We start from the raw sequence: 477,196 nt of genomic DNA, 5'->3' as shown, positions 1-477,196 counted from the left end.
TTAATATCTTTATATGTGAAAGCGAGTTTGAAGTGTACATGTGATCTCTCTCCCTCTCAACTTTAAGGATGAGGCATATGCCCTCCACCCTGCCAGGAAACTACAGAGTTCTCCTCTTGAGAAGTTAACCTGCTCTGGAGAAAAGCCATCAGGATAATGACATTTGGGAGTGCCTTACATAAAAGCCCTGCTGCCCCTCTGTTGACAAGCCCGCCCAAGCCACCTAGAGGTGCCTCACGCTTAACTATGAACAGCTCACAACACCAAACGTGTGGAAAAGCCTCTGCCGTGACAGATAACACACACAGGATAATGCAAACACAAAAGAAAACGAAGGGGAAAAAATCTATTCTTAATATGTTCAAAGAGACAAAAAAGAATAATGAGAAAGAAGTCTTGGAGACTGAAACCACCAACACAGCCTTTAAAAAAAAAAAAAAAAGAAGCACCAAAAGAGCTGAAAGATAAAATCCAGAAAGTGAGAGTGGGGGCAGGACTTCAGTGAAGTACACAAATGCTAAATGATGAAAGTTGCAGACAGAAACTACAGAGAAAATAGATAGGATCTAACTCCTCAAGAAATGAGACAAGAATTGAAAAACAATAATTCCGATGGAAAGTGCATCACCGAATTTAGAAAGACCCGTGACAGGGCCATAATCATGAAATTTCAGGACACTGGGGTTAAAAAGAGGATCCTAAAAGTTTCAGAGAAAGAAACACAGGTCGTATAGAAAGGAACAGTGTAGTGGGGAATAATCTAAGTGGCTTTAACACAGAGATACAGAAAATGGAGCAGTGTAATCAAAATAGAAATTTATTCCCAGCTCCAGCCATAGCTCAGAGGTAGAGCCCAGGGCTGGAAGGGTAGCTCAGGAATCCACAGTCCAGCTTCTAGTTCTGAGTTTAGGGGGCGAACCTAGGTCCCTCCATCATGTCTGCATCCCTCTTCCGGGAAGAGGGAAAAGTGAAAGGACTTTGGACACTGATTTCTTCCAGGTTACAATCTGGAAGTGGAAAGCAGGATTTCAACTCAGTCTACTGGTCAGAACTCAAGTCATCTGTCCAGAGAGCACGGCAAGGAAGGCTAGGAAATGTGATCTCCAGCGAAGCTAGAAGTCAGGCATTTTCTTACTAAAGGAAAAAGGAAGAATGGATCCTGGAGGACACACAGAACTGAACTGTATTATTTCACACATCACTGGATACTAGTGGCCAATGAATAACATCTCCATAATTTGAGAGAAAATGATCTTTACCCAACGATGTCATACTAGTCCAATATCAAGGTGAGGTCAGAACAAAGCCATTAAAGACCTAGAAACAGAATTTTTAAGAAGTTCTTGATTGATATGCTCTACTTAACTAAGGAGTAATCCAAGAAGAAGGACATGGGATCCAAGAAGCAGGCTTAGAGAGCAAATAGGTCAGGATGGTGTAAGAGACAGAAGACAGGGCTTCCCTGGTGGCGCAGTGGTTAAGAGTCCACCTGCCAGTGCAGGGGACACAGGTTCGAGCCCTGGTCCGGGAAGATCCTATATACCACGGAGCAGCTAGGCCTGTGCGCCACAGCTACTGAGCCTGCGCTCTAGAGCCCACAAGCCACAACTACTGAGCCCGCGTGTCACAGCTACTGAAGCCTGCACGCCTAGAGCCCGTGCTCCACGGCAAGAGAGGCCACCGCAATGCGAAGCCCGCGCACCACAACGAAGAGTAGCCCCCTCTCGCCGCAACTAGAGAAAGCCCGCGTGCAGCCATGAAGACCAAAAACAAACAAAAAAAAGAGACAGAAGACAGTGGGAAGGAAATCACCAGGTAAAGATAGGATCAATAAAATAGTCAATACATTTGATCATTTGGGGAAAACTACTGACAGGAATATACTTGATCCAATGGAGCAAATGATAAAACTTTAAGGATTGGTAGAAAAAAAAATGTGAGCAAAAAACCAAGGCAATTATTAAGTCCAAGGGGGAGAAAGAATACACAAGAGGAAATCTTATTGTAATACACTTCTCAGTGCTATAGCTAAATATGTTTACATGTCATAAAAAGGCAAACTAATTACTGAATCGACCCCAAACTGTGATGCAATTACAGAGCAGAGAGGATGTTGGGGAGGAAATAGGTGCATGTGGAGTGGTGGAGGTGGGGTGGGCACCAGTGTTAATGAAGTAACTCCCCGTCTACTATTACAGGATATTTGAATTATACAAATCAAGAAGTAGCAGAAAACTTTATTCATAATAAGAGTGTAAAAATAATAGTGTAAAAATAAAGTGAGAATATTTTCACCCATCAAACTGGTGAAATCCCACAAGTTTGGTAATACACTCTCTCCTTTCGCAAGGCTCTGGGAAGAAGGTAAACTGGCCTATTCTCTGTGGAGAGCAATTTGACCATACCTATAAAAATTACAAATGTGTGTACTCTTTGAACCAGCAATGCCACTTATGGGAATTGATCCTAGACATATATTCACGTGTGTGCAAAATAACATCTGAATATTCACTGCAGCCTTTTTTGTAAAGGAAACATTGGGGAAAATGCAAATGTCCATCTCCTTTTAAAAAAATAAATAAATAAAGATGCTCTATTTGCTCAAATGGAGCAAATAGGGCATGATTAAATATGTTCTTTGCTGAAAAAAAGCAAGGTGCAGAGTGGTGTGTCTATGAGGTGACCATCCATGTGGTCCACCAGCACATCCAGCTCTCTGAGTCCTGGGCACAGGATATGTTTGCACTTCCCTGCCCCCTTTAAACAGTCAGATCCACGTGACATGCTTTGCTCAATGAATGGGAGCAGAAGTGACACATGTCACCTCTGGGAGGAAGCCTTTAGGGGCCTAAGAACAATTTGTTATATTCCCTGCCTCTTGCCATCACAAGCATGACACTCCCGATGGCAGAGATACAGCTGGTTTGCAACCTTGTATGAGGAAAACGTGAAACCACCAAGGGAGGACACAGAGCATGAATGAGAAAGAAGCTGCTAAGGTGTCTGGATGGTTTGTTACCGCAACACATTCTACTTCACCCTGATTGATGAGGGGTACTGTGCCACCTTTTGTGTGAAAAAAAGAAAAGGAAATATATAATGTTATTTTCTTGTATATAGGTACATATAGAAAACTAACAGTGGTGACCTGAGGAAAGTGGATTGGGTGGGAAGTAGACTGATGGGAAATAGAAGGAGAGAGACTCTTTACTGTATTTCTTTCTACATGTCTTATTTTAGGACCACATGAACATATTACTTACCACAAAACTTTACTTTAAAAAGAAATAGTAGCATAAGAACACTATTTAGAAATATGGAAGTAAATATCAGATGAAAGACCAAAAGTAGTTGAAAGTGGTTATTTCCAGGGAGTGGAATCTAGGTGGATTGTCACTTTCCATTTAGTAGTATTTAGTACAATACACAGTTTAAAACTATGTGTATGTATTACTTTGGTTTTTAAAAATTAAGAGAAAAAAACCCATGGAGAGTGACAGTGATATTATGAGGGCTAAGCTGTACCCAACTCTGTCTTGCATGGAGAACTGACCTAAGAATAGAAAAATTTTAATTCCTCCGAAGTGCCAATCTTTTACAAATTTAATCACATCTCTTATGCTGGCAGGTCATTTACATAAAACTACAACCAATCTTGAATACAGCTGGGCATGAATGTAACACAGGCATGGTATCTGATTTCATGGTCTGGAAAAGAGGAAAACTAGAAAAGCAACAGATGTTTTGCTTTTGCCAAGAAAGGCAACTTCTGCCTCAAAACACTCCCACCCACCCAGCGACCCAAGTCAGAAATCTGCAAGTCATCCTTAACTTCCTCCCCCCCTCACCCCTTCAAAGGCAACCAGAGTGATCGTCTCTAAGACAAATATGACCACATCACTTATCCGCCTAAATGCTTCAATATTCCCCCTCTGCCTTCAAAATAAAATCCCAACCCCTACAAGAGAACTCTCCATGACCTGGTCCCTGTCCTCCTGTCTGCATCATCTGTCTTTACCTCTTGCTCTATCCTCTAAGTGACTGAACTTTCAGTTCTCAAAGGAACCAAGAGCTAGGTTTCTTTTGCCTCCAAGCCTTCACATGTGCTATTCTCTCTGCCTCAGTCTTCTCCCATTTAATTACTACTCATCCTTCAGTTCAGACATCCTTCTTCCAGAAAGTCTTACCTGGGCTCTGGGCACAGTGGGTACCACTCCCATCTGTTCCCAGAGTCCCCTGTTTCCTATCAGAGCAACATCAGGCTGGACTCTATGGAAGATATTGTTTCTTTACCTGATCTCCTTTCCAGACTAACCTTTGCTTCTTTTCTTCAACATTGTATCCTCAGCTCCCAGCATATGGTAGGAGTTCAGTGTTGAATAAGCACACAAATAAGACTCAAATCTAGAACCAAGACCAGGTTAACATTTGATTTTTAATCAGGTGGAAACTGAATAAGTATCTCTGACTCTCTCTGGTAGGGTACAGTGCTGAGTCTGATAATTTCATCTTTAAAACTCCCAAGTTCTCCAAGTCATCCAAGGTGGCTGGTACACCAGATGTAATGAATAATAATACCCAGTGCTTCGCTAAGAGCTGGCTCCTAAATAAAGGTAGGTTATAGGACTTCCCTGGTGGCACAGTGGTTAAGAATCCACCTGCCAATTCAGGGGACATGGGTTCAATCCCTGGTCTGGGAAGATCCCATATGCCGTGGAGCAACTAAGCCCATGCACCACAACTACTGAACCTGCGCTCTAGAGCCCTCAAGCCACAACTACTGAGCCTGCGTGCCACAACTACTGAGCCCATGTGCCGCAACTACTGAGCCCATGAGCCACACCTGCTAAAGCTCGCACGCCTAGAGCCCAAGCTCCGCAACAAGAGAAGCCACCACAATGAGAAGCCTGCACACCGCAACAAAGAGCAGCCCCCACTCGCCGCAACTAGAGAAAGCCCACGCGCAGCAACAAAGACCCAACGCAGCCAAAAATAAAATAAAATAAATAAATTTATATATTAAAAAAAAGGTTGGTTATAGTAGTATGATCTTTAAAACAAGCAACAAATCCTTACACCACCCCAGTCTAAGGGGCTGGTGAAAAGGTACATTTGGTGGATACAACCTGGTGCACAACCCTTTTGATAATTTAATACTTTGGTATGAACAGATTATAATTGACACTGGCTATTGTTGTGTCTGGAACTCTATTTGTTTTCCTCAAGCAGCGAAATCTGCCTTTCATCTATTCTGTCTCTTTTCCCCAAGGAAGTGAGATAAAAGCCCATATACATTTCCAGAATGAGACACTGTTTTCTTTGGCCAAAAATCTGTACTTTCTAATTAGACTGTCAATACCAATACTGAAGATGGGCAATTTCAGTTGAAGCCTGTCGTATGAAGAACAAATGTTACCACTGGGGGCTGTACGGTGTGTAATTAGGAAGCAGAGCAGTGATGCATGTACTGCGGGACAGAGTAGATAAAATGTTTCTCGAGGGCAACCCAAGTTTACATCTTCCCTGGAATTAGAGGAATGAATTTAACCAATACCAGCCTGTGAAAACATCTTCAGTGCCACAGAAAAATAAGGAAAAGAAAGACTCTGTGGGGAGAGTTTTCTAAAGAGCTTAATTTATTCTTTACATCCTTCATTTTGCGTTTTAATTATGTGCATAGTTTTTGGCATTGACTGGCATTTGCAATATGAAATAATGTTAAGTGGGGACGCAGGCAACAGAATAATGTGTCCGTAAGAGAAACTGGTAACAATGTCTCCTCAAGGGAGGGAACTGGGGGCTGGAAAAGGGAGGGAGAGAGAATTTCACTGTATACCCTTTCCATTCTTTTGGATTTTGAATCCTGTGAATGCAGCAGTTATTCAATAAATTAATTAATTAATCAAATTAAAATAAATAAGATGAATCAAAATAAATGAAATGCGAATAGTATATGGCAAATGGTTTATATCCTTACTTGGAAAAAAAAAAATGATGATTCTCTGTCAGACTTCCAGACGAGTAAAAATGTGTTTAATTTATAAAATCCTGGGAGCTATTTCAAAATATTTTTTCGACAAACCAATGTTAACTAAATGCCTTCTCGAGCCAGCTAAAGAAGGCATGTGTGTCCCATCACGGGTAATGTCAATGTTGCCCAATTGGTTAAGGTGGTGTCGGTCAGTCTTCTCTACTGTGAAGTTTTTTATCCCCTGTAAGCAATTTGCGTGGAAACTTTGACGCTCCGTAAATATCCTGTCCCTCATCAAACTTCTACCACTATTTTGGCACCCACTGACGACTGTGGAGCACTGTTCTTCCCTCTGTGTTTACTAGTTGGCATGCTACTGTAAGCAGGAGCCCTCCCTTCTGCTAGATTGTTTACGTATTTCTTTTTTTTTTTTTTTTTTTTTTTTGCGGTACGCAGGCCTCTCACTGTTGTGGCCTCTCCCGTTGCGGAGCACAGGCTCCGACGCGCAGGCTCAGCGGCCATGGCTCATGGGTCCAGCCTCTCCGCGGCGTGTGGGATCTTCCCAGACCGGGGCACGAACCCGTGTCCCCTGCATCGGCAGGCGGACTCTCAACCACTGCGCCACCAGGGAAGCCCTGTTTACGTATTTCTTTAAATCACCATAGACCCATGAATTTTTAGTTCATTCAAAGGGTTTAAGCCCATTACTATCATTATTTATTTATTTTTAGTTATATATTATTTACTTATTAGTTTTTTAAGTTGAAGTACATTGATTTACAACATTGTGTTAGTTTCAGTTGTACAGAAAACTGATTCAGTTATACATGTATATGTATATTCTTCTTCAGATTCTTTTCCATTAAAGGTTATTACAAGATACTGAATACAGTTCCCTGTGCTATACTGTAAATTCTTGTTATTTATCATTATTTACTTTAATGCTTGTGTTGACACAGATTTTGCAATTCTCCCCTCTCTCATATTTGTTCACTATTCACTATTCTACAGCTCTTTCTGTTCCTTAAACACGGAGGCTATTTCCTGCCTCAGGGCCTTTGCACTGGCTACTCCCCCTCCCTGGAGTGCAGGCTCCTTTGATTCACTCAGGTTTCCCTGCTCAGAGTCCTTCTCCGATCATCTCATCTAATTTAAGGCTAATCCCTCTCTCCCTCTCCTACTTTCCCTCTCATTCTCCTCTTCTGTGTTTTCAACCTCCTCCTCTCTACTGGTTCCTTCCTAGGAATATTTCAACATGTTCTAGCCTTTCCCACATAATTTAAAGGGAAAAAAAAGCCCTATGAATTCTTCCCTTTCCCCTTCGGTTTCGCCGTCCCTCCCCACACATCCCTAGCCCTCATCTTCTGCTGACAGCCAAACTTCTAGAAAGCAGAGTCTACACTCTCTCAAGCGCTATTTCTTTGCTTTCCATTTATGCCTCCACCCACCAAAATCTCTGCCCAGAACTGAAACTGAAGTCTTCTCACCAGGCCCACCAACAACAAGGGCAGTGATTAGCCCATACCAGACCTTTCCAGTGTGGACTGGAAAAAGGTATCCCTTCCTCAAGATACTTGCTTCCCTCTGTCAGAAAATGGTCCTCTCAAGCACACCAATCTGCAATGTCCACAATGTGCATGGCGCCCACTGGCCTTGTGCAGTGTGCTACCTGCACGACCATACTTTGCTGGCAGCCTTCTTTCTGCTAGCTTGAAAGATGCACTCTGGTCTCATCTTGTCTGACCACTCTCAAACTCCCCTGTGACCACCCCTCCTTCTGGAAATGTGGTCTTCCTTTGCAACCATAACACCACACTCTGCATTCCTGCTGCTCCTTTCTCATCCTCTCAGGCTCTTAAATGTTAAGTCCATTTCAGAGTCCTGTCCTGGTTTTTCTTCCTTTGATGCTTGACCCATCTCTGTGAGTGATGTCAATCACGTTCACTCAACATTTATTGAGTGTCTACTCTGTGCCTGGCAGTGTCCTAGGCACTGACCCCTTGGGATTTCCAAGTACGTGCTGATGATCTGCAAATGTGTCTCTAACTGCCTCCCTGAAATCTGCACATGGAATCCAAATGGACTCCTGAGACTTAACTTCTCCAGAACTGAGCTCATCACCCTTCTCTCCAGATCAATTCCTCTTCCTGTTTTAGCAAATGATACTCATTCAGTTGCCCAAGCCTGAAAGCTGGAGTCATCCTAGACTCCTTCCTCTCTCTGCCCCCAAGAAAGTAGTAGATCTTATTTTTCTACTTCCTAGATATGTCTCAGTTTCCACGTCTCCCCATCGCCATCACCACCACACCAGCCTCCGTCCTATCTAAGCCAGTATCACCTCTCATGTAGAATAAACACTGCATCACAGATGTAGAAAACAAACTTATGGTTACCAAGGCGGGGAAGAGGGGAGAGGGATAAATTGGGAGATTGGGATTGACATATATACACTACTATATATAGAACAGATAACTAGGGAATATCCTGGTGGTCCAGCGATTAGGACTTGATGCTTTCACTGCTGAGGGCCCGGATTCAATCCCTGGTCGGGGAACTAAGATCCTGCATGCCGCATGGTGTGGCCAATAGATAAATAAATAAATAAAATAGATAACTGATAAGGACCTATTGTACAGCACCGGGAACTCTACTCAGTACTCTGTAATGACCTACATGGGAAAAGAATCTAAAAAGGAGTGTGTATATATGTATAACTGAATCACTTTCCTGCACACCTGAAACTAACACAACACTGTAAATCAACTATACTCCAATAAAAATTAATTAAAAAAAAAAAGAATAAACACTGCAGCAGGCTCCCACCTGGCCTCTGCCTCCTGGCCCTGACGATGTCAAGCTCCTCCTTTAAACCCTACAATGGCTTCTTCTGCCCTCAGGATTTAAGTTCTAATTCTTTGATATCATTTGTAAGGCCAATCATGATCAGGCAGTTCCTCTACCTCCCTACCTTCATTTCTCTCCATTTACCCTGCGCCTCATACTCTTTCCCTTATTCCTTCTCCCTTCCAACCATACTGAGCTCCTTTTAGTTCCTGAGCATGTCATCTGTCTCTGAATCTTAGCTGATACTCTTCCCTCTGCCTGGAAGAGCTCCTTTGTGTGCCGACCTGCCGCCAGCCCTTCACCTTGCCAACAGCACCTTTTTCTTCAGGCTTCAACAAAGATCTTACTTTATTTAAGAAGCCTTCCGTGAGCCCCCAAATCTGGGACAGAGGCTTTTTTTCTGGGCTGCCATAGTAAATTACACTGTAGGGTAATTACCTGTCAACTGGCTCTGTATCTCCCGCTAAATGTATGTAAGAGGGGAGGGACCTTGCCTCTCGTTTCATACTTCATCCCTGGGACCTAGCACCGCAACTGGCACACAGCAGGTGCTCAGTAAATACACACTGAATGAATGAGTAGTCAGATGAGTGTAAGATACAGAATCCCCAATTCCTGGCTCTGACTCCCCATGGGAACTTCGGGAAGTCTTTTTTAGTCTTGCTGTATCTCTTGTCCTCACTTATAATATGAAAATACACTACAGATTGTGGCAGTTTTAAAACCTGGCCCCCAACTTCTCTGACATTGTCTTACTGAGAGGTGAGGCCTATGTCCCCTCCCCTAGAATTTGGCCTCTGTGATTTCTTGACCAAAAGATCACATGACAGAAGTGATGCTGTGATTAATTTAGGGGTTCAAGTCTTAAGAAACTGGCAACTTTTGTTTCCTTTCCCTTGAGATGTTTGCTGGTAGGATGCAGGCACAAGGGGAAGCAGCTTTTGGGGAGGCCCACCCACGTGGAGAACACTCAGGCCTGCAGCCCACCAGCCAGCAGTGGGCACCGACTTGCCAGCGTGCGAATGAGCCAGCTTGGAAGTGGATCCTCCAGCCCCCTTTGACCGTGCACCCCATGTGGAGAGCGCCTCCCCCTCTGATTCTGCAGCTAAAGAAATGAATGTGGTTGCTTGGAGATCTAACCTTGGGATGCTTTGTTAAACAACAAGAAATAACCAGGCGGATGCTGAGACCTACAAGTGGAGTGTTGCTGCCACCTGACATGCAGCATTGGCTTTGGGACCGGGTAGCAGGCAGGAGTCGAAAGGCCCTGGGAGGGTGTTAGGGACATGGTAGGAGCCTGGTGGTGAGGGCTTAAGAGAACGAAGGAAAATGTTAGCTGGAGCCAAGAGAGTAAAGGAGACTCCAGTTATATAGGAAAGTTTGGAATAGTGTTGCTGTGCCTCCTGTAATGCAGAAAATCAGAAGTGTGCTGCGTGAACTCAATGACCTGGCTAAGGAGATTGCTAGGCTGAGTTTCTAAAGGGCTGCCTGGCTTCTCCTCGCTGCCTGGTGAGTTTTTACCAAGATACATGCATACCCCAGTTATGTTGTCAGGTGCTGTCTCCACGCACCGAATCGTATACACCCTGGGACTTCTCCAGGTCCCTCAAGAGTTCACACGTCCAATGAGATGGGCTAACTTGTCGTCCTCCAAGTTGTTTAACCCTCTTCTGGGTGACCCACAGGAGGCCAACCTCGGCAGCCCTGCTATCTTAGCTGACCAGGAGGGGGACTGGCAGAGGACCAGCCATCTCAGCACTGGATTGTCTCACTCCTCTGTCCTGGAGCTTCTCCCCTCCCCCACGACCTTCATTAAATCAATACACAAAAATGTTTATAATATATGTGAAAATGTAAAGCATAACCAACCTTCCTCTCCACTAGAACCACAATCCTGTATTTTGTGTTTCCTTCCCTTCTTTTCCCTTACAGGTATACTATGTATGTATATATCCCTGTTGATACATGTAATTTTGCATGATCTTTGTAGCCAGTCTAGAAAATAAATGACTACTCACTATGTCCATCCTGGCACAATATGTCATGCATCTCCGCTGATTGATAAATCCTGTATGATGTTGTGCAGAATGGGTCCACAGAACATCCAAGCAGTTCATTTTCATGCAGGTGCAGCTGCAGCATTGCGGAATGGGAGCGTCCATATAAAGAACAAATCTTTTAGGCAAAGGCTAAAAGTGAGCCGATCAGTTGGTGTGAATCTTGGCAAAGTATGTTGACTCCTCAAGTACATGAGTTCATTACTTAATTAGACAAACCTGTTTGGTAACACAAATGGCAAGGGGAAAAAAATGAATAAAGCTTGGATAGCCCATCCTTCACATCATTCCCGCTTTGGTATCTTTCCTGGCAAATAACTGAGAGCTAACCACCAGTGAGGAGTGGAGGGCATGCTCTGTCTCACTCATTCTAAGTAGTTCCTTGCCTAAGTATCATAAGTAACAGAGATAAATTTTTCATACAATGTAGAAGTGAAAACAAAAATAACAGTTAATCCTCTGGGCATCAAACTAATAAGCCTAGTATTTTTCTAGGTACTACAGTATTTGTTTCCTCAGCCAGTCTCCACTGATATTTTAGTTCTCTGGTTCTCAATCTTGAGTCCTTTTGCAATCACACCTTGAACTTTAAAAAATTTGAATGTTTTGTATCCCATTCCGGGAGATTCTGATGCAATTGGTCTGGGGTGCTGACTGGGCGTGGGGATTTTGAAAAGCTCCGGAGACTCAGAGCTGCAGCGGAGTTTCAGAAACCCTGGTTCACACCGCTTTGTCCTCCTCCTCAGGGTCCAGCGTGGCGCCTGGTGGAAAGTGATGCTCACAATGGATACACAGCGTCCCGTTTCTCAGGAAGGAGGGAAGCGTGGTCTCAGAACCGCAAACCTCCTGGTGTCCTGGGGCGAAGACCATGAGGAGGCCAGTCCTGCCAAGCCAGTGGGTGACGGCGACGCCGCCCGTGTCTAGGTCTCCCCCTCCCTAGAGCGCAGGTACTGTCCGGCCAAGTCCCAAAGGCCTCAGAAGATACACGGCCACCGCGAAGTTCGGCGGTGCCAGGTGGTTTCTTGTTTCCACAAGAGAGGCGGAAGCTGAAGAGGATGGGGTGGCCACTTCGAGCTCTGGACCAAGCCTGGTTGACTTCAGAGTCAATCCAGGCTCCTCTCTCGGCTCCAAATTGCAGCCCCGGCAGCTCCCGAGAGAAGTGGGGGGCACCTAGGCCAGCCGGGTCAGGACTGCTCCGCGGGGAGGCTAGTGCAGCCCCCGGCGCCCGGAGCGCGCGTCAGGTCGCAACCGCCCGGGGAAGCAAGGGGCGCGGCGGGAGCGTCGATCCAGGGGTCGCGGACTACAAGTCCCGACAGGCCTCGGGCAGGGCTGGGCGGTGCCGGAGCGGGGCCAGGGGCCAGCCGGGCCCGGGCGTGCGCGGTGGTTCTCGGGAGTGGCGGGGCGGGTCCTCCCGGCTGTCAGCTGTAGCCCTGTGCGCTCGGGCGAGGGTGGTAGCGGCCATTGGCCGACAGGCGGGAGGGGCGGGCTGCTGCGAGCCTCAGCTGGTTCAGGCCGAGCGGGAGGAGGCGGAGGCGGAGCGGGCGGCCGGCCAGGGAGGCGCGCGCCGGTCTGCTGCGTTCCGGCCTGGCCATGGCAGCGGCGCCCCTGAAAGTGTGCATCGTGGGCTCGGGGAACTGGTGAGCGACGGCGGGCCGGCGGCGCGGGCTCCGCCTGCGGGAAGCCCCTCTGCCGGACGTCCGAGGGCGCACGTCCCCGCCACGGCGTGGGCACCGGGCACCGCGCGTGGGGAGGCGGGGCGGGCGCCCTCGCGGCCGGGCTGGGCACCGCGCGTCCGGGGAGGCCGCGCTGAGGCACTGGGCTGGGAGGCCCTGGGCCCGTGTGCTCGCGGGGGCGACGCGGAGAGAGGGGCGGCGCACCGGCGGGCACCTGTCTGCGCTCGCGGCACTTCGCGGCGGGCGCACGGAGGCCACCTGCTCGCCATGCCCGGGGGGTTTGCGCAACATCCTCAGGGCGTTCTTCATTTCTCCTGGGCACATCGCCTGGGTCGAGGAGTTGGAGGAGGCTCGAGCGTTCTTGCTGGGGTTTCCGAATCGAGGAAACCGAGGCAGAGGGGACTGAAGGGCGCCTGCTATCCAGGTCGAGGGCGGGGCCGGCTCTGCCCTTCCAAGTGCGGGTCCCGCTCCGGCTTCTGTGAAGTCTAGTATCTTAATAAAGTATCGGGAAGAAAATCCAAGTTCCTACAGGCCGGGCTCCCCCAGTTGCTCAGGGACTTTGGGAATTCTCCTTTGGGGGGATGTTTGCGCAGCTTTGCTTCTCCGATAGGCTTTATTTGACTTTAGCGTTTATAAAGCACTTTGTGCCAGGCGTTCTTGTAAGCGCTTTAAATGTCAGCTCTTTTAGTTACTTTTCTGAAACTTACACAGTGGGATTATTTGGTGTGTTTGGGTTACTGTAGAGGAAAGTGGACCGGGGGAGAGGAGGCAGAATATGGTATAGCATCTGATATTTTGTCTTTTTTCCACAGCTGCGCCCTATTTTTCCCACATCCGAGGGACTAGTATAGAATAGTTCAGGGTGATGTCCTTAAAGTCCTTGTGTTTTTTGGTGGCCGGACACTTACCACTGTTCAGGCTTCTAGGAGTCCTGCAGCAATTGGTACTAGTTACTTGGTCTCCGTCTTTAAGACTTGGCCCAGAAAGTACTTCTTGCAGGAAACCTTATCTGATTCTCCACTTTTCCATCCCAGCAAGGTGAGGGCCCTCTCCCTGTGCCTCTGTTGCTGACATCTGTCATTGCAAGGTGATGATTTATTTGATTATCTGTTTCCACTCCTCCCCTCCCAGCTCTTGAGAACAGCATCTACCTTAGTGCCGGGCATATGCTAAGTAAATACTAAATGAATGTCTAAAAACTAACTTTTTAATGTAAAAATGTAATTGTATATGATTTGGCAATAATTCACATTGTTTAAAAGGTACCAAAAACCCCACAAAAAACACAGTGAAACATCTCTCATCCACTCTTGTCTCCCAAGGTATCTCCTGGAAGAAAACCACTGTTATCAGTTTCTTCTGTTCTTTCTGGAAGAATTCTATCAGATGCAAGCGAATGTTTACATATGTTCTTTTATCTCTCTGCCCTGCAAATACTAGGATATTATGCACTTTTCTGTAAACTTTTTTTTTCAACCAACAACAGAATGTTCTGTCCCACATGTAATGGAGTTGGTACCTGCCCACTGCAGAGCTTCGTATGGACTTTCAGCTGGACTTTGCCAGTTCTGATCCCAAGGTCACTTGAGTGAAATGTCAGCTACCTTGTGGGCCGTGAGACTGAAAAAGCGCCCATTCAGCGCATGTTCTTTAACATTAGTTTCCTCTTCTGTAAGAGGCCACAGAACCACAGATGACAGCACCTCTTCCTCCTTTGCAAGGTGCAGAAGTGGCATGGCTGGGCTACGCCAGATATGGGCCTGAAACAAGAGTTGTGAAGTGACCCTCCTGGGGCCCTGCCCCTCCGTCCCCCCTCCCCCCGCTGGCCCCATGCCCCCGGCTTCCCGCAGCTTCTCTCTGATGTACTTGACTTTTTCTTGGCTCACTCCAGCCCAAGGAAATGGAGTAGAACTTGGCTAGTGACACTGGAGCAGAGCAATTGAGAAATGTGCCGATGGTCTGGGCTGGCTGCCGGTTCTGTTAATGATGGGATCAGACTGGAACAGTCATTGGCTTCCTTGTCGCTGCCCTGGGTGCAGAGCCATGCTAGTCCTAGAGAGAGGCTCACGACCTCCCCAGAGAGATTCAGGAACTTAGGGACAGAAAAGGACACAGAGAGGCTGCCCAGGGGCCCACTGAGTGTTCAGCTCTGGTCAAAGACATTTGACTGTCTGCTCCATGCAGATATGGTGGTTTTTCCAGGGATAGGAACACAAGTGGACACCATCTCTTCCTTCACGTCACAGATAGATAAGGATATGGAAGATAAATTCTAAAGAAGTACAAAGTCGAATGAAATATCTGTCACAAGATTAGACATTTTAGATTGTTTCTTTGGTTTCTGTTCTGAATTTTTTTTTTTTTTCCTCACGTGGCATGCAAGATCTTAGTTCCCCAATCAGGGATTGAACCCGTGTCCCTTGCAGTGGAAGCACGGAATCTTAACCACTGGACCGCCAAGGAAGTCCAAGAGTAGACGTTTTAAATAGTGTTTTTAGTAATGTTTCTTAAAATGTGTCCAAAGACAACTTGCATCAGAATTAGCACTGAAGCTAGACTTGCTGAATCATATTCCCTGAGAGTGAAACAGATTTTTCCCTAAGAGATTTTAGCCTTCTGCTGATTTTAAAACAGGTTACCAAAAGACGGACCCTTCCAGATGCTCAGGAATAGGAACTTACTTAAGCAGTGTTTACATTTGGGACTTTTTTTTAAAAGAAATTTATTTATTTATTTGCTGTGTTGGGTCTTTGTTGCTGCGCCCGGGCTTTGGTTGCAGAGAGCGGGGGCTACTCTTTATTGCGGTGCATGGACTTCTCGTGGTGGCTTCTCTTGTTGTGGAGCACGGGTTCTAGGCACGCGGGCTTCAGTAGTTGTGGCGCACAGGCTTAGTTGCTCCGTGGCATGTGGGATCATCCCGAACCAGGGATCTTATCCGTGTCCCCTGCATTGGCAGGCGGATTCTTAACCACTGCGCCACCGGGGAAGTCCCTACATTTGGGACTTTGAAGCAGCTCAGAATGCTTATGGAAATAATGATGTTACATCTGTAGCTAAAAGGTGGGTCTAAAGCTCACATTGGTGCGTCCCCCAATGTAAATAATCATCAGTTGCTATGCAGATACTTGAAGACTGACGGGCCTGTCCCGCCCTCCCTCACCTCTTTTCCTCTAGACGGTGGGAGAGAGGAGGCCAAGGGGGCCTCTTGCATCCAGCTGAGCCCTGTTGTGCTGCCCCCTGTGAGGATGCAGGGAGGTGCTTCCTAAGCGGCATGGCTTTTCTTGGTCCTGGTGACTCACAATAGCAACAGAAAGGAAAAAACAAGCTTCTTAGGTTCCTCCGAAGATGAAACAAAGTTCCTTCACCAGAACCTTGGGAAGGGCACCCAGACACAGTGCAAGATGCAGCTCTAGAACTAAAACCTCAGGGTTGTATTTGCAGTCTAAGTCCAGAAACACCCCACACCTCCTTGGGAGGCCAGGTCAGGCAGCGGTGGAAGGAGGCACTCGGGATTCCTACCCCCTGGGTGTCTGGCCCCATCAAGTTATAGGTCCTTGAGCAAACTGCTTCTCTCCAAGAATCATTGCTCCTGACATGGGTACTTGCTGTCTAGGATCATGGTGAGGATGAAATGAGATGATCTGAGAGAATGCAAAGTGACTAGCACCCAGCAGTTGTCAGCTAATGAAAAAATGCTGTCTGTGTTAGTTCCATCATCCTTGATCAGAGCCATCACAAAACAGACCTTTTCAAGGTCAGTGGTTAATAAAGTGGAATTAAAACCCAGATCCTTCTAACTCCAATGTCCATGTTTCTATAAATTCTTAGCATTTTCAGTGAGAAGTGTACTTTTACCAATGCCAATCACAAAATGCTAAGGAATAGAGGCAGAAGAAGGGAGAAGATAAAAGAGCAGGAGGTGTTTCCAGGAGTTATCTTTTGCCCTTGTTTTCAGCACAGCTTGACTCCTGGGACTGAAAGTCAGGGAGAGCTTTGGCCTACTTTGCACCGATGAGTGAAGCTGGACATGTGGCTGACCCTTTTTGTCCTGTTGGAAACATCTGAATGCAGCCTGGCAGCTCTTCATCCCCCAGTGTCATCGTTTTTGACTGTGCTGCTCAGTGCCTGTGATGATTCTTGCACTACCCCCACGTGGAGAGCTCGAAACAGTTTAGGCATCTGCGTGTTAGCTCCTCTGAGGTCAGAACGACCCCTTCCTGGTCCACAGGCGACGCTGACACACCTCTACTGTGGAAGCTGGAGGGAGAGGTAGTGGCGGTTCGGGCTGACCTGGGAGGAGACCCATTTCCCTCAGGAGCCAGGCTGAGGACACCTGCCAGGCTGATCCGCACACCTGTTTCTGTTGTTGTGCAGTGTATACATCACAGCTATATTGGGGATGAGTCTGATTTTCATATCTTAGCCCTCTTTCACCTCTTTCATCATTCTTCACTTCCTCCCCTCCCTTAAGGGGGATAATCATAACAGTTACCACTTAGGGTCATTTTCTGTGTCTGGGATGTGCATTATTTCATTTAAATCTCATAACAAGTCTATGCGGTACTACTATTATTCCTATTTTAGGTGACAAAACTGAGATTAGAAAACTTTTCAAGGTCAGTGGTTAATAAGGTGGAGTTGAAACCCTGATCTCTCTAACTCCAATGTCCGTGTTTCTATAAATTCTTATCATTTTTAATGAGAAGCATACTTTTACCTGAGAACAAATCCCATCATCACAAAAATATTGAGTAGCTTACCCTCCCAAAAATGTCTAGTATAACAATATTCCACTTAAGAAAAATCAAATTGAAATGAGGTCTTAAAAATCATCCTGGAGAGACTTCCCTGGCAGTCCAGTGTGTAGGACTCTGTGCTTTCACTGCTTGCGGCACGGGTTCGATCCCTGGTTGGGAAACTAAGATCCTGCGTGCCTTGCAGTGTGGCCAAAAAAAAAAAAATCATCCTGTTCAGTTTCCCTCCAAAGGAGGCATCCCATTTCTTGTAGACATGACATTATCATAGTTTACTGTTTTTAAGGCACCTGATCTTAAAATTAATCTAGTAAATTAATTATTAGAAAAGTCTTATATTTGAGAGGAGAATCTGTCACCTCCAGCTTCTACCCATTAGTCTGCGAGCAGCGCTGAGGCGAGCCTACTCTTTTTTTTTTTTTTTTTTCTGGCTGCGTTGGGTCTTTGTTGCTGTGTGGGGGCTTTCTCCACTTGCGGCAAGTGGGGACCACTCTTCGCTGCAGTGGCAGGCCTCTCATTGTGGTGGCTTCTCTTGTTGCGGAGCACAGGCTCCAGGCACGTGGGCTTCAGTAGCTGTGGCTTGCGAGCTCTAGAGTGCAGGCTCAGTAGTTGTGGCGCATGGGCTCAGTCCCTCCATGGCATGTGGGATCTTCCCAGACCAGGGCTCAAACCTGTGTCCCCTGCGTTGGCAGGTGGATTCTTAACCACTGCACCACCAGAGGAAGCCGAGCCCACTCTTTTCTAAAACATGTCCCATTGGATAGAAGAGTCACATGTCCCCTAAATCTTCCCTGTGGCAGGCCAAGTAGTATCTCCAAGCCTCTCAATCCTTGCTGGTGGGAAGTTGTGTCTGGGGTCGTCAACCATCCAGGTCTTTCTCCTTCCCCACATCCCTAACTCCCAGGCTTGATGATGTCAGGAACTAAGCCAGAAGTCCCCCGACTCCTTTAAGGTTATCCTAGTGGCACTTTGCCATCATTCTACTTTGCGGCTCAGTTCCTTCCACAGTTGGGTGCTAGGAACTTCATTGATTATCTGTTGCTGCCCCAGTATCTCCCCTGAAACTTAATGGCTTCAAACAGCAATCATTGATTAGCTCCTGATTCTGGGGGTCAGCAATTTGGGCTAAGCGGGGAGAGTCTTCTGCTGGTCTCACTTGGGCTCACTCATAAGGCAGCGGTCAGGTGTTTAGTGGACTGGGGCTCTTGGTCCTCGATGCCCCCTTTCACAGTGGGCAGGTTTTGGCCAGGCTAATGGGGGCGACCGGCCACGTGTCTATCTTTCTGCAGCAGGAGAGCTTGGGCTTCTCCATGTCGTGGCTGGATTCCAACTTCAAGAGAGAGTTCATGTAAATTCCTCACATAAGTGGAATCATACAGTAATTGTCCTTTTTGTAACTGGCTTATTTCACTTAGTATAATGTCCTCAAGGTTCACTTCTTTTTGTAGCATGTGCCAAAATTTCTTTCCTTTTTAAGGCTGAATTGATAGTCCACAGTATGAATATACCAGCTTTTGTTTATTTGTTCAATCCATCAGTGGACACTTGGGTTGCTTCCACCTTTTGGCTGTTGTGAGTAATTCTGCTGTGAACATTGGTGTACAAATATCTCTTTAAGATTCTGCTTTCAAATCTTTTGGGTATATGCCCAGAAGGGGAATTGCTGGATCATATGGTAATTCTATCTTTAGGTTTTTGAGGAACCACTGTATTGTTTTCCATAGCAGTTACACCATTTTATATTCCCACCAGCAGAGCACAAGGGTTCCAGTTTCTGCACATTCTAACACTTGTTTTTCTTTTGTTTTAATATAGTAGCCACACTAACAGGTGTGAGGTGGTATGTATTTTGTTAATCGCATGTGATGCACATGATCATATGGCATATACAATTTTGCATCCTGTTTTTTGTTAAATGTAACATTCTATTTGAGGCTTTTCCTCTGCAGTTTGGATTTTGATAGACAGAAAGACTGTTTTCATCTGCTTCTCCCCCTCCTTTTTTCCTCTATGTGAAGTTGTTCACATTGATCTTTTTTCCTCTGTGGTTGCTATCTTTGATTTTTAACTTATAAAGCTTTCCTATCCAGAGATCAAATAAACATTCACCAAGTTGAATCTATTTTTAAAATACTTTATTTTTCACATTTGCATCTAATACTCTGGCATTTGATTGTACTTTAAAAGCCCTTTAACTGCAAAGAATTACACAAAATGTTAACAGTGGTTCTCCCTGAGTGGTAAGATGATAATTTTTTTTTGTCTTTCATGTATTGCTTTTATGAATAAGAAAGTCGATGTTATTTAAGCCAAAACTGATCACCCTCTTCCCTTGGATCCACACGTAGGATCAGCTCTGGGCACGGGATGGGGAGAATCTAGCTGCACCCTTGTTTGTTCTCCCTAGAGAGTTTCCTCCTTGGTAAAAGAGGGATGGTCTGTGGCGTCCTTTCTGTGCCAGTAAGCTCCTGCACCCCATGCAGTTCTGGGAATTGTCAACCTGACTTGATAGGCATCCTGTTCCTTGGCTGATTAAAATGTCACATCTTTTTAGAGAGGAAGAGGTGAGTGAATGCCAAGGGGCTGGGGGAAGGGGGGTGTTGCCAGTGGAGGTTAGGACCTCCAGCAGGTGAGTGTCCAGCTGGGACCCAAGGAGGGAGAGCAGAGTGGTGAAGACATGGCCTGGGCTGCGGATCTCTCCTCTTCCACTGACCACCAGTGTGATCCCGGGAGTTCAGTGTCTTCACTTGAAAAATGGGGATCGTGATAGTCCCTGTCTCAGAGGGTTGCTAAGGCTTAAAACAGATAATGTGGGTAAAGCATTGAAAACAGTACTCTGGTGGTAATCAGATTGCGATACCTAAATGTATCAGATGAAAGGGTTATACCCCTTCAGTTTATACAATGTTATTTGTCAATTACATGTCAATCAAAAAACAAAAAGCAAACAAACAGTGCCTGACACCTGGTAGTCAGCAAACCCCTACCCTCTGCCTCTTGCCCCATCCTTCCCTCTCCTCTTCCCCTTCCTCTGCTCCTTTCTCAGCCTCCTCTCCCTGTCTCCCCCTGCTGCTCATAACCTCTCCCCTCCCCCTTCCTCCACCTCCCACCAGGTGTGGACTCTGGGTAAAAGCAGAAGACAGTCTCCATGCCCCCACCCCGTTCCTGCACCTTTGCTCCACGGGCCCTTCCCTCTGGCTCGAATTCTCCCCCACCCCAACCTTAGACTTACCAGCTTTATCCCCTGTGTCCTCTGTGCCCGGCACAGTGTCTGCATGGCATAGGTGCTTAATGTGTATTCTCAACAAAATGATTCTACTCTACCCCTCAGCAAACAGGAATTAGTAGGAAGTGTGGGCTTTGGAAACAGATCTGGGCCAGAACTGCTGGCTCTACATGGACAGCGTGACCGGGTGACTTACTCATTCTCTCTGAGCCTCTGCTTCTTCATCTGTAAAGTGGGGATAACGTGGCTGCTGGAAAGATGAAATGAGCTCTTGTGTCAAATACCCAGTGTGTACCCAGCTGGCACTGGGTCGTGATTTCCCACCCTAAGTCCCTTTTAAATTTTGTTGGCATAATATTGCTGAGGTTGCAAACTAGTCTGTTCTTTGAGGCCCAAGACTTGTTGATAAGTAATTCATGATTCCATAGGAAATGTGATATTATACTCCGGAGTAAAGACCCAAGACTGGCCGTCAGCCGTGCTGAGTCCCCCTCCGAGTTCTGCCACTACCTGGTTGAGTAACCCAAGGTCAGAGTGACCGAGCCTCCTGTGTCGTGTCTTAATCTGCCAGGTGGAGGTTTAGATGGAATTAAACCTTCTTTAAACTGCCCTTTTCGCTTTTGTTTGGCTTATTCACTTAGACTTTCTTTAAAAGTTGACTTTAAAAGAAAACTTTATATCACCACTCCAAAGACTGGAAGTAGAAGGTAACAGCAGCCACCAATAGAATGGAAACAAAACAGTATTATAAAACCCTTGCCAGATACTGGTCCCTGCCGAGGCTCTGAGTGGAGGCCGCCTCATACTTTGGGAAGAAGGGAAATTCACACAGGCTGGGGAGCTGGGAAACACCGCAACACTCACATGAGACATTCGGCGCTGTCTCAGGGAGGCCAGGAGAGTTGAAAAGGGCACACATGCGTCATTGTCACTTGGTGCTGTGTGTGCGTGTGTGTGTGTGTGTGGGGGGGCAAGCGCTCAGCCATTGGGGCTACCTCTGGCCCCCACTCCTCACTTGGGGGAGAACCGGACTCATCGCAGACCTGGCCTTTAGTAGATGGACGAGCTGGCAGGTGGAGCAATGGCTGCTTGTGCCCTTGACCCAGCCGTGTTAACGATCTGTGCCTGACCAGGCTGGAACAGTTACAGGACAGCCCCTGAAACAAGGAGACGCCACCACCGTGGCCATGGGACCCCAGCCCCGACCATGGCTGAGCCACACACAAACTGCCTCCATGGACTGGACTGGACGCAGTATTTTTCTTTTATTTTAGACTCAGTTCTAATATATCTGTGCATGTTTTTAGACTGGTCCTCTGTAGGCCAGGCATCTTTTTAGGACAGGGTTTTCACTTATATGTGGATTTTATGTAGTTGCCTTCAAACACACGGATTCTTCCAAAACACTCCCTTTGCTATTTGATCCTGTTCCTTACACATATGTGACAAACACATTTAGTACCATTTCAGAGCCACAAAGGAGTTTTGGGTATGGATTATACTTAAAAACAAAAACAACTTTATTCAGGTGTAATTGAAACACAGAAAACTCAGACATACTTAATATTTGATGGGTTTGGAGATAGGGATACACCCATGAAACTATCACCACAATCAAGGTAATAAACATCCATCACCTCCAAGAGTTTCCTCCTGCCCCCATCTCCCCATTTTTGGTGGTAAGAATATTCAGTACTATGTTAGCTATGGGCTTGTCGTATAGAATATATAGCCTTTATTATGTTGAGGTGAATTATATACTTTTGAGGTTTTATAAACAACACAGAAAAGGTGGACAGCAAAGAAAATCCTTGGTTCAAATGGAGATAGTACTGAAAGAGATTAAAGCAGAACAAATTAAAGTGTTTTCATTTCTGATCTCCCAAAAAATATATTATTGTATAAGTTATATAGAAAGAACAAGACTAGGCCTTATAGGCATTAGAATCTTTTTGTTCATCTCCCTGGATTTTTTTTTTTTTGTTTTGTTTTGTTTGTGGCTGAGTTGGGTCTTCTTTGCTGCGTGGGGGCTTTCTCTAGTTGCGGTGAGCAGGGGCTACTCTTCGTTGTGGTGCACGGGCTTCTCATTGCAGTGGCTTCTCTTGTTGCAGAACATGGGCTCTAGGCGCGCGGGCTTCACTAGTTGTGGCACACGGGCTCTAGAGTACAGGCTCAGTAGTTGTGGTGCACGGGATTAGCTGCTCCGCGGCATGTGGGATCTTCCTGGACCAGGGCTCAAACCCGTATCCCCTAGCATTAGCAGGAGGATTCTTAACCACTGCGCCACCAGAGAAGTCCCTCCCTGGATTCATTCTTGAATTGAATTTCATGCTTCTTCCCGGTGTCCATCTCCTCCCTTCCCTCCCCTCCCCCATCCATGAGTGGCAGATCCAATAGCTTGGCCCAGAATTACCTGGAGTTACCTCAGCGTTGCTGAGTCTGATGCATCCCTTAGCTACCACTGCAAAACAGCCCACCCTCTGCCAACTCGGTGCTGAAAATAACAAGCACATGTTGTTGCTTGTGCATCTCTGGATCAGCTGGTTAGTTCTTGGCTTGGCCCGGCTCCCTCACGTGTCTGTGATTAGCTCAGTGTTGGCTGGAAGCTCTGCTTTGCCTGCTTTTCCCATCCCTGATGCATGAAGCCCTTTTTGCTTCTCTGCAGAGGTATGGTCTTCCTCAGCACCGTTCCCATGTCTTCTCCCTGGACCCCAGCCAGGTCTGTCCACCGTGGTTCCCTCAGCTGAACGCTGGGCAGGCGAGCCTTCCCATGGATTACCTGGGTTGCATCTGAGTCCTTTATGTTAAAAGTCCCTCGCAGTTTACCCTTCTAATCTCGTGTCCCTCATTCCCTTTCACCTCTTATCACACACAGGATTGTGAACTCCTTTTACCTTGTTCATCTCTCAATTGGGTGGGAAGCTTTTGAGAGCTGTGCCTTTTATATCACCAGCATCTAGCCCAAGGTGTTATGTGCAAAAATAATTGGTGATAATGCCAAGTCTCCCAGGTAATTCTGTTGTGCAGCCAAAGATAAACATAAGGATAACTGTCTCCAATCTGTTCTTCTGCATCAGCTTGGTCCCACCCCCTTTCCGTCATCACCCCTTACTCCATTTCACTAATTGTCTGTATCGTTAGGAAAAATCATTAGAAAAAATAATGAATGCCCTGACACGTGAATTCTCAAGGTGCTCTTTACCATTCTTTCCTTTGCTCCTCACACCAGGAAAGTTATCTAAGAAACTATTTCTCTGTTCAGATTCCTGTAAAAGAACTTGATTGGTTCAGCCGGGATTAGGTACCACCCGTGGCCCAATCAGTGTGCACTCAACACAGCTGTGAGATGGGCAAGGTACCCGCTGACCATGATCACCTCTGCCACGGGGACCAGCCGCACACCCGCGGCTCTTGTGCAGAGGACTGGCGTTAACTAGCATCTTCTCTTCCCCTGTGGGAAAGCCTATTGGAGACTGATTCATTACCAGAAAAGGTTTGGTGAATAGAGATGCAGAAAAAAGGGAGCTTTTAGAGGCCTCTGGGTGTCTTCTGGAGGGACCCATGCCCTTGCTCTGCTCCTTTTCTGGAATCCACTTGGGGCTTGTCTTTCCTTTATGACTGCACATGGAGCCTGTTGCAGTTCACCAGAACACAGCTTATTCTATGGTAGCTGCATGTTAATCTTGGTGGATTTGAAATATAGCCTAGTTGCTTCGGAGACTTCATGAACGCTTGAAGTGTTATTTTTATGCCATCTTTCAGGTGGATTTCTCTTCCTTCTGTGATACTCTCTTCCAAGATAGGTTGGTGCTTACTAGTTTCAAGGGGTGGTGCTTTCTGACCTTGTAGCAAATTCTGGGGCTTTCCTGATCATGGGGTGGTATTTCCAAGTGAAAACAACTAAGTTTCAAACAGTTTGGACTTCCCTGGTGGCGCAGTGGTTAAGAATCAGCCTGCCAATGCAGGGGACATGGGTTTGAGCCCTGGTCTGGGAAGATTCCACATGCCACGGAGCAACTAAGCCCATGTGCCACAACTACTGAGTCTGTGCTCTAGAGCCAACGAGCCACAACTGCTGAAGCCCACATGCCTAGAGCCCGTGCTCTGCAACAAGAGAAGCCACCGCAATGAGAAGCCCACGCACTGCAACGAAGAGTAGCCCCTGCTCGCCACAACTGGAGAAAGCCTGCACGCAGCAACGAAGACCCAATGCAGCCAAAAACAAACAAATAAATAAATAAATTTATTAAAAAACCAAACGAACAAACAGCTTGCGGCTGAGACGACATCACATCTGAGTTGTAAGCTCAGTGCTTGAATCAGAACGCAAGTCTCCTGAAATACAATCTAGTGCTTTTTCTCTTCTGCTCGAGTGAGTTTGTTTTCTTTTCCACTGTTTCTTTTGCAGGGGTTCAGCTGTTGCAAAAATAATTGGTGATAATGTCAAGAAACTTCAGAAGTTTGCCTCCACGGTCAAGATGTGGGTCTTTGAAGAAACGGTTAATGGGAGAAAACTGACAGACATCATAAATAATGACCATGAAAATGTAAAATATCTCCCTGGACACAAGCTGCCAGAAAACGTGGTAAGACTTTGGTTAATTCTAAAAGTTACATTCAGCTGAGTTAGCACTTGGGACGTGGGGAGATGGGAAACCTGCTTCCCCGGTCTCCTGTTCCTCTCTACCACCAGGTTCATTGCTTGGTCCGTTTTGGTTTTCCTGACTCTGAACGTGGGCCTTGTGTTAGTTTGCTGGAGCTGCCATAACAAAGTATGATAGACTGGGTGGCTTAAACAACAGAAATTAATTTTCTCACAGATCTGGAGGCTTCACGTTGTCTGGAGGAAGAAATTTTCCTCTACCCTTCTAGGTTCTTCTGTCTGGTCTGAGAATTAAGTTGACATGAGACAGATTAACAGGAGAAAACCAAACAAAAGTTTAATAACATGTATCATAGGAGAGACCCAGGAAAACTACGTCATTCACCAAAATGGCGGAAGCCCTCACCTTAAATATTATCCTCAGCTAAAGACAAAAGAGGATGTTGAAGGTGGGGATAGTCAGTTCTGGGAGGTAATGGGGAAAGCACAGTAAACAAGGGTAAGGTGGTTATGCAGATTTAAGTCAGTGCCTTCCCCGTTCCTGAGAGTTTCTAGAGATTTGGTCCTCCCAGCTCTTCCAGGTACTTGGAGGGAGATCCCCTTACAAATGGAGATTTCCCTCATGAATGTAAATGTTTCTTACAAAAGGACAACTCCTACTTGGTTTTCAGTTTCCTCCTTGTCTGCTGTTTCTTAAAAAACAACCACCTTAAAATAATTAACGTGCCAGGGCTTCCCTGGTGGCGCAGTGGTTGAGAGTCCGCCTGCCGATGCAGGGGACACGGGTTCGTGCCCTGGTCCGGGAAGATCCCACATGCCGCGGAGTGACTAGGCCCGTGAGCCATGGCCGCTGAGCCTGCACGTCCAGAGCCTGTGCTCTGCAACGGGAGAGGCCACAACAGTGAGAGGCCCGCGTACCACAAAAAATAATAATAATTAATGTGCCAAAGAGGCATATTTTGAGGTGGCAAAATCTGCTCCCCTACAAAGATCAAGGTGTTGGTAGGGTTGGTTCTTCTGAGGCCTCTCCTGGACTTCTCTTCTTCCCGTGTCTCCACGTGGTCCTCCCTCTGTGTATCTGTGTCCTAAGACAGACACCAGTCATGTTGCAGTGGGGCTTACCCCAGTGACCTCATTTTAACATAATAACCTTTACAAAGACCCTGTCTCCAAATACAATTGCATTCTGAGGTACGAGAGTTAGGACTTCAACATATGAATTTTGGGGAAACACATTGCAGCTCATCACAGGCTACTTTCTTGGCATTCAGAGTGGTGGTCACATCAAAGCTAGAACTAATAATTTTGCCTTTGTATTGTGTCTCTTGGTAACTCCCGAGATACCTGTTGACGAAAATTTAATCAGTCGGTCTAAGAAAGAAGTAGAAATTTTATTCGAGCCAAATTGAGGATTATAACTTGGGAATAGCATCTCAGTGTTGAGAACTGTTCTGCCCATTAGAAGTCAAGGCATAGTTACATATGTTTTTTGAGACAGAGGGCTTTATGTTAAATGAATTACTGACAGTTCATACAATCCAAATCTGTACAAGATAAAGAAGGAATGTTATGTTTAAGGAGTTGTCTCCTTGATGCTAAGAGAATGTTGCTCTTCATGGTTGAGCAGGTATTTCCACTGATGGGGAAGGTTTGGTCCATGTGTAATGCAGATACAGTAGAAGGGAGAGAGGAGGCCAAAGGGCAAAGAAAATTTTTTTGGTTTAATTTTTTCTTGTCTTGCCACAAAATACGAATTTTATTTCACATACCCTTTCTAAGCGCATGGACTTTGGTCCATCCCTAGGCCAGCTAATGCACTGGTGAAACCGTGCACCTCAGATTGGGACTTGAACCCACGTGCTGGGACTCAAACCCAGCCAAAACCCACAGTCTTCCAACTGAGGTCACACACCTGGTTTCAAGACTTAACGAAGCTCAGGTTCTTGATGTCTTATCGCAGAAAGAATTCAGTGAGAGACAAAGTGAAAGGTAAGAAATGGATTTATTTAGAGAGAAACACACTCCACAGAGTGTGGGCCATCTCAGAAGGTGAGAAAGGCACCAGGGTATGAGTTTTTATAGTTTTTATAGTCAGTTTTTATAGTGGTGGGTAATTTCATAGGCTAATGAGTGGGAGGAGTATTCCAGCTATTTTGGGAAGGGGCGGGGATTTCCAGGAATTGGGCCACCGCCCACTTTTTGATCCTTATGTTACAGTGAGCATATACTGAGGCTCAAGGTCTGGTGGAAGTTGACTTGTCCACCATCTTGGACCCATTTGGTTCTAATCTGTTTATGTCATGTCCTTGGGCTATGTCGTTCTTTCAAAGGTTGTGCCCTGCCCCCTTCCCTCCTGTTTTATTGGTCTGTAATTAAAACCAAGGTCAAGACCTAAATTACCGAATAAGATTGGAGGAAATAGAAAATGGGAAGACTGACAGTTTAAAATTCCAGCTTATTAGGCCTGAGCAGGAAAAATCTAGGTTATTGCCTCATTCCAGTGACTTGCAGAGGAAGGAGAAGGTGAGCCTGAGAATGAAAATGGTGACCCGGCAGCTTGTGTGAGTGGAATTCACGAACTCCTGTTCCAGATTCACCCCTGGATGGCTTTCTGTAAGAGTCTGTTTGAAAACCAGCCCAGGTGGCTGCCTGACTCCTAGCAGGGGAGACAGATTTGTTGGCTCGTGAATGCCAGCAAGTTTGGAGATGCAAAGACTTTGCTCATTGAGGATTTCCAGTTGCCTTTGGCTACAGTGTTCATTGGTGTCAAGCCCTGTGCAAAGTAGTTTACATATATCATCATGTTACCCGGAAACTGGGTTTACCTCTTGGATTTATTACTTGGAGCAAGTAAGGAGAACACCAAGGATCTTTCCTAAAGCAGTGTCTCCCCAGCAACAAAATTGGGGAAGTTTTTTTTTGGCAAGAAGTAGATTTATTAATATAGGACGCTTGTATGAGATGCAAGCGGTCAGGCGAGGGAGCTCTGCCCTGAGGTTTAAGTGGGCTACAATTTTATAGTCAAAGGAAAGGGGGAGAGGAAAAATTGGGGAAGTTTTAAGCTAAAGGAACATGCATACTCACGAAGGGGCTTGGGTGGTGGACTGAGTGAGTCCAAGCTAAAGTGGATTGAAAGTTACAAGGGTCAGAAATGGTCAACATCATCATTCCTTAGGTTCCAGTTGATCTGGTGGTGTTTAAACCCGAGGCTGGTTTAAATCCTGCAAACCGCTTAAGATAGTGCTTTAGGCCAGTCTAACTGGGAGTCTTTACAACTGATGTGTTACTTCTCTTGCCTGATAAGTTTGTCCTTTTGATCCTTAATTACTGAGACCTGTTCAAAGGCAAGCACTGTGGCTCAGATCACAAAATGGCTTAAGCCAAAGATGGCTTCTCTTCTGTCAAGAAAGCCATGCCTTGTTCTGTTTCTCCAGGGAACCCCATCCCTGTCTGGTTACAGTCTCATTTAATGTTCTCAGTGACCCTCTTAGGTTGGTGTTATTAGCTTTCTTACTGTGATGGTGATTCTGATTTTATAGGGGAAGAAACCAGGGCTCAGAGAGGTTAATAAACTTGCCCCAGGTCACAGAGCTGGTGGCTGGCACACCTGTTCCTGAGCCTGCTAAGTCATGGCCTTTTAGACAGTGATGACTTGATGACTTCCCTGTGTCACGGCACTAGGGCCGGGCAGCGTTTCCCTGCAGTTACTCCTGGTGCAGTAAGTGGGGAGAGGAAGGTTCCCTAGGGTTCTGAGCTGGGCAGTTAAGTTACCCAAGTATCTGATGGAAAGAGTAAAGGTGCCGCTGTTCCCGCGGCTCTGGAAGGCCTCTGAGGTCATCTCTAACGATGCTTGGTGCAGACCATTCCTCCGAGCTTCCGTTCTCATACCTGTCGGGATCAGTTACTCCTTCCCTTCTGTAGAGAGTTCCTTCCACTCTGTGTGGACCACTCTGTACCCCCACCTGCCCCAGGCATGTGGGCTTGACTTTCTGGGGTTTCGTTCTCCCAAGGTTTCTAGCGTAGTGCTCAGGGAACGTGGCGGGAGGTGAATCTGCCAGATGGTTCTCTGCCTGCACAGAGAACAGGGGAGCAGGGGGGAAGGAGGGAGTCAAGAGCCATGTCCCTCAGAGCCTGGCCCTTGACTGACTCCACCCCCCACCTTCCCGGGTGCCCAGGTGTGGACGAGGGAGGACCTCTCTGCTCCCAGATGGTTGCTATCTGAAGCCTTGTAGGCTCATGACGATGAGTGTATCCGTTCCCTGGACTGGACATTTGCATGGTTTCCGGTCATTTGCTGTTATAGACAGCGCCCCCGGGAAAGGCCTTGTCTCTGTCCCAGGGATGGCATCGCTGGGTCACAGGGATGCAGCCTGTAATCTGCCAGATGGCATCGCTGGTTTCCAGCGTGATAGTGAAACTGCACAACCCAGATTGGGACTTGAACCCACTGTCTTTTAATTAAAATCATACACCTGGTGTCAGGACCTACTGAAATTCAGGTTCTTTATGTCTCAGCTCAGAAGGAATTCAGTGAGAGACAAAGTGATAGGTAAGAAGTGGATTTATTTAGAGAGATATACATTCCATAGACAGAATGCAGTCCGTCTCAAAAGGCAAGAGCACCCAGGGAGAAACACACTCCACGGACAGAGTGTGGGTCATCTCAGAAGGCCAGAGGCCTCGGGGTTACGGGGTTGTTAGTGTTCACAGGCTGGCTAATTTCATAGGCTAATGAGTGGGAGGAGTATTCTAATAGTCGTGGAGAGGGGGGTGAGAATTTCCAGCAATTGGACCCCACCCACTTTTGGGCCGTTTATGGGGGGCCTTCAGTCATGGTGCCTGTGGGTGTGTTGTTTAGCATATGCTAATATATTATAATGAGAGCTTAATGAGGCTCAAAGTCTACCGGAAGTCGAATCTTCTGCCATCTTGGGCCTAATTGGTTCTAACCAGTTTATGTTGTATCCTCAATGGCTGTCCTTCTTTTAAAGGTTGTGCCCTGCCCCCTCCCTCCTGTTTCAGTTGTGCCCATCTCCACACACCTAGTGGGGTTTGAGAACTCACATCCTTCCACATCCTTGCTGGCACTTGGTAGAGGACACCCAGGGTATTGGAAAGTTTTATTTCTTAAGCTGGCAGAAGGTACACAGGTGCTTGATTGTTTGTTTTTTCTTTGTGCTTTCTAGGTTCTAGAATTTGTATGTATGAAATGTCTCATGATAAGTAATTTTAAAAGTTGAACAGTGGTGAAGCATGGTGGTGATGGGCACCCCTTGGAGTCGAGGGCCTGCTCTGAGTGAGCCTGGGCAGCCCCCCTCCTCTTGGTAAGATGGGCCCCTGTGAGTAGTTTCCTTAGCGGTGCTGTGAGGAGTAAATGAGGTGATTCACATACATTGTTTAGTGTTAAGAATCTGTTACAAAGCTAGGGCTTTGTTTTTGTTGGTTTTTTTAAAAAATTTTATGTTTATTTCAGAGTTTTTCAAATACCTCATTCGATCATTTAAAAAGTCAACTAGTGTTAGACCAAGACCGATCATTGTTACCATTTTTTAAGATGAAAAGCCAGACATAAGATTAATTGACTCAGAGCGAGTGTGGATCTAGAGCTAAAAAGTTGGCTTTACTAATTTCTGTCTTGCGGATTCAAGCAGAAGAGATGTGCTGCATTTCATCTGCGTCCGATTGTTTTTTATGACGTCTGCCACTTGTGCTGATTGAGACTCTGAGTCATCCTTGCTTGGTGCCCCCAGACTGCTGCCCGCCTGACCTTCTCCAGGTCATCACGTGCTCATATGTGACCCCTCCACAGGGGAACCTTCTGTAACAATGACATGACCATGTCATCAACTTCTCACTAAAAACTGGGGCAGTCTGGGATTCTGATTTCCCCTTAGACCCGAATGGAAGAACATTTCTTATTTCCTGTCACTGCAGGCTAAAAATTGTTGGTCCTGTGTTATGGCTGTCTGTCCAGGGCCTTTGTTTAGAGGAGGTCACCCAGGTAGAGAGCTCTTTTGCCTCAGTCCAGCTTTAACCAACCTCAGTGTGACACCAGTATTGACAATTGCAGCATCTTCTGTGAATTACAGTTGTCATGGCATCTCATCTTTGTCGTCTTTTTATTTTTCTCCAAGTTTATTTATTTATTTTTGGCTGTGTTGGGTCTTCATTGCTGGGCACGGGCTTTCTTTAGTTGCGGGGAATGGGGACTGCTCGTTGCGGTGCGTGGGCTTCAGTAGTTGGGGCTTGCGGGCTTTAGAGCGCAGGCTCAGGTAGCTACGGCGCACGGGTTTAGTTGCTCCACAGCATGTGGGATCTTCCTGGACCAGGGCTCTAACCCATGTCCCCTGCATTGGCAGGCAGATTCTCAACCACTGCACCACCAGGGAAGCCCACATCTTTGCCTCCTAAGCCTTGCCAGCTCTGTTTTTAAAAACAGCTTTATTGAGATAGAATTCACAGACATACAATTTACCATTAAAGTGTACAATTCAGTGGTTTTTAGTATATTCACAAAGTTGGGCAACCATCACTGCAATCAATTATAGAATATTTCGTCACCTTAAAAAGAAACCTCATGCCCTTTAGCAGTCACCTCTTATTTCCTCCTGTCCCCAGCGCTAAACAACCACTCATCTACTTTCTGTCTCTAGATTTGTCTGTTGTGGACATTTCATGTAAATGGCACCATACAATACGTCATCTTCTGTGACTGGCTTCTTTCACTTAGCATAATGTTTTCGAGGTTATCCACGTTGTACCCTGCATCAGTACTTCATTCCTTTTTATGGCTGACTAATACCCTATTTTACGGGTGTACCATATTTTGTTTATCCATTCTTCGGTTGGTGGACATTTTGGTTGTTCCCACTTTTTGGCTATTATGAATGATATTGCTGGGAACATTTGTGTAAAGTGTTCTGTGTGAATACGTTTTCAGTTCTTTTTGAGTATATACCTAGGAGTACAGTTGCTGGGTCTTATGGCAACTGTTCAACTTTTTGAGCAACCGGCCAGACTGTTTTCCAAAGTGGCCACACCATTATACATATTCCCACCAGCTGTGTGTGAGGGTTTCAGTTTCTCCACATCCTCACGAACGCTTATTATTATCTAACTTTTTGATCCCAGCCATCCTAGTGGGTATGAAATGGTATCTCATTGTGGTTTTGATTTTCATTTGCCTGATGGTTAATGATGTTGATCATCTTTTCATGTGCTTATTGGACATTTGTATTATCTTTTATATCTGAAAAATATAAAACAATATACCATTTGTATATCTTATATATCTGAAATGTGTATTCAGATCTTTTGTCCATTTTGAAAAATTGGGTTGTCTTTTTTGTGTGTGTGTGGTACGCAGGACTCTCACTGTTGTGGCCACTCCCGTTGCAGAGCACAGGCTCCCGACGCGCAGGCTCAGCGGCCATGGCTCATGGGCCCAGCCGCTCCACGGCATGTGGGATCTTCCCGGTCCAGGGCACGAACCCGTGTCCCCTGCATCGGCAGGAGGACTCTCAACCACTGCGCCACCAGGGAAGCCCTGGGTTGTCTTTTTATTACTGAGTTGTAAGGATTCTTTATTAGATACAAATCCATTTTCAGCTACATAGTTTGGAAGTATATTCTCCCATTCTGTGAGTTTTCACTTTCTTGATGGTATCCTTTAAAGCGTAAAAATTTTAAGTTTTGATATCATTTTTAAACTTAATTAATTAATTTGTGGCTGCATTGGGTCTTCATTGCTGCGTGTGGGCTTTCTCTAGTTGCAGCGAGCAGGGGCTACTCTTCGTTGCGGTGCACGGGCCTCTCATTGCAGTGGCTTCTCTTGTTGCGGAGCACGGGCTCTAGGTGCGTGGGCTTCAGTAATTGTGGCTTGTGGACTCTAGAGCGCAGGCTCAGTAGTTGTGGCACATGGGCTTAGTTGCTCCGTGGTATGTGGGATCTTCCCGGACCAGGGCTCAAACCCATGTCCCCTTCATTGGCAAGCAGATTCTTAACCACTGCACCACCAGGGAAGTACAAAAAATTTTAAGTTTTGAAATCCAATTTAGATATTTTTCTTTGCTACTAACTCTCTGGATTTGGTTCCTTGCATAGGCCTGTATTCACTGATGTGTCCTCAGTGCCTGGAATAGTGCCAGGCATTATTTGTGGTTTGGCTTAGTGCCAGGGACAGCAGATGTGGTTGAGGGAGAACTAACCAGGCTGGAGAGTTCTGTTTCAGTGCTTTCGGTGGTGTCCTGTGGGATGGAGGGTTAGGCCAAGATAATTAAAAAAAAAAAAAAATGACCACTGACTTGGGTAGTAGGGTTGCAAGTATATCTATTAATTTTGGTTTAAAGGCTTCTGGAAATTAGAATATCAGTTCAGTAGGAGCTTCAGTGTTAACTCTTTCCTGCCTGAGTTTAGCTTTTTCATTTTCATTGGAGGATTCATCTTCACTGGTGCTTCTCAAACCTAAGTGTTCCTCAGAACCACTTGGAGAGCTTAACAGGGATCACTGGATCCACCCCTGGAGTTTCTGATTCACTGGGTCTCAGGGGAGGCCCAGGCATTTGCATTTCTAAGGATTTCCCGGGTGATGGTGATGCTGTTGGTTGAGGAACCGCAGTTTGGGCACCACTGGTCTACATAATAAGTTTATATTACTCGTATATTATTGTGGAATTCAGGGGGTTAGCAGCTTTCTTTTTCCCCCCCAGAAGCAACCTCACTTACCACGCTGGTATATTTATATAAGAATCATCAGGTAAGGTTGTCTGTACCTGAGAATCATTTTTCTGAGTGTAGAGCCAAGGATGTGAATTTCACCTACAATCTTGGCCTATGTTGAGGTTAGGAGAACAGGAGGAAACCACAATTATTTTTGAACCCCTACTGTGTGCCAGCTGTACTTCGCTCTGTGTATTACTCATGCTGTTGTGTTTAACCTAAATGCTTATTCCCTGAAGAATGTAGGCGAGTTGCCTGTGGTGTCCAGTTAGCTAACTCGTGGTAGAGGTGGGGCAAGATGCCCACACACTGCACAGTGATAGCTAATCCAGGGGGAAACAAAAGAACCTTCAGGCTTGGCCCACAGACTTTACTGGCTCTGTTTTAAATGATTTTAATTATTATTAGTTTCTTTATCAACTTGGACCAAGAGCCCTGGATTCCTGGCATCAAGCGGACCAGCCATGATGCCTTTGTTCTGATTTGATTACCTGTCCTTGCCAGTGAAAGGCAAGCCCTTTTCTTCTGAGCTGTCTTTCCCAACACATTTCAGGATCTTTAATGGTGGATACTCTCCGGAAGATTTTGGCAGGTGACCCATGAAATAGGTCAGCGTTTCCAAAGCAGTGTCCCGATTTGGTTCAGGGTAAAAGATAAGATAGAGGCTTAGCTAAAGCTTTAATTCTGAAAGAGGGTATTTGATTTACTGTGTTCGTTGAGGAGAGCTCATTCTGATCCTGTGTAACAGGAATCACGGGCCGTGTGCACCACACAAATGCAGCTCGGGTTACAGGTTGCTTCTGTGGGTTAAACCCTACGCACTTGGGCAAGGTCAAGGACAATGGAAGGACGCTGAGTGAGCCCCCAGGCATATTGTCCCAGAGACCTGTCACTCCCAACCAACCACAAGTTCTTTGATTTGTTGAGAAAGGAAATGTAAGAGACAGGAAGAAATCCTGGGCCCTCTGGCAGCTTCCATGGGAATATTTTGTAGCAGGGGACATAGGGATGGGCTGATGCCTTAAAGGTTAAGAATTTATAGGAGGCAGGTAGATTTTTCTGATGAGTAATCTCTTTCACTTGTTTCGTATCACTGCAGAGTGCTGTTACTTATATGAATTTGAAACTGCTCTGTGAAATAGCTGTTAGGAAAGGTGATTTTTATCCCCATTCTGTAGGCGGGGTGACTGGTCAGTGAACAGGAGTCATCTGTCCAGGTCCCACAGCTGATCAGTTGCAAACATGGAACACAAACGTACATCTTTTCCATCTTTTCTCTGGTTCTGGTGTCCTTTTTATCTCACCATGTCAGGGAAGTACAAGGGTGTGTGTGTGTGTGTGTGTGTGTGTGTGTGTGGAGGTGGATGGGGAAGAGGAGAAACAACAGGTCCAGAGAAGAAGGGTTTTCATTAAAATTTAGGTGGCCAGGCTCTGTATGAGAAGGGGGTCGAGAGCAGAAGTCCCTACCTAAGTAAGGCTAGTAACCCAAGGGTGAGTGGGGGGTCAGAGGTCTTACAAAGGCTGGTGCTTCTGGCTGGGACCACAGGGAGAAGAACATAATGTGTGTATGTGTATGAACATAATGAGCCTTGCCAATCAGGGACAAACAGAGCCATTGTATGTTGGCATCGGGGCTAATGGAATAGAATAAGTAACTGCTTTTTTGGAGGAGGTAGAATCTCCAGATGCCAGGGAACTAATAGGCAGGTAGAGTTTTGGTGATGAGTCCTTGCTATCCAGCCTGGATTACCAACCTGAAGAAGCCCCTTTGAAGAGGAAGGCAGGTTTCCCCGGCCTTTGGGGGTATGAATAAGGAGGGAGAAGTGCTAAGCTCCGGGTTGTGTTCTGCTCTATGGGGAACGACTTTGTTGCCATTCAGATCAGCTTAAGCTGATGTTTTGGGTTATATGGCCGGTTTCAGATGCGGCCTGAAACAGTGGCTTAAGTGATGTCAGTGAGGCCCTCCCTGTTTTCCTCTGTTTCTCTGCTCTGCCTTCATTCACATGGGAGCCCCTTGGCAGGTCTAGGCTATCCCTCACATTTGTAAAATGGTTGTAGCTGTTCCAGACCTTGCACTGTCATCCCATACTTTTCAAGGAAAGACCCAATAGCTGTTGCAGAAGTATAAGGAAGCAACTGTTCCTCAGAAGCTCCAGCAAACATTGGCTCCTATTGTTTTATGTGCCCATTGGCTTGAACAACTTAAGGACCATCATGGAGCAGGCGAGGGGCCCATTCCACCCAAATTGCATGGTAGAATGGGAAAGCAGTAGCTTTTGAAATGAAATTTAGAGGCACTTTTGCTAGAAAGAAGGGGAATGAAGGCTGGGTGGTAAATGACAGGTCTTGCATACCAGCCAAAGGGAGGAGGGAGTGAAATAGTGCCAGGTAGATTCCCTTGGGGAATTTTTTCAGTGAGGGAGTAACTCTTGCACACGTTAGTTAATAGGCTAGACTAAGCTGTGAGGAGAGACAATGATGTGACTTTTAAAGGACAAAGGGATTTTATTTCCCTCTCACGTAATAGTGGTCTAGCAGCTTTGCTTCACACCATTGTTCTTGGTCCCATCTTTCTTCATCATTTCTGTGCCATCTCCTAGATCTAGGTTGTCAACTAGCACAAAAGTAGGAAGGGAAAGTGTGGAGGAAGCAGCCAATGTTTTAAGGGCTCTGGGCCTTAAGTGGTGTGCAGTGCTCCGTCTCACATTCTGTTGATGAGAACGTGGTCCTTGGCCTTGTGTAACTGCAATGACTGCTGAGAAATGCAGTCCTGAGCTAGGTGACCAGTGACCAGCTTGCAGCTCTGTGTTTCTGGAGAAAGGGGAGAAGAAATTTTGTCAAGCAGTTGGCATCTCCATCACAACTCCCAAACTAGATTTCCTAGGAGGCTTATCCATTCTGAATGATGTTCCTGTGGCAGATAGCACTTCCTCAGGGAAGATTCTGCATCCAATTCCCTTCATTTTGGGAACCAGGAGTGCTTAATGGGAACTATGTCAGTTTCAGTTAGGTTCGGGTATATACGACAGAAAACCTAAAATAGGGACTTCCCTGGCGGTCCAGTGGTTAAGATCCCACACTTCCACTGCACGGGGCGTGGGTTCGATCCGTGGTTGGGGAACTAAGATCCCACATGCCATGCGGCACAGCCAAAAAATAAAAAAATTAAAAATAAATAAAGGAAAAAAAAAGAAAACCTAAAATAACAGTGACCTAAGCAAAGTAAACGTTTGTGCCTTTTTTCTCTTAGATAAAAGACGTTCATCACATCTTTTATTTATTTAATTTTGTTGCCCAACAGAACTTGATTGTAAATAAAAAAGAAATCTGTTATATACTTTTCAAAAAAAAAAAAACCACGTTTGTCATAATGATGCATCATGATGTCAGGGACTCTGTTTTGCCATCTCAGCATTTGCTTTCTTCCTCATGGTCCAAGATGGCTGCCTGAATTCCAGCCATCTCTTCACATTCCCTCTGGCAAAAGGAGGAAGAAAGGCCTTCAAAGGCATTTCCTGGAAGTCACACGCAACACTTCCATTTACACCTTATTGGTCAGAACTTAGTCACACAGGGCACCTAGCTGCAAGGGAGGTTAGAGATGTAGCCTTCTTTCCTGGCAGTTATAAGTCTCACCCTAAACTGGGGGTTCTCTTGCTGAGGAAGAAGGGGGAGAACAGACATTGGGCAACAACAGGCAGTCTCTGATAGAGACCACATGCCCCTGTGTCCTCACTTGGTGGCCTCACCTCTGCCTCTGGGTGTGTGTGTGTGTGTGTGTGTGTGTGTGTGCGTTTATGTGCCCATGTTAAATTTTAAAACCCGTCTTTGTACTTATCTGAAGGGAAGAAATCATCATAATAGCTGACATTTATTGAGTGCCTACCAGGTGCCAGACTCTGTTCTATGTCATTTATTCTTCACAACAGCGCTCTTAAAGTGCTTACATAGGAGAGCTTAGCGTAGGACTGTTGACAGAGGCGTGGGTGGAGTCAAGGGAACCAGAAGGGCTCAGTGAAGTGTGCAGAGATTAGCAGCAGCAGGAAGCCATGGCCACCCCTGAAAGGGCAAGGGGACAGACCAGTGTCACTCCACTGGCCCCACCAGAGCTTAGAGACGTGGAAGAGGGGCTGCCTCAGACCAGGTCAGGAGGTGGAGCTGTAGAAGGAAGCCAGGCCAGCAACCCTGCGAGCCGGGTAGGAGTGGCCCCAGGAGCAAGTCAACACCCTCCCTGTCTCTCCTCCCACCTTGGAGCCCCCGACAGTACCCGCCTTGGGCTGAAGCCACCTGGAAGCCAGAGAGCAAGGGCACCTGGGGAAACAGCCCACAGAGTGCAGCCTCCTGGGGAGACAGTGGGGCAAAGAATGGTAGAAATGGATGCGGGGGAGTGGGGTGGGGGTGGGTGGGAGAGCAACAGAGAACCGCCCGCACAGGATGGTTATGACCGCCTTTTACGGGGAAGGGGACTGAGGTGGGGAGAGGGTAGGGCACTCCCCCAGCTGGTAAGCAGCAGAGGCAGGATCCTGCTGGCCTCAGATGCACGTCTGCACGTCCCGAGTGGGGAAGGCAGCGCAAACACAGCTCTGATTTGACTGTCAGTCTGCACAGCGGAGGCATCTGATGCCTGGTCAGCGCGTGGAGAGATGTGTTTCTGACTGGGAGTAACCGTGTCCCCCTCACCCTCGCAGGTTGCTGTTGCGAACCTCAGCGAGGCCGTGCAGGACGCAGACCTGCTGGTGTTTGTCATCCCCCACCAGTTCATCCACCGGATCTGTGAAGAGATCACGGGGAGGGTGCCCAAGGACGCACTGGGCATCACCCTCATCAAGGTGACGGGCCCTCGCTGTGCGCCGGTTACTGGGAACTTCCTTTCCTCTTTCACCTCTTGGAGATAAGGAGCTGAAGGGAAGTTATGGCTGGTTTGGATTTGTTTTTTTAAAGATGCCTGGAAGAGAATCAAAACCACGCCATCCATGAGCCTTGCTCCTCTCACATTTAGGAGGGGCTGCTTTCTATGTAGAGAGGGTTCACAGGGGCAGGGGTGGGGGGCGCGAGAGTGGGGTCCCCCAAAGAAAGAACCACCAGCTCTGGAAATCTTGCCTGGTTTGCATTCGCTGGGAAATTAATCATCTTTACTTCCCACTCCTGGGTTTATTCCCAAAAGAGAGAGTTTTTAACCAGAAGTCCACAAACCACCCACAGTGGTACACAGATAGAATTCAAGAGTTCATGGTCCTAAATGTGGGGGCGGAATTGCATTTTTATTCATTTTAACCTCTAACTGAAACAAGCGTTTCCTTCGCTTATGAGTGAAGGCCACAGGCCAGAGTTTCAATGACAGTAGTACTAGCAGGACCTTGACCCTGTGATCAATAGAAATTACAGGTATTTTCGTATCACTTTACAGTGGCTTCAGATATCTCAAAGTATCATTTATGCTCATCACTACTTGGAAATTATGGTAATTATTATACCTGCCATGACATCTTTTTATAATTACATTGATAACATACATATACTACTTTGTCACAAATTTTTTTTTTTAACATTTGATAACTATATTTCAGTATAATTGTCTTCCTGGGTAATCTTATGTATTTTGCTTTATGCATATGAAGTCTGAGAATGAGTCCATAAACTTCCCCAGGCTGCCAGGGGAAGAACCCTCTGTGAGAGAGTGTGTTCCATAGTGTTCATAGGTGAATGTTTATGAAAGCAAACAGTTCAATGTCAGTCATCAATAGACTGGACAGATGAATGGTGGAATACTACACAGTAGTAAATGGGAATGAACCAGAGCATTCATGCAGCCGTGTGGGTGAATCTCCAAAGTAATAATATAACACAAAACAGCACACAGGTGAGCAGTACAGTTTCATTATAGGTTTTCAAAAATATACTGATATAACTTACTGTTTAGGTGTAGTTTTATGTGGCAAAATGATCAAGAAAAGCAAGGGAACAGGGCATAAAGCATTCAGGATAGGGCTTCACCCTGGTGGGGACCAGGAAACACTAATAAGGAGGATGCACTTGGGGAGAGACACAGGGGACTTCAGTGGTGTCCTTCATGTTCTCTTTCTTAACCTGGGTGGTTACATTTTCATTTAATTTTACTCTTTAAATGGTACATACACAGTATGTCTGTTTACTGTTGTAAATAAGAGAGGTTTTTCAAGTTGCGTATGCCATTGGAAGTCTGAGTCTAGGTGACCTATAAAGCAATGATCTCCTGCCTCTTGTCCTTGGTGGTTCGTTTTCCCCTAACTTGCTGACATCCTTGCAGGGCATAGACGAGGGTCCTGAGGGGCTGAAGCTCATTTCCGACATCATCCGAGAGAAGATGGGCATTGACATCAGCGTGTTGATGGGAGCCAACATTGCCAATGAGGTGGCCGCTGGGAAGTTCTGCGAGACCACCATCGGTGAGGGCCACCTGGGGAAGGGACATTGGGTGTCTTAACAGGCACACTTTCTGTTTCTGGAATTTTCTATAGTGGACTCTTCCCTCCTGCCCTTAACATTCTTGGGGTGGACATTCAGTGGGGTGGGAATTTTATGTAGGAGGCCATTCTGTGGGACTGAAGCATTTCAGTAACCTCTGGAGTGAAAGTAAAGCCAAGGAGACCATGTTGACCTGCTGTGATCCAGTAATGCATTGTCGAGGTTAAACACAAAAACACAAGGGTACTTGTACCAAGAAGCAAGTGGTTACATCCATGGTGGGGCCTTAGAAACCCAGCTTTTCTTTTTCTTTTTTTAAACAACAGGAATTTACTTCTTACAGTTCTGAAGGCTAGAAAGTCTAAGATTAAGGTTTAACCAACACTTTTCTATGATGAGGGCTCTCTTTCTGGCTTGCAGACAGCTGCCTTCTTACATGGGGGTGGGGGGGGGGTGGGATCAGGGAAAGCAAGTTCTCTGGTACGTCTTCTTATAAGGGAAACCCAGCTTTCCTTTACTCACAAATGCCAGGATCTGGATCCTCATTAGATTCCAAGGAGATCTAGAAATTAATGGGAATGATCCCCACTTTCAGGTGAATAAGACCAAGGCCCGGAGAGTAAGTTACCAGCCCCAAAGGTCACACAGCTAATATAGAACCCAGGCGTGAACTTGGGTCTCCTGTTTCTTGAAACAGAAAGCTCTTTCTACTCTTACACATTGGTGTTGTGAAAATTTTTGTTTCTTTTAAAAAGGGCTTTGGAATTCCCAAGTGCCCATATTATAGGACTCTTCAGAAGAGTAATACTGTTGGGTTTGCAGGTGCTTTGCAAAAGTGTATTTAAGTTTATCTACCACTCCAGAACTTACTTCCACCCTTGTCAAACACACCAGCAATGTGAATCATTTCTCCTTGGCAGCTTTGTTAAAGGAAGCTCTGTTGTACAGACATTATCTGATTACAGTGGAAAATAGATATAATCGAAAGAAAACCATTTTTAAAAAATTTCTTTAAAATTTTTATTGGAGTATAGTTGATTTACAGTGTTGTGTTAGTTTCTGCTGTACAGCAAAGTGAATCAGTTATACGTACCCATATATCTACTCTTTTTTAGATTCTTTTCCCATATACGTAATTACAGAGTATTGAGTAGAGTTCCCAGTGCTCTATATGTAGGCCCTTATTAGTTATCTATTTTATATGTAGTAGTGTGCATATGTCAATCCCAAACTCCTAATTTATCCCTCCCCCTGCTTTTCCCCATGGTAACCATAAGTTTGTTTTCTATGTCAGTGACTATTTCTGTTTTGTAAATAAGTTCATTCATACCACTTTTTTTAGGTTCTACATATAAGCAGTATCATATGATATTTGTCTTTCTCTGACTTACAAAAACCATTTTTAATTTCATTTAAATTTCATTATTTTTGTCTATTTGTGGCAAACTACTTACGGCTGTAGTTGTTATATACTCTTTTATAATTGTTTCATTTACTTCTGTCAGCATACATCTTCATAGTTGCGTAGCATTCTGTTGACAATCCATTTATCTGGGCACTTAAAACATTTTTTTTGAGGGGGGAGAAACAGTAATTTTGGAGAGGAGAGATATCACAAATAGTAAAAGGAGGAAAACAAAATGACCTATAATAACATTACCCAGGTTGATATTTACAAGAGCAATGTAGTCACAGGTAAGAAAATTCAAATAGTACAAGGAGGTATAAATTAGAATTAAGATTGTAATTTCCCACCTATTCCCTCTTCCCAAAGAGAATCACTGTTAGCAGTTCCTATGTATCCTTCCAGAAAAAAAATTTTCATATGTATGCTAGTCTGTATATAGGTTTTATTCTTTCATAGTTAGTTCTTTTATTCATCTATGCTTTTAATGTAGCCTGTCAAATTGTTGTGTAATTACTTTTATTTTTCAAAAATAATTGTTAACTAGTTGTTCCAGCTCAATCCTATTTGCCAGTAATCAATTTGCTAATCAGTTGGTTAGGATTGACTGGTTACACCAATCATTCTATAGGGTTGAGACTTCTCCAGTCCTTGATTCAAAACTGTAGATTTGAGGGACTTCCCTGGTGGTCCAGTGGTGAAGAATCTGCCTTCCAATGCAGGGGATACGGGTTCGATCCCTGGTTGGGGAACTAAGATCCCACATGCTGGGGGCAACTAAGCCCATGTGCCACAACTACTGAGCTCATGCCTCAATGAGAGAGCCTGTGTGCCACAAACTACAGAGCCCACGTTCCCTGGAGCCCACTCACCACAACTAGAGAGAGAAAACCTGCACACCATAACTAGAAAGAAGGCTGTGAGCCACAACGAAGAGCCCATGCTGCAATGAAAGATCCCACATGCCACAACTAAGACCTGAAGCAGCCAAAAAAAAAAACCTGTAGATTTTAGCTAGGATTTTTACATGCCTCTTGGCCTTGTTTTTCCCAGTTGGGTGCATTAGACTTTTTTGGTGTGTAACACAGACAAATGCACAGAAGTTACATCTCTTCCTCTGGCTTCTGTTTACCCAGTGCTTCTACTGCCTTCTCTGTGGGTTGGTCCATGGCTGGTAAGAGTGACCTGAATTAAATTAAATTAACTGTTGAAAGTAAGATAGAACAGGAAAGTGATATTTTAAAATTTTTCTTATTTTATCTGAATTTAATTGTGAGGAAATATCAGACAAGCCCAAAGGAAGGGACATTGGTACAAAACAACTGGTCCACACTCCTGAAAAATGTCAGTGTCATAGAAGATATTGAAAGGCTAAAGGAGAAGTCTAGAGAGACCTGACCACTAAGTGCAGTGCAGGATCCTGGGCTGGATCCTGGTTGCCATAAAGGCAACACTGGGGTAATGGGGGAGATTTGAATATGGGTTGTAGTCAGATAATTGTGTCAAGGTTAAATTTTCCGGATTTGATTGTTGTGCTGTGGTTATCCAGGTCTCCTTTCTTGATGGCATTAGCAGCCAACTCATTTTTAATTATGACAGATTCAGGAATCTTAGTCCACTTGAGTCTCCTGTGGAGGAGGAGGAAGATGGCATTGTTTTCAGTGTCTGGTAAAAATACTAACGAGCATGGGGAACTGCGGCACCCCCTCGTGGTGAGAAATCCCTTCCTCTTTGGGACTGACTTCACAGAGTCCGAGACTTCCACTCAACCCACAAATATTGTTCAAGTCTGTTATGTATCAGTCATGATGCGAAATGTCAAGGATTCATAAGCCCCTTCTATGCAGAAGGAGCTTCTAGGTACACAAACAATAGGGAATTACAGACTGAGATGAGTGTTTTGAAGGAGTCTTATTAAATAGGTTGATTATCTCCAAAACTTGGTGTGGAAGAGAAGTGGAATTTTCCTGTCTTTTGGTTCATATTGAGTTTGGGGAGCCCTTCCATGTGGCTGATGGGCCTTTCCAGTTCTGGACCACATGCCATGGGTCCCTGCTTGCTGCATCACTGCTCATGACTGGTAATAATGATACGGTCAGTGCTTTCTTATCCATGATTTAAAACAATAAAAGATCTAAAAATTTAAAAGGTACATTTGATAATGCCATTTGCAGCAACATGAATGGACCTAGAGATTATCATACTAAGTGAAGTGAGTCGGACAAAGACAAATATCGTTTGATATCACTTATATGTGGAGTCTAAAATATGATACAAATGAACTTATTTACAAAACAGAAACAGACTCACAGACATAGAAAACAGTGGTTACCAAAGAGGAAAGGGGGTGGGGTTGGGATTAGCAGATACAAACTACTATATATAAAATAGATAAGCAACAAGGTCCTACTGTATAGCACAGGGAACTATATTCAATATATAATATATTCCATATCCTATAATAAACCATAATGGAAAAAAATAAATAAAAGGTGAATTTGAGAAAATGTAAGATTGCTGTAAATCAAGCTCACCTATCTAATGGACACCATGTGTAATTTGCAGCCACAGAGGTACCAGCAGATGCCACCTTGTATCAGTGGCAAATGGAGAACAGTCTTCTCCCTGCCATGTGTCAGGTTACTCATAGCTGCTGATGGCTGGATTAAAGTGGCTCGAGTGGGAGGAGTGAGGGCCTGTCTGTAATGCTTGTGAGCCTCCCTCGTGTCAGAGGCACCAGGCAGTGGCCGTGGCGGTGAGGACAGAGGAAAAAGACAGGAATAACATCACAATGTGAGACCGGGGCTGGTTTGCCCAACCCAGGTGAAGAAACGGTGCTGCTGGTCTGGAGGACTGTTTAAAAAAGGAAGAGGACAGTTTGCTCAAGCGGACATACTTCTAATATTTGGACAGAGGAGAACTCAGCTAAATGACATCATAGCAATTCCTGTAGAATAGAAAATGTGTTTCTTTTTTTGTTGTTGTTTATTTTGGGGCCGCACGGCACGCGGGATCTTAGTTCCCCGACTAGGGATCGAACCCGTAACCCCTGCATTGGAAGCATGGATTCTTAACCACTGGATCACCAGGGAGGTCCTGAAAATGTGTTTCTAAGTATCGGGTGTAAGTATTTTAAATATTTTATTATATGATGGCAAATTTCCTTAAACCAAACAGAAGTAGGGAGAACGGTATCATGACACCACTGCCCATCTTTAGTAATGATTAACTGCTGGCTGGCCATATTTCACCTGTTTCCCACTCTCTTTCCACTCTCCCCTGGATCATTTTGACATTATATTACTTCTGGGTGTAATTTTGATTGTTGACAATCCTCTTTTTTTCCTGCGTTGGAAGACTATAGTTCTGATTGTGATGTTTGTTGCTTGTTTATCTTCTCTTTTCCCACCCCTGAGAGGAACATAGCGTAGAGAGGGAGTGCGGGCCCTGGAGCCAGAGCACCTAGGTTAGAATTGGGGCTCTGCCTCCTACTAGCTGTGTGACCTAGGGCAACTTGGTAAACCTCTCTGGGCCTACTGTCTGTCAATGGGGCAAATCAGTCATAGGCATGTAAGTATCAGCTATCTTATTATTATTATTATATAGACCTTTGTGTGATCGTTGTGAGCCTAGGCTGTTTTCACACCTGATTCATATTTAACCTCAGACAGTCCTGAGTGCCATAGTGTTTTACTCATGAGGCTAGAGGAGGTTAAATCAGAGGTTTGCCAACTTGTCTGCCCATTGGAGTCACCTGGGGAGCTTCAGAAATTAGTGATGCCTGCTCCACCCCAGAGCTTGTAATTTAATGGGTCTGGGGTTTGGCCAGACTTTGGTGTTTTTAAAGATCCTGGGTGATTGTAATGTGAAAACAAGCTTGGGAATAGGCTTGAGAACCTCGAGGCAGGAAGGGCCAAAGTGCCATAGTCCCCACGCTCTGTGTGGAGATCATCACGTGGGAGCTAGGTCTTGGCTGGTGAATTTTATCATCCTGATTTCTGGAGCCCTCCCAGAGCAGAGCGCCACGCTGCATCCCACCAACCAGAGCAGATCTCACATCAGGCTCTATGTGTAAAGTTTTATTTTTGTTTTGAACTGAAAGTCGCTAACCAAAAAAATAAGGTGAAAAGTACTGATCCTCTGTGTCATTCTAAGCACGGTCCCAAGGGAGGGGATACAACGGGAACAAAAATGAGGACCCTTTGAATGCATTTCCGTCTTCCACAATTGTCAGGAACATGTTTGTTGATGTTGTATCAGTTCTCTTGTTGCCATAGTGATGCTAAGTAACAAACAATCCCAGATTCTCAGTGGCATCCAAAATAAGCACAGCTAACACGTGGGTTAGCTGTGGGTCCACTGGAGGCTGGCGGATCAAAGCTGGGGTCGTTCTGCTCCTTTGTCTCATCTTCCTGTAGAGTCCAGCGGGCCAGCCAGGATGTATTCTCACAGTGAAGGCAGAGGGACAAGGGAACCAGCCCTACTGCTGCACAAATAGGCTTCAGGCCTCCACTGTGTCAGGTCTATTAATGTCCCACTGACCAAAGCCAGTCACATGACTAAGCCCAAGGTCAAGGGGTGGGGAAATCTGTCCCACCCTCTGTGAGTCCAGGCACATCCTCTGGTCAAGCCAAATGCTGGTAGAAAGGGATGTACTTTCCTCCCCTGGAAGGAGCTTATAAGTTTGTATGGTAGCAAAAAGTTGCAACAGTTTTAGATATCAAATAATAGAAAGATGCTTAGATAAAATATAATGCATGGATGCAGTAAACTACAAAGCAGCCATTTAAAGTAAAGTAGAAAGTGTATGATGTCACTGAAAATTATTCCTGCCATAAACGGGGGAAAGCAGATTATGAAATCACATATGTTCTCAATTTTGAGAAAAACGATGTATATTCCTATTTCAGTAAGTTAAAGATGTATGCCAAATTGTTAATGATCCTGTGGTGGGATTGTGGAATATTTTAATTTTCTATTTCTAGTCCTATGACTCTTCAAAATTTCCTATCAGGAAAATATGTTATTTTTGTAATAAGAAAAACGTCATTTTAAACTGTGTTAGATGCAAAAATTAAGATGAGAGGCTGTTATTAATTTCCTTTTTTCTAACCTTTCAATAGGCAGCAAGGTAATAGAGAACGGCCTTCTCTTCAAAGAACTTCTGCAGACTCCAAATTTTCGAATTACGGTGGTGGATGATGCAGACACGGTTGAACTGTGTGGTGCTCTGAAGGTAAAGCAGCCTTGATATTTCTGCTCACAGGAGGAGTGATCACACAGGGCCACTGCTAGCATCATTGCAGCCAGTCCTGAAGAATGGCCTCTGTGTTCTGTGCACGTACTTCTGGGGAGAATAGTGAATTGGCAGCCTTGTTTATCACTTCCTGCTTTGCCCCAGCCTTTCCTTGGCGGTTAGATTTCCTCTCCCACTCATGGTTGGCTTTTATTTGTAAATCTGGGAGAAGGGTGGGTGTTTGTTCTTTGGGAAATTGACAGCACTAACATTTGGAAAGCCAGGGACTACTTTGATTGTGGAGTCTTACCTGGGAGTGAAGTATTCTATTAATTTATACATTTCTCCTACTTACTGTCTTGAGCAGGAAGAGGAACTTGGCCCCTCTGAATGATGCTACTCTACTGGTTTGATGGTGTGGTTGGTTGTTGTTTTTAAAGGAAAAAAAAACAATCTGCTGCTGACAGGTCTTTCTAAGAACAGCTTTATCTTTGCCTGTAAAGGGAAAAGATCAGATTAAAGAACCAGCTTCTATTGGCTAGTGGCTTGGGAGGGTCAAGGGAAGTTTCCACACTTGGTCTTGGGCTCCTGGCTTGTTCCCCTCTGCCTTTAAAAGTCGTGGTCGGGGTCCCTGGGGAACAGCCCACGGGAAGCTGGGCTGCATCTTCTCATCCTTCTCCCCTTGGAATCAGAGCTGCCTTCGCTGCCATCTCAAAAAAAAAAAAAAAAAGGGAAAGTAAAGAGCTTCCATGTGAATGGATAACCCCTTTGAGTCACTTCTGAGCAATTTCTTTGGTAGCAGAAGCGGCCTTTCAGGAATTTGAGCACCTAGGGTAGGAAATTAAGTAATCTGGCATTCGCCTCACTTTGTCAGGTGAAAATTGCAAAGATCAAAAGAATGCAGGGGAGACCAGTCCAAAGAGTGCCTTCCCATGCTTTCTCCAAAGTGTACACCTTTTTTCCTGGTCAGAATTGAAAACCACTTTGGAGAATTAATATCGTGTGTGTATGTGTGGTCACGTCTCCATACAATGAGAATTTTAAAAATTGAAGCCAATGAAAGACTTGGGCTCCCAGGCAGTCCATCTTTTGGGCCTCTCACTGTTGTGGCCTCTCCCGTTGTGGAGCACAGGCTCCAGACGCGCAGGCTCAGCGGCCGCTCCGCGGCATGTGGGATCTCCCCGGACTGGGGCACGAACCCGTGTCCCCTGCATTGGCAGGCGGACTCTCAACCACTGCGCCACCAGGGAAGCCCCAGTCCGTCTTCTTGAATGCTGGTGGGGGATTCTCACATTGCACACGGCCTGCTATACATTTAAGATGCTGGCTTTGGCTGTGTTGTTTATTTTTGTTGGTTGAGATTTTTATGTGTTTTTAATAGTCCTTCATTAAACTAATGACAGCTCGCCAGCAGTGGCACCATGAAGGCCTAATTGCTCAGCATGGTCTGTGTGCTCCAAAGCTCTCTTGAAGTGACTGGGTTATTTTCGGTGGTGGATGGGGAAGCTGTGAGAACCCGCCCAGAACAAAGGAACAGGGGGAGAAGAAAGATTCTAGATTGAGGGCTCTGGAGAAGTTTCTGCTGACGGGACCACATGCTGGTCCTGTGTCTGAACTGAGCATGGCTTTTCATATCTGTTGGCAGGAAGCCTCCCGCTACCCATGATAGAGTGGTTCGTGGGGGGCAGAGGCAGATGGGGGTTGAGGACCATTTAGCATCCTTCCCCTGGCTTTCCTTTAAAACAGGATCAGTTACCATCACTGCTGCTGGCTTGCATCAGAGCTGGGAGTTTTGAAAACTGAGAAACAGGTGCTTTGGCAGTAATTGAGTCTAACCATCCCATTGGACAGATAAGGAGATAAGAGAGCCAAAGAGTAAATGACTCAACCGGCTGTATAAAAAAATTAAATTAAATTTAAAAAAAATAAAGAGTAAATGACTCAAACTTAGCAGATATTAGCACGGTCAGAATGTGATCATGGATTTTAAGATTCAGTCCGGTGTCTTTTGTTACTCTGGACGACCTGACTTTTCTGGTTGGTGTCCAGGCAAGTTGAATGAAATGAAGCCCTCCCTTGCTAGAGCCTGCCCAACCACGGCAAATGGGCGTGTGTTTCTTTGATTATGTAATTAATCATTTTGTTGTTTTCTTCCTGATTATAAAAGGTAGTTTCACACAACAGAGAGGTGTAGAGAAGAAAGTGAAAATGACTGATAGACAGTCCCTACATCCTGAGATAATCACTATTAATGTTTGTTGTCTCCCCTGCCAGTCATTTTAGCAAGCACACATTTGTTAGGTCCCCTTTTTGAAACAAAAACTGGATCTTACTGTTCAAGCAGTTTATGTTTTACTTTTAAAAAAAAATTTATTTTATTGAAGTATAGTTGATTTACAATGTTGTGTTAATTTCTGCTGTACGACAAAGTGATTCAGTTACACACGTATATGCATTCTTTTTTGTTTTTTTCCACATTAACAACCTTTAGTAATCTTCTCCACACTAAAAATATTTTTGAAGTACACTTTTTTTTGTGCTCAAAAACATGAGGGCATTTGACTTACCAAAAAAAGGGGAAAAAAAGGAGGAAGAAAGATAACAGCTCCTTACAAGGATAAAAGAAAATGCAAAATGCAAAATCATGTTGTACCAGTGCGTCTTACTGCTTCAGAATGTCCTTCACCTCTTAGCTAAATTAATCTCTTAATCACTACGGGAGTATTCCTTTTTAAATATCAACTTTATTTAGGCATAATTCGTGTATATTAAACTGCACCCAGTTAAATATATAATGCAGTTGGGTGTATATACCCTGAAAATCATCACCACAATACAGAGCATTTCCATCACCCCAAACAATTCTGTATGTCTTTTTTTAGTAAATTTATTTATTTATTTTTGGCTACGTCGGGTCTTTGTTACTACACGTGGGCTTTCTCTAGTTGCCGTGAACGGGGGCTTCTCATTGCAGTGGCTTCTCTTGTTGCAGAGCATGGGCTCTAGGCACATGGGCTTCAGTAGTTGTGGCACGCAGGCTCAGTAGTTGTGGCTCGCGGGCTCTAGAGCACAGGCTCAGTAGTTGTGGCACAACGGGCTTAGTTGCTCCGCGGCATGTGCGATCTTCCCAGATAAGGGCTTACCTGTGTCCCGTGCATTGGCAGGCAGATTCTTAACCACAGCGCCACCAGGGAAGCCCACGTATATGTCTTTTTGTAGTTCACCCCTCTCTCCCAAGCCAGCAGCCACTGATCTGCTTTTGTACACTATAGAATTTTTATAATGGAGTTGTGCAATATGTACTCTTCTGTGTCTGGCTTCTTTCACTAGCAGTGAATTTTTGTTTTAATGTAAAGTTCAAGAGGTACTTCATATAGAAAAGTACAGAAACCATAAGTGTACAGCTCAACCTATGATTTTTTTTTATTTATTTATTTAATTTATTTTTGGCTGCATTGGGTCTTCGTTGCTGCATGAGGGCTTTCTCTAGTTGTGGAGTGTGGAGGGTACTCTTCATTGTGGTGTGCAGGCTTATTGCGGTGGCTTCTCTTGTTGTGGAGCACGGGCTCTAGGCACGCGAGCTTCAGTAGTTGTGGCACGCAGGCTCAGTAATTGTGGTGCGCGGGCTAAGTAGTGGCACACGGGCTTAGTTGCTCCGCGGCATGTGGGATCTTCCCGGACCAGGGCTCGAACCCCTGTCCCCTGCATTGGCAGGCAGATTCTTAACCACTGCGTCACCAGGGAAGTCCTCAACCTATGTTATTTTTAATAAATACTTTATCAGGATTAAGTTTCATTAACAGAGACCCAAAATAATAGTGGCTGGGACTTCTCTGGTGGTATAGTGGTTAGGAATCCACCTGCCAATGCAAGGGACACAGGTTCGAGCCCTGGTCTGGAAGATCCCACGTGCCGCAGAGCAACTAAGCCCTTGCGCCACTACTGAGCCTGCGCGTCACAATTACTGAAGCCCACGCCTAGAGCCCACGCTCCACAAGAGAAGCCACCGCAATTAGTCCGCACACCGCAACAAGGAGTAGCCCCCACTCACCGTAACTAGAGAAAGCCTATGTGCAGCAACAAAGACCCAACACAGCCAAAAATAAAAAATAAATAAATTTATATAAATAAATAAATAATAAAACCTGTGCACTAAAACCAGATTTAGTTTCACAAACAATTTTAAAAAAAATTAGTGGCTAAGCAAGGTAGAAGTTTATCTCTTTCTTGTGTAAAAATCCTGAATCCATATGACAACTCCATTCCACCAAATTCTCAGGGACCCAGGCTCCTTCCAGCTCACGAGGTATGGCTCTTGTACTTGTATTCCAAGATGGTGACCAGAGCTCCAACCATCACATCTGCCTTCCAGGCAGCAGGGTGAAAAAAAGGATAAAGGGCATGTGGCAGCTGTCTTTTAAGGCAGGTTCTGGGAGTAACAGTGTAACAGTTTGGCTTCATCTTAATGGGCAGTACTTAATTGTGTGACTATACCTGCTGCAGGGGAGGTTGGGACATTTCCCCCTCTCTCTGGGTAGCCATATACTTGCATGAAAATCAGGAACTCTAGGACTCAGGAAGAAAAGGAGAGTAGATTGGGAGATACACCCATTACCTGTGCCACAGAGGCTCGGCATTCTTTGTAGGGTTGTCTGTGGTGAGGCTCACCACCCTAATTGCTGGGCGTGTAGGTTTCCTCCAGGGCTTTGGCTGTGATGAATGTACTGTGGGCCACAGCCTGGTGCCCCGTCTCAGCCAGGGCCACATGTGGCTGTGTGCATTTACATGCAAATTAATTAAAACTTTTTTTAAAAATTCAAAATTCAGTTTCTGAGTCACAGTAGCCCCATTTCAGAGACTCAGTAGCCCCATTAGTCTTAAGTGAGTCTCAGCAGCTAGTGGCTACTCTGTTGGACGAGCAGATAGCAAACATTTACGTCATCGCAGAAACTTCTGCTGGACAACACTGCTCTCGCTAAGGCAGCTTCTCATCAGGGTGTGCAGCCTGGTGGGCTGAGCGTGGGCTTGACTTTGGGCCTCCTAGACATCTCAGCCAAGGTGGCCTTACACAGTACCCAACCTGCAAACCATACGTGGTACCTCGACGTAGTTAGCCTACACTTTTCAGGTTTCTGCGAGGCGAGGTCAGATGCACTCCGAGGTGGCCTCAAGAAGAGTCAGGCGGGTTGTTGGACTTACAGAAAATACTGACTTGGTTTTCAGCAGGGCCATTCTCCCTAGGTGGTGAGAGTGTTGGCATAAACTGCGGGTCACATGGGCTGCTCCTCCAGTTTTGTAGTCTTTTTGTGGGTGGGTGGGAGCGAAAGAAACTGAGCCCTATCCAACCCGCCCCGATTCAGGATTGCAGAGACCGCACTTCGCGGAGGATGATTGCCTCTGAGTATTGCTATCACCCGGGAAATGGGCAGGGGCTTAAGGACGCCTGTCTTCTGAAAATCATGGTATTTTTAGCTCTGTTTAAAATAGTGAATAAATTTTCACTATTCACATGAATAGTTTAAAGCAGATTTAAATGCCCAGCGGATAGTGATAAATTTCACAGCTGAGCGACCTCAGAGGACATCTGTTCGGGTGCTATTCAGACATGATCTGACCAGCTCAGTGTGTTTATTTTTCTTTTGACAGTGATAAGTGGTAGGTGAGAGAGTGAGGATTTCAGGATGCATCATATGGTGATTAAACAGGGCCCAGGGTCCCCTTAGAAGGGAGGGGTTGACTCTGCAGTGGCCCCTCCTCCCCGTGGTGGGGAGGCCAGACATCCAGGGGAAACTGGGAGGTGGTCCCAACCTGTGTGCCCCTGGGCCACGGGCACCCTCCTCTGCCTTTTCTCTGAGCGCAGTGACATAGAAGATTAGAAGCACGCGTTGGAGCTCAGGGCTCGTGCATTACAGCTCCTGCTTGGATGTTTCCAGTGACTGAGAGCGCACTCCCTTTGCTTCGGTCTTTTCCGTTGGGTGGGGTCAACTCTTCTTGTTAGAAAGTTCTTGTCTTGCTGAGCTGGCCCCTCTGTGCCTTCCACTCACCGGCCTGGAGCAGCCTTGCGTGATCTGCTCCCTGGAGAGAACTAGGAAGCTGGGCTGCCAGGGCTCGAAACCCAGCTCTCCTGATCCTGACTGTACAACCTTGGGTGTGCTACTTACCCAGGTGCCTGAGTTTCCTTGCCCCTCACTGTGTGTAGTAACAGGACCTGCCTTGTAGGAACGTTGTGAAGATTAAATCAGTTAATAATATATGAAGCACTTAGAAACAGTTCAATAAAGAAACATCTTTATTGGAGTATAATAGCTTTACAACGGTGTGTTGGTTTCTGCTGTATAACAAAGTGAATCAGCTGTACATATACATATGTTCCCATATCCCCTCCCTCTTGCGTCTCCCTCCCACCCTTCCTATCCCACCCCTCTAGGTGGTCACAAAGCACCGAGCTGATCTCCCTGTGCTATGCAGCTGCTTCCCACTTGCTATCTGTTTTATATTTGGTAGTGTATATATGTCCATGCCACTCTCTTACTTCGTCCAGCTTACCCTTCCCCCTCCCCGTATCAATAAGGTTAACTTCTGTTGTTATTTTTATTATTCTTTCCCATAAATCTTTTCTCCTCCTAGGCCTCCTGCTTTTGCCTCCTGAGCCTCCATGCAGGCCCAAGAGGCAGTCCTCTTTGATATCTGGTTGCAGAGGTCTCAGGAAGGTCTCTTGGACCCGGAGAGGGGTGGGAGTGGCCAGGCCACATTTGCCATACCATGGAAGCAGCAGGGGACAGGGAACAGTGGGCCCGTGGAGCCAGGCACCGGGGTCGTGTCCCATGTGCATCACTTACCAGCCGGGCGTTCTTGGCAAGCCGTTGACCCTCGTTGAGCCAGCCAGGGGGACAGGCACATGCTTGCCGGGGTTGCCATGAGAATTTGGATGAGACCGTGTGTGCAGTGGCCTGGTGGGCTCACTGTAGGCGCTTCGTAAATAATCCGCAGGAGCCCCTTGTTGAAAGGACGTCCGTGTTATGTTCCATCCAGTCTGTAGACGTTGGCTGGGGTTGGTTTGTCAAGTGACCTCCAGAGTGGGTCACGTTGTGAGGGGGGGGGCACAGGGACACAGCCCAGGAGGCATCAGAGAGCCATTTCCACAATCTAACCATTTGGAAGCTAGGCCTTGGCATGTTGCCATGGTAACTTCGATAAAACCATTTGGTGGGCTCACCAACAGTTGGCTTCGTGGTCTCTGTGGTCAGTCTCTCTGCACATCCTTAGGTGTCTCTCTGTTGCCCCAGGGCTGTCCCACTGTCTGCAGTCCCCTGGGACTGCAGTTCAGGCCACAGCTGATCCAGATTCCCTGGAGGGATGTCACCAGCAGAAGAGCCTTGAGAGATCTCGTCCAAGCCCTGAATTTAACAACCAAGGCCAAGAAGGCTCAGACAGATGGAGTGATTATCCCAAGGTCACACAGCGACAAGGCAGACTGAGAACCAGAAGCCCACTGGATGTCATGCGTGTGCCCCTCGTATCTCCCTATGCGCTTCCTCGGTTTGGCTGCTATGCCAGGAGGGGTGACTGGGCCTGTTTGGGCCCAGCCTTGGGTGTTCTCTTGCTCCTGGTCTCTGCACAGTGTCCCATCTAAAAGGTCCGGCTGTTCCATCCCAACTCAGCAGCTCTGGGGCAGAGCCGCAGAATGGATCCCAGTCCGCCTGTCAGCATCTCTCCAGCTCCTTCACTCTGCCTGTCCCCTCTCCTCTGCACGTGATGCTGCCAGATGCCAAGCGCGCCCAGCCAGGAATCGCCCTCCCCCCATCCCTGTGCACACGCAGCAGGTGCTTGGGGCTGGTGGTTGCCGTCAGGTAGCTGCTGAGACCTACAGTCTGCATTGCCTGTGTGGTGGGAAGGACTGGAGAAGCTCACAGGTACAGGCAGAGGTGGTACCTTATGAAAACATGCTCCCGGGTCAGGAGGCTGGATTCCTCAGCTCCGCCTGCAGCTGTAGGAGCCGGGGTCTGCGTGGATCCTGGCCTTTGCAGAGGAATAGCCAGAACCAGAGTAAGGCCTGATGTGATTGCTGAGGAAGGGAAGATTCCTTTAGGGCCCCTGCCTTCAGCTCCCTCGTTCAGCTGTCTTCATCTGCTGCCACCCGGGGAGCCAGGAGAGGGTCCTGCTCTGTCGGAAGCCCACCGAAGCCTCTAGAGGGCTCACGGGAACTTTTTCATCTGAAGTGGCCGCGTCCTGTCAGGGAGAGCCTGGCCACATCAGTGCTGTGTTTGATCTGTCTTATAAAAAACTGCATATCAACCAGAGAAGACATTTTTCCTCCCCAGGTCATTCCATTTTCTATCTTATCCCTCAGATTTATAGTCCTGAATGTTTATAAAATGTTCTGTCTTTAATTAATTTTTAAAAATTAAGCGGAGTGAGGAAGAAATGCACTTATTTTAGCTTATTTCTCACTGTTACTCACTGGCTTCATAGTTTAAGGTCTTAAGGCACAAATCCATATATAGGCATCAGGTATTACGGCAAAATGCTTGTGTGGTTAGACAGAGGCAGAATACTTGCATTTTTTCCTGCATTGAATGCTCTTGGAGAGGGAGCTGGTAACATGGAAAGAGCTGGCAACCTGAGGGTTGACTGGCGTCCCAAACAAGTCCACCCCTCCCCCCACCACCACCCCCTGTCACCTCCACTCAGGCACTACTTGGCATATGTGATTGTCTGGTTTTACATAGGATTTGAGACCCAGTTCAGATGCCACTTCCTCCATGCAGGCTTCCCTGCTTTGAAATGAAGCTTCTCTGCACAATCTCGTCCTTCTGTCTCCTGATGTGCTTTTCTGTGTCTTTTCCCAGTGATATTGTCAACTCCTTGAGGACACCCTGTGTCTAATTCTATCTTTGCAGCCCCCTGTCCCCTGAGAACACCCTCAGCCCCTCCAGGGTCCAGGGGGCTTCCCACAGAGCATGCTCAGTACACATGGGTTGAAATGAGACCCAACCTTCAGTACCTCTTACGGAATATCGCTTTCTGCTGAGCATCATTGTGATTTGTGCACAGGTTTTATTTTCCTGCTAAGTTGGGGGTGACGAACTTTTTCCAGAAGAGCTCGTTAGAAAATGTGGGCTTTGCAGACCTTAAAGGTCTCTGCACAACTACTCAGATCTGTTGACAGCACACAGGCAACCACAGACAGTATGTAACTGAACGGGAGTTCCTGGTTTCCAGTACAACGTTACTTATAACACTTGGCCCTGATTTGCTGGCCCCAGAACTAGGTTATCAGCCTCTGAAGAGGCAAGTCTGTGTCTGATCTGCCTGGTGTGCAGCAAAGAGCCACGCAACAACCCAGCGCTTCAGAAATGCTCATTTAGGGATTATTAAATTTATTTATTTATTTACTTACTTATTTTTGGCTGAGTTGGGTCTTTGTTGCAGTGCGCGGGGTTCTCATTGCGGTGGCTTCTCTTGTTGCGGGTCATGGGCTCTAGAGCACAGGCTCGACAGTTGTGGCGCACGGGTTTAGTTGCTCCGCAGCATGTGGGATCTTCCCAGACCAGAGATCAAACCCGTGTCCCCTGCATTGGCAGGTGGATTCTTAACCACTGTGCCACCAGGGAAATCCCAGGGATTATTAAATGAAACAAAAGGCAAAAACTTGATTTGCACGTATGCATTCATCATCACGCAGCAATTCTGACCCAGGTACGCTCCCAACAGAAGTGCCTGCTCACGGCCACCAGAGGTCATGTACCAGGTGTCATAGCAGAGCCATTTGTAATGGCTCCAAACTGGAAACTACCCCTATGCCAATCAACAGAACAGATAAATTGCAGTATATTTGCACAATGGAATATAACGTAGCAATGAAAATAAATGCGTTATGTGTAAAAATACGGCTGAAGCTCACAAACGTGATGTCAAATTGAAACAGAGAAGATAGACACGAAGGATTACACCCTGTATGATTCTATTCATATAAAGTTTAAGGACAAGGAAAGTAAACCTGTGCCATTAGAAGTCAGGAGAGAGGTTACCTTTGGTGCAGGGGTGACCAGGAGAAAGTCAGAGAGGGCTTTCTGTGGCACTGGTTACGTTCTACTCCTTGATCAGGGAGCTGGTTACACAGGTGTGTCTGGTTTGTGAAAATTCATCAAGCTGTGCACTTATGATTTGACTACTTTTCTGTGAATGTTATAGTTGAATAAAGCCTTTGATTTATTCAACTATAAAAGAAAAAAAGAGGGAGGGAAAAAAATAAAATAAAAGCACCTATTGCAAATAAAAAAGAAAAAGAAAAAAAAACCGTTTGTTCAAACAGTATTTGACCAGAGACTACCATCCACCGTTCCCATTCTGGCTGATGCCGCCCTCTGAGCACAGGTGTAGGCTCTTTGCCCTGTGAATGGGAATATGGGAGCCTTGTCCCTTCTTTCTACTCTCTCTCACGGGTACAAAAGCAGACCCCTGGGTCGTGGGACTTCCCTAGTGGTCCAGTGGTTAAGACTCTGAGCTCCCAATGCAGGGGGCCTGGGTTCAATCCCTGGTCGGGGAACTAGATCCCCCATGCTGCAACTAAAAGATCCCGCACGCAGCAACGAAGATCCCGCATGCTGCAGCTAAGACCCGGCACAGCCAAATAAATAAATAAAGGTTAAAAAAAAAAAAAAAAGAACCCTGGGTCGTGTGGGACCCAGGGGAGCCAGTGTCCCTCCTTCCCTGCATTCTCTCCCCCAGCGGGCGTGTGACGGCATCCCCGGGCTTCTTGTCTCCTTTGTAGAACATCGTGGCCGTGGGAGCCGGGTTCTGCGACGGCCTCCGCTGTGGCGACAACACCAAAGCTGCTGTCATCCGCCTGGGACTCATGGAAATGATCGCCTTTGCCAGGATCTTCTGCAAGGGCCAGGTGTCCACAGCCACCTTCCTGGAGAGCTGCGGCGTGGCTGATCTGATCACCACCTGCTATGGGGGCCGGAACCGCAGGGTGGCTGAGGCCTTTGCCAGGACCGGAAAGGTAGCCCCCGGTGTGGGATCCCAGTCTGGGGAGAGCCGCTGACCTGTGGGTGGAGTCTGTGTGTGCTGGGCTTGTCCTGCTAACCCCCATCTGCCTTTGCTTAAAAGTGCTTCAGTCCTACACCCTCTGCCTTGTATGTCGTTATCTTTTCTTGGCTTGCAGCTCTCCTCCCCTACTCTGCTCTTAAAATAAGTGATGCTCTAGATTTTACAGGAGATTGTTTTCATCCTTTGTTTTTAAGACCATCGAAGAATTGGAGAAGGAGATGCTGAATGGGCAGAAGCTGCAAGGACCTCAGACTTCGGCCGAGGTGTACCGCATACTCAAACAGAAGGGGCTGCTCGACAAGTAAGTGTCCCATTGTCCATGAGGCCAGGGGAGCGGCCATCATCCCCCCGCCTTGCTCATGACCCCCAGCCTGGTCAGCACATGAGCACAGGCACTTGATGAGTGTGTGCAGAAAGTTACTGGGTTAGTTCCGTCCTTTGTGTGATGTGAGGGTCTATGGCAGGAAACATCTGCCTACCCTGAAAATGAGCATTTACACAAAACACGAAACGAGGGAGGAAGGCTCAGCGCTGTAGGGCATAGTACAAAATAGGAAGTTTGAGATTCTGGCTTGTCCTGCGGGGTGTTTGGTAAGAGCTACATGACATACATTTTAAATTTTAAAAAAAGATTACTTTGTCCTTTTAATAAAAAGATACAGCCTTGTTAATGAAATGTCAAACAATTCAGAAAAGAAGGAAGGACAAGTTCCCCCCAGGACTCCAGCACTAGAGATACCCTGTTTAAGCTGTGATGAGCAGCCTTGTAGTCTCCCCACGCATCCTCTGCTGCCTGTCCAGGTGGGTCATGTGTTAGAGGCGGCTTGGATCAGCTTGCCGTGCTGCGGGATGGAGGGAGGAAGCCCGGTGGTCCCGCAGAAGCTGCCCAGCATCTGAAGCTGCCCCAGCCCTTCCTCTTGTCGATTTGCTAAGCCTGTCTTCGTAATCACGATGCTACCACACCACCCAGTAAATGCTTGTGTGGCACATCCTGGGCGTCCTTAACGCTCCCGTAATAGTCTGGAGAGGTGGGTGCCTGGGAGAGTGGGGAGCTGGTCCCCAGCGTGCACTTCTCTGCACCAGGAGGTGGGTCACGGGTCTGCCATCAGCTCCCTTACCCTCTACAGGTCAGTCTAGATGCTGCTGGTCCCAAGCACCTGCATCTTAACCCTGCCGCCTGCATCCAGCTCTCCCCCTTGTTCAGCCGTCCAGTTCCCTATTGGAAGTTAGAAATGAGGGGCAACAGAGCATTTGTCTTCCTTCCTTAATTTGCATTTGATTTTTTTGAAACGGCTTTCAGTGCCAGCCGGGAAGAGGGGGGAGTCATAAACAAGCGTCGGAGGAGGAGAACTACCTTTTAATCATGATTAAAAGGAAAATACCCATGACATGCATGGTTTTCCTTACCTATTTAACAGCAGACACTGATGGGTTTGTGTGTGATTGGGGCTACTTTAATGACCGTTAAGTCTTTATCAGGAATTTTTGTTTTAAGTCTTAAAAAAAATACCTGGGTGTTTGATGGTGGTGAGTCTCTCCCAATCACAGTTTTAAAGTGGCATCTGTGTGCAACCAAGGTAGAGTCCTAGGATCCCACAGTAGTATACAGATAGGATAGGGTCCTGTCCTTTGATAGGATTCTATGAGTTGACACACTGGCCGGTGTGAGTCTGTGTGTGTTGTCTAACTACTGGAGGATACAGTCTGGAACAGGTGTTCTGGGATCAGTACCTGCCTGTTTTAAAGCAAGTGTGACCAAGCAGGAGAAACCTGCCTCTCCACAGTCATGTCCCATTTTCTTCTGATTAGAAATAGACCCAGCCATCCCTGTGCTTAGTGAGGTCGCTGCTGGATTGAGGGGCACCTGCCCTTCTCCCAGGCCTAGTGTCGAGTCCCATCCCCCACTGCGCCTGCCCCCAGTGGCACAAGTAGAGCGAAGTCCTGCTATTCTCCCTTTGCACCACCGCTTACCTGGATTTCTTTCTTTTCCATTCCAGCCATCACCATGCTGGTCTTCCTCCATTTCCTTCTCCCTTGCCTGCTATAGAAAGAGCGCCGAGCAGGACAGTGGCCTTGTGTCTCATTAGCTGTGTGGTCTTGGGCAGGTCATGTTTTTAGCTGCTCTGTGCCGTTTATCCACAAAGTCAAAGGGGTAGACCAGATGACTGCTGTGGTCACCTCTAACTCAGAGGCCTCCTGCTCTTAGAGAAGGAGGTCCACAGGCCTTAGGTTGGCATCTCAGTTGAGTACCAACTTTGTTTCTAACAGCGTGTCCTGTGACCCCTGCTTTAGTGGAAGCGGACCTCCCTTGGCCCCAACCGCCTCCTTCTCAGACTCCTGTGTGCATCTGTCCTGCGGTTTGGCCTGCCTGGACACCCCCTTATGAGCATCTCAGCCATCATCGCCCACAAGGCAAGCCAGGTCTGTCCTCAGAGAACCTCTTTCATATCCTCCAGATACAAATCACTTTCCCTGCTTTGAACTTACTGTTTAGAGCAGCAGTCGGCAAACTTTCTCTGCAAAGAATCACATAACAAAGATTTCATCTTTGTAGACCACATACAGGACTCTGCCCTACAGTCTTTGTTTCTGTTCATAGTTCTTTAAAAAGGTAAAAATGATTCTTAGCCTACAGGCGGCACAAAAACAAGTCACAGGCCAGACTTGCTTCTCAGGCCATGGTTTGCCAACCCCTGGTTTAGACACTATTGCTGCTAATGTGCTATGGACTTAAAAAAAAACAATTAAAGTTATACAAAAGAAAAACAAATTAAAGTCATACAAAAAGGCACACAGGGGCTTCCCTGGTGGCGCAGCAGTTGGGAGTCCGCCTGCCAATGCAGGGGACACGGGTGCGTGCACCGGTCCGGGAAGATCCCACATGCTGCGGAGCGGCTGGGCCCGTGAGCCATGGCCGCTGAGCCTACGCGTCCGGAGCCTGTGCTCCGCAGTGGGAGAGGCCACAACAGTGAGAGGCCCGCATACAGAAAAAAAAAAAAGAAAAGAAAAGAAAAGAAAAAGGCACACAGGTTAAAGTGGGTCCTGATCCCTACGCCAGATGGAGGTGGATTTCTCAGGGTTCATTGAACTTTCCACATGGCCCTTTTGTTTGTGTGATGGGTAACGAACTCCACAGTCTGCTTTGTCCCTTTTCATCACTTCAGATTTTTTTTTTCTTTTTTTTTTTTTTTTTTTTGGCCGTGCCATGCAGCATGTGGGATTTTAGTTCCCCAACCTGGGATCGAACCTGTGCCCCCTACATTGTGTGGAGTCTTAACCACTGGACCACCAGGGAAGTCCCCTAGGATATATATATATATATATATATATATATATATATATATAAAATTTATATATATAAATATATATATTAAAAAAGGGGGAGGAGAGAAGGGGGGAAAGAGGGGAGAAGGGGAGGGAGGAGGGGGAGGAGAGAAGGGGGGGAAGAGGGGAGAAGGGGAGGGGGGAGGGAGGAGGGGGAGGAGGCAGCGTGGGGAGAGCTGGCGCCCTGTGGAGCTGTCACTCATAAAGCAGAACGGGCAGGCTCAGCCTCATTTCCTTACTCCTCATGACCAAAGCATGAAGCTGACAGTAAACAATGTGGGCTAAATCAGGCCTCCTCTCCTCTTGAGTCTTTTTTTGTTTGTTTGTTTGTTTGTTTGTTTGTTTTTGCGGTACGCGGGCCTGTCACTGTTGTGGCCTCTCCCGTTGTGGAGCACAGGCTCCAGACGCACAGGCTCAGCAGCCATGGCTTACGGGCCCAGCCGCTCCACGGCATGTGGGATCTTCCCGCACCAGGGCACAAACCCGGGTCCCCTGCATCGGCAGGCGGACTCTCAACCACTGCGCCACCAGGGAAGCCCCCCTAGGATATATTTTGAAAATCATTCCGCATCTGCACCTAGAGGTCTCATTTAATGGCTGCAGAACATTCCATGGTGTGGGAGAACCTCAGTTTATTTATTAACCAACCTTCTCTTGATAGACATTAAGACATTAATAGACATTGTTGGGGTTTTTCTGCTGTTGTGAAATTTGCTTTACTTAACGTCCTTGTGCCTGTGTCTTTATGACCATGTGTGAGTATCAGGTGTTTGTATTAGTCTGCTTGAGCTGCCACAGCAAAATGCCACAGACAGAGTGGCTCACACAACAGAAATTTGTTTCTCACAGTTATAGAGGACAGAAATCGAAGGTGTCAGCAGGGTTGACCTCTCTGAAGCCTCTTCTTCCCGCATCTTCTCGTGGTCCCCCCTCTGTGTACGTCTGAGTCCTAGTCTCCTTTTCTTATGAGGACTGCAGCCGTATTGGTTTAGGGCCCATCCTTTTTTTTTTGGCCACACCACCCGGCGTGTGGTATCTTAGTTCCCTGACCAGGGATCGAACCCGAGACTCCTGCATTGGAAGGCAGAGTCTTAATCTCTGGACTGCTGGGAAAGTCCCACGGTCCACCTTAATGAACCCTTTTCACTTAATTACCTCCTTCAGTGCCCTGTCTCCAAATATAGTCATTCTGAGGGGCTGGGGCATTGGGTGAGTTTGGGGGAGGGGTACAATCAGCCCATAACAGTGTTGTAAGCTCCTTGAGGCCTGGGGCCTGATTTATAATACTGCACATCCCTGCTCATGATTGAGGCCTGACACATCTAAGCCCTCAGTATCCATTAGTAGGATAGCTGATTTATTTGGTTTACACCCATTTTTTAATAAAATATTATCTTTTGTCTTCCTTTCACTTTTTGAAAAAAAATATTTATTTTTTGGGAAGTATCGTTGCTGTGCAATATTATATGCTACAGGTGTACAATATAGTGAATCACAATTTTTAAAGGTTATACTCCATTTAGTTATTATAAAATATTGGCTATATTCCTCATGTTACAAAATATAGGCATGTAGCTTATTTTACACATAATAGTTTGTACCTCCTGTTCTCCCACTCCTGTATTGCCCCTCCCCCCTTCCCTCTCCTCGTGCTCGCTGGTAACCACTAGTTTGTTCTCTATATCTGTGGGTCTGCTTCTTTCTTTGTTATGTTCACTTGTTTGTTGTATTTTTTAGATTCCACATATAAGTGATATGGTACAGTATTTGTCTTTCTCTGACTTATTTCACTTAGCGTAATACCCTCCAAGTCCATTTGCTGCAAATGGCCAAATTTCGTTCTTTTTTATGGTTGAGTAATATTCCATCGTATATATCTACATCTTCTTTATCCATTCATCTGTTGATGACCATTTAGGTTGCTTCCATATCTTGGCAATTGTAAATAATGCTGCTATGAATATTGGGGTGCATGTATCTTTTCAAATTAGTGCTTTCGTTTTTTTCAGATATGTGCCCAGTAGTGGGATTGCTGGGTCGTATGGTAGTTCTATTTTTAGTGTTTTGAGAAACCTCCATACTGTTTTCCACAGTGGCTCTACCAATTTACATTCCCACCAATAGGACTGTAAATTTTTTCCACATCCTGGCCAACATTTGTTATTCGTGTTCCTTTTGATGATAGCCATTCTGACAGGTGTGAAGTGATATCTCATGGTGGTTTTGATTTGCATTTCCCTGATAATTGAGCATCTTTTCATGTGCCTGTTGGCCATCTGCAACTCCTGTTTGGAAAAATGTATATTCACTTCTTCTGCTCATTTTTTAATCGGGTTGTTTGTTTTCTTGTTGTTGAGTTATATGAGCTGTTTATACATGTTGGATATTAACCCCTTATTGGTCATACCATTTGCAAATATCTTCTCCCATCCACTAGGTTGTCTTTTCATTCTGTTTATGGTTTCCTTGTCCTCCTTTCACTTCTAACCTTCTTTAGAGAGTTCCCCAAACTGATCTAATTGGCTTCGTAGCATTTTAAAATTTAGAAAATAGCATTGAGACGGGCATTATAACCTAGTGGTTGAGTGTTGGCTACAAAGTCAGAAACTGTGCCTCAGTTTCCGCATCTATAGAGTGGAGATAATATTATCTACCTCATAGTGCAGTTGTGAGGGTTAAATAAATTACTTAGTGATAGAAATCCCCCCTCTCCCTACCTCTGTACCTCTGTTAACATCTCATCTACAGAACACATTTTGGAAATGGCTGGTCATGAAAATTGCTCTTGGCTTCAAGAGCAACGCCCAGTTAAAATGCCTTGAACAGTAGGGTTATTTTTCCCACGTAACAAAGAATCTGGAGGTGGACATTATTAGTGTTGGCTCAGTGCCTCTGGATTAGAAGCTTAATGATCTTGTTAACCTTCCCTCAAAGCTTCAAGATGGCTCCAGCAGCTCCAAGCATCACATACACAACTGCACTCAGGGGCAGGGAGCAAGGGCAGTCTGGGTAGCAGATTTTTCCTCCAGTGCCTCTCAAGGAGAGAAAGATCTTCCCCAGAAACTCTCCCAGATGTATTGTGTCTTGCTGGCTAGAAATTACTGGGCCAATTCTAGGTGAAAGAAAGGCTGCGAAAGTGAGCCTTAGGCTATTTCCAATCTCGATAAGGAGAGAAAGGGGTTGGGAATGGTTTCGGGTGGCCACTTAACCACCTGCCACCCTGCTTGAGGGACATACAAGTTGTTCTCATCTTAGGAAGAGGAAAACTCAGCCATGGAAGGGGTTGAAATCTCCAGGTTCTAACTCCCATTCACAAGAATTTATTCAACAAATACTCACTGAGCACCTGCCCCTTGCCTGCACTGGGCCAGGCTGTGCTGATGCGGAGGTGAACAAACTAGGCTTGGGCCCTGTCCTCTCGAACAGTCTGGGACCCAGTGGCCACCCTGTGGCTGCATTTATAAGCTGTTTATTTATTGCACATCCACCATATGTCAAGTGTCGTACTGTCCACCTTACACATAAGTCAGTTATTACAATAATCTTGAGTGTCCAGCCCCATTTTGCAGATGAGCAACAGGGTCAGAGGGTTTGTGAAACTTGCCCAAAGTTAATAGGCTGTGGAGTCAGATTTGATTCTCTACCTGACTCCAAAAAACCCCCAGAACATTCTGAACCTTAAAAAACCCACAGTGGGGCTTCCCTGGTTGTGCAGTGGTTGAGAGTCCGCCTGCCGATGCAGGGGACACGGGTTCGTGCCCCGGTCCAGGAATATCCCACATGCCGCAGAGCGGCTGGGCCCGTGAGCCATGGCCGCTGAGCCTGCGCGTCCAGAGCCTGTGCTCCACAACAGGAGAGGCCATAACAGTGAGAGGCCTGCGTACCGCAAAAAAAAAAAACAAAAAACCCCACAGTGACAGACTGTCACAAAGACATATGACTAATCAGCACTGTTTGCTGTTCTTAAATTACATTGTCATTATAGGATGCTTAACTAGATAATTTTCAGAATGGCTTTTAAGATTCCTGTGATTCTTTCAAGCTCACTTTAGGCTGTGTGTGTATGTGTGTGTGTTTAAAAGCCTGATTGAAATTATAAAGTTATTTCCGTAGTGATTTTTGCCGTTAAAAAATAATAATAACTTGCTGAGCCAGCAGTACCCTGGCATAATGTTATCTTTTCTTACAGTGGATTATTAGCTCACTCCTTCGTGCCCTCATCCATTTCAAACTTTCATTTATACCTGTGTTCACATCTTGGAAGAAAAGGCAGAATAAACCCCACTTCCGACATGAGATCAGCACTTCGCTAATTGTGGGTCCCCACGTTGATTCTTTTGAGAATGTTCCAGGCCTGCATTATTTATGGTACTGTGTGGGCTGCCTCATCTTCATTCTTGGATGATTCTTCTTGGAGAAGCAAGAGCAGTACCTCCCTGCGATTTAAAATTTATTCTCCAACCTTTTAAAAGAGTGACAAAAACTTGGATTCATTCTAGATTTGGCCAAGAGCCTGAGCCACAACTCTTGATGTCATTGACCACAGATCACCCTATAAAGACTACCCTGGGATGTGAGTGTAGATGGCGCACTCCAAACAGCGAGGCAGGGGATGGTTTAGGTTGTACCAAGTTCTTACAGCCACCGTGCAGAGGCTCTCTGCAGACCAAATAATGGAGGGATGTGAAGGAGGTCGCTTTGTTTTCCAATACTAGCATATGCTAGTCTGTAGTCCGTTAGGCAGGAGAGAAAGACTAGTTGGTTCTGTGAGGTAGGCCAGATGGCTTAACTTGTCTTTTCCTGTCCCCTCGACCAGGTTTCCGTTGTTCACTGCGGTGTACCAGATCTGCTACGAAGGCAGGCCCGTTCAAGAGATGTTGTCTTGTCTCCAGAGCCATCCAGAGCATATATAAAGTGAATCTTGAAACCTGTCAGGGAAAGGCCTGCCCTTCCAATCAGTCATTTGGATTCAGATGGAAGCCGGGACTTGGCAACAAGATGTTTGCTTGACCGTAATCCCATCATGGATGTGTATGAATTTTTACAGGTTCATTTTTGAATTGCGAGATGAAGTTCATTGGCTAAGATGTTACTGGGCAACATCTAGACGCACATATATGAACGTGTGAGTGTGTGTTCCTTTTTCATTCTGTGGATATTTCTATGAACCAAAATTAAAGGCCCTTTTTAAAAATCACTGTTGAAATTTTCCCACTGTGGTAGCTTATCAGATTGGAACTATCGCAGCAAAAAGTTTTGGATCTAATTCCTATGTATTCCAGTGAAGGAATTTTTTTTTTCTCATTCTCTTGAGGTTAAAATTTAACCAACATTAACATGGTAAAGTGGATGAGTGAGTGAGTTCAAAGATCAACATACTGTAACTTTTAAACACTATCTCAAAGCCAACATAATTAACTACTTCGATTGTGGGTTGATCTTTTTTTTTTTAACAATTACTTATTTTTAATTAGGTAATCCACTCATCTATTTTCCTCTCACTGCAGTTTTCTGCATTTTTAGCCTCTTTTCTCTTCATTAGCTACCAGAATGTGCTTTCATAAAGGCTCAGCAGTGGCAGAAGACAGAAAACTCATCTGGGATTTTTCTGCTGTGACTGACACATTCTTCTGATTAATGACACTTGTATGATGCTTTTTGTCAGGTCGTACTTTTGTGCAAATATTTCCTTTAAGCCTCACAGATCCCCTGAAAGGGGGCTGCTGTTATTCCTCTTTTAAGGTGCAGTCACTGTGCCTTGTCGCCCAGTGAGTAGGGGCACAGCCAGAGGCTCTCAGGCTTGAGAGCTGGTTTGAACTCACGCTAATTGGTTGTAGCAAATGCCATTTGCAGCCTTTCTTGAGGCCGTCGGCGGGCTTCCTGCAGCTGAGGCTTGCGTGCGTCCTTGTCTAGAAGGATATCACTCAGTGTGGACCTCACTCCAGCAGCTTCACTTGGAGTCTCTTAGAAATGCAGGTTCCCGGGTCCCACCCCAGACCTCTGAAGTGGGGGTATTTTGTCTCTGCTTTGACATGCCTTCCATGTGTTTCAATGCTCACTACTGTTTGAGAACCACTACTGTAGAAAATTTATTTTAGATTGGCATTTCTCAAATCATGTTCCATAGGAAACGAGTGTCCCGGGATCCAGTGGTGGTTCCGGTGTTCCCTGGCAAGGTCCAGTGAATTTGGGAAAAGCTGCATCTGTACACCCCTCCTGAAGGGGTAGAATGTGTGTTAGTGGAACCTGTTTATTTAGCCCAGCAAGTCCCAGACAGATTGTGGAGATTTTTTGGGTTTTTTTTGGCAAGGAAACTTGCCAAAGTTTCCAGGCTGAGGTGACCTTAGGACAGCTCAAGTATACCCTTCACTCTCTGCAAAAAATGAGGATGAATGACTACCTGTGGTGTTGTTCATTCTGAACCTTTACAGTTCAGGTCTGCCATGGATCTTTGACGCAGCTTTAAGGTAACACTATGAGGTACAGCCAAGTGGATGTCAACCTCGCTGAAACGCACATTGTGTGGACTAAGTGCTTTTAATTCTAGAATTAGAATGGGAATTACTGTATCTTCGTAAATGTGATTGGTTTCAGGATAACATTGCAGTTACCTTACATAGTACTTGATAAGTGTTTAAGGGAATGTTATGAATGTCTTACATATTCATGGATTTTCAGTCACTTTGAGATTTTGACCTTTTTGTTTTGTTTTGTTTGCGGTACACGGGCCTCTCACCGCTGCGGCCTCTCCTGCCGCGGAGCACAGGCTCCGGATGCGCAGGCCCAGCGGCCATGGCCCACGGGCCCAGCCGCTCCGCGGCATGTGGGATCCTCCCAGATTGGGACACAAACCCATGTCCCCTGCATCGACAGGCGGACCCTCAAACACTGCGCCACCAGGGAAGCCCGAGATTTTGACCTTTTTTATTTTCCAGCTTGGAACTTTTTCCCTTCTATACCCAAAATGATTATAGAACGGGTTTTGTGGGAATTTTAAAAACTCCTCTACACAGAAGTATTTGAAAGCACACAAAATGCTACAAGTTTCATTGATTTTAGGGCCACTGTTAAGTCAATCCATTTTTGCTTGTCTCATAATTAATCTTTTGAAAAGTTTGTACATAGGTAACGAAGTGTTGCTTTTTAAGATACATAAAGGGCTGTAAGCTAATTGTGGTGTCTGTCAAGTAGGATCATCAGATGTGAGGAATTCGGATTTTGTCTTTTGTATATTGTCATCTGCATTCAGCTTCCTACTCTGGGTTTTGTACTTGAGTGTTTTTTCTTTATAAATGCCCTCTTACCACTCTGAGGTCTTCTGACTGTACCTCTTGAACATAATTATAATATTCTGCACATATGGAAAAAGGTAAATTTTATATAAGTTTGTGCTTTGCTAACTGTAGATATTTATTACTCTACGAGTTATCTATTTTTATAACCACCTGTGGTCCATCATTTATTTTAATTCACCTTTCTTACTAATTATGGTAATAGGGGAGGGAGACATCTAGAAGAGAAGCTTAATTTATACTGTTTCAGCCAAATCTGTGAATGTAAAAACTACACTGTTGCCTTGTATAATCCAACCTACTATAATGTGGAACAAATATCTGTCTTGAAACCCATCCTAGCAGGTGGAATTGAGCTAAACTCCTTCTGGTTTTTCATTTAACTCTTAGCTATAACATTGGCCCCATGGTATCGGCCCAGGAGTAGTGAGGTGCCACTGTACAAAGGGATCTTCAGTTTTTCCACTAGCTCTAATCTGAGCCTTTTACCTACACATGTACTATGTTTGTTTACAGACTGTAGGTGGATATAATTTAAAAGCTTGATTTAATAAACATTTAATCCCCCAAACCTGTGCTACTGATCCTGTTTTTTAAAATCAGCTTATTTAATAGCTTTAAGAAGCTCTTTTTTTTTTCCTTCCTGAATTGTGTTGCACTGACAACAATAAAAAGGCAAATTTTAAAAGAAAGGCTTTAATCTCTAATGCATTCCTCAAACACATCTGCTTCCATTTGTCTGTGTTCCTTTCTATTGCTTGCTGATCTTTTTATAAAATTGTAAATGTAGGATGGAGGCCTTCCAGTTGCAGCCATCCAGTGGACTGTGAGGGGAATCCCCAGGAGCCTGAAACAAATGGGGGCTGATGGCCAGAGCAGTACGGCTTTGAGGTGGCTCTGTGGCTTCAGGGGAGGGTGTGGGAGTGCTTTCCATTATCACCTAGGGGTTTGGGCTGTAAAACTTATGCTAGAACCTCCAAGGGCTACACTGTTGGGAAGAAAATGGGCTAAGAAAACAACATGTATGGGAAGAAGCAAGAAAGTTGGACTCCGGGTAGAGAAGAAGGTCTCTGCTGAAAACCTGTGATCATGCCAGCACCACAAACAGGCTTTGGGTTTGAATTTTTATATCCAGGAACCACAAGCCAAAGTTAGCATAAACGTCGGAACTTGGGCCAGTAATGCCAGTAGGTAACTGACAGAAGCAAAAACAAAAACACCTGCAGAAATCACTCTGGATCCAGGCTGCACAGGCTTCCCATAAGTATGCACTTCCTACAAATATTCCCACTGAATATGCACTTTTAAAATTATAAAATAATTGCAAAATAGTTCATTGTGAGTGAAAGTCAACAGCTTTTTGAAAACAGAAGAATTAGATGCCCAGATATTTAATTGAGCAAAATGAGAGATGCTTTGAGGGGTAATTTTAAAAATAGAGACATAAAAGGAGGGTTAAAGTATTAAGGTCAAATTACTGTTGGGGGTGGAGGAACAACCAAAGAGACTTGAAAACAAACCTATTAGAACATCTTGAGATGAATATAATTTACATTATGTCTTTGGACAGATTAAAGAGTAGATTTGACAGAGCTGTAGAGGGAATTACCAAACTGGAAAATAGGTATGGAGGTATTAACAGAAAGTAGCAGAGAAAATGAGAATTTAAGAAGTAAGTAGAGGATAGGATAAGATTCAACATACATCTGAGAGAAGTTCCTGAAGAAAGAAGAGGGAGAGGCAATTTTTGAAAAAATAAAGTCTGAAATTTGTCCAGAATTTATTGTATGTGACCAGTTTTGTTATTCTCCCAAATATATTTCCATTAAAATTTTACCACATAATCTTTATAACTTTTTATGACTACTTGTAAACTTAAGTTGATGATGAACCTTTTCTTTCTTTTTTATTTTGAGGAAATAAGTTGTATGAGAAAGCTATAATCATAATCTACTACTTTACTGAAGGTGTGATTGATTTGAGTACTGAAGCGAGCTGCGTCCCCTTTGGTTTGGGTGGGAGGTGTAGCACTGTGGCAAGGCTTGGGTTCGAGATCATGCTTCATTGTCTTAGTATACATTTGGTCAAGGCCGCCAAGTCCTCTTTGAAGTGCATTTTCCTCATTGTTTAAGCAGAAATAATATCCATGCAGTCTAGCTCAAAGGATTACTGTGAAGGTCACTGAAAAGCAGGAAATCTTTTTTTTTTTTTTTTTACATCTTTATTGGAGTATAATTGCTTTACAATGGTGTGTTAGTTTCTGCTTTATAACAAAGTGAATCAGCTATACATATACATATGTTCCCATATTTCTTCCCTCTTGTGTCTCCCTCCCTCCCACCCTCCCTATCCCACCCCAGGAAATCCTAACAAAGGAGAAAGATTTATAGCTGCTTATGGCAGAGACAAGGATATATATTAACTAAATTATAAAATTTTTTCTGAGATGCACAAACTACATTTCCCAGCCTCCCCTGCAGTTAGGTGATTGAATTCTGTCCAATGATACAGGGAAGAAAAAAATGCCACTTCCTAGGATTACGATTCTGTTTGTCTTTACTCTTTTCCTGCGTGCTGACGAGATATCAATTTCCAGGATGACCTGGAAGCTGTATGTTGGCTTCTAAAGCCTGGATTCCTACATGACTGTGTGGAGAAAGTCCCCCCACCCTCAGCCCACGTTGGACTGTGATAGTTACAAAAATCATTATTATGCCACTGAGATTTAAGTGTTATTTATTACAGCAGCTGGCATAACTTACCCTAAGATGTTGCTAAAAAGACATTTGAGGAGTTAAGACGAGATGGAACTTACAGAAATATCAAGAGATTTCAGAGAATTTATACATTGGTCCCTATAGCATCCTAGTATCTATCTTGGCATCGCTTGTTTGGACACAGGAGGCTGTATTGGAATGTGGGTGGGTACACTGTGGTTATGTCTGTTCCTCTCCTCCCAGGACTAACTAGCTAAGTCCAGACTTTGTATATGTAATTGTCCCTTCTCCAGGATTAATGCCGTCAAGGTCCAGGATTTATAACGTGTGCATATATATATTTTGGTGGGGGGGGTCATGCCACGTGGCTTGGTGGGATCTTAGTTCCCGACTAGGGATTGAACCCAGGCCCTGGCAGTGAAAGTTCCGAGTCCTAACCACTGGACTGCCAGGGACCTCCCTAACATGTGCTTCTTTAACACTGGAGTGTCCTTAAGTTGTCTTCCTCATTTCAAAAGCTTCTAATTAGCAATGTCATTAGATTTTCGATAAGCCTACATTCCTGCTGTCAACTCTAAAAACCTCGTCTAGGGCTTCCCAGGTGGCGAAGTGGTTAAGAATCTGCCTGCCAACGCAGGAGTCACGGGTCCGAGCCCTGGTCCGGGAAGATCCCACATGCCGTGGAGCAACTAAGCCCATGCGCCACAACTACTGAGCCTGCGCTCTAGAGCCCGCAAGCCACAACTACTGAAGCCCACGTGCCTAGCGCCCGGGCTCCGCAACAAGAGAAGCCACGGCAATGAGAAGCCTACGTACTGAAACCAATAGTAGCCCCTGCTCACTGCAACTAGGGAAAGCTCACACGCAGCAACGAAGACCCAGTGCAGCCAAAAATAAATACATTTTTAAAAAATAAAAACCTTGTCTAGCTGAAGCCAAAAGGAGTGACTCTTCAGCTCCGCTTCAAAAACTAAGGAATGAAACATCTCTGAATTTTACACATTGAGTAAAATTGAGCCATTGGAAAAGTACCTTCATCATTGAACTCGTAATTTGTCAAGTTGGTGTTATTCAGCTTGTTGCAAATGGAAATGCAGTGCTTTTATGCTTTGATATAAGTGTTATTTGTGATTCTTTTTTGTTATACCTCTTATTTAAAATAACCTTTGGGAAACAGTCACTTGATTCCAAAATTAAGCCCATTTGCCCACTGCCCAAGTAGCCACTGTTACTAGTTTCTAATGTTCTCTTCTAGAATTTCATTTTACATAAGCAAATATATACTTAATCCCTTTCCCATTTTCCTACACAAAATAGAGCTTACTATACAGCTTGCTTTTTTTTTCAATTAACATTATATCTTGACCATCTTTTATATCAGTGGTTTGTTTTAAACAACTTTTTAAGAACTGTTTATTTTGAAGTAATTATAGATTCACAGGAAGTTGCAAAGATAGTACAGAAAACTCTCAGGGCCACCCAGTTTCCCTGAATATATCAACACCTAGTTTTTAAAATTGTAAGTTAAAATAATAGTGGTAAAGCACTTTTAGCTTACTACTCTGGTTCTTCATATATGTGAATTTATTTAATCCTCAAAATTTATCATCCCATATACAGATGGGAAAGCTAAGGCACAAAGAGGCTAAAGAACTCACCTAACAGAGATAGTAATTGATAAAGCCAGGATTTGAACTCAAGCAGGTTGCCTTCAGAGTTTGGGTTCTTAAATTTTAGGTTATGTCACCTCCTTTGAGTAATGGCCGTTCATGGTGAAACAAAGTGACTGGAAAGGTCAAAGGTGCAATCACTCAATTCTTCCTGAAAACTTGTATACATACACAGTGTTCATGCATGTATTAGGTATTAAAACATAATACTGTTCTTCAAAAAATCTACAGACGGGACTGTGGCACAGTGGCTAAGAATCCGCCTGCCAATGCAAGGGACACGGGTTTGAGGCCTGGTCTGGGAAGATCCCACGTGACACAGAGCAGCTAAGCCCTTGCACCACAACTACTGAGCCTGCGCTATAGAGCCTGCAAGCCACAACTACTGAAGCCCGCGTGCCCAGAGCCCGTGTTCTACAACAAGAGAAGCCACCACAATGAGAAGCCTGAGCACAGCAACAAAGAGTAGCCCCCACTCGTCACAACTCGAGAAAACCCACGCACAGCAACAGAGACCCAACGTAGCCAAAAATAAATTTATTAAAAAAAAAAACAGGAATGGATAAAGAAGCTGTGGTACATATATACAATGGAATATTACTCAGCCATAGAAAGGAACAGAACTGTGCCACTTGTAGAGATGTGGGTGGACCTAGAGACTGTCATACAGAGGGAAGTAAGTCAGAAAGAGAAAAACCAATTTCATATAATATCGCTTATATGTGGAATCTAGAAAAATGGTACAGATGAACTTATTTGCAAAGCAGAAATAGAGACACAGATGTAGAGAACAAACGTATGGATACCAAGGCAGGGAAGGGAGGATGGGATGAATTGGGAGATTGGGATTGACATATATACACTACTATGTATAAAACAGATAACTAATGAGGACCTGCTGTATAGCACAGGGAACTCTACTCAGTGCTCTGTCATGACCTAAATGGGAAGGAAATCCAAAAAAGGGGATATGTGTATATGTATAGCTGATTCCCTTTGCTGTACAGCAGAAACTAACACAACATTGTAAAGCAACTATACTCCAATTAAAATTAATAAAAAATAAAACAATACTGTTCTAACACTTTCTTTTATAGTCTTAATATTGGAAAATATGGACCTCCCACATCCTTTAAATATCCGCATGTTTAATTATATGACTCTTCCATAATTTATTACAGATGAATACTTAGATTGTTTTCTCTAATTATGGTAATTGCTTCAGTAAACATCCTTGCACATGTATCTCTGTTCACTTAGGTAAGTAAATCTAGAGGATAAAGTACTAGAAGTGGAATGGCTGGCACAAAGTTATGTGTTTTATATTTTAACAAACACTGCCAAATTAACCTTCAGAAGGATGGCTGCAATTTACGCTTCTGACCTCATTTTCTTTTCCTGATTACTTCTATAACCTCTACTAGGGATACCTTTATAACAGAGATCTAAATCAAACCAATAAATCCGAGAAATACACAATTTTATATTTATCAAGAATTCAGGGGAATTACCTGGCAGTTCGGTGTTTAGGACTCGGTGCTTCTATTGCCGGGGGCTCAGGTTCAATCCCTAGTCAGGAATTAAGATCCCGCAAGCTGCAAGGTGTGGCCAAAAAAGAAAAAAAAAAAAAACGAATTTAGAAGTCTCTCCTACCAGTTTTACCATAAAAAGCAAAATTTTGTTATTCAGAACTACAATTTTGGGCTTCCCTGGTGGCACAGTGGTTGAGAATCTGCCTGCCAATGCAGGGGACATGGGTTCGAGCCCTGGTCCGGGAGGGTCCCACATGCCGCGGAGCAACTGGGCCGGTGAGCCACAACTACTTAGCCTGCGCGTCTGGAGCTTGTGCTCCACAACAAGAGAGGCCGTGACAGTGAGAGGCCCACGCACCGCGATGAAGAGTGGCCACCGCTCGCCGCAACTAGAGAAAGCCCTCGCACAGAAACAAAGACCCAACACAGCCAAAAATAAATAAATAAATAAATACAATTTGAAAAAAAAAAAACCCTACAATTTTGTTAAAAAAGCCGTCTTACTAACAGCTGTAAGAGTTGGCGGTGCTGAAGGTTTATATAGGCACAGAATATGTCATGTAAGTGAGCTGTTCACGAGGAATGTTGAAATAAGAAACGTTAATTTAAAATTTAAAACATCGTAAATTCACTGTTTAAGCAAAACCCCAGAAGGCTCTTTCTTGTATCAATACAAAGCAAGCTGAAATGGGTTAAGATGATTGTCAGGAAATTCCCGGTTCCAGTGAACGATGACCCTCCTATCCACTAGAGGTCGCTCTTTGGAAATGACTTTGCCTCAGGCAGTCGGCAGCCTGCAAAAAGTAGTATCATCGTTCCTGTGGTTTTTTGGTCAAGTGGCGAGAAGGCCGCGCATTTCTTATGAGCTGAGTGGAGTTTGTGCTGGGCAATTGTCCAGTATCTAGGTTTCGTTTTGACTTTGTAACCCAGAACCGTAAGTTTTGATGTTTTGCTTTGACTCTGTTCTGTATCCACTTAAACATCGGACTGGATTTTGTTGCTTCTGGATTTCTTTCCCTTCCTTGATTTTGGACTCCCACTCATGTCTGTCTTTGTTAAATGTCTGTCTTCTTCTCCCTCTTATTCTGACACTGACATTCTGGCAAAAGCAAAAATATCTGCTTCCTTTTTATTCTCAGGAAAGACTCCAGGAACATATTTGGGGAAATGCTTCTAAAGGATGGACCTTCCTTCCATGCTTTAAAGAAGTTTCAGCCAGGAGGGTGGTATGCAGTGAAGAAAAAAACCTCTTCGCATCTGAATCTTCTCCCTGGTTTGCCTATTCATTATCTTTGGAGATAGTGTGATTTCCATTTAGAGGCTATTTTATCAGGAAGTGAATGAAATTTAAGCTTCAAGACTCTTACTTGTACTTATCCCTTCTACACAGCCTTGTACCTAACTTTGTTTTCTTAATTTTTTTTTTTTTTTTTTTTTTTTTTGCTGCACTGCGTGGCTTGTGGGATCTTAGTTCCCCAACCAGGAATCGAACCCAGGTCCTCGGCATCAAAAGCACAGAGTCCTGGGGCTTCCCTGGTGGCGCAGTGGTTGAGAGTCCGCCTGCCGATGCAGGGGACACGGGTTCGTGCCCCGGTCTGGGAGAATCCCGCGTACCGTGGAGCGGCTGGGCCCGTGGGCCATGGCCGCTGGGCCTGCGCGTCCGGAGCCTGTGCTCCGCAGCGGGAGGGGCCACGATGGTGAGAGGCCCACATACCAAAAAAAAAGCAGAGTCCTAATCACTGGATTGCCTGGGAATTACCTGTATTCTTTTTCTTAAAAAGAAATCACCAAGTTCCAAAAGCTTCTGGCCCCTTACATGGAGTCCACATCTAGTTTCAAGACTTTGGAGTCAAGTCGGGATTCAAGTTCTGGCCTGGTGGGACTTTGGGCAAATTACTTAACCTCTCTGGGCTTCAGTTTCCTTGTCTGTAGATAGTGTCAGGTTTCTTGAAGAGTCAGAACATGTATAAGTTGCTTCTTACAGTTCCCTGAACACATTAGGGAAGTTCAAGATGGAAAGAACCTGGGGAGAAAAAGATAAATCCATACTTGGTTTGAATTGCTTGGGGCCTTCTGCAGGGAGACGTCCAGGAGACAAGAGAACATTGTGGACCACAGGTCAAAAGCGGATGAGCGTCAGAGGTGTTGGGTGAGGCCGTTATGAGGTCGGATTGCCCTGAGGGAGGTCTATGAGGTGTGGAGGGGAGGGGGTCTAGAGCCCAGGAACCACTAAATAAGACTGAGGTGCCCAGGGCAAGGCCTGGACAGAGTCCACGTTTCATTTTGTTTCATTTCAATCATGGCCCCAATTCCTGGGCCCTCCCTGAATCCACCTTGGCCATGAGACTTTACAAGACAGAGTCTATCTCCCAGCCCTTGCAGATAGGGCTTGGCGTGTGACTGGCTTGGCCAAGGCAACGGGGTGGAGGTGATGGAGTGTCAGGTTCAAGTCACATACGTATTTGCCAACTTGACTTTCTCCTGTACCTTTGCTCTCTTTAGACTACTTCTAGGAGGTAATATGAATCATATTTTAAATATTTTACTACATACAGCAGCTCAAATTCATTTATTCTTAAATGCTAATTTTTCATTATGTGAATAAATCCCAATATAGTTATCCATTTCCCTATGGATGACATATAAGTTGTTGAAGGTTTTTACTAATACAGAAAATAATGGAAGAATATTCCTGTGCATGCCTCCTGTATACATGGGTGAGACTTTCTCACGTGTGTATACTAGCAAGTCATGGAATAGGCACACTTTAGATGTACTCAAATATTGCTAAATTGCTTTCCAAAGATTTTGGACCAGTCTACTCTTCCCACCAGCAATACATGAGAATACATTTAGCATAGCTTAGTGTCATCATCCTAATTTTTGCACTTCTTTTTCCAATCTGATGGGTCTGAACTGATATCTGGTTGATATACTAATGTTTATCTCCCTGACTTCCAAAGAAGTGGAGCCTCTTTCCATGTGTATATTGACCCTTCTGGTTTTCTCTTTTGTGAATTGTCTGTGCACATCCTCTGTCTCTTTTCCTGTTGGGTTGTTTGCCTTTTTTTTTTTAATAGACTTACTCCTACAAGGCTTTACATAATCTTTGTATTTTATATTATATATTCTATATAATATTAAAGATAGTATATAAAGAACATAATGTATATCATATATAATACATAAAAAAATATTATACATTCTTTATATATTTTGTTGCTTATATGCACTGCAAAGATCTTTCACTATTTTTTTTGAATAAATTTATTTATTTTTGGCCACATTGGGTTTTCGTTGCTGCGTGCAGGCTTTCTCTAGTTGCGGCGAGTGGGGGCTACTCTTCCTTGTGGTGTGTGGGCTCCTTCTCATTGCGGTGGCTTCTCTTGTTGCAGAGCACCGGCTCTAGGTGCGCCCGCGGGCTCAGTAGTTGTGGCTCACGGGCTCTAGAGCGCAGGCTCAGTAGTTGTGGCGCATGGGCTTAGTTGCTCTGCGGCAAGTGGGATCTTCCCAGACCAGGGCTCGAACCCGTGTCCCCTGCATTGCAGGTGGATTCTTAACCCCTGTGCCACCAGGGAAGCCCTTTCAGTAATTTTTTAACAGCTTTATTGAAAGATAATTCACATGTCATACAACTCACCCATTTAAAGTGTAAAATTCAATGGTTTTTTAGTACAGTCAATTATAGAATATTTCATGAATATTTAGAATATTTTCATGACCTTGTAAAGAAGCCCCCTGCCCTTTAGCTAGCTCTCCTTTCCCCCCATCCCTCCAGCCCTAAGCAACAACTAATTTGCTTTCTATCTCTATAAATATGCTAATTCTGGACATTTCATGTAAATGCAATATTCAATATGTGGTCTTTTGTGACTGACTTCTTTCAGTTAGCATAGTTGTTTGTTTTGGGATTTTGGGGTTTTTTTTTTGCCACACCGCAGGCTTGTGGGATGCTAGTTCCCCAAACTGGAATCAAACCCAGGCCCCTTGGAGTGGAAGCATGGAGTCCTAACTACTGGACCGCCAGGGAATTCCCAGCGTAATATTTTCAAGGTTTATCCATGTAGTGTGTATCAAGATTTCATTCCTTTTCATGGCCAAATAATATTCCAGTGTAGGGATGTACCACATTTAGTTTACTGATTCATCAGTTGAAGTAATGTTTACTGAAAAATGCGACCAAAATTAAAAATTGTTCTGATTTCTGCCCATCTGATCTGATTGCTTACCCCTGTCTTCCTCCCACACATGATAAGAAAAGGTGTTTTGACCAAAATGATACAAAGGTTTATCCCTGGCTTTGAATTGTACTTTATTGATATGAAACCTTAATCCAATGCCCATAATTAAAGAGGTAGCTCTAGAGGCCCTTGGCATCCTCAGTGTAGCCCTGGATCAAGCATCCCTATCCCCTGAGCTCGTTAGAAGTGCAGGCTCTCAGCCTTCCCCAGACCTGTTGGGATTAAACTCCAGTTTAAGGAGATCCCCAGGTGAGATGTATGCCCATTAAAGTTAGAAAAGCTCTGCTCTACACTGCTATTTCTTACCCTGCGTCCATATTGAAACCACCTGGAAGGCTCTGCAAACAACGATTTTCAGAGATTCGGATTCACTGGTCTTGAGCGGGTCCCAGATTCCCTGGGTGACTCCGCTGACCTGCTGGCCTGAGAAGATCTGATAGAGATGTCTTTTAGGAGCAATCTCAACTTTTTCCTGTAAACCACTTTAATGTAGGAATATTTATTCTACATGTCTTAAGGGTTTGCAGTTCTGTTTAGCAAAACTGACTGGATGGCTCTCAGGAAGGGACCCGTATGTCCCTTTTCTAAGGAATTGGAGTGTGATGGCCAGTTTCACCTCCGCTCTCTGACCTCCTATCTTAGTGGGCGTTCAAAGCTGTGCTGACGAAGATGGTCTGTGTTTCGCAAAAAACACAGCTGAAGCCCCTGCGCAGGGCATGCTGCCAGGATGTGCTGTTTTTTCTTGGTCCATTTTCAGCATCCAGTGTCCGAACTTGCTCTGCGAGGAACGGTTGCTGCTTGAAGCAGTGTTTACCCCAAACTGACTTCTTTCCTGCTTCTGCCAACAGATTAAATACAATAGGAACAAACATCTTGGGTAGACACCAGGATTTGTCTCTTTTTAAATAAACCCAATCCTGATCTTATCTTTGCTAAGGAAGCTCTGGCAGCAACAAGCTGTCAAATCTATTTCCCTGCCGTCTTCTCATCTCTCCGAGGATTTCCTTCCATGTGCTGGTTTCCTCTGTGCCCTGATTATGTGCCCTGTCGTGTTGTTATGATCTCGTGGCTACGATGACCAGCTCACGGTTCCAGGTGGGCAGTACAACTCCACTTTGCATGTTGGTAGAAAGTTTCATCCCTTTACCGGGTGTTGTCAACATCTCCCTGCCACAGTCCTGCCCTACATCTGTCTCAGTGTCACAGCCGTGCCCCAGCGCTGAGGCTGAGGCCACTTTTCCGAGTTAAAGGAAACAGGAGGGAGGGGGGCAGGAAGATATGTCTGTTCTGTGCATCCTGCCGTTATCTAACTCACAGATACGTGTGCGAGGTCCTCTTTTTTTTTAATTGAAGTATAGTTGATTTACAATGTTGTGTTAATTTCTGCTGTACAGCAAAGTGGTTCAGTTATACATGTACATACATTCTTTTTTTTAATGTTCTTTTCCATGATGGTTTATCCCAGGATATTAAATATAGTTCCCTGTCCTATACGGTAGGACCTTGTTGTTTATCCATTCTATATGTATTAGCTTACATCTGCTAATTCCAACCTCCCATTCCATCGCTCCCGCAACCCCCTCCCCCTTGGCAACCATCAGTCTGTCCTCTATGTCGGTGAGTCTGTATCTGTTTCATAGATAAGTTCATTTGTGTCCTATTTTGGATTCCACATATAAGTGATATCGTATGATATTTGTCTTTCTCTTCGTGACTTACTTAGTGTTTATGATCATGCCTATGTCCATCCACGTTGCTGCAAATGGCATTATTTCACTCTTTCTTATGGCTGAGTAGTATTCCATTGTATATATGAACCACATCTTGAGTGAGGTCCTCTTGAACTTTCTGTTACATTATATGCAGCCACCTCAGGGCTTGGGCCAATTTGACTTATTGGAAGGAGTGACTACACAAGAATCAAAGACCCTGAGGTTCCTGAAATGCACACCCAGCAGGGCACTCACGGGTGTTGGATGGCTTCTTGGGTTCTCTCCAGGGGTGGCTGAATTGCTAAGCTGCTAACTCGACCTGCTTCTCTCATACTGTGCCAAGGAACCCTGCTTTATTTTCCAGGCACCGAGTGTTAAATCTCCTGTGTTGGTGACACTTTCCTAATTCCGGCTCTGGGACATTCCCTGTTACTTAAAGCAGGCTCCTTGCAGGGTTTTCATCCAGTCAAGCCTTCTCAAACCTGGGCAATTCAAGGTGTGAGTCTCAGTTTGAGATAGGACAGACCTCATCTGACCCAGCATTTCAAAGCTCTTTACACAGAACCAGTTCTGTATCCGACAGAAGCCAGGATCGCTTGCTCAGCAGCTGGTACCTGGGCCGGCTGTGGGCAATTACTCCTGTTTTTGATCTTTGCAAAAGACGTTTGCTAATTTGTTGGTATGCTGCCTCTCTGATCACATGGCATGTCTGCGCCTGTGCCTGTGTTTCCTTTGTAAATAACAGCTTGTTCTTTTCTTTCAGCCAGTGCTTGCTTACCCTTACCTGCCCTTTTAATTTGTTTAAACTGGTTTCATTGTTGTAAATTAGGGCTCTAATAAATAATTCAGTAGCCTGAGCCCAAGTCCCCGCCTCCCGGAGGTGGGAGCCCCTGCACGACATTTATTGGTGATTCCAGGGAAGGGTGTAGAGCCGTTTGCCATAAGATTTATTTTGTCTCCCGAACAGCCCACCACAACTTCTGAGCCGTCTCTGATGTCCTGCTGTTCTGACAAGGATTCGATGTGAACATCGTTTCCTTTCACTTGTAACTGCAGGAGAGTCTGTGTTCGTGTGTGTGTGTGTGTGTGTGTGTGTGTGTGAGAGAGAGAGAGAGAGAGAGAGACACGGGGGGGGCGGGGGGGCAGGAGAGAGAGAGGACAGGAAACAATGCTCTAGGAATTGGTTTCATTTGATCGTTCTGCCTAAGTTTCTAGGTTTGTCTGTCTGTCTCTCTCAGTCCCCCACCCTATCCCAGCTCTTTCTTCCCTGCTCTTGTTTCTTTTGCTCATTCCCAACCACCACATCCAGCCCCACCCACCTTAACTGACCTTAATACACAACATTATATATAATTCCACCTTAATTGAACTTCATAAGTTCTAGTGTGTTCTGTTATTAAATGACAGCAGTCATATAAATTATTTTTTCCTTAAAGAAAAGGAAAGGGTGGTGATTTAAATGCTTTCTTTTTCTTATCAGTTTTGAAAATGCCATATATATGGTTTTATTAGCAAATTTTCCATCATCCTGTATGATCCCACTTTTTTCATTTTACATTAAATCAAGAGCATTTCCCCAGAGTATTACATATTCTTAAAAAATGTATTTGACTGTTTGTAAGTTGATGACATTTTAGTGTTTGTTTCTTTTTAATTTTAGGATATACCTAAATAACCATTGTTGAATTGCAGGTACTAGAATTACAGGATTTAAAGTGTATATTTTAAAAGTTAGTAGCCACGTAGGTGGGCCCAACTTACTGCCCACCCAGCTGGCATTGAGCAGTATCTTGGCAAAATACATCTTTGCCCACTGAATAGGTGAAAATGGTACCTTGATATTTTAATATTTTATTTTAATGTGCATTTCATTGATTCCCAGTGAATTGAAGACTCAGATAACAGCAGTAAGAAAAGGAAAGAAGTTTACTTGCAAGAAATATGAGACAGCCAGAAGGATCTGCTATTCAAATAAAAAAACACAGCAGGTCATTAAAGCCAAACACTGCAGAATTACCAAGGTGACTGACTTTACAGCTGGTATGTTCAGGACTGAAAACCAGCAATTTCCTTACAGGGTTATCATTTCTATGAGGTTGTGGCCAGACTTCAGACAGCAGCATTGCCAAAGTCAGGGATAAAGTTGTTTGCCTTAAGTTGTCAGCACCTTACAGGCCATGCTCAGGAGTCCGTTTATTCGAGGGGCTAGAATTTGACAGGCCTGAAAGTGTATTTTCCCCCAAACCTGGGACTTCATGGAAGCAAGATGTCAGTTTTGCTTCCACAAGACGTTTTATGTGTAGCAAGGATCTTGTATTTCTTCTTTTGTAACTATATATTTGTGTCTTTTGCCCTGTTTAATTTTATTGGGGTTTAGCTTTTGTTTACTAGACTACTTGTATTTTACTTGCTACATATTAAAAATCCATTGCTGTGTATTGCAAAAAATATTTTTCCTGCGTCATTTGACTTTTGATATGGTTTGTGGTTTTGTTTTTTATTTAATTATTTTTTAATTAATTAATTAATTATATTTTTGGCTGCATTGGGTCTTTGTTGCTGCACGTGGGCTTTCTCTAGCTGCGGCCAGCGCGGGCTACTCTTTGTTGTGGTGCATAGGCCTCTCATTGCAGTGGCTTCTCTTGTTGCGGAGCACAGGCTCTAGCTGCGCGGGCTTCAGTAGTTGTGGCACGCAGGCTCAGTAGTTGTGGCTTGTGGCTGTAGAGCACAGGCTCAGTAGTTGTGGCGCTCGGGCTTAGTTGCTCCGCAGCATGTGGGATCTTCCCGGACCAGGGCTTAAACCCGTGTCCCCTACATTGGCAGGCGGACTCTTAACCACTATGCAACTAGGGAAGTCCCGGTTTGTGGTATTTTTTAATCATATCTAAAACATATTTTTATGTAGTCAAATCCACTGACTGTTTTTATTATTTCTGTTTTGGTACCATGCTCAGGAAGTACCCAGCTGTTTCTCAGCTCTCTCTCTCTCTCTTTTTTTTTCTTTTTGTTTTTTTTTTCGGCTGGTTCATGCAGCTTGTGGGATCTCAGTTCCCCAACCAGGGATCGAACCCCTGTCCCCTGCAGTCGAAGCGTGGAGTCCTAACAACTGCACTGCCAGGGAAGTCCCTCTTTTTTTTTTAATCGAAGTACAGTTGACTTACAATGTTGCATTAGTCCCAGCTCTTTCAATATCGCTTACAGGCAGTCCACAAAATGGGAGAAAATATTTGCAAATCATTAATCTAATAAGGGGTCAAGGGATTTTCCTGGTGGTCCAGTGGTGAGGACTCCATGCTTTCACTGCAGTGGCCCGTGTTCCCTGGTTGGGGAACCAAGATCCCGCAAGCTGCGCAGTGTGGCCAAATAATAATAATAATAAGTTAATATACAGAATTTACAAAAAACTCCTACAACTCAACAATGAAAAACCAAACAACGGGTGAAAAAGCGGGCAAAGGACTTGAATAGACACTTCTCCAAAGAAGATAAGTACATGAAAAGCACATGAATAAATGCTCAACATCACTAGTTATTAAAGAAATGCAAATCAAAATCACAATGAGATACCACTTTCCATCCATTAGGATGGATGTCTATAATAATAATAATAATAACAAGAATTAGTGAGAGGGCTTCCCTCATGGCGCAGTGGTTGAGAATCTGCCTGCCAATTCAGGGGACACGGGTTCGATCCCTGGTCTGGGAAAATCCCACATGCCGCGGAGCAACTAAGCCCTGTGTGCTACAACTACTGAGCCTGCGTGCTGCAACTACTGAAGCCCGTGTGCATAGAGCCTGTGCGCCTAGAGCCCCTGCTCGGCAACAAGAGAAGCTACCACAGTGAGAAGGCTGTGCACCGCAACAGAGAGTAGCCCCCGCTTGCCGCGACTGGAGAAAGCCCGCGTGCAGCAGCAAATACCCAACGCCGCCAGGGGAAAAAAAAAAAAAAAAGTTAGTGAGAACGTGTAGAAGTTGGAACCCTTGTGCTCCACTGGTGGGAATGAAAAATGGTGCAATTTCTATGTAAAATAATACAGGGGTTCCTCAAAAAACTAAATTTAGAATTACCATATGATCCTGCAATTCCACTTCAAGGAACTGAAAGCAGGTATGTGTACACCCATGTTCATAGCAACATTATGCACAATAGCCAAAAGGTGGAAGCAACTCAAGTGTCCATCAATGGATGCATGGATAAACAAAATTCAGTATATACATGCAATGGAATACTATTCCTTAAAAAGGAAGGAAATTCTGCCATTTGCAACAACATGGATGAACCCTGAAGACATTACGTTAAGTGAAAGAAGCCAGACCCCAAAGGACAAATACTGTATAATTCCACTTACATGAGTGGTCCAATACAGAGACAGAAAGTAGAATGGTGGTCACCAGGGGCTGAGGGGAGAAGGAAATGGGAAGCTATTGTTTAATGGATGTAGGGGTTCAGGTTTGCAAGATGAAAAATTCTAGAGATGCATGGTGGTCATGGTTACACAATGATGTGAATGTACTTAATGCCACTTAAAAATGGTTAAAACGGTTTTATGTATATTTTACAACTTTAAACAATATACTGCTTATATTTTCTTTTAATTCTTTACAATTGTGCTGTGGGATTTTTAGGAACAATTCTGATTTTGAAAAGTGTCAGCAGTTCCTATCCACAGTGCAAGTTTCACCCATCGGTGGTGGGAGGTTGGTTGTTGGGGGCCTGATGAAAACTAAACCAAAGGTGGGGCTTCCCTGGTGGTCCAGTGGTTAAGATTCGGTGCTTCCACTGCAGGGGGTGTGTGTTTTGTCCCTGGTCAGGGAACGAAGATCCCACATGCTGCACGGCCAAAAACAAAACACAAAAAACAAACTAAACCAAAGGTGAGTTAGGAATGGGAACAAACCTTGGGAGAGAGTTGGTGTACCCATCAGGCTCTTTGATGACAAGGAATACAGATTTTCTCAGACTACCTGTTTCTATTTTGTTGTGTAACAAACTACTCCAAACTTTGTAGATTGAGAACAACCTTTTTATTACATCCCATAAATTGTGTGGGTCAGGAATGTGGGCAGGGCTCAGACTGAGCAATTCTTATCATGATGTTGATTGAGGTCGCTCAGTGGTACTAGCTAGTGGATGGGTTTGTCCGGAGAATCCAATATGGCGCCTTGGTGGGGATGCCTGGAGGGCTGGGCTCAGCTGGGACTGTCAGTTGGAGAGCCTACGTGACCATTCAGATGGCGGTCTCAGGGAAGTCAGATTTCCTACCTGGTGGCTCAGGGCTCCCTGAGAGAAGGTCCCCAGAGGACCAGATGGCAGCTGCGTGGCTTTTCTGACTCAGCCTTGGAAGTCACATAGAGTTACTTCTGCTGCATTCTGTTGGCTACAACATAAAGTCACCCCCTAGGTTCAAGGAGAGAGAAATTACCTGCCACCTTCCAATGGGGAAGTGGTGAGGTCACACTGAGGGGAGCATGCGGGCTGGAAATATTGTTGTAGCCATCTTTAGAAAATGCAATATCTCCTCCTGCTAAGGGAAAGAGGATTTATTATAAAACTCAACAGAATTAGGCAAACCCTGGAATGGAAGCAGAGCGGGACCAGCAGTCACTAGTCTGTGGCCTCCTGCGAAATCTGTGCTTGGGTCCCTGTCTGCATAGTTTTTCTTTCTTTTGTTTTTTTTTTTTGCTTAGTTTTTCTTGATCTTCCTCAATTTCCTTTGACCTCTGCTGTCAACCCAAGCGCCTCCACAACCTCTCACCTGTGACCTACTATGGCCTCTCCTGCCTTTCTCAAGCTTCCCCCAAAATGTCTTAGTTCAGATTCCTGAGACAGCCTCTGATCGGCTCCTCTGATATTTCGCAGCAGCCCTTAGCCCAGTCATGGGAGGGGCTGGGAAAGAGGAGCAGGGCGGGTGTCAGATCCCACTGCCTCTGGTTTTCACACCTGGCTGCATATTGGAATTACCTGGCAGATTTTTAAAAAATCCTCTTGGCCTGTGTCCCACATCCAGATGTTCTGATTTCTTTGGTTTGGGGTTAGAGACTGAAAAGGGGTATTTTGTAGATACATGGTACCCAGGCTTCTCCCACACCCAGGGAAGGCTATGGATACCCTGGGAATGACCAAGAGGTCTGGACAGCAAGCTTGCCCAGGGCGTATCATTTACCAGACAGGGAAAGAAAAACAGGCTTTTCTTGTTCTGGGCTTTGATCGTGTGTTGTTGCTTGTTTGTTTTTTTCACAAATAAAATCTCAAAGAATTTGTAAGCTAGAAGGGACCTTAGAGACAACCTAATATAACACTTTCATTTACAGATACGGAATAGGGCAACCACTTCTTCCGGGTTTGCCTGGAGCTGTCCCAGCTTTAGCACTGAGAGACCCAGCATGCAAATCCCTCAGTCCCAGACAAACCAAGAAGGCTGGCCACACTCTATGGAGACTCATTAGCAATCCCTCCCCACTCTCCCCTTCTCCCAGCTTCTGGCAACCACTCTCCATCTCTATGATTCGCCTGTTCTGGACATTTCATATAAATGGAATGCTACCCTATGTGGTCTTTTGTATCTGGTTTTATTTCATTTAGCATGATTGTTTTTAAGGTTCATTCATGTTGTAGCAGGTATCAGTACTTCATTTCTTTTTATGGTTGGATAATATTCCATTGTATGGATATACCGCATTCATCAGTTGATGGACATTTGGGTTGTTTCCACTTTTTTAAAAAATTATTTATTGATTGATTTACTTATTTAGGCTGCTCCAGGCCTTAGCTGCGGCATGCAGACTTCTTAGTTGCAGCCTGCGGACTCCTGGTTGTGGCATGCGGGCTCTTAGTTTCAGCATGCATGAGAGATCTAGCTCCCCGACCAGGGATTGAACCCAGGCCCTCTGCATTAGGAACGTGGAGTCTTACCCACTGGACCACCAGGGAAGTCCCTGTTTCTACTTTTTGGCTATTATGAATTATGCTGCTATGAACATTCATGTATGGTTTTTATGTGGACATATGTTTTTAATTTTCTTGCATATACACCTCAGAGTGGAGTTGCTGGGTCATATGGTAACTTTACGTTTAACATTTTGAGAATCTGCCATACTATTTTTTACAGTAGCTGTACCATTTTAAGTGCCCACCAATAGTGCGCAAAGGTTCCAAATCTTCCACATCCTTGCTAACACCTGTTATTTTCTGCTTTTTTGATTATAGCCATCCTAGTGGGTGTGAAGTGGTATCTCATTGTGGGTTTTTTTTTTTTTTAATGGTACGCGGGCCTCTCACTGTTGTGGCCTCTCCCGTTGCAGAGCACAGGCTCCGGACGCGCAGGCTCAGCGGCCATGGCTCACGGGCCCAGCCGCTCCGCAGCATGTGGGATCTTCCCGGACCGGGGCATGAACCCATGTCCCCTGCATCGGCAGGCAGACTCTCAACCACTGCGCCACCAGGGAAGCCCTCTCATTGTGGTTTTGATTTGCATTTCCCTGATGACTAATGATGTTGAGCATCTTTTCATGTGCTTATTGCCCATTTGTATATCTTCCTAGAGAAACTGATATTCACATCCTTTGCTCATCTTTAAATTGGATTGTCTCTTTATTATTGAGTTGTAAGAGTTCCTTATATATTCTAGATACAAGTTTCTTGTCAAATACATGATTTGCAAATATTTTCTCCCATTCAGTGGGGTTTCTTTTCATTTTCTTGACTCTGTCCTTAAAGCACAAAGGTTTTTAATTTTGATGAAGTCCTATTTACTTTTTCTTTGGTCGCTTTTTCATGTCCTAAGAAACTATGGCCTAATCCAAGGTCTTTGAAGATTTTTTTTTACAGTATTGAGCAGAGTACTTTTATTTTATTCTATTTTTAAATTTAATTTCTATTTTATATTGGAGTATAGTTGATTAACAATGTTGTGTTAGTTTCAGGTGTATAGCTAAGTGATTCAGTTATACATATGCATTCATCCATTCTTTTTCAGATTCTTTTCCCATATAGGTTATTACAGAATATTGAATAGAGTTCCCTGTGCTATACAGTAGGTCCTTGTTGATTATCTCTTTTATATATAGTAGTGTGTATATGTGTGAAGATTTAAACCTATGTGTTCATTTAAGAGTTTTATAGTTTTAGCTCTTATATTTGGTTTCTGATCCATTTTGAGTTAACTTTTATATATGGCGTGAGGTAGGGGCCAACTTCATTCTTTTGCATGTGGCTATCCAGTTATCCCAGCACCATTTATGAAAGAGACTTCTTGCCCCATTAAATGGTGTTGGCACCCTTGTCAAAAATGAATTGATCATAGATGTATGGGTTTCTTTCTGGACTCTCAATTCTATTCCATTGGTCTATATGTCTATTCTTACACCAGTACCACACTGACTTGAAGACTGTAGCTTTATATTAAGTTTTGAAATAGGGAAGTGTGAGTCCTCCAGCTTAGTTCATCCTTTTCAAGATTGTTTTGGTTATTCTGGGTCCCTTGAATTTCCATATTATTTTAAAGATAAGCTTGTCAATTTCTGCAAAAAAGCCAGCTGGGATTTTGATAGAGACTGCATTGAATCTGTAGATCAGTTTGGGGAGTATGCCATTTTAACAATATATCCTCCAAGCCATAGTCATGGGATATCTTTCCATCTACTTAGGTCTTCATTAATTTCTTTTAGTGTTTTATAGTTTGAGTGTACTAGTCTTATGCTTCTCATGTTAAATTATTCCTAAGTATTTTATGCTTTTTGATACTATTATAAATTGAATTTTTCTTAATCTCATTTTCATATTGTTCATTGCTAGTATATATAAATATAATTGATTATTGTACAGGTATACGTTAGAGATATTGTGGGTTCAGTTCCAGACACCACAGTAAAGTGAATATCTCAGTATTGAGTCACATGCATTTTTTGGTTTCCCAGGGCATATAAGAGTTATGTTTACACTATACTGTACTAAATGTGCAATAGCATTATGTCTTTAAAAATGTACATACCTTAATTAAAAAATACTTTATTGCTAAAAAATGCTAACCATCTTCCGAGCCTTTGGTGAGTCGTAACCTTTTTGTAGGTGGAGGGTTTGAAATATTGCGAGAATTACCAAAATGTGACACAGAGACATGAAGTAAGCAAATGCTGTTGGAGAAGGTAAACTAGACTTGCTTGATGCAGGGTTGCCACGAACCTTCAATTTATAAAAAACTCAGTATCTGCAAAGTGTAGTAAAGTGCAATAAAACAAGGTCTGTATACTGACTTCTTATCCTGCAACCTTGGTGAACTTGTTTATTAGTTCTAATAATTTTTAGTGGGTCCTTTATGATTATCTATATATAAGATCATGTCATCTGCAAATAGATGACACACAGTTTATGTCTTCCTTTCCAATCTGGATGCCTTTTATTTCTAATATAACAAGCCTAGTAGACTTGTCAAATTGTTGAATGTTGAATAGAAATGGTGAGGGCAGACATTCTTATTTTGTTCCTGGTCTTAGGAAGAAAACATTCTGTCTTCTGCCATTGAGTACGATGTTAGTTTAGTTGATGTGAGCTTAGTTTAGTTTAGTTTAGGTTTGTTTTGTTTTGTTTTTTTCAAGTTTAGGAGGTTCTAGTCCTAGTTTGTTGAGTGTTTTTATCATGAAAAAGTGTTGAAGTTTGTCAAATGCATTTTCTGTGTCTGTTGAGATGATCATGTGGCTTTTTTCACTTTTTTAAAATTTACTTTTTATTGAAGTAGACTTGAATCACAATGTTGTGTTAATTTCTGCTGTACATCAAAGTGACTCAGTTATACATATATATACATTCTTTTTCATATTCTTTCCATTATGGTTTATCACAGGATATTGAATATAGTTCCCTGTGCTATACAGTAGGAGTGGCTTTTTCCCCTTGATTCTATTTTTGTGGTATATTACATTGATGGATTTTCAATTGTTCCCAACCTTGCATTCCTAGGATAAACCCAGCCTTCTCCATACCCAGCCTGGGGACCTGTTACCATAAACCATCCCAGCTGGCCACTCAGCCCCTCCACCACTGAGGGGGCATCCAGATAAACAGGGCTCCTGGTCTGCACGGTGCCAACCTGTTCACCACTACATCTGTCAGGTCCTCTGACACCTAAATAACCTAATGCTTAAGGGCTCAGCCGAGGAAACCACTGCTCTGCATTTCCCAACAGTCAGAAGTAAGATTCTCAAACAAAAGAGGAAAAGAAATAACAGGAGAGAAGTTTGTTTCTTTGTGGTCATTCAGCTTCCCTGTTGGGTGGGCCAAGGGCTCCTTGGACCTGATTTTCTGGCCACGTCCTATGGGATCTGCGGGCTAACTTGTTCCTGGAGAAGGTGTGTTTTTTCTTCCAACTATAGCCTCTCACCTGTTTGACAGGCCTCTTAAAATAAGGTAATCCTCTCAGGGCTGGAATAAAATATGTGGACGTTTTGTGCAGGCTAATACTTTGGCATTCCTTCAAACTGATATATTTAAATATTTGCTTAGGGACTTCCCCGGTGGCGCAGTGGTTGAGAATTCGCCTGCCAATGCAGGGGACACAGGTTCGTTCTCTGGCCCAGGAAGATACCACATGCTGCAGAGCAACTAAACTTGTGTGCCACAACTACTGAGCCTGCGCTCTTGAGCCCCCGAGCCACAACTACTGAACCTATGCGCCACAACTACTGAAGTCCAAACGCTCTAGGGCCTGCATGTTGCAACTACTGAAGCCCGCACACTAGAGCCCATGCTCCACAAGAGAAGCCACCACAATGAGAAGCCCACGCACCACAAGGAAGAGTAGCCCCCGCTCGCCACAACTAGAGAAAGCCCATGCACAGCAATGAAGATGCAACGCAGCCAAAAAAAAAAAAAAATTGCTTAATGGGAGTAGGAGGAACTGAGCTTCTATTCGTGCACAGGTGTGAACACTTCACAGCGGATACCTCTGCTGGCTGAGCAATCAGTGCACTTAACACACAGGGCAAAGGAAAAAAAAAAGATTTCTCTGTGTCTGCAGTGCCTCTCTCTCCAGTTTACTTTTAGGATTTTGCAGAATTAAGTTACTCATTCAGTTTATCACTTACTATCATCAAGAGCAGGCCGGGCCTCACTTTTATATTTATTTCATTGGATTTCCCCCTTCACCTCAGTTCCATGCTTCTCCCCATGAGCACTTACTGTAATGTGTAGATTTCCTTGGATATGAACCTACTTTGGGAAAATACAGAGAATTGTTTAATGTATGTATGTATTTGAAATGCGTGTAAATGGTAATTCAACTTCAGCTGCATAAGAATCACCTGGAGAAAACACAGATTCCTGGGCCCCACCCCAGACACTGATTCTGTGGGTCTGTGTGGGGCTGAGATTCCACATCTTTTTTTTTTAATATTTTGGCCACGCTGCATGGCATGTGAGATCTTAGTTCCCTGACCAGGGGTTCAACCCTGCCCCATGCATTGGAAGCGTGCAGTCTTAACCACTGGACCACCAAGGAAGTCCCTGCACCACATCTTCTTTATCCATTCATCTGTCGATGGACATTTAGGTTGCTTCCACGTTTTGGCTGTTATAAATAGTGCTGTTATGAACACTAGGGTGCATTAACTTTTCAAATTATAGTTTTGTCTGGATATATGCCCAGGAGTGGGATTGCCGGCTCATATGGCAACTCTATTTCTAATTTTTTGAGGAACTTCCATACTGTTTTCCATAGTGGCTGCACCAATTTACATTCCACCAACATGTAGGAGGGTTCCCTTTTCTCCACACCCTCTCCAGCATTTGTTATTTGTAGGCTTTTTAATGATGGGCATTCTGACCAGTGTGAGGCGGTACCTCATTGTAGTTTTGATTTGTGTTTCTCCAATAATTAGCGGTGATGAGCATCTTTTCATGTGCTTGTTGGTCATCTGTACGTTGAGAAGTACAGTTTTAGATCTCTCTCTATTGTATATATATATATATATATATATATATTTTAAATTTATTTATTTGGCTGTGTCGCGTCTGAGTTGCCGCACACGGGATCTTCATTGTGCATTGTGGCACACGGGCTTCTCTAGTTGTGGAGTGCAGGCTTCTCTCTAGTTGTGCACGCGAGCTCCAGAGAGTGCAGGCTCAGTAGTTGCGGTGCACGGGCTCTCTAGTTGTGGCGCACGGGCTTAGTTGCCCCGTGGCATGTGGGATCTTAGTTCCCCAACCAGAGATTGAACCCATATCCCCTGCGCTGGAAGGCGGATTCTTAACCACTGGACCACCAGGGAAGTCCCTATTTTCTAAAATATCTCTATTTATTTATTTATTTATTTGGCTGCATCAGGTTGCAGCACGTGGGATCTTCGTTGCAGCATGCGGGATCTTTTAGTTGCAGCATCTTTAGTTGCAGCATGTGGAATCTTTAGCTGCAGCGTGCAAAGTCTTAGTTGCGGCATGTGGGATCTAGTTCCCTGACCAGGGATCAAACCCAGGCCCCTTGCATTGGGAGTGCAGAGTCTTAGCCACTGGACCACGAGGGAAGTCCCCTCTCCCTCTATTTTTAAAGTTTTATCATTCAACATCATATTTGAAAGATCTGTCCATATTATTGTGTGTATCTTTAGTTCATTGATGCTGGCTGATCCAGGAATTCCATGGCCTGCCTCTCTTCAACAGTTTACTTTTCTACTCCCCAGTGATGGGCAGACATAGCCCTCTGTCACACGTAGGATGCTGCAATGAATGTTCTTCTATATGTGTCCTCACGAACTCAGGAATGAGTTTCTCTTGGCATATCCCCAGGAGTGAGGAAGGCTGGGCTATGGATACATATTGGCAAATCTAATTTCTCTAAGTATTTCCAGACTGCTTGCTTTCCCAGGTGTCTAAACCAGACCGGCTCCCTCACACAGCAGTGGGTTAGGGGTCCATAAACTTCTTAGGAGGCATAAAGGGTTTTAAACTTACATAATAAAAGAAATCTATCAGTCTCTATAAACAGCAAGATGAGAAGCAATATTTGGTTTCAGAAGTTTTAACAATCCAACGCTGAGCAGAGATAGGTCTGTGCTGGTCAGGAAAACATACGCTTACACACACACATGCTCACACACACACACACAAACAGACATACACAGAAACACACACACACACACAGAGGCACACACACTCCAGCCCAAGGGCCTGGCCTGCATCAGCACAAGCAGAAACCATTTCTATTTCCTTGTCTTACCTCATTGACCGTTACCCCACACAAATCAGAGGCTGGCAGGTTCCCAGCCCCTCTGATCAGCCTCTGACCTCTGCTCTGTGAAGCTCCTAGAAGCACCTGGGCTGCTCCAGTGGCGGGTGGGGGAGACCCTAACTCTTAGACTCACCCAGCAGCTTTGGGACAGTGGCTCCACAACCCATTGTCCGAGATGATCTGATGTCATTCATGGGGTTTGCTTTCCTGTTGATTCCTGCCGCTCTCAACAATAAGCACAAAAATAGACTCTTCCTGAGTCGTCCAGGCTTCAAAATGACCAGCAAAATGGTTTAGAAGATGCCTTAGTTGACCTTACACATTTTTTTTTTTTAAACCGGTACGCGGGCCTCTCACTGTTGTGGCCTCTCCCGTTAAGGAGCACAGGCTCCAGACGCGCAGGCTCCGGACGCGCAGGCTCAGCAGCCGTGGCTCACGGGCCCAGCCGCTCCGCGGCATGTGGGATCTTCCCGGCTGGGGCACGAATCTGTGTCCCCTGCATCGGCAGGCGGACTCTCAACCACTGCGCCACCAGGGAAGCCCGACCTTACACATTTTTGAAAGTTATTCTTTTTGACACTTGTAAATGAAGGTAAATTGGACGTTATACCATCGGGGGTGCTGCAATGGTTGATGGCTTGATGGTGGGCAACATTCGTTGTTGACTAGAATGGCAGGTGGCGTTTCCTGTCTACCATCCTGAATCTGGTTAACTTGGCGACAGAGCTTAGGCTGAGGTGTGAGATGACCTGGATAAGGATCTTAACATACCCAGGGGGCAGTGGTGGGAAGGTGGTTGAGGATTGTGCATCTTGGTCCAGAGCCCAGAACTGCATTCCTGAGCATGAGAGAGGCAGGTTGGGGGCTGCTGTGATCATCTCACAGGGATAAGAGTCGGGTGATGGAAGATGCACAGCCTTTCACGCAGTGTGCTCTCCCCCACGGAAGAGCTCCAGCAGCGCCTGACAGGTTTGAGAGGACCCCTCTACTGAGGGAAGAATTTTGTTTCCCCCAAAATAATATTTATTAGGTTTCCTCAAATTCAGAAAAAGATGAAGAAGAAAACAAAAAGGGTCCATAATCCACCACCTAGGAAACTAGCAAAGGTGACAAATAAAAATACTGAAAAGTGTTTAAAACATGTTTTGTTTTTTCTGGCCACACCACATGGCTTATGGGATCTTAGTTCCCCAATTAGGGATCGAATCCAGGCCCTCGGCAGTGAAAGCATGGAGTCCTAACCGCTAGACTGCCAGGGAATTCCCTGAAACGTTATCTTATTTTTAAAGTTTTTTTTGATGTGGACCATTTTTTAAGTCTTTACTGAATTTGTTACAATATTGCTTCTGTTTTATGTTTTTGGTGTTTTGGCCACGAGGCATGTGGGATCTTAGCTCCCTGACCAGGGATATTACCGGCACCCCCTGCATTGGAAGGCGAAGTTTTAAGCACTGGACCTCCAGGGAAGTCCCCCTAAAACGTTATTTTAAATTCTATTTGTTACAGTTTACACTGGTAGTGGAAATGGAGGCTTGTTTTTTGTTTTGTTTTGTTTTGGGTTTTTTTTTACTGTACGCGGGCCTCTCACCGCTGTGGCCTCTCCCGTTGCGGAGCACAGGCTCAGCGGCCATGGCTCACGGGCCCAGCCGCTCCGCGGGATGTGGGATCTTCCCGCACAGGGGTACGAACCCGTGTCCCCTGCATCAGCAAGTGGACTCTCAACCACTGCGCCACCGGGGAAGCCCCGAGGCTTGTTTTTTTTTTTAGCTGGAGCCAGATGGTAGAAGGTCTTGACTATCCCCAAATCTCGATTTTATTCAGATGATCTCAAGTGGCTTCTTGCATTTTGGGGGCCAAAGCTGGCGTTCAAAAGCTGAAGTGTTCAACCAAAGAAATTGTTTTGAGAAACGTATGTGAGTTGCTTGCAGCCATCAGGAGCATATAGGTTGAAACGTCACACCTCCTCGGGGGCAGAAACTTCCAGAAAGAAATGAATTCCATTTATTGCTAAGCCTGCTGGGTTTGCTTCTTTAAACGTAAATCTCCACAGCTTCCACCCAAACCTGTAGTTATATTGTCAGAATTGGGTCTATAAAGTAATACAATTCCTCTCTTGGGGTTGTAAGCAGAGATCCCATTTATCAGGGCCCTGGCCGCATTCCTTGTCACCCCGTGGGGGAGGGGAAGAGCAGCCTTTACGAGCAAGCCCTGTGGTAGACAGCTATTGACCTGTCTGCTCATAATAGTACTCCCCTCTCTGCTGGCTCTGTGTTTTGCCCCTATCCTGCCCCTGGTCCCATGCTTAGGGCCATGTTCTTTCAGATCTCACCCCGTAGGCCACAGTGATTGGTAAACCCCTAACCCCAAATAAGCCAATCACATTATTCAGTCTCTTCCTGCTGTAATTGGTACGAAGATCTACCCCAAGCTGGGCCAAAGGCAAGAGGACATCCCTCTCAGATGAAGGAGCTGAAGATAGGAGCCTGAGAATCACAGATGGCCATGCCCTCCATGCCTGGGAGAAATCCACTGGAGAGAAGGAAGACAATGCTAGATGTGGCCAATGGTGTTTCCAGAAGGTGGTCACAGTCGTATTTCTCATGCCACACGCTTTTCCAGAACCTGGCCACTCCCTGTCAAGAGGAGAAGTTTATCCCCAACCCTTGAAGCAGGGTGGGGCTTTGTGACTGCCCTCCCCTGGTAGGGAGGGCAGAGCGGTACCGTCTGACTAAGAGGCCAGCTCATAGGAGGCAATACAGCTTCCCCCCTGGCTGGCCCTCTGGCGCTGGCCCTTAGAATCCAGCTCTCATGCTAGCAGTAGTCACATGGAGAGACCTGCACCTGGAGCCCTCAGCGCAGATGATCACCCAGTTAACAGCACCAATTTGCCAACATGATCGCGCTACCTTGGAAGCAGCCCTTAAGTGAGGCCTCCAGCTGACACCGCATGGAGCAGAGACGAGCCTTTCCTTCTCTGCCAAACCCTGTCCAATGCAGATTCGTGAGCGTAATAAGTGACTATTGTTGTTTTAATCTACTGATTTTTGAAGTGTTTTGTTATGTAACAATACACAATTGTTGGGCTTCCCTGGTGGCTCAGTGGTTAAGAATCCGCCTGCCAATGCAGGGGACACAGGTTTGAACCCTGGTCTGGGAAGATCCCACATGCCGCAGAGCAACTAAGCCCGCGCGCCAAAACTACTGAGCCTGTGCTCTAGAGACCACGAGCCACAACTACTGAGCCCACGTGCCACAACTACTGAAGCCTGTGCACCTAGAGCCTGTGCTCCGCAACAAGAGAAGCCACCACAATGAGAAGCCCACACACTGCAACAAAGAGCAGCCCCCGCTCGCCACAACTAGAGAAAGCCCACGTGCAGCAACGAGTCCCAACACAGCCAAAAATAAACAAATAAACTAATTAATTAAAAATATACACAATTGTTATACTTGGGAACATGGAGAGTCAATGAGGTTTTTTAAAATTTTTATTGAAGTATAGTTAATTTGCAATGTTGTGTTAGTTTCAGGTGTACAGCAAAGTGATTCGGTTATACATATGTATATGTATTTTTTCAGATGCTTTTCCATCATAGGTTATTACGAGACATTGAGTAGAGTTCCCTGTTCCCAGGTCTTTGTTGTTTACCTATTTTGTATATAGTAGTGTGTATATTTTAATCCCAAACTCCTAGTCACAGTGGTTTTTGAGTGCTTAGCTCCATTGTCTGTGAGGCCTACCAGCACCTTCCTGAAGTAATGAGAGCCTTGCAAAATCCTCTTTAATCTAAGATCATTGGATTTCTCTCACTTGCTATCAAGAGAATCCTGGTTAACACTGGTAGTCATGATTAAGGAAGGGTTCTACTGAAATAAGAAAATTTCCTGACACCCGCAGGACCTGGTACAACCCCAAGATTGTAACTTCTGGACTACTGGATTTCAAGAGGAATAAAATTGCCCCCCAACCCACCCACCGTTACCTTAAAAAAATCTATTATAACAGAGTTGCCAACTTTAATATTATTACATTAGACCACTTTAAAAAAGTCAACTGCTGTCTACTTTTACTATTATCTTATATAAGAAAGGATATTTCAACATTAAAAATATTGGAAGGGGGCTTCCCTGGTGGCGCAGTGGTTGAGAGTCCGCCTGCTGATGCAGGAGATGCGGGTTCGTGCCCCGGTCCGGGAAGATCCCACATGCTGCGGAGCGGCTGGGCCCATGAGCCATGGCCGCTGAGCCTGCGCGTCCAGAGCCTGTGCTCCGCAACGGGAGAGGCCACAACAGTGAGAGGCCCGCGTACCACAAAAAAAAAAAAAAAAATGTTGGAAGGACACCATCTCAGAGTAAAGAAGAGTCCTTTAAATTGAATATATTTGCTGTCATACAAAATTTACCACAATTGACATTTTTCCCTCCTTTTCATTATGGTACAATGAAAAGTTTATCATTGCCAGGCATTGGTCCTTGATATCTGGATATTGGAAAATTTGCTGGGTTCTACAGGAGGAGGGGAGCAAAGTTGAGGACAGCAGAGTCTACTCTCTAAGAACTAACTTTAATGAACCCTGGGATGGTGGATAAAGAGGTGGCCAGATTGGCATGGCTGGCCTTTCCTAGCAGCATTTTGTGCAGAGCTGTCCTGCAGAGAGACCTGGACGTTAATGAGGACCTTGATTCACAAAGCCGTATTGAATAGAATAGTTGGTATGTGGATTTGAGAACAAGAAGAGAGCCATCTCAGTATTAATCACTTTTTTTTTTTTTTTTTTTTTTGCTCGGACAACTTACATCTCAGTTTCCCTGAGTGATAAAAAGAAATGTCTTAGGTTGAATTTCCCAGAAACAGACTCTGAGACTAGAGTCTCGTGTGAGACTGCCATAATGAAAAGGAGGGAAAAATGTCAATGTGGTAAATTTTGTAGGACAGCAAATATATTCATGTGAAAGTTATGTATCGGGAAGGGTTCCCAGAAGAAACCCACGGCGGAACTAGATGGTGGGATGGTCCCTTTGACTCAGGGCCACAGGGATTAAGGGCTCCTGGGGAAGGTCTGTAAACTGCCAGGCATTTGTAAGCTGGCGCCCGGCAGCCTGAGGGCTGTGTTAGGACAAAGACACCAAAGAGACTCAGCTAGGGAGTTTGTGTGAAGGGAAGTGGTAAAGAAATCCAAGGGGATGTGGAATGCTTGCACACCAACTGGGGGATAATATGCACACTGAGCACCTCGTTCAGTTGTTGTGCTTGGCTCTTGGTCACTCCGTAATTTAAAAAGAAGAAGGAGAAGGAAGAGAAGAGGAAGAAGAGGAGGAGGGGGAGGAGAGAAGGGGGGGGAAGAGGGGAGAAGGGGAGGGGGGAGGGAGGAGGGGGAGGAGGCAGCGTGGGGAGAGCTGGCGCCCTGTGGAGCTGTCACTCATAAAGCAGAACTGGCAGGCTCAGCCTCATTTCCTTACTCCTCATGACCAAAGCATGAAGCTGAGGGTAAACAATGTGGGCTAAATCAGGCCTCCTCTCCTCTTGAGTCTCTTTTTTTTTTTTTTTTTTCTTGCGGTACGAGGGCCTCTCACTGCTGTGGCCTCTCCTGTTGTGGAGCACGGACTCCGGACGCGCAGGCTCAGCGGCCATGGCTCACTGGCCCAGCCGCTCCGCGGCATGTGGGATCTTCCCGGACCGGGGCACGAACCCGTGTCCCTTGCATCGGCAGGTGGACTCTCAACCACTGCGCCACCAGGGAAGCCCTTGAGTCTTTTTTTTTTAATACAATTTTTAAAGGTTACATTCCATTTACAGTTATTACAAAATATTGGCTATATTCCCCGTGTTGTACAATACATCCTTGAGGCTATCTTACACCCAACAGTTTCTACCTTCCACTCCCCCAGCTCTATATTGCCCCTCCCCCCCACACACACTGGTAACCACTAGTTTGTTCTCTGTATCTGTGAGTCTGCTTCTCTTTTGTTATATTCACTAGTTTGTTGTAGTTCTTTTTATTTATTTATTTATTTACTTATGGCTGTGCTGGGTCTTTGTTGCTGCACACAGGCTTTCTCTAGTTGCGGCGAGCGGGGACTACTCTTTGTTGTGGCACAGGCTTCTCATTGTGGTGGCTTCTTTTGTTGCAGAGCACTGGCTCTAGGCATGCGGGCTTCAGTAGTTGTGGCATGCGGGCTCATGGGCTCTAGAGTAGTTGTGGCTCATGGGCTGTGGCTCATGGGCTCTAGAGCTCAGGCTCAGTAGTTGTGGCTCATGGGCTCTAGAGCTCAGGCTCAGTAGTTGTGGCACATGGGCTTAGTTGCTCCATGGCATGTGGGATCTTCCTGGACCAGGGCTTGAGCCCGTGTCCCCGGCAAGGCAGATTCTTAACCAGTGCACCACCAGGGAAGTCCCTAGTTTGTTGTATTTCTTAGTTTCCACATATAAGTGATATCATACAGTATTTGTCTTTCTCCATCTGACTTATTTCACTTAGCATAATACCCTCCAAGTCCATTTATGTTGCTGCAAATAGCAAAATCTCGTTCTTTTTTATGGCTGAGTAGTATTCCATTGTATATTCTCTTGAGTCTTAAAGAGAACATTCTTCCCACTGGTAGAGGGGAGGCTGTGTTTCTCTGCCCAGACCGCCTATCCCTGGCTGGTGCCCCCATTCTAGAGCTGCAATTGAGTTTTGGCTCAGAGCCACTTTGCTCTAAGATGCCTACCCCCTACATGAGAAGGTGGGGCCTCCCAAGTGGTGAACAGACTGATGTAGGAGTAAACAAGCCCAGCCCCCCACCCCAAGGTGGGACACTCCCTCTCCAGGGTTCCTGTGAGCAGGCTGAGGCTGGACTTTGGCTGAACTCCCGTCTCCACAGAGCTTCAATCCCTGGCCCTATCCTGTCTCCCTTCATCCCTTACAGGTTTTTCCTGAGATAACAACCTCAATAAATCATGCACAGGACATCCTCAGCTCAGGCTCTGCTTTTAGGGAACCCAATCAAAGATAAATGGTTTAGCAGGAAGAGGTCTCAGAAGAACCAAATCTTAGAACCCTTACTTGGATGATCTTAGGTTAAGTTACTTAATTTTTCTGCACCTTCTGGTTTCTTCCTTTTCTTTCTTTATAAATTTTTTTTTCTTTTTTTAACTTTTATTGAAGTATAGTTGATTTGCAATGTTGTGTTTGGTTTCTTCTGTACAGCAAAGTGACTCAGTTATACAAACATATCTATTCTTTTTCATATTCTTTTCCATTATGGTTTGTCACAGGTTACTGAATATAGTTCCCTGTGCTATACAGTAGGACCTTGTTGTTTATCCATCCTATGTATAACAGTTTGCATCTGCTACCTCCAAACTCCCACTCCATCCCTCTCCCTCCCTCCTCCCCCGTGGCAACCATAAGTCTGATCTCTATGTCTGTGATTCTGTTTCTGTTTTGTAGATATATTGATTTGTATTGAATTTTAGATTCCACATATAAGTGATATCATATGATATTTGTCTTTATCTGACTTACTTCATTGAATATGATAATCTCTAGGTCCATCCATGCTGCTGCAAATGGCATTATTTCATTCTGTTTTATGGCTGAATAATATTCCATTGTGTATATGTACCACATCTTTATCCATTCATCTGTTGAGGGACATTTAGGTTGCTTCCATGTCTTGGCTATTGTAAATAGTGCTGCTATGAACATAGGAGTGCATGTATCTTTTTGAATTAGAGTTTTGTCTGGGTATATGTTCAGGAGTGGGATAGCTGGATAATATGGTAATTCTATTTTCAGTTTTTTTAGGAAACTCCATACTGTTCTCCATAGTGGCTGCACCAATTTACATTCCCACCAACAGTATAGGAGGGTTCCCTTTTCTCCACACCCTCTCCAGCATTTGTTTTTTGTAGACTTTTTAATGATGTGGGCCCTAGTTTCTTTATGTGTTCATTCATTCATTCGTTGACCAATGAACATTGGGCTAATCGTGTGACCTACCTGCAAGATGGTTAAGAAATTACAGTGAATTATAATTCATTGCAATTATAATGTGGATGCCCAATACAAACTGCAAAGCTCTAAAATGTAAGGGTTACTTTAGGGCTGCATTCACACCACCCTGTTATAGCACTTAACACCTCCCAATCTCAGATTCATGTCCCAAAGGGTGAAAGAGGACTGTATTTTCCTCCATCCTAGGAACCACTGTATTTCTTCAAATCTGAAATTCTGTCAACTTTAAGGTACATCATTATCTTGTGTACAATTAAGAAAGAAAAAAAAAACACCCTGTCAATTAAACTAGGAGACAATGACTCCTTACCACTTAGAATTTTTATTTTATATTGATTGATAGAGCTCTTTTAGACTTATTTTATTTTGAAAATTTTCAACCATACAAAAAAGTTGAAACAATTTTATACCATATATCCACAGCCTTAAGCTGTCAAAATAACTTTTGTATATGGTGTAAGTTGGGGTCAGTATTCTTTATTTTATTTTATTATTATTATTTTTTTTTGCGGTATGCGGGCCTCTCACCGTTGTGGCCTCTCCCGTTGCGGAGCACAGGCTCCGGACGTGCAGGCTCAGCGGCCATGGCTCATGGGCCCAGCCGCTCCGTGGCATGTGGGATCCTCCCGGACCAGGGCACGAACCCGTGTCCCCTGCATCGTCAGGCAGACTCTCAACCACTGGGCCACCAAGGAAGCCCTTATTTTTTATTTTTTTTAATAGATAGCCATTGTTCCAGCACCATTTGTTGAAAAAATGTCCCTTTCCTATTGGATTTCTTTGGCTTTTTTAATAAGCTTATTTAAACATATATTTGATCATATATCCCTCTTGCATTTATGTAGAAGGAAATATATTTGTTGATTCATATATATGTATCTTATATATCATGTGTATGGTATGCTGCATATTACACACATATATACCCTGTATGTAGATATAATATATACATGAGTAATAAAATTCACATTTGTAATCTTATTCTTCTGAACCACTTTTCAATCCAGAGTCTTTGTGTAAATGTTTTCCAACATGATATTATCCTCTAAGACATCAAGAATGTCATATATTCAGGATCTCTTTAGAAAGTACTCCACTATTGTCTCTAGATTTTTTTTCCAATGACCTGATGCCCATTTTGCAAGTTTTGATTTTGTGCTTTCAAGATGCTACTGGAAGGGTCAATGGAAGATTTTCATACAACTAGGACTCATATTCCTTCTTCAAATGCTTCTTAAATGATTTGTTGACCAAACCATTGAAGGGTAGCAGTTAACCAGTATCACAAACAGGAATTATAGCTAAATTCACAAATTTGTAGGCAGAGATGACTACACCACAATTGCCTTACGGCCAACAGTGATTTTAGGACACCATTAATGACCTCTCTATTTCTGAGGTGTCAAAATGTGAAAAAGAAAAAAAAAGGCTATTCCAGCATTGTGTACCCAGTGCCTGGGCCTGTGCCTGCCTACCAGGTGATCTTCAACAAGTATTTCTTGAATAAATAGATTTTTTTTTTATCTTGAAAAGTCCTTTGACCTTCTATGTTCCTCTGTTCAGTAGTTCTGGCCTATAAAAATATACTGTCATTACGTTTTCCAAGCCCCAAACCACCTGCTTAATAAATATAAAACTATAGTGGTAGTACCCACATTACTTTATTATTTGTTTTCTTGGATTTTGCTAAATGCAATCTCAAGAGTGAAGGATCCACCAAATGTAGGTGTTTCCAAAATAAATTAAAACCGTGCTTTTGAGGAACTAATGTTAAGTGTGGCCTGGGAGACAGGCTTTTCTGTTACAACTAAAATATCAGTGCCATAAGTTCTGTGGTTGTGTATAGCTGCTGATTTCCATTTGAAACAATGTTGTATTTAAATAGTACTTTAGGGATTTTGCTGGTGGTCCAGCGGCTAAGAGTCCACGCTCCCAATGCAGGGGCCCTGGGTTCAATCCCTGGTCAGGGAACTAGATCCGACATGCATGCCGCAACTAAGAGTTCTCTCTCATGCCACCAACTAAAAACCCCGCACACGGCAATGAAGATTCTGCATGCTGCAACTAAGACCTGGTGCAGCCAAACAAACAAACAAATAAATAAATAATTTTAAAAATTAAATAAATAGTACTTTAAAGAAAAACGTATTTCCCACCATCAAAATATCTACAAACAATAAATGCTGGAGAGGGTGTGGAGAAAAGGGAACCCTCTTGCACTGTTGGTGGGAATGTAAATTGGTACAACCATTATGGAGAACGGTATGGAGGTTCCTTAAAAAACGAAGAACAGAGCCATATGATCCAACAATCCCACTCCCAGGCATATACCCAGAGAAAACCATAATTCAAAAAGATACATGCACCCCAGTGTTCATTGAAGCACTATTTACAATAGCCAGAACATGGAAGCAACCTAAATGTCCATCAACAGAGGAATGGATAGAGAAGATGTGGTACTGGTACATATATACAATGGAATATTACTCAGCCATAAAAAAGAACTAAATTATGCCATTTGCAGAGATGTGGATGGACCTAGAGACAATCATACAAAGTGAAGTAAGTCAGCAAGAGAAAAACTAATATCGTATATTAATACATATATGTGGAATCAAGAAAAATGGTACAGATGAACTTATTTGTGGAGCAGAAATAGAGACACAGATGTAGAGAACAAACATATGGATACCAAGGTGGGGAAGGGGGGAGCTGAATTGGGAGATTGAGATTGACATATATACACTGTTATGCGTAAAATAGATAACTAATGAGAACCTACTGTATAGCATAGGGAACTCTACTCAGTGCTCTGTGGTGAGGTCAATGGGAAGGAAATCCAAGGAAGAGGGGACATATATATGCCTGTGGCTGATTCACTTTGCTGTACAGCAGAAACTAACACAACATTGTAAAGCAACTATACTCCAATAAAGAAAAAGTAAAAAAGAGAAATGTATTTCCAATCTCATTACCATTAAGTATAAATGTATTCATTCCATCAATATCCTTTGTTACTTTAAATTCAGCTTATTTAAACCAGGATGGCATAGCATTTAAACCAATATGTAGTCCATCAAAACCCATTAAATATTCTGTGTTGACATCTATTCAGGCCTGTGACTTGATGTCAGGTTACATATAATAATAATAGTTGTTACTAGGTCCTTCTACTATATAGATACCTTGGAGAATAATCTTATTTGACTATAAAGAATCCAACTGGTCTCTTATCATATTTATGGCAGGATTTTCCCCCAAACACTTGGTGTTTCAGAAAGAAATGATCTTGTCAGTTTCCTGGTTTGGATAGTATACCATAGTCATGTCAGAAGTAACCATTAGGGGAAGCTGGGTGAAGGATACCTCGGACCTCTGTACTATTTTTGCAACTTCTTTTGAGACTTAGTCAGTTCGGGCTACAATAACAAAGTACCAGAGACTTGGGTGGCTTATAAACAGCAGAAATTTATTTCTTACAGTTGTGGAGGCTGGAAGTCTGAGATCAGGGTGCTGGCGTGGGTCGGGGTCTGGTCAGAGGCCTCTGGGTTGTATCCTCACGTAGCAGAAAGACAGGAAGCCAGCTGTCTGGCCTATTCTTTTAAGGCCAGTAATCCCATTTATGAAGTTTCCACTCTCATGACCTAACTTACCTCCTAATACCATCACACTGGGGTTAGGGCTTCGACATTTGAATTTTAGGGAGAAAAATATTCAGTCCATAACAAGACTATAATCATTTCAAAATAAAAATTTCAAAAAAAAAGTGATCTTTTGGATCATTATGTCTTGGCTTTATGATTGGAAATTGATTTTTACACCATTAACAAGTAAAAAGAAATTGCCCCCTGGAAAAAGTATCTTTGCATTGATATTATTAATTTTCTTCACTTTTTTTGTTCACAAAGCATATTTATTCTAAGCTTTAAAGATTTCTTTTTAGGGACTTCCCTGGTGGCACAGTGGTTAAGAATCAGCCTGCCAATGCAGGGGACACGGGTTCGATCCCTGGTCTGGGAAGATCCCACATGCAGCTAAGACCGTGCGCCACAACTACTGAGCCTGTGCTCTAGAGCCTGTGAGGCACAATTACTGAGCCCATGTGCCACAACTACTGAAGCCTGCGTGCCTAGAGCCTGTGCTCAGCAACAAGAGAAGCCACCACCACGAGAAGCCCACACACAGAAACGAAGAGTAGCCCCCACTCGCTACAACTAGAGAAAGCCCGTACTCAGCAACGAAGACCCAATGCAGCCAAAAAAAAAAAAAAAGATTTCTTTTAAAAAAAATCCCACTTCAGTTGAAAGCAAAAATGATAGTTACTTCTGGAGAGTGGAATAGGGAGGAAGTAATTTTCATTTCTGGCATTTCTTTACTGATGGAATATTATACAATGAATTTTTATTGCTTTAATAATTTGGGGAAGGAAACGTGCTCAGAGTAGACTTTTCCTTAAACAACTACAAGACTCAAATCACCCAGTGAAAATGTTCCTGAATATTCCTCATTGTCAGAGGGAAACCTTTTTCCATTTTTCATGGTTCTGAAATTTATGTTTTAGGAATAATTTCAGCATGGGAATAAATTTATACATCAAAACTGTTTCTACTACTCTGATAAATAAATATGAACTACTGAATTAAAACTGACTTTTTGCATGCATTTCCCCAAATGTTCTAGATTTTTTCACAAAGGATTAGTTATTAAAATTTCATAAAACATCATTTTTATTTTTTCAGGAGCAAAATATATCATTCTCCAGTCACAGCTAAGTCATACACTATAAATAATTTTATCTTTCCAGCTGTGATATTACTGTAAATATTGAAAGATATTAATAATTTTTTTTTTTTTTTGGCCTCGCTGCATGTGGGATCTTAGTTCCCAGACCAGGGATCGAACCCGCACCCTCTGCATTGGAAGCACAGAGTCCCAACCCCTGGACCACCAGGGAAGTCCCCTTAATAATTTTTGACTGCATGGTAGATTCCATTTTTTCCAAACATTCGTTTTTGTTGTTGTTGTTTTTATACATCCAGATATACTTTTAATTTTAATTTTTTTTCTTTTTCCTTTTTATTTAACTTTTATTTTATATTGCAGTATAGTTGATTTACAATGTTGTGTTAGTTTTAGGTGTACAGCAAAGTGATTCAGTTATACATATATTCATTCTTTTTCAGATTCTCTTCCCAGATAGGTTATTTTAAACTTTGTTTTTTTTTTTTGTTTTTTTTTTGTGGTATGCGGGCCTCTCACTGTTGTGGCCTCTCTCGTTGCGGAGCACAGGATCCGGACGCACAGGCTCAGCGGCCATGGCTCACGGGCCTAGCCGCTCCGTGGCATGTGAGATCTTCCCGGACCGGGGCACGAACCCGTGTTCCCTGCATCGGCAGGCGGACTCTCAACCACTGTGCCACCAGGGAAGCCCCTAAACTTTGTTTTTTCAGTAGCAGATCTTGTTAAATAAAAAGATTCTGAGATAACAAGGTCCTACTGTATAGCACAGGGAACGACATTCAGTATTCTGTAATAGACCATAATGGAAAAGAATATATCTGTATATCTATATATCTATATATACATATATATACACATACATACATACATATATATATACACACACATACGAATCACTTTGCTGTACACCAGAAACTAACACAACATTGTAAATCAACTATACTTCAATTAAAAGGAAAAACGGATTCTGGGGTCATTTCTATATTTGGAACACTCCCTGGCTTTTGCTCATGTTCATCTCCTTTGTTTTCCTCTGCCTGGTATATTGTTGTAACTCTATCATTTATTTTTTTCTTTTCCCAGCATGCTAATGGCCAGTTGCTGGTTAGCTAATGGGCTCCAGCACAATTCAGTAAATAGAATGAAATCATTAACACTGGGCTTAGTCCATCTACCTCAGTAGGAAATATCAGTCCTTTGGTGACTGGAAGTTAATCATTCAGTAAACAACTGATAGTCTTTGTAGGGAGACACCTTTACCAAACATGACCTGCAGTAGAATTAGGGTGACCAGGTAAGTTATCCTCAAGGTGGGACAGTTCTGAGAGTCAGAGAAGACACTTTTTTTTCTTTTTTTTGGCTGCGCAGCTTGTGAGATCTCAGTTCCCCGACCAGGGATTGAACTTGGGCCGAAGCAGTGAAAGCCCAGAATCCTAACCACTAGGCCACCGGGGAACTCCCAGAGAAGATACTATTGGGTTGGCCAGAAAGTTCCTTCGGTTTTTAAAAAAATTTTTATTTATTTATTTTGGCTGCGCTGGGTCTTTGTTGTAGCACGCGGGATCTTTAGTTGTGGCATGCAGACTTCTTAGTTGCGGCATGCGAACTCTTAGTTGCAGCATGTATTTGGGATCTAGTTCCCCGACCAGGGATCGAACCCAGGCCCCCTGCATTGGGGGCGCAGAGTCTTAGACACTACACCACCAGGGAAGTCCCCCTTCGGTTTTTGAGTAAAAATAAAAGACACATTTTTCATTTTCTCCAAGAACTTTATTGAACAACGTATTCATTGTTTTGTTCCACTACCTTCTGCCATTTTTCAGGCAACTTCATAGCTCCATCTTCCCAAAACCTTTTATCTTTTTGAGCAAAGAACTCTTCCAGTTGCCTTTTACAGTCTTCCAGGGAATTGAATTTTTTTCCAGTAAGAGAATTTTGTAAAGACTGAAATAAATGGAAATCCGAAGGTGCAATGTCTGGTGCCTAAGGTGTATGAATCAGAACTTCCCAGCCAAGCTGTAACAGTTTTTGCCTGTTACAAAGGCAAAGAAACATGTGGTCTTGCATTATCCTGATCGAAGATTATGCGTTTTCTGTTGTCGCTTTTTGTCGAGTGCTGCTTTCAGTGGGTCTAATTTGGAGCAGTACTTGTTGGAATTAATCATTTGGTTTTCCGGAAGAAGCTCATACTAGACGACTACCTTCCAATCCCACCATATACACAACATCACCTTCTTTGGATGAAGACTGGCCTTTGGTGTGGTCGGTGGTGGTTCCTTTCGCTTGCCCCATGATCTCTTCGGTTCGACATTGTTGTATAATATCCACTTTCATCACCCGTCACAATTTGTTTTAAAAACAGAACGTTTGGGTTTCCCTGGTGGTGCAGTGGTTGATAGTCTGCCTGCCGATGCAGGGGACACGGGTTCGTGCCCCGGTCCGGGAAGATCCCACATGCCGCGGAGTGGCTAGGCCCGTGAGCCATGGCCGCTGAGCCTGCGCGTCCGGAGCCTGTGCTCCGCAACGGGAGAGGCCACAACAGTGAGAGGCCCGCGTGCCGCAAAAAAATACAAAAAAATACAAAAAAAACCCAGAACGTGTTTGTTATGCTTCAGTAGAGAATCGCATGTGGAAATACGGTCAAGGAGGCTGTATTCACTTAACTTATGTGGAACCCAAACATCAAAGCGATTCACATAACCGAGCTGGTGCAAATGATTTTCAGCGATTGATTTGGATATTTTGAGTATGTCGGTCGTGTGGTATAACGTTGATTGGTCTCAGTGAATGTCTCGATTTGATCGCTATCGAACTGGATTGATCAAATCCAACTGATCTGATCAATTTCAACTGGTCTACCTGACCCTGGAGCATCGTCCAGCGAGAAATCTCCAGCATGAAACTTCGCAAACCACTTTTGACATGTTCGATCAGTCATAGCACCTTCTCCATACACTGCACAAATCTTTTTTTGCGTTTTTACCTTTCTTGAAATAATAAAGCATAATATGCCAAAAATGTTGCTTTTTTTCTTCTGTCCTCAATATTAAAATGGCTACACAAAAATTCACCAATTGATGTTTTTTTCTAAATGCACGCTAATATGACAGCTGTCACAATACAATCTAACAAAATTGTTTCGAATGAAGTTAAAGAAAACTAACTGCTACTAGAGCCATCGTAGGGAAAAAGACGAACGAACTTTTTGGCCAACCAATATTACCATGAGACCTAGACAAGATACGTAAACTCACACAGGCTGAAAAAACAAAACAACTGAAATAAAAATTACCATCCATTTCAGATCCCTTAGTACTTTAAAGTTATGCTTTGAAAAATCATGTGCAATTAAGTTATTTAACTTGTGAAGAACTTTTTTTTTTTTTTTTAATTTACTTATTTATCCTTGGCTGTATTCGATCTTCGTTGCTGCCCGTGGGCTTTCTCTAGTTGTGGCGAGCAGAGGCTATTCTTCGTTGTGGTGTGCGGGTTTCTCATTGTGGTGGCTCCTCTTGTTGAGAAGCATGGGCTCTAGGCACGTGAGCTTCAGTAGTTGCAGCATGCAGGGTCAGTTGTTGTGGCTCTCGGGCTCTAGAGCACAGGCTCAGTAGTTGTGGTGCACGGGCTTAGTTGCTCCACGCCATGTGGAATCTTCCCAGACCAGGGCTCGAACCTATGTCCCCTGAATTGGCAGGCGGATTCTTAACCTCTGTGCCACCAGGGAAGCCCCGAACTTTTATTCAAAAGACTATTGTATAAAAGGCAGTGGGTTTTTTTGCCTCACCACAGGGCATGTGGGATCTTAGCTCCCCAACCAGGGATGGAACCCATGCCCCCTGCAGTGGAAGCGAGGATTCCTAACCACTGGACTACCAGCACATGGGCTCGTTAGTTGTGGCTCTTGGGCTCTGGAGCACAGGCCCAGTAGTTGTGGCGCACGGGCTTTGTTGTTCCATGGCATGTGGGATCTTCCTGGACCAGGGCTCGAACCCGTGTCTCCTGCATCAGCCACCAGGAAGTCTCTCAAGGCATTTTGTTTTTGTTTTTTTGCGGTACGCGGGCCTCTCACTGTTGTGGCCTCTCCCGTTGCAGAGCACAGGCTCCGGATGCACAGGCTCGGCGGCCATGGCTCACGGGCCTAGCCGCTCCGCGGCACGTAGGATCTTCCCAGACCGGGGCACGAACCCGTGTCCCCTGCATCGGCAGGCAGACTCTCAACCATTGTGACAGCAGGGAAGCCCCCTTCAAGGCATTTTTAAAAGCAAAATTGCCCAGCATAATTTTTGAAAGTTCTGTGGGCATTTGGATACATGGAGAAGGTTAAAGAAAATTTGTTCCTGGAACGAGTATGCCATTGATATATTAAAAAGTTAATATATCAGCTTATAATATATCAGTTAATAAACGAGCTCTAATAGAATAATTATTTGAAAGCTCCTATCCAAATCTTTCCTTTTTCACCCATTGCTATTCCCAGCACTCTTTAAAACTGCAATCCTAGCCACAGCAGATAATTATATATGCTGTCTGGCTTAAGGAGTAAATTAATTTTGCATGTAATTCCCCCCAGAATCTACATGACAGGCAATTCTATTTTATACCTTTTTTTTCAGAATGGCAATAAATAGCACAAGATAACTGATATGAAACCAACTATTTAAAATCTACTTCCTTAGATATTCCCAGTCCAAAAAGCACAAGTTTTTCTAGAGGGACTTAGGACCTGTAAAATAAAATTCCTGCATGGGTCTTTAATGGCTGTGCCTATTGATAAATATGTTTGTTTTCCCGAGTCAGCTGCGTGGGGTGAGGTGGGCTGCACACACTCTGTGTACAGAGGCATTTAAAGGGAGCAAAGTCTTGTTTGCCATCCAAAGAGGCCACTCCATGGGGGCAGGTTAGAAATTATATTTGCATGTGTATTGCAGATACCTGAGCAGTAGGTACATTGTGAAAAAAACACCTGAATACTTGTTACATGATATTTTGACAAATATGGATGGTCCCCTCTCTGGATGCTGGATCCAGGCCGCTATAGGGAAGAGTATTGAATTCAGGTCCTAGTTTTGAGCACCCTGGGTTGCTCTTGTGTGTGTGAAATGAGAGTTTGGAGCCCTATGGTCTCCAGGCCCCCTTCTCACCAAAAGAGTCCAAGCCCAGTCCACAGCCTTAAGGGAATGAATCAGGTGGAGCAGCTGATGCAAACAATTTTCTTTTTTGACAGCTTTTAGGCTTAACTAGATGGCACAGTGTGCCAAAGGGGATGGGGGATGTGACAAGGGAAGAGATGCTCTAATTCCTATTTGGATCCACAAGGCTCTGCACCCGGCCTGTGAGTCCACCAGGGATGGCCTTCTTTGGGATACTTAAAGGAATAGATATTCAGAGTAATAACATAAGACCTCAGAAGACACCTACAACATTGCCTCATTTCCCAACAAATGATAATGATTATTATCACCCAAATAATAATTATTACTAGTAATAAACAGTAAGAAGGCAGACTTGGGACTTCCCTGGTGGTCCAGTGGCTAAGACTCCGTGCTCCCAATGCAGGGGCCCGGGTTCGATCCCTGGTCAGGGAAGTAGATCCCACGTGCCACAACTAAAGATCCTGCATGCCTCAACTAAAAGATCCCGCATGCTGCACCTAAAGATCCCACGTGCCACAACGAAGATCACACAGGCAGCAATGAATATCGCGTGTGCTGCAACTCAGAGCCAGTGCAGCCAAATAAATAAATAAATATTTTTTAAAGAAGGAAAAAAAGAAGGCAGACTCAGGTTTTGTGGGGTTTTCAGACTCAGGCTTCTGCAATTTTGAGGGCCCTCTTGAAGAAAGAGAATACACAATTATGAGCACAAAATTAGGCAAGAAATGAAAAGGCATTGGTAGGGGCCCCCATAGAGCCTTTGAAAGGGCCTGTGCAATTGAGGGGCCTGTAGCCTTGATCTTCATGGTAAGTCTACCTTTGATGTCTACGACCAACAGTGTTAGAATGTCAGCTCCAGAGGGTCAGGGATTTTTTTTCTTTATTGACATATAGTTGATTTACAGTATTTCAAGCGAACAGCAAAGTGATTCAGTCATATATATATATATAACTGAATATATTCCTTATATATATATAAGTAATCCAAGGCACAGAGAGGTTAAGTTAGTTGCCAACGGTCACACAGCTAGAAATGGCAGACCTGCGTGTTCTGGCTTTAGGATCTGTGCTTCTGGCTACACTCCTGCCTCCCAGATAAGGCTCAGGGAGATCCAGGGACCAGCAATAGTTAAAAACAAGCCGGCTTTTATTCATGCCTGAAGTAGTTCCAAGCCTCTGGCATTTGCCTACGGTATGCAGTCCTTAGATACCGCAAATAATGACTGCTCACTAGCAAGGGAGACCAACGTGTCTCAGTTTAGTCTTTATTAGAACCCAGACTTAGCTGAAACATATGAGAAAAGGAAGAACGGAGTTAAGTCACACTGTAAACCTAGTTGGAAAAACGGGAAAAATGTTGGGTGCCTTTCCATTCAAAACCAGTGATTTCCAGGGTTCGAGGGAGTTACCTTAATCACTGTCACCCTGCTCTCAGCCCAGCCCTAGACCCAGCCCAGTGAGAGAAACATTTTCCCAAGTAGACTACCTGATATTGGGGAATTCCCTGGCAGTCCAGTGATTAGCGCTGCATGCTTTCACTGCAAGGCCACAGGTTCAATCCCTGGTTGGGGAACTAGGATCCCACAAGCCTTGCTGTGCGGCAAAAAAAAACAAAGCAAAAAAACCAACCTAATTGACATAAATATGATTTAAAAGAAGATTCAAATATATTTAGGTTGCATCCCATTCCCTCCACCACCAAAACAATTTTAAAAATCTTGCTCTGATATTATCAAGGAACTTGCATTCAAAGACATATTTATAAGGAGAATAACTAGGCCATCCCTCCAGGGAGCGCCATCCATTTCCTTGTATCCTTGGGAAAGTGATTTAATCTTTTTTGAGCCTTTATGGTTTTTCCCCTGAAAATTCAATCAAGACACCGATGCTGAGCTGGAGGACTTCCGTTTGCCCCTGTAGTCTCCTCTCTACCCTTTCCCATCCTGCTCTGGTACCAAACTGCCCTGGAGGCTGCTCTCTTTAGCCACTCGGGAGCCTCAGCAGGAGATTGGAGGGAGGGGAGGGGAGGCCCTTGCAAGGCTGGCACAGGCTGATTGCTTCATCTTCTGTACGATGGCAGCAGAATGTTGTGAGAATCAGGGATTAAGGGAATTGGGAAGCCTGTTTCCCCTACTGGCAGTTAAAGTGAGCCCTCTGGCCTTGGATGAGGCCAGGGAAAGGGTTGGGGAATGGGTACCCATCTGCCACAAGCCCCTGCCTCCCAAAGCCCAAAAAAACACCACCTGTGGCAGGTGAAGAACTAAACCTCTGGGAGAGGAATTAGTCTCAGAACTGAAACTGCTTAAAAGGACCCTGTTGGAAAGCCAGCTGTGTTGGTTATTAAACATCTCTTTAAGATCACAAGTTCAGTGCTTGGCCCTGCCAGTAAGAACTCTAGTGAAAGTATTCCTTGGGCAATTACTACGTGCCAGGCACAAATCCCTTAACTTACACTCACAAAAACCCAGCTAGACAGCATGTGCGACTATTATCATCCCCATTTTTCAGGTAAGCGATCTGAAAGTTCAAGTAGCATGCACAAGGTAAAAAAGTTAATCATGGCTGTTCTGGTTAGCTACTACTATGTAGCAAACCATCCCAAAACTTAGTGATGTAAAACAGCCACCATGTTATCATGTCAGGGATTCACACATGGACTCAACAAATATTTATTGAATGACAGCTGTGTGCCACCTTCTGTGCAAGTCCATGGGGAAGAAGAGCTTGACCCGGTTTGGAAGAAAGACTGCCAGGTAAATACCCGTCTCCAATAAGGTCATTCCAACAGTGGAGGGTTGTTCACAGTCCAGTGATGGCACGAGGGAGGCCATAACTAAGTCTTCTAGGAAGAACCCACAGAGAAGGACAAATCTGAATTGGGTCTTTTAAAAGAATTTTTTTTTTTTTAGATGTTGGGGGTAGGAGTTTTATTAATTAATTTGTTTATTTTTGCTGTGTTGGGTCTTCGTTTCTGTGTGAGGACTTTCTCTAGTTGTGGCAAGTGGGGGCCACTCTTCATCGCGGTGCGCGGGCCTCTCACTATCGCGGGCTCTCTTGTTGCGGAGCACAGGCTCCAGATGCGCAGGCTCAGTAGATGTGGCTCATGGGCCTAGCTGCTCCGCGGCATGTGAGATCCTCCCAGACCAGGGCTCGAACCCATGTCCCCTGCATTAAGCAGGCAGATTCTCAACCACTGCGCCACCAGGGAAGCCCTGAATTGGGTCTTGAAGCGCGAGTAGGAGTTTGTCTAGCAGAGACCAGGGAGAAGGGGCAATCAATCCAGGCAGAGGATCAAAAAGCACCACAGCATCCACAAAGAGAAAGCTACCTATTTGTTCTAAAAGTTCGACTTGAACAAAACTGTCTTAGCTTAGATTTCCCCCAGAAGCAGACATGAGATGAGGATTTGAGTACAAGTAGTTTATTCTGGGATCTGAAGGGAACACGAGAAAAGCGCTGGGAAGTGATAAGGGGAAGGGAAGGCGGCCAATAAAGGGAGCATTGTTAAGTCAGTTACAGACTCTGGGCCCCTTAGCTTAATCCCTCGGGAAGCTCTCAGAAGTGGGGTGGAACACACGCCGCAGATTTCTCCCGACCCAGGGATGAGGACGCTGGGCTGCATATGCGCTGACTCCTCAGGGCCACGTTGAGGGGCCCATCTCTGCTTTTTAGCTCAGTGTTCCTCCCTCGTGTAGGCTTGGTCCTCAGTCTAGCTTCCCCTCACAGTATTGAGAAAGGCTTCTCTTTCAACCAATCAGGATGCAGGGGTAGGAGTATCCCGACTGCCTTGAACCAATCAGGGACCAGCCAAGGGGCTGGGGGTGGGGTCAGGCTCATTCTCCCACCTTGGCAACCCCACAATGATGGAGGGGTATGATTGATGTTAGAGAGGCAAACTCAAAGTCCGACAAACCCATCCTGTCACACTGGAAGTTACCCTTCGACTTCAAGACCTGGTTCAGGAAGATCTAAGGAACCGTGGCATATTTTCATAGATCCAGGTGGCTGCTTCTTGGAGCCAGGTATTGGGGAGATGACCCAGTTCCCTGTTCGTTCAGTTTTGTCTCTACTCTGCCGTATTTCATCGGTCACTGGTGCTCCTGAAATCCTACAGATTTAAGTTCTTTGGTTTTGAGTTTCAACATCTGCCTCAACCCTTTTTAGGAAACGTGATTCTTTCCCAAGAAAAGAAAAACTACGGAGTTGGGGAGATTGAAAGGTGACAAAGAAAAGCCCAGGATTGGGGAGATGGGCATTTGGGGGAGAGCACAGACCCTTTACTGTGAGGCTAATTTGGAGTAAAATAAAACAAAAGAGTCCCCTCCCCCAGCGAAGGTCACCTTGTATAAAAGGACAATTGTTCTGCTATGGTTTTCCATTATTTCCCTCCCAAGCTGTCTGCCCCGCTTGATGGACTCTGGAGTGCTTTTCAGTTTAGCTGCTCAGAGCAGGGCAAAGCATAAACTGAGCAGCCCACTTAAAAAAAGAAAGAAAGAAAAAAACTCTCTCCTGTGTTGTGGACACCGAGGTGTTTGGAAGCCTAGTATTTATTCCCCCTTCCCCTGCCCTCAAGTAGTGGCTTGGAGAGAACGCCAGGCTGACACCTAGGGGTACGGCTCTGGAGAGGGAAAGGGTAGAGAGTTGGACAGGCATACGGTCTCCAAATCAATTCCTGTAAAAGTTTAAGTCGAATCTTTAGGGCTGTATTTTTGCCTGGAGCTGTTTACCATCCTTAAGCCTACAGCAAATTGTACAAAGCAGGAAAACTGCTTTCTTGGAATTCACCATCCTAACAGAGTAGGATCTTCAGTACTGACTCCCCTACTTGTTTTTTGGCGGGGCGGGTGCAGGGGGGTGGGAAACAGGGCGAGAAGTGGGGTGGGGAATGTGGGAAGGGAAGACTCTTAAGGCCATAGTTCTCAAATTTTGCTGCCTATTACCGTCATCTGGGGAGCTCTTCAAAATCCCAATACCCAGGCTGTTCTTCAGCCCAGTTAAATCAGAATCCCTGGGGGTAGGGCCTGGCCTCAGTAGTTTTTAATATTCCCCAGGTGACTCCAATGTGCAGCCAGGTTTGAGAACCAGGGGCTTAAAGCAGTGCTTCTAATATGCACGGAAGCACCCAGGATTTTGTTAAAATGCAGAGTCTAGTCCAGCAGGTCTGAGCAGGGCCCGAGGTTCTGCAGTGCCACTGCTGCAGCAGCTGGCCTAGGGACCACTCTTCACGTAGCAAGATCTTCAGACGTTTCTTTAATGTAAGAGAGGAATGGAGCCACTGACAAATCACAGCAAAGCAAACAGCTTTTCAGAACACACAGCTTCCTGCTTAAAAATCTTCCTGAAAATGTTCCTCTTTGCTGTTAAGATACATTGCAAATGTCCTACTATGGCTACAAAGAGTCACCTGGGGAACTTTCCCCAAAACACTGATGCCAGGATTCCATACTCCATCTCATTCAGACCAATTAAATCAAAGTTTCTGGAGGTGGGGATTGGACTTGGACAGTTTTTTAAGTTCCTCAGATGACTGATGCACAGCTAGATTTGAGGACCCCTTGTACTAAGTCATCTGGCCACTGCTGTTTCCATGGGAATGCCCCCCCACTCCCAATCCACAGGGTTGTGGTGCATTGGCCATCGTTGATTGTATGAGGGAGCAGGCAGTGGACTTAAACTACACTCTTGGACCCCTTCCCTGGGAATTTGGGTGGGAGATGCAGATTCCAGCGTGGTCTGGCTGCCCTTGTTAACCCAGGAGAAATGGAGTAGAGAAGTTTTGGCTACCATATCCCCACAGACAGACCAGGAAGAGAGAAAGCTGGTTTCCTGCACGAAACAGGAGAAGAGGCAAAGTGGTACTGAGGACCCAGGGGTCCCCAGGTCTCCCATCTTGAGGCTCTCTATGACCAGAATGAGTGAGACCCTCGGTGACCACCTCCTTTGTCTCTAGAAGAGGGCCAGCTTCTGGGTTGGGGGGTCTTTATGTAATTGTCCCCTGCAACTCAGAAGGTCTGATGTGACCAACAAACCTTGAATAGTCAAATAGGAAAAATCTGTAAAACTCATACTAAACACAGCACTTCTGTATCATCAGCAACTGACCTCTTCCTCTTCTATCCTCCACCATTAAAATTCCTGAAAAATGAGAAGACACTTCACAAGTTTAAAAATAAGGACTGCTAGCTTCTCAAATTTGTTCTCTTTATAGAGGAATCATCAGCCTTGAATTTCTGCAGCTGTGGCTTCTAAATCTAGCCCTCTGTGGATGTTGGGGGTATAATTGCTTGTCTTGCCTGTTTTCTCATCTACAGCATGGAACTAAGAGCACCAATCTGATCAGATTGCTTTGAGGAGTAACTCATAAAAGGGTATTGATCACATTACAGATGTTGTAGAAATGCATCTTATAAATGAGTCAACTTTTCCCAGAGCATCACTGCGGAACAGTGGAAAAGAGGCCTTTGGAGAAGGTTTCTTGAAATCTCAGCCCATCCATCTACGAGCTGTGTGGTCTTAGGCAAGTTTCTTACCTACTCTGAGCCTCAGATTCTTTGTTCCAAATACGGGCTAACAATGCCTATTTGCAGAACTTCTGTGGGGAATGAATGAGACAATGTGTGAAGACAGTAGGCGCTCCAAGACATGTTTCCCTTCCCTCCATGACTTCACTCTTGACCTAAGGTGGATTCGTTAGGTTATGTTCTTACAGTGTTACTGTAACGAAGACTACCTAACCCTAACCCTTCTCTCCCCAAATAGCAATGGTTAAAATCAGATAAAGATTTCTTTCTCTCTCCTCTAACACGCTGAGCATAAGGCATCAGGCTGATGGGTTCTGTGGTGTTGGGTACCCATCCTTTCATCTTGTCCCGCCATCTTCAACAGGTGGCTTCCATCTTGTGGCTTAAGATGGCAATTTCCCACTGGTAGGAAGGAGAGACAGGGCGATGGGGAGTGAGCCTCTCCCCTTTGAAGGCAGGCCTGGAAGTTCTACTCACATTCCACTGGGCTGAATGTGAGCTAGATTTTGGGGTTGAAATCCCAGTTCTACCACTTACCATCTGTGGTCTTGGCCAAGCCAGTTAATTTCTTTGCACCTCTGTTTCCTAATCCTTCTTGGGATTGTGAAAATTGTGAGAAATTTGAAAATTAAATGGGTTGGTATATCTAAAGCACTTAGAATAGTTACCTGAAACATATGAGACTGTAAGTTGTTATTGTTATTATTTGTTTAGCTACATGGCCACACCTAACTTTGAGGGAGGCTGGGAAATGTCCTTAACTAGGTGACAGTGTGCCCTGCTAAAACTCTAGAGTTCTATTATTAAAGGAAGGAGGGGACATCTGAAGACAGCTAGAGTCTCTGTCATGTCAGAGTTGCTAAAATCAGTCCTGTAAGAAGACTTCTGATGAGAAGCGACTGTAATCTCCAATTTGGGCCTAGAAACCCTATGTCAACTCTTCCTTGTGTGATGGGGTGGACATGATCCATTCCTAGAGATGGAGACAATCATCATAACAATAATAACGTGAGAATTCCCTGGTGGTCCAGTGGTTAGGATTTGGCACTTTCACTGCCCTGGTCTGGGTTCAGTCCCTGGTCAGGGAACTGAGATCCTGCAAGCTGTGCGGCGAGGCCAAAATAATAAGAAGAATTAAAAATAAGAATAATGTATGAAGCTCTGTGCCGAGCGCTGTCTCAACTGTCTGTGACAACCTGTTTAGAGGTCCCACAGTACTGTGGTTTTATGAAAAGTACTTCTTTTTACTCTATTCCCGCCTCAGACCTTGTTGCGTGCTTATCAGCTTCCACGCACGAGGCTAGGAGTCCGTGGTGAATTCCATTCTCGAGGTCAGTGAGTTTATAATACATTCCGAAGCTCTCACAGGATGCTCCCCTCTGAAAAGCACAGATCCCACAGTCAGCCCCCACCCCTGACTGTGCCAGGAGACCTAACTGGCTTCTCTGGTTACAGATTCACCAGGTCGAGGGAGGGGAGAAACCCAAGTGCAGTTTGTCATCCATCCGTTAATAAGCCTGATGCTAATATGACTTGGGCTTGTGCAAATGTGGACGTGCTACCCAGGCTTGGAGCCTCTCCCCCACCATCCAAGGCAAGTACATGCTGCAGGCAAAGAAATAGCAACTTACCTGTGAACAAAGTGGATTTGACGTGGGAATTCCAAGACAAATACACAAGGGGGTGATTCTTGGCATTATAAACAGGCAACCCCATAATACATTTTACCTTTTATTTGCCAGCAACTCTTCAAGAATGCATTTAAATGTATCTCTTTGTACAAATGGGGTGTTTCATTGGTGCTTCTCGGACTCTTTGGCTAAAGATCCTAGCTGCCTTTAAATTTCTCAGCATCCTGTCTCTTCAGTCAAACAGTTAATCATCTATAAACAAACCCTCCAATTAATTCTTTCTAAAGCAAAGGTAGTTGGTAAGCAAACACCCACTCCGTACCTCTCCAGAGTCTTCTGGAGAGACACTTGTGGGTATAATTGCTCTGATCTTTATCTCTGCCATCCAGTTTTTGGATGTGCTTCTGATTTCATTTGGGAAGGTTCCTGGCGCTTCTTTGGGTGTGGTCAGCTATGTGGGGACAGGTCTTTGCTCATCCAGTACCTGGGTCAGAGGAATTTGCTCGTGGGCACCTAATTAACGCTATTCATTAGCATTAATTAACTTTTATTCATTAAAAGGTGTTGGCAACAGGACCCTCAAATTCACCTCTGTTTCCGATTGTTATAAGAGCCTAGAATTTTTTTCAGTCCTACAAAGCAAAGTCTGTAGGTGAGGCCCATGGAGCCTCCGCAAAGCGATATTCACAAGCACAGGGCATTTTTAGCAGCGGCTGCTTCCGATTTCCCACCGCTTTTGGAACTTCTAGGGCGGCTCCTCCAAACGCACTGGGTCTCCTTTCTGAATCCAGTGCCCAGCCGCGTGGGCCTCATTCTGACACGTTCCAGGGTTTCCATTTGCTTGTGATTGATGCTGTTTTATTGTTTGAATGTGATAAATGGGCCCCTGCAAGGTGCTGCAGGAAAACTTGCCCTTCCTTCCACAAACCTCAGTCATTTTCCACTCTAGGATCTGGTGTGAGGGGTCAACTAAGCTGCCCCTCGGGAGGGAGTGAACGGTACCCACCCCCCCACCTCCCAGTCTTCTTCTTCTTCTTCTTCTTCTTTTTTTTTGCGGTACGCGGGCCTCTCACTGTTGTGGCCTCTCCCGTTGCGGAGCACAGGCTCCGGACGCGCAGGCTCAGCGGCCATGGCTCACGGGCCCAGCCGCTCCGCGGCATGTGGGATCTTCCCGGACCGGGGCACGAACCCGTATCCCCTGCATCAGCAGGCGGACTCTCAACCACTGCGCCACCAGGGAAGCCCCCAGTCCTCTTCTTGAGCTTTGGTTTGGTGGAAATGATATATGTATCGTCAATTGAATTTTCTACTTGCTTGTAAAGTACTTGCAGAAAAAGTAAAAAGCTTGACGATCACGAGAGCCTCAAGTACCTGACCTTGACTTTATTCACTCCTCTAGGAAGATGATAACATACACACACATATGCACCCCTGCAGCTCTCAGTGGCTTGAACAGGAGCGGGTATGGTATGATAATGAGTTTCATAAATGCTCATTGATGGAATTTCTCCCCATCTCCCCCTTTGCCAAGCACAGTGTAATTAATGTTTATGGACCAAATGGAGAGGGAGCAGGCCCATTGCTTTTTACCCTGGACAGCCTGGTGGGCTGAAAACCCAACTCACCATATATCTCAGCAAACACACCGATCCAGTGCTTCCTGATGGGGGAATTGTGTCCTTCCTCTGGAATTTCCTCCTCTATCCCAATTCTTTGCTTAGTTAACTTTGAATGGCCCTTGAAAACAGTTAAATGTCTGCTGCTGGAAGAAACAGTCCCTGGTCCCCAGGCTGACCATGCTGCCTTCCCACTGTGCAGGCTGACCTTGGGCCCACCCCTGGCCTGGCAGGGATCCCACCCATCACTCATTTACTGCTCTCTCCCCGTTTCTGATGACATATTCAGTAAAGGAAGGGACAGTCGTACAGAGCTGTGTAGTCCAATAGAGCACAGCACATTGTAGATATTAGATCAATGTTTTCTGAGCCAATGGCTGCAGCTAAGAACTCTGGGGAGCCCATCTTTTTCATCGAGATCAAGACCCTTAAGATTTTTATTTTTCATTTTATTTTATTTTGGCTCTGCCCAGCTTGTGGGATCTTAGTTCCCTGACCAGGGATCGAACCTGGGCCCTCAGCAGTGAAAGCACCGAGTCCTAACCACTGGACTGTCAGGGAAGTCCCAAGAAGATTTTTTAAAAATCGAATAGAATTCAACTTAAGGCAGCGCTTGACCCAAAATAAGCCAATGATAAATTAATTACTACTTAGTTATTATTATTACACCTTCTAAACACCTAGTTCTAAATCAGCTGACTCTTAACCCCTCTAAATTTTGCCACTCTTAACCTTCCTCGGCTCCAGAGAACCCTGGTCAACCCTAAGTATCCCTCCACTGATTTCACATTTCACTCACCTCTCTCTCCTCAGTAGTGCCTCCAGCCCCTCCACCCTCAGAGTCACCCTCTCAGACTTCTAGAGGGCCTCCCAAGGGGAGGGAGAGCGAGAGGGGGCTGGGAAGGGAGAAGAGAGCCTTCCCCCTTTGCCTGAATCAGGTGATGCCAACTGATGGTTTCTCAGATTCGTTGTTCAGCCCACAAAGGTGACACATACAGTCTTTTAAAATAATGGACGTTAACTGGCAATATTTAAAAACTGGTATTTTAGTGGTTAGGACTCCAAGCTTTCACTGCCGAGGGCCTAGGTTCGATCTCTGGTTGGGGAACTAAGATCCCACAAGCTGTGCTGTGTGGCTGAAAATAAATAAATAAATAAATAAACTGGGATTTCTAGCAATACTAGGCCCAAAGTTTTGCAAGGTAGCAATCAGGTGGGGTAGAAACCCAGGTGGCCATTTTAGAGCATTCGTGCTCTTGTTCACCACAGACCCCACCATTCTCTAGTACATGTCCCTCAACTGAGTTTGAATGTTGGGCTGATTTCACTGCATTTCCAGGTTCCCAAATGTGGATTTATGGTAAGAGGAAAGTGAAATATTTCTGGTCCCTGTTTCTAAAACTAAAACACAAAAATAAAGTGTGACCCAGGTGATCATATGTTTCAAGAAAATGGGAGTGAATGGACTCCTTTGTGTGAGGTAAGAACCTTCTACAAAGTTAATATTTTAAGCCCAAGTGTATCTGGTTAGAAGACCACAATTCAAGAAGCCATTCTGAAACAAAACTGGCTGATACATTTACTTGTTTGACCTTATCTGCTAACCCCAGAGGACTTAAGGCCTCTGGTCAAACTGAGAGAGCATCTTGGAACACAAACAAACAGACCTACAGCTTCATTGGTGAATGGATTTGGGCCCCATGTCTGCCTGTTTTCAAGTTGAGGACAGACCAGACTGACTGGTAGCTTTCAGGACTGAGTGAAAGAACATTCTCACTTCTAAGCCAAACTCCTGCTTTCCCTACAAGACACATTAATAACAAGAGGAGGGGAGACAGGAAGTTCTGGGGTGGATAAACTACAAAATCACATGTGCTTGGAGAATCTGAATTACAGTTGGAACTAGAGAACCCTATTTGTGATCAACCATAAATAATTATTTTTATTTTCTTAACTTTTGGAAACAATTTCAGACTAACCAAAAAAATTGCAAAAAAAAAAAAAAGATTTTCTGTAAACTTTCACCCAGATGCCACAAATATTAACATTTTACATAACAAGAGTATCAAGATTGAAATCATGGGATTAACACTGATACAATGCTGTTATCCAATCTACAAAATTTATTCAGATTTCCCCCACTGTCTCACTGAGGTGTTTTTTTTTTTGATTGTATATTTTTGAATTCACATGTATTTTATTCTATTTTTTAATTTTTTGGCCGAGTGGCATGTGGGATCTTAGTTCCCCAACCAGGAATCGAACCCGAACCCTCTGCATTGGAAGCATGGAGTCTTAACCACCGGACGCCAGGGAAGTCCCCTGAGGTTCTTTTTCCAACTCATCTAGCATTTTACCTTGCACTTGGCTCTCAAGTGTGGAACCATTCCTCAGTGTTTCTTTGTCTTTTATGACCTTGATACTTAACAAAATGTCCTTTGATTTTGGTCTGTCTGTTCTTTCCTCATGACTGAAGTCAGGTTATTCATTTTGATAAGAAGACCACAGAAGTGATGTTGCCTTCTCCTCGATGCATCAGATCAGGAGGTACATGCTATCTGATAATACTGACTTTGACATCTGGTGGTGTCTCACAGGTCTCCCTACTGCAGAGTTACTTATGAATTCGTAAGTATTCAAAGGGAAAACTGTATCTTCTGGGGAGATACTTAGAGATGATGTAAATATCCTTTTTTCTCATCATACTTCCACTCACTAATTCTAACATCCATTGATGATTCTTGCCTGAAATTAATTAATTTTAAACTAGAATAATAATGAAGAGAAACGAGTGTTAGATGAATCTATAAAAAATTCTTATAAATGAGAATGTCCCTTGGTCCTCTTTCAGATAGTAGGTAAAAGTCACAAGGTGTCCACTTTTTCACTGAATTATTGATGAGCCTTGGGTCCCTATGGAATGGCCTGGGCTCCACGGATTCTTGGCAATGCTACATCTCATAGCTTGCTTCTTGGGTAATATGGCCTAGTGGAAACCATATTTCAGACTGTATAAACCCTCAACAACCCACACGAGAACCTTCTTCCATGCAAACAGATTTCTCTGTATCTGTTTGTACCTGGCCTACTCATGCTGGCACTTGTGGTGTCGCTTCGCCTGTTCCTATAGGCTGGGTGATGTCTTTCTTACCTGTCCACCTTCTCCTCCCTTTTAGTGAATTAGATACCTCCTACAAGTCTAAGCTCAAAGCTCTGTTCTGCATGAAGTCTTTTATAGGAGGGCAGGGCCTACCTTTTCTTCCTCTGATATTTTTCTGCATTTAAGAATAAAGTTTGGGGGACTTCCCTGGTAGGGCAGTGGTTAAGAATCCACCTGCCAATGCAGGGGACATGGGTTCGAGCCCTGGTCCGGGAAGATCCCACATGCCACGGAGCAACTGAGCCTGTGCGCCACAACTACTGAAGCCAGTGCGCCTAAAGCCTGTGCTCAGCAACAGGAGAAGCCACCACAATGAGAAGCCTGCGCACTGCAACGAAGAGTGGCCCTGCTCACAACTAGAGAGGGCCCGCACGCAGCAACGAAGACCCAATGCAGCCAAAAATAAATTAATTAATCAACTAAAAAAAAACCACAGGTGTGAATTTTCATGACTTTGGATTTGGCAATGGAGTCTTAGATATAAAATCCAAAGCATGAGCAACAAAAGAAAATAAGCTAGACTTCATCAACATTAAAAAAAAAGAATAAAGTTTGGGTTTCAGCATTCATTCAATACCTCCTCTGGTGGGGAGGGAGATAAAGAAGGGTAGTTCATAGTCCCTCAAGAAGTGGTAAAGAGAGGTGCATAAAATGAATGAATTCTAAAGCAAAGAAGAAAAGAATAAGCTTTATGGAACTCTAATGGAAATCACAGAAAAGGTGGCTTTTGAAATGGGCCCAAAGGATGTAGATTTGAGCTGTGGGTGAAGGTAGGAGGCTTTCTAGGCTGAGAAGAGCTGGTTATGGACATAAAGTGGTCACACCTACAGAGACATGTGAAAATGTATTTGGAGTTGGAATGGGAAGCATTCTAGAGCAGTTTGGGAAAAGGGCTGGAAGCATGAGGTGTGCCACCTCCTAGTGGCTTTTATAGTGTGCACAGTGGGACATTAACCCAGATCTGAGCCTGGGGTTTCAGGACAATAATTCTTGCAAGTAGATGAAGGGTGGACTGTATAAACATGTCATTGGAGGAATGGACATCCCATCAGGAGGCTTCCAGACAGAAGATGAGCACCTGAATTTAGGCAGCAGTTGGAAAGGAGCAGCCCATTTGTCAACAACCAGTGTATAATTGCTTCTTTGTAATTCTGAAATCTAAGAAGCTGAAAACCAAAAGTTTCAAGTTTGCAGAAAATGTATTTGGTAGAAACATATGACTTAACCTGGTGTGAAGTTATGCTGTGAAGTTATTCATTGTCTTTTTTTATCCCACTTAATGGATTAGAAAATGAAAGGCCGTGGATTAAAAGCAAAGGCCACAGTCCTTTGCTGCTTCTCTCATCCAGACATGGTGTCTATTTCCCCTCTGTTTGAATCAGGCTGCCCTTATCACTGGCTTTGACCAATAGAATGTGGCAGAAATGATGCTCTGTAGATTTCAAGGCTGGATCTTAAGAGATCTGCAGCTTCTGCTTATTTATTCCCCTCTTGGAAGCCAACTACTGTGTAGAAGTCCAACTACTCTGAACCCACGGTGCTATGAGGAAGCCTAATAAGCTTCATGGAGAGAGAGAGAGAGAGAGGCCAGGTAGAGGGGCACTGAAGTGCCAGAAAGGGAGTGAACAGAATGTGAGTGAAGGCTTTTCAGCCTTTCCACACCTGCCCTGCCACCGGCCGAAAACAGCTGAGTTAATGACTCCAACCAACACCCTGCGGAGCAGAAGACTCTGCCAGCCAAGCCCCACCCAAATTCCTGACCCACAGATTCATGAGTAAGATGGTTGTTATTTTATTATTATTTTTTTTTTTTTGCGGTACGCGGGCCTCTCACTGCTGTGGCCTCTCCCGTTGCGGAGCACAGGCTCCGGACGCGCAGGCTCAGCGGCCATGGCTCACGGGCCCAGCTGCTCCGCGGCATGTGGGATCCTCCCAGACTGGGGCACGAACCCGTGTCCCCTGCATCGGCAGGTGGACTGTCAACCACTGCGCCACCAGGGAAGCCCTAGATGGTTGTTAGTTTAAACCACTGATGTTTGGGAGCATTTATCACACTGCAGGAGATAAGCCAAACACACACTTAATTCATTCACGAATTTCATTGCCGAAAACTAGTGTATTTGATGAAAGTACCACTCCAGACCTCACTGAAGGTGTTATATGGTGTATGGTATATGTACATTTTTACCTTTCTAAATTAAAGATCTGAGTTTTGAAATCCATTTGGCCTCTGAGAAGGGCTTGCCCTTTGTAATACAGAAATAGAGCTGTTTCGACTTCCTTCCTGCCTTCGTTAAATGTCCTGCATGATGCCACAGACAGCTTCTCCAGCCATTCCATGTGTGTATCTCTTATTTCCACAGCTGCAAAATTGGTTTCTCTAAACCAGTAGCTCTCAAACTTCTCTAAACCAGTAGCTCTCAAACTTCAGTATGTATCAGAGTCTCCTGGAAGGCTGGTTCAAAAACAGCTTCCTGGCGTCTGCCCTCAGAGTTTCTGATTCAGTGGGTCTAGGGGCTTGAGAACTTGCATTTCTGAGAGTTCCTGGTTGATACTGATGCTGCTGGTCCGGGTACCACACGTTGGGAACCGCTGCTCTCGGGGAAAGGGCTGTATTTCTTATTCTCTTTACCCACCAGCCCAAGATGCTTAGCAAATGCTCATAGATGGAATTTCTCTAAATCGTCGTCTTTGTAATGCTTTTGAAGCCTTAACTTTTTACTCCCTGAGGTCCTCCTGAGTAGGCCCTAGACTAAAAGAAACGAATTCCTTGTTTTGTTTTATTAGATCGTATGCAATAGTTTTTGCTTTCTCTGCTCAGCTGATAGGACATTGTAGCAAAAAATGTCCCTTCTGATCTTTTTTAAACGTGTCTTGGGACGGATAAGAGAGATGCGGTGACTCCAGAGAGACGCTTTATTTGTGAACAAGGATTATTTCCTTTCCTTTTGGGGGTTTCTGAATAAAATAGAACGTGTCTTGCCATCCTTTCACAATACAAAAGGAGAGAGCGCCATGAAGATGCTTTTGTTGGCAAGGCGCCCATCTACGCATTTTACAGATGGTACCACTGAGGCACAGAGAGGTGGAGGCCCTTGCTGCTGGTCACACAGCTGAGAAATGCAAGTGCCGGTGTTGGAGCTCGGGTCAGCCCGACCCTCTAACAAGCTGCCTCACTGTGTGGGGCTCCCTCATCCTCTCCCGCACCCCAGGAAAATACAGCCCGTTAGTCAGAAACTTCAGTTTGCACAACACACACACACTGTTCAAGCTTTCCTCCAACATTTCCTCCCGAGGGTTATGGGACACTGATTCATCATGACCAGGGATCCCAAATATCTCCCCGCTCTTATCTCCGGGCCAGGTGCCGGCCCCGAGGCTCCACGGATCCCGGCGATCGAGCCACTGCGAGCGCCAAGAAGCATCTCGCTTTCCAAACCCGGCGAAAAAGTTGGTTCCTCAAATTTGTTCCTGGCAGGAGGGGCAAGAAATCACGCCGGGCTTCGGCAGCGGAAGCGGCGGCAGGGGGAGAAGCTCTGGTTGGACCGTCCCGGCGGCCTCGCATCGATCTCGGGTCTAAGGTCCGGCCGGATCGTAATTCCAGCCGCTCTTACGCCCCTAGAGTCACCGCCCCTCCCCACACCCTCCATTCCCGGAGCCGCAGGGCCCGGAGGCCTGGCTCTCCCCGGGGTCCAAGGACCCAGGGCTGGCCGACGCCAGGTGGAAGGAGACAGGTTAACGGCGGCCCGCCCCCGGGAGGCGGGGCCTGGCGGAGCGGCCGCGACCCCCGCCCTCCCTCCCCCCACTCCCCGCGCCCTCCCTCCCTCCCGCAACTCCCCGCGCCCTCCTGCCCCAACTCTCCGTGCAGCCTGCCGCCCCGCGCGTGCTAGCGCGCCCTCCGTCCGTGAGCCCCGCAACAGGTGAAGCGGCCGCCGCTCCTCGGCGCCTCCGCGGGGCGGTCTCTCCCCGCCAGCCGCGCGCCCGCCCCTCTCCACGCCCCCTCCCCTCCGCCCGGCCTTCGCCGCCTCCCTTGGCTGCTGGCGGCCTCCCCTCGCCCGGTCTCCTGCTCCGGGTCCCCGGCGCAGGCCGAGAGCCCGCGCGCCTAGGAGCAGGGGAGGCCGCGCACTCTACGGACACGCACTGCGGCCGGACGGATCCAGGCGGTGCCCCCCGCGCGCCCTGGGCCCCGCGCCGCCGCGCTCCCCTCCCCCCCCCCCGCCGGTGTCCCCGGGCGCAGGGCCGCGCGGCCAGCCCCGACGCGCCGGGGGTCCCCGAGGCGGGGCCGGCCCGGCCGGGGCGCGACGATGGAGGAGCCGCAGCGCGCCCGCTCGCACACCGTCACCACCACCGCCAGCTCCTTCGCGGAGAACTTCTCCACCACCAGCAGCAGCTTCGCCTACGACCGCGAGTTCCTCCGCACCCTGCCCGGACTCCTCATCGTGGCGGAGATCGTGAGTGCCTCCGGGCGGGCTGGGCTGGGGGCAGGGGCGCAGGTGGGCCCCGCGCCGTGCTCCTCGCCTGGGAGCTTGTTCACATGCTCGGGAGGGCTTCGAAGGAATCCTTTTTGCTCAGCCTCTTCTTCATCCCCAGGTGCCGAACTCAGAGACCCCCTCTCTGAACGAGGTCTCATCACCTTGGGCTCTTTTGGGGGAGACGGTCGTGACCCTTGGGAGGTCCGTTGGAGAGAAACTCGACTTGCTGGGTCCTCTCTGTGGTCGTGGTGTGTTCTGAGAGCAGGATGCTTGGTGGGCATTGAGTTTGTGTTAATGAGTGTCAGGGACACCTGGCGCCTCCCTTATCTGCTCTCTACCTGGGTGGCCTTTTCCCTAAAAGAAAAACTTTACGAAGATCAGAGAAGAGGAGAAGACTTTTTCTTTTTTTAAATTTATCTCCCTGGTAGTAAAATCGAGGTGAATCAGGAGACATTTACTGAATAAAATCTGAGGGTCTCCTGTCTGGTGCTCTTTGAAGACCAAAGGGTCTCCTGTTTGGTGCTGTGGACATCCTGGTTTAAGACTCAGAACGTTCCTGGGGAGGAGGCCGGGCATGTGCCTTCTCCTCTCCATAGGAAGACGTGGAGGCTGAGAGGTCGAGTGATCGCCCCTTAGGTCCCATCGTGGCTGAGAAAGGACGCCGGCCGTGTTAACAGCTAGTGGTTGCCACTATTTATTGTCTTCATCCTGTGTCAGGGTCTCGTCAAGCGCTTTAGATGCCTTCGTGCTCTCATGTACCACACAACAACCCTATCCTGTGAATGTAGCTTTAATTATTATCTCATTTTACATGTGAAGAGACTGAGGCTCAGAGAGAGGAAGTAGGTCGCACCTGGAGGTGGTGGAGGTGGGATTCAAACCCAGGCCTGCCTTACTCCAGAGTCCTGCTCTTAACTGCCAAGGGGCATCCCTTGCAGCTGTCTAAGCAGCGCCCCTTTTGCTGTATCTCGTATACTTTCACTTAAACATTTGTGGGATTGAAATCTAGCCTATACGGGGCCATGATGGTGCCGAAGTGACTGAGGACCCCAGTGGTTCCTCTGAGAAACCTTCAGCAAAACCTGTGCACATCAAGTAGCTTGCTTGCTCCTCCGGAGCCTCAGAGCCCAACCCAGACCAACTGAATCAATCCCAGGTGTATCCAGTGCACGAGGAGTTTGAAGTGTTGGCTTACCCCATGCCCCAGCTGGTTGTCTCAGCTGGTTGCCCCAGCTGGTTCCCCCAGCTGGCATTGAGGCCTTCAGGAGATCCAAAAAAAAGCTGGGGTATTGGAATCACTGTGCAGGGCCTAGCTTATAGGAATTCAACAAATATTTGCTGTGTGAATGAAGGAGTTGGCAGGCTCCCCTGCTCCAGCAGAAAGAGCAGAAGCTAAAATGACAGAGATGGGGCTTCTACCCTGTGGTGGATGTGGACCAGGCTTAAAGTAAAACACCTCTTGTTTTCTGATTTATGGTCAATAAACTCCACGTTACATACTTTTTCCGAAAGTTGGAAAGTGAAAGAAAAAATGTAAATGGTCCACAATCGCGTTACTAGAAATAACCACTGTTGATATGTTGGCATGTATACTTTACGATTTCAGTACTTTTTTTTTAATTTGTTTGTTTGTTTGTTTGTTTTTTGCGGTACGCGGGCCTCTCACTGTTGTGGCCTCTCCCGTTGCGGAGCACAGGCTCCGGACACGCAGGCCCAGTGGCCATGGCTCATGGGCCCAGCCGCTCCGCGGCATGTGGGATCTTCCCGGACCGGGGCACGAACCCGTATCCCCTGCATCGGCAGGCGGACTCTCAACCACTGCGGCCACCAGGGAAGCCCCTCAATACGTTTTTTGAAAAAAATGGAAAAATATGTAAGAAAAATTGTCCTTATTACTGCTAGAGTTGGGTTTTTATTTTTAACACGTCTATATATGCACAAGTTTTAAAGAGTCATGGTTCTATGGGTAAAAATGTAAGTTTCCCCCACCATCGCTGGTTCTTGATTCCCCCCGCCCCCCCAAATTGTAGATGTTATTCAGTGGCTTCCCATTCTGAAAGATGAGGCTTTAGCTCTCTTGGACCACCTCTTCCCCACCCCCATTATACATACACCTTTCCTGTCTTTGGGTTACATCACTAACCAGTGCTACCTTAGGATACAGGAAACACTGTTCACGGAGCCACTGAGTGGTCTGTGAGTGCTTTTCCTTTTCTGCCCAATTTCTTGTTTTCCCTGCAGTTTGTAATTCTATTTCCGTGTTTTAGTTCTCTAGATATTTAGACACTAACTTTACCTTAGTTGTTTGAATCCCCTCTCTGGAAACTGAGACATAGCAGGTACTCAGTCAGGGTCATCCTTCTGACCAATCCTCTCTGGGAGCTACTCACCTCCTCCCACCCAGCCTGCTCACCTGGGCACAGCTAATGGCCTGGGATCTCCTGCGTGTCACCCTGGAGATTCTCTTCCCCTCTCTCCTGGGTTGGACCCCCTCCTTCCCATGACCTGTGCCCTTCTCTGTCTTGACTCACTGCCGCTGGGGGAATACACAGCCTCTGGTAGTCTCCTGAGAAAGGATGCGTGTGTAAATCGAGATTTGCATCTTTCAAAATATCTTGATTCCACTGTTACACATAATTAATAGGTTGACTATGTAAAGAATGGTAGATTGGAAATTGTTTTCCCTCAGAATTTTGAAAGTATTCCTCTGTTATCTTCTAGCTCTTATACGTCTTTAAAAAAAATTCCAATTCTTGATCCCCACCCCCCCACCCTTTCTGGAAGCTTGTAGAATCTTCTTTCTCCCCAGAGATCTGTAACATAATGATGTGCCTTCATAGGAGGCACTAAGGACCTGGTGTGTTCTCTCAATCAGGAAAACTCATGGACGTTTAAGGAGATTTTTTTAAATTTGGTTTTTTATCTTTCCATTTTCTTAGTTTTTTTTCTGAAATTCCTTTTATACTTTTTTTCCCCTACGCATGTATTTTCTTATAATTTTTCTCATGGATTTGTTAACTGCTGTGTTTACTTACCATGAACATTTTTCAGGGTCTTGGATCTCTTGCATTATTACAGTTTTCTGTCATATAGAAGTACTATATTTGATTTCCTCAGCTTTCTGTTTTAAAACTAACATGTTCTAGGTTTTACTAGTATAGCCAGTGGTGTAGCAATCTTCCCGTTTTTCCCTCTCTTTCCACACCTTTCCAGTGACTTTCTTTTCTTTTTTTTAATTAATTAATTTTATTTATGTATTTATTTTTGGCTGTGTTGGATCTTCGTTGCTGCGCACGGGCTTTCTCTAGCTGCAGCGAGCGGTTGCTACTCTTCATTGCGGTGCGTGGGCTTCTCATTGCGGTGGCTTCTCGTTGCAGAGCATGGGCTCTAGGCACGCAGGCTTCAGTAGTTGTGGCACATGGGCTCAGTAGTTGTGGCTCGCGGGCTCTAGAGTTCAGGCTCAGTAGTTGTGATGCACGGGTTAGCTGCTCCGCGGCATGTGGGATCTTCCCAGACCAGGGCTCAAACCCTTGTCCCCTGCATTGGCAGGCAGATTCTTAACCACTGTGCCACCAGGGAAACCCTCCAGTTGACTTTATTGAGGGAAAGTTCCTTAAAGTATATTGATGTGTCAAAGGGTATACAAATTTACATATTCTGTTTTGATATATATCCTGAAGTTATCTTTCCCCAAAGCTGTATTAATTTAAACTGTCATCAGTAATGTGAGCCCATTAAACTAAAAATATTTTTTTACGTTAGAAGAACTTTTAAAATTAAAAATGCTAAGGATCACCCTAAATGGTATACTATGTTTTATTGACCCAAGATCGTTTTTTGTTCATCTTTTAATATCTGGGTCAGGATGCAGCTTACAATGGATGGTTTCTTGAACTTAGTGAAAAATTGTACCACTGCTTCTTTATCCCAGGATGGCGGCAGGGCGGTTTCAAACTATTACTCTTCCAGCCCTGAGATTAAGTTAGACCTGCCCCCAGAAGAATGCTACTTTCTGCCTTGAAAATACAAAATACTGAGACAAAGAATTGCTAAGAACCTGACTCCCTGCTTGAGCCTGGGGGAGGTAATAGAGAACAAAACACAATGTTTCCCCAAATCTGTTGTCAAAATCCCTTGCCCTGGCTTTCTCACAGGGGTGAGTGGTAATAGGTAAACCTGCTAAAATACTCTAGGCTGTGCCAATGTAGCATCATGTAGAAACCAAATTGTAATGGTTTCCTTCCTTTTAAAGTTTTATAACAAGCTGGAAGCAATCTAGTACTTGACCTGTGACTCATAGGACGCTGTGATCTCATAACAGTTATGAGTATATGAAGAATAAAAGTGATATGTCAGAAGGTGAGTTAATCTCACCCTTTCTATTATTGGTGACTTCAAAATGAGTTATGTCATCCGTGTAATAATGTCAGATCGCCTTTCATTTACTTACTGTCATGAGCAAAGTTAGGGGAAGGACAAAATAGGGTTTCCCGAGAGCTGGAATCTAAATTATTCTATCCTGTTGAGTTCTTTTTAAAGAATAGTGAACATATTTTTTTCTGCTTCACAAAAACAATACCTAGTCTTGGTAGAAAAATTATAAAAATGCAGGTAAGAAAAAAAAAACACCCTTTAATTCTCGCCCTCACGGTGGTTACTATCAGGCATGGTACCAACCCATGTCTGGGAGGGGGGAGGCTTTTCAAAAATTTTTGGTTATTGTAATGCCTGAGGTTTCTATTGGTGTTTAGTGCCCTGGGGGCCAGGGAGGCTAATGTCCTAAAGTGCCTGGGGCAGTACCCAACCATGAAGAATTGCTTTGCCAGCTGCCAACAGCACCACCGTTGAGGAACTCTGGGTGAACCACTGTTTACCCCTTGGAGTAAACCATTCTAGAGTTTCTTAAGTGGTTGTATGTTACTTATCTTTATTTTTTTTTTAATGTAGTCACTTGTAAACTACTCCTTGTTTACTGCTGTGACCATCTGTGCTGGACATCTTCCATTTGTCACTTGGATGCACTCTCCACCCGGCTCTCCACCCTGCAGGCTGACTTGCACGGATCGTGTCCAGGGTCCCCTCTGATGTCCCACTGGATTCCGATGTCCTCCGGGCACCCGCAGGAGGCTGTAAGGTGGGAGGGGAGCAGGTTCCTGGGATTCCTCCCTGCTGGGGCTCAGCAGCCTGGCTGTGTCCCTCCGTGCTGGGCGGGCCGTCTGGCAGCCCTCTGCACTCGGCTGTTTTCCCTGGCTCTGATGACTGGTCACTCCCAGCCGCTTCCTCTTGCCAGGCACTGCGCTATGGCTTGTGGTCTTCTGCACCCTGCTTTCTAAATAAGACCTTTATTAAACTCTGCTCAGATTACCCAATCTAAATGTGCCAGTTTCTGGGGAGACCTGGTAAGTTACCTTTCCCCATCAGTGATTAATTTCTTCTGGCATTCTTTTTTTTTTTTTTTAATGTATTTATTTTTGGCTGCTGGGTCTTTGTTGCTGCACCGCAGACTTTCTTCTAGTTGCGGCGAGTGGGGGCTGCTCTTCATTGCGGTGCACGGGCTTCTCTTGTTGTGGAACATGGGTTGTAGGCGCGCAGGCTTCAGTAGTTGTGGCGCACGGACTTAGTTTCTCTGCGGCATGTGGGATCTTCCTGGACCAGGGCTCAAACCTGTGTCCCCTGCATTGGCAGGTGAATTCTTAACCACTGCGCCACCAGGGAAGCTCTCTTCTAGCATTCTTAAAGACCACCTAGTATTCCATAAATATCCAGGTTCCTGCTGCTCAGTTTAGGTTTCTTTCTTTTCTGTGACAGTGTTGTAACAAACATTCTTTAAGCTACAGCTTTCTGGGTGGTCTTTAATATTTTCTACAGATGAGTACTTAGAATTGAGTAACAGGGTATATGAATCTTCTTTAAAGTCAAATTTATAGAGGTATACAGTAACATTTACCTTTTTTAGTGTAGAGTTCTATGAGTTTGGGCATAGCCGTGTTTAAAAAGCAGCTTTTTATTTTTCTTTTTTTTGACGATGTTGGGGGTAGGAGTTAATTAATTAATTAATTAATTATTGCTGTGTTGGGTCTTCGTTTCTGTGCGAGGGCTTTCTGTAGTTGTGGCAAGCAGGGGCCACTCTTCATCGCCATGCGCGGGCCTCTCACTATCGCGGCCTCTCTTGTTTCGGAGCACAGGCTCCAGACGCGCAGGCTCAGTAGTTGTGGCTCACGGGCCTTGTGGCTCACGGGCCTAGTTGCTCCGCGGCATGTGGGATCCTCCCAGACCAGGGCTCGAACCCGTGTCCCCTGCATTAGCAGGCAGATTCTCAACCACTGCGCCACCAGGGAAGCCCTAAAAAGCAGCTTTATTGAGATATCATTCACGAAAAGTTGATCTTTTAAAAGTGTACAGTTTAGGGATTTTTAGGATATTCACATTTGTACAGCTTTCACTTCTGATTTTAGAACATTTCTGTCACTGCAAAAAGAAACCTCTACCTGTTAGCAGTCACTCCTTGGTCTCCCCTGGCCTCAGCCCTTGGTGACCACTAATCTACTTTCTACCTCTATGGATTTGTCTATCCTGGTCATTTCTTTATAAATGGAATCCTACAATATGTGGCCCTTTCTGTCTGGCTTCTTTTACTTAGCATAATGTTTTCAAGGGTCATCCAGGCTGTAGTATGTCTCGGTACTTCATTCCTTTAGTTGCCAAATAATATTTCATTGTATTATATATATATAACATTTTGTTTATTCATTTGTCAGTTGATGGACATTTGGGTTGTTTCCACATTTTGACTATTACGAATATGCTACTGTGAACCTTCACGTATAAGTTTTCTGTGGACATAGTTTTCAGTTCTCTTGGGCATTTACCTAGGAAGGGATGGCTGGATCATATGGTAACTCTTTGTTTAATATTTCGAGGCACTGCTAGACTGCTTCCAAAGTGGCTGCACTGATTTACAATCCCAACAGCAATATGAGTGTTCCAGTTTCTCCACATCCTCACCAAGATTTAGTTTCTTTTTGATTCTAATCATCCTACAAGGTATGAAGTGGTATCTCATAATGGTTTTGGTTTGTATTTCCAAATACAAGCCCTTGAATTTTAGTATCACGTTGCCAATTTCTGCAAAAAGGGCGGCTGGGATTTTTTTTTAACAAATTTTTCTTTTTTTATATATATAAATTTATTTTATTTATTTATTTTTGGCTGCATTGGGTCTTTGTTGCTGTGCGCGGGCTTTCTCTAGTTGTGGTGAGTGAGGGCTACTCTTTGTTGAGGTGCGTAGGCTTCTTATTGCGGTGGCTTCTCTTTTTGCGGAGCGTGGACTCTAGGCGTGCAGGCTTCAGTAGTTGTGGCACACAGGCTCAGTAGTTGTGGCTCGCAGGCTTTAGAGCACAGGCTCAGTAGTTGTGGCACACGGGCTTAGTTGCTCCGCGGCATGTGGGATCATCCCGGACCAGGGCTCAAACCCGTGTCCCCTGCATTGGCAGGCAGATTCTTAACCACTGCGCCACCAGGGAAGCCCTGGCAGCTGGGATTTTAATACAGATTGTGTTCAACCTGTAGATCAATTTGAGGAGTATTGCCGCCTTAAAAAAATTGTTTTCCGATTCATGAACATGGGATGTCTTTCCATTTATTTAGATCTTCTCTAATTTCTTTACCAATGTTTTATAGTCTTCTGCATACATGTCTTGCATTTCTTTTGTTAAATTTATTCCTAAGTATTTTATTCTTTTTGATGCTATTGAAGATGGAATTATTTTCTTAATTTCATTTTCAAATTGTTCATTGCTAGATCATAGAAATCCAACTGAGTTCTGTATCCTTGACCTTGTATCCTACAACTTTGCTGACCTCATTTATTAGTTCTAATAGTTTTGTGTGTGTTTGTGTGTGTGTAGGGGGTGGGGTGGGGTTGGCCTATGTGTGTTTAAGGCTTTTGTTATTACTGCCAAGTTGTACAGAAAGGTTTAAACTGATTTGCATTCCCTCTAGTGGTGTTTCAGTGTTTGACAGGGTTTGTTTCTGCAAATGCTCAAACTTTTAATATTTGCCCGTTTTCTTGGGGTGGGAGATGTTCAGATTCATAAAAACTGACTTGGCATAAACACCCACCAGGCAGACCATCAGCTAATATTCAGGGGAGCCCTGCACATGTGTAAAAAAGCAAACTTTAAAAAAAAATTTTATTGGAGTAGAGTTGATTTACAATGTTGTGTTAATTTCAGGTGTACAACCAAGTGAATCAGTTATACATATCTCCACTCTTTTTTAGATTCTTTTCCCATATAGGTCATTAGAGAGTATTGAGTAGAGTTGGCTGTGCTACACAGTAGGTCCTTATTAGTTACCTATTTTATATATAGTAGTGCGTATATGTCAATCCCAAACTCCCAATTTATACCCCACCCCAACCATAAGTTTGTTTTCTACATCTGTGACTCTATTTCTGTTTTGTAAATAAGTTCATTTGTACTATTTTTTTAGATTCTACATATAAGTGATATCATATATTTGTCTTTGTCTGATTTCACACAGAAAGCAAATGGTTTTTGTTTGTGTTCCTGTGATTATTAAAATTGAACATTTTAAATATGCTTATTAGCCATTTATTTTTTCTTTTAGTAACTACCTGTTGTTGTTTTTTTTCCTTCACCCATTTAAAAAAATAAGGCTTTTTTTTTTTTTTTTTGGCCGGCTGCATGGCTTCTGGGATCTTAGTTTCCTGACCAGGGATTGAACCCAGCCCCTTGGCAGTGAAAGCCTGGAGTCCTAACTACTGGACCACCAGGGAAATCCCGGGGCTCTTTCTTTCTTTAAAAAATGTTTTTAGAGGGCTTCTCTGGTGGCACAGTGGTTGGGAGTCCGCCTGCCGATGCAGGGGACACGGGTTCGTGCCCTGGTCCGGGAAGATCCCACATGCCGCGGAGCGGCTAGACCCGTGAGCCATGGCCGCTGAGCCTGCGCGTCCGGAGCCTGTGCTCCGCAACGGGAGAGGCCACAACAGTGAGAGGTCCGCGTACCGCAAAAAAAAAAAAAATGTTTTAGAGATATAAAAGGGAGCAAAGACGTTAATGAAAATTACTTCCAGGAGGGAAATAAGATTGGTTTGGGGGATGTGTTTGAATAGGGAGTTTTGCTTTTTAACTCCTTATCTTTTGTATGGTTTAAATTTTTTATAGTGAATATATTTATACATTAATGTAATTAGAGAAGCTTAAAGCAGTGTGTTCGTTGTACAAATAAATTTAAAATCATGTATCTATAGAGTGAAAACTGAATGTCTCTGGTCTCCGCTAACCTACCTCCTTCACTCCACATTTCTTTCTTTTTCTTTTTTTTGGCTGCGCCCTGCGGCGTGCAGGATCTTAGTTCCCTGACCAGGGATAGAATCCGGGCCCCCTGCAGTGGAAGCACGGAGTCCTAACCACTGGACTGCCAGGGAAGTCCCTACCATTCACATTTTTCTGTACACTTGTTCTGTACACTTGCAAATACACATGTAGTATAAAACAAATACACACCAATGAGTGTATTACATATTCTGCAATTTATTTTTCATTTAATAATATCTTGATATGTTTCCATATCGCTTTTTGTTGATTTATGTTTCCTGTGTATTATGAGTATTAATTTTCTTTAGTCATTTGTTATTAGTATCATTCATGACATTTTTCATCAAAATAAGTTTCTAATTTGCATGAAATCTAGAGTGTTACCTTTATTTAGCCTTGCGGGGTTTAGTTTGCTTAAACACGGCTTCCTTATCCCCAGGATTATACAGATATTTGAAGAAAATATAGTTTCTTTAAATGCTAAAAATATTTACCAGTGGGAGTTCTCTGGTGCTCCAGTGGTTAGGATTCAGTGCTTTCACTACCATGGCCTGGGTTCAATCCCTGGTTGGGGAACTGAGATCCAGCACGCCGCACAGGGTGTATTTATTTATTTATTGATAAATACAAATTATACAATAAATACATAAATTAAAAAAATATTTAAAAAAAAAATTGCCATCTAAAGCTGTAAGTTCTTTCTGTGTGGATAAGAATGTAATCTCACTGTTTTCCCTCAAATGCATAGCTAGTTGTCTCACCATTAATCATATTATATTCCCACATACGTGAAACTATTTCTTGACCCTGTTCTATTTCTGAGTCATTCCAAATTGACTGTAGCTTTATCATGCATTTTAATATTCAGTAGGGTAAATCATACAAATTTTTCTCTTTCTTGCTGTGCTTGTATACTTACATTAACACTTAGAGGTGATTTTTTTTTTTTAACATCTTTATTGGGGTATAATTGCTTTACAAGGGTGTGTTAGTTTCTGCTTTATAACAAAGTGAATCAGTTATACATATACATATGTTCCCATATCTCTTCCCTCTTGCGTCTCCCTCCCTCCCACCCAGAGGTGATTTTTAAAATCAGTGTTCCTTATATTCCACTACAACTTTGATTGAGATTGCATTAAATTTATAAATTAATTTGAAGAGATGTCCTTATAATATTGAATCTTATCACCTAGGGATATTGTATCTCTCTATTTATTTAAGGTCATTTTATGCTCTTGAAGTCGTAAGTTTTTTCCAGATGAGTTGTATGTACTTCTCACTATATTTGATAAATAGGATTTATAAAAAATGAATTGGATTTGGCAATTTCTGACTATTTGTGGTTTGTAAGAAAGCTGTTGATTATCTGGTTTTACTCTTGTGTGTAGCCATTTTATTTGAGTAATTAGTTCTAATAGTTTTATTATTTTATAAGTAAATTATAGTAATATCTGTGAAACAATGATGATTTTCTTTTTATATTTATACTTTTTTTTTCATTATTACATAGGTTAGGACTGCCGGTGTAATGTTGAATGATTGGGATGAGATGGGTATCCTTGGCGGACTCATAACTTTAATTGCGGTGTTTCTAATGCTTTAATGATAATACAGGTTTTACTGTAGGTTCTGGTAGATATTCTTTATTGAATTAAGGAAGGTAGGTTTAACTGTGTAACTATTTTAATCAGGAATGGTTGTTGAATTGGGGAGATAGGATTTGGCTGGGGGGGTGCCTTTTTATTAGGTGATCATATAGGTTTTTGTTTTTTTCTATTTGCTAATGGAGTGAGTTGTATTAGGAGATCTAATGTTGAATCATTCTTGTACTCCTAGGATAATCTCTATTTAGTTATAAGGTATTCTTTTAATAAACTAGTGGATTTTAAGACTTTTTTTTAACTCTTGGGTTTGATTTGTTAGTATCATATCTGAGGGTTTTGTGTCTATGTTCATATATAAGACCAGCCTTGTAGATCACTTTGCTGTGTTCTATTTTGTCTGATTTTAATACTGCCACTCACCCCAGCTTTTTTTGGCTAGCATTTATCTGATGTGTTCTTGTCCTTTTTTAATTGAACTGAGATTCACATGACATACCTCAGAGATATTGTGGTTCCAGACCACCACAATAAAGCAAATATCAAAGCTGCTCACATGAATTCTTGGGTTTCCAAGTGCATATAAAAGTTATGTTTACACTATACTGTACGCTATTATGTGTATAATAACATTACATCTCAGAAAACAAATGTACATACCTTAACTAAAAATACCTTGTTGCTAAAAAATGCTACCCATCACCTGAGCCTTCAGTGAGTCCTAATCTTTTCGCTGGTGGAGGGTCTCGCCTGGATGTTGATGCTGCTGACTGATCAGGGCGGTGGCTGCTGAAGGTTGGGGAGGCTGCGGCAGTTTCCTAAAACAAGACAGCAGTGAAGTCTGCCACCTCAATTGACTCTTCCTTTCATGAATGATTTCTCTATAGCATGCAGTGCTGTTTGATAGCATTTGACCCACAGTAGAACTTCTTTCAAAATTGGAGTCAATCCTCACAAACACCGCCACTGCTTTATCAACTAAGTTTATGTAATATTCTAAATCCTCTGTTGTCATTTCAGCAGTCGATTAAGTTCACCATCTTACATGGACCAGGTTCATGGCGCCCCCAAACAATTAAAATAGTATCATCAGAGATCACTGATCACAGATGACCATAACAAATGTAGTAATAATGAAAAAGATTGGGACTTCCCTGGTGGTGCAGTGGTTAAGAATATGCCTGCCAATGCAGGGGACACAGGTTTGAACCCTGGTCCGGGAAGATCCCACATGCCATGGAGCAACTAAGCCCGTGTGCCACAACTACTGAGCCTGCGCTCTAGAGCCCGCGAGCCACAACTACTGAGCCCACATGCTGCAACTACTGAAGCCTGCGTACCTACAGCCCATGCTCCACAACAAGAGAAGCCACCACAATGAGAAGTCCGCGCACTGCAATGAAGAGTATCCCCCGCTCGCCACAACTAGAAAAAAGCCCTCGCGCAGCAACAAAGATCCAATGCAGCCAAAAAATAATTAATTAATTAAATTTAAATTAATTTATTATTTTTTATTATTTATTTTAATTATTTTATATTATTATTATTTTATTATTAAATTAATTTATTATTAAATTTAAATTAATTTAAAAAAACAGAACATACCCTACTTAACATAATGAAAAAGTTTGAAACATTGTGAGAATTAACAAATGTGACAGACACAAAGTGAGCAAATGCTATTAGAAAAGTGGTGCCAATAAGACTTTTTTGATGCAGGGTTGCCCCAAGCCTTCAATTTGTAAAAAACACAATATCTTTGAAGTGCATTAAATCAAAGTGCAATGAAATGAGGTATGTCTATAAAATTAACTGTTTTAAAATGAACAATTGAATGGCATTTAGTACATTCACAATGTTGTGTGATCACTTCTTTCTAGTTCTGGAACATTTTTATCTCCTCAAAGGAAACCCTACCTTTAATTTTCTTCCTTTTTGTCATCTGGTTATATCTTCTGTATTGATCATATAACTAGATTTTAGTTCTATACTGAGTCTGAGAATTTGTCTTTCAATGTGGAAATTTTTAACACATATTTATTGTGATAACTTGTTTAGAATTTTTGGTTTTCCTTATTTTTTCCTCTAGTGATTAAAAGTTATAAATTCCATTTCTATTTTGTTTGGAGTTACTTTTAAAAATCTACCCAAAATATTTATACATATTTTTCTAACTACCCAGAGAATTAAGATGTGTAACCACATTCCATTCAAGAGATAACACTTAACCTATTCCTCACCATGCACTTTGTGTTAGACAATTTTTTGTTTTTTTAATAACCTTTATTGACATATAATTCGTATACCATACAGTTTACCCACTTAAAGTGTACCACTCAGTGGCTTTTGGAATATTCACAGAGTTGTGCAACCATCACCATAATCAATTTTAGAATATTTTCATTGTCCCAGAAAGAAACCCCATACCCATTAGCAGTCATTCTCCATTTCCCCACAGCTCTCCCTATGCTGTCACTAATTCTGCATTCTGTCTCTATAAAATTTGCCTATTTTGGACATCTCATATAAATGGAATCCCACAATATGTGATCTTTTGTGGCCCTCTTCTTTCACTTAGCCTAATATTTTCAAGGTTCATCCATGTTGAAGCATGAATCAGTACTTCATTTCTTTTCATTGCCAAATATTATTTCATTGTATGGCTACATTTTATCTATCCGTTCATGAGTTCATGGACATTTGGGTTGTTTTCACCTTTTAGCTATTGGTAATGCTGTTAAGAACATTTATGTACAAGTTTTTATGTAGACATATATTTTCGTTTCTCTTGGATGTATTCCTAGGAGTGGAATTGCTGGATTGTGTGATAACTTTATATTTAACTGTACGAGGAACTACCAGACTGGTTTCCAAAGTGAATGCACCATTTTACAATCCCTGGGCTACTTTTTTAAAAAATGATTTCTTAGGAATAATTACTTGCCAGTTGTCTGAAGCTTTCCACCCATATTACCAAACAACTATTTTGACGACTACAGGTTTAATTTTTTTCATGCCGTTTTTTGTGTTATTTGCTTTCTTGGTTTATTTTTCACTTTTGAAGTACGTCCTTGAGTAATTCTTTTAGCAAGGGTTTGAAGGTGTTGAATTTTTTGAATCCTTGCACATCTAATAACATCTTTCTTTTACCTTTATACTTGAATAATTTGGTTGGTATAAAATTGTAGGTCTTAAAATTTCTTTTCATTAATTCTTTGAAGATGTTGCTTCATTGTCTTCTAGCATCCGGTGGTGTTAATAAGAGACCTGATGGTCTGGTAGTCCCTGGACAGGCCTGTAAGGTTCAGTCCCCCCCACCCCCCTTGGTCTCATGATTGCCATTCCCACAGATTTAGTTGCAGTACAACCTTACATGAATGATGCCTTGCACATTAAATTACCTATGAGAATGTAGAAAGCTGGTGTTGATGGTGTAGCAAGAAATTGTAGGTGGAATGTTGTTACTGTATCAGGGTGAAATGGCTCATGAAAGGCAGTTTTGCAACCATATGAGGTAATTATACTGGAGCATCAGGTTGATGTGGTTGGGAGTAAAAGATTGTTAAGCTTCCACCTGGAGTTTCCTGAGTCCTGGTGGGATCTGTGCCTGGGCAGGCTGAACGCCCTCATTCCAGCCTGGGAGAAATCAGGAAGACCTTGAAACCCCTCTCTCAGGACAGCTCTAGCCAGATGTTCCCGGCTGAGAACATGTCCTTTGCATCAGTTGCAGTAAACTGTGAGCTTTATAGTATTTAAGTCAAAGGCTTGTTTTACTAGGCTTCAAACCCACTCTTCTGGGGGAATTAGGTTCTCACTTCCTTTTTTTTTTTTTTTAATTTCCTTTTAAGTAACCAAATTAAAAAAAAAAATCTCCCTGAATGCTTTTGGAATTTTCTCCCCTTCCTTAGAAATCATATGCTTTACCACTATGAATCCAGAAGGGCATTTTAAAATTCATCTTTCCCAGTACTCGTTGGGCCCTTTATAACTAATATTCAAATCTGTCTTCAGTGCAGGGAAATTCCTTGTATTTCCTGCATCTTTTTTTTTTTCTGTTTTTTCTTTCAAAAAATAATCTTCATTCAAAAGAAGTTCCAGAAGAGATTAAACTGTCTTCAGTATCTCCTAACTTTTCTTTTATACTTTCCGTTTCTTTGTTCTTTTGCAGAGTTCCAGGACAATAACACTTCCAGCCCAAATTCAGGTGGTTTTCAGTTGAGTATGTTCTGCTCTTCAGCCCAACTGCTGAATTTTTATTTTGGCTTTGATAGTTTTTTTTTTTTTTTTTTCCGGTACGCGGGCTTCTTACTGTTGTGGCATCCCCCGTTGCGGAGCACAGGCTCCGGACGCGCAGGCTCAGCGGCCATGGCTCACGGGCCCAGCCACTCCGCGGCATGTGGGATCTTCCCGGGGCATGTGGGATCTTCCCGGGGCATGTGGGATCTTCCCGGACCGGGGCACGAACCCGTGTCCCCTGCATCGGCAGGCGGACTCTCAACCACTGTGCCACCAGGGAAGCCCGGCTTTGATAGTTTTAATTCCCAACATTTTGTCATTCTTTTACTTTGTAGTCTGATTGCTTTTTTACTGAACCACTTTAAGACTCTTGGGTATACAGTTGACCCTTGAACAACACAGGTTTGAATTGCCTGGTTCCATTTACAGGTGGGTTATTTTCAATAGCAAATACTGCAGTATCGCATGATCCGAGGTTGGCTGACTATAAGTTATACTTGGATTTTCAACCGCAGAGGGTCAGAGGTGGTCCTAACCCCTGTGTTGTTCAGAGGTCAATCGTATTTAAGCTTCTCTTAGTTTACAAAGGGACCACTTCTGCTTGTTGAGTCTGTTGCTTCTATACGGCTGTTTTCCTCAGTCATTTGGTGATTCATGGTTGTCGATTTGTAATTGTAGATGAGATGGTTGGAGACTGTTTGCTCAGCTTAAGTGAGAATCCCTGTGCCCCCAGCAGCGAATGCAGGTTTTCACCACATGACCTGCATGTAGTGTCTTTTTCTCGGAGGAAAGGAATTATTAATGGGGTAGAAGCGGCACTGGGGGCAGTGTGGCTGCTCGGGCTTTGTTATGAGGTGTCCACATAGCTTGTTGAAGCATCTGGAAGTCTTGAAGCTTTATCTTGGAGACTGTTTCCAGAAGTAACTGCTAGAGGGGATGTGGAGAGAATGATTGACAGCTCTCTAAGTATTTAAATTTAGTCCTTATCAGATTACCCTTGGCTCATTCCTTTTCCCACTTCTGCTGTTACCTTTAATCTTTGAATTTTTCTGAGCGTCTGCTTGGAAATTCCCCTTTTTGATGGTCCTCTGTTTTCCTCTCCAGGGCTGAAGACTGGAAACCCCATTGCTTACCCTTAGTTTGTTCCCACATGCCTCCCAGGAATCCCTCATGGCTATAGATTGTTGCTGTTGCTCTTTGCAGCTTCTCAGCACTACTGTGTATTTTAAAATTATTTGCATGTGTGTGGTGTTTTTTGTTTTTGGTCATTTCAGTGGAATTTGGGAAGGATGGAGAGATAAACATACAGGTCTAGTCAGCTGCCTTGAGAGAGAAGTTCTGCTATTTTGTTATTCATATAAAGGCATTTTTTATGTATATAGAGTATTGACCTCCTTTCTGTGTTGCAGACATTTTTTCTAGCTTTTCATGCCTTGACTTTATTTACACAATGTAAAGCTTATCTTTAAATTTATCAGTCATGTTTTTTCCTCATGTCTGGTTCATTAGAAAATTCTACTTCTCTAACAAAACTAAATATAATTAATTATACATTAATTTTTAACCTGTGTTTTTCTTATAGTACTTTTTAATGTTTAACCTTAATTATTTTAGCTGAAGGTAGAAAGTTGGGCTCTAACTTTGCTTTTAGGTATTTTCTCGGTCGTCCCAATATGATATAATGATAATCTATAAATCTATTTTTCATTCAGTCATCTGGGTTGCTCTCTTTTTTCATTTATTTGGTTCTTGTATCGACTTGGGCTCAATTCTGTACTTTCTAGTCTATTCCAGTCTTTGTTCCCAAGTTTTAAAATCTGTCATTCTAGGATACATTTTACCATCTGATAACGTAAACCACCCCAGCCATAAGTTTTAGAATTTTTTAAAGAGTCATTCACTGCTGTGTCCCCTCTCCTCTGTCAAATTATCTTGGCTTTTGATTGGGCTATTATGTAATACATAGATTAATTTTTGGAAAAGGGATTTATACTACTCTATAGTTCCTAAGAAGACGACTCCTCAGCTGTTCCCTTGTCTTCTGTTACATCTTCTTATTGATTCTTAAGCTCTTCAAGGTCTTTTCCAGTCTATAATGCTGTGAGTTTTACAGTGTAAGTTAATAATGCTTATCTTATTTATTCAGTCATCAAATACGTGTTGAATAGTTATTGTGTTCCAGAAGCTTTGTCTAGCATTTAAAATATAGTGGTATAGCACCTTTCTTTTTTTTTTTTTTTTTTTTTTTTTTTTGCGGTACGTGGACCTCTCACTGTTGTGGCCTCTCCCGTCGCGGAGCACAGGCTCCGGACGCGCAGGCTCAGCGGCCATGGCTCACGGGTCTAGCCGCTCCGCGGCATGTGGGATCTTCCCGGACCAGGGCACGAACCCGTGTCCCCTGCATCGGCAGGCGGACTCTCAACCACTGCGCCACCAGGGAAGCCCGCACCTTTCTATTTTTATTTAAAGGAATGATCAATGATAGGATGTAAGACATGAAAAGAAATATATGCTTAGGATGATATCGAAGGGTAGTTTTTTAAAAATCCTCAAATTTTCAAATTTGAGCAGAAACTCAAGAGGCATTTATTCCTTGCTGGCCTTTGGTCTTTTATTCATCTCAAGGACTTAAATCTGAAATTTAACACATGCAGAATACAATTTGTTTCCTTTTTTTGCTAAGATTTATGGCTAGAGTTATTCCCAGGAAGGTAGTAGTACTTTTCCTTAGATGAGCATTTTACCATTCATTTTCATTTAAAAGTAAATGAATTTCCATGTTTATTATCTCACTTGATATGAAGTCAGCCCCAGGTTTTGGGGAATCCCTTCTTTCATTCCCATTTCTAGTTGAGCCATGATTTGAGGAAACAGTTCTCAAATGATATGTGAATGAGTCAACCACACCTTTGTGGGATGCAAGGTGAAACAGTTCCATTGGTTGCTTCTCCCTCTTCCATACCTACCCATGAGATTCATGGTAACCAGCCCAGTGGAATCTCCCTTCTGCGGGAACGTACTATATACACTGTCTCGGTCAAGGTTCAGTTGCAGACGACAGCATCCACTTTAGCTCGTGGGAGCATCAGGAGACTTATTATAAATCACTAGATGGCTTCCAAGGTTTCTGGTAGAGCTGGGGGAGCAGGCTCTAGGCTGAGCTTCCAGCAACACCTCCCAGTGTAACACCACAGAACCGGCCTAACCTAGGAAGGCAAGGAAGCAGGATCTCCTCATTGCTGCTGGACCTTGGACCTCCATTGTGACACACGGCCCCACGTGCCCCCTGACTTATCTGTCAACACTCTGAAGCTAGGGATGGGACACTGGGGTTTCAGTTATGGCTGCCACCAAAAAACAAACGCTGCCTCTGCTGAGTCTGCCAGTGGGAATGCAGAAGCTGCTGAATCCTGTCTTCTGGCCCCACGATGTGGTCTTTGGCTTCTAAATCCTGCATGGCTGTGTCTGCCAGAGCTTGATCATGTGTGGGACCTGAGCTGCAGCGGTCTGGCTTTCCAGCATCTCGTGAGAGTAAGCAACGCTGCGAGGGGAGGGGAGGGGAGTGGAGCTGAGTGGCTCCACGTGCAGTGCTTGCTACAGCCACCTTCATTGGATTCTACCAGGGTCACTGTGTTGGAGGTGGAAGACCTCTTGTGATTTATCACACTTCTAGAACATTCTAAGGACTTGCCCTTTTTTCATTTAGATGTGCATTTTCTTTTCTTTTTTTTTCTTTTTTTGGACATGCGGCTTGCGGGATCTTTGTTCCCCGACCAGGGAATTCCCAGAGAATTCCCTCTAGATGTGCGTTTGATTTCTAGCTCTGTGACCTTGCATGACCAACGTAAGATTTCTTAAACTTCCATTTATAATAATGAAAAGGGTGATGATGACTTCACAGGTTAGCAGATGAAGTGAGCTAAAATATACGTAAGCCCTGTCTCAGATGGAAATATTAGTTTATTTCTTGGGTAAATGTAGGTTCATTTCTTCCCTCAGTAGGTCCAGACTCTGTAGATTAATCCTCCTTGAACAGGGCTGCGTTTGGAATGAGTGGCCAAATCTTAGTTTCTTGTGAGTTCTCATGCACCCAGCAATGAGCATGAATATAGAATTTAGCCTCTGTGGTGTGTAGTGGGGTTAGGGTTAGGATTAGAATTTTAACTAAAGAAAGCTTAAAAGTTACATTGAGAACCACAAAAACCTGCTTATTTTAACTTTCAACACAATTAGTTCATTTAGACTGTGAAAGATTAGTAGAGTGATCTAGCCACAATTATGAGTGATGCCAGGTTTGTAGGTGCAGTGGAAAGATTTCATCTATTTGTGTTCCTGTGTAGACTTTACTCAGAGAAGGTCTAAAAAGCCACGGGGCGGGTCCTTTTTCCAAAGGTCTGAGTTTAATGCGGTGTTTTGGAAAACATGCAAGGCATTGACCTTGCTTCTTCTCTTGCCTCCCCCTTTCCTTCATCTATCCCACATCTAATTATCAGAAGTGCCACTTTCTGGAGGAAAAATAATTCAGAGGAGAAAGACATGTTTATCGTTGATTTATAACCTGCCTTGTTTCCAGAAAGGACTTGAGGCAGGACAAAAATCTTTGAATTGAAGTTTTTAAAGGATGCAACAAGAAATCTATATCAGTCATGGATTGGTAGGCATCAGAGATCACTTTAGAAAAAGAAACACTTTATCTGGAGCACTAAACTTTGAACAGACTCGAAGGGACATTCTTGAATAAGATTCTTGGAGGCACAAAGCCACGGGGTTGCCCGACACCATGTGCGGCCGTCGAGGGGAGAAAGTATGGAAGATTTGTCAGCCAATCTTCCTTCAGCTTTAGGTTTACATTAGGGGGAGCAAAGTCTGTGTGCTTTGAGGCCCTGCCTTTCTTCGGATTTCACAGGCCCAGAAGTTTCTTTAGAGATGGATGTTTGAAGAGATCTAAAATAGCTGTATTTAATATTCTCCTAGCTTATAGTTTGGAAGTCATGGCTAAGGTTCCTTTAACTGTGACATGAATCTTGAGCGGTTTTCCTTTTCATTCACATTTCAAATCATGAGCTGATGTTCACACTGCCCTGGGAGGCAAATGTTGGATTTTTTAACTTCCCTTTATGTGATTAGGTTGATTTAGCGACAGGTGCAAGACCAGAGCTCAGGTTAACTAGGCCACTCGTTAGGATCAGGCTGGCTTAAATGCCAGCTGTGGAACGAAGCTCGGGTGGGAGTTGGCGCTCGCATTTCCCAGCTCCCGAGGCACTTAAAAAAGGTGGAGCCACAGTCTTTTCATGGCTGACATATAATTGAGAAGTGGGGAGGTGTGTCCTCTGCAGACTTTATCATGCCCCCAGAACTAAGATTCCTTCAAACTTTTTTGTGTGAAATAACATACATCACTAAACCCATATATAATTTAAAGAATAATAAAACAAGTAATCATATGCTATCCACTCAGTGTCAGAAATAGAACATGACCTTATCTTAGAGGCTCCTGGTGTGCCCTGCCCACTTCCCCAGAGGTAACCCACCGTCCTGGCTTTGTATTCTGTAAAGTTCATGGTCCGGCCATTCTTTAGCCTTGACTTATTTTGACCGTTAACAGAATATAGTATCACGTGATATTTTCTTCTGCGACTTGCTACTTTCATTCATCACTCAGCGTCTTCCACGTTGCTACATGTGTATTCACTCGCTTTCCAAGTTGTAGTCCATTATATCAGTGTACTGTCATCTGCCTCTTCTGTGTTGGTGGCCGCCTGGACTGCCATGTTTTAGATGGATTAAATTCTCTTTTTTGTGTTTCTCTTTTTTTTTTCCTTTCTCCTGTTTGTTTGGAAGTTATGCTCTGTCTGTTAGTTAGGTAGATTCTCTACCTGTTGCAACAAGCGGGCTTAGTCTGTCGTCCAGGTTAAAATGAATCCGTATTTTTCCCTTTTTCTTACACAGAAACAGAGACCTTGGAACTCTAACTCAGATGACGTCCCTCACAATTTAAAATATGGTTTAGCCATTTAGTTCTGTCCTCTTTTCTACCTACAAGATAGGCATGACACTTGCTGTATGTAATCTATGTAATCAACAATTTAGTTTTATCCACAACCCACGTGGTTGCCTGACATCTTTGCTCACTGTTCCTTCTTCCATCTCAGACCTCCCATCTGTTTTTGTTTTTCTGAAAATCTTTTTCTTCCTCATTCTTGAAAGATTATTAGGCCAAATTCCAAACTGACGGTCATTTTTGTCTCAGTCCATTGAAGGTATTGTTATTTTGTCTTATTGGTTTCCATGGTTGCTGTCAGAGTTGGCAGTCAAAGCGTAATTCATCATTCCTTTTTTTTTTTTTTAAATGAATTTATTTATTTATTTTTGGCTGCGTTGGATCTTCGTTGCTGCATGTGGGCTTTTCTCTAGTTGCGGCGAGCAGGGGCTACTCTTTGTTGTGGTGCCCAAGCTTCTCATTGCGGTGGCTTCTTTTGTTGCGGAGCACGGGCTGTAGGCGCGTGGGCTTCAGTACTTGTGGCACGTGGCCTCAGTAGTTGTGGCTCGTGGGCTCTAGAGCACAGGCTCAGTAGCTGTGGCGCAGGCACTTAGTTGCTCCGTGGCATGTGGGATCTTCCCGGACCAGGGCTCGAACCCGTGTTCCCTGCATTGGCAGGCGGATTCTTAACCACTGCGCCACCAGGGAAGTTCCCATCATTCCTTTTTAACTGAACTGCTTTTGCTTTTAAGATTGTCTTTGTATGTACAGCAATCTCATTATAGTAGGTCAAGCTGAGGATTTCTTTTTATATATCTTTGGGTTTAATTGGGATTCGTGAATCCAGTGATTGATCTTTCAACAATATTGGAAAACCCTCAGCCATTATCTCTTGAAATGTTGAAAGTATTACCTTTCTCATTTTATTTCATCTCCTTCTGAAACTCTAACTAAATATGTGTTAGATCCTCAGACTCTATCTGCCATGTCTTTTATTTATTTATTTTTTTTTCTGGCCACGCTGCGAGGCTTGTGGGATTTCAGTTCCCTGACCAGGGATTGAACTCAGGCCCTCGGCGGTGAGAGTGCTGAGTCCTAACCCAGGACCACCAGGGAATTCCTTGCCATGTCTTTTAAATTAATAATTTCCAACTCTGTGTTCTGATATACATAGGTATCAATGTTATTGCTATATCTTCCATTTTAATAATTCTTTCTTTAGTTTAATTCATATACTCAAATTTTAATTTCAATTCTCTTACGTTTCTAGAAATTCTTTACCTTTTTCCTATCTACTATGCCTATCACAGTCTTCACAGACTCAGACCCAACCCAAAGGAGAGACTGCATATGGCTCTAAATTGAAAGGCAGATTTTCCCCCTCTACCATTGCCAAGGGTATTGGTGAAATGGCTCAGAACCTCAGTATCCCTGTAGGTGGAGCCTAAAGGCCCCCTGCCAGTGTTCTCTTGGTCTCCTGCCTCCTCCCCCATCTCCCCTGCCCTTCGTTGTTGCCCGTCGCCCGTGTCCATAAGAAGCCCACCCGCCCAAGTGCTGGGTTAGTTTTGGGCACTGACCAGTGATGGGGGCTGGAGCTTGGCCAGTGCAAACTGACCTCTGCCTCCATTCTAGTGTTCTTGTGTGACCCTTCCCTCCTGGCTTAGTCGCCCTCCTGGACTCCAAATCCGTCTGCCTCTGTTATGCATCTTAATCCGGTGAGGGCGCCACAGAACAAGGGTTCTGCAGCAAGCTAGGAACCAGCTCCCCAGAGGGCAGATGGCACTATAAATAGGAACTACTTCTTCTATAACGTGATTGGTTTTGTTTTGTTCATTGTGCTCCTTGAGCAACAGTAATGCCCTGGTATTTCTCCTGTCGTTACATCGGCTCGCGAGGATGTCACGTGGTCTGCACCTGTCTGAGCACCTTGATGGGCGTCATCGCCTCTGGGCAGTGAGAGGAGTTGCCTCTGGTTAACCGTGGACCTTTGCGTGGGTGATTCCCCTGCATTCCTGGGCAGAAGGAGGGCTCAACTGAAGTTGCGTCACCAGGAGATTACTTTTTAGAAGGATCACTTGGGGCCCTGCCCGGCGCCGATACCACTCAGTTGGTGGATGAGCAGTGGATGTCATACCTTCTAGGTCTTCTGCCACCTCCCACTCCTTCTCCAGGGAGCTGTCTGTCTGGGTGAACCTGTTCGGTGAGGCTCCCAGCCCTTCCATAAGAAACTGAGGGATGCCTTTCTCACCACCTATTTTTTTTGCACAAATGGGTGACATCTCCAGACACTGCTGTCAATCCCTATCTCATGAGAAATTGTTTAATCTTGAAAAGAAGGGGGAAGGGAGAGAAAGAAAGGGAAGCGTTCACCCTGGCAGAGGCCACTGGTATCCAGGGAGGCCCTGCATGGTGGGCTGCAGGCGGGTCAGACCCCATGGCTGCTGCTGCTGCTCTGGGGCTTGGACAGCTGGTGCTCTGGAGGCGGGTTGCCCTGAGGCCTGTACTGAGTGATAAGAGCTTGTACGAACTCTCTTGTGTGGCCCAAACATTCAGGACTCTGAATGTCTTGTCACTGTTGTCACCCTAAATTGTTATTTATTCTAATGACAAGTCTTTGTTTCAGAGAAGCCTGTGGAACAGAGATGAGCCTGTATAGTGTTGAAAATCAGAATTCATTGCCAATATGTAAAACTCAGCTATTTTAAGAAAATTTAGATTTCCCAGGACTTCCCTGGTGATCCAGTGGTTAGGACTCTGCGCTTCCACTGCAGGGGCACGGGTTTGATCCCTGGTCGGGGCACTAAGATCCTGCATGCCACACAGCAGCATGGCCAAAAAAAAAAAGAAAGAAAAAAGGAAAAGAAAATCTAGATTTCCCTGTTCTCTTGGAAAATTGGATCAAGGCACAACCTGGGGCCTACAGTCCCTCATGGCAGTCATCCTCTGGAACCAAAAGGTGGCTGGCCTCTAAGAGTACTGGTTAAATGCATATTTGACTGCTGTGACAAAGACCAAGATACGGAGCTTAAACCAGGCAGGAATGTGTTATTCTTGCATTCAGCAGCCAAAAGGCTAGTTTCCCAGAGCAGATAGGACGGCTCCGAGGTGCCAGGGATCCAGCTGCTTCTGTCTTGTTTTCTCTCTGCCCTGAACAGTGGGTTCATCTGTGGTCCCAGATCCTACTTTGTTTCCCACCGTCACGTCTGCACCAGGCTCCAGTAGGAGGGCAAAGTGGAGGCTGCACCCCTTCAAGACCCAACCTGGAAGTTGCATGTGTCATTTCTTCTCTGTTGGCATGTCCTGTTGGTTTAGCCACATCTGGCTGCAGCTAAGGCTGGGGAAATGTGGTTTCTGTTTCTATGGCCGTGTGAATAACTAAAACCCATTTCTTCATAAAGAGAGAAGGTGAGAGTGGGTCCTGTTTTATGCCACTGCAGGCCCTGTGTTCACCTCGATGCAGCCCTCCACCCCATCCAGATTGCTCACAGCTGAGCCCAAGAGTCATAGCTGTTCATTGCCTTATACGTCATGGGTTTCACTCATTTTGTTACCTGCTTGGTCCCAGTAGACATTTGAGGTTGCTTGCTTAGCTGTACCCTGATCATATCTTTCAACACACCTTCAGGCTTTTATACTTCCGTTACCTCTGTTTAGAGTTCCCTTCCCTCCCTTTCAGGCCTGGCAAACTCCTTCTCAGGATAACTCAGCCCCTTCTTCCTTTCCCAAGTTGAGTTCTCTCTGCTTTGTCCCATCCTAATACACAAACTGCTAATTCTACACGATACCTGCTACTTACCTTTATATCCTCGATGCCTGGCAAAGCACCTAGTGCATAACAGGGTAATGATCAGTACCATTTATTGAGTGTTTACTCAGAGAAAGACACTTCGTAGAACTTGTATAAACATTTTTAATGTACCACAATGAAATAGCATGTTAATCGTGGCCTTTCTAGTTGGAGATGATGGAAACTTGACCCAAACCGACTTGAACAACAGCAGAAAGGAGAAGCGCTTATTGGTTCATGTATCTGAGAAATGGAGGTATGGGTTTAGCTTCAGGTATGGCCGGACCTAGGAGCACAAATGATAGCAGAACTCAGTCTTTCTCCATCTCTTGGTCATGCTTTTCTCTGTAGAATTTGTTCTCAGGAAGACGTTCTCTACATGATGACAAAGATGCCACCCACAGTTCAGTATTATTTTTATAGTTACGGATTCCAGGGAAAAAAAAAGAACATGAATCTTTTTCTTCATAGTGGTAACCAAGTGCTGGAGGAGGTCTCGCATTGGCCTACCTTAAGTCGTATGGCCATTCCTGGTCCAGTCAGTGTGGACAAGGAGATAGAACACACTGGCCACACCTGGGTCATCTGTCTACTTCTGGTACCAGGAGATGGAGTCATCCCCTCTCAAATTACATTGCAGAAAAGGTAGCTCTCCAAGGAGAGAGAAAACAGGCAAAAGCATGAGCCCACTATATCTGGAACTACCCTTATCCCATTTCACAGTTGAGGCTAAAAGAAGTTATGGGGATCTGAGATCACAACCAGGAAGTGGCAGAAGTGGGATTCAAACCAGGTCTTTCTGACTCCAAATGGTGGGTGCTTAGTTCACTGCACCCAACTGTTTGGAGAGTGAATGACCCTGGAACTCCTGTCTTTGTTTGGGGAAAACTGAGGTTTGATGCCTTTATGTATGACTGTCAGAATATGGAATTATCTAGTATCCCCACCATGGGAGGATTTTGTGTAGAAGTACACATGTAGCTAGCAATAAGCTCTGCTTTCCCTGGAATACATCTGGTGGCTATACCTGAAAACACTTTCCTTGGCTAGCAAAGAACTCATTTTACATTAATGGAAGTAGGAGGAGTCAGGTAGCTGGATTCTTCTCTTGGAACATTTTGGTTACTTTAGCACATGCATTCCCAACGGAGGCAATATTATCTGCAAGGGAGCGAAAACTGGTTCCCAGTGGGGGGGAACAAAAAAAAAATCTTACTCTTTTCATGTATAAGTGCATATATACATATAGTACACAAATAGATATATGGTTTATCTGTGGTATTTTAAAAAATAGTTTTATTTAGGTATAATTTACATACCATAAGATTCACCTGTTTTGGGCTTCCCTGGTGGCACAGTGGTTGAGAGTCTGCCTGCCGATGCAGGGGACACGGGTTCGTGCCCCGGTCCGGGAAGATCCCACATGCCGCAGAGCGGCTGGGCCCGTGAGCCATGGCTGCTGAGCCTGCACGTCTGGAGCCTGTGCTCCGCAACGGGAGAGGCCACAACAGTGAGAGGCCTGCGTACCAAAAAAAAAAAAAAAAAAAATTCACCTGTTTTTAAGTGTACAGTTCATTGTTTTTTAGTAAATTTACAGTTTTTTAAAAATTAAATATAGTTAATTTGCAGTATTGTGTTAGTTTCAGGTATACAGTAATGTGATTCGTATATGTGTGTGTATATATACACACATACATATATATTAGATTCTTTTCCATTATAGATTATTATAAGTTATTAAATATGGCCCCCTATGCTGTACAGTAGGTCCTTGTTGGTTATCTGTTTTGTGTATAGTATATACATATGTGTATATGTTAGTCCCAAACTCCTAATTTCTCCCTGCCCCCCATTTCCCCATTGCTTACCATAAGTTTGTTTTCTATGTCTGGGAGTGATTTGTCTGTGCTATTAAAATTGCATGAGGAGACTGTGCTCTCATGGGACCCCTCTCGGAAACAACAGCAAATTTCTTCAAGATCATATGCACCTCGAGTTATCACTCTTTTCTCTGTTCCTCTTTGCAGTAAAACTTTCTTGCGGATCTCAGTTCCCCGACCAGGGATCAAACCCAGGCCACGGCAGTGACAGCACTGAATACTAACCACTAGACCACCAGGGAACTCTGCAGCAAAACTTCTTGAAAGACTTGTCTTTATTTCCTAATTCCTCTCATCCCATTTGCTCTTTTTAAAAACTGAATTATAATTGATACGCAGTATTATATTAGCTTCAGGTGTACGCATAGTGATCACCACCGTAAGTCTAGTAACCATCTGTCACCGTACAAAGTTATTACATTATTATTGACTGTATTCCCTGTGCTGTACATTACATCCCTGTGACTTATTTATTTTATAACTGGAAGTTTATACTTCTTAATCCCCTTTGCCTATTTTGCCCATCGCCTCTGGCAACCACCAGTTTGTTCTCTGTATCTGTGAGTCTTTTTCTGTTTTGTTTTGTACGTTCATTTGTTTTGTTATTCCACATATGAGTGAAGTCATATGGCATTTGTATTTCTCTGTCTGACTTATTTCACTTAGCATAACGCTATCTAGATCCATCCATATTGTCACAAAGGGCAAGATTTCATTATTTTATTTTATTTTATTCTTTATAAATTTATTTATTTTTATTATTTATTTTTGGCCGCATTGGGTCTTCGTTGCTGCGCATGGGCTTTCTTTACTTGCGGCGAGTAGGGGCTACTCTTCGTTGCAGTGCACGGGCTTCTCATTGCGGTGGCTTCTGTTGTTGTGGATCCCGGGCTCTACGTGCGCAGGCTTCAGTAGTTGTGGCATGCGGGCTCAGTAGTTGTGGCTCACAGGCTCTAGAGCACAGGCTCAGTAGTTGTGGCTCACGGGCTTAGTTGCTACACGGCATGTGGGATCTTCCCGGACCAGGGCTCAAACCCGTGTCCCCTGCATTGGCAGGCAGATTCTTAACCACTGTGTCACCAGGGAAGCCCTATTTTATTTTATTTTAAATTCAATTTAATTTATCGCCATGCTGTGCGGCTTGTGGGATCTCAGTTCCCAGACCAGAGGTTGAACCTGGGCCATGGCAGTGAAAGCGCCGAATCCTAACCACTAAGCCACTAGGGAACTCCCAAGATTTCATTCTTTGTATGGCTAATACTCCACTGTATATGTGTGTATATATGTATATAGACACCACATTTTCTTTATCCATTCATCTGTTGATGGACACTTAGGTTGCTTCCATATGTTGGCTATTTTTTAAAAAATCTATCTATTTATTTATGGCTGTGTTGGGTCTTTGTTGCTGCTCACGGACTTTCTCTAGTTGCAGAAAGTGGGGGATACTCTTCATTGCAGCGCACGGGCTTCTTATTGCAGTGGCTTCTCTTGTTGCAGAGCACAGGCTCTAGGCGCGCAGGCTTCAGTAGTTGTGGCGTGCAGGCTAAGTAGTTGTGGTGCGCAGGCTCTAGAGTGCAGGCTCAGTAGTTGTGGCGCATGGGCTTAGTTGCTCCGCGGCATGTGGGATCTTCCCGGGCCAGGGATCGAACCCATGTCCTCTGCATTGGCAGGCAGATTCTTAACCACTGCACCAGTGAAGTCCCTATATGTTGGCTATTGTAAATAATGCTGCAATGAACGTAGGGGTACATATATCTTTTCTAATTAGTGTTTTTATTTTTCTTTGCTTAAATACCCATAATTTGAATGCTGGACCATGTGGTAACTCTATTTTTAAGTTTTTGGGAAACCTCCATACTGTTTTCCACAGTAGCTGCACCAATTTACATTCCCACCAACAGTGCACAGGGGTTCCTTTTTCTCCATATCCTGGCCAACACTTGTTATTGCTTGTCCTTTTGATGATGGCCATTCTGACAGGTGTGAGGTGATATCTCATTGTGGTTTTGATTTGCATTTCCCTGATGGTTAGTGATGTTGAGCATCTTTTCATGTGCCTATTGGTATTCCATAGGTCCTCTTTGCAAAAATGTCTATTCAGGTCTTAGCTCATTTTTTAAATTGTTTGTTTGTTTTTTTGATGTTCAGTTGTATGAGTTCTTTGTATATTTTGGGTATCAACCCCTTACTGGATACATCATTTGTAAATACCTTCTCCCATTCAGTAGATTCCCTTTCCATTTTGTTGGTGGTTTCCTGTGCTGTGCAAAAGCTTTTTAGTTCAGTTTAGACCCCCCCCTTTTTTTTTTGTATTTTTGCTTTTGTTGTCCTTGCCTGAGGAGACATATCCAAAAAGATATTGCTAAGACTTATGTCAAAGAGCTTTATTGAGAGTTATCATAAATGGATGTTGAATTTTGTCAAATGCTTCTTCTGCATCTACTGACATGATTTTTATCCTTCATTATAATGTGGTATATCATGTTGATTGATTTGCAGATGTTAAACCATCCTTGCATCCCTGAAATGAATCCTACTAGATCATGGTGTATGATCCCTTTTGTGTATTCTTGAATTTGGTTTGCTAATATTTTATTGAGGATTTTTTGCATCTGTGTTCATCAGGGATCTTGGCCCGTACTTTTCTCATCCCATTCACTCTTGAACCCACTCCAGTCAGCCTGTCACTACCCCACCCAGCCAGCTGTGGTCACCACTGGCATCCACTTTGCCAAACCCAACAGTAAACTTTCAGTCCTCATCTTACTGAAGCTGTGTAATACATTGACACAGTTGACTACTCCTTTTTTCTTTAAATACCTTCTTTTCTTGGATTTGGGGTCATTGTCCTAAATTCATTCTCTTTTATCTCCTTGGATGTGCTCCTCATCTCCCCAACTCTAAACATGGGAGTGCGGGGATTCAGGCCTTACAACACTTTTCTTGTCTGTCTGCGCTTATTGATCTCCAGAATCATGCTTTAAACGCTCTCTCTCAATGTCTGTGATTCCCACTTCCTTTTTTTCTTTTTTGGCTGCACCACGCAGCATGCAGGATCTTAGTTCCCTGACCAGGGATCAAACCCCGTGCCCCCTGCAGTGAAGAGCAGATTCTTAACCACTGTACCGCCAGGGAAGTCCCTATGATTCCCAATTTCTACTTTTTTTTTTTTTTTCTTTTTTTTGGCACGCGGACCTCTCACTGCCGTGGCCTCTCCCGTTGCGGAGCACAGGCTCCGGACGCGCAGGCTCAGCAGCCATGACTCACGGGCCCAGCCGCTCCAGGGCACGTGGGATCCTCCCGGACCGGGGCACGAACCCGCGTCCCCTGCATCGGCAGGCGGACTCCCAACCACTGCGCCACCAGGGAAGCCCAATTCCCAATTTCTGTCTCCAGCTTGGACCTCTCCCCTGAATCTTCCCAGATTTGTATAGGTCTCTTCTTGTATGTTTCATTGGCAACTCAGTGCTAAGTACCAATTTTCGGGAAATATGGGGGCCAGAGAAACATGTTAAAAGAACTCACAAGAATGCAGTTAGTGGGGGCTTCCCTGGTGGCGCAGTGGTTAAGAATCTGCCTGCCAGTACAGGGGACACGGGTTCGATCCTTGGTCTGGGAAGATCCCACATGCCGTGGAGCAACTAAGCCCGTCTGCCACAACTACTGAGCCTGTGCTCTAGAGCCTGCGAGCCACAACTACTGAAGCCCGCGTGCCTAGAGTCCGTGCTCCGCAACAAGAGAAGCCACCGCGATGAGAAGCTTGCGCACTGTAACGAAGAGTAGCCCCCACTCGCCACAACTAGAGAAAGCTCGTGCGCAGCAACGAAGACCCAACGCAGCCAAAAATATACAAATAAATAAATTAATTTTTTAAAAAAAGGGGGCTTCCCTGGTGGCACAGTGGTTGAGAATCTGCCTGCTAATGCAGGGGACATGAGTTCGAGCCCTGGTCTGGGAGGATCCCATATGCCGTGGAGCAACTAGGCCCGTGAGCCACAACTACTGAGCCTGCGCGTCTGGATCCTATGCTCCGCAACAAGAGAGCCCATGATAGTGAGAGGCCCGCGCACCGCGATGAAGAGTGGCCCCCATTTGCCACAACTAGAGAAAGCCCTCGCACAGAAACGAAGACGCAACACAGCAAAAATAAAAATTAATTAATTAATAAACTCCTACCCCCAACATCTGAAAAAAAAAAGAATGCAGTTAGCAAAATCCAGACTGTGTTTATAGGACAAATTACCCAATTTCTTCAAAAAACAAATTTTAAAGAAAAAATAAAGTGAGTAATGGGAGAGAAACCTTATTAGATTAAGAGAGACTTAAGAGGTAAATGTCCGTGAGTTACATTATAGGGACCTTATTTGGATATTGATTAAACAAGCCAATGGTAAAAACAATTATGAGATAATCAGGGATATTTGAATATTGACTGAGTATTGGTATTAAATAATCACTGTTAATTTTTTTAGCTGTGATGATGGTGATTTGGTTATACTAGAAAAGAAAGTTAAAATCTACCCAGAATGTTACCAGTTCTCCCCACCTCCAGTATTACCACCCTCAGCCAAACCAGCATCCTTTCTTGTCTTATTTTTACAGTTGCCTCTTAACTGATCCCCTTGCTTCTGCCACCCCAGCCCCAGTCTGTTTTCAGCAAAGCAGCCACGGAGATCCTGCTAAGATGTGTCATGTTATGCCCCGTCCATTTCATTTGGAGTAAGAGCCAAAATCTGTTCAGTCTACAAGACCCCACGTCCCACTGCGCTCCCGGGTCAGCCTCTCCAGCTACTCGGCTTCCTTGTACCTGCCTTATTTTTCTCCATAACATGTATCACCATCTGACGATCTGACGTACGTACTTTTGTGGGGCTGATACTCCCACTAGAATGAGCGCGATGTGAGAGTAGGGACTGTTTATATTGCTCACTGCTATACCCCCAGGGCTTGAAATATCTCGTTACACATCATAGGCACTAAATAAATGTTTGTTAAAAGAAAAATGTGTTAAGGAAAAAACGTTTACAAAGGTTCCTTGGGAATGAGGGACAATCATGAAAAAAGGTTGAGAAATGGGCCTTAGCCCAGGTCGTGGGAAAGCTCGTGATGACCTAGGAACTGCCATTACCCTCCTTACTGTATTGTTCTTTGCTCTTTTCCCATGTGGGACAATCTGTGTCATCTTATCCGTGACAGCTACATGTCATGGAGCAGAACTTGGCTCTAATTGACTCTAACAGGGGAAAGCCCACTTGAATTTCTTCTTTCTGGACTGAACCACAATCTCTTGAGCTCATCCTATGTGGCTAATGTTGACCATTGCTTGGGACTCTTCCCCCGTGATAAGATGTTTACTGCCTCTGGCTCCCAGGATTGATCTTGACACCAAAACCATCTTCAGTACCTTTCACACACGTGCACATACCCCCATTTGAGAACTGGGGCACAGAGAGCCTTTGAGGAGGAATAACAAAGAAATGAGGCAATCCATGCAGAGACTCCAGTGCACTGTTAGTTTCTGGCCAGAAAATGATGCTCTGGATATTCAGAATGCCTTTGGTGTCTTCTCTGAAACTCCGTTTATAATTATCCACTGGGTATTTTATTTGTAGCCCACTTGTTTCTAAAAAGGATTTGAAGTAGCTTTAGGAGTATATATAAACCCCCACGCAAATATACACTTAAATTTAACAAAAGAAAATGGGAAAAACTCTAGCCTGGGAGAGCAGGAGGAAGCAGGTGAGTGAGCACTGTGGTGGTGGCGGGTAGGAGGGACCCACTATAGGTGGGGGTGTCACCTGCGCCCCGTGCTCTCTGCTGCCCACCCACCAGGAGCTGGGGAGGTGCGCTGCCCCCCACGACTGCCGCACTCTGCTTTGTCACTCATAATTTTTTATTCCTTTTAGTCATCATGTTGTGTTTTTTATTGAAAAATCTAAGTGATTCTATAGCATCATCGAAAAAAGTGTATTTAGGACTTAGAGTAGACATTCTAGATGATTCGTGTGTGCCTCCACCTCTGGCCAAGATCACAGCTCAGAGAGGTCGTGAACTGTGCCTGTTCATCTTGGAACTCTGGTACCTGGAAAGCAGGAGGAACTCGATAAATATTTTATTGAGTAAATGAATGGTACTACAGTTCTCCTTACTGGAACAGAAGCAGCCAGTCAATTGTTTGAGGGATAGTTTGTTTGGTTGCTTGGTTTTCTTCCTGGCTCATTTTGTTTTGTTTCTCTCTTTTTATAAAATTAATTAATTAATTAATTTATTTATTTTTGGCTGCATTGGGTCTTTGTTGCTATATTTTCTCCTCTCCCGTTGCGGAGCACAGACTCCGGACGCGCAGGCTCAGCGGCCGTGGCTCACGGGCCCAGCCACTCCGCGGCATGTGGGATCTTCCCGAACCGGGGCACGAACCCGCGTCCCCTGCATCAGCAGGCGGACTCTCAACCACTGTGCCACCAGGGAAGCCCTTCTTTTCTTTTTTTAATTGAAGTATACTTGATTTACAGTGTCGTGTTAGTTTCAGGTATACAGCACAGTGATTCAGTTATACATATATATATTCTTTTTTTCAGATTCTTTCCCCTTATGAATTATTACAAAGCATTGAATATAGCTCCCTGTGCTGTACAATAAGTTCTTGTTGGTTATCTACTTTATATATACTAGTGTGTATATGTTAATCCCAAACTCCTAATTTATCCCTGCCCCCCTTCCTGGCTCTTTTTGAGAGTTCTCTCATGTGGGCAGTTATATCAGGAATGTTGAGTGGTGTCCTGGATCTTGTCCTCAGAGAAGCTTGGGAGAAACTTCTGACGCAGGGTCCATGCGGCCTTTCCTCGTAGAGGGAAGTTGCAGGTCTGGCATCACAGGGCATTTGAATGAGGGAGCGTTTCAGAGTCTCCAGCAATGCAGTCTAGGCACATCTGACCTGACCCAAGAAGGAAGCTTAGGACCCTCAGGGCACATGGAGAGCAGCCCCTAAATGTTACTGCTTCCGGGGCAGCAGCGGGTACATGCTGGAGGCGGTTCGGTTGGAAGTTAGGTAATATAGTAGTAAAAAGCAGGGACTTTGCACAGAATTATACATAAGCGTATACCCCAAAAAAGTATTTGCAGAAATGGATGAAATCCACATAATTTCTGTAGACTAGTTAAGTGTATTGTGCCTGTCTCAATGTATCAGTGTCCTGGTTTTAATAAAGTACTACAGTTAATGTAAGATGCCACTATTGGGAGAAGCTGGGTGATGGGTACCCAAGACCTTTCTGTACTGTTTATGAGTCTATAATTTAAAATAAAAGGTTTGTGTTTTGGGGGTTTTTTTTTTTTGGTTTTTATAGCAGGGACTGGCAACAGAACTGGCTTCCGCCTCACACTACCCTGTGCTGATCGGTGACTTTTCTGTATCCCTTATCCTGACTGATAACTACATACTGCTCTTTGCCTTTCTCCCCTTGCGAATATAAAGTCCTTGAAAGCAGAAGCTGCATCCGTTTTGTTCACTGCTAAATTCCCCCCTACTTAGCACAGTGCCTGGCACCTGTTTTTTGTACTCAAATGTTTGAATGAAGGTAGCACAGATGACTTTGAAGTTGAGGCTGTTCTGGTTTTCTGACAAGGAGAACAATGCCACCTCCTTCGGGCATTGGGAGAATTAAATGTCTGTGATGTGGGTGGAACTCAGGGCCTGCCTGAGAGCAAACACTCAACTCAGGGCTTGGCGCACTTTCCATAAAGAGCCAGAGAAAATGTTTGGGGCTTTGCAGGCCATGCAGCTCTGCACTGCAGTGAGGCAGCCATGGGCAGCCTGTAGCTGAGTGAGCCTGCGTGTGCTCCAGTACAATTTTATTTGCAGACATTGAAACTTGAATTTCTTTTTTTTTTAAATTTTATTTATTTTTATTTTTTGGCTGTGTTAGTCTTTGTTACTGTGCACAGGCTTTCTCTAGTTTTGGCGAGCAGGGGCTACTCTTCATTGTGGTGCATGGGCTTCTCATTGCGGTGGCTTCTCTTGCTGTGGAGCACAGGCTCTAGGCGCACGGGCTTCAGTAGTTGTGGCACGTGGACTCAGTAGTTGTGGCACGTGGACTCAGTAGTTGTGGCTTGTGGGCTCTAGAGCTCAGGCTCAGTAGTTGTGGTGCATGGGCTTAGTTGCTCCGCGGCATGTGGGATCTTCCCGGACCAGGGCTCGAACCTATATCCCCTGCATTGGCAGGCGGATTCTTAACCAGTGTGCCGCCAGGGAAGCCCTGAAACTTGAATTTCATGTAGTTTTCACTTTATGAAGTATTTGTCTTCTTATTTTCCCCCAACCATTTAAAAATATAGAAATCACCCTTAGCTCATGGGCCTGTGGGCCCTGCCTTTTTCCCAAGCTCATTCTCCATGTCACTGGCTACAGGCACACACAGAAACTCTGGAAACTCGAGCCTTTGGGGCAGAGTCAGTGTTCCCCCACACAAGGGGTTAAGTGTAACCGTCCCTCTCTGGGATGGGAGGAAGGCCGCTCCTGGGGCCTCAGCCTGCATTGTCCAGGAAGCCCCATTTCCCGTGTGCAGATTTCACAGAAATCCCGTCAGCTCCAGGCACCTCGCTGTGGACTGTTCTCCAGGTGAACTTGTCTCCTGGAAGGTCAGATTTGAGCTCAGCCTGCCTGAAGAGCCTCTCAGCTCCGGGAGGGCGGCAGGTCCCTCAGTCCCTCTGAAACCCAGTTGCCTCCACGTTAGAATTGGAGTTGTGATGTGCAGTGGAGTCAGATTTGTGGTGCTTCCCATCTTTTATTTTGAGCTGGCTAACATCCACTGAATCCCCTTTTCTGCTTAAGTAGTTACCCTCACCCAATAAATAACGTCAACATGTTGCTTTGAGAACTGACACACAACAATATGTAAGATCCCCAGCACGTAACCACTGTATTTTTTTTCAGTTTTAATATTTTTTTATTGAAGTAGAATTGATTTAGAATGCTGTGTTAATTTCTATTGTCCAGCAAAGTGATTTCAGTTATACGTATATACCTACATTCTTTTTTTTTCAAACAATTTCGAGTTGGGTTTTTTTTCTATTAGTGCATTTTTAAAATATTTATCTTTGCCTGTTATTTGATTTTATTATTTATTTATTTATTTATGGCTGCATTGGGTCTTTTTTGCTGTGCACGGGCTTTCTTTAGTTGCGGCAAGCAGGGGCTACTCTTCGATGCGGTGTGCGGGCTTCTCATTGCGGTGACTTCTCTTGTTGTGGAGCATGGGCTCTAGGCATGCGGGCTTCAGTAGTTGTGGCATGTGGGCTCAGTAGTTGTGGCTTGCGGGCTCTAGAGCGCAGGCTCAGTAGTTGTGGCACATGGGCTTAGTTGCTCCACGCCATGTGGGGCCTTCCCGGACCAGGGCTCGAACCCGTGTCCCCTGCATTGGCAGGCGGGTTCTTAACCACTGCACCACCAGGGAAGTCCCAACCTTCTTGTTTACTATTTTATATATATTAGTGTGTATGTGTTAATCTCAACCTCCTAATTTATCCTTCTCCCCCCGCCTTTCCCCTTTAGTAACCATAAGTTTTCTAAGTCTGTTTCTGTTTTGTAAATTAGTTCATTTGAATATATTTTTAGAAAGTGATATCATGATATTTGTCTTTGCCTGACTTTCTTCATTTAGTGTCATAATCTCTAGTTCTATCCGCGTTGCTACAAATGGCATTATTTCATTATTTTTTATGACTGAGTACTATTCCATTGTATATATGTACCACATCTTCTTTATCCACTCCTCTGTTGATGGACATTTGGGTTGCTTCCATGACCTGGCTATTGTAAATAGTGCTGCAGTGAACACTGGGGTGCATGTGTCCTTTTGAGTTATGTTTTTCTCAGGGTATTCGCCCAGGAGTGGGATTGCTGGATTATATGGTAATCCTATTTTTAGTTTTCTGAGGAACCTCCATACTGTTTTCCATGGTGGCTCCACCAATTTACATTCCCACCAACAACATAAGAGGGTTCCCTTTTCTCCATACCCTCTCCAGCACTTGTTATTTGTAGACTTTTTAATGATGGCCATTCTGACCAGGGTGAGGCGGTACCTCATTGTAGTTTTGATTTGCATTTCTCCAGTAATTAGCAGTGTTGAGCATCTTTTCATGTGCCTGTTGGCCATCTGTTTTTCTTCTTTGAGGAAATGTCTGTTTAGGTCTTCTGCCCATTTTTTGATTGGGTTGTTTGTTTTTTTTGTCCTTGAGTTGTATGAGCTGTTTGCATATTTTAGAAATTAATCCCTTGCGCATAACTACCATTTTTATTGGGTACCTTCTGTGATATTTGAACCCAGATGAGATAAGGAAGTTCCCAGCTAGAAAGGAATACAGTAAGATTGCCACGATTTTCTTAGACAGACACACACACACACACACACACACACACACACACACACACACACACACACACACACCTGCTCAGTTCTCTCGATTTGAAGTTTTTCTTCAATATTTTATCTTTATCAGAATTAGCATGACACATAGTCATGAATTTTTTTTTTCAAAGTTTTACTTAAACTTCCCAGATACTTTGTTCCTAACCAGGTTGAGGACCAATGTGATCATTACTTTTACTCTTAAAATCATGAAATACTTCAGCTGCTAATACTATTAAACTATTACTAGGTGAATTATTTTCTTAGTGTTCAAATAAATTTCAGTGTTAGATTTATTGGGTGCTAGTAAAGTTTTATATTTTGTCATTGTGTATGATAGGAACTACAGTTATTCTACCAAATCAGAATACACTTAAATTAGAACATTGGATTTAGTGTGATATAAGTTTAGTAGAATATATAATGCATCTTGGGAGGCTTTTAAAGGTTGATTAGATTGATAGAATCTGAATAAATACTTAAGAAAATTAGTCTTTGTATAGAAATCCTCATTGGGCTTCCCTGGTGGTGCAGTGGTTGGGAGTCCGCCTGCCGATGCGGGGGACACGGGTTCGTGCCCTGGTCCGGGAGGATCCCACATGCCGTGGAGCAGCTGGGCCCATGAGCCATGGCCGCTGAGCCTGCACGTCCGGAGCCTGTGCTCCGCAACGGGAGAGGCCACAACAGTGAGAGGCCCCTGTACCGCAAAAAAAAAAATCCTCATTATTTCATGTATCCTCCAACTGTATAGAGATGGCCAAGTCAATTCCATTTCTGTACACAAGCAATAAACAGTTTGCAAATATAATTTTTAAAACTTACTATGTATGACCTTTATAGAACAGAGCTATGAAAGATGAAGATCTAAAAAAATGGAAAGCTATACTGTGTTCGTGAATGGGGAAGCATCAGTATTGTACAGATGTCAACTCTTTCCCAAATAAATTCATTCAAAATAATTACAGTCCAAATCACAAAACCTTTGTGTGGGTAAGTGTAAGGTATGTGTAACTTAAGCTGCTTTTAAAATGTGTTCCTATGTGAAGCAGGATGGTCTGGGGCCAAATTTCGAATACTTTGGTGCTAGATTATGGAGTTTAGATGTGATCTAATATGGCAGTGTTTCTTAGGCTGGAGTCAGTGTTTGTGTTTTCAGAAATTAAAAAAATGTTTGAGTAACTGTAGTGTTACAAGCAAATTCTGGACATTCTGAGTTTGCCCAAGGGTTGCCAGGCATCTTCAGGGCAGACACTTGTGTTTGTGTTTGCATCACCTTGATGCTGAGCTGTAGTCATCCATCATGGGCTAATGACAAAAGAACAAACAGACTGATTATATAGTGAGGCCAAGTAATGCCACAGTTCATGAAGGGGCTTGCAGCAGCTGGAGTAAAGTGACTGGAGAATTGTATTTCCACACAGGATATGACATGGCTAGTAAACACAAAACAACTGACACACTTTCAGTACCGTATCTCAGTTACAAAGAGTGTCTGGTTTCATAAAATGTTGCTACTGAGAAATAACTAGTGTTGTTGATTAGAAGTTTATTGGATTTATGGTTTTGTATTCTATTTAATTGCAAGTTTGGTTTGGTTTATCAGTGTGGAGGAACCTACAAGTAAAAGATGTGTGTTTGGGAATTCCCTGGCAGTCCAGTGGTTAGGACTCCATGCTGTCACTGCTGGGGCCCAGGTTCAATCCCTGGTCAGGGAACTAAAATCCTACAAGCCGCGAGGTGTGGCCAAAAAGAAGAAAGAAAGGATGTACGATTAGTTCTCATTTATAGTGATATTACATGGCTTAGCCGTCACTGAGGGTTGTTGTAAGAATTATGTTCACTTTAAAGAGGCCCATGTACTATTGAAGATTGAGAAATACTAAAACAGGCTGAGTAGGGCTGGAATATGATGTAGATTTTTTTTCTTTCTCTGCTGGCAATCTCATGGGAGATGAGAGGCAAAGATGAGTTTGGGTGGAGAAGCGTATTTGTTGTAGGTCAACTGTTGACAAGTCTTTAGGCGTTTCACTTAATCACATGAAGAAATGGAGAAAAGTTAAGTGACTTATCGAAAGCCACGTAGCTGGAAGTGAAACAGGGAGGACACCAGTTCAGCCCGCATCCCCTTCTACCAAGCTGTCATGCAGGGATGAGTGGTGGCCTCACTGGGATGGTCACAGTTGGATCCAGGAAAGGAAGAAATCTGGAAACCTTATTTCTTGAATTTTCCTTTTCCCACCTAAAGGTCTGAGGTACCTGGCACCCACCTGATTTGTGGTGAGTTAAGCCAGTGACCTGGGCACAAGTCCTGGGCCCTACATCCTGCCCCCTTACACCTAGTTCCTTCCGTGTGAATTTATTTTTTAGAGGAGGAGGTGGCCTTTGCCGCCACTCTGTGGATGGCTAGTGGGATTTATTTTCCCAGCCTGTATGACTTGGTAATTGAACATATAGGCTATGAATTAGGTGAGATTATATCTCCTTAAATCCCTCCCATGATCTGGAGCTCTCATTTTCTTCTGTCCAGGCTTACCTCGTGGCTTGATTTTTAACAACATGCTCTGGAAACAGAGAATGTTTCGTGTTTTTCAAGGCGATTATTGGAGAAAATATTCAGAAAAAAAGATCTGAGCATTCCTGAGTTTGAGTTTGTGTGTGGGAGAAATGTCTGCCCCCTCATTCAACCCACATCACCTTGGGTCGTGACCTCCTTGTGGTGCAGGGCAGCTTGGAATTGGAGGAGATTCCCAAGGGACGTGGAGCTCCTCTTACAGAGGTGCCTCGTTTCACAGATGAGGAGACTGGGGTGTGGCAGAGCTGGGCCCCGAGTCCCAGTGTGGAGCCTCTCTTGTTTCACACACATCACGACTTTGTGTTTCTGTTTTCTTAATTGCACTTAGTTCCCAAACAGGCATATACTAGGTAATATGTCTACATGGTTCAAAAGGCAAAATTACGAAAAGCTGTGCACAGAAATATTGCCCCCCACCCCTGTCATTAACCCCGCCTCTTACACAGGACAGCCTTAGGCTTCTTATTTATCCTTCTGTCATTTCTTTAGGCTGGGATTCCTCAGCCTCAGCACTGTTGACGTCTGGGGCTGGGTAGTTCTTTGTTGGGGGGCAGGGGGCTGTCCTGTGCATATGCACTAGATGCCAGAAGCACCCACCTGCCTCATGACAATCAAGAATGTCTCCAGACGTCATCAAATGCCTCCGGGGGCAAAACTGTTTCAAAGTTGAGAACTGCTTCTTCAGGCAGATACAAGCAAGTATCTTTATTTCCCACCCCTTTTTACCTTAACAAGCTCTATGCACAGCTCCTCTTCCTGTGATATCTGTCTGCCTGTCTTTCTGTCTGTCTGCCTATTTTTACTTTTCCGTGTACAGACATCCCAGCCACCCCCCGGGTCCGCACACCTGGGCGGCCGCTCGCATCCTTGGTGGAGGCACCGTGGTGGAGTCAGTGAGTCCCCTGTCGTTGGGCCCTGGCTTGTAGGCTGCTGCTGGTCAGCCGCTTGTTCATGGCCATGGTCCCTTTGTGCAGGTGTATCCGTGGGATAGGTCCCCAGAAGTGGGGCTCCTGGATCAGGGGTAAACTCCTCTCATTTTGGTGGCTCTTGCCAGCTTTCCCCTCCACGAGGGCCGTGCCCTTTGGCAGTCCCGTCAGCTCTTTCCCCACTGCCACACCATCGGTGTTGTAGAAACTTCGGATTCTTGCTGGCTCTGTAGGTGAGCAACGCCACGTGTTTCCTCATCAGCCAGCATTACATCTGTTTAAAAAATTTTTTTTTAAATTTTCTATTTTTTTGGCTGTGCCGCACAGCACGTGAGATCTTAGTTCCCCGACCAGGGATGGTACCCGTGCCCCCTGCAGTGGAAGCTTGGAGTGTTAACCGCTGGACCGCCAGGGAAGTCCCAACATCTATTTTAATAACCTTACTCATGTTGAACAAGGCGCTCAGTGAAATGCAGCCTCATCTGCTCTCCCGAGTGGCACGTGTCCTGCACTTGTCCGTTTCTGGGTCTTTGCTCTTGCCGTTCCTCCCCCAAGAATGCTATTCCTCCTTGCTTTCAGAATTTTCACTGTCTTTTGAGGCTTCCAAACGCCGTCTCCTCTGAGGTAGTTGAAGCATAGGACAGACTGTGGACGCTTGTTCTTGTGTGGCTTTATTCAACCTGGCCCAGTTGGAACCTGTTTTCCTTTGTAGGAATCTGGTTTCCCTTTGCCACTCCCTTGAGATAAGCCTCGTGTTCTGCTTCTGGCCCCATTACTGGCCCGATGACCCTGGGGAGATCACTTGTTCTTCTAGAGCATTTATTAAATGACCTGCTGGGGCTGCAGTGTTGCTTCACTCTGAGGGCTCTGTCGACGTTATTCCATGGGAATGGCGCCCGTAGGGTTGCGTAATGTGCTGTGTTGCTTCAGATGTTGCTACTGGATTTGAGATTCCGTGGGTTGCAGCCTCCGCCATGCTTACCCAGGTTTTTCTTGGGAAGAGCAGTGCCTCGTTCGACCCCAGAGGCACAGGAGGGGTGTGTGTGTGCCCACGTTTGCGTGGGTGCCTTTGTGTGTTGTTGATCCTTGGCCTCGCCGGTACAGGGCAGCAGAGCAGCCCACCTAATGTCCACGTTTTTATCATTTTAAAGCCTCAGGAGGTTACCTTTTCAGCTCATTCCCTATGTGGTTGCTCTCAAAAGATGGTTGTTTTTCTGGGAGATGGGTGTCCTAGCCACTGGACAAAGAATCAATCCCCGTATTATGTGTTAGTGTAAAGAGATGATTTTAGGGAAATTGCCCTCTACTTTGGAAGAGGGATCACACCATTTCCTTGCCTTGAATGGACACAGTCTGAGCTTGAACTTTTAACCAGGCTCTTCTCTTCTATGAAGCAACATTTGTGACTCAAACTCCCCTTGTGGAATAAATGGTTGCCTCACCCAGACAACCCCACAGCTGGTCTCAGCCCTGTCACTGCTGGAGTGGATGCTCCAGGTTGCTTTGTCTGCCTGAAGTCCCAGTAGTGTCGTTACAGCATCTTGCACAAAATGGTGGTTAAAGATCATTTCTTCTATTGTTCACCGGCCTTATCTGGAGGAATATTTCATTACCAGCTTGTGGTAGTTAAAGAAAATAAAGTTCTTAAACTCAGGGGGCCTTGGCAGTTTAAGATAGGAAAAGAAGATCTGTATGTGGGAAGAATTTGGGGGATAGTTTCGGTACTAATTTAAGGACTTGGAGTGTTTGCTTATGAGGGAGCCCTGGATGAGAATAGCCAGGGAGAAGTCAGAGATGCCAAGGAACCCCAGGGCGAAGGCAAGGAGGCCTGGTCTGTGTTCCCCAGCACATTTCATGGTCATTGGCAGTGTTCCTTGTTCATAGAATCCCCACACACTCTCGATAATCTCCTAACTAAAAACTTTGAGTATTGGAAGATCTAAAATATGAGACATGCAATTGGCATGTGACTCATTGCTTTTTGAAATCTTTCCTTCAAAATTTTTTCCAGAATCCTTAGCCTCTTTCCAGAGAAACCTGAGCGGGAATTTTTCTTTACATCCAGCTTTGCTTATAAAATGAAAACAGTCCTGATTTTATATTTCATTTGCTGTCCCCTATCAGCCAGCCCCTCATCACATGGCTAGTTTAAACCCATCGTGGTTGGGTTCATTTTTCAAAGAGTCTGGTGTATTTCCACGGAGAACAGTCCGAAGTCCTAGACAAACAGCCCGAGGTCAGAGGATGTTGCGGCACCATTTTCAAATGTGAGTGTCTTTTCCTTCTACTCCTCCTTTTGGAGATGTGTTCAAAAGGGAGCATTGGTTTAAATCAATGAAAACGTTGGCTTAGGTTACCCTGTATTTTGTAAACACGTTGGAGTACTTCGGTTTAACCATAAGAATGCCAGGATTCTATCTAGCTTGGCTGTTCCTACACTAGACATAGGTTTTTCTTCTACAGGAGTCATTAACTCAAGGGGAGAAACATCAAAAACTGGTGGAAAGATTTAAGAAAAATTTATCCAGAACTTAAAAATACGGCGAAAAGAGATGACCGAGTGCCCTTTCTGTATCCTACTAGAATGTTGTCTAACAAGCCTCCTGAAGATCATCTGATGTGCTAGGGCAGAAGTCAGCAATTTTTTTCTGTAAAGTGCCACATAGTAAATAGTTTAGGCTTTACAGGCTGTTTGATCTCTGTGGTAACTACTGAACTCGTTGTATTGTGAACATAGCCATAAACAATGCATTCAACTGTGTTCCAATAAACCTTTATTTATGAGTGTTGTTATTTGAATTTCATGTAATTTTCATGTGTCATAAAATATTTTTCTTTTGATTTTTTACAATCATTTGAAAATATAAAAATCATTTTTCACTCACAAGCCCTATAAAAACAGGCTGATGTTAATAAGTTGCAAATGATTTTTGTCCAATTAAGATGTGAATGATTTCTCCCAGGTAGGAAAGGCCCATCAAGGCTAAAGCTTTATGCCCTGTAGGACATTAATCAGTTTTTGGGTGTTTTGTTTTGTTTTGTTTTGTTTTGTTTTGTTTGGCCACGCCACGCAACTTGTGGGATGTTAGTTCCCTGACCAGGGATCGAAACTGGGACGTCAATAGTGAAAGTACGGAGTCCTAACCACTGGACAGCCAGGGAATTTCCTAACTAGTTTTGTATCAGAATTTCTAGTCTATTTCAGAGTTCGTTTTTTCCATAGATCTTTTTCCTCCACTTCGGTTTTTGTGCCCTCCTTTGAGCCAGCTTTGTCATCCTACTGATTCCTTCATCAATGAGTTAAATCTTTGGCATGTCTCCTCTATATCTACATGAGAGGCAAGTGTTTAACTTTTCAAAAAGTATACTTTGACAGCCACATGGATAAAAAGCAGCATGGTACCTTTTAAATAACAATGTAGAAATTTCTGTTCATTTCTGTTTAAAACTAAGAACAAGGCAATTCAATAAATCATTCAATATAAGAGTAAAAGATTTATGCCTTATCTTCCAACCTGCCAGCTGAGTGCAGGAAATGGTCAAGGTAGGGCGGAGGTGGGTGAAGAGGGGCAGAGGGGAGACACAGCTGGGGGGGAATCTCTTGTGCCCACTTGGGCTCAGGGGAGCTGTAGCATTGCTTCTCTAGGCGCAGTGGTGACATTGTACTGGAGATTCCTGACAGCTCACACAGTTTTCCAAGAATGCTTTTTGGCTCCAGCCAGAGGTTCTTATTATTGATAGTCTAAAACAAAGAAGGAGGAAAAATATTTTTTTCAGAAGGCATTAATGTGGAGAAGCCGGGTGGTATTCCAGAGAACATTGGACTGGCTTTAGAGGTTCTGAGTTTTGAGTTTGTAGCCAGCTAGCTGTGTGATATTGGATAAATCAGGGTACTTTTGTTTTTGCATATCATATATAAAATGGAAACCTGGGACTCTCTAGTCATTAATATTCCTTCTGGTGCTGAAAATTTTGTCACAAAAATAGACTCATTCCTTTGGTGGAATTAAGAGTAGTCACTAATTTCTAATTTTTTTCCGAAATAAGAATAACATACTCTGTAAACGACAAGGACCTACTGTATAGCACAGGAAACTATATTCAATATCTTATAATAACGTATAATGGAAAAGAATCTGAAAAAGAATGTATATGTGTGTGTGTGTGTATATATATATATACACACACACACACACACATATAAAATGAATCACTTTGCTCTGAACACTTGAAACTAACACAACATTGTAAATTAACTATACTTCAATTTAAAAATCAATTAAAAAAAGAATAGCATAGTCTATTTAGAATCTAGACTTCTAGTTTAGACTTCTTATATACAGCATAAAATAATCACTTATAATAAAATAACCTATAAAAGATAAAGATAACCACTTTCAAGTTAATTCTCTCCTTGGAACAAATAATGGTGGAAAAGTACAAAGTGGAATTGTATTGCCTTTGTTTGCTGTTCAGTTTATGGTGCCAAGTGCCTTTAACAGGATCTTTCTGTTCCCTATACCTTAGGGCCACTTCTGTGTTCAAAGTCAGTTTTTAAGTCTGAGAGCAAAGATTTCCTGGGCCAAGGGAGGAAAAGATGAAACAAAGCTTCAAAAAGGCAGTTTGGCATCCTGACAAGCCAGAACCTTGGGGAGAGAGATGGAAACAGAAAATAAGGAATCAGAGGCTCTTTTGAATTAAAAAGTACTCTTGTGGGGTGCTTGAAGCTCCTTGGGTATTTCAAGCCCAGAGAAGGGATTATAGCAGATCTCAGAAGACGTTGGCCCTTAACCTTTTGCGGAGGTCAGGGGTCTGTGGAGAACCAGGGAAATCTAAGCTTCCTTTCCTCATAAATGTGTGCACACACACACCAAGTTTTGCCTGTAGCTTCAGGGTCTTTGGAGATCCCAGACAGGAAGAGATTGACTCGCTAAGTTTGAACAAAGGAACCAGGGCATTTGGTGCAGAAATTTGTCATCTTTAAAGAAGGACTTGGTCTTAATATCCAAGCGGCCCTATTAAACGATTTAAAGTAGGGACTTCCCTCGTGGTCCAGGGGTTAAGACTCTGCGCTTCCACTGCAGGGGGCACGGGTTCGATCCCTGGTTGGGGAACTAAGATCCCATATCCCGTGTGCAGGGGTGCGACCAAAAAAAAAACGATTAATTTTCTCTCTCTAACCCCCAACCCTTACAAACAACCATGTGCCCAACTGGGCAGCCTCCTCCTTTTCTCAGCAAATTGTTCTTGGTCACCATTATATGAACTCTCTACTGACTGTCCAAATTGTACAGGTCTCAGAGTCCAAAGTAAATAAATTTGGGTTGTAAATAAGTAAGGTTTTTTAAAGAAAATCTTCGTTGTCTTATTCTAAGTTGCTGAGAGTGCACTGCTTGATGGGAAGTGGAGGCCTTTCCTGGCAAGATTTCTATATATTCACTTTGTTAACATGTTACAAAGATTACTTTAATCTTTGCTTGGGATTCACAGTCTTGAAGCCCATTATTGTATCCGTGAGAAATTTCTAGGATTTTTGAGAACTCTGATGCATCAAAACTACTGATTTCAGATCATTCTTTTTTTTTTTTTTTGTCTTTTTTGCGGTACGCGGGCCTCTCACTGTTGTGGCCTCTCCCGTTGCGGAGCACAAGCTCCGGACGCACAGGCTCAGCGGCCATGGCTCATGGGCCCAGCCGCTCCGCGGCATGTGGGATCTTCCCAGACCGGGGCACGAACCCGTGTCCCCTGCATCGGCAGGCGGACTCTCAACCACTGCAGCACCAGGGAAGCCCCAGATCATTCTTTTTATTGATTGATTGATTGATTTCTGCATTGGGTTTTCGTTGCTGCGCGCGGGCTTTCTCTAGTTGCGGTGAGCAGGGGCTACTCTTTATTGTGGTGCATGTGCTTCTCGTTGTGGTGGCTTCTCTTGTTGTGGAGCACAGGCTCCAGGCACGCTGTAGTTGTGGCACGCATGCTCAGTAGTTGTGGCTCATGGGGCTCTAGAGTGCAGTCTCAGTAGCTGTGGCACATGGGCTTAGTTGCTCCGTGGCATGTGGGATCTTTCTAGACCAGGGATCAAACCCGTGTCCCCTGCATTGGCAGGCGGATTCTTAACCACTGCACCACCAGGGAAGTCCCTAGACTCCTTCATTTAAATTTCCCGTTTAACATTTTGCCACACTTGCTCTATCTCCTTGTGTGTGTGTTTTTAAAAAAAATACATCTTTATTGGAGTATAATTGCTTTACAATGATGTGTTAGTTTCTGCTTGTGTATTTTATTTTTTGTTCAGTCACCCTGAAGTTGCAGATACGACAGTCCCTAAATACTCCAGTGTATCTCCCAAGAACAAAGATGCTCTTTTCTATAATTGCAATCCCTTTATCACACTGAAGGAATTTAGCATCAGTTCAATACTATATAGTTAATGCAGCCCATATTCATATTCCCAAGATGTTCTTTAATGTCCCAGTATGTCCCTCTAATGTCCTTTCCCTCCACGTTTTCTGTTCAAGGATTCAATCAGGATCACAAATTGCATTTGGTGGCCATGTCTCTTTAGTCACTTTTAATCTAGGAACGTCCTCAGCCTTTTGTTGTCTTAGGACACTGACATTTTAGGAGTCCAGGCCATTTTCTTCTGGAGTGTTCCACGGCCTGGTTTGTCTGTTTCCTTATGATAAGGTTCAGGTTAAACAGTGTGGGCAAGAATACAAGGTAGGTGGTGCTGTATGTTTCTGACCAGGTCACATCAGGAGGCACATGATCATGGCTTGTTTCCACAGCAGCGTTGCTGAGTGTGGTCTCTGGGTTACAGGGGTATCTGCCAGATCTTGTAAAATGGGGTGCTCTTGTCATAAGTCTGTAGGGGCCTCTTCTGAGACCATGTGAGTGTACTCCTCTCCAAAAGACTTTCACCCACTGATGTTCTTCTTAGCCCTGTTTGATTTGTTGTTGGAGGCTGCAAGGGAAAAAGAAGTAAAAGGAAGGGCGTCCAGTCAGATCTTTGTAGAACCATCCCTGTTGCTCCTTTATTTGTATAATTGCAAGAAATGAATGATGTAGTTTCCAGATTGTTTCACTCAGTTTCACTCAGTCTATATGAACAAAAGAAGCTTAGTTGAGCTCCGTCTCCCCATAGAGAGGCCTCCAAGGCAAATATTTGTCTGGAGTCAGTAGCCTGCAGTGATTTCTGAAGGTCTGGGTGAGGTTATTGAAATGCCTGGTGTTTGCCCTGGTGGCGCACACAAGACAAATGAGGCAGAATTATGTGAGCGTGGTTACGCATTGGTTTTCATGTTTAGTTAATAGGACAGAACAGGGATGTCTGCTTCAGCAGCGCTGGCTTAGATAAACAGCCTCTGCAGTGTCATGAGAAAAATCTGCAGCATCTGCCGCTGGCTTAAAGGGACATTTAAACTTTGTAAATAAAAAGTTTGACTGTAAAATGGATAACCAACAAGCACCTACTGTATAGCACAGGGAACTACACTCAATATTTTGTAATAACCTATAAGGGAAAAGAATCTGAAAAAAATACGTATAACTGAATCAGTGTGCTGTACGCCTAAAACTAACATGATACTATAAATCAACTATACTTTAATTAAAAAGAAAAGAAAAGGTTTGACTAAAAACTTAGAAATATTTCTGCATGGATGTGAAAACTCAAGTGCATTTTGTATTGAATATTTCATCTCTCCCCTTAGGGTAGTAAGCGAAGACACTAGTTTTGGGCTACTGGATGAGAACCATCTAGGAAGGAAAAATGTTGACAATCTGAATCCTCCTGGAGAAGTATTCTGTAGAGTGTGGTATAATTTAGTCATCTTAGACGTTATTTATTTCAAACATGTTCACTGTTTGTAAAGTGACGTCTCAGAATCGTAGAATCGTGTAGCCCAGTCCTTTATGGCAGTGGTCCTCAACCAGGGAGTGGTTTTGACCCGTAAGGAATGTATGGCAACATCTGGAGACTTTCTTTTTTTTTTTCTTTGGCTGCACCTCATGGTTTGAGGGATCTTAGTTCCCCAACCAGGGATGGAACCTGTGCCCCCTGCATTGGGAGCGTGGAGTCTTAACCACTGGATCACCAGGGAAGTCCCTGGAGACATTTTTGATTGTCACAACCGGGAGGGTGCTATTTGGCATCTACTAAGTAGAGGCAGGGGTGCTGCTAAAGTATCCTGCAGTAAACAGGACACCGTCCACCACCACACATACATACTACCAACAACAAAGAAATATCAGGTCCAAAATGTCAGTAGTACCAAGGTGGAAAAGCTCCTTTTTACAGGATAAAAGAGTTCTGTTTTCAACAAATGTTTGCAGTATATGAGGCACTGGGTGTTCCAAGAAAATTAAGACACTGCGCTCAAAGCTGATCATCTCATTAGGAAAACAGACAAGTAGACAATCACCAAACTCTGGTAAATGCACGTTCTTAGTTTACAGGCCACCTTAACTGTTGGAGAGGAACTGGTGCATTAGGCTGAGAACAGGCGCTTCCTCCGAGCTGGAGTTTACAGGATGAGTCAGCGTGGAGGGTTGCAAAATCACTCTTCTGTTCCTACATTAGCATTGACCTCTGCGAGGCCTCTTATTGTTTCCCCTTTATCCTCCTTTTCCTCTACACCATGGCAACCATACTTAGGGTTTAAATATAAGTCTTTGATTTTGCATGTTTTCTTTTTTTGCATAAAATGCGTTTTATTGACTTGTGTGGATATCTTAACACAATTGCATTTGCACAAATCATCTCACTCACCTTTTTTTCCAGTTAGCTCTATGCTGTTAGAATCAGTTCATTTTGCTACACACCCATCTGTTCTGTTGCTTCTAGTTGCTGCGTAGTACTGCTTGGAGTGTGTGTTATCAGTTAGTTATGCTTAGCGACAATCCGCCACAAACTTAGTGACTTGAAACAACAGTCGTTGAGTTTTCCTGAGTCTGAGTGATTGGTTGAGTGGTTTGGCTGATCTGTGCCTGGCCCTGCCCCTCTCAGCTGGGATCACTCATTCATCTGGGGTCTGCTGGGGACTGGGTAGTTTCAGAGGTCTTGGGTATATTGTGGTCGTCCTCCGTGAGGCTAGCCCAAGCTTGGTCACGTGGTGGCAGGACAGGAGTCCAAGAGAGGGAAATGCACAAGGCCTAGACTTGGAACTTGCACACACTCATTGCCATCATATTCTGTTGGCTAAACCAAGTCGCAAGTTCAACCCGTATTCAAAGTGTGGGGAAATGCTCTACCTCTTGAAGGAAGGAGCGGAAAAGTCATATTGCAAAGGGCATGGTAATAGGTTAATTGGGGCCATCAATGCGATTAGTCAACCAGAGTGTGCGTCCATTACCTTTTACCTATCCTGTCTCCCAGGGATGCTTGGCCAAGTTGCTTCCAACCCTGGATGCTGTGATAACCATCCTTGTATATGTCACCCGTGGACCTATGTGAGAATATGGGGGACACAGTCCCAGGAATAAGATTGCTGAGACATAGCATATGCCTACACTTAGTTTGACTACATGCAGACATTCTTCAAGACGCTTGCTTTAGGCCTCACTCAGACCAGCCGTGCTCAGTGTTCTTGTAGTCCCACGCTGCCGCCAACTCTTTGGAAGCACCCCAGGTTAGGCCAGCTGAGACATGATAGGACCAGATGTAAGGCCCTAGAAATGGAGAGAAGAGGTAGAATTGACCTGGCCTGGTAGCCGATTGGATGGGGAAGGTGAGGGAACAGCAGGAGTCTGCGGTGTCACCTGCCCGGCTCGTCCAGGCAGGTGGGGATGTGGCATTGGGGCATGGGAAGAAGGGACCCTGGGGGAGAGAAGAAGTCCTTGGGGTCAGTGTTAGCACACCTGCATGTGTGGATGTGCAGCTGGAAAGAAGTTGAGGTTAAAGGTGAGGATCTGGGCACACACGATGAGGGGAGGTGACTGTGGGCTGGAATTGTTGGGGGCAGCGGCTCTCAAACCTTAGGACCACCAGGAAGATCGCTAAATCTCAACTCACTGATCCCCCTGCAGGGTTTCTGACTCAGTATGTCTGGAGTGGAGCTTCCAGGTGATGCTGCTCCTGGTCTGGGGACCGCCAGTGTAGGACAAGAGGACAGGTGGAGAAGGCCCTGGAGGACCACGTTCAGGGAATGTGCAAAGGAAAACAAAGCAGCACAAGAATCTGGCAGAGTGCAAGCTCTTAGAAGATAAGATGATACTGCTTTAAGAAGAAACCGAGGTGCAAGTTAAGGCCATTCCCGTTACGAGCACAATTCAGAAAGAAAAGAGAAAAAAGGCAGATGGAGAGAAGCATATTTTTTTTCTTTTATTATTATTAGTAGTACTATTATTAACATTAGTATTATTACTATTATTATTATTCCTAATGTTACTACTTCAGGATGGAAGAGACATAAGCTTCCTTTTCAGAAAAATAGAAGAGGAGCCATGGCTCCCTCAGACTCCACCCACAGCTTGTCTCTAATTTGGCCTGGGTAGGAGGATGCCTTCAGGCTAAAGGGTCCTGCTCTCGGCAGCATCAGACAACACAGAAGCAGGTTCATGTCTACAGACTGTTAGGGACCTCAGAGATGTGAAGAAAAAAACAAGCAAGCTGCAGAGTAATCTGTTGAGTTTTCTATATGGGGAGAAACAAATGTATAAAGTTGTCTGCCCATCTCTGTGTGTATATGTGCTCGGAAGAAAACGATTGGCAGGAATGCCCCTTAGCACACACCTGGGCCCCTCCACTGCCCAGGTCCTTCTCCAGAGCCTTGGAGTGTTGGGTGGGACAGTGGGAAGGACACTGATAGAGGACACAAGGAGATTGGGCTCTGTCTTTGTTCACGACCTTGGCGTTACTTAACCTCTCTGTGCCTTGGTTCTCCCGTCTGCAGAGCCCGGGCCCCCTGCATTGGGAGTGTGGAGGCTTATCCGCTGTGCCACCAGGGAAGTCCCCTAAGTTCAATTCTTATTTATTTATTTATTTGGCTGCGTCGGGTCTTCGTTGCTGCACGCGGGCTTTCTCTAGTTGCGGCGAGCGGGAGCTACTCTTTGTTGTGGTGCTCAGGCTTCTCACTGTGGTGGCTTCTCTTGTTGCGGAGCACGGGCTCTAGGCGCACGGGCTTCAGTAGTTGTGGCGCATGGGCTTAGTTGGCTCCGCGGCATGTGGGATCTTCCTGGATCAGGGCTCAAACCCATGTCCCCTGCATTGACAGGCGGATTCTTAACCACTGCGCCACCAGGGAAGTCCCAATTCTCTCTCTCTCTCTTTTTTTTTCCCCCCTAAGTCATAGAATATATGGACTGCTGTGGTTTTTTTTTTTTTAATGTCAAACATTTTCCATTTATAAATATTTCAGGGCTCCACGCTCAGCTCACATCCGACTGGTTGTGAGCACAGATTTGGAAGTCTGTTTGCCAATATGGTGGACATTCTCCTCTGATAAGAAAATGCTTTTGTGTATAATTTATTCCTAAAAATGCAGGACAAGCCACTGTTTGAAAACGGAACACCAGACTTACATGTTACTGTTAGAGACCTGGATATTGGGAAGTGGCCTGGAATCTGAATTTATAAGTTTTTCTAACCATCAGAGTGGTGGAGGGAGAGGTGGGGGACCCCTGACATCACCTGTCACTCCCAAGCTGTGTGACCTGGGACGGTCACTCAGTCTGGGCTTCTCTCCTCATCTGAACTGAGACTGGTGATAGAATTGACCTCAAAACTATACAGTGTCTAAGTGTGTGGGTCCACGGAAAGGGCTCGAAGCACCTCCTGGCTCTTAGGGGCTGCTCAGTAAATGTTAGCTTATTTTTTATGTAAGGACTTAAAACATAGATTAAACAGTAAGCATGGACAATTGTGATTACTTCTTTAAAGTAAACTCTTCACGTCTGGCCTGGTCCATCTCAACTGAAATGACATTTAGTAGGAAAACAAGCATTCATGTCGGAGGAAAGACAATGCTAAAGGGAAGGAGGAAAGAGATGCTCGGAACTTTGTCTGGGTTTTATTTTGAAATTCACATATTGTTGGTGGGAAAGTAAATAAAAGTAAATGGAAGTCTAACCTTCATGAAGGGCAGTTTAACAGCAGGTATTGTAAGGACAGGCACAGGTACTCTTTGACTCAGGAGTTACACTGCTGTATAAATCTACCCCACAGCGAACCCTAACACATACAAAATGGTATTTGTACAAGGTGAGCCTTTGCAGCACTGTTTGCAGAGCAGGAGACCGGAAACAAACCGAAATGTCCACCAATATGGAACTATCAGAGACTCTACACTCGGGAACATTATGTAGCAGTTTAATGAGACATAAGGATGCTTTCTAAGTTCTTGGAAAAGAGCTCCAAAACATATTAAGTCAGGACAGCAAGGGGAGGCGGAGGGGGAGGGTTAAGTGTAATTTCGGAAAGATGCGCAAGAAACTAATAACAACGTTTGCCTCTGGGCGGAGGGAGGGAGTGGGTGAAGCTGTGGTAGGAGAGACCCAAGAGGGATCCGGTGACCTGGAGACGCCTCGCTCTCTGACTCTTTATACTTTTCCATTTCCGAGCCATGTCAGTATATTACCTGTTTGATGAATTAAAATAATCAGAAGGAATTTCCACCACAACCTTCCACTTTTGATAAAGGTGACAGCAAACTGTTGCCGAACAGTGCTGAGACCCTGGGAATTTCTCTCCGTATTTAGGTCTCGGGAATGTGTAGTTTTATTTTAATTTTATTATGGGAAATTTCAAACTAAGGGTAATAAACTCCCATCTACCCACTGCACAGCTTCAGTCCTTTTTTTTCCTTGCTTTTTATTTATTTATTTTATTTTTTTATACAGCAGGTTCTTATTAGTCATCCATTTTATACACATCAGTGTATACATGTCAATCCCAATCTCCCAATTCATCCCACCGCCACCCCCAGCACCCGCCGCTTTCCCCACTTGATGTCCATACGTTTGTTCTCTACACCTGTGTCTCAGTTTCTGCCCTGCAAACCGGTTCATCTGTACCATTTTTCTAGGTTCCACATATATGCGTTAATATACGATATTTGTTTCTCTTTTTCTGACTTACTTCACTCTGTATGACAGTCTCTGGATCCATCCACGTCTCTACAAGTGACCCAATTTCGTTCCTTTTTATGGCTGAGTAATATTACATTGTATATATGTACCACATCTTCTTTATCCATTCGTCTGTCGATGGGCATTTAGGTTGCTTCCATGACGTGGCTATTGTAAATAGTGCTGCAGTGAACACTGGGGTGCATGTGTCTTTTTGAATTATGGTTTTCTCTGGGTATATGCCCAGTAATGGGATTGCTGGGTCACATGGTAATTCTATTTTTAGTTTTTTAAGGAACCTCTATACTATTCTCCATAGTGGCTGTATCAATCTACATTCCCACCAACAGTGCAAGAGGGTTCCCTTTTCTCCACACCCTCTCCAGCATTTGTTGTCTGTAGATTTTCTGATGATGTCCATTCTAACTGGTGTGAGGTGATACCTCATTGTACTTTTGATTTGCATTTTATCTAATGATTAGTGATGTTGAGCAGCTTTTCATGTGCCTCTTGGCCATCTGTATATCTTCTTTGGAGAAATGTCTATTTAAGTCTTCTGCCCATTTTTGGATTGGGTTGTTTGTTTTTTTAATATTGAGCTGCATGAACTGTTTATAGATTTTCGAGATTAATCCTTTGTCCGTTGATTCATTTGCAAATATTTTCTCCCATTCTGAGGGTTGTCTTTTCGTCTTGTTTATGGTTTCCTTTGCTGTGCAAAAGAATTTAAGTTTCATTAGGTCCCAGTTGTTTATTTTTGTTTTTATTTCCATTTCTCTAGGAGGTGGATCAAAAAACATCTTGCTGTGATTTATGTCATAGAGTGTTCTTCCTATGTTTTCCTCTAAGAGTTTTATAGTGTCCCGCCTTACATTTAGTTCTCTAATCCATTTTGAGGGCTTTTTTTGTGTATGGTGTTAAGGAGTGTTCTAATTTCATTCTTTTACATGTAGCTGTCCAGTTTTCCCAACACCACTTATTGAAGAGACTGTCTTTTCTCCATTGTATATCCTTGCCTCCTTTGTCATAGATTAGTTGACCATAGATGCGTGGGTTTATCTCTGGGCTTTCTATCTTGTTCCATTGGTCTATATTTCTGTTTTTGTGCCAGTACCGTATTGTCTTGATTACTGTAGCTTTGTGGTATAGTCTGAAGTCAGGGAGTCAGATTCCTCAAGCTCCGTTTTTTTCGCTCAAGACTGCTTTGGCTATTTGGGGTCTTTTGTGTCTGCATACAAATTTTAAGATTTTTTGTTCTAGTTCTGTAAAAAATGTCATTGGTAATTTGATAGGGATTGCATTGAATCTGTAGATTGCTTTGGGTAGTGTAGTCATTTTCACAATGTTGATTCTTCCAATCCAAGAACATGGTATATGTCTCCATCTGTTGGTTATCTTTAATTTCTTTCATCACTGTCTTACAGTTTTCTGCATACAGGTCTTTTGTCTCCCTAAGTAGGTTTATTCCTAGGTATTTTATTCTTTTTGTTGCAGTGGTAAATGGGAGTGTTTCCTTAATTTCTCTTTCAGATTTTTCATCATTAGTGTATAGGAATGCCAGAGATTTCTGTGCATTAATTTTGTATCCTGCAACTTTACCAGATTCATTGATTAGGCTCTAGTAGTTTTCTGGTGGCATCTTTAGGATTCTCTATGTATAGTATCATGTCATCTGCAAACAGTGACAGCTTTACTTCTTTTCCGATTTGGATTCCTTTTATTTCTTTTTCTTCTCTGATTGCCATGGCTAGGACTTCCAACACTATGTTGAATAACAGTGGTGAGAGTGGACATCCTTGTCTTGTTCCTGATCGTAGAGGAAATGCTTTCAGTTTTTCACCACTGAGAATGATGTTTGCTGTGGGTTTGTCATATATGGCCTTTATTATGTTGAGGTAGGTTCCCTCTATGCCCACTTTCTGGAGAGTTTTTATCATAAATGGGTGTTGAATTTTGTTAAAAGCTTTTTCTGCATCTATTGAGATGATCATATGGTTTTGCTTCTTCAGTTTGTTAATATGGTGTATCACATTGATTGATTTGCATATACTGAAGAATCCTTGCATCCCTGGGATAAATCCCACTTGATCATGGTGTATAATCCTTTTAATGTGTTGTTGGATTCTGTTTGCTAGTATTTTGTTGAGGATTTTTGCATCTATATTCATGAGTGATATTGGTCTGTAATTTTCTTTCTTTGTAGTATCTTTGTCTGGTTTTGGTATCAGGGTGATGGTGGCCTTATAGAATGAGTTTGGGAGTGTTCCTTCCTCTGCAATTTTTTGGAAGAGTTTGAGAAGGATGGGTGTTAGCTCTTCTCTAAATGTTTGATAGAATTCACCTGTGAAGCCATCTGGTCCTGGACTTTTGTTCGTTGGAAGATTTTCAGTCACAGTTTCAATTTCATTACTTGTGATTGGTCTGTTCATATTTTCTATTTCTTCCTGGTTCAGTCTTGGAAGGTTATACCTCTCTACGAATTTGTCCATTTCTTCCAGGTTGTCAATTTTTTGGCATAGAGTTGCTTGTAGTAGTCTCTTAGGATGCTTTTGTATTTCTGCGGTGTCTGTTGTAACTTCTTTTTCATTTCTAATTTTATTGATTTGAGTCCTCTCCCTCTTTTCTTGATGAGTCTGGCTAATGGTGTATCAATTTTGTTTATTTCCTCAAAGAACCAGCTTTTAGATTTATTGATCTTTGCTATTGTTTTATTGTTTCTATTTCATTTATTTCTGCTCTGATCTTTATGATTTCTTTCCTTCTGCTAACTTTGGGTTTTGTTTGTTCTTCTTTCTCTAGTTCCTTTAGGTGTAAGGTTAGATTGTTTATTTGAGATTTTTCTTGTTTTTGAGGTAGGCTTGTATAGCTATAAACTTCCCTCTTAGAACTGCTTTTGCTGCATCCCATAGGTTTGGATCATCGTGTTTTCACTGTCAATTGTCTCTAGGTATTTTTTGATTTCCTCTTTGATTTCTTCAGTGATCTCTTGGTTATTTAGTAATGTAGTGTTTAGCCTCCATGTGTTTGTGTTTTTTATGTTTTTTTCCTTGTAATTGATTTCTAATCTCATAGCATTGTCATCAGAAAAGATGCTTGATATGATTTCAGTTTTCTTAAATTTACTGAGGCTTGATTTGTGACCCAAGATGTGATCTATCCTGGAGAATGTTCTGTGCGCACTTAAGAAGAAAGTGTAATCTGCTGTTTTGGATGGAATGTCCTATAAATATCAATTAAATCTATCTGCTCTATTATGTCATTTAAAGCTTGTGTTTCCTTGTTAATTTTCTCTCTGGATGATCTGTCCATTGGTGTAAGTGAGGTGTTAAAATCCCCCAGTATTATCGTGTTACTATCGATTTCCCCGTTTATAGCTGTTAGCAGTTGCCTTATGTATTGAGGTGCTCCTATATTGTGTGCATATATATTTAGAATTGTTATATGTTCTTCTTGGATTGATCCCTTGATCATTATGTAGTGTCCTTCCTTGTCTCTTTTAACATTCTTTATTTTAAAGTCTATTTTATCTGCTATGAGTATTGCTACTCCAGCTTTCTCTTGATATCCATTTGCATGGGATATCTTTTTCCATCCCTTTACTTTCAGTCTGCATGTGTCCCTAGGTCTGAAGTGGGTCTCTTGTAGACAGCATATATATGGGTCTTGTTTTTGTATCCATTCAGCAAGCCTGTGTCTTTTGGTTGGAGCATTTAACCCATTCACGTTTAAGGTAATTATCAATATGTATGTTCCTATTACAATTTTCTTAATTGTTTTGGGTTTGTTTTTGTAGATCCTTTTCTTCTCTTGTGTTTCCCACTTAGAGAAGTTAGCATTTGTTGTAGAGCTGGTTTGGTGATGCTGATTCTCTTAGCTTGTGCTTGTCTGTAAAACTTTTGATTTCTCCATCGAATCTGAATTGAGATCCTTGCTGGGTAGAGTAATCTTGGTTGTAGGTTCTTCCCTTTCATTACTTTAAGTATATCATGCCATTCCCTTCTGGGTTGTAGAGTTTCTGCTGAGAAATCAGCTGTTAACCTTATGGGAGTTCCCTTGTATGTTATTTGTCATTTTTCCCTTGCTGCTTTCAGTAATTTTTCTTTGTCTTTAATTTTTGCCAATTTGATTACTATGTGTCTCGGCGTGTTTCTCCTTGGGTTTATCCTGTATGGGACTCGCTGCGCTTCCTGGACTTGGGTGGCTATTTCCTTTCCCGTGTTAGGGAAGTTTTCGAGTATAATCTCTTCATATATTTTCTCTAGTCCTTTCTCTCTCTCTCCTCCTTCTGGGACTGCTGTAATGCAAATGTTGTTGTGTTTAATGTTGTCCCAGAGGTCTCTTAGGTTGTCTTCATTTCTTTTCATTCTTTTTTCTTTATTCTGTTCTGCAGCAGTGAATTCCACTATTCTGTCTTCCAGGTGTCTTATCCATTCTTCTGCCTCAGTTATTCTGCTATTGATTCCTTCTGTTTGTTTGTTCTTTAATTCTTCTAGGTCTTTGTTAAACATTTGTTGCATCTTGTCAATCTTTGACTCCATTCTTTTTCCGAGGTCCTGGATCATCTTCACTATCCTTATTCTGAATTATTTTTCTGGAAGGTTGCCTATCTCCATTTCATTTAGTTGTTTTTCTGGGGTTTTATCTTGTTCCTTCATCTGGTACGTAGCCCTCTGCCTTTTCATCTTGTCTGTCTTTCTGTGAATGTGGTTTTTGTTCCACAGGCTGAAGGATTGTAGTTCTTCTTGCTTCTGCTGTCTGCCCTCTGGTGGATTAGGCTATCTAAGAAGCTTGTGCAAGTTTCCTGATGGGAGGAGCTGGTGGTGGGTAGAGCTGGCTGTTGCTCTGGTGGGCAGAGCTCAGTAAAACTTTAATCCTCTTGTCTGCTGATGGGTGGGGCTGGGTTCCCTCCCTGTTGGTTGTTTTGCCTGAGGCGACCCAATGCTGGAGCCTACTCGGGCTCTTTGTTGGGGCTATGGTGGACCCTGGGAGGCCATGCCAAGGAATACTTCCCAGAACTTCTGCTGCCAGTGTCTTTGTCCTTACGGTGAGACAAAGCCACCCCTTGCCTCTACAGCTGACCCTCCAACACTATCAGGTAGGTCTGGCTTATTCTCCCATGGGGTCACCACTCCTTCCCCTGGGTCCCGATGCACACACTACTCTGCGTGTGCCCTCCAAGAGTGGAGTCTCTGTTTCCCCCAGTCCTGTCGACGTCCTGCAATCAAATGCTGCCAGCCTTCAAAGTCTGATTCTCTAGGAATTCCTCCTCCTGTTGCCGGACCCCCAGGTTTGGAAGCCTGACGTGGGGCTCAGAACCTTCACTCCAGTGGGTGGACTTCTGTGGTATAAGTGTTCTCCAGTTTGTGAGTCACCCACCCAGATGTTATGGGATTTGATTTTATTGTGATTGCACCCCTCCTACTGTCTCATTGTGGCTTCTCCTTTGTCTTTGGATGTGGGGTATCGTTTTTGGTGAGTTCCAGTGTCTTCCTGTCGATGATTTTCAGCAGTTAGTTGTGATTCTGGTGTTCTCGCAAGAGGGAGTGAGAACACATCCTTCTACTCCACCAACTTGAACCAATCCCAGTCATTACTAATTTATGGTCAGTATTGTTTCCTCCGTATTCCTACCCATTCTTCCTCCAGGAAGATGTTGAAGGAAATGTCATTTCATCCATAAACATTGTGGTGAGTAGCTCTAAAAGATAGGAATTAACTCAATATTTTTTGAAAATATTATATTTTAAAATAGAAAAAAAATTTAAGTCAACTTCTCTCTACTCCCCCACCCACCATCACAATACTGTCTCATTTGAAAATTGACCATGGTGGGGTTTTTTTGAAATGTTAATTCTCAGTCCGTACTTTAAAAGGTTTTACCACTTCACCCATCACTTCACCTTGCGTTTTAGGTGCTCTCCAGAGAGCTACTTCCAGCATTTTCTATGTGTGAAGTTTGTTCTTCTCAGTTGGATGGTCTACTGACTTCCATCCTGTGAACACATAGTTAACGATGCTGTCGCCTGCATCGGTGCTTCCACTGTTCCATTTAACACTCGCTCTAATGAGCTAAGAAGGGGAAAACGCCACAAAATATTCAGATATTGGTGCAAACTAGCTCTGCTGAGAAGGGAGGCATGGCAGAGCTGTCAAAACCATCCTCGAAAAAAACAACCCTTGGTGGAAATAGTGGTTTGTCAGTTCACGTTGGGATACTTGATATAAAAGGCTTTGGGAGCTGCAATCAGCAATGTGCAGAGTGGACTTGAAAGTCAAGGCCCCTGTGGACGTCCTCCTGCACGCGTGCTCCGCTGGAGCAGCTGTGTCGGAGAGGGAGTGCCCCGAGAAACTTCTTCTTCTCACCCGAGATCTGTGAGTCTGTTGTTGAAAACCTAAACTGACCCCAAACGGTGCCACTCCCTCAGGTACTTAGTCGGTTTCCCTCGTACATCTGAAATCAAATCAGACTTCAAAGAAATGAAAATGTATGTCCACACAAACATTATGATAGTGAATCATAAAAGCCAAAAAGTGGAAAGAACCCAAATTTCCATCAGCTGATAAACAGACAAACACCATGTGGTGTGGTATACAATGGAATGTTATTCAGCCATTGAAAAAAATACATGCTGCAACAAGGAAGCCAGACACAAGGGCTGGGTATCGCATGATTCCATTTATATGAAATGTCCAGAGTAGGCAGCTGTGTAGAGACAGTAGATCAGTGCTTGCTCAGGGCTGAGGGTGGTGATGGTGGGAGGAAAGGGGGAGGGATTGCTGATGGGGAGGGGGTTTCTTTAGGGTGATGAAAATGTTCGAAAATGATGGTGACAGGTATACAGTTCTGTGAATACACTAAAATGCATTCATTGCATTGTGCACTTTAAATGGGTGGGGTTTATAGTGTGTAAATTACATCTCAATAAAACTGTTATTAAATAGCATTGGATTAACTTACAATGCCTCAAGAGGTACCTGAACCTCTTCCTTGGCATCTGTTTTTGCTTTTTGTCCTGGACTTGGGGTGTGGTGGGTGAGATGAGGGAGGAAGGCGATGTGGTTTCCTTTCATCTCTGAAACTCCACGTAAACTTAGTTTCTCTCCCCGCAAAATCATTGGAAAACAGAAGTGACTTTATTTGACCCTGTGATCTTATTTTACTTCCCGTCCTTCATTCGGGGTTAGGACAGTGGTTCCTTTAGCAGCTAATGGCTTCCTTCCTTCTCTACCCAAGACCCCCCCCAAACTTATTTTAAAGCATTGTTGTACTTCTTGGGCAATAGTCGGTGACTTTCCTTTTCTGGAGTTTTCCTATGTCGGCAGTTACTTTGGTCTTGAGAAGTCAGTGCTGGTATCGGCTAACGACCAGCTGTTTTATTTATATGACCCACAAGGAGACAGGGTTTAAATACAACACCCAAGGGGATTCCCTGGCGGTCCAGTGGTTAGGACTCTGCATTTCTCCTGCTGGGGGCCTGGGTTCAATCCCTGGTCGGGAAACTAAGATCCCGAAAGCCAAGTGGTGGGGCCAAAACATTAAAAAAATAAATATAAATAAAAGCAACACCCAAGTCAGAGGTGTATTTTCCTGCTGGTGTAAAAGCCATGCCAGCATGCCTCCCAGGGAAACGTGGCGCTATTTAAACGGCATTGGGGACCTAAGTGAGGCTTGGGTCTTGCACCAGCTTGTTCACTTGACAATCTGCTGAAAATAGAAAATTGTATGGGGAGAGGGGGAGGACCACACAGTTGGTGAAAGTGTGCCTGTGGGCCTGCGTGTGCGTGTGTGTGGACTGACTCCTCGGGCCTCCCTCCTGGGACACAAGAGGGAGAGGCACATCCTGTCCTGACATCTTCAGGGGGATGTTCTGGTGAGCAGCAGCGTGCCTCACAGGTAGGGGAGCCCCACCATAGTATCCCAAACCGCTTTTTAGGTGCAGGGAAATTGTGTCTGTAATCTGCTAGATCAGGAGTTGGCAGACTACAGCCTGGGGGCCAAATCTGTGCTGCTGCCAGTTTTCAGGAATCTTGGTTCAAACACAGCCGTGCCTATTTGTTTGCGTATCAGCTGCTCCCAGGCCTCAGCCATAGAGATGAGCTACTGCAACTGTCTGTCCTGCAAAGCCTAAAATATTTACTCTCTGGCCCTTTACAGAAAACGTTTGCTGACTTCAGTGCTCAGTGATGAATTCCCTTCCCATGGGAGTCCGGAAACAGGCCTATATCCTTGGTACTTGGAACTTGAGCACTATGTGTGTTTGAGAGGAAAAACCACAGGTCCCAGAGCTAAACTACAGAACCCAAGTTAGCAGGCAGTTCAATCCAGATTATTCTGCACGGCATGTTAGCTCTGTCTTAATCAGATGGCTCGCTCTTTTTTTTTTTCCCTTGGAGTTATCAGGTAGGTCATTATTTTTGGTCATCTTGCAAGTGTTCTTTAGTGGTGGGTTTATAACTTATTAGGAGCATTTAAAGTCATTGAGGAGCTGGCATGAAGCTAATTTACATTTTGCATGACATCAAGTTTAATATTTTATCCATGAGGGTTTTAATGTCCTCGTGGATTGGTAACCCAGGTAGCTTGCTTGCTGGGCCACTTTTAATGCTGTCCTGGTCCCAGACACCTGTTGAGTTCTTTGCTGACAGGGTTTCTAGGAATTTCCTTCTCTCTACAAATGGTGGCAGTGGAAGAGGCAATGGTGGCAGCCACCTCCCCCCAAACCCAGCCATGGCTACAGTTGGGTGGTCTGGGGATGGGCAGCTGACCCAAGTTGGCCCATCAGTGGTGTCGCCGGGTTAGTTTTTTTAAAAAAAATATTTATTTATTTTGGTTGCGCCGGGTATTAGTTGCGGCACGCAGGATCTTCACTGCGGCATGCAAACTCTTAGTTGTGGCATGCATGAGGGATCTAGTTCCCCAACCAGGGATCGAACCCTGGCCCTCTGCATTGGGAGCGGGGAGTCTTACCCACTGGACCACCAAGGAAGTCCCTCCCCAGGAAGTTAGACTTGAGACCTGAGTTGCTGTCATCTCTCCCTAAGTGGCCAGAGCACTGACACTGGCAACATGGGTGCCCTTTTTCTTCTTCGTGGCTGGGTTACAGAGAAATCCAGAGGTGGAGACAGCAGAGGGAGCTTCTTGCCTTCCCCACGGCATCTTGGTTGATCTCGGTTCCAGTTTCTGCCAAGTGGGTGTTTTAGGGGCGGGTGGGGTTGGACCTCCTGGAGAACCACTTGAGCTCTCACCATAAACGCTGGCCCAGGTGCCAGCCCTGGGGCCTGACCTTTCCCATAAGCAGGGAGGCAGTGAGGTCCAGCATAGTGGTTGTCAAACAGCCTGAGATTGCTGGAGCAGATTCAGGCGGTTTGGTTGGAAGAGGTTTGGTCCTCCCGACTGCACTCTGACAGCTGCTAAGCTCCCGAGGCCGGCAGGGCTGGGGGCAGAGACGGGACTGCGGGCTGGATGTTGTGGACCTGCCCAAGTTCTCTTCCTTGGGATGCATTCATGGGTTTCTGGGAGCGAGCATCAGCAGTAAAACAGCCATTTCTGCTTCTTCCCCTGACTCTCCATCTTCGTCTTAAGTCGTTTACACACACAAGCTCTATGTATAAAAAGTGTGTTTTAAAATTTACACCAGCAGGGCCAGACTTTGACTCTCAAACTTGGTAACTTTCACCCATAATGTAGCTCTGTGGTTTCTACCCCTAATAATCCTCCCACATAAATAGTTCCCCGTAGCTCCTGAACCAGAGGCCGAGTCATCACAAGCTTTTCCTAGTATCCGAGAGACTCCCAAGAGCTCTGAGGCTCTGTCACAGAGCGGTGTCTGTCATCCAAGGAGTCTGACCTGCTACATCCCTTTCCGGCTTTTTGAGCATAACTCCAAAGAGGCGGCCCAAGATCTTCTAAGTGACCACAGCCTCTAGAATCAGAAAAGCAGGTGCAGATCCTACACCTGCTGCTGGCTTTGGGCAGATTGCCATCCTCACTTGTGTTTCTGCATTTTAAAATGTGGACAAAATTACCAACATTGTCAAGTTGTTGCCTTGATAGGTGGTGATACTTAGGAATCCCCTAGCCCATAATATGGACTCAAGGAATGCTAGTTGTTTCTTTTTTTTCCCCCCGTGTAAAATGATGCAGACCCAGCCCAAGGCCGATCAGTTCTGCTAGTTGCCAACACATTTGGGTAGACGCAGCAATGAATGGCTTTGAAACTGGCCAAGTGAATTTGGGGTATTTCTGGTGAACTTTGACTCGGATGCCAGCCCCACGTTTCTACAACTCAGTTGGCTGGGCTTTATTTTGCCATCAGGGCCCTTCCCTTCATTTCTGTGTGTTCACTGTGATGAGACTTTTCACTGGTGGCTTGCAACACGATCTATTGGACCATTTACTTAAGAACAGTAAAGTGTGGTGTCGGGGGCCTGGTCGTGAAGCTGTTTGCTTGTAACGTGAAAACATTTCTCCCGTCTAGGAGCCCTACCTTGTGAGTGGTGGAAACCTTCTTCCATCCACAAATACCTTCTAGTTATCCCCTGTGAAAGATGTTCTCTAGGCTCTCCTTTCCAAAGACAACATGGACTTGTTATAAATATTATAAATGCCTATTTGTTAAAATGTTCTGCCCCCAGTGGGCTGCTGCCAATTTAGTGTAATCATCTCAGGTTTATTGGCCTGTGTGTCCTCCTCTTAATGCGAAGCTCTGCCAGGCCTCTCTGCGAGAGCACAGGAAATAGCGGGTGGACCTTTTTTTCTCATTTAAGGAATTACTACTGTTAAGCTCGTCTAAGGGAAAAGGAGGCTGGGGTCTGTCACATCATCTTGCCCAGGAAGGAGCTTGGTGAACTGTTTAAAATTTCAGCTCCTTTGGCAGCAGCATCTTATTCCAGTTTTAATGGGAGCACTGGTTTGTGACCATGCCAGGTGGAGCATCGCCTGCCTAGTTAAATTGTGAAATAAACTAAGGGGTTTCTAGGTGTAACTCAGCTGCAGGGAAGAAGTTCCAGTAATAGAGATGCATTGTTATTGGCAGCCTTAAAAAAACCTCCATGGTCGCCTGTTCTTCAGAGAAAAGTCCAAGCTGAGCCACGGATAATTAGCTTCTCCCAGGGGAGGGGAGGGGAGGGGACTTGTCATTTTTAGACGCTCAGTGGAAGGAAAATGTGACAGTAAGTATGCAAATTAACAAGTCTTATTTCTATAAGCCTGGGCTTATCAAATTTTTCAACCAAAAATCTCCCCAACCTCTGAGAGTGAACTCAGGGATCTGAGGGTGAGGCTTGATGCTGCCCAGGTGGATTTTTCTCTTTTTTTGGAGTTTTATATTTTATTTTTAAAATTCCTGTGAGCCTTCTCCTCTGGGATAGTTCTGGTTTTGATTTTCAGTGGAAAGGTACTGTCTTAGTCCGTTCGGCTGCTTTAACAGCGTACCGTAGACTGGGTGGCTTGTAAACCTCTGAGATTTCTCTGTCACAGTTCTGGAGGCGGGAGGTCCAAGGTCAAGGTGCTGGCAGATTTGGTGTCTGGTGAGAGCCTATTTCCTAGTTCATAATTGGCTGATTTCTCACTGTGTCCTCGATGGCAGAAGGGAAGAGGGAGCTTCCTGATGATTTTTTAATTTATTTATTTTTATTTATTTATTTATTTATTTATTTTCAGTACGTGGGCCTCTCACTGCTGTGGCCTCTCCCGTTGCAGAGCACAGGCTCCGGACGCGCAGGCTCAGCGGCCATGGCTCATGGGCCCAGCCGCTCCGCGGCATGCGGGATCCTCCCGGACCGGGGCACGAACCCGTGTACCCTGCATCGGCAGGCGGACTCTCAACCACTGCACCACCAGGGAAGCCCCCTGATGACTTTTTTAGAAGGGGCCTAACCCCATTCATGCACTGGCCTCGTGCAAGCTCCACCCTCATGACCAAATCATCTGCCAAAGGCCCCACCTCCAAATACCATCACATTGGGGGTTAGGTTTCAGCATATGAATTTGGAGGGGACACAAACTTTCAGTCTATAGCAGGTATTAAGTTATTTATCTGTGATAGCACTTTTGCCCTAACTTACCCCCAAATCTTTGGATAAAATTGATGCTAACATAATGTGGCTTCCCATACAACTGTGCTGCAGTGTTGTTTTCTGTTTGTTTCATCTCCCTGGCCACACTGAGCATTCTTCAAGGGAAAGAGCTGTGTCTTTTTTCTTGCATGCGCTGGCCTCGTGTAAGCCCATCTCTTTGGTTGTCCTGGTGTACGGTAACCTTAGTGCCCCTCATTCAGCTGGTGGAAGAAGGAATGTGGCAGAGTGCCACGTCCTCCCCAAGATTAGTCGTGTGTACAGTATTCCTGGACAGTCACAAAGGAAGTCCCCAGGGGCCAGTGGCTGACTGTAAAATGCCGGGTTGAGCATCTGACCCCACTGAGTGGAGGGACATTACCCTTCCAAGAGCAGTGGTAGGTGATGTCATCACCTAGGATGCAGACACTTAATGGAAGCCGTGAATAAGCCGGCTCAGGACAGCTGGCTTAGAACCTTCCCTCAGGAACTCAGGTCTGCTCCTAAGATGAAGCAGATGCAGCCAGGTGGTGCAGAGGCCAGCCCGACAGGGGCCCCGGCACTCCCCTGACCTGCTGGCCGTCCAGGCAACATTACGTTGAAACAGATCCTCCCAATGACGAGCCGTGCTCGATTACATGACCGGTTCACCCCATGCAGCCATTGCCAAAGGAGATTTTGAAGGTGTGCCAACTCAGAAATGCTGATGCCAGAAATATCTGTTTCCAAAAGTGCCTCTGGTCCTGTCATGCCCTCCTGGTGAATAAAATCCGAACTCCTTAACCTGCCATCCTGAACTCTCCACAGTGTGGCCCCAACCACTCTGTCCCTCCCCGTCTCTCGCTGCCAACCCTCTGTTTTTGCCCACATCCTTAAAGCAGGTGGGTGCCAAGCCCCCACCTCACCACTGCCTGCCATCCTGGCCTTCCTGAGGCTGTTAGTCCTCTCCGAGCACCCAGAGTCATTTTTTGCTCCTTCTGAATGAACCTCTCAGCATTTCTTGACCTGATTGCACTTCCTAGGCCTTTGCCCTGGGCTGTGCTGCAGTGTTGTTTTCTGTTTGTTTCATCTCCCTGGCCACACTGAGCATTCTTCAAGGGAAAGAGCTGTGTCTTTTCTCTTGCATGCACTGGCCTCGTGCAAGCCCATCTCTTTGGTTGTCCTGGTGTACGGTAATATTAGTGCCCCTCATTCAGCTGGTGGAAGGAGGAAAAAATGGAGTTTCACACAGATGTGCTATAAATAGATGCAGTCTAGGAAAACTCAAGTTTACATGGAGTTAGAAGGTAATTATGCTCCCAAACAGAATTTTATGCATCCTCTTGTGAATGGCCCTTCTCTAAGGCTTTTAAAATAAATTTTGATTCACAGCAACTTGATAACATCTTTTAGGAAAAAAGCTAGAGTGAAGTTTGAATTTGAGACTCCGAAACAAGATTGCCAAAATAATCCCATTGCATTTTTCTTAATTACAAAATATCAGATTCAGCACATGAGGGGTTTTTGGAAGGCAATTGGAAGGGTCCATTCCAAACGACCAAGTTGTATAAGCTGTGCTGCAGCCTCTCCTTGTCCTTAATGTAGAGAGAACTTTCATTTTTTATATGACAGGTCAAAAAGACTGACGTGTAGAATATACTGATAACGGAAACTGCCTGGACAGTCTTCAGTAATATGGCAAATCAGCCTCCTTCTCCATGGATTCTTTTCTGTTGCAGTAATAGGTGAACCTTCAATCAGTGAATATTAAAACCCATGAATATATACCTATATGTGTGCTATAGAGGTATGGGATGCTCACCATCAAGAAAGAAACACTTAATTGGTTTTTTGAAAAGATTCAACAAAATTGACAAATCCTTAGGTAGGCTAACTAAGAAAAGAGAAAAAAGACTGAAACAAAATAAGAAATGAAAGAGGAAACATTACAGCTGACGCCACAGAAATTAAAATGCTCACAAGAGACTGTTGTAAACAATTATACGTCAACAGATTGGGCAATCCAGAAGAAACAGATAAATTTCTAGGAACATATAATCTTCTAAGACTGAATTGTGAAGAAATTAAAAACTTGAACAGACGTATAACTTAGAAAGAGATTAAATCAGTAATCAAAAACCTCCCAAAAAAAGAAGAACCAAGGACAAGATGGCTTCACTGGAGAATTCTACCAAACATTTAAAAGAGAATTAACACCAGTCCTCTCAGACTTCCCAGAAATTGGAGAGGAGGGAGCACTACCAGACTTACTCTATGAGGTGAGCTGATACCAAAATGAGACAAAGATACTATAAGAAACCTGCAGACCAATATCCCTAATGAACGTAGATGAAAAAATCCTCAACAAGATACTAAGAAACCCAATTCAACAACACATTAAAAAGATTATACATCATAATCAGGTGGAATTTATTACTGGAATGCAAGAATGGTTCACCATTTGAAGGTTAATGTATAACACACCACATTAACACATGAAGGACAAAAGCTGCATGATCATTTCAATTGATGCAGAAAAAGCATGTGACAAGATTCTACACCCTTTCAAGATAAAAATGCTCAACAAACTAGGAACAAACTCAACATAAGTAAGGCTATATATGAAAGCCCATAGTTAACAATGTACTCAATGGTGAAAAACTGAAAGCTTTCCCTCTGAGATGAGGAAAAAGGCAAGGATGTCCATTCTTACCACTTCTTTCAAAATAGTACTGGAAGTCCTAACCAAACTAAGTAAGCAAGAAAAAGAAATAAATGCAGATAGGAAATGAAGAAGTAAAATTCGCTCTCTTCCCAGATGATATGATCTTGTATGTGGAAAACCCTAAATATTTCACCAAACAAAGCTCCTGTTAGAACAAGTAAATGAATTTAACAAAGTTGCAGGATACAAAATCCACACACAAAAATTAGTTGCATTTCTATACACTGGCAGTGAATAATCTGAAAAGGAAATTAAGAAACAATCCCATTTACAATAGCATCAAAAAGAATAAAATACTTTGGAATAAACTTAAGGAGGCAAAAGACTTGTACAATGAAAACTACAAAGCACTTCTGAAAGAAATTAAAGAAGACAAATAAATGGAAAGACATCTGTGTTTGTGGATTGGAAGACTTAGTGTTGTTAAAATGTCCATACTACACAGCACAGTCTACAGATTCAACGCAATACTATCAAAATTCCAATGGCATTTTTTGCAAAAGCACAGAAAAAAAATTTTTTAATAATATCTTTATTGGAGTATAACTGCTTTAAAATGCTGTGTTAGTTTCTACTTTATAACAAAGTGAATCAGCTATACATATACATATATCCCCATATCTCCTCCCTCTTGCGTCTCCCTCCCTCCCCCCACCCTATCCCACCCCTCTAGGTGGTCACAAAGCACCGAGCTGATCTCCCTGTGCTATGTGGCTGCTTCCCACTAGCTATCTATTTTACATTTGGTAGTGTATATATGTCCATGCCAGTCTGACTTCGTCCCAGCTTACCCTTCCCTCAAGTCCATTCTCTACGTCTGCATCTTTATTCCTGTCCTGCCCCTAGGTTCTTCAGAACCATTTTTTTTTTTTAGATTCCATATATATGTGTTACCATATGGTATTTGTTTTTCTCTTTCTGACTTACTTCACTCTGTATGACAGACTCTGGGTCCATCCACGTCACTACAAATAACTCAATTTCATTTCTTTTTATGGCTGAGTAATATTCCATTGTATATATGTGCCACATCTTCTTTATCCATTCATCTGTCGATGGACACTTAGGTTGCTTCCATGACCTGGCTATTGTAAATAGAGCTGCAGTGAACATTGTGGTACATGACTCTTTTTGAATTATGGTTTTCTCAGGGTATATGCCCAGTAGTGGGATTGCTGGGTCATATGGTAGTTCTATTTTTTTTTAGTAAGGAACCTCCATACTGTTCTCCACAGTGGCTGTATCAATTTACATTCCCACCAACAGTGCAAAAGGGTTCCCTTTTCTCCACACCCTCTCCAGCATTTATTGTTTGTAGATTTTTTGATGATGGCCATTCTGACTGGTGTGAGGTGATAACCTCATTGTAGTTTTGATTTGCATTTCTCTAATGATTAATGATGTTGAGTATTCTTTCGTGTGTTTGTTGGCAATCTGTATATCTTTGGAGAAATGTCTATTTAGGTCTTCTGCCCATTTTTGGATTGGGTTGTTTGTTTTTTTGGTTTTGAGCTGCATGAGCTGCTTGTAAATTTTGGAGATCAATCCTTTGTCCGTTGCTTCATTTGCAAATATTTTCTCTCATTCTGAGGGTTGTCTTTTCGTCTTGTTTATGGTTGCCTTTGCTGTGCAAAAGCTTTTAAGTTTCATTAGGTCCCGTTTGTTTATTTTTGTTTTTATTTCCATTTCTCTAGGAGGTGGGTCAAAAAGGATCTTGCTGTGATTCATGTCATAGAGTGTTCTGCCTATGTTTTCCTCTAAGAGTTTTATAGTGTCTGGCCTTACATTTAGGTCTTTAATCCATTTTGAGTTTATTTTTGTGTATGGTGTTAGGGAGTGTTCTAATTTCATTCTTTTACATGTAGCTGTCCAGTTTTCCCAGCACCAAAGCACAGAAAAATTTTAAAATTCATATAGAATTTCAGAGGATCATGAACATCCAAAAAATCTTGAGAAAGAAAAGTAAAGCTAGAGGCCTCACACTTCCTGATTTCAAAACTTGTTATAAAGTTGCAGTAATCAAAGCAGTATGGAAATGACATAAAGACAGATGTCAAGCTGAGTACCATCACTAGTTTTCAATCCCAAGGGAGGCGAACATCTTGAACTGATCACCAATCTCAGTTCAAACACTTCTGCCACTGCACCTTGGAATTGGAGTTACCAAGAAAAACACAACTGGATGGGACATCGCTTTACCTAAGTAGAGAAGAGACATCAGTTTCAATAGTAGACATCAGTTTCAATAGTAGTCATCAGTCCCTCCTCACTAGGCAGCCCCCCTGGTGGCCAACATAGGGCAGTTGGCCTGTGAACACCCTTCTTAAGCCGCAGCAGAAAGCCCCCAACGCTTCCCCTTTGGAGTCTGAAAGCTGGGGACATGCCTGAGGGCCATTGTGTACATACTAAAGCAGAACAAAGGAACACTCGTTGCAATTGAAACAGGGAAAGATATTCCCACACAAGGTGATAAGCCCTGCGCAGGCTCTCTTGGTAATGCTGTGTTCCAGCTCCGAGGCCCATTCTTTTCTTTAAGGGAACTTTATTTTTATTTATTTATTTATGGCTGTGTTGGGTCTTCATTGCTGTGCGGGCTTTCTTTAGTTGTGGTGAGTGGGGGCTACTCTTCATTGCGGTGCGTGGACTTCTCATTAAAGTGGCTTCTCTTGTTGCGGAGCATGGGCTCTAGGCACATGGGCTTCACCAGTTGTGGCACGAGGGCTCAGTAGTTGTGGCTCGCGGGCTCTAGAGCGCAGGCTCCATAGTTGTGGCGCACAGGCTTAGTTGCTCTGCGGCATGTGAGATCTTCCTGGACCAGGGCTTGAACCCGTGTACCCTGTATTAGCAGGCGGATTCTCAACCACTGCGCTACCAGAGAAGTCCCTGCAAGACGGATTCTTAACCGCTGGACCAGCAGGGGAGCACGTCGCTGGTGCCTTGCTTGGTGGAAGCAAGACCTGACTGCTGAGGGATCCGAGCCCTCGGCTAAAGATGAAGCACAACCTTATTTCCTGCACTCAGAGTCCCTTAGACACCCAAAGGGCGCGTGGACCGAGGGAAGGACAGACTGCATAGATCAGCAGCCTGGACAGAGAGCTGCAGAGCCCCCAACGTCCAGCACATTGATCCGGCTTCCTCAATGTGAGGGTTCGGCTTTTCACACCGCAGCTGTGGGTCGAGCGCTCGGCATCTTTGGTGGAGGAAAGCGGTTCGTGATCCTCCTTGCTTGGTTTTTATTACAGTGCTTTTAAGGTTGACATTAAAGAGCGGCCGTGTGACTTCTGATACTGTACTGTTTACAGTGTCTGAACTGCTTTGTCTGACCTCCTCCTTCTCCTGGTGCCTCAAGGGTGGAGGACAGAGGTGGAGCCCCACCCCTGGGGGGATGTGCCCACAGGGGGCCTGTGATGCAGTAGAGTCAGGACACAGGAAGGCTCGTCCGTGTGAGATGCTTCCTTGACCTCAAGCAGAGCTGTGCTCCTGTGGGCGGTGCTGGGAGGTTCTATAGCAGAAAGGAGTCCTCAGACCCGGCTTTGTAGACTGTGGATTTGGACCTGACCTTACACTGGGGAGCATGACTCTCTACACCATGCGGCTGTGTGTGGCTGAATGAGATGAGTGATGTAACTGGCAATACCATAGGCAGACACTGATGCTGATGAGAGAGCAAGACAGTTACGTTGTGATGGGATGGAGGGTCTCCCCAGGTCGAAGAGGAAGGTGCTGCTTTGTAGTGATCCCCACTCCCCATAATTCCTTTTTTCTCCTCCTTTGTATTGCTTCTTCCCTATAAGCCTTTCATCTCTCTTCTGTTCCTTAAAAAGTATCCCTTTTCCTTCCGCCCTTTGCCTTTTATACCCCAGCGCTTCACCAAAACGGAAGGAAGCCAGCATTCAAAGAACTTTGCTGAAAGAAGCAAGCAGGGCTGGGAGCCGGGCCGGCGTCTGAACACAAAGGGCTCCCTCAGCCTCAGGGACTGAGCAGGCCTTTGGGTGTCACTGAACCCAATCCTTTCACCCTGAGAGTCCTGCTACCACACAGTTTGTTCTGTTTTCTTGAAGACTCTAAGCTATTTGACCAGGACTGACTGCTCCTTTGCTTACTGGTGACCCAGGACCATGAATCCAGTGTTGTTCACTGATTCATGGAGAATATTGAGATGATGTGTGTCCTTTGTGAGGCCTGAAATCTTTGATCAGGTCATTGTCACCCAAGATCCCTCGTAAGCCCCTGGTGTATGGGGTTTGGGGGAAAGGAGGGAAGGAAGGTGGGCCTTCTCAGAGCTGAGCTGCTGGAGGCTTTCAGAACACGTGGCTGGACCCCTCCCCCAGGGATGTCGATTCAGTGCTGGGTGGCCTGAGAATCTGCATTTCTTCTTCTTTTTAAAAATATTTATTTATTTGGCTGTGCTGGGTCATAGTTGCGGCATGCGGGGTCTTTAGTTGCAGCATGCGAACTCTTAGTTGCGGCATGTGGGATCTAGTTCCCTGACCAGGGATCGAGCCCGGGCCCCCTGCATTGGGAGCGTGGAGTCTAAGCCACTGGGCCACCAGGGAAGTCCCAGAGTCTGCATTTCTAACAAGCTCCTTGGAGGTGTGACTGTTGCTCTGGGGACCACACACTTGGAGAAGCAAGGCTCGAGGGCAGAGGTTGGCAGATGATAGCCTGCCAGCCAATCCAGCCTGCCACTTGTGTTTGTAAGTAGTTTTCGTGGAACACGGTTACTCCCATCCTTTTGCATATTGTCTGTGGCTGTTTTCATGCCACAGGGGCAGAATTGAATAGTTGTGATGGAGACCATATGGCCCAGAAAGCCCGAAATACTGACTATGTGGCCCTTCACAGGAAACGTGTGCCAACGTGTCCTCTAGCACATCCTTAATGCCCTGAGCCCCGTGGTTCTAACTACAGGAATAGACCCCACTTTATTTCTAGGACCCTTACTGCCAAGATGCCAGCTCTGCTAAGCATTGCCTCATGTTTCCTAGAGGAGAAAAGCATGAGACCAGTCATCACTGCTGTTTATGTAGCTCTTTGCAGGTCACAAAACACCTTCAGACCCTGCAGCAACCTAGATGGTGCCACGCCCATCTCATGGAGGCACAGACTGAGGCTTAGAGGGGCCAGAAAGTTAGTGACGAACTTAGGTCTTCGGTCCTCCCTCCCTACCACTCTGCCTCTTGGACACAAGCCCACATTGGATGAACTTCATGTATTAGTCATCTATAACTGCGTAACAGATTACCCCCAGGCGTAACACTTTTAAGCAGCAGTAAATATGTATTATCACTCGCAGTGTCTGTGGATCAGGAATTCAAGATCAACTTAACTGGGCATTTCTGGGTCAGGCATTTTCCTGGGGCTCGGTCAGGTGTCTTCTGGGGCTGCAGTCAGTTAAGGCTTGACTGAGCCTGGAGATCCATTTCACCAAGGCAGTCACTCGCCTGCTGGCAAGTTGGTGGGAGGGCTCTGTTCCTCTCTGTGTGGGCCTCCCCGCAAGACTGCTTGAGTATCCTCACAAAGTGGCTGCCAGCTTCCCCAGAGCCCAGGAGAAGCTGGATCCTTTTTATGACCTAGCCTCCCAAATCACGTAGCATCATTTCTGCCGCACTCTCTGTTCAATGGAAATATTTGAGAGGAGCCTGTACTCAAGAGGTGTGTCAAAGAATTTGTAAATATATTTGAAAACCAGCCCAGTATGCAGATTTCCATTCAGTCGCCTGCTGGGACTATTGAGGTTCTGTGTTTTCCCTGAGAGCAGGCCTTTAATTGATCATAGATGTCACACTAAAGTTCCAAGCGAGAGCAAGGTTAAGTCACAAACTACTAGCATCACGTAGGCCTCAAGCTTTGCTCTGCTCTGCAGCACCCAAAGGTCTCCTTTAATGGTACTTGAGGAGCGGTCAAGCAGGGCCAGAGGGAGACACCCACCCTCATGGTGTGTGAAAGTGGGAAGACGACCAAGAAGAAAGTGGTTTGAAATACCCCCGGGTGACTCACATATGCATCTCCCAGGTGCTGGTCCCCCCACTCCCATTTGAAAACTACTTTCCTAACTGTCTTCCCCATTTCCCAGATTGGGAAGCAGAGGCCTGAAGAGGCACAGTTTCTTGTTGAAGAAAGCAGCAGGTATTAAGCATACTTCAGTAAAGCTTAGTCGGGGCGCATGGATTAAATTTGCCCTTCCAAGTCTTTGTATTAATTAATCCTTATCGCAAGCCAGCCGAGTACATTTCTTGTCAGATCTGTTTCCAGGCAACATCTGGGTCTAATGGGTGGGTCCCAGACCGGATTTATTCTTCCACATCCTGCCACCTCTGTGGAATGTGCTTCAAGTGTAGGAACTTATCCAGACAGATGGTAAACTCTGATCTCATCCCACCTTAGAGGGACCGTAGCTCCTAAATCTTTCGTAAGCAGTGTTTGGTCACCCTCTAGTGGGTAAATGGAAAAGTTCGCCATGCTTGCTGAACAGAAGCACTACTGATCTGGAAGGGGCGTGGAGGTGACTCGACAGCACTCAGCAGGTGTAGGGAGCTGTCATCTTGAGTATGATACAGTTCCTCGGTGGTGCAGGGAAAGGGTGCAGGCTTTTTCCCTATCATCTCCTCTGGCTCAATGTGTTAATAATCTGGTTTATTTGAAACAATGCAGGAAACAAAAATATAACAACTATATGTGCACGTGTGTATATTTCCTGATGCAGAGAGTAAGTGTGACGGTTAACAGGATTGGCTAAATTTTTTCTGTAAAGGTCCAGATAGTAGATATTTTAGGCTTTGCAGCCAAAGGCCGTGCATTCTGCTGTTGTAGCATGAAAACAGCCTTAGATAACGCTTTAAATGGATGAGCATTGGCCATGTTTGTGGATTGTACATAACAGGTAGCGGAGCTGTGGGTGACCATGGCCCACAGTTGTCAACCCCCATGAAAAAGAAGGAAGTGGATTGTGTCCATCTCTCACACGAGGTGGTAGAGTCCTCAGGGGTGGGGACTCGTGCCCTGCTCACCTTTGGACACTGAGCACCCAGCACTGTGTCTGGCTTGTAGCAGGTGCTCACGGCGTGGTTGCTGACCTGAGGTGGCTCTGATGTCAACCTCTGTAATATATCAGCTTTCTTCCAGGATTTCTTGGTCTTCACTGAGTTAAAAACAGCAACTCTCTGAATCGGATGTTTAAAGCATCAGAGCAGATAGGATTTGCAGCCATCCCTGTTTTCTTTCTATTTGTCTCTATTTTAAATGAACCAAGGTGCCACGTGAGAGGCCAGCAGATAATAGGCTTTGTAACGATGAGCTCGAGCACTGCCTGGTGGCCCAGCATCAGTGGGCAGCTCTGAGGAATTTTGTTTTGCAGAACCAGGCATGGGTTTGCATCAAGGCACCTGCTCATTTTACCAGAGCTTATTTCTGCCCAGAGACTTGTGCTTGGGAGGGGTTGGCTGGTGGCATTCTAGGTGACGCTCCGAACCAGCACAGAAAGAAAACAGAGCAGGTGCTGGCCTCTTCAGCCTTGCATGTGGCTGGCCCTCAGGGCAGGTTTGTGGTCTGCCAAACGCTCTGTTTTTGCCATTATTAATCACAATAGTAGTTATCATTTATAGAGCATCTTGTCTCATGTGAATTCTAGAAGATACATTTTATCCCTGGGTACAGATGAAGAAACTGAGGCACAGAGAAATTAACTGATTTGGGGCATGTTATTGATATTTTGTGGCAGCATAGTTAAAAGTCTGGGCTAAGTTATGTAACACTTAGTACCTGTTTCTCCATTTGTAAAACGGTCCTGATGAAAGTTATTCAGAGGGCAGCTGTGTGGGTTAAAGCGAGGTGAGGCATGTGAAGCTCTTCCTTACTCTTTAGGACATAATATGCTCTTACTATTACCTGGGGCCTGGGCACATAGTAAGTGCTCAAAAAATATTGGTTAAAGAGAGAAATGTTATTTGCCCAGTCACACAGCTGGTAAGAATTCAAAGCCTGAATCTTTCTACCAGGCCAGATGGCCTTTGGCATTGTACCATTTAACCAAATAGGAACAGAGGACATGGTAACCATGATATTGAGGGCGTCCGCACAGGCAGAGAGGACAGAGCTGAAGGGTCAAACGCTCCTGGTTCACTTAGCCTGGCATCTTGTTGAGCATCTTGCCCATAGGAGAGGCCTCAAGTTCAGTCCATATGTCCGGGAGCTGGACATAGGTAAGACTCCTTGGCTCCATACAGGTGTAAAAATCTTGAAATATAGAGAAGAGGATACTGGGAAAGGAGGAGGGGACGGATTCCCGGGAGTCACTGTCAACCCTGTTAATGATACTAGCAGAATAGTAATAACTGACCCAGCACCCAGCTGATCCCAGGCACTGCTGTGCATATATTAACTCCCTTTGTCTTCCAACAACCCTATGAGAAAAGTTTCTGTATCCCCATTTTACAGATAAGGAAACAGGCTCAGGTTGGTAACTTGGCCAAGGACAGGCGGAATCTGGAGTACCTGATTTCCCCCCTGAGCCAGCTCTGCTTCTCAGTCTGACGTTACCGCGAGTGCTAGCATCGCCCCAGCCAAAGAATGGGGAAGTGGAGAAGGGGAGGAAGACACCAAGATCCAATGCTACCAATTAAAATAACATCAGACTAGATGTTTGGTTCTGCTCTGACCACTAACTAGCTCTAAGCTTGTTGATCCCAAACATCTCCTGAACTTCTCTTCCAACATTCACATTCTTTGGCCCTTGAACCGCTATGGAATGAATCTTGACTTTGAGAAAAGGTGCTCTCTGGAGACTGACATCCGATGCCAAGCCATGGGTCAGTCTCCTCTGGAACTGAACTTCCATCTGACCTTCGTGTGTTAGGTCAGAGCCTGTGGGAGACTCACGTCATCAGATGGGATGTCTTTGAGATCTCAGAGTCTTGGCTTTCCCTCCATCACCCAAATGTTGCCTGGCTAACTCCCATTCACCTACTTAATCTTAAACTGCCTCTGACCATCCAGACCTGGTTGGGTCCTTGTGCTTTACATTCTTGTATCAGCCTAGTTTCCTTTCATAGGACTTAACCACAGTTCATAGTCGAATATCCATTGACGGACCTTTTCCAGAGGCAGAGACCATGTCCGTTTTCCCACATCATTGCACCACCAGTGCACACTCAGTGAGTTTCTTTTTAAATAAATTATTTATTTATTTTTGGCTGCATTGGGTCTTCGTTGCTGCTTGTGGGCTTTCTTTTTAATTGCAGCGAGCGGGGGCTACTCTTCGTTGTGGTGCGCGGGCTTCTCATTGCGGTGGCTTCTCTTGTTGCGGAGCACAGGCTCTAGGTGCATGGGCTTCAGTAGTTGTGGCACACGGGCTTAGTAGTTGTGGCTTGCGGGCTTTAGAACGCAGGCTCAGTAGTTGTGGCGCACGGGCTTAGTTGCTCCGCGGCATGTGAGATCTTCCTGGACTAGGGCTTGAACCCCTTGTCCCCTGAGTTGGCATGAGGATTCTTAACCACTGTGCCACCAGGGAAGCCCTCAGTGAGGTTTTTGAATGTTTGAATGTTGTCACGTGTGTGTGGTATTAAACATGGCAGGAGGAGACAGCCTGGCATGGTCATATTGTTTGGTTCTCTCCTTGCAGGACACATAAGAGTAAGTCTACAGTAGCCAGTTTTCAACGCCACTTTATTGCAAGGAGTTAATATGGTCAATGATCTAAAGCCCAATGAGGTATCTTGGAGGTGCGCTGAGCTCACACCTGGATCAACACAACTCCTCCGGGGCAAAGCCAGCTGGAAACAGCTGGTGCGTTGCTCCCAGGGTAGCCTAGTTCATTGTCAGTAGTCACCTGTTTTCAAGGCTGAAGGACAGATGGTGCCCATCCCGGTTCCAGGCTATAAAGTCAGAAAGAAATCAGCTAACCCGTAGTGCCTTGAAAAAGCCCTGGCTCATAAGAGATGCTCAGTGTACGTTTGAATAAATGAGACCCTTTAAACTCCTCTGAGCAGCAGAACAGCTGTCACAAAGTTCAGAGGCAGGAGAGAACTCACAGACAAACTCAGTGTGTCTTTCAGTGTGATTTTTAAAAATCTAAGGCATCTGTTTCCTTGGTCCACAGGACCCTAGAATAAGGAAGCTGCGTGGGGGCATGTGCATGCGGAGGGTCCAGCAGGGCTGTTGGAATCAGCTCGCTGATGGTCTCAAGACCTTCACGGCGTTGAAGGTTTTCAGTTTTAAAAAACTTTCTTCATAGAAAAAACACAGATATCTGGTACCATTCAGGAAGTGGGGTGGGTGGGGCAATCAATCTCATTCCACAAGGCAGTTAATTGAAATATTCAGTCCATTGCATCATCCCTATTGCTTTCCTCTCCTTGTTATCATTTGTTCAGGTCAATATTCAGTATTTATTATCTCTGTGTAAATATTAGAGTCGTGTTACAGTGAACACTTAACTACAAACAGCTGCTAATAGTTTCTTCTGGTATTTAGTGACATTAATAACGTACATATTTTTTAAGAATTTGCTCACTTTTCTTTGTAGCTAATTCACCTCGTGTTTTTCTAATAGCCTTTCAGTAAAGTTTCCCACAAGCCATTCCCATCAGATAATCAGAGTTCTCGTTTTTATCTTGGATGCATTTCTCCTGGGGATCTCCCTTCACCTTGGAATTCCCTTTACCTTTCTGTTGGGCTGACTTTCTGGTTTCCTGGATCCCTTGTCTTCCCCTTTCTTGGCTTCCTCCCTCACTTGGGGTGAAGCAGATTCCCTAATCGACTCACCAGGTTAAGAAGGTAAAGTGACAAAAGGCACGGTGGTGACGGCCTTCACCATGCCTGTCTTTTGTTTTGGGTTTTTTTTTATTATTATTTATTTGGCCGTGCTGGGTCTTAGTTGTGGCACGCAGGATCTTTTAGTTGCGACATGGGGGGGATCTTCCCAGACCAGGGATGGAACCGGGGCCCCCTGCATTGGGAGTGTGAAGTCTTAACCACTGGACCACCAGGGAAGTCCCTGTCTTTTGAGTCACTCGGCCCCGATCTGACCGGGTTATACCTTCTGTGCCTGGATCGTTTGTCATGCCTGGATTTCCCCTCCTTCTGGGGATTACCCTCACCCTTTCTCCCACAGCGTTCTGTTGGTTTACTCAATAGTTCCTCTTTTAGAGTTTATACCCTCATTTTGTTGGGTCATATCCTTCAGTAGATTACTGAGAGAGAATGTGTGGAAGGTGGATTCTTTTTAGATGTTGCATATCTGAAAAAAAAAAAAAAGTCTGCCTCTTGCTCTTCACTGATTATTTTCCTGGGTAATTTCTGGGTTAGAAACCACTTTCCAGTTTGAAGGCATTTGCCATTATTTTCTAACATTCTGTCTGCTTCTGGAAAAGGTTAAAAGCCTTTCTGTTTTCTGATCCTTGGTGGTTCTTTGATTGTTCAAAACATCTTCTCTTTGCACCTGAGGTTCTGAGATTTCTGAACCTCGGTTGGGTCTGTTTTCATCCATTATGCTGGGTACTCAGGGGAGCCCCTTCCAAAAATGTGTCACTTTTGTCTCCTTTCCTATTCATCTCATTCTGATGATAATTTTAGAAGGGTTTGGGAAAGGAACAAAGTTAGATTCATGTGTCCATTTTGACATTTTTACCTAAAAGCCTAAAATACATGCTGAAGCTACAGGAATTGGTGCTAGCACAGCAGTCAACACAGATGAGTGGAATAAAGGTTCCAGAAACTGACCCAAAATGTGAGAAGTCATCAGTAAGTGATAACAGATCACCTGACCATCTGCTGGAAAAAAATAAAGTTGGACTTTCTTCACCCCATATATAGAATTCAGTTCTAGTTTGTTTAAAGATTTAAGCATACACACAAAACTATCAGAAAATATAGGAGAATATTTTTATAATCTTGTGCTGAGAAAGCCCTTCCTAAGCACATAGGAATAGAGGAAGGCTCAAAGAGCTACCAGTTAACTGTGTAAAAATGTTAAACTCCCATGTGACTAAAGACTGAATTTAAAAAAGCTGGATGGGAAAATATTGCCTCATATGTAGTTTGTTACCATCCCTGTTATGTAAAGATTTCTACAGATCAGTAAGAAAGTGATTTTTTTAAAACATCAATAAATCAGAACTAGAAGTGGCTAATAAATATTTGAAAAGATGCTCTTCCATCCTCAGGACTGATCAGGAAAATGCAAACTAAAATAAACAAGAAGGATACAGTACATCTGTTCTTAGTGTGTGGTCCCTGAACCAGCGGCATCCCCTGGGAACTTAGAAATGCAGATTCTCAGATCCCTTCCTAGACCTACTGCTAATCACAAACTCTGGGGGGAAGCCCATCCACCTGTAGGTTAACAAGCCCTTCAGTTGATTCTGATGTTTGAGAACCATTGCTGGGCAGCTGAGAGAGTGAACAAATGACGTTCAGTGTCGTGGATGAAACTCACAATGTTGAGTGAGAGAAATCAAACATGGGAGCATGGACGATAGGATTCCATGTCTTTGAAGTTCCAAAACAGGATGACAGAAACCAGGGGGGTTGGGACCCTCGGAGGAGGGAAGGAGTAACTAGGCGTGATGGAACCCCCCGCTCCGCCAGCAGTGCTAGTCATGTTCTCTTTCTTGAGCGGATGCTGGTGACACAAGTTGGTCCAGTTGGTGAAAATTCATTGAGCTGTTCACTTAGGATTTGTACACTTTTCTCTGTGCTGTACTTCAGTCAAGCAGTGAAGGGCAAAACATGAGATCTCTTTTGTTTTTTAGTCAGGTTTTTAATTATTTAAAACCTGGGCATTTAATGAGGTTGGAAGGGAAGAGCAGACATACTCAGATGAGAGGATGAGTTAGCACAAGTTTTTTGATGAGTAATTTGACATACCTCTAAAGCTTAAAATATTCTAGAAATTCCACTTCTAGAAATCTATCCTGGAATTCATGTTTGCAGAGGTATGCATTATATAAGAATGTTCCCTGGGTATTTTTTGTACAAACACAAAGGAGACAACTTAAATTTTTCTCCATAGGGAACTGGTTACATGAATTATGGAAAACTGGGCAGCTGTTAAAATCGACATAGATCTGGAAAGAGGTCCTCGGTGGCATGGCTGACTGAAAGAAACAAGTTATAGGCACCATATACTGAGTGATCCGTATTTTTAAAGGAGAAAGAAAAGGATTTGCAGGTGGTAGTTATAAATGCAAGCGAAAGAAGTTAGGAAGGCTCAATGTAAACTTTTTATATTGGTTTCTCGAGAATTTACAACTGGTGTTTGTAACTTCTTTGTGTGTTTTATGTATAGTTTTTATACTGCTGTGCTTATTTTTACCTGCACTTATCACTTTCTTAAACTTTAAGTCTTAGATTTACCATTCAAAAAAAAGGGTTGGCTTAAAATAATGTTTATCAGTGAAAAAACAAACTATTTTTGTAGTCTAAACAAAGATCTACTTACACACACACACACACACACACACACACACACAGCTGAGTAACATTTTTGTAGAGTGCTTTTCATCAGTATTGGTTATAGTGAGAGACAAAAAGTGTGCTTCTGGATATATTTCACTTACCTAGGAGATTCACTTAGGTAGAGTAATTCTTTTCTTGACAGTTCTTTTCCTGTGTTTGCTGGTAAGATCTTGGGTCAAGGATTCCTGTTTTTTGAGAGACAGCTCAGTTAGCAATATTATGTCTGTGTGTAAAAGATGACTGCCGCTAGCACATTAGACAGCGTCTCTGGATAGTGGACTCCGCTTGCTTTAATAATGAAAACCATTTTCACGTTCAGAGCCAAGAGCTGTTAGCTGAGCCTGTTTCGCTGGCACAAGCTTATGCCGGCAGCTCTTAAACTCTTGCACACTCCTGGAGAGACAGCTGCCACGTTGCCGTGGCTCTTCCTGTGGTTATTTCCTGTGTGAATCAACAGAGGGCCCTTCTGACCTCTTCAGTTTGAATCAGGAAGCCCTTCTTGTTGTTTCAGACGCTGCCATGCTGGATGAGGTGTGTTACCTGTCTTACTGATCCAGTGGAATAGCACACCTGTGTGTGTAGATGACCTGTCAGTCGTGATGAATTCCGGACCCAAACCCCATGGGTGTTGAGGCTTGGCACTTTCTGGGATTTTATCCTGTTTTGTGCTGCTTCACTTGCAGTCAATTCCGTTGCCACAGATGTAAACACAAAAGTACATCTCCATTAAATGTTTCTTCGGAATTCGTATACGACATCAAGCAGATAAAAGAACATCAACTTTCAGCTCTAAAGAGGGGAAGCAACAGCACTTAGAGTCTGTTCCCTGTTCCCCAGCACAGACATCCGGACTTCGCCAGGGAGGTGGGCTTGTCTCAGTGAACAGTTTAAAAGGTCCCCTGGAAGCCTGTCTGAGGGCTAAGTGATCCTAACACGAAGTCTTTCCTAAAGAGGGGCCTGAACTCTTCCTCCTGGACTGTCCACTTCTAACCCCATCCTGAGGTCTCTGGCTCCCCTAGACTGGATAGGTTGTAAACTGAGCCCAGGTCAGCCCTTTAACCTGTTCCTCTTTCATCTTTCCAGCTGAGGAAGTGACACCCTAATCCACTGGGGAGTCTTTCTAGAAACCTGGGGGTAATTCCACTTTATCCTAATCTAATCTGTCAAATCTGTGAAGGTTCTGTCTCCTTCTGAAATTTCCCCTGAATCACTCACTTCCTAGTATTCACCAGCATCTTGGTGTTGGATGCATCATCTTCTTCCACTTGGATTATTGCAGCAGTCTCCGAACTGTTTCCCCACCCCTACCCCCGACTCTGCTTGCCTGTTCTCGCCATGCAGTCAGAGTGATCTTGCAAAAACTTAACCTGATCTTATCATTGTCTGGCTCAGAATCCTCCTGTAGCTCTTAGGATAAAGTACAAAATCCTTAGGTGTCCTGGGCCCACGTAATCTGACCCTCCCCAAGCCCTCTAACATCTTGTACCCATGTCCTGATGTCCTCCACTCTCCTACAGGTTCTGGAAGGCCCCTCCCCTGCAGCCCTCTGCCCATGCCATGCTCTCTGCCTGGGACGGTGTCTTCTGCCCGTCTTACTAGCTCCCAGAGGGTCTTCAGGCTCTTCCTCAGCACAGCCCCCTCGGACATTTGTTGTTCCTGCCTAAAAGGTCACAGCCCCTGTCACAGCCCCTTGTCACACCCTTTATTTCCTTCAGAGCATTTTCACAACTGTAACTATTCAGATATTTCCCCCCATGAGACTCTAAGTCATGCATGAGCAGGTCTGTTTGGTTTCTGCCCTGCTCTATCCTCGGGGCCCGCGGAGCAGGAAGCCCAGCCTGTGGCATGTGCTCAGGGCAGGTGCTCAGGTGTCAATGCCAAATGACCAGCTTTGTGATTGGAGTCACTTTCATGTCTTGTCCCACATCCCATGGAGAGAGCTGAGACAGGAAGGAAATCACTTGCCCCGAGTTACACAGCAGCCAGATCTGCTGCCAGAGTCCGTCCCACATGCCTGATGCTGTCTCCTGGGAATAGAGTTTCGATGCCAACTTTCCTGAGTTAGGAATAAAGTCCTCCTGGGCCCTGGAAGGCACACCTCGCCATGGCCTCCCTCCTTGAGGACCAGAGACTCACACAGCGTAGACCAGCATCCTTCCTTCACTCAGTGGTGATGTGATGGGGCTTCGGGCTTGTCTTGCTCTGTAGCAGCAGTGAAGTTGGGTGACCGTTGTTGGAATAAATGCATGACTTATATCTTGTTCCCTTCACAAGTATCGGGAGCAGATTCCAGCCACAGATGTGTGTTGTTTTGCCCCTCTTTATTAGTGCTGACATTTAAAAATCGAGATCATCATGTACAAACTTGAGTTTCTGTGTTCTCCTGGGGGTGGGGGTGGGAGAAATATCGAGAAAACCAGCCCACAACTGGCCAGAGCTGGGCAGAGACTTACCCCGGAAACAAGGCGTGGGTTTCTTGTTTGTCCTGGTCTCTGCCCTGCCTGTTCTGTTCATTCATTTTACCTTCCTAGCATTTGCAAGAATGTGAGCTTGCAGACAGATTACATTTGGTACATGTACCCATATATACGAGTAAAAATTGTAATTGACACTTTGTATAATTACTTTTTTCTCTGTCCCCACTTCCTCCTCCTTCTTCATTTTCTCTTCCGCCTCCCTTTTCTTTTCTCTTTTACAGGTTCTGGGACTGCTGGTATGGACACTGATCGCTGGAACTGAGTACTTCCGGGTCCCTGCATTTGGCTGGGTCATGTTTGTAGCTGTGTTTTACTGGGTCCTCACTGTCTTCTTCCTCATCATCTACATAACGATGACCTACACCAGGATTCCCCAGGTGCCTTGGACCACGGTGGTAAGGAAACCATGGGTGTTCTTCCTGTCCACTGCCCATTAGGTAGGACGGAACTTAGTCCTTCTCCAGACAATTCGGGATTGTCTCTGCCAACAAAGCAGAGGGCAAAGCCAGGGAGAACCCAGCACAGGTGTTTTAAACCTGAGTGTGAAACAGCATTGTTGGAAGGTCCAGGAATTCCTTTTAGGCAAAGTAGCAAACCGGTCCTCAGAAGACTGAATCAAGAGATACACTGCATACACTCTTGTTTTATTAATTCCCTATGAACAGTGTCATCTAGGAACAGGTGTGTCAGGGCATAGCCCCTGCAGATCTTCTGTCCTCCAAACCCCTCCTGGGGCCATGGCTTTAACCCTCTTTGTACCAGAGTTCTTTGATGTTGAGAGGTGAAGAGTTAGAATGAAAAATGAAAGTCACTGTTAGAGCAACTAGGTGACCTCACATGGGGGAGCAGGAGTGGTCAAGAGCGACTGGATTCTTGGGCTTCCCTGGTGGTGCAGTGGTTGAGAGTCTGCCTGCCGATGCAGGGGACACGGGTTCGTGCCCCGGTCCGGGAGGATCCCACATGCCGCAGAGCAGCTGGGCCCGTGAGCCATGGCCGCTGAGCCTGCGCGTCTGGAGCCTGTGCTCCGCAATGGGAGCGGCCACAACAATGAGAGGCCTGCATACCGCAAAAAAAAAAAAAAAGAGTGACTGGATTCTTGTCCTGACTCCATGCTGGGTGCATGATTACAAAGGGAGTCACAGCCTGGGGGTGGGGCAGGGGGAATAGATAAGAAAATGTGTAGATTACAGAACCTGTCTTTGTCTGCTTGGGTGCCAAAACAGAATACTCTAGACGGGAAGCTTCAATGACTGAAATTTCTCTCAGTTCTAGAGGCCAGAAGTCTAAGATCAGGTGTCAGTATAGTTGGTTTCTGGTGAAAGCTCTCCTCCTGGCTTGCAGATGCCTGCTGATCTTGCTGTGTCCTCATATGGCAGAGAGAGAAAGAGAGGATGTGAGCTCCCTTTCATCTCAGAAGGGTACTAACCCTCTCGGGGGACCCCACTCTCATGAGCTCCTCTAACCCTAATTACCTCAAAGGCCCCGTATCCAAATACTATCACGTTGAGGGTTAGGGCTTCAACATATGAATTTGGGGGGACACATTCAGTCCATAATATTCTGCCCCGGGCCTCCCTGGTGGTGCAGTGGTTAAGAATCCGCCTGTCAATGCTGGGGACACGGGTTCGAGCCCTGGTCCGGGAAGATCCCACGTGCCACGGAGCAACTAAGCCCGTGCGCCACAACTACTGAGCCTGCGCTCCAGAGCCCACGAGCCACAACTACTGAGCCCACGCGCCGCATCTACTGAAGCCCACGCGCTCTAGAGCCTGTGCTCCTCAACAAGAGAAGCCACCGCAATGAGAAGCCCGCACACCACAACGAAGAGTAGCCCCCACTTGACTCAACTAGAGAAAGCCTGTGTGCAGCAACGAAGACCCAACACAGTCAAAAATAATAAGTAAATAAAAATAAATAAATGTCTAAAAAAATACTATACTAATATCAATAAAGATAATATATTTTTAAAAATTCTGCCCTCCCCAATCTTGACCATCTCACATGCAAATACATTCGTTCCATCTCAACATCCCCCAAACTCATTCCAGCATCAACTAAAGTCTTGATCCAAAGTCTCCTTTAAGTATCATCTATGTCAGATATGGGTGGGGCTTGAGGTACAGTTCATCCCGAGGCAGAATTCCTCTCCAGCTATGAACCTGTGAAACCAGACAAGTTGAGTGCTTCCAAAATACAGCGGTGAGACGGGTACAGATAGACACTCCCATTTCAAAAGGGAGAAAGAGGAAAGAAGGAAGGGGTGACAGGTCCCCAGCAAGCCCAAACGTTACGAGGCAAATTCCATCTGATCTTAAGGCTCCAGAACAATCCTTTCTTTTGGTTCAGTGCTCTGCCTTCCTGGTGCATTGGGGCGGCATTGTCACCCTGGTGTCTCTGCAGGGCGGCCCTGCCCCTGGGACACTGGGGTAGCGACATCCTGACTCAGAAAACCCACCCTTTGAAACTGAGGAGGAACCCGCCTGCTCACTGGGCCCGCGATGAGAGTGGCAGCCCTGATGATCTCTGAATCAGCTTCGGGTGATGCATTCTTTTCGTGAAAGATAAAGCTATTTCGCAGTCAAATAGTTCTGTGGTTCATTCTGTCCCATGGAATCCAAGAAGTTCCACAGCCCTCCTTCATTTTGGCCCGTCTGCATCCCCTTCAGTTCAAACTTGTAAAGTTTCTACTGGTATAATCCCTTACCTATTCCTGGCTTCTGCTGAGATGGTCGATTAGATCTGTGGTTTATACCTGTAATCTCTTTCTCAAAAGGCCGTTTGGCCACACCCTGAGTGTTCTCTTCTGAAAGAGCTTTCTCATTTTTCGCAATATGGCTGAGCTGAGAATTTTTCAAATCTTCAAGTTCTGGTTCTTTTTGGTTTTGTTATTTTTATTTTTTTGGCTGCGCTGCGCGGCGTGTGGGATCTTAGTTCCCTGAGCAGGGGTCGAACCCATACCCCCTGCATTGGAAGTGCAGAGTCTTAACCACTGGACTGCCAGAGAAGTCCCAGTTCTGGTTCTTTTTTGCTTAACAATTCCTTCTTCAATTCATCTCTCTCCTTTTGCATTTTCCTCCAAGCTGTCGGGGGAACCAGGCCACTCCTTTGGCACTTTGCTAAAAAAACACTAGAACACCTTTCAGACAAGTTCTTTGCCACTTTATAGCAAGGATCACCTTTCCTCCAGTTTCCAATAACATATATTCCTCATTTCCATCTGAGACCTCACCAGAATCTCCTTAAACATCCATATTTCTAGCATGTGCCTCAGAACTCTGCAGCCGCTCTTCATTAGCCAGTGCCAAAGCCACTTCCATATTTTTAGCTATTTTGTGACAGTTCTGAAGGGACTCGAAGTCTTGGTCTCCTGACTGCTGGTCGGGGTTCTTATTTTGCTGACCTCTGGCCTAGAGCATCTATTAGTCTGTCTCTCCTCCAAACCTAAGCCTCCTTCATTGATTTATTACATTAAGAACTTAAAATATTGCCTTTCATGTTACTTTTTTTTTTTTCTTGTTTAACACTGCTCCCTTCCGAAACTCCCTGGTTTTAAAATGCTCTGATTTGCATTTTCAGAATTTATCATCATGAGGTGTGTCCCCATTTTATAGCTAAGGAAACTGAGGTTTGGAGCCTCCTGACTTTGCACAGGTTCACGCACAATTGGGCCCATGTCTCTCGACTTCCATCCAGCAGTTTTTTCTGATGTCATCCTGCTCTGGGTGCTCCTCTGTCTGAGTAGTGAGTAGAGCCCTGGCCAGCAGTCAGGAGACCCCTCCATGTTGGGGTTCCACACTCACGCGTGTGAAGAGACCAGAAAGTCATGCAAGTGAGCGTAAACTGTTGAATCCTTGCCACCCATATGCACTGACTTAAACAACAGCAGGATATTCTTCACAGAGAAGTAAGCTGGAAATGTGCTCCCAGGATTGCTAGATCTTCTGTTGTTGTTTTTTTCCCTTCTTAAGGGAATCCAGAAATCTGGGTTTCTGTGTAAACTCCCCCAGTTTTAAGATGTTTACAGACAAATTGTGAAAATTTTGCTTGCTGCTGGCAGATGCTAAACGTCAGACGCGTCTGCCTTCTGGTTGGGATATTTTATTTGCTGCTCCAACTGAGGAGCCCCTTTGCAACCCCTCAAAGCGTTGGTAAGCGAGGAAGCAGCGTGCACTGAGTACCCCCAAGGCGCCGAGGAGCTGCCTTCTCATCGCCCTTGTCCCCTGCCCCGCTCACGAGTCCAGGTGGGCCCCTTGCCACAGCCGGGGTGCGCTTCTGGCCGCTTCTGAGGTCCGGGTATGCCCGGACCTTCCCAGGCTCCCTAAACACTCTGCGCCTCTGTCTCCCAGGGTCTGTGCTTTAATGGCAGTGCCTTCGTCTTATACCTCTCAGCCGCTATTGTGGATGCGTCTTCTGTCTCCCCGGAGAGGGACAGTCACAACTTCAACAGCTGGGCAGCCTCGTCGGTGAGTGAGCATTTCATCCCCACGGTCTCCTCCTCCCTCCCCAAGGCCGGCTGAGGATCTGGGCGAGGAGGACAAAGTTATCTGCAGGGCAAAGCATCACCTGTGGGAGGGACACCTTGGCAGTGAACTTCCTGGTTTGAGCATCATGGGGCCTCCCGATGGCCTGGAGCACAAAGAGGCTGAAAGAGTCCGCTCGAGTGAAAGCCAAATGCTAGAACAAAATAAGTGTTTGAGGGAGAAAAAACATTTGAGGGATTCTAAGAATAATTCTGCTGCCTACAGTGTCAGTGGGAGAGGAGGCAGAAAATGAGCACACTAGGATTCTGTTTGTTGAAGTAGAAATGTTTATTCATGCTCTGAGGATGCCTAGGAAGATAGACACCAGCAGAGGCTCCTTCCAGGGACTGTGATGGACCACGAGGAGTGTGGGATGAGGGGCTTCTACTTTTTAATTTATGCGTTTATGTACTGTTTGCATTTTTAAACCATAAGTGTGTATTTTTCAAATTTAAAAAACTAATTTTAAAAGTTTCTCTGAGATGGGCCTTATAATATTCCATCCGCAGTAGAAGTGATGGGGGCGGGAGGCAGGCAGTTAGACAGGAAGACCAACAGTATGATGTTAAAGCTGGTGGGTGATCCATGGGTGTTCATCGTATTCTTGACCTATATCTCAAAATCTCTATTTAAAGGTAAAGAGCGTGGGTCCACGTGAGATTAAAAGTCACAGGGCTCAAGTTAGCACACAGCAAGAATCAGCTGGGCAGATGCAAACTAGTATATATAGGATGGATAAACAACAAGGTCCTACTGTATAGCACTGGGAACTATATTCAATATCCTGTGATAAACCATCATGGAAAAGAATATGAAAAGGAACGTACATATATGTGTAACTGAGTCACTTTGCTATACAGCAGAAATTAGCACAACACTGTAAATCAACTGGACGTCAATAAAATTTTTTTAAAAATGAAGAAACAGGTGGAACTGGGCTGTGGTTGCCCCAGGAGAGGGCCCGGCGTTTTCCCGCCTCTGCACTCACACCCCATGTGGGCCCCTGGCTTCCTTCCGCCCACTCAGCTTGTTTGTGTAAACTGAGCCTGTGATAGTGTGAGGTTAAGCTTTGGTCTAAAATCACCGATACTAAATTAGAAATACACGGGCTTTTCTCAGATGCACACCACCATATTCACCCCCACGTGAACACCCTGGGCTTATTGGAGTAAGACTACAGGCTTTCCAGATAGGCTCCAAAAAAGAAAAACAGCCTAGCCTGAGATTGTTTCAGAAGGAAGGTAATTGAACCAATAAAGCAGGTTTAGATGAGAAAGCTTGGAGTCAAGGGATGCCATAAGTGCATTATTCAGTAGAGGTGAAATGACAACTTTTGCTAATTAGGATGTACCCTAAACCCCCTTTCTATTATGCTTTGTTTTCTCCAGTTCTTCGCCTTCCTGGTCACCATCTGCTATGCTGGAAACACATATTTCAGTTTTATAGCTTGGAGATCCAGGACCATACAGTGATTCGCCATTTTGAGAATTAAAAGGGAAAAAAAAAAGGAAGAATCTCACTGTAAAAACAGCTGTAGGTATAATGTATATTTCCAGAGAATTGTATTTAACTAATGTTTTTATATACTTAGTTAAATTTGCTCACAGTGGTTTGTTATAATTAAACTGGATACTTATTTGCAAAGTGCTGTAGCTTATAATGAATCTTAAATATCTTGTTGATGTCTTCATAGACCTTATTTTCTTAGGCAATGTATTAGAAATAGATAAATTGCTAATATTAAGAATGCATCAAGTTTGTAAACCTAACTTTTAAAAATGCCAGATTCTTTTTTCATTAAATGTTTCGCAATCCAGGGTAATGTGGCGTCTGACTCAGGAAAGGAGACTTATTGCTGAAGCCTGAAGCTGGGGGCTGTGCGGAATTCTTCATCCTCATGGGGTTGCCTGGGGTGATATTGCCAGGAGACACTGTCCACAGCCCCCAGGCCAGCGTGGTCAGAGAGACCCATCTCCCCAAGTCTGGGGATCGCTGGCGGCGTGAGTCCCACATGCCAACGGGTTGGCACAGAAAGCATCTAATGAGACACTAGCCTTAGAACTTAGTAATGAGCTCGCCGTAAGTGGTGCTCTGAGCACAGTGGCTGATGTGCTGGTGGTATTTTTTTCTAATACAGATTAAAATAAGCTCATAACCATTAAAAGGAGAAATACTTGCATGTACCTTAAAAACCATCTTGCTGACCATAGAGACACAGGTACCATATTAGGTGGAACATATTGGACCAAAAGGCTCCAAATCTCCAAGCCCTAATATTTTGTAACATTGTTATTAGATATTATGAGACCATGGGAAGAACTGTGTTCCGAAGGCAGATGTGCACTTAGAGGAAGTGTTTTTAGGCAAGATGGTTCTTGCTGGAATGGCAGTGTATCTTGGGTGATTTTTCAAACTGAAAAACAAAAAACCACTGAAACGTTAGTATAGTTGATGATAGGGAGAGGGTTCAGCCGTGCACTCTGTAGACATGGCCCCGTGGCCTCCTCTTTTCTGCTCGTGTGGCAGTGCTGTTTTCTTTCTGTTGTGTGTTGTTTGCGTTGGTTTTCCTGTTCAGCTAATTCCTTAGCCAACAAGCTCTGTTTCCCCCTATAAAGGAGAGTTGGGATTTCTTCAGTGTCTAATGACACCCACCCCGGACCTTTGAAAGGAGCAATGAAGAATGTTCTTGGGTTGTGTGTCCAAAAAGGTAGGGGGGAGGGGACACCAAGAGGGAGAGGTGGGGTGGAGGGTGGGAGTGGGTGGGCGTGGGGAACATGAGAGGCCTCTTTGGGTCCCGCATGTAGCCATGAAGCTTCAGCTTCAGTGACGCAGACCTGCAGGTGACCGGGGCTGCGATCTTTCTGGAGCGGTGTTCCCAGTCATCACCCAGACAGCCTCCGACTTGCTGATTTTGCAAGAAGAGCTGAAATAACTAGTCAGGGTTTGTGTGTGCTGCCTCTCTGTCTATCTCTCCCTTTCACACTCCCAGAAGCATGTTCACCTTGCATGCACCTGGTGGATTTTTTTTTTAATTGAAATATAGTTGATTTACAATGTTGTGTTAGTTTCAGGTGTACAGCAAAGTGATTTAGTTATATATATATATATATATATATATATGTACACATATATTCTTTTTTACATTCTCTTTCATTACCTGGTAGATTTTTAAAGTACTTTATATTGCAGTCAAGTCTCCATAAGAGGCAGAAAAACTGTAACCTAAGAGGTCTGTTTCTGGAAACAGTCATAAAGAAAGAAGCCTGCTTTTGTGATTGTGTGGGGGTGTGTGTGTGTGAGTGTGATTTCTATAATCATGGACACATATATAGCAAGTAACTTCCGGAGTAAAAGATTTCATAAGCCACTTTGAAATGTCTTCCAAATAGACCACAACCAGCCATAGGCCTTTCCTGAACCGGTAGCGCCAAAGAGATCTATTTCAAGAGATCAGTGGTTCATTTGCATCCATGCGGAGGGGACTTGCTGTCGTGTTTTTATATGTGGCTTTTCAAGAGCATGACCCTTTGTGTTGCCTTAAAAGTTCACCCCAAAAAACCACCAAAAAACCAAAAAACATTTATTTTTGGCTGAAAGGAAATTATTTCTTCTTTTGAATGCTGAGAGACTTTGTTCATGAATAATTTTTAAGTGTGGGTTTTTAGACAACAAAATGATTCTCTATTATTCAGCTAAAGCTATTAAGTTTTGAACTGGGTTTAATTTTTCTCTCGAGAAAGAAGAAAAAAACAAAAGCAAAGCCACATGCAACACAGCCAGCATAATAAGAAGAATAGGTTTCTGGGGTTGAAAAATGTTGTTACAGGGATAGTATAGAGTGTGCTTACGCTCTGCTGTCTGTGCTCGCTGTCTGCATTCACCTCTCAGCCCTTCCAGAACCATCACGTTCTCTTTGATAGAGCCGGGTGGGTTTTAATTTGATGTATTTCCACACTCATGGCAAATCAATGAAATGCTTTAGGCATTTAATCTCTCACCATTGCTATTTCCAACTCATAGCCCCCAAAGGTAAATATTTAGCCAATATTTTAAAACTATAAGAAAATCTAGAGACAAGAATGTTCAGTGTCAGTTGCTTTTGTACATATTTAAATTGCTCCCTTCATAGGAAAATCCCTTCAGGGTATCAGCACACAAAAGATTTTAAATACATAAAATATCTCTGCGTAGAGGACAGACATTTAAAACCACTAACTGAAGATGCAACCCTGGGTAGAAAATCAGTTTAAAAGTCTATATTTCTGTTCCCTAGACAATTATTAAATTGAAAAGAGAGATTTTCACAGAAAAAAACAATCCAGGCATACAGGCAGACCTCATTTTATTGTGCTTCACCTTACTGCACTTCACAGATACTGTGTTTTATACAAATTGAAGGTTTGTGGCAACCCTATGTGGAGCAAGGTGCCATTTTTCCAGCAGCATTTTCTCATGTCATGTCTCTGTGTCACATTTTTGTAATTCTCCCAATATTTCAAACTTTCTCATGTTTCTTATGGTGATCTGTGATCAGTGATCTTTGATGTTACTATTGTTCATTGTTTGGGAGCACCACAGACCATACCCATACAAGATGACAAACTTAATCAGTAAATGTGTGTGCTCTGACTGCTCCACCAACCAGCCATTCTCCGTCTCTCTCCCTCTCCTCAGGCCTCCCTATTCCCTGAGACATAACAATGTTGAAATTAGGCCAATTAATAACCCTACAATGACCTCAAAGTGTTCAAGTGAAAGGAAGACTCACATGTCTCTCAGTTTAAATCAAAAGCTAGAAATGATTAAACTTAGTGAAGAAGGCATGTCAAAAGCCCAGGCAGGCTCAAAGCTCAGCCTCTTGTGCCAAACAGCCAAGCTGTGAATGCAAAGGAAAAGTTCTTGGAGGAAATTAAAAGTGCTCCTTCAGTGAATACACGAATGATAAGAAAGCAAAACAGACTCACTGCTGATATGTAGAAAGTTTTAGGGGTCTGGATGAAAAGAAGATCAAATAAGCTTCAACATTCCCTTAAGCCAAAAAAAAAAAAAGCCTAACCTAGAGCCAGGTCCTAAATCTCAATTCTGTGATGGCTAAGGGAGATGAGGAAGGTGCAGAAGAGAAGTTTAAAGCTAGCAGAGGTTGGTTCAGGAGGTTTAAAGAAAAAAGCCGTCTCAACATAAAAGTGCAAGGTGAAGCAGCAAGTGCTGATGTAGAAGCTTCAGCAAGTTGTGCAGAAGATCAGATAATTCATGAAGGTGGCTACACTAAACAATGGATTTTCAGTGTAGACAAAACAGGCTTCTGGAAGAAGATGCCGTCTAGGACTTTCATAGCTAGAGAGGAGAAGTCAGTGCCTGGCTTCAAAGCTTCAAGGGACAGGCTGACTCTGTTGTTAGGGGCTAATGCAGCTGGTGATTTTAAGTTGAATCTAGTGCTCATTTACCATTCTGAAAATCCTAGGGACCTTAAGGGTTAGGCTAAGTCCACCCTGCCTGTGCTCTGTAAGTGGAACAACGAAGCCTGGATGGCAGCACATCTGTTGACAACATGGTTTACTGACTATTTTAAGCCCACTGTTGAGACCTACTGCCCAGAATAAGATTCCTTTCCAAATATTACTGCTCATTGACAAGGCACCAGAGCACCCAAGAGCGCTGATGGAGATGTACAATAAGATAATATTGTTGTCGTGCCTGCTAACACGACATCCATTCTGCAGCCCATGGATAAAGGAGTCATTTCAGCTTATTATTTAAGAAATAACATTTTTCATAAGACTTTGACTGCCATAGATAGTGACTACTCTGACGGATCTGGGCAAAGTCAATTGAAAATCTTCTGGAAGGATTGACTGTTGTAGATACCATTAAGTACATTCTTGATTTATGAGAAGAGGTAAAAAACATCAACATTGACAGGAGTTTGCAAGAAGTTGATTCCAGCCCTCAGACTTTAGTGGAGGAAGTCACTGCAGATGTGGTGGAAACAGCAAGAGAACTAGAATTAAATATGGAGCCTGAAGATGGCACTGAATTGCTGCATCTCCTGGTAAAACTTGAACAGAAGAGTTTGCTTCTTATGGATGAGCAAAGACAGTGGTTTCTTGAGATGGAGTCTGCTCCTGGTGAAGATGCTGTGAAGCTTGTTGAAATGACAACCGAGGGTTCAGACTGTTAGTTGATAAAACAGTGGCAGGGTTTGAGAGGATTGACTCCAGTTTGGAAAGATCTATGGGTCAGATGCTATCAAACAGCACTGCAGGCTGCAGAGAAGTCATTTGTGAAAGGCAGAGTCAATTGACGAAGCAGACTTCACTGTTGTCCTATTTTAAGAAACTGCCACAGACGCCCTGGCCTTCAGCAACCGCCTGATCAGCAGCATCAACATCCAGGCAAGACCCTCCACCAGCAAAAAGATTAGGACTCACTGAAGGCTCAGGTGATGGTTAGGATTTTTATTTTTTGCGGTACACGGGCCTCTCACTGTTGTGGCCTCTCCCGTGGCGGAGCACAGGCTCCGGACGCGCAGGCTCAGCGGCCATGGCTCATGGGCCCAGCCGCTCCGCGGCATGTGGGATCTTCCCGGACCGGGGTACGAACCCGTGTCCCCTGCATCGGCAGGCGGACTCTCAACCACTGCGCCACCAAGGAAGCCCTAAACAGAACTTTTATATGCACCGAGAAACCAAAAGATTTTTGTGACTCGCCTTATCGTGGTGGTCTGGGACCAGACTTGCTGTATTTCCAAGGAAAGCCCATATAAGCCTGGGGCAGACGTGTGTACACTTACGCTGAAAAAGGGCAACCTGAGAAGTATTTCCTAACTTGGCCTTACATAAATGTTCTGGCTATGTTCTTGCTGCCAGTTGTAAGCAGACAGCTGTAAAGGAAGGTGAGGTAACTGTTCCAGTGCTGATGACCTAGGATAATGGGGAAGATTAGAATATGTGTTGTTATAAGTAAACTTAGGTGTTCGGTGTATATAAGAGAGGATCAGGTTTGGGGGAAAGTGCTTGGCAATCTAGAGGTGATAATTTTTCAGAAACTTCGGAAGGTGAGTGGCAAGAAAGTTGAAGAGACATTCCATTTGGAAGGTGTGTTTTGAGAAAACTTGTGTCAATGGCAGACTTTTTTTCCAGAATATTCGGAATACCTCATCCAGGATGTAGCCGACCTTGTTGCTGCCTCAGCATCCCTTCTCCCCACCTCTTGTTATCTGACTACCCTAGTTTTTATTGCACATCCATACCACCCACTTACACCCCAGCAACTTCGGGGAAAGCCAGCTCCACTGTGCTCTAGGGATGGCCTAAGCCAGTCCCACCTCAGCCACAGCGACTGGTTCAGGCAGGGGCACGTGACCAGGCTTGCTGGGGAGTTCTGGGAAAGGAGTTCTGAGGAAATGCGTAGGCAGGAAGTTGTTGGCAAATATCTTGCGACCACAAGGAGAAGCCAGTCGCGGGATGAAGGTGACTGGAAGAGAGATGGAAGGGGAAAGAAACTTCTTAATGATGACATCATTGAGCTTCCAGCTCCTCCAGCTTAGTGGATAGAGAACATCTGTACTGTGAGGAAAGGAACCAGGTGAAAACTACATAGGCTGTAGGGATGAAGTGGTACATTTCCAGAAATCTATTTCACTATACATATGAAGAGCCTTAAAAATTATCCATTCCCTTGAACTTGGGGATGTTTCTCTTAGGAGTAAGAGAAGCTCCTTACTCCTGATTTATGCACAAAGATGCTAATCCTGGTCTTATGTATAATACGGGGGGAAAAGAACTAAATTAGCCTGAAACCCTAACAGTAGAAGAATGATTCAATAATTAATTAAATCCATTGCATGAGACTTTAGAAATGAATGCACTACAACCCAAGTTTATTCAGAGTCACCATCATTAATGATTTAACTTTGTATTTTTAACACATTTTTCAAGCTGTGCTTGAACTGTGGTTGCTAGATTGGTTATTAAAACGAAGAGCAGTTGTTAAAGTGCTGTCTTCCTAAAAATATATAATGGAGAAAAATAAGTTGTACACACAAAAAAAATCAATGCTGCCACTAAAAACCCTTTGTAATTTTTAACAGGAAATGTTTGTGGTATAACTTGCAGTTTACAAAAGGCAGAACAAACCAAACTGTAAAAGGTGGTGGGATCATGGGGTGATTTCAGTTTTGTTTTTTCTGAATTTCCCCCAATTTTCTACAATGAGCAGGAAATACCTTCATCATCAGGAAATAAATATTTTTAAAAGACAAGAGAAGGCAGTGGTTTCAGCAGGTCAAAAACAGAAAAAGGATCCTTATTATTTGTGGAAAAAATAACATCTTCAAGTTCTCTTATAAAGGTGGGCAGGTGACCAGAGCCATTGCATAAAAACCATTCAAAGGACTATGCCCATTCCTTGGTCTCCTTTTGAAGGGAAGTGTAGTCATCTTTGGTCATCATTTATTTCATTTATGAAAGATTTCATGGATAAAGAAGGAAAAAGAGCCTCCTCTCCTCTCCTCCCTCTCCCCTTCCTTCCCTCCCCTGTCCTGATAACTTCATAGGAATACTGATGCTGATAGAAAACGTTAGCACAAAAAGCTAATTATTCCTTACATTTGTATGTTGCTTTGTTACCTTTCTTAACATTTTCAGATTCATTTCTGTTTGAACCTCAAAAATGAGCGCTATCAGCCCATTTCACAAATAAGAGCACTGAGGTCCAGATAACTTCACTTGTGGGCAGACCAGCAACCAAAGTCCCATCTCCTCATTCCAAAGGTCAAGCAAATAAAACCAGGACCTTTATGCAGATTGTCCCACTGCTAAAGGAGTTAGGGGTCCTCCATTGCCCCACTCTTGCAAATGTACAGCCCCAAAGCATAGCAAGTCACAGCCAGTGGAGAGCATTCACAAAGCAGATGGTCTACAGGGAGCCTACAGTCTACTTGGGGAGTCACGGCAACACACAGGAAATTATCAGAAAATGAGAGAAAATTGTCCAAGGTCAGCTCCGCTGCTGATCCATCCAGTGTCACCATGCTCTCATCAACCACTGCCAGACATCAGTCTGAAACGTGACATCCACCATATAGGGTGGGCTTTCCAGAGACACATTGGGCGGGGGTGATGGTGGTAATTCGGGGACCACCTGTGTGAGTCAGCGCCAAATTCTCAAGTGTAGGCAGGAACCAAGTACAAACATCCTGAGCGGGGCAGCAAGCGTTAGCAATGTTTCGTGTCCCTCAGTTGTTTACAGACGTTTCTTGGGGGTATCGGAGGGACATGGTACAAGGCGTGTAAGCTGGTCAAGGTTTATGAACAAAAAGGGCAGGTCTGAACCAAGGGCAGCCCAGAGGTTTTTGCTTTGTTTGCTTGCTTGGTTTTTGCTAGGTCGTGGCTCAGAATGCTGTTTGCCCGTCTGCCAGTGCCCCAACCTGCCAGACACAGCCGTCCTCCATCCCAGCCTATTTCAGGGTCCACTAACGTGTACCAAATGCCTGAACACGTGTAATCTCATTCACTCCTCACAGCAGCCCTGTGAGTAAGCAGCGCTGCCCCCTGCTTTGCAGATCTGGAGATTCCTGCTCCGAGGCACCTGGATTCCCAGCCAGGTCTTCTAACTCTGAATCCAGTGCTCTTTCCACGCTACTCTTTTCTTGAATCTCCAGATAGGTTTCCCCCCCATTTTCAAGTAGAAGATTATTCCTTATGCACAACAAATAATGCAAAGTGAGCATTCGTGTTCAGACTTAGTTTTAATTTAATAGACCAGTGAAATTGATGTGACCTGTTAGTCACACCTGATAGTCACGATTATTCTTGGGCTTCATGGCAATTAAGCATAAATAAATGGTTCTTCCACTATCAAATTGAAAAGTAATAAAGATGCACCGTTGTGTTCCAGGCATTGTGATTGGTGCCATGGATGTCAGGATAAAGGCCCAGAAGAGCCTGCACACTGTTGAGGACTTGCTATATGCCAGGCACTGTGCTGAGGACTTTCCAGGCCTTAATTTATCTAATCCTCATAGGAGTCATGGCAGGTGGTATTTTCCAAAGATGACTTGACAGTATCACCATGCAACTTCCTAATCAAATGATGGGAGCCCACCAGGGTCACCTTACCCTTACTGGGAAGTGGTGGGAAGTCAGGGAAGGCTTCCTGGAGGAGGAGGGGCCACCTCAACCACACACACTGAAGGATAAAGAGCTGTTAACCAGCCGTCAGTGAGTGGAGAAGGGAGTTCAGACAAACACTCAGAAGCATGATATAGCAGAGGGCGTGACGTTCATTCAGGCTTGAGCATGGGGTCCAAAGGAGTGGAAGCTGCTAGATGTGGCTGGAGAGGTGGCAAGACAAGATGGCAAAGGTGGGTGGGCCCCCTCACTCTTTTTTTTTTTCCCCCTCTTTTGAGTGCACCCAGCCCTGCACCCACCAAAGCCCTTCCTCCCCAGGGGGCAGCCCTTCCCGCCAAGAAGTCATCACCCCGTGTAGACACCTCCGTGTACTTGGCCGCAGGTCTGGTCTGTGGAACCTCTTCTTGCACTCCGGGCCAGCACGCAGCTCTTGTGCTGCCAAGCCTCTCGCTCGGGCTTTTAAGTGATCATGATAAAATGATTAACACAGAGTGGCCACCAGCAGTGATTATTTCCGATCTGAGCTGGGTGGCACGTGGGCCAACGGCAGTCCGAGAAACCCAGCCAAGTCTCAGCTCCAGTGGACTCCGGAAATGCCAGTGGTTCTCAAACTCCCTCATGCATCTGAATCACGTGGGAGGTGGAGGGCCGACCTTGCCAAAACACAGATTGCTGAGCCTCACCCCCAGAGGTTCTGATTCAGCAGGTCTGGGGCGGATGGGGGGGTGGGGCTAAGAATTTGCATTTCTCACCAGTTCCGGGGTGATGCTGGTGCTGCTGGGCTGGGGACCATAGATTGAAAATCACTGATTTAGAAGATTGCTGGAGAATTGGATGAAGGCCCCTGGAAGGAGGGGAAATTATCCACTGCTGGGTTTTTCTGCTTTCCTGAAGCCTTCACTTCAACAAAGACCCCCCGTCATCTCCATGATGGGTTCCGAAGCCTTGGAAAAGTACAAAAGTGAAGATGTAAATCTGTATGGAAAACGACATGCATCAGGAGCTGTCACAGAGCGCCTGCACGGCTATCACATTGTCACAGGAGCCCCGAGATGCAATTATCTTTGTTTTATAGAGAACGAAATGGAAGGCACCGTGACAATTATCTAAACAGAAAACAGATATTAGAGGCGGTTTTTTTTGGTCATGAAAACTTTCAAATGTACACACAAGTAGAGAACATGGCATTACGATTCCTGAAATGCCTCAGCTTTGGCAATGATGGCGCTCAACTTGAGTGGTCATCAGAATCACCTGGGAGACTTGTCAAAACAGAGATTGCATGATTATCTCCACATTCTGGAATTATCAAGACTTTGCCACATTGACAGTCTTCTGATGACAGGACAGCACTGGCATCCAATGATGTCATGAGGTAGATTTTTTGTGTTATTTTGAAACATTTGGAGATATATCAAGTTTGGCCACAGGGACACTCTGCTCAGAGAGAACACTGATAACATTTCATTTCTGTAGTCCTGCTTGCTCATTTTAAAAGTAACCCGGAAGGAGTGCAATGTAGCATCTCTAACTGTTTGACAGCTTCTACTAGAAGTAAACCTATGTTCACCTTGTGACCCAGCAAACCCACTCATTAAGTATTTTCCCGGGAGAAATGAGAGCTGTCCACCAAAAAATCTCACCAGAATGTTCACCACAGCTTTATTGGGATTAATCTCGATGCATCTTGTTGGGTGAAAGAAGCCAGACACAAATGAGAATATTCTGTATTATTTCAAGTACATCAAGTCTGAGAAGAGGCAGAACGAATCTATAGTGACAGAAAGAGGGAAGGAGCACGAGGGAACTTTTTTGGGGGTATCGGCCCGGTATTTGTTGCTATGGGCGGTGGTTACACAGGTGTACATACACATACAGAACAATTAACGGAGCTGAACACGGAAGGTTTGGGCATTTCAGTGTATGTGAGTTATACTTCAATCAAGTACCCTTAGCACATACCCGCAGCCGCACCCAAACCAGATCCCAGGAGGCTGAGACCCAGCTGTGCCCTGGCCTCGCCCATCTCGGAAAGGCCACGGCCCAGGGCGTCTGTTTCCCTCCTCCCTCCAGCCCAACTTTCGCGCCTCCCAGAGGGCGGGGGCTGCCGCCACCTTTTCGGAGAACGCGGGCCAGGCCCTCCTCCGCGCGTCCGGCGGAGGCTGGGTGGGCGTCCTCAGCGCGGGCCGGGGGCGCGGGCCCCGCCCCACCCCAGGACCCCGCCCCTGCGCCACGCCCCCGAGGCCCCACCCAGCCTCTCCGCTTCTGGCCTTCGGCCTCAGCAGCTGGAGGCTGCCGGCCGGCGAGGGCCGCGCGATGTCGCACGGGCCCGGGCTCGTCCGCACCACGTGCAGCAGCGGCAGCGCCCCGGGAGCCGGGGCCGGCGCGGGGCCGCTGGGCGCGAGCTCTTCGGAGGGGCTGCTGGACCCCGTCTACCCCCGCACCCACGCAGCGCTGCTGAAAGTGGCGCAGATGGTAAGAGAGGCCCGGGCGCGAGCCGGGGTCACACGGGGTGGCCGCGGAGGGGCCGCTCCCGCGGCGGGAGCATCGCGCCCCGGGCGGGGGTCTCGCCGCCCAAGTCAAGTTGGAGGGGGCTTCCTCGGGCGAGTTGCGCGTGCAGCCGCCGCGCTGGAACTCGGCGCACCCGGCAGGCCTGTTCGCGCCGCCCCCGCTCGGAGGTCCCAAGTTTTTCCAGCCACTCTGCGGAGCCTGCGAGCTGGTGACCGAAACCACGGCCAAAGTTCCTGTGTGTCTTCCTTCCTCTTCTCGGGCAGCGCCGCTTCGGACCCGGGCCGGGGGTGGAGAGCGGCCGGGCGGCGGCGCTCAGGCCGCGGAAGCCGACCTTCTCCCGCCGCCTCTTTCCCCGGACCCCGCGCCGCAGGGCTTCCTGCTCGGGGCTCACCCTCGCCCGAGCGCGGGGTCCGAAGGCCAGGCGTTCACGGGGGTAGAAAGCCCTGGGACCCTTGGGGCAGCCGTCCCCGGCCCTGCCCCTCAAGTTCCAAGGGCGGGCCGGTTCTCGGGGCCGTTGGACGGCAGCGGTCAATGGGGAAGGCCTTTTGGGGAGCCGGTACTTATCTGGGGAGAGCGGGAGTTGCCGGAATGGGGGTCACTGTGGAGCGGGCAGGACGAAGGCCTGGGCGCCGAGTGCCACCGGCGCTGCAGGGACCTCCAGCAGCGCAGACCTTGCCCGGCCTGTTCTCCTGTTCCCCACTCTTCTCTGCCTTCCCATGTTTTTCTTCGTTACAATTTTAAAATTTTAAACACCTTTCCCGTTTGTTCGGTAAGTTTTGAAACTGGGCTGGGCTCTTTGTGACTCCACTCCTTGTCATGTTTGCAGCCAGAATGGTGAGGGGGAAGTGGTAGTTTTGAAAGGGGGGTTGAAGGAAGGAATGTGGGTTAGACGCAAGGTCACAGATCCAGAGGCAGGGCCTACCAAGGTGGGCCAGCCCCAGGCCTGGACACGGGGTGAGGGCTGCCCAGGCATCCACAGCTCTGTTACTCTGGGTGCTGAGTGTGTGTAGAGGGGGCTCTGGTTTCCTGCTTAGGCCAGACCTGAAGGAAAGAGGGACTTAGTTCCCTTTTCTCAAAGAAGAGCTTCTAGATGGACTAAAAATTAGGAAGTAGAGGCATTTTAGTTACTAACAAAAAAAATCATGCTGAGCTGTGTTGGTTTTGAGCAAGGCATTCTTGGGGTTCAGGCTAAGAGATCTGATCAGCCAAATAGAGGGGACCAGCCTACCTCCCCATCCTTAAAAAAAAATGGGTGGGAGTGGGTCAGGCCTTAACTGAGCATTGGAAAATGTTATCAGGAGCTGAGTGATGAGTTTGGTGGAGAAAAATCACGGTCAGATCCTCCCTTTCGGTCCATGAGTTTAATGGACAAAGATTATGGAGAAGAGAAACCTCCGTTTCACTCTAAGCTCCTAAGCTAGCCTCTTACATCAGGCTCTTGTGCCAAGTTGCAGGTGACAGTGATGGGCCGCTTGTTCCAAAGAGAACAAAGACTTGGAGGATTGCTTCTCTTTGTGCCCAGAGACTCTCACATCTTCCTTCCCTGGGGACTGCCGTGTGGCTGCAGGCTGGTTTGAGCAGAGCCCCTGGGAATGAAGTTGCCCTTGCTGGATGGTCATATTACAACAGCGAGACCACTTAGGACTCTCTGCGTGGGCCCCTTGTCCATCTCTTCCCCATTCTCCTCCTTCTCCTCTTTTCTGGGAGTCTCCCCAAGTCCACTACTCGAGGAAGGAATGTCCATCTGGAACTTCACAGAGTGTAAGCTGGAGCCGGGTCTCCTGGCATCACCTGGATCCCTGAGGGGCCTGAGCTGCAGGGATCCAGAGGACCTTGCTCAGGGCTCCACCAGCGCTCCTCATCAGTTTGTTTGTTCAGCAGACATTTGTGAGTGCCGTGTTCATCTCCATTTCTGCAGAAACAGATGGATTTGACAAAGCCCTTGCCCTCAAGGAATCTTTGGTTCTGAGGAGACACACAAGTCCCCAAACTCCCTGGTTGGGGAGATGAAAGCTCTGTGGTTGCCCACATAAGGGAGGAAGGAGGGAGGGAAGACGAAGGTGACATTTGAGTTGAATCTTGAGAGATAAATGTGGGTGTGTCAGGCTGGGCGTGCCCCGTTGGCCTCTCCTTATTCAGTGTGCGTAAGTCAGAGCTGGGTGATGCTGGGGTGGTGGAAAGGAAGGAGGTAGGGCGAGACATGGGCCAGTATTGGGCAGTTCTTCCCCTTCCCACCCTGACACGTAGAAAGAGGCTTCTCTCACTTCTTGAGCATCTGCTCTCTTCTTACCTCTGTGCAAGCGAGGCGTGTGGAATACAGCCGTTAACAAGATAGATTCTTTCGGCAGTGACTGGGACATTTGCAGAACCATAATAGGGAAGGAGAATCAGTGTGTAGTTTCATAAGCAGTAAAGATGGAAATTTAACTTTCCAGGAGGTTCCTTTATTTTATTTTTATTTTTTGGCTGCACCACGGGGCTTGTGGGATCTTAGTTTCTCGACCAGGTATTGAATCCAGGCCCTTGCAGTGAGAGCATGGAGTCCTAACCACTGGACCACCGGGGAATTCCAAGAAGGTTCCTTTACTTAGTAAATATTGAGCACCTACTATATGCTAGGGCAGTGTGGAAAGCAGAGTAAACCAGACAGGTCAGCTCCTGTTCTCGTTATACTGTAATAGGGAAAGTATTAATCAAATGATTTTAAATATAAAATTATAAACTGGGACAAAAGCTATGAAAGAGAGGTCCTCAGTGTCATAGAGAATTAACTAGGGGGTCTGCCCTGTCTGGGAGGTAAGGATGGGCTTCTCTGAGGAAAGGATATTTGAAGGATGAGGGAACAGTGTTACCAAAAGCAGGAAGAGCACAGACAATGGCTCTGAGGCTGGAGGAAGGAGTAGTGATAATGGTTGGAGGGAAGGAGCAAGGCTGGGAGTGATGTGGGTGAGTCTGGAGAAGTATTCCAAGACTAGACCATCAAGGGTCTGCCAGATAGTGCTGAGGATATGGTCCTTATTCTGAGACTATCCCAGAAGTAATCATGTCGATATCAACCCACCATTGAAGTGATGGTTCTCAACCTGGGGCTGTACAGCCCCCTAGGGGTCATTTTGGAACTTTGTGGAAGCTTCGTTTGGTTGTCACAGGGATTAGGCTCATATTCAGGATGCATCTTATTCATTTCAGTACAGAACGAAGGCACTGCAAGTACTTATTTGCGATTCTAAAGAGGTGAATTGTCAGAAATACGATTGAAGGAACCTAAGTGGGTGTGTGAGTCGGGGGGAGAGTGCCTGAGTTTTCTGGGCAGAGAGAGCATCCTAAAGACTTTCTAGGAGGTCGGAGCAAGTATGGTCTTCCCTTGGACATTCACAGCCGGGATTCCAAATGGAGTTAGACTTTGGGGGATCGCAGCCTCCGATATAACCGTGAATAGACCTGTGAGCGGAGAATGAGCTAGCATAGCCCAGAATGGCCCACCCCTCCGTGTTCTGTTTCAGATCATTTGGTTCCCAAATGCAGCCTGCACCCCCATGCCCTGTTTCCTGGAAGCTGCAGAGTTAAGGGCAGCAAAGAACCTCACTGTCTAGAGTCTTTGACCCCAACCCAGTCCCGATCCAAGAACAAGAAACTGCTGTCCATCAATGGTCAAACGAATAAAAATGATAAGACATAAGTTATGGGCTTTATTCCCAATAACAGAAGTAATACTTGCTCATTGTAGAAACTTTGAGAAACACAGGGAAGAAACTAGGGTCTCCCACTCCCTCTCCCCCAAGATTGATATTTAAAGTAAGGTTTTCTACTATTTCATAGGAGAGAGATAATTTGTGGTTGTTGGTTTTGTTTTGGTTTTACAAAAGAAGGGTGATACTCTACAGTTTGTAAAATGCTTTTTTTGCTTAATATGTGATGAATGATTTCTCGTGTCACTTAAGATTTGTTTGCAGTTAGGTTTTCAGTAGCGTTTTTATAGCCAGTCACAAATGTCCCTTAATCTGTGTGACCAGCCCCCTCCCCCTTTTTGTGGCTCAAGAAGCTTCCAGTTCTGCCCATTCACGAACAAGACAGTGATGAACTCCCCTGTAGAGAAGTTTTGGTGTGCAAAGCCGTAAATACTTCCCAGGGATAAATGGCCCTCACCTTTCACAGAGAGAGGAATGGAGCGCCTCTTGCCCTGCTGGGCATGCTGGCATTAAACAACTGTCTAGACTTGTTAACATCTAGAAATCAGTGGTTGTCCCTTTATAGCCAAATGTGATAGTAGTAACATTTTAAGTCATAGTAGTATTTTTGGTGTCTGATGGTTTGGAAAAGGAACAGTGACATGGGTGGACTGGGAAATTTCGTAATGCTTTTATTTTATTTTTTTAGAGGTTAATAAGAAAAGATTTATTTCTTCAGGGTTTATATCAGTCATTGGTTGCTGGTGTGAAAATATATCTTTTTCACAAGTCACACGGTGCAAGGCTGATGGAGTCACCACTGTGACTTTGGCACACCTTCTATGACACATGCCTTCTTCAAATGAAATCAAAGAAGATAATAAGCACATAAGGATCTTACAGGTTCTCTTTTATTCTTTGGCTCAAAGGTGATACCATTGGTCAGAAGCAGCCGCATGTCCTTTCCAAAAGCAAGGGGTCTTGGAGAAATCACCTTCTGTATGTCCAGTATGAAATGAGAACTGTATAACGTCTACTGCAGCCTTTCTTTTCATCAAATACTTTTTTTTTTTTGCGGTACGCGGGCCTCTCACTGTTGTGGCCTCTCCCGTTGCGGAGCACAGGCTCCAGACTCGCAGGCTTAGCGGCCATGGCTCACGGGCCCAGCCGCTCCGCGGCACATGGGATCCTCCCGGACCGGGGCACGAACCCGCGTCCCCTGCATCGGCAGGCGGACTCTCAACCACTGTGCCACCAGGAAAGCCCATCATCAGACACTTTTAAGGGCACTTGTATTTAAGCTATGGCAATAGCCGCGTACACTGGAAGGATGATAGTACCACGCGGGTATGAGGCATATATTTATTCAGGCTGCAGAGCATGTGGATTTCCTAACTGCTGGCAAGAATTCCCCTCCAGGGCACCCCAAATAACTGCCTGTCCCCTCCACCCCCGATTGGGAACCACTGGCCAGAGAAGATGGTCCTGATGCAAACAGCAGCTGAGGGTCCATGAGGCTGGGGGACCAGGGTGGGGATGGGGCTGGTGCATGGTCCCGCATGAGTCTGGACAGAGTTGCACAGGGTTTCTGGTATTACAATGGGTCCTGGAGACCCTCCAGGACATTCCGAGGCCTCCCTGTGTGGGTCAGTGCATTGATTTCAGTTCTGTACCAGGGAGGGCCTTCTCTCTGCTCCCTTCCTCCCATCCCTCATCCCCCACTCTCAGTGCCGGCGCTTCCTGCCCAGGCCCCTGGCTGTCCATCTGTTTCCTCCCCCTGCCATCTGCCCGAGGTGCTGCCCCAGGCCTGCTGCCTGGGAGCCTCCCTCTGACCCGCCGCCTGCCAGATGCTCTCCTTCTTTGTCACCAGTTTGGCTCAGCAGTTCCTTTGCCCACTGCTCACTCCCGGGCATTCCTCTCTGGGGTCCTTAGCAACTCCTGGCATCCATGGCCTGGCTCAGGGCCTGGTGCTGGCGGCTGGTCCTCCAGCCCCGGGTCTTCCTGAGAGATGAGGGCTGGCAAGGAGAACGGGGCCTCTCCCCAGCACAGCCCTGTCCTGCTCCCTGGCGGAAATCAGCACCGTGAAGCTTCTCAGCGTCCTGCTGAGAAAGCCTTTCACCTGGTTTGTGTTTTACTTCGCAGCGGCAGTGACAAGGCTCTTCCTTTCCCTTGAACAGCCTTTTACTTTACATAAATAGAAGGATGGATTGATTGATAGAGAAAGAGAAATTGTCTATAAAATGGTTGCCACACATTACTCACGGAAGGGGTTGCTGTGAAATTTAAGAGTAAAGAGGGTGTCATTTTCGTTTTTTAGAGATGGAGAAAGTGAAGGGAATTCAGAAGGGAATGAGAAGGAGGGGGGAGAAATTAAAGGCTTTCGGGTACAGAGTAAATTGGACCTTCTGGAAGGCAGAGGGAGCGATTAAATATAGCATGACCCTCCATATCTCTTTACTCACTTCTTCCTCTTAGGTTTTCTTTATTCCCCTAAGGAGGTGGCAACAATGCTAATATTGTTTATAAAGAAGTCTTTTTTAAACTTTTCCTCTCAAATGATGAAAGTGATACTTAACTAATTGTAATAGCATCTATCACACATTGAGTTCCTGTTAGGTGACAGCCACTGGGCTAGGTGTTTTACATGTGTGACCTCATTTAATCCTCATGATAGGTAGGTCCGATCATTATCTGCACCTTACAGATGAGGAAACACAGAGAAATTAGGTAACTTGCCCAAAGTCACAAAGCCATAAATAGCGAAGCAGTTTGAGTCCAAATCTTGAGCTCATAAAAGGACAATTTGGGGTTATTTTTTTTATTATCAATATGCCATGAGAATTTTTCCATGTGATTAAACCTTATTTGAAAAGAATGCTGTGATAACTACACATGGTAGTTGGTTGGACCATAACTTATCCATTTGTCTCCTCATTGGTGGGCAGACGGTAGCAGAGCTAAAAGGAGGTGCTCTGAGATGTGACAGCAGGTACTAATGACAGTTTCACCTTTTGCCAGAGATGAACTCAGCCAGAGTGGGGAAAACCCCTCACTGGGGTATAGGCCAGACAGTGGGCGTCGTATTTTATAAAGCGTTTCACATGTTACTCTCTGGGCTGCTGGAAGGCTTAAGAGGAAACCATTAGTATCATCTTTGTGTTTAAGTCCTAAGTTCCTCCTGAGAGGAGAACTAAGGTTCGGGTGTCTGCTTTATTATGTAAGGCAATTTTACATGCAGTTTCCCTTTGTTTAACCCTTAATGACTGTTATTTATTTTCCCTTTCTGTTGGTAGAATGAAGGCTGAGAGGGTTTGTAACTTGCCCAAGTTTCAAAAATTCCATTAAATTCTGGAGCCAGCATTTGAGCCTAGGTGTGGCCAAGGCCCAACCCTTCCCCCAATCATGTGCTGTCTGTCTGTCTGTGTATGGCAGACAGGCTCCCAGGCTAGCCCACTGTGGCAGACACACCCTAGGGGGACCCCCAATGAGTCACAACCTTATGTAATTCCATCCTCTTGAGGGTGGGCAGGACCTGTGACTTGTTCTAACCAGTAAGAAATAGCAAAGATGATGGGATGTCATTCCCATGGTTATGTCATATGCCAAGGTGAAGGGATGCTGCAGATGTAATTAAGGTTCTAAATCACATGATTCTGAGTTGATCAAAAGGACATTATCTCCAGGTAGGCCTGATCTAATCAGGTGACAGCCCTCAAAAGAGGTACAGTTAAGTCCCCCACATATGAACGAATTCCGTTCCAAGAGTGCGTTCGTAAGTCCAGTTTGTTCATAAGTCCAACAAAGTTAGCCTAGGTACCCAACTAACACAGTCGGCTATATAGTACTATAATGTAATAGGTTTATAATACTTTTCACACAAATAATACATAAAAAACAAACACAAAAAATAAATAAAACATTTTTAATCTTACAGTCCCCCCCCCCAGTACCTTGAAAAGTACAGTAGTACAGTACAAGAGCTGGTATACAGGGGCTGGCATCAGGTGAACAGGCAAGAAGAGTTACTGACTGGAGGAGGGAGAGGAGGTGGGAGATGGTAGAGCTGAGGGATCGTCACCAATAGGAGGAGGGCAAGCTGCAGTTTCACTCACGCCTGACATTGATGGCACAGGTTCTGGTTCCTTGCTGGATTCAATTCTATCTACCCTCTTGAAAAATGATCCAGTGATAGTAGTAGCTATCACTGCTAGTAGCTCCTTTTTTCTCGTCATGGATGACACGGTAGCACTGGATTGCATTTTGAATGGCTGCTGCAACCTTTATGTACCATTCTATGTTCAGGTCCTGTGCTTCAAAAACTAACAGTGCCTCCTCAAATAAAGAAAATCCCCTTGCCATTTCCTGCATTGTGAATCTCTGTGGGTATCCTGGGCTTGAATTAAAGATACTGTACTACTGTACTCTATACAGTACTGTATAGTGAAGTACACAAAAGCACAACCACTTGTAGAGGATGCACGCACGTGTACGCCAGACATGTGAACTAACTTATGTGATTGGACTTGCGAACACACGTTCGCATCTTTGAAAGTTCGCAACTTGAAGGTTCGTACATAGGGGACCTGCTGTACTGGTTTCTTCCCAAAGGAGAGATGCTCCGGCTGGCCCTGGAGAAGTAAACTGCCTTGCTGGGAGACGGCCTGGCAGAGGAGCACGTGGCGAGCATCTGTAGGTTCTGTCTAGAAGCTGAGAACAACCCTCTGCTGACAGCCAGCCAGAAAACAGGGACCTCATTCCTATAGCTGCAGTAGCATATGAGCTTGGGTGAGGACCCCAAGCCTCAGATGAAACCCCAGTCTGGCCACCGCCTACACTGCAGCGTTGAGCAGAAGTCTCTTGCCAGGGCTCCTGACTGGTGGGAACTGTGAGATGATAAGTGAATACTGTTTTAAGCTACCAACTTGGGATAATTTGTCATGCAGCCGTAGACATCTCACACACCCACAGAAGCCCGGGCCTCCTGCATCAAATCCGGTGGTCTCACGGCTGCTCCTTAGCAAGAAAACATGGGGCAACAGCTGTGCAGGAGACAGGAGGTACAGTGGCCATTTTTACAATAACAGTTACACAAGTTTTTATCTGGGCTGTGGTCACATGTCATTGAATTCCTGTGGAGTAAATCTGTTGGCTGAGTTCTTGCTCTTGGCATTATGCTGAATGCTTTAAATGCAAGAACTCACTCGTCATTACAACATCCCTCAGAGGTGTCAGTACTTCCACTTTACAGATGAGGAAACCGTGTGGGGAATTTAAATACCTTCTGTGCAGCTACTAGACATGTTAGAACGGCCTCTACCGCCCAGTAGTCCCACTGTCCTCCAGGGTCACTTCCCAGAGCCACTCTAAAAAATAAAATCCTGATGCAAACAGTAATTGTGGTTGTACAATTGTTAAAATTGTATTTGGTTTTTTTGAACAGATAACATTCACATGATCAAGATTTTAAAAGTTCAAAAAGCCCTCCAATTCTTGCTTTCCCTTCCTGGAGGCTACCAGTGATACTGGTTTCTTGTATATCCTTCAGGAGTTATTTTATGTTTTGATGTGTGTGAGTGTGTGTGTGTGTGTGTTTGTGTGTTTGTCCATCTTCTTTCCATCTTGGGGATAATTCCGTATGTGTTCAGTGTATTCTCATTCTCATTTTCCTTAACAGCTGCGTTGTGTTCCAGAGAATAGATGTACCATAATTTATTTAATCAGTCCCCTCTCAACAGGCATTTAGGTTATTTCCCATCTTTTGTTATGTCGTAGTGCTGTTGTGGATACCCTTGTACATGTCATAGTTCTGTGTGTGTACAAGGTAATCAGAAGGAGAAACTCCTAAAAGTAGAATTCCTGGACCAGATGTTGCCTGCTCTTGGAAATTTGTTCATCTGTCCTGTAATTTAGATTCTCACACATCTCCTGTGATCTTCTTCCAGAGGGTTTCAGGGGTCTTCCACATTCATTACCATTGAGAGACTCTACTTCGTGTTCAGGGTTCAGAGTTCCACTGCTCTAGACTCCCACTGAACTTTATTTAAGATGTTAAGAACCAGAAAAGTCTAGGGAACAAGAAGACCTGCGTGACCAGCATTTTTCTTAGAATTTCCCAACATCCATCACAGGGAGTGTTGAAGTCAGCTTCCCTAAAAGGAGATCTAGAGATGGGCATTCTTGTGCATCTGGTCCTTGAGTGAGGGCAGCAGTCAAGGGCAAGAGGAGGACTAGACAGATGGGTTTGAGAAGTCTCGCCTCAGCCTGATCTCGCGGGGAGCTCTGGAGAGTGAGGTGCACCACAGAGATGCTCCTCTAGCCGTTAGCGAGTCATGATCTTTTGGCTGGTAGAGGGTCTGGCCTTGGTGTTTGATGGCTGCTGACTGATCAGGGTGGTGAATGCTGGAGGTCGGGGCTGCTGTGGCAATTTCTTAAAATAGGACAACTGAAGTTTGCCGCATAGATTGACTCTTCCTTTCACAAATGATTTCTCTGCGGCCTGCAGTGCTGCTTGATAGCATTTGACCCAGTGGAGAACTTCTTTCAAAATTGGAGTCAATCCTCTCAAACCCTGCTGCTGCTTTATCAACCAAGTTTTTGTAATATTCTAAATCATTTGTTGTCATTTCAACACGCTTTATAGCATCTTCACCAGGAGCAGATTCCATCTTAAGAAACAACTTTTTTGCTCATCCATAAGAAGTGACCTCTGTTCTGTTCTAGTTTTATCAGGAGATGCAGCAATTCAGTTCCATCTTCAGGCTTCACGTCTGATTCTAATTCTCTTGCTGTTTCCACCACATCTGCAGTGACTTCCTCCACTGAAGTCTTGAACCCCTCAAGGTCATCCATGAGGGCTGGAATCAACTTCTTTCAAACTCCTGTTAATGTTGCTATTTTGACCTCCTCCCATGAATCATGAATGTTCTTCATGGCAGCTAGAATGGTGAATCCTTTGCAGAGGTTTTCAGTTGACTTTGCCCAGATCCATCAGAGGAATTCCTATCTATGGCAGCTATATAGTCTTAACAAAATGTATTTCTTAAATAATAAGACTTGAAGTCAAAATGACTCCTTGATCCACGGGCTGCAGAATGTTGTGTTAGCAGGCTTAAAAACAACATTCACTTTGTACATCTCCGTCAGAGATGTTGGGCGACCACGTGCCTTGTCAATGAGTGGTCATATTTTGAAAGGAATCTTTTTTTCTGAGCAATAGGTCTTACCAGTGGGCTTAACGTGTTCAGTAAACCATGTTGTAAACAGATGTGCTGTCATCCAGGCTTTGTTGTTCCACTTAGAGAGCACAGGCAGGGTAGATTTATCATAATTCTTAAGGACCCAGGATTTTCGGAATGTAAGTGAGTATTGGCTTCAACTTAACGTTGCAGTAGCCCCAAACAAGAAAATCAGCCTGTCCTTTGAGGCTTTGAAGCCAGGCATTGACTTCTCTCCAGCTATGAAAGTCCTGGATGGCATCTTCTTCCAATAGAAGGTTGTTTTGTCTACATTGAAAATCTATGGTTTAGCGTAGCCACCTTCGTGAATTATCTTAGTTAGATCTTTTACATAACTTGCTGCAGCTTCTACATCAGCACTTGCTGCTTCACCTTGCACTTTGATGTTATGGACACAGCTTCTTTCCTTAAACCTCATGAACCAACCTCTGCTCGTTTCAGACTTTTCTTCTGCAGCTTCCTCATCTCACTCAGCCTTCATAGAATTGAAGAGAGTTAGGACCTGGATCTGGATTAGGTTTTGACTTAAGGGAATGTTGAGGCTGGTTTGATCCTCTAACCAGGCCCCTAAAACTTTCTGTATATCAGCATTAAGTCTGTTTTGCTTTCTTATCATTCGTGTATTCGCTGAAGGAGCACTTTTAATTTCCAAGAACTTTTCCTTTGCATTCACAGCTTGGCTGTTTGGCACAAGGGGCCGAGCTTTCAGCCTATTGGGGCCTTCGACATGCCTTCCTCACTAAGTTTAATCATTTCTAGCTTTTGATTTAAACTGAGAGACATGTGAGTCTTCCTTTCACTTGAACACTTAGAGGTCGTTGTAGGGTTATTAATTGGCCTAATTTTAATATTGTTGTGTCTCAGAGAATAGGGACACTAGAGAAGAGGGAGAGAGATGGGGAACAGCTGGTCAGTGGAGCAGTCAGAACACACACAACAGGGACTTCCCTGGTGGTCCAGTGGTTAAGTCTCCACGTTTCTGCTGCAGGGGGCATGGGGTCAGTCCTGGTCGGGAAACTAAAATCCCACATGCCGTGGGGTGCGGCCAAAAAAACCCCCAGCAAACAAACAAAACCCCACAACAGTAAATGGTTAAGCTCACCATCTTTTTTTTTATTATTATTATTTATCTATTTTTGGCTGTGTTGGGTCTTCGTTGCTGCGTGCGGGCTTTCTCTGGTGTGGCAGGTGGGGGCTACTCTTCGTTGTGATGCACGGGCTTCTCATTGTGGTGGCTTCTCTTGTTGCAGAGCATGGGCTCTAGGTGTACAGGCTTCGGTAGTTGTGGCACGCAGGCTCAGTAGTTGTGGCGCACGGGCTCAGTTGCTCCACGGCATGTGGGATCTTCCCGGACCGGGGCTTGAATCTATGTCCCCTGCATTGGCAGGCGGATTCTTAACCTCTGCGCCACCAGGGAACTCCCAAGCTCACCGTCTTTCACGGGCATGGTTTGTGGTGCCCCGAAAAAATTAAAATAGTAACATCACTGATCACTGATCACAGATCACTATAACAAATATAATAATAATGAAAAAGTTTGAAATACTGCAAGGATTACCAAAGTGTGACACAGACATGACATGAGCAAATGCTGTTGGAAAACAGGCACCAATAGATACTCCAGGAGGTCAGTGACGCCAGTGCTATTGTAAAAAATGCAATAAAGCAAAATGCAGTAAAACAAGATATGCCTGTATTTAGCGCTATGATCACCATTTCAACATATAATTGTCTTCGTGTCATTTAGGGATAAAAAATTGATTTCCAGATGTAGTGGGTCATCTGGTCCCCCTCCCCTCAAATTTATATCCCCGTCCTAAACCCAGGGACCTGTGAATGTTGCCTTATTTGGAACAAGGGTCTTTCCAGATTTAATCACGTTAAGGGTCTTTAAATGATTATCTAGATTTTCTGGGTGGGCCCTACATCCCACGACAAGTGTTTTTATAAGAGACTCAACAGCAGGGTTGTGGGGAAGGCGATGGTGATGTGAAGGTGGGGCAGAGCTTGAGTGATGCAGCCATGAGCCAGGACGGCCAGAGCAGCCGTGGAAGCTGGGAGAAGTAAGGAACACACCCTCCAGAAGTCTCCAGAGAGAGCTCAGCCCTGCCAACTCCTTGACTGCAGCCCAGGGAAACTGATTTTGGACTTCCGGTCTCCAGAACTGTGAAAGAATAGATTTCTGTTGTTCTAAGCCACCAGTTTTGTGGTAACTTGTAACAGCAGCCACAGGACACTAATAAACCAATGAAAGGCTGTCAGTTGTGGGCAGACTTTTCAGAGTTTGTCCTTTTAATTGATTATTTATTTTTAATATTTATTTATTTGGCTGTGCCGGGTCTTAGTTACAGCACATAGGATCTTTAGTTGCGGCATGCGTGTGGGATCTAGTTCCCCGACCAGGGATCGAACCCAGGCCCCCTGCATTGGGAGTGTGGAGCCTCAGCCGCTGAACCACCAGGGAAGTCCCTAGTTTGTCCTTTTAGAAGCATGAAGTTTTGGAGAGGTGATGGCCACCCTCTGCCACTCTGGCTGGCAGTTACGCCTCCATCTTCTTTATTTTAGCACATTTTTTTCCTTAATAGCTTCTTCAGAGAGAGAAGCGGTCCTTGAATTTTTGCTGAGAAAAGCAGAACCATAAAGACAGAGCAAACTTGAAGGGAGAGAGCGTCAGAGTCATTCTCAGATGGCAGGGTGGAGGCAAAAGATGAAAAGTGGGTTCCAGAGATGTGCTGTCTGGCCTTCCACAGACAGTAAATGAAGTGTCCCCAATTCCCGCAAACTGTTAGAATGCCAAATAAATTTTACCGCATTCTAGTAGAATCTTCACAGATAAGAGACTGCAGCTCAAATACATCTTAAAATGGTCGAGTGAACCCTGCTTAATTTACTGCTTGTGAAATAGTTGCTGTTTTAAACGTTTGTTGAAGTGCCCAATGATTTGTCTCTAAACTATATATACTTTTGTAACTTTTTATTTATAAACAATTCCAGATATACAGAAACTTTGCAGGAACAGCACAAGGAACTCCCCACATACCCTTCCCTCAGGTTCTCCCGTCGTTAACATTTTGCCACATTTGTTTAATCATTTTTAATTTATATACACGTTATTACTTTTCTCTGGACCATTTGAGAGTAAGTTGCAGACATGATGCCCTTTTGTCCCCAGTGCTTCAGTGAGCATTTCCTAAGAAGGACCTTCTCTTGCAAACTGCATTATGGCTCCCTCCATCTGGAGATCAGTGACACCAGTGCTGTCGTGTCTAATCTATCAGCCTTATTCGGGTTTCACCAGTTGACCCACTAACGTCCTTTTTCTGGTCTAATGTTGCCTTCAGTGGTTGTGTCTCTGTAATCTCTTCAACCTGGAAAGGTCTCTCTTATCTTTCGTGACTTTGACATTTGTGAAGAGTCCAGGACAGAGCAGCCCCAGCATTGGATATTGAAGTTGGTTTGGAGGGACCCTCTGATTCTCCGTGTTTTGTGGCTACAGCAGAGGGAGAAGAGAAAGAAAGGAAAGAAAAGTGTTTGGATCATGGTGACTTATCTCCCTTTCAGTGCTTTTGTTTTCACAAAAGTCCCTTTTGCAGACTTCCTATCTGGAGGTAATAGCTCAAGTTGAGCTTAACTGGATGTCCTGTTAATAAAAAGAAAAAACAAAAATGGCTTTGCTCAAAGGTAACATCCTTAGGGGACTCCCCTGGCGGTCTAGTGGTTAAGATTCCACGCTTCCACTTCAGGGGGCACAGGTTCGATCCCTGGTCGGGAAACTAAGATCCTGCATGCCTCATGGCTTGGCCAAAAAAAAAAAAATAAAGGTAATATCCTTGGGACAACGGCTAAAATTGCTTGGGGGATTCCTCACAACAGCCTCTATCATTTAGTTACTGTTATTTTCCTTTCTTTTTTTTTTTTTTTTTTTGCCATGCACCCTAGTTCACAGTAATTTATGCCATCAGATACAGAGTTCAGCTGAAGTATTTAGCTGTTGACCAAAAACCTGTGCTCCCTCTCCCAGGGTGCAGGCTTGTTTCTGGTGGACAGCTGTGCAGCCATGCAGCTAGTTCCCACCCATGGAATGAGCGTAGAAGTGTTATTTGTCGCTTCCTGTTTGAGGCTTTTAAGAGGCAGGATACTCTACTCTTTTTTCTGTCAGCTGTGTGCAGAGGACTCCAAGGCCGTATTTTTCATATTTATGGTTTTGTTTTGTTTTTTTGGGCCACGCCACACGGCTTACAGGATCTTTGTTCTCCGACCAGAGATCAAACCTGGGCCCTCGGCAGTGAAAGCGCTGGGTGCTAACCACTGGACCGTGTGGTTTTCCCCTTTTTTTCCTATTTAAAGATAAGGAAACAGAAACAATCCCAGGTCTAGAGACTGCCTGCTTCCCCGTTCTGCCTCTGAAGGACCCCCCCATCTAAAGTAGTCCCCCACAACTCCACCCAGCCACCCCCCCATCACCCTGTTCTGTTGCCCAGTTCTGCTTTCTTCCCAGCACCTCTTTAGCTGAAATCCCCTTGCTCACACCTTCATTACCTGTTGGTGGTGGGTCTTCTCTACCAGGACCTGAACCTGCGTAGGGGCAGTGACCGTCCTGTCTGGGTTCACCACAGGGTGCCTGGAATTTAGAAAGCACTCAGGATCTTTTTTTCTTGTTGTCGTTTTTGTTTGTTTGTTTTTGCTTTTTTTAAAATTTATTTTTTATTGAATGTGGTTGATTTACAGTGTTGTGTTAATTACTGCTGTACAGCAGAATGATTCAATTATACATATATATATATATATATACACGTTCTTTTTAAAAAATATTCTTTTCCATGATGGTTTATCACAGGATACTGAATATAGTTCCCTGTGCTATACAGTAGGACCTTGTTGTTTATCCATTCTGTGTATAATAGTTTGCATCTGCTAACCCCAGCCTCCCTCTCCATCCTTCCCCCCGACCCCCTCCCCCTTGGCAACCACCAGTCTGTTCTCTGTGTCCGTGCAGAATCTTTTTTTTTTTTTTTTTTTTGAATGAAATGAAAGATTTTCTTTGCCAGAGCCTCTGGTAACAGCACTCCTTTCAGAAAAGTCAGCTTGGGTGAAGTGCTTGAGAGACGTGGACCTCCTCAGAAGACCCAGTAATGATAATTATTAATCATGGTCATTAATAGGGATAATGAGGGAGAGGGGAGTGGCCCAGCTGTGGAAGGGCCCGGGGCAGTCGCTTCAGGCCTGCAGGCCAGGAGGCAGGAGGAGCCTACGGGGAGAAGCTGGATGCTCAATTTTATTTAATTGGGTCAACAGCTTTCCACTGACTTACACACGCAAAACGGGGTTCCAACGCCAAAGCAAGCAGAGATGAGCTGAGGGATGAGAGAAGTGTCTGCTGGTTTGTCAGGCTGTCAGGACGGGGCTCCTAATTTAAAGCAACACCAGCAAACACTGAACAATAGCATAGCTGTAGTGGATTAAAGGCTGAGAGAATAGAAGACCTGACGCAGCCAGCTCACTTTCGGATTTCTAGTTCTGGCTCGAGTGATAAACCTTCATGTGGTCCTAGTCGTGGCTCTTTGTCGGGCAGAGGCTCTGCTTCAGGTCACTGCACCAGATACTTATTTGATGCCTCTTCTGTCCCAGCCCTGTGCCAGATGTTGAGGGGGACAGCGGTGAGCAAGGCTGATCAGACCTTTCCCCTTGGGCAGAAGATCTGGACACTATACAGGTGTTGTGTTTCATCACCTCCAAGGCCACATTGTTTTAGGCACTGCTAGGAAAGGAAGCCAATGTTAACTATATGAGGATGCAAATCTCTTATCATTTAGAAATTTTATTTTATGCTCCTTGAAAGAGTTCCTTTAGACTTAACTAAATGGAGATTTTATATATTCTTGTGAATACATAAAAAGGAAACTTGATGAAGGAAAATAAATTGGTTAAGATATTCCTAAAGTGGCCCCCTTCTAAATTTCTTTCTTTTTTTTTTAAGGACTCTTTTTAAAGAAATCCTTTTTAAATATCTTTGCATACTCGGGTCCTCTGTGCCATCCAAAGTGTGAGCAGTGCAGCATTCTTTAGAAGAATCCATGAAAGAACTGAAAGCTACTGGTGCTGGGCTCGTAAGCTGGCTTTTGACTCCTGCTTCTGGAAATGATGCTAAATGTGCCTGTTTCACCATCTCACCATCTCAGCGCCACAACCTCTGGTTCCCAGGGCTTCGAAGAGTGCTCCGCTCTGGCCTCTGGGATTTTCTTCCACGTGCTGACATCCATTCGCAAGTTTTTTTTTTTTTTTTTTTTTGGCGGTACGCGGGCCTCTCACTGTTGTGTCTCCCGTTGCGGAGCACAGGCTCCGGACGCGCAGGCGCAGCGGCCATGGCTCACGGGCCCAGCCGCTCCGCAGCATGTGGGATCTTCCCGGACCGGGGCACGAACCCGCGTCCCCTGCATCGGCAGGCGGACTCCCAACCACTGCGCCACCAGGGAAGTCCCCATTCGCAAGTTTTGATGCTGGCACGTGGCAGGCGATGGCAACTGCTCCACAGGTGCTGTCTGGGCTGGCCAGCAGCAGGCGTAGCTCCGCCTCCGGCTGGAAGGAAGGGATGGTGTGAAAAGACGGGGTGTCTTTGAAGCCTTGAAGTGTGATTAGCATAGGGACCCAGGGCTTTGCAGGAGGGGGCAGAGGGTGCTCTGGGTCCTCCCAGCCTGTGCTCAGACCTTGCCGGCAAAGGCGCCTCCAGGCTGAGACCTGAGCGTGGGATGATGGCGAGGCAGGAGGTAAAGGCGGGAAGAGCGTTCTGGAGGAGGGAACGGCCTGTGCAAAGGCGTAGAGTTTGGAAAAATTCTTGATTGGTTCACAGAATGGGCGTTTTGGTAGTGGTGAGGTATGGAAGCGCTGTCAGCCATAGAAATCAGTTTGTCATGGTTCTGTTAGGCTTTGACAGCTTCCCCATCAACTCCCCCTTGTCAACTGCCTCATCAAAATTGCTGGGGGAATTAATCAGGCAGTGAGGGTGTTAATTTACCTGTTTCATCTGGGTGTTTCATTGAAAGTCTAAACGGGATAAACTGGGAAAAAGTTTCTTGACACCTCTGTTCAGCTGCCACCCTTCCCTGGTCGCAGCATTATTTCCATGGTTTGGGTCTACTCACAGTTCTCTGTACATTGCTTTTTAAAGTTTTTATAATGGGGAATTTTCCACATAAAAATATTGAGAATATTATAATGACCCTGCATCCATCATCCAACTAAAACAATTATCAACACACCGTCAATCTTGTTTTATGTCTGTCTCCCATCTACCCCATGGATTGTCTTGAAGCAAATCCTAGATTCCATATTTCAGTATGTATACTTTTTAATAGTGACCACTATTACTATATTATATTGTTATATTACTGTTGTCATAGCTTAAAAGACAAGCAATATCAAATATCCAGTCCGTTCAGGTTTCCCCAGTTATGTGTGTATGTGTCTAAACAGTTGGTTTGTTCAAATCAGGATCCAGATAAAAGCCACACACTGTATTTTGTTCATGTGTCTCTCAAGTCTCTTTTAATCTATGGCTTCCTCCTCTTCCTTCTTTTTCATTACAATTTATTTCTTGAATAAAGCAGTTCATTCATTCCTGTGGTTCACTCCCATTGAGTAGATGCGTCTGAGTGCATCCCTGCAGTGTCCTTAACAAGTTCTTCAGTCCCCAGTATTTCCTACCAGTTGGCAATTAGATCTGCAGGTTCAGTTGATTGTGGTATTGATCTTGAAACCTGTGACATTGCTAAACCCATTTATTAGTTCTAGAATCTTTTTCTGTAGATTCTGTTGGCATTTTCCACATAAATAATCATGTTGTTTACAAATAAAGAAGTGTTGTTTCTTCCTTTTCAATCTACATGCCTTTTATTTACTTTTCTTACTGCAACCTTGGGAAATACGTTGAATAAGCGTGGTGAGAGAGGACATCCTTGTTCCCTATTTTGGGGGAAACATGCAGTCTCTCATTACTAAGTACATTGTTAGCTTTAGATTATTTCGTAGATGCCTTTTATCAGGTTAAGGAAGTTCCCTGCTATCCTAGTTTGCTGAAAGCTTTTATCATAAATGGATATTGAATTTTGTCAAATGCTTTTTCTCTATCAGTTGATATGAGTATTTGGGTTTTCTTCTTCTGTCTGTTAATACGGTACATACATTGATTTTCAAATGTTGAACCAGCCATGCATTCCTGGGACAAACTTTAGTTAATTCTTGAGCATTTATGTTTCTTTATAGATTGTTGGATTCAATATGCCAATATTTTGTTGAGGGTTTTGATAGCCTGGAAAGAGTTGATCCAGCAGCTTACTAATGACCCAGCCCACTTCCAGACCTTCTCTTTGAGACATTCACATACTGATAAGCCAGCGCAGGTTGTTCTGAATCCTTGTCTCTCATTCCTCTTCCTGTGGTTGCTGCTCTTTTGGGCTTTAGCTGTGTCTCACTTCTGCCCACGTGTTAGAACAGCATAACGTAGTGAAACTCAATTCAGAAACAGGATGTAAAAAGAAGCATTTGATTCCAGATCCAAGGTGACTTGTCTCACCTTACTGAGGTCCTGCTCTGTGCCCGGCCCCAGTGCAGCCCTGGGGACAGTGTATTTGTGCTGCATTTATCTGAGTGGTCTGGTTCCCTCTTAGCAGGTGCACGAGAGGGGGCTTTGTTTAGGATGAACTTTATGTCCGTGTCTCTGTCCTTCCTGCTTCCTCCACAGGCATGTAGACCAGGGCAGAGGCAGGGCTGCTCCGTGGGGACCGAAAGGCCCTGTGTCTTACCACCAGGCAGGTTTTACAGCAGCCAGGAGGCTCAGGGTGACCCTGCAGGCCTGGTGAGGGGAAGTGTAGGGAGGGGCCACGTTCTAGCCTTACCCGTTATTTTGTAAGTGAAGGTCAAGGGGGTGGGGAACTTTCTGAAGGAAAGTCTTTGTTTTCACTGGGCACACAGGTGACTCGAAAGTGAGAGAGCAAAGGAGAGCGAGGCATCAGAGAAGGGCCTGCTTTTGGGAGTGATGTCACTGAAGCTAGGGGCGCAGGTCACAGTAACTGTGCCCTTGAACCGAGGACATGGTGGCTGGAGAGGGAAGAAGACAGGGGCGAGGTGTCCATGCCAGCCCCATGGTCTTGTCCTCTCTGGGGAGTTGTTCTCTAGAATTGGGCCAGAGAGCAAGAGAGGGGGCACTGGTGGCCCGCAGGAGGGGGAGGCCTGGCACATTTTTCTTTCATGAGTGGCTTTGTGCCAAGGTCTGGACAGATGGGACTGCCGGCTCATTTGGAGCCTGTGGTCAGCAGTCAGGAATCCGAGGCAGCCCCCTCCCGAATGGGCTCGCAGGGGGAGTTTCCTGTTGGCCTCCGCCTGCTGTGATGCGGGGGCTGCTCCCCACGCCACCCCCAAGGGTCCCCGGAACATCTGTGCCGCCTGCCGTCCCCCTGCCACCCACCTTCCCTGCCCGCTCCTCTGGCTGAATGTCTGCTTCCGCTCCTTGTCCCCTGCAAGGATGGACAGCCTCCTCCTAACTGACCCCTCACCCCTTCTCCCCCAGCTCCACTAGATTCGTTTTCCAAGCCTGCAGTTCTGTTGTGGTTCTTCCCTGCTCAGTAACCTTCACTGGCTCCCCATTGCCTGCCCGGAATATCTACTTCCTCAGCTTGGAATCAGACGCCCCCCCGCCCCTGCCAGCTTTGCTCCCGTCGCACACATGTGCGGTTTGCTTACAATGGAGAACAACTCACCTGTCCCCAAATACGCCCCGTGCTTTTCCACCCTACGCCTTCCCACCAGGTTCCTTCAGCTGGAAGCCTCCTTTTCCCTTCCCTGTGTGTTCAGATCCTGCCTCCCGTGGGTCCACGCTGGGCCACACCCGCTCTTCACAGAGGACGTCCCTGGCCTTTCTCTCCTCCAGCATCCTTCCTCACAAATGGTACCTCCCTGATGGCATTCGTCCCCTGTTTTCTTTTTAGGTACCTGTGTCTGGGTCTGAGGCTCCTCGCCCTTTGGACAGCATGGGTGTCTAAACTGTCCTTACGTTGTGCTCATCTCCTGGTGACAACTGGCTGCACTTAGATGAACCACCATTTAAGAGCTGCTCTGTGCTAAGAGCTTCTTAAACATCATCCTGTTTATTCTTCCCAAAATACCTCTGCAAGGACTTTTTAGAAATTAATTAATTAATTTATTTTTGGCTGCGTTGGGTCTTCATTGCTGCACGCAGGCTTTCTCTGGTTGGGTGAGCGGGGGCTACTCTTTGTTGCGGTGCGCGGGCTTCTCATCGCAGTGGCTTGTTGCAGAGCAGGGCTCTAGGCACACAAGCTTCAGTAGTTGTGGCACGCAGACTCAGTAGTTGTGGCTTGCGGGCTCTAGAGTGCAGGCTCAGTAGTCACGGCGCACAGGCTTAGTCGCTCTGTGGCATGTGGGATCTTCCCAGACCGGGGCTCGAACCCGTGCCCCCTGCATTGGCAGGCAGATTCTTAACCACTGCACCACCAGGGAAACCCTATCCCCATTTTAAAGATGAGGAAACTGAGGCCCAGCGAGGTTAACTGGCCCATTAGTAATTGTGTTTGTTAAGTGACTATTTGACCTATCATGGTTGCTGGCTGTTCTTTACTGTTCCCCTTCAGCCTCACTCGTTCTGATTGGAGGTGGCCTTTGGCCAACACTCAGGCGTCCTTCTCCACTCCTCACAGGATACCAGACGACAATCATGCATCCTTAACCACTGTGGTTTTCCATCAGTGACACATGCTTACAATCCTTTAATGGTTCTTAGGTACTTGCTTTGTCATTTTTTAGCCCAGACTAATTTCTTTTTCCCCCAGGCTGGCACTGATTTGGCATCATGCTGCCTGGGTTTTTAATCAAGGTGTCCCGCACCCACATTCTCAAATTCAGCAGGCGCTTACTTCTGGCACGTGCCCAGGGCTGGTTACCAGGCCTCCTGCTGGGACCGGCCACACAGCTTCTTCAAATATTTACTTACCCAGGATCTGGCCAAAGTACTGAGTGGCGTAACCCTTTCTTCTGCATCAAGGTTTCCGTAGGATTGTCTTTGGCAAAGTGGAAACCAGTGTAGCCTTGTGTCCCTCAGCAGGGCTGGGAACATGGTTAGGACTCAATAAATAATCACTGAAAAAATAATTTATTCTTCTTTCCACTTTAAAAACTGGGGTTGCCTGAATGGGAAACCAGGGAAATTCTGAAAACAGATGCATCGGTTAGCTTTTGCTGCATGACAAACAGTCATAAAATCTTGGTGGCATCAACAATGAGTGTTTGTTGCTCACATGACGGAGGTCAGCTGGGGTTGACCCTGCTAATCATGACCCGGGCTGGCTTCCATGTCTCGAGGTTAGTTTCTAGTCTGATCTGGGCTGGGTTCAGCTGGAGTAACTGGGTCCAGCACTATCCACGTGTCTGTCACCCTCTGGGAGCCTAGCAGCTTGAGTCTCGTGACATGGTGGGAGGTGGCGTTGTCACAGAGCTCATGGTGGGCAGTACCCGCTCCCCAGACTTAAGGAGCTGCCTGTGCTCAGCACTGTGTAGACAGTTGCCGCCATGAATTTAAAGAAAATCAATACGTAGATGTATTTGGTAGGAGGATCTTCTTTTCAAGTGAAATCTTACCAGGAAGCATAAATAAGTGGTTCTCACCAGCTGAGCCACTCGGGGTGGGCCGAGAGGATGCTAAGGCAGCTGTCCTGGGCTCCTGCTTTTCCCTCTTAGATGCCACGGCTGCAGGGAAGCCCAGACCGAGAGCTCGAGGATGTAGCCTCTGACTGTCACTGGTATTTTTCATTTTTCTCAATCGAACCCGGAGCCTCCAGGCCCAGCAGTTTTTGCCCCATCAGAGCCTCTCGTCGAGGACGATCCAGGACAAGCATCCTCTCAGATGCGATGTGGGATGGCAGTGGGGATCTATCGAGCCATCCTCTGCCATCCTCTTTACAGTGGCTTCGTTATGTAATAGTCAGTGACAAGGTTCTCGGAGGCGACAGCTGCCTTCCAGCTGAGCTGCCCCAAGAGCATCTCCGCAGAGGGGACGTGTCTAAGCCAGAGTGCCAGGTGCGAGACGCAGATGTGATCTCTCACCTGGGCACACCACTGCCCTCTGAGCGGACCTCAACTTCCCCTTGCAAAGAATCAAAACACGAAACCCAGAACAATGCATATGCAACTTTCAAAACAGACCAAGCGGGACCTTTTTTTTTGTTTAAGCGCCTGCTCCAGCTGCTGTGCTTGCACAGCAAATCACGCCCAAGGTTAGTAGCTGTAAAACAGCCACTTACTACGCTCACAGAGTCTGTGGGTCAGGAGCTTGGGCAGGATGCAGTGAACAGGGCTTGTCTTTGCTCCAGGATGACTGGGCTGCATCTGGGAGACCTCGAGAGCTGGGGCTGGAATGACTTGAAGACTAGCTTTCTCACGTGTGGTGGTTGATACTGGCTGGTGACCAGCCCTTAGCTAGGGTTTTGGCCAGACGCCCACCCGTGACCTCACCAAGTGACCTCTGGTGGGAGAGTTCCAGGGATGCGTCTGCATATGGGGGGGCCACAGGGAAGCTATGTTGGGGCCCCTAACCCAGCCGTGGGAGGCCTGCCCTGTCAATCCCACGACATTCCAGGCGGTGCCAAGGCTGCCCAGATTCAAGGGGAGCGGTTGGATTCTGCTTCTTGGTGGGGAGCAGCAGCATTCTGGAAGAGCACAGGAGCCTGGAAATGTTGCTGTGGCCGTTTTTGGAAAACATAGTCAGCCACAGTGTGCTAACAGGGGGTCGGATGTTCCCTTTACCCGGCACTGCTGAGGCCGAAGGAATCAGAGTATCTGGTTGTAGAGAGTTTAAGCTTCTTGTGCAGCCCGGTCCGGTCCGGTCCCGTCTCCTACCACAGGCCGTTGAGTCTTCAGGGAAAGCTTTACAGTTAAAGCTTTGCTGATGAAGTCATCTGCCCAGTCCCACAGCTCGGGGGAAAAAAAACACATAAAAGAGGCAGGAAGCAGGGTACTGTGGTTAAGAACCGCATTGGGAACGAGATGGAAAAGACTGAATCCCATCTCTGTGCAAATAGCTCTATGGCCTGGGGCAGGCACCTCTCCACATCTGTTTCCTCATCTGTAGAAGGGGAGTCATGATAGCACAACCCTGTGCCGGGCACGTGGGAGGTACCTAATGAGTAGTAGCCATTCGTGAGAATAATCATCATTATTTCAGCACTTTGTAAAAAGCTCATGTCCCAGCAAGGGCTGTGGACCCTGCCCCTGCTCCCCCTGTCCTGGAGAAGATTCTTGTCAGTCACCCTCTTTTATTTTATTTTTATTATTCATCAGGGAACCTCTGGGAAACACTAGCTCCTACTGAGTCGGACCCTGGCTGCACACAGGGGTCTCATCATCTGATTTTATCCTGATCTTAGAATCTTAAAAAAGAGCATTTAATGTATTTTCTATGTTTCCCCCTGTCCTAAATTAATATTGTGTTTCCTCAATTGAAAACCCACCACTGGGGAATTCCCTGGCGGTGCAATGGTTAGGACTCAGCGCTTTCACTGCCGAGGCCCGGGTTCAGTCCCTGGTTGGGGAACTAAGATTCTGCAAGACTAGAAGCCAAACAAAAAAAAACCCACCACTGTTTCAATAGGATAATTTACTAGAGATGGCATTACTGGGTCAAAGAATACGCATTTTTAAAAGATATTTGACGATTTGGTGTTGAGCCCAGCAGTGCCTCCCAAGCCCAAACTCTGTTTGTTTTTTTTTTTAATTAATTAATTTTTGGCTACGTTGGGTCTTCGTTGTGGTGCGCGGGCTTCTCATTGCGGTGGCTTCTCCTGTTGCGGAGCACGGGCTCTAGGCGCACGGGCTTCAGTAGTTGTGGCACGCGGGCTCAGTAGTTGTGGCTCACAGGCTCAGTAATTGTGATGCACGGGCTTAGTTGCTCTGCGGCATGTGGGATCTTCCCGGACCAGGGCTCGAACCCATGTCCCCTGCATTGGCAGGCAGATTCTTAACCACTGCGCCACCAGGGAAGTCCCCCATGCTCTCCCCCATGCTCAGTATTAACCCTCACATGTTAGTTCACTGTTAATATTATTTCACGGTTCATCGCATACTTATTTGGGGTGAAGCACCAGGACTTTCCATGTGTTAACTGAAGTTAATCCTCATCGCATCCTTAGAGGGTGTACTGTCACCTTCATCACCTGCTGTAACAGTCACCAATTCATGCCCAGTCCTCCTTGAAATACATCCTCATCCCCTTACTCTTCCCATATTATTTTTAACAGCTTTATTGAGGCATAATGTACATATTGTAAAAGCTACTCGTTTTAAGCATACTATTAAGTGATTTTGAGTAAACTGACAGGGTTGTGCAGCCATCACCGTAGTCCAACTTTAGAACATTTCCATCATCCCCCAGAGACCCCTCATGCCCACTTGCTCCCATATTATTGTGAAGCAGCTCCTATACTATGTTTTGGCTCATCCATAAATATTTCAGGGTGTGTCTCAATTGCTGGGCACTCCATCTGCTTGTTGTGGTGGCCCCTGCTAAGGCAGCCCCCCTCCTGCTTGTGCCCCCAAAGCAAACCCCTGCGTCCAGTGCTGCCTCCTGTAACCTGAGAGCCCAGGGGACGTGATTGCGGAGCAGAGGCTGCAGTCCACCCACAGGCCATGTTTACTACGGGGTCCCGGTGAGAATCCAGTTTCACCCCAAATGCAGTTCTGCACACGTCACTGAAGGCCTCCTCTGTGCTGGGCCCTGGGAGTACAGCAGGGAATTCGCTCTGGGCCCTGCCCGTGTACCCACAGCTGACCCATCTCCAATGAGGAACGCAGTGGCCAGCAGTGGCCTCGGCTGGGGTGGCCAGCTTGTCAAAGCGTCACTCTGGCCTGATCCACACCTGAACGTGTGCCTGTGTATTTTGCACAGCTTCCCTGGTGACCCCTTGCTTCTGGGGTTAAAGCTCGCAGTTGTTTCAGATGCACAGGAGAACCGCAAACGTACTGGTCTCCTCCCGTGCGTAAAAGGTAGGGCCTGTCCAGGGCGATGCTTTTTCCTTTCTCTATCCCCCTCTCAGCACGAGGCAGCAGGAGCGTGGCCTTGCCCAGTGCCTGGAACGTGGAAGGCCTCAGGGGTGCACCGTAAACTGTATTCATTCATTCCAGCCACAAATAACTATGGAGAACCCACGCACCATTCAGGGTTCCTGGCTCTGGGGCAACAACAGTGAGCAAAACAGAGCAAAGCCCCCATCATCAGGGGGCTTATGTTCGGGAGGTGACAACAAAAATAAACAGGTGAAATACACAGCTTGCTGGGGCTCTAAAGCAGAATAACCGAGTGAGGAGAGACTACAAATGATAAAATCCTTAATCTTTTTACAAAGCAGAGTATAAAACTGTATATAGCATGTAATCCAATCTTCAAAAAGGAAAAATAATACATATGTGCTCATAACATCCATATGTGGAAAGAAATACCCCGAAATACCAGGGGTGGTGGTTATCTCTGAGAAGTGGGACTATTGGTGATTTTTGTTTTCTTAAATAGACACCTGTATGAATTAATTTTCTGTACTGAATAAGTATTGATTATGTAATTAGAGTAACCCTATTGTTTGAGCAGGACACTTGACATGACCACCATTTTTAACGGGCCCACCTTTCTGAGTTGGAGCCCCAGAGCCCTGCCTCCGAGTGTGTGGGACTCTGAATCAGGGTAGGATTCCCTTCTTTTATCCGGGGTCCCACAGGCTGTTCCGTGCCCGCCCCTAGTGGGAACTGGACAGAGAGTTCAAGCCCCTGGCTGAAAACAGAGGCAAGAGCCAGGAAACGGTCCTGGAGAGAAACAAACAGGTCCTGTAGGCAGGGCAGCAGCATGGTGGGGAGCGAGGACATGCAGTCGCATGCCGGGGGCCCAGCGGGCTCTACTTCCCTGCTGTGTGACTTTCAGCAAGTCAGTTAACCTTTCTGTGCCTCATTTTCCTTGTAAAATGATGACAGTAGTAGTTACCTTCTAGGACTGCTATGTGAGGATGAACTTGGTTAAAAATTGTAGAGCACTTAGCCCTGGGCTTGGGTATAGTAAGTGCTCACGAAGGGCTGTCCTTTGTGGAGCATCAAGTCAAGGAGGGCCAGTGTGACAGAAAGGAAATCCACATGTGAAACAAGAGACGGGGTGGCAGCTAGGCATTTTGCAGGGCAGCCCCCCACGACAGTGCATCCTCCTGGTCAGTGTCAGTGGTGCCAAGGTTGAGAGACCCTGAGTCCAGTGAAGCCGCAGCTGATTAAAAGGAAAGGGTAGATCTATATATGTGCCATTAAAGAGCTCCAAGACGTGTCATAAGGTGCTTTTTACAACGTGACATGTGATCTTTGTAATACAAGAAAGCAAAATAAGTGGATTTTAATAACCAATGAATAATCCTGTGGCACGTGGCTGTTCATGAGATTGCACGGGGCCATTTCCTGGTCCCTAGAGGGGGCTTCACCAGCAGACAGGTGCGTCTCCCCCTGCCCCAGGGCAGAGCTCAGCTGGAACACTGCAGAGTCTCCTGCCTGCCTGCCTGCTGCCAAGCAGAGTCACTAGGGGCCTGCTTGAATCTACAAATGCAGTTTCCCATCCCTGCATCATCGTCCACATCTCTGACTTTTTGAACAAGCTTGGCTTTCGTCTCCTGGGCTTTTCCAGAAAAGCCTCTTAGAGTTGGTCTGAGGCCTTTTGATGTTGCCTTTTATCAGTTACTTTCTCTCCTCCTGCCTGTCTGTCTCACTGAGACATTATCCCAAGGTCAGAATAAAAACGCTGCGAGAGGGTGGGGTGGGTGACCTGCTGGCATCCAGCCCCGGGCTCTCAAACAAAGGTGTCTGGTGCCATCTGCAGCCAGACACAGGCACACTCAGTGCCCCAGACGTGGCAGGGCATCGGGGGACAGGCCTGCCGAGGGAATGTCCCTGGGCACAGGCAGCCGGGACGCTGAGACCACCAGAGGTCATCTCCTGAGCACTGCCTCTGGAGGCTTCTCCAGAACTTGTCCATCTTAGACTTCAAAATTCCATTTCCTCCTTGAGGGAGACCCACCCAGGCCTGGGCCTGCTGCCTGGCACCTGGCCGTGGACTTAGGGACCAGCCTGTTTTAGTTCTAAAATTCTCAGGAGTCGATCGTCTCTTTCAGGTAACGTTCAGTGTGCTTCGTCTCCTGTGAAATTGAAACACACTGCTGCTTTCACAAAAATTATCTCTTCCTTTCACAAAAATTATCTCTTCTTTCTGGTAAGAATTCTGACAGCATGGAGTCAGAAAGGACACAGTTTGAGGGAGAGGAAGTGGTTTCTAGTCTGAGGGAAAGCCAGTGTCTGTAGACAGCGCCACGGGGCGTCTGAGACCCGGCTTTGAGTTGAGGGTTCTTGCAACATGACTTTTAAACCCCTGGACATTTATGTTAGATACCTTGTCTTCAACTTTCATGACAGTTCATTATAAAAGAACAGACCTGGGGCTTCCCTGATGGTCCAGTGGTTAAGACTCCTCACTTCCACTGCAGGGGGCATGGGTTTGATCCCTGGTCGGGGCACTAAGCTCCTACAGGCCGCGCAGTGAGGCCAAAAATGATAATAATAATAATAAATAAATAAAGAACAGACCTTTATGAGAGGAGCTAGGAAGCACCCAGAGAAACAATTGAGTCCTTTTAGGTGGTATCACATTGACGTTACTCTAAACAGAGCCAGAACTTCCTTGGTGGTCCAGAGGGTAAGACTCCATGCTCCCAAATGCAGGGGGCTCGGCTTCGATCCCGCATGCATGCTGCAACTAAGAAATCTGCATGCCGCAACTAAAAGATCCCACATGCCGCAACGAGGATCCTGAGTACCTCAAAGAAGACTCAGCACAGCCAAAAACTAATAATAAATTTTTAAGAAAAAATAAATGAATAAACAGAACCGTACATGTCTTCCAAAAGCCTCCCAGCCTTCTTCACTTCAGTTTCTCTGAATTCAGGCTTTTCCTACTGAGAACAAGAAAAGGTCCTAATAGATAAACAACAGTGTCCTACTGTACAGCACAGGGAACTATATTCAATGTCTTGTAATATTGAATAATAGAAAAAGAATCTGAAAAAGAACATATATGTATAACTGATATATAGATATGTATACACACACATACACACACACACACACACACACATAACTGAATTATTTTGCTGTACACCTGAAACTAACACAATATTGTAAATCAACTCTACTTCAAATTTTTAAAAAGGGTGGGGGAAGAAGAGGTCATGAGAGGGCTGGTTGCAGGGGGCGGGGCAGTGGCCCACATCCCAGGCCTTTTCTCTCCATTGTCTGTTCTTTCTTCTGCTTCACCTTCCTGGCTGCCCCCTGAGCATTGATCTAGAGGATTCAGGGCACTTGCAGAGGTTACCCACTGGCCCTGGAGGAGTTCTTGGAAAGTTTAGAGTCAATCAAGTCTCTCTTTTTTTCTTAAGTGCACTAGCTAAGATGCTGGCTAGCTAACGTAGTAATAAATGACTGCTTCGGCGAAAAGGACACTTTTGGTAATGTGCACAAGTACACAGCATCCGCTGTCTAAACGAGATTGTCCAAAATTGGGCTCTGCTGGAGAAGAGCACGTGGTAGGCGGCCTGAGACCCAGGGGTCAGAATTCAGGAAGTCTTATTTCACAGTCAGATTTCCCAGAGAGGTCTGAGACAGTTTGGGGTAGAGCAATAATGTACTTCCTGCTGCACGGCGCTCAGCCCCGGGGCTCAGAGGGGAAGACCTGCCCGGGCCCCTTTCGTTGGTTGGGGAAACTCTCACCCACGTGTCTGCAGACTTTGTCACAGATGAAGACTTATAAAAATTATTCTAAGTCTTTGAATTAGGTGCAAAACAGCTTCTCCACCTAGAAATCCACTGCATAATCCTGGGTTATTTGCATTTTAAGGCAGGCCTTGAATTAAAACGCCCCAGTGTGTGTGAGAGGGTCAGTGAAAGGCTGGGGAGACCCCCCAGACTCTCCAGAGAGACGAGGCCTGGAAATGGGGGCTTATAGGGCAGCAGAGCTCTGACCGTCATGCTCACTCCTGAGTGAAGCAAAGCCTCCCTTTGAGGCTTTAAAACAACCTCAAGGTGTGAATCATTGTGTCACTGTGGCCGGCTGGCTGGAGAGGAACTGAAAAAATGAAAATCCTCATGCTGCTCATTAGCAAAGGGAAATACGCAAATGTTGAGGGTCCCTGTGTGTCAGGGCCACAGTCTTCTGCTTTGATCTGTTGAGCAGAACACTCTTCACGCCCACTTTAGGCTTAAGCTCAGTGTTCTTTGCTAGCTGGTGTCCCTGTACCCGAGGACCTTGGTAGAATGCTCGCAATGAGGGGCTTTGGAAAATAGAGTTTTTAGCGTTAGCCTCTTTAACCAGCGTTAGATCCATTTCGTGATCTAATTCTCATTGTAGACTCAATTTTCTACAGCGGGGTTTCTCCACAGTAGGACAGTAGTTTGAAGGCTATGCTTGAGGCCAGATAGTTCTGTTTTACGGGGCCTGTCCTGGGCATTGTGGAGAGTGGGTAGCATCCCCCCTGCAACCGTGACAACGAGGAGTGTCGCCAGACATTGCCAAATGTCCCATAGGACACGAAATCACACACACACACCCTTGGAGAATCACTGTTCTGTAGGAAAGAGGCAGTGTGAAATATTTAACCTTTGTCCTAAATTAGTTGTGCTTTTAAAATAGACCCTGAGACTTTACATACGTTTAACACCTGTGTGTTATTGGTTTATCCCCTGTGTGGGGTGAACAAGACTTTGTTCTCTGTGAGTGGCCTTCCCAGAAACTTAGAATCTTCTCTCCCCTCTTCCAGTCTGCCCTTCCATGGTATTCTTATGTTGCTAATAATTGACCTGATCGTTCATTCATTACTAGGTGATTAGTTTATTAATTCTGCACATTCATTCATTCATGTAACAGTATGCTTAGCAAGCTCTCACCGCAGGCCCAGGGGGGAGCAAGCACCACCTTGTAGCCAGGATTCCCACACATTTGATGGCGCATCTGACATGGAGGAACACGATCCCTGGAATCAGATAGACTAAGATTCAAATCGTGCCTCCGCAGCTTACCGTGGACGTAGCCTTAAGCTGATTATGGAGGCTTGTGTGCCTCCATTTCCCCTTATGAGCATGGGGGTGATCTTGTTGACCTGGCAGAGTTGTGGGGAGTCTCAAGGAGATCATGTACATCAAGCATCAGTAAGTGGTAACGTCGAGGAGAATCGTAAATTTTCTATGGCAGGACAAACAAACAGAAAAAAACAAACGAAAACAGCAACAACAAATGACCTGCCCCCTTTGTGGTAGGCCTTACCCCATGGGCAGTGTGCATCTGCATTACACATTAACCAGACCTCCTCAAAGCAGGAGGATGAGATCAACCTTTGAGAAAAAGCTGGCCCCTTTCTTCACATTGCCAGCATTGTAATTCTATGATTAATATATTTCTTTTTCATCTTCTATAAGGGGTTGCATTGACTAAAAAGTTTGTCTCTACATGCATAATTGAAAAAAAACCAAACACTTGAGGAACTGTGTACACAATGCTAACCTGTCAATATGATACATAATTTCTTTGTCTCAAAAATATAGAAAACTGGGACTTTCCTGGTGGCACAGTGGTTAAGAATCCGCCTGCCAATGCAGGGGGCACAGGTTCGAGCCCTGGTCCGGGAAGATCCCACATGCTGTGGAGCAACTAAGCCCGTGCGCCACAACTACTGAGCCTGCACGCCTAGAGCCCATGCTCCGCGACAAGAGAAGCCACCGCAGTGAGAAGCCCACACACTGCAACAAAGAGTAGCCCCCGCTCGCCACAACTAGAGAAAGCCCATGGGCAGCAACGAAGACCCAATGCAGCCAAAAAGAAAGAAATAAATTTATTAAAAATATATATAAAACTGCATTTCTAACGCCTGATCAATGGAACAGTTCTCAGAGCTTCTGATAATTTGTTTCCCAGGTTATAGTACTCAGTTTGGTGCGAATACAATTCTCTTTTCTTTCTTCTTAGCTTGCTGGTTATTTGATTTTTCGTTGACAGTAACTTACTGTCTGCCAGCTGGTAGGTTATACGTATGAACTGACATCTTGGTGGGTCAAAAACAGTCAAATATTGGCAACTTCCTTCAGTTCAACCTAACATGGAAACCTGGGGTTCAATATCACACTGACTCAGTGGAGGTCTAGCAAATAAGGGAGGTGGTCCTGCCTGGTTATTTCCAGAATTCCTGCCCTCTCCCTGAGCATGCATCCTGCCGGCACATGGACCTCAGAGAACAGAGAGAACAGACCACTCCCTGCCGTCCTCAGTGTTCACAATGGCTTGTGTTTCAAAAGCTTGTACTGTGGGAAATTGCACTGTTCCAGCCAGTTGGTGATGGGGTAACCTGGATTGTGGCAGCTCCTCGGTCCCCTGTGGTTGTCTGTGTTTCTGTTGTGTTGTTGTTCGTTCCCTGGGTGCCCATCTTGGGTGGGCATTTCTCTGATGTCTCTGTGTTCACGTCCCAGGTCTCGCTGCTGATTGCCTTCATCTGCGTGAGGAGCTCTCTGTGGACCAGCTACAGTGCCTACAGCTACTTTGAAGTGGTCACCATTTGCAACTTGATCATGATTCTCGCCTTTTACCTGGTCCACCTCTTCCGCCTGTACCGCGTGCTCACCTGTATCAGCTGGCCCCTGTCGGTAAGGGAGTGGCCGGGCCTGCTCTCGGCTTGCACGAGTCAGGATGCAGGCTGGGCACTGAGACCTGACGGAGTCCTTCCTGTCTGCCTTCCCCGCCTCCTGCACCATCCTTGGCTGCTTCAGCTCTGAATTTCCCACTGTTGGGTGCACGTCTATGCCTCATGTCCCACTGGTTTCTAAAACTCACCTTCCAGCTACAAGAAGGCTGTGCCTCTCACCTCAGTGCTTGTTTTCTCAAGTGACAGAAAATGGGCTGTGTGTGTGTGTGACTTGGAGGAGGAACATAGAAGGAAGAAGCTGATAGGGGTAATGGGTATTTACACTGTGTGAGTATTGATAAGATTTGTCAGCTAAAGTGGACTGGCAGAGTCTGAGGAAACATGTCAGAAGTTGCTAGGGTTTTTTCTTCCCACTATGTTCTTTTTAAAAACAGCTTTATTGATATATAGTTCACATGTCATACAATTACCCATTGAAGTGTACAATTCAATGAATTTTAGTGTATTCCCAGACTTGTGTAACCATTACCTCAGTTATTTTTAGAATGTTTTCATCACCTCAAAAAGAAACTCTGTAACCTTTAGCTGTTACCTCCTATCCCTCATCACCTCCAGCCCTGAGCAACTACTAATTGGCTTCCTGCCTCTGTAACTTTTCCTGTTCTGGACATATCATATAAATGGACTCATATATTTGGTCTTCTGTGACTAGCTTCTTTCATTTAGTAGAGGGTTTTCATGGTTGATCTATGTTGTAGCTGATCTATGTATGTTCATTTCTTTTTATAGCTAATATTCCATGGAAAGGATATACCACATTTTGTTTATTCATTCATCATTGATGGACATGTGGCAATTATGAATTTCCACCTTTTGTCAATTATGAATCATGTTGCTATGAACATTTTGTGTACAAATTTTGTGTGTGGACATATTTTCATTTTGCTTGGGAATATACCTAAGAGTGGAATTGCTGGGTCACATGGTGACTATGTTTAATTGTTTGAGGAACTGCCAGACTGTTTTCCAAAGTGGATGTACCACTTTACATTCCTAGCAGTGGTGTATAAAGGTTCGAATTTTTCCACATCCTTGTCAACACTTGTTATTTCTGACTTTGAGATTTTATTCCAGTGAGTGTGAAGTTACAGCTTGTGGTTTTGATTTGCATTACTCTGATGACTAACGGTGTTAGTCATCTTTTCGGCCATTTGTATATTTTCTTTAGAGAAATGTCTTTTCAGATCCTTTGCCAATTTTTTGATTAAGTTGTATTTTTATTATTGAGTTGTAAGAGTTCTTTGTATATTCTAGTTAAATGTCCTTTATCAGATATTTTCTCCCATAATTTTTTCTTTTTCTTTTCTTTTTGTCTTTACTTTCTTGATAGTGTCTGTTAAAGGACAAGTTTTTTATTTTGATGAAATCTAATTTATATTTTTCTTTTGTTGTTTATGGTTTTGGTATAATATCTAAAAAGCCATTGCCAATTCAAGATCATGAAGATTCACCTCTGTGTTTTCTTTTAAGCCTTCCATACTTTTAGCTCTTACATTTAGGTGTTGGATCCATTTTGAGTTAATTTTTGCGTATAGTGTGAAGCAAGGATTCAGCTTCATTCTTTCGCGTGTGAATATCCTGTTGTCCCAGTTATCTGTTGGGAAGGCTGTTCTTTCTCCCACTGAGTGGTCTTGGCAGCTTGTTGAAAATTAGTTGGCCATAAATGCATGGATTTATTCCTGGACTCTCAACTCTGTTGCACTGATCTTATTATACTACCTTGATCACTATGGATTTGCAGTAAGTTTTGAAATTAGGAAGTGTGAGTCTTCCCATTTGTCCTCTTTTTTCAGGATTGTTTTGGATTTTTGCCCTTCCATATGAACTTTAGAATTAGCTTTTCAGTTTCTACAAAGTCACCTGGGATTCTAATACGAATTGCATTGAATCGGTAGATAAGTTTGGAGAGTATTACCATTTTAACAATATTAAGTCATGATCCATGAACATGGGAGGTTTTCCCATTTGTTTAGATCTTTTAAAATTTCTTGGGCTTCCCTGGTGGCGCAGTGGTTGAGAGTCCGCCTGCCGATGCAGGGGAAGCGAGTTCGTGCCCCGGTCCGGGAAGATCCCACATGCCGTGGAGCGGCTGGGCCCGTGAGCCATGGCCGCTGAGCCTGCGCGTCCAGAGCCTGTGCTCCACAACGGGAGAGGCCACAATAGTGAGAGGCCCGCGTGCCGCAAAAAAAAAAAAAAAAAAAAAATTCTTTCAACAATGTTTTGTAGTTTTCAGAGTATGAGTTTTATACTATTTTTGTTTAGTGTGTTCCTAAGTATCTTATCCTTTTTATACTATTTCAACTGTAATTATTAATTTCATTTTTGGAGTGTTCATTGCAAGTGGATAGAAATACAATCGATTTCTGTATATTGATCTTGTAGCCTCAATCTTGTTGAAATCATTTATTAGATCTAATAGATTGTTAGTGGATTCCTTAGGATTTTCAAATCTATCTATAAGAGCATACCATCTGTGAATGGAGACAGTTTTACATTCCTTTCCAATCTAGATGCTTTTTGCTTCATTTTCTTGGCTCATTGCAAGAAATTAGTTGAATGTTGCATTAAAGTGGCAAGAGCAGATATCATTATCTTGTTCCTGATTTTAGGAGGAAAGCACTCATCTTTTATCATTAAATATGATGTTAGGTGGGGGTTTTGTAGGAGGTTTATCAAATAGAAGAACTTACCTTCTAGTCCTACTTTGTTGTTTCCATCATGAAAGGGTGTTAGAATCTGTCAAATGCTTTTTCTTTGTCTATTGAGATAGTCATGTAGGTTTTCCCCCAAGGATTCTATTAATATGGCATATTACATTGATATTCACATGTGTAACTAACTTTGCATTCCCGGGACAAATTCTGATTGGCTGTGGTGTATAATTCAGTTTATGTGTAGCTGGATTTGGTTTGCTAGGATTTTTGCGTTTGTATTCATAAGATATATTACTGGTCTTTAGTTTTCCTGTGATGTCTTTGGTTTTGTTACTAGGGTAATATTGCCCTCATAGAATGATCTGGGAAGTGTTCCCTCCTCTTGTGTTCTTTAGAAGAGTTTGGGAAGAGTTGGAATTGATTCTTCTCTAAATGTTTGGTAGAATTCTGCAGTGAAGCCACCTGGTCCTGAGCTTTTCTTGTGGGTAGTGTTTTTATTATTAATTCAAATTCTACTTATTATAAATTTTATTCAGATTATTCCTACTTGAGTCATTTTCAGTAGCATGTCTTTCTAGGAATATCTCCATTTCATCTAAGTTATCTAACTTATTGGCATATGATTGATCATAATATTCTTTTAAAATCCTTTTTATCTCTAACACCAGTAGTGATGTCCCCGCTTTTATTTATTTATTTATTTATTTGTGGCCACACCTCTTTGCTTGTGGGACCTTAGTTTTGAGATCAGGGATTGAACCCAGGCCCCAGCAGTGAAAGCACTGAGTCCTAACCACTGGATCACCAGGGGATTCCCGTCTGTCTTTCATTTCTGATTCTGGTCATTTGAATGTTTTCTTTTTTTTTCTTGATCAGTCTAGCTAAAAGTTTCTCTATTCTGTTGACCTTTTCAACGAACCAGCTATTGATTTCATTCATTTCCTCTATTTTTCTTCCGTTCTCTGTATCATTCATTTCTGCTCCAATCTTTATTTCCTTCTTTCTTCTTGCTTTAGGTTTAGTTTGCTTTCCTTTTTCCAGTGTCTTAAGGTAAAGGTTAGGTTATTAATTTGAAACCTTTCTTCATTTTTAATATAAGCCTTGACAGCTATAAATTTCTCTCGGGGGCGCACCCCACTGTCAGTGGCCCTAAGCCCCAGTTCTCCTCTGATCTGGCGTTCATGGGGAGGGGAAAGGATGAGGCGAAGCATTCCTTTGTTGTCGAATGATAGCGGCCTCGCCTCATCCAGGGCCTGCAAAGACCCCATTTTATCATGGAGAGTGAATGGGGCAGAAATGGATGCCCCTGTGGACCCAAGGGAAGCAAAGCCAGAGTCAGCCCTTCCTGCAGACCCCTCAGCAGTCTGGCCTGAGGGCACACTTCCAACAGAAAAGAAGAGGGAAGACAAAATGAGGACAGAACTGGGAGGACTTTTGTTCACGGAATGGGGAGACCCTCCAGGCAGCCACGAAAACCAGCACATTGCTAGCCCGGAACTTTCTCTGAAGCAGAAGCAAAGGCACACATCTTTTTAAGGGGCTTTGCTTCTCAGAGCTGGAGCTTCATTTAAATTCTCCATCCTTGGAGTTAGAAGCAGCTCATTTGCTTGTTAGTCGCTTTGGCCGGAGGTCAAGGTACCGTGGACAGATTGACCTCAGGAGTGGAGTGGTCCTTAGGGGACATCTCTCCTCACCCGAGAAGCATCCTTTCTCTTTGTCGCCTCTCTTCCTGCCTGCCTGGTGTCTTTTCTGTCTTGTGTGGCCTCATCCTGGCTGGCCTTCCTTTCTCGTTGCCAGTGAGCTTCGCTGCTCCTGCCGGGGTGTTACAGGGAGAAGGGGAAGTGTCACTCCCTCCCCTCCATTCATCTCTCCTAATGCCCAGGTGCCTCTGAGAACCAGGAATGGAGCTCCCTACCCACTGCTCTGCTTTGTTTTTGCCCCCAGGAACTCCTGCACTATTTAATCGGTACCCTGCTTCTCCTAATCGCGTCCATCGTGGCAGCTTCCAAGAGTTACAACCAGAGCCGACTGGTGGCTGGAGCGGTGAGGACATTCTCCGGGAAGCGGCAGGAGTGAATTCCTGTTCCGAATGCTCATTTTCTTCCTCTCAGGGCAGCAAAGGGGTTGTTCTCTGGGGCCTTTCTTTCTCAGAATCAGTCTGGACCTTGATCCACCAGCAGTGGTCTCCAAATAGCCTTAAACTTGGGCCCACGGTGGAGGGTGTCAGAAGGTGGATGGGCAGGGCTGTTACGAACTCAAATGGCCCCAGCGGCCCAGGCCTCTTTCTCTTACAGCCACTCCTTAAATCACGGGCAAGTAGGTTTTAATTCTCATGTTCACTCTGGTCATTTGCTCATGGCTGTCTCAGCCCCGTTCTGGGAAAGGTTCTGAGGCCTTTTTCCAGCCCAGGGGAACATTTTTGTGATCAGCTAGTGATAATCTGCCATGAGTCCTAGCTTTGCCCTTCCTGACTTTTAACAGTATTCAGGCCAGGAAATAACACTCCTATACCTTTCATAGGTGAAAATTGACCCATCTGCTAACATGAATAGAAGTAGCATGGAAATGGACAAAACATAGTGCTATGGGAGCTATATATATTTATCACACAGATACACATATGTGTATATACATTATTGTAAAAAGATATATAGATTGCTGTCATCTGATTTCTGATTTAGCTAATTGTTTACAGTTTGGAAGTCTGTAGGCCAGAACTGATTTGCCTCACTTTTCAAATGAGTTTTAAGAAAAGCTCTCTGTGTGATAGTCACTCACTTCCGCATGGTAGCAAAATTCTCCGGACTTTGGGCCAAGAGTGGGTGAGTGCCTGGAATTCCACGGAGGGGTGGAGTCTGCATGGGGCAGAAGGTCACCACGGAGGGGCAGCCAAACCCCTGAGCACTCTTGCCCCCTAAGCACCTTCCCCCCCTCCCCAGGCAGTTTCCAAGAAGAGGAATGGTTGCCCCCTGCCCAGCTGCAGGCAGGCTGGCGGAGGGGGGGACAGAAGAGCTTGGCGCCCGCTGTGTTTCAGGACCACGCGGGGAGATTCCCACTGGGTTTCCTCATTGAGGTGGCACATGACAACGTTAGCCCTGGAATCCCAGTAAACCCCATTTGTCGTACACGATCTCTGTGCCTAGGACCAAGCATGGGCCGGGCGAGGGGCCAGGAGAAATGAAAAGACATGGTCCCTGCTGATGAGAAAGTGGTGATCTAGCTTAGGAGGCCAGGACACATGAAACAATGAGCACACAAGGCACTGTCATCCAGAGGAGCATTGTGTAGCCAGATAATAAACTGTTCAGTTATGCAGTGTGGACAGTTGGAGACTGGGATGGTGTATAATGTGCTAATTGTGCGGAACAGACAATGAGAGGCCAGGACAGGCTCTAACAGGCTGATTATGTGGTGCAGACAATTGGTACAAAAGGAAGCACGGCAGTGGACGGGGTCGGGGGTGGGGTGACGGGCAGCCATGTGTGGAAACCAGCAGCTAGGTTGGATGAGCCCGCGCTTGGTCTGGCTGCTCCTGGGCTGGACCTCAGGGAGCTCCCAGCCGTGCACTTGGAGGGCCCGAGGACACCTGGGCAACAGGCAAGCAGAGGTGGACTCTGGGCTCAGATCTCTGGTCTGGCCCTTGCTGGCTCCACATTCCTGGGCTGAAGAGTTGACCTCCTGTCCCTGGTTTCTTGAGCTGAAAAATGAGGGGGGGGAGAGGTAACAGCCGTGACCGCCTGGCAGAGCTGTGCGGGTTCCTTTAAAGGGCTTAGAACACTGCCTGGTACGAAGTAAGTGCTCAGTCAGTGTTAGCTGCTGCAGCTGCCAGTGTTGTTGACAAGTCAGGAGAGGCTGCAGGCTTCCAAATTCCAGGCAGAGACACCTGAGTCCCTGTCTGCTTCTTGCTCCATCATTTAATGAGCCACCGTGAGGCCCTTTCCTTATCGCAAATGAGGCGGCTGCTCTGGGCTAGGTGCTCACAGCTGAGGACAGAAAGGAAAGGAGCGCTGCCTGAACTTACTTCAGCCTAATGTTACTTAAATACATGCAAACCTAAGACTAGGTATTGGGGCCTCAGCTTCTGGCTCCGACACAGCTGTAAAGCCAGACAGACAGAAAGCCTTTCTGGATGAAGTGCAGATGATGCTACCACACCAAGAAAATCCATTTGAACGTTAATGTGTTAAAAACCCAAATTAAAATGTACCGTTCCTCCTTTTTCTGTCTTATTAGCCCAGGATAATTAAAGTCCGGTGGCTTGGCCCCAGCTCGGTTGTAAACATAAATCCGAGCGTGGGCAGGTAGCTGCCTAGAGAAGAGGCGAGGGGTGGCGACCGGAGGCCTGACTGTGTCCCAGCTGTGGGCCCGGCCAGGGCCCGGGCGTCACCTCCACACCTGAGCGAGGGTCACTTGAGTCCCTGAGCTCCCTCCCAGCCACAGCTGGTATAGGAAACAGGCCCAGGGATGAGCAGCAGAAGGGTGACTGCCTGAGTGACTGCCCTTGGCCTGGGCGCCTGCTGCCCCCTTTCTCCCGTGCAGATCTTCGGCTTCCTGGCCACCTTCCTCTGCCTGGCGAGTGTGTGGCTGTCCTACAAGATCTCGTGCGTGACCCAGTCAACAGGTGAGTTCTGGTCTGAAAACAGATGACCAAGAAGGTTCCCTCTGCTCAGGCACAGGAGGACACAGGCTCTGGAGCTCGGCAGTAGGGAACCACCCTGCTGCAGAGGACCCTCTGCTCCGTCTCGTCTCCACAGCGCCCAGGGGCACCCTGACATCTACGTCTCTGATGGCCAAGCGTTTTCTTTAAATGAGTTTCCTAATGACAAAAATAAAATGTAGTACATTTAGAAAATCGAAATAAGAAAAAGAAATTTTAAAAAATAAAAACCATTATCACAGTACCCAGAAATAGCACCTGCTGGGTGTCTCTCCCTCCTGCATTTCCTCTCTGAGTATATATATATAGAGAGAGATGTGCTTGTTTTGTTTGTTCGGCTGCCCCGTACGGCTGGCAGGATCTTAGTTCCCCGACCAGGGAGCGAAACCATGCTCCCTGCAGTGGAAGCACGGAGTCTTAACCACTGGACCGCCAGGGAAGTCCCAACACCTGTACATTTATTAAAGGATCAGAGTTCATGTATTATTTTGTAACCTTCTCTTCTGCTCCTACCTAGCCTCCTGTCAGGCACTTTCCCCACATCATTAGGTGTCCTTCTCTGGCATCCTTCGTGGCTCCACGGTGTTGCACTGGCTCCATTGCATGTCAGTGCCATAGTTTACTTGTCTCCTATTTGGGGGCATTATGCTTGTTTTTTTATTTTTTTTTTAAATTCTTTCCTACTAAACAGTGCTGTAATGAATATCCTTGTAAATATATGCCTATACACACACTTAACTTTAGAATAAATTTCTAGAAATAGAACTGCTGAAAATCAAACCAGCTATTTCAGTTAATTTACTTCTTTCTTTGATCCAGCACTTCCTTTCTTCTTTTTCTTTGTTTTTTAAAAATACATTTAAAATATCGAAGCACCTTACCTTGCCCAGCAGAGAGGTTGCCAACAGCAGCGCTTCAATCTTAATGGTCCCACTGGCAAAAAGCTAACAGAAGGCTAGGTGAAAGGAGCCAGTCACCAAAGACCGCATATTGTAGGATTCCATTTAGGAAAAATGTCCAAAATAGACAAATCCACAGAGACAGAGAGTAGGGTAGTGGTTGCTTAGGGCTGGCGGGAGGGTATACAGGGGTGACTGTGCATGCCTGTGGTGCTTCTTTTGGAAGTGATGAGAATGTTCTAAAATTGGGGTAGCTGCACAATTCTGTGAATATAGGGCAAACGGCGGAATTGAACACTTTAAATGGGTGAACTGTATGGTATATGAATTATATGTCTGTGAAGCTGTTGAAGAAAAACTGAATGATGAAAAAAGAATGCGAAAAAGTTAATAGGTAATGTCTAAAAGTAATCTGTAAGTATACATATACTAGGTAAAATTACGGAGGAAGAGCCAAAACAAACAGCTGAAGAAGTTACAGTACCTCTGAGGAAGAGGCCTGGGGTGGAGAGGAGCAGGGAGAGGAATCATCGTTCCCACGGGAAGTGGTGCGGACGGGGGGGGGGGGGGGGGGGGGGGGAGGCAGCGCATGCGCAGCCGTGGGGCGAGCTCTCCCAACTCTGCCGCTTCCTTCCCCAGATGCCGCCGTCTGATGCCCTAACAGCCCGCCAGCCCTGTAGGAGGCGCTGCAGGACGTGTGACCCACGCTGATGGAGGGGCTTGAGCCGGCGGCCGCAGGAGAGACCGGGGTTTGGGTCCCTGGGCCGGTGGGTGCGGGACGGGCCCTTCCTCCGGCTCCTGAGCGGGTCCAGCCTCTCTCGCCAGCCTTCTTCACTTCCTCAGAGAATATTCCTCCCCTTCCGGGAAGGAAAAGCAGCCTCCAGGGAAATCTGATCTCTCCCTCCTGCTTTAGAACAGCCTCAGGGACTGATGCCCCCTCCCCCCGTTAAGGTGAAGGGGTGGTGTTTGAATACTCTGCCGAACCCTTCCCCTCTCCCCAGACCTCCAAGGGGCGTCTTGTGAAAACACAGCCACCTCCTAATTTATCTCGCTTGGAAATCTGGTCTTGAAGGTACCCTCTTTCTTAAAGTGAGGCTTACGGGAACACCATGCTGTCAGCCTGTCCCCAAATAGGAGATTTTGGCTCCCTTCCTGTTGTTACCATTGTGTACGTGTTTATGTGTTTTTAAATAAAATGTTGACTTGGCTAATTGCAGAAGGATTTCTTATTAAGTTAGAAGAAGGCTGTGAAGTGAGCGCTACCTGGAGGCCCACTGGAGGTAAGAGGAGCAGAGGGTGCAGATGGTCCTGGCCTCTCAAGATTTGAGTATTTTCTTTCTTTTTTTATAAATTATTTAATTTTGGCTGCGTTGGGTCTTCGTTGCTGGGCGCGGGCTTCCTCTAGTTGCGGAGAGCAGGGGCTACTCTTCCATGCGGTGCGCGGGCTTCTCGTTGCGGTGGCTTCTCTTGTTGCGGAGCACTGGCTCTAGGCGCGCGGGCTTCGGTAGTTGTGGCGCACAGGCTTAATTGCTCCGCGGCATGTGGGATCTTCCCGGACCAGGGGTCGAACCTGTGTCCCCTGCATTGGCATGCGGATTCTTAACCACTGCGCCACTAGGGAAGTCCTTGTGTATTTTCAAAGTAAATTGATATAAAGGGTGGAAGCCAGTACTGTTTACACAAGACTCAAAAGCAACACAGGCAGCCTTTAAAAAGAGGGCAGTTCTGACACATGCTACCCCATGGATGAATAAGCCAGACACAAAAGGACAAATACTGTATGATTTTAGTTACACGAGGTGCATACCGTAGGCAGAATTCAGAGAGACAGGAAGTAAAATCGTGGTTGGTTGCCAGGGTCTGGAGGGAGGGGGCCCTGGTGTGAATGTTTAATGTGTACAGTTTCCATTTGGGAAGATGAAAACATTCTGGTTGGGACTTCCATGGTGGTCCAGTGGTTAGGACTCTGTGCTTCCACTGCAGGGGATACAGGTTTGATCCCTGGTCGGGGAACTAAGATCCCACATGCCGAGAAGCCAAAAAAAAACACAAAGCATTCTGGAGATGGACGGTGGTGATGGCTGCACAATAATCTAAATGTAATTAACGCCACTGCGCTGTATAACTAAAAATCGTTAAAACGGTTAACTTTTATGTTACGTATATTTTACCACAATTTTTTCTTTTTTTAAAGCAATGCAGGACCTTCTGTGTAAGGCACCTAAGTAGCTGCAAAGCTACTTGGGAAATGGAGGAAGGCAGAGGTCCAATTACGCACACCCCACAGCAGGCACCACAGTCCAGCAGAGGCCAGCGCCGTGTTCTAACAGCTAAGCGTCGCAGGTCTAAAGGATACAGGCTGCAGGACGTGTGTGTCTTCTCTACACCAGGTGCTCTCTGGGGCTGCTCACCCAGGGGGAGTGCCCAGGCGTAAGCCAAACTCTGTCCCAGCACGGGGAAGTGACCCACTGAGCAGACGGCTGGGCAGGACCAAGCCAAGGTGTGAGAGGAGGGAAGACTGGACCCATGGGGGGAGGATGGGAGTCAGGTACCTGCCCCAAGGACCAAGAGCCAGCCTTGGCTCGTTGTGGCCACCGCAGGCCCGGGATAGGGTGTTGGCACCTGGGGCACTTGGGACACTGGGAGATGAGACCAGAGTGGGTCTGCCCACATCATCTCCCACGAGCGGGCAGCTCCTGGCCAGCAGAGACCTGGGTAGGAGGGCTGGACAGTGGGCTTGGTGCCCTTTGTCCTGCAGGCCTCTGCACAGGCGTTTTCTCACTACCCACAAGAAAGACTGCTGCTCAGAGAGGCTCTGGAAAACAGCTTAGCTGTGCTTCTCTCTGCAGGAGGTGGCGTGCAGCCATAGTACTGCCTCTTTCTCTGAGGGCCCCTCTAGGAAGCACATCTATCCTGAAGGTCGGGCCGTGGAGTAGGGTGACCCAAGGAGACAGCCGAGGGGAAGTGAGGTTAGGGCTAGAGCTGGGATTTGAGTCCAGGTCCTCTGGGGGGCAGGCAGGGCGGGGCCAGAGCCAGCCTATGCCAGCTGGTTTCCTCCACAGGCGGGTAGCCCTGGTGTCTGCAGGAGGCCCAGAGAAGGAAACAAGTGTGTTCTTTTTTTTTTTTAAATAAATTTATTTATTTATTTTTGGCTGTGTTGGGTCTTCGTTTCTGTGCGAGGGCTTTCTCTAGTTGCGGCGAGCGGGGGCCACTCTTCATCGCGGTGCGCGGGCCTCTCACTATCGTGGGCTCTCTTGTTGCGGAGCACAGGCTCCAGATACACAGGCTCAGTAGTTGTGGCTCACGGGCCCAGTTGTTCCACGGCATGTGGGATCTTCCCAGGCCAGGGCTCGAACCCGTGTCCCCTGCATTGGCAGGCGGATTCTCAACCACTGCGCCGCCAGGGAAGCCCCACAAGTGTCTTCTTGACGGAGGCCCTGGCCTGACACAGCCCTTGTGCTGCAGTGGGCCTGGCGGCTTCTCTTCCAGACATGGTGACCTGCTCGGCCCTTAGCCTGGGCCTCCAGCCAGGATGCTCAGGTGACCCAGAGCTGTCCCACTCCCTGTGCCACCACCTCCCAGGCCTCTTCCTTAGCAAGGATAGCTAACTTCTGTTGCCATGGAGACACCGCAGACCTTTGGGCCCCTTCTTAGTCCCATCTTTTCCCCACTGTAGTGGTTTCTGAACTGCAGCCTGTGAACTCTCACAGGTGCTCCGAGGAGTTCACAGATGTCGATTTTATGTGCAAAATAATGTTAACATCTTAAAACGCACACTCTTCGTTATCAGTGGCAAACACTGAAAGGTGGGAACCCCTGGGCCGGCCGTGCTCCAGCACAGACTTCCTGGTTTCATGCAGCCCTTGGGGAAGGCTGGCCTTGCACCTGGGCTGGTCCAGGGAGACACCAGGAGTGGGAGGTGAGTGGCTGAGAACCTTCCACGACGTCCTGGGCGAGCCAGGCTTCCTCCAACTCCTGCCACCAGCACCAAGCAGTGGAATGAATGGAAGATGAGGCTACAGCCCCAGTTAGCTCCTTCCTCCAAATCATACGCTTTTCAAATTAATCCCATTACTCTTCTAGACTCACTTCATAATAAGTCAATGTTATAAATGTAAATGAGTAATTTATATGAACACTATATTTCCTGTTTTATATAGTGGAATTTCATGGGGGATTTTGATTGAGAAAGGGGATTTCTCTGCTTTAAAAAAGAAAAAAAAGTCAGGCACCCCCTGCACTGAAGGGAGCTGCTAGGCTGCCCACGGGGCACCAGACAAATGGACACAGCGACCGGCCCAGGTTGGAGGGGGCAGGACACCGGGAGAAACTTCCTCAGGAGACCGCGGTGAGAATACCTGGTGCCTCTGGACCTTGTAAGGAGACTGAGGCCACTGGTGGCTTGTTGAGGATTTACTGTAATTTTCTGTATAGATAAGTAATTATGCCCAAAAAAAGACCATGATTAATATATAAAATTGTGCAAAAGAGGAAATGCTATGGTATGAAGCGTTGCGCAGGGCTCAGTTCTGAAGAGTGATAGCCGCCAGGAAAATGGGCACTCTATTGATCTGACCAAAACTGTAAAAAGGAAAAAGAAACCCTCATGCTCCAAGTGACTGAGCGAAGTGGAAATCTGGATTTTTAGGCCAAACAAAACTTGCGTGGGGCTGGCTGCGGCCTGCGGGCCCCAGGTTTACTACCCCGCCCCGGGGCGGCGGTGCTGGGGCGGGTGGGCGCGGGGGGCGGGGCGGGGGGAGACGCAGGAAGTCAGCTGCTTCCTCCCGACCGCTGGGCCGGGGCGGGTCCTCCCCGGGGAGCGGGAGCGGGAGCGCGGTCCCCAGCCCGAGGCGCGCTGCCCGGCGCCGCCGCGGCTCCCCGGGGGCTCGGCCTGCCTTTCAACGGGAAACTCACCGGGCCCCGCAGGTGGCCGCCCGCGCCCGCAGCGCCGCCTTTTGGTGGCCGCGGGGAGCCCAGTTCGTCCGACTCCAGGGTTCGGGAACAGAAGCACAACTTGCACGTTTTATTTGGACTTCAGGCGCTCAGATGAATCATAATCCTCTGGTTCGTGACCGCAGCCTCCATTTAACTGTAACTACACGCTTCCCATTCCCCCGCCCTGGTCCTCTTCTCTTCCGAATCTACCATCCACCACACCTTTGCTTTTCTTATTACATAATTCTAGCGTCGCTTGATGTATTGCCTAAGAAGTGCAGCTAAGTATGGCATTTATGAAACCCCAAGCTGTATGTCATCCTTAACGCAGTGTTGCTGTAACAGACACCGCCTTTTAGGAAGCACTGGACATCCTCTTGCCCCCCCCATCTCTTAATCCCCCCTGCGTGCCTGCCCTGCAAGAGCTGTGACCAGTTTCACTCCAGCGCAACCACGGAGCTGGGCTGCACGCTTCACTGACAGTTCTTGACTGTCACACCAGCGCTTTACTGTGGTCGCCGCCAGGGGTGTCCAGCCCGCAGGTGCAGGAGTTCCTGCCCCGTGGGGTGATGCTGGCTAATGGGACATAGGAGTCAGTGGATACATTTGTCCTCCTTCTCTCCCGGGACAGACTGTCCTGAGGCAGGTTTTATACAGTGTCTCCAAGGACAGTCCCGTGGGACCATGCAAATGATCACACAGGGTGGTCCACTCGGCAGCGCCTCCTCCTACTGGCTGGTTCTCTCTCCTTCCCGGCTTCACTGCCCACGTAGATGGTTCATCTGGATCTGTGGTTACAAGCCGACAATATGCGGCAGCTGCACCGACAGCCTTACTCAGGGGCAGCCTCAGAAGGCGGTAGTGGAGATTGGCGGCCCCAGTGGCCAGAGCTCTGAGCATCTGACTCATCCAAGGAAAGAAAATACACAGCCTCAAGGGGGCAGTGAACGGCCAGGGACCCCAAGAAGTGGGTGGACAGAAAGCCACTAAGATTCTCAGATGATCGAGTCGTTTGAACAAGAGGTGAGTCACCTACCAAATAAAAATCCTGGGTAATGAGGCCACTGAATGCCGGGAAGAAGGCAGCCCAGGAAAACTCCTGCACAGATGCATCTATTTTACGACTAAAAGCCAAGTCAGGTGATTGACAGCCTTAAAGGGGCGGGCGGAGCGGACCAGCAGAGGCAGAAACCTGGAGCGAGCCCACGGCTCCTGTGCAGCAAAGAACTACTCAGCGGATAAACTATCTCAGGCCGGATAAACTACAGCCACGAGACAAGCAGGGACAAGACTCAGGTACAGGATCGGGTGGCGGGATTCATCCCCACCCAAGGGGAAGCCCTACTATTCCTAAACTCTATTATAGATACTGCCTGTAGTTTCGTGGGGTTTTGGTTGGCTGGTTTGGGTCTGGACTGTGCTTACTGCTCTTCTGTAAGAACCTGCTCACAGGATCCGTTCATTGCATCCACTGTTGGTGGCTCATGTAAGGGGGTCAGAGGCAGAGCCGAGGACAGGGTTTCCCCATCAAGCTCGCCGAGCATTTGAAACAGTGCCTTTTCCTGGGAGAAGAAAAGGTACAAGGTCTTTTCACCCAAGGTTTCGGATGGCCAGGGGTGCTTCGCGTAGCTTCCAAGCTTCCTTAGAAGTTGCACCCTGCTGTCTGGCCGATGGAAGCTGGGAGTTTTACTGTGGACTCTGGGCGCTTAAATAAGAAGGTGGCCAATTTCATTTCCACAGTGCCCGACGTCTCCAAGGTGGATGGAGGTGCTGCTGCCATCATACCTGGCCCTTAGTTTGCAGCCTGGGGTACTGCTAACACTTTATTTTTTAAATGGGGGTGTTGGGGGTGAGGGACAGATGGAATCAGTTTGCCTTCACCTAGCACAGCACACAGCAGCACACTAATTGCCCTGAATTCTCCAGTGAGAGAGCATCAGTGGTTTGGACACACCTGGTATCATGTGAACTGTTGGTGGGTATGCAGGCATTGTAATGGCCCCACAGAGAAAACTACTTTGCTGCATCACCCAAGCACAGCTGATGAAAGACAGATGGGCCTCTCAATGAGGACCAAATCCAAGTGACCTGCCTTCCAACTAACCATCTTGGGAGCTGCGTCACAGCCAAAGAGACATTTCACAATCAATTAAGGACAAACTTTGTCGTAGCCACTGCTTACCAAAAAAGGGGCCCCACCCCCAAACTGGCCACTCTGCATATTGGCTGTTGGAGACAGTAGTACATCCCCAACCTGGAAATATTCCCACAGCCTCCACCCCAAGTCGTCAGACATGTGGCCACCTTTGAATGAGGGCCCCAAATAAGCAACAATCTTGGAAGCCGTTTGGGCAGCAATGAAAGACGCCTTACCCTAGCACCTCTGTCTCCTTCAGACCTAGAGGAAGTACAGGTGTCTGTGACCAACCGCACAGCTGAAGGGGGCCTTTGGTAATGCCCACTCCTCCAGTTCTCCTGGGACTCTGAGCTTTTGAACTTGAGAACTTTCTCCTACTGCTGAGAAGTGACTGTGAGAATGACTGAGCTCTAATCAAAACAGCCTCCAACTTGACATCCTGCAATTCTGAACTAAATTCCATAGGTGGGAAAGTTCTATCATGAAAATATCATGGATCTTCCAATGAAGGCCAGCCCCTAAGCCTTTAACTAACTTTACAAACAGGTGTCTTCCCTACTGGGCTGCTGGTTTCATGAAGGCCAGCTGACAAGAATCAGTGACAAAGGAACCCACCGACCTCCAAGGTGAGCAGGTCCTCTATGATGCTAGAGCCTCTCAGTGAGAGCAAACGGCCGATGGCCCACAGCAATGGATGCCCCTTGTGATGAGCTGAACTTAAGGTAGGACTTCTAGCCAGAGTGCACCCCCCCAGGATTTAAGGAACAATATCTGTATATAAGCTCATGGGCTGTCACTAATGGCCTAGCTGTAATGGTCAGGTCTTTGGGCCACCCAGGACTGGACTTGTAAAGACATACCACATATTGGGTGCGTCCCCCTTGGAAACATAACTAATTACAGACTCAATATTTACATTATATGTATGCTTAGATGAAGCAACCACATCTAGAGAAAAGGGTTGAGACAAACATACGTGGAAAAAGCCAACATGTGTGGCCATCACCTCTACCACAGACCAGTGGACTGTGCTCAAGTCTACCAAGAGTAAGCAACCACCATAAAGCTTGAGATGCCCAGTGAGAAATCATGCAAGCAACTCTTCACTGCAAAGACTTGTATTATTTGCCAACTATACCAGAGTCCTCAGTGATGACTTCCCCAGGGCCAGCTGGTCTGCTTCACCTATTTACAACTTGCACAAGGTGATTACCGCCTCTGTCTACCTGAGCTCCTAGGTACTCAAGGACTTTTGCGCCTGCTTTGACCTCAACAGATGAATGGGTGGATGTTTCATTTCATTCAAATCTATGTAGACAAAATTGGACACTTTGTCCCAGGTATTCTATGGCCACCCTCCTCTGCCCACTGTCTACTTACATTGGAAAATGGCAACTCCTGAGTCCAGAAAGGAAGATGATGTGGCTCATCCCTGACGGGGGATGACAGATCTCAACTGATCAGGTGTGAACATGTCTGACCCCAGAAATACACGGAGGTCAAGGGGACATGAGTAACTTTTTTTTCCCCCTTTTACAAGTATGGACCAACAGTTTAAAATGTCCTTCCCCTAATCTTCTAGTTCTCGTGATGTTGCATATGTCACCCTCATCTAACCCAGCTGCAGGGCCCCAGGGCCAGGGGTGGATTAAGACAAATTTGGATGGCCCTGGAGGTTCGCTTCCTCCCTCATTTTGGTAGCTTATTGGAGAGATGACTCTAAGGGTCTGAGTTAGCCCAGTGGAAAAACATACTGATTCCAGCCTTTGAGTTTTTTTTTTTAATTTTTATTGGAGTATAGTTGTTTTACAATGTTGTGTTAGTTTCTGCTGTGCAGCAAAGTGAATCAGTTATACATTTACATATATCCACTCTCTTGTAGATTTCCTTCCCATTTAGGTCACCACAGAGCACTGAGTTACCTGTGCTATACAGTAGTTTCTTATTAGTTATCTATTTTATACATAGTAGTGTATATATGTCAAGCCCAATCTCCCAGTTCATCCCACCTCCCCTTCCCCACTTGGTAACCATAAGTTTGTTTTCTACATCTGTGATTCTTTCTGCTTTGCAAATAAGTTCATTTGTACCATTTTTCTAGATTCCACATATAAGTGATATTATACGATGTTTGTCTTTCTCTTTCTGACTTACTTTGTATGACAATCTCTAGGTCCATCCATGTCACTGCAAATGGCATTATTTTGTTCTTTTTTATGGCTGAGTAATATTCCATTGTATATACCACACCTTCTTTATCCATTCCTCTGTCAATGGACATTTAGGTTGCTTCCATATCCTGGCTATTGTAAATAGCTGCAATGAACATAGGGGTGCATGCATCCTTTTGAATTATGGTTTTCTCTGGATATACGCCCAGGAGTGGGATTGTCCAGCCCCTGAGCTCTTGAGGGTCTCCTTTTCCAATAAGGCCGCTCTTCCAGAGAGCTTCCATTCTTTGAGAGTTGAATGATTACTCGAGTGCCCCCTGTACCTTCTGTACATACACATGGGAGCACTGTGGGGTGGGGTCCCCCTCTCCCTGTAGTCTGTTCATGTCCCGAACAAACTATAGGCTAATGAAAGCTTAGGGAACTGCACACACTCAACTTCTAACCTGCTTGATCCCCCCCGATATGCCTTACTTATATCTGTACCAAGAGGCACAGTGTCATATTAAATTGGATATCTTTCCATATCAGTAGAGAATTTCTGTATTCCATTCAGTGAACGTATTCCCCTATAGATTCACATTTGAGGGAAAATAGCTTTTAATCAGAGGATGCCCATCAGGGTGGCAGCTACCATCCTTCGTTGTGAGGGCATGTGCCCAAGGAAGTAGAGACATGGGTGGGATGTTAAAACAGGATAAAACAGGGACCTGAAAAGCACTTTCCCTTTGGGGCTTGTCCCTCTTGCTTCTCCCACTGCCATGAGAACATGTTTGGGCCAGCCTGCTGGCAGGATATGAGAGGCACATGGAGGAGGACCGGTTTCCCCTGTTGACAGGGAGATGACCCAGAAGCATGAGCTTCCAGCCAACAGCAAGCCTATGCCCAGACTTCAAGTCAGCCCTGCCAAGGAAAGAAAAGCCACACAACCTAAACTATGACCCACAGACTCATGAGCTAAATACATAGTGTTAAGTCACTGAATTTGGGAGTTACTTAGTATGCATCATTATTTGTGGAGATAGTTACAGAAGGCACCAAGGCGGGGTTTAGAACTTCAGGGTCTCCAACTATACCTCCTGCTCCATAGAGGCTGGTTTTATTAAGAGCTGGCTTCTGGGAATTCCCTGTTGGTCCAGTGATTAGGGCTCCGGGTTTCCACTGCAGGGGGCATGGGTTCGATCCCTGATCAGAGAACAAATATCCCACATGCCTTGCAGTGTGGCCAAAAAAAAAGATCTGGCTTCTTCTCTGTTGCCCATGTAGATTTTAGGTTAAACCCTAACTTGAGAGGATTTCAAAGGCAGAAGCAATGGGTTGACATTGGTTTGTCCAGAGCCAGGATTAGGTTCCAACTGGCTACTGGCTTCTGGTGGAACAATCTTTTTGTAGCTGTTAAATATTCTGACTGTGAGGGAAGAGGGGTAACTGGTGGCTGGGAAAGGTATTCAGAAGCTAGGCCAAGTGTACAGGTGGTTGAGTCGAACTTGAGGATCAAATAAAAAGGGCTGAGCCATTGGAAACCTGGAATTTGCACTTCCAAAGGATACAGTGGAACCAATGTGAGGAAGATTCAGTAAGTCCAACAAATAGGAGAATTAGCATCAAAAGAACTTAGCATCTTCCTAGAATAATCTGAAAGAAAATAAAGTAAATGAAGTTAAAAACTCAATGGAGCTGCTATACTGTAACTTAGAGTTAAAATTCAAAGAATAAGTGAAGTACAGCTTAAGAAAAATATTAGTATTTGAGGCTACCATCCAGAATGTAGCACAGAGAGATAAAGAATTAGAAAATATTAAAGAGTTCATTGTTATAGAAGATGGGACTTCCCTGGTGGTCCAGTGGTTAAGAATACATCTTGCAATGCAGGGGACGCTGGTTCAATCCCTGGTTGGGGCACTAAGACCCCACACGCCATGGGGCAACTAAGCCCACACGCCACAACTAGAGGGCCCGTGTGCCGCAACTACAGAGCCCATGCACTCTGGAGCCTGCACGCCACAACTAGAGAGAAGCCCACACACTGCAACGAAGAGGCCATGTGCTGCAACTAAGACCTGATGCAGCCCAAAAATATATATATTTAAAAAAAACCCACACATTTCTCATAAAAAAAAAATTTATAGAGGATGGAATGAGAAGGTCCCACACATGTCTGATGCAGAATGTAATCCAGAGGGAGAATAAGGAGAGCTTCTTTCAAAGTGGAAAACAAATGAGAATTTTCTAGAAATGAAGAACATCAATCCTCAGACTAAGGAAGCATACCACATCCCTCTCAAGTTACATGAAAATAAATCCACCTAGATGTCTTCCAGTGAAACTCAATACCAAATGCAAAGATAAAATCTTAGAAGAACCAAAGATGACCTACTATCAATGTAGGCTCACAGCAGATTTTTTTTGCAATATTAGAGCCCAGATGACAATGGAATAATATCTCTGAAGGATTGAGATTTTTAAAAAAAACAAAAACTGTCAATCTAGAATTCACCATCCAGCTTAGCTATTTTTTTAAGTGTAAGGGCACTCTTGCTGAAAGGACAACTAACCCTTGAGTCAGAAGAAAATGGAATCCAAAAATAAGTAGAATGTAAAGAGGCAACGGTGAGGAAAAAATAAAATATATTGGCAAGTCTAAAAAAGCAATGGTTGCATAAAACAACAATAATAGCTAACTTGAGGGAGATGTTAAAACAAGATAAATTTAAACGACTAGGCAACAACAATGCAGTAGATGGGAAGAACTGATGGGCATTCATTCTAAGGTCAGTTTTGTTTGGGAGATGGGTAGGAACACTGATTAAATTTATACGTTTGTATAAAATCAAATATGCATTCTAAAAGTGTAACAGTATTACTGAAGAATTTTAGTTAATAAAAGTGGCAGGAATTACAGAATTATAAAGTCACCATTTTGCAACCCTTACTAAAATAACATTTAGACAAAGGTCAATGGATGAAACTTTTCAGCTGAAAAGGTGATGGGAAACTTTACAGTGGGAGGAGTCAGGCTGTCAGCACCTGAACCCACTGATTAAGTGTGCATTAAGAGTGGCACTACGTCAGGGTGCACACTGCCTTTTGAAGTACACAGCATCACCTACAAGAAACGCTTAAAACAAGAAGAAGCCTAACCTGAATTTAAGCAAGACTTTAGAGCTTGCTTTCTGTTTTTAGGAATATTAGGAATAGAGGAACAAGATAAATTACACAAGAACACAAACAGATAAATCCAGAATGTGAGATGTCTTACAGGAATCCAAATTATTAGAGGGAAAAAAAGATGCCAGCAACATTGCTGAATACAAAGTAATCAAAATTAACCCCATCCTTGTTCCACAATTCTAATCAGAATATGTAATTTTTAAATAAAGATCCCATTCTGGGGAATTTCCTGGTGGTCCAGTGGTTAGGATTCCGTACTCTCACTGCCAAGGGCCCGGGTTCAATCCCCGGTCAGGGAACTAAGATCCCACAAGCCGCATTGCGCGGCCAAAAAAAGAAAAAGATCCCATTCTGGGTAGCTACAAAAATTAGGATGAACCTGACGGAATATGGGCAAGACTTTTATGAAGAAAACCATGAAACTGTACTGAAAATCAATACAGGACCTAAATCAGTGAAGATCCTATGTTCGTGACTGTGAGGTTCAATAATAAATCCTTTTTCCACAAATGAATCTATTAATGCAATTCCAAGAAAACAATCAAAAAGGTTTTTTCATTTTTTAATGAAACTTGCCAAATCCGTCTTAAGAATTCATAATAAAAACTAAAGTGCCTCTGTAATCTTCCTCTCCGTTTCATTGTAAACCATAACTCCTCTAAAAAGTCTTTAAAATTAAAAAAAGTGCCAAGAATAAAACAATTTAGAACTTGCCATATCAGATATTAAGATGTTTATCAAGACTGTGGTATGAGCAAGCGGAAAATTAGCCCAAGAAAGTTAGCACGAGACCCAGGCATATACATAAACCTGGTAAATGACAAGGGCAATATTGTGTATTAGAGGAGCAGAGTCACTCACTGAAATAATAATCAGAGGGGATGAGAGGCTCACACCACACACAAAAATCAAGGCAGAAGCAAGTACTAAATATAAGATGCAAATCCTTAAACATTTTAGAAAGTAGAGAGCATCTCTGACCTTGAGGTAACTACAGAAGCAAAGTTAAAATATAATTCATAGAATGTGAGAAGATATTTCCAAGGCATGTTACAAAGGGTAATATCTACAATATGTCAAGAACTCTCAAATGAAGAAAATACTCAATATTTTAAAAAAGGCAAAGGAACACTGCTATATATAAAGTAGGTAACTAATAAGGACCTACTGGAACTCTATTCAGTATGCTGTAATGACGTATATGGGAAAAGAATCTAAAAAAGAGTAGATATATGTATATGTATAACTGATTCACTTTGCTGTACAGTAGAAAGTAATGCAACATTGTAAATCAACTATACTTCAATAAATTTTTTTTAAAAAACGATGAGGCTGATTTTTGTCTCACTGATAAATTTAAGTATGGTGAGAGGCAGTGCATGAGAGTTGGAAAATATCCTAAGAGGTGAGAGAATTTGAAGAGGTTTGAAGGATAATTCAATTTTAGATTTTGTGTAGTCAGGTTGATTTCAAGGGCCAGAATAAAACCTGACACAGTCATGGCCGGGGCAGTTCATTTCCAATAATGAGGCATAGTTATTTGTGGAATTGTTGGTGGGGGAATATTGTTGGAGAGAAGGAATCCAGTGAAGTTGCTTCTGGCTAATAGACATTTGATGGAATTGATTAAGAGCGGGTGTTTTCACTGATGAGAATTAATGTAGAGAAGCGAGGTTGCCCTGGGAGCAGGAAGAAAAGAATTCCAGTGCTGTAGACAGCTGGGAGCGATGCGGTGATGAGAGTGACTAACAGGGCTCAGGCGTTGGTATATGACGCGTCAGGAGTTTCCATCATTAGGTCTTTGGAATGAAAACCTGTGAGGCAGGGTCTTCCTGTTCCCGCGAGGCTTCCGATGACCAGAGATGTTGCGGTAAAAGATACGGCTTTCCATAAACTTCCTATTGTTCGAATGTCTTGTTCATCGTTTGAATTGTGGATCACGGATCCGGAGCATAGAAACAATATGGCTTTGAAGAAGGCGCGTGTACAAATGTGCAGGAAGGCTCAATGAAGTTGATTCATGCCATTGTTACTATGATGAGGCCTATTTGGCTGGAAGTGGAGAAAACAACCATTTTTTGGATGTCGTTTTGGGTGAGAACACCCATTGCTGTAACGGGTGTGGTGATTGCTCCTAAGCGTAATGCTGTTGTTTGAAGGTACTTGTTATTTTCTACTAGGGGGTAAACGTGAATAAGTAGAAAAATGCTGTTACCAGTCTTGCGTTTTTGTACTTGAGTGGAGTAGGGCTGGGGGCGGGGGAGGGGGTGGGAGGGGTAGGGCCTTTGCTTGCTGAGGGAATTCAAGGGGGGGAGGCCAAATAGGGCGGGTTTTTCAGTTGCAGCTGGAAAAGAAGTCCTATGAAGGGTAAGTTTGGGTAGTCTAGGTTATGTATAAAAATTTGTTGTAGGGCTTCCCTGGTGGCGCAGTGGTTGAGAGTCTGCCTGCCGATGCAGGGGACACGGGTTCGTGCCCCGGTCCGGGAAGATCCCACATGCCGCGGAGCGGCTGGGCCCGTGCGCCATGGCCGCTGAGCCTGAGCGTCCGGAGCCTGTGCTCCGCAACGGGAGAGGCCACAGCAGTGAGAGGTCCGCGTACTGCAAAAAAAAAAAAAAAAAAATTGGTTGTAAATCCCATGCATTTAAGTTGAATAAGAATCATGCTATCGATATAAGAAATCCAGTATCTCCCATGCGGTTATAAAAGATTGCTTGAGCGGGGGGAGTTTCCTGGTGGCCTAGTGGTTAGGATTCCATGCTTTCACTGACAGGGCTGCTTGGATCCCTTGGTGGGGAACTAAGATCCCACGAGCTCCACGGCATGGCCGCAGAAAAAAAAAAAGATTGTTTGAAGGGCAGCTGGATTTGCAGCTGCTCGGCCATGTCATCATCCAATCAGTAAAAAAAGATATAATTCCAACTCCTCCTCTGATGAAAAGTTGGAAAAGATTGTTGGCAGTACCAAGAATTAGTATCGTAATTAGAAAGAGGAGTAAGTATTTGAAAAATCAGTTAATATTCAGGTCTGTGTATATATATATCACATTGAGAATTCTATAATAGATCATGTAACAAATAGTGCTACTGGTACAAATATTACTGAGAAGTCATCTATTTTGAAGCTAACTGATCATTTGAAGGTTTGGAGGGTGACTCAATGTCAGTTTGAAATCATTATTTCTTGGCTTGAGTGAATGAATAATATTGTGGGGATTAGACTGGTAATAAACCTCTGAGATAGTGGTTTTTATGTAGGATGGATATATGTTACTTTCATAGATGTTAGAGTTTGTTGTTATAATTGGTGGTGTTAAAATAAATCATGTAACTAGTGTGAAAGAGGCAAATAAGTTTATTCCATTTATTTGGAGTTGCACCACTGTTCTGGCTCCTAAGATCAAGGGATGACTACTATCCTTTAAAAGTCTGAAAAAGCCATCCTGTTAGGTATGGAGGAGTGAATTAGCAGTTCTTGCATGCTTTTTTGGTAAATAAGAAGGTTTGAGCTTCTGTTACTAGATGCACAGTCTAGTGGGTTTTTTTTTTAACTATATTTACTGTAGAGGGGCCCCAAAATAATTTTGGGATTAAGTGACAGGAGTAAAAGAGGTAAGAGGTGGAGAGTTATAAGGGCATTTTCTCATGTCGGTGATGGTTTGATGTTATTAACGTAATGTATATATTTACCTCGTTGTGTTATGATTAGCATTTATAGGGAGTCTAAAGCAGTCATTACTATTTTAATTCCTATGAGGATAATGGTAATGTTTGATCATGAGAAAGATGACATTACTACAAATAGTACTCTAGGAACCCTCCTACACTGTTGGTAGGAATGTAAATTGGTACAAGCACTATGGAGAACAGTACGGAGGTTCCTTAAAAAACTAAAAATAGAATTACCATATGATCCAGCAATCCCACTCCTGGTCATGTATCTGGAGAAAACCATAATCCAAAAGGATACATGCACCCCAGTGTTCAGTGCAGCACTACTTACAATAGCTAACATGGAAGCAACCAAAATGTCCATCAACAGAGGAATGGATAAAGATATATATTTATGTACCATTATATATACCAATATATATAATGGAATATTATATATATTATGGAATATATATTATAATATATTATATATTATAATATATACATAATTATATATATTATATTATAATGTATTATATATAATATATTATATACATAATTATATACATTATTATATAATATATAATTATATATATTATATATAATTATATATACACATAATAATATATATTATGGAATATTACTCAGCCATAAAAAAGAATAAAATAATGCCATCTACAGCAACATGGATGGACCTAGAGATGATCATACTAAGTGAAGTAAGTCAGACAAAGACAAACATCATACGATATCACTTATATGTGGAATCTAAAAAAAGGTACACATGAACTTATTTACAAAACAGAAATAGAGTCACAGATGTAGAAAATAAATTTTTGGTTACCGGAGGATAAATTGGGAGATTGGGATTGACATATACACACTACTATATATAAAATAGATAACTAATAAGGACCTACTGGATAGCACAGGGAACTCTACTCAATACTCTGTAATGACCTATATGGGAAAAGAATCTAAAAAGAGTGGACATATGTATATGTATAACTGATTCACTTGGCTGTACAGCAGAAACTAACACAACATTGTAAATCAACTATAGTCCAATTAAAAAAATTCTCCAATTAGAATGAGAGTTGGGGGTAGGGCTAAATCTGTAAGGCTTGCTGGTCATCATCATGTTGCTGTGAATGGGAGGAGTGTTTGTGGGCCTCTGTGCTGGGATGATTGTTTGGCTGTGAATGCGTTGGTGGTGTGAGTTTGCTGGGAGAAAAGTATACATGATGTGAGGCGGTGGTAATTGTTAGGGCGGCAGCTCCTCTATAGCTTCAAAGAGTTTGCATGAGAATGGCTACGACGACTAGTCCTGTGCAGCTGACTGATGAATATGTGGTGAGTGACCGTAAGTCTGTTTGTGTGAAGAAATGGAGCGAGTGAGAACTATTCCTCGTCAGGAAAGGATGAGAAAGGGGTATGCTCTGAAATCTGTGCGAGGATTTAGAATTGTTGTGACCACAGCACGCTGTAGCCTCCACGCGTTGGTAGTACGGCTGCAAGGACTACGGATCCTGCACTGGGGGCTTCCAGCTTCTACTATGGATCAGAGGTGAATGCTGTCGAGAAGCACTTTTACATTGAAGGCTATTATGCCTGCTAGTCCCATGAAAATGTTAGATCAGGAGTCGGGTATTATTTGTGTTTGATGTTGAATTATTAAAAAGTTTTAAAAAATTTTTAATTGAAGTATAGTTGATTTACAGTGTTGTATTACCTTCTGCTGTACAGCAAAGTGACTCAGTTATGCATATATATACATTCTTTTTTATATTCTTTTCCATTATGGTTTGTCACAGGATATTGAATATAGTTCTCTGTATTATACAGTAGGACCTTGTTGCTTATCCATTCTGTATGTAAAAGCTTACATCTGCTAATCCCAGCCTCCCTCTCCATCCCTCCCCCACCACCCTCCCCCACCCCCCTCCCCCTTGGCAACCACCAGTCTGTTCTCTGTGTCCGTGAATTATTAAGAATTATTAAGTTTAATGAGCCTGTAGTACTGTGGACGTGTCCTAGTGCTGCTAAGAGTGGGTGGGATCCTGCTAGCGTGCAGAATGAGAAAGTCCTGTGTGAAGTCGTTCTGTTTCATTATCTCATTGGGTAATGACAGTGAGTGTTGGAACTAGTGTTGCTTCAAATAAAATATAAACTAGGATTCGTTCTACAGCAGGCAATATTATGTAGAAATATTTGTAGTATTACTAGTATGGTGATGTAGAGGTTTTTTTTTTTTCAGATTAGGGATTCTTGGACAGGTGGGATTGGCTGGCTAGAAGTAGGAGTGGCAAAGGTCGTGTTGTTAAAACTAATAGTGGTGCCGACATGGAGTCAGAGAAAAAAACTAGTTAAGAGTTGAGGCTATTATCATTAAATTGGCTGAGAAGAAGTAGGCTTATTCAACTAATCAGTAAGCTGTGGGCTATAGGGTTAATTCAGATTATATTCTTTGATAATCCTGTTAGTGGTATTAATATACTTGTAGGGATAATGATTTTTGACATTGGAGAAGGTTAAGATTTCGTACCTAGTTGGTTCCATACATGTTTGATTATTATTATTACTCTTATTATTATATCCCTATTATTACTGACAGGGATAATCCAAGTGCAGCTTTGTAACCTGCAAATACTAGTAGGAAAATGGGTATTCTGCTGGCTAGAGTGAAATGTGTGTTTAGAATTATTAGGGTTGCTATCATGAATTGTAATAATATTATTCCTTCTCAGCATAATATCTAGTGAGGATATTAGGTGAGATTAGTATATTAATAATCCTACAAGAGATACTGTACATGCTAAAATAATATTTATACATACTAAAGGCACTTGCTAATTATGAACTTAATCATAATCTAGTGAGTTAAAATCATTCATTTTAGCTTAAACTAATGATCATATTCAGTTAATTCTAGTCCTTTTTAGATTCATTCATAGGCCAGGCTTGTCGCTAGTAGTATGATTAGAAACAGAGCTAAAATGAGCATTAAAAAAAAAATTGGGGGGCTTCCCTGGTGGCGCAGTGGTTGAGAGTCCGCCTGCCGATGCAGGGGACACGGGTTCGTGCCCCGGTCCGGGAAGATCCCACATGCCGCGGAGCGGCTGGGCCCGTGAGCCATGGCCGCTGAGCCTGAGCGTCCGGAGCCTGTGCTCCGCAACGGGAGAGGCCACAACAGCGAGAGGACCGCATACCACCAAAAAAAAAAAAAAAAAAAATTTATTGGAGTAGAGTTGATTTACAATGTTGTTTCAGGTGTACAGGAAAGTGATTCCAGTTATTCATATACATATATTCATTCTTTTCCAGATTTTTTTATCATATAGGTTATCACAGAATATTGAGTAGAGTTCCCTTTGCTATACAGTAGGTCCTTGTTGGTTATCTATCTTATGTATAGCAGTGTGTGTATGTTAATCCCAAGCTCCTGATTTGTCCCTCCCTGAACATTTCTCCTTTGGTAACTAAAAGTTTGCTTTCGGTATCTGTAAATCTGTTTCTGTTTTGTAAATAAGTTCATTTGTGTCCGTTTTTTAGAAAATTAGATTCCATGTATGAGTGATATATGATATTTGTCTTTGTCTGACTTCACTTAGTATGATCATCTCTAGGTCCATCCATATTGCTGCACATGGCATTATTTCATTCTTTTTTATGGCTAATATTCCATTGTATGTATGTACCACATCTTCTTTATCCATTCCACCGTTGATGGACATTTAGGTTGCTTCCATGTCCTCGCTATTGTAAATAGTGCTGCAGTGAACATTGGGGTGCATGTATCTTTTCGAATTATGGTTTTCTCTAGGTATATACCCAGGAATGGGATTGCTGGATCATATGGTAGCTCTGTTTATAGTTTTTTAAGGAATTTCCATACTGTTCTCCATAATGGTTGTACCAATTTATATTCCCACCAATTGTGTAAGAGGGTTCCCTTTTCTCCACACCTTATTGTTTGTAAACTTTTTTTAAAAAATTTATTTATTTTTGGCTGTGTTGGGTCTTTGTTGCTGTGAGCGGGCTTTCTCTAGTTGTGGCGAGCGGGGGCTACTCTTCGTTGCGGTGCGCGGGCTTCTCAATGCGGTGGCTTCTCTTGTTGCGGAGCACGGGCTCTAGGTGCACAGGCTTCAGTAGCTGTGGCTCGCGGGCTCTAGAGTGCAGCCTCAGTAGTTGTGGCGCATGGGCTTAGTTGCTCCACAGCATGTGGGATCTTCCCGGACCAGGGCTCGAACCCGTGTTGCCTGCATTGGCAGGCAGATTCTTAACCACTGCGCCACCAGGGAAGCCCACTGTTTGTAGACTTTTTGATGATGGCCATTCTGACTGGTGTGAGGCGATACCGCATTGTAGCTTTGATTTGCATCTCTCTGATAATTAGTGATGTTGAACATCTTTTCATGGAGCATTGTCTTTAGGTTATTTGTTTGGGATGCTCAGGGTAAAGGTACAATAAAAGGAGAGCAACCTCTAAGTTGAAGAGAAGAAATATCATAGCCACTAAGAAATTTTATGGAACACGGTAAGCATGCCAGTCCTATGGGGTCAAATCCGCAGTGATAGACACTTGTTTTTTCTGTGTAAATATTTAATGGAGGGGGTCAGAATGCGATATATACAAGTAGTGAGGCTAGTGCTCTATTTGTGATTCATGTCAGTATAAGATTTCTTCTTTTTTGAATTATACTGACACTGATTGGAAGTCAGTTGTACAATTTAATACTAAAAGAGTAAGATCCTCAATATTAAATAGATACGCAAAGGAATAGTCACACTATGTCTACAAAATGTCAGTATCAGGCCGCAAAGTCTAAGTGGTGATTGGATGTAAAGTGAAATTTTAATTGGTGTAAGAAGCAGACGATTAGGACAGTAGAATCAATCATTCCATGTCGGCCGTGGAATCCTGTAGCCATGAAGAAAGTTGATCCATATACACCATCTGAAATTGCAAAAGGCGTTTCGTACTATTCTGAGGCTTGTAGAAGTGTGAAGTAAACATGCAACGCAATTGTCATAGAAAGGGCTTGGGGCGTATGTGTTTTGTTTCCTTCTATGAGGTTGTGGCAGGCTCAGGTGATGGGTACCCCGGAGGCTAATAGGACTGAGGTGTTGAGGAGTGCTCCTTCTAGTGGGTTTAGAGGTTAGATGCCTGGGATGGTCAGCATCCGCCTAGTTCAGGGGTGGGGTGAGGCTCGAGTGATGGAAGACTCAGAAAAAGCTGGTAAGAAAGAGGGCTTCTGAAATCATGATGAGAATGAGTCCATATCGAATTCTTTTTTGAACAATTGGTAACAGGATGACCTTGGAAGGTGCTTTCTCAGATGATGTTTCATCATCACTGATATATTATTAGAGTATTAGTAAGCTTTGTGCTATCAATAATATTGAATTAAACTGAAATCGTGTGATGAGGCCAGATGTTATTAGGAGGGCTGGAAGAGCTCCTGTAAGGGGTCAGGGACTAGGATTTACTCTACGACATGCAGGGGTTTGGCGGGTCTGTGTGTTGTCATTTAAGTGGAGACTTAAAGTAAGTACTTACTTAAAGTAAGTCCCCTACATATGGACCTCCAAGTTGCGAACTTTCAAAGATGCGAATGTGCATTTGCATTTGCATGTCCAATCACGTAAGTTAGTTCACGTGTCTGGTGTACACGGTCACATACCTGCATCCTCTACAGTTGTGTTTTTGTGTACTTTACTGTACAGTAATGTATAGAGTACAGTAGTACAGTATCTTTATTTCAAGCCCAGGATGTCTGGAAGCAAGAGGGTGGGTAGAATTGAATCCAGCAAGGAACCAGAACCTATGCCATCAACGTCAGGCGTGAGTGAAATTGCAGCTTGCCCTCCGTCTCCTATTGCTGATGATCCTTCAGCTCTACCATCTCCCACCTCCTCTCCCTCCTCCAGTCAGTAACTCTTCTTGCCTGTTCACTCGATGCCAGCCCCTGTATGCCAGCTGTTGTACTGTACTACTGTACTTTTCAAGGTACTGTACTGTAAGATTAAAAATGTTTTCTTTATTTTCTGTGTTTGTTTTTTATGTATTATTTGTGTGAAAAGTATTACAAACGTATTACAGTACTGTATAGCCGATTGTGTTAGTTGGGTACCAAGGCTAACTTTGGACTTATGAACAAATTGAACTTACGAACGTGATCCTGGATCAGAACTTGTTCATATGTAGGGGACTAACTGTACTATTAGGGTGAATATGTAAGCTTGAATTACGGGGAGAGCAAATTCGAGGATTGTGAGATAAGAATAATGACTGTCATAAGGGCTGTGGTGGTCCTAATATGAAATACTGCTAGAGTTGCCCCTCTGATTCAATGAATTATTAAGTGACCTGCTTTAATATTGGCTGTTACGTATGGCTAAGGCTATTGGTTGCCTAAATAGGCTTATAGTTTTGATGATGACTAGCACAGGTATAAGAGGCACTGGGGATTCCTTGTGGTAGAAAATAGGGAAGGGGACTTCCCTGGTAGCTCAGTGGTTAAGAATCTGCCTACCGAAGCAGGGGACATGGGTTGGATCCCTGGTCCGGGAAGATCCCACATGCTGCAGAGCAGCTAAGCCAATGCGCCACAACTACCGAGCCTGTGCTCTAAAGCCCGTGAGCCACAACTACTGAGCCTGGGTGCCACAACTACTGAAGCCCGCGTGCCTAGAGTCCGTGCCCTGCAACAAGAGAAGCCACCGCAATGAGAAGCCCGCGCCACAACGAAGACCCAATGCAGCCATACATACATACATAAATTAATTAATTAATTTAATTTTTTAAAAAGAAAAGAAAATAGGCCAAGGATGCTTTTGTTTTGTGGGGAAAACCAGTCATTACATTTCCTGCTCATAGAGGGATTGCTAGACCTGAATGCATTGAGAATTGTGTCGTGGGTATAAATGAAGGTGGTAGGGGTCTTAGTGAATTTGTTGACCCAACAAATAGAATAAGTGATCAAATTATTTGTGTTCAGGTCTGTCCACTGTGATTATGAAAGTCTGTTATTTGTTTCGATGTTCATTGGACTCGTCACTGTTGAGTAGAAATTATGCGGTTGGGCTTCCCTGGTGGTACAGTGGTTAAGAATCCGCCTGCCAATGCAGGGGATATGGGTTCGAGCCCTGGCCCGGGAATATCCCACATGCCGTGGAGCAACTAAGCCCGTGCACCAGAACTACTGAGGCTGCGCTCTAGAGCCCGTGTGCCTAGAGACCGTGCTCTGCAACAAGAGAAGCCGCCACAATGAGAAGCCCGCCCTGCTTACTGCAACTAGAGAAAGCCCATGTGCAGCAAACAAGACCCAACGCAGCCTAAAAAAATAAATTAAATAAATAAATTTGTATTACAAAAAAAAGAAATGATGCGGTTGTGGATTCGTGGGTTAGGAGTGAGGAATAAAATGTTTGGGACTAGAGCAATGAAGATAGCAATAGGAAGTCCTGTTATTCTTGGGGTAATGAAAGAGGCCAATACATTTTCATTCATTTTGTTTCTCAAGGGATGGATTGTTTTTGTATTTTTTTTTTTACATCTTTATTGAGGTATAATTGTTTTACAATGTGTGTTAGTTTCTGCTTTATAACAAAGTGAATCAGTTATACATATACATATGTTCCCATATCTCTTCCCTCTTGCGTCTCCCTCACTCCCACCCTCCCTATCCCACCCCTCTAGGTGGTCACAAAGCACCGAGCTGATCTCCCTGTGCTATGCGGCTGCTTCCCACTAGCTATCTATTTTACGTTTGGTAGTGTATATATGTCCATGCCACTCTCTCGCTTTGTCACAGCTTACCCTTCCCCCTCCCCATATCCTCAAGTCCATTCTCTAGTAGGTCTGTGTGTTTATTCCTGTCTTACCCCTAGATTCTTCATGACATTTTTTTTACTTAGATTCCCTATATATGTGTTAGCATACGGTATTTGTCTTTCTCTTTCTGACTTACTTCACTCTGTATGACAGACTCTAGGTCCATCCACCTCAATACAAATAGCTCAATTTAGTTTATTTTTATGGCTGAGTAATATTCCATTGTATACATGTGCCACATCTTCTTTATCCATACATCCGATGATGGACACTTAGGTTGTTTCCATCTCCAGGCTATTGTAAATAGAGCTGCAGTGAACATTTTGGTACATGACTCTTTTTTGAATTTTGGTTTTCTCAGGGTATATGCCCAGTAGTGGGATTGCTGGGTCATATGGTAGTTCTATTTGTAGTTTTTTAAGGAACCTCCATACTGTACTCCATAATGGCTGTACCAATTCACATTCCCACCAACAGTGCAAGAGGGTTCCCTTTTCTCCACACCCTCTCCAGCATTTATTGTTTCTAGATTTTTTGATGATGGCCACTCTGACTGGTGTGAGATGATATCTCATTGTAGTTTTGATTTGCATTTCTCTAATGATTAATGATGTTGAGCATTCTTTCATGTGTTTGTTGGCAGTCTGTATATCTTCTTTGGAGAAATGTCTATTTAGGTCCTCTGCCCATTTTTGGATTGGGTTGTTTGTTTTTTTGATATTGAGCTGCATGAGCTGCTTGTAAATTTTGGAAATTAATCCTTTGTCATTTGCAAATATTTTCTCCCATTCTGAGGGTTGTCTTTTGGTCTTGTTTATGGTTTCCTTTGCTGTGCAAAGCTTTGAAGTTTCATTAGGTCCCATTTGTTTATTTTTGTTTTTAATTTCCATTTCTCTAGGAGGTGGGTCAAAAAGAATCTTGCTGTGATTTATGTCATAGAGTGTTCTGCCTATGTTTCCCTCTAAGAGTTTGATAGTTTCTGGCCTTACATTTAGGTCTTTAATCCATTTTGAGCTTATTTTTGTGTATGGTGTTAGGGAGTGATCTAATCTCATACTTTTACATGTACCTGTCCAGTTTTCCCAGCACCACTTATTGAAGAGGCTGTCCCTTCTCCAATGTACATTCCTGCCTCCTTTATCAAAGATAAGGTGACCATATGTGCGTGGGTTCATCTCTGAGATTTCTATCCTGTTCTATTGATCTACCTTTCTGTTTTTGTCCCAGTACCATACTGTCTTGATTACTGTAGCTTTGTAGTATAGTCTGAAGTCAGGGAGCCTGATTCCTCCAGCTCTGTTTTTCGTTCTCAAGATTGCTTTGGCTATTCGGGGTCTTTTGTGTTTCCATACAAATTGTGAAATTTTTTGTTCTAGTTCTGTGAAAAATGCCAGTGGTAGTTTGATAGGGATTGCTTTGAATCTGTAGATTGCTTTCGGTAGTAGAGTCATTTTCACAATGTTGATTCTTCCAATCCAAGAACATGGTATAGCTCTCCATCTATTTGTATCATCTTTAATTTCTTTCATCAGTGTCTTATAATTTTCTGCATACAGGTCTTTTGTCTCCTTCTGTAGTTTTATTCCTAGATATTTTATTCTTTTTGTTGCAGTGGTAAATGGGAGTGTTTTCTTGATTTCACTTTCAGATTTTTCATCATTAGTGTATAGGGATGCCAGAGATTTCTGTGCATTAATTTTGTGTCCTGCTACTTTACCAAATTCATTGATTAGCTCTAGCAGTTTTCTGGTAGCATCTTTAGGATTCTCTATGTATAGTACCATGTCATCTGCAAACAGTGACAGATTTACTTCTTTTCCCATTTGGATTCCTTATATTTCCTTTTCTTCTCTGACTGCTGTGGCTAAAACTTCCAAAACTATGCTGACTAAGAGTGGCGAGGGAGGGCAACCTTGTCTTGTTCCTGATCTTAGTGGAAATGCTTTCAGTTTTTCACCACTGAGGATGATGTTGGCTGTGGGCTTGTCATATATGGCCTTTATTATGTTGAGGAAAGTTCCTTCTATGCCTACTTTCTGCAGGGTTTTTATCATAAATGGGTGTTGAATTTTGTCGAAAGCTTTCTCTGCATCTATTGAGATGATCATATGTTTTTTCTCCTTCAATTTGTTAATATGGTGTATAATGTTGATTGATTTGTGTATATTGAAGAATCCTTGCGTTCCTGGAATAAACCCCACTTGATCATGGTGTATGATCCTTTTAATGTGCTGTTGGATTCTGTTTGCTAATATTTTGTTGAGGATTTTTGCATCTATGCTCATCAGTGATACTGGCCTGCAGTTTTCTTTCGTTGTGACATCCTTGTTTGGTTTTGGTATCAGGGTGATGGTGGCCTCGTGGAAGGAATTTGGGAGTGTTCCTCCCTCTGCTATATTTTGGAAGAGTTTGAGAAGGATAGGTGTTAGCTCTTCTCTAAATGTTTGATAGAATTCACCTGTGAAGCCATCTGGTCCTGGGCTTTTGTTTGTTGGAAGATATTTAATTACAGTTTCAATTTCAGTGCTTGTGATTGGTCTGTTCATATTTTCTATTTCTTCCTGATTCAGTCTTGGCAGGTTGTGCATTTCTAAGAATTTGTCCATTTCTTCCAGGTTGTCCATTTTATTGGCATAGAGTTGCTTGTAGTAATCTCTCATGATCTTTTGAACTTCTGCAGTGTCAGTTGTTACCTCTCCTTTTTCACTTCTAATTCTATTGATTTGAGTCTTCTTTCTTTTTTCTTGATGAGTCTGGCTAATGCTTTATTTTGTTTATCTTCTCAAAGAACCAGCTTTTAGTTTTATTGATCTTTGCTATTGTTTCCTTCATGTCATTTTCATTTATTTCTGATATGATTTTTAGGATTTCTTTCCTTCTACTAACTTTGGGTTTATTTTTTTTTTTTGTTCTTCTTTCTCTAATTGCTTTAGGTGCAAGGTTAGCTTGTTTATTCGAGATGTTTCCTGCTTCTTAATGTGGGCTTCTATTCCTTTAAACTTCCCTCTTAGAACTGCTTTCGCTGCATCCCATAGGCTTTGGGTCGTTGTGTCTCCATTGTCATTTGTTTCTAGGTATTTTTTGATTTCCTCTTTGATTTCTTCAGTGATCACTTCGTTATTAAGTAGTGTATTGTTTAGCCTCCATGTGTTTGTATTTTTTACAGATCTTTTCCTGTAATTGATATCTAGTCTCATGACGTTGTGGTCGGAAAAGATACTTGATACAATTTCAATTTTTTAAAATTTACCAAGGCTTGATTTGTGACCCAAGATATGATCTATCCTGGAGAATGTTCCATGAGCACTTGAGAAAAATGTGTATTCTGTTGTTTTTGGATGGAATGTTCTATAAATATCAATTAAGTTCATCTTGTTTAATGTATCATTTAAAGCTTGTTGCCTTATTTATTTTCATTTTGGATGATCTGTCCATTGGTGAAAGTGGGGCATTAAAGTCCCCTAATATAGAAAGTGTTACTGTCAATTTCCCCTTTTATGGCTGTTAGTATTTGCCTTCTGTATTGAGGTGCTCCTATGTTGGGTACATAAATATTTACAATTGTTATATCTTCTTCTTGGATCAATCCCTTGATAATTATGTAGTGTCCTTCTTTGTCTCTTATAATAGTCCTTATTTTAAAGTCTATTTTGTCTGATATGAGAATTGCTACTTCAGCTTTCTTTTGGTTTTCATTTGGAATATCTTTTTCCATCCCCTTACTTTCAGTCTGTATGTGTCTCTAGGTCTCAAGTGGGTCTCTTGTAGACAGCATATATATGGGTCTTGTTTTCGTATCCACTCAGCCAATCTGTGTCTTTCGGTGGGAGCATTTAGTCCATTTACAGTTAAGGTAATTATCGATATGTATGTTCCTATTCCCATTTTCTTAATTGTTTGGGGTTTGTTATTGTAGGTCTTTTCCTTCTCTTGTGTTTCTTGCCTGGACAAGTTCCTTTAGCATTTGTTGTAAAGCTGGTTTGGTGGTGCTGAACTCTGTCAGCTTTTGTTGTCTGTAAAGCTTTTAATTTCTCCATCAAATCTGAATGAGATCCTTGCTGGGTAGAGTAATCTTGGTTGCAGGTTTTTCTCCTTCATCACTTTCAGTATGTTCTGCCAGCCCCTTCTGGCTTGCAGTGTTTCTGCTGAAAGATCAGCTGTTAACCTTATGGGGATTCCCTTGTGTGTTATTTGTTGTTTTTCCCTTGGTGCTTTTAATATGTTTTCTTTGTATTTAATTTTTGACAGTTTGATTAATATGTATCTTGGCACATTTCTCCTCGGATTTATCCTGTATGGGACGCTCTGTGCTTCCTGGACTTGAGTAACCATATCTTTTCCCATATTAGGGAAGTTTTCAACTATAATCTCTTCAAATATTTTCTCAGTCCCTTTCTTTTTCTCTTCTTCTTCTGGAACCCCTATAATTCGAATGTTGGTGCGTTTAATGTTGTCCCAGAGGTCTCTGAGACTGTCCTCAGTTCTTTTCATTCTTTTTTCTTTATTCTGCTCTGCAGTAGTTATTTCCACTATTTTATTCCAGGGCACTTATCCGTTCTTCTGTCTCAGTTATTCTGCTATTGATCCCATCTAGAGTATTTTTAATTTCATTTATTGTGTTGTTCATCATTGCTTGTTTCATCTTTAGTTCTTCTCGGTCCTTGTTAAATGTTTCTTGCATTTTGTCTATTCTATTTCCAAGATTTTGGATGATCTTTACTATCATTATTCTGAATTGTTTTTCAGGTAGACTGCCTATTTCCTCATTTGTTAGGTCTGGTGGGTTTTTATCTTGCTCCTTCATCTGCTGTGTGTTTTTCTGTCTTCTCTTTTTGCTTATCTTACTCTGTTTGGGGTCTCCTTTTTGAAGGCTGCAGGTTCGTAGTTCCCATTGTTTTTGGTGTCTGTCCCCAGTGGCTAAAGGTGGTTCAGTGGGTTGTGTAGGCTTCCTGATGGAGGGGACTAGTGCCTGATTCCGGTGGATGAGGCTGGATCTTGTCTTTCTGGTGGGCAGGTCCACGTCTGGTGGTGTGTTTTGGGGTGTCTGTGGACTTATTATGATTTTAGGCAGCCTCTCTGCTAATGGATGCGGTTGTGTTCCTGTCTTGCTAGTTGTTTGGCATGGGGTGTCCAGCACTCTGGCTTGCTGGTCGTTGAGTGAAGCTGGGTGCTGGTGTTGAGATGGAGATTTTCACCGTTTGATATTATGTGGAGCTGGGAGGTCTCTTGTGGACCAGTGTCCTGAAGTTGGCTCTCCCACCTCAGAGCACAGCACTGACTCCTGTCTGCAGCACCAAGAGCCTTTCATCCACGTGGCTCAGAATAAAAGGGAGAAAAAGTAGAAAGAAGGAAAGAAAGAAAGAAAAAGAAAGGAAGGAAGGAAAGAAGGAAAGAAAGAAAGGAGGGAGGGAGGGAGAGAGGGAGGAGGAAAGAAAGAAAGGAGGGAGGGAGAGAGGGAGGATGGAAGGAAGCAAGGAGGGAAGGAAGGAAAGAGAGAAGGAAAGAAAGAAGATAAAATAAAGTAAGATAAAATAAAATAAAGTTATTAAATAAAAAATAATTATTAAGAAAAAAAATTTTTTAAAGAAAAAAAACGGACTGATAGAACCCTAGGACAAATGGTGGAAGCAAAGCTATACAGACAAAATCTCACACAGAAGCATACACATACACACTCACGAAAAGAGGAAAAGGGGAAAAATAATAATTCTTGCTCAGATTGTCCCCCTCCTCAATTTGGGATGATTCCTTGTCTATTCAGGTATTCCACAGATGCAGGGTACATCAAGTTGATTGTGGAGCTTTAATCCGCTGCTTCTGAGGCTGCTGGGAGAGATTTCCCTTTCTCTTCTTTGTTCGCACAGCTCCGGGGGTTCCGCTTTGGATTTGGCCCCGCCTCTACACGTAGGTCGCCGGAGGGCGTCTGTTCTTCTCTCAGACAGGACCGGGTTAAAGGAGCAGCTGCTTCGGAGACTCTGGCTCACTCAGGACGGGGGGAGGGAAGGGTACGGAGTGCGGGGCAAGCCTGCGGCAGCAGAGGCGACCAGGATGTTGCACAAGCCTGAGGAACGTCGTGCGTTCTCCCTGGGAAGTTGTCCGTGGATCCCGGGACCCTGGCAGTGGCAGGCTGCAAGGCTCCCTGGAAGAGGGGTGTGGATAGTGACCTGTGCTCGCACACAGGCTTCTTGGGGGCGGCAGCAGCAGCCTTAGCATCTCATGCACGTCTCTGGGGTCCGCGCTTTTAGCCGTGGCTCGCGCCCGTCTGTGGAGCTCCTTTAAGCAGCTTTTTTTTTTTTAACATCTTTATTAGAGTATAAATTGCTTTACAATGGTGCGTTAGTTTCTGCTTTATAACAAAGTGAATCAGTTATACATATACATATGTTCCCATATCTCTTCCCTCTTGCATCTCCCTCCCTCCCACCCTCCGTATCCCACCCCTCCAGGCGGTCACAAAGCACCGAGTTGATCTCCCTGTGCTATGCGGCTGCTTCCCACTAGCTATCTACCTTACGTTTGGTAGTGTATATATGTCCATGCCACTCTCTCGCTTTGTCACAGCTTACCCTTCCCCCTCCCCATATCCTCAAGTCCATTCTCCAGTAGGTCTGTGTCTTTATTCCTGTCTTACCTGTAGGTTCTTCATGACATTTTTTTTCTTAAATTCCATATATACGTGTTAGCATACGGTATTTGTCTTTCTCTTTCGGACTTACTTCACTCTGTATGACAGACTCTAGGTCTATCCACCTCATTACAAATAGCTCAATTTCGCTTCTTTTCATGGCTGAGTAATATTCCATTGTATATATGTGCCACATCTTCTTTATCCATACATCCGATGATGGACACTTAGGTTGTCTCCATCTCCGGGCTATTGTAAATAGAGCTGTAATGAACATTTTGGTACATGACTCTCTTTGAATTATGGTTTTCACAGGGTATCTGCCCAGTAGTGGGATTGCTGGGTCATATGGTAGTTCTATTTTTAGTTTTTGAAGGAACCTACATACTGTTCTCTATAGTGACTGTACCAACTCACATTCCCACCAGCAGTGCAAGAGTGTTCCCTTTTCTCCGCACCCTCTCCAGCATTTATTGTTTCTAGATTTTTTGATGATGGCCACTCTGACTGGTGTGAGATGATATCTCATTGTAGTTTTGATTTGTATTTCTCTAGTGATTAATGATGTTGAGCATTCTTTCATGTGTATGTTGGCATTCTGTATATCTTCTTTGGAGAATTGTCTATTTAGGCCTTCTGCCCATTTTTGGATTGGGTTGTTTGTTTTTTTGTTATTGAGCTGCATGAGCTGCTTGTAAATTTTGGAAATTAATCCTTTGTCAGTTGCTTCATTTGCAAATATTTTCTCCCATTCTGAGGGCTGTCTTTTCATCTTGTTTACGGTTTCCTTTGGTGTGCAAAAGCTTTGAAGTTTCATTAGGTCCCATTTGTTTAGTTTTGTTTTCATTTCCACTTCTCTAGGCGGATCAAAAAGGATCTTGCTGTGATTTATGTCATAGAGTGTTCTGCCTATGTTTCCTTCTAAGAGTTTGATAGTTTCTGGCCTTGCATTTAGGTCTTTAATCCATTTTGAGCTTATTTTTGTGTATGGTGTTAGGGAGTGACCTAATCTCATACTTTTACATGTACCTGTCCAGTTTTCCCAGCACCACTTATTGAAGAGGCTGTCCTTTCTCCAATGTATATTCCTGCCTCCTTTATCAAAGATAAGGTGACCATATGTGCGTGGGTTTATCTCTGGGCTTTCTATCCTGTTCCATTGATCTACCTTTCTGTTTTTGTCCCAGTACCATACTGTCTTGATTACTGTAGCTTTGTAGTATAGTCTGAAGTCAGGGAGCCTGATTCCTCCAGCTCTGTTTTTCGTTCTCAAGATTGCTTTGGCTATTCGGGGTCTTTTGCGTTTCCATACAAACTGTGAAATTTTTTGTTCTAGTTCTGTGAAAAATGCCAGTGGTAGTTTGATAGGGATTGCATTGAATCTGTAGATTGCTTTCAGTAGTAGAGTCATTTACACAGTGTTGATTCTTCCAATCCAAGAACATGGTATATCTCTCCATCTATTTGTATCATCTTTAATTTCTTTCATCAGTGGCTTATAATTTTCTGCATACAGGTCTTTTGTCTCCTTAGGTAGGTTTATTCCTAGATATTTTATTCTTGTTGCAATGGTAAATGGGAGTGTTTTCTTGATTTCACTTTCAGATTTTTCATCATTAGTGTATAGGAATGCCAGAGATTTCTGTGCATTAATTTTGTATCCTGCTACTTTACCAAATTCATTGATTAGCTCTCGTAGTTTTCTGGTAGCATCTTTAGGATTCTCTGTGTATAGTATCATGTCATCTGCAAACAGTGACAGCTTTACTTCTTCTTTTCTGATTTGGATTCCTTTTGTTTCCTTTTCTTCTCTGATTGCTGTGGCTAAAACTTCCAAAAGTACGTTGAATAAGAGTGGTGAGAGTGGGCAACCTTGTCTTGTTCCTGATCTTAGTGGAAATGCTTTCGGTTTTTCACCATTGAGGACGATGTTGGCTGTGGGTTTGTAATACATGGCCTTTATTATGTTGAGGAAAGTTCCCTCTATGCTTACTTTCTGCAGGGTTTTTATCATAAATGGGTGTTGAATTTTGTCGAAAGCTTTCTCTGCATCTATTGAGATGATCATGTGGTTTTTCTCCTTCAATTTGTTAATATGTAGTATTACATTGATTGATTTGCGTATATTGAAGCATCCTTGCGTTCCTGGAATAAACCCCACTTGATCATAGTGTATGATCCTTTTAATGTGCTGTTGGATTCTGTTTGCTAGTATTTTGTTGAGGATTTTTGCATCTATGTTCATCAGTGATATTGGCCTATAGTTTTCTTTCTTTGTGACATCCTTGTGGATGTCCTTTGTGACATCCTTGTGGTCATCCTTGTCTGACCTTGGTATCAAGGTCATGGTGGCCTTGTAGAATGTGTTTGGACGTGTTCCTCCCTCTGCTATATTTTGGAAGAGTTTGAGAAGGATAGGTGTTAGCTCTTCTCTAAATGTTTGATAGAATTCGCCTGTGGAGCCATCTGGTCCTGGGCTTTTGTTTGTTGGAAGATTTTTAATCACAGTTTCAATTTCAGTGCTTGTGATTGGTCTGTTCATATTTTCTATTTCTTCCTGATTCAGTCTTGGCAGGTTGTGCATTTCTAAGAATTTGTCCATTTCTTCCAGGTTGTCCATTTTATTGGCATAGAGTTGCTTGTAGTAATCTCTCATGATCTTTTGTATTTCTGCAGTCTCAGTTATTACTTCTCCTTTTTCATTTCTAATTCTATTTATTTGAGTCTTCTCCCTTTTTTTCTTGATGAGTCTGGCTAATGCTTTATCTATTTTGTTTATCTTCTCAAAGAACCAGCTTTTAGTTTTATTGATCTTTGCTATCGTTTCCTTCATTTCTTTTTCATTTATTTCTGATCTGATTTTTAGGATTTCTTTCCTTCTGCTAACTTTGGGGGGTTTTTGTTCTTCTTTCTCTAATTGCTTTAGGTGCAAGGTTAGGTTGTTTATTCGAGATGTTTCCTGTTTCTTAAGGTAGGATTGTATTGCTATAAACTTCCCTCTTAAAACTGCTTTTGCTACATCCTATAGGTTTTGGGTCATCGTGTCTCCATTTTCATTTGTTTCTAGGTATTTTTTTATTTCCTCTTTGATTTCTTCAGTGATCTACTTCGTTATTAAGTAGTGTATTGTTTAGCCTCCATGTGTTTGTATTTTTTACAGATATTTTCCTGTAATTGATATCTAGTCTCATGGCGTTGTGGTTGGAAAAGATACTTGATACAATTTCAGTTTTCTTAAATTTACTGAGGCTTGCTTTGTGACCCAAGATATGACCTATCCTGGAGAATGTTCCATGAGCACTTGAGAAAAATGTGTATTCTGTTGTTTTTGGATGGAATGTCCTAGAAATATCAATTTAGTTCATCTTGTTTAATGTATCATTTAAAGCTTGTGTTTCCTTATTTATTTTCATTTTGGATGATCTGTCCATTGGTGAAAGTGGGGCATTAAAGTCCCCTAATATAGAAAGTGTTACTGTCGATTTCCCCTTTTATGGCTGTTAGTATTTGCCTTACGTTTGAGGTGCTCCTATGTTGGGTGCATAAATATTTACAATTGTTATATCTTCTTCTTGGATCGATCCCTTGATCATTATGTAGTGTCCTTCTTTGTCTCTTCTAATAGTCTTTATTTTAAAGTCTATTTTGTCTGATATGAAATTGCTACTCCAGCTTTCTTTTGGTTTCCCTCTGCATGGAATATCTTTTTCCATCCCCTTACTTTTAGTCTGTATGTGTCTCTAGGTCTCAAGTGGGTCTCTTGTAGACAGCATATATATGGGTCTTGTTTTCGTATCCACTCAGCCAATCTGTCTCTTTCGGTGGGAGCATTTAGTCCATTTACAGTTAAGGTAATTATCGATATGTATGTTCCTATTCCCATTTTCTTAATTGTTTGGGGTTTGTTATTGTAGGTCTTTTCCTTCTCTTGTGTTTCTTGCCTGGACAAGTTCCTTTAGCATTTGTTGTAAAGCTGGTTTGGTGGTGCTGAACTCTGTCAGCTTTTGTTGTCTGTAAAGCTTTTAATTTCTCCATCAAATCTGAATGAGATCCTTGCTGGGTAGAGTAATCTTGGTTGCAGGTTTTTCTCCTTCATCACTTTCAATATGTTCTGCCCGTCCCTTCTGGCTTGCAGAGTTTCAGCTGAAAGATCAGGTATTATCCTTATGGGGATTCCCTTGTGTGTTATTTGTTGTTTTTCCCTTGGTGCTTTTAATATGTTTTCTTTGTATTTAATTTTTGACAGTTTGATTAATATGTGTCTTGACATGTTTCTCCTTGAATTTATCCTGTATGGGACTCTCTGTGCTTCCTGGACTTGATTAACTATTTCCTTTCCCATATTAGGGAAGTTTTCAACTATAATCTCTTCAAATATTTTCTCAGTCCCTTTCTTTTTCTCTTCTTCTTCTGGAACCCCTATAATTCGAATGTTGGTGCATTTAATGTTGTCCCAGAGGTCTCTGAGACTGTCCTCAGTTCTTTTCATTCTTTTTTCTTTATTCTGCTCTGCAGTAGTTATTTCCACTATTTTATCTTCTAGGTCACTTATCCGTTCTTCTGTCTCAGTTATTCTGCTATTGATCCCATCTAGAGTACTTTTAATTTCATTTATTGTGTTGTTCATCATTGTTTGTTTCATCTTTAGTTCTTCTAGGTCCTTGTTAAATGTTTCTTGCATTTTGTCTCTTCTATTTCCAAGATTTTGGATGATCTTTACTATCATTATTCTGAATTGTTTTTCAGGTAGACTGCCTATTTCATTTTCATTTTTTAGGTCTGGTGGGTTTTTATCTTGCTCCTTCATCTGCTGTGTGTTTTTCTGTCTTCTCTTTTTGCTTATCTTACTGTGTTTGAGGTCTCCTTTTTGCAGGTTGCAGGTTCGTAGTTCCCATTGTTTTTGGTGTCTGTCCCCAGTGCCTAAGGTTGGTTCAGTGGGTTGTGTAGTCTTCCTGATGGAGGGTACTAGTGCCTGTGTTCTGGTGGACGAGGCTGGATCTTGTCTTTCTGGTGGGCAGGTCCACGTCTGGTGGTGTTTTTTGGCGTGTCTGTGGACTTATTGTGATTTTAGGCAGCCTCTCTGCTAATGGGTGCGGTTGTGTTCCTGTCTTGCTAGTTGTTTGGCATGGGGTGTCCAGCACTCTGGCTTGCTGGTCGTTGAGTGAAGCTGGGTGCTGGTGTTGAGATGGAGATCTCTGGGAGATTTTCACCGTTTGATATTATGTGGAGCTGGGAGGTCTCTTGTGGACCAGTGTCCTGAAGTTGGCTCTCCCACCTCAGAGACACAGCACTGAGTCCTGGCTACAGCACCAAGAGCCTTTCATCCACACGGCTCAGAATAAAAGAGAGAAAAAGTAGAAAGAAAGAATTAGTAGAAGTAGAAAGAAAGAAAGAAGGGAGGGAGAGAGGGAGGAAGGAAGGAAGCAAGGAGGGAAGGAAGGAAAAAAAGAAAGAAGATAAAATAAAATAATATATAATAAAGTTTTTAAAATAAAAAATAATTATTAAGAAAAAAACGGATAGAACCCTAGGACAAATGATGGAAGCAAAGCTATACAGACAAAATCTCACACAGAAGCATACACATACATACTCACAAAAAGAGGAAAAGGGGGAAAAATCATAAATCTTGCTCTCAAAGTCCACCTCCTCAATTTGGGATGATTCCTTGTCTATTCATGTGTTCCTTAGATGCAGGGTACATCAAGTTGATTGTGGAGCTTTAATCCGCTGCTTCTGAGGCTGCTGGGAGAGATTTCCCTTTCTCTTCTTTGTTACCACAGCTCCCAGGGGCTCAGCTTTGCATTTGGCCCCACCTCTGAGTGTAGGTCGCCGGAGGGCGTCTGTTCTTCTCTCAGACAGGACCGGGTTAAAGGAGCCGCTGATTCGGGGGCTCTGGCTCACTCAGGCCAGGGGGAGGGAGCGGCATGGAGTGCGGGGCGCACCTGCGGCGGCAGAGGCTGGCGTGTTGTTGCAGCAGCCTGAGGTGCGCCGTGCGTTCTCCTGGGGAAGTTGTTCCTGGATCCCGGGACCCTGGCAGTGGCGGGCTGCACAGGCTCCCCAGAAGGGCGGTGTGGATAGTGACCTATGCTCGCACACAGGCTTCTTGGTGGCGGCAGCAGCAGCTTTAGCGTCTCATGCACGTCTCTGGGGTCCGCGCTTTTAGCCGTGGCTCACGCCCGTCTCTGGAGCTCCTTTTAGCAGCGCTCTTAATCCCCTCTCCTCACGCACCAGGAAACAAAGAGAGAAGAAAAAGTCTCTGGCCTCTTCGGCAGGTCCAGACTTTTCCCCGGACGCCCTCCCGGCTAGCCGTGGTGTACTAACCCCTTGCAGGTGTGTTCATGCCGCCAACCCCAGTCCTCTCCCTGCGCTCTGACGGAAGCCCGAGCCTCAGCTCCCAGCACTGCCCGCCCCGGCGGGTGAGCAGACAAGCCTCTTGGGCTGGTGAGTGCCAGTCAGCACCGATCCTCTGTGCGGGAATCTCTCCGCTTTGCCCTCCGCACCCCTGTTGCTGTGCTTTCCTTTGCGGCCCCGAAGCTCTCCCCCTCCGCCACCCGCAGTCTCCGCCCGCGAAGGGGCTTCCTAGTGTGTGGAAACGTTTCTTCCTTCACAGCTCCCTCCCACAGGTGCAGGTCCTGTCCCTATTCTTTTGTCTCTGTTTATTCTTTTTCTTTTGCCCTACCCAGGTACGTGGGGACTTTCTTGCCTTTTGGGAGGTCTGAGGTCTTCTGCCAGCGTTCAGTAGGTGTTCTGTAGGAGTTGTTCCACGTGTAGATTTATTTCTGGTGTATCTGTGGGGAGGAAGGTGATCCCCCCGTCTTACTCTTCCGCCATCTTCCCAATCCCCCCTGTTTTTGTGTTTGAGTGAGTTTTAGTTCTGAGTTTAAGTGATAAACATAGTTTGAAATGTTTTATTGAAATATAATAAATACAGCTAGAGTGATTGATGAAATAGTAATGAATCATGCTGATGTCTCTAGTTGTAGCGTATCATTAAGGGGAGGTTTAAACTCCCGTCTTTAACTTAAAAGTTTCATGCAGTTTAGCTTCTTAATGAATTTATGATATTGTTGCAGGTTAATTTCTTGAAATACTTTAGTGGAAGTAATTCTAAGATGATAGGTATGAAGGTATGATTTGCTTCACAGATTCCTGAGCACTGTCTGGCTGTGTTGATATAAGGGTTGTTTGGTTTCAGCATCCTGGAGTAGCATCCCTTTTTAGGCCCAATGAAGGGCCAGCTCATGAGTGTAAAACCTCTTTAGAAGAGGTTAATGTTCGCATTGTCACTTCTATGCGTAGAATTACTTGGTTATCTCCTTCTAACAATCGCAGTTCTCCTGGCTTTAGGTCTGAGGCAGGGATTACAGAGGAGTCAGAATTTAAAGCTTCATAATCTGTGTAGTCGTAACTCCAGTCTCATTGGTGCCCTAGAGTTTTTACAGTCAGAGAAGGATGATTGATGTAAAGAAGTCATAAGGGTGCGAAGGCAATTAAGATTGTGACGATGGCTGTTAAATTGTTCAGATTGTTTTGACTTCTTGTGCATCTCTTGTGTTTGTATGTGTTAGTTTAGTCATTAGTATGAGTGAAATAATATAAAGAACCAAAGAGCCAATGAAAATATGATGATTTGGGACTTCCGTGGTGGTCCAGTGGCTAAGACTCAGCACTCCCAATGCTGACGGCCGGGGTTCGATCCCTGGTCAGGGAACTAGATCCCGCATGCTACAACCAAGAAGTCCGCATGCCGCAGCTAATGTCCCGAATGCCGCAAGTAACATCCCGCATGCAACAACTAAGACTCGGTGCAGCCTATGTAAATAAGTAAATTTACAAAAAAGATGATTCATGTGTGATCATGGAAATGTAGGAAGCTCTTCTATCATGGGTGATGTTGCATCTTGAAAGCCTAGTTGAAAAGGATATGCCATGGAGAGGGATAGGGCTTTCACCTATAATTTAACTTGGACAAAGTTATGTATTTTTTATTAATATCTCATTTATTGAGAAAGACATAATGGTTATGGTATTGGCTTGAAACAGTATAAGAGGGTTTGGTTCCTTCCTTTCCTAGTTTTTTCTTTTCTTTTCTTTCTGGGTGAATTGGGTCTTAGTTGCAGCACACGCGATCTTTGAGGCATGTGAGATCTTTTCATTATGGTGCACGGTATGCTCAGGTTTCTCTCTAGTTGTGGCATGTGGGTTTTCTCTTCTCTAGTTGTGGTGCGCAGGCTCCAGAGCGCATGGGCTCTGTAGTCTGCGGCACACAGGCTCTCTTGTTGAGGCTCGCGAGCTAAATAGCTGTGGCTTAGTTGCCCCGGGGCATGTGGGATCTTAGTTCCCCAACGGGGATTGAACCCGCGTCCCCTGCACTGGAAGGTGGATTCTTTATCACTGGACCACCAGGGGAGTCCCCTAGTTACTTTATTTATTTATTTGGCCGTGCCATACATCATGTGGGATTTTAGTTCCCCAACCAGGGATCGAACCCGCACCCCCTGCATCGGAAGGGCAGAGTCTTGACCACTGGACTTCCAGGGAAGTCCTTTTCCTACTTATTTTAGACTGACATAAGTGGGTTCTTCAAATGTGTGATATGGTGGAGGGCAACCATGTAATCACTCTAAGTTTGCAGTGGTTACATCTACTGTTGAGACTGCTCTTTCTGATGCAAGTGCTTCTCAGATGATGAAAAGTATTAGTATGACTGCTGTAACTGAAATGCAGGAACCTATTGATGAAATGGTATTTCACGTTGTCTATGCGTCAGGGTAGTTAGTATATCATTGTGGTATTCCAGATAAACCGAGGAAATGTTGTGGGCAGAAGGTTATATTTATGCCTACAAATATAAGTACACAATGGATTTTTGCTCCTGCTGAATTGAGTGTATAAGCTGAGAATAGTGGGAATCAGTTGCACAAAGCCTCCTATGGTGGTGAAGACCGCTCCTAATGCACAGTGGAAAAGTGCAACTCCGTAGTGTGTGTCAAAAAGGACAGTATCTAGGGATGAGTTGGCTCTAACAATTCCTGTTAAACCACCTGTAAAAGGAAAAGAAATCCTAGGGCTCATAATATAGCGGGGGATCATTTGATGTTACCTCCGTGAAGAGTGGCTAATCAGCTAAATTCTTTTACTCCTGTGGGAATAGCGATAATTGAAGTAGCTGATGTAAAGTATGATCGTGTATCAGCATCTGTACCTACTGGTATAGATGGGCTCATGACCTAAAAGGTCAACAAACATATTAAAAGATGCTCAAGCTTGGTCTTCCCTGGTGGCACAGTGGTTGAGAGTCCGCCTGCCGATGCAGGGGACACAGGTTCGTGCCCCGGTCTGGGAAGACCCCACATGCCGCGGAGCGGCTGGGCCCGTGAGCCATGGCCGCTGAGCCTGCGCATCCGGAGCCTGCGCTCCGCAACAGGAGAGGCCACAACAGTGAGAGGCCCACGTACCGCAAAAAAAAAAAAAAAAAAAAAGATGCTGAAGCTCAAATGTACATGTATTTGACTGTGTTAGGGCCTCAGATGCCATAGCTGAGGTGAAGCATCCCCCAAATTTAAAAAATAATGGGAGGACTTCCCTGGTGGTCCAGTGGTTAGGACTCAGCACTTTCACTGTCGTGCCACAGGTTCAGTCCCTGGTCGGGGAACTAAGATCCCACAAGCTGCAAGGTGTGGCCAAAAAAAAAAAAAAAAAAAAAAAAAAAACTAAAGTGGGAGGGATCCTACTAGTGTGTAGAATAAGAAATAAAGTCCTGCATCAGTCATTCTGTTGGACTATATAATCGGGTAATGATAATAAGTGTTGCAACTAGTATTTCAAATACAATGTAAACTAGGATTCGTTCTATGGCAGTCATTTTTTTTTCTTCTAGGAAACATTTTATATTATTAATTTTTATTGCAGTATAGTTGCTTTACAATGTTGTGTTAGTTTCTACTGTACAGCAAAGTGAATCCGCTATAGGTATACATATATCCCCTCTTTTTTGGATTTCCTTCCCATTTAGGTCACCACAGAGCATTGAGTAGAGAGAGTTCCCTGTGCTATACAGTACATTCTCATTAGTTATCTATTTTATACATAGTATCAGTAGTATATATATGTCAATCCCAATCTCCCAATTCATCCCACCCCTCCTTCCCCCTTGGTATCCATGTTTGTTCTCTACATCTGTGTCTCTATTTCTGCTTTGCAAATAAGACAATCTATACCATTTTTCTAGATTCCACATATATGTATTAATATATATTTGTTTTTGTCTCTCTGACTTACTTCATTCTGTATGACAGTCTATAGGTACATCCACATCTCTACAAATGACCCAATTTCATTCCTTTTTACAGTTGAGTAATATTCCATTGTATATATGTACCACACCTTCTTTATCCATTCCTCTGCTGATGAACATTTAGGTTGTTTCCATGTCCTGGCTATTGTAAATAGTGCTGCAGTGAACATCGGGTGCGTGTGTCTTTTTGAATTGTTTTTCTCTGGTTATATGCCCAGTAGTGGGATTGGTGGGTCATATGGTAGTTCTGTTTTTAGTTTTTTAAGGAACCTCCATAGTGGCTGTATCAATTTACATTCCCACCAACAGTACAAAAGGGTTCCCTTTTCTCCACACCCTCTCCAGCATTTATTGCCTGTAGATTTTTTGATGGTGGCCATTTGACCGGTGTGAGGCGATACCTCATAGTTTTGATTTGCATTTCTCTAATAATTAGTGATGTTGAGCATCTTTTCATGTGTTTGTTGGCTATCTGTATGTCTTCTTTGAAGAAATGTCTATTTAGGTCTTCCACCCATTTTTTGATTGGATTGTTTGTTTTTTTGATATTGAGCTGCATGAGCTGTTTGTATATATTTGGAGATTAGTCCTTTGTCAGTTGCTTCGTTGGCAAATGTTTTCTCCCATTCTGAGGGTTGTCTTTTCATCTTGTTTATGGTTTCCTTTGCTGTGCAGAAGCTTTTAAGTTTAATTAGGTCCCATTTGTTTATTTTTGTTTTTATTTTCATTATTCTAGGAGGTGGGTCAAAAAAGATCTTGCTGTGATTTATGTCAAAGAGTGTTCTATGTTTTCCTCTAAGAGTATTATAGTGTCTGGTCTTATATTTAGGTTGTTAATCCATTTTGAGTTTATTTCTGTGTATGGTGTTAGAGAGTGTTCTAATTTCATTCTTTTACATGTAGCTGTCCAGTTTTCCCAGCACCACTTATTGAAGAGGCTGTCTTTTCTCCATTGTATATTCTTGTCACCTTTGTCATAGATTGGGTGACCATAGGTGTGTGGGTTTATCTCTGGGCTTTCTATCCTGTTCCATTGATCCATGGTTCTGTTTTTGTGCCAGTACCATACTCTCTTGATTACTGTAGCTTTGTAGTATAGTCTGAAGTTGGGCAGCCTTATTCCTCTAGCTCTGTTTTTCTTTCTCAAGATTGCTTTGGCTATTCAGGGTCTTTTGTGTTTCCATATATGGTAGTCAATGTTAAGATTAGAAATGTCATTTTACTAGTATGGTGATGTACAGTTTTTTTCTGGGTTAGGGATTCTTTGGACAGGTGGAATTGGCTGGCTAGAAGTATGAGTGGCAAAAGTTGTGTTGGTAAAGCTAATGGTGGTGCTGATAGGGAGTCAGAGAAAAAAACTAGTGAAGAGTTGAGGCTATAATCATTAAATTGGCTGAGTAGGCTTATTCAACTAATCAGAAAGCTATGGGCTATAGGTTTACTTCCTATTCTATTATTCTTTGATAATCCTGTTAGTGGTATTAATATAATTGTAAGGATAATGATTTTTGACACTGGAAAACGTTAAGATTTTGTACCTCGTCGGTGCCATGTATGTGTGATACTATTACTAATAGGGATAGTCCAAGTGCAGCTTTGTAAGCTGCAAATACTAGTAGCACAATGGGTATTCTGCTAGAGTGAAATGTGTTTAGAATTATTAGGGTTGCAAATAATTATTAGGTTGCTATAATGAATAGTGATAATATATTCCTTCTTGGCATAGTATCTAGTGAGGATATTAGGTAATATTGGTACATTAGTAATCCTACAAGAGATACTGAACATGCTATAATAATATATATATTAAAGGCACTTGATAATTATGAACTTATTCATAATCTAATGAGTTTAAGTCCTTTATTGTAGCTTAAACTAATGATCATTTTCAGTTCATTCTAGCGCTTTTTGGGTTCATTCATAGGCCAGCCTTGTTGCTAGTAGTAAGGTTAGAAACAGAGCTATAATGAGCATTGTTTTTAGGTTGTTTAGATGCTCAGGGTAAAGGTAAAAGGAGAGCAATCTCTAAGTCGAAGAGAAGAAATGTCAGAGCCACTAAGAAAACCTTTCTGGAACAGGGTAAGCGTGCCGACCATATGGGGTCAAATCCACGCTCGTAGAGACTTGTTTTTTCTGTGTAAATATTTAATGGAAGGAGTCAGAATGTGAAACATACAAGCAGTGAGGATAGTACTCTATTTGTGATTAATATCAGTATAAGATTTATTAATTTTCAGATTATACCAACAGTAATTGGTTGAAAGTCAATTAACGATTTAATACTAAAGAAGAAGATCCTCATCAATAAATAGATATGTAAAGGAATCGTCATACTATGTCTACGAAATGTCAATATCAGGCTGCAAAGTCCAAGTGGTGACTGGATGTAAAGTGAAATTTTAATTGGTGTAAGAAGCAGACGATTAGGAAAGTAGAATCAATCATTCCATGTCGGCCGTGGAATCCTGTAGCCATGAAGAAAGTTGATCCATATACCCCATCTAAATTGTAAAAGACGTTTCATACTATTCTGAGGCTTGTAGAAGTGTGAAGTAAACATGCAACGCAATTGTCATAGAAAGGGCTTGGAGCGTATGTGTTTGGTTTCCTTCTATGAGGTTGTGGCAGGCTCAGGTGATGGGTACCCCGGAGGCTAATAGGGCTGAGGTGTTGAGAAGTGGTCCTTCTAGTGGGTTTAGAGGGCAGATGCCTGGGATGGTCAGCATCTGCCTAGTTCAGGGGTGGGGTGAGGCTCAAGTGATGGAAGGCTCAGAAAAAGCTGGTAAGAAACAGGGCTTCTGAAATCATGAAAAGAATGAGTTCATATTGAAGTCCTTCTGGAACAATTTGTACAGGATGGCCTTGGAAGGTGCTTTCTTGGACGATGTCTTGTCATCACTGTTATATTGAGTATTAGTAAGCCTGGTGCTAATAATAGTACTGAATTAAACTGAAATCCTATGACAAGGCCGGATGTTATTAGGAGGGCTGGAAGAGCTCCTGTAAGGGTTCAGGGACTAGGATTTACTCTGACATGCAGGGGTTTCGTGGGTCTTTGTGTGTTGTCATATACGTAGAGACTTACTAGTAGGGTGAATATTTAAGTGTGAATTAGGGGGACAGCGAATTCGAAGATTGTGAGTAGGATAAGAATAATGACTGTTAGGACTTCCCTGGTGGTCCAGTGGTTAAGAATCCTCCTTTCAATTCAGGGGACGCAGGTTTGATCCCTGGTCGGGGAACTAAGATCTGACATGCCGAGGGGCAACTAAACCTGCGAGCTCTAGAGCCTGCATGCCGCAACTAAGACCCGATGCAGCCAAATAAATATTAAAAAAAAAAGAATAATGACTGTCATAAGGGCTGTGGTGGTGCTAATATGTAGTAGTGCTAGAGTTGCCCCTCCGATTCAATGAATTCATCAGTGACCTGCTCTAATACTGGCTGTTAATCGAATGGCTAAGGCTATTCGTTGACTAAACAGTCTCATAGTTTCAATGATGACTAGCACAGGGATAAGAGACACTGGGGTCCTTGTGGTAGAAAATAGGCCAAGGATGCTTTTGTTTTGTGGGAAAAACCAGTCATTACAGTTCCTGCTCATAGAGGGATTGCTAGACCTGAATGCATTGAGGGTTGTGTGGTGGGTATAAATGCAGGTGGTAGGGGTCTTAGTAAATTTGTTGACCCAGTAAATAGAATGAGTGATTGAAGTATTCGTATTCAGGTCTGTCCTCTGTGATTATGAATGGCCATTATTTGTTTTGATGTGCATTGGACTCGTCACTGTTGAGTAAAAATGATACGGTTGTGGCTTCGTGGGCTAGGAGTGGGGAATACAATGCTTGGGACTAGAGCAATGAAGACAGCAATAGGAAGTCCTGTTATTGTTGGGGTAATGAAAGAGGCCAATAAATTTTCATTCATTTTGTTTCTCAAAGGGTGGATTGTTTTTGCATTTGAGTTTTAATTCTGGGTTTAAGTGATAAACATAGTTTGAAATTTTTCATTGGACTATAATAAGTAGGGCTAGAATGATTGATGAAATAGTAATGAATCTTGTTTATGTCTCTGGTTGTGGCATATCATTAAGGGGAGATTTAAACTCCCATTTTCTTCTTTTTTTTTAATTTTTGGCTGCACTGGGTCTTCGTTGCTGTGCGTGGGCTTTTCTCTGGTTGTGGCAAGTGGGGCCTACTCTTCGCTGTGGTGCGCGGGCTTCTCATTGCGGTGGCTTCTCTTGTTGCAGAGCGTGGGTTCTAGGCACGTGGGCTTCAGTAGTTCTGGCACGCAGGCTCAGTAGTTGTGGCTCGCAGGCTCTAGAGCACAGGCTCAGTAGTTGTGGCGCACGGGCTTAGTGGGAACATATGTTTCTCTGTGTCAGACTTATTTCACTTAGCACAATGCCCTCATGGTCCATGCTGTCACAAAAGGCAGGATCTCCTTCTTTTTATGGTTGAATTATATAAATAAATATTCCACATTTTCTTTATCCATTTGTCTTTTAATGGATACTTAGGTTGTTTCCATATCTATCTATTGTGAATAATGCTGCAATGAACATGAGTTGCAGATATCTCTTCAAGACAGTGGTTTCATTTCCTTTGGAGTTATACTCAGAAATAGAATTGTTGGATAATATTATATATTAGTTCTACTTTTAATTTTTTGAGGAAACTCCATACTATTTTCCATAATGGTTGTACCAGTTCACATTCCCATCAACAGTGCACAAGGATTCCCTTTTCTCCACATCTTTACCAACTCTTGTTATCACTTGTCTTTTTGATAGCCATTCTAACCGGTGTGACCCATAGTGGTTCTTTAATGAATAATTTGACCACGTCCACAATAGGCTGTAATCGGCCATATGGTCCAATGATGTTTGGTCCTTTTCAAAGTTGTATATAACCTAGTACTTTTTGTTCAATTAATGTAAGGAATGCTACGGCTAGAAGAATTGCAATGAGTATTAAGATATTAATTATAAACACTGTGTTAGGGAGAGGAGTGGAACCTCTGATTATAAAGGTTTAAGTTTTATGAAGTTACCAGGCTCTGTCACCCTAACAAACCCTTTTCTTGAGTAATTAGGAATTATTATATCATTAATTTTTTGTTTTTTTTTTTTTTTGGGCTGTGCCACACGGCATGTGGGATCTTAGTTCCCTAACCAGGGATCAAACCCACGCCCCCTGCACTGGAAGCACAGTGTTAACCACTGGACCACCAGGGAAGTCCCTATATCATTAATTATTTTAAAGCATTTTAATAAAGTAGGCTTTATTTCTCTTGCCCTTTCAAACTGGGAAAAATATAGAGTAGATAGAAACCGACCTGGATGACTCCTGTCTGAACTGGGATCAAGTAGGACTTTAATCGTTGAACAAACAAATCTTTAATAGCGGTTACACAATTGGGGTGTCCTGATCCAACATCGAGGTTGTAAACCCTGTTGTCGATATGAGCTCTAGAATAGGGTTGTGCTGTTAGCCCTAGGGTTACTTGTTCTATTGATCAATTTTTTTGGATCAATAAATGATAAATTATTTTGACTAGCAGGTCTAGATTTTAATCACTCGGAGGTTGTTTTGTTCTCTGAGGTCACCCGGACCAAAATTGTTAACCCACATGAAATTTTTGTTGTCCCTTAATCGTTTATATTTTGGGTTAATTAATTAAAGCTCCATAGGGTTGTCTCATCTTATTTTGTCATTGCCACCTCTTCACGGGAAGGTCAATTTCACTGATCGAAAGTAAGTGACAATAAAACCCTCGTGTGGTCATTCATACAAGTCCTCATTTAGAGAACAAATGGTGATGTTACCTTTGCATGGTCAGGATACCTCGGTCGTTTAACAGATGTCACTGGGCAGGCAGTGCCTCTAATACTTCTTATGCTAGAGGTGATGTTTTTGGTAAATAGGTGGGGTTTGTGTTTGCAGAGTTCCTTTTACTTTTTTAAAATCTTCCTTAGGTGCATAACTGTATAAAGGTTAATGGTGTATTTGATAAATAGTGTATCGTTGGTTTTGTTTATTTACTGTTAATTATCAGTATAGCATTGGTCACTGATGTAAGCTTATGCAAGGAGAAATATTTCTTGTTACTCATTAACATTACTGCTTCTATTAATAAGTCCAGTATTAAACTAGGAGTTAATTTGTTGTTGGTATTAAGATAATTATTTTGTTGGTAATTCCATGGCAGTCCAGTGGTTAGGACTCTGCGCTTCCACTGCAAGGGGGCACGGGTTCAATCCCTGGTCGGGGAACTAAGATCCTGCAAGCCACATGGTGTGGCCAAAAAACAAAACAAAAAAAAAAGAGAGAAGATAATTATATTGTTGAGCTTGAATGCCTTCTTAATTGGTGGCTGCTTTTATATTTACTCTCTAGATAAGGTTGTATCCTGTTTCTAAAAAGCTGTACCTTTTTAGATGAACATTTAGAAATACATTAAAATTTATAGTTTTTTTGGTAATTTTTAAAGTTGAACTAAGTTTCTGGACAACCAGCTATCACCAGGCTCATTAGGCTTATCACCTCTACTTATAAATCTTCTCACTGTTTTGCTACATAGGTGAGTTTATTCTGGTAAACTGTTCGTAAGTAGCTCGTCTGGCTTTGGGATATTTAAATTCTCTTTGTTAAATATTTACTAGTTAAATCACTATGCAAGAGGTAAAAGGGATAAACTTTGCTTTTTATTACTTTTAATATTTCTTTCATCATTACCTTATGGTACTTTATAATGTCAAAAAATTTTGGGGGGACTTCCCTGGTGCTGCAGTGGTTAAGAATCTGTGTGGCAATGCAGGGGACATGGGTTTGAGCCCTGGTCCGGGAAGCTTCCACATGCCGCAGAGCAACTAAGGCCGTGCACCACAACTACTGAGCCTGTGCTCTAGAGCCCACGAGCCACAACTGCTGAGCCTGCGTGCCACAACTACTGAAACCTGAGTGCCTCGAGCCCGTGCTCTGCAATGAGAAGCCACCGCAATGAGAAGCCTGCACACCACAACGAAGAGTAGCCCCTGCTCACCTCAACTAGAGAAAGCCTGCGTACAGCAACAAAGACCCAATGCAGCCAAAAATAATAAATAAAATTTTAAAAATACTACTGACTAAAAAAAGCCAACTATACCACGCTGTACATTGTTTATGGATACATCTATATATATGTCAGCCAAGAAAAACAGGAAAGATATCCACCAAATTCAAGACAGTGTTTACCTTTGGAAAAGGAAAGAGAATAAGATTAGAGGTGGTGGTACTTTAAAAGTATAACTTCATTTTCTCTTTAAACAAGGGCCCTTAAAGCAAATACAGCAAAATGTTATGATCCACTAAAGCTGGGTGGTATCTACAACAAGCATTATCCTCTGTACTTCCAGTGCTTGACATATTTCAAAAATTTTTGAAGTAGCTAAATGCAAAGATATCAGGGAAAGAACAATACTTCCCACTTTTGTTAAACCAATTTTCTATGGTAGACGTTATTTGTAGAATTATAATTTAGTGTAAGAAATAAAACAAGTTTTTCTATTTTAAATTGTTTTGGGGTAGTCAGGCCTACAGAAATTTTTTGCTTTTAATTTTAATTGAAGTACAGTTGACTTACAATGTTGTAGGAATTTCTTAAACTGGAAATTTTATTTCTCCTAGCTAGGTCACAATCCTTTACATGCTTATGACAGACACTGTTGATCCCTAACCCATGACGCTTTCTCTTGCTAACAGACCAATTTTGTTCAGGTATCAGAAGGCTATAGGCTTCAAAGGATATTCACAACCTAAGGGGAGGAATCTTGATTACTTTAAGCCAATCACAGCAATTCTAGTCTCCATGTTAAAAATTGATTTGGAAACAGGCATTTAATATCTCCTAGTAAGATAAGTAGGTGAAGTCCACCAAGGGGCTTCTGTGAAAAAGGAACACCTTGAAAGGACATGGAAGAATCAACAACCTCTTCTGGCCTTTGGACATTGTTGTACAAGCAGATGATGCCTGGAGATGTTGCCACCATCTTGCGAAACCATAAAGGGTCAATCCAGAAGACAAAAACTCTCACAGCAGAAGGTGGATGGGCAAGGACCTCCCTGGTCGCCCAGGGGAAAGACTCCGTGCTGCCAATGCAGGGGGCCTGGGTTTGATCCCCAGTCGGGGAACTAGATCCCACATGCATGCCACAACTATGACCCAGCATGGCCAAAATAAATAATAAATTTAAAAAAAAAAAAAGGTGGATGGGCAGAAAAACATGGAAAGAGCCTGGGTCCCTGGTGAGCCACTGAATTTACCAGTTGTGGAACTGCCCTACCCAGACTTCTTGTGAAATAAATTTTCCTTACTGTTTTTAAGACCCACTTACTTAATTAGGTTTCTGCTCCTTGCAGTTGACTGCACATTGATAAAATCACACTCTTTATCAAAACGAAACACAAAACTCTGAAGAATGTACAAATTCCAGTGAGTTCTTGACGACTATAAAGACCTTGTTATTCTGTATGTCTGGAGGCAGGAATTTTGCAAACTACACAAATAGTTGTAGCTTTACCAGAACCACCACCTCAGTTTTGCTTCACACTTTCCCAATCATTGAACAGCTTGAGAGAGAATGTACCTATTTTGTTTTTAGGATTGTTGGCCACACTGAGAAATGTGATCGAGTCCAAATTTGCTTCTTTGGGAGTATTTAAAGCCATATTTAGTCCATAACATTCCTTTGTAACTCTTTTTTTTTTTTTTTTTTTTTTTTTTTTGCGGTACGTGGGCCTCTCACTGTTGTGGCCTCTCCCGTTGCGGAGTACAGGCTCCAGACGCACAGGCTCAGCGGCCATGGCTCACGGGCCCAGCCGCTCCGCAGCACGTGGGATCTTCCCAGACCGGGGCACGAACCCGTGTCCCCTGCATCGGCAGGTGGACTCTCAACCACGTGGCGCCACCAGGTAAGCAAGCCCATTTCTTTGTAACTCTTCACACAGGGCTCCCTAAAAACGTTGTTTCAATGTGTATTCCAACTTTCCAAGAAGAGGGACAGCCCATGGGTAGGAGTTGGACGTGTTTCTTTTCTACCCATGCCCCACGCCCAAGCAGATCCAAAGTCCAGTATTCTTACCAAGGTTGTAGAGCCAACTCCTAGAACTCTGGAGAAAGCTTTCATTTAAACACCATGTTTTTATAATAATTAAACAACTGCAAAGGTGTGAACAATAAAGTGGGTTTATTTAAAAAGAAGACTACAAAATTTGACACAGAGAGATATAAAAGACTCAGGATTTAAAATTATTAAATACAAAAATGATTGGCTATAAACAGTGTAAAAAATACATTTCCCAGTCCCCAAACAGAAGTATAGCAATTATAAAATTTTTGTACTGTATGTGCATTTCCCTTATCATTTTTAAGAACCATTCTTTCTAAACAGTCTATTTGTGTAAATATAAATTTACCATAAATGTTAATAAAAAATTATTTTACATTTGAATTTACTGAGTGTGCCCTTTTCTGTAAGTAACAGTATCTTTGGTTTCAAGTTCACCTTGAAATTTTTATTTACCACAAAGACCTTTTTACTCCTAACTCCTTCTACAATAGAAGACGTAGGCTAATCAGTCATGGGTCCTGTAAAAAACAATGTGAAGAAAGGTTCTAGAGTGACCCAAAATACCAGTGAAGATATTACCTTTTGGTGGCCAGCTAAGAGGTCCATTCTGCGCCAATGAAACAAATGGAAGTGAAACCTCAGAACAAGCAGAGCTTAAGTTCCACGCCAACATGCTGTGGATGTGAGGCCAGCAGAGGACATTCCATCAAACTCAACTGAGCCCAGTGCATGACTGGGGACCCTGAGGTAGCCCAGATGGTCTGCTCTGAATCCCAGCTGGGTGCAGATGATACTTAAAAGGACAACGGTATAGCTGGATGTGAAATTTGAGAACCTGCCTATCATAAGCTGCTTATCTTTGAACCCAAGACCCAGGCTATTTCTCCTCTCTCAAACAGCACACCTAGTAAAAACAGCATCCAAGATTGGTTTCATTATCTCCCAAGCAGGTAGTGGTGACATCACCACTAGCACTAGCATCCAAGCTCTGATACAAATGGATAAGGTTCTAAGTCAGTAAGAGCAGAAGCTGTGTCCGGCCATCTGCGTCTGAAAACCATCTACAACACACAATTGGCAGATGAGAAATTTAAAAAGGATGAGGTCATTAAACTGTCTCACTGGAAACATGATTCCACTCTTTCAGACAGAAAACCGACTAGCCCAGGAGACTTTCACCGAAGTACTGAAGGATCTGATGCATGGGCTCATTGCCTGAGCCCTACAGTCTTGAGTCAAAAAAATCTACCAGGAGGACAAGAAAGGTCTAGTCTGTGAACCACTTGGTCAGAAAGGTCCCGTTTAAAAAAAAAAAAAAAAAAAAGGACCCACTTTAAGAAAGGTCTTGCTCAAAGTGCCCTGGCTGGCTGGCTCTAAGACAGACTGCCAGTAACAGACAGTTCTTCCAAATTATCAGAACTGGATATGAAATGTCTTCTGAGAATGGTTTGACTACTCCCTTACACCATCAGCAGTATTAAACTGGGCAGGAATCTCTGGATATTCACTTTCTTAAGAAGGTCTCCTGGGCTTCCCTGGTGGCACAGTGGTTGAGAGTCCGCCTGCCGGTGCAGGGGACACGGGTTCGTGCCCTGGTCTGGGAGGATCCCACATGCCATGGAGTGGCTGGACCCGTGAGCCATGGCTGCTGAGCCTGCGCGTCCGGAGCCTGTGCTCTGCAGCGGGAGAGGCCACAACAGTGAGAGGCCCGCGTACCGCAAAAAAAAAAAAAAAGAAAAAGAAGGTCTCCTTTGAAGAGAAACCAGAGCAATGCCTACGTGGGAACAAGAACCCTAAAGATCCTGCTCTATACTCTATGCAATTAAAAGGGCCCAAGATTCCGGAGAATCTGCCATCAAGGAAGCCAGAGCCAGAGGCCCAGCTATGCCTGATGAAGTAGTACATGGACCATTCTTATAAGGAGACAGAAGAGGGAGGCTCTCAAATCAAAAATCAAAGATTGGGGTTTTAAAAGAAGATTGGCTCCAAAGAAAACACTGAACAGAACCTGCAGAGCTGTATTAACTTCAGTAGAAATAATCATATGGCAAAAGGGAGCAAACCATTTTCTGTCTTCTAGTATGAACTCATCTCTTCAGGCATCTGGAAGTGGTTGAGGCCTACTTTTATAACTACTTTCACTGCATTGTGCAAAAGTGTATCTTATCTTTCTTTGGTCCTTAGTCATGATAGCAGTTTCTTCCATTTTTCTATCTTTCTATATAAAGATCTTTTTTTACAAGATATTGACAAGCAAAGTACAGTATGAACATGGGGTTACTGATGCTATTGCTTTTGTAACATGTAAAATATCAACATCTCCCATACATTTTCTATTAGGCTATAAAAGGTCTCAGAAAGAGTCAATTATTATTATCCTAAAATGTTACAGTATAATTTTAAGTCTGAGTGAGATACAGTAAAGACTGGGTTTTACATTTTAAGGAAAAAAACCTAGACCAACATTTAAAATATTGATCTCTTAAATATACATTAAATTTTATCAAGTCATCAAAAAGCAAAGTTATAGTTAAGCAAGTTAATTTAAAAATGAAACCATTTCTAAATGGATAAACTTAATCATGCTGTTTATACAGCTATAAAGCATAATTTGAAAGCTAAGCCTAGTAACAATGACAGAATAATTTATCATCAGTTGAGCTATGTGATTTAAACAAACAATTGCCCTCACCTCCAAACAAAACAAAACTTCATCTGACAGAAGTTTCAACTGTTACCAAAAAATATACATATATTTTTTAAAACAAAAAGCCCTCTGGCCCAATTTGTGGTGACTGACACACAGTCCAATCAATACTGATCAAACTGCCTTTCTGCCTTGCGCTCCAAAAGAAGTGGTTTAATGATGACAGACTCTACAAGAGCTTCTGCCAGGGCTCAGGCACCACGCAGTGGCGACGTAACACCTGTTCCCTAGAGTCCCTGAGCATTAAGTGGTTCATTAACAGTAGCCTCAGGTTTTCTTGGCTGGGGCTCCTTACGTTTTTCATAGACCATAAGGAAAAAGTCAGACAGGAACACAAAACTTGCTAGAAATCCAAACACCTGAGGAGGGAAAAGGGGCAAAGATTATATGAGGAATGCTGCAATATACTCTCACATTTCCTACTTGGCTCTGATCGTGTTTTATACAAGCAAGACAATTCATCAATTTATCTTATACACATCATTCTTAACATCAGTGGTTAAAAATCTTTTAAGATCAAAAAATGGAAAGAAGTTACAAAAAAAGAATTCCAGAATAATGGCCATTAGTCAAGGTCACAATATATTAATGTCCTGTCTTGTGTGTGTGTGTGTGTATGTGTGAGGTGCCAATCTATGAAGCTAAGGTTAATAGATGAAAAACAAAATCCCATAACATGATACAAAACACTGGATTGTTAGCAATGGTTTAGACTGACAGATGAGAAGAGCAGGCAGCCACGCCTAGGTAAAAATGGAAAAGGTTATTTGTATCAAAACAGAAATTCTATTTTGAAGATACTTTTAGGTTAAATGGTTCAATTACCTAAAAAATATTTTCCAGCTCACTGTCACACTGTAATGACACAGCAACATGACGCCACTACCTACTACCTCTTCCTTAAATCACTTCCTCATTATACTCTTCTAACATCTAATCAAACATTCTGAGAATTCTGTCAAGAGACAGAAGCCCATGGTGCAAATTTAGCTTCTTCACTAGAAAAACCCTTAAGGAAGGGGGCCAAAGAAGTGCTCTGTAAAAAGAGAAAATCGATGTAGGTTATGGCTAAAGTCCCAATTCTAAGGCTCCAGCTCCATGAAGTTTAACATTTTGTTGTCATTTGCTGCAGTCTCTTGCCCTTCACACCCCATCCCTCCATTCTGCCTCATTTCACTGTAAAGCAAACGGAGCTCCCTATTCATTAATTCACCTGGATGTCCCCAACACATCCAACCAAAATGTAATTATCAATTCCACCCCTCGAAACCCAAGTCCCTTCTCCACTCTGGAGTCTGTATTTTGGCTTGATGGCATCTGTCCCCTTATTTGACTGGCAAATTTATTTGACACTTTAAAGGCAGATCAGATGTCATCTTGTCTACGAAGACATCGCTGACCACCTTAGAAAGCTCTGGTCCGTACAGGACCCTCTATGCATATAACCCAAATGATCTTCTAGCTCTTCTGCTCACATCACAATTTTTTAAAAAATGGACTCCCTCACCCATTTCAGTCTGTATAACTTTCATAATTTAAATAGTTGCAAAAGGTTAATTTCCAGCAGATTATAAATACTGGGCTTTTAAACCACCAGTCACTCTTAAATATATCTAATGAAATCTGAATACTGTAACATTCTGACATACCACCTAATTAAAACACATAAATAAGCTTTTTTTAAATAGCTGGTAATTTTAGGACATGCTTTCTTTCCCCCCACAAACTCAACATTTCCTCAACTTTATTTTACTTCCTCCACAGGATTTTACAGCAATACATTTTTATACTAGAAAGTATTTTACTGATTCACCCTATCATACTCTTCTGCAACAAAAATATGATTACAAACAAATTAAGCATAAGGCTTTTTTTCTCTTCAACTGGTTCATGTATCCATGACTAAATATTACTTATTGCTAGAATGCATCAAGGTTCAGCATTAATTTTATTGTTTTGTTTTTATACATGTAAGTACTAAGAAACCGTGTTCACATAAATAGGTAGATACGTTATAGCCATCTAATTCTCTGAACTCCTTTTGAGTTGTTCTATCATAAAAAGCAGTTTTAATGATCTATTAGCCGACAGTTCAATTAATTACAACTTCAATTTTCTTATGAACAAAGCATTAATTGGAAATCAGCTGACTAGTAAGAGGACTTGTTAACCAGTTGTTAGTTGTTCATGTTCACAGCACTGGCACCAATTAAGTCCATGATCCTTGATTTGCAATTCTGAAGTCCAAAAAGCAACAAAAACTCGAAGTTTCATGATTTACTTGGCTGAAAATTGACACAAGGTAAAACTCTTTACAGTCTTTATCTATCTCTTTAACTGTGAATATTCAGATGCTTCAGAAAAATTAATATGTTGGATTACAAGGTGCTGCCCAGGCCCTCTGAAGGTGTATAATACAGTATATGCACAGTATTACCTTTCTAAAGTGCAGAATATTCTGAATTCTAAAAAACATTTGGTCCCTCAAGGATTTCAGATAAAAACATTTACTTATCTATCTCTTATACTAGGCTGAACTTTGGGGTCATTTCTCCTGTCTATTCTCTACACCTAAAACAGCATGTGATATGTAGGTGTGTTTCTGTTGAACCAAAAAGGGGAGAAATATAAGATAATCAAGTCAATTTTACCACTTCCATTAGCAATAAAGTTCATATGTGGCTTCAATGGATTTTTGTTAACAAAACTCAAATTCTAAAGACAGGTTCTAGGTTTTTAAGGCTATCATATTTATTTGCTTTTAGGCCTCTAATCAAATTACACTAAAAAATAAGTTAAAAGACAAACCACTCTCCCTTATTGTATAAGCTGTCAAGTACTTTCCAAATTCCATATTTCTAAGCAAATAAAAATAAGCGAAGATAAAAGGTACTTACAATTGCAGCAAGTTCAGCCGGGGTACTGTCATGTGTCAAAGCGAATAAGATGGATGCCACCAAAAACACCAATCCTGTTCCCACAGTAATATAAAAATCCTATACATACACATAAAACATAAGGAATACAGCATGGTTAGGGTGGCTGAGAACAAATGTTTTAATTTTTAACTTTTAAAAAACTTCAGTGACTTTTTTTCTTGACTCAAACTTACATACTTCAACTTCTAACTTTTCAATAAGCCTGGTATTTGATAAATACCCTGTAAAGGAACACTATGCACACTCTGGACAGGGCATATTCAGAGAGTACATCACAAGATAATGTTTTAATAAAAATAGTTCTCCATTATTACTTATTTGTGGAATCTAAAAAGTAAACAAATGAGTAACAAAGACCCACAGACACAGAGAATAAACTAGTGGTGACCAGTGGGGAAAGGGAAAGGGGAGGGGCAAGATAGGGGAAGGGGATTAAGAAGTACCAACTATCATGTATAAAATAAATAAGCAACAAGGATACATTGTACAGCACAGGAAAATCTAGCCGTTATTTGCTAATGAACTTTAAATGGAGTATAATCTATAAAAATATTGAATTGCTACGTTGTTCACCTGAAACTAATACAATATTGTAAAATCAATTATATTCTATTACAAATAAATAAAAATGAAATAAAATAAAAACAGTTCCCCAAAGGTCATGCATGTGTGTGCTTATCTTTTTCTCTAGGATGTATTAATTTTTAAAAAATATTCATTTATTTATTTAGCTGCGCTGGGTCTTAGTTGCAGCACGTGGGGACTTCGTTGCTGCGTGCAGGATCTTTAGTTGCGGCATGTGGGATCTAGTTCTCTGACCAGGGATCGAACCCAGGTCCCCTGCATTGGGAACACGGAGTCTTAGCCACTGGACCACCAGGGAAGTCCCCTTTCTAGGACATATTAAGATCAAAGCCAAAGGATTTATTAAATCCCACATTACTTCCAGCAAAGAACAGCATTTTTCTTCCCTTTCAACATAATCCATGCTAGGATGGCCTCTCTGAGAGTACTTCAGTGCTTTTAAAGCACTTTGGAAAAGAGAGACTCAAAAGGATCACCCATCATTAACTAAAGACACTTAGACTTTCTTGCAATAGCATGTTGTTTTTCAATTGTGCCAAGTGGGTAATCAAACATGAGCTTGTATGATGAGATTATCTACTACATAAAAGCATCCACATCTCATCATAGTGCAGCTTACAGCAATGGAATTCTTCATCGTTTCCAAGTGTTCTCTCAGGCATCAACTCATGAGGCTCGCTCTCAAATGCCAAGTGAAAACAGAGCTTGACATATACATACTTGATTCAGAGGAGAAACGGGAAAAATGATAGCCACTCCAAAGTGTTTTAAGTTTGATATTTTTTGAGTTTTCTTAAATGCAATCTCCACTAAACCTACTATCAGTAAAACTACCCAAAACAGAATTAACTATTTTGTTAGTTCACTTAACACTTATAAGAAATTTCAGAGATTTCCTCTTTGCTTCTAAAAGAGGTGTTTTTCTGCAGCACTTTCTCTTTTTTTCTATTCCTTTGAAATGAATATTATTTAAATCTCTTACATACAAATATAAAACTCTATTTACTAATATTTGGAGTACACTCAAGGAGGTATTAAAACAAGACAATCATTTTGAGACAGAACAATGTAGTATTCAATAAACATGGGTTCTAGAGCGAGACTACCTGAGTTCACATTCCAGTAATATTACTTCTTAGCTACATGATTGAATTAGTTACCTAATGTCTGTGTGCCTTTGTTTCTTCATCTGCAAAATGAGAGTAGTAACAATATCGTATTCATAGGTGATTCTATAGATTAGAGTTAATCCATGGAAAGTGCTCAGATCAGTGCCAGAAACACAATAAATGTTCCATAAACATTGGCTATTGTTATTCTTGATACAATGGGACCCGCAAGAGCATGGGATAGAAAAGATTCTCTTTCCAAAAAGATTACTGTTCCTCCCTAGACACTACCACCACCACACACTCAAAACATTTTCTCTAAAACAGAAAACTCCTTACATAAAGATTTTTTTAATTTAAGTATATTAATAAGCAGACAGTAAGAGTAATTTTTAAACCATTCAAACAAACATGACTTCCTTACGATGTTAGGTGAAAAGTAGAACATACATACTCTACAATTACAACTATGTTTAAAACTTTCTATAAGACCCAAAAGGCATACAGTAAAATATTTACAAAAGCTATTTTAGGATGAAATGACTAATTTTTCTTTTTTTCCCCAGTATTTTTTTGTTTTTGTTTTTTTTGCGGTATGCGGGCCTCTCACTGTTGTGGCCTCTCGCGTTGCGGAGCACAGGCTCCGGACGCGCAGGCTCAGCAGCCATGGCTCACGGGCCAAGCCGCTCAGTGGCATGTGGGATCTTCCCAGACTGGGGCACGAACCCGTGTCCCTTGCATCAGCAGGCGGACTCTCAACCACTGTGCCACCAGGGAAGCCCTCCTCAGTATTTTAAAATTAGTATTTACTCTAACTTTTTAAATGCTCAAGTTTGATGTAATAAGTGCTTTACATTTTGCTTAGTTTGACCATTATACTAAACTGGAAAATATTGTATTGTTTCTTGTCAAAAAGATCAATGTTCTTAAACACTACAGATGCAGCACTAAAAAACCATAAACATTTCTAAAAATATTTTTATGGACAGTAGTGCTATTTGCTGTTGAGATAAGAAATGAAAAAAATATTTTCAATCTTTAATGTTTAAAATATAAATTTACACATTCAAGCTACAAATCAACCAGCTCAGATGCTAGTGAATTTTTCCCTTGTTCAAATCTTATCACATACTAATCTGTAAAAAGGACTTTTCAAAGATTAAAAATATAATTAACAAAAATTCTAAGATATTCTCTGCATCCTCTTCTTAATACGTATTTCATAAAACAAATGGGTTCTGTTGTCATTGCTATACAAAGACTCTTGTGGTGACGATATTTGCCACGATAGCATCTAAAGTTACTAGGGCAGTGGTTCTAGCAGCATTCTGCCTAGGCCACATGATAGACTGCAGAGTGTGAGAACTTTCCTGGGTTCAAATCTGTTTATTTTCACCCTCACTGTGTAACTTTGGACAAGTTACTTAACCACTCTCAACCTAAGTTTCTTCAACACAAAAATGGAGCACTGAGGTGTGAAGATTCTAAATCACAGCACATAAAGTGCCTGGCACACAGTAAACACTGACAGCAGCTATTATCGGGTAAGATAACGGGAACTGTCATATATTGGCCATACCAAGAACTGCACGTATGTGTTCATCAAAGGCTTAATGGATTTGATTCAGACTCTACCTGTTTTTCAAAGTTATTTTTTTAGCTGTTTGGTATCAACTTTTTGTTTTTTAATTTTTCAAACTTAAAAGAATCATTATATATATATGTATTTTTTATTAAAGTACAGTTGATTTACAATATTGTGTTAGCTTCAGGTGTACAGCAAAGTGATTCTGTTATATTTTTTCAGATTATATTCATTATAGGTTATTACAAGATATTGAATATTGTTCCCTGTGCTACACAGTAATTCCTTTTTGCTTATCTATTTTATGTATAGTAGTTTGTATCTGTTAATCCCACAACCCTAATTTGTCCCCTCCTCCCTTCCCTTTCCACTTTGGTAACCATAAGTTTGTTTTCTATGTCTATTAAGTCTGTTTCTGTTTTGTATACAGATTCTTTTTTAAGATTCCACATATAAGTGATATCATATAGTATTTGTCTTTCTCTGACTTAGTTCACTAAGTTTAATATTCTCTAGGTCCAGTAACTAACATATTACTGCAAATGGCAATATTTCATGCTTAAAGAATTAAAAGAAGGGAATAGGAGCTCCAGTCAAGACAGCAGAGTAGAAGGATGTGGAACTCACATCCTCCCACAAATACACCAAAAATACCCCTACAAATGGAACAGTTCCCACAGAACACCTACTGAACACCAGCAGAAGACCTCAAACACCTGAAAGGACAGGAAAAATCTCCATGTGACCAGGTAGGACGAAAGGGAAAAAAAAAAAGGGAAAGCAGGATGGGATCTGCGGCCATGGGAGGAAGCTGGAAAAAGGAAAGGTTCCCACACCGTGGGATACCCCCTCACTGGCAGGGAGATCAACCAGGACAGAAAGGGAGCTTCAGAGGCACAGAGGAAAGTGCAACAACCGGTCTGTGGCAGGCAGAACAAACAGAGACCTGCACAGATAGCCGTGCCACCGCCCTGCGCATCCCAGCCTGAGATGCACATCTGCTGGTAGGGGAAGGGGCTGGGTACTGAAACTCAGGGTTTAGAGGACAGAACAGGGAGAGGGCTGCTGTTGGCTGTGTGGAAACAGCCTGAAGGGGCTGGAATGTGGTGTGGTCGCAACTGGGGATGTTTGCGGAAGAAGCCCAGGCCCGTCACAGAAGTGAAGCGCCATCGTTAAGTGGCGTATGAGGAGGCAATGGAGGCCGCCATAGCAGCCTCTTTCTCACGTGCCAGCCCCCACCTTGGCAGGCTCCAGGCGAGCGCACCCCAGCCACCGCCGTGGGGGCTCCTGCTTTGACAGGCTCCGGCTAACCAGCCGCTGCCTCGGCGGGCTCCGGGAGCAAACGCCAGTGTGTTGCCCACACACAGAGGCAGAGCTGAAACCACAGCTGGACCCCAGCGGCCACGAGACTTAGGAGGTAGGGCTGAAATCTCTCCCTGTAGCTGTGCAAGCCTCAGACTTACACCTCCACTGCCAGCCGTGTAAGTTCAGCACCTGCAGGACATCCGAGGGACAACGGGTCCTCCCATGGCTTGGACAGACCTGGCCTTAGCAGCTGTGGGCTTTGTGGGCACATGCATGTGGGGACTGGGCTGGGCCAGGGTCTGAGCTGCCTCTATAGCCCCCATAGCGGGTCCAGGTGCACAACTACTATAGTCCTGGAACCTGACTTCAGTGGATCTGCGTTGGTGGCCTTGTGAAAACAAGGCCAGGGGGACACCAGGGCTGACTGATGGCATTCCCAAGGTTGAGACAGGGGCAAGGGCAGTGCCAGCAGCAGTGTACTTTGTGAGCCTGCACAACGGGTGACAGGTGAGCACACTCACATGTGAACAGATCTAGCAGAGAAATAGTCAGTGGCTCCTCTCCCAATGGGAGCACGCCAATCCCACCTACCTTGCACCATCACTCAGAAATGCATCTGGGGGCTTCTACTCCAACAGCTAGGGAACAAACCCAGCCTCTGATAGAGCAGTGAAAACCACAGAGCAAGGAGGAGGCCCCACTCAATATCCAGTGCAGGTTCTGGTCACCACAACACCAGTCACACCTCCTAGCAAGGGGATAATAACAGCTAGCATACACCGAGGAAAGAGGTGGCAGGCATCCAAGCTAAAAACAGCCCTCACACCAAAGAATATCAAACCCACAAAGGCTACACAGGAACACCCCCACATAAAAACAGCCCTCCAAACCACAGTAGATAATTGTTTGTCCTCAACTCATAAAGAGAAATATAAGTAAAATGAAAAAGCAGAGGAACCATTCCCAATTAAAAGATCAAGAGAATTCCCCTGAAAGAACAAACAACAAATCAGACCTCTTCAGTCTAATAGACATCAAGTTCAAAAAGGAGATAATGAAAACACTGAAGAAGTTAAGGAGTATTGATAGAAATGCAGATTACTATAAAAAGGAACCAAGAAAAATTAGAGAACTCATTCACTGAAAGTTGAGCTAAAGGCAATGAATAGTAGAACGAATAATGCAGAAGAACAAGTGACCTGGAAGATAGAATAATGGAAATCACCCAATCAGAACAGCAGACAGAAAGGCAAATGAAAAAACAAAATGAAAGCAACGTAAGAGACCTGTGGGATAATACAAAGCATGCCAATCTATGCATAACTGGGATCCTAGAAGGAGAAGAAAGAGAAAAGGGAATTGAAGATGTGATGGCTGAAAACTTCCCAAACCTAAAGAAGATAGCAGATATCCCGGTACAGGAAGCACAGAGAGTCCAGAACAAGATAAACCCAAACAGACCTACACCAAGACATATATCTCTACAGAAATGTTGCAGGCCAGGGACTTCCCTGGTGGTCCAATGGTAAAGAATCTGCCTTCCAATGCAGGAGACACAGGTTCGATCCCTGGTCGGGGAACTAAGATCCCACATGCTGTGGGGCAACTAAGCCTATGCACCACAACTACTGAGCCCATGCACCTCAACTAGAGAGAGAAAACTCGCACACCACAACTAGAGAGAAGCCCATGCACTGCAACGAAGAGCCCACACGCTACAACAAAAGATCCTGCATGCCGCAATGAAGATCCCACACGCCACAACGAAGACCCAATGTAGCCTCCCCCGCCCCCCCAAAAAAAGGTGCCTATGGAAAAAAAACAAAGAAATGTTGCAGGCCAGAAGGAAGTGGCAAGATACATTCAAAGTCCTGAGAGGGAAAAATCTGCAACCTAGGATACTCTACCCAGCAAGATTATCATTTAGAATAGAAGGAGAGAGAAAGAATTTCTCAGACAAGCAAAAACTAAAAGAATACAGCAATACCAAACCCATCCTAAGGGAAATATTGAAAGGTCTTCTCTAAATAGAAAAGAAAAATCTATAGAAAAGAGAAAATCCTAATCAGAAAGTAAATCACTTAAGTAAGCTCATATACAGATTTAAAAAAAGACAATCAAAAATTTCTGTGGAAGTGATGATAACCACAATGAACAGCAAAAGGAAGAACATGAAGATGTAAAAGAAGACATCAAAATCATCAAATGTGGGGGAGGAGAGTAAGAAAATGTAATTTCCTAGAATGTGTTCGAACCCATATGATTATCAGTCTAAAGCAAGTGGGAAGGGTTAATATACTTGAAAAACAGGGCAACCACAAATCAAAAACACACAATAGGTTCACAAACACCAAAAAGAAGAGAACATAAGCATAATACCAAAGAAAGTCTTCAAACCACAAAAGGAAAAACAAAAAGGGACAAAGAAGATATATAAAATCAACGGGAAAACAAGGTTTAAAATGGCAATAAATACATATCTATCAATAATTACTTTAAATGTCAATGGACTAAATGCTCCAATCAAAAGACACAGAGTGGCAGACTGGATGAAACGAGCCTACATACACTATGCTACCTACAAGAGACCAACTTTAGGGACTTCCCTGGTGGTGCAGTGGTTAAGAATCCGCCTGCCAATGCAGGGGACCCGGGTTCGAGCCCTGGTCCAGGAAGATCCCAGATGCTGCGAAGCAACTAAGCCTGTGTGCCACAACTACTGAGCCTACACTCTAGAGCCTGCAAGCCACAACTACTGAGCCTGTGTGCTACAACAACTGAAGCCCACGTACCTAGAGCCTGTGCTCCGCAACCAAAGAAGCCACTGCAATGAGAAGCCCACGCACCGCAACAAAGAGTAGCCCCCGCTTGCCGCAACTAGAGAAAGCCCATGCACAGCAACAAAGACCTAACACAGCCCCCAAAAATAAATAAATAATTAAAAAAACAAAAAAGACCCACTTTAGGACAAAGGCCACATATAGATTTAGAGTGAGGAGTTGGAAAAAGATGTTTCATGCAAACAAAAACGACAAGTGGGGGTCGCAATACTCCTATCAGACAAAATAGACTTTAAAACAAAGGCTATAAAGAAAGATAAAGAACACTATATAATAACAGGATCAACACAAGGAGAGGATATTACACTTGTCAACATGTATGTACCCAATATAGGAGCACCCAAATACATAAAACAAACACACACATAAAGGGAGAAACTGACAGGAGTACAGTAATAGTAGATTTTAACACCCCACTCACATCAATGGACAGATCTTCTACACAGAAAATCAATAAGGCAACAGAGATCCTAAGTGATACAACAGAACAGACTTAGTTGATATTTTCAGGACATTACACCCCCAAAAAGCAGAATACATATTCTTTTCAAGCGCACATGGAACGTTCTCTAGGATTGACCACATACTAGGGCACAAAACAAGCCTCAACAAATTTAAGGGTATAGGAATTATTTCAAGCATCATTTCTGACCACAACAGCATGAAACCAGAAATCAACAACAGAAAAAGAAACAAGAAAAAAACCAATTACATGGAGACTAAACAACGTGCTCTTAAAATAACCAATGGGTCAATGGTGAAATCAAAGAAGAAATTAAAAAATACCTCAAGGCAAATGACAATGAAAACACAACCATACAAAATCTATGGGGAAATTCCCTGGTGGTCCAGTCATTAGGACTCCATGCTCTCACTGCTGAGGGTCCGGGTTCAATCCCTGATCAGGGAAGTAAGATCCCACAAGTCATGTAGCGCAGCCAAAAAAGATAAACAAAATCTATGGGATGCAACAAAAGCAGTTCTTAGAAGGAAGTTCATAGTGACACAGGCCTTCTTTAGGAAACAAGAAAAATCTCAAGTAACTTAACCCACCACCTAAAATAATCAGAAAAAGAAGAACAAACAAAACCTAAAGTCAGCAGAAGAAAGGAGATAATAATGATCAGAGAGGAAATAAATAAAATAGAGATTAAAAAAATAGGAAAAAAAATCAATAAAACCAAGAGTTGGTTCTTTAAAAGGGTAAACAGAATTGATAAGCCTCTGGCCAGGTGCACCAAGAAGAAAAGAGACAAGACCCAAATAAGCAAAATAAGAAATGAAAGGGGAAAAATCACAACTGATACTGCAGAAATACAAAAAAAAACGTAAGAGAATACTATGAACAATTATGTGCCAACATATTTGACAATCTAGAAGAAATGGACAACTTTCTAGAAACATACAGCCCACCAAAATTGAATCAAGAAGAAATAATTTGAACAGACCAATCACCAGAAGTGAAACAGAATCTATAGTAAAAAAAAAAAAAAAAAAAAAAAAAACCAAAAAAACTCCCTACAGGGACTTCCCTGGCTGTCCAGTGGTTAAGACTCCATGCTTCCAATGCAAGGGGCAAGAGCTTGATCCCTGGTCAGGGAACTAAGATCCCATATGCTGCATGGTGTGATCAAAAAAAAGAAACCAAAACTCCCTACAAACAGAAGTCCAGGACCAGATGACTTCACAGGCAAATTCTACCAAACATACAAAGAAGAACTTCTACCAATTCTTCTCAAACTCTTCCAAAAGACTGAAGACGAGGGAACACTCGCAAAGACATTCTATGAAGACACCATCACTCTGATACCAAAATCAAACAAAGATACCACCAAGAAAGAAAATTACAGGCCAATATCTTTGATAAATATAGAGGCAAAAATTATCAACAAAATATTAGCAAACTGAATCCAACAACACATAAAAAAGATCATACACCATGACCAAGTGGGATTCATCCCAAGTTCACAAGGATGGTTCAACATATGCATATCAATGTAATACACATTAACAAAAGTCAAAAACCACATGGTCGGGCTTCCCTGGAGGCACAGTGGTTAAGAATCCACCTGCCAACGCAGGGGACACGGGTTCAAGCCCTGGTCCGGGAAGATCCCACATGCCACAGGGCAACTAAGCCCATGTGACACAACTACTGGGCCTGTGCTCTAGAGCCCAAGAGCCACAACTACTGAGCCCTCATGCTACAACTACTGAAGCCCATGCTCCTAGAGCCTGTGCTCCACAACAAGAGAAGCCACCACAATGAGAAGCCCGTGCACCACAACTAAGAGTAGCCTCCACTCACTGCAAATAGAGAAAGCCCGCGTGCAGCAGGCTTTATAATATAGCCAAAGATAAATAAAATAAATCAATTAAAAAAAGAGAAAAAATAACATGATCATCTCAATAGATGAGAAAAAGCATTTGACAAAATTCAACATCCATTCATGATAAAAACTCTTACCAAAGTGCATATACAGGAACATATCTCATCATAATGAAAGCTGTTTATGACAAACCCACAGCCAATATAATACCCAACAGTGAAAAGCTGAAAGTCTTCCTGCTAACATCTGGAATAAGGATGCCCATTCTCACCACTTCTATTCAACACGGTATTGGGAAGTCCTAGCCACAGCAATCAGACAAGAAAAATAAATAAAAGGTATCCAAATTGGAAGGAAAGAGGTAAAATTTTCACTATATGTAGATGACATGATACTAAACATAGAAAACCCTAAGGACTCCACACAAAAACTACTAGATCTAATACATGAATTCAGCAAAGTAGGCAGGATACAAGATTAGTATTTAGAAAACAGTTGCGTTTCTTTACACTAACAATGAAATATCAGACAGGGAATGTAAAAAAACAATACCTTTTAAAATAGCACCACTACCAACAACAACAACAAAAAACCCCTAGGAATAAACCTGACTAAGGAAGTGACACACTTACATGCTGAGAACTATAAAACATTAATAAAGGAAATTAAAGAGGATTCAAGGAAATGGAAAGATATCCCATGCTCTTGGATTGGGAGAATACTGTTAAAATGGCCATGCTACCCAAAGCAATCTACAGATTTAATGCAATCGCTATAAAATTATCCATGACATTTTTCACAGAACTAGGAAAAATAATCCTAAAATTTATATGGAACCATAAAAGACCCAGAATTGCCAAAGCAATCCTTAGGAAAAAGAACAAAGCAGGAGGTATAATCCCCCTAGACGTCAGACAATACTACAAAGCTACAATAATCAAAACAGCATGGTTGGGCTTCCCTGGTGGTGCAGTGGTTAACAGTCCGCCTGCCAATGCAGGGGACACAGGTTCAAGCCCTGGTCTGGGAAGATCCCACATGCCACGGAGCAACTAAGCCTGTGGGCCACAACTACTGAGCCTGTGCTCTAGAGCCCATGAGCCACAACTACTGAGTCCATGTGCCACAACTACTGAAGCCCACGTGCCTAGAGCCCATGCTCCACAACAAGAGAAACCACCACAATGAAGAGTAGCTCCCGCTTGCAGCAACCAGAGAAAGCCTGCGCGCAGCAGTTAAGACCCAACAAGAGCCATAAATAAATAAATAAATAAATTTTTTTAAAAATTAAAAAAACAGCATGGTTTTGGCCCCAAAACATGTGGATCAATGGAACAGAGTGGAGAGCCCAGAAATAAACCCAAACACCTATGGACAATTAATCTTCAACAAAGGAGGCAAGAATATACAATGGGGAAAAGACACTCTCTTTAGCAAGTGGTATTGGAAAAGTTGGACAGCCACATGCAAATCAATGAAGTTAGAACACACCATCACACCATACACAAAAATAAATCCAAAATGGCTTAAAGACTTAAATATGAGACATGACACCATAAAACTCCTTGAACATAGACAAAACATTCTCTGACATAAGTTGTACCAATCATACCAGTCACCCAAGGCAATAGAAATAAAAGCAAAAATAAACATATGGGACCTAATCAAACTTATAAGCTTTTGTAAAGCAAAGGAAACCATAAACAAAACGAAAAGACTATACCTATGGACTGGGAGAAAATATCTGCAAATGATGCGACTGACAAGGGCTTAATTTCCAAAATATACAAACAACTCAAACAACTCAATAACAAAAAAAGCCCAATTAAAAAATGGTCAGAAGACCTAAATAGACATTTCTGCAAAGAAGATATACAGATGGCCAATAGGCACAAGAAAACATGCTCATCATCGCTAATTATTAGAGAAACGCAAATCGAAACTACAGTGAGGTACACCACCTCACAATGGTCAAAATAGCCATCATTAAAAAGTCTACAAATAATAAATGTTGGAGTAGGTGTGAAAAAAAGGGAACCCTCTTACACTGCTGGTGGGAATGTAAATTGGTATAGCCACTATGCAAAACAGTATGGAGGCTCCTCAAAAAACTAAAAATAGAGTCACCATATGATCCAGCAATTCCACTCCTGGGAATATACCCAGACAAAACTGTAATTCAAAAATATACATGCACCCCAATATTCACAGCAGCACTATTTCCAAAAGCCAAGACATGGAAACTACCTAAATGTCCATCAACAAAACACTGGATAAAGAAAATGTGTATATGTGTGTGTGTGTGTGTGTGTGTGTGTGTGTGTGTGTGTATACACACACACAAATACATACATACAATGGAATATTACTCAGCCATAAAAAATGAAATCACACCATTTGCAGCAACATAGTATGATGACCTCTAGGTCCATCTAAGTGAAGTAGGTTAGACAGAGAAAGACAAATACCATATGATATCACTTATATGTGGAATCTAAAATACAACACAAATGAACTTATTTACTAAACAAACAGACTCGTGGACTTAGAGAACAGACTTGTGGTTGCCAAAGGGGAGGGAGGGTGGGAAAGGGAAGGATTGACAGTTTGGGATTAGCGGATGCAAACTAGTTTATACAGGATGGATAAACAGCAAGGCCCTACTGTGTAGCACAGGGAACTATACTCAATATCTGTGATAAACCATAGTGAAAAAGGACATATATATGTATAACTGAATCACTTTGCTGTACAGCAGAAATTAACACAACACTGTAAATTAACTATATTTCAATAAAATTTTTTAAATGCAAAAAAATAAATAAGTGAAAGAAGGCAATAGATTCTTATGGTACAAAACTTAAGAGGTACAAAAGAGTATAGAGAAAAAAGTAAATCTTAGGTGTATGATCAATATAGGCCCCAACGCTTGGTTCTCATTAATTTAAAACAATAAAATCTTACTGCTTTGTATTTATCCAGTTCTCTCTCTATTTTTGTTGCACTGGGTCTTTGTTGCTGCACACGGGCTTTCTCTAGTTGCAGCAAGCAGGGGCTACTCTTCACTGTGGTGCAGAGGCTTCTCATTGCAGTGGCTTCTCTTGTTGTGGAGGATGGGCTCTAGGCGTGCGGGCTTCGTAGTTGTGGCTCACGGGCTCTAGAGCACAGAGCTGAGTAGTTGTGGCACGCGGGCTTAGCTGCTTCGTGGCATGTGGGAATCTTGCCAGACCAGGGATTGAACCCGTGTCCCCTACACTGGTAGGCGGATTGTTTTTGTTTTTTATTTTTTTAACATCTTTATTGGAGTATAATTGCTTTACAATGGTGTGTTAGTCTCTGCTTTATAACAAAGTGAATCAGGTATACATATAAATATATCCCCATATCTCCTATCCTAGATGCAACACATCTAGATGCAACACATCTCCCTCCCACCCTCCCTATCCCACCCCTATAGGTGGTCACAAAGCACCAAGCTGATCTCTCTGTGCTATGAGGCTGCTTCCCACTAGCTATGTATTTTGGTAGTATATACAAGTCCATGCCTCTCTCTCACTTCGTCCCAGCTTACCCTTCCCCCTCCCCATGTCCTCAAGTCCATTCTCTACATCTGCGTCTTTATTCCTTTCCTACCCCTAGGTTCTTCATGACCATCTTTTTTCTTTAGATTCCATACACATGTGTTAGCATACGGTATTTGTTTTTCTCTTTCTGACTGACTTCACTCTGTATGACACATGCTAGGTCCATCCACCTCACTACAAATAACTCAATTTCATTTCTTTTTATGGTTGAGTAATATTCCATTGTATGTATTCACATCTTCTTTATCCATTCATCTGTTGATGGACACTTAGGTTGCTTCCATGTCCTGGCTATTGTAAATAGAGCTGCAGTGAACATTGTGGTACATGACTCTTTTTGAATTATGGTTTTCTCAGGGTATATGCCCAGTAGTGGGATTTGCTGGGTCATATGGTAGTTCAATTTTTAGTTTTTTAAGGAACCCCCATACTGTTCTCCATAGTGGCTGTATCAATTTATATTCCCACCAACAGTGCAAGGGGGTTCCCTTTTCTCCACACCCTCTCCAGGATTTACTGCTTGTAGATTTTTTTGATGATGGCCATTCAGACTGGTGTGAGGTGAAACCTCATTGTAGTTTTGATTTGCATTTCTCTAATGGTTAGTGATGTTCAGCATACTTTCATGTGTTTGTTGGCAATCTGTATATCTTCTTAGGAGAAATGTCTATTTAGGTCTTCTGCCCATTTTTGGATTGGGTTGTTTTCTTGATATTGAGCTGCATGAACTGCTTGTAAATTTTGGAGATTAATTCTTTGTCAGCTGCTACATTTGCAAGTATTTTCTCCCATTCTGAGGGCTGTCTTTTCATCTTGTTTATGGTTTCCTTTGCTGTGCAAAAGCTTTGAAGTTTCATTAGGTCCCATTTGTTTATTTTTGTTTTTATTTCCATTTCTCTAGGAGGTGGGTCAAAAACGATCTTGCTGTGATTTATGTCAAGGAGTGTTTTTTCTATGTTTTCCTCTAGGAGTTTTATAGTTTCCAGTCTTACATTTAGGTCTCTAATCCATTTTGAGTTTATTTTTGTGTATGGTGTTAGGGAGTGTTCTAATTTCATTCTTTTAAATGTAGCTGTCCAGTTTTCCCAGCAGCACTTACTGAAGAGGCTGTCTTTTCTCCACTGTATAGTCTTGCCTCCTTTATCAAAAATAAGGTGACCATGTGTGCATGGGTTTATCTCTGGGCTTTCTATCCTGTTCCATTGATCTGTATTTCTGTTTTTGTGGCAGTACCATACTGTCTTGATTACTGTAGCCTTATAGTATAGCCTGAAGGCAAGGAGCCTGATTCCTCTACCTCCATTTTTCTTTCTGAAGATTGCTTTGGCTACTCAGGGTCTCTTGTGTTGCCATACAAATTGTGAAATTTTCTGTTCTACTTCTGTGAAAAATGCCATTGGTAGTTTGATAGGGATTCTACTGAATCTGTAGATTGCTTGGGGTAGTATAGTCATTTCCACAAAGTTGATTCCTCCAATCCAAGAACACGGTATATCTCTCAATCTATTTGTATCACCTTTAATTTCTTTCATCAGTGTCTTATAGTTTTCTGCATACAGGTCTTTTGTCTCCTTAGGTAGGTTTATTCCTAGGTATTTTATTCTTTTTGTTGCAATGGTAAATGGGAGTGTTTCCTTAATTTCTCCTTCTGATCTTTTGTTCTTAGTGTATAGGAATGCCAGAGATTTCTGTGCATTAATTTTGTATCCTGCTACTTTACCAAATTCATTGATTAGCTCTAGCAGTTTTCTGGTAGATACTTTAGGATTCTCTGTGGATAGCATCACGTCATCTGCAAAGAGTGACAGCTTTACTTCTTTTCCGATTTGAATTCCTTTTATTTCTTTTTCTTCTCTGACTGCCGTGGCTAAAACTTCCAAAACTATGTTGAATAATAGTGGTGAGGGGCTTCCCTGGTCGCGCAGTGGTTAAGAATCTGCCTGCCAATGCAGGGGACACGGGTTCGAGCCCTGGTCCAGGAAGATCCCACATGCCGTGGAGCTACTAAGCCTGTGAGCCCGTGCGCCACAACTAGTGAGCCTGCGCTCTAGAGCCTGTGAGCCACAACTACTGAGCCCGCGAGCCACAACTACTAAAACCCGCATGCCTAAAGCCCATGCTCTGCAACAAGAGAAGCCACCGCAATAAGAAGCCCGCGCACCGCAACGAAGAGTAGACCCCACTTGCCGCAATTAGAGAAAGCCCGCATGCAAGAACAAAGACCTAATTCAGCCACAAATAAATAAATAAATTTTTAAAAATAAATAAATAAATAATAGTGGTGAGAGTGCACAACCTTGTCTTGTTCCTGATCTTAGTGGAAATGGTTTCAATTGTTCACCGTTGAGAATGATGCTGGCTGTGGCTTTGTCACATATGGCCTTTATTATGTAGAGGTAAGTTCCCTCTATGCCTACTTCTGGAGGGTTTTTATCATAAATGGGGGTTGAATTTTGTCAAAAGCTTTTTCTGCATCTATTGAGATGATAATATGATGGCTCTCTAATTTGGTAACATGGTGTATCACATTGATTGGTTTGCGTATATTGAAGAATCCTCGCGTTCCCACTTGATCATGGTGTATGATCCTTTCAATGTGCTGTTGGATTCTGTTTCCTAGTATTTTGTTGAGGAGTTTTGCATCTACGTTAATCAGTGATATTGGCCTGTAGTTTTCTTTCTTTGTGACATCTTTGTCTGGTTTTGGTATCAGGGTGATGGTGGCCTCGTAGAATAAGTTTGGGAGTGTTCCCCCCTCTGCTATATTTTGGAAGAGTGTGAGAAGGCTAGGTGTTAGCTCTTCTCTAAATGTTTGATAGAATTCGCCTGTGAAGCCATCTGGTTCTGGGCTTTTGTTCGTTGGAAGATTTTTAATCACAGTTTCAATTTCAGTGCTTGTGACTGGTCTGTTTGTATTTTCTATTTTTTCCAGGTTCAGTCTCGGAAGGTTGTGCTTTTCTAAGAATTTGTCCATTTCTTCCAGGTTGTCTGTATTGGCATATAGTTGCTTGTAGTAATCTCTCATGGACCTTTGTGTTTCTGCAGTGTCAGTTGTTACTTCTTTTTCATTTCTAATTCTATTGATTTGAGTCTTCTCCCTTTTTTTCTTGATGAGTCTGGCTAATGGTTCATCAATTTTGTTTATCTTCTCAAAGAACCAGCTTTTAGTTTTATTGATCTTTGCTATCATTTCCTTCATTTCTTTTTCGTTTATTTCTGATCTGATCTTTATGATTTCTTTCCTTCTGCTACTTTGGGGCTCTTTTGTTCTTCTTTCTCTAATTGCTTTAGGTGTAAGGTTAGGTTGTTTGAGATGTTTTTGTTTCTTGAGGTAGGATTGTATTGCTATAAAGTTCCCTCTTAGAACTGCTTTTGTTGCATCCCATAGGTTTTGGGGTGTCGTGTTTTCATTGTCATTTGTTTCTAGGTATTTTTTGATTTCCTCTTTGATTTCTTCAGTGATATCTTGGTTATTAAGTAGTGTACTGTTTAGCCTCCACGTGCTTGTATTTTTAACAGAGTTTTTCCTGTAATTGATATCTAATATAGCATTGTGGTCGGAAAAGATACTTGATATGATTTCAATTTTCTTAAATTTATCGAGGCTTGACTGGTGACCCAAGATATGATCTATCCTGGAAAATGTTCCATGAGCACTTGAGAGAAATGTGTATTCTGTTGTTTTTGGATGGAATGTCCTATAAATGTCAATAAAGTCCATCTTGTTTAATGTATCATTTAAAGCTTGTGTTTCCTTATTTATTTTCATTTTGGATGATCTGTCCATTGGTGAAAGTGGGGTGTTAAAGTCCCCTACTATGATTGTATTACTGTCAATTTCCCCTTTTATGGCTGTTAGCATTTGCCTTATGTTTTGAGGTGCTCCTATGTTGGGTGCATAAATATTTACAATTGTTATATCTTCTTCTTGGATTGATCCCTTGGTGTCCTTCTTTGTCTCCTATAATAGTCTTTATTTTAAAGTCTATTTCGTCTGATATGAGAATTGCTATTCCAGCTTTCTTTTGATTTCCATTTGCATGATGTATCTTTTTCCATCCCCTCACTTTCAGTCTGTATGTGTCCCAAGGTTTGAAGTGGGTCTCTTGTAGACAGCAAATAGATGGGTCTTGTTTATGTATGCATTCAGCCAGTGTATGTCTTTTCATGGGAGCATTTAATCCTTTACATTTAAGGTAGTTATCAATATGTATGTTCCTATTACCATTTTCTTAATTGTTTAGGGTTTGTTATTGTAGGTCTTTTCCTTCTCTTGTGTTTCCTGCCTAGAGAAGTTCCTTTAGAATTTGTTGTAAAGCTGGTTTGGTAGTGCTGAATTCTCTTAGCTTTCGCTTCTCTGTAAAGGTTTTAATTTCTCTGTCTAATCTGAGTGAGATCCTTGCTGGGTAGACTAATCTTGGTTGTAGGTTTTTCCCTTTCATCACTTTAAACATGTCCTGCCATTCCCTTCTGGCTTGCAGAGTTTCTGCCGAAAGATCAGCTGTTAACCTTATGGGGATTCCCTTGTATGTTATTTTTCCCTCGCTGCTTTTAGTATTTTTTCTGTGTATTTAATTTTTGATAGTTTGATTAATATGTGTCTTGGTGTGTTTCTCATTGGATTTATCCTGTATGGGAATCTCTACGCTTCCTGGACTTTATTAACTATTTCCTTTCCCATATTAGGGAAGTTTTCAACTATAATCTCTTCACATATTTTCTCAGTCCCTTTCTTTTTCTCTTCCTCTTCTGGGACCCCTATAATTCCAATGTTGGTGCGTTTACTGTTATCTCGTAGGTCTCTAAGACTGTCCTCAATTCTTTTCATTCTTTTTTCTTTATTCTGCTCTGCAGTAGTTATTTCCAATAATTTATCTTCCAGGTCACTTATCCGTTCTTCTGTCTCAGTCATTCTACTATGGGATTCCTTCTAGAGAAGTTTTAATTTCATTTTTTTGTGTTGTTCATCATTGTTTCTTTGCTCTTTAGTTCTACTAGGTCCTTGTTAAACATTTCTTATGTTTTCTCCATTCTAGTTCCAAGATTTGGGATCATCTTCACTATCATTACTCTGAATTCTTTTTCAGGTAGACTGCCTATTTCCTCTTCAATTGTTTGGTCTGCTGGGTTTTTACCTTGCTCCTTCATCTGCTGTGTGTTTCTCTGCTTATCATTTTGCCTAACTTACTGTGTTTGGGGTCTCCTTTTCACAGGCTGCAGTATGTAGTTCCCGTTGTTTTTGGTATCTGCCTCCAGTGGCTAAGGTTGGTTCAGTGGGTTGTGTAGGCTTCCTTGTGGAGGGGACTAGTGCCTGTGTTCTGGTGGATGAGGCTGGATCTTGTCTTTCTGGTGGGCAGGACCGCGTCCGGTGGTGTGTTTGGGGGTGTCTGTGACCTTATTATGATTTTAGGCAGCCTCTCTGCTAATGGGTGGGGTTGTGTTCCTGTCTTCCTAGTTGTTCGACATAGGGTGTCCAGCACTGTAGGTTGCTGGTTGTTGAGTGGAGCTGGGTCTTAGCGTTGAGATGGAGATATCTGTGAGAGCTTTCGCCGTTTGATATTACATGGAGCCGGGAGGTCTCTTGTGGACCAGTGTCCTGAAGTTGGCTCTCCCACCTCAGAGAAACAGGCCTGACACCCGGCCTGAGCACCAAGATCCTGTCAGCCATAGGGCTCCATCTGTTATTTCTCTCTTTTTTCTGTTTTTTTCCTCAAGAAAAAACCCTCTTCCTCCTGTTTTCTGTTTATCTCCTGTCTTCTTTGTACATTTTTTCTTGATTGATCTCCCTTTCACTTTCACCCTGTAGCTCTCTCTGGGCTTCTATTTCTACAGCAACAATGGGACTCTGGATGGTGTGGGCCACTTTTTTTGCCAATTGGCCGAGGAGAAGTGTTTGTAGGCGGATTGTTAACCACTGTGCCACCAGGAAAGTCCCTCTCTTTTTTTAATAGTTAAAATTTACCTTAATTTTGATCTCTTCCCTCAAAACTGTGAATTCTTTCATAAAGCAACCCTGATAGTTACAATTCCTCATAAACCTCTCCTGATAACTTGAATGCTATTGAAGAAGTAAACTGCTCAATTCTTTCTTTCTTAAATGCAGTAACTATATAAATTATCTCATCTGTTATCTCAAAAATCCATATTATACTCAAATAAAAAGAGGGTCAGCAGACTAAGTCTTTAGAAAGTTATACATCTCTAATTTTGTGAGTATAAAATTCTCACATAGACTTTTATTAAAAGGGAAATTTTTGCACAATGAATTTAACAAATACCTTCTAAATTCACTTATAGAGAACTTTCATAAAACAAAATCAAAACAAAATAGGTAGAATTACATGCTCTTTTGTTTAGAGGCTTTAGAAATATCAATATATCACATTAGTTCATTACTCCATCTCTTACGTCCGGCATAACACCTGGCCTACAACAGGCACACAGTGAATAACTGTAGAACCAGTGAGTGACAGTCTGAAATGTGAGAAATCAAAAGTGACAAAATCCTAGTTTTTACAAAATACCTCATGTGAATTAGATTAAACCACCAATAACTAAATTATCAGCAGTGTCTGTCACTCTCATTCTAATTTCACCTTCCCCCTCTACCATACCATCTGGCAGGGAAAAACTGAGTTGCTTAGAGGCAGAGCTGGAACAATGGATAGAGTCTTTTCCTGTTACTGAGTTATGAAAGCATTACTACTGTGAACAATACAACTACACAAGATCCAAAAATATATAAATTCTTGTTATAGGGATTATATTTTTTCATGCTTACCGATGACTTGACTTTTGCGGGATCAACTTTGTCATAAACTGGAGTGCAGTACACAATCAGCGTAAGGAGACTCAGCAGAAAGGCACTGCAGCTTACAAATTCGAAAAAGTAAAGGCCTCCACACAAAGTACATTGTGACACAACTTCCTCACAGATAAAGGCCAACAGAGACAGCACCTACAAAAGAAAACAAAACATTTTGCTTAAGTGTTTTTCAGGGAAACCTACAGTATTCAGAAAACACCACCTGTTCACTCAAATATTTATCAAGTGGAGACTCGGCAAACAAGATTACTGAATGAACCTGATCTACACATAATTTACACTCCAGTTGCCTTGAAGGGAATATACACAGATATACACAGATAATTAACTACCTACTGTGTGCTAAATGCTAGAATACGAGAAATCCGGGGTGTTGTTATAAAAGCACACAGAAAAAGCACTCAATCTGGAGGTTGGGAAAGGCTTCCTGAAGGAAAGCTGAGACCAGAAGGACAGTAGAGTCAGTTGTGGGGTGAAAGATAGGGGAAAAAGTTCCAGGCAGAGAAGCAGTGCACAGAAAGACCTAGAAGTGAGAGAGCTCGGTACCTTCCCATGCCAACCACACACAGATATCCCACAAGCCCCACTCAACTGTGAAAGTGAGTTGAGTCAACATGGCTAACATGTCAGAGGGGAGGGGATGGCAGCACTGAAATCATGAAATGAGACCAGAGAGGTAATAAGCAGAGGCCAGATCTAAATGCCTCCTTTTACTAGTTTAAGGAATCTGGATTTTAAGCGTTTTTAAAGCAAAGAGGTAGGGACTTCCCTGGTGGCGCAGTGGTTAAGAATCCGCCTGCCAATGCAAGAGACATGGGTTTGAGCCCTGGTCTGGGAAGATCCCACATGCCATGGAGCAACTAAGCCTGAGCGCCACAACTACTGAGCCTGTGCTCTGGAGCCCGCGAGCCACAACGAGTGTGCCCACGTGCCACAAGTACTGACGCCCGCGCGCCTAGAGCCCGTGCTCTGCAACAAAGAGAAGTCACTGCAATGAGAAGCCCGCGCACTGCAACGAAGAGTAGCCCCCGCTCGTCGCAACTAGAGAAAGCCTGCATGCAGCAATGAAGACCCAATGCAGCCAAAAATAAATTTTAAAATAATAATAAATAAATAAGTGTATAAAGCAAAGGGGTAACATGATCAGGTTTATGCTTTTAGTAGTTCTTTATAGCTACAATATAAAGAAGGGACGGGGAGGAGAGCCGGGGTGGGGCTGGAGACGGGAAGGGGGAGACAGTGGGGGAGGGCAAAACTGGGGCTGGACATCCAGTTGGGGAAGCTGATGTCAGAAATCAGAGGAAAGACAGTGAGCAGGGTAGTAGTAATGGACAAGAGTGAAATCACTGGAAGATGCAGTAGAAGCCCTCATCAGACAGGATGAATACAAATGGAATAGGAAAGAAGTTAATACATATATGCTTAAACCATTTTATTTTCATTTAAAACAAAAAGGCACATTTATTTATTCAGTCTTTTGAAGTGGGCCTTTTCTTTGAGAATGCACCTGACTGGAATTCCTCATCATGTTTTCTGCATTAATCACTTCCATCATTTACGACTACCACTTCCAGACTGATGTTATTTGAAGTGGAGCAAGATCTGGGACACCTGAGAAGCAGCGCACAGAATCCTTCTAGAGTCGGACTAGTTTTACTAGCCTTTCACAGTTGCCTTGCTCTTACTTAATTCCACTGCAAGTATTTTAGTAGCTTTTTTCGTCTTTCCAAAGCATTCAATTTATTTTCATAGAAACAATTCCTTTTCACATTCAATTTTAGTCTTGCAGTTATTTAACTGGCCATAAAAAGTATAATTTGGGGGAGTTCCCTGGTGGTCCAGTGGCTAAGACTGCACTCCCAATACAGGGGGCCGGGGTTCAATCCCTAGTCAGGGAACTAGATCCCCCATACTGCAACTAAGAGTTTGCATGCTGCAATGAAGATCCCGTACGTGGCAGTGAAGATCCCACGTGCCACAACTACGACGCGGCGCAGCTAAATAAATAATTTTTTTAAGTATAATTTTTATGCATTTGTATTTAATGGAGAACAGTTATCTCTGGCTAATTTGGCAACTCAATTAAATGCAGGTGGTTTTAACAGCGCTCCCACTGTTGTGTGATGTGGTATTAACACACTGGTGCCTCACTGAAGAAAGAAGAGTTTTTCTTCTTCTTTTTAAGAGGCAAGGGTGCTGGGAAGAGAATAAATTCCAGAAGAGTTAGGTGGAGCTGGCTAGGAGGCAAAAGGATATATGGGTCTGGAGCTCAGGGGACAGGTCTGAGGTGGAGACTAAGATGTGGGAGATTACCCAGAATGAGGAAAGTCGGCCCTCTGCAGAACTGTGAGGAACCCCAAGATTTAAGGGATGAGCAGAGGGGGAGACAATAGCAAAGGACAATTAGGAGCAGCAGTCCAAAGGGTAGTCGATCAAGAAAAAAGTATTTCTACTCAGAGCAAGTAATCAAGAGTGCTGAATGCTACTCACAGTACTGAAACGCTTACATGAGACTGAGCTACAGGGTTGCTGGTGACATCAACAGGACCATTTCAGTGTGCTCAGGGAGGCAACCTAGATTACTATACTGTACACTGGAAGTGAGGGCTGGACAAGGCAGTGCAATAGAGACAGCCCAGTCACCCAGTGCAGCTTTGAGTGGCCAGATAAAGGGTAGTAGTGGATGAGGTCAAAGGGAAAGGAATTTCAAGACAGGAGAGAACTGAGCATGTTTAAATGCTTAGACAGCAACCTGTAAGATGTCTAAAGACAGAGAAAGAAAAGAGGATCTCTAAAGGCAAGATTCAGGGCTCAAGGTGTGAGGCTAACTCTTCTCTAGAAATAGGAAGGAAGAGAGAGAAGAGATTCACTTGTGCAGTTTGTGTGGGTTTTGTAGAAGCTAAGGGAATTTCCTTCTGGGTATTAAACCATCAAAATGACTGATGACCCAAGTCAAAGCCTTTTGGGAAATGCCGTCTCACACAAGTCAGGCCAGCAGGAGCCACCAGATATATTAATGGCAATAAAACTGCTACCAAAATCAACACATACGTTAAGTAGGCAATCAAAATTTTATCCTACGAAACACTTTCATCAAATCAGAGGTCAATAGTACAGCCACTCTGGAAAACAGTTTAGCAGTTTCTTTAAAAACTAAGCATGCAACTGCCATATGACCCAGCAACTGCATTCCTACATTCTGTATATGACGAAGAGAAATGAAAACTTACGTTCCTGCAAAAACTGATACATGAAAGTTCATAACATTTTACTCATCAGAGACCCAAACTCTAAACACTACAGATGTCCTTCAATGGTTATACAAACTGTGGTAATCCATACCATGGAATACTACTTAGCAATAAAAAGGAACAAACTTGGTATATGCAACAATCTGGATGAGTCTCCAGAGAACTATGCAAAGTGAAAAAAATCCAATCTCCAAAGGTTACATACTGCATGACTCCATTTATATAATAACAAAGCTTATAGAGATAGAGAACTAATTAGTGGTGGCCAGGGGAGAGGGGAGAGGTGTGGCTATAAAGGGGTGGCACGAGGGAACCACATGGTGATGGAACAGTTTTGTTTTTTCTTTTTTAATTTTTATGCATTTATTTATTTATTTTTTGGCTGCAATGGGTCTTCGTTGCCGTGTGTGGGTTTTCTCTAGTGGCGGCGAGCAGGGGTTACTCTTCATTGCGGTGTGCAGGCTTCTCGTTGCGGTGGCTTCTCTTGTTGCGAAGCATGGGCTCTAGGTGCGCGGGCTCACTAGCTGTGGTGCACGGGCTTAGTTGCTCCGCGGCATGTGGGATCTTCCCGGACCAGGAATTGAACCCATGTCCCCTGCACTGGCAGGTGGCTTCTTAACCACTGCGCCACCAGGGAAGTCTGATGGAAAAGTTCTGATTCTTGATTGCAGCAGTGATTAAGGAAGCTACACTTGATAAAAGAGCATAGAGGTACACACACACACACACACACACACACACACACACACACACACACACACACACACACACACACATGAATGCAAAGGACCTCCCTTTACATTTTGTTCTTGCAAGTTCCTGTGATTCTATAATTATTTCAAAATAAAAAGTTAAAAAAGTCAAATCCAAATTGGCATCTAAACCTCTAAGGGATTTCCCCCTTCCTGTTGGCAATACAAAATTCATATATTCCCACAACTGAAAAGAATGCATGTAAGGACGAAAATAGGTCCTATTGCTGTGATTTCCTGTAAGTTAATGAGGCATAAAATGGTCCAGAATATCCCAAACAACTTCCTCACATCAGACAGATGTTAGGCGAGGTGTTCCCAGTCACCGCACCACAGGATAAAGCGACACACCAAGCCAAGTCCCAAAAGGTCATTGTGTAAAAGTACTTCTTCACCTGTAATTATAATTACAAGAGGAGTTTTTATAAGTCTACAGTATAATAAGATACCAAATGTATTAATATTCCATTTGCTTTATTCTTGACTCTATGTTAAATCTTGTCCAAGTTTTAGGAGTTTCTCTATGAGACATTTGCAAAATACACCTGAGGTGTATGAAAGTCAATTAACTATGAGAAGATATGAGCCTAAAACTCTAATAGGGGTGTGAGAATAGTTGATCTTGAACCATTCTTCTCTACAATAATGAGATTATGAGGAACACTCATCAGTGCAGGCTATAAGACAATAAAATCTTATCTGTAGTAGAGACACAGACTGCTTATCTACTCTCCCTAAGAAAAGGGCAGGATCCAGCTGGGCCAGAAGCAATCAGTGACAAGTCATTACAAGACCTATTCCAAACTTATTAAAGGAGTCATTCTTACTGACCTTAAGCCCTAAAGCAGTATCAAGAGGAGGGTTCTGCATGGACATCTTAGAGAATGAAGGGGTAGTAGATCAAGTTTGGAATTTACTAGTTCCTATTCCCAGATAAAGGCCATGAAATTAACACGACAAGCTATATTCAGTATGAAAATTTCTCTTGACTCCCCATCTCTGATGCTACTAACCTTCCTTTAAAATCTCCCACAGCACTGTACAGTCTCTAATACCAAATAAATGGATCATTTCACAATATATACAAATATCACATTATTATGTTGTACATCTGAAACTGTTAACATGTCAATTATACCTCAATTTAAAAAATAAGTTAGAGGGAGACCTTCAAGATGGCAGAGGAGTAAGATGTGGAGATCACCATCCTCCCCACAAATACATCAGAAATACATCTACATGTGGAACAACTCCTACAGAACACCTACTGAACGCTGGCAGAAGACCTCAGACCTCCCAAAAGGGTGCGCGAGGAGAGGGGATTCAGAGCACTGCCTAAAGGAGCTCCAGAGATGGGCGTGAGCCATGGCTATCAGCACGGACACCAGAGACGGGCATGAAACGTTAAGGCTGCTGCTGCAGCCACCAAAAAGCCTGTGTGCAAGCACAGGTCACTCTCCACACCTCCCCTCCCGGGAGCCTGTGCAGCCCGCCACTGCCGGGGTCCTGTGATTCAGGGACAACTTCCCTGGGAGAACACACGTGCAACTCAGGGACTGTTGCAATGTCACGCCAGCCTCTTGCTGCTGCAGGCTCACCCCACATTCCACACCCCTCCTTCCCCCCGGCCTGAGACAGCCAAAGCCCCCTAATCAGCTGCTACTTTAACCCCATCCCATCTTGGTAGGGAACAGACGCCCTCAGGCGACCTACACGCAGAGGTGGGGCCAAATCTAAAGCTGAACCCCAGGAGCTGTGCGAACAGAGAAGAGAAAGGGAAACCTCTCCCAGCAGCCTCATGAGCAGCGGATTAAATCTCCACAATCAACTTAATGTACGCTACATCTCTGGAATACCTGAACAGACAACAAATCATCCCAAAATTGAGGCGGTGGACTTTGGGAGCAACTGTAGACTTGAGGTTTGCTTTCTGCATCGGATTTATTTCTGGTTTTATGTTTATGTTAGTTTAGTGTTTAGAGTTTATTATCATTGGTAGATTTGTTTATTGATTTGGTAGCTCTCTTCCTCCTTTTTTTTTGAGATATATTTTTTTCCTTTTTCTCTTTTTGAGAGTGTGTACGTGTATGCTTCTTTGTGTGATTCTGTCTGAATAGCTTTGCTTTTACCATTTGTCCTACGGATCTGCCAGTCCGTTTTTTGTTTTTGTTTTTTTTTAGTATAGTTTTTAGCACTTGTTATCATTGGTGGATTTGTTTTTTTGGTCTGGTTGCTCTCTTCTTTCTTTTTTTTTTTTTCATTTTTTTACTACTTTTTAAATAATTTATTTATTATTATCATTTTTTTGCAGTATGCGGGCCTCTCACTGTTGTGGCCTCTCCCGTTGCAGAGCACAGGCTCCAGACGCACAGGCTTCAGCGGCCATGGCGCACGGGCCAGCCAGTACGCGGCATGTGGGATCTTCCCGGACAGGGGCATGATCCCATGTCCCCTGCATCGGCAGGCGGACTCTCAACCACTGCGCCACCAGGGAAGCACAATAATTATTTTTAATTTTAGTAACTTTATTTTATTTATTTTTTCTTTCTTCCTTTCTTTTTTTCCTCCCTTTTCTTCTGATCCATGTGGCTGACAGGGTCTTGGTGCTCCAGTCAGGTGTCAGGCCGGTACCTGTGAGGTGGGACAGCCAAGTTCAGGACACTGGTCCACAAGAGACCTCCCGGCTCCATGTAATATCAAACGGCGAAAGCTCTCCCAGAGATCTCCATCTCAACGCTAAGACCCAGCTCCACTCAACAACCAGCAACCTACAGTGCAGGACACCCTATGCCAAACAACTAGCAAGACAGGAACACAACCCCACCCATTAGCAGAGAGGCTGCCTAAAATCATAATAAGGTCACAGACACCCCCAAACACACCACCAGACACGGTCCTGCCCACCAGAAAGACAAGATCCAGCCTCATCCACCAGAACACAGGCACTAGTCCCCTCCACAAGGAAGCCTACACAACCCACTGAACCAACCTTAGCCACTGGAGGCAGACACCAAAAACAACGGGAACTAGGATCCTGCAGCCTGCAAAAAGGAGACCCCATACACAGTAAGATAAGCAAAATGAGAAGACAGAAAAACACACAGCAGATGAAGGAGCAAGGTAAAAACCCAGCAGACCAAACAATTGAAGAGGAAATAGGCAGTCTACCTGAAAAAGAATTCAGAGTAATGATAGTGAAGATGATCCCAAATCTTGGAACTAGAATGGAGAAAATATAAGAAACGTTTAACAAAGACCTAGAACAACTAAAGAGCAAACAAACAATGATGAACAACACAATAAATGAAATTTAAAAGTCTCTAGAAGGAATCCACAGCAGAAAAACTGAGGCAGAGGAACGGAGAAGTGACCTGGAAGACAAAATATTGGAAATAACTACTGCAGAGCAGAATAAAGAAAAAAGAATTGAGGACAGTCTTAGAGACCTCTGGGATAACAGTAAATGCACCAACACTGGAATTACAGGGGTCCCAGAAGAAGAAGAGAAAAAGAAAGGGACTGAGAAAGTATTTGAAGAGATTATAGTTGAAAACTTCCCTAACATGGGAAAGGAAAAGTTAATTCAAGTCCAGGAAGTGCAGAGTCCCATACAGTATAAATCCAAAGAGAAACACGCCAAGCCACATATTAATCAAACTATCAAAAATTAAATATAAAGAAAAAATATTAAAAGCACAAGGGAAAAACAACAAATAACATACAAGGGAACCCCGTAATGTTAACAGCTGATCTTTCAGCAGAAACTCTGCAAACCAGAAGAGAGTGGCAGGACATACTTAAAGTGATGAAAGGGAAAAACCTACAACCAAGATTAGTCTACCCAGCAAGGATCTCACTCAGATTAGACAGAGAAATTAAAACCTTTACAGAAAAGCAAAAGCTAAGAGAATTCAGCACTACCAAACCAGCTTTACAACAAATGCTAAAAAAACTTCTCTAGGCAGGAAACACAAGGAAAAGACCTACAATAACAAACCCCAAACAATTAGGAAAATGGTAATAGGAAAATACATATCGATAATTACCTTAAATGTAAATGGATTAAATGCTCCCACCAAAAGACACAGACTGGCTGAATGGATACAAAAACAAGACCCACCAACATGCTGTCTACAAGAGATCCACTTCAGATGTAGGGACACATTCAGACTGAAAGTGAGGGGATGGAAAAAGATACATCATGCTAATGGAAATCAAAAGAAACCTGGAGTAGCAATTCTCATATCAGACAAAATAGACTTTAAAATAAAGACGATTACAGGAGACAAAAAAGGACACTACATAATGATCGAGGGATCAATCCAAGAAAAAGATACAACAATTTTAAATATTTATGCACCCAACAGATGAGCACCTCAATAGATAAGGCAAATGCTAACAGCCATAAAAGGGGAAATAGACAGTAACACAATCATAGTAGGGGACTTTAACACCCCACTTTCACCAATGGACAGATCATCCAAAATAAAAATAAATAAGAAAACACAAACTTTAAATGATACATTAAACAAGATGGACTTAATTCATATTTATAGGACATTCCATCCAAAAACAACAGAATACACTTTCTTCCCAAGTGCTCATGGAACATTCTCCAGGATAGATCATATCTTGGGTCACAAATCAAGCCTCAGTAAATTTAAGAAAATTGAAATCGTATCAAGGATCTTTTCCGACCACAACGCTATGAGACTAGATATCAATTACAGGAAAAACTCTAAAAAAAAAAAAAAAACACATGGAGGCTAAACAATACACTACTTAATAACCAAGCTATCACTGAAGAAATCAAAGAGGAAATCAAAAAATACCTAGAAACAAATGACAATGAAAACACGATGACCCAAAACCTATGGGATGCAGTAAAAGTAGTTCTAAGAGGAAGTTTACAGCAATACAATCCTACCTCAAGAAACAAGAAATATCTCAAGCAACCAAAAGTTACACCTAAAGCAATTAAAGAAAGAAGAACAAAAAAGCCCAAAATTAGCAGAAAGAAAGAAATCATAAAGATCAGATAAGAAATAAATGAAAAAGAAATGAAGGAAACAATAGCAAAGATCAACAAAACTAAAAGCAGGTTCTCTGAGAAGATAAACAAAATTGATAAACCATTAGCCAGACTCATCAAGAAAAAAGGGAGAAGACCCAAATCAATAGAATTAGAAATGAAAAAGGATAAGCAACAATTGACACTGCAGAAATACAAAGGATCATGAGAGATTACTATAAGCAACTATATGCCAATAAAACGGACAACCTGGAAGAAACGGACAAATTCTTAGAAAAGCACAACCTTCCGAGACTGAACCAGGAAGAAACAGAACATATAAACAGACCAGTCACAAGCACTGAAATTGAAACTGTGATTAAAAATCTTCCAACAAACAAAAGCCCAGGACCTGATGGCTTCACAGGTGAATTCTATCAAACATTTAGAGAAGAGCTAACACCTAGCCTTCTCAAACTCTTCCAAAATATAGCAGAGGGAGGAACACTCCCAAACTCATTCTATGAGGCCACTATCACCCTGACACCAAAACGAGACAAAGACATCACAAAGAAAACTACAGGCCAGGGCCTGGTAGCACAGTGGTTAAGAATCCGCTTGCCAATGCGGCTGACACGGGTTTGAGCCCTGGACTGGGAAGATCCCACATGCCACAGAGCAACTAAGCCCATGCACCACAACTACTGAGCCTGTGCTCTAGAGCCTGTAAGCCACAACTCTTGAGCCCACGAGCCACTACTGAGCCCACATGCTACAACTACTGAAGCCCACGAGCCTAGAGCCCGTGCTCTGCAATAAGAGAATCCACCACAATGAGAAGCCTGAGCACCACAAGGAAGAGTAGCCCCTGCTTGCCATGACTAGAGAAAGCCCACAGGCAGCAACAAAAACCCAATGTGGCCAAAAAAAAAAAAAGAAAAGTACAGGCCAACATCACTGATGAAAACAAAGGCAAAAATCCTCAACAAAATACTAGGAAACAGAATCCAACAGCACATTAAAAAGATCATACACCATGATCAAATGGGGTTTATCCCAGGAATGCAAGGATTCTTCAATATATGCAAATCAATCAATGTGAAAAACCATATTAACAAACTGAAGGAGAAACACCATATGATAATCTCAACAGATGCAGAAAAAGCTTGTAACATTATTCAACCCCCATTTATGATAAAAACACTACAGAAAGTAGGCATAGAGGGAACTTACCTCAACATAATAAAGGCCATATATGACAAAACTACAGCCAACATCATTCTGAATGGTGAACAACTGAAACCATTTCCACTAAGATCAGCAACAAGACAAGGTTGCCCACTCTCACCACTATTATTCAACATAGTTTTGGAGGTTTCAGCCACGGCAGTCAGAGAAGAAAAAGAAATATAAGGAATCCAAATCGGAACAGAAATAAAGCTGTCACTGTTTGCAGATGACATGATACTACACACAAAGACTCCAAAAGATGCTACCAGAAAACTACTAGAGCTAATCAATGAAGTTGGTAAAGTTGCAGGATACAAAATTAATGCACAGAAATCTCTTGCATCCCTATACACTAAGAATGAAAGATCAGAAAGAGAAATTAAGGAAACAACAAAAAGAAAAAAATACCTAGGAATAAACCTACCTAAGGAGACAAAAGACCTGTATGCAGAAAACTATAAGACACTGATGAAAGAAATTAAAGGTGATACAAACAGATGGAGAGATATAACATGTTCTTGGATTGGAGGAAACAACATTGTGAAAATGACTATACTACCCCAAGCAATCTACAGATTCAGTGGAATCCCTATCAAACTACCAATGGCATTTTTCACAGAAGTAGAACAGAAAATTTCACAATTTGTATGGAAACACAAAAGACCCTGAGTAGCCAAAGCAATCTTCAGAAAGAAAAATGGAGGTAGAGGAATCAGGCTCCTTGCCTTCAGAATATACTACAAGGCTACAGTAATCAACAGTATGGTACTGACACAAAAACAGAAATACAGATCAATGGAACAGGATAGAAAGCCCAGAGATAAACCCACGCACATATGGTCACCTTATTTTGATAAAGGAGGCAAGACTATACAGTGGAGAAAAGACAGCCTCTTCAGTAAGTGGTGCTGGGAAAACTGGACAGCTACATGTAAAAAAATGAAATTAGAACACTCCCTAACACCATACACAAAAATAAACTCAAAAAGGATTAAAGACCTAAATGTAAGACTGGAAACTATAAAACTCCTAGAGGAAAACACAGAAAGGACACTCCCTGACATAAATCACAGCAAGATTGTTTTTGACCCACCTCCTAGAGAAATGGAAATAAAAATAAAAATAAACAAATGGGGGCTTCGCTGGTGGCGTAGTGGCTGAGAGTACGCCTGCCGATGCAGGGGACACGGGTTCGTGCCCCGGTCCGGGAAGATCCCACATGCCGCAGAGCGGCTAGGCCCGTGAGCCGTGGCCGCTGAGCCTGTGCGTCCAGAGCCTCTGCTCCGCAACGGGAGAGGCCACAACAGTGAGAGGCCTGCGTACCGCAAAAAACAAACAAACAAAAAACAAATGGGACGTAATGAAACTTCAAAGCTCCTGCACAGCAAAGGAAACCATAAACAAGATGAAAAGACAACCTTCAGAATGGGAGAAAATACTTGCAAATGAAGCAACTGACAAAGGATTAATCTCCAAAATTAACAAGCAGCTCATGCAGCTCAATATCAAAAAAACAAACAACCCAAGAATGGGCAGAAGACCTAAATAAACATTTCTCCAAAGAAGATATACAGACAGGCAAGAAACACATGAAAGCATGTTCAACATCACTAATCATTAGAGAAATGCAAATCAAAACTACAATGAGGTATCACCTCACACCAGTTAGAACGGCTATCTTCAAAAAATTTACAAACAAATGCTGGAGAGGGTGTGGAGAAAAGGGAACCCACTTGCACTGTTGATGGGAATGTAAATTGATGCAGTCACTATGGAGAACAGTATGGAGGTTCCTTAAAAAACTAAAAATAGAAATAACATATGACCCAGCAATCCCACTACTGGGCATATACCCTAAGAAAACCGTAATTCAAAAAGAGTCATGGGGATGAGGGGAAGATGGTGGAAGAGTAAGACACGGAGATGACCTTCCTCCCCACAGGTACACCAGAAATACATCTACACGTGGAACAACTCCTACAGAACACCTACTGAACGCTGGCAGAAGACCTCAGACGCCCAAAAGGCAAGAAAGTCCCCACGTACCTGGGTAGGGCAAAAGAAAAAAGAATAAACAGAGACAAAAGGATAGGGATGGGCCCTGCACCAGTGGGAGGGAGCTGTGAAAGAGGAAAGGTTTCCACCCACTAGGAAGCCCCTTCACGGGCAGAGACTGCGAGTGGCGGACGGGGAAAGCTTCGGGGCCGCGAAGGAGAGCACAGCCAACAGGGGTGCAGAGGGCAAAGCAGAGAGATTCCCGCACAGAGGATCAGTGCCAACCGGCACTTACCAGCCCGAGAGGATTGTCTGCTCACACGCAGGGGCGGGCGGCGCTGGGAACTGAGGCTCGGGCTTCGGTCGGAGCGCAGGGAGAGGACTGGGGTTGGTGGCGTGAACACACCTGCAAGGGGTTAGTACACCACGGCTAGCCGGGAGGGAGTCCGGGGAAAAGTCTGGACCTGCCGAAGAGTCAAGAGACTTTCTCTTCCCTCTTTGTTTCCTGGTGTGCGAGGAGAGGGGATTAAGAGCGCTGCTTAAAGGAGCTCCAGAGACGGGCGTGAGCCGCGGCTAAAAGCACGGACCCAAGAGATGGGCATGAGACGCTAAGGCTGCTGCTGCCGCCACGAAGAAGCCTGTGTGTGAGCACAGGTCACTATCCACACCCCCCTTCCGGGGAGCCTGTGCAGCCCGCCACTGCCAGGGTCCTGGGATCCAGGGACAACTTCCCCGGGAGAGCGCACGGAGTGCCTCAGGCTAGTGCAATGTCACACTGGCCTCTGCAGCCGCAGGCTCGATCCGCACTCCATACCCCTCCCTCCCCTCCCCGACGCACCTGCTCCTTTAACCCCGTCCTCTCTGAGCGAAGAACAGACGCCCTCCAGGGACCTACACACAGACGCGGGGCGAAATTCAAAGCTGAGCCCCGGGAGATGTGAGAACAAAGAAGAGAAAGGGAAATCTCTCCCAGCGGCCTCAGAAGCAGCGGATTAAAGCTCCACAATCAACTTGATGTACCCTGCGTCTGTGGAATACATGAATAGACAATGAATCATCCCAAATTGAGGAGGTGGACTTTGAGAGCAAGATTTATGATTTTTTTCCCCTTTTCCTCTTTTTCTGAGTGTGTATGTGTATGCTTCTGTGTGAGATTTTGTCTGTAGAGCTTTGCTTTCACCATTTGTCCTAGAGTTCTATCCGTCTTGTTTTTTTTCTTTTTTAAAAAATTCTTTTTCTTAATAATTATTTTATCTTACTTTACCTTCTTTCTTTCTTTCTTTCCTTCCCTCCTTCCATCCTCTCTCCCTCCCTCCCTCCCTTTCTTCCTTCCTTCCTTTCTTTCTTTTTCTACTTTTTCTCTCTTTTATTCTGAGCCGTGTGGATGAAAGGCTCTTGGTGCTGCAGCCAGGAGTCAGTGCTGTGCCTCTGAGGTGGGAGAGCCAACTTCAGGACACTGGTCCACAAGAGACCTCCCAGCTCCACATAATACCAAACAGCGAAAATCTCCCAGAGATCTCCATCTCAACACCAGCACCCAGCTTCACTCAACGACCAGCAAGCTACAGTGCTGGACACCCTATGCCAAACAACTAGCAAGACAGGAACACAACCCCACCCATTAGCAGAGAGGCTGCCTAAAATCATAATAAGTTCACAGACACCCCAAAACACACCACCAGACGTGGACCTGCCCAACAGAAAGACAAGATCCAGCCTCATCCACCAGAACCAGGCACTAGTCCCCTCCACCAGGAAGCCTACACAACCCACTGAACCACCTTCAGACACTGGGGACAGACACCAAAAACAGCGGGAACTACAAACCTGCAGCCTGCAAAAAGGAGACCCCATACACAGTAAGATAAGCAAAAGGAGAAGACAGAAAAACACACAGCAGATGAAGGAGCAAGATAAAAACCCACCAGACCTAACAGATGAAGAGGAAATAGGCAGTCCACCTGAAAAAGAATTCAGAATAATGATAGTAAAGATCATCCAAAATCTTGGCAATAGACAAAATGCAAGAAATATTTAACAAGGACCGAGAAGAACTAAAGATGAAACAAGCAATGATGAACAACACAATAAATGAAATTAAAAATACTCTAGATGGGATCAATAGCAGAATAACTGAGGCAGAAGAATGGATAAGTGACCTGGAAGATAAAATAGTGGAAATAACTACTGCAGAGCAGAATAAAGAAAAAAGAATGAAAAGAACTGAGGACAGTCTCAGAGACCTCGGGGACAACATTAAACGCACCAACATTCGAATTATAGGGGTTCCAGAAGAAGAGAAAAAGAAAGGGACTGAGAAAATATTTGAAGAGATTATAGTTGAAAACTTCCCTGATACGGGGAAGGAAATAGTTAATCAAGTCCAGGAAGCACAGAGAGTCCCATACAGGATAAATCCAAGGAGAAATACGCCAAGACACATATTAATCAAACTATCAAAAATTAAAAACACAGAAAACATATTAAAAGCTACAAGGGAAAAAAAACAAATAACACAAGGGAATCCCCATAAGGTTAACAGCTGATCTTTCAGCAGAAACTCTGCAAGCCAGAAGGAACTGGCAGGACATATTTATAGTGATGAAGGAGAAAAACCTGCAACCAAGATTACTCTACCCAGCAAGGATCTCATTCAGATTTGATCGAGAAATTAAAACCTTTACAGACAAGCAAAAGCTGAGAGAGTTCAGCACCACCAAACCAGCTTTACAACAAATGCTAAAGGAACTTCTCTAGGCAAGAAACACAAGAGAAGGAAAAGACCTACAATAACAAACCCAAAACAATTAAGGAAATGGGAGTAGGAACATACATATCGATAATTACCTTAACTGTAAATGGACTAAATGCTCCCACCGAAAGAGACAGATTGGCTGAATGGATACAAAAACAAGACCCATATATATGCTGTCTACAAGAGACCCACTTCAGACCTAGAGACACATACAGACTGAAAGTGAGGGGATGGAAAAAGATATTCCATGCAAACGGAAACCAAAAGAAAGCTGAAGTAGCAATTCTCATATCAGACAAAACAGACTTTCAAATAAGGACTATTACAAGAGACAAAGAAGGACACTACATAATGATCAAGGGATCAATTCAAGAAGAAGATACAACAATTGTAAATATTTATGCACCCAACATAGGAGCACCTCAATACATAAGGCAAATACTAACAGCCATAAAAGGGGATATCAACAGTAACACATTCATAGTAGGGGACTTCAACACCCCACTTTCACCAATGGACACATCATCCAAAATGAAAATAAATAAGGAAACACAAGCTTTAAATGATACATTAAACAAGATGGACTTAATTGATATTTATAGAACATTCCATCCAAAAACAACAGAATACACATTTTTCTCAAGTGCTCATGGAACATTCTCCAGGATAGATCATCTTGGGTCACAAATCAAGCCTTGGTAAATTTAAAAAAATCGAAATTGTATCAAGTATCTTTTCCGACCACAATGCTATGAGACTAGATATCAATTACAGGAAAAGATCTGTAAAAAATACAAACATATGGAGGCTAAACAATACACTACTTAATAACGAAGTGATCACTGAAGAAATCAAAGAGGAAATTAAAAAATACCTAGAAACAAATGACAATGGAGACACGACGACCCAAAATATGGATGCAGCAAAAGCAGTTCTAAGAGGGAACTTTATAGCAATACAATCCTACCTTAAGAAACAGAAAGCATCTCGAATAAACAACCTAACCTTGCACCTAAAGCAATTAGAGAAAGAAGAACAAAAAACCCCCAAAGTTAGCAGAAGGAAAGAAATCCTAAAAATCAGATCAGAAATAAATGAAAAAGAAATGAAGGAAACCATAGCAAAGATCAATAACACTAAAAGCTGGTTCTTTGAGAAGATAAACAAAATAGATAAAACATTAGCCAGACTCATCAAGAAAAAAAGGGAGAAGACTCAAATCAATAGAATTAGAAATGAAAAAGGAGAAATAACAACTGACACTGCAGAAATACCAAAGATCATGAGAGATTACTACAAGCAACTCTATGCCAATAAAATGGACAACCTGGAAGAAATGGACAAATTCTTAGAAATGCACAACCTGCCAAGACTGAATCAGGAAGAAACAGAAATATGAACAGACCAATTACAAGCACTGAAATTGAAACTGTGATTAAAAACCTTCCAACAGGACTTCCCTGGTGGCGCAGTGGTTGGGAGTCCACCTGCCGATGCAGGGGACACAGGTTCGTGCCCCAGTCCGGGAGGATCCCACATGCCACGAAGCGGCTGGGCCCGTGAGACATGGCTGCTGGGCCTGCGTGTCCGGAGCCTGTGCTCCCCAATGGGAGAGGCCGCAACAGTGAGAGGCCCGTGTACCGCAAAAAAAAAAAAAAAAAAAATTCTTCCAACAAACAAAAGCCCAGTACCAGATGGCTTCACAGGCAAATTCTAGGAAACATTTAGAGAAGAGCTAACACCTAGCCTTCTCAAATTCTTCCAAAGTATAGCAGAGGGAGGAACACTCCCAAACTCATTCTACGAGGCCACAATCACCCTGATACCAAAACCAGACAAGGATGTCACAAAGAAAGAAAAATACAGGCCAATATCACTGATGAACACAGATGCAATAATCCTCAACAAAATACTAGCAAACAGAATCCGACAGCACATTAAACGGATCATACACCATGATCAAGTGGGGTTTATTCGAGGAATGCAAGGATTCTTCAATATACGCAAATCAATCAACGTGATACACCATATTAACAAAGTGAAGGAGAAAAACCACATGATCATCTCAATAGATGCAGAGAAAGCTTTCGACAAAATTCAACACCCATTTATGATAAAAACCCTGCAGAAAGTAGGAATAGAGGGAACTTTCCTCAACATAATCAAGGCCATATATGACAAACCCACAGCCAACATCGTCCTCAGTGAAAAACTGAAAGCATTTGCACTAAGATCAGGAACAAGACAAGGTTGCCCACACTCACCACTCCTATTCAACATAGTTTTGGAAGTTTTAGCCACAAAAATCAGAAAAAGAGGAAATAAAGGGAATCCAAATCGGAAAAGAAGAAGTAAAGCTGTCACTGTTTGCAGATGACATGATACTATACATAGCAAATCCTAAAGATGCTACCAGAAAACTGCTAGAGCTAATCGATGAATTTGGTAAAGTAGCAGGATACAAAATTAATGCACAGAAATCTCTGGCATTACCTATACACTAATGATGAAAAATCTGAAAGTGAAATCAAGGAAACACTCCCATTTACCACTGCAACAAAAAGAATAAAGTATTTAGGGATAAACCTACCTAAGGAGACAAAAGACGTGTATGCAGAAAATTATAAGCCACTGATGAAAGAAATTAAAGATGATACAAATAGATGGAGAGCTATACCATGTTCTTGGATGGGAAGAATCAACATTGTGAAAATGACTCTACTACCAAAAGCAATCTACAAATTCAATGCAATCCCTATCAAACTACCACTGGCATTTTTCACAGAACTAGAACAAAAAATTTCACAATTTGTATGGAAACACAAAAGACCCTGAGTAGCAAAGCAATCTTGAGAAAGAAAAACGGAGCTGGAGGAATCAGGCTCCCTGACTTCAGACTATACTACAAAGCTACAGTAATCAAGACAGTATGGTACTGGCACAAAAACAGAAAGATAGATCAATGGAACAGGATAGAAAGCCCAGAGATAAACCCACGCACATATGGTCACCTTATCTTTGATAAAGGAGGCAGGAATGTACAGTGGAGAAAAGACAGCCTCTTCAATAAGTGGTGCTGGGAAAACTGGACAGGTACATGTAAAAGTATGAAATTAGATCACTCCCTAACACCATACACAAAAATAAGCTCAAAATGGATTAAAGACCTAAATGTAAGGCCAGAAACTATCAAACTCTTAGAGGAAAACATAGGCAGGACACTCTATGACAATAAATCACAGCAAGATCCTTTTTGACCCACCTCCTAGAGAAATGGAAATAAAAACAAAAATAAACAAATGGGACCTAATGAAACTTCAAAGCTTTTGCACACCAAAGGAAACCATAAACAAGACCAAAAGACAACCCTCAGAATGGGAGAAAATATTTGCAAATGAAGCAACCGACAAGGAATTAATCTCCAAAATTTATAAGCAGCTCATGCAGCTTAATAACAAAAAAACAAACAACCCAATCCAAAAATGGGCAGAAGACCTAAATAGACATTTCTCCAAAGAAGATATACAGACTACCAACAAACACATGAAAGAATGCTCAACATCACTAATCATTAGAGAAATGCAAATCAAAACTACAATGAGGTTATCACCTCACACCAGTCAGAATGGCCATCATCAAAAAATCTACAAATAATAAATGCTGGAGAGGGTGTGGAGAAAAGGGAACCCTTTTGCACTGTTGGTGGGAATGTAAATTGATACAGCCACTGTGGAGAACAGTATGGAGGTTCCTTAAAATACTAAAAAAAAAATAGAACTACCATATGACCCAGCAATCCCACTACTGGGCAGATACCCTGAGAAAACCATAATTCAAAAAGAGTCATGTACCAAAATGTTCACTGCAGCTCTATTTACAATAGCCCAGAGATGGAAACAACCTAAGTGTCCATCATCAGATGAATGGATAAAGAAGATGTGGCACATATATACAATGGAATATTACTCAGCCATAAAAAGAAACTAAATTGAGCTATTTGTAATGAGGTGGATAGACCTAGAGTCTGTCATACAGAGTGAAGTAAGTCAGAAAGAGAAAGACAAATACCATATGCTAACACATACATATGGAATTTAAGAAAAAAAAATGTCATGAAGAATCTAGGGGTAAGACAGGAATAAAGACACAGACCTACTAGAGAATGGACTTGAGGATATGGGGAGGGGGAAGGGTAAGCTGTGACAAAGCGAGAGAGTGGCATGGACATATATACACTACCAAACGTAAAATAGATAGCTAGTGGGAAGCAGCCGCATAGCACAGGGAGATCTGCTCGGTGCTTTGTGACCACCTAGAGGGGTGGGATAGGGAGGGTGGGAGGGAGGGAGACGCCAGAGGGAAGAGATATGGGATCATATGTATATGTATAACTGATTCACTTTGTTACAAAGCAGAAACTAACACACCATTGTAAAGCAATTATACTCCAATAAAGATGTAAAAAAGAGTCATGTACCACAATGTTCACTGCAGCTCTATTTACAATAGCCAGGACATGGAAGCAATGTAAGTGTCCACTGACAGATGAATGGATAAAGAAGATGTGGCACATATATACAGTGGAATATTACTCAGCCATAAAAAGAAATGAAATTGAGTTATTTGTAGTGAGGTGGATGGACCTAGAATCTGTCATACAGATTGAAGTAAGTCAGAAAGATAAAAACAAATACCATATGCTAACACATGTATGTGGAATTAAAAAAAAAAAATGTTTCTGAAGAACCTAGGGCCAGCACAGGAATAAAGACGCAGAGCTAGAGAATGGACTTGAGGACACAGGGAGGGGGAAGGGTAAGCTGGGACGAAGTGAGAGAGTGGCGTGGACTTATATATACTACCGAATGTAAAATAGATAGCTAGTGGGAAGCAGCCACATAGCACAGGGAGATCAGCTCGGTGCTTTGTGACCACCTATAGGGGTGGGATAGGGAGGGTGGGAGGGAGACGCGAGAGGGAGGAGATATGGGGATATATGTATATGTATAGCCGATTCACTTTGTTATGCAGCACAAACTAACACACCACTGTAAAGCAACTGTACTCCAATAGGGCTCCCCTGGTGGCGCAGTGGCTAAGAATCTGCCTGCCAACGCAGCAGACACGGGTTCGAGCCCTGGTCGGGAAGATCCCACATGCCGTGGGAGCAACTAAGCCCATGCGCCACAACTACTGAGCCTGCGCTCTGGAGCCCATGAGCCACAACTACTGAAGCCCACGCTCCTAGAGCCTGTGCTCCGCAACAAGAGAAGCCACCGCAATGAGAAGCCCACATGCCGCAACTGGAGAAAAGCCCTCACGCAGCGATGAAAACCCAACATAGCCATAAATAAATAAATAAATAAAAATTTAAAAAAAATTATACTCCAATAAAGATGCTGGAAAAAAAAAGTTAAAAAAATACAGTGTATTGAGTATTATGTATCCAACATTGTAATATATATAGGAACATGTAATAACAGAGCAACAAGATCAATGTATAAGAAAACAATAATTTTATATCTCATAATTGAGCATTTGTTATACATAAATTCAGGAAATATCAGGAAAATGTTCAGATCCACCTGCACTAATAATAGCTGGAGAAAGATGAGTGGGAAAGCAAGACTTAAATCAGGGCCAAGAGACACACAGGATCAGGATAGGCAGAGGGCATTCCAGGTGCAGCACAAAAGGAACAGATTCATGCCAGCAAGGATTTGCACAGTAGCCCAAAAGGGATAATAAGGCAACCAACCTAACTGGATGGGAAATGATGAGGAAAATGGTTAAGGAGTTGAGTGACAGTGATGATCGTGTCAGGGAGTATGGACTTCTAGATGCAGGCACTGCCTGTCTGGTTTAGTTGGTTAGCAGACAGGAGGAGCGGAGGTCCGGATGAGGCCTGAAGGAACATCAACAGTTCAAGGGGAGGAGAGAACAGGGCAACTTGCACCAGACAAGCAAGTCACAGGAAGTTTAACACTTCTTTCCTAAACTCCTTAAGAAGCAAGGACTTCCGGGACTTCCCTGGTGGCGCAGTGGTTAAGAATCCACCTGCCAATGCAGGGAACATGGATTCGATCCCTGGTCCGGGAAGATCCCACATGCCACGGAGCAACTAAGCCCGTGTGCCACAACTACTGAGCTGCGCACCTAGAGCCCATGCTCCACAATGAGAAGCCCGCGCACCACAACGAAGAGCAGCCCCCGCTCGCCGCAACTAGAGAAAATCCATATGCAGCAACAAAGACCCAATGCAGCCATAAATAAATAAACAAACAAATAAATTCAAAAAATTTTAAAAGCAAGGACTTCACTGGTGGTCCAACGGTTGGGACTCCGCGTTTCCGATGTAGGGGGCTGCACGGTGCAGCCAAAAAAAAGAAAGGAAGTAAACACACTCCTCCAAATCGTAAATCTAACAATGATGCTGCAGAGTGTGTGAGTGGTGTGAGGGCTGAAATGTGGCTTATTTTATTAATCATATATATGTAAGTAATCGTATATATTTATGTTTATATTTGTAAGCAGACACTTTTTTGTATTAAAAAAGAAAAAAGATGTGAAAGTTAAGGGAAGAAGTTTGAGAAATGTGTGGTCACCAGCATTAAATACCAAAGTGGTTAAAGATTGGAAAAGAGATAAAGTCACTGAATTGCATAAGGAAATAATGGTGAATGCAACCCATAAATTTAGAGGCTCACTGATTACTTTCTGGCAAACAGTTTTGCTCTCAATGGCATGAAAGCATGTACTAAAGATTGCTTACTGGATATTAGGCTAAGTATCTAACAACAGTACGTACACCCAATGCGGCTCCTTCTAATGACGAAATTTTACCCAAACATAATTAAGGGAATTATCAAGCTCTTAGAGTTGGGAGAGCCCTTGGAGAGCACAGTCTCCCAGCCTCATGCTTACAGTTGATGGACTTAATCTCTGACAGACTAAATCCCAAGTCAGCCAGGCACAGACAAGAACCCGGGTCTCCTAACTCCTACTCTGTACTTGTTTCCCCCCATAAAGCACTGTTTGTTAAGTTCATTTTACGACTATGTATGTTTGTGTAGGTTTTCCCTGTAAGTTGGGTTTTTGAAGTTACAACCATAGTTTTGTGCATTTCCCCTTTTGCTGGTAAATCATACATTAAAACCAATGTGCTAGGGTCAACACATTTGGGAAGTCGTAGTGACTAAAGATGGTCTTACACTTCTGGTGACTTAAATATTCAGATAATGACTACCCTGTGTCTCCATTTCAGTTTCACTACCTTTTCTGAAACTTCAGTCTTCCCTAAAATTAACAGTCATCATACTACATACTAATTCTCCATCATTTAGCAGTCTACCACCAAAAAACTTCCCATGAAAAGAACTTTTTAACATTTGCTATTGATTATAAGGCTCCATCTACACAATTATATTAGTCTGTGAATTTCTGAATTTGCTATTAAAAACCTTGTAGTGATACATAAGGTTCAAGTAAACAAATCAGTCAGCCTGAAATCAGGTAAGCCTCCCTTGCCTTCGGCAAACATTTATTCTCCCAAACGTTCGAAGATATAATTTGCTGACATTACAGATCTTCTTCAAGGTAAAAACAGAGCATTTCAATTTAGTACCTAACAGTTTTCACATTTAAATCATGAAAAGAGCACCAACATAATACAAACTGTTTCTAAGTGATCTGTTTCTTGGCACTTACAGAGTAACAATATTTATAATTTAATAAATTTAAATGACTGGTGAATTCTAAATCAAACTGCTTGCCTGAAGAGCCATTATGGGGACTTCCCTGGTGTCGCAGTGGTTAAGAATCCACCTGCCAATGCAGGGGACGTGGGTTCAATCCCTGGTCCAGGAAGACCCCACATGCCACGAAGCAACTAAGCCCGTGCACTGCAACTACTGAGCCTGCACTCTACAGCCCGCGAGCCACAGCTACTGAGCCCACGTGCCACAAATACCGAAGACCGCGCACTCTAGGGCCCACCTGCCGCAACTACTAAGCCAGCATGCCCCAACCACTGAAGCCCGCGTGCCTAGAGCCTGCCCACCGCAATGAGAAGCCCCGGCTCGCCGCAACTAGAGAAAGCTCGTGCTCAGCAACGAAGACCCAACACAGCCAAAAAAAAAAAGAAGTCATTATAATCATAGTACTATGCAACCTTCAGGACATTCAATTGGTACCATAAACACAATGCTGGCTTGTGGCAGAGAGAATATCACACATACTTAGATGACTGCACCAGTTTACTAGCAAGGAATTAGGTTGCCAAGGGTCAGTTCTTCCCTTAAAACAAAAACAAACTCCCTCAAAAATAACAATAACAAAAACATCACAAAATAAAATATGGGCATAAGGACCAGTCTAAGGGTACAATAAATAAAGTGACTGCATCAATTTAGACCTGCAATGACTCCTTATGGTAAATTCTCAGCTGAGTCTCTATTTTTTCTTCAGCTCTGGAAGGGTGCATGGACAAGCCTTTGAAAAAATTAAGGTCACATCTGAATGGTAGACAGAGCCATGTAACTCCCAGAGTATGTTAACTCAAGAACTGGTTATTCTCTTTTCTCTCTAACCTCCCCTTTTGTTTGCAGGCTCCGTTCTCTGTCTACCATTTGGTGTTCAGCTCTGTACCAGCAAGCACATCCCACAGAGCCTCAGAGATTTCTAAAAATCTTAAGAGTGGAAAGAACCTCAGAGGAAATCCAATGCAACTTCCTAGGACTCTAAGAATTTCCTAAGTACACAGTGTTTTTTAAGTTTTAGAATAAGATTCATTTCCCTTTTGGGGTCTTTGAGAATCTGATAAGATTTATGGGTCTAGAATAATGTACCCAAACACAGAAATGCACTATATTTTGAATAAAACGTCATAGGGCTTGCAGGTCTCTTATTAAAGTACCTCCTCTTTTTTTTTTTTTTTTTTTTTTTCCCCGGTACGCGGGCCTCTCACTGCTGTGGCCTCTCCCGTTGCGGAGCACAGGCTCCGGACGCGCAGGCTCAGCGGCCATGGCTCACGGGCCCAGCCGCTCTGTGGCATGTGGGATCTTCCCGGACCGGGGCACGAACCCGTGTCCCCCGCATCGGCAGGCAGACTCTCAACCACTGCGCCACCAGGGAAGCCCAAAGTACCTCCTCTTTTGATTATGGGTTTCTCCACTATGGTTGTTTCCTTCTTGGAGCTTTCCAATTCTATTTAATTAAAAAATAAGTTATCTAAAGTAAAACAACTTAAAGGCAGAGTTTGAGTTAAGGCAAAGAAGACTTTGCCTGTTGCCCCTGGCTGGATGACAGTTTTCATTTATTCTATATATAACTTCCTTGGGACTTTCTGGGTAACTCCTATAATATACTGTTGTGAAGAGGCAAGACATTAAAACAGACAAAGCAGGAACAAAAAGAAAACCATCAAAATGAAAGGCAATAATGAAATTTTTTTTATCTATATTAAAGAAAGTGTTCTTGTAACATTACAAGTTCCCCATAAACAGAGGGAATTCCCTGGCGGTCCAGTGGTTAGGACTCTGAGCTTTCACTGCAGAGGGCACAGGTTCGATCCCGAGTCAGGAAACTAAGATCCCGCAAGCTGTGCAGTGGCAGTTTTTATTCTCTCACTCTTTCTCCTACGGATGATGGAGAACAAGCAGGAATAGTCTAACAACCCTCGAAAGGCAAACTCATCTTCCTCTCCTCTCCACATCCAAGTAAAAAGTCTATCCAAACTTCTGGCTGTATTCTATTCTGAAGATATGGAACTACAGTTTACTAAACTATAAACAAGGTAATGGGAAATTTTACTTTAGATTTGCCAGTTCTGATTAGAAAGGAAACATAAAGGCAACTAAAAGCAGATTTAATGGGCCACAGACCAGAATTGATGATGTCTTTTGAGCAGCAAGAGTGCTTCAGATGAATATTAACCCTTTTCTGTTCTAAAGAGTTCTATTTATGTAGAAACATTTTAGCTCTAAGGCAGAGAAACATAGCTGATATCTAAAAGTCAAGTGAGAGCTGACAAGAGGAAGAGCAGAAGGAAGCCCTTCTGGGTGGAAGGAACTGCCCATGCAAAGGAACAATGGCAGGAGGGAGCTGATGACACCTGGTAAGAACAGAAAGGTTGCCAGTATGGAATTAAAAGGAGACAGAACCAGACCCTTGGGTTCCACAGGCCACAGTGTCACTTGCTTCCAAATGACTCCCCAATTATTCTCAGAAGTGATCTTTTTGGTGGCTAAAAAGTACTGTTTGTTTTCTGACTACTATTTTTCTATCCAATAAAAGCAGGTCATCTGAGTTCTAAGAATATAAGTTCTTGGTTACCTAATTTCTAAGAACTTAAGATTTTTCCAAGGAAACTAATTGGCTATTTTCACTTGGTTGGTTCAAAAAACAAACCCAACCCATAAACACTCTATGAACAGTCTGAGTTTTCCTCTTGCAGAAAATGTTACCCACCATTGGTTAAAACAAAACATAGGAACTTAATATGTGTGTGATCTGAATTAAAATTTAAATCTCAAAGATGTTTTGATATTTTCAGTAGTAGGTTTAAGGTCCTTAACCAATGCCCAAAGTAAACTGAAACTCAGCGACATTGAAAAAGAATGCCCTCGCTCTGCTACCTACACATAACACACACAAAAAGCTGTCCTTTTGACTTCGTATTTGGTACACACATATTGCTCATTCAGAAGTAATTCTTTTCCAGTCAATATAAAACTTTTGGGAGACAATTTATTGGACACACACATCTCTATGCCTCGTGTAGTATCGGAAGACTTTGTCCAACAAATTAAACTGCCCCCTTGGGCTCGCACCAGGAAACCCGCAAGAACCAGAGAAAGATAAACAAAAAGCGTTTCATAGTCTAAATACAGGCACTTTGGGAGATAATGCAGAGTTACAGCTGGGAGAAGAGCCGAAGTCCTACAGAGGAGGAGAGAAAGTCTACGCGGCTGACTTGGGTCTCTGACGCATTTCCTGCGCCCGCCAAACACGCTCGGTGGTCCTAGGTAGCCGTCGGGGACCCAGCGGGGGAGGCAGCCGGGATGAGGGGGCGCCGGCAGGAAGGGAGAGCCCCGAGGGGAACGGACCCTCCCCAGGCGGAGAGGGAAGGAACTGGAGATGTGGAAACGGCCGCTTCTTAACTGCCAGCTGAGAGCCGCTCGACTGTCTCCTCTCGCCCGGGAGCCCCGGCCGCGGACTCACCAGCTGAAGGAGTTTGATGATTAGCCGGGTCCCCTTGAGCCGGCGCAGGTTGAAGTAGGCGACGAGGCCGCTCCGGGCGCCTCTGGCGGGCCCCGGGTGCGCCTCGGTCGTGGATCTGTAGACCGCTCCGTTCTCCATCGCCCACGGTCCGGGAACGCAAGGCCGCAACTGGCGTCTCAGACTTCGCCGACTCCGCTACCAGGCCCTTCACTTCCTGGGCCTCCGCCCCACTTCCGGCCGACTCCGCCCCTGCCCCGCCTCCTCCAGAGCCCCGCCTCCTCCAGAGCCCCGCCCCCTGCCGCGAGGCCTTACCTCTTTTCTAACTTGTAAAGATCTGCGGAGAGACCCAAGGAAAGGGAACAGCAGGTGCAAATGTCCTGAGGATCCAATGAGCTCGGGTCCTTATGAAACGGCTGGTGTGGCTAGGTTAAATAAGGGAGAAAGAGAGGCGGTGAAGTTGGAGATGTAGGCAGAGGCCAGATAATGTAGGGGCCTTGCAGAGCAAAGGAAAAAATTGGATTTCATTTTAAGTGCTATGGGTTTTCTTGAAGGACTTTCAGGATTTCTCCCTCCTGCTTCTCTCTGAATTCCTTCTAGGCTTAACTATCAAAATTGTTTCATTTACTTGTCTCTTTTTTGTTCACCAGCTGCTACAGCCCTATATGTTAATTTTGTGTGAACTTAAAGATACTCATCAAGGAAGGTAATTATATTTTAGCAACCGAAGTTGATCAAGTTACATGCTAGGCACACATATTTTCTCCACAACAATATAATGTAGGTACTGTAATTACTTTCATTTTACAGATGAGAAAACTGAGGCTGGAACCCAGTCCTCCCAGGTACAAAAGCCCCTCCATGTCCCCCAGTTCTTGTTTTTAATAAAAGGCTTTAGTCTTCCTAGGCCTTCCCTGAGTTCCCAAGAGCAGATTCAAGCAATTACTAATTATGGAAGTGAGGAATGCAGAAACAAAAGAAAAGCAGTCAAGAAATGATAGCTCAGGGATTAAACAGAGTCCTAGTTCTTCCTCAGGGGATATATACACATAATCTGACCACAGATCTTTGAGTTGTTCTGCAGGAACTAAGACCCCCATGCTGGTGGAGGATAGTGACTACATGCTGACCACAAGCACATAGACCCCAGACTGGTTGGAACCAGAAGGTTGGTGATTAATATTCCTGAAACAGAGCTTCCCTGGTGGCGCAGTGGTTGAGAGTCCACCTGCCGATGCAGGGGACACGGGTTCGTGCTCCGGTCCAGGAAGATCCCACATGCCGCAGAGCAGCTGGGCCCATGAGCCTGCGCGTCCGGAGCCTGTGCTCCGTAGCGGGAGAGGCCACAACAGTGAGAGGCCCGTATACCACAAAAAAAAATATATTCCTGAAACACCACCCTGTTACCTCAACACCAACCAATCAGAAGAAAGTCATGCCCTCTGCAACTCTCACCCCAAATGTTGCCTTTAAGACCCTCCCCTGAAAACCATCAAGGAGCTCGGGTCTTTTGAGCATGAGCTGTCCATTCTCCTTGCTGGGCCCTCCGATAAATGCAGTACTTTCCTTTACTACAACCCAGTGTCAGTAAACTGGCTTTGCTGCATGCTGGGCAAGAGGACCCAAGTTCGGTTCAGAAACAAGACCAAGAGGCTGAGTATCACATCCGAGGTCGAACACCCAGGGACAAGTAGAATGTAGGCCTAGGCAGTATGACTCATGGCCTTGCTGCTAACCACTAAGCCAGCAACCTCAGCCTGTAACCCATCTCTCCATTAGGGCCTTGAAACAGTGTTAAAGGGAGGGGTTACTGCTGCCCTCTGCTTCCACATTTATCTTCTGTTCTCCACAGCCCCAAACCTCCCTTTCTTCTCCCAGTAACAAAACAAAAGCTCCCATTCAAATGAAGAGAGACAAACAGAAACTACTCTGCTGCAGGGGATGAGGGTGGCAGGCGGGGAGATAATCTACAGTCAGCCCAAACTATCCTTCTGTCTTTGATTAAACACATTCTTAACCTCTTGCTGAGGTCAAGCAGCCACCAATCCTGGCCAATAAAGCCACTGTGCTTTCACAAGGGCTACAAGAATTCATTGCCTTGTTATTCTTCAAGTCAGCATCATCCCAAATTAGATACTACCTGTGTCTGAAATTTACTTTGAAATTCATGAAAAAAAAAAAAAGATGAGTTGATGAATAGAGAGATGGATGAAAGGAGAGATTTGTGATAAAGCAACTGTGATAACATGTTAATGGTGTAGTACATAGGTGTCCACTGCACAATTATTTCAACTTCTGTGTTTGGATATTTTCAAAATAAAGTATTAAGGGAAAGTTACAAAGAAGGACACTTAGAGAGAGGAGAAAAAATGGACGACTCTCAACGCTCTTGGTTTGTTTACGGTGCACTTGGGAAAGTCTAAAAAGATTCTCTGCTTCTCTTTGAACTTAGAAGAGGATAGAATGTAGCCTGTGATTCGCAAACTTCAGGGTGCCGAAGAATCATCTGCGAAGTTAAAAATAAAGCTCCTTGGGGCTTCCCTAGTGGCACAGTGGTTGAGAGTCCGCCTGCCGATGCAGGGGACACGGGTTCATGCCCCGGTCCGGGAAGATCCCACATGCCGCGGAGCGGCTGGGCCCGTGAGCCATGGCCGCTGAGCCTGTGTGTCCGGAGCCTGTGCTCCACAACAGGAGAGGCCACAACAGTGAGAGGCCCGCGTACCACAAAAAAAATAAAAAATAAAATAAAATAAAGCTCCTTGGAGATCCAGCCCCAAAGTGTCTGGATTTGGGTGGGTCTTGGGAATATAATTTTGTAAGAAGCTCTCCAGATACTACCGGTGAGAAATCCATCCAAATGTGGAGGAACACTGTTTCATAACACGATGGGAATGAAAGCTATTAGGTAGGAGACAGCAGATGTGCCATAACCTCCTTTGCTCTGATTGATTTGGGGGTGCCTAGCATTTGGACACTAATACCCTGCCAGTTTAAAAAAATGTGCATTGCTTGTTGTTTCTTAATAAATTAAAAGACCAACTGAAGATTTTAGGTCTTCATGAACAAACACTTGTACAGTTGGCCCTCTGTATCCATGGGTTCTGCATCTGCAGACTCAACCAACCACAGATAGAAAATACTTTTTTAAAATTCCATAAAGTTCCATAAAGCAAAACTTGAATTTGCTGTATGTCAGCAACTACTTACATAGCATTTACATTGTATTAGGTATTATAAATTATCTAGAAATGATTTAAAATGTATGGGAGGATGTGCATATGTTATATACAAATACATGTTTTTATATAAAGGACTAGAGCATCTGAGGATCTTGGTATCCAGGGAGGGTCCTGGAACCAGTCCCCCCGCCGGACACCATAGGATGACTGTACTAGGGAGTCTTTTGGATGTGGAAACGGCAGCCACATAGAAAACTTTCGCTTCATTAATGAATAAAGAACACTGGATAGTTAAATGCTGGGACTTGCTGCATTGAAATGAGAAATCTTATTTATAGAGAAAAGATACACTAAATAGAAGAAAGGAAGATTCATTTACGTTTTGGAGAGTATTCAGTTTTCTCCTTTAATATAGTTAATATTTTTTAAATGAAGGAAAGAAAACATTCACAAAAAGAGATAGTTTGGGAAAATATAATTTGAGGAGATTTTCAACATTAAAAAAATAATTTGGTGCTACCTTTTCAGTTGAAATTTTAAGTTTCCAGCAGCTCCTACTGAAAAAACTTCATGGCTCTCTTATCTATGTTAGCACAGTTAGGCAGTAATGTGGATACAAATTTGGACCACAGACACTGTCCTACAAAGAGGCCACAGAAGGCTTCCCTGGTGGCGCAGTGGTTGAGAGTCTGCCTGCCAATGCAGGGGACACGGGTTCATGCCCCGGTCCGGGAAGATCCACATGCCGCGGAGCGGCTGGGCCCGTGAGCCATGGCCGCTGAGCCTACGCGTCCGGAGCCTGTGCTCCGCAACGGGAGAGGCCACACAGTGAGAGGCCCGCGAATCGCAAAAAAAAAACAACAAAGAGGCCACAGAAACAAGAAACATACATAACAGACCAGGTCACAAAACAAAGTGTATGTGCCATAAAAGAGATACAAAGTAAATGTTTTGGGAACTCAGAGTAGAGGGAAATGACTTTCAGCTAAAAGGATCTGCGTGGTAGAGCTTCAAGCTGGGGGTTAAAGAATACTAAGCTTTGGACATGCAGAAAGATGACAGAGGGCACTGCAGGCAGAGGGGCAACGGGATGGAAAGCAAAGAGACTGCACATAGAACAGAGGTTGGAAGGACAAAGGGTTGTCAAGGAGGATAAACTGAGGGTCAGATTTTGGAGGGCTTTAGAAATCAGGCTGAGGAACTAGGGCTTTCCTTTACTGTTGAACAATGAGGAACCACCGAAGTAGGGAAGTGAAATGACCAGAGCTCTTGCTTGAGGATATTTTTCTAGCAGCCTTGTGTAGACTGGGCTGGTTACAAACAGCCAGGTAGGGGCTGTTGTAGAAGTTCTGGAAGTAGGAAGGAGAGGCTCAAATTCAGACAGTCGTCATGGAAAGAGAGCAGAAGGGGTGGCTTGAAAAGACCCTGTGGGAGGGAAAACCAGAGCGATTTGGCGATTGATGTGTTTGAAGAAAAAGGGAGGAATTGGAACAGGTGCTAAAATTTCAAGCCATATAACAAAGATTGACAGAGACAAGGAACATGGGAGGAATTAACTCTTGTCAGGATCAAAGTATAAACTTCAAAAAGTGAAAAACATGACGGTCCTCCAAGTATGTCAGCATGCTTCAAAGAATTATTTAACTTACTAGCAATCAAAAGAATGCAAAATGGTTCAGAGAATTATATGAAAGATCGTGGTATGTGTGTATATGTCTGTGAGTGTGTCTATGTATGAAAAAAAGCTGGAATAAGATTACTAGGTTAGATCCGAAACTGGCTAATGTTTAGCCATTAGCTAAATGGCTAATTTGTAATAATCACAAATTATTGCCTTTGTGATTAACTCTAGCAGAGAAATCATTTTCACTTCTATCAGAAAAGAGTGAAGTAAGTCAGACAAAGACAAACATCATATCATTTATAGGTAGAATCTAAAAATGGACACAAATGAACTAATTTATAAAACAGAAACAGACTCACAGACAGAAAACAAACTTATGGTTGCCAAAGGCAAAAGGTGGGGGGGAGGGATAAATTAGGAGATTGGGATTAACATAGACACACTAATATATATAAAATAATCAACAGGGATAACTGGATACTGGATAACACAGGGAACTCTACTCAACGCTCTGTAATAACCTATATGGGAAAAGAATCCGAAAAATAATAGATATATGTCTATGTATAACTGAATCAAGTCGCTGAGACTTGAGACTTACACAACACTGTAAATCAACAATACCCCAATATAAAATAAAAATTAAATTTAAATTAAAAAGAAAAAAAAGAAACACCTACTATATTCCCCTCAGGCCTTGGTGACCCAAGCTGGTGTCCCATCCCTGGAGCCTGAGTAGGCTTGGGTCTCAAGGCTGGACTACCCTGGGATTCAGGGAGTTAGAAAGGATGTACCATCAAATAAGCCTCCCTTGGCCCTCTAGTGCCTGGTCCCCTCTGGGTGGGACCACAATCTCCAGATTCAGGCGGGCCCTCTTACAGCTAAACCAAGCCCAGTGCACGCAAAGAAGGGTGGACCCTCTGGGCTGGAAGAGTTTTGAAAACTCACCTGGTCTCCACGTCTCCTGGTGGTGGGGTTCTCACCTCCAGCCTCCTTCCTTAGAATCGCCCCACCTCCAGACGAAAGCACCCTCAGTGTAGCGGTTTTCTAGGGGTTGGGGTTTGTCTGGGGAAAGGTGAAAAGTAAAGGGTAAGAAGTAATGAGACACAAGTCCTTGGGCCTTTGTTCTGGCACATTCCACTCCAACTGACAACCCAGGAACACCACTTTCGCTAAGGCTCTGGTTGCCTGAGTAACCAGACCTGGGCATGAAGAAATCCTGCCACCTTGTGGCTATTTCCCACAACAACAACTTTAAAACCTCGACTTACGGGCACTTCCATCTTCACGAGGCCTGCGGGGCTGTATATGACACCTGCCCTCAAGAAATGTCCTGGGGTAGGTCATCAAAAAACAATTCAAGGGACATCCCTTGTGGTCCAGTGGCTAAGACTCCAAGCTCCCAATGCAGGGGACCTGAGTTCGGGCCCCGGTCAGTGAACTAGACCCTACATGCCACAACTAAGAGTTCGCATGCCGTAACTAAAAGATTCTGCATCCTGAAACTAAAAAAAAAATCTCACATACTGCAACTAAAGATCCCGCACCGGCAACAAAGATCCCACGTGCCGCAACTAAGACCCGGCACAGCCAAATAAATAAATAAATATTTTTAAAAAAAGAAAAAAATTTCAAAACCGGGCACTTTCAAGAGGTAAATTTTACTCACACTGTTTAAAAAGAGAAAACCACACAAAAAGATGCTCAACATCGCTAATTAGAGAAACGCAAATCAAAAATACAACGAGGTATCACCTCGCACCAGTCAGAATGGCCAACCATCAAAAAGCCTACAAACGATAAGTGCAGGAGAGGGCGTGGAGAAAAGGGAACCCTCCTATACCGTTTGGTGGGAATGTAAATTGGTAATGGCCACTATGGAGAACCCTATGGAGGTTCCTTAAAAAACTGAAAATAGAGCTACCACATAATCCAGCAATCCCACTCCTGGGCATATATCAGGATAAACCATAATTCGAAAAGACACACGCACCCCAATGTTCACTGCAGCACTAGTTACAATAGCCAAGACATGGAAGCAACCACAATGTCCATCAACAGATGAATGGATAAAGAAGATGTGGTACATATACACAATGGAATATTACTCAGCCATAAAAAGGAATTAAATAATGCCATTTGCAGCAACACAGATGGACCTAGAGATTATCATACTAAGGGAAGTAAGTCAGACAGAGAAAGACAAATATAATGGTATCACTTATAGGTGGAATCTAAAAACTGATACAAATGAACTAATTTACAAAACAGAAAGAGACTCACAGACTTAGAAAACAAACTTATGGTTGCCAAAGGAGAAAGGTAGGGGTGGAGAGATAAATTAGCAATTGGGATTAACATAGACACACTAATATATATAAAATAGATCAGGGGTCCCCAAGCCCCGGGCCACGGACCCGTGCTGGTCCCGGCCTGTTAGGAACTGGGTCGCACAGCAGGAGGTGAGTGGTGGGCAAAAGAGTGAAGCTTCATCTGCCGCTCCCCATCACTCACATTACCACCTGAACCATACCCCCGCGCCCGCCCCGTGGGTCACTGGCGGCAGGGGGGAGGTCAGTGGAAAAATTGTCTTCCATGAACCTGGTCCCTGGTGCCAAAAAGGTTGGGGACCACTGAAATAGGTAATCAACAAGGGCTTACTGGATAGCACAGGGAACTCAACACTGTAATAACCTATATGGGGAAAAGAATCTGAAAAAAATTGATATACGTCTCACTGATCAAGTTGCTGTATACCTGAAACTAACACAATGTAAATCAACTATACTTCAATGTTTAAAATTAAAATAAATAAAGACAAAAAATTATTTGTAGCTTATATATCTTCTATAATTAACACCTAACGTTATAGACTCTGGGCCCAATTCAATAATAAATAGTAAGTAAAATTATCTTTCCCTAGACCACTGATGACCCTTCAGAGGGTGTGGGGGACAATGCTGTAGTTTAGGGGTTTGTAAACTTTTTTCTGTAAAGGGCCAGATGGTAAATGTCTTAGGCCATGAGGGCAATGCAGTCTCTGTCGTAAGTACTCAATTCTGTTGTTGTAGAGTGAAAGCAGCCATAAATGATACATAAATAAATGCTATATTGCAACCATATCCCCATAAAACTTTATAAAAACAGGCAGTGGGCCGGATTGGCCCACAAGCCACAGTCTGACAATCCCACTCTAGTTCAGTAGTTCTTACCTCAGATTCTCAGCAGAATCACCAGGAATGCCTGTTGAATCACAGATTTCTAGGGCTCCACCCCGACAGTTTCTGACTCAGGAGATCTTGAGTGGAACTTGGGAGTTTGTATTTATATCAAGTTCCAACGTGCTGCTGCTGCTGCTAGTCCAGGGCCACCTTTTGAAAAGCACTGCTCTAGTCTGATATATGGCATCGAAAGGGCACTTGGTAATCCTTCGGCCTTATTTTCAGGTTTCGGATCTTTTGTCTAAACAAAGCCAAGGTGAAGAACTCAGACTAGGACACACCAAGGTTTCCGTGCCAGAAGTAAGTTCAAGTGGAGTTCTTAGTACCTAGTTTCAAATATGGATCTGGAGGAGATAAAACATTTGGGAAACTCATCAAACTGACAGAACTGTACAAATGTTCAAGGAAAGGGAGTTCCCTGGTGGCCTAATGGTTAGATTCCGGGCTCTCATTGCCATGGCCTAGGTTCAATCCCTGGTCAGGGAACTGAGATCCCCCAAGCTGCAAGGCCAGGAAAAAAAAAAAAAAGAAAAAAAAATTCAAGGGAAGAACATACAGAGAGAAGAAGGATTTAGGCTAGGACTTTGGCAGGAGTGCGAGAGAAGGTGAACAGGAGTCACAGAAATAAAGGCATGTTTAGAGAGCAGGAGAACACAGAAGTAGTGTCACAGAGGCAAAGAAAAAGGTCTCAAGTTTTCCTCGTCAACGTTTCCAAACACTTCAGTGTTTGGTGCTGTGTTGTGCCAAGTAAGCAAAGAAAAGTTTGGATCAGAAATCTCCTAGGGATGATAGTTTATCAACATGATTAGAGGATAAGCAAGTAACTTCGTCAATCTCCACATTTTATGTATACCAGCAGAGGGCTGCGATGGCAAAGGAATGCTAGTGGTGCCTTTCGTTCTAGGCTTTCTGCACTCCTGTGTGCGGAGTTAATTCCTCAGAGGTATTTGGGGGAAAAGACTCTAGATAACTTAGCCTCCTTCCTTAATATCAGTTGGGTATTTTAGTTCAGGACAGTCTGATTGCTTGGGTGGGAGATGTGATGGAGCAAGGTGGAATCTTTTGACTGCTTTGGGAAAAGAGGGTGGGGTCCAGTTTGGGATTTAGATTACAGGGTGTCTCTGTCATTAGAAGGCCACTCTTAACACAGGGTGCCTCACACTGAGCGTCATTAAAGATTCCAGAAAACAATCTGTTTTCCCTTCATCATCGATTAAGTATTAGTGTTTGAAAATGTGAAGCATAAACAAAAGTTCCATAAGTAAAAACATACAAAAAGGTACACTGAGGTGTTCAGTCTATCTGTTCTGTCTCATTTTGCTCAATCACCCTCTGCAGGTAACATTTTGTTTGCTTCTGGTTATCTCCCCTGTGTTTCTTTAGTGGAAAGAGACATACACTGTCCTGAAGTTCCTGCATGTCAGTTCATAGAAATCAGCTTCGTTTTTTGGTTTTGTTTTTTTTTGAATAATTACATTGAGTGGCCATACCTCAGTGTATTCACCCAATTTCCTATGAATAGGCATTTAGCTTGTTTCCAATATTTTGCAATTACAAATAATGTCACAATGAATAACTGTGTGAATATTATTTTTGTACTGTCAGATATGTATCTTTGGGGTAAATTCCTAGGTAGGTGAGTATTAAGTTTGTGTAATTGTGTTAAATACTGTGAATTGCCCTTGCGAGAGGTTACACTGTTTTGCACTCCCAGGAATAGTGAACACAGCTGTTTCTCCAACATCTCCACATCTCCTACAAAGTGTAGAATCAAGCTTTGAATTTTCTTCGTTCAGATGGGGAGAAATAGTATTTTGGTGTAATTTTAATTTGCACTTCTCCCTGAGGAAAACTGAACATACTTACATATGTTCAAGGGCTATTTTTATGTTTTACTTGTCTGTTCATGTTTTTTGCCTATTTATATTCTATAAGGATTTTAGTTCCCCCACCTCTATTTTAAGAGTTCTTCAAATATTAGGTATATCAGCTCTTTATCTGTGATACAACTACTATCTCTCAAACTTTTTGCTTGTCTTTTGGCTCTGCTTATGGTGCTTTTTGCCATCATGCTTTTTTTTCCCCCAATTATTTTTAGGTAGGTGAATATAAAATTTTTCTTTCATTGCATGTGCACTGAGTTAAAGTTAGAAAGCCTTTCCCCACTCAGACACAAAACAATTTTATGTCTTCGTTTAGTAATTCTATGGTTTCATATTTTATATTTAGGTCTGATACATTTGGAGTTGATTCCTGTGACTGATGTCAGGTATGGATCTAATTTTATCTTTACAAATAGCTATCAGTTGGTATAATCCCATTTTATACATATATGTATAAATATATACATACATGTATAAATATATATATGTGTGTATATATATAACTTTTCTTATAGAAACAAGCATACAAGGCAGTAGGTGTTTCAGAAGTGGTCTAATTACACTAATATATTTAGAGCAGATAGCTAAACATACTTGAATAATCATGGGACTAGTATTTAAGGAATTTATGTAAATTAAAACTCCTTCCCGGTGGCTATGAAAATTTTATCTGTGCAACGATTCAGTTTAGAAAGGACCCCACAGCCTCAATTTCATTTACCACGTTTGTAACTCTACACCTAAGCAGGTTGTCCTTGACACCACACAGACGATGGAACTAAGGCTACGGAACAATAAATGACTTACAGAGTCAAGGGATTAATAAATGGAGTAATCCAGCTCTTCTGCCTCTTTCCACGGTCTTCCATAGCATCCTGGCACCGCAGTTCTTGCATATGAAGTTAAAGAGCAGCAAAAGCTTTGGGAGTACAGCAAAAGATGTGGCCATCCCCAGCAATTCCACTCCTGGGTGCATACCCGAAAAAAATAAAAACACTAATTCGGAAAGATACACGCACCCAAATGTTCATAGCAGCATTATTTACAATTGCCAGATATGGAAGCAACCTAAGAATCCATCAACAGATGAATGGATAAAGAAGATGTGGTACATATATACAATGGACTACTACTCAGCCATTAAAAAGAACGAAATTTTGACCTTTGCAGCAATGTGGATGGACTTGGAGGGCATTATGCTAAGTGAAATAAGTCAGACAGAGAAAGACAAATACTAGGGGATTAACCAGGGGGAATTCAAGGAGAGTGGACCAGGGCAGCACACAGACACAGGGAGACAGGAACACAAGGTGCAGGTGGCTGCTCCAGGCTCAGATATGATATCATTTATATGTGGAATCTAAAAAATACAACAAACTAGTGAATATAACCAAAAATGAGGCAGACTCATAAATATAGAGAACTAATGGTTACAGGGGTTGGGGAGTGGGAGGCACAAACTTCTGGGTGTAAGATAAGCTCAAAAATACACTGTACAGCATGGGGAATAGAGCCAATATTTCGCAATCACTGTTAATGGAAAGTAACCTTTAAAAATTGTATAAAATTTGGTTATCACCTTTTTTTTTTTTTTTTTTTTGCGGTACGCGGGCCTCTCACTATTGTGGCCTCTCCCATTGCAGAGCACAGGCTCCGGACGTGCAGGCTCAGTGGCCATGGCTCACGGGCCCAGCCGCTCCGCGTCATGTGGGATCTTCCTGGACCGGGGCACGAACCCATGTCCCCTGCATCGGCAGGCGGACTCTCAACCACTGCGCCACCAGGGAAGCCCTCACCTGTCATTTTAATAGTATTTCCCATCTGAGTAGAACTTGAAAAGACCAGAGTGCACATGCACAAAACACAGAATAATAGGAGACTAACCCAGGTAACTATTGGCAAAGTTGTAGCATTAAAGACAGAACACACTTTAATAGAAAATGTTTAGAAGAGTCACATCCTACAGGACGTCAACCAAAATTTCTGAACCAAAGCCTTGTTTTAAATTCTAAGGCAACACAGGACAAAATCAAATGACTGATTTTGGCTACTGGGTTATAATGGCAGTTCTGAGTGTGCTCAGAGGACCCCTAGAGGTCTTGAGAACTTTTCTGGGATTCCATAAATTCAAAACTATTCTCATACAACTACTAAGAGGTCATCTGCCTTTTTCACTGTGTGAACATTTGTTTGCACCACAGGTGGAGTAAAACTGCTAGCACTCTAGCACAAGGCAAGGCAGTGGCACCAAACTGAACTTGTAGTCAGCGTATTCTTCACCACTCTACCACTCTGTGGGAAAATATAAAGCCAAGTTCACTTAAGAATTCCCTTGATGAAGTAAAAATTAATTTCACTAAGTTGCAACCATTTAGTACCAGTTCTTCTAAAATTCTGTGTGAGGAAATGGAAGGACACGTGTACCACTTCTGCTGCTTACAGAAGTGTTTTTGTGCTATTGAGTGGTAAGCTGAACTGGCCACTTCTTCCACCAGGCTTACTTGAAAGAACTACTTGCAGCCCAACTGGTTTTTCAGATGTATTTGGCAGACATTTTCTCAGAAATAAGCGAAGTGAGCCTGTCAGTACTAGGAATAAAACTGACAGTATCTGTTACACTGATAAAAGTTGAACTTTCAAAAAATCAGAATCTTGGAAAATTTGTATCCATCACTCAGCCTGACAGTTTCCCACCACTTAATCTTTTCTAATGAGATCTGACAATAACTAAAAATATGTGATTTGGGGAGACATTTTATAATGGGACATGTCAATATTTGGAAGAACCCTGTAGTTCAGTGAACTGATATTTTCTAAACCCAGTGAATAATGTTACAAAATCACATGGGGTAAAAATCCACTCAAAGGGCAAGAAAGACCAATGGATTCCACACTGCAATTAACCTTTAAAAAACTAACACTTGTCAAGCTTTCGTATCAGAAAAGGAAATTCACAATTATCTGGAAAAGCTATTAAAATACTCCTACTTTTTCCACCTATGTATTTGTGAGGCTGGATTTTCTTCCTGGAATTCAAATAGCACATCAGATCAGACGGAGTACAACAGATGACAGAACCCAGTTGTCTTCCATTAAGCCAGGCATCAGAGCTTGTAAAAATGTAAAACAACAGTACCCTTCTACATACTTTTAGTTTTGTAAAGTTGTTTTCTATAAAAAGTTACTTTAACATGTAATGGAATTACTATTGTTATTTATAAATGAATATTTTAAAATTTTCAGCTTTTATTTATTATATGGCAAATACAGATAAGTGACCACATTAACAATAATTCCTTGGGGTTCTTAATAAGTACAAATATAAAGGAGTCTTGGGAATTCCCTGGTGGTCCAGTGGTTAGGACTCAGCACTTTCACTGCTGAGGTCCCAGGTTCAATCCCTGGTTGGGGAACTAAGACCCCCCCAAGCCTCACGCAGGGGGTGGGGGAAGGAGTCTTGTGACCAAAAGTTTTAAGAATCACCCATATTTGAATTTTAGAAAAAAATCTTAACCCAACATAAGACAGAAAAGAATTGTCACCAACTAATTCTAAACAGATTTTGGTGATACAATGAGATCAAGGTACTACTCTGCCCCAAACGTGTGTGTCTGTATATATTACTCTCCCTCCCTCCCTCTCTATATATATAGTCATATTTTGAGAAATTGGAAGCATCATTATTTTATGATTATTTCTCAAAGTATAACTCTATCCATATATTCTCTAATTATCTGATTGAGAAATACCTTTTTAAAATCCTTGAATTTGGGCTTCCCTGGTGGCGCAGTGGTTGGGAGTCTGCCTGCCGATGCAGGGGACGCGGGTTCGTGCCCCGGTCCGGGAGGATCCCACATGCCACGGAGCGGCTGGGCCCGTGAGCCATGGCCGCTGAGCCTGCGCGCCCAGAGCCTGTGCTCCGCAACAGGAGAGGCCACAGCAGTGAGAGGCCCGCGTAGCACTAAAATAAATAAATAAATCCTTGAATTTCATATACCTCTTCACATTAATTACTTCATGTATTTTTTATTGTATGTATGGACTACAATTTTTCCTATAAGTCTCTGAAGTGATCATGATCACAGGATAACTCTTACACATATAGTGAGAATTCCCTGGTATCATTGTCTACAATCCTATTTCAGCATGGGGAACCACTATTTGATAAAGACACTAATAAGGTGCTACATGAAAGAGGAATTCCCGTATTCTGGTATTTTACCAGTTTAAAAAGCAAGTACTTTCTCTTAAACGAAAGCCCACATACGAAAACTGTAACAGATATTACCATTTGGGCTACTGTTAAGTTCCACAACAGGCCAAGTTCCACAACAGGCCTTATAAATTGATAGCTGATAGTTTTAAAGAAGCAAAACTAACAAGTATTACACCAATCTTACACAAACTGTTTGTTTTAATATTTATTTATTTATTTGGCTGAGCCGGGTGTTAGCTGTGGCATGTGGGATCTAGTTCCGTGACCAGGGATCGAACCAGTGCATTAGGAGAGCAGAGTCTTCGCCACTGGACCACCAGGGAAGTCCCACAAACTCTTTACAAAGAGGGAATACTTTCCAACTTGATTTATGATTTCAACATAATCTTGATATCAAACACTGACAAAACCATGAAAATTACAGGACAATTTTTCTCAGGAGCATGATGTAAAATCCTAATAAAATATTAGCAAACCAAATCCAGCAATATAATAAAATACATCAAGATCAAGTTAATTTCAGGGATACAAAGTTGGCTTAATATTTCTAAAAGGTATTGTAACTGATACCATTAACAGAAAAATTATCTAATAAAAAAACATTTTATAAAATTCAACACCCATTCATAAAACTTATGATATAAAGTAACTAGGAAAGAAGAGAACTTTCTTTCTGATAGAGTATCTACAAAAAGCATGCAGCAAATATACTCAATAGTGAAATTTAAAGCTTTCATTCTGAGATGGGGAACAAGATAAAGATGCTTCCTCTCTTCGGTTCTATAGAATCCTATACTGGAGCATAGGCGTCACAAAGCAAGATAACACTAGAAAAGACTAAAACTCGTTATTTGCAGATGACATAATTATATGTAGAAAAATATAAAATAAATTACAGATGGTGCACCTTTCAATAGCTCAGCTGGGAGAGCAGAGGACTGTAGACAGGACATATGTAAAATAAACTACGGATGAACATTAACAAATGAATCTGAGTAAGGTTGCTGGATAAGATCAATATGAAAAAAGTCTATTTCTACATACCAGCAACAAAGAAAATAACATTTTAAAAGGATGCCATTTAAAACAGCATCAAAAAGGGAGTTCCCTGGTGGTCCAGTGGTTAGAACCCTGAGCTTTCACTGCTGAGAGCCCGGGTTTAATCCCTGGTCAGGGAACCGAGATCCTGAAAGCTGCACGGCGTGGCCAAAAAAATAAATAAATAATAAAACAGCCTAAAAAAATTAGCTGGAAAAAAATCTACCAAAAGAAGGTGGAAGATGATACACTGAAAAATATAAACACTGCGAGGAGAGACTGAAGGCCTATCTAAATGGAAGGATATTCCTGTGCATAGCTTGGAAGATACTGTAAATATGATAATTATCCCCAAATTGATCCATAAATTCAATCTCAATTAAAAGGCCACTTCTGGGCTTTCCTGGTGGCACAGTGGTTGAGAGCCCGCCTGCCAATGCAGGAGACATGGGTTCGTGCCCCGGTCCGGGAAGATCCCATATGCCGCGGAGCGGCTGGGCCCCGTGAGCCATGGCTGCTGAGCCTGCACGTCCGGAGCCTGTGCTCTGCAACGGGAGAGGCCACAACAGGGAGAGGCCCGCAAATCGCAAAAAAAAAAAAAAAAAGGCCACTTCTTTGGTGTGGCAACTGACCACTTGCTTCTAAAGTTTATATGGAAATGCAAAGGGTCAAGAATAGCAAAAACAATCTTAAGGAAAAACAATAGGGGAGGGCTTAGGCTGCCAGATAAAGGCTTTTTTTTTTTTTTTTAACTACAGAAATTGAGACTGTAGTACTGGTACAGGGTAGAGAAACTGGCAAATGGAAAAGAACAAAAAGTCCAGAAACAGATGCATGCATAAATGGACAAATTATGACCCAGGTGACACTGCAGTTCAGAAGGATGATACCCCCCCACCAGAGTGGTAATGAATTAATTGAACACCACACTAAAAAAAACCCCAAAAACCTTTATCCCCTATTTCATACCATGCACAGAAATCAATCCCAGATGAATTGATGAATTGTAGAAAAGTAAAACAATAAAGCTTCTAGAAAAAAAAAAATTAGACTATCTTCATGACCTTGAGGGCAAGCAAAGACTTCTTCAAAACAGGTAAAAAAAAAAAAATCAATAACCATAAAGAAAAGCTAGCAAATGGAACATTAAAATCAATTTCTATTCATCAAAAGATAGCAATGAGAGTGAAAAGGCCAAACCACAGAATGAGAGAAGATATTTGCAATACGTATCTGACAAGGACTAGTATTCTGAATACGTAAAGAATGAGATAGCAAGAAAAAGTCAAATATCTCCCTATTTTTCTAAGGGGGATAAAAAAAAAGAAGACTCTTAAGATTCTTAAACAGGTACTTTATAAAAGAGGATATCCAAATGGCCAATAAACATGAAACATGCTTAATTGCATTAGTTATTAAGGAAATACAATTAAAACCACAATGAGATCCTATTGTATAAATAAAAAACCTGCCAGAATGATAGAAAATAGCAAGTGTATGCAAAGATGCAGAGCAACTGGAACACATATACTGCTGGTAGTAATGCGAATTCCTTTAAAAAAATTGGTATGTAATTCACCCTTTTGAAGGTGCACAAGACTGTGCACTGTATAATTCCAGAACATTTTCATCACCCTCAAAAGAAACCCTATACCTATTAGCAGTCACTCCTCATTGCCCTCTCCTCTTGCAACCACTAATTTACTTTATGTCTCAACGCATTTGCCTATTCTGGACATTCCATATAAATGGAATCATACATTCTGACTTTTTGACTGGCTTCTTTCACTTAACATGCTTTCAAAGTACATCCATGTTGTAGCATGTATCAATACTTCACTCCTTTTTCTTTTTTGGCCACGCTGTGTGGCTTGCAGGATCCTAGTTCCCTCGGCAGTGAAGCACAGAGTCCTAACCACTAGACCACCAGGGAACTCCCATTCCTTTTTATAGCTGAAAAAATACTCCATTGTATGGATATGTCACATTCTGTTTACCCATTTGTCTGCTGATGGATGTTTTGTTTGTTTCCACCTTTTAGCTATTATACATAATGCTGCTATAAACATTTGTATACAAGTTTCTGTGAGGACATACGTTCTCATTTCTGTTGGGTATATATCCAGGAGTGGAAATGCTAGGTCATGTGGTAACTATATGTTTAACCATACTGTTTTCCAAAGTGGTTGCACCATTTTACATTCCCACCAGCAACGTACAGGAGTTCTCATTTCTTCACATCTTCACCAACACTTATTTTTTATTTCAGCTGTGAAGTGGTATCTCATTGTGGCTTTGACTTGCATTTCACCAATTACTAATGACATCAAGCAACTTTTCATGTGCTTGTCATTCATATATCTCCTCTGAATTAATATCTATTCAAATACTTTGTCCATTTCAACATTGGGCTGTCTTCCTATTGTTTTAAGAGTTTTTATATATTCTGAATACCATACTCTTATCAGATATAAAATTTGCAAATATTTTCTCCCAGGAATGGGACCTCTTATAACTTTGGAAATACTTTTGCTAAACATTTAACACCTGCTAATGCTGAATATACACATAGCCTTTGAATCCAGCAATCCATGTCTACATATACACCCAACAGAGAGAACATGTTTTCCACAAGACACATTCAAGACTGTTCATAACAACACAATTAGTAACAGCAATTGGAAAATTGAAACCACCCAAACATCTTGTGGTAGGTTGACTATTGGCCCCCCAAGGATGTCCACATCCTAATCCCTGGAACCTGTGAATTCTACCTTATTCGGCAAAGGGACTCTGCAGGTGTGATTAGGATTTTGAGAGGGGGAAATTAGACTTTGGGATTCTGGTCCACCAAGTAAGGAGTTTGGAAGTCATCTCTCCATCCTAACAAGTAAAAAGCTGAACTGAAAAATCAACAATTTTTCTTAGATCTGTCAGAGGAGTGAGGTCACAGGGCCAACTGCAGTCCTTCATATTGGAGAGGCAGGCAGATGGACACAGAGAACCACAACTTACTGAAGCAGAAACTTCCAAGCAGAAACCTCTAAGGGAGACAGTGCTGGGGTAAGAAAGCTGGAACTGTAACTGACAAATTGCTAGAGGCTCAGAGTAGACAAGTCTGAGTTAAAAACCTCCAGTTATAAGGGGATCCCCATGCTTTGTGAGTTTTACCTCCTGGAGCCCTACCAGGGTCTCAAAGGGAAAATCAGAGAAAAATCCCCTGGTGCTTCCAGTAGGGGAAGGAAGAAAGTAACCGTCTTGAAATAAGTCAGAGTATTCTGTTCTTAACAAGGCCTGTCCTCAAGAGAAGCCATTTTATCAGAGCCTCCTTAATTGGGGTTTATCAGAGCCTAAACAACCTGGTAGAAGGGAAATACCCAGCTCCAGCTCCCTCTAGCCATCCTGTCTCACCTATGGTGTGTAAGGGGGCAGGGGGGATGGAGAAGCACTTATGAAGTTCACAGCCCAGGGACACAGGTTCACTGAGACCTAATTATAGGACTACAGAATGCCTCCCCTCCCCAACACCTCACCACCACAGTGCTAAAAGGTCTATTCACTGGAGTTCCTTTTACCTAGTACATCATGTCCAGCTATCAACAGAAAGTTACAAGGCATAAGTAAAAGGCAAAAAAACACAGTTTGAAGAGACAGAGCAAGCATCAGATTCAGACACGGCAGAGATGTTGGAATTATCAGACCATGAATTTAAAACAACTCTGATTAATATGTTAAGGGCTTTAACAGAAAAAGTAGACACACCAAAACAGATGGCTAATGTAAGCAGAGAGATGGAAATTCTAAGAAATAATTCTTTTTTTTTGCGGTACGCGGGCCTCTCACTGTTGTGGCCTCTCCCGTTGCGGAGCACAGGCTCCGGACGCACAGGCTCAGCGGCCATGGCTCACGGGCCCAGCCGCTCCGCGGCATGTGGGATCCTCCCAGACCGGGGCACGAACCCGTGTCCCCTGCATCGGCAGGCGGACTCTCCACCACTGCGCCACCAGGGAAACCCGAAATAATTCTTTTTTAAAGGTAGAGATTAAAAAAAAAACTAACAAATGATGCATGCTTTCCATGGGCTCATTAGTTGATTAGACATGGCTAAGGAAAGCATCTCTGAGCTGGAGGACCTGTCAACAGAAACTTCCAAAACTAAGAAGCAAAGAGAAAAAAGACTGGGGAAGAAAAAGAGGGAACAGAATACCCAACAACTGTGAGACAACTACAAAAGTTGTAACATATATATGAAAATGCCCGAGAGAAGACAGAAAATGACAGAAAAAGTATGTGAAGCAATAATGACCAAGAATTTCCCCCAAGTTAATGTCAGATACTAAACCACAGATCCAGGAAGTTCAGAGAACACTAAGAAGGATAACCACCTCCCCCAAAAAACTACACCTAGGCATATCATATTCAAACTGCATAAAATCAAAGACTTAAAAAATCTTAAAAGAAGCCAAAGGGAAAAAACACCTATGGAGGAGCAAAGGTTAAGAATAACATCCAATTTCTTTACAGAAACCATGCAAGCAAGACAAGTGACGTGCTGAGGGAGCTTATACTGGATTACTTACGTGGGCCAAAGTTTAATCCCATGGATCCTGATACGCGGGAAGCAGCAGGGTCAGAGTGAGAAGCAATGTGATGGAAGCAAAGAGTAGAAGATGCTATGCTGTTGGCTTTGAAGATGGAGAGGGGGCCAGGAACCAAGGAATTCAGGCAGCCCCTAGAAGCTGGAAAGGAAGGAAACAGATGCTCCCTGGAGCCTCCAAAAGAAACCAGCCCTGCTGACAGTTTAATTTAACCTAGTACAGCTGATTTTGGATTTCTGACCTTGAGAATGGTATGACAATAAAACTGTATTAAGCCACTAAAATTTGGTAAATTGTTAAAGCAGCAATAGGAAACTAATATACACCCATCAATAGCAAACTGCAAAAATTACAGTGTATTTGCACAATGAAATACTATGGTGCAATGAGAATGGGTAACTACTGCTATAGGCAACAAAATGGAGGAACCACAGAATACTAAGAAGCCTGACACAAAAGAATATAAATGTAAGATTCCATTTATATAAAGCTTAAAAATAAGTAAAACTTATCTACAGCTTTGGAAGAAAGGGCAGTAGTTACTTGGTGGGTGGGAAGACTGACAAGGGGCACAAGGGAAGCGCCTGGGGTGCAAATAACACCGTCTTTCTTGATCCTGATGCTGGTTATATGTGGTCACTTTGTGATATTTCAAACCATACACCTGTAACTTGTACACTTTTCTGTACTGTATACTTCAATAAAAAGTGCTAAAAAAACAAACAAAAAAGATTAAGTAGTTTAAAAACAAATTTCCTTGCAAAAATAGGGACAGGGCTTCCCTGGTGGCACAGTGGTTGAGAGTCCACCTGCTGATGCAGGGGACACGGGTTCGTGCCCCGGTCCAGGAAGATCCCACATGCCGCGGAGCGCCTAGGCCCGTGAGCCATGGCCTCTCAGCCTGTGCGTCCGGAGCCTGTGCTCTGCAATGGGAGAGGCCACAGCAGTGAGAGGCCCTCATACCGCAAAAAAAAAAAAAAAAAAAAATAGGGACAAAAATAGGTTTAAACGCAGTAAACACAAGATTTTTGATTAGTTAAAACTGAATCCCATATAAAGTGAACAATTACAATTACTTCAGGTAACAATGTAATTCTGAGGATTTTCTAGTACATCTCCAATGTCACACAGAAAAAAAACATGAGTTGGTCTAGACATGCAAACACAGGAGACATACCAAAGTATACCATAATGCACAGTCTGCAATGCTCTTCATTAGTTTCACTTACTTCATCAAGTACTACTAGTTTAGAAAAACTGGTCTTTACAACACCAGGACTGCAGAACCCCTTCCGGACTGAAGATTTTATCAATGGCATTTTTCATCTCATATTTTATTAAACAAAATGTTTTTGCAAATTAATTTTTCCATGCCCACAAACATCCTAAGTTTTTCCCACACTGAAACAAATTATAACCCTCTCATATATTTTTAGTATTTACATTCAACCATTAGGAGCCAAATACTATTATAAAACCAAACAGATTTTAAAGTTCTAATGAAAGAATTATGTTTGATAGTAGAGGTACTGTCCTCAAATATTTTGTTGAAAAAAAACATCTTTGGAATATATATTTTAAAGTTATAACAAAGACCAATGCAAATGGTAGTAACCATTGTCCCCCAATTATCTGAAATTACACAATAGGTCAAATGTACATGTGTTCTTTAGTTGAACTTCAGTAGGAAAATCAAACTGTTCTCATGAAGGTTCCAAAACAAGGACTGAAATCTGAGTATTGAAAAGGTGGAACTATTACCAGGTGATCTCACCTGTAAAGGAGTAGCTATGTTTCAGTGCACTTGCCAAACTTTTAAAACAGCTTGTGTCCATTAAATAATGATATAAGGCTCTATTTTTACTACTAGGAATGCTGATGTAAGATTCTGTAGTTCAAGACATGTTTATGGGGAAGATGTACTGATCAAGGTAAATTCCTTTGACAAGGCAGTGAATCTCATGTACTCATCTCTTAGAAAGAAGATCAGAAAGCTTAATAATCCCATTAAGTCAAACACTTTAAAATACTAACAAATCTTATTCATTACATGATAAATACAAATTTAAATATAAGAGAATGCAACAAGTTATTTGAACCTGAATGCAGAGAATAAATACTTTATTAACTGATTATAGCTGAAAGTCACAAACAAAAAAGGGGTATATTAAGGCAAAGCCATATATATATATATCAATATATATATAGATATATAGATATAGATATATATATATGTAGATATATATATATATAGACAAATCCAAAGACTGTTACCTCTTTACATTTTAACAACCTCTGCATTTTTCTTTTACACATTTAGGCAGTGTGCTTTCTTTTCTTCTCAGTTAAAGAAACAAATCTTGACCAATATCTAAATCATATTTTGATGACAACATACAGGATCATGGATTGAGACAATGACTAGTGTATGAAATGCTATCTGATCATTTTCTCAGCATATTCCATGTGTGGTGGTATATTTACGTTGGTGTGGAAAATCTTCTTTTCCAGCAAAACTAACACATAATTTTTTTTAATGATTTTTTAATAGTCTTAACTAAAATAAGCTTGGACTTCCTTCCAAGTAAGTCAAATGCCCAAAGCATATAATTTTCTGCCCTTCTCAAACCCTCCTATATGTTTTAAGTAGCCTTTAGAATATGATCACATGGCTGTATTTCAGATCTATAAATTTGAGTTTTTCAAAATCCAAAATTACTTCCTTACGCCAAGTGGCAATGCAAATAGCAATCCTACATAGTGTAGGATAATTTTTCTTCTGTATACTTCCCTTTTATAAAATGGGCAACCACATACACAAAAAAGACATGAATTTATTAGTCCATCTGAAAAAGCACTCCAGCTCCCTAATTCCACTTTTGAAGGAGAAGGCAGAGGCAAGTTTACATTATCCCAGAAAACTGAATAAATGGCTTTATTTGGTATCTTCAAGAAGCTTCTCCTTCCGTAGGAGATGCGGGTGTTGCAGGAGAAGCTGTAACTGGTTTTCGTGCAATTCTGTCTAGTTCCGCGTGAACATCTGATAGGACAGGCTTCTGGCCTATTTAAAGGAAAAGAAACCAAGATTTAGACATAAGTCAAAATATCCTTAACACCAATGTGTCTTCATTTAACAACTGCCAACAGTTTCATTAACTTTATCTAAAACACAGTTATATAAACATCCTTAATTTAAAAATAAATTCCCTTTTTTTTTTTTCTTTTTTGGTCTCACCACGCAACATGCAGGATCTTAGTTCCCTGCCTAGGGAGCGAACCTGCACCCCCTGCAGTGGAAGCACAGTCTTAACCACTGGACCGCCAGGGAAGCCCCTAAATTCCCTCATTTTAAATTGTGGGGTCTGTTATCAAATAGAAGTAAAACTAGCACCTACCATTTAATCTCATAAAGGTATACTTTTTTAAAGGCGTAGAATAAGAACAGTAAAAGAGAAAAATAGCAACAAAATTTCGGAATTTGGAAAGATGAGTGAGTGGTAATTAAATCAGCAGTACTGAGAAAGGTAATCTTCAATACTGAGAGTGTGAGAAGTCAGAAAATAATTCAATTTATACCCAGAAACCTGTAAAATGTTCAAAAATGGTAGCTGCAGGTACTTGTGAAAAAGGTGGCAAGAAGGTGTGATTAAAAAAGGAGAATGGGTTAAAAAGTCTGCTTGAAGAGCAATTATAAAAACAACAAAAGGAAAAGACTTCATCAAAATTCAAAACTTTTGTGCTTCATAGGACACTCAAGAAAGTGAAGGGATAACCAACACAGGGGGAGAAAACATTTGCAAATTCTATATCTGATAAGGGTCTAGTAAAGAGAATATATAAAAAACACTTAGAACTCAACAATAAGAGAAATAACCCGATTTTAAAATGGGCAAAGGATTTGAATAGACATTTCACCAAAGAAGATATACAAATGGTTATTAAACACATGAAAAGATTCTCAACATAATTAACTATCAGGGAAATGCAAATCAAAACCACAATGAGATACAACTTCACAGCCAAAATGATGGCTCTAACCAAAAAGATGGACAAGTGGTGATCATTTTATAATGTATAAAAATATCAAATCACTATGTTGTACACCTGAAACTAATATATTGTAAATCAATTATATTTCAATTAAAACACACACACACACACACACACACACACACACACAGAGACATTTTTCACTTGGTTAAGCAAAACCAAAAAAAAACAAAACAACTAAAACACAAAGATGAACAATAACAACTGTTGGAAGGGATGGAGAAAAACTGGGGCCCTCATAAACTGCTGGTGGGAATGTAGAATGGTATAGCATTTTGGAAAACACTTTGGCAGTTCTTTAAAAATTTAAACATAGAGTTACCACATGACCCAGCAATTCCACTCCTAGATATATATCCAGGAGAAATGAAAGCATATGTCCATCAACTGATAAATGGATAAATAAAGTATGTATGCATATCTATACAATGGAATTTTTTCAGCAGTAAAAAAAACAAAATATTGATACATATGCTACAACATGGATGAACCTCGGAAACATTATTTTAAAGAAGGCATATACTATATGACTCCATTTATATGAACTCTCCAGATAGGCAAATACAAAGAGACAGAAAACATTGTTTGTTGCCTAGGAGGACTTCAGGGGAGGGAAGAATAACTGCTAATAGGCTGGACGTTAGGCAAGGATAACTGCTAATAGGTTGGATGTTTCTTTTTAGTGAGAAGAAAATGTTCTAAAATTAGATTATGGTAATGGTTTACGTATGTCTGTAAATATACTAAAACTTTGATTGTACACTTTAAATGAGCAAAGTTCATGGTATGTAAATTATATCTCAATAAAGCTGTTTAAAAAAAAAAAGCTCCAGGTAACTATACCTGACTTTTTGGCAGATGGTGGTAAACCACTGCTTCCACCTCCAGCCCCACCTCCAGGGCTACCACCACCAACACCAGGGCCTCCTGGGGAACCAGTCTTTTTACTCAGCAAACTATTGAAGAAATTTGCCAGGACACCTTCACTTGTAGCTCCAGCTACAAAAAAAAAAAGGTTAAGATAAAAAACTTGTACTCAAAGCATTCAACTTTTCTATAAATTATTATTGTAGAATTATACACAGAAAATGTTCCAAATTCAAGTTTAATCTTTTGAGGCTGGGTAACTTCTCTAACCTACTCATATATAAAACAAAATATGAGTGTTAAGAGCGTAAGATAATTATTAAAAAATTAGAGTTATTTTTAAAAGGCAAAAGGCATTTAAAACAGATTGTTAGATGCAAATATATCTCTCTTTTGAAAGGCGTTCTTCAAAAATATAACTGTTGAGAAATATTTGCTTCAAGTATTACAAAAAGTTACCCAATGCTATATGAAAACCAGTAGGAGTTCTAAGATATTAATGGGCAAAGGATAGCAATAAACAATTCACAGAAGAAAAATACAAACAGAAAGGAAATACTAGGGGGGAAAGCTCTTATTAGTTAGTACTTAGAGAATGCTGATTAGGTTGTGGGCAAACTGCAACACTCAATGTTGATGACATGTAAATTGAAAAATCCATTTGAGAAACATCACCAAAAGGCATAAAAAGGTACAAACTCTCACCTACTAATCCCACTTATGGCAATTATTCCTATAGAAATAACTATAATATAGTTTTTTCCTTTATGTTAACTGCAGATAACCCATTATAGGAAAAACATGAACTTCTTCAATGACCTACCATAGCAGAATGATTAAATATAACACAAAGCTTTCATAAAGCTCACAGCAGAGATGATATGTTAAGACTACACCGTAAAATGGTTCACAGTCTGATTAACTATGAGATTGTATTGACAGACACAAAGATTAGAAGCTATTGAATAAAAATGAAAATAGCTAAAGCAAAATGTGGAATGACTCTAGGTAGATTTCTATTGTTAAATGTATTGTGTTGCTTTCTCTAAGAAAGAGAGAAATGTACCTTTCATGTTTGGATCAATTTTTTTTGACCCAGCAGGGATGGGTGACACACTGGCAACATTGGACGACACAGATCTATTTGGTGTTCGAGGGGAGCCTCCTGGGACTCTTGGCGAGGCATCCTAAGTAAAAATAGGAAAGCCATAATTACAGAACCCTGAAACTTTCAACTTCACAGAAATTATCACAAAAAGAAACTACTTTGCAACTGTCCCCCATATCTTCTACTGGTCCCTTTACGCTGCAAGCCCTGGGCAGAAGTGTTTAGCAATTGTGCCCTCATTACTAGAATACCAGAGACCCACTGCATTTTAGAATACTAACTTTCCCTTCAACGGAAAAAGAAGAACATATTGAATATGAGGTGTGGTTATGAGTATAAGCTTGGGAGTCAGATCTGGACTCCAATCTGGACTTGCATCCCATCCCACTAGCTGTAAAACCTCAGGCAAGCCATGATGTCCTCCAAAGCCTCCATTTCCCCACCAGCAAAATGGGGGACCTGCCTCATCTGGCTGTTGTGAGGATTTATAAAATAGCACATATAAATGGTTTGGCACAGTAACTCATGTGGGACAAATGTTGCAAAATAGATATTTATGATTTCAATATTCTAAAAGGGAGTGAAGTTTTATCTTTTAAAATCTCACAAATTCCAGGAGAATCCTTAATTCAAGTTTATATCAAAGCATACCCATTTGAGACAGGTATATAATTAAGAAAAAAAGAACTAAAACAATATGCACTGCATTTTAATAATTTTGTCAAAATCTGTAATACTGACCACAGGCCTTCCAGCTGCAGTTGGTGGTTGCTTTGCTAAAAGGGACTGAAAAACACACAAAAACTCTAGGTTAGATATTCAGGCATGTATTGCTGTATTTTTAAAGAAAATATGTACAAGAATAATTTAACCATTAATCATACTAAGTCTGTTTCTGATGTAATTTCATACCTGTAGCTTCATAAGAAACACTTGGTCATCTTCTGCCACAATTTCCTTCTCATGCACAAACTGAAATGAGCAACGCATAGATGAGCAGGTCTCATATATTATGTTAATGTCATTCACAACTTACTCTCTAGATTAGAATAATTTTTTAAAAAAACACCAAGAATATGAACATTACCTAAACCATATTTACATGGGTGAGCTGCCCTCCCCAAGGCCCTACAGCAGAGTTGTCCGATACCTATCTGCAATAATATAAATATCCTATATCTGTGCTGTGCAATACGTTAGCCTGTAGCTACTGAGCAGCTGCAATGTGGCTACTGTAACTGAGAAACTGAATTTTTAATTTTATTTAGTTTTACTTAATTTATATTTAAAAGCTGTATGTGACTAGTAGCTACTGTATTAGACAGCACAACCTGAGAGCCACAGGCATATCAGTCATGCTTATAAAATCTGCTAAGCAACAGTTAGGTGTTTTAAAAGGGCCAATAATATCCGAGCTGAGTGAAAATCAACTTGTCCCTGGTTTCCCTGAAATAAAAACATAATGCCTCTTCTACCGGCTGAATAATAAGAAAAAAAAAGGAGTTGCAAATGTCTCCTGCTCCTCCTATTTCTGTACAAGGCATGCCATAGTCTATTTTCCACCCAGTAGCCAGAGCGATCCTTTGAAAGGTTAGGTCAGATTATATCACTCCTGTGCTCAAACTCGCCCCCCCACCCCCATCACTTTCCATCCCACTCAGCATGAAATCCAAAGTCCTGACTGCGGCCTAATGATGAGGCCTTTCTCTCCTACCACTCTGGCCCTCTGGGGCTCTTTTCCAGCCTCTCTGGCCCCCTCACACACTCCTGCCTCAGGGCATGTGCACTTCCTGCTCCCTGTGCCTTCAACATTCTCCCCTCTCATCAGAGACATGCCCTCATCATTTCTAAAACTGCAGCCCTCCCCACCTCGGTCCTCTCACTCACCCTTCCCTCACTCGGCTTCATTTCCATAGCACTGATCACCACTTGAGAGGTGGCATATATACTGATTCACTACTGCATCACCCTCCTATTCAGCACCTAGTGCCTAAACAGCGGCTCAATAAATATTTGCAAAATGAATAAAAGACAACTTAGAGCACAATTTTGCTGGTAAAAGAGAGAATGGGAAAAATTGGGTTTTTTTTTTGATGTGTGCATTTCTTTTAACAGACATCCAAACCAAGTAACACAGCAACTGATTTTTCATTTGACATTACTTTTCTTATTTCTAACTACTTAATGTAAATATTTGGGTTCTTAATTAAGAACTTTATTATTATATGTTAAATCAAAATTACTTTTTCCCGAAACACGTTCAAATTAGCCAGTGAGAAGTACTACATGCAAACACTCATTTTTATACAACTTTTCATAAGCATCTATACTATCTAACCATAAAACACCATATACTGCTTAGCAAAATCAAGATATATAAAAGAAGAATACCTTCTGAAACGAGATTTAATAGTTATAAGAATGACATGTAACAGTAAAGACTAAAATTAAATCTAGGAACCTGGCAGCCCCTGGACAGCTGTGGGCTAGTATGAATAACTAATGACCATGAAGATGCAAGATCTGCCTAGACAGACAGAAGCCAATACAATTATTCTAACAAGGTATTCTCGGCTTTTGGTTGAGCTCTAGGTTGTAAAGTACACAACTTGATAGAAAAGGACCCCCTTACCTTTCTACCTACAATCTTAAAATTATGGACTTCCCTCTCAGTTTAAAAGCCTAAATATTAAGACTATATACTAAAACTGTTACCTTTCGGACAGGTGGTTTAGTTATGATGTCTTCAAAATTATCTTCTGCTTTTAACATTTGAAAATTTTCATGTAATATTCCTATCTTCTTATCATTATCCCACCCTGCTGGACTAGAAAGAAATGCACATGACAAATTCTCAAGCGTTTATATAGTCATTCTTTCATTCAATCCATGATCATATTAAGGGGAATATTTTTATGAAGTTAAATTTGACAAATTATGGAAAATTAATCAGTTTTATTATAATACTCAAGTTTACTAATTTCTACTTAAAATTATTATCAATCTTCCTGATTTTAAAACTGTCATTACAGGTTTCTTGGGGAGAAGGTGGTAATTATTTTTACCTCCCAATTTATTCAGATAACTTTTCAAAGCATGTCTAGATTATACATTGGGTCCTTTATGTATCATAACCAATTAGTGAGTAGATACATTGATATATGCACCCAATAGATAGTTTAGTTATAATAGCAAGCCTTTCAAAAGGGTTCAGGCCAGCAGTAAAACTAAAAGGCAAAGATAAATAAATCAAGGCAGGTTATAAATAAAACAATCTAGGAACAGATTCTCACCTACTCATCATGGAAAAGTCTACTGGTCTCACTTCAAATGAAAATGAGATGATGATGATGATACACCATCGAACTGAAGCAACAACACATGATAAAACAATACATTTAAGAGTATACTTACATAAATACTGCATCTTTTTCCACAACAATAGCAGGAATCTTATAGGGAAATCCATAGAGTTTCTGAACAATGTATTTATATACTAAATCTATATTTTTGTTTTCTTTTACTGAAGTGTAAATAAGTGCTGCACCATCTGAATGAACACCGTTAAAGAAATTTTTGGACAAACTCCATCAACAGGTACCATAAAATTTTGTGTTCTCAGCTTAGCATTTATACATATTGGTTTCAAAAATAATTTCCAAAGGTATAATTACATGGTAATCAAGGCTTTCAAAACTATAAAATACTTATATACAGGCTAAGATGCAAATAAAACTATCTCTACATAATTGATTTAACTTAGAGGGCAAAAATCTCATTAGCTAAGAAAGTAAAGGTAAATTTAATAACTGACACCACTACTACCTCTACATTTAAAGCATATGAAGAGGCAATGTATTTTTGTCTTTAACCTTCCTAAACTTCATGAAGGAGGGATATTATTTATCAAAAACTGTTTTGCCTTTTCAACAAAAGTGGTTTGCACTAGTGTCTCTTATAGTTTTTACTAGTCAAGGAATTAGGACTTTGGGGAGAAAGCTCAGGAGATCCACTGAACAGAGAAGATGAACCATCAAGAACCATCAGGAAGCTTTCAGGAACAATCCAAGGCAAAAGTAGACTTCATGACCAAAATGCTAGCACTAGCCATTGGGTCTCAAGAGAGATGGTGACTCAGGCCAAGAGGAAATGATGAGAATAGTCTAACTTCTGAATTAGGATACTCGTATTTTCTAGGACACAAACCAAGGCTTATGAACCTTAAAATGGTATTGGCTAAATACTACTTGTCGTAATACTTAATTTGGTAAAAACAAACATCATAATCTTAAGTAAATGCTTAATTGTGTGAACTTTTCATGAATGATCTTTCTCACAAGAGCCAATTTATAATTTGGAAGATTTACACAGCTGGAAATTTTACAATGCAATTAAAATTTTTTAATTTTTAAAATACAGATGATTTTGAATTGTTGTCCTCACTGACACACACACACACACACACACACACACACACACACCCCTCTCACTATCTTTTTTTTTTTTTTAACTTATTTATTTATTTTTGGCTGTGTTGGGTCTTTGTTGTTGCATACAGGCTTTCTCTAGTTGTGGTGAGCTGGGGGCTACTCTTCATTGCAGTGCACAGGCTTCTCACTGCAGTGGCCTCTCTTGTTGCAGAACATGGGCTCTATGCGCATGGGCTTCAGTAGTTGTGGCTCACAGGCTCTAGAGTGCAGGCTCAGTAGTTGTGGCGCATGGACTTAGTTGCTCCACAGCATGTGGGATCTTACTGGCAGGGCTTGAACCCATGTCCCCTGCATTGGCAGGCGGATTCTTAACCACTGCGCCACCAGGGCAGCCCCCCTCTCACTATCTTGAAGTGATTTCTTGTTTTGTATTCTTTTAAAATCAACCAGCTCTACTAAAGGTCTGTAATTATTGTAGTGGACAGTCTCCTTCCTGATTACATCTCTATATGTACATTTCCAAGTGTAGCTTTAAATAAATGTTTAAAGAGACTGTTTGTTCTCAAATTTTCTAATCTGCAAAGATAACAAAAAAGGCTATCACCACCTACTTCAATTACTTCTTTTTGTTTTCTTTTGCAGACAAATGCCCTTTAATTCAATCCAACTAACCATTATGTGACATGAGAAGAGAAAGTGCCATGGAGGACAAAGTACTGAAGGAAAAAGGGAAAAGGGAAACTCCCAGTGTCAAGTGATCTTATTCATTATTCAACGAGGCTCTTGCCAAGTGGTCCTTAAATTAAACGTCCATTAATGACGATGAAAAACTACAGATACTATAAACATGTGTACATTACTTATTCCTGTCTACTCCTACTATCTATCATTTCTTCACTTTTCAGACCCAAAAGCTTTGATTGGTGAATGCAACTGCAAAACATCTGATCCAAGGGGGCAAGTGAGAACACCTCTCTTTGGTGCTCTCAAGCTGTCTGAAGTTTTCAACACGAAATTCTCTTAAAAGCATTCACTCATTTTATCCTTTGTTTAGTTGTAAATGTTATTCACTGGCTCATATAATCCTTGCAACCTAGACTACACAAGATTCCTTATGCTAGGTTTTTTAACCTTGTGATCATCAGAATTACCCAGAAAGCTTTTTTAAAGTTCAGCATAGATTCTCCAGCCTCCCCTTGGAATGTTCCAATTCAGTAAGTCTTAGATGGGCACAGCCAGATTTAAAAACCATTGCATTAGACTATAGTGGAGATAACAGTAAACAAATTAAAAACAAGAACACACAAACCCAAATATTGATCTTTCCCTACCACCCACCCCCAAGAAATGAATACCAGTTTTCTGCGAGAATGTTTTCAATGCCAACTCATTAGAATTTTCTACATAAGTCTGATCATTATTTTTCTTAATCACAGTAGTTTAAAAACAGCAAATCAAAGTTACATATTTCAATACATGCTTTTATATCTCAAAATACCTAGATATAAATGATTTGGGAATTGAAATTTCCAACCAGAGGCAGGAGGAAATAAGTTTATGGAATTTCTGAAGTCATCGATTTATTCCTTTACTTAAACAAACAAACAAGCAAACAGCTAAGGAACACTGCGCCAATCAATGTATTAAAAGGATACACTGTAAACAAAACTTCCGGATATGAGACTGAATAAAATCGAAATGCTCATCTCTGTAGTCATGTTCTTTCTCCAACACACTAATGGCATCACACTAATGGGTTAAAATAATTTAAAAAACAATATTAACTTTAAATAATAATATAATGATTTAAACAGTTCAATGTTGGGTGAGGGAATATCACAAAACTACCACTCTGATACAGCAACTCATCAGTAGAACCTAGAATATTAATTACTCCTATATGTCTAGAGACTTTTAGTTGGAGTCGTAAGACTAATGAATACTTTTATTTCTTTAAAAAGCTCTGATTTCTATGATATATTGAATGCGATGAGAACACCAAAGAGAAAGTTTTAGTACATAAAGGAATGAAGAATAACAGGATAAGCTTATAATGGGCGGTCATACTTGCTAACTCAACGACTTATGTCCTAGAACAAAGTTTTTAAGATCTAAAATCTATTCTAGTTCTATAAAACACTCTGTATATCCAGGGAGTCTGCACCTCTCACTATTTCCCCTTTGTTCCTCTGCTTATTTGATAGCTCTTAATTGACCTTTATTTCTTTTCTGGTGCTTTTATTCACTCTCACTTCAATTTCACCAACAGCAAAAAAGGAGAATTACAGGCTATTTCTGAAATGTCACCTGTACAATCAATGAAACAATTCTGAATTCTGCTTGCTACAAAAAAAATGTTAGGAAAAAAATTAAGGCATGTTCAAACATCATGATATCCAAATAACTTCATCAAAACTTTTGTGAATTGAAGGTTATGAAATTTAAAAATAAACAATGTCCATCATACCTAATATTAGTTTGGGGGCAAATCTGATGTCTTTTTTTTTGATATGTAATTTTTTGTTATGCATATATATAACATAGGACAGTCTCCTTAAATAAACATGATATAGCATACTATGTTATAGAACACTGAGTAATTATTTCAAAGTATTAAAGATACTTATATTATTATATTGTTGACTTATGACATTTTTGGTGAAGCATGATAGTTTAGTAAACTTTTTAAAACATTTTTAACTGAAATATGAGGATCTGGCAAGAAACCTAGTCTCTCTGTCTCAATTTCAAGCGTCTTTAAACTGAGTTGAACTACCATTCTTCATCTATCCTGAGACACACATTCCCCCATCCCCCCACACACTTTAAAAGCTCTTAAACTGAAGCAGAACGGACGGTGTCTTTGATTCTGTGAAATACTGTAGATGATCTCTTTTGGCTTGAAAATTTTATGAATCTATGACTCATCTGATACTGATTCAGGTCCCCTGAAAGCTTGACATTTTTTCTTTGAAAAATAAAGGGCTTTTTATAAGGCAAGTTGTGGTGTAAAAACAGGAAAATATCTGCCAATAAACAGCTCTTTGCCAAACAAAATAAAACCCAAACAAACCACAGACAAAAGGATTCTATTGTAAGAGTTTAAGCACAATTTTATGCAAAAGATATAAGTAACAATTAACTACACCTGAATCACCATTTGAAAAGCAGACAATAGACTTTGACTTAATTATTTTAAATGCTCCCCCCACATTCCTTTGTTATTGATAATTTTTGTAGTGTTTAAAGTAAAACTTAAGCTATATTTAAAATTTTTTATATTTTTATTCCAAAGGTGAACAAATTCCACACCCTCCTTCACTCAGATGTGAAAATTTTACATTACAAAAAACATAATAATTTTAGATCTCAAAAGCGTTTATATGTTCTGTAATTATCTTAACTATTCCATGGCTTACACAGTAAAGACATACTACTTAGGACCAAATGGGGAGAAGATGAACTTTAAATTATTTTTTAAAGGAAATTTGATTGTATTATAAAGTATATACAGTGACAGAACTAAATTAACAGAATTTTTATAATAGTAATCCTACCAGAATCTCTTAAATAAAGGCCTTTGATAACTGCATATCAACTTTACATAATGAGTATTGATACATCTTTAAAATTAAGTCTATTTTAAGTACATTTTCTAATATCAAGATATTAGTATATAAAACTTACTGTGGAAAAATATTTTATTTTATGAAGTTGATAGTTTTCATCTTACTTGTAACTATCTCTACTAAACTGACTATACAATTTGAAGTCTAACTGGAATTAGGAAAATGAAATTTGATCACAAATTTTAGAATATCTGAAGTAACATTTTCTTTCAAAGAAAACTATGATTAAGTTCACAAAACAAACATGTGAATATCATTCAATATTTTAAACTATTATATCTACTTATTAAGAAAAGTTACCTAGGAAAACTAATGTGTCAACTCCAAAAGGAGCCTAGAAAATAAAACAGTTGTTCATCCTTGGTTAGTATCAGTAGTAGAATCTGTAGGAAGCAAACTAACCTTTGTGCAAACTACTAGTACTGGAATGCCCAAGTTCTGTGTAAGTGTATCTGCACCCAGAGGTAAAACCACACTGTCGTCTTTGTCTTCCTGTGATGCGGTAGTTCTTCTCTGAGGAGAAGCTGGGAAATCTTCTCCTGGCTCTACATATTCTTGAAAGTCTCTAATCACTGAAAATCAAAGTAAATAATTTAATACATAGTTTAGAAATGGCTTTTTATTTCAGCAGGTAGCTTTTCTGCCGTCTTAATACATATGTTACTGGAGTTCACACTTAGTCTTGTGTAAGAAAAAAAAGGTTTTGAGAAATCCAATTCAAAGACAGTACAGAAACTCTGGACCCACATTAATTATCAGGAGGCAGAATAAAACACTGAGTGGCTCCAAAGAGTGGAGTTCAATGCAGGCCTGGTTCAATCTGTGCAAATTACTGTGGGCAAGTCACAACTGAGCTCTGTCCCTCTACCCTCTCTAATTCACAAAGAGCACTGAAAGGATAGAAGAAAAAATAAATACGTGGGGGGGGGGGAGGTTTCCACAACCTAAAAGACAGTTCCAGATGGCTTTCTAATATTAACTTCCTTTCTCAAAACCCTTTATTCAGGTCTCCTCCTCTTTACCTAGGTGCAATCTTGAGCCATGTTTACCCTATAACCCCCATAAAAACTAGGGAGATATTATCAATACTAGTAAGTTTTTAGAAATCGTTTGCAAAATTGTCAAAACCTTCACTTAAAAAAAGTTAATGTGGGGGAGGAACCAAGATGGCAGAGTAGAAGGATGTGCTCTCACTCCCTCTTGCAAGAACACCAGAATCACGACTAGCTGCTGTACAATCATCGACAGGAAGGCACTGGAACTCACCAAAAAAGATACCCCACATCCAAAGACAAAGAAGAAGCCACAATGAGACAGTAGGAGGGGCCCAATCACAGTAAAATCAAACCCCATAACTGCTGGGTGGGTGACTCACAGACTGGAGAACACTTATACCACAGAAGTCCACCCACTGGAGTGAAGGTTCTGAGCCCCACATCAGGCTTCCCAACCTGGGGGTCCGGCAATGGGAGGAGGAATTCCTAGAGAATCAGACTTTGAAGCCTAGTGGGAATTGATGGCAGGACTTCGAAGGACTGGGGGAAACAGAGACTCCACTCTTGGAGGGCACACACAAAGTAGTGTGTGCATCAGGACTCAGGGGAAGGAGCAGTGACCCCAGGGGAGACTGAACCAGAACTACCTGCTAGTGTTGGAGGGTCTCCTGCAGAGGCGGAGGGTGGCTGTGGCTCACTGTGGGGACAAGGACACTGGCAGCAGAAGTTCTGGGAAGTACTCCTTGGCGTGAGCCCTCCCAGAGTCTGGCATTAGCCCCACCAAAGAGCCCAGGTAGGCTCCAGTGTTTGGTTGCCTCGGGCCAAACAACCAACAGGGAGGGAACCCAGCCCGACCTATCAACACTCAAGTGGATTAAAGTTTTACTGAGCTCTGCCCACCAGAGCAAGAGTCAGCTCTACCCACCACCAGTCCCTCCCATCAAGCCTCTTAGATAGCCTCATCCACCAGAGGGCACACAGCAGAAGTAAGAAGAACTACAATCCTTCAGCCTGTGGAACAAAAACCACATTCACAGAAAGATAGACAAGATGAAAAGGCAGAGGGCTATGTACCAGATGAAGGAACAAGATAAAACCCCAGAAAAACAACTAAATGAAGTGGAGATAGGCAACCTTCCAGAAAAAGAATTCAGAATAATGATAGTGAAGATGATCCAGGAACTTGGAAAAAGAATGGAGGCAAAGATCGAGAAGATGCAAGAAATGTTTAATAAAGATATAGAAGAATTAAAGAACAAACAGAGCTTAACAATACAATAACTGAAATGAAAACTACACTAGAAGGAACCAACAGCAGGATAACTGAGGCAGAAGAACGGATAAGTGACCTGGAAGACAGAATAGTGGAATTCACTGCTGCGGAACAGAATAAAGAAAAAGAATGAAAATAAATGAAGACAGCCTAAGAGACCTCTGGGACAACATTAAACGCAACAACATTCGCATTATAGGGTTCCCAGAAGGAGAAGAGAGACAGAAAGGAGCAGAGAAAATATCTGAAGAGATTATAGTCAACAACTTCCCTAACATGGGAAAAGAAATAGCCACCCAAGTCCAGGAAGCACAGCAAGTCCCATACAGGATAAACCCAAGGAGAAAAATGCCGAGACACATAGTAATCAAATTGGCAAAAATTAAAGACAAAGAAAATTATTGAAAGCAGCAAGGGAAAAATGAAAAATAACATACAAGGGAACTCCCATAAGGTTAACAGCTGATTTCTCAGCAGAAACTCTACAAGCCAGAAGGGAGTGGCATGATATACTTAAAGTGATGAAAGGCAAGAACCTACAACCAAGATTACTCTACCTGGCAAGGATCTCATTCAGATTTGATGGAGAAATCAAAAAGCTTTACAGACAACCAAAAGCTAAGAGAATTCAGCACCACCAAACCAGCTCTACAAGAAATGCTAAAAGAACTTCTCTAAGTGGGAAACACAAGAGAAGAAAAGGATCTACAAAAACAAACCCAAAACAATTAAGAAAATGGTCATAGGAACATACATATCGATAACTATGTTAAACGTGAATGGATTAAATGCCCCAACCAAAAGACACAGGCTCGCTGAATGGATACAAAAACAAGACCCATATATATGCTGTCTACAAGAGACCCACTTCAGACCTAGGGACACATACAGACTGAAAGTGACGGGATGGCAAAAGATATTCCATGCAAATGGAAATCAAAAGAAAGCTGGACTAGCAACACTCATATCAGATATAATAGACTTTAAAATAAAGAATGTTACAAGAGACAAGGAAGAACACTACATAATGATCAAGGGATCAATCCAAGAAGAAGATATAACAATTATAAATATATATGCACCCAACATAGGAGCACCTCAATACATAAGGCAACTGCTAACAGCTATAAAAGAGGAAATAGACAGTAGAACAATAATAGTGGGGGACTTTAACACCTCACTTACACCAGATCATCCAAAATGAAAATAAATAAGGAAACACAAGCTTTAAATGACACAAGAGACCAGATAGATTTAATTGACATTTATAGGACATTCCATCCAAAAACAGCAGATTACACTTTCTTCTCAAGTGCGCACGGAACATTCTCCAGGATAGATCACATCTTGGGTCACAAATCAAGCCTCAGTAAATTTAAGAGAATTGAAATCATATCAAGCATCTTTTCTGACCACAACGCTATGAGATGAGAAATGAATTACAAGGAAAAAAACGTAAACAACACAAACACATGGAGGCTAAACAATACGTTACTAAAGAACCAAGAGATCACTGAAGAAATCAAAGAGGAAATCAAAAAATACCTAAAGACAAATGACACTGAAAACACGATGATCCAAAACCTATGGGATGCAGCAAAAGCAGTTCTAAGAGGGAAGTTTATAGCTATACAAGCTTACCTCAAGAAACAAGAAACATCTCAAATAAACAATCTAACCTTGCACCTAAAGGAACTAGAGAAAGAAGAATAAACAAAACCCAAAGTTGGCAGAAGGAAAGAAATCATAAAGATCAGAGCAGAAATAAATGAAATAGAAACAAAGAAAACAATAGCAAAGATCAACAAAACTAAAAGCTGGTTCTTTGAGAAGATAAACAAAATTGATAAACAATTAGCCAGACTCATCAAGAAAAAGAGGGAGAGGACTCAAATCAATAAAATTAGAAATGAAAAAGGAGAAGTTACAACAGACACCGCAGAACTACAAAGCATCCTAAGAGACTACTAAAAGCAACTCTATGCCAATAAAATGGACAACCTGGAAGAAATGGACAAATTCTTAGAAAGGTATAACCTTCCAAGACTGAACCAGGAAGAAACAGAAAATATGACAGAGCAATCACAAGGAATGAAATTGAAACTGTGATTAAAAATCTTCCAAAAAATAAAAGTCCAGGACCAGATGGCTTCACAGGTGAATTCTATCAAACATTTAGAGAAGAGCTAACACCCGTCCTTCTCAAACTCTTCCAAAAAATTGCAGAGGAAGGAACACTCCCAAACTCATTCTTTGAGGCCACAATCACCCTGATACCAAAACCAGACAAACATACTACAAGAAAAGAAAATCACAGACCAATATCACTGATGAATATAGAGGCAAAAATCCTTCACAAAATACTAGCAAACAGAATCCAACAACACATTAAAAGGATCATACACCATGATCAAGTGGGATTTATCCCAGGGATGCAAGGATTCTTCAATATACGCAAATCAATCAATGTGATACACCATATTAACAAACTGAAGAATAAAAACCATATGATCATCTCAACAGATGCAGAAAAAGCTTTTGAAAAAATTCAACACCCATTTATGATAAAAACTCTGCAGGAAGTGAGCATAGAGGGAACCTACCTCAACACAATAAAGGCCATATACAACAAAGCCACAGCCAACATCATTCTCAATAGTGAAAAACTGAAAGCATTTCCTCTAATATCAGGAACGAGACAAGGATGTCCACTCTCACCACTATTATTCAACATAGTTTTGGAAGTCCTAGCCATGGCAATCAGAGAAGAAAACGAAATAAAAGGAATATAAATTGGAAAGGAAGAAGGAAAACTGTCACTGTTTGTAGATGACATGATACTACACATAGAGAATCCTAAAAATGCCACCAGAAAACTACTAGAGGTAATCAATGAATTTGGTAAAGATGCAGAATACAAAATTAATGAACAGAAATCTCTTGCGTTCCTATACACTAATGATGAAAAATCTGAAAGAGAAATTATGGGAACACTCCCATTTACCACTGCAACAAAAAGAATAAAATACCTAGCAATAAACCTACCTAGGGGAGCAAAAGACCTGTATGCAGAAAACTATAAGACACTCATGAAAGAAAGTAATGATGATACCAACAGTTGGAGAGATATACCATGTTCTTGGATTGGAAGAATCAATATTGTGAAAATGACTATACTACCCAAAGCAATCTACAGATTCAATGCAATCCCTATCAAATTAACAATGGCATATTTTACAGAACTAGAACAAATCATCTTAAAATTTGTATGGAGACACAAAAGACCCCGAATAGCCAAAGCAGTCTTGAGGGAAAAAAACAGAGCTGGAGGAATCAGACTCCCTGACTTCAGACTATACTACAAAGCTACAGTAATCAAGACAATATGGTACTGGCACAAAAACAGAAACACAGATCAATGAAACAAGATAGAAAGTCCAGAGATTAACCCACGCACCTATGGTCAACTAATCTATGACAAAGAAGGCAAAGATATACAATGGAGAAAAGACAGTCTCTTCAATAAGTGGTGCTGGGAAAACTGGACAGCTACATGTAAAAGAACGAAATTAGAACACTCCCTAACACCATACACAAAAATAAACTCAAGAGATGGATTTGAGACCTAAATGTAAGACCGGACACTATAAAACTCTTAGAGGAAAACACAGGAAGAACACTCTTTGACAAAAATCACAGCAAGATCTTTTTTGATCCACCTCCTAGAGAAATGGAAATAAAAACAAAAATAAACAAATGGGACCTAATGAAACTTCAAAGCTTTTGCACAGCAAAGGAAACCATAAACAAGATGAAAAGACAACCCTCAGAATGGGAGAAAATATTCGCAACAAATCCACGGACAAAGGATTAATCTCCAAAATATATAAACAGCTCATGCAGCTCAATATTAAAGAAACAAACAACCCAATCCAAAAATGGGCAGAAGACCTAAATAGACATTTCTCCTAAGAAGACATAAAGATGGCTAAGAAACACATGAAAAGCTGCTCAACATCACTAATAATTAGAGAAACGCAAATCAAAACTACAATGAGGTATCACCTCACACCAGTTAGAATGGGCATCATCAGAAAATCTACAAACAACAAATGCTGGAGAGGGTGTGGAGAAAAGGGAACCCTCTTGCACTGTTGGTGGGAATGTAATTGATACAGCCACTATGGAGAACAGTATGGAGGTTCCTTAAAAAACTAAAAATAAGGCTTCCCTGGTGGCGCAGTGGTTGAGAGTTCCCCTGCCGATGCAGGGGACACGGGTTCATGCCCCGGTCCGGGACGATCCCACAGGCCGCGGAGCAGCTGGGCCCGTGAGCCATGGCCGCTGAGCCTGCGTATCCAGAGCCTGTGCTCCGCAACGGGAGAGGCCACAACAGTGAGAGGCCCATGTACCGCCAAAAAAAAAACAAAAACTAAAAATAGAATTACCATATGATCCAGCAATCCCACTACTGGGCATATACCCAGAGAAAACCATAATTCAAAAAGACACATGCACCCCAATGTTCATTGCAGCACTATTTACAACAGCCAGGTCATGGAAGCAACCTAAATACCCACTGACAGACAAATGGATAAAGAAGATGTGATACATATATACAATGGAATATTACTCAGCCATAAAAAGAACGAAATTGAGTCATTTGTTGAGACGTGGATGGATCTAGAGACTCATACAGAGTGAAGTAAGTCAGAAAGAGAAAAACAAATATCGTATATTAACGCATGTATGTGGAACCTAGAAAGACGGTACAGATGAACTGGTTTGCAGGGCAGAAGTTGAGACACAGATGTAGAGAACAAACGTATGGACACCAAGGGGGGAAAACCACGGTGGGTGGGGATGGTGGTGTGCTGAATTGGGCGATTGGGATTGACATGTATACACTGATGTGTATAAAATTGATGACTAATAAGAACCTGCAGTATAAAAAACCAAAAACAAACAAAAAAACTAACACTAAACTTTCTTTGGGTTATTTGTATGGAAATATGTTAATATAAATGTTTCAGACACTACATGAAATTTCTAAAAATCTTATATGTTCTGGTATAATGTTATGTCATAATTCTAGTTATTTAAAATGTATATCTCAGAAATAACTGAATTTCCTTGTCAATTGCATTATTATGAACTTTCATCAAATCTTTTTTTTTCTTTTTTTTCTTTTTAAGGATCCTCCAGTAGGAGCTGGGGCCTCAAGGATGCCTGCCTCTTTCAGAGTTTTGTTGTCTAGGGGATTGTCAGCCTCATGACTGCTCCTTCTTTTTTTTTTTTTTTGGCAGTACGCGGGTCTCTCACTGCTGTGGCCTCTCCCGTTGCGGAGCACAGGCTCCAGATGCACAGGCTTAGCGGCCATGGCTCACGGGCCCAGCCGCCCTGTGGCATGTGGGATCTTCCCGGACCGGGGCACGAACCCACATCCCCTGCATCGGCAGGCGGACTCTCAACCACTACGCCACCAGGGAAGCCCTCATCAAATCTTTAATCGTGGTCATTTTTAAGTCTTTTGTCATTTACAGAGAGTTCCGGGTATACTCTGATGCTTTTGCAAAAATGTTCTTATAAAAGGGTTTCATCTTCAAGGAATTCATGGAAAAGACTCTGACAATACAGGTTTCTGGTAACTGACTATACTGCTGAACTGAATGAATGAGCATTTTCAGAACTCTAATGGAAAACTGATGGATTCATAAAAGTGCTAACAGAAGATCAAGATGAAAAAAAATTAATTACATGGGACTGAGTGAACTGATGAGGATGATTATAATTTTTGTGATTTTCTGTTTGAATAAAAAAAAGTTAATGTGAATACACCAAGAGCGTTAACAATGTATACTTTGATTTAGTAATTACTCTTCAAGGAATTCTTAAGGGACCAGTGACAGATACACACACACAGCGATTTCCATACAACTGATTTTCATGTTTAAAGGCAAAACAACCAATTTGGAAACAAATTATCCACAGCACAGGATTAAAACAGTATATGGGGGAATATTATACAAAGCCACAAAGAAGGAAAACTGTCCTGAACTTACATGGGGTCAGGAGGAGGGAATCTTGAACAGTTGAGCATGATTCCACCAGGAACAGAGGGGCATGCGTATACCTTTAGCAGCTCTGGTAGCTATTACCCTTCAAATCAGAGGCTGAAATCTAATTGGTTCTCAAGTTACAGCATGCACCAGATTTCAGCAGTTTCTGATTCAGCAGTCTGGGAAAGGGCCTGAGAATGTGTATTTCTCACAAGCTCTCAACTGTACTGATACTGATGCTGCTGGTCTTAGGACCACACGCTGAAAACCACTGACTGCTATAGAATAAATTTTGAGAGGGGGGAGAAAAGCCCCAGAGGTAATGGCCAACAAGGAAAAAAAGGTATAGATTAAAAGCAGTTAGACATCCTTTTCAATAATTTTGCACATACAGTCTCTTAAGTTTTTACTGTTTCCGTGCATATAAATTCCAGTAAGCTGTCAAATTTCCCCTAAAAGTTATCGGCTAACAATAGCAAAGAACAGCAGCATACCATCTGTATATTTTCTTAAGCAAAGTGCAACACTGACATATGAAGAGCTCTCAGTGAAATTAAGAACTGTGACAAGTGGCTTACAACTTGTTAGAAATGACCCGTATCATTTTCATAATTTCCATGAAAATTTCCAACTTACATGGGCACGTACAAAATATATTATGTACTTTGTAAATCATAAAACCAGCTTAACATCTTTATATTTATGTTGTTACTCAACATCTTTATGGACATACTTCATTTTGACAAGGTTAATAAAGATTGCTCTACTTATCAAGAAACGAGACTACTGAAAATGAGCAGCTGAAGAAAGATTTTATCCTGAAAACCCGCTTTCCAAAATGAACGCATACGGGCTTTTGGCAAAGAAGAAAAGGCGCCTCTACTAAAGAGTCTGCCGTTATGTGTATGTTTCCAATGTAAAACTATATTAAAACAGCACATCATTCAAACTGAATTTCAAAAGCAGTACTCTGAGTTTCCTTCATTAAACCTTATTCAAAGTCAAAAGTTCCTGACAATTCTGATAGTCAGCTAGGATATTTTGTCTTTGAAATCTATTTTCTAGACTACTCACACTTTTGTTCCATTTCTTTCATTTCTTCAGGAGGAATTTTCAATTTGTCAATATGTTCTCTAACAACACTTGCCCATTTCTGTAAAGAATCCAAAGCAGTCCAAGGCTTTGACATATCAACAACCAACGTAACTAGAGTGTCCTTCAGAGAAATGGCATCCAGTGAAAATTTAAGGAGGCCTTTGTGATACGGGTCTCCATCCAAGATCCATACATTACATCTTGTTTGATCTACAACAGACAAAAGAAAGTTACCAAGGCAACAGGATAAAGTCATTTCATCATCCAACTAACAATACAACTTGGTATTTTAAGGCATCTCCACAGGAGATGTCTCCTTTGGCAAGGTTCACCTACTTGGGTTACATCTACCAATTCATTAAGTCCTAATGAATACTCAAGAGAATGATTTAACTGCCAACACAGAAAATCAGCATCCTCTACTTCATATTTCTCAATCCCAAACCACAGACTGAATAACATGTTTCTATTCTTACCATCAGCAGATAGAGCCATGCATATTCAAGATATTATATACGAAAATGAGAAGGCAAGTGATCTATAGAAGAAAAAAATGGCTGATCAGATAAGAAAAGCTGGGGAGTAAATGACACTTTCATGTCGAAAAATGAGACGATGGTAAAAAGAGGGCAAAACAATCATAGAATACTATTATTTCACTATCAGAGGGAAAATGAACTGAAAATTTGAGATTCTTCAAGGTTAGCAAGAAAGCTAAAGTCTGCACACCAATACCTTAAGACGTTTAAAAATACCACTATATGAATCCCAATCTCAAACCAATAAAAGTATGCCCTAACATAACTATTTACTGACTGGCATGACACAATAGGTCTCCTAGTAAAAAATGACACACTAAGAAAAGTCAAAGACTAATATTAATATGGATAGCAGTGCAACTTGGAAAGACTTCAGTAAACCTACATTACAAATAAACGACACTCACCATCCCTGTCTTCATCATGAACATTTAAGTACAAATATTCCAATCCTCTTCCTTTCTTGTACTCCTCTATTCCCTGAATTTTTCTTATTAAGCTTGTTTTTCCAGCTCCATCTTCACCTGTAAAAAAGGACAAATCTTTAAAATTATAATATGGATTATTAAAGAATGCTTTCTAGTGTGCCAAGAGAAAACCCAACTGGAACGAGCTTCAACCAAAAGGGTAATTTGCTGGAAAATAACTAGGTAATTATACAGGTGAAGATGCAGACTTCACCTCCAGGATTCTCTCTCTCTTGGTATCTCTGCTCCTCTTGTTAAGTCTCATTTTATCCTATTACAGATGGCTTCCTCTATGGGTATTTTTCAGGAGGCTCAACTCTTATGCCATCCTCATTTAATCTACAAGGAACAAAAGACTCTCTGTCAGTTTTCAGTCTGAAGACTCTCAGGTAAAGACTCTTAGTTGGCCCAGCTGGGGTTATGTGCATACCTAAGGGCCACTCATGGAGGAAGGATAATACATAAAAACTGACCTGGGCAGGGAACTGTGACTGTAGCCTCACCAAAACCATGAAGCCATAAGAAATATGCGCAAAGGAGAGGAGTGAGGATTGGGGATAGTGAGTTGGGCAAAGACAAGGGCAGAGAGAATGTAGAATAGACAAAAATAAAATGTAGACTTAAAAAATATTAATAGCAAGAAATCATGTGATTTAAACTTGGCACAAATTTTAAAAGTTTAAAACTAGGCTAGCTAGTCAATGTTTTGGTGAGTTTCTTTTATATTGTGAATTTATTTAAATACTACATGTTACTATTTCATGGACTTATTTTATTATTGGCAATATTTTGTTATTGTTACTTAATAAAGGTGAATTTCTTGGATCTAAGGACTTATTTCTGAAGACTCATGAGTTCTCTGAGAATTTAAAAGTTATTTTCATGTTCATGTTTAAGCACTTAAAAAATTCTATATGTCCTGGATCTTCTGAATAACTATCTTTATATCTAAACGCTGTCAGAAAATTGCAGTACCCACCTCTGCATTGGTGTTTATCAACCTTCTGGTACCAAGCTGAGGCCAAGTGATGCAGACGGAACAGAGAAGAGAGTGGCCACATAGGTATGCCAAACTCAAAAGAAAGTGTCCCAGAGCAGTCAGTGCTATTTTAAACTGTACTGGTCAGAATGGTTCTGAACCATTTCCAACATTTCACAGCAATAAGTATAGACTTAACTAAGCAATAAAGAACTTGCCATTAAATGAGTATTTACTTTTCAGTACTATTTTTGCAGTGAACCATTAAAATGGTCCATCAAAATACAAACTGGGTTGAAAACAGGAATATCTATGATAATGACATGAGTTCCATTATGATCATGCTTAAAATGGACATCATAAGGTTAACCAGTGAAAAATAAAATACATAAATACTTTTTTTTTAATTCATTTTATTTATTCATTTAGGCTGCGTTGGGTCTTCGTTGCTGCGCACGGGCTTTCTCTAGTTGTGGCAAGTGGGGGCTACTCTTTGATGCGGTGCGCGGGCTTTTCACCGTGGTGGAAACTCCTCCCCAGTGAATGCTGACCATCATTCATTTCACTGGAGTAATGGTTCTCAAAAATGCATCAGGAGGGCTTCCCTGGTGGTGCAGTGGTTGAGAGTCCGCCTGCCGATGCAGGGGACACAGCTTCGTGCCCCGGTCTGGGAAGATCCCACATGCGGCGGAGCAGCTGGGCCCGTGAGCCATGGCCACTGAGCCTGCGTGTCCGGAGCCTGTGCTCCGCAACGAGAGAGGCCACAACAGTGAGAGGTCCGCGTACCGCAAAAAAAAAAAAAAAAAGCATCAGGATAACCTGGGGGGCTTGTTAAAACACACTGCTGGGCCTCACCTCCTGGCTTTCAGAGTCAGTAAATCTGGGGTGGGACCCATGCATCTGCATTTCTAACAAGTTTCCGGTGTTGCTGATGCAGCTGGTCCAAGGACCACACTTTGAGAACTCAGACGTTTAGATGTCACTTAGACGTTTACTACAGTAAGCCAAGCGCTAGGATTATACAAAGACCCACAGGTCAAAGTTGCTGTCCTAGGAGCTCATAAATTGGAGAGGGAAAACAAACAGAAGACAATTTCAAGATACTGTCATTAGGACTGCACTAGAGATGTGCAACAAGCGGTAAACCAGACCAAAGGGAAGATCCTGGATTTGCTTGGAAGTCAAAAAGGGCTTTGCACAGAAAGTAACACTTCAGCCAGATCTTGTAGTGTTAATGAACCACAGAGAGTTAGTCATTCCAGGAAGTAGGAAAGCATATACAGAGGCCTGGAGACAAAGAAGTGTCCTTCTAGAAGGGACAAATAATTTGAATGCATGAAATTTAGAATGTAAGGGGGAAAAGGAGCCAGAAAGTGAGAATAAAAAGGGAATGCCAGATCACAAAGGGCATCCTATGCCAGGCTGAGATGGTTAGGCTTTATCCTGAAGAGTCACTGGTAGTATTTAGGTATTTTAGGAAGATTGCTATCATAGAGGTGTGGAAGAGTGACTGACAAGGGTAGGTTTGGGAGTAAGGAGACTAGATAATAGACAATTACTGGAGTCCTAGCAAGAAATGAGGTAGGCCTTAACTAAAGTATTAGTGGTGTGGTGCGACAGCTGAACTCAAAGGCTGATTTGGCTGGGAGCTGGCAGAGAGGTTAAGGGAAACACAGAGGGCAGAGAAGACCCTCCCTTGCCACAGCTACAGTCGCGCCACCCCTCCTGTTCTACCACTTACCTTTAGGTGGTTGGTCCTAAGTCTTCCTTGCAAGCTTCCACCCCCACCCCCAACATTTGTGTCTCCCAGGGTTCCTTCTTCAGACCTCTATTCTTCTCGCTCTACATATAATTCTAGGGGAATCTCCACACAAGACTTCAATACCACCTATAATCTGGTGACTCACAGACTTCTTTCCAGCCTCAGTCTCTCCTGAACTACTTACTAGTCATCATTATTTGGATGTCCCATAAATAACTCACATTTCAATATGCACAGAAGTATTAATATCATTATCTTGCATTTTCCCCCCAAACATTCACTTACATAATTATTAATAAAAGAGTCCCACATCAAGGCCCTTATCCACTGTTCCCTCTATTTAGAACATACTCTTCTATGTGTTACCTAAGCTTCTTCATAACTTCCCTCAAATATCACTTCCTCAGGTAGGCTGTTGTCCCTAACCACCTCATTTAAAATCACAACCTCAATCAAACAATCAATAAAATCACAACCTCCCAACACCCCTACTGCTTCTTGTTTTTTCTCCATTGAACTTACTAATATAATACGGCTTTTTCTTTTTTTTGCTTAGTCACTCCCTACCCCCCAAAACTCCAGAGGAACAGGCATTTTTGTGTTTTGATAACTGCTGCATCTCCAGTGCCTATTAACTCTTCATAGTGAAAAGTATATTCCTAATCCTCCTACACAGTAGCCACTGATAGACTGTCTCAAACAACAAAAAAATATGCCAAGATATTAATACAAGTTTCACAAATCCCTGAATGAACAAATACAAATTCTGTCCCCTTACCCACTTAGGGAGGGTTCTTTTTTTTTTTTTGGCCGTGCCCTGCAGCATACGGGATCTTAGTTCCCCGATCAGGGGTTAAACCCATGCCCCCTGCAGTGGAAGCACGGAGTCTTTTTTTTTTTTTTAAATAAATTTATTTTATTTATTTATTTATTTATTTTTGGCTGTGTTGGTCCTTTGTTGCTGCACGTGGGCTTTCTCTAGTTGCGGCGAGCAGGGGCCACTCTTCGTTGCAGCGCACGGGCTTCTCTTGTTGTGGAGCATGGGTTCTAGGCGCACATGCTTCAGTAGTTGTGGCATGTGGGCTCAGTAGTTGTGGCTCGTGGGCTCTAGAGTGCAGGCTCAGCAGCTGTGGCACACGGGTTTAGCTGCTCCATGGCATGTGGGATCTTTCCAGACCAGGGCTAGAACCCGTGTCCCCTGCACTGGCAGGCGGGTTCTTAACCACTGTGCCACCAGGGAAGTCCCAGCACGGAGTCTTAAGCACTGGACTGCTAGTGAAGTCCTGGGAGGGTTTTTAAACTTTAGTGTGCATTAATGCAAAAGCCTCAGAAGTCAGGACAGAAAAGGGATGAAATTTCAAGTCCATCAATGTGCTTCTATATAAGAAAAATTAAAGGACTGTAGTTTACCTCCCTTTGCCCACAGCCTAGTCAAACAGAACCATCATTGGCTTCTGCTTCCATCTCTATGGAAGCAGCAGGAGCAGCAAACACACAGTGTCTACCGTATGCATCTAACCAGCAGTAATTCCAACACAACCACAACTCTAGCGGAATGATGATTACTTCCCATTTGATACCTGGGGCTCAGAATTGTTAAAGTATCTTATCCAAAGTCTCAAACAGGTAGGAAATGACAAGGCCAGAATCTGAATTCATATGAATTGAACTCCAAAGCACCCTCTTTCCAATATACAACAAATAAACAATAATTAAATCTTTAGAAGACTATTAAACATACTGCTTATTATTTTTGTATTATGACAAAAGAGTAAGACATTCCTGCTTCCAGGGGTCACTTATTTTCAGAAGAAAAGGAAAAATGATTTAATGCATTCCTCTCTGGGGGCAGCCTCTGAGTGATGGATGGTTATGTTCCCATTCTCCTGATTCTACCTCTAAGGATTGGGAAAGAAGTTTGTTTTACTATACTAATTTCTTCTCTCCTGGAATTTTAAACCTTGGGGACCCTTTTTTTTTTTTTGGCGGTACGTGGGCCTCTCACTGTTGTGGCCACTCCCGTTGCGGAGCACAGGCTCCGGACGCACAGGCTCAGCGGCCATGGCTCACGGGCCCAGCCGCTCCATGGCATGTGGGATCTTCCCGGACTGGGGCACAAACCCATGTCCCCTGCATCGGCAGGCGGTCTCTCAACCACTGCACCACCAGGGAAGCCCTTGGGGACCCATTTTAAGAAAAATTTTACAACATTAAATTTGGAAAAAAAGAGTATACTGTCAAATAAATGGAATACGGTAAATATGGTAGTTAGAGGTTTTTTCCTCCCATTCTGTGATTTGAAATTTCTCATTTCTGGTAACAAATTACAAGTGTTCACAATGAGACTAAAGAACATTTCATAAACACACACAGGTTGTAAGGAACTCTAACGACATCCTCTCTACTTAGAGATGAGGAAACTGAGGCCAGGCCACAGTCACAAAGACTGTGGGAACTTGGTGACAGTAATCCAAACCTCCCAAGAGAATCCAAGTCAACCTTCTCGAGTGCAATTCCCCTTTGTCCTCAGAAGAAAATACAACGAGGGAAGAAAAACAGAAGAATATCTTATTCTCAAGAATATTCTAAACCTAACTAACAAAGAAGATTCTCAAGATGCTTGAAGATGCACTTTGCTTGCCGAAACAAAGTCTTTCTGGGAACAAAATTTCTCCCGTCTTCAACTTTAATGACATTTGGAAGTTACAGATGGTTGAAAATTAAACATTCATATTCTACACATTTTCAAATAAGTCTTAAGCCTCAATTATAATGACCATTTTCTGTTGCTGTCACCTTTTTTTTTTTACACCTAAATGAACTCTGACATGATTTGTCTTGATGGCAAATGCAAACATCTGAAAACAGATTTCCTGAAAGGTCTACAGAGGCCAATGAAGACATACTCTGTAAACAAAATCTCATTTGTTACCTACTATTTCCAGAAATCTCATCTGAGGTATTTGCAAAGATATAGTCTTGTTCTAGGGTTATACACATCTTCCAACCACATTATTTGTTAGACTGCTTTTTCTCTCTGTCTTAACCCATCGGCCTCCCAGTTCTCTTCTCTCACTATATAAACATACCACTCAAAAGTGAACATTCACCAAGTTCATACCACCCTCTAATCCATTCCGTACCCTGCAGCTGAGTGATCTTCCTGAATCATGCCACTCTCCCTCTTAAGACCCTGAAAGGGATTCTAGTTAATGATATTCATGCTGAAGTATTTAAAGGGAAATATACCAACATCTGCAATTTACTTTGAAATGCATTTTTTTTCATAGTTGCATGGTGGGACACATATGATAAGGCAAAAATAGTTAAATGTTAATGGAAGAATCTGGGTTTGGGTATATGAATATTAACTGTAAAATTCCTTCAACTTTTCCATATGTTGGGAATTTTCATAAAATGTCAGAAAAAAAACCCTAAGGGTCTTCCTGCTGTTCTCGCAGTAAAGGGCAAACTGTAAAGGCCAATGTCCCTTGCAAAGGCTCCCTCACCTTTCCTACCCATCTCTCACCATGTCCCACCACCTGCACGCTAGGCTCCAGCCACTCACAACCTCTTCCAGTGCAGCAGAGAGGCCTTGCTCTCTCAACTCTAAATCTTCACACACGCTTTCACTTCTTTCTGGAACATTCTTCCCCTCCCCTCACTGCACGTGGGAGAACCCTACCTTATCCTTCCTGTCTCAGTTTAGTCTCCTCTAAGAAGCTTTCTCTTATTCCAGAAGTCTGGTTAAGCACCCTCCTTTGTACTTCCACAACATACCACACACTTCATATACTTCACTGTAGTGTGTCAGCTTATTTGTGTTTCCTTCAGTGTGTCACGTCTGTCCCCTTCTTTCAACAAATATTCTCTGGGCAAGTAATCTTAACAGTAAGCAAGATATAAAGTCCTTGCTTTTAAGATGCTTACAGGAAAGAAATTATCCCATTCTTAACGGGTACTTGCTTGCTTGCTCGCCAAAACCAGAAACCGTATCTTAGTCTCTCTGGGCTGCTATAACAAAAACACCATAGGCTGGGTGGCTTTAAACAACAGACATGTATTTCTAACAGTTCTGGAGGCTGGGAAGTCCAAGATCAAAGTGCTGGCAGGTTTGGTGTCTAGTAAGGGCTGGCTTCCTGGGTCAGGGACAGTTTTCTCACTGTGTCCTCACATGGCAGAAAGGGTGAGAGCGCTCTCTGGAATCTCTTTTGTAAGGGCCCTAACCCCATTCATGAGGGTTCCACCTTCATGACCTAATCATCTGCCAAAGACCCCACCTCCTAATGCCATCATATTGGGGGTTAGAATTTTAACATGAATTTGAGGGGACTCATTCACTCTATAGCACCTGTCCTATACACAGAAGATCCTTTACCAACATTCTTCTCTCTTAATCACAACCACACGGAGTCTTTGTTTTCATAACTATACCTCATCTGTCATTGCTTATCCTGGGCCTTTACCACAATCTACTATAATAATTCATCACTCATACCTATAAAATTCAAGCGGCTCCCTCTCATCAATAACAGATCATAAAACATACCTCCTTCACTAAACTTAGGAAAACTTTCTAGTCACTGTACCGAGTTGTCAGTATTCAGCTGCCTTGCCACAGCCAAGCTGAACTAAGTTTGAAGATACTAAAAAGTCTGTCATGAACCTTCTCTTTATTCTATTATACAATTAGAAGGATCGAAAAATGTTAAAATTCAGGATGCCTATGTTTTGAATTGATGGACATTTAAAAATCATCTTTAATGGCCTAACCATTCAATAAACAAAAGCCATTAAATTCCAAGTCATTTTTGGAAAACACAACACAGAGCCTAATAGTATGAGTAAAATAAAGTAAAAGTTACATACATACTTCATTCTATCCAATTAATATACCTTTAGAGTGGCAAGTAGGACAATGGGGCCTGTGTGGCTTCAAACAGTGCTGAAAGAATGCACCTACGTAACATCTATGAACTTTAAGAAAGTTTTATCTTCAATTCCTCAGCCTTCAGCTGGCAGCGAAACAGACACACCAGCATTAAGGGTGCCAGCCAAATAGTTAATGATCTGTAAACATATACCTGTACAAGCAGAGAGTTCCTGTTTAAACAGACTAAGATGAAAGCCCTTCTAAAAAGCACTCTTTAGTGATTTTGTTAAAATTATTCTCTAAATAGTGCATCTAAATGTGCATTTCTATATCAGGTTTTCTTAAAGAGGGCATATTTTAAAGGTGTTTTAAAAACAAATCAGGGAACTTCCTGGTGGTGCAGCAGTTAGCATCCCATGCTTTCACTGCTGATGGCCAAGGTTCAATCCCTGGTCGGGGAACTAGGATCCCACAAGCCATGGGGCACAGCAAAAAAAAAAAAAAAAAAAAAACCATAACTAGAGCTTCCAAGACAAGATGGCAGAGTAGAAAAATGTGAGCCCACCTTTTCTTACAAAAACACCAAAATCACAACTAACTGCTGAACAATCATCAACAAAAAAACTCTGGAACCTACCAAAAAAGATATCCTACATCCAAAGACAAAGAATAAGTCACAATGAGACAGTAAGAGGGGGCACAATCACGATAAAATCAAATCCCATACCCACCGGATGGGCGACCCACAAACTGAAAAATAATTATACCACAGAAGTTCTCCTACAGGAGTGAAAGTTCTGAGCCCCACATCAGGCTCCCCAGCCTGCAGGTCTGGCAATGGGAGGAAAAGCTCCCACAGAATCTGGCTTTGAAGGCCATCAGGGTTTTTTTTTTGTTTTTTTTTTTTTTCAGTACGCGGGCCTCTCACTGTTGTGGCCTCTCCCGTTGCGGAGCACAGGCTCCGGACGCGCAGGCCCAGCGGCCATGGCTCACAGGCCCAGCCGCTTCGCGGCATGTGGGATCTTCCCGGACTGGGGCACGAACCCGTGTCCCCTGCATCGGCAGGCGCACTCTCAACCACTGCGCCACCAGGGAAGCCCGGCCATCAGGGTTTGATTGCAGCAATTCCACAGGGCTGGGGGAAACAGAAACTCCACTCTTGGAGGGCGCACACAAGGTTTCATGCACATCAGGACCCAGGCCTCATAAGAACCTGGACCAGACCTACCTGCTGGTATTACAGGGTCTCCTGCAGATGTGGGGGGCAGCTGTGGCTCATTGCGGGGACAAAGACACTGGCAGCAGTTCTGGGGAGTACTCAGGGGCGTGAGCCCTCCTGGAGGCGGCCATTTTCTCACCAAGACATGGCCCCTCCCAACAGCCTGTAGGCTCCAGTGTTGGGATGCTTCAGGCCAAACAACCAACAGGGTGGGAACACAGCCCCACCCATCAGCAGACAGACTAATACTTAAAGTTTTCCTGAGCACACAGCTCCCCACTAAACACACTCCCTGACACAACCCTGCACACCAGAGGGACAACACCCACCTCCACCCACCAGGGCAGCAACCAGTCCCTCTGACCAGGAAGCCTCCACAAGCCTCTTAGACAGCTTCATCCACCAGGAGGCAGACAGCAGAAGCAAGAAGAACTACAACCCTGCAGGCTGCAGAATGGAAACCACAATCACAGTAAGGTAGAGAAAATGAGATGGCAGAGGGAAATGTTCCAGATGAAGGAACAAGATAACACCCCAAAAGAACTAAGTGAAGTGGAGATAGGCCATCTACCTGAAAAAGAATTCAGAGTAATAATAGTAAAGATGAGCCGAGATCTTGGAAAAAGAATGGAAGGACAGATCGAGAAGATATAAGAAATATTTAACAAAGACCTAGAAGAACTAACGAACAAACAGAAATAAACGGTAAATAACTGAAATAAAAAACACACTAGAAAGAAACAATAGTAGAATAAATGAGACAGAAGAACAGATAAGAAGACAGAATGGTGGAAATCACTGCTGCAGAACAGAATAAAGAAAAAAAGAATGAAAAAAAATGAAGACAGTCTAAGAGACCTCTGGGACAACACTAAACACACCAACATTCACATTATAGGGGTCCCAGAAGGAGAAAAGAGAGAGAAAGGACCTGAGAAAACATTTGAAGAGATAATAGCTGAAAATTTTCCTAACATGGGAAAGAAAGGAAACAGTCACCCAAGTCCAGGAAGCACAGAGAGTCCCAGGCAGGATAAACCCAAGGTGGAACATGCTGAGACAAACAGCAATCAAACTGACAAAAATTAAAGACAAAGAAAAAATATTAAAAATAATAAATAATATACAAGGCAATTCCCATAAGGTTATCAGCTGATTTCTCAACAGAAACTCCACAGGCCAGAAGGGGGTGGCATAATATATTGAAAGTGATGAAAGGGAAGAACCTACAACCAAGAATACTCAGCAAGGGGCTTCCCTGGTGGTGCAGTGGTTGAGAGTCCACCTGCCAATGGAGGGGACACGGGTTCGTGCCCTGGTCTGGGAGGATCCCACATGCCGCAGAGCGGCTGGGCCCGTGAGCCATGGCCGCTGGGCCTGTGCGTCCAGAGCCTGTGCTCCGCAATGGGAGAGGCCACAGCAGTGGGAGGCCCACGTACCGCAAAAAAAAAAAAAAAAAAAAAGAACACTCAGCAAGGTTCTCATTCAGATTTGACAAGCAAAAGCTAAGAAAATACAGCATTTCCTCTAAGATCAGGAACAAGATAAGGATGTCCACTCCCGCCACTTTTATACAACACAGTTTTTAAGTCCTAGCCACAGCAATCAGAGAAGAAAAAGAAATAAAAGGAATCCAAATTGGAAAAGAAGTGAAACTGTCACTGTTTGCAGATGACACGATACTATACATATAAAATCCTAAAGATGCTACCAGAAAACTACTAGAGCTCATCAATGAATTCAGTAAATTTGCAGGATACAAAATAAATACACAGAAATCTATTATGTTTCTATACACTAAAAACAAAAGACCAGAAAGAGAAATTAAAGAAACAATCCTATTTACCACTGCATCAAATAGAATAAAACACCTAGGAATAAACCTACGTAAGGAGGCAAAAGACCTGTACTCGGAAAACTAAGACACTGATGAAAGAAATCAAAGATGACACAAACAGATGCAAAGATATGATATACCATGCTCTTGTATTGAAAGAATCAATACTGTCAAAATGACTATACTACCCAAGGCAATCTACAGATTCAGTGTAATCCCTATCAAATTACCAAAGGCATTTTTCACAGAACTAGAACAAAAAAAATTTTAATTTGTATGGAGACACAAAAGGCCCCAAACAGCCAAAGCAATCTTGATAAAGAAAAACAGAGCTGGATGAATCAGGCTCCCTGACTTAGACTATACTACAAAGCTACAGTCATCAAAACAGTTTGATACTGGCACAAAAACAGAAATATAGATCAATGGAACAGGATAGACAGCCCAGAAATAAACCCACACACCTATGGTCAATTAATCTACAACAAAGGAGGCAAGACTATACAGTGGAGAAAAGACAGTCCCTTGAATAAGTGGTGCTGAGAAAACTGGACAGCTATCTGTAAAAGAATGAAATTAGAATATCCTTTAACACCATACACACAAAAAAACCCAAAATGGATTAAACAGATAAATGTAAGAGCTGACACTATAAAACTCTTAGAGGAAAACATAGGAAAAGCACTCTGACATAAATGGCAGCAATATCTTTTTTGATCCATTTCCTAGAGTAATAGAAATAAAAACAAATGGGACCTAATTAAACTCAAAAGCTTTTGCACAGCAAAGGAAACCATAAACAAAATGAAAAGACAACCCATAGAATGGGAGAAAATATTTGCAAATGATGCAAGGGATTAATCTCCAAAATCTACAAACAGCTCATGCAGCTCAAAGAAGCAACCCAATCAAAAAATGGGCAGAAAACCTAAATAGACATTTCTCCAAAGAAAACATACAGATGGCCAAGAGGCACATGGAAAGATGTTCAACATAGCTAATTATTAGAGAAACGCAAATCGAAACTACAACGAGGGACTTCCCTGGTGGCGCAGTGGTTAAGAATCCGCCTGCCAATGCAAGGGACATGGGTTTGAGCCCTGGCCCAGGAAGATCCCACATGCCGTGGAGCAACTAAGCCCGCGTGCCACAACTACTGAGCCTGTGCTCTGGAGTCTATGAGCCACAACTACTGAAGCCCGCACACCTAGAACCTGTGTTCTGCAATAAGAAAAGCCACCACAATGAGAAGCCCGCGCACTGCAACAAAGCGTAGCCCCCGCTTGCCACAACTAGAGTAAAGCCCACGCGCAGCAACAAAGACCCAATGCAGCCAAAGGGGGAAAAAATGCAATGAGATATCACTTTACACCACTCAGAATGGCCATCATCAAAAAGTCTACAAACAATAAATGCTGGAGAGGGTGTGCAGAAAAGGGAACCCTCCTACGTTGGTGGGAATATAAATTGGTACAGTCACTATGGAGAACAGTATGTAGGTTCCTTAAAAAACTAAGAATAGAGCCACCATATGATCCAGCAATCCCACTCCTGGGTATATATCCAGAGAAGACCAAGGTTCAAAAGGATACATGCACCCCAGTGTTCATTGCAGTGCTGTTTACAATACCCAGGAAATGGAAGCAACCTAAATGTCCATCAACAGAGGAATGGATAAAAAGGATGTAGTACATATATACAATGGAATATTACTCAGCCATTAAAAAGAATGAAATAGTGCCATTTGCAGCAACATGGACATACTAAGTGAAGTAAGTCAAACAGATAAAGACAAATATCATATGATACCACTTATATGCGGAATCTATAAAAATGATACAGTGGGGCTTCCCTGGTGGCACAGTGGTTAAGAATCTGCCTGCCAATGCAGGGGACACAGGTTTGAGCCCTGGTCCAGGAAGATCCCACATGCTGCAGAGCAACTAAGCCCACGCGCTACAACTACTGAGCCTGTGCTCTAGAGCCCGCAAGCCACAACTACTGAAGCCCGCACACCTACAGCCCGTGCTCCACAACAAGAGAAGCCACTACAATGAGAAGCCCGCACACCGCAAAGAAGAGTGGCCCCTGCTCGCCACAACTAGAGAGAGCCCGCGCGCAGCAACGAAGACCCAACGCAGCCATAAATAAATAAATAAATTTTAAAAAATGATACAAATGAACTTATTTACAAAACAGAAACAGACTCACAGAATGAAACAAACTTATGGTTACCAAAGGGGAAAGGCGGGTGGTGTGGGGGGGGTGGTGGTGGTGGAGATAAATTGGGAGTTTGGGATTGACATGTACAAACAACTATTTTTAAAATAACCAACAAGGACCTACTGTACAGCACAGGGAACTCTGCTCAATATTCTATAATAACCTAAATGGGAAAAGTATTTGGAAAAGAATAGATAAATGTATATGCATAACTGATTCATTTTGCTGTACACCTGAAACTAACACAACATTATTAATCAACTATACCCCAACATAAAATAAAAATTTAAAAAACCGTAACTTCTCATTAGATCAAATTCTATTATAATAAAGTTATTTTCATGTCCTCATCCAGGCACTGGGCAACTTTTTCTGTAAGGGACTAGATAGCAATATTGTAGGCTTTGCAGGTCACATAAGGTCTCTGTCACATATTTATCTTTAGTTCCCCCCCCCAACTCTTTAAAAATGTAAAAAACAAATGAACCCCATTCTTAGCTTGCTGGCCATACTAAAACAGTCTATAGGCCAAACCCTGTCCCAGTGGATGGACCAAAAGGAGGAAAGATTTGTTGATCCAATTACAATGAAATTCTCCATAGGAAATAAGCCTGTATTTCAAATTACTTGTCTGAACCCTATTCAAATAAGTCACTCTCTGTGAGTGAACCAAGTAGAGGATCCAAGCACATAAAAGAACTTCGGTTTTACCATAAAGCAGTAACAGCCATCAACTCTCACTTCTCAGCTCAAATTTGAAAACCAAATTGATTACAAAAGAAAAACTCCACACAAAGTCACCAAAACAGTATAGAGGTAAAGGTGTGCTCATGATATTGTTTTACGTCCTCAAAAGATCTAATTCAACAATACAATGTACTGTCCGTAAACTTTATAATGATAATTTAATTAATGAATTAAATATGTGAAGATCTAGGAGATGTGATTTCCAACTATAACACTGTCACCATAAGATGTGTGAACCCGGACAAGTCAGGTATTTCCATTTGCTCCCTGTCTTCTAAACAGAGGGGGAGGTAAATCCAGACAAATCTCTGAAGTGATGGATTTAAAATTCTTTGACTATTACAATTCATACCTCCTTGATCAGTGATACACTAGAAAAAATTTTTTATAAGACCTCAACAGTGTTTTAAAAAGATAACATAAAAACATGAATCGTGAAAATGAGCAGTTAGAACACTAAGTACACACAATACGTTAGCAACAGCTATCTTGAACACTTCCCATGTATGCCACTGATTGAAGTGTTTTACAAACATTACCTCATACAATCCTCAGGATAATCCTAAATGGCAAAGAGTATAATCTGAAAGATTAAGCAATTTGCTAAAGAAGGGTCGGTCAGGATTTAAATCCAGCAATGCTCCTCCACACTATTATCACTGTCACTGATCAGGAGCAGCTTCCAGTCTTCTCCCCCACAGCTCAAGACAGACAGGGATGACAAAAGGTAAAATTAAGCAGCACTCTGCCTCCCTTTCCTCCCAGTTTCCTTTCCTGCTACTGTGGAAAGCTGAAGCACTGTACTCTTCTTGTTCAGCACAGGTTTGTGTGCCTGATGTCTGCTTTCTATGCAGACCTTTGATTCACACTTCCACACTTCTGTAGGAAACTTTATGGTCCACAGCATCATGACAGAGAGAATTCTAACCTGCCATATTCCTTCTTTATCCAAGTAAGATACCAACATTGTAAAATTAACATTTTTGATTTGGCTTTGTATGATATAAAATAAATCATCCTATTTTACCTGAAAGCTCTGGTGACAAGAGCCATGAGGAGTCATCACTGGAGGTACTTTTGGGCTTGGACCCTCTGCATGGCCTTCCATAAATTATCTCATGACCCAGATAGGGTGGGGGGTTTTGATCTGCTGTCCGTCTCACAAAGAGCATCTCCTCCCTTTCCTCAGCCGGCAAGAGCAGGGAGAAACTTAACCAGCTGTAGCATCTGCACCCGGTGACTCAAGACTACCTCCCTCCAACACGTCAAGGAGTGCACATACAGTGGAAAGTTAGACAAACCCAACCCTGAATCCTAGCTCAGCTGTGTAACCTGGGGTTCAAAGCTCTCTTCCCCAAAACAGTGAACATGCTACACAGTAAAGCACCTAGCAGAACACTCAAGTAACAAGCATAATATATGATACTCCCACCCCATCAGTTCCCTACCTTTGAATATCATCATTCAGCAATCCACATCACATTAAAATCATTTCTCTCACTCTTGCAGCCTGACTAGACATGAACTGAAAACCACTGAGTTTAATTCAATAAACATTCACCAAAGCCAACAAGTGCTGATCCAATGGTTATTAACAGTTCCTATGCTCCAGAAGGTCAAAGTCACACTAATGCAATAGTTCTTAATTAACAAACATGATATATATTGTACAATAAAACTGCCTTTAAATTAACATGCCCATTTTTAACCTACCTACTAGATAGGCAAAGATTAAAATGAATAATCCTTGGTGTCAGCAATAGTGCTAGACAAACAAGTACTTTCACATACTGATGGTGGGAATGTAGAATGGTGCAGCTTTCCAAAAATACTGTTTAGTAATATACAAAAAGACTTAAAATACATATACTTTTGACCCAGCAATTCAACTTAGAAGAATTTATCCCAAAGATAATATTTGGCAAGCGGAAAACGGGGTATAACAATAATAATCTGTTTACCAATCTTATAATTATGATAGAGCCATATATTTTATTCAGTCGTTAAAAGGGAAGAAATCCATATCTACTGCCACGCAAAAAAACCCCTCTGATACATAAAGAAAAAAAATCCGACTTCAAAACACAAGGTATGAGCCTATTTTGTTTAAAAAACAAATATACACATAGAAAAAATGAACATTCCTATCCTCATAATTTTTTTTTCTCTCTCTCTGGCAAGAAACACGTATTACTTTTATAATTTAAAATAGTGAACACTAATTTTAAGAGGAAGGTATGTTACACATAATTTCTTTCAGTTCTTTTAATCCCAGGAACTATGAAAGAATCTCAGTTAGGAGGCTGTAATTTGCCCCACAATCCCACAGCTTCGAATGGTAGGAAGGGCTGACTCCCACACCTGGGGGCCTCTAGTTAAGGACTCTTCCACACCTGAGCGCCCCGGGCCTTTTCACCAGGTTTTTAGCTACAGCGACACGTTCCCTTAGTCCTGCAGTGTCCTCCTCCCCACCCTACTTAGCAAAATTTTACTCAGATACCACCTTTTCCATAATAACTTATGTAAGCTATTTAGCAATTATTTCAGACTGACATTTGATTTTTTTTACTATATACTTTGAGTCTTTCCCCACAGAAGGTTATAAGCTCCTGGAGGGCAGGGACCTAGTGAGCCCCGTTTCCTCCTGATGACCCAGCAGAGCATTTTATGCACAGCACGTTCTAATAAATGCTTGATGAACAAAGAAATAAAGAGGTTACCTGTGCAGTCTAACAGCCACTGCCCTGACTTTACAAATAAGGCCCCAAAATGTTAGTCCATGGTCACTCAATAGTAACAGTCCCATGCTGAACTTGGGTCTTTTCTTTTTCCTAACTCAAAGCTCCTGTGTGTTTTGCATTTTCAAAGTACTTTTGCTGACCTTCTCTCACATGGACTTCACACCAGCTGACTTACCACTGTATTGGCCGACATCTGTAGTTCTTCCAGCTCTGTTTTCTGTTTTTGACAGCAGCACTAAGGGGAAATATATGAACCACTCTTGACATTTCTTAAACCTGCATTGAAACTATACCTCTAGCTGGAATAAAGTAAAAGCTGGTCATCAATCATCCAATGTTTATTTACTGAGCACCTATTAGGGGCCAAACATCATATTCCATTAACCAGAAACCTCTATTAACTGGCACCTGTGCTTACTGATAAAATTGATGCCCGTAATAGCCTAAAGCAAAGGTCTACAAAGAGCCCACAGGCTAAATCTGGTCTGCTGCCTGTTTTTGCAAATAAAATTTTACTAAATACTGCCACACCCATCCACTTATGGATTATCTATGGCTCTTTGGGGGCTACAAGGGCAGAGTTGAGTAGTTACAACAGAGACCATTATGGCTCACAGAGCCTGGATTATTTACTATGTGGCCTTAACAGATTGCTGACCATCATAAAATATCAATATGCCACTGGACTCTCAAAAACATATTTTTTAGCAGTAGTGACACATAACAGGCAATAGTTTCCTTAATCCTTTGAAAATTACCAGTCCAGTATCATATATGTGGTAACACTATTCCTTGCATCACATGCCCATAACCAATCATGCCAGAAAACAGCATCAACTGATAAAAATCTGTGTTTCCCACAAGTCATATAACCTTGGGGATCTTTAATCCCAGCTTCTCCCAAAATTAAGTTTCTGACTGAACAATCTCATTATTTTTAGAGTAAGTCCTCACACAGAAAACCATTCACTTACTTGACAAGTTACTTCTCTTAACACATCTCTAGTCCAGTGTATATCTTGAGGTTTCCTACTTGCAATAATTCAAACATAATAGAAACCAGTTTTACTCCTGATGATGCTCAGTATTTTGTGGGGGTTTTTTTGGCTGCACACTATCCTGAATTATCACCTTCGGGGAAAAATGCAGACTCGAGATTTCTTCCCTGAGTGGAATCAAACAGCCCACATATACAAAGAAATACTTTACTAATTTAAATCCAATTGCAATATGTTCTCAAAACATTTCTTTAAAAATATACAACTCACAAGCTTTACAATTAGAAATAATTACAGAATGTCAGAAGAGATAAGACTTAAGAGATGACTAAATCCAAATATCTTAATTTACAGATGAGAAGAATGAGGCTTACATGATTTACCGGAAGGGCCAACTAGTTTTCATTAATTCATGCTGGCCTTAAATCAGGAAGTCATACTGATGTCTTATCTGTAAGCCAGGCACTGTGCTGGGGTCCAGGGCTACATATGTATCTTCACCGACAATGAATTCAATTAATCTTTTATCAGTGAGATTTTTTTGCAGTGAGACAGATTACATCACGGAGAATCAGATAAAATTCCTTAATAACTGCTAGACATCTTTTTGCTTTTCCTACAAAGAAAGCTCTCTTCCTGCAGAGACAGTCCAGTGGAGCCAGGCTGCACAATTCAGAATCTTGAGGTTGCCCCTTTCTGGCTATGTAACCTCACAGCAATTTACTTAACAGCTCTGTGTTTGTTTCCTGATCTTTAAGGGGATAATCACGGTATGTAAACAATCCTTATGTGGCTGGTACAGGTAAGTGCTCTATAAATTTTAAGTATCGTTGTTGTTATTTTCCTTAGGTAGTTTTCTTATCAAAACATGGTTAAGTAACCAAGGTATGGAGAAAGTGCCCTAAAAAACAGCTATTGACCGCGGAGCGGCTGGGCCCGTGAGCCATGGCCGCTGGGCCTGCGCGTCCGGAGCCTGTGCTCCGCAGCGGGAGAGGCCACGGCAGTGAGAGGCCCGCGTACAGCAAAAAAAAAAAAAAAAAAAAAAAAAAAAAAAAACAGCTATTGAAATACATGTAATTACAATCACTGTAGTAAAGATTCATTAAATATAAAGGGTAAGGAAGAAAAAACACTTCTTAAAAGGTCCATTTATAAGTTAAATCCTACTTAAAATACATGCACACGAAATTCTGCCTTTTAGGGACTTCCCTGGTGGTCCAGTGGTTACGAATCCACCTTCCAATGCAGGGGACACAGGTTTGATCCCTGGTCGGAACTAAGATCCCACATGCAGTGGGGCAACTAAGCCAGCGCACCACAACTACTGAGCCCGCGTGCTCCAGAGCCCACAAGCCCTCGCGCCACAGCGAAAGACCCTACATGCCACAACTAAGACCCAATGCAGCCAAATGAATAAATAAATATTAAAAAAAAAAGATTTTCCTTTTAATATTACGAACAAACAAGTTCATTCGCAAAATCTTTCATGAAACAATGGTTAATGCTAATGCCATAGTGTTTCTGGGTTTCACTAGGGGTCAGGCCCGGGTAGAGTAAATGACTGCTTCAACACAAATGCCATGGCAACAGACGTGTCCCTCATTAAGCTACATCCTAGAATCCAACAAATATTTGGATTTTACTTTAAAATAATCATTAGTATTTTTACTCAAAGATGGCCTTTTAAAAAAAGTTATGTAGTAGGAAGAGTACGTGGCACTTCCTCCCTTGAAGGGACTTCTATCAGGTTGGATAACCAGGCCAGAGTCACAGAAGACAGGGTCTTTACAGCTGTGTGACCTTGGAAAACTCACTGAACAGGTCTCCAAGATTCAGTACCTCATCTATAATTGGTGTTAACATCTATCTCCCAGGTTTTGGGGGGGATGGGGAAAGGGGGACAGAGGAGGCAAACTAAGATTCGTATGAAAATGCTTTGAGGATGGCTAACACACATGCACACATTGCTAGTTCTGACCCCTTTCACCCACAGGCAGTGGGAGGGGAGGCCGGGTAGCAAGGTAAAGTTAAACTGCAATTTGTGTTTGGGGTACTTAAGTCTTGATCAATGTTCCTATTCTATACAGTTGCTGGAAATGTAAAACCTTGTTATAGTCTCAGATTTGGTTTTTTAAATATGAGACTCCAGAGATCACCGTAATTCATGAAAGACATATTAGGGCCAAGCATCCTCCTGCCTAGCACCTTCAAACTCATAACAAAGAAAACCACAATCCCTATTTCTCTATTTCTCCCCTCTACCAGCATAAACTGAATGCGGCCGTAATATGTGATGGTAAAATGTCTTTAAGAAATCTTTAGAGGTATTCTAGAAAATTAATCCTATTTATGTAATCAGTATAAAAATCTGTTATCAGCTTTTTCCAAAGCTGAAAAGGACTTTGATGAAAATCCCAATAGTAACAGTACTCAAAAATTTTTTTTAATTTTAAGCTTGTATAACTTGATACTAGATGGAGCTTTATGAACTATTAAGCTCATATAAGGGACTTCCCTGGTGGTCCAGTGGTTAAGACTCTGCACTTTCACTGCAAGGGGCACACGTCTGATCCCCGGTTGGGGAATTAAGATCCTGCATGCCGCATGGTGTGGCCAAAAAATAAAAATAAAAAAAAAAATAATCTTACATAAAAGGAAATTTAGGGCTTCCCTGGTGGCGCAGTGGTTGAGAGTCCGCCTACCGATGCAGGGGACACGGGTTCGTGCCCCAGTCCGGGAAGATCCCACATGCCACGGAGCGGCTGGGCCCGTGAGCCATGGCCACTGAGCCTGCGCGTCCGGAGCCTGTGCTCCGCAACGGGAGAGGCCACAACAGTGAGAGGCCCGCGTACCGCAAAAAAAAAAAAAAAAAAAGCATGGTGCAACCTCAGTGCAAATTAGGAACGTTAAGAAATGAACATCTATTTAAAAAAAAAGAAATGAACAAAACTGTCACTTTTGTTTCACTAAAAACAGAACCATGTAACTAACATCTAATGCACAGGAATAATTGGGAGGAACTTATAAAATGAAAACAAAATTCAGGAATCTTATCTTTACAATGGCAGTATTTGATTTTTTTTTGTTTTTTTTTTTGCGGTACACGGGCCTCACTGTTGTGGCCTCTCCCGTTGCGGAGCACAGGCTCCGGACGCGCAGGCTCAGCGGCCATGGCTCACGGGCCCAGCCGCTCTGCAGCATGTGGGATCTTCCCAGACCGGGGCATGAACCCGTGTCCCCTGCATCGGCAGGCGGCCTCTCAACCACTACGCCACCAGGGAAGCCCTACAATGGCAGTATTTGAAAAGAAGTCTTATTTAACTTAGAGTATTTGAAATATAACCCACTTCAATGAGGTCACTTTGTGTTAGGTCCATTTTAGTTTAGCACTTAATAGTAATTTGTTTAAACTAGTAATCTGAAAACATTTTCTGAATTTTTTTTTGCTCTTGGATCCTAACCTATATCTGCCCTATAAATATCAGTTACGTAGGCACTAACTCAATTTTTAAAGAGTTCTGATAAAATATTTTCTAATCCAGTTAAGAGACTCATCACAAAAAGTCACTGTGCTGTTATCACTTCATAAACATCATCTCATTCAGTTCTCCCCATAACACTAGGAAGTAGGCATTATTATTTCTGTAACATCCATTTTAAGGAAGAAGAAATTGAGGGTCATATAAGTCAAAGAACTTAAGATCATAGGACTAGTATGTGATAGGGTCATGAATGAACCCAGGTGAATCCGCAGTAGGTACTTTCAATCACATTAAAAACAAAGGTAGGGACTTCCCTGGTGGCACAATGGTAAAGGATCCGCCTGCCAATGCAGGGGACCCGGGTTCGAGCCCTGGTCCGGGAAGATCCCACATCCCGTGGAGCAACTAAGCCCGTGTGTCACAACTACTGAGCCCACGTGCCACAACTACTGAGGCCCGCACGCCTAGAGCGCGTGCTCCGCAACAAGAGAAGCCACCGCAATGAGAAGCCCACGCTCGCCGGAACTAGAGAAAGCCGGAGCGCAGCACCGAAGACCCAACATGGCCAAAAATAAAAATAAATAAATAAATAAATAGATAGATATTTAAAAAAAAAAGGCAACACTAATTTTTCAACTAGCTCCAGTAACTTTAAATAACGCCAAGAATCATATACTGTAGACTGTCAAGAGTTCATGAAAAATGATTTGTTTCTATCTAAACATTCCCATTAAAAGCGGACCCTGACAAGTATCATTTGACTTCTTTGTTTGCCTTCCTGTTTTTAAATGAACATTAAAAAATCTTGAGACATCAAAACCAAAGTTTTAAAATCCAACGATCATCCTATAAGCCAAACTTCAAATTTTCACATCTAAAGAATATGAAAGAAATCTCTAAGTTACTTTGGAGCTAAGCCTGCAAAAATGTGAACCTGTGAATTGTTCTCCACCTCCACCCCCAGAGTCAGTAAAGAAACAAAATACATAACTTCCAGAGAGCAGAGGGAATATAGATCAGGAGATTTGAGACGTTAGACCATTTCTCATTATTACACCCATCAGGCCGAAGGGACTGAACGAGAAAGGTAAACGTTTACTGCACTTTACAAATTTCAGAATTATAAGTGACAGTGAAAAAGACAGCTGCAACACGAGCCCACTGTACCCGTAAAAGCTGAATCAAATAATTACATTTATCACGACTACACCAGGCCTCATTTCTAGCTTCTGTAAATTATACAAAGAGCCGGCTATTAAATATTGATGGCATGCCATTTGCACTGGAGCTGTCGCGAAGAGCCTCCTGCTACCAATTTTTGTCATGAAAGAAAAAACGTCCTTATTTTCTAGGTAAACCCCAAGCCACCAGAATCTCTCAGATGGGGCTATCGCATTGTCCTTCCCGGAGGAAGCTGTCAGGGCCAACCCCACACACCCAGGGGAGGAGAAACTTTCAGGAGAGGGCGGGTCCCTGCAGGTCCCGGGGCAGGGGTCCCTGTTCTCCTTCTCCCCCAGCTGTCAGCCACAGGTCGGGCGGCGGGGCGGGGCCAGCCCCGGCTGTCCGCACAAAGCGAGCCAGAGAGCGGCGGGCGGACCCAGACCCAGGCCACGTTGGGGGGCCGCGCAGGGGGGAGCAGGTGGGGGCACTTACCCAGCAGCAGCACGTTCTTCCCCGCGGGGAGCTTGGAGCGCGAGCGGGTGGAGACCTCGCTGAGGATGCAGGACCTGGCGGGGAACAAGGCGCACGCTCAGGCTGGAGCCCCGCGCGGGAGGAACGGCACCGGCCTCGCGCGCCCGGGCGGGGGCGGCCGAGAACGCGGCGGCCTGGGCAGGGCGCCGAGCTCCGGCGGGCACGCGACCCCGGGGCGTCCCCGGCCCGGGGGTGCCGGCGGGGACCGGGGAAGGGTGCGGTCCTTACCAAAGGTTCTGCCCGTCCTCGTCGTCCCCTGCCGCGGCGCCGCCGTTGCCCGAGGTTAGCTCGTTGGCCAAGGGACCGCCCGTGTAAGTCGAGGTTAATCCCGCCGGAGAGGAACCGAAAGAGCCGACTCGCCCCACAGCCGCCATCTTGGTCGGGAACACACCGGTCCCAGCAAAGCTGAATGAGCCAGGCGGAGGCGGCGGCGGCGGCGGAGGCGGAGGCGAGAACCCGGATATGCAGCGTTCGGCGCACGGCAGCGGGGCGGGGCCTGCGGGGGTGGGGCCCAGGCACTGCAGGGACTGACGGAGCGAGAGACGGCGAGCTGCGCGTGCGCAGCAGGCCGCCGGCCGGCGAAGGGGGAAATGCGCGTGCGCAGGTGGCTCGGCGGGACGCCGTCCTGCAGCCCCAGTCTTCCTGAGCTCAGCGGGCTGAAGCGCTTCTGGCCACCGCCTCCGCAGCCCTAGGCTGCAGCTGGGCGCGCTGGGGTGTGTCAGGTGAACAGTGCTCCCTCCCACTCTTCAGTCGGGTCCACAAACCCCGCAACGGGTGTGGAATTCCTGCACTGTCACTGCTGCAATTGGAATTGGTGGTTCTTTGTACGTAATACAAAAGAGATTCCTAATTTCATCCTGAAATCTCCTTTCACCATTGTTCTGCAGATTCTCTTTGCCTCATTCCTGTGTCGTCTTCTTTCTTATCTTAGTGGAGAACTTTCTCCATTAGTTTTATGAGAAAAAAGTGTATGGCTACATTTTGGGAGACCTGTGTATTCAATCAAGGCCCAGATGAAAGCTTAATGAAGGAACTATTTACAAAGGTGTGACTGATCCGAGGAGATGCGGCTAGCAACAGCAGGAAGATTTAGGGCTGAAGGGGAAAAAGGAAGGGATGTTTGCTAGAATCCAGAGAGCTGCAGCTATAGGAAAGGCGTTGATCAGCAAGATCTTTGGCTTTGAGTAAAGGAACACAGCAGTAACCGCTCTTTCTGCCCTGCGGTATCCTGCCAGTGTCTCACATTTGCAACCCTACCAGAAGCCAGAGGGCAATCAGTGATAGTTTGCCTGGGTGTAGAATTCTTAAGTGGCAAATTATCTTCCCTTAGGTTTTTCAAGGCCTTGACCCCTTGTCTGCTAGATTTTAGTGTTGTCCCTGAGAAATCCAAAGTCATTCTGACTGCTAATCCTTTGTTACGTATTCTTTTTTTTTCCCCCTACTTGGAGACTTTTAGAACTTGCACAGATTTCCACTAACCCATATACCCCCTTCCAGTGCCTGCACTGTCATAATAATTATCCTGCCAGTTATCATAGACAAATAGTCCATACCCTTACACTAAAGCAATCTCTCCACTTGTGCAGTAGATTTCATTTCCTCTCCTCCACTCAAGGACATTGCTCCAACAATTCTCCCCCCTCTTTCGCTATATAATCATTTATTGATTTCAACTGGATCATTTTCTCTTAACCCTGCTCCTTCACCAGCTACTGCTCTATTTCTTTCCTCCCTTTTACAGCAAAACTCTTGAAAATATTTGTCTTTATATGCTGTCTTCGATTCCTCTTCCCCTTTGCCCTTAGAACCCACTTCAATCAGACTTTTACCCCATGACTCCACAGAAACTGCTCTTATTCTTCTTATCAATGATCTCCTTGTTGCTAAATCCAATGGTAAATTCGCCTTCCTCATCTTTCTTGACCTTTCAGCAGCATATGGTACAGCTGATCACCCCTTCTAAATATCCTTCTTCACATAGCTTCCGAGTCACAATGTTCTCTTGGTTTTTTTTCCTGCCTCACAAGCTCAGTCTCCTCCACCATTTCCTCATTTTCCCGACCACTTAATGTTACAGGACTCCTGGGCTCAGCCTTTGTTCCTCTTATCTATACTCACTCCTTTGGTGATCTCATGCAGTCTTGTTGCTTTAAGTTCCATCTGTATGATAAAAACTCCCAGGTTTCTCTCTGCAGCCCAGAGCTCCATCTAGAACTCCAGATTAATACATCCAACTGATTTTTTTTTTTTTTTTTGGCTGCATTGGGTCTTTGTTGCTGTACACGGGCTTTCTCTAGTTACTCTTCGTTGAGCAGGGGCCACTCTTTGTTGCACCGCGTGGGCTTCTCATTGTGGTGGCTTCTCTTGTTGCGAAGCACAGGCTCTAGGTGCACAGGCTTCAGTAGTTGTGGCACGCAGGCTCAGTAGTTGTGGCACATGGGCTTACTTGCTCCGCGGTTGCTCCGCGGCATGTGGGATCTTCCCAGACCGGGGATCAAACCCATGTCTCCTGCACTGGCAGGTGGATTCTTAACAACTGAGCCACCAGGGAAGTCCCCCAACTGCTTCTTCCACATCTCCATTTGGATGTCTAACAGCACGTTTCAAACTCAACATGCTCCACATTGAGCTGCTGACCTCTCCCTTCAAATCCCACTTCACCCATCACCTTCTCCACGAGGTAGCAGCTCCTTGTTGCCTGAGCTATTCTTGACTCCTCCATTCCTTTCACACTCCACAATTGAATCCATTAGGAATCCTGGAGTCTCTAACTTCACAATATACCCACAATCCAACTTCTTATCACTCATTCTCTGATACCACTTTGAGCTATCATCTCTTGCCTGAATTGCTGTAAAAGGCTCTTCAACATGATACTTGGAGAGATCCTTTAAAAAGGAGTTCCCTGGTGGACCAGAAGGGAGTTCACTGGTGGTCCAGTGTTTAGGACTTGGTGCTTTCACTGCGGAGGCCTGGGTTCAATCCCTAGTTGGAGATCTAAGAGCCCATAAGCCAGCGTCACCCCCACACACCAGAAAAAAAAATCAGATCATGTTACTCCTCTACTCAAAACCCCACAGTCACTGCTCATTTCAATCAGAGTAAATGCCAAAGTCCTTACAATGACCCACAAGGCTCTACAGAATCTGGCCTCCACTGCCTCTCTGGACTTTTCTGCTCCACCCTGTCCCTCAGTTTCTCCCATCCAGCAACACTGGCTCCACTGCTGTTCCTTAAACATATTGTGTATCCTTTTGTATGTTTCTTTTTTTTTCTTTTGCGGTACGCGGGCCTCTCACTGTTGTGGCCTCTCCGGTTGCGGAGCACAGGCTCCGGACGCGCAGGCTCGGCGGCCATGGCTCACAGGCCCAGCCGCTCCGCGGCATGTGGGATCTTCCCGGACCGGGGCACGAACCCATGTCCCCTGCATCGGCAGGCGGACTCTCAACCACTGTGCCACCAGGGAAGCCCTGTGTATCCTTTTGATTTAGCTGTTCCTTCCGGCTTGAAGGAGATAAGGAGCTGCCCAAACCAATATCTTCCCCAGATAGCTACTTGGCTAACTCCCTCTCCTCCTCCAATGTCTTTGCTCAGTTCTCAGCCTCTCAATGAGGTCTACCCTTACCACCTCATTCAACGCTGCAACTTAAATCTTCACCCCTGCAATGCCAGGTTCTTCTTACCTTGCTTGCCTTTTTGTTTCCCATAACATTTACTACCTTCTAACATAGTATAAAATGTACTGATTATTACCTCCTAACATAGTACAGTCATCCCTCGATATCTGCAGGGGATTGGTTCAGGACCCACCCACAGATACCAAAATCCATGGATGCTCAACTGTATATAATGGGGTAGTATTTGCATTTAACCTATGCACATCCTCTCATATACTTTAAATCATCTCTAGATTTCTTATAATACCTAATACAATGTAAATGCTGTGAAAATAGTTGTAAATACAATGTAAATGCTATATAACTAGTTGCCTGCACATGGCAAATTCAAGTTTTGCTTTTTGGAACTTTCTGGAATTTTTTTCAAATATTTTTAATCTGAGGCTAGCTGAATCTGTGGGCGTGGAACCCACAGATACAGAGGGCTGACCGTAGAATTTACTTATTTATTGGAACTTAAGCTCTTGAGAGCTTCACTAACGTACCCCAAGCACTTTGTGCCTAGAACATAGCAGACGTTCAGTGAAGATTTGTTGAAGGTATGAATAAAGGAACAGATTTACTGCTTGTCACCAGGTTTCTAAAATTTCAGAATGATGATGATGATGATGATGATGATGATGATGACAATGTGTGTGTGTGTTTCAAGAGGAGAAGGGGATACAAAAAAATTCTTCAACACCGGAAAGCAGGAGCTCTCTTTTACAATATTTTAACCACTTTTTGATATAAACGTATTCCACGTCCTCTTGCTACTTTAACAGGTTGCCTGAGTACTGATTTACCTATTCTTGAAGGCTCTGGGCCTCTTTAGGTTTCTCAATAATATCCAATAGTATCCTGCTGTTGTATGGGGAAGTCTTAGATCCTGCTGGGATACCCCAGGGTGTACCCCAGATATCCTTTTTGGTTTCGTTTCAGCTGAGCCTGGGCGCCTGGAAGTGGGAAATGGAACACTAGTCAGAGAAGGGACAGCTCCTCTCTCCATCCTACCATCTCTCGGGAGCTACGTCTCTCCTCTCTGTCTGTCAACCATCATCCTCTGCTTACTCATCAGCTTCCTCAAGGCCACAGTTAGGTATTTCTGTATCTCAAGAAAAGCAATCATTTGTCAGGCACAAGAGCTCTGCAGAAAACTGCTTAGGGAGGGGAACCTTCTGGAGGGCTGAGGTGGGGGATGCAGGCCACTTCCTCTTTCTGCCAGGGATGCCTCCCTCTGAGTTTGAGAACTGAGACAAAGCAGCCACCCCTCAAGCTGCGTCCTGTCGTACCAACTTCCACAGGCCGCCTCTGGCAGATTTTCAAACAAGACTTGCTTCACCCACTGCGCCAAATGCTGGCAATCACAGTTGATAGAAATGCCAGCTGAAAAGCCAAAACCAAAAGAAAAAGGAAATAAACAAGGCGATGAGTGGCCCCTTAAAATTTGACTTTGTGAACAACTTGAAAAATAAAAGTGTCAGAACGAACTTCAGAGTTTAAAGAGTGCCCTCCCCTACATGGTATGAATTTTTTGTTGTTGTTGTTAACATCCCTGACATTTGAGACAAAACGGTAATGCTAGAATTGGCAGAGTCCTTGCTTACAAGTAAGTAAGAGTAAGTCCTTTCTTACTCTCCAGCAGGAGATCCAGGGATCCAATTAGAGGGAAAAGAGACACCGAATCTTGGTTTCTTTGCTTTCCTTTGAGTCGTTTTTATCTCACTCTAAGTACCTCCTTAGAATGAATACAATGATGGGTATTTAATTCACTTTTCAGTCACCAGTCCCTCTAAATTACAGATCTAACCTCTCTCCTACCACTCACCTAGGATTTTTATCAGGTGAGCCCTGACAGAACTTCATATCTTAGACAAAGAAAGAGACGGGGAAATACCTGACAGGAGAAGATGGAAATAGACATTTTTAGGGGCTTTTTCTTTTCCCCTTCATAGGAAACAGCAGAAGAGAATCTCCTCTATTTCTGGGTCTAAAATGAAATCCATGCCCCTCCTTTTTAAAAAAACAAATGCTTGTGTATGCATTTGTGTGTGTTTGTGTACAAGCATATTTGAGGATTACAGTTTACAAAGAAAAAATGTTTCATTTGCTTATAAATGTATCACTGAAAAATAATATGCCCTGAATAGTTTTTAAAATTCCAGAATAAGACAATAATTAGAATTGTCTTTTCATTTTTGACTGAGCTCCTCACCACAATATCCATGTTCATTCCTGGAAAATGGGTGATGAATAAAAGGGTAAAAACCTGTAAATCAATCCACATTCATATGGAGTAGATGCTCTGTGAGACACAGGGAAAACAAAGAGACTTATCTTTTAGGCTAGAAGAATGTTTCTTCATTTTTAATACAGAACAATTAGGATTTTTAGAATGCTTAGTTGTCATTGTTGTTTTAATCTGTTCTTTCCCACTAAAAAGAAGAAAGAAAAAGCTTCACTGATTAATATATTCTTAGCTGGATACTTCTTACATATGTTTTTGGAGGATCTCATTTCCTTGTAATCAGATACTCTGAAGTTCAAGTCCATTACCTTTTCAAAAGAATAGTGATTTTAATGCCGCTTACTTCTTAGATTTCCAGAATTACACTCTGCCAGCCTCTTTACTTCCTAAAGGAGAAGATATCTAATAACTGACTTTATAGATTGAGATCTGCCAACACTAGATCATCAAGGTCATTAAGTTTTTCTGCTCTGGGGGCTCTACATGAGGCAAAAAATATGAAATTCCATGGCATTTTTAGAAATGCACTGTCTTTTGGAGCTGCAGGTGATTTCATGTTCATAACAATTTAGTCTACTTTAGTCTAGAGCTAATTATGGTCTCTTATTGCTTTTACTAAAAGTAAGCCTAGAATATAACCTATTATATTCTGCACCAACAAAAACATTACATTTTCCCCACATGGGAAAGAGGATGAATGGATTGCCCAGTGGGAAGTTTCTTATAAGCAAAATGAATCAGTTATTTTACATCATGTAAGATTAAAGAGTTGTTTATTCGAAGGTGTTTAAGGAGATTCTAATGATCTTCAACTTTTTACTATAAGAAAACAGAAAGTTAGAGTTGCCAAGTACTGTAAAGGTGAAATCGGGAAGCAGAATGTCCTATCTGATTCTTCCTCAGAAAATCTCAGGATTGTGTTGAAGAATCAACCTCATCTTTTATTTCAGTTCATTGGTAAATGATGACAGGTAACCTAATAGAATTTTCACCCTAGTACATATATATTTTTTAATACACCGGCTCTAGCCTAAGGAGTATATTGTCATGTGACCTCATGGTTTAAAATTTTGCTTTTATTTTTTAATTTAATTTTATTTTTTTGCAGTACGCGGGCCTCTCACTGCTGTGGCCTCTCCCGTTGCGGAGCACAGGCTCCGGACTCGCAGGCCCAGCGGCCATGGCTTACGGGCCCAGCCGTTCCACGGCATGTGGGATCTTCCCGGACCAGGGCACGAACCCGTGTCCCCTGCATCGGCAGGCAGACTCTCAACCACTGCGCCACCAGGGAAGCCCTAAAATTTTACTTTTAAATAGCAGCAATATTGTATTGAGTCTGACATTTTAGACTCTGTCCACACCATCAAACCTAAGTATTGGATTAAACAATGTTAATGATAAATCAAGAGATAAAACAGCTGATTTGCAGGGACTTCCCTGGTGGCACAGTGGTTAAGAATCTGCCTGCTAATGCAGGGGACATGGGTTTGATCCCTGGTCCAGGAAGATTCCACATGCTGTGGAGCTACTGAGCCCATACTCAGCAACTACTGAAGCCCTATAGCTCTAGGGCCCATGTGCTGCAACTACTGAGCCCGCATGCTGCAACTACTGAAGCCCGCATGCCTAGAGCCCGTGCTCCGCAACAAGAGAGAAGCCACCACAATGAGAAGCCCACACACCGAAACAAAGAGTAGCTCCCCCTCGCCACAACTAGGGAAAGCCCGCACAGCACTGAAGACCCAATGCAGCCAAAAAAAAAAAAAAAGAAAAGAAAAGAAAAAAAGAAAAAGATAGCTGATTTGCATCATTTAGATGAAATAAAGTGTTTGGATTCAGCGTTTGCAGTGAGGTGCATGGGGTCATGGGTACAGCCCAGGCTCCAGAATCAGACCAATTTGAGTTCAAATCTAGACTCTGCCACTTATGTGACCCTGGAGTTGTTTAAACTGTAAAGCCTGTTTCCTCACCTCTAATAGAGTTGTGAGGTAAACAAATGGAATCTGACATATAGTGAGGACTCAGCAGAAATATTTACTGTTATTCTTATTTGAAATAAGTTTATTAGGTGTTTTGTAGAGCAGGGTTTCTCAACGTTGAAATGGTTTAAATGTGCACATGAATTCCTTAGAACCTTGTTAAAATGCAGATTCTGATTTAGTAGAACTGGCATGGAGCCTGAGAGTGCATCTCTAACAAGCTTCCAAGTGGGTATCTATACTGCTGGACCACAAAGCAAGGATATGCGGCAGAAAGAACTCAGGCTCTGGATTTATCCATCTGCAGACTGAGATCCTGGCTCCAAACATGTTAGCAGTATGACCTGGGCAAGGTCAAGCTTTCTCATCTCTAAGATGGAGATAATAATATGTATTTCTCATTAAATCAATCTTCGTTAAATAAAAAATAGTGAACTCAAATAATACCTGACATATTGTAAGTACTTAACAAATCTGAGTTCAGTTTTTCTATAAGAAATGCTTTACTGGTCCATCCAGTATGGGAGACTTATGGTAGTTTTGAGACTATAGTAGTTTTCCTCCATGGAAAAGCTGAAAATTCCAATCTTTGAAAATTTCTTAGAATTCGATCATTATGAAATCCACTTCAACGTTGATTTAAAAGTTTGTCATTGCATGGCAAGCAAATGTTGTGGGAACAGATTGGGAAAATGCGCCAGGCAAGTGGTGGCACCTAAAGTCAGAGTGGGTAGAATTTCTACAAGTAACTGAGATAACTGAGGAAAGAAGCTAGCTTGTGAAGCATTTTATTTTACCGACAGTATTTTTACCTTTTATAGTATGGAAAATGTCAAACGTATATCACAGTAGAGAGGAGGTATAATGAGCCCATCACTCAGCTTCAGTAGTTACCAGCACATGGCCAGTCTTATTTTAGTTTGATTCTCACCCTCTTCTTCCATCTCTGAATTATGTTAAATCAAATCCAAGACATAGTATTATTTCACCCATAAATATTTCAATACATATTTTTAAAAACCAAGGACTCTTTTTCTTTAAAAACATAACCATTATTGGGGACTTCCCTGACCATCCAGTGGTTAAGACTCCAAGCTTCCAAGTGCAGGGGGCGCAGGTTCAATCCCTGGTCAGGGAACTAAGATCTGGCATGCTGCACGGCACGGCCAAAAAAACAAACAAAAACCATAACCATTATACCATTATAGTAATTATTTCAAACATACTGCAACTATTGAATTTATAGCATATATTTAAATTACCATCCAATTTTTACTATAGTTAATGAGATGCATGTATACATGTTAAAGTAGAATTCAAAATAGCCCCACACTTAAGAACAAAGTAAATAATGCTTGTTTCCTAAACATAGCTGTTGTCAAAGAGGGCAGGGCAGTCATTGTCTTACCTGCAGGACTGACATCCTCAGCATCCTTCCCCTCACTGCCAGTTCTTAATTGATCTGCCAAGTCTAGGTGTTGATTTCCTCTCCACATTGTCCTCTGTATTCTGAGCCTTCCCTGTTTGATTCTCTCCAGCTGATAGAAAAGAGACTGCTTTTAACTTTTGCCAGGAGCAGGCCCTTCCAGGCAAGCTGATCGAGTTCGAACCTCACACGAAGAGCGTAGGGTTCTAGGATCTCATAAAATGTTAGACCTGGATGGGACTTCTTAGTTCAGCCACTAGATCTGAAAACTGAGGTGCAGGATTGTTAAGTGACTTGCCCTGTTTCAGGATTACCTAAAAACCTCTCAAAATAAGGGCAAGTTATTGCACATCTGATCTGATCTTTCCATAATGGTAAAATTTCAATCAGGGAGTTTGATCTCTTATTTTACAACATTTGGTTAGCCTCTCTAGCTTCCTGCTAAGGACCAAATTTTCGTTTTCCTTTTTTTGTCTTGGACATTTAGAAATATACATGATTAGAGCAAAATAAAGTAATTAAAGAAGATGAAAGGTTTTTCAGCGTTATCTCATTGAAATCCTTTTTTGAACCCATATAAAATTTCCCTTTCAATTTCTAATTATAAAATATTTCAAACGTATAAACACCAAAAAGTAATATATATCTATTGTTATATTAATATGCATTAATAATATGCACATTATATAAAAGTAACATAATATCACCATAGAACGTCTTTCCCTCTTAGAAATTATTTTTATCGAATATATTTGACATATAACACTGTATAAATTTGAGGCATACAATCCTCTTAGAATTTTTTAAAGGAAGTCTACTTTTCCAGTCCTTTCTTTCTTAGAGGTAGCCTCATCCTGAAAATAGGTGAATTTTGGGACTTCCCTGGCAGTCCAGTGGTTGAGACTTCTCCTTCCAAAGCAGAGTGCGGGTTTGATCCCTGGTCGGGGAGCTAAGATCCCACATGCCTCATGGCCAAAAAACCAAAACAAAAAACAAAAGCAATATTGTAACAAATTCAATAAAGACCAAAAAAGTCCACATCAAAACCAAAATCTTTAAAAAAAAATAGGTGAATTTCATTCTCATGCAGATGTATATTTGTATATTCAATTGTAGGTTTTAAATTTTTACATAAATTTTATTTTATTTTAATAAATTTATTTATTTTATTTAGTTTTGGCTGCATTGGGTCTTCATTGCTGCGCACGGGCTTTCTCTAGTTGCGGCGAGCTGGAGTGGGTGGGCTACACTTCGCTGCGGTCGGTGCGTCTGCTTCTCATTGTGGTGGCTTCTCTTGTTGCGGAGCATGGGATCCAGGCATGCGGGCTTCAGTAGTTGTGGCTCGAGGGCTCTAGAGCTCAGGCTCAGTAGGTGTGGCACACGGGCTTAGTTGCTCTGCAGCATGTGGGATCTTCCCGGACCAGGGATTGGACCCATGTCGCCTGCATTGGCAGGCAGATTCTTAACAACTGTGCCACCAGGTAAGTCCCTACAGGAATTTTATACTATGTGTACATTTTACAAATTGCTTTTTTCACTCAATATTATATTTTCAAGATTGAGCCATGTAGATATATAGGAGGGTCTTGGATCTTTCATTTTAGTTGCTATACAGAATTCTGCTGTATGAATAATCCAGTTTATTTAATCCACTCTCCCTCAAAGGAAGAGTTAAATTGTTCTATTAGATATCTTCTGTTAGACTTATCACTAGGTACCCTATAGTTTTGGTAAATAGGCTAAATGGCATTGATTCATTTGTTATTTATTAATGGAATAAAAATAAATTAAGGTTATGTAATTGTTGGTTTCTGGTATATCAGCATGCTATTGCTGTTTGTATATTGATCCTTTATCCACCAATTTTGCTGAACTATTTTATTCATTTCAAGTAGATTTTCTTGTTGGGGAATGGTATCATAGCCCACCACTTTCCTTAGTACTTCTTACAGTAACAAGATAGAGAAATTTGGATTTATCAGAATTTTAGGGGAAAGGGTAGCTGAAAGCTAGAGAAACAGATGGCTTGGTGGGCCTGGTCCTCTTGAGAGAAGCAGCCAAAGCTTGGGGACTGCACACCCAAGGCTCTGTGTACAGAGGGTGTCGTGGTTTTGGAAAGAGGGAGGTGACCTGAGGCGCTGGATGGGGCCTCGCGAGATGGCAGAGACTGTGTGGTCTGCGATGTGATCCCCTCCTCTGTGTCTTAACATGTTTTCAGTAAAAATAGAAAACAATCGTATGCTTAGTCTCATTGATATTCTTGCAGGAACCACCAAGGAGATGGAGTTTTGTATCCGGACACGATGCAGGAACAATAGAACCGAAGCTGCCAGGATTCAGACAAGCATGAGGAGGCGGAGTCTGAAATCCTGGGGAGGCACCTGGTAGGAGGGCCCCCCTCCGCGACACTCAGGTGTGCATTGACAGTCATGTGATTTGCATGTGGAGAACGCACTGTCCAAAGACAAGAGTCACTTCCTTTTTTTGCCAAAATTTCTTCTTTCAAAGTCTGAGTTTGCTAATTCTTTGGCCCTCTTGAAATTAGAGTATGATCCGAGGGACATGGGAAAAAAATCTCCTTCAAATTATTTACTTAGTGGCATGTCACAGGGCGAAATTCCATCATTAGATTCATTTCTTCAGGGTGCCCTTTGCACACGTAATGAGTTATGGCCTTATGGTTTTGGGGGGTTTATTCGGCCCCACAGCACGCGGTTCCCCAACCAGGGATTGAACCCGCGCCGCCTGCACTGCCAGCGTGGAGTCTTGACCACTGGACCACCAGGGAAGTCCCTGACATTATGGTATCTGAGGAAATAATAAACCAATACTGGATACCTAATTAATGTTAATGTAGATTAGCTGATTCATTTAACCCACCACTAAAAAGGAAAGGACAACGGCAAAGAGCTTGGAGTGGAGGGTCATATTACCCGGCTTGAATCCTCACTCGTCCACTTACTAACCCTGTGCTATTTGGAGCCATTACTTAATTTCTGTTGCCTTAGTTCTTCATCTACAGAATGGAAATTAATAAATAGTACTTACCACATAGACGGCTGTGAAAATTAAATGAGTTAAACTTTGTCAAGCACTTAGAACATTCCCTACCTCGTAGAAAGCACTATTTATTATTAGCTTTAATTAATATCATCATTGGAGAGGAAGTAACACTCTGAGGAATGGCCCAAAGGACAGCTCATTTTGAGGAAATAAGGAGATGGGGAAAATCTACCCACAGTGTATGACTGAAACCAAACAATCGGGGGCAATGGAGGGAGGGGACATCGAGAGTGAGAGTGGAGGCTTTAAAGAAGAGGGACCAGATAGAAATGGTTTCTCTTTTGAAGTTTCACACAAAACAGTGTCTAGATGCCTGGTCCTTGCATTTAGGAAATTATAAAAGTTTGTCACCAGATATACCGGGTGATCAGCTTTCGCTGCAATAATGCTGCATAAAAGGGCACCCCGCAACTCAGCAGCATACCACACTAAGCATGTATTTATGGCTGTGGGTCTGCAGGTCAGCTGGAATTGGTTTCAGACTGTGGGTCTGCTTCACAAGGCTCCTTCTGTGGTCCAGGATGAGGGCTAGTGGCTACCCGGGTCACGTTCTTCTCCTGGTGGAGGTCAGAATCTTCCAGAGGCCCGGGTGCAGAGCTCACAAACACACACACAGAATTGACAGCGTGTCGGCTCTGCCCACATTCCATTGGCCAAAACAAACCACGTGGCCAAGCCCAGCATCCATGGGATGTGGAGGTACTGTTTTCCCATGCAGGTGGGGCAGAGAAGGAAGGAATATATCCTGAACAAAATTCTCACTTTTCACACCTTCTGTCTAAGATTTTATAGTTGTTTTTCTTTTTTAACTTATTTATTTATTTATTTTTTGGCTGCGTTGGGTCTTCGTTGCTGCGCACGGGCTTTCTCTAGCTGTGGCGAGCGGGGGCTACTCTTCACTGCGGTGCGCGGGCTTCTCATTGTGGTGGCTTCTCTTGTTGCGGAGCACGGGCTCTAGGCGCGCAGGTTTCAGTAGTTGTGGCTCACGGGGGTCTAGTGCACAGGCTCAGCAGTTGTGGCTCCTGGGCTTAGTTACTCCGCGGCATGTGGGATCTTCCCGGACCAGGGCTCGAACCCATGTCCCCTGCATTGGCAGGCAGATTCTTAACCACTGTGCCACCAGAGAAGTCCAAGATTTTATGGGTTTGATTGTGTCTCCTCTCGGCCTTTATTTTCTTAGACTGAAGAATTTCAGTCTCTTTCTTCTCCCCTGATTTGCTTTCATTTTTTGGTCTCCTCACCTTGTTAGATGTGACCCATTTTGTTGGCCATCTCAATTATATCCCTTCTCGATTATATGTACACATTGAACAACTGAGCATAAGGGTAAAGTTGGAAATAGACGCCAACGTCCTTTTCTGGGATCAAGATGAATAAACAGAGTGAAAGGAAACTAACATTTTTGGAATCAACTGCATGCCAAGCACCAAGCTAGATATTCTTCCTTCCATGTTAGGGATTCTTCATACACTGTCTCTTTCAATCCTCACAGATCAAACACCTGTAGGGGTGAGGCAGGCACATGAGTGAAGTGAGTGGGATGTTCTCAACCTTGAGTGAGCATGAGAATCAGCTGGAGAGCCTGTCCAGACACAGTGCTGAGCCCCAACCCAGAGTTTCTGATTCAGGAGGTGGGGGTGGGGCTATGTAAGAATTTGCATTTATAGTCAGTTCCCACATAATGCCGTTGCTTCTGGTCTGGGGGACGCACATTAAGAACCGCTGGACTAGAATTGGGTTCTGGCTCCTAGAAGCAGCCCAGACAACAAATTGACAACTTTGGGAGGGTCACTTGGCCTCTAAGTTTCCATTGCCTTGTCAGTACAATAAGCATTTTGGATGAATTCTACCATTTTATGAGCCTATGATTAAGAATTATCTTTAGAAAAACAACAACAAACATTAAAATACCTGGGGCAGGGAATTCCCTGGCGGTCCAGTGGTTAGGACTTGGCACTCTCACTGCCAAGGGCCCGGTTTCAATCCCTGGACCGGGGCCTAAGATCCCATAAGACGTGCAACACAGACAAAAAAAAAAATAATAATAATAATAATAAAAAACCTGGGACAGGTGGCCGGGGCGGTGTGGGGGTGTGTGTGAGCAGGGCACATATTGACTGGGAAGGAGCATAAGGAAGACTTCTGGGATGCTGGAAATGTTCTAGGTCTTGATCTGGGTGTTAGTCGTGTGTGTATACCTAGGTAAAAACTCCTTAAGCTGTACATTTAAGATTAATGTGCATCATACACTCTAATATATGCATATTGACCTTAATAAAAAGGTCAAGAATATGATTCTTGCCAAAAAACATTTTAATGCTTTTATACTAATTCTAATTTTTTATTTTTAGTGGGATACAGCTAATGTACTTTCTTTTTATTACCTTGCATAAATAATATCCACCAACATAACAAAAAGTGATGGAAAATAAAGTTTCAACATCCACACATCCGTGCACATAGGGGATATTAAAGTTGCTGCCAGCATGAAGCTGGCTCCTCATTCTGTTTGCCTGGAGAGACCAAGGCAGATAGGAATCTGGGGGTATTGCTGAGACTGAGGTAGAGATGGAAGAACACATTCTTCGGTGTTTCGTAAATTCAGCCCGGCCATCACAGGGACCTTTGGTTCCCAAGTGACCACAGTATCATCTAAGTGATCCACTTTATCTGAGCATGAAAGAATTTACCTGTTTCTCAACTAAAGGTGAGACAGACATCCGAGGTACAATTCATTTGCATTGACTCAATTAAATGCATTTGACCAAAAAAACAAAACACAGAAAAGAACAAAAATATTCAATCATGCAGCTAATTATGTCTGATATTCAGGACATATGCTCTGGAATTCTGAAATGAGAGGAAAGTGGGAGATAGAATCCACTGATCTCTGAGTCAGGCAAGTCAGTCCTCGGCTCTCAGTCGGGTACTGGAGCAAATGTGCACATCTCTTCCCAACTCTGTGTTCAGTGACATCATGTTGGTAGCTTGAAATTGGCTATGGTGGGAGTATTCACCCCATAGATGTCACAAATGCTACAAATCAGGATGCTTTATTTCAGAGAGCCAGCTAACTGGCACATCACTGCTCACCTGCCTCTCGTAGGGCGCTGGCTGGCCACACTGAATGTGCTTCTAGTAAAGGTACGGGTTTTTTCATACAACATGAAGCCTAACTGCAAATCAGCTACTTCATCTGGTGCTCAGTGGAAGAAACAGCTCCTGCATTGCAAAAAAAGCTGGCTGCTTGGGGCTTACATATAAAACTGGTTTTGTGTCTACAGCCCTGTAGAGTAATACTTAGTCTAAAGCTATGTAGTGATTGATTTCAGGCTTTTTTCAAATATCAATTCAGGGTAGTTCAAAGGTAATCACGTGGGCTTCCCTGGTGGCGCAGTGGTTGAGAGTCCGCCTGCCGATGCAGGGGACGTGGGTTCGTGCCCCGGTCTGGGAAGATCCCACATGCCGCGGAGCGGCTGGGCCCGTGAGCCATGGCTGCTGAGCCTGCGTGTCCGGAGCCTGTGCTCCGCAACGGGAGAGGCCACAACAGTGAGAGGCCCGCGTACCGCAAAAAAAAAAAAAAAAAAAAAGGTAATCACGTGCTGATTTAAGACAGTAGCTGCTGTGCAAGCTCTGGCTTCTAGGTGGACTCATTCCTGTACTAATATGCGGGTCCTAGAGCAGCCAGTGATTCATTTTGGTGTTAATCAGTGGAAGTCTGGGCCAGATCTAACTAGCATCCAGTGTTGCATCTTGATACACAAACCAAGGATGTTTTAGGAGGAGCGTTCACTCTGCCAGAGGTAACGGGTTTGGGGGTTTAGTCTAGGACTTGTATCTAACTAACTGAGATCTTGGATTACATTGTTTCACTTCTTTGGGCTTTGGAGACTTTATCTGAGGGATGGGGGTACGTAATAGTGGATAACCTCATGTCCTTTCTACCTCTGAAAGAAACGAAAAATTTAAACCAGCTTGCAGCCTGTGTGTAACCTGCAGCTGTAAAAGACAGTTGCACTAAGAGTCCATTGACAGATGAATGGATAAAGAAGATGTGGCACATATATACAATGGAATATTACTCAGCAATAAAAAGAAACGAAATTGAGTTATTTGTAGTGAGGTGTATGGACCTAGAGTCTGTCATACAGAGTGAAGTAAGTCAGAAAGAGAAAAACAAATACTGTTTGCTAACACATATATATGGAATCTAAAAAAAAAAGGGTTATGAAGAACCTAGGGGCAGGATAGGAATAAAGACACAGATGTAGAGAATAGACTTGAGGACATGGGGAGGCGGAAGGGTAAACTGGGACGAAGTGAGCGAGTGGCATGGACTTATATACACTACCAAATGTAAAATAGCTAGTGGGAAGCAGCCGCATAGCACAGGGAAATCAGCTCGGTGCTTTGTGACCACCTAGAGGGGTGGGATAGGGAGGGTGGGAGGGAGATGCAAGAGGGAGAAGATATGGGGATATATGTATATGTATAGCTGATTCACTTTGTTATAAAGCAGAAACTAACACACCATTGTAAAGCAATTATGCTCCAATAAAGATGTTTTTAAAAATAGCAATAATAAAAAATAAAAATATAAAAACATAAAAAAGACAGTTGCACACATAAATATGCAAAGGCTATATGATGTGATGGAAGAGGACGCTATGTGCCACTTCCCCAGTATATCCTCTCTGGCCCCATTAAGTGAGGCCCTGCAAAGGATTAGAGCAGTGTGGCACTGTGGTCAGGAGCCTGGTGAAATTACTACTACTTTCTGGCTGTGTGACTTTGGGCACATTACTTAACCTCTCTGAATCTTAGTTCCCTTATCTATAAGTTGATGGGTTGAATACCTACTCACAGGGCTGTAGAGGATTAAATAAAACTAAGTATGTGAAGGGACTTTGTAAGGTAGAAAGCATACAACAAATATTACCATTAGTAACTGTAGTTTGGAAAATAATTTAAGATGTCAGAATTACAGTGAAATTCTCCATGCTTAATAATAAGAATAGAACAATAGTCTTCAAAAGAGATGTTCTGTCTAGAATATTGATGTGTTTATAAAGACAAATTAACTCTTCATAACTCAGAAAACAGTTTACAAATAAGTTGATTAGAGATTGAACAATGGATTATTCTGTCTGAAATTATTAGGCTTTTTATTTCTCCTTCTTCTTGCTAATAGTATGTACTAACATTAGAAGAAAATGAAAGGCAAGAGAGAGGGGTGCTGCCTGGAAAGGGACCAGCTGGCCACCTGGTGGTCCTCCCGGCTGACACCCTTATTGCCCTTCCCCCAACACTTAGTCACCAGGTCATTTCTCAGGGACAGATTCACATTACCAGAGTTCAGAGAGACCGATGTATAAACCAGAATCTCAATCTCATTAATGTACAAAGAGAGATTTAACTGCTAAGGGGCTGAATATTTGCTCTCTTTTTTGCCAATAAGTTCTAGACACTTACCTAAATAACAACTACATATGACAGAAAACCCAAAATTACAGTGGCTTAAACAAGATAGAAGTTTCCCATAAAAGAATTCTGGACACACACAACATATGATATAATATATGACACTATATCGGCATATCCAGACTGATACAGTAATTTCACTGTGTCTTCTGGGACATAAGCTTTCCTCTTTCTATTCTGCCATTCTCAGCCTGTGACTTCTATTCCCAAGGTCACCTCATGTCCCAAGATGACTTCTAAAGGCCAGCCGTGATGTCCATATCACAGGCAGCAATTAGGAGGAAAGAAGAAAGAAGGCTATACCACTTGGTTTTCAGAGAGTTTCCATTAGTCCCATAAACACTTCCACCTATATGTCATTGGTGAGAATCTCACAGCCTCATCTAGCTGCAAGGGTACTTGGGAAATGTGGTCATTTAGGCAGGCATATTGCTTGCCCAAATAAATTTGAAGTCTATTATCAAGAAGGCAAGGAGGGGCTTCCCTGGTGGCGCAGTGGTTGAGAATCTGCCTGCCAATGCAGGAGTCACAGGTTCCAGCCCTGGTCCGGGAAGATCCCACATGCCGCGGAGCAACTAAGCCCGTGCGTCACAACTACTGAGCCTGCGCTCTAGAGCCTTTGAGCCACAGCTACTGAAGCCCTCGCACCGCAACAAAGAGTAGCCCCCTCTCGCCGCAGCTAGAGAAAGCCCGCGCACAGCAACGAAGACCCAACGCAGCCAAAAATAAATAAATAAATTTACAAATAAAATAAATAAATAAAAAGAAGGCAAGGAGGGGACTTCCCTGGTGGTCCAGTGGCTCAGACTCTGCACTCCCAATGCAGGGGGCCTAGGTTTGATCCCTGGTCAGGGAACTAGATCCCACATGCCGCAACTAAGAGCCTGCATGCCACAACTAAAGATTCTGCATGCCGCAATGAAGATCCCACATGCCACAACTAAGACCCGATGCAGGCAAATAAATAAACATTAAAAAAAAAAAAAGAAGGCAAGGAAAAGGACGTTGGGTCGGGCGTTTCTGCTGCAGCAGTCAAATTATAATCATTAGATGGCTGAATGAATGAGCAAAGAGAGCTAGATTTATGATTCATGATTTAAGGTGCTAACATTTAAGGCTGACCTTCCAAACTTCAGTATGCATTTGAATCACCAGCGATCTTGTTAAAATGGAGATTCTTATTCAGAATATCAGAGGTAAGGATGGAAATTCTGCATTTCCAACAAGCTCCCAGATGATGTGGGTGTGTGGACCACACTTTGAGTAGAAGCATCTAAAGCATCATTCTTAACATTATTGGTGTTTTCTCCAACAACTGGAGGAAAACAGCTGATGCAGCTGGAGTAGTACACGGGAACCCAAAGGCTAGGGGTGCTTTGGTGTCTGAATTTGGAGTGAGTAGAAACTGGCTAAAGTGGAACGCACAGTTTGCTTCAACTGAACCTAATACAGCAACTTTTCCCTTAGAGCATCTGCCCTGTCTGCAGACAGACTGAAATTCCTTACAGGAGAGAGCTGAGAAACAGGGAGAACAGGGAGCAGTTCGGGGAAAGCGGGTGCCCTGGATGTCACCGTCTTGACTCAGAATTCTTGTCTATTGTCCTGCCTAAGAGAACAGACCTTGGCTGTACTGAGGCAGGAGTTTAATTTTGCACTGCCTTGGGAAGTGTCTATGGAAGCCCCTTGGGTAGGGTCAAGAGCCATCCAAAGGCCTATGGCCCCAAGATATCCACCTTCTACCACACATGGGTAGAACCAAAATTACAGCATCACACATCTCTTGCTTTGCTTTGCTCCCACCTAGCCTGCAGACTTCCCTGGATCACAGAGAGCTTTTGTTGTATGTGAGGGCCCATATGTCCATCCACTGCCCATCATTACTAGTTAAGTCATTGCAACACAGCCAGAAAATGAGAGACAGCTAGGATATATTTTAAACTCCTGGGAAAATTTTTTAGTGAAGAAAAGTCAAAAGAGAATTGTGGGGAAAAAAAGATACTATATATCTCAAATATTTATTTATTTAGTATTTTTATTTTTAAAAAAAGATTAAAAAAAATTTTTGGCTGCACTGCATGGCGTGCAGGATCTTAGTTCCCCAAGCAGGGAATGAACACGCGCCCCCTGCAGTGGAAGGCAGAGTCTTAACTACTGGACCGCCAGGGAAGTCCCCTCAAATATTTATTTTTAATAAGTTTATAATTTAACATATACACAAAATACAATGATTGAACATATATATAAGGTCAAAGGACAAAATCTGAGGCCCTTTGTGACGTTGAGGACAAAGCCAGTGGCCCTGTCTGCTCCCTGTAATAAGCCTTGGGAAGCTTGGGGCCAGACGCCTGCTCCACCGCCCCATTCCCAATGTGCTTAGGTGGGCTCAATGGCATGAGCTAACAATTGTTTATCCAATGTTTACTCTTGTCTTCTTCCTCACTCACAAAACTGCAATTTTGTCTTGGGGCAATGTGCCAGTTAAAATATGTCATCTCCCAGTCTCCCATACAGGTTAGGGCAGACCAGGTGACCCATTCCTAGCCAATGGGATTTGGTCAGCAGTCTATTGGATGGGACTTCCGCAAAATTATTATTTCAGTGATAGAGAAGGAAAGACTCAGCTGACATATGGATTTTGCCCTTCTGGCTTCCTTCTTTGAATATAGATGTGATGCCTGAAGGTAGTAGTATTTTGTAGTCAAGAGAATGAAAGTCAAATGCTAAGGATGGAAGAGCAGAAAAGTGCAAGAGATCTGGGTTCCTAAGGGCACTGTGGATTTGCTATATTAGGCTTGAACAACCTACCTCTGGACTTCTCGATATATGAGATAAATAATTCTTTATTTGGGACTTACTGTCACTTCCTAAGGAGGTGTTGGGCTGGTCTGGTACTCTAGTCATGATAAACACCAGTGATATCTGTATAATCTTCACTGAAAAAGCTCTCTGTGTAAATTGAGTTGTAATCAAGTGTGGCCTCAGTGGCTTCTTCCAGGAAGCTGGGAGTGTCTGACTCCATTGGAAAGCCTGTGTGTTCTCCAAGGACCTGTCAGGAATGGAGTTTAGGTCAGTAGTGAATTCTAGACCAGTGGTCAAGTCCAGGGGTGGTGTGCGGAAAGTCACAGCCAGGGCGAATAAGGCAGAGAGGATCAGGGCTTTCCTGGGCGAGGTGCAGAGGGCAAGTGCAGGGTGCTCTCCAAGGTAAGCAGGAAGGCAGGCAGGCCCTGCGCGTGACCCCCTTTCTAATCCTCTCTTCGTTCTCCCCACTCTTCAGCCCTTTCCTTCTCTCCTTGCATGGATCCTCACACGTCCTATTGCATTACCTTGAAAGCCCATCACAGTGATTTACTTTGCCAAGCGGAAGACAGTGGTAAGTCATTGCATAATCCCCTCCGACGTTCAGAGTTCCTGAGCAGCTGTCTGGAGGTGGATGAAAATAACCCACCGTTTCAGTTTTTATAACGCATTCAAGAGTGAGAATGTTATTTTTAGGGCACAATCATTTCAAAGCTCTTGCTGGCCTGGGAGGAAATGTCTCCAGTGCTTTAGGGAAATGACGTAGGTTCTCTTTTCTTTTCCAGCCACTGTCCAGAATGAGTTCTTTCTTTGTAGTAACAGGAAACGATTAATTGCTCATATCCAACTGAGAGTGTTTCAAACCATTGGAATTTAGGGTACTTTCCTGCTTTATGGCCTGTGCAGTAAGTGAACTTTATACCCCTAATTCCACCTTGGTTTGGGGAGGATAAAGGTGATGTCTTTTATTCCAAATGGCCCAGAGCATTGTCAGGTATGCATGGAGTGAGGCAAGGATTTTGGTGCACGAGGTTTATTGAGGACCACAGTGAGGGAGAGGAGAAAGGAGGGTGGAGAAACAATGAAGCAGATGCTCATCAACAGGTCTCTGTCATGGCCCCTGCTGCTTCATCCTCTGAGGACTCTGAAGGTCCTGGAACATGCCTCAAAACCATCCCACTGAGGGCGGAGAGGTGGAGTGTATATACACCCACTCCCATCCCTCAGGGACTAAGGGCTGAATGTGGGGCATTAATTATGTGACGCCTCTGGTCTGCCCTAGAGTGGACTGAGCAGCCCCACTTCCCAGGGTCAGAGACTGTCTTGGACAGAGAGACTAGGAAGTTCTCCACAAAGCCGAAGGACATCTGGGTGGGACACTGACAGCACCTGTGACAAGGGTCAGGGTCTGATTCGTAAATGAGCCATGTGACCCACATTTAAAATATACAGTATGGGGACTTCCCTGGAGGTCCAGTGGTTGGGACTCTGTGCTTTCACTGCTGAGGGCCCGGGTTTGATCCCTGGCTGGTGAACTAAGACCCCACAAGCCTCTCAGCCAAATACACACACACACACACACACACACACACACACACACACACACACACACACACACACAGTATGGACTTCTGAACAACTATTTTTGCCTTGCAAGGTCTATTTGCTTTTTTTTTTAATTTTTGGCTGCATTGGGTCTCCGTTGCTGCATGCGAGCTTTCTCTAGCTGTGGCGAGCGGGGCCTACTCTTCACTGCGGTGCGCGGGCTTCTCATTGTGGTGGCTTCTCTTGTCGCGGAGCACAGGCTCTAGGCACGCGGGCTTCAGTAGTTGTGGCACTCAGGCACAGTAGTTGTGGCTCGCAGGCTCTAGAGCACAGGCTCAGTTGTTGCAGCGCGCGGGCTTAGCTGCTCCGCGGCATGTGGGATCTTCTTGGACCAGGGCTCGAACCCGTGTCCCCTGCATTGACAGGCGGATTCTTAACCACTGTGCCACCAGGGAAGCCCTGGTCTATTTGCTTTTAAGTAAAGAAGCAGAGAATCCAGCTGTAGGTATTGGCTGTGGAGCAAAAGCAAATTGGAATTGAAGCCTTTACCATCTGCAGTTCCCATCCCCCTTCTCCAGCTCCACCCAAAGTAAATGAGGTCACCCTCCTCCTGTAGAGTCAGCACAAGTCTGGGCAGAAGATGACGCCATTGACTCTCAGCTGAAAACCGAGACAGCAGCATTTGCAAGGGTCAGGAAAGAACAGGGCTCAGACTCTATCATCCGTATCTAGAGAATGCAGGGAACAATGCTAAATACCTGTGATGGCCATGACGATGAAGCCCACCGAGTCAAAGATGTCCAGCGGATGCTTGGTGCCTACACTAGAGCTCCTGCAGACAAATAAGAAGTCCCAGATATGTACTGTTTTAAATACTTTTGTTTTCTTTTTGTTCATAAAAATAATACATACTTCCGGTAATTTTACAAAACTTAGAAAATACAGAATAAGGTAAAGAAGGAAAAAATCAAAAAAAAAAAAGAAGGGAAAAAATCAACTGTAATTCATGTTCTGATCTTGTATAAATACATAAACAAGATAGATAAATCTATATATAAAGAAAATTCAGATCTTTTATAATATAATCATATATTAGAGCCTGTTGGGATCCTTTTACATACATGGTTCTATATCCTGTTTTTCATAAAGCATATCACGGGCTGTGTGAATCTGTATGCCTTTGACAAATTCACAATGTCTCTGTCATCTGAATCTTATTCCATCACCTGGATATGCCATAAACCATCTGGCCATTCTTCTATGAATGTGTGGTGAACACCTTTGTGCTGACAATCTGACCTCTGAGTATTTTGTTGGGATGTACTCTCAGGTGTGGGATTACAGAGTCAAAGGGAATGAGGCCAAGAGTCTGGGGACCGAGTGAAGGGGCGGCCTCCACTCAGCAGTCCCTAGAGAGAATCTGTGACAGAGATGACTCTCTTGGCTAAGGAGTTGCAGGAGTTTAAAGGACCCCCAGGCAGGGTCCTCAAGTTTGAGGGAACCCTAGAGATAGCCTCCTCCCACACCCTCTTTGTTGTCTTTCAGATAGGAAACTGAGTCCCCAAGAGGTTAAGTCATTTGCAATTTTGGGGCATTGTCTACCACTTCTGGCCTATGTGTAAGCTCTCAACAAGCCTCTCTGAGAGCAGCCCAGATGGACCAGACTTGGCCAGGCCATCAGGCTCCAGACTTGGGTTGTTTTTAGAAATTAAATTACATCATGACACAGAAGATGGAATGGCCAGGCGGCTGGCTGCCCAGCTAGAAGGAAGGCTATGTTCTTCTGGTGCTTGAGAGCCTGAAAGGGTACCTCCTTCCCCATCAGCTGACTACATATAATAGGATAAAATATCTCTTCCTTCATTTGGAAAAACCACAAGGCTTGGTGAAGTGCCTAGGAGCAAAAATAAATCAGGAGGAACACCATGCATTGGGTCAGAGTGAGTCAATGAAACCCACACTGGGAAAGGCAAAGACCTTCATGAAGGCAGCTCATTCTTTGGTTGTTTGTTGAATGAAGATTTGGACTCCAGGTATGGTGTGTATTGCAGACACTGTCAGACTCCTGCTCATATACCCTCAGCACACACCATTCCCAGATATAGCAACCACTTCCTACTACAAGCACCTGAGAAGCATGACTTGAGGGCTTTCTCTGGCTGCAGGAGTCTTGCTCAGACCATCTGAACAGGCAGGCTAGAAGGGCAGGAAGCCATCTCCTGGAGCAACCATCAACCAATGACCAATGGGAGTTGGTGTTTAAAAATCCCTGTTTCCTTGCCTTGTGGGTAGGACATCTTTGTTCTCTACCATCTCACACAGGTCCCAGTGTAAGTGGGTCACAGATGCCTGGAGAAGTAACCTGCTCATTAACATACCCTGCATTGGTTGGTTTTCCTTCTGTCTTACTTTCCTACTCCCCTACCAGTTCTCCTGGCATCACCCCCAACTCAAATCCTTGTGTCCATGTCTCCTTCTAGGGGAACCCAACCTAAGAGAATGTAGCCCCTTGAGAATTAACTGTAGGAAACCTTGATATGAGAAACTTCAATCAGCGGAGTAGACACAAACTGATACAGATGTTAAAAGTGGCAGACAAGGACATTAAAATCATTATTATAATTATGTTCTGTATTTTCAAAACGTTAGAGCATAATAAGATGAGATATGGGAAATATTCTAAAGTCCAATGGAACTGCTAGAGATGAAATAGAGAGAGGAAAGCAACCAAGATAAACATCGACAGTAGATGAAGATTCCAGGCTGACAGGCAGAGGTCAAATTATAATAGCTAGGATTAGGTTCAGTTACATAAAACGGGGTAGGGGGTGGTAATTAGCAGTACCTTAAACAGGAGAGAAGCTTATTCCTCTCTCATGTAAAAGAAATCTGGAGGTAAGCACTGCATAACTAAAAGGGTAGCTGCACTCTGCCATCGGATTCAGTCTGGTCTCTCAACCCTACCATCCTTTGTGTATAGCTTTCATCCTCTCATGGCCCAAGGTGGCAACTAGAGCTCCAGCCATTACATCCACGTTCTAGGCAGCAGAAAGAAAGAAGAGCAGAAGAGCAAAAGGAACCCTTCCTAGCAGGTCAATTCCATTTAAGCAGTCTGCCTGGAAACCTCATAGAACTCTTCCACTTAGATCCCATTGTCTAGAACTTCATATGGCAGCCTCAAGCTACAAAAGAGCCCTAGAATTATACAGTCTTAGCTGCTAATATCAGAGTGGTGCTATTAAGTAGGGAACAAAAGAATGGGCTGTTGGGTCAGATAACCAGCCCTCTCTGCCTTACCAAGAAAGATCCAAGGCTTAGAGATGTTTGGTGCAGAGCGCTGCAAGGTGAAGGACAGAAAACAGGGGTTAGTTGAATGTTTGTTTTCAGAATAACTGGACCATTTAGATCTCCACTTTGCATCTACCTCGCACATGTGGTAGATGCGAGGCAATCCAGACAAAAAAAATTTTAAAGCTCTGTATCAGTTATCACGGCTGTATAACAAACCACTCCAGATTTTAGTGGCATAAAATAACATTCATGTATTATTTCTCACAATTTTATGGGTTGGCTGCAGTCAATTGGCAGCTTCACCAGGTCTGGGGGGTCTACGATGGCCTGGAGCCTTGGCTCTGGCTGTCATTTGGCCCCCTCTCTGCATGGTCTCTCATCACTTCAGTAGTCTAGCTCATGCTTCCAAGAGAGAGAACCTGGAGGCTGCAAGACCTTTTGAGACTGAGGCCCCAGAACATGCATAGCATTACTTCTGCTGCATTCAGTTAGCCAGAGCAAGTCACAAGGCCAGACCAGGTTTAATAGGTAAGAAATAGACTTCATCTTTTGATGGAAGAGCTGCAAAGCCGTTGTTAAAGAGGCATGGACACAGGGAGGTTTGATTCATTGGGAACCATCCTGTTAACAATCTGGCAGAGACGCTAAAGAAACGGACTAAACTGCCTGGAGGGCTCCCAGAATGAAGCTGTCCTCATTCTGGAATCTTGAGATCTTATCATCTCAAGGCCTACTCCCTTCTTGTTCATTCTAGAGCAAAGTCTGCCCATAAATAAGCCCTGCCCACTTCACCTCTCAGTTGAGGACCAAAAGAAAGAGCGTGACATATACACCAGCAGAAGGATTCAGTACCAAATACCTTGAAAAATCTATCCAGTCTCTTACTCTTGGGTATGTACAGTTAACAAAGGGCTACCAAAAACATTAAGAAAATTTGAAACATGACAAAGAAAGACCACGTCAAAGGTACAATTAACCCCAGAGGAAATGGAGATAAACTAGAGAACAGAAGGAAGCATAATTTAAAAACAAAAAAACTTAAGTGACTTCAAAGAGATTTGAGAAGCTATTATATTTATAAAACAAGAACAGAATACTGTGGGGGGGGGGGAACAGTCAACAGCACAAGAAAAATCTTTGGAAGTATAATGGCAGATATAAAAAATTCAACAGGGCTTCCCTGGTGGCGCAGTGGTTGAGAGTCCGCCTGCCGATTCAGGGGACACGGGTTCGTGCCCCGGTCTGGGAAGATCCCACATGCCGCGGAGCGGCTGGGCCCGTGAGCCATGGCCGCTGGGCCTGCGCGTCCGGAGCCTGTGCTCCGCAACGGGAGAGGCCACAACAGTGAGAGGCCCGCGTACCGCAACAAAAAAAAAAAAAAAAAAAATTCAACAGAGTTTGAAAGAAAAGGAACTCTTCCAGGAAATGGAACAAAATCAAAGAAATGGAAAATAGAAGAGGTAATGAAGATAGAAGACCACCCTAGGAAGTTCAACATCTAAATAGTAGGAAGTCAGTAAACAGAGAAAGTGGCAACCAAAGGAAGGAAATTATTAAAGAACTATGGAACAAAATTTCCTACAAAGATATATGCCCTTACTTTGAAAGAGCCTTCTGAGTTCCTGGTCTAATAAGTTGTTGTTTTTTTTTTAAACACAAGTCTAGGTACCAAAGGGAAACTTCAGAACATCATGGATTAAGAGAAGACTCTCAATCTTCCTAGGAAGGTAAGAAACAACAGGTCACAAATAAAGGAAAAAATTAAAGCATCCAGGGACTTTCCTGGTGGTCCAGTGGTTAATAATCTGCCTTCCAATGCAGGGGACTCAGGTTTGACCCCTGGTCGGGGAACTAAGAGCCCACATGCCGCGGGGCAACTAAGCCCGCGTGCCACAACAAAGAAGAACCCGTGCACCACAACTGAAGACCCAGCGCAGACAGAAAAAAAAAAAAAAAAGATAAAGGCATCCAACTTATTATCAGACATGAAAGAGCTTAGAAATTTTGCCTCTCAAGTATCCTTTCTGCCAAAGGAAGATGTGGTATATAGGACACAGTGGAACTCCCCAAGGAGTGCTATGAAAAGAAACTCCAGCTTCTCAGCTGTTCAAGCAGCCTGAACACAACCAGTTCACCTTAGATCAAAGACTCAGTGAGCTCTCACAAGAATATTTTTAAGAAACATGGAATACATTTCAAACAATAGGAAAAAGGAAGAAGAAGCTAAATGATATTAGTCATGTAGTAAAGAAAGCATATATTTCTTCTTTCAACAGCAAAAGAGAACCAATTAGAAACATTAGAAAACAAATGTACAGGATGTATGAAGCAACGAAAAATCGCAGCATGATTTTGAGGAACTGGGAATGTAAGTGTAGTAAACTGATTGCTTTAACGACCCAATGGTACTCCATTGTATGATTAATACCAGTTTATTCATTTTTCTGTTGATGTACTTTTGGGTTGTTTCCAGTTTAGGGGCTATTGTGAATAAAGTTAATGTGGAAATTCTTGTCTTTGTCTTTTGGTGTGAATCTCATTCTTAACTCGGGTCTTTTTAACTTGCTGTTTCCTCTGCCTGGACCACTTTACCTCTAGATCTTTCCAAGGCTGGCTCTCTCTCACCGTTCAGGCTAGCTATCAGATGGTGGCTGGGGGGGACAGGCTGTGGGCTGGAACACTTGGGGGCTGGCTGGGTACCTCTTTCTCTTACAGTTTCAGCACCTCTCCGTGTGGTTTCTCTTTGTGTGCTGGTTTGAGCTTCCTCATAGTGTGGCAGCTTCAGGGCAGTTGGACTGCTCCCATGGCAGCTGACAGTCTCAAGAAAGTATTCCAGCAAACAGGGGAAACTTCATTGCCTTTTACAACCTAGTCTTGGAAATTACATAGCATTGCTTCTGCTGTGTTCTGTTGGTTACAGGTAAATCACCAATCCACCTCAATTCAAGGGTAAGGAATATACACTCTACCTCTTGATAGGTGAGTGATAAGAATCTAGATGAGCCATGTGGAATGGAAGATATTACTGCAGCCAATTTTTGGAAAATACACTCAGCCGTACTGTCCATACCCTATGTGGTTTTTTCCATAGTACTTTTTATTATTGGATATTATTTTATTTCTTTCTTTGTTTTTGATCAGCCATCGCCCTTTACTAGAATGTGTGCTCTAAAAAGGGCAGGAACCCTCTCTTTGTTATTCTCTGTCCTCTTACCAGTACTTGAATTGTGCCTGTGAAACCAAGTCCCCCTAAAACAGAGTTCTCTTGAGTTTATGATTAATCTCTCTATCCAAAACCCTGTTCCTTTAGGATTGAGGGATAGCAAAGAAAATGGAGGACTGAAACCAAGCAGGACCCTGTGGGGCCTTCCCAGGTAAAAATTCCTTCCATATGTCCCCCATTTCTTGTTCATAGAAAAAAAGGCTTTAGTCTCCTAGGCGTTCCCCAAGTTCCAAAGAACAAGCTCAAGCAATTAATGATCAGGACAACAGAGTCATAGGACTCCTAGCTCCTCCTAAAGGGATATACTTAACAACCTGGTGCATATCTTGGAGTTCTTCTGCAGAAACTAAGACCCCTATGCAAGTGGAGGATGGTGACACTACATGCTGACCACAAGCACACAGATACTAGACTGGTTGGAACCAGAAGCCTTAGATTCCTGAAACATCACCCTGTTACTTCACCACCAACCAATCAGAAAAAACTCCACGAGCTGATCATGCATCCTCCCACCCTCTCCCCTAACACTGTCTTTAAAAACCCTTGCCTGGAAGCCATTGGGGAATTTGGGTCTTTTGAGCATGTGCTGACCTTTCTCCTTGCTTGGCACCTGAAGTAAACCCTTACTTCACTGAAAACACTTGCTGTCAGAGTTTGGCTTTCTGTGCTGCAGGCACAAGAGCCCTTGCTTGGTAACACCTGCACATCATATTCAACATGTTTATTGAATACAATAATAAGACTTTTGAGACAGGGAATCAACAGATGTCTGTTAATAAACCAAGTAACAGAAGCACAAGCACATTATTTAGGGATGTGGACTTAACCACTCAAAGAAGTAAACTAGAAATAGTTAAAGGAGTTGCCTGTAGGGTTCAAGATGGAAAAGAAAGGATGGGACAGAGGGCAAATACTTTACTGCAGCACTTGTGTATATGGAAAATTTTTAAATGCATGTACTTTTTTTTCCATTTTATTATTATTTTTTAACATCTTTATTGGAGGATAATTGATTTACAATGTTGTGCTAGTTTCTGCTGTATAACAAAGTGAATCAGCTACATGTACACATATAGCCCCATATCCCCTCCCTCTTGTTTCTCCCTCCCACCCGCCCTATCCCACTCCTCTAGGTAGTCACAAAGCACTAAGCTGATCTCCCTGTGCTATGCAGCTGCTTCCCACTAGCCATCCATTTTACATTTGGTAGTGTTTATATGTCAGTGCTACTCTCTCACTCTGTCCCAGCTTACCCTTCCCCCTCCATGTGTCCTCAAGTCCATTCTCTATATACAAGCAGCTCATGAAGCTCAATATCAAAAAAACAAACAACCCAATCCAAAAATGGGCAGAAGACCTAAATAGACATTTCTCCAAAGAAGATATACAGATGGCCAACAAACACATGAAAGGATGCTCAACATCACTAAACATTAGAGAAATGCAAATCAAAACTACAATGAGGTATCACTTCACACCGGTCAGAATGGCCAGCATCAAAAAATCTACAAACAGGGCTTCCCTGGTGGCGCAGTGGTTGAGAGTCTGCCTGCCGATGCAGGGGACACGGGTTCGTGCCCCGGTCCGGGAAGATCCCACATGCCACAGAGCGGCTGGGCCCGTGAGCCATGGCCATTGAGCCTGAACGTCCAGAGCCTGTGCTCCGCAACAGGAGAGGCCACAACAGTGAGAGGCCCACATACCGAAAAAAATAAATAAATAAATAAATCTACAAACAGTAAATGCTGGAGAGGGTGTGGAGAAAAGAGAACGCTCTTGCACTGTTGGCGGGAATGTAAACTGATACAGCCACTATGGGGAACAGTATGGAGGTTCCTTAAAACACTAAACATAGAACTACCATATGACCCAGCAATCCCACTACTGGGCATATACCCTGGAAAACCATAATTCAAAGAGAGACATGTATCACAATGTTCATTGCAGCACTATTTATAATAGCCAGGACATGGAAGCAACCTAAGTGTCCATTGACAGATGAATGGTTAAAGAAGATGTGGCACATATATGCAATGAAATATTACTCAGGCATAAAAAGAAATTAAATTGAACTATTTGTAGTGAGGTGGATGGACCTAGAGTCTGTCATACAGAGTGAAGTAAGTCAGAAAGAGAAAAACAAATACCATATGCTAACACATGTATATGGAATCTGGAAAAAAAAAAAGGTTCTAATGAACCTAGGGGCAGGACAGGAATAAATGCATGTACTTTTGCTTGTTTGATATTAAAATTTTTTAAGTTAAATTTTAAGAGGTTATTGTAGAAAATAGGGAAAAATTGGAAAATATGCAAGACTAATAACAAAGCATTATTTGCAATCCCACCACCCAGAGACAGCCACTCTAAACACTTTGGTCTATTACCTTCTGGTTGAAAATAGTCTGTATCTTGCCTTTTTATTTTCTTTGCATGAATTCTATCATGAGGATTTGCTCTAGAGCAGAAATGCCGGCTGGTAAAGGTAACCTAAGGATTCCTTTACTTCTTGTTTCCCCTACTTAAAGGTCTGCCTATTTATGCCCTTTCTTTTCCTCTCTCCACCCTGACAATCGTGTTTAACCCACTCTTGCCCCGCCTCTCCTTGCCTCTTATTCAAAGACCTCGTGAGTTCATCACTGGCTCTTTCTCCTCAGCCACAGGACAGCAGCATGTGTCTTGGTGACTTATTGCTACACAACAAACTACCCAAAACTCACTGACTTAAGGCAACCATTTTTAGCATTTTTCAACAGTTCTGTGGGTCAGGGATTTGAGCAGGCTCAGCCCCATCATCTCTGCTCCACCTGATGTCTGTCGAAGCATAATGTCCACCACGTCCAATGCCTCAGCTCAGAGCACTGGCAAGGCTGGTGGCGAACAGAAATGGTTACATTGGGATCACATGTCTGGGGCTTTAGCTTACTCTGGCCCCCAGGTGCCTGGCTTCTCTTCCATGTGGTCTCAGGGCTTTTCCCTCTCCACATGGTCTCTCCAGCAGGGTGGTCAGTCTTCCTGCATGACCGCAGGGCTCCCAGGAGCTTGCGTCTGAAACTCTGGCTGCATGCTGTTGGCTACAGCAAGTCACAGGCCCAGCCCAGACGCAAGGGGAAGGGAACACACAGGGCATGAACACCAGGAGGCATGGGTTACTGGTGGCCACCAGTGAGTCACATGGATATGAATTCAAATCCTGGCTTCTCAGCTTGCTAGCTGTATTTCTTTGGCCTAATTTCTATACTTCTCTGAACCACCATTACCTTCTTTATCCATAAAATAATCAGGATATAATTCCTTCTGGGCAGAATCATTTTATGCAATGAATAAGAAAAACATGTATTATGCTGCACATAATCACTGCATGCAGTTTCATAGAAGGGACTTAAGCATTAGAAAGATGTGCAAACCATAAACTTGATAGAACCATAAGAAAATAAGCTCCTGGTAATCTGAAGAAATCTTTGGGAGGGCTTTAGACTTCCAAGGAACCAGAAGTTGGAATCTCAAAAAAATCGCAAAATACGGTGATTCCAGTATGGTTCCATGGGTGAAGAATTTCTTCTCTCTCTTCTGTCTGGAATTACTACTTTCTTCTATTTGCCAACCTCTTGGCTGTATTTTAAGTTCAGTCCTTCTCTTCTTATCTCTCTTGCTGACTAATTTCCTTTGCCTAGTAACCCCTTGTTCTATCCAAAAACCTGGAGCCACAAGAAGCCCTTCCCATGGTCATCCACCTTCCCCTCTAGAAGAGAAATCCCTTTAAGCCTCGTCCCCATAACTGTGCCCTTTCTCCTGGCCTCCTGCCTTGTCACTTCCACTGTGAGGCTCCTCCCCAGCAAGAGATTTGAGAGCAAATGACCTTTAACCCAATGAGAGTCCCCCTCCTGCAATCTCCACTAATCTTCTTAGGTGTTAATATTTAGCCTTACCTGGTAATACCCAGGTACTGGTAAATGCAGCTGCCCACAGCCTTAGCAGAGAACCTTTTGGAATGCTTCCCTTGCTTCTTTCCCCTGCCTGTTTGATGGAGATTTCTGTTCTGGCAAGAGATCAGCAGAAGTGATACCCCTTTTTCAGCTGAAGGAACACACTTTGAAAGTCAAAGATTTGTTGAAGCACATAGAAACTGTTTCTCAGAGTTGCTCTGAGGTAACTCACAGGATAATTAGCACATTATCAAAGGCCTGAAATGAATGTACAGTGAGGAAGGTGATCAGTTCTCCTCCCACTTTGGAGGGCAGGTCTGGCGTTGGGGGGAAGCCTTAGTTTCTGCCTGTCTAAGATGCGTCCAGAAGATGCTGATGCTGCTGGTCTGGGGACCACACTTAGCCAGGAAATGCTACTAAGTAGCAAAGAAGGCGAGAGAGAAGTGATGGACATCTTCCTGCAACTCTGAGAGGCAGCAAGCAACCCTCAGTTTTTCCAGGCATTTGCGTGCAGCAAAGACCCTGGGCTTTGGGGACAGATAGAGCTCTCCACCCACTGGGTGGTCCTGGGCAAGTCACTTTACTTCTCTGAGACTCAGTTCCCTCATTTGTAAAGAAGGGGGTGGGGTTCATACCTGCCCCACTGAATTGTCCGGGAGATTTTGAGACACAGGGTGTAGGATGGCCCAGCTGAGTGCCCAGCACATCTAAGCCCTCAGTAACCGGTACCTGGTCTCACTATTGCAAGGGTGGAATCAAGAGACCTAAGCAAGAGTCCAATGTCTTCAGCTTTTCCATGTTGCAAGTGAGGACGTTGCTTTGTCTTCACAGGTCCCAAGTTAATAAACAGCAGTGTTCGTGGGTGTGCTCCCGGCGTTCAGATGGCTGCTCTGCTTTGATGGGTACACTTGAGCCACCCCAGGGCAAAATGAGGTAATGCTCTGGAGTCATGAAGAGAAGGCTGCTTTCTCATGAGCTGTCACACCCTCTGATGTGAAGGTGTCTTTCATAGACTGTTTTCTATTATTAAGTTCATGTGACACCTTTGCCACACACAGATCCTTCTCCAATGGCAGAAAATGAAAACATTTCACAGTTCTTATTGGTTCAAGTCCATTTTCTGCTCCTACACACACAAAGCATTTTCTTTGAGCCTACGTGCCCCATTTCCAAGCCTCTGTTTTTCCCAGACATCCTCATTAAGCAGCAATACCTGCAAGTCCTTCAAAGGACTTATTCTGTTTGCTCAAACCTTCAAATTGCTTTGCAATAACTAGAGACTGCTCTGCTGACAGGCAGGAGGGAGAACAACCCAGATTTCTTTCTCTGGGTTTCTGCTTGTTTTGACTGTTGCAATTTACACCCACATTTTGTCTAACTTTTATTGATGATTCAAGAGAAGCCACCACCAGCAAAACCAGTTGTTTTGTGCCAGAGAACAGCCTTCGACTGAGGTGATTTTCTATGATGATGGCGACAACCTGATTTCTGGAAATGAAATTTCTAGAATTCTCTCTCAAGATGCCTGGGAAGAGCATACAGCTGTATTGTTCATTCATTACCTTATATCCCCAAATTTATTTCTCCTTACTTACAGAGTTAGTTTGTTTTACCAGTGTAAAAAAAGACTTTATCATGAGCACACTTTCTCTTCATTTAAGCAAAATTCCTAAACTGCAGTTGCTACCCTTTCTAACTTAAGACATCAAAACTGGGCAGCGGGAGGTGTAGAGTTTAGAGCTGTTAAAGAAAGGCATCAATGGAGTAAGTAATAGTGACATAGGGACATCAGAGATGGTGCCCAGGGCTTCCCTGGTGGCGCAGTGGTTGAGAGTCCGCCTGCCGATGCAGGGGACACGGGTTCATGCCCCGGTCTGGGAAGATCCCACATGTCGCGGAGCGGCTGGGCCCATGAGCCATGGCCGCTGAGCCTGCGCGTCCGGAGCCTGTGCTCCGCAACAGGAGAGGCCACAACAGTGAGAGGCCCGCGTACCGTAAAAAAAAAAAAAAAAAAAATGGTGCCCAAATGGTTTACTTCACTAGCTGGGAATATGTATTCACCAACATGATATGTATTTCAGAAACCTCCTAAATTCATGTTGAATTAAGATTTTTACCTTAGGGATTTCCCTGGTAGCCCAGTGGTTAAGAATCCGCCTTCCAATGCAGGGGACGTGGGTTCCATCCCTGGTGGAGGAACTAAGATCCCACATGCCGTGGGGCAACTAAGCCCACGTGCCACAACTACTGAGCATGCAAGCCACAACTAGAGAGAAGCCCATGCACTGCAACGAAGATCCTGCATGCCGCAACTAAGACCCGATGCAGCCAAAAAATAAAAATAAAAATTATAAAAAGATTTTTACCTTAAAGCTATGTGACACTAATTAGCATATTAAATGTTTTCCATTTAAGAAATAAAGATAGACCATGAGATAGGCTAATTAGTTAGGAGGAAACTTTAATGAAGAAAAAAATACGAGCAAAAGCAAGAGGCATGCAGATTTGTTTTTCCTCCAGAGACCATACATACTCAAGCAATGTGGATGAAATTTCCTCATTTTCAACCCTATATGTTTATCCAAATCAGATAGATAGATAGATAGATAGATTCAAGGTGCTCTTCTCCTTCCTACAGAAAGCTGTTTATTGAGGCAGCAAATATTTCTTGAGTGTCTAACCCATGCTGGGCACCATGCTAGGTGCTGGAGGCTGTGAACAAGACAAACGAGTAGTAGTCATTCCACATGCTAATATAGGATATTAGTTAAGAGTCTTCTGGTTATAAGAAACAGCTACTCCAGCAAATGGAAGCAAAAATGGGAACTTTTGGAAAGCTATTACTGGAAGAGTTAAACATCCAAACCCTGGATAGGGCAGAACCAGGAATTCATGGACCTTCCCCTTTGGGCAATGATGTCATTATGGTGACTCAGCCCCAACAAGTCCCAACTGCTGTGTCTTTCAGGTCAAGTTTCTGAAGAGAGAAACTCATTGGCTCAGCTTGGGTGCAGTGTCTATCCCTGGTCCAATTAGCCATGGTCAGAATGGCCAGCTCATGTGGCTTGAACCTGCCCTGACATATTTGAGTCTTCCCAGAAACTGAAAGATTTTGTGAGTAGAGCAGATACTCATTAGCTTCTATATTTTGTAGCCGTAACATTTCAATAGGTTCAGGGTTATATTCAAAATATTTAACAACTGCTATGACCCAGGCAGTGACTAGTCCAACCAATGTTGGTTGTAGGCTAGAAATAAGGTCCAGGAGGGTCCTTGCTGGGTCAGGCATTAACCCTGTAGTTACTAGGTCATGGGGAGGTATGGGGCATACTATGGAAGGGGCCAGAGTGGCCCTGGAGAGGTGGGGCTTTGGGGAATTTTCCTAGAAGATCAGGTGCCCTGGAAGTAGATTCCGAGATGCAGATTTACATGGAAGTGATTTATTAAGGAAATGTTCCCAGGGAAGGCCATTAAGAAAGTGGATGAAGCAAGACAGGGGAGGAGAGGAAGCCAAGCAAGGGTGCTATATTGGGGTTCTCCAGAGAAACAGAACCAATGGAATACACAGGTACAGCTGACCCTTGAACAACATGGGTTTGAATTGCATGGATCCACTTATACGCAGATTTTTTTTTGATAAATATATATAGTACTACACAATCAGGGGTTGGGTGAATCCACAGATGCAGAAACACAGGGCTGTCTATGGGACTTGAGAATCTTCAGATTTTGGTATATGCGAGGGCTCCTGGATACTGAGGGAGGAATGAATATATATACACATATATGATTCCATATATATAGATATGGAATTGGCTAACATGATTATGGAAACTGAGAAGTCCCACCATCTGCTGCCTGCAAGCTGGAGACCCAGAAAAGACAGTTGCAGTCAATCTGAAGACCTGAGATTCAGGAGAATGGGTGATATAACTTCTAGTCAAAATCTGGAGGCCTGAAAGCAAAGACCACTGATGGTGTAAGGCCCAGTCCTTGACAGGAGAAGACTGATGTCTTAGCTCCAGCAATCAGACAGAGATAGAATTCTCCCTTCCTCTGTCTCTTTGTTCGCCCTTCCTTTGTTCTATTCAGGTCCTCAGCAGATTGTGTGAGGTGCACTCACATTGGGGAGGGCCATCTGCTTTGCTCAGTCTACCTATTCAAATCCTAATCTCATCTGGACACACCCAGGATAAGGTTCAACCAAATATCTGGGCAC

At 43.4% G+C, this 477,196-nt stretch overlaps 6 protein-coding genes, 1 long non-coding RNA gene, 1 other non-coding gene and 1 pseudogene across 17 annotated transcripts; 5 read left to right on the top strand and 4 right to left on the bottom strand.

Moving 5' to 3' along the window:
• Window positions 1-12,388: 12,388 nt before the first annotated feature.
• GPD1L (glycerol-3-phosphate dehydrogenase 1 like) lies at window positions 12,389-119,807 on the top strand. 5 transcript variants are annotated; one of them, XM_060162477.1, is made up of 9 exons: window positions 12,389-12,509; window positions 24,934-25,111; window positions 38,535-38,675; window positions 40,133-40,271; window positions 46,819-46,931; window positions 57,706-57,939; window positions 58,181-58,287; window positions 75,661-75,747; window positions 119,561-119,576. In XM_060162477.1, coding segments are annotated over exons 1-9 (1,047 nt in total). In that variant the 5' UTR covers window positions 12,389-12,462; the 3' UTR covers window positions 119,562-119,576. The 5 variants fall into 5 exon arrangements, with proteins under 5 accessions (XP_060018460.1, XP_060018459.1, XP_060018457.1 ...); XM_060162476.1 differs by lacking the exons at window positions 75,661-75,747; window positions 119,561-119,576 and adding exons at window positions 60,279-60,407; window positions 66,127-69,294; XM_060162474.1 differs by lacking the exons at window positions 75,661-75,747; window positions 119,561-119,576 and adding exons at window positions 60,255-60,407; window positions 66,127-69,294.
• A 3,658-nt stretch (window positions 119,808-123,465) lies between these two features.
• Window positions 123,466-128,402, top strand: LOC132527392 (proline-rich protein 2-like). Its single transcript, XM_060163019.1, has 2 exons — window positions 123,466-123,980; window positions 127,877-128,402. Exons 1-2 carry the CDS (start codon window positions 123,883-123,885, stop codon window positions 128,400-128,402), a joined length of 624 nt encoding a protein of 207 aa, XP_060019002.1. The 5' UTR covers window positions 123,466-123,882.
• Window positions 128,403-128,750: 348 nt separating this feature from the next.
• On the top strand, window positions 128,751-219,819 carry CMTM8 (CKLF like MARVEL transmembrane domain containing 8). 3 transcript variants are annotated; one of them, XR_009542904.1, is made up of 5 exons: window positions 128,751-128,963; window positions 213,699-213,872; window positions 217,535-217,718; window positions 217,824-217,940; window positions 219,386-219,405. XR_009542904.1 is itself a non-coding variant. In XM_060162479.1 (4 exons), the coding sequence occupies exons 1-4, from the start codon at window positions 128,817-128,819 to the stop codon at window positions 219,467-219,469; spliced, it is 504 nt and encodes a 167-aa protein (XP_060018462.1). In that variant the 5' UTR covers window positions 128,762-128,816; the 3' UTR covers window positions 219,470-219,819. The 3 variants fall into 3 exon arrangements, 2 of the variants coding, with proteins under 2 accessions (XP_060018462.1, XP_060018461.1); XM_060162479.1 differs by lacking the exon at window positions 217,535-217,718 and having other exon boundaries at window positions 128,762-128,963; window positions 213,699-213,854; window positions 219,386-219,819; XM_060162478.1 differs by lacking the exon at window positions 217,535-217,718 and having other exon boundaries at window positions 128,767-128,963; window positions 219,386-219,819.
• Window positions 210,507-211,769, bottom strand: LOC132527193 (uncharacterized). Its single transcript, XR_009542906.1, has 3 exons — window positions 211,541-211,769; window positions 211,102-211,185; window positions 210,507-210,639 (listed from the first exon to the last, which is right to left on the bottom strand). It is a non-coding gene; the product is annotated as an uncharacterized LOC132527193 (long non-coding RNA).
• A 10,458-nt stretch (window positions 219,820-230,277) lies between the features above and the next one.
• CMTM7 (CKLF like MARVEL transmembrane domain containing 7) lies at window positions 230,278-272,785 on the top strand. Of its 2 annotated transcripts, XM_060162466.1 has the most exons (6): window positions 230,278-230,602; window positions 263,124-263,297; window positions 267,955-268,053; window positions 270,550-270,631; window positions 272,000-272,114; window positions 272,206-272,785. In XM_060162466.1, coding segments are annotated over exons 1-6 (630 nt in total). In that variant the 5' UTR covers window positions 230,278-230,443; the 3' UTR covers window positions 272,207-272,785. The 2 variants fall into 2 exon arrangements, with proteins under 2 accessions (XP_060018449.1, XP_060018448.1); XM_060162465.1 differs by lacking the exon at window positions 272,000-272,114 and having other exon boundaries at window positions 230,336-230,602.
• Window positions 272,786-309,131: 36,346 nt separating this feature from the next.
• Window positions 309,132-310,023, bottom strand: LOC132527877 (cytochrome c oxidase subunit 2-like; annotated as a pseudogene).
• An 11,575-nt stretch (window positions 310,024-321,598) lies between these two features.
• Window positions 321,599-373,745, bottom strand: CMTM6 (CKLF like MARVEL transmembrane domain containing 6). 2 transcript variants are annotated; one of them, XM_060162462.1, is made up of 4 exons: window positions 373,523-373,745; window positions 347,264-347,440; window positions 327,103-327,201; window positions 321,599-324,564 (listed from the first exon to the last, which is right to left on the bottom strand). In XM_060162462.1, exons 1-4 carry the CDS (start codon window positions 373,658-373,660, stop codon window positions 324,433-324,435), a joined length of 546 nt encoding a protein of 181 aa, XP_060018445.1. In that variant the 5' UTR covers window positions 373,661-373,745; the 3' UTR covers window positions 321,599-324,432. The 2 variants fall into 2 exon arrangements, with proteins under 2 accessions (XP_060018445.1, XP_060018447.1); XM_060162464.1 differs by lacking the exon at window positions 321,599-324,564 and adding an exon at window positions 324,761-324,948.
• Window positions 373,746-386,766: 13,021 nt separating this feature from the next.
• On the top strand, window positions 386,767-386,839 carry TRNAE-UUC (transfer RNA glutamic acid (anticodon UUC)). The gene has a single exon. It is a non-coding gene; the product is annotated as a tRNA-Glu (tRNA).
• Window positions 386,840-396,092: 9,253 nt separating this feature from the next.
• On the bottom strand, window positions 396,093-440,813 carry DYNC1LI1 (dynein cytoplasmic 1 light intermediate chain 1). Of its 2 annotated transcripts, XM_060162460.1 has the most exons (13): window positions 440,572-440,813; window positions 440,305-440,378; window positions 417,731-417,847; window positions 416,764-416,994; window positions 407,765-407,934; window positions 405,389-405,482; window positions 402,718-402,853; window positions 402,019-402,130; window positions 400,216-400,275; window positions 400,045-400,089; window positions 399,262-399,382; window positions 398,172-398,327; window positions 396,093-396,339 (listed from the first exon to the last, which is right to left on the bottom strand). In XM_060162460.1, the coding sequence occupies exons 1-13, from the start codon at window positions 440,715-440,717 to the stop codon at window positions 396,227-396,229; spliced, it is 1,575 nt and encodes a 524-aa protein (XP_060018443.1). In that variant the 5' UTR covers window positions 440,718-440,813; the 3' UTR covers window positions 396,093-396,226. The 2 variants fall into 2 exon arrangements, with proteins under 2 accessions (XP_060018443.1, XP_060018444.1); XM_060162461.1 differs by lacking the exon at window positions 416,764-416,994.
• Window positions 440,814-477,196: the final 36,383 nt, after the last annotated feature.

The sequence above is a fragment of the Lagenorhynchus albirostris genome, chromosome 10 (genome assembly GCF_949774975.1).
Source record: "Lagenorhynchus albirostris chromosome 10, mLagAlb1.1, whole genome shotgun sequence".
Taxonomy (NCBI): domain Eukaryota; kingdom Metazoa; phylum Chordata; class Mammalia; order Artiodactyla; family Delphinidae; genus Lagenorhynchus; species Lagenorhynchus albirostris.
The sequence above is the reverse complement of the archived record's forward strand: the minus strand, read 5'-3'. Positions and strand labels throughout refer to the sequence as shown.

What these genes read in the sequence shown, in the direction of transcription:
- GPD1L (XM_060162473.1), top strand. Translation starts at nt 12,463, where the DNA reads ATGGCAGCGGCGCCCCTGAAAGTGTGCATCGTGGGCTCGGGGAACTG. An exon ending in ACAAGCTGCCAGAAAACGTG is followed by an intron (nt 25,112 to 38,534) that starts GTAAGACTTTGG and finishes TCACCCTCGCAG; the next exon opens with GTTGCTGTTGCGAACCTCAG. An exon ending in TGGGCATCACCCTCATCAAG is followed by an intron (nt 38,676 to 40,132) that starts GTGACGGGCCCT and finishes ACATCCTTGCAG; the next exon opens with GGCATAGACGAGGGTCCTGA.
- CMTM8 (XM_060162478.1), top strand. Translation starts at nt 128,817, where the DNA reads ATGGAGGAGCCGCAGCGCGCCCGCTCGCACACCGTCACCACCACCGCC. An exon ending in TCCTCATCGTGGCGGAGATC is followed by an intron (nt 128,964 to 213,698) that starts GTGAGTGCCTCC and finishes TCTCTTTTACAG; the next exon opens with GTTCTGGGACTGCTGGTATG. An exon ending in AGGTGCCTTGGACCACGGTG is followed by an intron (nt 213,873 to 217,823) that starts GTAAGGAAACCA and finishes TCTGTCTCCCAG; the next exon opens with GGTCTGTGCTTTAATGGCAG.
- DYNC1LI1 (XM_060162460.1), bottom strand. Translation starts at nt 440,717, where the DNA reads ATGGCGGCTGTGGGGCGAGTCGGCTCTTTCGGTTCCTCTCCGGCGGGA. An exon ending in GAGGACGGGCAGAACCTTTG is followed by an intron (nt 440,379 to 440,571) that starts GTAAGGACCGCA and finishes GTTCCCCGCCAG; the next exon opens with GTCCTGCATCCTCAGCGAGG. An exon ending in AATTGATCCAAACATGAAAG is followed by an intron (nt 398,328 to 399,261) that starts GTACATTTCTCT and finishes TTTTTTTTGTAG; the next exon opens with CTGGAGCTACAAGTGAAGGT.
- CMTM6 (XM_060162462.1), bottom strand. Translation starts at nt 373,660, where the DNA reads ATGGAGAACGGAGCGGTCTACAGATCCACGACCGAGGCGCACCCGGGG. An exon ending in CCGCAAAAGTCAAGTCATCG is followed by an intron (nt 327,202 to 347,263) that starts GTAAGCATGAAA and finishes GTGTATGTATAG; the next exon opens with GATTTTTATATTACTGTGGG. An exon ending in CGGCTGAACTTGCTGCAATT is followed by an intron (nt 324,565 to 327,102) that starts GTAAGTACCTTT and finishes TTCCCTCCTCAG; the next exon opens with GTGTTTGGATTTCTAGCAAG.
- CMTM7 (XM_060162466.1), top strand. Translation starts at nt 230,444, where the DNA reads ATGTCGCACGGGCCCGGGCTCGTCCGCACCACGTGCAGCAGCGGCAGC. An exon ending in TGCTGAAAGTGGCGCAGATG is followed by an intron (nt 230,603 to 263,123) that starts GTAAGAGAGGCC and finishes TTCACGTCCCAG; the next exon opens with GTCTCGCTGCTGATTGCCTT. An exon ending in GTGCGTGACCCAGTCAACAG is followed by an intron (nt 270,632 to 271,999) that starts GTGAGTTCTGGT and finishes TACATATACTAG; the next exon opens with GTAAAATTACGGAGGAAGAG.
- LOC132527392 (XM_060163019.1), top strand. Translation starts at nt 123,883, where the DNA reads ATGCATCAGATCAGGAGGTACATGCTATCTGATAATACTGACTTTGAC. An exon ending in GCAGAGTTACTTATGAATTC is followed by an intron (nt 123,981 to 127,876) that starts GTAAGTATTCAA and finishes TCTCCGGGCCAG; the next exon opens with GTGCCGGCCCCGAGGCTCCA.